General features: G+C 43.9%; 7 protein-coding genes and 1 non-coding gene across 15 annotated transcripts; 5 read left to right on the top strand and 3 right to left on the bottom strand.

Annotated features, from left to right (window-relative positions):
* Positions 1-3,055: 3,055 nt before the first annotated feature.
* Positions 3,056-6,813, top strand: TMEM216 (transmembrane protein 216). Its single transcript, XM_060262274.1, has 5 exons — positions 3,056-3,538; positions 4,397-4,498; positions 4,805-4,897; positions 5,377-5,578; positions 6,226-6,813. Exons 1-5 carry the CDS (start codon positions 3,526-3,528, stop codon positions 6,239-6,241), a joined length of 426 nt encoding a protein of 141 aa, XP_060118257.1. The 5' UTR covers positions 3,056-3,525; the 3' UTR covers positions 6,242-6,813.
* Positions 6,814-7,169: 356 nt separating this feature from the next.
* On the bottom strand, positions 7,170-24,841 carry LOC132589341 (fascin-like). Of its 2 annotated transcripts, XM_060262055.1 has the most exons (8): positions 24,463-24,841; positions 23,009-23,258; positions 20,617-20,673; positions 18,564-18,845; positions 15,325-15,443; positions 11,995-12,142; positions 10,363-10,542; positions 7,170-7,420 (listed from the first exon to the last, which is right to left on the bottom strand). In XM_060262055.1, exons 1-8 carry the CDS (start codon positions 24,763-24,765, stop codon positions 7,224-7,226), a joined length of 1,536 nt encoding a protein of 511 aa, XP_060118038.1. In that variant the 5' UTR covers positions 24,766-24,841; the 3' UTR covers positions 7,170-7,223. The 2 variants fall into 2 exon arrangements, with proteins under 2 accessions (XP_060118038.1, XP_060118039.1); XM_060262056.1 differs by lacking the exon at positions 20,617-20,673.
* Positions 24,842-39,083: 14,242 nt separating this feature from the next.
* CPSF7 (cleavage and polyadenylation specific factor 7) lies at positions 39,084-66,530 on the bottom strand. The gene is made up of 10 exons (XM_060262272.1): positions 66,487-66,530; positions 65,970-66,067; positions 51,205-51,423; positions 50,347-50,450; positions 48,683-48,828; positions 43,901-44,309; positions 43,340-43,458; positions 43,072-43,249; positions 42,694-42,883; positions 39,084-41,232 (listed from the first exon to the last, which is right to left on the bottom strand). Exons 2-9 carry the CDS (start codon positions 66,021-66,023, stop codon positions 42,715-42,717), a joined length of 1,398 nt encoding a protein of 465 aa, XP_060118255.1. The 5' UTR covers positions 66,024-66,067; positions 66,487-66,530; the 3' UTR covers positions 39,084-41,232; positions 42,694-42,714.
* SDHAF2 (succinate dehydrogenase complex assembly factor 2) lies at positions 66,499-69,670 on the top strand. The gene is made up of 4 exons (XM_060262273.1): positions 66,499-66,771; positions 66,973-67,178; positions 67,337-67,446; positions 69,364-69,670. Exons 1-4 carry the CDS (start codon positions 66,751-66,753, stop codon positions 69,471-69,473), a joined length of 447 nt encoding a protein of 148 aa, XP_060118256.1. The 5' UTR covers positions 66,499-66,750; the 3' UTR covers positions 69,474-69,670.
* Positions 69,671-85,107: 15,437 nt separating this feature from the next.
* Positions 85,108-138,428, top strand: SAXO4 (stabilizer of axonemal microtubules 4). The gene is made up of 13 exons (XM_060262014.1): positions 85,108-85,330; positions 92,689-92,806; positions 93,547-93,700; positions 101,208-101,336; positions 102,231-102,294; positions 110,259-110,353; positions 111,101-111,160; positions 111,318-111,404; positions 111,759-111,887; positions 111,995-112,089; positions 112,469-112,633; positions 112,781-112,868; positions 138,246-138,428. Exons 1-12 carry the CDS (start codon positions 85,141-85,143, stop codon positions 112,866-112,868), a joined length of 1,374 nt encoding a protein of 457 aa, XP_060117997.1. The 5' UTR covers positions 85,108-85,140; the 3' UTR covers positions 138,246-138,428.
* Positions 120,712-121,690, top strand: LRRC10B (leucine rich repeat containing 10B). The gene has a single exon (XM_060262235.1). The coding sequence runs from the start codon at positions 120,764-120,766 to the stop codon at positions 121,649-121,651; it is 888 nt and encodes a 295-aa protein (XP_060118218.1). The 5' UTR covers positions 120,712-120,763; the 3' UTR covers positions 121,652-121,690.
* Positions 138,429-145,114: 6,686 nt separating the features above from the next.
* On the bottom strand, positions 145,115-481,021 carry SYT7 (synaptotagmin 7). 7 transcript variants are annotated; one of them, XM_060262265.1, is made up of 13 exons: positions 480,586-481,021; positions 309,356-309,459; positions 232,063-232,142; positions 222,357-222,488; positions 221,063-221,278; positions 212,678-213,040; positions 198,440-198,562; positions 189,171-189,306; positions 167,803-168,073; positions 164,771-164,940; positions 163,250-163,364; positions 160,050-160,249; positions 145,115-145,834 (listed from the first exon to the last, which is right to left on the bottom strand). In XM_060262265.1, the coding sequence occupies exons 1-13, from the start codon at positions 480,611-480,613 to the stop codon at positions 145,730-145,732; spliced, it is 2,043 nt and encodes a 680-aa protein (XP_060118248.1). In that variant the 5' UTR covers positions 480,614-481,021; the 3' UTR covers positions 145,115-145,729. The 7 variants fall into 7 exon arrangements, with proteins under 7 accessions (XP_060118248.1, XP_060118251.1, XP_060118249.1 ...); XM_060262268.1 differs by lacking the exon at positions 212,678-213,040 and having other exon boundaries at positions 480,586-481,020; XM_060262266.1 differs by lacking the exon at positions 221,063-221,278 and having other exon boundaries at positions 480,586-481,020.
* Positions 211,028-211,094, top strand: TRNAL-GAG (transfer RNA leucine (anticodon GAG)). The gene has a single exon. It is a non-coding gene; the product is annotated as a tRNA-Leu (tRNA).
* Positions 481,022-488,788: the final 7,767 nt, after the last annotated feature.

The following is a 488,788-nucleotide window of genomic DNA, read 5'->3' as shown; positions in this document are numbered from 1 at the left end:
CATCCCCAGTGTCTCCTATTGTACCCTCTAAAAACATCATTCAGAATAATTGTTTGCACAATCCACTAACATTCAAAGCAGTAACAATTAATTGCAATTTTATTCAAAGTTAATTAAAACTTTAATTTATTCAACAAAATTGATGAACTAGATTCAGTGACACCAGATTTACAGAGTCTGATCATTGTTTAGCAAGAATCTTAGATGACACATCTTCAATGTTCAGTACTTAATGCGATGGGTGGGCTTGATGAAGTGATACCAGTTTCCCAATGTCTGGTTTAAAGTCACTCAGCAGGAGTCTTAAATCACCATGTTCAGTAATCTGGAGTTGATTTTTTTTTTTTTGTTGCTGGGAGAGAAGCTAGATGACCACATTAAAACCATGTTCCACCAAATATGTTGGAAAGGCAATAAGAAGCATCTTAACCATAGTGCTGGAAAGTGGTCAGAAATTTATTTCCGTAACCAAAACTCTTAGCACAACTGCTTTGCCTTTAACACAGTGCCATTTTGTAGCTCAACTACTTTTTCCTCCACTACCTCAGCTTCCTTAATATCTGAAAATGGATTTATTACTCTGTCTGGAATTTCCATTGAAAGAAGAGCCTCAAATTGCTCAGACATATCTTCATGCAGCATATGCATGAAGAAAAAAATCTCCAGATCATCATCTTGTATGCCACCTTTATCTTCTGGATCAGACAGGCTCAGAAACTGGTATTTCTCATGATGGCCTATATTGCATTTGAACAGAATTAACTTTGAAATAAACATAAAGATAACAGATTTGGCTTTAATAATATTGACCTTATTACTTTGCAACTTGCAAATTCATTTCATTGAACTTTGCAGACAGTTCTGATACATAAGCAATATTATGATCTCTTTGTATCTTCAAAAAACTCCACAATAGTGTTGAAAAGGTCATAAAAGCATCTCCCATAGTTGCCTTTTGGTAGCCAACGAACTTCAGTATGAAGCAGCAAAATGTTCAAAAACTGCACCATTCTCAACACAGAGCTCCCAAAATTGCTCATTCTTGAGAGGAAAGAAAAGGTCCCCTGTGCAAGCACCAGTCGTTTCCGACTCTGGGGTGACGTTGCTTTCACGGCAGACTTTTTACAGGGTGGTTTGCCATTGCCTTACCCAGTCATCTACACTTCCCCCCCCCCCCCCAGCAAGCTGGGTACTCATTTACCGACTTCGGAAAGATGGAAGGCTGAGTCAACCTCAAGCCGGCTACCTGAAAACCCAGCTTCTGCCGGGGATCGAACTCAGCTCGTGAGCAGAGCTTAGGACTGCAATACTGCAGCTTTAACACTCTATGCCACGGGGCTCTTTTCATCCTTGAGAACATGGGCTTTAATTTTATTCACTGTGTAATGTCCTGTGCAGGCAATTACTTGAGGGTTTTTTGCAACCAGATTTTGGCAATGAAATACACAGTGAATGTTAAAGACATCTGGCACTGCATTTTTCAAGTAAGCAACGCACCCATGCTACTGACCAGTCATTGATGGTGCTCTGGGATTTGGTGATTAATCAAATCTAATAATAAATAACTGGAATTTCCTTGTCTTTGACTCTCAGTATCTGTTCTTAGTTGCCTTGCAAATAACTGTTGAGCCAAACTTTCATCTTTTATAAAGTGCACGCATGCAATAAGCAAAGATTAATTTAATTGCCTGGCAAAGCTGATTCATCCAGCTGTACTGCAAATTCTGTTGTCTTAGTATGCCATGCAATGTATCTTCCACATTTTCAAGGCATTGTGTGGTTCTTAGTGGCGCTGTTCTTCAGGATTTTTGTGTTCCCCCAGCTCTCTGGAGGCTCCTTCTCAGGTCACTCTGTTCTCTACCCTGGGATCCAGACAGCTCCTGCCTCTTTTTTTCCTCCTCAGAACCCTGTTTTCCTTCAGACTCTCCTACAGCTCCCTTTTGGGGCAAAATAAAAATGTAAAGGTAGCCCCCTGTGCAAGCACCAGTTGTTTCTGACTCTGGGGTGACGTCGCATCACAACATTTTCACAGCAGACTTTTTATAGGGTGGTTTGCCATTGCCTTCCCCAGTCATCTACACTTTCTCCCCAGCAAGCTGGGTACTCATTTTACAAAATACCTCCCCCCCACTCCAACAGAGGGCCAACCCCACAGAGTTTCACTTCTATAAACCTAGAAATATTAATATTAAGTGAGCTACAGCAAAAACACTTAGGCAGCTAAAAAGCACACTTCTTAACCAACAGGTTCAGCAACTGAAATCACAGGAGAATAAATACAACACTCAATTAAGAACTTACCAGCAAAAACTAGAGCAATGACAAAGAGACAAAAACACACGGGGTGATGACAGTTTCTCAACACAGCATACTAGTCTGACTGAAGCTCTGGTGGTGTATTTACTAAACATTCCAAGTTTCCCCCAGATTTCAGCACTATGCAAAGGGCGGGGGGGGGGGGGGGGGGAGGTGAAGGTAGTCCCCTGTGCAAGCACCAGTCGTTTCCGACTCTGGGGTGAAGCTGCTTTCACGTTTTCACAGCACTTTTTTACGGGGTGGTTTGCCATTGCCTTCCCCGGTCGTCTATACTTTCCCCCCAGCAAGCTGGGTACTCATTTTACCGACCTGGGAAGGATGGAAGGCTGAGACAACCTCGAGCCGGCTAGCCTGGTCAATAGTAGATGGGTGAAAACATAGTTGAAGGAACCTACCTTCAGCGCTCCCTTCCGACTGCTTTGGGAACCACTGGCATCAATGTTTAAACGTTTATTCCTATGCAACAACCCCAGGAATCAAAAAAATTATTGGTAGAAAGTATTTATATATGGAAACGTCAAAAGTATCTTTCCATTGGCAACGGTAGTTATTAAAACATTTTGGAGAGTTGTCAGCCTTTGCAAGGTAAAGCTCTTTAAAGGAAGAAAAACATGTTTGTAATAAGGGAAGGAGGCAGTGTCTGCTAATAAAGCGAAGGACCGTCAGAATTCTCTTTGTACTAGTTGAATGCAATGACACCGTTCGGCTGTGAAGCAGGTGACTGCAGCGATCAGACTTTGCTCGGTAAATTTAAGCCAAAGCAGTGGCGTCGCTTGAAAAGCTTGCGGCAAGGAGGGCGGTGCCAGTGAGTTACCATAGAGACTACGATTCTGCGGCGTGGCGGGTGGATTTCAACAAACACTTCCGATATCGAATGGAAGCTTTTTTTTTTTTTTTCCCCACTGCCACCCTGGGTCGCGGCTTTCACGGCAAAGGTGCCAGCGACGGAGCAAAAATAAAACGGCTTCCTTGAGACGTTGAAGACTAACAAGCACGCGCGTCCTTGGCCTGGAACCTATCTCTTCAGGAGAACGAGCGACGCCACTCTAGAATCCATGTCACTTCAGCGCTGGAAGATCAGGCTGTGTATGACTGCAGGACAGATAGCAAAGACTATCTCTATGGTCGCTGGGGCCTATGCCTCCTTTCCTAGTCATGACCTTTGCCGGAAGAGAGTGTTCTGCGTAGAGGTTTCCATGGAAACGGAAGATGGCGCCTCGGAGTAAGTGGGGGGGGGGGGTTGGAGCGCTAGAAGCCCCCAGGGAGGCGTCGGGCAGCCTGTTGGTGCTACAAGGTCATGTAACCAGGGGGGCGGGTCGGGTCAGGGCCTCTTGGCTCTCAGGGACCTCTCCGCTCCCCTCCTGCAGGGCAACCCGAGTCCTTGGGCTGAATGAATGGGGGAGCCATTGGCAACGGAGGGAGCCTAACCGAAATGAGCCCCCGTCCCGCGGTGCATTTAATCACAGTGCCCAGCTCCCTCTAAGGGAGGCGGTGGGGCTACAGTTTTGATCCCTGACGGCGATTCCCTTCCTTTCATCTCCTTTAGCCACCATTCTGGAGCCACAGACTCGTGTGCCCTTTCAGTAGAGTTCTAGTGGTGGAATTGGGTGTTTTAAAGTTGTGCTAATGGTTGTGTGATCTCTTGGATGTGCAAAGTTAGTTTGGGATACAGGTATTTTAGGGGATTTTAGGGGTGTGCCTGTGACTCAGGATGAGAAGGGTTTGATGGACCTGCTCCGTGGGTGTCCCAGAGTGAAGTTAGCAACCCCGTTGTCCAGACCAGTGAGCTTATCATGCAACTGTGTGGTACTACCTGTTATAAGGAAGGCTTGTGTTTTGTGTTGCTGCTTCTCTTAGCAACTGCTGTTACCGCCTTAGTGAGGTTCAGTTTTCGTTTTGACAAACATAAACCAATTTTAGCATCTTTCCATTGATTTAGCTCAGAATTGGACTTTTCTGGCAGGTTGGTTTTCAGTGTAATATAAAAGGAGATCTGTGTGTTTGTCTCTGAGAGAAAGCAAGGGTGGCACAAAGGGAGCACATCCCATAGATGCTGATGTTTTAGTTGCCTCTCTCCTAGATCGCCAACTCTCTTCTACGCCTCTGGAGATTCTGCTGTTCCTCAATGGCTGGTATTATGCCACATATTTCTTGCTGGAGATCTTCATATTTGTCTACAAGGGTAAGTTTTTCTTGGCTGCAATTCCAGACTAATGGGAAGGGTGTTTATGGGAAAAGAGACATCTTTCTCCCTGCTTTGCAGATGTGTCTTTGGTTTACATTTTGACATTCTCCTAAAGAAAGTAAAAAGTAAATGATGCATTTTCTATCTTCCTCCACCCCTAGCTGCTGTTTGAAAATTAAAGACCTTTATAGAACCATCATTACGTTTATTTCATAGATTCTCCTTTTTAAAGGAATGCAGTAGGTAGATGTGGGCAGCTGAGTCTTTTACTCTTGACGCATGTTACTGTTTGTGTGCCCCTAGGACTGCTGTTGCCATATCCCTCTGCAAATCTGGCCTTGGACCTGGTTATGCTGTTCCTTTACCTTGGAATTGAAGTCGCCCGGATATTCTTTGGTGAATATCAAAGAATCAGATGTCCCTGGAGCGGTATATTACACTGCTGAAGTGTGAACATCTGTGGTGGCATTTTAGCTGACACATTTCTTACATAATGTTCACCAAGCAATCATCCTATACATTCTGCCACCCACCATTAGTATATTTATTGGTGTTAAGCACAGTATGTGATTGCTGCTGCTTCATTCCAGGCTCTGCAATTCCTAAGATTTTTAAATGAATTGGAAGAGATGAGTAGCCCCATATTAAAAAGGCTTTTTATTGTAGTTCCTGAACTGTCCTGACATGTCTAGTTACCTCTCCTGATCTGGGAAATGGTCAGAATTGCAATATGAGAAGTTGCAAAATTCCCTGCTCTTAATACAAACAGCTTCCTGAGAAGCGGACTTCATATTTGGTCTCCAAACACTGAGGCTTGTTTGCTTTGTGTACTAAGGAAGGCCCAACTGCCTGACTGATTATGCTGTTTGTGACAGGGTCAAAAGGGAACCTGTGTCAACGGAAAGTGCCACTCTCTATCAGCTTGGCTCTAACCTGTCCAGCAGCTGTGATGGCAGCCTACTATCTTCTGCTGCAGACCTATGCTTTGCGTCTGGAGGCCATCCTCAATGCTATCCTGCTTCTCTTCTATGCAGTTGAGCTGTTTCTTGGCATTCTTACCCTGGCTTCCTTCTCCAGGTACTTTTCTTTTTTTCCTTTTGGTATTTTAGGAAGTGAATTTTTTTGTAACTTTTTAAAAAGACATTACTCTTGGCTTACTTGCTTTCTAATCTGAAAAGCATGAAGACTATTAGTATTTTTTACACTTGAGATCTGGGAGAGCCAGTGTATTGATCTGGAAGGGCTAAGGTTCATGTGTTGGGAAAGGTTAAATAAGTAGAGAAAATGGTAGAGGGGTGAGATTTAGTATGTGGAAAGAAGAGCACAAAAATTTGAGAGATTAAAGCAATTTAAAGGGGAGGGGTGAGAGGAGGGATAAAGTACTGATATCAGTCAAAAATGGTCTGTCTCATATACAGGGTAGAGGGTAGTAGACAACTTCTGCAAAATTGCTGTGTACCTGTCTGCCGCTATGTGATTGATATTTGTGATTGTCAGTGTTAAGCATAGGAGCAGTACTGGGATCTTACCTACTTACTGTAAAGCAGTGTTTTGTTAAAGCCAAGGCTTTTTTTTGAGCAGGAACGCACAGAAATGTAGTTCCAGCTGACTTGGTGTCAGGGGGTGTGGCCTAATATGCAAATGCGTTAATGCTTGGCTTTTTCTTACCAAAAAAGTCCTGGTCATTGCTAATGTTCTTGTGTTATGCTCATTATTTTATGCAGTTTGGATTCCTACTGAAAATCGTCACGGATGGTATTGCATGGAATCATGTGCTCTTCATATAGGAAAGAGGCTGCATGAATCTTCTGTTGTCACGGGTATGGCTCAATATCATTTCCTTGAAAAAGCTGGAAGACAACACGGCCACTCTTCTCTTTCAACTAGGGAACCATGAGGACAGTTTTCAAGAAATCACTGGAACCACTGCTAGCCACAGACCCAGCATCACCTTTGCATTCCAGCTGGAGGATGACAAGTTCTATTCAGACTTTACAACTTGGAAATTTAACTCCTGAAAGTTCAGATTATAGCTGCAATTGCTGTGTCCACTGACTTCTTTGGTATGGTATAATCTGATGATGGGCTCCAGTGTTCTAGCATGTGTGCAGTGACTGTCACTGGGGCATCTTTACCCAGTCTTTCCTATGTGTGATCTCCTGTATCCAATCCGTGAAAGGGAAGGGGAGAATGACAATAAGGGCAGTGGGGTTTTGTGTCCCCTCTCCAATTCAGTATTGTTAGTGTGTGTTAAGTGATTTGTGACACTTTGTTTTTCTACTGTATCCTTGGAATAAATATTTATTTTTCAACTATGTATCTACTTAAGAGTTTTTAAGTAGCACATGCTTGCAGAAGCCTGAATTGCTGGGCTTATATAGCAGAGCAAGGTGAGTGGGTTGGCATCTGTCATACTGACTGATCTTGTGCCACTTATCTAACCTTTATGAAACTTAAATTCACAGAAGGGAGCTCTGGTTAAGATTAGGGCCAGCAGTTTGGGTTCTTTCAACACAGATTAAGTTATCTGGGTTGATTGTATTACTGAAAGTTCAGGCATCCAGCCATTTAGTCAAAGAGCAGTGCGAAAAGGCAGGCAGTATGATTCTTTCCAAAAGAGTATAATTGAAGGAGTCAGAAACTAGGCAAAGGGTAACGTTAGGGTACATTGATGTGAGCCCACACAGAGGTTTATTGATGGAAACATCAATATGGTAAGTGCTCAGTAATGGAACACTGTTGCGCCAGCTGCATCTGAAGCCCCAGCCCATAATCGGCCTCCGAGGTCAGCCACAAAAAACTTATTAGATGTTTTGATGAGAACACCAGTGGAAGATGCAAACTGGATGGTAAAATCGCTTGGGTGGTCACCGGTTACCATAACTTGTCCATCTTTATCCAGAGCCCAATAGTTGCTGCCTGCAGGTGAAATATCAAGTGTTAGAAATAAATGTGAGAGGTACTATATAGAAGTATAAGTTTTCCGAACAATCACATACTTAACCATTAAGATATGCTAAAAATGACATTTATTAGAGTCCCATTTAGGAGGGGAAACTCACTAAAGGGACAACATGTAAAAGCTAGACTCAGGTGGTATAGCAACAGTGGCAAGAAAATAAACCACTGGATTAATTATTAGGGTTTCTTCTGATCAATGATTAGAAAGTTATACTTACCCCATAGAAAAGGCCATGGAATTTTTTTTTGTAGTCTGCTGATTCTAGCTGAAGACAGTTCCCCAATTCAGGGCTTGCAATAGTATGGAACAGGAAACTTAAAATATTAAGGATCTACATAAGTCCAACTTGTGCCATTGTTTCTCATGAGGGAGGGAGGGTTAGTCACAGGCAAAATGACAAAAGGATAAGTTGTCAATTTCTGTAGGAGGAATTTGCCTTCAGGATTAGTAAAGGGTCAAGGCTTACAGGAACCCTCACATAGTTCCTTTCTGGCAAAAAAAGAAAAAGAAAAAATGTTCAGTTCCAAAAGTTGCAAACTCTCTTACTTTCAGAAGTAAGATTTTTAAGAGAGATGCGTTTGGATCATTCAAGGGTCTTTTGTTTTACATAAAGGATATTTGCAAAGGTCTCCTGTGGAGAAGCAGTGAATACCAGATTGAAGAGGGAAGGTCTCTTAAATAAACCCTTGATATGAGCACAGAAAGACAATACTGGGTTACTGTCACTATCCCCAGCCACACAACTGCTTGTCTTGAATACATCTCTTCTGAAGAATAGAAGAATTTCCAGTGACCTTAGCTGCTGAATACTGTCTATATAGCCTTGTATTAGCTGACATCCTTCCAGAGTCCAGCAAAATGTTTACAGCCACTTAGCAGTAACAAAAAGTCTGTAATTTTTTTTTCAATCCTCAGATAGAGGGGTGAGGCCAGTCAGGACTGGAATGTAGATGAGACCTCAAGTAGTATATTATGGGCTATAGGAACTACCCAGGGTGGAGGAAGTGTCTTAGCAACTAAATCTAAAAACAAAGGTCTTGCCCAATGAGTGGCTATGCAGAAGAACATCCATGTTCTTACTTTTTTGCTCTCTCTATAATAAACATAAGAGAAGTCATGTTGGATCAGGCGAATGGCCCATCCAGTCCAACACTCTTGTGTTACACAGTGGCCAAAAAACCAAGTGCCATCAGGAGGTCCACCAGTGGGGCTAGAAGCCCTCCCACTGTGCCTCCCCAAGCATCAAGAATATAGAGCATTACTGCTCCAGACAGATGTGCCCCAGGGACAACTTCTCTGTAGAACAGGCTTGAGGTTCTGGACCATGGCCTAGAACATTAGATGCATGAGGGATGTATGGCTTCTTGTAGATAAAAATAAAAGAAATTCTGGCCTTGGTCATTGCTGTTGGTCCCCACATGAATTACCATCTGTGACAGAGACAGCTCTTTTACTGTTTTTCCCCCACAGAGAGATGTCTAGGTGTCCTTGTTGCTGGGATAGAGATGGAGGAAGTCCAGTTAGGATATACAGGGATACTCAAAAGGCAAACATAAACCACTCAAGTGACCATGATCTTGATAAAGATTCATGGGGTTCAGAAAAGATCAGCAAAAATAATGTTATTGGAAGTGCTAGGAACCAAAAGATAAGCTGAGGTTCCTCCTGCAGAAGGGGTTGCATGAGAACAGTGGCAAGTTTCCATCACATCAACTTAGAGGAGTCCCCCTTGAAGGAGAACCTCTATGATAGGCCCCAGGGCTTTCCATTTCCTCACAAGCATGTTAAAGTGTTTGAGTTCTTAGCAATGTTTCCTCTAATTCCCCTCCCCCGCCTACTGAGCAGAGCAGTCCACATGCTGAGCAGAATATAACTGGTGGCTGTAATCTTAAAATGGGCAAAAGGCAGTGCAAGACCCTGCGTGGCTTCAGATTGCTGCTGAGTGGGGCATCCTGTGTTAATGACTGGCCACTCACATGCACAGCTTAGAGAGAACACTGATTCCTAGATCACCCTCAATAAAGTAGGCATCTGAGAAGCTTTTGCATTTTGAGGCTCCAGCTCTATTGCTCAAATGTCCAGAAGGTGGTTGATGGTTTGGAGAATCCTGATGTGTTTCTCTGCATTTCTGGACTTCATTTAGTTGGGTGGTTTTCAAAACAGAATTGGCAGCAATAGCTCTGAAGGACAATGTTGAGGCATCATGTGCTCTGTACAGAAGCAGAAGGTGAAAAGTGGCAGCTGCTGATGAAGAGATCTGAAAGATGTGAGAGTTCTGAAGAGGTCCTGGCCATGAACCTGGCAGAATACAGACTGGGGAACCACCTCCAGGTAGAATCAGAAGACTAAAAAAAATTGCATAGCCTTGCTTGCAGAGCAAGTGGGAAGTGTTGGCTTTCACAAAGATACCCTCCTCCACTGATGAAGAACAGTTTACCGGTTGATGCCCTTCTCCCTAGGGGAGGGACAGTGGCTCAGTGGTAGAGCATCTGCTTGGTAAGCAGAAGGTCCCAGGTTCAATCCCCAGCATCTCCAACTAAAAGGGTCCAGGCAAATAGGTGTGAAAAACCTTAGCTTGAGACCCTGGAGAGCTGCTGCCAGTCTGAGTAGACAATACTGACTTTGATGGACCGAGGGTCTGATTCAGTATAAGGCAGCTTCATATGTTCATATATGTTCTCCCATTTCAGGTACATTGGGCTAGAGGATCATCAAGCCTCTTCTGATTGATCTCTCAATCTGAAAATTAGCTAAATGTGAAAGGAAAAATGCTGGTGAGTTGGTTCCTATCTACAGCAATAATCTGACTATTCTAACTATCCTATGCCAGTAGCTGTCACACAATTTGTGACTTGGGTCAGTCTAAAATCTCTTTTCCCCACCCCCTCAGCATACCAACCAATTTTGAAGTTGTAGTAGCCTTCCTCCGTGAGTGATAGGCTGCTGGCAACATAACTGACGCAATTTGCTTCAAGGCGCTTCATGCCAGAACACAGGCCCACATATCCAGCATCAGTGTGTAGCACCAGTAGTGGCCGGTTTACTAGCACCATCAGGAATTCTTCACTCTTACCTGCAGGTGCAAAAGAAACCCCCAACAACATTCACGTACTGCAAAAAGGTAGAGAAGATCTGGAGGGCTTGAAAATGGCTCAATCACCTTCCTTTTGCTTGCAAGACAGAAACATTTCTCTAAGGGAAAAAAACCAATTTTAATTATTGATATTGGTTTGGGAAAGGGCTGTAATTACCCTGCAATGAGCATCTGAATGTGGTAAGCCACGGGGTCCATATTACTCCAGCATTTATCAGCCTCCTGTAGATTCCTATGCAATTCAAAGCTAGTTTTGATCAACTGCATTTGATATCCTAAGCAACAGGTAGTAAAAGAAACTAGAAACTGCCTGATAGCAACCCATGAACTGTGAAACTCCCCTGACTCCTCCTCCAATCATATAGGAGCAATTTTAACCCCATGTTGCCAGCTGGGTGCCAGTAGCCAGGGTTATGTCTAGGAAAGGAGAGAGCACTAGTAAGCTTTTTTTGTTCTAGCAGAGCTCAATGAAACATCAGTGTGTTATTGTTAGTTCCTATAAAAGGTTTAAGGAGGTGCACATTCAAGAAATTTAAATACTTTATCACATTCTACAATGACAGGATTCTGTAGCTGTCTAGTTACTGGTTGCAAACAAAAAGCCCCAACTCTTGGATCTCTGACATAGCACACAGCCTAAAGGCTCACAAGCATTTAAATTTCATTAAGAAGCAATAACAATTTTTGCCCTATTTCCCTTCTCATAGCCTTCAAAACTATTGTATCAGGGAACCACCAGACATTCAGAAAGAATACTGTGACAAAGTGGGAAGGGAGAATTAGATAGAAAACACCACCCTTTCAAGAAAATTTAAATGTCCTTGTCTTTGGAATGTGCTATTGGCCATTACATCCACACATTACTGGGGAGTTTTTTAATACACAGGCATAACCCTTCACCTTTAACTTATTGTATTTACTTATTGCAAAGTAGGATGTGCACTTCACTTTCTTCCTTTAAGGCCAACACACAGGAGAGAAAAGGCCTTGTAAGCCAATTCCATCTCCAAACTATCTAAAACTACCTTCATGTGGGGCAGTGTGCCATTTCTCCTCATGCCCTCTACTCAAAAGAAGAGAGGGACTAAAAGTACAAAATTCTAGACCCTGGTCACCATGGAACCTCTGAAGGGTGGGTAGGTTATGTGATTTGTTCTCCTATAGCAGGGGTGGCCAACAGTAGCTCTCCAGATGTTTTTGCCTACAACTCCCATCAGCCCTAGCCAGCATGGCCAATGGCTGGGGCTGATGGGAGTTGTAGGCAAAAAAACATCTGGAGAGCTACCATTGGCCACCCCTGTCCTATAGCATTTTGATTGGAACTAGGAGGTGTAAGAAGTTTGGATGTCCATGACAGCTGCCCATGACATGCTCAGTTGTCCATGCATGCATGCCCTGTGCCTATAAGAGAATTTCTCTCCCACTTTGTACCTGCAGCTTTGGGAATTGCCAGAAGCTGTCCATTGGGTCGCATGGACACATATTTGTCACCTATACGCAGCAACACCTTCTGATCCTGATACTGGAGTTCAAACCAGACATTCCTGTCTTTTTGTTTGCTGCTGATAATGCAGTCATTGGGACCCTGCAAAGAGGAAAATAGTGGGTGTAAAGGCCTCACTTTGTTCTTGTATCTCATTGAACAGTATATTACCATCAGGTCCCATTTATTTGGATTAGCTATCATTAATAGTTGAACAGCTTTTCCAGTGTTACAAAAACTTGCAAAACTATTTTAAAGACAAGTTACCTATGAAACCATAGAATAAAAAACGGTTCTCTTTAGCAGTTCACTATTCTGGATAGTCCATGTAGGAAGAACTGCTTTACTTGTTTGCTGCTGCTCAATTCACCCATTTTATATATAGGAACATGTTTGTTTCACAGGAACAGGAAGGCATGGATGCTAACAAGGCTGTTAATGGAGGATGGGCAGCCATGCATGCCCACCTCCTCTACCTCCCCAATGCTGCCCATGCAGTTGCCAGCTCTTACTCCTTACATTCTCCTGTCAGTTTACAGATGTTTATGCTGAACAACTTGCCATTACTTTAGTTTTGATTACTTAAAATGGGCACTATGAAACCTCATAACTTTGAAAAAACACAAGAGATTTTCACCCAATATATAAACACTTGGGGGGGGTGGAGTCACAAACATGTAAATAAATATTATATTGCTACACCATCCGACATATTTTTCTGTAATTTGGCTAGACTGTGCCTGTCAAGAAACAGAGACTTTTTTTTTTTTGCAGTCCCTAAACAATAGTTCAGATGGAAGCCAAGAAAAGTTTTCTGCTCTCTGAGAAACCAAGGCTGAGCTGGCTGTGGCTTATGGGGGCAGGGATGGAAAGTTTTCACAGCTGTCGGAAGATCATTGGGCCTAGCAAATTCAAGGCCACCAAAGAGGGCCTAACTAATCCCATTTTGCTGAAGCAAGGACTCTGCTTTATTGGACCTGATACAGCAGCAGTGTCAGGGTTAATTGACAGCTTTATCTGCTCGGTTGTTATCTGGTTAGCAACATCAGTTGTTGGTCCAGTTACATCATTATTTGATTGATCAACTAGAACCATGCCAACACAGGTCAAGAGGCATGAAGGAAAGGCCTTTTATTCTAGTTTTGCTCAAAGTCTGGATTATAACTAGCTTTGGGACACCTCTCGATTCTGGGTGGGACCAATTGCCAGACACCTGTTGGACTTAGGAACTATCTTGGATTCAGTCTTGTCAAGGTAACATCTAGACTGGAACCAATGCAGGAAGTGGTGATGGCTACAAGCATAGACAGCTTCAAGAGGGAATTGGATGAATGGTTTGGAACACTTTCCCTATGAAGAAAGGTTAAAATGCTTGGGGCTCTTTAGCTTGGAGAAACGTCGACTGCGGGGTGACGTGATAGAGGTTTACAAGATAATGCATGGGATGGAGAAAGTAGGGAAATAAGTATTTTTCTCCCTTTCTCACAATACAAGAACTTGTGGGCATTCAATGAAATTGCTGAGCAGTAGGGTTAGAATGGATAAAAGGAGGTACTTCTTCACCCAAAGGGTGATTAACATGTGGAATTCACTGCCACAGGATGTGGTAGTGGCTACAAGCATAGCCAGCTCCAAGAGGGGTTTGAGTAAAAATATGGAGCAGAGGTCCATCAGTGGCTATTAGCCACAGCATATTATTGGAACGGTCTGGGACAGTGATGCTCTGTATTCTTGGTGCTTGGGGGGGGGGGGCAAAGTGGAAGGGCTTCTAGCCTCACTTGTGAACCTCCTTTTTTTTGGGCCACTGTGTAACACAGAGCGTTGGACCGGATGGGCCATTGGCCAGATCCAACATGGCTTCTCTTATGTTCTTATGAACATATGGAGCAGAGATTCATGAATGGCTATTAGCTACAATGTATCGATGGAACACTATGTCTGGGGCGCTGATGCTCTGTATTCATGGTATTTGCAAGGAACAGAGGGAGGGCTTCTGGAGTTCTGGCCCCACTGGTAGACGTTCTGATGGTACCTGGGTTTTGGCCACTAAAGTGTTGGACTGAATGGGCCACTAGCCTGATCCAATATGGCTTCTCTTATGTTCTTAAAAATACTTAGGCTCGTTATTTAACTTTATTACTTTTCTCTAGCCATTCACTACTTTTTAATTGTATATTCTTCCACTTTAATTATACTTTGTGGGCTTATAGTCTGGGGCTTCAATCTGAATCCAGTACATTAGCCCATATTGGCTACCAAAATAACTTTTCTGGAATTCACCTTGTAAGTGTTCTGCCTTATAGATTTGACTTTCTTGTTCTTAGATCTGAGAGGAATAAAGTCTTGGTCTCTTGGTCTCTGGCTGTCTAGATTGTTAACACAACTGGTGGCAGTGATATTCTGAGGTGTGAGGACTTATACTGTAGCCCTTTTGTCCATTTGTCTTGCTCAGCCCATCACCTTTAAACTGGGCTTGGCCTTGAGGTCCTTCGACAAGTGCCATTTATCAGATAAGATTGTTCATGCCAACTTCCATACTCTTGGGGCAAATGTCCTTGACTTTATCGATAGAACTTTTAGGCTAGATAATGGTAGAAGACTGAAAAATATATTTAAAAAATAATTCCACCAGGGTAGCTATATTAATCTGTTGGGAACTATATTAATCTGTTGGAGCAAAATAAGTCTAGTGGTATCTTATGTCTCTGTAAAATAGGTTCTGTTTTTTTTTTTTATTTCAGGACCCTCTTGCCGTGAATGTGCTGCAATTTCAAATCCAAACTTAAAAATTAAAAACACTAACAAAATTTAATCCAACGTATTCTATTTATGTTCTACACTGTGCCACATCCTTGATTACATTTTGTATTTGTCTTCCATTACCTATTTTCTAGTCAGATAGGAGTGGTCCTCACCCACTCGGAATGATTTGATTGGGTAGTATTTCAAACTGGTCTCTCTTTGTAACATCTCCCCATTTTTGTTAGTCTTTAAAGTTATCACTAGGCTGTTGTATTAATTTTTGAAAAAAGGGCCCTATGACCCTCCTCCACAACTCCAGTTTCTTGTAGGAATAATTTGGGAAGCCTACTCAGTGAGGATCATTTGCCTGCCAAAGATCATCCATCAACAGGAACATTCACATGAAACCATTATTCTCTTGACTTACAGGCCATGGGCAGGGCAATTAGTTCCATGCCTGGGCAGGAGGAAAAGAGGACATCTTGAGAGACAAACTTGCCTGATCTAATAAGTCATCCCTCTTAACATGCAGACTGACTCACCAAGGCCATATATGTGCCACAGTAACCACGGAAGCAGACTCTCTTTGTGTCATCATCAAAAAGCAGTTGGAAGATCTCTGTGTTCCCTACAGCCATGGCGTTAGCATACAGGTCAGCACCTGGAAGGTCAGCAAAACAGAAGGCTCAAAAAAGGGAAAAAAACAACTCCAGCTCAAAGTAGTTCCACATGTCAATACTGTTGACCATATCTAACCAAAGTTACTACTGTTAAAATGATGCAGGGAATGAGATAGAAGTTTATATTCTACATGTTAAATAAATAATTTTTTTTTTTTATTTCTATTTGGGGTTGCACTTACCTGTAACTGTTGTTCATTGAGTCACCTTTTGCACAGGTACACATGGGGACTGCATGATTGTAGGCCTGCTGCAGAGAAGAGTTTCTAAGCTTTCAAAGAAGTTTCCAGGTCCCTGGAGTGCTCCCCCTCCCCTCTGTGAAGATCCCCCTTTCCCACCCAAAGGGTCATATGACAGAGGTGGGGCAAGCACTCTTCCCTCAGTTTCCTTTGTCACCATGAGGAGACTTTTGCTTGGTTGCAGCCCACAGTGGGGAAAGGAGGGAAGTATGTGTGCCTGCACAGAAGGCCACTTGATAAACAACGGTCACAGTTAAGTGCGATCCCATTTTCATCATCATGGTTTCTGTGCAGTCCCACATGGGAAAATAGCTAGCTCACTTACAGACAAGGAGGGTGTGGGGCTGATCAGTGGAACACCACCTGTAACACTGCTTCTCCACTGCAGCGTCATTTCTGGAGTCCAACATATAGTGCTTGACAAACATAGGAATGGACTGCATTGCTGCTTTGCAAATGTCCTCTAGAGCAAATCTGGCTTGGAATGCTGCCAAAGAAGCCTGTATCCTCTTCCCTTCTCTTAGCAGGGAAGACTTCTGAAACCAGGGAGTTTGCTTGGGAGTGGCAAAACGTGTCATCATAGCCTTCTTCTCTGATCCTGTATAGGTTCTCCAGCTTCTTCAATGAGGCTGGGGTCAATGCTGGCTTGACGTCCATGGATATATCTTGCATCCCCTGTAGAATGGGGCAAGCTATGGGTCCTCCTGAGCCAGGATTGCAGAACACCTTCATTTAGGGTCAGATGGCTGATGTTCTGAAGAGTGGAACTCTAACCCCAGAATCCATCTTGAGGTCCTCCGTGCCAATGATAGAGCCAATGGTTTGCCAACTGGGTCATTGGGAGATGGCATTGGGAGGTGGCATCATGAATGGGAATGGATCCACAGATTCTGCTGCCACTGGTTGGACGGGTGCTGACCAAACTGCTTCTTTACTAGGACACTAATGGCAACACTTCAAAGGTTTAATCTTCTGATGACTCTAGAGGTTGAAGAGTCCATCTTGACAGCAAAGTTGTTTTTGGATGCAAAGATGGGTCAATCTCAACTCTTGATGGCAAGCTGTGGTGTCGAGGGGACCTCAGCTTAAATAATCATTGGTGTCAACATTCAACTCCAAGGGGAGTCAGCTTTGTCGGTGGTGAGACAAGGAGATTTGTGGATTCCAAGAGGATGGTGAGGCTTGGCCCTGTGGAGACTGAGACTGTCAGTCTCAAAATGAGACTGAATGGCAATGACATGATGGTGATTGAACTAGACTGCAGTGGGAGCATTTGACCTTTTTCTTAGCTTTCTTCAGAGGCAGTTCTGAAGCCAAACTGATAACAGAGGGCTGGGCTTGCACCTCTGATGTTGAGGGTGTTGGTGCTATAGTCATCAAATGGGCTCCATTATCAAATTGGGGCTGCTTTCCCTGCACCCAGGGCTTTCTCCTATAAAGCAACTTTCAGTCTTGCTGCTCTGCCCTCTCAAGCATTAAAGGTAAGTCAATGGCATGCTGGACAAGTAGCTATGTTGTGGCCCTGTCCCAAACTTAGAATACATGATCTATGATTGTTATTCTGGGCCATTTTCGCTCCAGGATGCTCACACTTTTTGAAAAGAGACATCTTACTGATTTTGTAGGTAAGAATTTTTGAAGTTCTTTGTGGAAAACCTCACTGGAACTCATCTTTGAGGCCCCGTGATGCAGCTCTATTGGAAGCACATCCTCTCCTCATGGCAGCAAGAAGATAACAGAGGGAGGAGTGTTTGTCCTGCCTGTGTCATGTGGCCTTTTGGCTGGGAAAAAGATCTCTGCAGACAGAGGGGAGGGTGAGCATTCCTAGAGACTAGAAACTTCTTTAAAATCTTGCAAGCTCTTTTCCGTGGCAGGTCTGCAATCATTTAGTCCCCAGGTAGGACGGCATAGAAGCCACAATGATGAATTTTTTTTAGGAGGAAGACACATATTTATGACATTATCCACATAGAGATTTAAGTAAATACAACAGATCTGAGTCTGGGTTTCAAATGCTTCTTCAGAGCTGCACAATGAATGCTATTACCACCAGCAATGACTGTGGATACAACTATATATTGTGAATGGCAAGTTGATTTTCTCTTAGCCTTAGTTTTCCACCGGTTTATGAGGAAAGACAGTTTAGTTAGGAGAATCCTAAAGCACTTAGCACACTACTATAAAAATCAGCTTTCTATCCCATTATACTGGTGTGGACTGGCCAGTTAATTTACAGAGAAAGTTCCTGATGGGATCCTGCCCTGGGAGGTCACTGGCAGACAGCAGCAAACAGAACCATGCCCCAGTAGCTCTGCCATTATCACAGGGGCCAAAGTGTTTAGACCCTTCATGTTAGGTTAGTGTTAGCTCACCAGCTGTCTCTTCCTTTGCCCAAACTGCCTGAGGCCAATACAGGAAGTAACACTGGTGCTGCTGGCCAGGCCTGAGCTGAGTGGGCCCCGCAGTACTGGCATGGAACCCTGCAGGAGGAGCCACTCTGCTTGCTTTCTACACTTTATTACCATACCAACTATGATACAAAAATGAAGACAACCCTCTTAAAATGTCACACACACAAAAACATTAATAGCTGATATAACTGTAACTTGTATGTGAATGTAAGATACCCTCCTCCCCATTTGACAGTATGCCCAAGAAAAACTTAGCCTAGCATTTTAGAAAACAGTGCATTCTGTTACAGATCATGCAGATATAAATTCAATCAGAAGTTCCTGGATGACTCAGCTTGGCTTGCTCCAGACTATTTTAACTTCCTAGCCCGCCCCTGCATACCAGCTCAGCGGCTACATACTCCACGTCTTCACAAACATAACACAGAAAGTGCTGGTTTTTAAATCTCACCTGGTCTGCAGCAGATAAACTTGTTAGTAGAAGAGGAGCGCATTGAAACCTGAGCAGGGCTGGCTTCTATGCTGAAGAGTTCATCTCGTCCAGGCTTATCCATCTTTGCTGTTTTCATAGTACCCTCACGTGCAGTCAAGTATTTTCCTTCTTCATCCCGCAGGGCCACCAAGCCATTGTTCAGTTCCAGGGAATACATAGTTTGGGGGGTGACTTCCGGCACCAATGAGCCATCAGGAGCCAACAGTTTGCCAGCCCCAGTCCTCAATCCATACTTCTTCACTGAAGACAAAGGCAGGAGAAGCAATGAGAGAGAACAACAGGCACTTACTCCCATGAAACAGTGTCCAAACAGATGGCAGCAAATTAGCATGATGTCCACTCATCATTTCCGTGCAATTTTACAGAAGAGATGCCCTTGAACTGCCATATATTCAAACACTTGCCAGCACCCACATTTGTCCTTTCCCATAGTATTCCACTCATCCACAATCTCTTGAATCCTTTCCAAGACAATGTAGTAAGTCTCAGTCTCTTGTTTTAATGTGTTACTTGAGGTTCACTGGATATTATTTTTACAAATAATTCCAGAGGGTCAGGCAAGGTCGTCTGTTTTGTTTTATGGGAAGGATCCTACTAGCTTTTCTGCTCACTGTTGGACAATTCCATTTCTCACGGCTGTCCCTTATCCCAGATAACCTTTGTCTATGTGACTCCCACAACCCCAAGCACACACTTTTTGGTGGTCAAAAATGTCCCTCCCTTTCAGCCAGTGGAAGAGCTGGTAAGATCCAGCTCTTTTCTGACCTGAAAATCACAGTTCTTCAACAAAAGGAAGACTTCAATGTGAAACAGTTGAATTGGGCTTTATTTCAAGGTTTTATACTACACTCCTCCCCTAAGGAGACTTTGGAATCTTATCTCACTATATTTATGGCTTGTCAATGAAACTTGTGACCCTTGCAGGTGTTAACTAGCTTAACATAACCAGTAGATTACCACTGTATTTTGTTCTGATTAGATCATAACTTTACATAACTACATATTGCTCTGTACTTATTCATAAACTTTATTAGCCACCTTTCTACCTTGTGGCACTCAAGGTGGCTTACAAATAAAACAGTTAAAACATATAAAAGACGTCACTTTACAATCTCAATTAGAACTGCCATTAAATGCACACTAAATTAATCAAATGTAATCCAATATAAAACTGTCCTCAGCAGCCTCTTGAAAAACAAAAGTAATGGGACCATGCATTTCACGATTCTGTGTCCTGGGTGTTTGTTTGCTTTCAACCCTACGTAAAATGTATGCAGACTGACAATTCAGTCAGAGCCTGAAGAAGTGGGTTAATAAAAACTTATGATGGAATGAAATTTTGTTAGAGTTCATAGTTCCAAAAGACTCCTAATGGTATTTGCTGTTTTTGAAATGAAGTTCATATTTGTTTTGTTGTGCTTGGGTTCTAAAGGTTGTGTAAGTCTTCTTGTAGAACTTATTTTCTGCTATTAATTTGGGACAAATTCATGACATAAGAGCTAGACATTCTATCCCCAGTTCAGATACATCTGGGAACACCACCACAAATGCAGCAGAGATGTGGATTCCCATTATCACTGAATGTAGGCATACCTTGATTTGCACTACAGAGGGAGGCTGAAGTGGATGCTTTGCACTTGGATGTGTTCCAGAATACAGAAGTATGAGGACGTTCTATATCCCACCCTTGGTTCAAATCCAGGAAGTATATTTATGGGTTAAATCCTGTACAAAAGATCCTGCGGGGTGGATTTGTGCCAATTCTCTCCCCCATGACAGCCCTCCAACCATACTGCTTTTGGGGGTACTCCACCCCACCCCTCAGCAGCATTTGGGAGGTTATTTTAGTCTGCTGCAGGATTGGGGAAGTCGCTGTTCTATGCATTTCAACAGGATCATGATTTGCAGTAAGAACAATGACTATCAGTTACCCAGGCTACTTAGTGCTTTTAAATAAATTGAAATCTGCGCTATTCACAGAGATTCCTGGGTAAACAGAATTGGAATTCACCTGGTATGGGGCAGAAAAATTTCCTTCTTTCATCATTGTTTGTCTCCGACTGAAGACCTATTGAGGAGATGCAAATGACTCAAGCTTAACTTATTTACATATCAAAAACATGGACTGATGGCTTGAAACTTTCCCAGGCAGATTCACAAATAGGGCAGTCTTGCTAGAACTTTTTAATAATTCTGTTTCATATACACACTATCAAGTTACCCACCCTCTGTCCACCTTACTACTACCATGAATTTATGCATTTAGATCTTCATGCACAGTTATGCGTACAGTTCACTGCTGTATGCAACGAGCTCTAGATGGGATATTATTCCCACAGGCAAGCATCATTAAAGCCAAAGGCCATCCTTAGAGAAAAGTAACAGGTGCAGTGAGAAAGGCTCTACCTGACACAAGACTCTCTGCATCTCTGGCATATCACCCTGCCACTTCTGGTTTCCTTTCATACCCTGACAGTCATCCCCATAGTTTGACGAAAATGGAATTAAGGGCTCAAACAATAATTTCTGTGGACAACAGAAGCAATGGTAAGCATGGCAGTTGTAGCTGATCTCATAAAAGTAGTAAAATGAGATGAGTTTGTACTGGTGTGTGTTTCAAAAACTAAATTTTAACTTTGTTTCATTATTTCAGAAAGGGCAGGATTATCATTTTCCTTAAATATCAGGAGTATTGGTACCATTTTGAAAATCTATTTTAGGAAATTATTTCAGGCTTGGGAATACTGGGCAGCTCCACTTTTACAATTTTAATGGGTTGTAGACCTAACCTCCAGACCTGGAAGCCAGGTCTATCACCCACTGGAAACAGGCTTGGCCTCTGAAGTCCAGATGCCAAGTGCATTGCCCACTGAAAACAGCAGAAATAACCTCCCAAATCCAAAAATTTCAGGTGTGCCTTTCTTCATTTTGAGCATTTCCAACCCAAAAGCAAAGAGGGAATTTCAAGAACCGTTTTGGATCAGAAGTATCTAAAATGCACACCCTGCAAAGGAAAGGCCTGTTGGCTTTTTTTCTTTTAATTAAGGGGGGAGGGGTAGAGAGAAAAAGGAAGATGTCCTATGGGTCCAAAAAGAACTTTTTAATGCTTATTTTTTTAGAGTAACAAAAAGAGTTTTTTAAATGGAAGGACAAAATAAACTGAATTCAAATTATTGCAAGCAGAGCAGGAGGAGCAGAGCAAGATTTTTCTGCCTCCTGCTGAACTCCCTTAAATTCTGTTCCTGGAAGTCAGGGCACCCTTACAAACTATGCAGGAGAACAAGAGAAGGCCTGCAGGATTGGGAGCAATTAGCAAAAATTGCCCGCTCCCACCAACAAAAGTGTCATTCTATTAGCACAAATATCACCTGTAGATCCAATTATGTACATGGAGGGGGGAGTTTCAGTTACTTGTTGCTGGATAATCACTCCATCCCTCCATGCACACATCTATCGTAGTCCTAACTACTCTTCTATGAAGTCTAGATTTTAGCCAATACTGCTTGAAGAACCAAGACAGCTCCTAAAAATGGTTTGCCAGTAACTTAGGTGTGTGGCGAGAGCAACAGGAGGAGGACCGATTTGGCACCATCTCTGAAACCAGATTATCTGCTTAACTACTATAGAAGGCTTTCTGTACAGTCAAAGCATGTCCCATGTATATTTAAGCAATTATGTAAAATTCAAGTTTTTTTCACTTGCAATAACATAATTTTTCATTGCACTCATCCAGACTTTTTTAAGTGCTAGAGACCAGCAAGTTGTTCTCACTATATCATCCCTTCTCCTGAAGCAAAACTTCATTAAGAAGTTTCTCCTCTTACGCAGTCACACACACAAAACCCAAGAACTGTCTGTTGCTTATCTTTTCACTCAGAAAACATGGTCTTGCATTTGCTATCTACTTACCTTTTCCTGTAGAGATAAATATTGCAGGTTGAGGCCTAGGGAAATGTGATTTCTTTGCAACCGAAGCACAGTCTTGATGACGGTTGTGTATACTTTGTGTAGCAAATAGTGGAAAATGCATATTTAATATGCAGCAAGCCATTTGGGAAGAGCAGCAATGAATGGAAACCGTGAGCATCCCAGTTTGGCAGACCAGAGCCAAGCAGTAAAGCAGCTACTACTAAAAGTTGGCCCAAATCCGTTTAAAATCACCACGCACCTTGTTATCAACAGGATGTAGCATTGGCCGTTATATTTGGGGTTGTTTTTTTTCTGAGATTCATTGATTATTTCATTTTAAAATAAAGTCAGTTAAGTCCTCTCTACCTGTTGCATTTTCCTGAGTTTTCAGCCATGTGTTTCTCAGCACAGGATTTGATGGCATAAACATGATCTTTAACTTACCCTTGACATCCTATGCAAAGGGAGAAAAGTGGGAAAGTTCCTCCACCCACCTTTGAAATCATAGTAGACAGTGATGACTGATTCAGCACCCCAGGGCATGTCACGGTCACAGCGCAGTGCTCCAGCTTTCTCATCACAGCGCACGTAGCGCTTCCTGTTGGGGCTGTACATGGCGACATTAGGGTGCACTGCCAAGTGAAGGGTCCATTTTTCAGTTTCAGTGGCAGCCTGGGCAAAGCAGGTAACGTTTTCCTCTGCCCCACCCAGGTAGCGCTTAGACTGTTCATTCTGCAGAGACACCTGACAGGAAGGAGGGGTGTGGAGTCAGCCTCGTCACCCAAGATAGGAAGAACAGGAACACTCTCATTAAAAATGAAGGTGAAACTATTTTGTTAGCCTCTGGTTTTATAATCACCGCATCACCCAACTACCTTCTTATGCCTAGATAGTTGCTAGGACTGCATCTTTCCTATCATGCCACGCTTATAAAGAAAAGAGTGACCAGGACACTAGACTACGGTAGTGGTTTTCAACCTTTCATACCATCAATCGCTATCAAAAAAATATGCGTTCCATCATAATCAGGAAAAAGGCCTATTTTCCCCAAGAAAGGTACGTGTTAAAGGTATTCTGTCACTATCACTACCATGCCAAAAGATCATAGAAGGATAATCTGTGGCAAGCAGGGCTGGCAGGAGACAGCACATTACAATGGCAGGCAGACACAAGGACTGAGGGAGAGTGAAGTCTCAGCTAGACTACTTCTGCATCCCACCAGTGGTATGCATACTCCTGGATGAAAAGCCTACGGTACATCCTGGTAAGCACTGCTGTATGTCCTCAGGTGAACTGTTCGAGCTCATCCATGTCTCACTAACCCACAGGAGTTGACATCCAGTCTGCTTGGCCAACAGGGGCTAAGTCAGGCTTCGCAGACCATTGCCGTGACTTCTCAAGTAGAACACAAGAAAGTTGTAAGACCGAAGGAACATACTTAATCCTGGGATACTTTGCACACTCATAAGTTGCACACTGCATCAAGCTGGGGGAATGGGAAATCGCCCTCTGGCTGCAACTCCTAGAGTCCAGTCACTAGCACAAGGGGCTCACAAAAGACATTCTTGCCCCCTCATCAACTGTTCTTAAACTCAGCACTCAGTTGACTCTTGAACAAAAAACAATAAAATAAGTTATACTTATAATGCATATATCACTAGACAAGAAACTAGCAAGGGAACATAAGAGGTGCATAAGCGGTCCATCTAGTCCAGCATCCTGTTTCATGTAGATGCCAACCAGTTGCGCCCTGGATGTCACAACAGAGCACAGGGGGCCTCCCTGATGTTGCCTCCTAGCACTAGTATTCAGAGGTTTAGTGTCTGTAAGTGGAAAGGCTATCAAGTTCTACCTACATAATGTTTTACCAACCACCCGAATCTGCTCTCCTTCTGAATTGCATCTATTGCTATATAGCTGGGGATATGACAGTTGTGCATGACCATACCTTCCCATCAGGATACTGTTCCAGGAGGAAGATGGTCTGAGGCCCTGGGCGATCCTGATCACATGTGACTTTGCCATTCGAATCAGCTGCCAAGTAGCGCTTCAGGGCACTGAACAAGTGAAGTTTCTGGCCAGCCCCTTCTCCTGGGCCAGCTGCCCCAGCTCCCTGTGGGGTCACAAACTGAAGAATCCACACCTGGCGGGGCTTCAGCTGCAAGCCTGTGGCTGTCACCTGGAAACGAAAAGGTTCCGCAGTCAGGTATCTGTTGGCAGCATTGACAAGGCCAAATTCCAGTGAAGCCATGATAGAAACAAGGAGCCTGAATAGCAGCAGCTCTTCAGATCTGCCAGCTGGTCCCACTTAAGAACTGCCCCAACCCTCAAGATCATAATGGGTGCCTAGCAACCAAGTAGATCCACCCTCAGCATTAAGCTCCGCCCACAGTGGCCAGTTTTGCCTAGGCTACATTCTCAAACTACAAATTTCACTCAACACTAGGAAATCCAGCTATCCCTTCACAAGAGGACTCTTAGGAGGAAACATCATTCATAGAAGGCATGATAGGCCAGATCCACCCATCCTGCCATCCCATAACAGACCCCACCTGACAATCCTCAGAGTCCCCTATCCTCCAGGAGCTGTATTTCATGGACATCAGTGGGCTGCAACAAGAGGTGGAGGCAGGGAAGTTCTGTTCTACTGACAGAAAATTCCATCTGGATCCAACCTGTGATATCCAGAGATTTTCCCCAAGAAGTGGTCTTAATAAGTGGGGACTGGATGTGTTTTAATAGACATCTTCCCGCATACTGGGACAGAATAATTCTACTACCCACTAACCATCAAAGTCTTTACTCTTGTCTAGGCATCTAGAACTATTAATAACTAAAGATAGATCCTAGATACCAACAGCGCTCACAAAACAATCCTCCCTTCTGCCCACTGCTGCACTCCTCAGAATGCATGCCGAGAATCACTAGAGCTTCAGCAATGGTGTGGGGGGGGGCATACTCTGGCAGAAATATCACAAGGGCAACAGAAAGATCTAACCTAAAAAAATCTCTGTAAAAAGAGCCCCATCCCATCCCATCCCATCACAATCATTATCTTATCTAATAGTAAATTTGGTGGTCCTTATGATAGCTGCAAAACCAAGCCATTCATAACAAATCAGGAGTTCTGCCATACTGTTGAGATTCTTAAGGCACATAGAAAAGTAGGATTTTGAAGATAAAGAAAAAGCTCCCCCCCCCCCATTAAAAATACCCAGCCCATATCAAGTGCTGAGGCACAAAGGAGGAAAAGGAAGATTTTGTGGGGAACACTTCCTAAATTTATGTTCTGCTTTTCTGATTAAAACAATTTTTATTTGGTAACATATGGTAATTATATCCAATACTAATAGAATATTAATAAACACTTAATATCTTCCCCATACATTACTCTTTTTCCTCCTCCCCTCCCCCCAAATCTTGACCCCCGCCAGTGCCGATTACTTAAAATACTAATATAGACAGGTTGCTTACCTGTAACTGTAGATCTTCGAGTGGTCATCTGTGCATTCACACTCATAGGACAGAGCGCCTGCGCCGATCCCCGAATTGGTACCTAAAAAGCCCGGGATTTTTTCGCGCTCGGCACCAACAGGCATGTGCAGGCATCCCAGTGCGCCTGCTCACTGGCGCCAGCACGAGGATCCCGCAAGTTCCTTCCTGACCGCTGGAAGCCCCTACTGGAGGGAGACCGTCAGCAGTGGGAAAGGAGGGCGGGTAGTGTGAATGCACAGATGACCACTCGAAGATCTAGTTACAGGTAAGCAACCTGTCTATCTTCTTCATGGTCTCTATGCTTCACACTCATGGGAGATTAGCAAGCAAGACATACCTGGAGGCGGGAAGACGGTCAACCAGAAGAAACAGCTTGCAGCACCGCAGCTCCCAGACGAGTCCTCTGTTGAGCATGCATGTCCAGCGCGTAGTGCTTCATAAAGGCATGCGGAGAGGACCAGGTGGCAGCCTTGCAAACATCCATCAGGGAAACGCCTTTCAGGAACGCCACCAATGTCGCCATCGCTCTTGTAGAGTGTCCGCAAATAGGCCCAGGTAATGACTTCTTAGCCAACAAATAACACAGTTTAATAGTCTCAGTGAACCATTTTGAAAGCCGCTGAGACAAGATTCTGGAACCTATCTTAGGAGCAGCATAAGAAACAAAAAGATGCTGGTCCTTACGAAAACTCTTGGAGCGACTCAAATAAAACAATAAGGCACGCTTAACATCTAAAGCATTCAACCTACGTTCCTCAGCTGAGGAAGGTGTAGGATAAAACATGGGCAACCAAACTTCTAAGTTAAGGTGGAACTGAGAAACCACCTTGGGGAGAAAGGAAATATCAGGAGCTAAGGACACTCCAGACTCCTGAAAAGCTAAATTTGGGTAGTCACAACGCATAGCCGTGAGCTCCCCTGCACAGCGTGCTGATGTGATTGCTACCAAAAAAGCAGTCTTCCAAGATAGGTGCCGTAACGAGCATGTGGCCATCGGCTCAAAAGGACGCCGAGTCAGCCTGTCCAACACTAGAGTCAAATCCCACAACTGTGGGGGTGATCTCGAAGGAGGATGAAGCCTAAGCAAACCCTTCAAAAATCTCTTAGAATGAGGGTGTGCAAAAACTGAATGCCCCTCCACTGGTTTATGGAATGCAGATATTGCTGCCAAATAAACTTTAATGGAGGAAAAAACAAGGCCAGCATCCACCAAAGATAACAAAAACTCAAAAATAACCGGCAGTCCCACCCTCTGCGGATCAACTGTAAGATCAACTAAAAACTGAAGAAACTTCCGCCACTTCCTATCATAAGAAGCCCGGGTAGCCAGCTTCCTGCTATTCAGAAAAACGTGTTGGACTCTGCTGAAGAACTTACAGGGTCAATGAACCATGCTGTCAGCTTCAGGTGAGGCACGTTGTGATGGAATACATGACCGCCCTGAGCTGACAGAAAATCTGGTTCCGCCGGAAACTGGTAAAGACCCCCCTCGCCAGTTGAGCAAGATCGGGAACCAGTTCTGCCAAGGCCACCACGGAGTCACCAGGATGCAGCATGGTCTCTCTCTTGCGATCTTGTTGACCACCCTTGTCAATAGTGGCAGAGGTGGGAACAGATATAGGAACCGACCTTTCCATGGGAACCTCAGACCATCTGCCAACGACTCTGGATCCAAGCCCCCTCTGGAGCAGAACAGAGGACACTTCCGGTTCTCGGCTGTGGCAAAGACGTCCACTTGAGGATACCCCCACTGTATCTCCCACTTGTGCGGGGAAGCCGCACCCCTGCTGAGGGAGTCTGCTTGCAGGTTGAGCACCCCTGGGAGATGCGCAGCCTTCACGAAAATGTCATGGTCCAGGCACTCCAACCACAGTTCCAGTGCCAGCGCACAGAGCTGTCGAGAAACCATCCCTCCCTGTCTGTTGATGTAACACAGGGCAGTGGTATTGTCCGTAAGCAGAGCAACAACCTTCCCTGCAACCATGGGGCGGAAGGATCGAAGAGCAAAATGAACTGCCAGCAGTTCCAGGTAATTTATATGGCAGTGAGTCCATTTCAAAGGCCAAGGGCCCCCCACAAACAGAGCATCCATGTGCTAGCAGAGGTGGGGAAGGGGGTGTGATTACCACAGATTGGTTCGGAATCTGAGCAAAATCTATTTTGTAGCCTTCCGCGATGATGGAAAGTGCCCACCTGTCAATAGAGATGGACTCCCAGGCCAACAGGAATGAGCGGAGGCAGATAGACGAAGAAGTGGAGACGGTGACGCGTGTTACCAGAAAGTCAAAGGCCCTGCTTTTGAGGGCAAGCGCCCTTGGACTTGCTGTTCTGGGGAGAACTTTTGATATGGCTTGTTTGACCAAGGTTTGTTCCACTGTTTTGATTTCATAGCTCTGGAAGACGCCGGGACACCCAGGTTCCTGGAAGTTTTTATGCTTTTATCCATTTCCTGGAGTGCATTGTCGGTGGTCGAGCTGAAGAGGCCCTTGCCTTTGAAGGGCAGATCTTCAACGAAGGCCCTGGTGTCTTGCTGGAAGGCCGTTGACCTGAGCCAGGAGTGGCGGCGGAGGCAGACAGCAGAAGTGATGGTTCTTGCTGAGATGTCCACCATATGCTTTGCTGCAGCCAGTTGTTGTTTGGCTACAGCAAAGCCTTCCTTCTGCAACTTCTTTGCAGCAGACCTCTTCTCCTCACTCAGGGAAAACAAGACGGGGGGTAAGTTGTTCCCACACTGAGTATTGGTATCTAGCCATGCACACAGCATAGTTAGATACCTTTACTCCCAGCGCCCCAGCAGAGTAAAACTTCCTCCCAACGTTGTCCAGCTTCTTTCCCTCCTTGTCTGGTGGAGAGGAGTGCGTCTTGCGGGTCTTTGACAAGGAGGATACGACCACCGAATTGGGCTTTGGATGCGTGAAGAGAAATTCAGCACCGGCCTCTTGGACGAGGTACATGTGATCCAACCTTCTTGATGACACAAGTGTAGAAGCAGGCTTCGCCCAGGGCTCCTTCACCGCCTGTAAGATGACCTTCGTAGCAGGCAGGGCAACCGCTGTAGACGTATCCCGCTGCATGTCGAATACGGTGTCGTCTACAACGGGTTGCGGTTGTGTCACCAGGGGAGAGAGGGAGAGTGCCATCCTCTTCACCAGGTCCCCATACGACTTTAAATCCTCCAATGGTGAAATGGGAAGATCCTCAGCGGTACGAGACACTGGCGAAGGTTCCAAAGCCCTGTCCGGATCATCGGTACCGACCTCGGAGTCCGACGATGAAGACTCTCCTCAAAGAATGTTACGAGAGCATTGGCGTTGACTCTCTGAAGGGTGACCAGATCGACACCGACGACCTAGACTGGACTTCCTCCACCACCACGCCACGTCTTTCGGGCAGGACGGACATCGATGCCGAGGAACGCCGCCTAGAATGCTGGGAAAGCCTCGACATATGGGATGCCTCGGATTGCTGGTCCCAGTCTGCAAACTCCTGAGGGGGGTACCACTGGTACGGCGGGTATGGATAGGCGTAGGGAGGCCACTGGTGCTGCTCCCACGGTGGAAGCGGTGGTTGATTCAAGCTCTCTCCAACCTCTTGCCTGATGAAGCGGTGCCAACAGCTCCATCGGTGCAGACACCTCCACCTCTGAGACAGAGTCGCTCTCACTGCGACGCCTCGACCCTGAAGAATGGAAGCGTTGAGTGAGGTCGATCTCTTGCTCCGATGCTGATAGACGCAATTGCTGCAAAGCACTGCCTCTCGACACCAAAGGGCTACGATGTGGAGACACCAAGATCTTCCTTGGTGGAGCGGTCGACATCGATGTCGAAGCTTCATGAGAAGGGGAAGGAGTGCAGGACGATCTCTTCTTCCGCTTCTCCTTAGATTTCACCTTCTTCGGTGCAGATGATCAGGTCCCGATGCTTCTTAGTTGGGGTGTCCACTGACCCTTCAGAAGGTCGCTTTGTGGAACGCCTGCGCTCGACTGGCATCTCGGTCCTGATCGGCGATGTATTGGCCAATGTAACCATCGGGGCCGCGGCCTCTCCCATCGGTACCGACAGGCCCGATGCCATCTTTTGAGGACGAAGTGCTGACTCAACCAACGCAGCCGAAAGCCTCGCCGCTCGATTCTTGCGAGTTTGTTTGGAAAAACTCAGGCAGAGCGAGCAAGAATCCACATGATGTCCCTCGCCCAAACAAAGGAGACAGAGGGAATGGTCATCAGAGCGGGGGGGGCAATTTTCTTCCCACAGGAGCGGCACCTCTTAAAAAACCCCCAACATCTTTCCATAGACGCCAAGGGAAAAACCCACCCAGGAAAGTCTCTGAGGGGAAAAACGGGAAAACTGGGCCCCGAAGGGCAAGTCCAACAATTTTTTTTTTTTACAATACTATCTAAACTAACTACACTAAGAAAATAACAAATGGGCTATATACAACAAGAAAGGCAATCCTAAAATTACTTTAGTGACCGGGGACACAAAAGGAGATCCTCTCAGCGCAGCGGTCAGAAAGGAACTGGCGGGATCCTCGCGCTGGCGCCGGCAAGCATGCGCACTGGGACGCCTGCGCATGCCCGTTGGTGCCGAGCACGAAAAAATCCCGGGCTTTTTAGGTACTGATTCGGGGATCGGCGCAGGCACTCTATCCCATGAGTGTGAAGCACAGAGACCACGAAGAAGATCAAAAGGTATCCTTAACTTTAAAAGAATCTTAATAATAGAGAGAAATATATATATATATAGAGAGAGAGAGAGAAATATATATATATATATATCATTTTGCAAAGAAATAAAAAACACATTTCTTATATTCTTATAAAACCCCACTCAGTTATTTTATTTCATCTTTTGTTCTTATAAAAACTTAATTGGTATTCTCAAAAATCACCCAATGACCTTTTACTTTCCATTCTTTTTCTATATATCTTCTGAATTTATCCCAATCCATTTTAAATCCTTCTAAGTCATAGTCTTTTAAGATTCTTGTAAGTCTATCCATTTAACTCTGACATAACTTTTACAATCCAGTCCCATTTTTCTGGTATTTTATCTTGCTTCCATAACTGCGCATACAATGTCCTAGCAGCTGAAAGCAAGTACTTAAATTTATGTTCTGCTTTTACTTCACCACAGGCCCCCATTACATTTTTTCTAACAGCAGATTTGTGAATAGACTGTCCATCACAAAAACAGCAAAATGGGGTCACCACCACAAAGGATTGGGGTTTTACATAGTCAGCAAAATATAGGTTTGTACAGTGGAGAATAATGAATACTTCTCCCAACCCACAGACAGATAAAAACAGGTTGCTTACCTGTAACTGATGATCTTCGAGTGGTCATCTGTGCAGTCACACACATGGGTTTTCCACCTGGAACAAACCCAACCTCGGAGAATTCAAAGCTAGCCTAGGCGTTTATTTTGGTGCGCATTCCCTCTCTGTCTGGGGAGCAGGCATCCACTGCGCATGCCTGGATCGAGGGGAAGGCGCTCCACCCACCCAGTTTCTTTTAGCCGTAGTATAGAGAAGAATATTAGTAGAGTATAGAGCAGCAGCAGGGAAGGTTGGGCGGGTGTGTGTGACTGCACAGATGATCACTCGAAGATCATCAGTTACAGGTAAGCAACCTGTTTATCTTCATTGTGGTCTCTGTGCAGTGATGCACGTGGTCTCTGTGCAGTGGGTGACTGGTAAGCTGAAGCGCACGGAGGTGGGTGCTGGTTCTGAAATAAAAGAACATGTGTTAAGCACTCATATAAGGACAAGAAATATTGTACTTACAAAGGAAGGGACTGGAGACTTCAGTCAAAAATGGAACGAAGTACAGCCTGCCCGAAGGATACATCTCACTGAACATGAACGTCTAAGGCGTAGTAGATGGAGAAGACCAGACCGCAGCGGCACAGATGTCTTCCATTGGTATGCCTTTAGAGAAGGCTCATGATGTGGAAAGAGCTCGAGTGGAATGAGCTTGTAAATGTTCAGGTACTGGCTGTTTAGCCAGTTGGTAGCATAAAGCTATGGTAGCCACAATCCACTTTGAAAATCTCTGGGTAGAGATTTTGTGTCCCCGCTTAAGAGTTCCATAGGATACAAAGAGTCTAGGGTCCTTGCGGAAGGGACGTGTCCTTTCAATATAGTAAGCAAGGGCCCGAAGTACATCAAGATTGTGTAGGGTCCGTTGTCCCGCATCAGCAGGTTTTTGAAAGAAAGAAGGAAAAGTGGTCGACTTTCCCAAGTGATACAGTGAGACAACTTTTGGTAAATACACAGGGTCAGGGCATAGTCACTCTGTCATGATGGAGGATAGTGTATGGAGAATCTGAATGAAAGCACAAACGTCACTGACTCTTCTGCCAGACGTGAGTGCCACTAGTAGCGCTGTCTTACATGACAAGAGATGCAGTGGAATAGATGCCAATTGGGTTTCATTAGTTGGCTGAGAACTAGGGATAAGCTCCATGTGGGTTGCAGTTGACGAATTGGGAGGTTGAAGATGTAAAATGCCCTTTAAGAAAACTCTTGCTGCTGAATGGGAAAAAACAGTGCGTCCTTCAATATGAGGATGAAAGGCTGAGATAGCGGCCAAGTGAACTATTAGGGAGCAATAGGTCAGACCTGAGTTGGACAAGGATAAGGTGTAGGTCAAAATTTGAGCTATGCCAGATGATTCAGGAAGAAAATCGTGTAAAGCAGCGTACATTGAGAAGCGCTTCCGCTTTTGCAAATAGGACTTTCTAGTGGAAAGTTTTCTGGCATTGAGTAAAACATGTCTGTCTTCTGAAGGAAAATTTAGAAACTGATTCTCCAGGCAGTCAGTCGCAGAAGTCCCGGGTCATGGTACAGGACTTTGCCTTCCTGTTGAGAGAGGACATCTTGAGCCTGGGGAAAGTGATGAAATACACTGTTCGAGAGAAGGAGGGTAGTGAACCAAGGCTGGCGGGGCCACCAAGGAGTGATAAAGATACAGATGATCCGGTCCAGCCAGATTTTTTGTAGCATTCTCGTTATTAGAGGGATAGGAGGGAACAGGTAGTGTAATGGTCCCGACCACGTTTGGAAGAAGGCATCTCCCGCGGATTGCATGGATGGAGGGCCTCGAGTATATAAGTGTGGGCATTGAGTGTTGGCCGGAGAGGCAAAGATGTCTATAGTGGAACTCTGAACATCTTGAAGACTGCCTGTAGATAATGACGGTTGAGGGTCCATTCGTGGTTGTTCACAAGGTGACGACTTAGTGTGTCTGCTTGCACATTCTGGATTCCTGGCAAATGTACTGCTGTTAGGAATATGTTGTGAGCAATGCTCCAATGCCAGAGGGATAAGGCCCATCTGCAGAGACAAATAGAAGCAGTGCCCCCGACGGTTGATGTAAAATATGGTTGCCACATTGTCCAATGTGACCTGGATGTGCTGACCTAGGATGGATGATAGGAATGACTTGAGCGCTCTGTGGACCGCCAAGAGTTCCAGACAGTTGATATGCAGGGATTTCTCGTAGGCTGTCCACTGTCCTTGCACTGTTAGTGTCCCGTGGTGGGCTCCCCAACCCCACCTCGAGGCATCGGCCATGACAATGGCTGACGGGGGCGACCGTATGAACGGCATTCTGGACAGGAGATGATGTGTCACCGTCCACCATTGCAAAGTTAGAACAGTGAGCAGAGTCATTTAGTGTTTTCAATGCAGGTGGAACGTCCAGACGAACCACAGTTGTAGAGGACGCATGCAGAGTCTTGAAAAGCACAGGACAGAAGTAGTGGCCGCCCTAAGTCCCAGCATGCGTTGAAAGATGAAAGCTGTCTGGGTAGGGTGTCGCATGATGGTAGTAGCGAGAGATTATATGTGATGAACCCTGTCTGCAGGGAGGTAGGCCCTGTGTGATACAGTTGATAGGCGTGCACCTATGAACTGAATGTCTTGCGTAGGGGTCAAGTTGGACTTTTTCAGGTTGACCTGAAGACCTAACAAAGACAGAAGAGACAGAATGGTTGAAATGTCCTTTAGAAGTTGTTCCTTGGACTGAGATATGACGAGCCAGTCGTCTATGTAAGGGTATATGGAAATTTTTTGTTGCCGGAGAGTCGCCCCCACCACCGCCATGCACTTGGTGAAGACACTTGGTGCAGTTGAAAGGCCGAAAGGTAGGGAACGGAATTGGTAGTGCTGGTCCCCGACGGCAAACCGCATGAATCTTCTATGGTGATGGTTGATGGTGAGGTGGAAATAGGCGTCCTGAAGGTCTATTGACGCCATCCAAGCACCCTTTGGAATCAGTGGTAGGATAGACTGCAGGGTTATCATGCAGAATTTTTTGTAAAGGATATGGCAATTGAGTTTTCGGAGATCCAGAATCGGGCGTTGTCCCCTGTCTCTCTTGGGAACCAGGAAGTATCAAGAATAGAACCCTGTGTGATGGAACTGCAGTGGGACTGGTTCTATGGCTGCCTTGTCCAGCAAGGCAGAGATCTCTTCCTGAATACGGAGGGATGGGGGAGTGCGTATAAATCGAAGGAACCTCGGGGACGAATCAAACTCTATGGTGTAGCTCTTGTGGATGATCACCAGGACCTAGGAATCTGATGTTAGGGATTCCCACATGGGGTAGAATGGATGCAGTCTCGTAATGTCGGTTAGGTGTTGTGGTTGGAGAGGAGATGGTATTGCGAAGTCAAAGAGGCTGTTTTGAAGCCGGAGTCGCCTTCTTTGTAGTCTGTGCTCATTGTCTTTGATGGAAGGGCTGTTTGGCTGGTGGGGCTTTGCGCTTCCAGAAATCTGCCTGCCTGGGAGAGCGAGGACATTTGTAATAGGAAGGTTTCCAAACTCTGTCTGTTAGGTTGAGATTGCTATTGACTGACTCCTAACCTCCTAGCCCGTTTTCTACTGTCATCAACAGTGGTCAAGATGTCATCCGTAGTTGAATTGAAGAGGCCTTGGCCATCGAAGAGTAAATCTTCAGTCTTAAACTTGATATCTGGTTGCAATGAAGAGGAACGGAGCCAGGCACAACGGCACAAGGCGATGAAAGAAGCCATGGTTCTGGATGAACAAGCAACAGCATGATGAACCAAACTGATTTGTTGTCTGCTGACCCTAGCAAGCTCTTGAAGGATTTGTGATGGCTTGTTTCTGAGAGGAGTCAGGCAGAGATGGAACCATAGTGGTAAATTGGGATGTCAAATTAAAGGCATAGGCCGAAAAGTATGCTAAGTAATTATGGATCTTAGCAGTTGCAGTAGAGAGGGAATAGATTTCTCTTCCCAAGGTGTCTAATTTTTTCCCTTCTTTTTCAGGTGGGACTGGATGATGTGTTTGCTTGAATTTGGACGAGGAGTGCATGATCATGGAATTTGGAGCAAGATGGTTAAACAAAATTTTGGAATCTGGAGCATGAATTTTGTATAAAGATTCGATCCTCTTAGATGTAGGTGGGACCGATGCGGGCTTATCCCAAGCCTCCTTTAAGTCTTCTGGGTGAACAGTCTTTTGGCCTTAGATCCTTCAGATGGTGAGAGATCGGCCAGTTTTGTGATGTCGGAGACTGGTGATGCTGGTGCGGACGCTGTGGATCGAGAAGAATCCGAGTATTCAGCTTCGGAGTCCTCTGGAACATCAACGGGAGTCAAAGGTTGGTCACATGTAAGCTTGGTTGGTATCAAGATAGGCTTACTCGGAGGCATAGGCTGGGTGGGTTGGATTATCTGCTGTTTAGATGGAGCCGAGAAACCCGATGTTGAAGGGGCTGGTGATAAAGCTTTTGACTCTTGACTGTAGTGTCAAGGTCAATGAGGAGGTGGACTTTCATGGTGTCGAACGTAGGAAAGCTCCTCATAGTACCAGGGTCAATATGTTTCGTCATGGTACCGAGGCTCTCGGTATCTAGATAGGTAAGCTTCATCACGGTAATGAGGGTGGTAAAGCTCTTCACGGTACCTGGACCGGTGAGACTCGCGAGATGGTGATCGGTAGTATTGTCGGTGTCTAAGCAGAGATGGTCACCTGGAGTGTAATGGTCTGAGGTAATAACAACGATCCCGGCATCGGCTCAGAGACCGTTCAGTATAAACCTGAGTGGCCAGTTCCCTGTGTGTAGATGGCTCTCAATGTAGAGGAGAGACAGCAGAATCCTTGAGGGTTCGAGGCATCAACACCTCCCAGAAGGAGTGTGCTCCTAGATTAGCTCGCTGACCTCGAAGTCAAAGGGACGGATCCAAGGATTCAGAGGCAAGGATGTCTTCAAACAGGGATTCGTGAACTGACGGAGATCTGGACTGGATATGGATGACCTCGTCAGTTATGACTTCGATGGGCGTCGGGAGCTCCACTGGAACAGTTGGTGCCGAAGGCATCGAAACCAAAGCAGATGCAGCCGAGTGAGTCGAGGCCATGGTATGATCGGAGGGCCTCGAGTCCGAGGGCTGACGATCTCGTTTGGGAGTGGATTTCGGTGTTGAATCCGAGTGGCGTTTGGTTGATTTCAGTCAGTGCTTTTTCTTGGACTCGTCGGATTTCTTGGAGTTTTCCGGACTTATGCTTACTGGGAGCCGATGCCACGGAAGCTGCTGGTCGAACCACGTCCCTTTGCAGAATTAGGGACGGCGGCGAAGTCTGAGACCCAAAGCGTGGGACATTACAGGCCACAACGAGGACTCTAGAAGATGACTTTTAAGTCTGGCCACAGGATTTTTTCTGGCCTGTTTCCCGAACTAGCTGCAATGAACGAAGGTATCGGTTCTGCGGGTCTCCCCCAGACAAAATAGTCAGAGTGTCCGTCGGTCAAGGGAATTTTGGTCCCACACTGGGTACGCTTCTTAAAAGTTGTTTTGGAGTCCTTCCCGGGGGGTGGGGAAGGGGGTGAAAGGAAAAATAGCAATGCGGGGATGTCCTTTTTTTTTTTTACGATACCAGTCAGAAGAAGAAAGGAAGTCTTGAAGAAAAACGAGGTGAAGAGATGAGGCTAGTTGAAGTTGTAGGAGATGCAGCGAGGTAGGTGTATCCCAAACGGCAGTTAGAAAGAAACTGGGTGGGTGGAGCGCCTTCCCCTCAATCCAGGCATGTGCAGTGGATGCCTGCTCCCCAGACCGAGAGGGAATGCGCGCCAAAATAAACAGCTAGGCTAGCTTTGAATTCTCTGAGGTCGGGTTTGTTCCAGGTGGAAAACCCATGTGTGGGACTGCACAGAGACCACGATGAAGATATATTGCTTACCATCCTCTGAATGCTGATTTCATGGGTTTAAAAAAAAAAAAAAATCCTCCCCAATCATGGTCTACTACATAAATGTGGAGTAATCACTATAGCTGGATTGATACTCACTTAATCTGATGAAGTCTGTTCTAGTCCATGAGAACTGATGCCAGGCCACAATTCATCTTTTGGTCTTTAACATGTCATCAGTTTTCTCCATCTTCGTCATGGCTGAGATCTCCCATCACACATATTCATTAGAAGGGTGGAGATGAGAATAGTGCATGATACAGCAAAAGGTAAGTGACCACATTTGAAAGATCATGAATATACACTACAGATATACGAAAAACAAACAAGAAAGGCAGAGGCAAATAAATGTAACAAAATAGATGGCATTTACTGCCAAGATTACTTCTATCCTCCTGGACCATCAGTTTAAAGACATTAAACACTTCAAGTGAAAGAAAGTATAAGCAAAAGCATGACTACTGAGGCAGATTAATCTCAAAAGGTGAAGCAAGTTAAGACACTGAATACCCAATTCATAACTTAATTTGGGGAATATTATCCACAACTACAGTGGAATAGTAAGCAGTTACCCCATTGAAATCAACTCTACCCAGGATTGAACTACCAGTCTAGCAGATCGCTTTCACATGTTGCAATCTTTTATCAAGAGTTGGTATTTACCACAAGAACAAAGGGATGTATCAGTATTGGCTCTTTCAAAACTGCTTTCACAAATAAGGGTGAAAACAAAACAGATGTAGTAAAAATCAGGCAGCAACTATACAAAATAAATACCTGGCCTCAGTAGACCTCTGACTGCACCCAACACTGGGTCATCTCTACTTTAGTTTCTATTAGTGTTCTTGCCTTGACCCTCTAGGCTGCACTCAAGGCACAAATAATTTCCTTTCAATGTTTTAAGCAGTAGTATCTCATTTTAGGACACCTGCAATTTTCGCTCCATGCAGGTTTCTGTGTTGAGCACATTAACAGCTCCGAGACCCTAGTTCAATATGGTGTATATTGATGGAAACCTTTTAGTCTGGCACCTTTCTAGACCCTGAGATCACTGGTTAAAGCCAAGTACGTAGCAAAACATGCCTAACCACTGAGTTACAGCCCCGCCCACATTGTAGAACCTGATTTTTCCAAAATCAATCCTAGTATAAGGACTAAAATATGCATCTTCAAAAAGGATGATTTTTTTTCTGGTGGGGATGTAGTGGCATCTCATCCACATTGCACCATACCCTGGGTAACTTTGCAATTAAGCATTACATTTTTAGAGACTACTAGGTAATAATAACATTCATGCTCTTTAAGAAGAATTCAGCCATTCAATATGCTTCAGAAACCATGAAATTCAGCAGTTTCTTCCAAAGTATAACAGTCTAGGCTGATGAAGTCACAGCAAAGACAAACCACATGCCCAGATTCTCCTCCAAGCACAAATCAACAACTTTTTGCTGTAACAGAATTAACTCTGCTTTTAAAAATAACCAAAGCCACTGATGGTGGTCAAGCTACTTCTGTGTCAGATTTCAGACACATATAGTCTGAAATGCAACTTGTAAAATACAATGATGAGATAGATGTTTAAGCTTTTTAAAAGGTATTTTAATTTGTGTACACAAAGAGGTTGTGAACTAGCATTACATAAAAGCCATGGTTGTACAAGGGCTATCAGCCAGCTGAAACTTAGCATCTGTGTTGCAGAAACATCTTCCTTATCTATCCATTCTTTGCCTTTCTGGTCTACATAACCCCCTCCCCAATTTTATTTAGTGGAGATTCCATAAAACAGCAACATCCCTCCCCCCATTTGTTTAAAATATTACAAAAGGGGAAAAAAGAAACCATACAATGCAGTATAAAAGATTGACAATATCATCAAGTTTATTACACAATTTCCAACCTATCAGAAAAAGACAAACAAAGCAAATCACAAAGAACAGGGTAGGTGAGTCGAGGGGAACCAATGCTATTTTTCTGTCGTTGGTTTCTTCCTTTTCTCCTTTTCACTTCCATTATTTCAAAACAAACTAAAATGTCCTATTATGTAAAAAACAACTCTTCCAATCAAATGTTTTATATCTGATACTTTACAGTTTAAGTCATTACCCCATTTTAGTTTACATAACTTTGTTTTTAAAAAACAGCAACATATAGAGCTGAGCACCTCTCTGACCAACGGTACAAAAGGAGGTGCAGCATCACATGGTGACATTCTTTGCCAGATATCATTCATCCTATTTAGGCCTCACAACTCTTTTGGTGGGACCAGATAGGACCCTCCTATAAGAGGGGAGCTTCACCATGCAGCTGGTCAGTCACATTAAGTGTTCATGAATGCAACGGACACTTGGCCTTATTACAGAGATCCAGGTGCTGGAGACTACATATTCCAAGATGAAGGGTGTTATCTTGATTTTAAGAAGCTGGAGCACTCAAAACTGGGTCAGAGCACCAAAACCTGTACTCCAAAGGGTTACATCTCAAAGATAACAGATTAATCCAGAGTTCTACAGCCACTCCTGTCCCATACTGTTCTTAAGCAGATTTTGATGCTACTGGCCTGAAGGGGTTGCCAGTTTAAAGACTGAGAACCGCCAGAAGCCTTACTTTTGCTTACACAACACAATTATACATGGTGTGAACAAGCAGAAGCTTTCCATTGCCTCCAAGCATTTCCCCTAGAACAGGGGCGGCCAACAGTAGCTCTCCAGATGTTTTTTTTGCCTACAACTCCCATCAGCCCCAACCAGCATGGCCAATGGCTGCGGCTGATGGGAGTTGTAGGCAAAAAACATCTGGAGAGCTACCGTTGGCCACCCTTGCCCTAGAACAATATGTCTCAGATCACTGAAGTTGGTGCCATCTGAAGCAAGCTCATGAGCGAATCACTCTCAAGTGAGCTCTGTTCCAATTAGGCTTAGGGCAAGGGAACTTCTGGACCTTAAATCAACAAATACATCACACAGAACTTAAAAATGACCAGGGTATACTGCATTCTGTAACTTCAAGCTAGCCTCAGTCTGACTTGCCCCCATTCCATGCCATTGCATCAGTCAGTTTTCTGCCTACAACACTTCCTCTACAACAAGGAAAGTAGCACTCTAGGAGGGCTGCCCGGGAAGCAATGGTTTATGCAAGAAGCTACAACTGAAGCAGGTATTTGCATGAAACAAAGCAAGGAAATTGTAAGCAGTATGTGTCACCTGTGGAAAGAGTATCTAGAGTAGCCAGAGCCAGAACAGTTTCTTAAGGAAAACTCCCTATTGGAGCAGGATGTCCAACATAGGCCTCTCTAGAAAGACAGGCAGAAAAAAGATGGTCGTTTTCAGGAATTTAAGCTGATCTGGGAATAATGTAGAGAGACGAGAAATAAAAGGGTAACTGGAAATAATAGTCAGCCTGCCCCCCTCCCCCATTAAAAAAAATGCTGTTTCCTAAACTGTGTACAATGGTGCTAGAGAAGCAAGACTGAAGCTGCTTTGGAAAAAGGATGAGACTTTATGAGACTGGATGCTTGAGAAGACAATTCATTGTGGACTGTGGACACAAGCTCCAGTGAGACTACAGTCAGACATCTTGTGCTGTGCTGAAGCAACAGTTCTTCCTACAGGAGACAAGCTGGATGGGTTCCTCCCCAGGTGCTCCTAGAAAGCCATGGAAAGGAAAGAGGTGGGTAAAACCTCTGTGGAAAGCACCATTCTCTTTGGGTCCAAGAATCCATGGACTGAAGTGGCCCCTAGTCACAGTGGCTCAGACAACCCCTCCCAAACTCCAAGTCATTCAGTGTTTCTCCATGAAGCAGCAGCACACGACTCACACTGGCAGAGCTCAGGTCCCTATGCCACAGTGTGCCAGATGGGAGTTCTGCAGGCAAAAGTCTCTTTCCAAGGGGTCCAGAAGGGTCAATGGGAAGTGGGAAGAAGAGGGTGGAGAAGCATCCATCCTTTAGTTTTGATTAAGGACAGGAAATACGAGTCCATTAAACACTGAATTCCTCCCATGCTCCTGAAAAAGATAGACCAAAGTGAGTGGCATTATTCATAGTTTTTAAGGAATTTAAATGCAAAAGATTTAGCACATTAATTCTTGACAACCATTCAGTGAGGCAGTTACTATTTCCCTGCAGAAAATGGAACTAATTCTAGATGCCTACACTATGTTAAGATCATGGTTGAGCCACACTGGGACTTGAGCCCAAATTCAACACTCCGTCCATCAAATCACAGCAGTACTCAAGTCAAATTCTCTCAACTACAGGTCTTAAGCAGGACAAAGGGTAAAGAAGCAGCACAACTACATTTTCTTCATTTTTGACGTTTCTAGTCTACTTAAGATCCAAGTCAACATCAATGAAAAAAAACCCCAGTGCTTTTTCAGCCATAAAAAAATCTTCGATCAAATGACTGGGTGCTGTCTTGAAAGGACATGTGAGCTTTATTAACTTTCCAAGCTTATTCCAGGATGCTACTTATAGGTCTAGTCAGGGAAATCAAAAGGGTTACAAACCAACTACATCTGTGATTTATATACTGAACTAGAAAAAAGCATTATTTATTTATTATATTTATATCCCACCCTCTCCTAGCGGGCTCAAGGCAGCTAACAGCATAATTGGAACTTAAGACAATGGAAAGGCCTCCCAAAAGAGAATTTGGATTTGGAAAGTCACAGCTAGGCACTGTAGCTAAACTTCACTGCATCACACATATACTTTGCAGAGGATTTCACCTGAATTTTATGTTGACAAAAGCTGCTGACTTAGAAACATGCGTTTCACCAAGAAAGGATTAAACCAGTTTCTGCACCAAGTTTTTTTTTTTTTAAAAAAAGAAAGATGTGCTGCCAAGAGTTTGACCTTGTCAGCAAAGAAACAGATCCAGGTGTCCAAAAGCAGTGACGGGGCATGGTTAAACGAACAGAAATAATTTTGTCTGGTTCTAAAAACATGGGATATTCCAGCTCCAGATAGGGACATGGGATAATTTCCAGGCAATCTGGAGGAAAACCACAGGTGATGACAGCTTGGCAGTGAACTGAGCACACCATAAGCAGCTATTAAAAACCTGAGGTATGTTAAACATACTAAGCTCACCTAAAAGCGGAAGCAAAGGGAAATCACGCACAAAAAAGTCACGATCCATAAATACATACTGATACCATTATTTTGCTGCTACAGATTAATATGACCTAGTGTACTTTAGAGACCTAGAGACTAACAAAATTTATTTGCACAGAAGCTTTCAAGTCAGTTCACAAAAGCTTATGCCACAATAAAAAGTCTCTAAAGTGCCACCAGACTAATTTTTTATTTCGTAAGATGACCCAGTTAAGAGTTATTAAATTCTGTGACCGCAACTAAGTTGTGCAAACCTGCATGTTGTTATTTTGTTTTACTGTTTAAGCAAAATAGTCAAGTTTTGACAGGAGCAGAGAGGAAGATTGGCCTCCCGGTGACCCAACACACACCCTGGAAAGATTTCTCATATCTCAGTGATGCCGGTCTCTTTCTCTGTCCCTGTCTCTGTGTCTCTCATGCTCCCGGCTTCTTTCCTGAAAATAGTCCTCATGTCGATCCTCGTTATGGATTGCATCTCGATGCCTCCTGCTGCTTTCACGGGATCGACTGGGTGACCTATCCCGAGACCGGTGTCTTTTTCTGGAAGATAAATCAGACATCTAGGTTTCTGAAAAAATATGATTAAAGCAAACACACGAGTCTTCTTTTGAACAAAGCCCATATTTCTACCTGGCTGCACATAACCTAGGAAGGGAACCAGAATATTCCTTGATGCTGGAAAATAATGAGATAGATTACTTCAACAATCCAACCTAATAAAACTTTACCTGGAGGAACTGCTGCTGCTGCTGCTGCTGCCCATACTGTAGGACTTGGCTTCGATGCCATGAAGACAATCCTTAAGTGAAGAGACAAGGACTCTGCAGCGCTCATCATTCGCTACACGGGACTGTTTGATCACAACAATAGCTGTAAGCAGAGTCTCAATGGCATCACTAAAATCCCCTGTGACGTAAGAGAGCAAAAGCAGAACGATCAGATTAAAGCTAAGGGGTTAAGAACAGAAGAAGGTGGCAGCAACCAGCTGTGGTTTACCTGCACTGGCACCAGACACAGCTTTGGAAATGGCACTGCTGGAAATTGCTCGGTTCCGGTTCATGATTTCTTCAAATTCAGCTTCACTGACAGGGGGTGGCAATGGGCCTAATTCTCGGCTGCAGGACATATATATACATATATATATATATACACGTACATTACTCAGAAGCAGATAACAAATAACTTCAGACAGCATTATAACAACGTTTCCTGTTCTCATGCATAGCAATTAAAGGATTTAGGGGGGGGGGGGAAATAGCCACTACAAAGCTAACCAAAATTTCCCCATGCCCAACGTAGGTGTCAAACAATTTACTGAAGGGCCATTTCTCATGCTGCTTCTCTACTATAACTAGCAAGGCCTTTATAGCACAATTAACAAGTGGTCATTCTTTCAATGCCCAGCCAGTGAAACACAAGTCTTGGTACACAAAGTAGACAAAAGCCTCTTTTGTGAATTAGGACTGAAGCCTTACTAACCAAGAAATATGGATAGGAATCACATTGCCCCCTTTCAAGTAGTAGTTCTCAAATCTCCAAGTATAGACTTATGCTCACCTGCTGTGGTTATATGGGGCTGAGGCCTTACTGTAGGCATCTGGTGGAGGGCCCATTGCTGCATTTGGTGGGGGGAAGAAGGCTGGGTTGAGGTGCAGAGCGGGTGGCACTGCCCCTGGAGGTGGCACAGTTAGGTGGGGAGGAAGTCGAGGAGGAGGGGGCATGAGGTGTTGATAGTGGATGCCTGGAGGGGGAGGTGGGACCCCAAAACTTGAGGAAAGTGGTGGAGGTGGTGGTATTGGTGGAGGTGGTAGCCCCATGAGAGGGAGAGCAGAAGGAGGGCGGTTGAAGAAAGGCAAAACAGAAGGAGGCTTCTCAATGCGTGGTGGTGGCACTGCATTCTCTGTTGGAGTGGCTCGGCCATCCACTGAGTCTGAGGAATCCCTTGAGTGAGCCCTCGGAGGCACGCCTGTCAGACATCACAGAAGAGGAAAAGCATGGAACACTGAAAAGGTTGGGGGAGGCATGGGAAAGCCAGCCAGTTTCCTGACAGAACATCCCCCACTTTCCAAACTCACATAAAAACTTTTGCCCAAATAAGGGAACTAGCATCTCTCACAGTGTGTGAAAAAGATGCATTTTGCTGGTACATGGTCTTGGACTTGACTGCTGCATGCTATCTGGTAGAGGCAGTTACAATGTGAACTGATTGATCAGTATCATCCAAGATCACAGTGTGTTATATGAAATAATTTTCAGCATCAACATAAAAATGGTATGATTGGCATCTCATTTATGTACCCAGTATTCTTGAGGTTTTAAATGTTAAGATTAGTTTACAGAGTATAACTGGCAGTTATTTTAACCTGAACTATCCAAGTAACACACACATGTAAACATTGTCAGTAATCCTGACAATAACCCTCAAAGGTAGGTCAACATAATTTCCATTTTGTAGATAGGCAAGGTTTGTTTATAGTATAATATAAACAACTATGTGACGAAACACTAAACATAAATCAGAATGTAATAATCCTTTTTATGCAAAAAAGCTTAACAAGAAATAATTTATACTGTTAAACTGGTACTCACAATACCAATTGCAGAACATTAACTTTTAAAGACAAAATACTTTTTAAAAATGCATTTCATATGCTATTGTAGACTATGCCCCCATTCTTGGGATTCAATGAGAGCCACAGGGTAAATCAAGGATACACCCCCAAAAGATCAAATCCTACCATAGACAAGTATGTTGAGTTCAGTTTAAAGAACAGTAAAGAAATTGCAAAAGGAATCCAAAAGAAAACCAGAAACATGGTCTGATTGACAGGCAGTTGAAAGAAGAATCAAATAATTATAAATATTAGGGGAATACTGAACAACTCATTCCTAGATACATCAGCAACTATAATGGAAGATTTTCAATGTGAAGCCAACATATACCCTTAAAAGGGATTTAAAGCCTTTTGGATACACTGTGGTAGAACAAGAAAAAATGCCTCTAGTTCTATCATAATACTAAATGGCATGCCTGCAAAAACATATTCTCTTGTACAGTTATATACAATAACTGTCAGCACTGCCTTTTAGAGAGTAACTGAATGGAAGAGGTTTGGGGTGAAAGCCCAAAAAACATACCTGAATCAAAATCTCACATGAGCTTTGAGTTCAATCCAGCAAAAGCTAGTGATACTGAAACCTACAGAACCAGCTCGACTAATCTGTTCCACAACAAATATGAACTGAACTGGGCCTTTGTCTCGACAGATTTAAAATAAAGTTCATCTATGAAGTAGTATTATAGGTCATGCCTAAAAGATGGAAAGCTTGTAAACCATTTTCTATCTGATCTAATTATTTTAAATAATAATGAAAAATGTCTCGAGTTCATAAGCTATTGATTAGAAACAATATTCTGCTGTAAAAGCACTCTTTTATTTATACCCTGCCACCATTCTCACCAGTGGATTCCCAAAGTAGTTTACATTGTTCTCCGCTTTGCCACTTTATCCTCATGATAATCTTTAGGAAGGCCAGGCCAACAGTATGTAACTTTCCCAAGGTCTGCCATGGAAGCCTCCATAGCAGTGGAGATTTGAATCCATGTCTCCTACATCCTAGTCCAACACTCTAAACAGCTATACCACACTGGCTCTCAATTATGCAGAATGGCTTTCTGTTATGACATTAATGGAGTATCATTGATTACTATTTCTTTTCTATTACAAGGTTTTTAGCACATGGAAATCTAAACAATGTGATTCTAAATTAAGTTACAAATGACATTTTTCTGGAGGGATGCTTAATTATTCATTCCAAAAATTATCTAAAGAAATGTACTGCTTAAATAAAGGATGCAGCCAAGGTTTTTGTACTTCCAAGAGCACAATTAGCAAATAGAAAGTGAAGTATAAAAACTGAAAATAGTATTTATAACCTTGCATTACATGAAGATATGCTTCAATATTTGAAAACAAATAAGTTTGCATGAGCGACAGAGAGAGAGAAACCTTACAGTAGTCACAGAATTACTTTCTATTAGTAACTAATTATTTTTACAGCCTGCTAGAGGTAATCTGCTAAAAAGCAGTCTCCTGAAAACAAAAATACCCCACATACACTTGCTCTCATCTCGGGGGATCATAAGAGAAAAACCCAAATGGTTGCATTGGTAATTTTAAATTTTAGTTGCTTATCCAAGTAGCAAACAAATTTGTTGGCCTTCCTACATAGCATAAGATCAACTGAACGAATAATATTGAACCTATCCAAACAACTGTCCCGAAATACTAGCACTTAGAGTTTTAAACAATATTACTATACTGTGGCATCATACTGTTCAAATAATGCCATTAGAGTCAAATAGCAGCAGACAATGCACAGATAGTTAGGGATCCAATATGTACACTCTCTTTACAAATGCTACACTGAAAAGGGGGGGGGGGAGTAAGTATAACTTTCACAAGTACTCGGCAACAGAGAATAAAAGGCATTACAAGGGTATTTTATACTATCTACTGTTGCTTCATGGGCCAGCTGCTAGGTACTGATGAAATCATTGTGGCTTGAAAACATTTCACTTCTTTTCTTCCCAATGAGGCATTATGGTCCCCACAGAAATAATAAAACCATGCTGACCAAAGTACTGTACTTAGAGTCAACTTTATTCAACACAAACCACGATGGCAATCATATGGAAGGGCATTACAGGAAGTATTTACAAGTATTTACAATATCTGAGTAAAAGCCATTTTTTAAATCCAGGTTATTTAAAAAGTTGTGTGTCAGCTTAAGTTTACTAGGTGGGAATTTAATATACAATAAGCTCAAAGTCTAAAATGAGAAATTTGATACAAAGCTTTATTAAGAGCCTTATTCTAAAGAGAGTATGTCAAACAAAACTGAAACGTCACAGATTCCTGAAGAGAATGCAAAGACAACAGAACTTGGGAGCATGTTTTGCAATCTTGCACCTTACCTGGCATAATTCTGGACAAAAACTAAACTGCAAATATAGCTGGGACATGTATTTTTAAAAAAACATACATGATCACACAACTCAATGACACACAACAACATGGCAGCAGAAATCTGTTATACTGCTATCACTTAAGGACTGGTGACAGTAAATCAGGATAGTCTTAAAATGTAAATAGTTTACATTCATGTTGCAAAATAAATATGCTTCTAAATTATAGCAATACTTCAATTTGTGGTTACTGATGCGTAACCACTTTAGCTTGTCCCTGTAATGAACAGGAGATAATGGAACTTCATATTGTTACATGTGCGTTCTTTATCATACTGGTTTTTATTTTATTGCAAGCCATGTTGAGGGCAGGGAGAAGCAGAATAAAAAGATGATTACTAAAAACAACAAATTTGTATCTCTTAGGCCCTTTGGGCGAGGAATCACAAAGTGGTAGAAGTCATTTACGAAGGCCTTGTAAAAAATGGTGACGTGCCATGGTTACTGTCAGACGTTGCCATTCACCAGCGCGACCTCCTAGTGAAGACAAGATAAGCCCTTTAAGCAGTTTTTCACAGGGAAAAGCTTTATTCAGGGCAAACAGCAGCTCTGCTTCATCTCAGGATTCAGCAACTCTGGCTGATGATATCCCTACCACAGATAACATGAATGTTATGTTAGTCCAGTTAAAAAGAACATTACTTACAGCACCAATTTGCAGGTGTTACTTTAGAAGAACCTGGAGGCAGTAAAAGCATACTGAGGCCATAAAGCCAGAGATTTTAAAGTTAGCAGCAATTGTCACAAGGACACAGTGGTGGTGTGTGTTAGCAACACAGCCAAACTTGGTCAAAACAATAGATGCAATACTTCTATTACCTAATGACCACAGGATCTACAGTGGTGTCAGGTAATCAGTTTTCTTGTACACATGAGAAAGATGGTGCCACAACAGCATAATACTCCATCGGTAATCGACACAAAGAATTAAACAAAAGCAATAGTGCCATTAAACAAGGGCCAAATAAATTTTTGAGAAGACCTATAGAGAAGCTATTAATAGATATGGAGGGTCTTAGCTATAACAGTCTGAAGAGCTTAAGCCCATTCATTTTGGAGAAGGAGAAGCAAGAAACTATGAGGAATCTTCATATTATATGAGAACCTAAAAAAGGGATCATAAAGACTAGTCAGGCTCTACTCAGACACAGCAGCAATATAATAGGAAAAATAAACAGACACTCCTCAGTGTTCACAGGTACAGAACTTCAGCTTAAAGTATTTGTCTGGTAATACTAGGATCTGCAGAAATTCCCCTCTCCCTACCCCACCCCCATTCTCCCATCTCCTCAAACCCTTAGCTAACTTACGTTTTCGAGCCTGTGCTTCAAACTGTGCAAGGTTCTGCCGGGTGGCCAACTTCACCTCCACTTTATCTCCATTGAGTATTTTTCCTGGTAGCAGCTCAAGAAGTTTGTGGACTGAGTTTTCAGAGGCAACCACAACTTCTGCATACCTGTATAGACAACCAAATGATAATCAACTGAAGAACGTAAAGGAATATCTGGTAATGAATAGCACCTAAACAATATTTCAGGGGGAAAATGGTGATGCAGTCCTTGTACTTTGTATTTTCTCCGAACTCACTAAGCCAGGGGCATTGAACTCATTTCTTATGAGGGTTGGATGACATAAATGACACCATGTTGGGCTGGACCATGTGTGTCACTCATAAAATGTAATGCCAGGTATGCGGCACTCAGAGGCATGCGATGGGGGAAAGATCTTTGTCCTCCTCCTGCAGCCAGCAGGAGGAAAGAAGCCCAGCCAGTCTGTGCCTTTTGGACTTCTCGGGCACTCCAAGAGGCATGCAGGAGGAGAGATTTTCATCATCCTTCTGCAGCCTGTCCAGGATTCAGCAACTCTGGCTGCAAAAGGAAGACGGAAGCCCAGCCACCCTGCATCTCCTGGGTGCTCCAACAGGTGCAGGGCGGGGGGAAGGCAGCAGAAGGAGGACAGAAGCCCAAGCCATCCTGCCCTCTTGGGTACTCCCCAGAGGCATGCACAGGGGGGTGGGGAGATCATCCTCCCTCTGCAGCCAGCCCACGCTAGAGTCATCTAGTCCATCCCATGCTAGGGTCATCTAGTCCAACCCCCTGCACAATGCAGGAAACTCACAAATACCTCCCCCCCCGCACATATATCCCCAGTGACTCCTGCTCCATGCCCAAAAAAGGGCACCAAAACAAAAAACCCAACCCCCCCAGGATCTCTGGCAAACAGGCCTGGAGAAAAATTGCTCACTGACCCCAAAGTATCAATCAGAATTTCCCTGAGTGTGTTAGAAAGGGCTGCCCTCCTTTTCTCATGATCTGCCTGTTGGATAGCTATCTAGCCTCTGCTTAAAAACCTCCAAGGAAGAAGAGCCCACCACTTCCCAAGAAAGTCTGTTCCACTGAGAAACTGCTCTATCAGAAGTTCTTCCTAATGTTTAGCCAGAAACTCTTCTGATTTAATTTCAACCCGTTGGTTCTGGTCCGACCTTCTGGAGCAAGAGAAAGCAATTCTGCACCACCCCCTATATAATAGCCCTTCAAGTACTTGAAGATGGTAATCATGCCACCTCTCAGTCATCTCCTCTCCAAGCGAAACACACCCAGCTCCTTCAGTCTTTCCTCAAAGGACTTGTTCTCCAGACCTTTACCCACCTTCATTGCCCTCCTCTGGACACGTTCCAGCTTATCCATATCGTTCTTAAATTATGGTACGCAAAACTGAACACAATTCTCTAGATGAGGTCTAACTAGAGCAGAGTAAAGTGATACCATCACATCACGTGATCTGGACACTATACTTCTGTTGATACACCCCAAAATTGCATTTGCCTCTAAATGAATGCCAGTCACACTGCCAACTGCCTCCTGGCAATTTTAAAAGCATAGCCATGTGACACCCTATCAGCAAGCGCACTCTCTATTTCCACAATAATCGCTCAAAACTGGCCCCTTTCAAGAAGCGGCCTCACAGTACTCACCCTTTGGACTGACCATTGGCTCTATTCTCAGCAAACTTGAGTTCCACCACATCATAAACACCCACTGAACGGATTATTCGGGTCAACTGCTGGTCAGTTGTCCACTGCATATGAACAAGTGTAACAGTACAGTGTTATAACCTGAAGCCATTTGTACTGTTTCCCACCCCTACACATTAGTTATACAAGTAAAAGATCACCAAAGCTTTCCTCAAATTTCCTCATGTTCACCATTACAATCTAGTGAAAATGCATGATCTAACCTCCCATGGGGAGGAAGTAAAAAACCTAGCAAATATTTAATCTAGATCAGGGGTGGCCAAAGGTAGCTCTCCAGATGTTTTTTTGCCTACAACTCCCATCAGCCCCAGCCAGCATGGCCAATGGCTGTGGCTGATGGAAGTTGTAGGCAAAACACATCTGGAGAGCTACCGTTGGCCACCCCTGATCTAGATCATGCCACTGATCTACATTAAACAGAGATCTTTCTAAATGAATGCCAGATAAAGGAATAGAGAAAAGCAATTATTTCCCTCCACTCCACACAATCAAGAGTTCTTCAGGTTATACAAGGCAGCTACTGTGCATTATTATACTACCTCAGTCTAGAAGATCCAAGCCTATAATAGTATTAATGAAAGAATTTACCAATCCTGCATATCTTTATATCCGGCAGAACCTGTTGCAAATTGATGGGTCAATACTGAGCCATTATACAGGCATGGATCACTGCTCTACTAGTAACTGTGATTCTACATAAAGATCAAGTGGCGGTTAGAGCATCTTTATGCAGCAAGAACTTTCTGGACACAGTAAATTTGTTGTGTCCTTCCAGTCTTGAACAAAGAACACACTCACCCAGGAAAAGCTCCCCACATAAACAGCAGCTCTCTTATTACGCAGTCCACTGTAGGTGTACAGGATAGCAGGCGATTTGCTGTTCGGCTTGGGAGACTGCTCTTGGCGGCTTTCAGCTGGTGGCTCAGAACTGCTAGTACAACTTTCAGAAGGCTGAGAACTGGCAGCTAACACATCATCATACAGATCCATCTGGTCAGCATTACTAAACTCAGAGTCCTAAAAGACAGAAAACACCACTGAGAATATGAAGGGTCAATGCTTTAGCAGCTGGATTTTATGGTTTCCCCATGGATCCAACTGGAATGCATGCAATCAAACACTCCTTTTTACAATGTCTAAAAACAAACAGGCCCTTCAGCTAAAAAAGGTTATGGTTTGGAGTCAACACTTGGTTTTTGCCAGCAGAAGGGCATATCCACTGCCAGGGTGGGGTGGTTTCCAATTCCCCCTTTCCACTGCAGATTCCACATTATGTCAAGTACTACTTTGGGTGAGAGGTCCTCCAACTCTCAAGACAGAATTTGTGGGGCAAGGATGATAAACTGTGGTGGGACAAGCTGTGGTGGGGAAAACACGAAAATTCCACTCAGCAAGCACATCCCACTCTGGATTCAACGAAAGACCTTATTCGTACTTGAGACGAAGAGTGAACCCAGTATTGAACATGAGCCAATCAATACAGCCCCAAGCAGCACAGATCTCTCCCTTGGCATAAAGGTAGAATGACTGTTTCACTGTTGTTGCTGTGCAAGGATGTTTGCTTCTGGTCTTCTGGTGGGGAAGGGTTGTGCCCCCCTTCTGCTGCCATAATACTGTATGCCTTCCTGACACTTGTCTCCCTTCATATTTTTCTCAGACACAGAATTGGGGATAATTCAGTCAGGTCGGGTCCATGAACTGAACTATACCTCAAGATACATTCAGCAGAAAGATTAACAAAATACAGTATATCAGGAGTGGCCAAAGGTAGTTCTCCAGATGTTTTTTGCCTACAACTCCCATCAGCCCCAGCCAGCTACCATTGGCCACCCCTGCAGTATATAAACTAACTCCCGGTGACAACACAGACCAAAGAATCCTAATGTCCTTGATTTTCTCTCACAAATGTCTGAAAATGACACTTAATACTGAGCAGTTTCAAGTGCTGCTTGCCTGTTGATCTTTGGGTAGAACAGTAAATTGAGCTGCTAACTATAAGCACTGGGACATCTTAGTTGCATCACACTTTAAGAAAAAGTTTGTATCAAGCCTCAGCACCAAACACCAAGGAGGCTGGCCTCTGCTATGTTTTTCTTCAAGCACTTATCAAAAACAGCCAGAAAGTATGAATTTATTCTCATGCTGCATTAAAAAAAAACTAAGAAATGATGTACTATATAAGGTTCATAAATAAAGCAAGAGTGAAACAACAAATTGATAGCAGGAAGTCCAAAACGGCACAGTTCTCCTGTCCTGGCTTAGTTTACATTTACAGATACCTGCACATAAAGCTTATTATGCTTAGGGCTCCACAAATGTCAGGCCTTGATAGTGCTGACAAATATCCTCAGTGAAAGTACAACGTGCATTTGTCATCTGACCCCAGAATTTTTTTTGTTATGACATAAAATAAATGTGGATCAAGTTTTTATTATTACTTGTTCATTCTTTAACTTTACACCATTCAGAGTGTTGATGAACATTTATTACACAGTTGATTTCTATGCTGGCCACAAAATTCAATTAAATGGAGCTTTTAAATAATGAATGCATCTGGCATCTACATTTTTAGGCTGGCTCCTAGAGTCAAGGAAAAATTGTCAACACTTGGCCTCATTACCCAAAGCGGTTTACTACAGAGAATTAAAACAAGGCATAACGTGTATCAAGAATAAAACCAGTAAAACACAGAATTGAACACTAATCACAATATTGGCATTACCCCCCCCCCCTTCTAATGGCCTCTATGACACCTTGATTTTGCATAGGTTTCTAAAAGCCTAGGAAAGCATACATATAAGCGACTTCAGAAAAGCTGTTTCACCATACGTGGACAGCCTCAGTAAAAGTGCAGGACTGGGCAGTGGCTGTTCTCAACTGTCTACACAAGAGAAACAAAAGTGGTAAGCAAAAGAGAATGATTATTGCCTGGTTAGTGTTAGGGAATGATGTCTTTATCACCTTTAATTTTATAGACACTCCTTGAGGTTTACCCAATCACAAGACTTACCAATGCTTCTCACAACAAATGTTGTTCCCAGCAGCTAAATTCATGAGACTAAAATCCCGCTCACGGTGTTTCTTAAACATATGATAGCTTTTATTTCTACATGTACCCAAATAGTGAAGGAATAAACAATTTCCAGTTCTCAGGTTATACAGTTTATAAGCTGTATCTCCTATTATCTTCCAGAATCTAAGTCCTCTAAGCATAGCAGATTCTAAGTTCCCAAAAGCATTAGAAATTCTAAGTTCTCTTAAAAGATATCTAAAAGAGATCTCTAAAAAAGAAATGGCTAGCACCCCAGAGAGCCTTCAGCTCTCTGACATGGCAGCGAAGAATGCGTGAAAATCAACCTTTATATACTATTAGAACTTGTGAATCCATTACTATCAAAGACTTTCTAACTATAAACACTTTGCATATAAGGTCGTTATTCTGACATATCACTCAACAACTATGGCCTTTGGCTGTACTATTGTGGGAGCTACAATCCTCTATTTTATGTATTATGTTTATGAGATATTTTATGTTTGTTGTGTTTAATTGGATGTTTTATTTATTGTTATTGCAATGTTTTAATGTTGTAAGCCGCCCTGAGCCCGCTTTGTGGGATAGGGTGGGGTATAAATCACAAATTAAATTAAACTTGAGAACAGAAGCACTTAAGTGTTGGATAATTTCCAGTACCCTTTAATGCCATCTGAATTAACTGATAATGCCCAGAGAGAAAATCTTGATAAACTTAATTTTCCAGCTCTAGTTCATCTAAACAATATTCATGCCAATGGTGCTCTTTTCTGACCCTCCCATCTAAATGGCCTTATCCTACCTTTAATGCCCTAACTTACACTCCCCAGGCAGCTGTGTCCTGCAAAGCATCCTGGGGCTTGTAGTCAATGGAAAGGAAAGGTCCCCTGTGCAAGCACCAGTCGTTTCCAACTCTGGGGTGACGTTGATTTCACAATGTTTTCATGGCAGACTTTTAGCATAGACTTTTTTCCTCATTCTTCCCTCATCCTCCACTTCCAGCACATTTAATATAACCTTTCAAAATTTCGCCAGGAGCAACTGTGATCAGTTGTCTCCTGCCCCTGGAAGAGCCTGCAGGACACCACGGCAGCTACCTTAATTTAGGAAGCTGATGTAGCATACAAGCTAGGGGAGTAAGGGGGGTCTTGGCAATCCTCAGTTGAAATCTTGGCTCTACTATGAACTCACAAGTTGGTTTCAAGGAAGTTCAACCTTACGGAAGTCTTAAGGATTACAGAAAGGTAATATGTGTCTGAAATACTTACTCTATACAAGGAAAGGAAGGAAAGGTCCCATGTGTAAGCACCAGTCGTTTCCAACTCTGGGGTGACGTTGCTTTCACGGCAGACTTTTTACGGGGTGGTTTGCCATTGCCTTCCCCAGTCATCTACACTTCCCCCCCAGCAAGCTGGGTACTCATTTTACTGACCTCAGAAGGATGGAAGGCTGAGTTAACCTCGAGTTGGCTACCTGAAAACCCAGCTTCCACTGGGGATCGAACTCAGGTCATGAGCAGAGCTTAGGACTGCAGTACTATAGCTTTAACACTCTACGCCATGGGGCTCTTTGTAGTCAATGAGTGCTTCATAAAGTGAGTGGGTGTTTCATAAATTTCATAATTTTTTTTCCCGCCACAGTCAGATGCACAGAAGCAAATGCTGATTGGTGTGTGTATACGACTTAACACATGAAATGTTCCTGAATATTCAAATCTGTTAAAATTGCTTGCTACAGAAATTCATGCAAGGTAAAATCGAACATACTAACTCTGGCATCAATAAAATTGTGAATTCCACTTTTTACCTTACAGTATCATCATTATGTTAGAATACTGGTGTACAGTAAATAATGCCGCCAAATCTAAATCAATTAACCAAGTCACAATTAGTATGTGTTGCTTTCAGTTCAACTTCAGCATGACTAAATTAAGTGAGATCAAGAGCAATGCACTGGGATGTTTCTCACAGCCATCAGAAGACCTTAAAAGATCCAGTGAGAAAAATGTTACTAATGTGCCTGATTATCTAACAAGAGCAAGAGGCTGCAATGAAGGATTTTACTACCTTCCTCTTGACAAAATGCCATGAAAGGCTACAGTAAGGAACGGAAACCAGTTTCCGTTTGCGCCACAAAAGCGCCGGGACTTTCCGGCTCTTCTGGGTGCTCCGCGGCAATTAGTGCGAAATCCGTGCAGATCCTGCGCGGTGAAGAGGGTCGTCGCTGCTGATTAAGGTGAGTGCGAAAACGACCGATGCAACTTACAAACTGCAATACTAATAATACTGTATATCAGATAATGATTGATAGGTAGAGATGCAAAATTCCAAGAAATCTGGGAAGCTTTGTGAAAATAGTTGCCTTTTTTCGGAAACAAACAGAAATTTTGGAAAAATCTGAAATATATCAAATATACTGTCCTATGAAACCACAACTTTTTGGCTGAATAACAAGAAATGCATAATTTGTGACAGCAAATAAAATTGCACTATTTGATATTTATGTAATTTATATGCCTTCATTTTCTATTAAAAATGGAAGTATGTCGAGTTCTTAAAAAAGAGATCCTAAACTGCTGCCTGGCTACTGCAGTTAACTGACCAAGACTAAACAAATTGAAACTAAATCTTGAAAAGACAGGAGTAATGCTGGTTGGGAAGGTGGAGTTCTTGAAGGACATTGCACTCCCCACTTTTGGAGTTCCATTAACCCTTGCTGATTTAGTTAAAAGCCTTAGGGTTATACTGGATCCAACATTATTTCTGGAGAAGCAAGTTACTACAGCTTCTAAAAATGCTTTCTTCCAACTGAGTCTAGCCCATAAGATGGCTCTTTACTATGATACAGCTGGTTTGGGCACCTGGACCTATACCACAGTAAGAGACACTAGCCTACTGTAATGCACTGTACACTGGTCTCCCTTAAAATCAACTCTGAAACTCCAGTTGGTGCAGATTATTATTAGGTTGACTACTATTGGGAGCTCGACAAAGCAGATATATTACTCCCATTCAGCAACAATGCCCAACTGGTGCCCATTAGTTACCAGGCTCAATTCAAAGTGATTGATACATACTGATGTAATGCTGGCCCTGATGAGAGGATTTTACTCTTAGGACCTAAACTAGAAGGTGCATGTTTGCAATATTGCTATTTGTTATATACCGTATTTGCCGGCGTATAAGACGACTGGGCGTATAAGACGACACCCCCCCCCCCCCACTTAGAGGCATGTTTTTCAGGGCAAAAAAGTCATCTTATACGTCGGCAAATACAGTATGTAATTACTGCTTACCTAAGGCCAGATACATTTGTGGCCTTCTAAAAATTGTGCCATTCATTTCCATATTGGAACAATATATGTGGCTAATAAAAACGTGTACTTTTCTCTATTGTTTTTAACCTTTGGACCCTTAGTATTTTAAACTTCCTTTGGAGGTTTTCACTTGGTTGGTTTAGTTTCTCTTCCCCTCTGCGTAGTTTTATTTATTAAAACATTTACATTCTTTCTCCTTGGTTCAAAGCTATCACATACACAGCTCTTCACGCTGTCAATCCCTCAATATCTGTGGGACTGTTTCTCCCCTATGGTCTGCCGTGATAGCTTCACTCACCTGACCAGGGCCTTCACAGGTATGAACCTGCAAATGGACAAAATCAACAACTGTGCAAGTAAGTGCTTTATCTGTTGCTGCCCTCTGCCCCCCGCAAATGAAATGATCTGCTTTAGGTCAGGAAGGCTCCCACTCTCCCGGCTTCCTGCAAAATTGAACTATTCAAGAGGATTTTTCTACAAATATTATGGGGTAGCACTGAATGAAAAAGATGATAAAGTTAGTTGGATAACTGATATGGGACGGAGGTCTACACTAGGCATGGGATGTGAAAATGGTGGTTCAACTGATTGCCAGAACTGGAGGGCTGTCTCATTTCATGATACGTATGGCTGCACGACACAGTTCATGGTCTGTTGTTTCATTGGCTTGGAAAGTGTAAAACTCACCAGGAGTCTTCAGCAGGCTCTCCTTCACACACCTTCCAAGTTTGGCAAAAATTGGATTTGGAATGTTTGAGCTATAGCCCCCCCAAAGCAGGTACCCCCAGGAAAGCTCAGCTCTCACAATGAAAACTAACTCTTCTTTGTGCTGCAGTGCCAAATGAAAGCAGCGGAATCAAGGTATCTTCTTCCATAGTGCAGAATGGTAGCTCTGTGATTAGCTCCCAGAGCTGCCAATCAAGCTATGGCTGTTTTTAGGGCTTCCAGAAGCCCACCCCCAGCATTGCCTAGGAATTGACTGAATCAACACCAGGCTGTCTGCAAAAATGAACCGCAAATATAAACCTAATGAAGCACCAAAAAAAAAAAAAGCGGGGTTCATTTTCCAGTTCAACCATGGTGCAAGCAAATGAGCCAGTTTAAAACAAACCACAAATCAGCCTGATTAATGCACGAATTGTGATTCATGGTTTGGTTCATGCCCATGTCTAATCTACACTACTATGTATAGCTGGGTAACACGGATACTACTAAGCAATGTCTGCATCACTTGATATGTCATATTAATACTTGTGCTTTGCCTGAATTCTATTTTTTTTTTAGATTTCTGGTTGGTTGTAGACTTCTACAGTCCAAATCCTATCACAATGTGTGCTGAATTGGTTGCACTGGCTCACTCTGTGTAATGTGCCTTGAGTCCCAGTGAGAAAGGCGAACCATAAATAATGTAAATAAAACAAAGCAGTAGACAAGTTCCACCTTTAAGACCTACTACGTCTTATTCAGAATGTAAGCTTTCGTATGCTCAAAATTGGAAAGCTTCCAATTTTGTCATCAGACAAAATTGGAATGGCAAGCAGCAGTTCTTAATATAAGTGAGCACTGAGTTGGTATGTAGAATCATGGGAATATTTTTAGAAGAATTGCAGATTTATACCCCGCTCTCCTCCCTGAATCAGAGACTCAGAGCGGCTTACAATCTCCTGTCTTCTCCCCCCACAACAGACACCCTTTGAGGTGGGTGGAGCTGAGAGGGCTCTCATAGCAGCTGTCCCTTTCAAGGACAGCTCCTGCAATAGCTATGGCTAACCCAAGGCCATTCCAGCAGGTGCAAGTGGAGGAGTGGAGAATCAAACAGATTAAAAGAATTACAAATTGGGGTCTTTGTTTGTTAGTTAATGTTGTTAACTGGGCTGAAAAAACACTGGAGGGTGATAAAAAAGCAGACTGATGTCGTAGGTGTGAAGTGCCATAAATCTGGGTAACATTCTGGCTTTGTTAGTTTTGGGTTTAAATAGAGGGCATAGTTACCCAAGAGGTTATAACATCATTATAGCTTGCCATTTTTTCAGCCCAGTTAACAACATTAACTAACAAACACAGACCCCAATCTGTGATTCTTTTAATCTGCTAAAAACATTCCCATGATTCTACATACCAACTCAGTGCCCACTTATATTAAGAACTGCTGCTTGCCATTCCAATTTTGTCTGATGAAGTCTGCTTAGAGCATACGAAAGCTTACATTCTGAATAAGACTTAGTTGGTCTTAAAGGTGCACCTCGTCTACTGCTTTGTTCTATTGCTTTAGACCAACACGGCTGCCCACTTGGATCTATCTAATGTAAATAAACAAACTGCTGCACCCTAGGCTACCACAGCATTACAGTAATTTTATTTTTGCCATCTTAGAAGTAGGGGGGGAAATGTTGGTGATAGAAAGCAAATTCTGTAGTAAACAAATTTGGGCCAAAACACCCTCACCCATCACACTAGTCAGAACTTCAAGTGTATTTGAATATCAAATTAAGCTTCATAAAACTAAAAACAATGAACTGCTTAACAATGTATTGTTATTAAAAACATAGCATATTAATGTTGTCAAAATTATTTAAATTCAAAGACACTGAAAATGTTGTGCATTTCTACAATATACAGAGGAATTATCTAATACTGTAACATATTACACATTTTGAGTAAAACATTTCCTTGCATTTCACTCATTTTTTTAAAAAAAAAACAGGAGTTCTTTCTTCCCAATTTTCTCCCAAATATCCTACTTTTAAAATCAGAATGAAAAAGTCACATTTTTATACTACAAATTTGGAGCCCGTGAAATGCTTTCTAGAAAAAAACCTTTCCTCATGAGAAAACTTTTTCCCAGTGCTCCCCTAAATTTGTTTTTCCACTAAAAAAATGGAGGAAACAAATTTTCCCCAAATATTTGTTTTTTCTCCTAGCTTCCTTTTACATTTTGATTTGCAACACTTAAACACACTTTAGCAAGATATATAATTTGTAGGCAACAATATGCATTACAAGGCAATAAACAAAACAAACCATAACAATATGGGACTATCATATTAGCCCCCAGCAGCAAAAAGTACAACCACACATACACTAATGGAAGAGAAAACACTGCTCTCCAAATGTGGCATATTCCATTACAACATCCACACTTAACTATAAAATAACCACCACTTTTGTATAGAGTAAGAGCCCCGTGGCATAGAGTGGTAAAGCTGCAGTACTGCAGTCCTAAGCTCTGCTCACGATCTGAGTTCGATCCCCGGTGGTAGCTGGGTTTTCAGATAGCCGGCTCAAGGTTGACTCAGCCTTCCATCCTTCCGAGTTTGGTAAAATGAGTACCCAGCTTGCTGGGGGTGGGGGGGAGTGTAGATAACTGGGGAAGGCAATGGCAAACCACCCCGTAAAAAGTCTGCCGTGAAAGCAACGTCACCCCAGAGTTGGAAACGACTGGTGCTTACACATGGGACCTTTCCTTCCTTTCCTTGTATAGAGTAAGTATTTCAGACACATATTACCTTTCTGTAATCCTTAAGACTTCCGTAAGGTTGGACTTCCTTGAAACCAACTAGTGAGTTCATAGCAGAGCCAAGATTTCAACTGAGGATTGCCAAGACCCCCCTTACTCCCCTAGCTTGTATGCTACATAAGCTTCCTAAATTAAGGTAGCTGCCGTGGTGTCCTGCAGGCTCTTGCAGGGGCAGGAGACAACTGATCACAGTTGCTCCTGGCGAAATTTTGAAAGATTATATTAAACGTGCTGGAAGTGGAGGATGAGGGAAGAATGAGGAAAAAAGTCTATGCTATTTGACTAACTTATTAAAACTCTTGATTTTATTTCCATCTGTAAATTTTAAACCATACAAAAGGTCTGGCATCTGCACCTCCTGTCAAGTATTTTCTCATACATTCAGCTATAGCATCAGCAAGTATACAGGCATACAGATTTCAAACACCAATTTAGTATTGGTTATTATCTTAGAGCAGGGTTGTCAAACGTATGGCCCACAGGCCAGAAGTGGTCGGCCAAGGCCCTTGATCCTGCCGATAGGTAGAGCAGCTCTCCGCACTCCCCCTTCCACAATTCCAGCCAGCTGTGCTATCAGCGGGAACTTTGCAGAGCTAAGATAAATTGCTTCTCCCATTCTGTCCTTCTTCCTGAACTGGAGGTTGCCTCCTGTGATCAATGGCTCTGATCTTTTCTCATTGGCTATTATTAGCTGCTTTCTCTCATAACCCTTCTGGCTGGGATGTGTGTTTCTCCAGAGGAACTGATATCTGTGTTCCCGAGTTCCACCTGGAGGCTGGCATCCCTGAGTAAGTACTTGGACAAGGACAGTAAAGAGAGAACCGAGGTGGCAAAAAGTTGGGGCGGCAGGGAGAGAATTGAGTGCATGGCCTATTGCTGCACGGTGTCATGGGTGCTGGGGACCCTGCAGAGGAAGACGAGTCTGCCAAGGAAACTGTACCCCTGCCACCTGCACCAGTGCCCCTGCCTCCTGCTGAAGAAGATCCCAGCCCCCCTGCCTCGCCCTCTCGGGTGGCTCGTGTGCGTGACCGCCTCCGTCAGGACCTCAGGGATCGGAGGAGGGCGGCACGCTCACAAGCAAGACGCTCCCTGAGTCCTGAGTTTTGAGAGGATTCTGGCCCTCCTAAGAGCAAGGATGCTTGAGTTGTAACAGGATCCTGGCTGCCTCCCAGAGCCAGCAATTAGCCCAAATGGGCAACAGCCAGCAGAGGGCTATATAGCTGTGGGCTTTGGAAGGAGGCTTTATGGAAGCAACTAGTCATCTCCCTGACGTTCTAGCATCCACTCCGGCATGACTTTGGTTCCTGACTCCCTGACTTTGGCTTTTGACTTCTGGACTCCCTGACTTCGGCTTCTGGACCTCGGACCTGCGATACTTGCACAGCGATTTGGATTTGGCACCTCGGACACTCCTGCTTGCTGGCTACAGACCTCGGACTGCCTCTGGACTTTGCCTGACCCGGCCCCAGCCGTGACACACGGGCTGCCACAGTGCTTGCTGGACTCCCTCCAGTCAGGGCAGGACACAGCCTTCTGTGTAAAGGAGCACTTGGGAGCTGGGCAGCATGAGAAAGTGCAGGTTTGGCCTCAAAGAACTGGGCAAACTGGTCAGAGCTACTGCAGGGGAAGATGTTTGTTATCTGAGTCCAGTGACACCTTTAAGATACCTGATGAAGTGTGCTTGCACACAAATGGTTACTATCCAGTATGAGGATTTTCAAGGAGCACAGAAGGGAAGAGGAAAGCAGCAAGAGCCTTCAGCAGCACCCATCACATCACGAGAACACCACTCCATAGCCACAATGCCATCCAAGCTAGTAGCCACCTCATAAGCACCTAGCATGAGTCAGTACGGCTTACTGCAGACTCTAATCTGGAGAACCAGGTTTGATTCCTCACTTCTCCACATGAAGCCTGCCGGGTGACCATGGGCCAACCACAGTTCTCTTCTCTCAGCCCCACCTACTTCACGAGGTGCCTACCGTGGGGAGAGGAAGGAAAGACTATTGCAAGCTCCTCTGAGACTCCTCAAGGTAGAGAAAAGCAGAGCATAAAAACCAAGTCTTCTACTTTGCCTGGCAACAAAGTGCGTGACACATCCAAACACAAGACAGGGCTCTGTACACAAAAACTGTGCATATATGGCATCCACTGTGCAGACTTCTTAGCACAAGAAAACCTTGCTACCAGACTACATGGACACAAGGATTAGCTGTATAGCTGCCATCACCTGTGGTAGTATATTTCACTAAGTGAGTGACGGGACAGCCAAGGAACATGGAAGATGGGCAGATCACAAATATGGCAAATAAGCAAGAAAATAACAAAATACACACATCAGAATGTGCAGTATAAGTCCATGAAAGAAAGTAAAACAATAAAAAGAATCAAGAAATCACTGGGCAAAAGGGAAGTTGGGGAATAACAGTCCAAGGACACAAAGCATCAAAACTGTGCACTTAACATTCCCACCAGTGCGCATGTATTTTCGGGCACTCTATAGACAGTCTGTCCAAATTCAACTCTGAAGCTACATTTGGGCCAGAAGAATAAGTATCCTCCCATGTACGTTCATTAATCAAGGACTTATCATGAAGAATAAAACAATGATACCAACCCACTATTTGACTAGGCATGAACAGCTTTCCTCATGCCTGGAGGAAGTATTAATATTCACTGTGGGGTGTAGGTCTATATCAGGGGTGGCAAACTTATTTAATGTAAGAGCAACACAGAATAAATGTCAGATGTTTGAGAGCCTCAAGAAATGAATAAATATTACACACACATTGTTATTAAAACTCTTGATACTTTGCACAGAAAAATAAAATATATACATATGCACTTTACAAAATGACCATGTTAGGAGACTAAAAAACCACACAAAAAAAGCTGGGAATAACAATCCCAGTAAGACCAGCATAGCAAAAGGTTAGGGAATTCTTTTTTGGTACCAGTGGGAGAAGGAAACACACATATACCATATTAACCACTGACCACGATTTGCATAATTATGCTTCTCTCTTTGCCTTGTCACCAAGGTTAGCAGATCGGCTCCTACAAGAGCTCTGAAATTAAGGGGGGAACTCTGTGCGACCCTCTTTAATGTCATCCCTCCTTCCAGTGGTTCCCTCAGCTCTTTTGCCCTCTTTTCCCTCTCTAGGTCTCCAGGCATGCTCCGGGAAGAAGAGAATAGTTTGCAAGCCTCACACATGACAGAAATAGTTGCCTACCTATGGGTCAGCACTCAGAGGCTGACTGAGGTCTCGATGCTAAGCATGCTTACTTGAGAGTAAGCCTGCATTAAGTTCCTCCTCAACATCCAGGAACTGCGCAATATATGTGAAAGAGCCACATGTGGCTCCCAAACCACAGTTTGGCCACCCCTGGTCTATATCCTGGATGCGGAATGTGTTACATGGTGGTAGTGCATTAACTATACAAGTACCTGTGTTCTCCCATAGGACAAACAGCAGCTTGGGGTATGGCTTCCATCAGGAACAATGTGTACATGTGTTAATAAAACAAAAGTCCAGTGGCACCTTAAAGACTAACATTTATTTCAATATGAACTTTCATAAGTCACAGCTCATTACTTTGGTTTTATTTTGTTATGACAATCATGTTGCAATCATGGTTAGGAATCCCCACCAAATAGTTGCTATTAAAAATTAACAAAAGTGAGAGGCCCATTCACTGATCTCATACTTCTATGTAAGTCATAAGATAGGGTTCAACAAATCCCTGAGGCAGAAATTAACTGATAGGGCACTGGTTTGGTTACTCTGGATAAAATGGTCAGGATAAACCTGGCTAGCAAAGGTAGGCCAGCCTACTGATATAAGGAGCAGTTTTGCAACCCAAACAATAGATCTACAAATTATAGCCAAATACTGATTACTCTGACAGACAAAAGGTCTCAAATGTCAGACAGAAGTCTTTCTACACCCTATTACTCTGGAAAATGTAATCATTAATACCAAGAACCATGCATGATACTCTACCACTAAATACAATGTTAGCTACTATGGGTCTGCGATTACTGAACAATTCTATAGAATACATATTTAGTTCCGACCTCATTCCCTACTGAGTTCTTTTCTACTATAGCCTACACAATATCTAAAACAGTATCTGTACATGCTTAGAAGAATTGAGCTGTGGATAGGTTTGGTGCTAAGAGAACTGACAACATGTACCTCCAAAAGGGTGTTGCCAATACAACATTTTCTAAAGCATTACAATAGATGTTGCTTGTTTGTTCAATAGCGCTTCCCTTATTTCAGTAATCTAAACATGTATATGAGAAATATCCGGTATGGAAAGGAATTAGATTTAAGACAGGAGGACAATAATTTCCTGCAAGATTTGGATTCTCATCTTCACACTGCAGCACTTCTGTCTACTGCCCTAGGATACCATAGATGAATGCTAAAGAACAGATAAGGCTACTGTACATTATACCTATGCCACTCAACCAGTCACACTCTTAGAAAAAATATATCAATTGATATGAGCAATACAATCCCACTATTGAAGCAGTTTAACCAGTTCTTTTTTATAGTTATTGAGACCATGCCATGCTTCATTATCCATTTTTTAAAATCCCAAGCTAGCAAGTGTCATAACTGTTTTAAAAATTATTTTATTTAATAATTTTTAGTCGCTGCTCACCTGAAGGATCTCACAGCAACTTACATTAAAACCAATAAGGAAAAAAACCACATTAAATAACAAACATTAAATATTAACATTAAAATATTAAAATACATGATTATCACCATACCATAATTATAACATCCCAAACATGTGGTTACCCTCTAAAGGCACCTAAATAATTCAGCTTTCCATGCCCTGAAGAAACTAAGCAAGTCCAGCAGGACACAGGTATCAACTGAGAGAGTATCCTACGGTGTATCTGTACAACATATATGAAGAGTTACATGTGGCTCCTAAACCACAATTTGGCCACTCCTGGTCTATATCCTGGGTGAGGAATGTGTTACATAGTGGTAGTGCATTAACTATACAAGTACCTGTGTTCTAGGAGAACGGAGAGTATCCTACAGTGTAGGGGCCACAACTGAGAAGGTCCTTCCCCTGGTGACAGCAAGCCAAGCTATCCTAGGGATATGCACCTGCAAGAGGTAGTCTTGTAGGTATGAGGATTCCAGATTGTTGAGGGCTTTGAGCTTTCTTACTCTAATTTGCCCAGATTTTAAATCAATGCCAATTATATCCTTTAGTCCTTTTCTGCAGATTTATGTTATGTGTACCAATCAACAAATATAAAAAGCTTATTGCAGATGTCAACCACAACATGTATTGAGCACTATTCACTTCTACTTGATATAACACTTATTTTTGTAAAAATAAACCCACTATATGTGAGGTAATGTCACTTCACACTGGAGAGAAATAACTCAGCCCCAGACTTCAATACCCAACATGAATGGCTTGCCTCAGCCCCCTTGTGAATTCATGGCACAGGCGATGTTTGACATAGGATCCCAGGCTGCTCTCATAGATGCTACAGTAGTGGTACTCAACAGTCTTATTCTTAAGAATAAGCCCCCAGAGATTTCAGGATGGGGCCAAGCATTTTTATTCGGAAAGGGTTTTTATTCCTATCTGCATAAAAGTAACTTACGACCCCCACGCCCCCTTTTAGTGGCGGGTGCAATGTCCCTTCCTCTCACCTGATTGAACTCTTCGTCCGCGTAGATGTCTATGAGGTCCACTCCTTCAGACATATTTTCAGGAGCAATACTGAGAAAACCGGGGAGAAAGAGCCGTACTGTAAGACCAGAGTGAAAACAGAGAAGCTGGTTAGTGAGGCTATTTAAAAACCGCTGAGCGCTCAGGCCCATTCCCGCGCCGCTTGCCTGAAAACCCGTTACGGTGGGCCTCGACCGCAAGGCCGCCCCGCCCCCCTCATTCGGCGTGAATTTGAACACGGAGCCCCCGAAAGAAGCCAAAAGGAGGAGGGACTGCCAATTTGCTTTCTCTCCCCCCCACCCCGCGCCGCCGCCATACTTGCGTTTTCTCCCGCCCGCCTGGTCACCTCCTTCCCGCGCTGGAAACGAAGAGCACCACCCCTCCTCCCCTCATTCGTTCCCTCCAGCCATAAAATGTCAGCGCTTCCCCGGTACTACTCCAGCCTCGCTATACCGCGCAAGGCCCAGAATCCCAAACAGGCCCAAAACGCGCGCGAACCTCTCTCTCTCCGCCACAGCTAGCGCCTCCTTCCTTCGCCCCGCCCCTTCCTTCCTTGCGAGACACGCCCCTTCCGGGCTACAGTTGTTGGCCCGCTTTAAAAAAAAAACAACCAAAAACAACCTGTCAGAGGAAGTGGTACGCGTGCGCAAAAGAAGGACGGGCGTGAGGGAACTCCGGAACGTTTGTTGTTGCAGAGCTATCCCAAACCATAGAGATTAGCGTTGGAGGAGAGCCGCTTAGAATGGCCGCAGTTGAAGGAGAATGGCCGCGCTAATCGTTAGAGTGAGTGGAATGGCACGTGAAGGAGCATTTTACTGGGTGGGGGCATGGGGTGAGGGTCAGCTGCTGGGCATGCGGAAGAGTTGCTGGGGGAGGATGTCCCTGGGGCAGCTGGTGGAGGTCAGAGAGTCGGCGGTACTGGGCTGTGGATGACTCGGGCCTTGGCGTTTTGACGTGACCTCCTTGCCCTCCCCCCCCCCCCAGCGCGTCTTGTCTCGCCCTCTCTGCATTCTCCCCGTGGCAAGGCGCGGCTATCGTGGGGATTCACCGTCGGACTCTGGCCGCGACCTGCTGGAGATTCCGCTGCCGCCGTGGCAGTATAGGCCGCAAGAGCCCTTGGAGACTAAGCGCGCCAGATTGTTGTATGAGAGTCGCAAGAGGGGCATGCTGGAGAACTGTCTTCTGCTCAGGTGAGTTCGCCTCTTCCCCGTAGACAGGAATAGAGGCTTAGCGATATTTTTTAGGTTGATGTTGGCCTGTCTCGCGCTATTTCTGCTTCCCTTGTCCCTTTTTTGTTCTTGTTTCATGGGAAAAGCCAGTTCTGTGGTTTTATCGTTGTTTCTCTCAGTTTCTTTGCCAAAGAAAACCTGAACAGAATGAATGAACAACAGCTGGACTTTTATGATCGCCTGATTAACGAGCCTAGTAATGACTGGGATATCTACTATTGGGCAACAGGTAACACAAAGCGTCATCTTTTCAGGCCACCATTTCTAGACTTTCTTTTCTTTTCTTTTTTCTTTTCTTTTATTATTTGTAGGAATGGTTTATCTGGTGTGCAGCAATCCTATATGCATACTCCTGTGGACTCTTGTTTCGTATCTGTAAAAGTTATTGAAGTGTTTTTATGAGCAAGGGTGGGAGGAAACAATAAATATTTAAAGAGAGCAATCATGTCTCCCCACAACCTCGTCTTCTCCAAATTGAACATTCTAAAGTCCCTCAGCCTTTCCTCATAGGGTTTGGTATCCAGGCCCCGATCATCCTTGTTGCTCTCCTCTGTACCTGTTCCATTATGTCCCCATCCTTTTTGAAGTAAGGCCTTCAGAACTGCACACAGTAATCCAGGCACATCCTGACCAATGCAGTGTACAATAGGACTGTGATATCTTGTGATTTGGATGTTATGCCTCTGTTGATACATCCCAAGATCACATTAACTGTTTTTTTGTTGCTGCAGCATCCTGGGACATTACCACTTGCCTACCTTCCATAGGAAGGCAAGGTGGATTGCTGTTGTAAAACATTCTCTGAGTATTGAAATGTGTGCAACATGAGCCCTGGATTGATTGGGAGACATCGGGGTGCACCTCCCCATATGGGGCAAATTCTATGACTGGATTGGGAGAGGCTTCTTGCCAACAAAAGAAAAGAAGGATTAAAAGGCTGAAACATCTGTTAGGCTTTGTCCAAATATTAGGAGCTGGATTCCCCTGCTGGAAGCGCATGGCAGTCTAGATGTGCATTTGTTGCACAGATATCCAGGCAGGGATATCTGAGTTAATTGTGTTGTATTGTTAAATTCAGCTTAGTGTCACATTTCTGTTTTCATTAGATCAGTAGCCAGTAGGCACTGATAGCTATTTTCCATGTCTGTGCTCTAGCTTAATCTGTAGTAATAAAGTTTTTTTTCTCCTGTTTAAGAAAGCAGGCTGCTATCTAGCTGCTCCTCGTGCATGCCTTAGATCACTCATTCATGTGCTGAAGTAATTGAAAAACTCTGCCCTTTGTACTTGCTTGGAGTCAGCCTTCACCAGTATTTCTAAAATCACTTGGTAATGTGGAAGGCTGAATTTTTACTTGGGGTTGGTGGCACAATGAAAAGAAACATGCTTTACATGCACACAAGCATGCAACACACATGTAAGAACGTATAGACCCAGGTTGAGTTTATGACCTCAAGAACTTCATGGAAGAATTGCTACATGGAGGAGGGGGCTGGATTTCGGAAGGTCAAGGGGTGAATTTGCTCCTCCATCTTCCGCAAATGCAGCCTTGCTCCCGCTTATGCAACCATATATCCATGTGACTCTGATTACCCCAGGAATGATCCTTCCAGAGTCGGAAGGGGCTGCAGGAGTGGGGAGGTATATGGAGAAACATAGATGGTTAGATGCACAGCATTAGCCTTCACAGTGTCTCAGTGTGAATAAATCGTAAAATATGATGTGGTTACTTCGCAAATTGGTATGTTTTTCTAGGCCAAATAAGTGTATAACTAACGTAATGGTGCATTAAGGCTCCATTTGTATGCATACTTACTTGGAAGTCTGCTTCTTTGAAGTTAGCAGGACTTTCTCCTTCATCAGCATTCATAGAACTGGGCTGTGCAACTGCTGTATAAGTTACAATGATACGTGGTATGGTATGAGGTTATTAAGGAACTCAACAGTCCATAATTTTATATCATAAAAATTATTTTAATTAGCTAGATTTGGTAAAACAAGGCATTCTTTTTTGTTGCTGTTTGCTATCTAGGTATTAAAAAAATTATGCAAGTACACTGAGCTTTGGAAAATTTATTGGATTTGTACATGATCTTCAGACAATGGCAGCAGAGTTATTAATGCTATGCTTTTCTCTTTCTTCCCAAAGAAGCAAAGCCAGTTCCAGAAGTCTTTCAGAATGAAGTCATGGAGATGCTTAGGGAGTTCACCAAAAACAGGAACAGAGAGCAAAGGCTGCAACAGCCAGACTTGGAGTAACTGAAGCTCCACACTGATGTGGAACTTGTGTGGCATTCTTCTGATTATGGATGTGATTTGCAGAACCATAAATGTTGGCGTTTGTATCTCTCTGTAAATGTTTCATGCTGAATCCTAATCTTGTAAATTCTCCCATTGAAGAGTAGTCAATATAGACAATTTCCATCCCATAATAAAGAGGAGAATAATTGAGAAAATCTGTAGGCACTTTGCTTTCTGATCTAGGAAGTGCCGTCTGTCTAACCGCAGGGTTATTCATTTAGGAATTCTGCTGTTAATTTATTGGTTGTTCAAGTGTTATATAGTTTGATTCTAGGACAGGATTTAATATTATACAATAGAAAGAGGTTTCTCTCCACCCCCACCCCCAGTATAACCTAATGAGAACCTTGGTTTTATAAAAGTCTTATATAGTAGTCTTTCTAGTAGAGAATTGTATCAGTAGACAAGTCTTCCTTGGGGAGAAAGTTCCAAAGGTTGGGTGCCCTAGCTGAAAAGGCTGTCTTCTAGGTTGCTATCTGCCTAATTTGGAGGCATCCAAAGCTGGGCTTTGGAAGATGACCTCAGTGGTCAGGTGGTTTCATAGCGGATTTAGGCAGTCCTTCAGGTAAGTTAAGAGCCCCATGGCGCAGAGTGTTAAAGCTGCAGTACTGCAGTCCTAAGCTCTACTCACGACCTGAGTTCGATCCCTGGTGGAAGCTGGGTTTTCGGGTAGCTGGCTCCAGGTTGACTCAGCCTTCCATCCTTCTGAGGTCGGTAAAACAAGTACCCAGCTTGCTGGGGGGAAAGCGTAGATGACGGGAAGGCAATGGCAAACCACCTCGTAAAAAGTCTGTTGTGAAAGTAACATCACCCCAGAGTTGGAAACGACTGGTGCTTGCACAGGGACCTTTCCTTTCAGGTAACCTGGTTCCAAGCCATATAGAGTTTTAAAGGTCAACTGCAGTACTTTGATTATGCCTTGAAACTGACTGGAAACCAGTGAGGATGATCCATAACTGGAGAGATATGGTGCTTATGACCAGTTCCAGTCAACATCCTGGCTGTTGCATTGTGCACCAGTTGAAATTTTCTGAACGCTTTTCAAGAGCAGCCCCCATGTGCAGTATGTTTGTAATCTAGTTTAGATGTAAACAGGACACACATCACAGTGATTGGATCTTTTTCTGGCCAGAAAAGGCTGCAACTGGTTAACCAGTCCAGCTGGTAAAAGGCAGTCCTGGCCACAGCTGCCACCTGTTCATCTAGCAGGAGACCTGGATCCAAAAGTACCCTGAACTGTTCTTTTAGAGGGGAGAGGGGTAAACCCATCCAGAATGAGTGACAATGTAAATCCCAGATCAGATCTGCTCACCAGTCATACTTCTGCCTGGTTGGGTTAACTTTCAGTTTATTAGTCCATATCCGCTTCAAAGGTGTTTCCAGGCACTGGTTCAGGATTTCTACAGCCTCCCTGTGATCAGCTGGCAGTGCGAGGTAGAAATGAATATCATCCACACATTGGTGACAATCCAACCTAGATTTCCATGGGACTTCACCCAGCTATTTCATGTAGATGCTGAAGAGCATAGGGTTCAAGATGGAGCACCACTTTTTGAAATTATCCTTCAGTTGAAACTGGGACCACCACAACATTATGCTTCCCAGTCCAGAAGGATGCTATGATCAATTGTGTCAAAGCTACAGAGAAGTCCATGAGAATCAACAGACTTGCTCTCGTTCTGTCCATGTCTTGGTGCAGGTCATCCATCAGTGTGACAAAGGCTGTTTAGTCCTGTACACAGACCTGAAACTGTTTGGGTTCTTTCCAATCCAATCTGCTTCATACAGGAATACATAAACTTGGCCAGCTACTCCCCGTTGAGTCACCTTGCTCAAGAATGGAATGTCTGAGATTTGTCTATTATTGAAATCTCCTGGGTCCAGGACAGGGTTTTGTAGTAGTAAATACACCATATCCTGAATTCACACACCTTTTATATACCAGAAAATGCCTCTGATTTTAAATGTCAATACCATATTTTCAGATTATTCCAAATGGACACCCTTGTTACAACAGGAATATTTAAAGTTGACCAGCTACTCCCTGTTCAGTCACTTTTCTGAAGAAATGGAACAGCTGAGATTTGTCTATGGTTTTTAAAATCTGCTGGGTCCAGAGCAGGCTATTTTAGTATTGAATACATTATAGCCTGTGGAAGAAATCACATACGTGTATACCAAAAAGTGCCACTGATGTTTTAACAAAGTGGCGTATTTTCAGAGTATTCCAGATAGGCACCCTTGTTATAACAGGAGTCCAGTGGTATCTTTTAAGATTGTCAAAAGTGTTCCAGAATAATGTTTCTTAGTCCAGGCTCAACTAAACATCCTGATGGGGGGGGGGGGGGGGGCGGTGAGTGTGTAGAAACCTCTCCGAACTGATTTGAATGTTAACATCTGAAAAAGCTGAGTGCAAGTTCAAAGGATATTAAAGGATTTTATCTTGATGGGCTAGTGTTTTTGTTTATAACTTTACTGTAATCAAGGCTGAAAGTTCCAGCATTTGCCTTGTAAGTGACTCACATATTTCATTTGCTCTTCTGTGTATTGTTAGTATTACTGATTACATCTGATCCAATGATATGGGTGCAAGGACCCTCCCATTATGGAAACAGTTCATGTAGGTCACATGACTCCAATAACTCCTCATACTGGTCAGGTGACCCATGAAGAGGAGGAATGGGGCGGGGGAGAGAATCACCCTGTCTTCTCAGCACAGCTATGCTGTTGGCAAAGGGAGGAGAAGGCAATTTTGCCCCATCATGACATCTCTCTGACCCATGAGTCCTGGGGTCAAAAAGAACTGGTTGAGTGCAGGGAAACAAGATATCTGCATCTGTAAGAACCTTCCACTGATGGTTCCAGCCCATTAGAAGAAGATATTGGATTTCTATCCCGCCCTCCACTCCGAAGAGTCTCAGAGCGGCTCACAATCTCCTTTACCTTCTTCCCCCACAACAGACAACCTGTGAGGTGGGTGGGGCTGGAGAGGGCTCTCACAGCAGCTGCCCTTTCAAGGACAACCTCTGCCAGAGCTATGGCTGACCCAAGGCCATGCTAGCAGGTGCAAGTGGAGGAGTGGGGAATCAAACCCGGTTCTCCCAGATAAGAGTCCGCACACTTAACCACTACACCAAACTGGCTCTCCATCATTGTTTCTTAGAAGTTCAGTTGAGCAAAGAGTTTTCTGCAAACAGGTATGACTTTTGCCCATTTTCATTCCTTTCTTATAAACATGCCCACTCAGTTGCTGGGAATCAGGTATTTTCAAAATACTTGGCTGGAAATGGTCTTGGATGCTTATTGCTTCAGTAACCATACATATAGCATGTAGTGGTTATCATGCCAGATTAGGATCTGGGAAGTCCAGGTCTGAATCATTCTGCTATGGAAGCTGGCAGGGTCATCTTGGGACAGTTGCGTACTCTCAGCCTAACCTACCTCAAAGGGATGCTGTGAGGATCAAATAAAGGAGAGGACAATGATGTAGGTCACTTTGGGTCTCCCACTGGGGGAAAAGGCTGGATATAAATAAAAAATCAGTGATTCCCACAAGGTTTACATTGCACAGGTATATTTTTTTGAAACAGCCCAATGACAATTTTGAAATAATAGTAAAGTGTTCTGCTATTTTTCAAGTGTAGCTGGGTAGCACTTTGAAATATAGGTTGTCTTCCACTGTCCTTGTGCATGTTTTAAAGCTACATTTTTTCTGGCTAATTCAAGCTTGTGTTTGGCATTACCTTTAAACAACCACATGGTGTCATAAACTTATGAAATGCTGATTGTTTAGTATGGAAGGGTTTAATGAAGATTAATCTGAGTTGATGTATAGTTCGCAGAGACTTATTGTGGCTTAAAATGTTTGTGGCAATTTCAGGGTTCTGTATGCTCCATGCCAAGAGGTCATTGCACAGAATGTGTGCCAAATTCTATGTGAGTGAAGTTATATAACACATTTTGTTGTGTATTTTAATCTCGCTGTAGAAAAATGTGTTATTTATCTCCGCTCTTCTCCTCTGTTAGGACCAAAGCATCTTACAACATTGTTATCCCCTTTCTCTTTTTTATCCTCATAACAGCAGCCCTGTTGTTTGAGAGAGCCCAGAAATCACAGAGCCCCTTGAACCTCATGGTTCTGACTTGCTGCAAATTCTGCTCCATTCCACTTGGACCGTTGGGATTTCACAAGCACATATTCTGCATAGTGTTGCCAGCTCTGGGTTGGGAAATATTTGCAGATTTGGGGGGGGGGGGGGTTGAACCCTAAGGAGGATTGGGTGTTGGGAGGGGAAGGACTTCAGGTATTACATCATACAGTCCACCTTCCAAAGTGGCCATTTTCTTCCAGGGGAACTGATCCCTACATCCCATGAAGTCTTCAGACACTACCTGGTTGGCAATCCTAATTCTGCAAACTCTGGGATTACTCTGGTATGGTCTGACTCAGACATAGGCATGCACTTAAGAACCCTAGGTTTCTAATTAGTGTTTCAATATCAGATCATTTTAATTCCTGGCAAGAGGTGCACTTCAACAACACTTCTGGTTCATTATGGGTTGCTGGCCAGAACATCATGGTCAACTCATATTACTCTGAATTCTGTGGCAGCTGCACTGGCTACCAATTAATCCCCCAATCCAATTCCAGGTATTGGTGTTAACCTTTAAAGCTGCTAACAGTTTGGGACCATCATACCTATGGGACCACCTCTCCTGTTACAACTCTATAGTCATCCTCTGTGGGCCTCTTGCAGATGCCTGGTCCCAGGATAGCTTAGTTAGCTGTCACCAGGGGGAAATGCCTTCTCAGTAGTGGCCCCTACCCTGTGGTATGCACTCTTGGATGACACCTGTGCCCTGCTGACTTCTCTAGTTTCCACAAGGTATGCAAGGCTGAATTGTTTAGGTAGGCCTTTGGAGGGTAATCGACATGTTTGAGATGTTTGATTTGTGGTATGGTGTTAGCCGTATATTTTAATAGTTGAACATTTTAATGTTAATATTTCATAATTGTTTTACATTGTTTAACCTCACTTATATGGTTTTAATGTAAGTCACTGCAAGACCCTTTGGGTGAGCGGCAACTAAAAAAAAAGTCAAATATAATACTATTAGGGAACAGTTGGTTCCATTTTATAATATATTACAACATAGTTATTTTGTATATTTCATGTTGATTACTCAAAAAAGAAAATTATAACATCTACATAGATGATTAAAGCAATTACATGACCATAAAAGTATCTTACCCAAAGATAAGCAGGTCACAAGCAAGGAGCCTGTTCTAAGAAGAAATTCCCAAACAATTCAGCTTCCCTTATTTATAGGGTTTTTTAAAAAATCATGTCCAAACAATAGCTAGCACTCCCACTTGAAAAGGATGGACATTTTTGGCTAACCAATTACCTTATAACTTCAAACACTATGCAAAGTTATCTATACTTGAATATTTTTTCAAAATATATAAAATCTGTTAGCTCATTCTTGCTGCTTTTTATCTTAAAGTCCATTCAAAGACAGTAATTACTGCAAGCTTCTCATACGTGCAAGCATTTGGTTCCCCCTCAGCCAATACAGCCCCTCTTTGAACTTTATCTTTGCTTTGATTAAGGTGGACGTTCTTGCCGTTCTCAGACGTTTCTGTACCTGGCCCTCAGAGGCTCATAGTACTGACTCATATCAGTTAGATGGTTTCTAATCTTTGTTTCTTACACTTCTCCAAGGCTATTCTATTTTGGATCTCCCATTTTGGCATGTTTAGCCAAGCGATTAAGCCAGTTCTGTTTCTGGTGTGCAGAAACAACCCTCTATGGTCTTGACCAAAAAGCAACTGCTCTATATCAATGACAAAACATTAAGGTAGAATTGAGGAGGAGGAGGGTAAATTGTTGGGTTCTTTCTCAGAGAACAATTTCCAAACTTCAAAACCATTGTGCAGCTGTGGAAAGCATATAACCTGCAAGTGTTCCTTTCTTCCCACTCAATGTGGCTTCTCAATGCTGCTTTCTGAATGTAGCAAATGCTGAAAACTTCCATTTGTTCTATTTTTCCTTGTTCAGGCAGTATGTGGAGGTGAAATTAGGAATTAGTTGAAGCATATACCTTTAAAGGAAAAGCACACAATGCCAATGTGGGTTCTATTTAGATCTGATAAGATGATTGCACACAACTTTCTCTCTGCCCCACCCCAAAGCCTGAGAGCTACTGTTGGAAATCCCAATACACAGCACCTATTATAGTCTAGATTTGGTATGTATGTTGAGTGCCACTTCAACCCTTCCAAGGCCTCTGCACCATCTATGAATGTGAACCTCCTGTTCCAATTGTTGGAAGTCAGCACGTTGTCTGATCAGGTTGCTATGTGCTGGTTGCTAGGATACAGACAGTTAGTCTTTAGGTCTGTACATTCCTGCAGCAAGTTTCTAACTTATCTAAGGGACTGGCTTGGTCATTTGGAGTATTGTCAGGCTTCTGTTTGTAGCAGTCTACCCACAAAAAGTAAGTAAATGCTGTCTTCACAAGGCAGAACGGGGTTGGTGACAGTAGGGTACTGGGGAAGTGTAAGAGCGCATGTGTAGACTGTTTGCAAAATGTGGATTGTGTAAAGTGGATGTAGACTAGAGGAGGGAGGAGGCTGCTGCATGTCAGACTTCTCTGTGGTGCTTCCTGGCCCTAAGAAGCTGATATATACTGAGTCAAACTTCTGGTCCATCTAGCCTTCTTCAGTCTTCTTTAGTGGCAAGAAGATAATCCTGCTGAGCAGTAAACATCTTTGTCAGTTACATATCTGCTGAGTCCCTCCCCCTCCTAACTTTCTTTTTTTTCATATTTTTGCATTTTGTGTTTGTGTGCATCTGGAAGTCATGGTGGCCTCTGGTGACTGGTCCCTACTGGGGGCCTGAAGGATATTCAGGGAGGTGGCTGAATAAGCCTGCCCCCACCTCCCAACTGAGTATTTCAAGGATAGTTTCCCATCCAAGTACTAACCACAGTTGACCCTGCTTAACTTCTGAGATCTCATGAAATCAGGCTTCCCTGGGCGCCATCTTAATTTTCTTGCAGTCATTCAGCCACATGTCAAAATACCAGCCAGATCCTAACATTTCAAATATTACTATTATTAGAATCATAGAGTTGGAAGGGATCTCTAGGGTCATCTAGTCCAACCCCCTGCACACTGCAGGAAATTTACAAATATCTTTCCCCACACCACCACCACCCCAGTGACACCTGCTCTGCACGCAGAAGATGGCAAAAAAGAGGGAAAAAACCTCTCTAGGATCCCTGGCAAAACTGGCCTGGAGAAAAATTGCTCACTGACCCTGAAGTGACAATTAGCATTTCCCTGGGCATGTAAGAAAGAGCCACGAGGACTGATGCAACCCTTTCTGCCCTCCTTCTCATGATCTGCCTAAGTTCACAGAATCAGCATTGCTGTCAGATGGCCATCTAGCCTCTGTTTTTAAAACCTCCAAAGAAGGAGAGCTTATTACATCCCAAGGAAGCCTGTTCTACTGAGGAACCACTCTGTCAGGAAGTTCTTCCTATTGTTTAGCCAGAAACACTTTGATTTAATTTCAACCCATGGTTCTAGTCTGACCTTCTGGGATCACAGAAAACACTCCACACCATCCTCTATATCAGGGGTGGCCATTGGTAGCTCTCCAGATGTTTTTTGCCTACATGGCCAATGGCTGGGGCTGATGAGAGTTGTAGGCAAAATACCTCTGGAGACCTACCATTGGCCACCCCTACTCTATATGACAGTCCTTCAAATACTTGAATAATGTATTAAAACAGGGTATTTTCCATTCAGGTTTTGATTGGTTTATATTTGCATACACACCCCTAGTGTAAACCCCTGTGAACTTAAGAACAATGCCGTGGTGCATGCTCTATGGAAGTGCTGCAGTCCAATCAAAATATAATAGTAAGGTGCACTTCCAGATTTTTTTTTTAGTTTATCTGGATAAAACTTCTGCCCCAAACATTTCACTCTGGTTTCAACGCTAGGCCATGGGACAGAGATGGCACTGGTAGTCCTAGTAGATGACCTTTGTCTAAATGCAGACAAAGACAATGCTTCTTTGCTATCCTTACTAGACATCAACAGCCTTCAGTACAGTGGACAATCCCTTCCTTTTGAATCATTTGTATATACAAGTAGGGATTAAAGGAGACACTTTGGATTGGTTCATATCTTTCCCTAGGGGCAGGACTCAGGAGGTTAGGAAGAGTGTAGGTCATGTCTTGGGGACTTCAACAAGGCTCAGTCCTGTCCCCCGTGCTTTGCAATTTCTATGTAAAGCTCTTAGGATAAATCGTTATGGTTTTAGAAAAGGGTGCATCGATATACTGATTACATTTGGCTCTATATTTCTCTATCCAAATCACCTGGTGACATGGTAGCAACTCTGAACCAATGTCTGAAAGCTGTAGTTGAATGGTTAAAGGTAAATAAGCTGAAACTAAGTCCTAACAAGTCAGAAGTAATGTTGGTTGGGAAGACCAAAGTCCTAAAGGACATGATGCTCTCCAGTTTTGTTGGAATCCAGCTTACTCTTGATGACTTGGTTAAGAGCCTATGGACTATACTTGATCCGACTTTATTGCCAGAGAAGCAATCTGATGCACCTGTAAAAAAAAAGAAGCATTCTACCAACTCAGCTCTGAAGATGGATCCCTACCTTGACTCAGTTGGCTTGGCCACATGGATCCATGCTACGGTTATCTTAAGGTTTGTCTACTGTAATGCACTCTACATGGGCCTGCCCTCAAAGACAACTAGGAAAAAATAGTTGGTATCAAATGTCACTGTTGGGCACCAAGCAGAATCTACATATCAGTCCTTTTCCGCAGATGCTCCGTTGTTTATGGGTGCTACTATAAGCTACAAAGCATTTAAAGGCATTGACCCACATATCTGCATGACCACCTCTCTTGGTATATTCCACTGCAACATCTCCATTCATCTGAAAAAGCCTTCTGAATATACCACCCTGCAAAAAAGTAAAAATGGCAATTACTCGTTCACACAAATTCTCTGTGGTCACTACTACATTGTGGAATGGTCTACCTGAGGCTATACGAAAGCCCATGTGCTTCTATCATATTGCAAAATATGAAAAACACAATTTGCCAGCAGGATATTGTTGTAGAAGGAGCAAAGCTGCAGTGTAATGGTTCAGCTCAGGAGGTGGCTTTAAGCAGGGATAAATCTTTCCTAAACAGTCACATTGTCTTAAACAGATAATGTTTGCATCCATTGTTCAGGGGCGGCCAGATGTTAGAAACTTGGGCTTGGCTTTTAATAATTAAATTTTCACTTCGCCTTTTGTTTAATTCTGATTCAAATTCTTTTACTTGCCTAATGTTGACAGATTATCATGAATCTAATTGGCTGAAATTAGTCCACAAAAAAATTAGATCTATTGGCATTCCTTCGGACTCGCTGTACCTATATCTGCCTCAACAGTCTTCCAGATAATCAAACACAGGTGTTTAGATATTCAATTCCAGTGCCTGATTGAGGCAACTAGGAAAACTTGCTCTCCAACTCACCTGGGATTATTTCTGACCTCTGACCAGTTAACTACTTATTTTTGCTCTCTAACCAACCCTCAGCAAAGAAGGGCATTCATGTTGGCCAGATATAATATACTGCCATTAGCCATCTTCTCCAGAAGATGTCAAAAAATTCCCCAAGAACTTAGACAATGCCCCTGTAGTTTGGGAGCTACTGAATCCATTTCTCACATTTTATTAATTTGTCCACTTTACATTAAGTTCCAAGCAAATTTTTTGATTCCCCTTCTTTGTACATGGTGTGCAAGGGCTGGCGTTCAGGGGGTTGCCTTACAGTGGTTCTCTTCCTTTCTCCGTGGTCGGGAACAAAGGTTGGCAATTGGTGAGCAGATCTCCTCACAACACCCACTTGTATGTGGTGTCCTGCAGGGGGCAATTCTCTTACCAATGATGTTCAACATCTATATGCTCTTGCCCCTTGCCCAGTTAGCCTGAGGTTTTAGGGTGGGTTGTCACCAATATGTGAATGATACCAAGCTCTGTTTGTTAGTGGACGGCCATCCTGACTCCACCCCAGATCATCTGGCTGAGGCTTTGGAAGCCATGGCTGGGTGGTTGCAACAGAGCCAGTTGAAGCTTAATCCAACTAAGACAGAGGTCCTGTACCTTAGCCAAGGTGGAGTAGAGTTGGTTATCCGGCTCCCAGCCCTGGATGGTGCGCTACTTACGCCGGCCCAGAAAGTGAAGAGCTTGGGAGTGACCTTGGATGCCTCCCTTTCTATGGAGGCCCAGGTCACTGCAGTTGCCAGATCCACCTTTTACCTTCTTTGGCAGATCAGATAGCTAGCACCCTATCTCTCCCCTCAGGACTTGGCTACAGTGACCCATACAATGGTCACTTCCAGGTTGAATTACTATAACTCACTCTATGTGGGCTTGACCTTGGGGCTAATCTAGAAACTCCAGTTGGTGCAAAATGCACCAGCTGGCTTGCTAACTGCATTGCCTTTACGTGTAAGCATATGGCCAGTGCTGCACCAATTGCACTGGCTACCTCTTGAGTACCAGATTCACTTGAAGGTTTTGGTACTGACTTTTAAAGCCCTGCACGGCCTGGAACTGACATATCTGAGGAACCACCTCTCCCCATATTTGCCCCAAAGGACTTTATGTTCAGTTAATCACTATCTGCTGGTTGTCCCCAGCCCAAAGGACGTTGGTCTTGCCTCGACTAGAGCCAGGGCTTGCTCTGCCCTGGCTCCAGTCTGGTGGAAAATTCTTCCTTTGGAGATTAGGGCCCTACTTGATTTACTACCCTTTCATAGGACCTGAAAAACAGAGCTGTTCTGCCAGACCTTTGAGTGAGGCAGCGGACACCCATAGTACAGTACATTGAGTCTGGCCTCCCTTGTTGACATATTCCACCATCTATCAGGCCTTTTGAAATATCATCAGCTCCAGCTCTGTTTGCACTATGGCCCAATTAGTCGTCTTCCACCTGAAATGGAGTAATTTCATTGTTTTAACTGTTTAAATTTATTTCTAATTTTTATTGCACCTTGTTAGGCTTCCCAAATCCTCCGCCTAGCCGGGAGACCCCCAATTTGGAGCCTTCTCCCCCCGCTCGCCAAAATCTGGAAAGTGGGGGGAATGGCGGCCCTTCCCACCCAGCCCTGATCGCAGCAGCCTTTCTTCAGTTTTCCCAGGCTGCTTCCCACCCCCAATCAGCTGGCTGGTGGAGGGGGGAGAGGGAGCCCCGCCGGCAAAAGACCATGCACCTCTGGAGGCTTGACTTGAAAGGCTTCAATTTAGGATGGTGTGTCTGTGTTTCTGTGAAGAAGCTGGCAGCAAATGGTGAGTAGAGAGGCCGATCCGCTGCTTCAGACTCGCCAGAAAGGGAGGGGGGGAGAGAGGGAAACGTCTTCATTATTCCCTATGTGATCGATTCTCATAGGGTATAATGGGGAATAGTTCTGGAGGTTTCGGGTGCTCTGGGGGAGCTGTTTTTTGAAGTAGAGGCACTAAATTTTCAATATAGTATCTAGTGCCTCTCCCCAAAGTACCCTCCAAGTTTCAAAACGATTGGACCCGGGGGTCCAATTCTATGAGCCCCAAAAGAAGGTGCCCCTATCCTTCATTTCCTATGGAAGGAAGACATTTAAAAAGGTGTGCTGTCCCTTTAAATGTGATGGCCAGAACTCTCTTGGAGTTCAATTATGCTTGTCACACCCTTGTTCCTGGCTCCGCCCCAGTGTCTCCTGGCTCCGCCCCAGTGTCTCCTGGCTCCACCCCCAAAGTCTCCTGGCTCCACATCCAAAGTCTCCTGGCTCCACCCCCAAAGTCCCCAGATATTTCTTGAATTGGACTTGGCAACCCTACACCTTGTTATTGCTTAAATTTGTTGTAATCTGCCCTGAACCCACTCGAGGCAGACTAGAAATTAACACAAACAAACAAATAAAATAGATGGGGGGAGAGGTAGAAAGAAAGCACTTTTAACTTTGAATGTCTTTTCCAAGCCTCATACTGTAAGTCAAAATGCCCTCAAAGAGGCTGGGGAATTGACAGGTGGGCACCTTTGCCTTAAAAAGGATCTAGAATCTATGTATACAGGATTCCACTTCCAGAAATTATTGCTAAATTTACCAAGGACACTAATTAAATAAAACAATTAAAAATTTATTACAGAAATTATAGAACATACATACAAGGTAATGGATACATACAACACACATACAGTCCTAATAAAAATAGAGAGAAATGCATAGAGGTAACATAAGGATGGACAAACAGGGTGATAATTACTGATCGTAGTCTTCAAGGAAGGCTCCAATGGCGACAAACGAGGACTGGGGGGAATGGGACCTTCAACTGGCCAAGAATCGGAGATGTATCTAAGCAGCAGGAATGGGGTACTGCTAGATGCACACCTGTGGGGAGTTGGGACTGTGGTTATAAGGACTACCTTGAGCCCTTAGGGGGTAGGAGGTACAGGGGCAGATGACAGGTGGTCAGCTGGTACATGACTTCAGAAAAACGGGAGGCTCTGCAATGACCATAAGGGCTGGACTTATGCGGTAGCCAATAGCCAGTTTATTGGGGGCACCTGATTGGATGCCCATACCTGGCCAATGAGGAGACTTGGCCCTGGTTACCTGATTGGACTTCCAGGTAACAATGGGCCAAAGGGGAAGGCTCCAGGCTGACCATTAAGGGAAAGAATGGGTGAAATTATTGGGGTGGAAGTGATTAAAAGGCTATCAAAACTTATCTAAAAGGTGACAATAGATGGCCAAATTGCTACCTAAGGTAACATCTGATCTATACAAAGAAACTTGGCTCTGGGTGAAGATGTTCTTCCTCTTCTTCATTCCTCTACTGGCACCATCCTTTGTCTTGGGTTCCGTTGGACAAAGGCTTAGGCAGTCTGACAGGATCCACGCCTAAGATAAGCTTCACTGCCTTATGCATAGGTGACATCTGTTGAGTACGTGAGCCTCCTGCTTTGCTGTCATGGAGTGTGGCACTGCAGGAAGATAGTTGCTGGTGATGTTAGCTTTCCCATATGGATTCTATGGTCAAGGCTGGAATCCGCTTGCCTGGACAGTTCCTGGCGGCGCAACTTCTTCCGCTGCAACGGCCGAGATGGTGATCGCACGGAGCGACCGGAAACCCATCTGTTCTCCTGGTTAACACTCTTCCAGAGATACGGAGTGCTGCTACAACGTTGTGGCTGGTAGTAATCACATAAGTCCCTTACAGTCTAGTAGAAAAAACCCACGTTTTCCTGGCAGATGTGTGTGTGAGTTGAGTCTCCAAGCACCCTGGCAACCAAATGGGTGACTATGATGTTCTGAAATTAGGGGTATTTTTCTCACAATACCTCCAGGCCAGCTGGCTTGGCTAGGTTGTTGTTTTTGTTCAGTCGCACAGTTGAGTCTGACTCTTTGTGACTCCATGGATCAAGTCACACCAGGCCCTCTGAAGTCTGCTCAAATTCATGTTAGTTACATCAGTAACACTGTCCAGCCATCTCATCTTTTGCTGTCCCCTTCTACTTTTGCCTTCTGTCTTTCCCAGCACCAGGATCTTCTCCAGTGAGTGCTCCCTTTTCATTTGATAGCCAAAGTATTTGAGCTTCAGCTTCAGCATCTAACCTTCCAGGGAACAGTCAGGGTTGATTTCCCTTAGATTCTTCTCCAGCACCATAGCTCGAAAGCATCTATTCTTCTGCGCTCGGCCTTCCTTATGGTCCAACTCTCACAGCCATACAGTACTACTGGGAATACCATCGCTTTGACTATATGGACTTTTATTGGCAGGGTGATGTCTCTACTTTTTATTATACTACCCAGGTTTGCCATAGCTGTCCTCCCAAGGAGCAAAAGTCTTTTAATTTCATGGTTACAGTCACCATCTGCAGTGATCTTGGATCCCAGGAATGTGAAATCTGTCACTACTTCCACGTCTTCCCCTTCTATTTGCCAAGGAGTGATGGGGCCAGATGCCATGATCTTAATTTTTTTTAGATGTTGAGTTTCATGCCTACTTTTGTGCTTTTTTACCCTCTACAAGAGGTTCTTTAGGTCCTCTTCACTTTCTGCCATTAGTGTGGTGTCATATCTGAGGTTGTTGATGTTTTTCCCGGCAATCTTAATTCCGGTTTGTGCTTCATCCAGTCTGGCATTCTGCATGATGTACTCTGCATATAAATTAAATAAGCAGGGTGACTATATATATCCTTGTTGAACTCCTTTTCCTATTCTAAACCTAATCTAAACTTGAAGAAGGGATTTAAACAACAAATGCCTTCTCTAAGCCAAGCCAGCCGGCCAGTGCTGCAATGGGGCGGGACTTGGAGAACACTTTTAAATTTAGAGAGGGATGAAAGGGAGAAAGAGAGAGAGAGAAGTAAAAAGAAAGAAAGAAAATAGATGGTGGAGGGAGGAGGGAGGGAGAGGTGGAAGGAAAGCAACTTTAAATGTGTTCTTTAAGCCACAGGTTGGTGTTTCTCTCTTTAAATCCCTTCTCTGAGCTAGCCGATGGGATGGTGGGGGCTTTGAGAGCTGCACAATATGTGCGAAAGACTGAGCCACAATTTGGCCACCCCTGGACTATAAGGCTTTCTTTATCACACTTGCAGTCTCCTTTGGGTCCCAGTGAGAAAAGCTGACAGTAAATGAAAATATCATTATCATTAGCACCCGTGTCTCATATTTGAGGAAAATGTGGCTGTTGCCATGTTTCATGTATCAAGAATGACTGTTTAAAGCAGGGGGGTCAAACTCATTTGTTATGAGGACCGGATCTGACAGTAATGATACCCTGTTGGGCCGGGCCATTTTGGGTTGGGCCATGCCGGGCTGGGCCATGTGTGTACCTATTTAAGATTAGGTAGCAGAGATATAAATTTTATAAAGGACACAAACGCAAATATAATTTTTAAAAAACTTAAAACATGCTTAAAACATTAGCACTTATTGGTTTTAAAGATGTTTTCTTTGTATTTCTCCCATGGGATCCAGGGAACTGGGCAAAGGAAGCTCTGGCTCTTTCCTTCCTTCCCCAGGGGACTAGGGGGGGGAGCCTCAGCCAACAGAAGGAAGAGAGGCTTGGCTCAGTAGCTGTGCTGTGCAATTGAGAGAGCATGGCAAAGCAAGCTATTCCTCCCTAAGGGAGGAGCCTTAGCCAATGGAGAAAATAGAAGTTTTGCTCTGTAGCTCCTGTGTAAATGAGCAAGCCTTGCAAAGCAAGCTGTTTTGCAGAAGGAAGCAAGAGATAGGGAGAAGAAAGCAGATGACAGCCAGTTGCTCGGGGGCCTGATAGGAGCCCTCCAGGGGCCTGATTCGGCCCCCGAACTGCATGTTCGATACCCCTGGTTTAAAGGCTCAACACTGCTATACTATCCCCATAGGACTATGGGTTTGAATCAGGATATGATTAGCCTTTTCTTTATTCTGTGCTTCCTATGACATCACAGTACAGTGTGTGTCCTCATTCTGTTTCTAGGGAGATGGGCACACTCTAGACAAACAGTTCCCATAGGCCACAGTATCACTTTCCTTTCTAGAGTAGCACAGAACCCCTGCTATCCAAAATGATTAGTGGTCAGTCTTCTTCAATCTCTGTTTCTCCAGGGAAATCCTACATAAGGAAATCTGCCTCTGTATCCTCGGAGAAGATGGGGCGTCTTCCCCTGGGGATCGTTTCTCCCTATGTGAAAACAAGTTCTGGTGGAAGTATGGACCCCCTGAAATTCTATGCTACCAGCTATGGTACAGCTTTTGGTAAGGACCATATCAGTAACCTGTGTGTCTGTGTATGTGTTCATTCTTTCTTGCACTGGCCATTCCTCCTGATTGCTGTGTAACATTATAAGCACTGGTACAAGGGTTGGCAGCTGTGGGTTGGGAAATACCTGGAGATTTTGGAGCTGTGGCCTGAAGCAGGAGGGGTTTGGGGATGGAAGCAGGACCGGATCTACATGTTTTTTGAGGGGGGGCAAAATTAAAAAATGGCGCCCATTATGGGCCATTCTGTGGTCCCATAGAATGCAATGGGTTTGTATCAATTTTGGCGCCCCCCCCCTTCCACCGGCGCCCGGCATAAGCACCCCCCTCTGCCCTCTCTACATCCAGCCCTGGATGGAAGGGGCTTCAGTGGAGTGTAATGCCATACAGCCCACCTCTCAAAGTAGCGGTTTTCTCCAGATGAACTGATCTCTGTTGCCTGGAGATCAGTTGTAACTGCAGAAGATCTCCAGTCACCATCTGAAGGTTGGCAACTTTAGCTGGTACCCATGTTTGCTTATTTTCACCTTCCCTCTTTGTCATTTTTTTATTTTGGTATTATTTTGCTTCCTACAGTGTCAGTGGCTGTGCCTGACTTTGACAGTGGTGTAGACTGGTTGTGCATGCAACACAAGGTGGATGCCACAAGCTTGATGCATGTACAACATGTACAAAACCTTTAGCACGACCAGGGTATGAGCATGCTTGTAAACAACTTAGCTAATGCTTAGGGACCATTATAGAATAAAGCACATTCACCAAAAGTTGTGTGGCCTTGGAGAAACCACTTCTCCCCTTCCAGACGGATGAATATCTTTTTTCATAAGGTTTCAATCCATGAGATTTTGGAATTTACAGTCTAGGGGAAGGGAAAAACTGTATGAAGTCAGACTTCTAGGTTGGAGTTCAGAAAAGCAATTTTTGACAACCTTCAGGTGATGCTGGGGAAAATCCCATGGTCAGAAATACTTAAGGAAAAGGGAGTTCAAGAGGCGTGGGAGTTTCTCAAAAACAAAATATTGAAGGCACAATCACAAATGATTGCTATGAGAAGGAAAAATGGGAGGAGCCTAAAGAAGCTAAGGTGGCTCCATATACAATTCTCTAAATACTCGAGGAATTTAAAAGACTCCTTTAGGAAATGGAAGGAAGGTCTTATATAAACAAATAACCAGGGCTCGTAGAGAAAGAGTTAGGAAACCTAAAGAGCTTAGCAAGAGATGCTAGAAACAACAAAAAATGGTTCTTTTCATGTTCGGAGTAAGTAACATGTTCGGAATAAGCAAGGACATGGTAGGCCCATTGCAAGGACAGGAATGTAACAGGCGATGAAGGGCAGAACTGCTCAATTCCTACTTTTCCTCAGTCTTCTCTTCTGAGGGAAACAGTGCTCAACATGGCAAAAACGGAACATACAATGAGGCTATGAAGTTCCAACCTAGGATCAGCATGGGGTAGTACATAAACATCTGGTTTCTTTAAATGAAATTAAGTCCTCAGGGCCAGATGAACTGCATCCAAGGGTACTAAAAGAACTTGTGGACATAATTTCTGAGCCTCTGGCTATTATTTTTGAGAATTCTTGGAGAACAGGTGAGGTGCCAGAAGACTAGAGGTGGGCAAATGTTGTCCCCATCTTCAAGAAGGCGGAAAAGGAGGATCCAGGTAACTAATGACCCATCAGCTTGACATATATACCTGAAAAGTTTTATAACAAATCATCACAGTCAGTCATTGAACACTTAGAAAGGATGGCTAAGAGCCAGCATGGGTTTCTCAAGAACAAGTCATGTCAGACTAACCTGATCTTTTCTGAGAAAGTGATTTCCTTGCTGGATCAGGGGAATGCTGTAGACATCATTTATCTTGATTTCAGTAAGGCGTTTGATAAGTTCCACATACTATTTTTGTTGACAATTTGGTAAAATGTAGTTTGGATCCTGTTACTGTTAGGGGTGAATCTGTAACTGGTTGACAGATTGCTCCCAAAGAGTGTTTGTGAATGGTTTCTCATCCTCTTAGAGAGGAGTGACAAGTGGAGTGCCTCGAAGTTCTGACCTGGGACCTGTTTTGTTCAGCATCTTGATAAATTATTTGGATGAAGGAATAGAGGGAATGCTTATTAAATTTGCAGATGATACTAAATTTGGAGGGGTTGCAAATACAGTAGAAGACAGGAACAGGATACAGGATGATCTAAAACAAATAACATGAATTTTAACAGGGATAAATGTAAAGTTCTGCATTTAGGTGGGAAAAATCCAATGCATGATTATAGAATGAGGGAGATTTGTCTTGGTATTAGTATGTGTAAAAAGGATCTAGAGGTCTTAGTGGACCATACACAAAACATGAGTCAGCAGAGTAATGTGATAGCTAAAAAAGCAGTTCAGTTTTGGGCTATATCAACAGAAGTAAAGTGTCCAGATCACATGCTTTACTCTACTCTGGTTAGACCTCACCTGAATATTGTGTTCAGTTTTGGGCACCACAATTTAAGAAAGATATAAGCTGGAATGTGTTCAGAGGCGGGCAATGAAGATGGTGAGGGGTCTGGAGACCAAGTCCTATGAGGAAAGGTTGAAAGAGCTGGGTACATTTAGCCTGGAGAGGAGACAACTTTCAGGTGATATGATCACCATTTTCAGGTACTTGAAGGGCTGTCATATAGAGGATGGTGCATAATTATTTTCTGTTGCCCCAGAAGGTTGGACCAGAACAAATGGGTTGAAATTAAATCAAAAGAATTTCTGGCTAAACATTAGGAAGAACTTCCCAACAGAGCAGTTGCTCAGTGGAACAAGCTTCTTTGGGAGGTGGTTGGCTCTCCTTCTTTAAAGATTTTTAAACAGATGCCCATCTGATAGCAGTGCTGATATCCAAAAAGACACCCCTGTACTGATTCCCAAGCCATGCACCCCTGGAATGTGATAACCCTAGAATATTAATATGACACAGCAATGCCCATTTGAATTGGAATGGTCTTTCTTGTACATAAGGGAGACAAATCCAGTTCCTTCTAGGCCCCAAGCAGGCTGAGCAAACGTGGTAGCCGTGCTGAAAGTCTGAAGAGCATCCATCTTCCTGCTCTTGGAAATGAAGAATTCCAGGCCCAGAAAGGGACACGTAGTGGGCAGAGCTGTAAAAGTTCCTTCACTTCTTTTGGCAACCTTTTAAGTCTTGTTATCAAAACATAAAAACAATATAAGGGTTACCAGAACCCCTGCAACGCAAACAAATGGTTTGTATATATATGTTCTGTTATTCTTCAGGACAAGACAGCAGAAACACAAAGGCTAAAGGTTAAGTTGCCATCTTGTTGTGAATGTGTGGTATACCTGTAAACTGGTCTCACATTTTTGCCAGGGAATCTGTCTGTTAACAAAATTTCTATTTTTCTTTAATTACTGCTAAGGCTATCAAAGTCAACCAATCTCCTGAACACTTGATGGATGCCTATCCATGTTTGACATTAAGGGAGAAATCTATTGCTTTTGGGGAGCTTCAAAGGAATCAGTTTGGAAAAACAGGGCCATAAAAAGTCATTTGGCCAGTGTAATTAACATTCCTCTATTGGGGTATGGGTCTATGACACAATGATATCCGATTGGATAGTCAACATATGACACTCCAATTTTCCATTGGTGTGACACTCTGCTTCCTCATTGAATCGCTTGATGTGACATAATTTACCCTAGAAAACAGGCAATCCTACCTGTCAGGATTAGATTTCTCCATCCTCTCCTCCCTGCATACCTTCCTGTTTTCACCCTGCCCTCCCTTCTTCTCAAGAGAACTCCCTCCAGAGGCCTTGTGTTTCCTCTGACTGAGCCTACTCTGCACGATCTAGGTACTGTATCACCTTTCCCCCATCCACACTTATTCAGCTAACCACTGTATTCCTCTTGTATGCTTGAAACTGTTTGATTGGGATGTAACTATTAGAAAACCAATACCTATAATAAAATCCATTATTAACCAAAGCATTTTCAGTGGTCTATCTCCGTAAACATTGACAGAGATCCTTGCTCACCCCACCTCTCGTAGACTCGCCATTTTGAGCTAAGAAATATTAATATTCCCCAATAAAAGGTTAGTTGAGGTGTAACAGTGCTGATTCTGTGAATTAGACAGACAATGAGAAGGAGGGCAGGAAATGTTGCATCAATGCTTAGTTCTGTGGTCCTTTCTTACACACCCAGTGAAATGCTGATTGTTACTTTGGGGTCAGTGAGCAATTTTTCTCCAGGCCAGTTTGGCAAAGGATCATGGAGATCTTCTGGGCATGGAGCAGGGGTCACTGGGGAAGTGTGGAGAAGATATTTGTTAATTTCTTGTGAGGCCATCTTGATCATCTTGGCTGATTGCTATTTGGCTCTTTCTCTCTCTGACTGGTCTTCTGCATTAGCTATTCTACTTGGCCATTATGTAATATTGTAAGCACTGGTACCTACATTTGCCTATTTTCATCTTCCTTTCATATCTTGGTTTTCTGTTCCTATCATGTTAAACAGATTCTAAACCATTGTTTTATGTTGTAGACCAGGCGTGGCCAACGGTAGCTCTCCAGATGTTTTTTACCTACAACTCCCATCAGCCCCAGCCAGCATGGCTGATGGCTGGGGCTGATGGGAGTTGTAGGCAAAAAACATCTGGAGAGCTACCGTTGGCCATCCCTGCTGTAGACTACCTTAAGTGCACTGGCAGAAAAGAAGTAAATAGACATTTGTTGTTGTTCAGTCGCACAGTCAAGTCCAACTCTTTGCAGCCCCATGGACAAAGTCACATCAGGCCCTCCTGTCTTCCACCATCCTTCGAAATCTGCTCAAATTCGTGTTTGTTACATCAGTAATGCTGTCCAGCCATCTCATCTTTTGCCAGCCCTTCTTCTTTTGCCTTCTTTCTTTCCCAGCATCAGGGTCTTCTCCAATGAGTGAACCCTTCTCATTTGATGGCCAAAGTATTTGAGCTTCAGCTTCAGCATCTGACCTTCCAGGGAACAGTCTGGGTTGATTTCCCTTAGGACTGACTGATTTGATCTTGCAATCCAAGAGACTCTCAAGATTCTCCTCCAGCACCACAGCTCAAAAGCATCTATTCTTCTGCATTCGGCCTTCCTTATGGTCCAGCTCTCACAGCCATACAGTACTACTGGGAATACCATCGCTTTGACTATATGGACTTTTGTTGGCAGGGTGATGTCTCTACTTTTTATTATACTGCCCAAGTTCGCCATAGCTGTCCTCCCAAGGAGCAGACATCTTTTAGTTTCGTGGCTACAGTCGCCATCTGCAGTGATCTTGGATCCCAGAAATGTGAAGTCTGTCACTATTTCCATGTATTCCCCTTCTATTTGCCAAGGTGTGATGGGGCCAGATGCCATGATCTTGGTTTTTTTGATGTTGAGTTTCAAGCCTACTTTTGTGCTCTCCTCTTTCACTCTCAACAAGAGGTTCTTTAGGTCCTCCTCACTTTCTGCCATTAGAGTGGTATCATCTACATATATGAGGCTGTTGATGTTTTTCCCAGCTATCTTAATTCCAGTTTGTGCTTCATCCAGGCCAGCACTCTGCATGACGTACTCTGCATATAAATTAAATAAGCAGGGTGACAATATACATCCTTGTCGAACTCCTTTTCCTATTCTAAACCAATCAGTTGTTCCATATCCCGTTCTGACAGTTTCTTCTTGACCCTTATACAGGTTTCTTAGGAGACATGTGAGGTGGTCTGGTACTCCCATCTCTTTAAGGACTTGCCACAGTTTGTTGTGATCCACACAATCAAAGGCTTTAGTGTAGTCAATGAAACAGAAATAGATGTTTTTCTGATACTCCCATGCTTTCTCCATAATCCATCGAATGTTGGCAATTTGATCTCTAGTTCCGCTACTTCTCCGAAACCCAGCTTGAACTTCTGGTAGTTTCTGGTCTACATACTGCTGAAGCCTAGCTTGTAGGATCTTTAACATGACCTTGCTGGCATGTGAAATGAGTGCAATGGTGTGATAGTTTGAACATTCTTTGTCATTACCCTTCTTTGGGATTGGAATATAAACTGATCTTTTCCAATCCTGTGGCCACTGTTGCGTTTTCCAAATTTGTTGACATAATGTGTGCATCACTTTAACAGCATCATCTTTTAGGACTTTGAATAGCTCAACTGGGATACTGTCATCTCTGCTTGCTTTGTTGTTAGTAATGCTTTCTAAAGCCCATTTGACTTCACACTCCAGGATGTCTGGCTCAAGGTCAGCGATTTCACTGTCATGGTTGTCAAGGACATTAAGATTCTTCTTGTATAATTCTTCTGTGTATTCTTGCCACCTCTTCCTGATCTCTTCTGCTTCTGTTAGGTCCCTACCATTTTTGTCCTTTATCATGGCCATCTTTGCATGAAACGTTCCCTTGATTTCTCCAATTTTCTTGAAGAGATCTCTTGTCCTTCCCATTCTATTATTTTTCTCTATTGCTTTGCATTGCTCCTTCAGGAAGGCCTCCTTATCTCTCCTTGCTGTTCTCTGGAAAACTGCATTCAGTTGGGTGAATTTTTCCTTTTCACCTTTGCCTTTTGCTTTCCTTCTTTCTTCAGCTATTTGTAAAGCCTCATCAGACAGCCACTTTGCTTTCTTGCATTTCTTTTTCTTTGGGATGGTGCTGATTGCTGCCTTCTGTACAATGGCACGAACCTCCGTCCATAGTTCTTCAGGCACTCTGTTTATCAACTCTAGTTCCTTAAACCTATTCTTCACCTCCACTGTATATTCATAAGGGATGTGATCAAGGTCAAACCTGAATGGCCTAATGGCTTCCCCAGTTTTCTTCAGTTTAAACCTGAATTTTGCCATGAGTAGCTAATGATCTGAGCTGCAGTCAGCTCCAGGTCTTGTTTTTGCTTACTGTAAGGAGCTTCTTCATCTTTGACTGCAGAGTGTATAATCAATCTGATTTCTGTGTTGCCCATCAGGTGATGTCCATGTGTAGAGTTGCCTTTTAGGTTGTTGGAAGAGGGTGTTCGCTATGACCAGTTTGTTCCCTTGACAAAACTCTATTAGCCTTTGCCTGGCTTCATTTTTTCTCCAAGGCCAAACTTGTCAGTTGTTCTGATTACCTTTTTACTTCCTACTTTGGCATTCCAGTCCCCTATGATGAGGAGGACATCTTTTTTTGGTGTTAATTCTAGAAGGTGTTGTAGACCTTCATAGAGCTGGTCTTCAGCCTCTTCTGCATTAGTAGTTGGGGCATAGACTTGGATTACTGTGATAATGAATGATTTACATAGTGAGTATATACTGTAAATGAATTCACTGGCAATAAAACTTGGCTACTGTTGTTTGCTTCCTGTTCATTTGCTAGGTCAGGCAGGCTTCTGTCCTCGGAATGGTTTCCACACTGGAGCGGGATACAAAGCCAATTACCGACCTGTTGTCCAGTATAAACAGAGCCTGGACAAAGTAGATAATCCAGCTGTTGGGTAGGTATCTCACATAGGAAACAGATGGAATAACCTTCTGTGCTACAGGCCACCCCCATGCTAACAAAATCACATCCTCATAACTCAGGTTGTTGATGGAGCAGCAACAGGCTTCCATTTGTGGTAGTCTCATTCATTTTCCCATAATGCACAATGACAATGTCCAGGTCATGGAGCTACTAAATGGCATCTCACTATGCTGCTGGAGCTTGGGTAGCAGATGATGAAAGGCATCCACATGAGGCCCCAGAGAGTTGCTGCTAGTCAGAATATGCAGTACTGACCTTGATAGACCAGTGGTCTGGTTCAGTATAAGGCTGCATCATGTTTCCATGAGTATGTGGAACTTGCATAAAGGGAGGAGTTAAGACAGAACATTTTTGGTTGCTCTGAAGTTTCTTAATCCAAGCATTTTTACTTGTTTTGCCACTGCTGAGCATACTGAAATGGGAGAGGAAAAATTCTTGTTGTTCTTTGAATTGTTGACACTTATCTGTAAGCTACCTTGAAGGCAAAATTGACAGAAAGTGGAATAGGAATTTTGGAAATAAATGCCGTTTAAGTGATGCAAATATAATCAATTTAAAGCTCTGTTGCAAGACAGAATTTTGCCAAAGTCGTCTTTAGCAGCCACTGCCTTCTTAGTCTCTCCATCTGTGTGCTTCTCTAGCTACAGAAAGCCTGAATACTCTATTTGATCAGGGCACTGATTCTTGTTCCTATTCTCTCTCCCGAACCAGGCAGCTCCTTCAAGACAATTATGAGTCAACAACTACTAAGCACTTCCAACCACTTCAGCTCCCAGATGGGAAATTCCCTCTTCCTTGGAGTGTGTACCAGCCAGGAAGTGGATATGTTCGGGAGAAACCCCTTTCTTTCCCTACCACTAAAACTGTAAGTATACAAAGTGTAGGCTTCAGTTCTGTATATGCTGTATTATCTTATAGTGCATTTTTAAAAGTCCTCAGCTGACATTGGTTAATTTAAAACATCTATAAACAAACCTTTCCCCTAGATAAGTGAGATGCAATGTGGGTAACAGAAATAAAACAAGCATACTACAAATAAAAACTAAGACAATTGAAAACCTTGGATATAATGTCTATAAAACACTAAAATCCAAAAATTACCCAGAGATACCAAATACTCTTCTAAAATGTTCAGTCTTGAACTGCAATAGAGACAACTTCCTAATCACTTTAGGGAGAACATCCCAACATGTTGGGGCAGTCAGAAAAAGGCAGAAAAGAAGCAGCGACTGAATGCACCCTTGCAAGAGTTGGAATAACCAACAGATGTTGCTGAGTGAAGCAGCCTCATGGGAGGTATATGGACGATGTGTTGTGAAAGGCTTTACAGGTAAACCCCAGTACTTTGAACTGGATTTGGAGACACACAGGTAGCTAATGCAGTGATTCCTGCAGCTCAGGGTTGTCAGCTCTGGGTTGGGAATTTGGGGGAAGAGCATGAAGAGGGTGGTGTTTCGGGAGGGACCTCAGTGAGGTATAATGCCATAAAGTCTGCCCTCCAAAGCTGCCATTATCTCCAGGGGAACTGATTTCTGTAATTCTGGAAGAGCTCCAGGCCCCACCAGGAGGTTAGCAACTCTGTCCCCAGTACTAAAATGGCTTGTTGCATTCTGTACCAATTGTAGTTTCCAAATTGCCTTTGAGGGCAGGCCCACATAAAGTACATTACAATATCTTCAGGAGGGTATGGTTGTGTAGATCATCATGCCCTGATCGGCAGAGTCCTGAAAGGGGGAAGATTTGGAGGCCAAATATGGTTAGCGAAAGATTTTTGGTAGGGTTGCCAAATGCCATCCTCTCGTTGGTGGCTGCAGATCTTCCACTATTACAACTGATCTCCAGGCAACAGAAATGGTTTACCTGGAGAAAATGGCCATTTTGGGAGGTGGACTCTATGGCATGTCCAACTGAAGTCCAGGCCTGTAGCTATGGGGGGCCAGGGGAGTCGGGGGTCAGGCTGCTTTATTAAAAAAAACCCTCCTCTATGTAGGTCCCCTCCGTTGGAGGGCCTCCAGGATCAGTGAGAGAGAGACAGCGTGTGGGACAGCAGCAGAGAGAGAGAGATAGAGAGAAGGGCAGCAAGAGAAAGAATGGGATAGCGGCAGAGAGAGGGGGGTAGCAAGGGGGAGAGTGGGAGAGCAGCGACTAGAGAGAGGGGAACAGTGAAAGAGTGACAGATAGAGGGGGCAGCGAGAGAGAGAGGGGGACAGTGAAAGAGCGACAGGGGGCAGCGTGAGAGAGAGGGGGACAGTGAAAGAGCGGCAGATAGAGAGAGAGAACGCTAGCCCCTGAGAGAGGGGGACAGTAAAAGAGTAGTAGAGAGAGAGAGAGAATGCCAGCACGTGAGAGAGGGGGACAGTGAAAGAACGGCAGATAGAGGGGGGCAGAGTGAGAGAGGGGGGACAGTGAAAGAGCAGCAGATAGAGAGAGAGAACTACAGTGCGAGAGAGAGGGGGATAGTGAAAGAGCGGCAGATGGAGAGAGGGGAGCAGTGTGAGAAAGAGGGACAGTGAAAGAGCGGCAGTGAGTGCACGCAAGAGAGAATGCCAGCACGCAAGAGAGGGGGACAGTGAGAGATCTGGGGCCAGGTGAGTTGGCTGCTGGAGGGAAGAAGCAGCCAAGCCCCATGCCCCCCTCCCCTTTTTAGCTCCCGGGTCCCTCCACCCAAAATTTACTGGCTACGGGCCTGCTGAAGTGCCTCCCCTCCTCTCCACAAACCAACCCTTCTCAGGCTCCGCCCCCAACATCTCCAGGTATTTCCCAGCTTGGAGTTGGCAACCTTAATTTTTGGCCACTGCTGCAGGCTCCTGTTTCCCTAATAACAAGGCTGATACCAGCAAAAGTCTCAGGATAAGATAAGCTGATCCACTCTGAAAATCTATTTTGATTGAAGAGATGGACAGAGAACTATTTAAGTTAAGGGGGGTGGGATTCAACCTAAATGGAAAAGTATCAATCTTCCTGATAAAGCCAGCAATTTCATACTGAAATCTGAAGTTCTTTTAGTCTTAAAAGAGATAAAAGACTATTTTGGTTTTGCTGTAATACAGATAGGCTGTAGAAATGGTTTTTTTTTAATTGTAGTCAGTTAACAAGCACACAGTTTTTTGTTCAGTTAACAAACACACCCTCTGGCAATTAGGGCAGGGCAGGCTGTTGCTGAATCAATGAAAGCAACCTACTGCAGACAAGGAGGAAAAGTCTGCAGTAGAGGGAGGGAGGGGCACAAACCAGCTCACAAACTAAAGTTTGTCACAATTCTTTGCCGGTTTGTCATTCATAAGGTAATGCTCATGGAAGGGCACCTGGCACAAACATTCCAGGAACCTTAGCACTGTTTATGGCGGTTCATGAATGGATACATTTCCAGCCAAACTAACTCCGCTGAATTAAAATGTTTACAAAGCCCCTAGGTAAGCGGAGGGGGGGGGGGAGAGAATTATCCAGCTTTAGAAACACCAGTAGGAGCCCCCCAAAGCTCAACAGGCACTGCTAGCTGCCAATGAGTACCCATTCTGCTTTAGGGAATCAGAAAGCCATATATATGCCCAGCTCAATTCCACATCTTTTTGTTTGTCAGCTATTTACAGAGAGGAAGGGAACTTGTTAAAAGCTGACTGGCAGAGCATATTCATTTCTTCCCTCATGATTGTGAATTCCTTTTTCCCTGCTGGGGTTTGAGTGTCAGGTGGACTCAGGACCTGTCTCTCTGTTCACGCTGAATAGAGGGGCTTAGCTAATGGGTGCCTTGGTTGTGTGAGGATCCACATTTTATACTCTCCTGATTGTAAGCTGGTCTCCCTGCTAGGGTTTGACTGTTAGGTGGACTCAGGGCTCTTTGCCACCTTGTCTCTCTGCTCGTGCTGAGTGGTGGGGCTTAGCTGCTGAGTGCCTTGCCTGATTGAGGACCCATGTTTTATACCCTCCTGGTTGTAAAGTGGTCTCTCTGTTGGGGTCTGGGTGTTAGGTGACAGCCTTGCATGATCAGTCCTCTGAAGGATTGGTTTTGGTGGTCTCAGGGGCTTGGTAAAGTACTCCCTCACCATCACCTCTGCCAAATCCTCCACCATTGCACATCTGGCATCCACTGCTGAATTCCCAATTCACTGCTGACACCAGTAGTGGGGCTTCTTCCTGGCTGGGTTCTTTGAGGCAGAGGTGCCAGGCTGTTCCCTCCAGCCTCTTCCACCGGCTGTTCCCTCTGGCCATGCCTGTTGGCCTTTAGCCTCCACAATCTTTGCAGGGCTTATGCTTCCATTGCGAGAATTTTGCACTCTGAAGAGCAAAGCTGTATTTTTTTCCAGGAGTCACAGTCTATACAGACCAGCTTGTACTCCCCGTATTGCAGGGAGGATGCAACCTTGTGGTGATGTCCACCAACAGCCTCTCTGCCAAGGCCTTGACCCATGGGAGAACAGCTGGCTCCAGTGCAAAGGCCAGCACCCGATCCAGTCCTCAAATCAGGAGGATGCCTTGCCTCAAGCTGGCCATATGGACACACAGCACACCAGTGGTGTTCTGCAAGGACTTGAGGTTATGCAGTATTTGGGAGAGGGTCAGCCAGTTGCTGGAGCTGATGCTGATCTCTTCTTCCTCATAAAGGATTGTCATGGAGGAGATGACATCCTGCATGGCATTCTTCTGCTCCACCAAGTGCACAATCATGGTATGGGTGGAGTTTCTCATCTCCCATCCCCTGCCTCTTGCACAGCAGCCAGATTGACTTGATGCTTCATGAGTAGGCAGCCAGGCACCTGCAGGTCGAGCAAGGACCACATCTCAAGGGGGGGGGGGAGCAGCATCCCAGGTGGCCTTGCAGCCCCAGAGAATCCTTCACTGCCAGCTGAAGCATGTGCATCAGGCAATGATGCCCTTGAGGCACAAACACCTCACCTCTGCCAGTATGTTGGTGTTAGCGTCTGTGACTATGTAGCCATGGACGATGTAGCTATCGGCCACCTTCTTTCTCAAGCAACTTAGTATCACCCAGCAGTGATGTTTTGTGCCATGTGGTCTGCATCCATTTTCTGAACATGGAGCTGAACCACTTTGTAGCCCAGTGGCAGGACTGTCCCCTCATAGGACCCAGACCAAAAGTCCTGCTGGTTGCTCCAGTGGTCTGCCTTGAAGTGCACAGTTTTGCCTTGCTCTCTGGAGACCTGAGCAACTGCAGCCAGCAAAAGGCTGTTTTCCACAAGGGAAACGGATTGGCCATCCACAGCAATCAACTCACATTTTACCGGCAAGGCAAGGGACTGCTTCCTGGGCCCTCCAAATAGCCCTTTTGATCTCTTGGAGGGTATCCTTCCTTGATGTCTTATCCATTGCAGCCCGAGAACAGGGAGACTTTTTTGGAGGGGCCTCTGTTTCCCCATCCACTTTTCTGCGCTGAGATTGAATGGGTCTCTTCTTCCTCTCACTGGCAGAGTTGCCAGGTCCAACTCAGGAAGTAGCTGGGGACTTTGGGGGGTGGAGCCTGGAGATTTCCCCATTCCCTAAAAACAAATCAAAATACAGCACTGCAGTTCCCTGAATATGTCTTCATTTCCTCATCCTGTTTTTTTACTTTCAAAGAGTTCTCCAGCATCTGCACTTCCACTAAATGAAAATGAAATTTGTCATATCCCCAGAAGTCCCTTCCCAGGCTTTGGTAGTATTTCCAAGCATGACTTCATTAAGGGACACACACACACTCACAAGCAGCCAAAATAAACACAGTTTGCAAGCCAACACTTTTGTGATCTCACCGGGGCAATTTACTCATGGAAGTTGCTGAATGTAACAATCTGCTGTATTTCAACCAGCTTTTTCAGACTAACAGAAGAAAACAAAAGTACAGGAGAGAGGTCTAGGGGGTGGAGTTTTCCTCCATCCCATAATCAGGTTCTAGTTTACTCTTTACCTGGGCTTTTTTTTTTGTTAAAAAAGCCCAGCATGAACTCATTTGCATGTTAGGACACCCCCTGGTGTCACCATTGTTTCACACAGGGCTTTTTTGCTGAAAAAGGTGGGAGGCACAGCTGTTTTCTGGCACTGGGCTGGGAGGGGCTGCAGAAGAGTGTATCTGAGGCAGGAGCAGCAACAGGGAGGTGGGATGTTAAAAGGGAGGATACTTCCCCTCAACTCTCTGAATCACTCCTGTCAGAGTTCTCCTCTCCAAAGAGTGTTAGCAACTGCGGGTGTCTCTGGTGCTGCTAACAACTCTTTTGCCTTTGTGGAGAGCCCCAGGTCCAGGAACAGATCAGGGGCAGGAGCTCTGAGCCCTGTGGTGATGCCCTGCTAGGGCCAGGCTCCAGTGGCCAGGCAGGATGGGCTTGGTGCCCAGGGGTGGGGTCCTGTGGTACTTCTTCCCCTCACAACAAGCACCCTTTACACCCACTTTCATCCTCATGCACACAAGATGCATTCACACTCAGGAGGAATGGGAGGATATAAATGTGGGAGACCTTTTTTGGGGAGGGTCCATAACTGGCACTCCAGAAATGCAATCTACCCTTAACTTGGAGATATTGTAGAGGAGCAAGTGGCAGGGTGTGTTTCCCTATGTGTTTTGTGTGTGTAGCTTGCAGGGGGTCCATTCTATACACTTTTGAACCTGTGACTGACAATTTTCTCAAAAAGCATTTTCCTGGCTTGACCATAGTCTGTTGGGTTTGCAGTGCCACAGTGATAATGGTTCTGCTACGCACATTGCACTGATTCTTCTGGCTTGCAGAAATGATGAAGGGAGTGATATGTGTCTGTGCTAATTTGACCTGTGATGCGGTGGCTAAAAAGGCAAATGCAATTTTGGGCTGTATCGACAGAAGTATAGTGTCCAGATCACGTGATGTGATGGTATCACTTTACTCTGCTCTGGTAAGACCTCACCTGGAGTATTGTGTTCAGTTTTGGGCACCACATTTTAAGAAAGATATAGACAAGCTGGAACGGGTCTAGAGGAGGGCGACAAAGATGGTGAGGGGTCTGGAGGCCAAGTCCTATGAGGAAAAGTTGAAGGAGCTGGGGATGTTTAGCCTAGAGAGGAGGTGGCTGAGAGGTGATATGATCACCATCTTCAAGTACTTGAAGGGCTGTTATATAGAGGATGGTGTGGAATTGTTTTCTGTGGCCCCGGAAGGTAGGACCAGAACCAATGGGTTGAAATTAAATCAAAAGAGTTTCCGGCTCAACATTAGGAAGAACTTCCTGACCGTTAGAGCGATTCCTCAGTGGAAACGGCTTCATCGGGAGATGGTGGGTTCTCCTTCCTTGGAAGTTTTTAAACAGAGGCTAGATGGCCATCTGACAGCAATGAAGATCCTGTGAATTTAGGGGGAAATGTTTATGAGTTTCCTGCATTGTGCAGGTGGTTGGACTAGATGACCCTAGAAATCTATGATTCTATGACCTGCTTAATATGTCAAGGATCTGTAGAAGGCCTAAAAGGGAACCAATATCAGGTCAAGAAAGCAACCAGCAATGTGAGGCTTGCAACTGCTTGCATTCCATACAGACTGGGGATGGGCGGTGTAATTGAGCCGTATTGCCAAACTGAAGACCTCTGTAATTATGAAATTGCTTTACAATTATGAGTCTTAAAAGCAGTGTGGGGTTCTTTTCTTTTGCCTTCTGTATTGTGGGCTTTCTGAAAACACTGTAATCATTTTTTTCCCAAAGCCTTTGCTGCAACAGGAGAGATTAAAACCTTTAATGCACTTAAAGCACATCAGCTTCAATTCTTATGATTGTGAGAAAAAAGGAAAGGAGAGACAACCAGTCAAGACCCTTGCCCATTAAGCCCTTTTGCATGCCTGATGTCTCATTATTCTCACTGCTTTCTTATGACTCAATTAGCTTTTAAGAATCAAGGGCTCAGGTGCAGATCAGCCTTGAAAAAATATAAGGCAGCAACAAAGAATGCCTCTAAGCATGCACAGAATCCTTTCCTTTCCAGCTTGTGCTGAACTGATTCCACAGCCAGCTCCCTGATATCTAGTATTCCTTTCATGGGGGCTTTGAACAGCTTAGTTTCGTTTTTATAAAAAAGTACTTAGACTCTGTACCAACTCTGGTAGATTACAAGACTCAGCACAACTCATAGTGCTGCTGTTTCAGTTAAACAAAGGCAAAATCTCAATTACTCTCTGTCCTCTCTTGAAGGTGATTTTTTGCAATCTTTGATCAGACTCTGGGAAATAATGCTTCTCACTATCTTTAAAGAACCAAATAGATATGAAATGTTCTTATATGGATTTCTGCTGTGCTTTGACAGTTTGCTTCTCTTTCCTCCACCCTCCAACCTTACCTGAACAGTTTCCAGCCCAGCTAATTTATATTTTGACTGTGCATGGTTAGCCTTCTAATTTACAAACTGAGTTTGATTTTTCCAGGTCAAGAAAGTCCATTTTGACACAACAGACCAAGGAGCACAAGCTGTGACAGGTCTGGAACCCAAACATACCCCTCTTCTCTACAAGTCACTTGGAAAAGGCTCTGTTGATGTGGAAAATAGCAGATATGTGAGTCAACTGTGGGAGATGCTTAGTGGGCCTTTCCTTGTTTGGGCTTTACAGGGACTGCATCCTCTGGATGCAATAAAATGAAAGAGCAGGTAGTCCGACCAAGCAGGATAATGGGCAATGGCAATGAAAGAAGTGAACAGGAATTGATTTCCATACTGCCAGGGATGTATGGGGAGTTGTGGCATGGGTAGGGCTAATCATAGCAAAGTGATGTGTAACTTTTTGAATGTGGGGCTCATCTTTTATGCCAGACTGCTTTGTAGGACCTTTTTTTATCTTGCTCCCCCTTGCCTTTTATTTGCTTTTCCCATTCACAAGCAACCAAGCCAGGTTCCATCAAAGCAGCAGATGTGCATATACTCAGCAACAGGCATTTAGATTCCCAATAACTCAATTGTGTATGGCTTCTCTGCCTTTTCATTCTTGTTTATTTCCTGGTAATCAATAGAAAAAGACAAAAATAAGCAAAGGGGCCAACACCACCGGTGCAACCAAGTTTAATTTGTCACAATCTACCATTTGCAGGTTAATCTTGAAACTCCCTCCAGTATGGGAGGGGTTGTTTGATCTTCAGCCTTCTGCTTTCTGAGAAGATCTTGTAAGGGCCTTCAGGAAGTATTTGAATAGAGGAAAATCATGCTTTCCCAAACTCACTGCAAGAAAAAAATATCCCTCAAAATAGAACCCTATACTTATTCCTCACAGCTCCACCCCTGATGTACAAGCTGATCTCATTCTAAAAGAGAGCAGAACTGTAAGAGATCCAAGCCCAGAATACTTCTCAGTTTTCTTAAGAATAACTGGTTTGCCCGTGCAGAGAATTGGATGAGGTGTGGGCTCTTGGTAAGCTACTTATAGAACAATTGATCTAACTCTCTGTCATTTTAACAGGGACCTCACTACATGTCCACAGAGTATGGCTCTAAGTTCCGCTTCAGCATTCCCAGGCAGCCAGGTATAGCTTTTTTCCCTTGGATAACACAGTTCTCAATTTCTCATCGTCAGGCATGATACTGACTTGCTGGTCATAAAAAGGAGCTTTGTGTGTCTGTTTCTCTGAGGTGTTTAGAACGATACTGTTACAAAGGGCAATATATCATGCATGATAGAATTGTACAGTGGCTTATAATATCATATTCTTCTGTACACAGTGGATTCTATTATTTTTATTGTAAGCTACTCTGAACAAACATGCATACGCCCAGAGGAGGACCACCTCCTGCAATGGACAAAGTGTGCCCTATATTTTTTTTAAAAAAAAAAAGAACCACAAGATTCCTGTTTGGTTTTGCTACAATTGACTGTTATACCTTTGGGAAAAGAGAGGTCTCTGTATGCTTATCCATACTTTCTCAACGAGCTAGTATCTTGCATTCTTCACATTCCACAGTCAGTGGCTAGACAGGCGATCTCCCAAGAAAATCCAGCTCTTGACACGAATATACCTTTATTTGCTTCATGTATCTATATCCTATATACAAGCAGGGCTTTTTTTGGAGCAGGAAAGCACAGGGACTCAGTTCCGGCTGCCTTGGCACCAGGGTGTGTGGCCTAATATGCAAATAGGTTCCTGCTGGGCTTTTTCTTAAAAAAAAAAAATAAGTCCCGTATACAGGGAGATATTTGGACAGTCAATTGTTCCCTGTATGTAATGGATAAGCAACATTAGGTTGCTCCTCATGTTATATTTTTTCAGGTATGTGCTGACTTCGATGAGCCCTATCTGCCTCTGAACACAAATGTAGTTTGAATGACCAAATATTTGATTGGTTTCCTGTTGGGCTGGCAAACAGTGAAGCTTCTCAGTTTGGAAGCTATGTGTGTTTATAATTCATTCAAGTTTGATATTTAATTTAATTTGTTATTGATGTAAATATTTACATCTTGTCTTTGTTAAAACCCCTAAGGTGACTGACAGCCTTCAGACAGAATAAAACAATACAGTATCAGGAGAATGGCAAATCCTAGCTGATCATCCTGCTGTTGTGTTTGGAACAGACTGGCATTTCCAAATAGTCTTCAAAGGCATCTCTGGGTAGAGCATGCTGCAGTCATCTAACCTGGATGTTATGAGGGCATTGACAACTATAGCAGGACTGTCTCAGGAAGGGGTACAACTGGTGCCTCAAACTAAAATAGTGAGAAGTGTTTCATGTCATAGATGTCTAAGGGTCAGATCTAATAGCGCCTCCCAACTAAACATAAATTTTAAGGGGAAATGCATATTTAAAAGGTAGAAGACCACAGGTGGGGTTGCCAACAGGCCTAAAGAAAAAAGTCCTGTAACCTTTAATACAGGCTTAATAGGATGTTCATTAACAATGACCTGCAACCTCACAGAGAGCTTGCCAAACTGTGAGAAAGACAGAGGGTGCTATGACACTGGGAAATTGAGGCAATATTATCTTGGCTTCAAAAAAGGCACTTGAGTTTGGTCCATTTCTAGGCTATCAGACAGCAACCCTTGAAGCGGCAGGATCCTGGCGGCAGTCCGTGGTTGCCCATTCAGACAGCTAGCACGCATCAACCATGGACCCACTGCGGAAAGGGTTGTTGTTGTTTTAAGTCCCCTGGTGTGTGCACTCAAGCACAGAAGCATACAAGTGCTCCTTGGAGCAGGGTTAAGGGGGGGGGGGGAATCCAAACACGCTGGAAATGGCTTGGCGTGATCACACTGCTCTTCTGCTTATGAGTTGTGCATAGGCATTCAGATGGTCAGCAAATATGAAACCTAAATACAATTCAGGGGGAAACTACCGGGAAGAACCAGGTGGCTTTTTAATCCGGATAGGAGGTGTCTGGGGGCAGGGTGAGAATGGGTGTGGCTCGAAGGGCAGATGCACATTTAATCCAAATGGGAGGTGGGGCTGGGTCGGGCCCCACCTCCCTTGAAAACACCTTGAGCAGTGATGGCGAACCTTTTAGAGACCGAGTGCCCGAACTGCAACCCAAAACCCACATTTATCGCAAAGTGCCAACACGGCAATTTAACCTGAATACTGAGGTTTTAGTTTAGAAAAAAAACAACTCATAGGTAAATTAACAAACTGAAAGAACATTTGGTCTAGATAGCAATTGCTTAGGAAACCAACAAAATAGTAACATGTCAGAATGGGAGAATGATGGTGAGAGTGTCATAAGGCAATAAATGGAGGCTGTTCATTGCTCTGTCGCTTGCAGGTCTGGGTTAAACTGAGAACATGAGGTGTTCCTCTCCACCGAATTTACTTTTGAACATGTAACATACATTATAAACATCATTCTATTTTGCCATTAGGAAAAAAGAATACATTAAAATATAGTGTTTAGTAGGAGCTGGTGGTTAGGGTGTCCAAATCAGATCTGGGAGGTCCTGATTCATATGCCCACTCTGCCCTGGCAGCTTGCTGGGAAACCTTGGACCAGTAATATACTCTGAGTTAACCCGCCACATAGGTCGTTGTGAGGATAAAAGAGAAGGGGAGAGTGTGTTGAACCACTTCAGTGTCCTTTTGGGGAAGGAAGGCAAGGGGATACTTGATGTTAGTTAATAAATAAAATTGATGAAAGGAGCCCACTGATTTATATGGCTAAATCTGAGTCCTGCAGCACCTCAGAGAACAAGATTTTTGAGAGTCAAAGCTCCTTTTATCTAATCGAGGGAGCTCTAATGCTGGAAAACATGTGCCCCCGCCCCCAAATCATGTTGGTCTCTAAGGTGCTCCTGGGCTCAAATTTAGTTGTTCTACTATGGACCAGCACGGCTACCCTTGGAAACTTCAGGGATAGTCTGAATTGTATTAACTAGAAAGTCTGATATGAGACAGGAGGGCCAGTTTGGTGCAGAGGTTAAGTGCGTGGACTCTTATCTGGAGAACCAGGTTTGATTCCCCACTCCTCTACTTTCAGCTGCTGCAATGGCCTTGGGTCAGCCATAGCTATCACAGAGTTGTCCTTGAAAGGGCAGTTTCTGGGAGAGCTTCTCTCAGCCCCACATACCTCACAGTGTGTCTGTTGTGGGGGAGGGAGATAAAGGAGATTGTGAGCTGCTCTGAGACCCTAAGATTCAGAGTGAAGGGCGGGATATAAATCCAATATCTTCTTCTTTCTTTAAACTAAAACTGCAATCCTGTGCATGTTTAGAAAGTAGGTGCCACAGTGCTCACTGTAGATTACTTCCGAGTAACCATGGAGAGCAAGCCCAATGAGGAAAGGCTAAGGGACTTGGGGATATTCAGTCTGGAGAAGAGGAGGTTGAGAGGGGAGACATGATTGCTCTTTTGAAGTATTAGAAGTGCTGTCACTTAGAGGAGGGCAGGGAGCTGTTCCTGCTGGCAGCAGAGGAGAGGACTGGCATAGAAAAAACTTTTTAATAGTAAGAGTTGTTCAAAAGTGCAATCGACCCCCTCACTGGCAGTCTTTAAGCAGCAGCTGGACAAACACTTGACAGGAATGCTCTGGAAAACCAGAACAGCAGTGCAACAGTTCAAAAACAGCTTATCAACAATTTGCCTTATGGTCCCTGTAGCTTGAAAGAGCTCTGCTCAGATACTGCTATCAGAAGCATCGTATCTGAAAGCAAGGAAGCCTGCAGTTCCTCCCTGTCCACTCCTAAACCAGAGGTGATCCCAGCTGCTGTTTCTGCCAGTTTAGTGGGATTCAATATTTCCTGTAATAAACCCACATCCCTTAAAAAATGTGCTTGATTCAAGGTCCTGATCTCTCCTCCCCCCCCATCCCCACACCCATGCTCTCTTCTTCCCTTCAGCTTGGACCATGCCACAACAGTTTTGAAATATGAAACACAACCATGTCTTGGCCACATGAAAATGTGAAGCTGCCTTATACCAATCTCTCTAGTGCAGGGGTGGCCAAACTGTGGCTCGGGAAACACATATGGCTCTTTCACACACATCGTGTGGCTCTTGAAGTCCCCACCAGAGAAGGCATTTGTCTGTTTAAACCACTTCTTCAAGCCAAGCCAGCCAGTGGCTTGGAGAATGCATTTAAAGTTCGTAGCTTTCTTTCCACCTCTCTCTCTCCCTCCCCACCTATTTTCCTTCCTTCCTTCTCTCAGACATCTGACAGTTGTGTCTGGTGGCTCTCACACATCTGACATTTATTCTATTTGGCTCTTATGTTAAGCCAGTTTGGGCACCCCTGCCCTAATGGACCCCATCTAACTCCCTCCCTAAAACTGCAGAAACACCTGCAAGGAATTTTCCTCTGTGTGTTGTGCTTGCGGGCTGCATTGTGGTTCCACCTCTCCCCCCACATCAGAATTTCAAAGGTGCCCACGAGCTCAAAAAGGCTGGAGTGTCTCTCTGAAGGAGGCCCAGTTAGGGTTGCCAGGTTTGGGTTGGTAAATACCTGGAGATTTGGGGGAAGGAGCCTGAGTTTGAGGAGAGAAGGAGCTTCAATGAGATATGACTCCAGAGCCTCATGCGTGGGGTGAGGGAGCACACGTGCCCACAGAGAGGGCTCCAAGTGCCGCCTCTGGCACCCATGCCATAGGTTTGCCACCACTGACCTAGAGTATGAGAGACTTTCAGGAAGAAAGAAAGTAAACAACTCATATCTCCTCAGTTTTCCCAATTTTAAAATGTGTTGCTAAGTTCTGTTTTTTAAATGTTGAGAAAGCTAAAGAAGAAGAAGAAGAAGATATTGGATTTATATCCCGCCCTCCACTCCAAAGAGTCTCAGAGCGGCTCACAATCTCCTTTACCTTCCTCCCCCACAACAGACACCCTGTGAGGTGGGTGGGGCTGGAGAGGGCTCTCACAGCAGCTGCCCTTTCAAGGACAACCTCTGCCAGAGCTGTGGCTGACCCAAGGCCATGCTAGCAGGTGCAAGTGGGGGAGTGGGGAATCAAACCCGGTTCTCCCAGATAAGAGTCCGCACACTTAACCACTACACCAAACTGGCTCTCCAGTCTGGGCCAAATCCAGATCATAAGTAACTTTTAGATGAATTCATTAAAATCCATTCATATCAGTATTTTCACCTACAAGCATTCAAAAATAATGAAATAGTTTTAGAAATTTTCAGATGAAAATGTAGGTTGGAGTTTTTGTTTTGTTCTTCTATCAGGTTCTTTTAGCTGGTCTTTTTATTTCAGGGGCCCTAATATTTAAGCCTCCATCAACAGTTTGGAAAGTTAGAAGTATTTTATAATAGAGACTGATTTTCTCATCTAACAAGCTGGAGTCTAAAAAATCTAAACCACTGCAGAATTTTTTTATAACATCATAACAGTTGCAAACTACTGTAAAAGTTTTCTATTTGCTTGGATTTCTTGCGACAGCCTGTCACATTAATTCTTACAGCTCTGGATGTACGAGTCACTCTTCTACCTGAAAATACATGAACATTTAAAGTGTCAGTGAAAATCCACACTGGTCTTTCAATGATGACATCTGTAAACTCTGGAATCCTGCAGTTCCCCAGCCTACTTTTCAAGCCCGATAGATGCGTTTATCATTTTTCACATTATAGTTGTATGCATTTTATAGAAGACACAGTGGGTACTGAAGATGTATCCCTGTCTTTCTGTCATCCTTCTGTCCTCACATTTGCGATGTAATTTTCAGAATGTGTTGGAGTTTTATTGAGAGAGACATGCAATGGCTCCGAGGCTAAAAGCCTGCTAGGGTTGTGGGGATCTAACTCATTGGAGGAGCACACTTTTATTAGGCTGATTCTGCACTAAGGTTGCTTCAGGGCAAGCTTCCATTTCTCCCCGGAGCAAGCTGGCGATTTCGCACCAGCTGCTCCGCGCTGCCATTTTGCCCCTGGACAACCTGCGATTTGCCACGGAGCAGTATAAACCTGTTTTTTCAGGTTTACGCTGCTCCATGGCAAATCGTGGGTTGCCTTGGGGCAAAATGGTAGTGTGGAGCAGCTGGTGCGAAATTGCCAGCCTGCTCTGAGAAGAAATGGAAGCCTGCCCTGGAGCAACCTTAGTGCGGAATCAGCCTTAGTATATAAGAATCCCTGGCCATGGTCCCCCAAGATAACAAGAAAGTGTCCCTCACCTACCCATGATAAAAACAGAGATTTTATGATGGAACAAGCACACAGGGCTGGTTCTAGAGGGGGCAGTGGGGGTAGCTTGCCCCCAGTGCCGCCTGGGGCGGACGCCAAGTTGGGCATTCACAGGAGGGCAGGTGGGGGAGAGCAAGCCAGCAGATTGAGAGGTAGATCAGGGGTGCAGGGCTGGTTTCCCATCTCTCTGCCTTCCAGAGAGGAGGTAAAAGGAGCCGATCTTCCTCCTTCAGGCTGGCAGGGTCTTAGATCGGCTCCTTTTACTTCCTCTCTGCAAGGCAGAGAGACGAGGAAAAGAGCCTCCTGCTTCCAATCTTCCACCCCTCCCAATGGGGAGGCAGCCCCCGGGCTTCCATGCCCTCAGTTTAAATGAGGAGGGGGAGGGAGATCGCTTGCCTTTGCCCTGACCCTGCGAGGCCTTTGCCCTGAAGCCTGGGAAGAGGGCAACGGCAAGCGATCTGCCTCCCCCTCCCCATTTAAACAGCCCATGGGATGTTTACATGGGGAGGGAAGCCAGGAGGCTTGTCTTTGCCACCTCCCCGCTGTAAAGTTCTACATGGGAACAGTTAGCTCCCTACTTGACACTGCTGCTGTTGCAGGTCTCATAATCTTCATCATGTTGGGTAGAGAGTGTTTTGTCTCTGTGAGTGCTATATGACTGAATTGTTGCCTGCAGAGAGACAAGAGAACCATTCTAGCACGGGAACGCAGCACTGTATATAGTTGGCCCAGTTTAAGAGTCTTCTAGTTCAGTTGTTACCATACTGTAATCAAATAAAAAGAGCTATGATCACTGCAATCGCATGTCTTCTATGCATTGAACCCACTATATTATACAGAGTTAAACCACTCTACCACACTGCCATGCAGAGCTACCCTTCAATCTGTCTGCTCTTTTACTGAGGCAGACCCAGAGTCTCCTCTCCCTGAACTCCTGTGTTCCCCTCCAACACTCCATCCCCCTCCCCCAGCCCAGACTGGATACTAGAGCAGCACTGAGTGCCTGTTTTCCCCTTCAGCAGCAGGACAATTAAGGTTCCTGTTGTGTCTAGAGTCCTGAAGAGAGTTCTCAGTAAAGGACCTGAGACCACAAAGTGTCCTCCTTATATCTGTTGTTTTCCTGGGCTTCTTGCTGTTGTGTAAAATGTTCTGTTTTCGCAGTGTGCCCACTGGTCCACCACCCAACTTCCTGACTGTGGACCCTAGTTTTCTACATACAGGAGACAGTGATGAAACCCTGAACTGAGCCCCTGCTCCTGGTGCTTTGCTGTGATTGCTTGCTGAGGCAGAACCCTATTCCCTTCCCCTGTGGGCCTTTGTCAGTGTATGTGTTTGTGTGTGTGTGTGGGGGGGGGGGTGCTCTTCATTGACTGCAATGAGAATGATACTATTTACACCAAATGCTAGCTCTGGAGGCATGAGAGACTTCTAAGTGTGCATTGGATTTAGTTTAAGTTCTAGTCTTATGCCGCCTCCTATCTCTGCCCAATTCTCCCCCACTCCCATGCTGGTGACATCCTGTACTCTGGCGGTAGCTCACTGCAAAGTCAGTGGCATCCTTTTGCCCTGCTAGCACAGTCAGGTGAGCAGCCCTCTTGTCACCACCTCCGCAGATCAGCACTTGCATTTTTACAATTCTGTGTAACTTTTCATGCTTAGAGCATGAATACTGAAATAAAAGACCCGGAATACTTTGCTTTTCCTTACCAGTGCCTGCTGTATTCCTTAGCAACAGCTAATAGGATAATGACAACTGTACAGCAAGCTAGCAAACTGATGGCTGTCCATGCTGGCTCATTCTTGTACTGTGTTATTTAGCTGCTTGTTTTTACGGAGATCTGCTTTCTCTTCTGTGTGTGCCCTTTCTGTTTTCATGTTCTGTCTCTCTCCCTACAGATCTCCTGCAGAAGAAAACCATTGGAGCCAAGGAAGAGACTGGATTCACTGAAGGCTGTCTCAGTAATCCCATTATAGACAAACCACTGTCTCAGGTGGATGTTCTGCAGTTCTTGCCAAGACCCGACCTTAGTATTACACTAGCGTGTTATAAAAGAATGGAGCCCTGGCAAAACTGACGTCTTTGCAGTGGTATAGTTGCTGGATAGGTTGGACAGTCTATCATTCCTGACTCACATATCATAAGACAGGAACAGAGAGAGCAGTTCACAAACGTACCTTTCAAGAATCTCTCACTGTGCAGAACATTCTTACATTAGTTAGGAAAGGTTTTTAAATAGCTTATTTTAACTGGATGAGCTTGAAAAGATCCTATCTCGTAACTTCTATCTCAGATTGACCTCTCAACAATCAAGTCTTTGCCAAAAGCTGTTTTCTGTCCTAATACAGGATTTATGAGAAAAATGTTTCCAAGTGGCAAGCCCTGGAGTATAGCTCCCCAGAGGTTTCCATACATTGTCATATAACCTGGCCCTGTTCTTCATTTTTAACTTTTAAGTGGGGTCAACATGAAGAGCCACATTTTGGTATTCTTTTTTGTGGATTTAGACATGAATGGATTTCAAAGTATCGCACATGAGTCCATGCAGTTTTCTTGTAGCAGCGATGGGCCTCCATGGGATTCAGCACCAGATACCATACCAGGCGTGTCACCTGACTCCCTGCCTCTTGCTTCTCCCCCCCACCCCTTCATACCTTTCAGTAGAAGCTCTAATGGAAAAGCTATGCCATGCTGCCTATGTGTATCCCTCTAAATCTCAGTATTGTTTCCCATTTTGCAGAGCAGCAATCCAGGGGTCAGCATTATGAAAACAGATTATCAGCCATCTTCCTTCCCACAGGTAAGAAGGGCTCACATCAGGAGATAGTCTGTGATGAACAGATGAAGGGGTGTGCTTTGCCTGCCATGAGCCATTCTTCCTCTCCAACATTCCCCTCCTGATACTGTTTGTGCACACTGCATCCCACCTGTATTATGCCATGATATTCTCCTGACAGGGTGACGAATTCTTGCCAGTCCTTTCTAAAGGCTCTGAGAGGGGGTCTGGATTCAGCAGACAGAAGGGCCTTTTCCTTGGTACTCCAGTAAGTGGCACGCCCCTATTCACCCTGCTCCCCCCAGTGTATTCCTACTGCTTTTTTTATACTAGTTTCACTTCCTATAGCAGCTCTTTCCCTGCCTGTGTCTCATTTTCCTTCATCCATATCCAAATCTATCTTCTGTGACCTGCTTTTTCCATCCTTCCTACATCTGTGTCCAAGAGATGCTTTCCCCTACTGGCTTGCTCCTCTTCCTACTATCCATAGTTACTTAAATCTCTCTTTTCCCCCTCACTCTCATCCCTTTCCTCCCTGTCACACTGCAGCTCTGCCTTCTCTCCTTCACTGTCTCCCAGCATTGCTTGCTTGCTTGCTTATCAGCCCCTTCATTCTTTACAGCCTTCATCTGAGCCCCAAGAACGTCCACCTGGTACAGAGGCGCCCATGAGCCATACTCAGTTCCAAGGGCTTCAGCAGCAACCTCAGACACAGAACAACCTTTTAGGACGGGAACATGTGGGTAGCAAGGTATACCTGAATTACAGCCTGATGACTTTATTCATAATCCATAGGGCTGTACATGCTGCTCTTGTGGCCCTAGGTTCATAGCTCTTTCCTTGATCCTCTTCATACAGGAACTATCAGGATTCAGCATCAATAACCTTAGTCATGTGACACCTCCCTATGATCCAGAATTGCCCAGCAGGTTCCTGACCAGCTATAACTCCAAGTGAGTTTGGTACTAGTAACTGCTACATTAGGTCAGTAAGTTTCTGCTAGGTCTTGTCTTGTGAAGGCATCTGCTTCCTATCCACCAGGGAAAGTATGCTTTGTGTATGTGGGCCTAGACCGTTCCATGCAGATTCTTCAAGGGGTAAAGGTGGTGGGAGCATTGAGACAGCAATACTTGGTGGTGGGTTTATGAAGTATGGGAGGTATATATAGCAAAAGATATTCAGATTTTACAGCAAACAACAGAATTGCAGTTTCTTCAGGGCCTTGGCCATATAGTAGATGGTAGGAGCTGTGTATACCTGATTCGTTGGAGAGAGGGAGGTTGTAGGTAGGTTCACTCAGGCACACAGTAATCCTTCCCTTCCCTTTTTTAGGTTTTATGAGAACATTCCAAAGGGAGTAGACAGGGAAGGCTGGACACGAGGAGGGATCCAGCCTCAGCAAGCAGGTGGCTTTGCTACCAACAACCATGTCACTGACTTAGGCACTGATCCCAATGCTACAGAAACCTTGAGGCGTGTTCATCCTCATGTTGGCAGGTAATGCTTCTTGGTAGGGTGTGCCATAGATGTTCTTCCCTGTGCTTCACTTGCTGTGGCCCTTTGGCCCTCTGGTGCTCTTCCTTCTCACCTCTCTCCAGCTGTCCTCTGCTTTCTTTTGTAATGCTTTCTTCTCTTCCACTGCAGGACAATCACAACAGTTGATCCGTTCTATCGTGACTCTCCCCACGATCGTCAATTCGCTGCTCTCCATCAGACAACTGTCCCCAATTAAGTAAGCAGAATGGCTCATTCCAACTTAACCTTTCAGGATGGCAGTTCTCAGGATGTCCATGGAACTGTCCAAGAGACAAGTACAGGGGAGTATTTTTGTGTTGTGCTTTCTTTGGCCTTGGCTGTTCAAGAGGTGATGTCTAGAGCTTCTCAGAACCAACTATGAGTTCCTGTTCCAGGAATTCAGGCGGACAGTGCTTTTTTCTATATGTGAAACAAAATGATGCGAACCCTTTATATATCTATGGTGCAGCATCATTTGGAAAACTAGGTACCCCAAAAAGGATATTAGAGAAGGAAAAAATGCAAAATGGGGCAAGCCAAATGATCAAGGGCTTGGAGCACCTTTTCTAGGAGGAAAGGTAAGGATTTTTCAGTTTAGAAAAAAAAAAGATGATTAACAAGAGGACACGATAAGAGGTTTATAAAGTTAACCCTGGGATACAGAAAATGAAGAGAGGGAACATATTCTCTCTCTTCCATTATACTGGAACTCAGAAGTACCTGATGAAGTCGATGGACAATAGAGTAATAAGTAATTAAATGGGAAGATCACTGCCAGTAGATATAGTGATGGGCACCAACACAAACGGCTTTTAAAAGGGATTAGATAGATCCATGGAGAATGATGATTAAAGCGAACTTCCATATCCAGAAGCACTACAATTCTGATTCGAGTACTAAGAGGCAACATCTGGGAATGTCTTAGCTTCTATGTCCAGTTTGTTGGCTCTTTGGAACAACTGGTTGGCCACTGTATGAAACAGAATGATGGGACTAGTTGATCCCTGGTCTGATGCAGAGCCGGATTTACATATTTTTTGAGGAGGGCAAAACCAAAAAATGGCACCCCCACTCAAAAAATGGGAGGCAGGTGATCTGCCTCCCCCTCCCTATGTAAACATCCCGTGGGGTGTTTACACGGGGAGGGAAGCCAGGAGGCTTGCTTTGCCGCCTCCCTGCCTTGCGGGGAGAGGGCAAAGGCAAGCAATCGGCCTCCCCCTCCCCATTCGAACACCCCATGGGGTGTTTACATGGGCAGGTTAGTGACTCCAAGGGCTGCCTTTGCCTTCTCCCCACCATGCAGGGAGAGGGCAAAGGCAAGCGATCTGCCTCCCCCTCCCCATTTAAAAACCCCGTGGGGTGTTTACATGGGCAGGGAAGCCCAGGGGCCTGCCTTTGCCCTCTCCCCACTCTCCAAAGGCATCCCCCGGGCTTCCCTGCCCATGTAAACACTCCATGGGGTATTTAAATGGAGAGGGGAAGGCAGATTGCTTGCCTTTGCCCTCTCCCCGTGAGGCGGGGAGAGGGCAAAGGCAGCTCCCAGGTTTCGGGGTAAAGGCCTCACGGGGACAGGGCAAAGGCAAGCGATCTTGCCTTTTTCCCCTTTCTCAGAATTCAAGAACTCGTGGGCATTCAATGAAATTGCTGAGCAGAAGGGTTAGAACGGATAAAAGGAAGTACTTCTTCACCCAAAGGGTGATTAACATGTGGAATTCACGGCCACAGGACGTGGTGGTGGCTACAAGCATAGCCAACTTCAAGAGGGGTTTGGATAAAAATATGAAGCAGAGGTCCATCAGTGGCTATTAGCCACAGCACATTATTGGAACAGTCTGGGGCAGTGATGCTCTGTATTCTTGGTGCTGGGGGGGGGGGCAAAGTGGAAGGGCTTCTAGCCCCACTTGTGAACCTCCTTTTTTTTTTGGTCACTGTATGACACAGTGTTGGACTGGATGGGCCACTGGCCTGATCCAACATGGCTTCTCTTATGTTCTTATGATCTGCCTCCCCCTCCCCATTTAAACACCCCGTGGAGTGTTTACATGGGCAGGGAAGCCCCGGGTCTGCCTTTGCCCTCTCCCTGCTTTGCGGAGAGAGGGCAAAGGCAGGCGATCTGCCTCCCCCTCCCCATTAGGAGGGGAGGAAGATCAGAAGCAGAAGGCTCTTTTCCCCGCCTCTCTACCTTGCAGAAAGGAGGTAAAAGGAGCAGATCTAAGACCCCACCAGCCTGAGGGAAGCAGATCAGCTCCTTTTATCTCCTCTCTGGAAGGCAGAGAGGCGAGAAACCAGCCCAGCACCCCTGATCTACCTCCCAATCTGCTGGCTTGCTCCCCCCACCTACCCTCTCGGGAGCGCCCAATTTGGCACCCCTCCCCCCGCAGTGCCAGGGGCAAGCTACCCCCACTGCCCCCCTAGATCTGGTCCTGGTCTGATGCAGAAGAATTCTTAACAATAAGAATTCCTGTTCTTAATATTCTCCCAGGCCCTTCTTTATCCAAGGAAGAGGTGGATATATGCCTTTTGCCATTTTAGGGTAAGGGAAATCAGAGGCCGTTGAGAAGCATAAAGACCACTTTCACACATTCTTACTGATTTTTCTAAAGCTGCTCAATTATTGACTCTGTCTGCCTCTTTGCAGCCTCTGCTCTGAATGGGATACTGCTGTGATGTCTTCAGGCCTCAGGTCAACATCCCCCTGTTGAGGAAGAAGCACCAATGCTGGTGCTGCCACCAAATACCTCACCTGAAAAACTGCAGCGTCTTAAAGAAATTAAAGAATAGTTCTTTCTGCCATGTAAATAATACATTCCAATAAATGCGGAAAAAAATGTTGAGGCAGGAAGGTGATGGCTTTTATGAAAAATATGTGGAAACTTCAAAAGGTACCCAGAATCAGAAGCAGAGGAGGTAGTGACCCCGGGGGGCCTGACCTGTACTGTATGCACAGTTTAGCAAGGTTGCATTTGCTTCCCACTCTTGTCCACTCTTGCCTAGTATCATCAGTATCTTTCTCCATACGGTGGATATGCCTCTTATCTGGCCATATGATAACCAGGTTGCAAAACTCTAAGATCTGTTCCACATCCTATCAGGATACCACCACTTTCCTGTTCTACTATCTCTATCTGTGATGGATACACTCAGCTCCCAATAACTGTAAAAGTTGCTTGATTCTACAATCAGTTTGTGATGCAGAGTGAAAGCCCACTCATTAAAGGTCATATCTGGGATAATGTCCTGTTCCTAGTATTATTCCTTAGTATTTTCTTTTTAAGTAATAGTATTTGCCTTGTGGCAGCAGCATCAAGGTTCCCCCCCCCCCCCCTTGACCTCAGCATGAATGAAAATGCTCAACACAGAGACAGTGGGATCCTTTGTACCTCTACTGAGTGTGATAAAGTACCGTGTAATAAGAGTTCCATGTGGTCTTTTGTGCTGTGATACACAAATTCACCCACCTACATTCTCAGTAGGACGCTGCTGCTTTCATGCATTGTGCACTAAACATTCACACAGTTGGAAGTACAGTGTATGGTGTGAAGTGGTAGGAAGTGTGTGCAGAACTGGTGTTCCCAGTATCCTTTAATGATGCAACCCATTCAAAAAGCAGATTTCCTGTAGCCTCAAATAGAGCAGGCCCATTCACACACACATTACCCTCCTCACCATCACATGAGATGATCCATGGATGTTTTTCAGCGCTTTGGTATCTCATCTCCTGCAGGTGTAATGCACACCATCACAACTCTTGTTCTCAGCTTTATGTCCACTAATAATAGGTGCCACAGTTATCCAGCCTTCCTTTTTTCCATTTCTCACATTTCTCTCTGTGGATGAGCTTTCATTCCTAGTGAATGTTTTATGAACTGATGGCACAGGCTGCTCTGACACTAACAAACACACACACACACACACCCTTCTCCATACCACAGACAGCAGCTTCATTTCTAGCAGTTTTATGCAGTGTGGCATGCAATCAGCTTTTCACTGAGCCAGGAGTGTGCTAACGCACTTGAAGTCTTACACAAACTGAAAGGAGGAGAGTGGCTTGAGAGGTGTCTACCCTTTTACTGAACAAATCCTCTGCTATTGTCTTAGAACTTCTCTTGCTCTTAGCTGATATATAAAATGCATGTTTGGGCTGACATTGAAAGAATCTGCATCTGCAAACTGGGATGTTTCAAAGATGCGGCAAAAGAAGCAATTGGTGGGCATGTGTCCCCCCCCTCCCCATGGATATATATGGAGTAAAAGAGCTAGCTTGGCTGAGAATTGCAACAGTTTTATTTTTTAAACAACCAAAGGGATAAGGAAGCATTTTGAGGTGCCATCTAATAAAATCCTTTCTCCATTCAAGGTGTTGTTGTGCTGTCTCTTTGCCTCAAGATAGAATTCTAGCATCACGAGCAACCACTTTCTTTGTCTAGTGGGTTTGGGCGCAATGGAAATGCTCCCTTATTACAAATCCTTTGCTTCAAATCTTTCTTTTGTCCTCCCCCCGATTTCCCCCCCCCCCCAATTTCTGAGATTTTTAAATAATTATTTCTCTGATGACATCTCTTTCCTTTCCCAGTGAAGCGAGTGCCATCTTCTTCAAAGTCTCACCTTGTAAGCTATTTCCTACCATTGGACTGTCTATCAGCTCTCGGGATCTTTTAATGTGCACCTGATATGAAAACCTATTTGAAGTGGGCTCTCAGCAGAGGGGCTCATCTCTTCTATCTCCCATAATCCTGGCTTTTCCATCTTTGCATACACCCTGCAGAATCACAGTCTCTGCCATGCTGTTCTCTTACATATCTAATTTGCTGCCTGAATCTTTCTCTCTGCTTTCTCCCTCCCACTGAATATCTGTGTTTGTATTTCCCCAGATGGATTAGCTGAGTTTTCCGATGAGAAGCAGTCCATGCTGTTACTTAAGTGAGGAAGGGGTTGTCCCAAAATGTGTTTCTTTCTACACGTGGGTGGATGTGGAGGTGTGCTTTTTTGGAAGTTTGTTTATACTGGGTGACAGTGGTGGTTCCTGAGCAATGGACCCTTGTTTTATGGTTATCTATCCCAGAGGCAATGTTAGTTTGAAAAGAGCCCTTGGATGTGCATCAGATCTGAAACATCAGTTGGTAACTGACTCCATGCAAGACAGAAAAAAACAACATATTGTTCTGGAAAAAGAATCCCCATCACCTTTACAACCATCTGGAGTGAGACTAATTCAGAGTGAGTGTCACTCATGACGCTTGATATATATAAGACTGAGGGGGAGTTGGTACCAAAATAACTAGCCTCCCAGCGGGGATACATTGAGGGAGTTACTCAGGATCAGGAAAGTGCAGAGCTGATTATTTGCTCATTCTATGTGTTTGTGGAGGATTTGCTTGCTGGGGAAGCCAGTACAGAGACTCTCTAGGAGGATAGACCCATCACTGAAGGAGCCTTTTCTGGATTTGGAGACTTCACATATCATAACAATATTAATTTATATATATTCATGTATATTAGGTAGGTGTAGGAGGTCTTTTATTTATTTTTCTTGTGACTTAAGGGATACTTTTTATGCCATAAAGGTTGTCTGGCTAAGAAGCTTTTATGGCATGTCATATGATTTTTGCAACAAGAAGCTGGGAGATATAAATATGTTAGCCTGTTCTTCATCTTCTATGGGCACCCCCAAAGTGATGTCCACAAACCAGGGGCCCATGCGCTTCTTCACCAGAGCAAAGAACCAGTCCTGACTTTCCACTGTAGAGATCAGCCATTTGGAGGCAGTGGCCTCCATCAGAAGAGGATGCTTGGCTTGGGGTCCTCTAATGCTTTGTTGAACTTCCAGTATTTTGTGATTGGACCTAGCCCATGGCAGCCATTTTGTGACAACGCTCAATACAAAAGCTGTCCACAGATTCAACAAGGGAACTCCTGATCTACTGTGCCATAGTGGTCCCATGCCTTTCATTAGCAATACTGATAAGTTAAGGCACTCATGAATATGGCAGCTCTTGTTGTGAAGGAAGCTTTAAATGCTGTGTACTCCACTCATTCACATCCTGGTCAGTCTAGTGTCAGATAATTAATTGTGCCCAGATCATTAATTTTTAAGTACAAACATTGGACCTCTATCACCTTTAAGACCAAATGTATGGTGTATGCTAATTTGTTGCTCACCCTCTACCTATATGTATGGACTAGTAACTTCCATTTCATTGTATCTGAGGAAGTGTGTGTGCACATAAAAGCTTATACCTTGAATTAAATGTTGTTGGTCTTAAAGGTGCCACTGGACTCAAACTTTGTTTTGCTGCTTCAGACCAACATGGCTACCTACTTGATTGGACCTATATGCATGCTCCCACGTCTGGGATGGGTCCAGCTGCAAAGCACTGATTTCAAATTACAGAGGCTTCATGTTGAACTGGGTCAGGTGGACGCCAATGCCATACTTAGAAAGTATTCACAAAATGTACTCAGGTCTGGAAGAGCAATTTTCTCTAGGCTTCTCACTATCGTATTTGTGCTAACAATATTAGTTTGGTATTCGCATAACTAACCTATGAATGCCTCAGGATGGGAATTTTACCGCTCTGTGTTTATTGTGTTTATTCAGAAGTAAATCCCACTAATATGGAATTATACCCATGTGATTTGGTACAAAATTGGGTGTCTTGAGAATAAGGGCTGCTTTTTTGCCCACTGAAACAAGTAGTTGAGCAGCAGAACAGATTGCTCTTATCCTGCCCCAAAGGAAATGGGTTTTCACTGCAACTGTAGTCCCTCCATCTACTGCATTGAGACTTGAAAATGCAAGCACAAGTACTGGCAGAATCAAAGTAAAGCTTGTCCTGGACAGTATATAAGCTGCAGAGGTGGGAACTAGGTGATTAAAAGCTTCCTCCACAACAGTGCACATAGAGAACTAGCACGTCCAAGGCTTTCTGCCCAACCTTTCTTTGACATGCTGTTTTTCTATGTGCAGGGAGTCTGTCTGTGTCAGTTCAGTGCAGTGGGAGCATTTAGGATACCTTGCGCGCCTCTCCACCTTCTTCTTGCTTGAGCTACAGACGTTTGTTTTCCATCCCTCACATCTTACTACTTTTGGACGCTAACACAAGCAATTTTCCTTACCGCTGTTTCTCCACGCTGGGGGAGGTGGGCTGCACCTTTTGGACTGCTTCCTGTTAACGCAGCTCTTAAAGGCACAGTAACCACGTGCGCGGCTGGAAGAGGCTGTTCTGCTATTTGCACGGGAAAAAAAGCAGCCCGGAATTATGAGAAGACGATGGGCAGAGCATCAGCTGTTCCTTTGCCTTTTGAATGGGCTATTGGCCGAAGAGCGGGACCAGGACTTGTGGGCATAGCTAAGGGAGACAGACGGCGACCACCGTGCCGCTCCTTCGCGGGAAGAACCGCGGGCTGGACTTTCTCCTTTCTCGTGCGGGTGGGCGTGTCCTGGGGGCGTGGGAAGCACGCGCGGGGGGAGGGAGAGGTCAGAACGAAGGAACGCGTAGCCCCGCCCCTTCCAAATCCAATCGGCTTCGCCATAGGCGGGTGGTCTCGCGTGGGGGTTGCCATGGAGATGAGTCGCTAGGCGGCGGGTGCGTGTGTGGGAGCCGGGCTCAGAGCTAGCAGGGAGCCCCGAAGCGAGAAGCCGGGAGGCTGAGCGCCGCGCCTGGACGCCCCTGAGACCGCGCTGGGGCCACCGGAGGCGGGGCCCTGCTGGGGAAGGGGACAGCAGCAGCCCGCAGGTCCCAGTCCTGGAGGAGAAGGTGGGCTGGGACTGGCAGGCGGGCAGCGCCGGTTCTGGGGATCGGGAGCTTCGTCTTTCCCCCGCTGTCGAGGAGCTCCACGCCGCCCGGGACACAGGAGACCTGCCCCTGTCCAGCTGGCGGGGAGTTACGCCCTAGCGAGGACTGCTCTGAGGGCAAGGGGCCCCCAGCCAGGGAGGCTATTTGAGGTAAGAAGAGGCGGCATCAGCTCCAGCCCTGGCAGGGGGAACCCTTTCCCTGGTCCTAACCCCAGGAGGCCAGTCTGGTGGGCAGGGGCCTAGGGGGTTGCCATGTCTCCTCAGAGCCCGCCAGGCAGAGGTGGTGGCCTTCGTCCTGCCAGTCGCCTCCCTTGGCTATGAGAATGGGCAGTGGTGGGTCCTCAGGCAGGGAGGAGCGGCTGCCCTCGGTCTGCGAAGAGCAGCTGAGCGGTGGGGACCAGATGCTGGAGCTGACTGGGCGTCACTTGAAGCACCTGCCAGGACCGGTGTGTGCCCTGAGCAGCCTCCAGAAGCTCTACATCAGTGGCACAGGGATAAAGGAGCTGCCTGAAGAGATAGAAGGGCTCCAGGAACTGCGCATCCTGGCCCTGGACTTCAACAAGCTGGAAGAGGTGCCTGAGGCGCTGTGCCGCCTGCCCCACTTAACCCGCCTCTACCTGGGCAGCAACCGCCTCTTTGGCCTCCCGGCAGAGTTCTCCCAGCTCCAGACTCTTCGCTGCTTGTGGATTGAAAGCAACTACCTGTACCATTTCCCCCGGGCTCTGCTCCAGATGCCTTGGTTGCAGTCTCTGCAGATGGGTGACAACCGGCTCAAAATGCTGCCAAACAGCCTACCGCGCATGAAGGGACTGCGGGGGCTCTGGCTCTATGGGAACCGCTTTGAAGAGTTCCCCAAGTCTTTGCTTCGCATGACCCAGCTTCACATCCTTGACCTTGACCGCAACAAACTTACTGAATTCCCAGACTTGACTCACCTGCGGAGGCTTCGAGTCTTCTCCTATGACCACAACCCAGTGGAAGCACCACCCAGTGTGGCTGACACGGTCATGGTGGTGGGGGAAGGGGCCCAGGAATTCCTGGAGGCTAGGGAAGAACGTCTCCAGAAACTTCGGGAGCAGGAAGAGGAAGAGCAGGAAGAGAATGAGTCGGAAGCTCTGCAGGCCAACATGAAAAATGACTCTTCTGTGTTGGATGATGGTGAGGGCAGCTACTCTGCTCTGGAATGTTCTCCAGAAGAGACATGACTTGGATATGATAATGATATGGTTGCTGCTCAAAAAATCAGGGGGGGTATTGATTGGCTAACGAATCTATTTTTGCCCTACCGGCAGTTGGGAGCTGGGCATGTACTATTGTTGGTCTAAGGAACCATAGGCAGCTCTCCGCGATGGCAGTTTCCAACCTTTTGTAAAGAACAAGGGACACCTACTCATCAGAAAGTTTGCTGTCTCTTTTTTCAGAATCGTGGGTAGTCTCAGCAAAGAGGATTGCTATATAGTAAAAATCATGGGTGATCATTATGTCTTGCACGCCTTCTACCTAATCCCAGGGGATGAGGGTGGGGTGGGGGTAAATTGTTTTCATAATGAATACTTCCAGTGTGCCCATGCATTGAAATGATTGTCCTTTGTCCCTAACTCAAGGCATGGATAATGGTTGCATCATGGTAAAAAGCTGAGTATCAGACCTTAATATGATGCGATGACGGTCTGGTATCTGTGGGTGATGGCCATCCTGGTTGTTTGGCATGCCACAACCAGGTCAAGAACAGGACAGGATAAAGCCATCTTGTTTGTTTGTTTGTTTGTTTATTTATTTATTTATTTTCTCCCTTGAACTCTGAGTCCCAGAGGGCTGCAGTGTTGTGAGTGTGAATCTAAAAACCTTTTTTAAAAAAAAAATAATAATCCCAGGAATTTTTATCCTTCCACTGGAATTAGACTTGGAGAGAAGCCTCCCTTGGGCTGTTCCACCCAGCTGTCGGGTTTGAAAAGAAGCTCCTGTGAAAACCTTGTTTGTATAGAGCTATCCATCCTGGAAAGAGCTTTCCCTCCGCTCTTTGTATGGTGGGAAAGGAGCTTTGTGCGTTACCCTGCTGCTTTCCTGGACTTTCTGTTCCCTTAAAAGGACACAGAAGCAAAAGCTGGTATGACCTGGGCCACTGCAGGCGTGTGCGGATCTTGGGTAGAGGGGTGGCAGCCACAGGAGTTTCTCCTGTTTCCAGGGGTGATAGGTTCATTCTTGTGGGGGCTCTTGGGCTAGATTTGTACTAAATCTAAGCAATAAAAGCACATCAAGTGAAAGCTGGGAGTGCGGAGGGTGGGCACACATTCTCAGGGAGACTGCTCCGAAAGCAGGAGACCAAAGCTGTTGGACGAACTGGGGGCTATTTTTAAAGTGTGCTGCAAACTAAATTTTGACACCTGGGGAAAGGAAGCAAGTTTCTCAGGCACTGGTGTTATTTATTTATTTTTGATCCTCCTTTTCCTTTGCTTCTCTCTGATCAGAGCTCTGTTGTCTTCCATGACTTTTTCTTAGGTCTCTTCACTCCCCTTCCTTCCTTTTCTCCTGCTTTTCTTCCTCTCTTCCAGTGCACACCTCTTTGTCAGCTGTGTTCACTGGACTGACTCCTCTGCATTCAGCTTCAGAATCAACAGTGATATTGGCATGGCATGCTGTCTCAGCACTGCCAAAGTTAACACACTAGATCGTGTCTTTGTCTTGGATGCTTTTCAGAGCATAATGGACTTTGATGTCATGTATTCCCATTTTATTACAGTTTATTTCTGATTTACTGGCTGGCTGCCATTAAAAGTGAAACCATTTCTTTTATTTCTTTGTGTACTGTTCTCTCCCCCCCCCATCAGTTATGCAGTTTCTGAGAGTGTGAGGAAGCATTTCTTCATTTGAAAGTTATACAACAGAATGTGAAGTATCAGCTTCACTCATCTCTTTTGGACTGGTTCCAAAAGGCTGATTCATACAAAATGTTTTCACACTCTTATTTAGTCCAGCCACATGATCCCCATGGTTTTGAGAAGTCTGTTATAGATCTGTGCTCACATCTCTCTCTATGCCTTGTGCAGCTTCTGCCTGGCAGTGACATGGTGCGGTACACAACAGAACTCCACTGAACTACTGACACCTTTTTCAGCGCCATTGATTTTACTGCAGAAGGTGATGCTAATTTTGTGTGCAAGTCCATCGATTTTCCTCCGTAGGCTGCTGCTGGAACTCCTGGTTTGCATTTTGTCATACCTGACAGCCAGGCTGAGATTTATAGATTCCATCCCAACTTGATCAGTGTTTTCTCAATTTTGTTCCATTCAAAGCTCACCAGTGGGATTTCTTTATGTTGGGTAGCCATCACTGGCTCCAGCTTCTAACCTGGAAATGAATTCTCATAGCCCCCTGTTCTGCATTGGCCCCAGAATCTGCAGTGAAAAATTTGAACACTCATAAGCATCACCCATGAGTCACTGTTGGGTCCAATTTCAACTGGGAGGAAAGGTTAGGTGGCTTTGACACTGAAAAGTTTTGTTGATAACTTGATTTTAATCTTGTACAAAGGCTATATTTTCTTAATAGGATATATAGATTTTCAATGACTAAATATGGGAGGCATATCTCATGTATACCTCCAATATTTGATAATGGCTCCCATTTGCTCTTTGTTAAGAGGAATGAGGAGGTCAGTATTGAATAATTCAATGGAGGAACGCTTTAAACAAGGAAAACCAATGCAGGATAGCCACTGCAGTGGAGAATGACTGAATACACAAGGGCGGTAAAATGTAACGGTAAGGGAGAATGGGATATTCAATAAACATGTGATGGATGTTTGGAATCAGCCAGAAAGAACTGAAGCATAACATAAGTATTAACATGATACATTAAGCAACAATTATATAATAGGATCTCACTTACAGTACGTTTTTCATAGAAGTATAGACTACAGTCCACAATCATTTATCCATTACAAAACCTTCTAATTTTGCTGGTTCTGGACACCAAAAACAACAGGACTTGCTTTGCTCTGGGATCTGCTGGCAGGCTTGAAAGAGTGTTTCTGTGAAAAATCTTGGGAGTCATGATAAAAATTAGTAGTGTTGTTCTGTTTGGTGCTTATACATTTTAACTAGCACCTTCTGTTAAGCCTGGAAGGCCATAGGGATCGAGAACCAACGCTGGGGCACTGGTGTTCTATGCTCTTTCTGTTCTGTCTCCATCAGAAGGTGGGTTGTGATTTTTTTGATGCTGTCATGGTTTCCAGTCTGCCATAATGGATGATACCATGCTGCATATTCTATAACATTCTCACTTGGAAATGACAAAGGCATGAATCACAAATTGAACCAAGAGAAAATGCTATAGTGGAGCTGGTGGAAAGCGCTGGTGGCCACTTCTGGCAACCTGAGTGCCAAGAGACAAATTGGGGGACACCTTATGGCTGTGAGCCTGCATATCCAGCAGGGTTAGAGCACCGTCTGCGATAGGTGCTCTAGACTCCTTTCCCTCAAGTCACAAGGCTTCTGATCTTCATTATTTCCATCTTGTCTAGATTTAATTTCAGTCACCCTCATCAAGCCCTCACATGACTGTATGTTTGTACATGCAATGTAACTACATATCTCTAAAGCTTGTGTTCCATTTTCCAAAGAAATACTAAAGTCCATATTCTATGTATAACTGTGGTCAGAGTTGCAGCTCTTTTAGTTTCTTTAGTAGCCATTTCTTGTGTTGCGAATGAAGGGATTAAGTATTCTAGAGTTCCCCATACTTGAGAACAAGTGTAGCACAGCATGTCCAAGAGCCTAAACTACAGCTCAGGAATACCCTCCTTCAAGTGTTCCATGGCCAAAGGCAAGCCATGTTAGCCCATATCCCTATATTATAGTGATAACAGTGGTGGCCTACTTTTCAAAGTTATTGCAAATGCTGGATAATGTATGTTGAGTGTTTTTCATTATTTGACAACGCTATATGAATGCCAGGTATTATTATTCAGTTTGGAGGCCTTCAAGGACTTGCTGGCTGGGGGGTAGGGCGATAAACAATGGGGAGATTTCACCTTGATCCTTCTCCCCTTCCAAGGTACTATAAGGGCTTGAACAGGCCAGCCTCCCTTTATCCACTCCTCCACCCTGCTTCAGCTGACACCTGCCCTTTGCACCCCATGCTTCCAAGAGGAATTGGAGGGGGTGGGTTGTCTTCTTTTTAAAGTGTTCATAGTAATCATTCCCCCTAGTCTTGTCTGTGGGTAGCCCCATTTTGCTGCTGTACCTACTGAGGGAATTATTCCCTCACTGATCTCCCTGCCCCCCCCCCCCCGAAAGCCCTGCAGATATTATCTATTGCCATAAGTGCCTATTGGGAATTCTTCCTCAGCAATTCCAAATTCATGAGCAGGATATGCAGGCTGGAATTCTTTTGGTTACAAGCAAAACTGAAAAGTTTTGTGCTCTACTTCTAATTTGAATGTGGGATATTTTTTGCCAGGGACTGAAGTTCAGAGGAATAATTTCTGAGATGCTGTCGCCAGCTGATATCTTGGAAAGCAACTGTGAGAAGTTCCCTCTGCTATTCAAGGTGCATCTGTTGCTGGAGGGCAGGGCAGGGCAGGGCCAGTTCAAAGTATTCCCCCCCCTCGCCCCGCACAGAAATCCTGCCTGTTGCAGGAGCAAGCTGCCTGCCCCCCACCATGGTGCTAGCAGCACCTCAAGGGTTTGACTCTGACCTGGGCTGTGTGGATCCTGCCTTTGCCTTCCTTCTCCCAGTGGTGCTGCCAGCTCTGCCTTGACCCATGCAACATCAGCTTGGTGCTGGAAGGCAACAATGGATTGACATCTTCCCTTTCTGGTTGTGGCACCTCAAGCAGCTGCTTGTGTCTTGTGGGTATGAAACTAGCCCTCCTGACAGGATGGGCTATCAGGGGAGCTTATCTGTAAAATGCTTTTCTGGGCATATTGTGACTTGCAGAGATACCTTATTGGTATCCAGAAATATGCATGGAGTTTTGGGATCCTTGTGAATTCCTCAACCTTTTTGCTGAATGTTGTTGCTCTTTCTTGCCACCCGATGCTCTGTGGTCATGGCAGCTGTCTCATTCTGTAGAAATCTGTGGAACTGCAAGATTTGCAGAGCCTTGCCTGCTATTACTGTAACCCTGCGTAGGTGTTCCAGTCATGCGGACAATCACTGTGTGGAGAGGGACAGCAGGCATGAGCATGCTGGACCACCCCCTGCTTCCACAGGATTGCCAAGTTGCCTGCATGGGGCATGTGTATGAAGGAAGTGCATGCAAGTACACTGCCTCCCTGTGATCAGCAATGCTGGTTCTGGAACATTGCTGAACATGATGAGAAAGTGTGCACAAGGGCATTTCCTCTGCACGTTCTTCCCATGCAAACCACTTTGCAATTAGTTAGAGGCAGGGAGTGGGGCCACTAGGCTTTTCCAGCTCAGTGAGTGCCTGCTTGATCAGGATGTCTGTACAGGGCTTCTTTGTCTTGCTATGACTAAGGAGTGGACCATTCCATTTTTAAGTTGATTTTCAAATTTGAAAGAAGCGGGGAATAATAAAATAATAGGTCATGTCATGAGCCTCCAGCTTTACATTTTCAAGAGATTTATGTTTTTGAAGATGATTTCATGGGTATTTATTGGGAGTTCTGTCTTTTATAATCTGGTCCGTTTGGGATGAAAAACAAACTTGGGGAACAAAGTTTGAGTCCAGTAGCACCTTTAAAACCAATGAAGCTTTATTGTGGGTGTAAGCTTCCATGTGCATGCACACTTCAGATATTTGAAGAAACATGCATGCACATAAAACCTTGCACCTACAATAAAACTTGGTTGATCTTAAAGGTTCCAGTGGACTCAAACGTTGTTCCGCTGCTTTAGACCAACACGGCTACTCATCTAAATCTGGGGAAGTTTATAATTGTATTTGAAGTTAGTGGCAAATACACTATTTTTTGTTTTTTTGTGTAGGGATCTTTCAGTCTGGGAAGACTGGAGGGGCCCCGATTATGCTTGTCTGTGTTGTCTTCGTGGCATTTTGATTGGCAGCAGAGCTAGTCTTGTTTCTTAACATACATACACTTCTGGAGTCAGGTTCACTCACACATAGGAATCGGTGCAGAGCCTGGAGATGGAAAAATGGTCTGTACCACTTCAGAGTTCCAGGAATGGGTTCCAGGGCTGCATTCACAAATTGTTGGATTACTGTGCCATTGGTGTACTATTCTCAGATGGAGTCAGTTGTCAATACAGGGAAATCAAAAGGCAGGTGATTGGTATAGTGCACCAGCAGTGCAACATCCAACTATGTGTGGATGCATCCCTTTGAATGTTTCTTTACATAAACAAGCTCAGGGGAGGCTGACAATCAGAAGAGCAGGGAGAATGGTTGTACTTCCTCTCTTTGCTTGTTGTGATGGTTTTCTGTTTTTGGAGAGAGTCCCTCACAGGAGAGCATTCTAAAATGTGATTTGTCATCATTTTCCACCCGGTGCTCTGCTGTTGGTTCATTGCCTCAAGTCTCTGCCCCATCATTCCCCTTCACATGTGAACCAGGTCTTATCAGTAGCTGATGCAGCAGGCCAATAAGAAACCGTGCTAGAGTCTCAGAGTGGCATCTCTTTCCAGCATGATTCATCTTTGTTCTCAGCATGTCTATACTCTTCTCTCTGTCTCTCTTCCTGAGCATTTATTGTCTTTTTTTTTGGGTATGTCCTGTTTTGAGTCTCTTTCAGGGGAAGCCACCTGTGTATTGGGCCCCTGCCTCCTGCCAAGGACTGCCTTAATCAGAGTCTGAGTGACTGGCCCTGCACTCACTCCTCTCCACATGAAATCTTCATACTGGTGCCTTTCCAGTCAGAGATGGGTGTTAGGAGGGCAAGAGAAAGAGACATGGTAAACTTGTACTGCTTCATCAGCAGCTGCATCAGGATGTCTACAGTATGTTCTTTGTCTTAGCACTGAGCCACCCAGCCATGATTAAAATGCTAACATTTTATCTCTCACTTCCCCATTCACGTCTGTGTCTCTGTTCTGTGTCATGTCTCACTAAGCTCTGTGTCGTATAACAGTTGACTAGAACTGGGGAGCCCTGGGCTCAAATCCCACTCTGCTGTGACATTCACTGCTTGATCTTTGGCCAGCCATGTTCTCCCAGCCTCACTTACCTCACCTGGTTGTTACGAGAATCAAATGGGAGGGCACCAGAACCTATTGTGCCCCCTTGAGCTCTTTGAAGGAAAGGAGGTTAATGTGATAGAAGCCCACCTTCTCTGGTCTGCTGTACTCAGACTCCCTAAGAAAGCTGGTATCTGCTAGCAGTGAGTTCTTCATAATTACTCAACACATGGACTCTGGCATAGTTGGGACATTACATACAAAACACAAAAGAAATCCAGCGTTAAATGTTTTAATACAACTTATAACATTTGAAAGTAATGATTTTTGTCATCCTTTCATTCAAAATTGGATCCCAGGAGCTGTATGAAATTGCTTTAGGAATCAAATCTGACTTGCAGGCTGACAGCTATTCTTGGTGTCCATGTCCACTTATTCAGAGACAAAAGAACTCCCCTTCTTACGTGGGGATTGTTAATGCTCATCCAACTTATTTATTTTATTAGATTTATATCCCACCCTCCCTGCCAAGGCAGGCTCAGGGGAGCTCACAGGCCAGACGGCAGTGTAAAACATTTGTCATTGTGATCTTTTGCACACATGCACACATACGCATGCTATAAGGAATTTATTCCAGGATGACTGATGCTTGTAACAGATCCTGAAAAATTGTACTTGAAGGTTTTGAATTTTACCTGCTTTCTCAGCTTGCTTGTGTGTTGGGACAACAGGGACAGGTCAACTTAATGCATTTCTTCTACAGTTGAACAGAAAAGTAAAACATTCTTTGGCTGTCATGATACGCTTTGTATCTTGTTTTAGTCGTAACCACTTGCGTTCCCATCTGCTATTTCTGACTGTACTCCCAAGGCTGTCCAGCAGAAAGGAAGGCTCTCCATGAGAAAAGCATCATTTGGCTGGGCTTGGTATAAACAAAGTTACCAAGATGACTGAGAGAGAGGGTCACAGTTTGTTACATCTCCTTTTAGGAAAATCCTTCAAAGCTGTACAATTTCTGTCAGAAGAATGGGGGGAAGTCACCGGCAACATAAGGAGGGTTGAGTCATGCTGGCTACATTAAACGTGGTATATTGATATGAAATGACCATGGAAATTCTTTGTAGGGAAGGAATACAAACAGGAGCATTTTTCAGATGGTATCAACTGGCACAGCTCTGTTGAAGTCAATGAACCATCTGTACCCAACTCTCCGAGAAACGGAACATAAGCCTCTTACAGTTCGGTGTTTCAGAGGCTAGATTTGGTAGTATAACATGGAGGTTAAAAGCAGAGGAGGCTCTCCCAAGTAGATGACCTTGGACTAGGATGTGTTGCTCTAGTGATCTATGGATCTTTGGGAGTAGCCTAATGGATGCAGGCTGACAATAATTTATGAAAGCTGCACATGAGTGTTAGAACTCCCATTGAATATAATGTACTTGTGAGGCCATAGTCAGGATTTCAAGTTTGGTGGGGCACATAATCAGGATTTTTTGTTTAGGGAGGCCAGCGAGCCACCTTTGGTGGCCCCGGCTGGGCTTTCAGTGCTGGAAGGCAGGGTGGCGGCCCCAGCTGGCCATGATTGGAGGTTAGGGAGGTAGATCTTGTTGTTAGGAACAGGGCCAGCAGCCAGGAAGTCTGGGAAGAGAGCTTGGATGGTGGGTGTGGGAAGGAACACTGGGCTGTGCATGTCCTTGGACCCCGGCTGGGCTTTCAGTGCTGGAAGGCAGGGTGGCGGCCCCAGCTGGCCATGATTGGAGGTTAGGGAGGTAGATCTTGTTGTTAGGAACAGGGCCAGCAGCCAGGAAGTCTGGGAAGAGAGCTTGGATGGCGGGTGTGGGAAGGAACACTGGGCTGTGCATGTCCTTGGACCCCGGCTGGGCTTTCAGTGCTGGAAGGCAGGGTGGCGGCCCCAGCTGGCCATGATTGGAGGTTAGGGAGGTAGATCTTGTTGTTAGGAACAGGGCCAGCAGCCAGGAAGTCTGGGAAGAGAGCTTGGATGGTGGGTGTGGGAAGGAACACTGGGCTGTGCATGTCCTTGGACCCCGGCTGGGCTTTCAGTGCTGGAAGGCAGGGTGGCGGCCCCAGCTGGCCATGATTGGAGGTTAGGGAGGTAGATCTTGTTGTTAGGAACAGGGCCAGCAGCCAGGAAGTCTGGGAAGAGAGCTTGGATGGCGGGTGTGGGAAGGAACACTGGGCTGCGCATGTCCTTGGACCCAAGGGAAGCATGGGAGGGGGGAGGAGATCAACACACCTTTCCCTCCTTGGTTTGAGCACTCACCACAGCTGCTGGAAGGAGGCAGAAATGTCCAGTGCTCCCATCTTTCTTCCTTTCTCTCAGCTGCAGCTGAAGTTGGGGGTGGTAAGAGGTGGGGCCGGGACTCTGGCATTGGCATTGAAGTGGTGGAGCTGGGACCCTGCTACAGTACTTGGTCCCCCCCTCCCCCATCTCCTTGTTTTATTTGGCTATCAGGGTCTTTGAAAGATGACCTCAAAAGTCTAGTTCCTCTGTAGAAAAGTTGTCTTTGCTTCTCCCTCAGAGAAAGCAAGTAAATCTCTGTCTCACTGCCCTCCCAAGACCCTCAAAAGATATGTCAGCTATCCACCCTTGGAGTCCATCAGCATGTTGCTGAAGCATAAAGTCCCCCATTAGTCCATCTGTTCTTTGCAATTTATTCAGGAAATCGAAGATTAGGTTTTCCTTGGCCTTCCTGCTGGCACAGATTATGTATGGAAATGGAGCAAATCATTATGAAATGTGAGATTTCTAAACAGGAAGCTTCTATTTTAGGTAGTTGATCATAGGTGTATCGGCTGTTGCTACCTGGAGACATTTGAGGGAGCTTGTACAGGAAGGAGGAGGAAGTATTATCACTTCGGAGGCACAATTACAAGGCCTACATTTCAAAGGGGGAGGCCTAAAAATACTTATAGATCCTAGGTTCACCCCAATTATATGATTGCATTTGTGGTTCTGCTAAGGCTTCATATGCCTCAGTCATATTCCAGCAAATCATCTAAGGTACCAAAGAGTGGGTAAAGGAATCTCTTCCATAGATTGGAATTGCAGTTATTCTCTTGGTGGCTGAAGTATTAATCTAGATCCATTCTAGATGGTGGGACAGAACTGCTTTGAAGCATATTTTAATTTGCCTTTTCATGATTCTATCTTATGCTGTAAGTGGCCAAGGTTTTTCTAGTTATTAGGCAGAGACCATTCTCAGCTATGCCACTCAAGAACATTTTAACTGGAAATGCCAAAGATCAGACCTGCCTGAAAGGCAAACTTGAGCTGTCCTATTGAATTACATTAGTCTCCAAGACACCATGTTTGTATCAATTGTAGGCAATTTTCACATGGCTGGGGTTCTCCACATTGCTTTCTTTGCCACTGCAAATGCACGGGCAGATATGTTGGCAGCAGAGATCCCCACTCAGGAGTTTTCTGCTCACTTTCATGTTTCCCCCCAACTTGTCCTTAAAAGTGCATATACAGTATGTCACAGAAGTGAGTACACCCCTCACATTTTGTAAATATTTCAGTATATCTTTTCATGTGAACACTGAAGAAATGACACTAGGCTACAATGTAAAGTAGTGAGTATAACAATGTAAATGTGCTGTCCCCTCAAAATTACGCAACACACAGCCATTAATGTCTAAACTGCTGGCAACAAAAGTGAGTACACCCCTAAGTGATAATGTCCAAATGGGGCCCAAAGTGTCAATATTTTGTGTGGCCACCATTATTTTCCAGCACTGCCTTAACCCTCTTGGGCATAGAGTTCACCAGAGCTTCACAGGTTGCCACTGGAATCCTCTTCCACTCCTCCATGACGACGTCACGTAGCTGGTGGATGTTAGAGACCTTGCGCACCTCCGCCTTCCGTTTCAGGATGCCCCACAGATGCTCAATAGGGTTTAGGTCTGGAGACATGCTTGGCCAGTACCTTTACCCTCAGCTTCTTTAGTAAGGCAGTGGTCATTGTGGAGGTGTGTTTGGGGTCGTTATCATGTTGGAATACTGCCCTGTGGCCCAGTCTCTGAAGGGAGGGGGATCATGCTCTGCTTCAGTATGTCACAGTACATGTTGGCATTCACGGTTCCCTCAATGAACTGTAGCTCCCCAGTGCCGGCAGCACTCATCCTGGAAAATAATGGTGGCCACACAAAATATTGACACTTTGGGCCCCATGTGGACATTATCACTTAGGGGTGTACTTACTTTTGTTGCCAGCAGTTTAGACATTAATGGCTGTGTGTTGCGTAATTTTGAGGGGACAGCAAATTTACACTGTTATACAAGCTGTAGACTCACTACTTTACATTGTAGCCAAGTGTCATTTCTTCAGTGTTGTCACATGAAAAGATATACTTAAATATTTACAAAATGTGAGGGGGTGTACTCACTTCTGTGACATACTGTATTTCAGTTCTTCTGCATTACAAACTAAAATGCTTGGACTGCATCCTTTCACAAAAAGACTGAAACAGGTTTGGGAAATCATTATCGAGGGTGGGGGAAACCTGGAAAACGATTATTTGGGCATAGTGTTGTGGAGATGTTAAAAAAAAAATCACTACAGTTTGGAAAATAAGATAGAGAAAAACAATGTGGAAGCAGCCATATCCTGCCTTTGTTGTTTGTAACCAACATGCATAGCTAAATGCTAACTATGTTTGAATGTTGGTTGCAAACAGCCAAGGCAGGATATGGTTACTTCCAGTGAACATGAATGCAAAGGGACCAATGGCAAAAGCGGTATCAGGCATTCCATCCTATGTGTCTTTTTTATGGGTAGCTCTACACAGCTTTTCTTCTATAAAGGAAAATTTACAATGGCATTGAGACCCAAAGTTTTGTTGAGAATACTCAGGGCTAAAACCTAGAGGAATTTGATTGTCGAGGCTGCTTAGGTGGTCAGATTCATACTGGTTATCGTACGTTTGTATCTACAAGGCTTCCTGAATTTAACATTTAAAGTCTGGACAAAATATCCAAGCATTTGAACTCTGAGTTTAATGAGACCTCTGCAGAGACTATCAACTGTAGGTTACTAATTCTTGAGCTTCCTTAATGTCAGTGATAAATCCAAATTTCTTGTTGTCACGTCTAACCAATTCTGCTCAACTCTATGAGAGCATTCTTGAAGCTGCCTGCTTTCCATGCATTTGCCACTCTCACTCTTGATTCTCGCACAACTTCTGTGCCCGTGAAGCTTCAAAGGCTTGCTGTTGCCAGAGCCTTTCTGTATCTCCCAAGTGAACCTCTCCCTGTCCATCTTTTCATTATGCAGACACTAGTCTGCTTCCCTTGGTTACTGCCAGCTCATGTACCCCTGGACTAGAATTCTGCTGCAAAATATTCTCAGATTCTGAAAAATCAAAATTCTGCATATAAAGATAAATTATGAAAAGCATATTTGCATAAAGTGACTTACAATTGCATAATCCTAGGTATGTTTATTGAACTAATCCCTCTGAATTCAATGGCTCTTATTTCTCAGTGAATGTAGATAAGATTGCAGTCTTACTTATCAAGTATACATATTTTGGGGCACATTTTTATTTGGATTTTTCCTTTGTCACCTATTGACACTTCCTGAGCACTTTATGGTATCAATAAAGGGTTCAGGAGACATAAAAAAGAAAGACGGTTCTATTAAATAAAGAATCACATTCTTTACTATGTAGCTGCCTTCTCCTTTGTATAGTTTCAGCCCCTCCCATAAGAGCTAACAACTTGTTATATGCATATGAATCTTATGGTCTTCAGATTCTGTAAAAGTATCCAGTTTGATGTTAGAATCTGTATTCTGAATCTGGAATTGTTATCATGGTCGTATCTATTTCTATTTCCTATGCTTCTGTCTCACAGCCTTCTAACACTTGGGCAACATGCAAGAGAATTCTCATGGTCTATTGGCGTCATTGATAATTCTAAGTGAACATGAACCAATCTATCCTTTTATCATTTTCATCTGCTAATGCTAGTCATTCCTCTGGGAGTTTGGCAGCTCCATGGGTGTATCCATGAGCAGAGCTCTAACTAAGCTCTTTGCTATTCTCTTCCCATAGCCTATTGAGGCACGGTAGATGACAATTTTCACTCACCTGCACTTTGCTCAGAAGCCTCTTCTGATGTTTTACCTTTTCTCATGGAATCTGCCAGAGCAGATTAATTTTGGCTCCATGAATACCTTGCAGATGTCACAATAAACCATAATTATCTTGTCATTCTCTTCATAGCTTTTCATCTATCAACAATAGCTGTACCTCTTTTCTTCTTAACATATTGTTCTATAGGCTCTTCTTTTTGTTTCACAAGAAAGAAACGGCCACACTTCTGTATGGTTCACCAGATTTCCTGTTTCTTGCTGACACTGAGTCCCATCTCTTTAAAGACCAATGGGAAAATTAGCTGTTCTTGACATTGCCTGTCATATCCTTGTGTCTTGTATTCATGACGTTGGAAGGGGGCATTACTGTTTAGGGCATCCTGTCATTTTAGTCTGCCCTGCTTCTCCTGTCAACATCCCCCTCCACTCCACTCCATTAATGGCTTCAACCATAAAAGGGTCAATGAAAATATGAAGAGAGTTATGACCAAAAATGTAAGAGACCAAGATCTCTGAGCTATGCTTGCTCTTAGGGCATGCATGGTGAGTAAGTATCATGGGGGTAAACAACTCTGGGTTTGAAAATTCTGGGAGATTTGGGAGTGGAGTCGGGGGGGGGGTGCGGTTTAGGTTTAAGGAGGGCTGAAATGCCATAGATCCCACCTGCCAAAGCAGCCATTTTCTCCAGAGGAACTCATCTTTGTGGTTCAGAGATCAGTTGTAACTCAGGAAGATTCCAGTTTCCACCTGAAAGTTGATAAACCTAATGGGCATTGCATTACAAGTTACCAAAAATGGACTCCCCACCCCAGAGAGAATAGGTAGTCTGGACTGTTCTGTTTCCCTGCTGCAAAAGCTCTTATCTTTTATGAGTAGAAATCCTTTGCTTTTGTATTAGTGTATTTCTTCTGGAAACCTTGTGCCACAGGAGCAGGTGACTCCAAATGCTGCATGCTGCCAAGCTGTTGTTCGAAGGCAGCCATTATGTACACCAACATGAATGAGGCATGTGCTTGTAAATCTTTTACTTGTAGCCATAGCAGTGATAAGTTTGGTTTTCTATAAACTTTGCACAAGCTAAGAGAGACGGAAATCTAAATCAACACTGGGTGTCTCAGAAGGTAATCCATCCCCACCTAGGCTCAGTACAGTGAGTTGCTGAATGCTGGTGTAAAATATTAGATTCCCCCCCCTCCCACATCTATCAAGTAATATAGCTGTCCAGCTGACCATATATTGTACTTCAAGTCCTGCACTGGGACATGTTAATGACATATCCAGAACATATTGGTGGGAAATCTTTGAGAAGGATCTCCTGTCTGTGGATTCCAGATGCAGAAATGGGACATTAACCCATTATTTCCCATTAGTATCAAGACACAAGAAGTCATCCCAGGCACACAAACTCAGCGCCCTGTCCCGCCTTTTGGCAGGCTGGTTCTACAGCAGCCGCCAAGGCTCTTACAAGGAAGCTATCACAGTTATACAGAAATGAGAACCTTTCCCTAGGACAGAACTCCCCCTCTGTCCTAAAACAACTTCTGAATAGTCTCAGTTCTGATCATTTACAGAACCTTCCAAGTTAAAGGCTGTTATTGCAAAGGGAATGTGTGAGCCATGGGAACAGCCAGTTCCTTGCTTGCTCTGTGTATACCAAAGTGTGTATTGCAGTCTATGTTGTACATATCTTTGGTTCACACCTGTGAGAACTAACACCAGTCTTTGTACAGGCCTTGCTGCTTTTTTCTCTCTTTCAAAACAAGATATTCCTGGATGAGTGTTCCATCAGCAACAGGGAGCAAAGCAGGAGAGCATCCAACCAGAGAAAAACGTAAAATGTAAAGGAAGTAAGCATGGACATGGAAATTGAAGAAAGTGTGCCATTTGTTCCTAATGACAATACTGAGAATCCCCTCCCAGGGGCTTGTGGAGCGGGGGGGGGGGGGGTAGTAGGATGATGCCCCAACATAGGCTGTTTCTACATTTGACAGAAGATCCTCTTTTGGTGCACATTTAAAAAGTGTTTACATTGTATACCACCATCACTTCTGTCTTGCTTTGCATTATCCTAAGTCGTCTACACTAATTTTCTTGAATTGGCACCGAAAGCGGTTTCACCCCGAAGTTGCTCCTCACTTTGCAAAAGTACTTTTGAACAGGAGTTTTCTGCAGGCGGATTCAATGCTCATAAAATCAGAATCAAGGTGTAGAAACAGCCTATAGTAAGCACAATTGCACAGAATCTACCTCTACTTTCCCAGTCTTTTAGAAAATGTTGGAATGGGCAGTCCTTCTCTGCCTCTTTGTTGCCCCTCCTTTTTCTGATGACACAAAGAGAGAGAGAGAGAGAGACAAGTTTTGAGTTATTTTACTATCCTTTATTATTTAGACCAGGGGCCTCCTCTACAAAACAAGGGGCCTGGTTCTCCAAAAATATGGTTCTGCAAAGAAAACACCCCTAACCCGGTAGACATCAGTGATGATCACATCACACTGGCTTAGTAGTAACAGCAGTAGTCGAAGTAATGTTGTTTCCATCCTTTTTTGTGTTTTATCAAGTTTTTATTATAAAATATGTCTGCTTCATGAGTTTCAACATATCCAAACACAATAGAAAGAAGGTGGCTGAGGAGTCTAGCTGGACTGCCACCTTCACTGCTAGTAAAGAAGTTGTCTACAGTGTAGTCATATTTTTCTGTGGGTTTTTTTGTCACCTTTCCCAGCTTGTACACACAAAGTTAGATGGTTAGCATCACATGAAGAAGAGATACCTGAACAAGATACAACTAAGAGCTCTAGAGTATAAAAAAATGAACATACAACTCTCAGAATTCCAGTCTTACAAAAGAAACAATTTCTGGTTTTGGGGGTGGTGGTGGGTGAAAGGGAAGCTGGCTGAAGCAACTGCTCAGTTTGTCAACAGTGATAATAATACTTGGTGTGTCAGTCGTAGCACCTTTAGTCAAAAGCTGTCCTAGCATTTGGGGACCTGTTTGAAATACCTCTTCCATAGACTAAAGAACATTCTGCCCCATAAAGCCCCACTGAGATGTCAAGTATGTGGAGGGTATCTTGTGCAGGGAGGTTGTTTGACTCATGGCCCTGATTATGTAAGCCTCACAATATCCCCTGAGAGGTAGGGAAGCATTATTATCTCCATTGTATAGTTTTGCAAACTGAGGCAACAAGAAATTCAGGGATTTATCCCAAAAAGTTACTCAGCAGCAGAAACAGAAATAACCCTAGTACCCTGTCCAATCTTTAGTAATCCCCCTCCATATATGACACATGGTAGCTCCAATATGTTCAAATGATTTAAATACTCTTATCAGTGCCACTCACCTAGCGACATGGTTGTTAGCCAATCAGTGCTGTCATGGTCATCTACTGACAATATGGAACAGATTTGATTCTATTTCATTGCCAGTGCTAGGTTTTGTTTGTTTGTTTTATTTAAATGATGAAAACAAGAACAGATATTTTAGGATGCTATTTGACTGGCTGTCACAAGGCTGTCCAGTCCGTTAAGAGATGTTCACCACTGTCAAACTCAACGACAGTGCTTGCCACCTCTTTACAGACCACCTGAAGCTGTCTGCTGAGGAGACATGATGGTTAAAGAGCAACAGACAAACAGCTTTGCTTCAGCCAAGACTACCACATATTCCTGCCACATCAGCCAGGACGATTAGCCTCTGGGCAGAACTACATGGAGTGTGTGAGATGGGCAAGCCATCCCAAAAGGTTTCACTGCGTTGAATTCATCTGTAAGATCTTAGGTTACTTAACCCTGCGTTGTGACACTATGATGTGTTTCTATGCTCTCACTAGCCAAGGAGGTGTAATGTGTGTGTGTGTGTGTGTACTGGAGCAGGGGGGCAGACTGCTTGATGACATCACAGCATGGTAAAGAGAGGGGTCAGCAGATGTATAACCTTTGTTACATGCAATAAGTGTGATTGCCTCATGGATGATATATCAAGAATGAATGGGTGCCAGCATGGTTTTGGGTACACATGTTGGAGATCTTTTGCTTGCGTACCCAAGGGCCTCTCATTGTTTCCTGATCATTAATGGGGAAAAATTTTAAAGGCCCTAGTGTGGGGATATTATTGTTCCTGTTTTAGACAGGAAGGATTCAGAGCACACTGAGTGATAAGATATCGGGTCAGGGGCCAAAGGTGTCGTGCGGCTCCTGCTTCCTACCCTAGCTCATGGCAGAAGTGAGTGATGGAGGAGAAAAGCTACTCTGCAGGATGTTGAGCTCAGGATTATTAACATTTCTTGAGGGTGGGGAAGGGAAATGGGAGTTTCTCTCCGTCTAACTCTAGCCACCTTTTGCGTGCTACAAATTGCAACAATCTAGGAGGAATTTGCTGCCATTGTTGTAAACTAGGTTCTTGCCATATGGTAAGGGACATAAGGAAATTTTTAGGCTAAATATGCCATTGGGCTGTGTGCAATTGCTCTGACTAGTTCTCTACATGATTTGTGATTTAGCAGCGAAACTGCAAGTCACAAAGGGTGGCCCTGGTCTGGGTGTGTGCCTGGAATTGCAAGAACGAGGGATTGCCAAGGGCCTGGGAGGTTATAATAATTGCCTTGTGAGTTGTGATTGACTTGGCAGGACATAAGGGATGGGTGAAGCTTTACGTATACAATGCTTCCAATCCATTACAGTTGGATTCAATCACCTTTTTTTAATCTTATGGAATCCTCTTTCCCATTTAGAGTCTGTCCCGCATAGCTTTTGTCCATGCAAGCCCCATGGTTCCCGACATGGCCTCCATGGTGGTCCAAATGGTCTAGTAGCAAAAAAGTTACTTTCATCCAGTCCATTATTTAAGCAGTAAATTTTGTGGGGTTGCTAGATATCCACCTGCATTACCTGATACCAGAGACACTGTTTGGCTTCTCCTGCCATTAAAACTGTTACTCCCATGATTGCTAGAGCTCTTTGACCATAATCACAGTGCTTCATCCATAACATAGGCTGAGGAACTGTAATGTCATGATGAATTAGATCATGATGCATGGGAGCTTATGGTGACATTAAAGTCCTCAGCTGGGAATTTTCTAGGCTTGTAATTTGTGACTACTTGGGCAGCAGCCAAGTCTGCAGAAAAAAGGTTTCAACTCCGAAATGCATTTTGAATTTTAGTATGCTTTGTTTTGTAAACACACACCAGAATGTAGAAAGGGTTTGTTCCCTAACAGAAGCAACTTTAGTGATCCAGTCAAGGAGAAGTAATCATGGCCCATGATTAGATGACCTTTGGCTTGTAGGGCTTTTTTTTGTAGCAGGAACTCCTTTGCATATTAGGTCCCACACCCCTGTTGTAGCCAATCCTCCAAGAGCTTACAGGGCCCTTAGTACAGGGCCTACTGTAAGCTCCAGGAGGATTGGCTACAACAGGGGTGTGTGGCCTAATATGCAAGGGAGTTCCTGCTACAAAAAAAGTCCTGCTTGTGCTAAATAACATTGCACAGACTGCAGCAGGTGCAGTTTTCCAAATTACGCAGCAAAGCTTTGCCAAAAAGAAAGATGCAAGGCAGCCTCAAAGTAGGCACAATTTACCTCCTTTAGAAGAAGTCAGTAATGAAAAATGAATAGTATTCTTAACAAATCATGTTGTTGGAATGTTATGAGTCTTTTAACTGTATCCTTAGGAAGCCACAAAGAAAAAAGAACCACAGATGGTATAAAATACTGAAATAGAAAGTTGTGGATTTCCCCATTTGCTTTGGCATGACAGTCCTCTTTATTGTTTTAAATATCCAGCCTCTCATGTTGCATCTGATTGGCTGACAGCTGTACAGGTGGGGCACAAAAAGGGAAAAAAAAAGGTCCCTCCCATTTCAATACAATTTAGTTTCGTTTCTCTAATAAGACATCATTAAAGAAGCATCTGTTGCTCAATCATGTTTTGCTGTCTCTGTTCTTCTCTAGCCTCCCCAACAATGGAGTAATAAAAAATGCATTAAAAACTCCCTTTTTAAAAACTCTTTTTAAAAAAAGTCTGCCTAGCTGAAGTGATACCACAAAATTCTATAGGAAGGGGGGAGGAAGAGCTAAAATCCAATTCCACCACTCCTACAAGACTCCTGACTTCTGCCCAAACTTGTCTATCTATTTGGGAACCTTTCTGCTAATTCCAACAGCTTCTCTTCTCTTTGCTATATATTGATATGTGTATAAAAATGTGCCTGCCAGAAATATGATTTAGGTACCTGTATATTGTATAAAAATACTGTAAAACGCTGACTAAATCAACAAAAGGAACATTCTTACTCTCATACCCCTAAAACTACTGTCAATTTTTTTGAAGACAGCTTAAGAGAACAGGCCCATGGAAGAAGCATCTAAATGCCCGGTTTTAAGTGCTGCAAGTTGAGCCCGAGTCCATGGGTTTAAAGGCCCAGAACTGAAGGAAAGTATTGAATGCATGGAAAACATGCCATAGTTCCCTGTATACAATATCCTCGTTAGTCTTCTGAAAGGGTAGAGATTCCTTCCAGAGGTAAGTAGGACTACAGCTATATTGTAAAGATCTGGAGGCAGAAAAAACTTGCATAATCCTGTTATGTATAGGTGGAAGCAGGGCTTTTTTTGTAAAAACAAAAAAGCCCAACAGGAACTCATTTGCATATTAGGCCACACACCCCGAATGTCAAGCCAGCCAGAACTGCATTCCTGTGCATAAAAAGCCCTGGGTGGAAGGCTCCCTCCTTTTCCACCCTAGCAGTACTCAGTGGCAATATGCTGTTTAAAAAGATGGCTGCAGGAAAGGTGGGAGCTTCAACCAAGAAAGGTATTCTAACTGTGAACTTAGTTACCTGGGTCTAGGAAAGAGAACAGCTATATACTTGTACGGTTAAAGATTTATTACTGGAGCTGAAAAGGGAGCCAGAAGACACGGGGATGAGACTCATCAATCAGTATTGAACTGTGTTTGAGGGGGACTGAAAAAAGAATGTCAAAATGTGAGTGGGGGATAAAGGGGAACTGAAGAGGGGACCGACGGGTAGTTGTGTGAAGAGACAGCAGGTAGAATAAGCTGTGTGCTCATAGTAGGACTGCTGAGGTGGATTTAGCTAGAAAGATGTCACTTCCATCATCCCATGTTTCAAGAAAACAATAGTGACCTGCAAGGGTCGTTTTGTAGAAAAATAGGTGGTGGAGCTCATCCAGAGATTGTTATGCAGCTGCACACACTATTCAATGGACAAGGTAGGAACCATCAGAAAGGTTCAGGAGCTTCACTCCTGTGAGCTCCTGCTGAATTCCAGGCCTGCCCTGGCTAGCAATATCATGGCACTCTGCATGCAATCACTATTCATCTGGCCACCACTCCTCCTTCCTGGGTCTGGCTCCACAACCACGACTAACTTGCAGACTTGAAGTTCCAAGAATCCTCCTGTCTGTTTTTCCAGCTGCATCAACACTCACTGAGCAGCTATACTCAATGACTTCTTCTTTACGTTCTTCTTGCTCTGCTACCATACAATAATTCCTCATTTCCACATAACCTGGAAGTTCCGGCAAAATCTTTGTGTCAAACAGTCTTGCAATCTGCCTATCATTCCTAAGTAATCCTCTTCTTTTTCTTTTGTGGTGGGGGGAGAAAAGTGTTGAATTGACTATCAAACCCATGAGTAGTCATCTCCCTGCAGAGAAAATGTCAACTAGAGTTTTAGATCCAGGTGGTTCCATATGGCTTCTCAGTAATGCTGTGCTAATGGAACAATGCTGTCACCTAGTGGGTATGTTGCATGTTTGCATCCTATTTTATTTATATCTCATCAGCAGTAGTGCACTGTATCTATTCTCAAAAGAGCCAAAGTCTTGACATTACAGATAATTTATTCCCTGTCTTGGCTGCTACTTTTATTCATTGTCCTGGCTGTTGTTACTGGTTCTCCATCCCATACAACATCTTAAAGCCTGGAGTGCATCAGATACACAATGTCATAGGTAAAGAAAATACAGTCCTTCAGCGGGAACCAGACTATTGGCTTTATAATACGCAACCTGGGCCTAAGGTGGTAGCCGGGGGGGGGGGGATACTGGGGGTTCATGGAGGATACAAGTCCAATATTACAATATGGTCTATTTATGTCACAGATGTGGGATCATATGTGTGCATGGGACTCATTCTGCAAATCTCTACTAGGCTCAGAGGAATTAAGGCTGGGCCCCAAGGAAGTGAAAGGTCTTGGGCATGGATATTATGAGCAGAAGATATAATGAGAGAGTAATAAAAAGGACCCTAAATTCTGGCTTTTGTGGCCTTCATAGTATAAAAGTAAGTCAACAGATAAAAACAGTTCTGGTGCCTATAACCCAGAAATGGTGTTTGGAATTTATTCTGATCACTGTGGCGTGCCAAGACAGCTTGAGACATTTTGATGCTAGAAGAAGAAATTCCATGGTGGAAAAAAAATTACAATTAATTTAATAATAGCCTGCCTCTCCCTGCCAAAATGTAGAGCTGGCCCTGTTTGTGTGTCAGGCTCACACAGCTTGTTCTCCAGCCAATGAGGAGCAGGGTACTGGGGTGGCCATCTTCAGGAAACTGAGGCAGCTGCCAGATGAATGACTGGATGGCAACATCTGGCAGTGATGGGAGGATGGAGGCTACCACAGCCTTCTTGAGCCAGCTAGACAGCTCCAGTCTACAGACAGTGCCTTGAAAATACCTGTGCAGCACCTGATTGCCATCTAGGAAAGCCACCTGATGGCTGATTCACAAAACCATGTTGGATTATCTTTGAGGTGTTGGTCCAGATTGAGGAATGTTCCACACATGTGGCTACACACTATTTTTCATTTCAGACTGTCCCACGAACATGGCCAATGGGTTTGTCAAAATCAAGCTATTGCCCGCCACACACTAGGAAAGTTTGCAGCATTGCACAAAACTGAGGTGCATGCTCATAACGAAAAAGTCAGATGATCCTCTTCTAAGGTGCATGACAAGCTGGGGTGTATGGGGGGGATGCTGAAAGTCACATGCAGACTGATCTTGTGGTATTGTCTCACAGAGGTACTATGTCCTGGCGTAACACACTTTGGATTTTTTTTGTTGTCAAGAGTTGGTGATTTGTGATCTGGACACTCATCAAAATATTCACAAGACTTAACACCAACATGCATCCCAAATAGCCGACAAAATCAAGTCATGCAGATTTTAAAACATCACAAGTGTTGTATGGATTGGTCTTTGTTTTCTGATTGCAGGAAAAATGTGGTAATGCTCTGGCAAAAATCCAGAGCAGAATGGAAATAGCATGCAATGATTTCTTGCCAGTCCCTGCTTTCACAGCCCTGACCACCTGGTTTTATACCTAAGGGAGTCAAATTTCTTCTGATGTTGAGCAATACCACCAGACAATGAGCAAGAAAAATGCAGAGGAAAGTTATGACATTCCATCAGGATTAAAGGAGTTACAGAACAGACATCCTGTACCCAAAGGCTACTTTGGGAGACTTGAGCCATCTTGGCAATGTAAAAGAAAATTCTCACTCTAGTTAAGCTTTGGTACTTCTGAAAGATCAGATCCTCCTTTCTAACCTACATTAATTTGGGGACAACTATACATTGGGGACATGTAAATGACTAATGAGAAATTAATTCCCAGGCAATCCATTTTAGCAGTGCTGCAGGAGAGTTCAGAAAGTAGGGAACTGATTGGCTAGAAGTTGGCTAGTTGGAGTTTTTTGTTGCAATGGAAGAAAAGCAGTCTGGGAAAAAGTATGTTTTGAAGTCAAGATGGGGGAGATCAGGTTTGTACCAAGACATACTGGACACTGGGGAGTAGGTAATGTATTTGAGTCTTTGGCTGGCGGGGTGGAAAGGTGAAATGTGGAATGGATTATTAAAGTTAGTGTCAAGTTGCTTGACGCCATAAGTGACAAGGTTATTGGTGTATTGAAAAGGGTCAGTTTGAGATTTTACCCCAGGAAATTCAGGAGTGCCCAGCATGTCAACTTTCCCTCTTCCAAGAAGCAAGAGAAAAAGGTTAGGCTCCTCCTGGCACTATGATCACATTCTTCCCTTTTTTGACATACATTTTATGGATTCCGATTCTACGTGCCACAGGGTGGCTAAGAGAAATGACTTCCTCACTGCAGCTTTCCCCTTCCAGTCCAAAGCTCCGATGCTCCTCCTTTTCTGCATGGCATAAGCTCTCCACCAATACCTGCAAAGCTGTCAATCAAAACCTCTCAGGCAGAGAAACAACTGCTCTAGGGCTGAGAGAAAGAGAACACAAGTGACACATGAAATGTCCTGCACGCATAGTTACAACACACACACACACACACACATACAACAAACACACAGGAGACTGTGAGGAGCATCATGGCTCCTCTCCCCCCGCCCCCCACCACCCCCAGCCCTTTGCTGAGAGGCCTGGCCAGGACAAAGGTCTAGCCAGAACTGTTATTTATATTATTCTTATTACTCTTACAAGTTTTATTGAATTATAAAGAAATAACCTCATTGAAACAAAGTGTTATGATCTCCTTGCCATTCCCCCTCTTCACACAGGGCAGCCACCAGTAGGGGCTAGCTTCTTCCTGGTGGAGCAGGGTGCCATCCTAAGGGGCCTTTGGCTGGAAGAACTCATAGGAAGTCTTGTATGGCGGTAGTAGACCCCTTTCCTTCCATCATGCCAGTGCCATTGCCACGCTGGGAACCCAAACAAATCAATGCAGAGGCCTCTTTCAACTTGAGGGCTGGTCTCTCTCTCTCTCTCTCTCTCTCTTTCTCACACACGTTCTTTCTACATAAAGAGTCTGAAGGAAAGGCTAAAGCAGGAGGCTGGGTAGTAACAATGCTCCTGATGGTGCTGTGTGCTGAACCGGCACATTGAGCACCAGTGCCACTTTCCCAGAGTTTGGTACAGGTATCAAGTTTACTCCCTTAGCCTCTGGTCATTCCCGAGCTTTTCCCCCCTGGGGGAGACCTGGGTGCAGCTGTTGTGCATAAAGTAGTGAGAATGTGGCCAATAAACGTTGACTGGGTGCACTGAAATACAGAGCGATTTGGCCTCTGCCTCTCAGGCCTTCAGCTGGTGCCACTGTGCCACAGCCTGTCGGGGGTGTGCAATCATATCCTTCCAGTGCTTCACTTCGCCTGGGCCACTCTTCCATGACAGGTAGATCTAGCAGAGATGGGAGAAACAAATCACACACAGATCAGAATGCAGGAGGGTCTGTCTCCTGAAAGGAGTGTCTTGGGTCTTTCATCTACAGACAGCCTTCCAGGAACAGCCTTGCCTACCGCTCTTCCAACAGCAAAGACTCACTTCACTCTGTCCTGTAATATATTCTCTACCCCATCTTCCCTTTAAAAGATTCCTCCCTGCAACCCACCATTTCTTTGCTTGCTATTCTTCTGCACACTCCACAACCGTTCCCTGCCTGCCAAGTGTTTCTTTGGCACATACTTTATTCCAAGCTGCTAATGTCAGAATAAATCCCCTTTAACGCTAAGAGACAAGCTAAATGTTAAGGACTGCCACATTTGTTTATTCAAGGGTTTGCCGTGTCTGTATTTAAAGCTTGGGATGTCTGATCCCCCCCCCCCCAATAGGGATGTATACGTGACAAGAACAGAACTGTCCCTTCCCTGATTTACCTGTTTGTGGCCTGTTGTTCCAGCTACTCTTTTGCTAAACCTGTCTCCAATTCTGGAAGAGGTAAAACACATACATGCACACACACCATGCATGGCCATATGCACTTTTTAAGACACTCTTGATGGGAGGGGAGGGACCAGACAGAAAGAATGGCTGGTAAAGAATGCAGAGGGCATATCAGCCAGACAGCAGAGACTTTTCTGCATATCAGACGTATGACTGCCCAAGATCTGGCAGGCTCAGGTAGCTCCCTGGCTGCTTTTCTTCATGTAAGCACTCCCAGCAGTCCCTGTGCTCATGGCTATACTTGGAAGTAATTTCCACAATCACAGCAGCAATTTTTGACCCTGCCAGGATCAAAGAAATTGCTTGCTTGAGTATATTGCCAGCCAGTCAGCATAATTCTGTTCTCTTGTGTGCAGGAGCACATCTGGGAGTGAAAGCATGGAGAAAACTGTTGGGAGAGGTACCTGTGTAAGCTTGCGCCTCTGATACGCTGGGATTGCAAGGTTTCACCAACAGATCCCCTACTGAAGTGCAGGTTGTTTCTTGAGATATGTGCTGGTAGTCCATGGAATATGTATCTTTCCTTTGGAGCAATTCTCTTTTCTCAGCCACTTCCATGGATAGTGAGTCATATGCTGCCTTATTCAGTGTACTCATGCCCTTGCTTTGGTTTTGTCACCAGATAAAACCATGCTTATATTTTTATTACCTTAAATTATGCAAGATTTTCCCTTGACTATTATATTAATAATAATAATAATAATAATAAATTTTATTTGTATCCCGCCCTCCCCGCCAGCAGTGTTTTGCTGCTGTCTTAAGTTTTATTTTTATGACGAGTTTTATAGTGCTTTTATTTTTTGCTGTATGTTGCTAAGAGAACTTAAATAGTAACAAATACACTTGAAGCTGAAACAGTAAATAAACAAATAAACATGCATTTCAGTCTGTTTCCATGAAGGAATGTTCAAGGGAAGCCATGTCCACTCATGTTTTACCTTACAGTCAAGGTGGTATAATTATTAGACTAGAATCGGGGAGACTTGGGTCCCCTCTACAAGATAGTTTTGGGCATTGTGGTCAATTCCCTGTTCAACTATGAAGTTCATTAGGTGATCTTGAGCCAATCATTCTTGGTTGTTCTAAGGATACAATAGGGAAGGGAGTACCAGGCACAGAGGTGAGTCAGGCAGGAATGGAAGAGTCCAATGTGAAACCAAAGGTCAGGTAGGCATTATAATCCACCTCGAATGCCATGTGGGAGAAAGGTGGACTAAGAGTGATCCAAATAAATAAATAGCTAAATAAAGTCAAGGGGTCAAAGAGAAGTTTTGAGTCTGTAGGTAAGGACAGAAGCATGGTCAGAAATTGTCAGGACAGAACAGGAGCACAAGGTCAATCAGACAGACATTAGGAACCAGAATCAGAACCAGGCCTAGTCTGAAGAAAGCAGCTTCTCACTTCTAGCCTAGATATAACTAAAGCCTTCGATCAGCTGTTCCCTGCAGCTCTAATGGCAGGTTGTGCTACTTCTGCTGGTCATTTTGAGAAGGGTGCTGTTGTACAGAGTAGATTGAGTCAGCAGCTGTCCATGAAAGCAGGAGGCTCTTGTGGTACACAAGACAAGGTTCTGGAGAAGCTAGCCTCTGGATCTGGATTCAAGCTCCCACGGTGCCTGATGGAACCATATATGCTGCCCTCAACTGCTTTAAAGAAAAGAATTATAGGAAGTGAATGTGTATTTCCCTGTCAATGCTCCACATGGAGGACAATGAAGGAACTTGGCTGGTCTATCAAGTAGTGTTAAGCTCAGCTCCTTTTAAAAAAACAGAAAAAAACAACCAAATGTTGGATATTTAAGGGTGATGCCCACGAAAGGCAGAGCTTAGGAAGGGGAGGGAGCTCAATGGAGGTATAGCATCATACTAGGATTTCCATTTCTTCTAGATTTGTGGTATAATATAGCTTTAGTATGTGAACTATAGTAATATCATAGGTCTACCCTCCAAAGCTGCCATTTCTTTCAGAGGAACTGACTGCTGTAGTCTGGAGATCAGTTGTAATTCTGGGTCAACTCCAGACTCCACCTTGAGGTTGATAGCTATATGTACCAACAATGATTGGTCATGATAGTTTAGGGCTAGGGTTGCTGGGAGACTTTGGGGACATCTTCCTGTAGAGATCAGCCAAATCCTAGAGCTGCATTTCCTGCCGACGCCCCCCCCCATGGCATTGCACCCCCCCATGCCTTCCGCCTGCGGCTTCACACTCCCCCACACCTTCTTCTCCCTCCCTTTCCAACCGCAGGTCAATTTCAGACTGTGTAAAGGCGCCCCCCCCATCACCCCCCTGCACTCCCCCCCATCACGAAAGGGCGCCGTGGCTGCTCCCCTCTGCACTTCCTTCCCATCCAGGAAATGCGGAGGAGAGAGCAGCTGCAGTGCCCTTTCACGACGCAGTTCATTCAAACTGCCGCTGGCCTGTCCATCTGCTGAGTGAGCGCTCAGTACAGTTTCCCCTGTCAATCAGGTGATCGGCGGGGGGGGGGGGCATCTTTACACAGCCTGAAATTGACCTGTGGTGGGGAAGGGAGGGAGGAGGAGGGGGGGAAACTAGGCCTGACTTCCCCCTGGCCTGGGGTCAGGGGACCCAGCTGTGCTTGCACGGTAAGAGTCAGTTGTACGACGAGAGTCAGCAGTTTAAAAGGTGAGTTGCTCCCATCCCGTTTCTTTCCATTTTTCTTTTTCTTTCTTCCTTTTGTCCTTCCTTTCTTTCATTCCTTCCCTCCCTTTTCCTTCCTTCCTATTTCCTTTCTCTTTTCTTTCCCATTCCCACACTCATTCATTCTTTCTTTCTATCAGTTTTTCTTTTTTCCTATTTGCTTTATTTCCCACTCCCCTTCCTCTCTTTCTCTTAGTCAGTCTTTTACCCCCCCCCCCCCCGTCTCCTTCCTTCCTTCCTTGCCGTTGCTAATCTGAGTAGAGCGAGGCGGGGGGAGAAGAAGCTTGAAATGCCCTATCATATTCCTTCCTTCCTTCCTTCCTTCCTTCCTTCCTTCCTTCCTTCCTTCCTTCCTTCCTTCCTTCCTTCCTTCCTTCCTTCCTTTCTCTCTTTCTGTCAGTCACTCTTTTCCCATGTCTTTCTTCCTTCTCTCTCTCTTTCTGTTTCCCCCCCCCCCATCTCCTTCCTTCCTTGCCATTGCTGATCTGAGTGTGTGTGTGGGGGGAGCTTGAAATGACCTGCCATTTCATGCTTTCCTTTATCTCTCTTTCTGTCAGTTCTTTTCCCATCTTCCTTCTCTCTCTTGTTGTCAGTAAGTCTTTCCCCCTGTCTTCTCTCTCTCTTTCTGTCAGTTTTTTTCCCTTGTCTCCCTCCCTCTTTCCTTCCTTATTGCTAATCAGAGTAGACTTGGGCGGGGGGGGGGAGATAAGCTTGAAATGCCCTGTCGTTTCATGTTTTCCCAGGCTGAGAGCATTTTTTATTTTTAGTTTTCTGCTGTGTGGTCCTTGTGCTTTTTCTTGATGTTTTATTTTTAAAATTGCATTGCAAAATCCCACTATTCTCCTACCTTTCCTAAACAAAATATTGCAAGAGTTTTAGGCTTGTTTGTATATCATTTCCTGTCTCCCAGCTCCACCCCCAAATTTTAGTGGGCCATGAAGGAGAAGTGTAAAAATAACCAGGCCATGGGGGAAAAGGTTTGGGAAACCCTGTCCTAGAGCATTGGTAAGAGCTCTGTACTGCAAGGGGAGCACCAGGCAAATGATTGTGGGGGACGAGAAGAGGCAGGTTAGGCCAGTCTAAGGGAAAATAAAAAAGGCAAAGGAAAGCTTTTGTGGGGAGGGGATCTCTGATACTGTCTGTCTGGTGACCTCACTGTGCTGTCCTTCTGGTCCTCTCAGAGTTTGTCCAATCAGAGGCAGGAGGCAGAACCACCTCCATCTGCATGTACTCTAGCAACAGGTCCTTCCACAAAAATAATGGTAACGCTACAGGAAGTCACAACCCAGTATAGGATTGCCAAATTCTACCTAGCTCGAGATGGGGGATGATCCTCATGTGCACTTTGCATGTGGGGTGTGATAACATCACCCAGAAGTGACATCATTGCACCAGACACGTAGTGCAGGGAATGCTCTAGCAATTTGGGTAAAAACTCTATGGCACCATAGAGTTTTTACCCAAATTGCTAGAGCATCTGCTGCACAACATGCCCGGCACGATGTTACTTCTGGGTGTGGGTTGCAGGCACATCACGCACAACAGAGCTCTTTGGGGGAGGGGATCCCCCTGGGGGCCAGCTTCGTGCTGGTGGGTTGGGGGCCTCCAAACCAGGGGAAACCCCACCCCCAGTGGGAGGCTGGGAACCCTAACCCAGAAGATGGTGTGCCATGACCCATGGGTTTAATAAAGCTGGTTTAGGGAAAGGAGACCTGTAGGCAGGGAACATACAGGAAATAGGGAACTTCATGAGCAAATATAGAAAGAGGTCTCCAAGGTCTGATGGTCTAAGTAATGAGACTTCCTGCAAGTACTAAGCAAAGATGACATATTCCAGAGAATAGCACAATTCATCTGACTGTGTAAAACAACTAACCATGCTATGAAGCAGAAAAATCATATACCAACTTGTATACCCAATTTCTTGTACAGAGCCCTCTCCAGCCACTGACTCTCACTAAACTGCCCTGGGCCTCACATTTGCAGTGCAAAATTAATGGTATAGTCCTGTTTGATGGAGCTTTTCACCCACACCAGCTGCCACTCTTCATTCCTCTTCTGCTGAACAAATGTGTTGGAGGTGTCAAAATTAACTTCATGGCAATGCAAACAAGTGCTAATTCCTCTGTGTAGCTCTGGTTATTTTTATCTCCTGGCTTTCTCTATTGCAGCATGGAGGATGCATGTGTCAGCTTCTCCCCCGCAATGACAGCCAAGACTTGTCTTCCAGATTCACTAAAAGAGCTTCATGTATGTCACTCAAAGACATACAACTTCATAACTCGATTACAGGTTGCACAATAGCGGCAATTTTTCAGTCACTCATTATCATTTTACTGTGGCAGAGGTTGAGGAAGGAGAGCTATTCTAAACTTTGGGGTGTAGTCTCTCGAAACTCTTCTTGGCAAGTTCTCTTCCATTTGGTTCTGAATTCATTCGGTACTTTTACCCCTTTAATGGCTACTGTTCCAAACGGTCTGTGAATTCCACTCCTCTTCTCTGTCTACTACCACATAAAATGTGAAGGGAGACTTGGATTCTACTGTGCATCTAATAGGATCTGAACTAAGAAACTATGGCCTTTTCCCACTTCTGAAGGGATATATTTGGAGCTTTTTTAATTTTAATAAGATTTTAATTAAAAAATTCAAGTATATATAAACATACCTACAAAACAATACCAAGAATACATATACAGTACAAACATGAAGCTAAAACTTTACATATTTGGAACTTTTAAAAAATGGGTGGGCAGGGAATATTAAGAGGGTGTTTTTGAAAGGAAATCTGTCGAATTTGCCATAGTACTTTGAGGGGTTTTTCCTTTGGAAAAATAACTCATGACAAACCAAACAAAATCAAAACTCAGTACATGAATAGCTTTGTAATTACTGTGGACAGAACTTCCAAAATATTAACAATCTATTAAAAAATGAAGTGTAGCATGTGCCTTCAGCAGAGAGACAGTCACTTCCATTCCTCAGGAGACTGAAGCACGGAGACCCTCTTCTGCAGTTACCTGCTAGAGAGCCAGGGGCAGAGCTGGTCAGTAGCTGGGAGTGTTCTGAATTCCCAGAGACTGGGCCAACCTTGCTTTTGCTTAGTGACTTTACTGTGCTTTAAGTTCACATCTTCTTGATGCTGGATTCATTTTAAAGGTAAAAGGTAGTCCCCTGTGCAAGCACCAGTCATTTTCAACTCTGGGGTGACGTTGCTATCACAACGTTTTCACGGCAGACTTTAATGGAGTGGTTTGCCATTGCCTTCCCCAGTCATCTACACTTTCCCCCCAGCAAGCTGGGTACTCATTTTACCAGCCTCGGAAGGATGGAAGGCTGAGTCAACCTGAGGATTCATTTTATGCTGATTTTAATTTAATATACCTGTTGCTTGTTTTAATACAATGCTAAATTAGGGAATAATTGACTCTCTGCAGCACATAGCAATAATAATGAGATTACCATGCCAATTTATCATCATTACATTAATGGGAGTAGAATTATATATATTTAATGTAAATCAGATTTGGAGCTGATTAATTTCTTATTAAGTGTTGCTTATAATCTTGCATTTTTAAGCAACAGGCCACGTCTCCTGCTGGTATGAATTTGCATTCCTTATTCCCTAAATTTAATTGAGCCATACCAATGTATGCCAAGGAAAAGCCAGATTACACAGAAGAATGGGCCACTGCCAAATGACAACTGATGAAGCAGAATGACAGGTGACTTGGTGGGTGTCTTCACCAGGCATCCTGCTTGCAACTTAGCCCATAGTACAAAAGCCACTAACACTCACTAGGAGCACAGCAAAGTAATTACATGGTCTCTCACCTAAGGGGAGAGACCATGTAATAGCTTTGTTGTGCACTTAAATCAAAGTTCATTGGTAGAACACTCACTTGATATGTATAAGGCCCCAGGTTTGAATCTAGCACTGTCATTTTTAAAAGGTTGCAGAACTTGAAAAACATCTGCCAAAGACTCCAAAGAGCCACTGCTTGTCACAATAGAAAGTACTGGACTAGAGAGATTCAGGGTCATATGATCAGTGCAAACACACCTATAACACAAAAGTATGCTCAGAATTCATGTCAACAGCCCCACAAAAGCACAAGGAGGAATTCACTTGAGAAAAAGATGGTTAAATCATTCTTTCTCTCAATTTTTCTTTTTCATTCGAAGGTAGTTTTACTACAGCCTGGAAATTACAGTGCACTGCAGTTATCCAGGACTTTCATTTTACACCACACTATAAATAGAGTTTCATTAGATTCAATTTTATCCCAAGCAAGTTCTGTCCTCCAGAGGGATGAAGGTTGCAGAAGTGTTCAGGAGCAAAGAAAGATTGTATACAATATTCCAGTTTACATGGGTAAATTCTAAGAATGTGAGATCTCAGCTACAACTTTACAGAACCAGGTTAAAACACATTCACTAGCTCAGTTAATCTAGAACTGGCTGTAGAAGTGTTTTTTGTACAACAGCAACCCCTTGTTTCTAAATGTTGGCAAGCATTATCTCTTTGGTACTTCAGTACTGGGAAATATTATTCCATCATAATATAATAGGGATGAATGTAGGAATACAACACCCCCCTCCCCAATCTTAAATGAGAAAAGGATGCCCAGTCAGTTTCATTGCCACCTAATTGTAATATCTGGTGATAATATAGTGGCAGATCTTTAGGTTTAAGCACAAATATGAAACCCGATTAATGGTTCTTTTAAAAGAAACAACATATATACAATTACATATAGTCATGGCACTCATCACCTGGATTATTTAATGACCAAAGAGGAAGAAATACTAACATGATTGGTTTGCTGGTAGCTACTGATTCTGGAATGATTCAGATCTTCTGGAACCCATATCTATATGAGTTGACTCAGTGGAGAATGACATATGTGTACAGAGTTGCAAATACACAGGTTAGAAAACATATATATGACAGATGCACCACATTTGACATATTCGAACTCTGGGATTTCACTGCTGTTGTGCTCTGAGGATCTAGGGATCTGCATGAAAGGATCAGGTTTCTTAATAAAGAATCAGGTGGCTGGTTTAGAAACTGTAGGAAATTTAACGGATTTTTAATAAAAGCAACAATGTAAAAGTTAAGAAGGAAAAACCCAAAGTTATGTATGCCAACGAAGAAGCAGAAACTAGAGAAGGGTCCTGGTGGTGCTCCCACTGAGGGAAAGGCCACATTGTCTCATTGCACAGCTTTGCATCCCCAGCTTGTGATTCTCAGTCATTATTTCATCCCAATTTATATGCCTTCACCATCCCTTCCACATCATATTTTCATGGAGGGGGAACCCATTCCCCCAAATTCTACAAAATTTGCCACCAGATTCAGTGACACAAGGTCAGTACATATATTATGATTCCAACAGCTGCATTGATAAGCCCCGTGGTTCAGAGTGGTAAAGCTGCAGTACTGCAGTCCTAAGCTCTGCTCATAACCTAAATTCGATCCCAGCAGAAGCTGGGTTCAGGTAGCTGGCTCGAGGTTGACTCAGCCTTCCATCCTTCCGAGGTTGGTAAAATGAGTACTCATCTTGCTGGGGGAAAAGTGTAGATGATTGGGTAAGGCAATGGCAAACCACCCTGTAAAAAGTCTGCCATAAAAACATTGGGCGTTTTCGCACTGACCTTCAAGTGGCGCGACCACCCTCTTCACACCGGAGGATCTGCCCGGATTTCGCACAAGAAGCGCCGGCGCACCCAAAAGAGCCGGCTACTTCCGTCGCGAAACCCGCTCAAACGTTTTCCTGCTTCTTGGCGGTTTCCGTTTGAGCAGGTTTCGCGACGGAAGTAGCCGGCTCTTTTGGGTGAGCCGGCGCTTCTTGTGCGAAATCCGGGCAGATCCTCCGGTGTGAAGAGGGTGGTCGCGCTACTTGAAGGTCAGTGCGAAAACGTCCATTGTGAAAGCAACGTCACCCCAGAGTCAGAAGCGACTGGTGCTTGCACAAGGGACTACCTTTACCTTTAAAAAAAAATAGCTGCATTATTTATCATAATCCTGGCATCTTGTCCTGATTGAAATCCACTGCAGGCAGAGGTCTTCAAATGCACATGGGAAGCTCCCCTGCCTAGGCCAGCAAAAACCCACAGCACAACTCCCCAAAACGTCAAAAACAAAAACTGATTCAAAATTTATGCTGGTGCTAAAACATGCCCTTTGTTCTGAAGCTTACAGACATTGATCAAAATTAAAGGCAAACGGATTTCAGATCAGAGTTTGTGTGTTCTTCCAGTGTAACTATATGCCTCACAGTTTCTTTCCTAGAGAATTATATTTTGGAAACAGACCCCTGCTCAGGATTCTTTCCCCATTCATTCCAACAGAAGAAACCAATCTGTACACTCATTTGTTTTGCAGTGCTGTGTCCAATAATTTAAAAAAAAAAAAGCTCAGTATAGCTTGCATGTGGAAGAAATGAACATCTGAGTACTTATCAGGATCAATATCTGGACCAAGGAACTTGCACTTTCTGTCTGATTTGATGTTTGAGTACAGATCTTTAGACCCAGCTGTGCTTTATACTTAAGTATTTCTATATACTCTATTTCCCGAAGAACATGCTGTTCTGAGGCTATATTCAGCTTAAATCTTTGACAAAAGGCAACTGGCTGAAAAATGAAACCCCAGAGCAGCCCATACACTGCTGCCTGTGTCAGGCTAGAACTGTTATTTTCAGCCTTTAACCCCAGCTCTGGACACAAAAGAGCTGCCACTGGGAATGTGGAATCATTTGTCCGGAGGATCCAGTGTGGCGTCCCACAGGGGTTCTCTCACCAGTTAATTCTCTTTAATGTTTATGTCAAGAAGCTGAATGACATTATCCACAGCTTTGGAGCTGGTTGTTATCAATGACACCCAACTTTCATTTATCACTCATGTTTTTTGCTTGGGACATCCCCAAGTTGGGTGAAGAGGTGTGTTCTGAAGTCCCATTATTCCCAGCCACATGGGGAAACCGATTTGGATCAAGACCACAGGATGCAGAGAGAGAGACCTTTCCCCTGTACCCAACAGCACTTGGAGAAGGGGAACGGGGGTACTATTGGCCTTACTGTATCATTTAGCTTATCAGTATACATGTAGCCTTCAATGGGGCAAATAATGTCCACCAGCTATTTTGGATCAGGAAAATGGTAGAGGGGAGGCCTAAGCTCCCTCTCTTTGTGCACTGGGGTCCTGATCCAAACCAGCCCTCCCTGCCTTCTTAGGAAACACAGAATATGCCTATCCACCTGGCCAGGGACGTCCCTGGGGAAATTTACCATGTAGTTGAGCCCTAAACCTCTAAATGCAAACCGTCTTAGTCCTAAACTGATGCTTGGATAATATGGTTAAGTAGACAAGGGACACAGAATGAAACTGTATTCGGATGAGATAGCGTTGGATGCTAGTTGGGAAATCTGATATTCTGGAAAGGACTGATTTACTAATTCTGCACTGAATTAGATTATCATTAGATGACCACAATAAGAGTTTAGTAATGCTCTTGGACTTGTCAATGGAGACAGAAGTTGGTGAAGTGTGCCTTTTCACCTCTTATCTTTCCTTGTCCACATGGATCTATTCTTCCATATCCCTTAGAACGGATTACTGTGCAGTTCACTTTCCATGGGGCTGCCCTCAAAGACAACTTTAAAATGTCTGATTGGGACCAACGGGTATATTGTTATCATGCCAATTTTGAAAATATCTTCACCGCTTGCCTAGTTGTCGTCGTCCAGATCCTTTTCCAGGTGCTGCTTCTTATCTTTAAAAGCCTGCATGACCCACATACAGAAGGCCTGCCTCACCCTAGATGACTTTGTGCTTCAGGGGCATTTGGTCTGTGCAGCAGCTCTTGCTTGCCATGTTTCTGTTCCAGAAGCCTGCACTTCCACTGCCTGTTCCTCTGCCTTTTTGTTCATTGCTACAATTTTTACAAAATGGGCTCCTGGAGGCAGAGCGCAAAGCACTTTCTCTCCCAGCCTTCCAAAAAGCCTGAAGGCTGTACTGTTTCAGCGAACCTCCTCTTGAATTTGTCAGTAGGGCTTTACTGTGTGTGGCTGAGCAGTAAGTTAGCATTTAGTTGGTAAGCTTATGCAATGTTACTGGAGGCACTGATTTTTTAAACATTGTATTGGGGTTTGGTTTGTATTTTATGGTATCTAGTTTCTAACAGGATTATGTAATTATTCTGGAAAGGCGGGATAATTTTTTTTAAGACACAAACAACTTGTAGCATGAGACCCCACACTTAAGTTTTTGACCCCAAAGGCTCAGTTTGGTGTAGAGCTAGTTTGGTGTAGTGGTTAAGGTTGTGGACTCTTATCTGGGAGAACCGGGTTTGATTCCCCACTCCTCCATTTGCAGCTGCTGGAATGGCCTTGGGTCAGCCATGACTATTGCAAGAGTTGTCTTTGAAAGGGCAACTGCTGGGAGAACCCTCTCAGCCCCACCCGCCTCACAGGGTGTGTGTTGTGGGGGGAGAAGATATAGGAGATTGTAAGCCGCTCTGAGGCTCTGATTCAGGGAGAAGGGTGGGGTATAAATCTGCAATTCTTCTTCATCTTTCTCCCCTCAATAGTGGCAAGGATGCAAAGGATGAGGTGGCTCCTCTGCTTTTAAGAGTGAGGCAGAAGAGGGAACAAGCAAAAACAGCCACAACACCTATGAACTATTCAAGGCACCGGAGCTTCACAGGAGTTTTTAATTGAAACCGCCGATATATCAGCTTTAAAGGATGCAAAAGAATACTGAACGCCATCTGTAACCAAATGGTAATTAGCACCAAACTTTTTTATACTATTTAATTGTCTTAATTGTTTCATTAATGCTCAATTTAACTGCTTTATTGTGATTTTCTTATATGCTGTGAGCCGCCCTGAGCCTGCTTAGGTGGGGAGGGCGGGATATAAATCAAATAAAGAAAAAGGCAGTCCCCTGTGCAAGCACCAGTTGTTTCCAACCCTGGGGTGATGTTGCTTTCACAATGTTGTCACGGCAGACTTTTTATGGGGTGGTTTGCCATTGCCACTGCCTTCCCCAGTCATCTACATTTTCCTCCCAGCAAGCTGGGTACTCATTTTACCGACCTCGGAAGGATGGAAGGCTGAGTCAACCTGGAGCCGGCTACCTGAACCAGCTTCCGCTGGGATCGAACTCATGTCATGAGCAGAGAGTTCAGACTGCAGTACTGCAGCTTTACCACTCTGCACCACGGGGCTCAAATAAATCAATAAATCAAATAAAAATCCTATTTTGCATCTATTCTCCTCCTGCCTTTTTGGCTTTTCATGCTTAATGTTTTCCCTGATGGATACTTCTCTGCTCAGAACTACCCCTGCCAAAACTGCTTTCCCCCTTGAGGAGGTCCAGGTGTTATGGGGAGGGGGGGAGCAGCTTGAGCTAATTTGGGGGTTGAAAAATAGCCAGCAAGAGAGGGGTTAAGTATCCCTCCCCACCTGTCACTCGTCCTGTCAAAATTGCAGCAGCTTGTCTTTCTTCGAAAGGCAATTTGGGTTCTGTTACATGTACTTGCATGTAACGTATATTTTTCAGACAGAAAAGGATGCTTCACAAAGAGTTTCTGGTTCTCAGCATTGTAGGCTGGTATGAAATCTCCAGCATTTACAGGAAGATTGAAACTTCAAGGAAACAAGAGGCATCTTTTTCACTTTGCCTCCTCTCTACCATTGTTTTGTTCTTATTTCTGCCATGACCTTCTCTCTGCCAACTGTATTGCCCTCAGCCACTAGAAAGCTTCCCATCTGCTGCCCAGAAACTGCTGCCCAGAATTCCTGTGTCGTGTTAGTGCCTTCTTTCTTCAAATTCCTTCTCAAAACTCATCTTTTTTGCAAGGCCCCACAAGTGAAATAAACCTTTATCATGTGCTAACTGCATTTGCCTTGGGTTTTCTCTCTCTTTTTTTATGACTATTAAAATAATTTATATACATCCCCTGGACTCTCTTGCCCCTTCTCTCCTTTTGCTAATGTTACTCTGTACAGTGCCGCGTATTTAATGCTGCTACCCAATTAACAGTATTACTAACAGCATATTGTGGGTACAGTTAAACAACAACAGAGGAGAATGTTAAACCCAAGTCTTGATGCACAAGCACATTTATTTCCTCCATACTGTGTGCTGATCTCTCTGTTCCTAAGGATATTACAAAAATGGTTTGGGGAAATGTTAGATCCCCATGAAAAATTACAGCATTTCCTAACAGGCTCTTCACAATATCTGACAGAAGGAAGCAATATTAGCTTCCTGTGAGGACGGTACTGAAGAAACAGAAGAAGATCCCTGCCACTGGTTGCATTCCTTCCCCAGCTGTGTCAGGAGTCAGGAACAGCCTGCCTGGTCAAACAGCTGCACAATCCCCACTGATGCTTCAGATGCCCCCCATCACTAAGTCATCTTGGGATCAAATCCTAGGAGCAAACAATTCCATTTTCATGGGTAATGAAAATACATTCTAGCTGACTACAATATTTGCTTCTGTTTATGTACTTTTAGTCTTCTGTAGGCCGTATGCTTATTTTTGACAATTGCTTGAGGCAATTATGACCACCTTGTTGTCGTTGCTGCCTGTACGCCTGTTAGAAGGGATGAGCATAAACTGCTGATGAACTAAAGTTCATCATGAATTTTGGCCTGTTCATGGTTCATGAACCAAAGTTTGTGAACTGAAGAAGTGGGACAAATTACCACAAATTTTGGTGTTCTTCACAAGAAACAGCTGAACCATGGGAAGCTCAGAGCCATTTAAACTCTGCTTTTCAGCTTGACCATCCCTACCTGTTAGAGCGTCACAACTGAAATGGGGCAGCAAAGGTTTCTTTACAAATTTGGCTGTATAAATGCTTTGTCATGATTTCATCTCTGCTGACAGAATTTACTCACCTTCTCCTCACTGACTTGCTACCTTGACCACTTTAACCCCTGTTGACAAGGGCTTAGACAAGATCTTGTAAGCTCCTTGGTTGGGACAACTCACCTTTCCAATTACATCATTCCGGCTGAGCTTGTCCTTATCCATGACAGTGATGATAATGGTTGTCTCTCTCAGTTTCTCTGTTGGTATGTCAAAGATGAAGGATTCATTGAAGACAGGGTTCAGGCATCGCTTCATCACAACCGTCTTCTTCTTTTCCACCCTCTTGTCTTTGTACATCAGCCACACCTTCACATAAGGGTCTTGCAATGGAAAAGAGACAATGAATAACTGTGAGAGATCTAAGAGTCCCTGAAATTAATGCAGCTCCAGTAGGCAGCTCTTTCAGACTTGCTAACTATAGATAATTTTATTTCCTGAATATTCCTTAAAGATATTATCTCACTTTTTCAGCCTGACACACCCACAAAACTTTGATTAACAGTAAAAGTAAAAACACTTAAAACAAAAACAAGCAATAAACACTTCCCCCAACCACTGAAATTACCCTTTGAACTGAAGAGGATTTACATGAATTTGGAAAGTACAATGAGGTTGGGTTTTATCTACACAGAAAGATGAAGCTGTTAAATTGCTTTCCTTGTGGGAAAATGGAGAGGCTTATTCCAGATTAAGAAGAAGATATATTAGATTGATATCCCCCTCCACTCAGAGTCTCAGAACGGCTCACAATCTCCTTTATCTTCCTCCCCCACAACAGACACCCTGTGCGGTGGGTGGGGCTGAGACTCTCACAGCAGCTGCCCTTTCAAGGACAACCTCTGCCAGAGCTATGGCTGACCCAAGGCCATTCCAGCAGGTGCAAGTGGAGGAGTGGGGAATCAAACCCAGTTCTCCCAGATAAGAGTTCGCACACTTAACCACTATACCAAACTGGCTCTCCAATTAATCCAATTAATTTCATGCTCCAGTTTGTCCAACATTGGGAATTCTATCCCAGAGAAACGTTTTTTTTAACACTTTTTAAAAACCAAATATTTACATAGATAATTGACTAGCCAATTATATAAATAATTACCCAATTACTTTTATTAATAAATTATGCAATATGGAGACAGGACAAGCTGAATTGTGCTCAGTTTCAAATGCATGTTTCTTTCAAAACATCATGCAAGATTAGGGTTTTTTAAAAATATATATATATATTTTTGCTTTCACTTATGCCAGTCAGAGACATGCCAGGCTATCACAGCTAGCAGCTGCATGGGTGATAGCAGCACCTTGGAGTTTGCTTGCTTGTAACACCAGCAGTCTCCCAGGCTGAACACTTAAGACAATAACCCACAAGATGCTGGAAAATCCATGACTGCATCTTCCCTGTGTTTTGAAGCGGCTAATAGCTACTATATCCTCCCCCACTCAGTTTGGAGTAATTGCTCAAGGGGAAAAAGGATGTAACCCTTCTGATTTGCACAATTTTACAAATCAAATCTAACGCCCATCCCACAGTGTTATTAATCATTAAAAGGAAAGGTGGGGACAAAAGATTAAATGCATCCCCCCAAGCACCATGAGCCCGATATGAATTGAGGGGGGAATCAATAAAATAGTGATTAACCTTAAAATACAGATTTCCCAATGTCTCATCTATTTTACCCCTAAGAGCTATGTATTTCTCTCGCTTGCTCGCTCGCTCACTCTTTTGCACCAAGGAGGATGAAATCTGTGGATTATTTACTGAGGAGGTAAGTTGCCTTCCCTGGAAAGCTCTATAGAAGGAGAAATAGTAAATCTGTTGGTTGAGAAGATCTTATCTAAAAACTACTTCTCAAGCAGACCTGGCTTAGAATATGATAGTTCAGAAGTGTTGGAAATAATGGTTAAAGAGGATGGTGGAAGACAGGAGGGCCTGGCATGACTTGGTCCACGAGGTCGCAAAGAGTCGGACACGACTGTGTGACTGAACTACAACAAAAGTGATCTGTGAGGCTCAAACTAGTTGATGCACCTTACACGAGTCAGGAGACAGTTGGCCCATCCCAACTTGCTGTTAGACAGAAGAACAGGCTCTCTTACCTTGACAGCACTCTGTTTAGCTCTGGAACACTGTGAGGGGGAGGAGGGGTTTGCCAGTGGAAATGGCAACATAAAGGCCATGTTTGTCCCTTTCTCTGGCTCTGTGTGCTTTTTCTAGGACACATGGCGTCAGGGAAAGGGGCAAACAGCCACCTTCCACAGATACTTCTGCTGGAGAAAGTGGATGATCACCCATGTCCCAACATGTGTAAGGTGCAACATCTAGTTTTTGAGCCTCATTTACTGATTTTAGAAAGTTAGAAAAATCCTTGGCTGTGGGGGACAAGGGATGTGAAATTGTACCACTGGGGGTGGAACCTGCAAAAATTCAAATCTGTCTACATGGTGTCCAAAGGCACTTTGACTGCAATCTTTCCCAAAATATTTTATGAAATCAGCTTTGGGAATGATCACAGTAAAGTGGAGGAAAACCAAGAAGAAAGATGAATAGAGGATGGCAACATGTGAATGCTCCTGAAAACACTGCTGTTGTTAGGAAGCCAAGGTGAACTGGAGTAGGGCATAGGGATATTACTCCAGTCTTGGCCCATTTACACTGGCTCCCAATATGTTTCTGGGCACAATTCAAGGTTCTTTAAAGCCCTAAATGGCTTAGAACTAGCATACTCAAAGGATTGCCTACTCCCATACAAAAATCCAACCACTATGGTCATCTTTGAAGGTCCTGCTTTGAGTGCCCCTGCCCTCTGAGATTAGGCGGGTGCCATGACGCCAAAGCTATGAAACGTCCTCACCCAGGAGATGTCTGTCTCCTGTTGCTGCCTTCTATCAGCAGGTGATTATTTTTTTGTTTCATATGGTGTTCTCCCAGGGATCCTTCCTTTCTGCCCTATGTTTTAATTGTTGTTTTTTATGTTTTTGTGCATGCATTTTAACTTAGTTTTAATTGTTTTAGTGATGTGTTTTTGTTTGATTTTTAATGGTTTTTCAGATATGTTTTTATGGTTTGTGTTTTAAATCCATTAGTTGCCTTGGTGGCTTTGATGAGAGCAGAAATGTTGTGAATAAAAAAATAAAAATTGGAACAAAATCCATGTGGAAACAGTCCCGGGTCATCACAGCAATTGTGATTATGCACAGATCTTAGCCAAGTTTACTAGAAATTAATAAACGGCCAAATCTTTAAGAAAGAGTAATTTCTAGCTCGCTTAGATGAGAGGCACAAACTGCTATTTTATAAAGAAGGCTGCCCTGAAATCGAATACCTGATGTTCCCCCAATGTCCATGGCTTTAAGATTCCGAGCTTTTATAATATTCACTACAATAGAGTTAGCAGAAGGGTTGTAGCAAAGTGATAGAAGCAGCTCTCCTCGGCTTCCCTGTAGAGAAGAAAGGGAAAGAGATTTGAGGAATTCCTAAGACTTTTAACATTGCTCATTGTTAATACGCACTGCAAGCAAAGCAAACAATGTTTACAATAGGGACTGAAATAATCCTAAAACTATCCAGGGCCAACTCTGCTTCCCTCATTCTATATAGAACATTACTTCAAACATACTGTCACTGTGTAACCAACTACTCAGTATGGAAAATAATTACCCAATACTAATTGACAGGATTTAAATCAGGTTTGTCTTGACACTAGCAAACATAGGAAAACACTAAACAATAGTTGAATTGAAGCTGGACCAGAAATAAACCTGAGACATGGCCATGATGCATTTTGGAGTTCAACTGGGGGACAATCCACAAATTTAGATATCATGACAAACTGCAAATAAACTCTGGTCTGGAACTCCCCACAGAGCAAACTTCTAAAGTGGAATTAAACTGTGCTTTGAATTCCAACCTGCACAGGGGCCTGTCTTTAAACATCCTGTTGAGGGCTGGGCTGAGGTAAATTTTGCATCAAGCTCCATACAGGGAGGGAGGTGGGAGGAGTGGGGGCTGGCACAAACATAGCAACAAGAAGTGATGTATCTGATTGGAGTTTAAATGCAATTTGTTGTGAAATGTGTGCAAGGAAAGCTCTGGGGAAAGGCACAATTACTAGCAAGAACTGTATGCTCTTCAAGAATACATTTAATATTTTATGAGTGTTTACCATTACTTTTATACATCCTAATAACATTGTTATCCACCAAGGCATTTCACTGTTTTCCATCAGTAGTCACTGTGCACACAACCAGTTGTCCATTTACACAGGAATTTCTGGGTAATACACACACACACACACATACACACATTGGTCCATCTAGCCAATATTGTCTGCTTTTACTGGCAGAGGCTTTCTGGGGTCTATGGCAGGCCTTTCTCATTGCCTGCTACCTGATCCTTTAACTGGACATGCTTGGAATTGAAGCTCGGATAGTCTGTATGCAAAATGTATACTCAGCCATTGAACTATGTCCCTTCTCTAAAAGGCATGCTGATAATCATATGACTATGCAATGAATATATATATTAACCTGCTTCTCCTGATCCCCCCCAAGAGCACTCTTGGCTTTTTTTTTTGTATGGTGGTGGTATATTACAAGGCTTCTATGGACTGAAAACTCTCCTAAATCAAAACAGTTACTTTAAAGAAGAAGGAAGTCCATATTAGGACTGAAGTAGTCCTTTTTTTGTCCTGGAGAGAGCTGTGATAGAACTCTTCAGATTCTCTGGCTAGGCTAGATGTAAGTTACTATAGTCACAGGGCCATCACCTAACATATACACCATGCTAGGCTGGTCTTTAATGATCTGGGGAACAGTCCTTTGTTTAAAAGCAACATGTGTCTTACACTTCCATCACTGCAGGGCTTTAGTTCTTTCCAGAAGGTCTGCATCTGGGTCAAGTCCAACTTGTTGAGGGGAAGAGAGACTTCCCCAATGGGATCATTACGGCTGAATCTATCATAATCCAGGACCTGTAGATAGAGTACCCGCTGTACCACTTTCTCATAAGGGAAACCTGTAAAAGCAAAGGAACAAATGGAAAGTGCATGCCGATAACTGTAGTAAAGAAACCCCATCCAGTCTAGATGAATGTGTGCTGCAAGCCTTAAGTTTTAAAAAACAAAGTAGCAATTCCATTCCATATGCTGATTATTTTAATCACTGGATATAATATATTGCTTTATTTAGACTGAATGAAGAAGGTGCTGTATTTGGTCTAGGCCATATATACCTTTCTTCTGGGCAACCTTGCAGCCTTGAGTAATAATTGTAGGTATTTCTGATGAATGAATAGTAATCTATTTCCATCCATCAAACTTGATGCTTCAGAGAACTGGCTAGCTGCTGAAAGGGCCAGGAAAGAATCTCATACCCGATCCATCATTGTGCTCAGATCACTGGTGAAGGCTTTTGGCCTTTCTCTGGCAGCATAAGGCACTGGCCATCCATCCGAGTTTGGGCACTAAATGTGATGGACTAGTGGCATGATCTGATTTGGCAGGAGGCAAGACAGTAGATAAAAGTGAAGGAATGATGTGTTCTGTAGCACAAACAGAGCAAATGGTGAAGCTGAACAGTATGGAGAAGTTATTTAGGATATTTCTGCATCCTTTTGCCTTTGTGTGGTCTCAGGGAAACACGTGTTAGCACTATTTTTTTTTGGTTTTTTTAATGAGGGCTCTTCTTACTGGTTTCCATGCATGGAAGTGGGTACCCCATTCAAGATGCACCAAATATCTCATAATTAGCTTAAATGTCTTGCTGTGCTGTTCCCATCAAGCATTAATTCACTCCTTATCTTCCTTATCAGTCTTTTCCCTCTTTGTCAAAATAGTTTTCCACAGTTAACAAAATGAAAGTATAGAAATAACCCTATTCCAGCAACCAGTTAATCACAGTTATCTGCATTTCCTTGGAAATGAGATTGTTGATAACCTTCCACAATCTTAACCGCTTCCATGGAGAAATCTCAAACTCCACCTTCACCCCTTTTGCACCCTTAATCAAAGTTAGCAGTGTGTGGGTGGCTGCAGAGATGCACGGTATCTCGGGGAGGAAAGAAGTATGTATGCATGGAAAATGCATTAAGATTAATGTCATGGCTGTAACCAACAAACTAACATGAAACAGAAAGAAATGTGACTAAGAGTCTGTGTGAGAGCCAGTTTTGTGTAATGATGAGAGTAGGACCAGGAGACCTGGGTTCAAAGCCCCACACAGCTGCAAAGCTCACTGGGTGGCCTTGGGTTAATCTCTTTCAGCTTGGCATATCTCATAGGACTGTTGTAAAGATAACATGGGAAGGGAAGCATGTACATTAGCCTGAGGTCCTTGGTTGAAGGGTGGGGGGGAAAAAGTATGAGAAGTCATACTTAATCTGACATGAGCATGTATTGGAGAGCCAGTTTGGTGTAGTGGTTAAGTGTGCGGCCTCTTATCTGGGAGAACCGGGTTTGATTCCGCACTCCTCCACTTGCACCTGCTAGCATGGCCTTGGGTCAGCCATAGCTCTGGCAGAGGTTGTCCTTGAAAGGGCAGCTGCTGTGAGAGTCCTCTCCAGCCCCACCCACCTCACAGGGTGTTTGTTGTGGGGGAGGAAGGTAAAGGAGATTGTGAGCCGCTCTGAGACTCTTCGGAGTGGAGGGCGGGATATAAATCCAATATCTTCATCTACCTCACAGGGTGTTTGTTGTGGGGGAGGAAGGTAAAGGAGATTGTGAGCCGCTCTGAGACTCTTCGGAGTGGAGGGCGGGATATAAATCCAATATCTTCTTCTTCTTCTTCTTGGGACCAACATCCTAAGGTATATATATATATATATATATATATATATATATATATATATATATATATATATATATATATATATATATATATATATATATATATATATATATATATATATATATGCCACTGTGTGACACAGAGTGTTGGACTGGATGGGCCAGTGGCCTGATCCAACATGGCTTCTCTTATGTCCCACCCCAGAATCCCTGGGGTAGTAAAATGGACTTAGGATAGTTTTCTTTTACGTGACATTCTGCTCCCTCATTCCTTTCCAGACAATTAAGAATTATATCTAATCGTCCTTTGCCAAATATCCCAAAGAGCCCTAAATCCTTGGCCTTCTGGCACAAGCATACCTCAAGGGGTTGCTTTCCAAATATCACACTCTAGGATGGATTTATAGTTGTACCTTTTAAAGGAATACTTTCCTTTCCACATTGTTTCCACGTTCTCTTTCAGATGAACTTCTATGAATACAAACGATGACCCTAACCTGATAGTGCAGCAGATGGTAACTGAATGCCCATTCCCAGAATGTGTGTCCAGCTCTGTACATAAAATAGCAATGGCATTTCTCATGTTACAACCTCCCTCCCATGCAGGAAGATGATGTGTCAGAGTTAGAAAACCATTATCTACGCGAATTATTCTCATTATTTAGAGAGTCTTCACATCAGCACTGCATTCTTGGTGGCCACTGTGACACAAAACTGGCTGGTCCAAGTCATGAATGGATTTCAAAAGTTACTGCCAAAGTAGAATCAATTCCTGCAGCCTAATATGTTGAACATCCATGAAGTGATAATTGCCCCCAATTGTTAGTACAGGGGCACTAGATCAAATGGGTCAGTGGTCTGCTTTCATTTGGCATCTTTCCCTGTTTGGTTAGAAGTATTCTGGACAGTGGCATTTCCATGTTTTAATATCACTTGCCCTTGCTTTCTGCTAGTGAAAATAAGCATTAACACAGCTAGTAGGCAGAAAACTGAAGCACAAAGTAGGTATTATTAAGTGAAGCTACAATAAATCCATGGTCTATGTAATAAGTATTCTGGACAGTGGCATTTCCATGTTTTAATATCACTCTTACCTTCAAAGAGAAAGGTCTCATTCCAATGTGGGTTTAAGTTCTTCCTTTTCACTTTTGTCTCTAACTTATGTTTTTTATCTGGTAGGAGGTAAATTTTGACAAAAGGATCACTGGTGCCACTGAAATCCTTGGCTGGCAGCTCCTGAGCTTTTAATATTTTGACAGTCAGCGTAGATTCCTGGAAATTATAGCCAACACTAAACTGGATTCGGCCTAGGTTCTCCCGGCTGGAGCTGTCATGTCCCTCATCATCCTCAGACCCTGGAGAGAGCTGTGGGTTAAAAAAATGGAAAGAGGCACCCATGAGAGTCTAATGAGGAAGGTTAATCTTCAGTAGATTGGCATTTTTAAGCACAAGAAAACAAAAGACAGTTGCCTATCTTGGTTTAAAGTAGAATAATCAGTAAGAATTTATTTCTCATGGTTTATTACCTACAAATGTTTTGTGTTCAATTACCCTAAGAGAACATTTTCCTTTACAATCCACTTCATCCTATCTAGCCAGTGACTCTGACAGGGAAAAAAGCCTGTGATTCTTCCCTTCTAAGAACTGGGGCCTTCTGTCCTTAGGTAACAAACAGCACTTGGGGAAAATGCTTCCCCCCCCCCCCGCTCCTTGTAAGTAAGTATCTGAACAGGAATGAGCTCTGGGAAATTACAGCAGAGAGAGAGGACATGGTTAGGACAAAGTCTGAATCAGAGGCCTAACTGGGTGTGAGCCTGAGGGACAGGAAATATATGTTCTACTGAGAGCAGTATTTCCCTGCTCCTCATTACTGGAGTGTGAAGCCACTATCTCACAAATGCTTTACCTCACTGTCATCAGTCACTGCTCCAGCCTCCTAGTTAATCTCTCTCTCATCATGAAGCTTCTACATAGTTCAAAACAACCTCCAAAGTGTTGGGTTAGGAAACAGGCTCCTTTGACTATGTATGAAAAGCCTATATAGCAGGGGTGGCCAAACTTGCTAAATACAAGAGCCACATAGAATAAACATCAGATGTTTGAGAGCCTCAAGACAGGAAGGCAGGCAGGCAAATTGATGGGGGAAGGAGAGATGGAAAGAAAGCAACGTTAACTTTAAATTCATTCTCCAAGCTGCCAGCTGGCTTGGCTTGGGGAAGTGATGCAGAGACAAATGCCCTCTCCAAGCCAGCCAATGGGGTGGTGCGTGCCTCGAGAGCCACACAATACTGTGAAAGAGCCACATGTCTCCCCAGCCACAATTTGGCCATCCCTGCTATATAGCCGCCTGTGGCCTTCCACGGATAGTGCTGTCTTTGAGCTCCTACATCTCATGAACATGATCACTCTGCCTTGGAATTGTGGGTAGGAAAAAAAGAAGCCTTGTCTGTTTCATTTCCATAGATGGTTGCCAGAATTAAACTAGTGCAAATTAATAGAGATGTTGGAACAAAGGAGATGCTATCATCTCTTCACTGTCAAGGAGAAAACTTCATGAATCAAAGTTTATCCAAGATATAAATGCTGGTGCACTGTAATTTGCTCTGGAGTAAATTTCAGTCCCTGTGAAAAACACACTACAAGTGCTTACCCTAAAAAGAAAGCACAGATACTTACAGTCTTCATAACCAAAAAATATACATGCAATACAGATATTTTATTTGCACTGGGATACACAAAAGAAGAAGAAGAAGATGAAGATGATATTGGATTTATATCCCACCCTCCACTCCAAATCTCAGAGTGGCTCACAATCTCCTTTACCTTCGTCCCCCACAACAGACACCCTGTGAGGTGGGTGGGGCTGAGAGGGCTCTCACAGCAGCTGCCCATTAAAGGACAACCTCTGCCAGAGCTATGACTGACCCAAGGCCATTCCAGCAGCTGCAAGTGGAGGAGTGGGGAATCAAACCCGGTTCTCCCAGATAAGAGTCCGCACACTTAACCACTACACCAAACTGGCTCTGGTTCCAAAGCAATGATTGTGAGCTTGTACATAACTGAATCTTCTATGTCAATCCTCAATGTACTGATAAAGGCCTCAATTCTTTAAATAGCTCAACCCAGTACAAAACCAGTAATATCTGTAAACAGGAACAAGTTAGTTTGAGCAGATTATGTGGCAGGGTTACCAGCCCCACAGGGAACAGGGACACTCATGGAAGAAACTCCCATCACTATCTGCACCATTTGCTTAATCTGCAAAGGCATTCCTGATGTGGCATGAAGAGACATTATGTAAGTGGCTCCCATCACAATAGCAATGGGCACATCAGTGAGAAATCAGAAATCATGGAGACTCAGCAATTTTAAACAGGTCTACTCAGAATACTTCAACAGTTTCTTCAATGGAACTTACTCCCAGGATAGTGTTCTGAGGACTGGAATGTTAATTTCAAGTAAATGTGTTTAGGATTTCTGTTTTTGTAGCTTTTCCTTCCGGTGGTGGCTTTCAGAATTATATCTAATCTTCAGGCAACAGAGACCAATACTCTCAGAGAAAATGACAATCTCAGAGGGTGGATTCCTGTTCAAAAAAAGCCCTGGTGGACTCTATGGCATTATACCACGCTGAGGTCCTTTCCCTTCCCTTCCCTCCCCTCCCCAAACTGCACCCTCCCCAGGCTCCATCCCCAAAATTTCCCATCCCAGAGCTGGCAATACATTATGCAAGAGGTAAGCTGCAGTTTCTAACTTATTTCTAAATTCTAATTAACTATCTATAAGGGAGAATAGGGTCTGTGCTGAGTTTGTTTCTCCTCAGGTATTTAGCCTGGCTGTGGCTGGAGGCTGAAGCCTGTTGCTTGTGTTGAAGGACAAGATCCAAAGCCCTCCCCCCTCAACCCCCCCCCCCGGGTTCTTAGACTGTGGCTTGCAGCCTGAGGCCTTGAATTGAGCTTGGGCAGTAGATCCAGGACCTACCAAGATTTATCTTGTTAAGTTGCTTGGTTTCATTTCTTTATTTATTCTATATGCTGTTATAGGTCTTCATTGGGGATAAAAGCAATATTAACATACTAAATCAAAATTATTTAACATAATAAGGTATATCTGGTTGACAAAGGGTATTGCAATCGATTGTATCCCTCTGCAAAGTAGTCCTATGAAACTGGCAACTATTTTGCACAAGAGGAAATGACTTGCCCTGAACACCAAACAGTAAGCCCTCCTAGCAGAGCCTGGAGAGCTGCTGGAATTACACCTGATCTCCAGTCTACAGAGATCAGTTCCCCTGGAGAAAATGATTGCTTTGGAGGATGGAGTGTATGGAATTATACCCTGCTGAGGTCCCTCTGCTCACCAAACCTTGCTCTCCCCAGGTTTCACCCCAAATATACAGGAATTTCCCAACCTTGAGATGGTAACCCTACAGTAAGTCTGAAAAAAAATGGACCTTAAACATAAATGTCTCCTCAGCTCAAGTTCAGTCCTGCTTTCTAATCACAAGATTGTCCTAGACTCATGACATACCTTAAAGAACTACTTGTCCTTTCATGAGAATGGAGTTTCAGACATTATGTGTTAATATGGTTATGATAAATAAAGAAAATGCTAGAGGCATTAATTATTTCAGTTGATGTCTGCTATGACCCCACAAAACAGGCCTAGGATCCAACAGCTGATGGTAAGAGTTTTGAATGGGAAAGGCAAAGCAGTTGATTCTGTGCTGTTCGCTGAGTTTAACTAAGGGCACTTTGAAAGTTAAAGTGCCTAGTTGAGATTGGAATCCGCGGTACATAAGGAAACTAAATGTCTGTGTTGACTCCCACAATAAGGTCAACAATTTCCAATTTTAAATCTCATCCTCCTTGGCAGCTTGCCCTGAATCTTTTCTTGTCTCTGAAAGACCTCAAGAAACCATCAGCTGCTATTGTTTTTAAAGACTCTTCAGTAGCTGCCTGCTATCCACAGGCAAACAAAACACTCCAAGGAAAAGGAGATAGTAGACCCATAAGGCTATGGGGAAAATTCTTCAAATTAAGGGGAAACATCCTAAAATATTTGGGACTTCTAATGCAAACATGACAGCCAGCTGGAAACTACAATATACAAGCACTATCATGCTTAGTATCAGCACTAGGGATGGGCACAAACAAACAAAAAAATAACCAAGGTTTTTTCCAAGGAGGTTTGGTGGTTAATTTTTATGGTTCATTCTCCAGACAGCCTAGCACAATTCCTAGGCAATGCTGGGGGTTGACTTGTGGAGAGCCCTAGAAACACCCAAAGCAGTTGTCAATAGCTTGATTGGCAGTTCTGGGAGCCAATGACAGAGCTCTCGTTCTACTCTATGGAGGCAGCAGATTATATACCAGTATAATACCACACCCTGACTCAGCTGCTTTCACTTTGCAGCATGAAGAGAGAAGAATTGGTTGTTGTGAGAAGAATTGTTTCCTATGTAGCTGCTTTAGGGGAGGCTTTGAGAGCCTCATTTTTACCCCACACAGTGGGACAATTTTTTAACCACCTCTCCTGGCTGGGAAGGTGTTCCTTTTGTGGTTTCAGGGACTGAACTTAAAGCTAGAGCTGAGCTTTTCTGGGGACACCTTCTTTGGGGGCTATAACTTGGACATCCTAAATCCAATCTTCACCAAAACTGGGGGAGCAGGTGAAGGAGAGCCTGCTGAAGACTCCCTGAGACTTTGATGTCGCTAACTCATGAGGGGGCTGTTCTACCCCCTCCAAAACCAAACAAATATTGGACCAGTTTGGAACTGCAGTAAACCCCCCCCCCCCCCACAAACCAACATGAACCACCCGGTCCATGCCCATCCCTTCTCATTTCCAGTTTGTGACACTTGGGTTCTGTGTATTATATCAGATTCCAAAGAGATGTGCTAAGAGATCCAAGGTTGGATCCTCCCAGCTGTTTATAAATGTTAGTACTAGTCATATAGGGCCCAAATTCAGGTTGAGACCAGATATAGAGAGAAGAATGGGTCCCCCCCCCCCACCCGCATTGCTGTATTATTCTGAAAACAGATGGTGAAAAGATGGGTCATTTTCTCTTTCAGGGCAAATTACAGCATGAGGGGTGGAGGTACCAAGTTGGGACAGAGAGAATAATTAAATCCAATCTTCCTACCATGTGCCCCAATCTGAAGAGGGCCTCTTACATGGCAAATATTAGCAATCCTTCTAGATTGTGCAAGTAAGGAAAGGGACGTTTGTAGAAAGTAAGGCAGCAAAAGAGGAAGTCAATCCTTCACCCACCGCAACTGCCAAAAAGAGGAACTAGAAACTGGCTGGAATAAGCATTGAGCAATGTACCTTGGAAAATGTCTTGGGAGCAGGTCAAAGGTGCAAATGTGTTTTTTATGAAGGAGAGTGTTAGCAACATCAATGCCATGTATGGATAATCCCGAGATGTCTCACTTGTATTGTGATACATTTCCAGTTTGTGACTCATTTCCAGTTTATGATGCGCTTCCAGTTTGTCTGATTTTTGCTGATGTATAACTTTAGGACAGTATAAAAGCTTGTGTCTTGCCTGTAATTGTCATCAGACCCACAGCTTTTGGCATGAGCCACTTGAGGCCTGATCCATGCGCATGTTACTGCAATAAAGAGAAAGCTGTTTTCCTGATCTTCCCGCAGGCCTCATCTTTCACTGAACCAGCCATTAACTGCTCTTTGCAGGAGTTTCCTGCCACACAAGAATAGGCTCAGCAATGAAAGTTCATGATGAATTTTGGCCAGTTCATGGTTTGTGAAGTCAACTTCATGGCAGATGAACTGTCGTGCACTTTCAAGCAGACCATGGAGCATTGTGCTGGTTCATGAGCAGAGACATTGCCAAACAGACTGTCTCCACTCAATCAAAATGTTTACAGAATTCCAAGGCAACAACTTAGAGGTCATGCAGAGGAGCATCAAGTCTCCTGTGACTTAGATAACTCTAGCTTGCACAGGATCCATTCTATACACTCCTGAACCTTGGTCATTTTGACAGCTAAAGGTTCAGGGTGCATAGAACAGATCTTGTGCAAGCTAGAGTCACCAAACTTACAGTGGATCGCCCCCAAATGCTCGTCTACATGCCATCCAAGTTTGATGTCTCTAGTTTGCACAGGATCTATTCCATACACTCCTGAACCTGATTCTTTCAAAATGACCACAGTGGTCATTTTGACAGTGCAGGTTCAGGAATGTATAGAATTTATTTCTTTGACTTAATTAATCACTCCACCCTGGCTCATGCTGGGCTCTGGGAAATGTGCATTAGCAATACAAAATACCGTACATAAGTTTAAAATAGTAAAAACATTCAAGTTAAAAACAGCTGGAGAGGAGTGACAAGTGGAGTACCTCAAGGATCTGGGCTGAAATCAAATCAAAAGAGTTTCCGGCTCCACATTAGGAAGAACTTCCTGACCATTAGAGTGATTTCTCAGTGGAACAGGCTTCCTCAGGAGGTGGTGGGCTCTCCTTCCTTGGAGGTTTTTAAACAGAGGCCATCTGTCAGAGGCCATCTGACAGCGATGAAGATCCTGTGAATTTAGGGGGAGGTGTTTGTGAGTTTCCTGCATTGCGCAGGGGGTTGGACTAGATGACCCTAGAGGTCCCTTCCAACTCTATGATCTTACAGACTCCCTGATGGCACCTTATTAATTCCTTCTGTTCCATCACATTGAGGTGGTGGGAGCTCAGAGGGGCAGAAAATGACGTGCCAGTTTGGCTGCTGCCACTGTCCTTATTAAAAAACCTGGTGGAACATCGCCTTGCAGGTCCTTCAGAATTGCAACAGATTCTGCAGGGCTCTGGTGTCATCTGGCAGAGAGTTCCACCAGATCTGACAAGCTAGAAATACCAAACTCACAAGCTAGACACACCAAATCACCTGTTATTTCCCCAGAAAGCACTGTCCTGGGGGCACCTTCTTTGGGGGTGGGGGGCATAACTCAGATCCTGTAAATCGAATCCTCACCAAACTCAAGTCAGCCAGAGATCCCTTATGAGTTTGCTGCCTCTAGCATGTTGGAGGGCTGTTCTACTGTGTCACAAACTTCTAAAAATTTGTGATGCTAAAAATTGCGATGCTAGCTAAAAATCAGTGATGGTCCATGGTTTGTGAATAGGTTATGCCATGAACCAGGAACCAAACTGCATTTTTCCAGTCCATGCCCAACCCTACTCTGTTTTGCTATGGATTGACTAAGGCAAACCATAATCATTCCACACAGGAGAGTATAATCATATGGTCTACCATACAGTATTGTTTGGAGAACTCTTTGATAAATGTTTTCTATACTCAGAAAAAATATTTTGCAAAAGAAAGACTTTATAATCAAAGAAGAGAGGGTGTGCTCAAGGATTTTTGTGGGAAGCAAGATCCCATTCTCCCTGGCCCTGACTTCCCCCTCTGATGCCAACTCTACTCTTTCTTCCCTCCCCTTCCCACATACCATTGGTCTTCCTTCCCCCTTATTAAAAAGGTAAAGGTAGTCCCCTGTGCAAGCACCAGTCGTTTCCGACTCTGGGGTGATGTCGCATCACTACGTTTTCACAGCAGACTTTTTATGGGGTGGTTTGCCATCGCCTTCCCCAGTCATCTACACTTTCCCCCCAGCAAGCTGAGTATTCATTTTACCGATCTCGGAAGGATGGAAGGCTGAATCAACCTGGAGCCGGCTACCTGAACCTAGCTTCCGCTGGAATCGAACTCAGGTCATGAGCAGAGGGCTCCGACTGCAGTACTGCAGCTTTACCATTCTGTGCCCCCTTATTACCTGATCCCATTTGCCTCTTCACTCCTGACAGAGCAGCAAAGTGTATTGGGATGGGAAGGTGGTTGGGGATGCGAGCTGGAGCTGGCTCCATCTTCTCCTCTTCACCAGCTGCAGACAGCTGTCTCTCTCAATTTTGGGGTTTTTCTTGGAAACTCCATGGGATTTTTTTGGTGACTGTTAACATTTTAGGTGTTTGTACCCTCCACATGAAAAAAAACCCAACCTAAATTGTATTTTTTAATTTCTGAGCAACACAAAAAGCATCTCAAGCAGTGTTGCCTTCAGTTTTAGAAATCTCAGATTTTGCTACCCTAGAAGTCTAGCACTCCAATATTTCAGACATTTCAGTACTGTGATGTCTGCAGGTCCAGGACAGCTGTTTGTGGCTTTTATGTGGGGATTTGAATCCTGGCTTTTGTATTTTTATGTTGTTTGCAAATATATGTTTTATTTCAGTTGTTTAAATAGGGTACAGAAAAAAGGGTATGAAGGGGGAAAAAGGAATGAAGATAAGGCACTTTTAAACAAATATTAAAGACAAGATTTTAAAAATGGATTAATAAATCTAAGTAAATCATTGTAATATTATAACATTACCAGTTATACTATTTCTCTATATTTTTACAATTCCCAATCTAAAAATAGAGATTAAAAGGAAGGATAGATTAACAAATTCTCTCAATATTTTGTATCAATTTGAAATAATCATATAGTAATTTAAAATAGTTTATAATAATGGGAAAAGGAACCCCGTTGTGCAGAGTGCAGTTCAATCTTGGTGGAAACTGCATTCAGGTAGCCAACTCAAGGTTGACTCAACTTTCCATCCTTCTGAGGTCAGTAAAATGAGTACACAACAGGGGAAGGCAATGGCAAACCACCCTGTAGCAAAAAGTCTGCCAAGAAAATGTTGTGATGTCACCCCATGTGTCAGTAATGACTTGGTGCTTGCACTGGGGACTAACTTTACCTTTTATAATAATGGGGAAATAACAAAGTTCCATGTCACAGTTGAGAATAATCAAACATTCATAGTTTCTCTATATAACTTGACAACCATCAGTTACATGAATAATAAAAAAATAATATTGTATTGTAGTACAATACTATAGTTATTTTATTTTTTTGTTCTTATATTATAAGCCAATTTGAGCTCCATAAGATAGAAAGATAACTAATAAATGCTTTAAGTAAGTAATTAAGTAAATAAATATTCAAAATGTCAAGTTATAGAATTATTTTGGTACATGATTGCTTCAAGGGGATTTTAGCATGGTAAAAACAGTGTTACAAATTCTGCAGTGTGCTCAGATTGTGTTTAGACTTTGAAAAATGGCCTTAGTAGTCAGGGCATGTTGTAAATGTGGAATGTGTCAGAGAGGATTGATAGGAACTGTTCAGCATGCCCCCTCTGAAAAACCACTGGTATGGTAGCTTTATAAAGCACATTTTTTAATCATTTGCCTCATATGAGAAGTTAAGATACAAGGGTTACTCTTCCTCCATTTTAACCTCACAACAACATTATGAGGTAGGTTATGCTGAAAGAAAGCCATAGGGTTGCCAAGTCCAATTCAAGAAATATCTGGGGGCTTTGGGGGTGGAGCCAGGAGACATTAAGGGTGGAGCCAAGATCAAGGCTGTGACGAGCATAATTGAACTCCAAAGGGAGTTCTGGCCATCACATTTAAAGTGACGGCACACTTTTTCAATTCCTTCCTTCCATAGGAAATAATGAAGGATAGGGGCATCTTCTTTTAGGGCTCATAGAATTGGACCCCCTGTTCCAATCTTTTTGAAACTTGGGGGCTATATTGGGGAGAGGCACTAGATGCTATACTGAAAATTTGGTGCCTCTACCCCAAAAAACAGCCCCCCCCAGAGCCCCAGATACCCCCAGTTCAATTCTCCATGATTTTCTATGGGATTAAATCTCCATAGGGGATAATAGAGTTCCCAGCAGACATTTCCCTCCCCTCCCCCCGCTTTCTGAGCCTCCAAACCGGGGGATCCCCTGCCCCCACCTGGGGATTGGCAACCCTACACAGAGTGAATTACATGGTTGAGAGCAGATTTGAACCCAAGACTTCCTATTTTGGCATTCTGACCACTCTACCATGCTGGATCTCTATGACATAAAAAATGGCCTACATGCAGTGGAACAGGGAAATGGTTGAAATGTTACTGGTATGATGTCACTGCATGAGAGAATGGGTAGTTCAGATCTTCCTAGCTGGTTACCACAACCCTATTCTAACTAGGCTGGGTGTTCTGGACCTAGCTCAAGCCTTTTGTACTCAGCAGAAGATGGTATTTTTATTTTCTGGAGTAAAGATGACAACCTTCATCCATTTGACTTCAGTAGTACATGGTTCTGAAAGCTGTAGTACAGATATCGGTGGCTGGTGTTACTCAGAAGGAATAGACTGGGCACTTTGTCTATTAGGTGGCCTTCGGGTTACTCAGAAACTGAAGCATGAAGAGATACAATAAAAGAAAACATGAACACCAATGCATCGCAAACAGACTGAAAGGTGCTGGGAACACCAGCAGAAGTGGTTGGAGAAGTCTCGCTGGGAAATTTCTTAGGGTGAGTGTGACTGATTAGATTTGTTCATGGTTTTGTGGCACATGTCAAGGAGCAATAACTTTCCTGCTGGAATGAAGCAAAAAAGCAAAAGGACAGGAGGAATAACTCTCCTCCTGTAGTTGTCAGGGCACTGGAAGCTTAACTAGGTGGAATCTTTCCTTATGAGAACTTCCCAGGCATGTTCCCAGCAGCAATTTCCCCCCTGAATATATGGTTTCAACATTAGAATACCATAATTAACATGCTCAGTCCACAAACACACAAAATACAAATTGTTCTGATTCCAGCATGGGTTTTTATAAGCAATGTAGAGGCATAAATTCAAGTTACAGTAAGTTATTAATACGTCCCAGTTATAAATGTGGGCCTCATGTTAGCTCATATATAAGCTTAGTTCTGGCGTCATGGGTTGTCTAATTCACATTTTCCTTATGTGTTATGTCTTCTTTATATGCCTGCCCCTACGCAAATGAATGGACCATTCTGAAATAACTGTATTGGGGCACTTTCATGTGAATGGTGCCCCTTCTGAGCTGCTGAGACTTGTGACACTTTATGGGCATAGAAACTAGACCATTAAAGTCAGTTCCTTGAGAAAAATTACAAGCTATGGTTGTTTAAAACATCTGAAGCCTGTAAATATGAGTAACATCATTATCTGTTCATGAAACCATTTGGATATGCAGCATATGGTGGTGGAATTGGCCTGCAGAGAAACCCAAAGGCTCCAGCCTGAGTGACATTTGAGAGATGGCAATGTGTTGTGTGTGTGTGGGCATTTTCGCACTCACCTTAATCAGCAGCGATGCCCCTCTTCACCGCGCAGGATCTGCGCGGATTTCACACTAATTGCCGCGGAGCACCCGGAAGAGCCGGAAAGTCCCGGCGCTTTTGCGGCATAAACAGAAACTGGTTTTTGGCGGTTTCCGTTTGCGCCGCAAAAGCGCCGGGACTTTCCGGCTCTTCCGGGTGCTCCGCGGCAATTAGTGCGAAATCCGCGCAGATCCTGCGCGGTGAAGAGGGGGTCGCTGCTGATTAAGGTGAGTGCGAAAACGCCCTGTGTGTGTGTGTGTGGGGGGGGTCATGTTTCATATCAGCAATTTTCTGCCACCCATTCTACTTCATTAACTCATGGGGAAAAACACTAATGCGATGATGTTACACGCTATTGTAACATGTTCTTTGGATCACAAGGAAGGAGAGTGGCTAAGGAGCAAGGATAGTTATTCCACTTTATTACGAGTTTGCAGGGAACTACATTCTATCCAAAGTAGGCTAAAATGTATCTGTAGCTTGCAGTAACTGGGCCCATACATTTCACTAAAAGCAAGAGCTCTTTTATCCCTGGAATCATCTCAGCCAGAGGATAACTTGTGCAATCACTTGCCACTCTTTCAGAGGTCCAGAGTTGTTCTCCTTTCAGTCTCTGTTGGTGTTCTTTTCTTCCATGCACTTTACCTTGTCTGGACTATCCCAGTGATGCCTTCTCTCTAGAGAAGACCACTTAGTGGGATAACATGAACAACTTTCTGAGTTTACACTAACTTTTGAATTTCTTGCCTGTGGGGCTTTGGTGAAATTCAGGGAACTGTCAGAAAGAATCAGTCTGCCTTTCCTTCTCTGGTGTTTCCTCAGGTAGCTTTTGGCTCTGATCCATGTACTTGCTTCAACAGAGTTGGAAGAACCAATTAAATAAATACCTGCTGACAGGCAACCTGCCATATTACCAAAGCCATCTCCCCATGAGCCAGTCTGACAGCACAGACTTCTCATCCAATAGATCTTGAGGGACTAAAATGTTTGCATCAGCCATAGTAGGTGGGATTTCGCAGAGGAATGGAGCTAAAGCACTCACAACTTTCTAACGAAGGGGCACAGTCTCAGAATACAACAGGGAAGGAATTTCCGGCAGCCAGCTGCATCGCAGCTCGGCTGCTGGGGAATCTATTTGCCTCCCTGGAGGGAAGGGAAGACTTATCGGGCCTGTTGAGGCGTGCTTTGGGGGGGGGCGGGGCTTGGGCATTGTAATGGCCAGGCCTCCGCCCCCATCGTTCAGTTCCTCGTGGAAGCTCGGCTCAGTAGGAGCGTTTTAGTGGTGCTCCAAGCCAGCTCGCAGGGATTAGGCCTTGTTCAGGGATCGTAATAGGGCCATTGGAATGCTCTTGCTCCCGTTCGGGCCCTGTTGGACGGGTTGATTTGCGGGCTGTTCCGAGAGCTGGGAGAAGGACAGCGTCGATCAGACGGAGGTCACTTCGTGGGACTCGCACCAGTTTTTTAAAAAAATCTTTCCCATTCCCTCTTTGTTCAAAGCAGCTCGTGCAGCTCCCCTCCATTCCCCCCCTTTTTCCCCTGTTGATACAGTCGAGGCTGAGTTTTCTGCTGGAGGGTTTTCTTTTTGAGGTTTGGGGGAGTATTAGGGTGGCAATTGGTGGCTGCCTTATTGTATGTTTCCCCCCTCATCGGGCTTGGTGGCCATCTTACTTAATTCCTCATAGGGTGACGGCCATTTTAGGGGCTTATTTTTGGTGGCCATTTTAGGGGCTGATTTTTTGGGGGTTTGGAGTATGGTTTGTTGGCAGGTTTTACTGGGTTTATGGTGCTATGTGGCTAGGGGAGGACCAGAAAGCCTCCCCCTTTTGGGGAGTTAGGGGTCTTGCAGGATCAACCTTTGGGTGTTCGTGACCTGGGGTGGGTGAATGCAGACCGTCCTGGAGGCTTGACCAGAGGGTGCCTTCAATTGAGACATGCTTCTGGTGGTTGGGCCCTCTGGAGCATGCCTTCCTGCTGGGCCGACCGGCTGGAGGGCTGGGTCTCTCGCCCGCTAATGGCAGGGGAGTGGTCTGTTGAGACCCCTGGCCCTGACCAGGCCGCAGTTTTAGTTGCCCTTGCCGTGTTGTTTATTCAAATAATAAAGTGGCCCTTAGCTTTACCAATACCTTGTGTCCGACTCTTCATTCCAACAAGGGGGGCAAAGGATGACAGGCATTTAAATGGATATGGAAAGGCTGCAGATGAGGTAAGAGGTAGGAAATGACAAACCAAAGGCATAATCATGGAGGAAGTGATGCCTCTAGCTACTATGCTTTACCAACCAATTTGTTTATGAACCGCACAGAGCTTGTTATCACCTATCCTTCGACTCATGGATGCATAGAATCCACCCATGATCTTGGTTTTAAACTGAAGAGTACTGACTCCAACCACAGGGTATATGGGGCATCTCACTGGCTCATTTGTCTGGCAGCTTGTGAAATCAGATTGTATTCTTCTAAAGAGCCTTTAGGACCTGCTATGCAGAGTAAGGAATAAAGTTTGATCTATTCATTGTGCCCCAGTGACATTTAGTCTTCCCCATCTTCTTACTGTATCAAAATACTCTGGACTTTCCTGGATCATCCCTACTCACAACTGATTTTCAAGTTTCAAAATTCATGTACAGAAGCAAAATAAATTGTACAGCCTCACCAAATTGGTAGAGCATGGGGAAGGTGAGGAGGAAAAATAGATGTGTTAGGGCATCCAGGATGGAGGGACCGCATTCCTTTTTACAGAAGCCAATGTTAGATAGTTTTATGATCTGGAGAAGAAAAATATAGCACATACACTGGGAAGCATAGTAATGCTGAATGGGATAAAGAAGGACCTGCCACCTTGCCTTTACTCTGGGATAATGAGGACCGATTTCGCACTCAGCTTACCCCGCTGTCACGTTCCTCTTTTCCATGCAGCGTCTTTCAGATTTCCCACTATCCGCTCCAGAGCTGCAGCAAACATCACGGTTTTTGTGCGGCAAACGGAAACTGCTAAAAACCAGTTTCCATTTGCTGTGTGAAAACTGCAATGTTTGCTGCAGCTCCAGAGCAGATAGTAGGAAATCCGAAGGACGCTATGCAGAGAAGAGGAATGTGACAGCGGGGTAAGCTGAGTTCGAAATCGGTCAAGGAGTTTCTGTAGACCAAGCTGTTACTTTCCCAGAGAAACTGAAGGTGGATCAGAGCAGATGGTGTGTGTATATCCATATTTACCAAAGAAGTCTCTCTTTTCTGACACCACACTTTCTTAAATTGCTAAATCTATTTTGTTGTTTAGGAAAAAATTAAAAACTGTTCTTGGTAGGCCCTGGTGTGCACTGTCTTCACTCCCACAGCTACATACCTATCCAAACATTGCTGTCTGAACAGCAGTTCTGCTAAAAACCACTAAGTCCACTGCGATATCAAACATGTTTTTAAAAAACCTGTGAAACTCTAGATGACTGAAAAGCAGATAATAAATTTCAAAGCAAAACCAACTTAGGGGAGGGACAGTGGCTCAGTGGCAGAGCATCTCCTTGGGAAGCAGAAGGTCCCAGGTTCAATCCCTGGCATCTCCACTAAAAAAGGGTCCAGGCAAATAGACGTGAAAAACCTCAGCTTGAGACCCTGGAGAGCTGCTGCCAGTCTGAGTAGACAATATTGACTTTGATGGACCAAGGGTCTGATTCAATATAAGGCAGCTTCATATGTTTGTGTTCATATATGTTCAACTTGCTAATCAACCAAATTAGATACAAAGGAAAATGTGATAGTCAGCTTCTTAGTACACCTGCTCCAGAAAGCCATTTCAGGATAACTTATTTCAGTCTAAATGAATACAGGGAAGCAGCCTTGCTGAGACTGTGGGTAATTTTGGAATTTTGAGAAAGGGTAGCAGGCACCACTACAAAATGGTTTTTATGGGGGAGCAAATTTCAACATGTTCAAGCCAAACGTCCTCTTATTATGGGGGCAGATATTTCTGAACGGGCACTCCCTTGAGACCAGTCACTTCCTTCATTTTTTACCATATATAGGGAAGGAATTACAATCCAATCTAGAAAGTATCCAGTCTAGCCCACAAAGTGGAGTAGGTGAGCTATGTTCAAACTATGATATTTGCGTAAAGAATGTTCTGAATCCACAGAAGTGTGACTCTTTTCATCTGTGAAAATTGGAGAGTATGAGAAAGAGAAGCAGGGCAAGTAGAAAGGGGGCGGTACTTCCCCTTCCCCAAGAACTGACCATGAATTCTTGGTGTATGCAAATGTACATAATATATTCCAATTGCCTGAAAATGAGCTTTCTGTTGATAGAATCTCAGAGCCAAACTAGACATGGCATTCCTGGGTTGAACCCGGAGTTGTGGTCGTCATTTTAAAGCCTAACTTGGGTGCTTTAAAAATGTCACATGGGCTAGATCCTGATTGAACCCATGGCAAGAGGAGGTGTACACCTGGTCTTACTGCACTGTGAGCCCACACAGGATTGACATTTTGAAATCATCCACATTAGCTTTTAAAATGGCTGCACTGACATCCTTGAGTCTAACCTAGGGGCACCATTACATCTAGTTTGGCCCCAAGACACCGTAAGGCAGAATTCTAGATTCTTCTGGGCAAATTATTGCTTCTGTCCTGGAGGCAATGCTGGGAAGGGTGTTAGTGGAAGATCATGAGCATGGCCTCTCATGAACTTGCAGCAAAATGGAAAGAAAGAAGCACAGCATTTTATTTTTGTTCTTCTAATACGTTTAGGGAGCCTCGCTGTGTGTACGACACACTACAAATTAAACTGAATTGTATTGCATTGCTTAGTGCTGGCATAGCCACACTCTAGCCTGTATAATTGCATTTTGTGAGCCCACCCCCCAACTTCTCTTGTATGTCCCTGATGGTACAGCCAGAGACATTACCACTGGCAAGGTCTTGAAAACTGTGACATTTAAGGAAAGGGAAAAAGAAGCGGAGGGCACAGAGATGAGAATTATTAACCAGAACAGTGTTCTCCAGATTGTAGAGTGCTGTCCCCAGGGATAAGATTGAAGACCTCACACTCAAGGTCATTTAAAATAAGACGGGCCAAAGCTCCCAGAATCAGGCCGACTCCAGGAGAACTGCACTATGGAACCAGCTGCCAGAAAACGAGAAGCAGCACATCTTGGTTTTCCTCCTTGTTGTCAGTCTATTTTGGTTTTAAATTATTTGTAATTTGTTTTGTATTTACTGTCTTGTTTTATCTTGAGCTTACCATTGGTCAAAGAAGCTAACAAATTAAAGGGAAAGGAAGCAGCACATCTTTGGTTACAATGAAAGTAAACCTGTATCTACAAGCTCTGTCACAGAAACACCCTGTTTATGTGATGACTAGGAGTAAGCCCTGGTGTGAAGAAAAATACAATGAGCTCTAGAAGGGGGCTCTGGGTGAGTGCCTGCCACCCTTGCTGTCTTTCTACCCACCCAAGTGAAGGCACTGACTTCACCACCTCAGGGGGAGGTATCTCTGCCACCTAGAGAGCAATTGTAAATCTGAGTGATCTCCAGTGGTTCCCCAGGAGGAAATGGCACTTCGGTGAGAAGGGCGGGATATAAGTTCAAATATAAAATAAATAAATAAATAAATACCTGTCTGAGGTTCTTCCCCTCCTCAAACCTCACCCTCTCCAGGCCCCACCCCTTAAACCTCCAGAATTTTCCTAAACTGGAGTTGGCAACCTATCTCCTTCCCTTTATCTGTTCCTCTGACTTCAGGTTTCCATTGCCTTCCCCCTCCCTGCAGCCTCTCCATAGGAAAATGACAGTCTTTCTTCACAGTGAGGGAGGACAGGACCAAAACAGTTTACATCATTCTCCTCTCCCCTCGTGAGATCTGAACAACGACTCTGTGAGGCAGGTTAGGCTGGAATTCTGTGACTGGTCCAAAATCACCCAGTCAGCTGCCCCAGCAAGAACCAGGGTTTGGCATTATTGACTGTTGACAGCTAGAAGGACCATATTATGACTATATTAATCGAATTTTACTGGCTGTTAATTTTTACTATGCTAAATACGAATTGCTGATGGAGATCTTTAAAATGCTACACAGTTATGATCCAGGTTATCAGAGTATCTAGTACAAATTAGTGCATGAAGCTGCCTTATACCGGATAAGTGCCAAGGTCAGTATTGTCTACTCAAACCAGCAGCAACTCTCCAGGGTCTCGGGCTGAGGTCTTTTTCATCACCTAGTGCCTGGTCCTTTTAGCTGGAGATGGTGGGGATTTGAACCTGGGCCTTCTGCGTGCCAGGCATATGCTCTACCACTGAGTCATAACCCTTACCCAGTATGAACCTTCCAATGAACTAAGAGCTTCAGTTAACTTTATTGCATGGATGGGATCCCACAACAGAAGAGGCTCCCCTCTCCTATTGGAAATGATGTTGCCATCTCACTAAGAACAGGGCTTTTTTTTTTTTTGCAGAGGGGGTGGCATTCAATCTATGGAATGCTGTTTCATTATAAGACTCATGGAGCTAGTTTCCTTCTGGTCTTCATAGTACAAGCCCAGATCTTATTATTTCATGAGAACTTTAAGGAAATATTTATTTATTTAGGAAATTTATATGCTGCCTCTGTAGAGACATGCCGAAGTCAGCTACAATAAATTTCCCTCTTTTTTAAACAGCTGAAATATTAGCATTTAGATTTCCTATTATACTGTTAAAATGATTTCTATCAAGTTGTTTTAGAAATGTTGATGTTTCATGAGCATGTCACTTAGTGGAATGTGTGAGAGAAATAAATATAAATTAAATTTCATAGTGACTGTATATTACATCTGTCTGTCTGACTTTCTGAGTGCATTTTTTCATCCTTACTTCCAGCCAGCTGTTTTCTCCTAACAATTCCCCTGCCTCTCCTCTTAATAGCTTCACTCTTGCATGGACTTTTGCACAGCAGTTTTCTTAAGACTAGGGGGGGTCTAGTTTAGTCTCAAAAGCTGTGATCTTCTCCACAGCAATATTACATTTGCCTTACTGGTGAGAAACACTGCAGAAGACAGCAATTAATCCTACATCGTGCCATGAGGACATTTGCGATGCTTCAGGTTTTATGTCTCGGAACAGCTTTTCTACATACAAGATTATTTAAAAAATTAAAAATTCCTACAGTGTAAGAAATTGCATAAATCCTGTTTGTACAACATCACATGTGATGATTTTGTATGATGTGCATCTTAAAGATGTGCATCTGGAGAAGTAATGAAACAATCATAATATTCAGTTAGACATGACCAGGTCACTCTTTCTGGTCCTCCATTTCACATCTAGCACGCTTCGCTTCTAAAGCTGCTTGTCTCTGTTCTACCACAAGAGGGAAGCACATGACACCATATTGCCTCTAGTGCCAAGGATGCCTCCCCCCCCCCCCAGCCTGATTATAAAATGTCAGGATCCAGGAGGTGATAATGCTCAGGAGCTTGACACTATCACAAAGGCAAGCCACACGTGAGGTAAAAGTAGCCAGCATGCAGGGAAAATGACAGCCTGTGAGTGTGTATTAGAGACCAAGCGCTATTTAGAACTCTTGTGGATTTGGTTATTTTTCCCGAGGCCTGTTCCCATGTGCAAGCATGTCTTGATTATTCAGCAGATGATCTGCAGCTGAATGCATGCTCAGACTTTATTGAAAATTTTGCGTAGGAGGAAATATGAGACAACATAAAAAGTTATGTCCACACTGGTCAATCTGCGATGGATCAATCACCACCTGATGCTGGAATCAAGGGACGATCGTGCGTTTCTGAACCAGTCATGTCAGACACGGGTAATGGCAGAGAATAAGCTACATTACCACATACAGTATACATGGACGTTGAACTTCGTGCTGTGGCTATTCATAGTATAGAACAACATGCTTCTCCCAGTATAGAACAATGCACACAATTGTGGTTCCTTTTATGGGGATGACTGGAATGGCACACCAATCCCTGCCGCAATACTTCAGTTCTTATATTTGCACGGGATTTCCTTCATGGGGTTGAAGGAGGAATCTTGTCAAAATGAGCAAAATACAGTTAAAGAGAGTTTAAAGCTGGAATGCAAATGAGAAAAGCTCATTTGAACAAAATTTCATACACGATACAGAAACACAGCACAGCCCAATTAGAGCTTTTGGGCAATTCCTGAGCATTGCAAGATGTCTAGCTGTGAAAACTGTCAAGGGATTAAAACTCAGTGTTGGCTAATATATTAAGATTATCTTAATGAGACAAAGGATGCCTGGCAGAGAAACTAAGTTTGATTTAGTACAGAAGAACTTCACAAGTTATTTTTTTATGTGTATCATGGGACCTTCTCTTAGAATACACTGCCTCAGGGTTTACCTATTTCCCAGATCTGTCCATATTATAAGGATAAACTGTGTCTGTAATTTAAGGAATCCAGTAACCACTTCTGTACCTGCTATGTTCTCTGTGAGTGGCAGTATGATCCTAAACCGAAGTACACAGTTCTAAACCCACTGACTCCAGTAGATTGAGAAGGGTATAATGCTGTTTAGTATTGCACTGCTTATCTCTGCCAACCCCCCAAAAAGAGTAAACCACTGAAAACAGGATGAGGTGAGGACAAGAAAGGCTGGAATGTCAGAAACAGGAAGGCCCATAGTGGAGATGTGGAAAGGATAGTTTATTTATTTGATTTATACCACATGTTTCTCCCCAGTGGGGACCTAAACTAGCATACAACATTATCACTATATTAAAGAATGAGTATGATTTTCACTGGGTTTTGATTGTGTCTGACTTCATGTCTCTATCAGGGATTTCAACCATATGTCTTTCTCTTTTACTTATGAAATCTTATACCAGGAGCGTTCCATGTCAATTCAGTAGCCTTCCTCTCTGTGTGCTTGCTTCACAACAGGCTACGTCACAAAGCTGCTGTGGTATCCTAACAGTAAATGAGTTCCATCCCAAGACTTGCCCCACAGGTCTAATTCATATAATTTCACTCCTTTCAAAACAGAGCTTAAAGTGAGGCCAGAATCACTGAAATCCTTTGGCAGTGAAGCAGGGTGGACTCAGGAGTCAAAGGAGTCAAAGGTTAAGCGTACAGGGAAGTTCAAATGTAATTGTAACTATCACTTTATAACACACCTGTATGAAATTGAACGCATGGACTGGTTTATCATATAATAGATGGTTGCCTTTTATGTTAAGCAACCACCTATAAATAAAAAACAAGCTGTTTTTGACTGTTTAAAATCAATATGTGGACTGCACGTCTATCCTTTATATTTTTAAAGCACATGCTTAATATCAATGCTCAACAGTCTTTAGTACTGTAAAATATACTTAAGAATTCTCATATGCAGGTGTTATTTTGTAGAAAAATAGGTGGTGGAGCTCATCCAGGAATTGTTATGCAACTGCGAAACTCATGCTACTCAGATCAAAGGTTTGCTCAATTTGTTAATTTTACTATTCTGTCATTGTATCATTTTACATTCTAAACCACTGCCTACCAGATAATTTTACTTCACTGTCATTGGTTCTTAAATTTGTACCATGTTGCATTCTGGGCCACTGCCTACCAGCTATGTATGGCTCTGCTCAGCTATGTATGGCTTTGCTCACTGTGCTGGATTCCTCATCTGATGAAGTGTGCTCAAGAGCACACGAAAGCTTACGTTCTAAATAAAAACTGGAGGAGAGAATGGTCTTAAAGGTGCCACTTGACTCCTGCTTTGTTCAACTGCTTCAGACCAACACAGCTGCCCGCTTGAAACTTAAATAGTTATGGATGTAGAGTAACACCTTGGCCTCATTAACTGTCCTAAGAGGGGAGACTGAATTCCATGTTTAAAAATATGCACCTTCATTTCCTTTGGATTCAGTTAATACCCAGACCTGCTTTTTCTAGGAGAAGGAAACACGGGAAATTTAGGGCGTTTTCCCACTGACCTTACTCCGGAGCGACGTCCCTCTTCACCGTGCAGCGTCTGCGCGGATTTCGCACCAACTGCTCCACAGAACCCGGAAGAGCCGCAAAGTCCCGCGGCTTTTGCGTCGCAAATGTAAACTGGTTTTTGGCGGTTTACATTTGCGATGCAAAAGCCGCGGGACTTTGCGGCTCTTCCGGGTTCTGCGGAGCAGTTGGTGCGAAATCCGTGCAGACGCTGCACGGTGAAGAGGGACGTTGCTCCGGAGTAAGGTCAGTGGGAAAACGCCTTTAGAGTGGAGTCTTCTCCAGACCGTACAGGAATATATAACACGAAAACTGGGCAAACCTGTCGGAACTCACCATCAGCATCTCACTTGTCAGGGAGTTTACAAGATCTGAGACGGATGAGCGAGGCTCTGTTTTGTGGTCAGACTCATCAGGCTGCATCTGCCCTGGTACAGGTGCTGTGTTCACCGCCTTGCCAGCTGAAGGTAACCTGGAGGTGAATACAAAAATACATGTATTTGCACAGGGTATAAAAGAGACATAGTGTTCAAGATAGGAAGAGAATACACACAAGGAGGACACACGGTTTTTAAAACAGCAACTTCTTTTGATAGTGCATCTGTGTGTTCATCTGCAACCAATTCCTTTGAATATGGGTCCTCCCCTAGCACATCTCATTCTTACCTCTTCAGTGTTTATTTTCTTTGGGACTCAGAAATACTCCCTCCTTTAGTGTTTACAATTTAGACTGTAAATGTCTTTTCCTGTGGTAAAAGCACCACGCATATTGATTTCTATATATACCGTATTTTTCGCTCCATAAGACGCACCTGAGCATAAGACGCACCTAGTTTTTAGAGCCGTTTGTGTGAATTTAGAGGCATTTGTGTGAATTTTTTGCAGTATTCGCTCCTTAAGACGCACACACTTTTCCCTCCACTTTTTTGGGGGGGAAAAGTGAGTCTTATGGTGCAGAAAATACTGTAAATAATAATAAATATCAATCCATGTCACTTCATTCTTGCCCAGCATCTCCCATTGTTCTGGTTTGAGATAATCTTTATCTGTCCTTCTGTGAGTATTTGGATCCACTTATATGATGTGCACTTATCTGCTCGTTTTGACCCAAAATATAGATGGGATTCAGCCAGACAGGGAGTGCCAAGGAATCATGGGCTGGGTCAGTGCTGGTACTTCCTGCAAACTCCCTTCCTGCCTCTCCAGTCCATTAACCTTCTCCAAAAACAAATATTTCCTCTCACAAAGAGGTAACTGCCTTTGTTTGCTTTCCTTGACAGGCAATTGCTGAGATGACGTATGGCCAGATGGTTTCTTTGCCAGCCTCTATGTATGCAGAACACCTGGGAACCTGAGTGCTGAGCATAAAGGGATGTCTCATTGTGTCCCAGCAAAAGGACCAGCATGAAATATACAGGGCATGATTATTTCCATTAGGCCAAGTCTACAGTCCAAACTTGACACCTATCAATTTAAGAGACTAAAGCAGGGGTGTCAGACTCATAAAACATTAGCACTTATTGGTCTCAAAGGTGCTTTCTTTGTATTTCTCCCATGGGATCCAGGGAACTGGGCAAAGGAGGCTCTGGGGGGGAGAGGGAGCCTCAGGAAGAAAGGTTTGGCTCAGTAGCTCTGCTGTGCGATTGAGAGAGCCTGGAAAAACAAGCTCTGACTCCCCCCTCTTCTTCCCCAAGGGAGGAGCCTCAGCCAATTGCTCTGTAGCTCCTGTGCAATTGAGCAAGCCTCGCAAAGCAAATTGTTATGCAGAAGGAAGGAAGCTAAAGGGAGAAGAAAGCAGAAGACAGCCAGTTGCTTGGGGGCCTGAGAGGAGCCCTGATTCGGCCCCTGGAACGCATGTTTGATACCCCGGTACTAGGAAATGCTTTATTTTTCACCAAATAGGTCTGGCAATGCTGTATTGGCTTATCGTCAATTGACTGTGCTCACAGAGTCACATAATATCACTAATAATGTAATGTAGACTTGATTTTCTGGCTACCTTGATTTATCCTATAGAGCAAAAACAGCCATGTGCCAGTACCTCCGAAAACCCTCTTTTTTCACTGGGCGTTTTCGCACTCACCTTCAGCTGGCGCGACCCCCCTCTTCACCGCGCAGGATCTGCGCGGATTTCGCACTAAATGCCGCGGAGCAGCCGGAAGAGCCGGAAACTCCCATCGCAAAAGCCGCGCAAACGGAAACTGCTTTTTGGCGGTTTACGTTTGAGCGGCTTTTGCGCCAGGAGTTTCCGGCTCTTCCGGCTGCTTCGCGGCATTTAGTGCGAAATCCGCGCAGATCCTGCGCGGTGAAGAGGGGGGTCGCGCCGGCTGAAGGTGAGTGCGAAAACGCCCACTGTCTTTCTTTGTGCCCCCACAACAGCATGGCTGTGAACTAATCCAATAAAGGAAGCAGAACTCTGTCTCATAAACACAAACATGCCTTCATCAAAGGGCCTATCAACAGAACACATTCCCTTTCCTTTGGCTACTCCTCTTCCATATGTCAAACATGCCTGATTTCAACAGGCCTCAAGTCAGCTCAGATCTGAGTAGTCTATACCTCTGCCAGCTACCAGATGATCCCAGCATGATGTGTGTTTCTTTCAGAGCTCTACCTAATGTCAGAGACCTTGCTTTTGATAATGTTGGGAGAATTCATAACAATAAGGAACTTCACTGGTTTTAACAGGTGCATTGCTTCATCTTGACATAAAATGGGAACTTGTAGGAAGTCAGGAGAAAGAAGTGAGCCAGGAGAAAGAGCTGGCAGGAAGCGTAATACCAGAAAGGCACATACAGAAGTGACATAAACCTGTTCATTGCCCTCAGAAATACAATGGCAATGGATTTACAAGGAGACCAGTGGTCACAGTTAGAAACAGACTGACATACAGTACAGTCACAAATGACATACAGCACAGATATATGCTTGTAGAGGGCATCTCATTCTCCCTCGGTTCCTTTTTCCCTTCCCTGAAAGCCCCCATAGTCACTCTTTTTCCCTACTCCCTGCTCTCCTTTTCAGATACCAACAAACCTACCTATATCTGCCTCCCTCTAAAGCTTTTCTTCCTTCCCCCCTCTGGCAGCCCCTACCTAGGAAAACTATAGCCCAACTGTGAGTAGGGAACTCAAAAGGAGCTGCAGGGGGCACCTCATTTCCCCCATATCCCCTTCCCTATACCATTTCCTCTTTTCCTCTACCTGGCAATCCCCATATCCTCACTTTCCCCTACTTCCTTTTCTCCTTCCCACCCACTCATCTACCAACCTACTTTTTATTTGTGCCCCATCTTCAGCTATATATTTATTTACTTCGTTTATACCCCACCTTTCTCTACAATGGGGACTTGAAACAGCTTATATCATTCTCTCCTCCATTTTATCCTCACAATAACCCTATGAGGTAAGTTAGGTTGAAAATGTGTAACTGGCTCAGTGTCACCCAGTGGATTTCCACAGCAGAGGGGAGATTCAAACTTGAGATGGGGTAGACAGCTTGTTTGTGAATAGCTGGAATGCGCAATTTAGGTTCAAACACCTGCTCTGTTAAAGCAGCTTAATGTGGAAGAGGTGTAACTACCATATCCTGAGGCAACCTATTGTCTTCTTACTAAAGAGAATAAGCTGAACCAGGCTTGGGGATGGAGAAAACGGCATCAAGGGAGGAGGAAGAAATATCATTTCTGCAGTTCCCTACAGGACGGATGTTTAGGGGAGAACTCTGTTGCACGTTGTTGGAGACATGGCAAGCCTTGTTTATACCATGAATATGAGCACTGGGTATGAATCTGAGACAATCAGGTTTAAATTCTTCACAACGCCAACCTCCCTCCCCCCATTGGGTGTCCCTGGATCAATCACTGCCTTATCTACCTAATAGCTTATTGTAAGGATAAATAAGAATCACAGTGCATTTTGCATATTACCAAATGCTGTATAGATAATAGATAACAGTATTGCCCACACAGAGATGGATTCACAGATAAATGTGGGGACACACAAATGTTTTCACACATCCCAGTAGAAAACTAATCATTCAATGCTGAGGCCCACCATTGGACAAGGCTATCCTTTTTAAATAGCCAGTGGAAGTCAGTGTCAAACTTAAGATTGCAGTCAGCTGGGTCTTACTCACTGAATTTTTCTATAGGATGTGTAAAAAGAAGCCTGAAAAGCACATAGACAAATTGTTTAGAGGCACAAAAATAATGTAAGCGAGATGCTGATCAAGGGAAAAAAAGACACCCCAAGACATTGATCTGATACAGATACCTGCTGATATTTCACAAAGTGTTATGATAACCCGAAAGAGATGGACCAGCACACACCAGTGAACACATCACATCCACTGTGCAGGCACAACACAGTGTTATACATACACACCATACCTATGTTGAGGCGTACTAATACATATCCAGAAAAATACACATAGAAAAAGAGCAGCAGACACAGAGACCAAGCATATCCAAACACAAGAAGTGGGAAACAGTGGACTCCAAGTCTTTAATATGAGCAGAGAAACACATGCAGAGTTCCAGACATGCTGGTGTGCACTGGCATACAGACTGGCACATGCATGCACAGAGAGGGGACTGAAATAGCTAAAGATGAAAAACCAAGTTATAAATAGAGAGAGAGAGAGAGAGAGAGAGAGAGAGAGAGAGAGAGGGAAAGAAAGATTGACTGTCAGGAGGTATGACAAATTCAGAGTTATTTTTGCAATCCCAGAGTACTGGATCAGCAGCAAAGCCATCTGGGGGTTGGTTAATGCTACAGAAACCACAAGACAAGCACAGGGGGGGTGGGGAGAGAGAGAGAGAAGAGGAGGAGAAGAAGATCTTCTGTCATATGGACTGCAGGCTGCCTCCTGATAGAAGGGACATGGGGTGGAAGAAAAAAGAAATAAACACATACATACACATATTAGTAAGGCAGAAGCTGCCACCACGCGCACAAAACAAGGCACTGAATTGGAGTTGCCAGAACTGACAAAGGGAAAAGGCCGGGTGCGACAGTAGCAGCAGGGCTAGAAGGAGGAAGAAGAGAAAGTGCAAGGTGGCGGGAGGAGATATTACATTGGGATACAGGATAGGAGAACACCAGGTGATTACTGCAAACAAGAGTGCTGGGAGCTGATATACTGAAGTAAATGGATTTGAATACACTCGCCCACAAGCTCCAGCTAAGGATACTACCAGCCCCCCTGACAACCACTTCACAACCATCAACCATCAACATTCTATTGGCCAAGGCAGGCAGGCAGGGAAGTGTGTGGAAAGGGAGGGAGTATGTGGAGGGGACACAAAAAAGACAGAACAGAAGCAGTATAGTGGGTGAGTAGAGGAAGCAGAGAAGAAGTCACACACAAGTGGAGTGCTAACGGGTGGAGAAATGCTCCTGTTAGAAAAAGAGAAGGGAAATAACTTGAGAGATATAGGGCCTGAAACTGAGGTCCAACTCAGATGTTACAGAGTTGGTAGTATTTGCCACTCCCCTGATCCTCCTCCCACACCTGTGGTTCTATCCCAGGCTGTTCACTAACATACTAAGCTCTGATTTCATCAGTTTATGCTGATTGCATTATTTCTTCCTATATTATGATGGTGACTGTGGCAACACTAATGGGGAAAAGAATGATGCTATTACTACAGACTCATGTGACCAGAGTGTAATAATGACTGAGGTAGGGGATCAAGCTATGGGGCTTTGATGCACCTACCATGTTACCTTGGGGATGTACAGTCTAGGCCTCACAGGGAAGCAAGAAAGGAGAAAAGGAAGTGGCAGCTAGTCTTTTCTGATTCATTTAGCTTCTTGTATCAAATGTAGGAGAAACACTAAGCTCATGGAGCAGAGCAAGAAGCTGAACATCTGTGGCACTGACAGATGAACAGATCACATTCCCATGAATTATGCTGCAACAACACTACGTGGTGTTTGGACAGCATTTTAGGTTAGGATAAACTTGTTCTCTCTGCCCAGGCATACAGTACCAGCATTTCTCCTTTGAGTCATTCTCTGGTTAACAGTGTTTTTATGTTTTTAGCAGGACATGAAGACATAACCCCATTTAAACTGATGTCTCTGCAATTTCTCCTATTGAAGTAGGTGATACTAAGAGAACACTTTCTACATGGCCCCGAGCTTATGGAACCAACTTCCAGAGGAAATGCGGGCCCTGCGGGATCTTGAACAATTCCGCAGGGCCTGCAAGACTTTCCTCTTCCGACTGGCTTTCGATGATGTAGAAAATTAAGTACTAATGATACCGCCATCATAATAAAGAACAAATAGCAATAGCATTAGCACTTTTATAACTGTAATTAATTTTAAATCTATTAGAATTTTAATGTTGAATGTAACCTTGTTTTTATACAATGGAATGTTACTGTTACTGTTAGCCGCCCTGAGCCTGCCCCGGCGGGGAGGGCGGGATATAAATAAAATTATCTAATCTAATCTAATCTAATCTACATGGTTAGTTGCTGGTGTTGTAAGCAGAAGTCCATTCACATGACAAACAAGCATGCAGAAAATTTACAGAGTTCGGTACATTTACCATGTGTCCAACCCACAGTCTTTGAACCACTATACAATTTGGAGTTCTGCAGCTTTGTGATGGTGTGTTCAACATGACTGAGTAGAAAGCCTACTGCATTATAAAGAACCGGAAGTCCATTTCACCATGTGTTCAAATCTAGCTAGATCCAAGTCAACCCAAACATATATGTAGCCATTATAAAATGGTCCTGTGAGTTTATGTCCTTATAGACATGGTCTAATATGTCTGGCCCAGAAAGATGCAATTGAGAAAGTCATTAAATATGTTCTGGGACATGGTACCGCAGATTTAAAGCAGCAATACTTTCATCTTAACATCAGTTAAAAATTCTCATTGCGGTTAATACGCTACTCTGCTGCATGCAGCAAAGCAAAGAGCCATCTGACTTGAGGTGGATTCCATTTAAAAGCTTACTATGCAGTAATTCTAAGGAGACTGTTCAGTCATTTCTTTATTTTTCCAGATTTCTTGGTGACTTCAACGAGTCGGTCATAATGCAGGGCTTAATAGTGTGGAAACTACTGATAGGCGCCTCTTGTTACATAGAGTCTGAACCCTGCTACCTAACAGTTTATGAAAGAGAAGACACTTTTCCACTCCCTCCAGCAGAAGTTTTCAAATGACGATTACAATGCTCCTAGTTGTCTGACTGCAGCCCAGTGAGAGAGAAAATAAGCATCAGTGTGTTGTGCCCAGTGTTAGCAAACAAACTGATTCAATTTTTATTTTTCTGGTGCTGGGATTAGGAAAGTTACTCTAAAAGAGAGTTTGAGTAATGAGAAATCAGACATATGTAGCCTAGTCATTCTGAATGAATGTTATGTTTTATGCAGTGATCTTTTCCACGTGTATCTGAACATGTGAACAAAGGGCTCCGCAACTCATGCATTAATGTGGCTATTATTCCAAAGATTCTTGACAAAATTATGAATATTTTTGTAGAAAAAATTACAGCAAGAATAAGCCCCAAATTTCTGCTCTGTAATGCTAGATGCCTTCCCAAAGGCAACTGCACATGTTGCAAGATGCTTTACAAACTTTGTCACATTTTCATGCTGCATGTCCAAAATACAGGTACACAGTGAAGGCCAGAGTCTGTAATAACTAGAGAACTTTAATGTCCCATATTTATCCTCACTGATGTTTTCACAGATATCTTTCAATGGGTTTACTTCCATGCCCTTGATGTAGTGAAACAAGAAGTGACCTCCATATTCAGTCCTCTCAAAATGTCTGTAAAGTCTGCATTTTCTACTTGCTCACCTTTTTCTGTCTTTGAGTCGCTGGAATCATTATGCAGTGGATGCACTAAACACATACAGGTGTTCTTATTACTGAAGCTGAGTCCATAACCCAAGAGGGCATGCTCATGGAGCTGGGATTAGGAAGACTTGATGATGCAGGGGGACCTTCCAGATTTACAGTGTATATTATGGACATGTGCCAGCAAGTGATACTTCCACTGGTTTCAGCGGCCTGACTGGCCTCTTCATCTACCTGCTACTACTTTATTGCAGTTTGGAAAAGCATGGGTGGAGCAGTTGGACAATCAAATGGGGAGTGCTAAGATATGTAGAGGAATATAGCCACAGCAAATTAAAAATAGCCAGCAAGTGAGAACAATGCTATTTAATTAATGAGCCCATCATGTGAAATCTGCTCCTTCACACCTTCTGTCCTCCAGAGATGGAATCTAACACACACGTGGAACTGTTTGAAGCCTCTGTCTCTACCCAGGAAGTTCCCCTCCCATTGCCTATATTCTGAATCACACAACATGACCCTGTTAGATCCTATTAGCCAAGTAAGGGGAGTATACAGGATGGAGAAAGCTAGGAATGAGACACTGTTATTGCTCTACAGAAAGCATCCTGCATTAAATGGCAATTTGAAGCTCAGAATAGGCAGAGCTGGTATTGATAGCTGCATCTTCAGTAGAAAAATGTGCCATATATATGTGGCTTTTGTCAGCCATGACCTCCTTGTGATTATGAATAGTCTTACAGTGTAGGACCTTGGTTATCACAGTTTACTTCATCACAGAGGATACTAATGGAAATGGTGTCAGGGCCAGTGCTTGTTGGACCTGCCAGTGCTGACACATTCTGAGTATGCTTTCTCACTGCTCCATAGTTTATTTTGCCTGCCTCCAGAGTAATCTGGAAGTCCTCAGTCTTTGCCACATTTATGGAAGAGGCATGGTGGAGTGAGGCACAGGAATTATAGAACTGCTACAAAACATTGTCCTCAGCATTCTGATTGAAAGTTCCCTGTTGCCATGAAATTTAATCTCATTTGCAAGATCAGGGAATTCCCGTCTGATATTGTATGTGTGACCACAAGAAACCACATTTGCCAAACAGCATTTGGGCAGAAAATTACTTCTTAATTGAATTCATGCCCTTTATCAGGACCATGGAGAATACAAGGAGATTAAAAACTGGTGATGACTGTAGGGTACTTTTTTAAAAAAACAAAAAACCATGATGTACTTTAATTCAGGCTTCCTAAAACTTTGTGAAACCTTCCACAGGGGAAACAAAAGTATTTTATTTGGAGGCCACACTCCTTATAGATAGCATTGCCATAGCGGACCTAGTCAGAGAGGCCATTTTCAACCCAGAACACTGACCACTCCTAGTCTCCACAAGATATGCTTCTAATATGGCATACCCACACCACATATACCATTTATTGAGACTGGGAAGAGACAAGGAATTGGATGGAGCTGAAGAGAGATATAAAGGGAAAGGTTTATAGAAGCATATGTTCCAAGCAGAGTATACACAGGAACAAAAGGTGCAGGAAAGAAATTCCAACACCTCTCTTCAAGAGGGACCTGACTATCAGAGGTAGAATGAGGTACACTAAGCAGGAAGGGAAAGTGCTGCTAGACCTCCTTAGCTGTATCACCAAGACCAACAGTGGGGCTTCTCTTGCACAAGCCTTCCACCCTCAAGGGCTGTGATGTAAGCCTCCTCATGAGACTTTCTTTCCTCTTGCTGTTTGCTGCCACTGAAACCCCTGTCTCCTCCTCATACCTCTTGTCCCCCTGAGAGTTCTGGTTCTGCTGGTTGCCGGTAGCTTGTAGATCAGGTATATTGGCAAAGTCGTCCTGTTCTGAGAGCCCCAGTACAAGGGATAACACCACCATACGGCCTTCCCTGTCCATAGGTGATCCAACCAGGGGAGCGATGAGGCCCCAAATTCAGTGAGCAGGTTGCAGATCAAGAAGACAGACAGACAGGAAAGAGAAAGAAAACAAAGCTTAAGAAATGAAACTGGCAAGAAAACAGTACTACAGAACTCAATGCAAAGAGATTTGAATATATATCAACTGTACAAAACACAGACTTTCCCAACGTCTCTTAAAGAGGCAGTGGTCCACCCTCTCTTGAAAAAGTCCACTCTAGACCCGGCCGAATTGGCCCATTACTGGCCAGTCTCGAATTTACCCTTTTGGGGGTAAAATTATTGAGACGGCAGTAGCGCTACAGTTACAGAGCTTTCTGGAGGATGCTTCTGTCCTAGATTCCCACCAGTCCGGCTTCCGTCCAGGCCATGGGACAGAGACAGTTTTGGTTGTCCTGGTGAATGACCTCCAGCAGCATCTGGACTGAGGTGATTCGGTGGTACTGATGTTGTTAGACCTATCGGCTATGGTCGACCATCAATTGCTGACCCACCGCCTTGCCGACGCAGGGATCCAGGGGTTGGCCTTACAGTGTCTCTACTCTTTTCTTTGCAGTCGGGGACAAAAGTTATCAATTGGAGGAGAATTGTCTCGGAGACATGCACTTAGCTGTGGTGTGCCTCAGGGGGCAGTTCTATCCCCGATGCTGTTCAACATCTATATGCGACCCCCTGCCAAGATTGCCTGGAGATATGGGCTGGGTTGCCACCAGTATGTTGGCCACATCCAGCTTTATCTACTGACGGATGGCCGATTTGATGATGTCCCAGAAAACTTGGACCAGGCATTGCAAGCTGTGGCTGGATGGCTTATACCAGATTCACTAAAAGGTGCTGGTCATTACCTTCAAAGCCCTTTATGGCCAAGGACCTGCTTATCTGAGGGACCGTGTGTCCCCACACGTTCTCAAGTGGGCACTAAGATTGGGAATTCAGTATCTTTTAGTGATCCCCGGGCCGAGAGAGGCAAGACTGACGGCTACCAGGGATCATGCCTTCTCAGTAGCAGCCCCCTACTGGTGAAACCAGCTACCGGAAGAGGTTAGAGCCTCGCGGGGCCTCGCTCAGTTCCACAAGGCCTGTAATACCATACTCTTCCGGCTTGCTTTCCGCTGATTTTGAGACTTATAACATCAGGAGGAATTCAAGAAATACTGATGTCAAAACTGAATAACACCAAAATGTTATTAACACCAACTGTTTTAAATTTTAATTGATTTTATTATGATGATGCACTAACAGGTTAGTCTCTTATTGTTATTATGACTATTGTTGTAAGCTGCTCTGAGCCTGCCTCGGTGGGAAGTGCGGGTTATAAATTTAATACTCAGACTCAAAAACACTGAATGCCTGGGCAAGATTCAGAGGCCAGGGAGAACAAAGAATAGATGATTCACGTAGAAACAGTATTGGGAGTGCTGAATAAGACTGTGTTCACAGACCAGCTTAGATGTCTAAACATCCTGAGGAAGATTGTCATTGTGAATGCCTTTTGCAAAAATAAAACTTGATCTTTCCCCAGAGGCAGTTGCTCCTCATGGTTCACATACAGCTGAACTTCAAAACACAGTTATTGTTGGTTAATTTAATTGAGCCACTGTGGATGTCTTACATGGATACCTCTTCTTCTCACTAATCAGTGATATCATGGACTACAGCCAGCCAGTAATCCCGATGTGGAATGAACAAGGGGGAGCAAAGTTAATGCTAAGTGTAGAAAAGGTGTGGGTTATTGGCAAATGATTAAGAGTGATTGACAATGACAAATGTGGCCTTAGAAAGCAATTCAAAACAATACAAACCACTAGGGTAGGGATTCCCATCATGGTGTCCATCAATACTTTCCCAGTGCCTGATAAGTGTTTTTTAAATGTGGGTGGGGCCAAATGCCCAGCAGTGCTTCTGACTGGCCCCTGGAGATTGGCTGCGCAGATTTTTAAGAAGTTGCTTTGGCAGCAGCTGCTGCAACTACAGCACTAGGATCTTCACTGAGTCTCTGAAGATAAACTGTGTACTTGCAATTTTTTTTAAAAAAAATATTCATTTTAAAGGGCATCCTGTTAAACAAAAGTTCTGCCCCAAATGCTGAAGTATTACTAATAGAGTTATGCACAACCTTGCGTTCTGACATTTTGTGGTTGGTTCCACCTCTGGTGGCAACCATTTTATGTCTATACCCACCACCCCATATCAAAATTCCAAAGGTGCTTCGCATGCTTAAAAGTTTTGGGACCCCTATACTAGAGGAAAGTTTTTTTTTTAAATTTGGCATTTAGATATACATTGAATGGTGCTTAAATTCTTTATTGTAAACAGCAAGCTAAGTGGGCTGAGCTGATTTGATTTGAAAGTGAGTTAGAACGGAATAGGGGAGAGCTCATTAACATGAAGAAATAAGTTATGTAGGAAATTTGCACTATCTGTTTAGTTATGAGTCAGATCAGGGTTCATTTGACTGATTTCCATATTTTCCCATTAATTCTGATACGTAGTGTCGAAACAAAGTGAAGTCTCTGGGTGAATTTAATCAGCCATTAAATGAAATCCCACCCGCTGGGCACAGGTGGTCATTTTGAGGAACAGATTTTATAAACTCATATCAGCTCCTCTTTTAAAGCTCACCTCTGTGGAAAACTTGAGAGGTTTTTAGTGCTGAGCAAGAAAGCTTTTTAGCCTTTGTTGGCAGACAGCTGCGCTACTTGCCCCAGGCTGCTGAGTGTGGTGCAAAGGAGAAACAGTGCCACGACCCTGGTTCAAGTCTGGTGCCTCTCCCAATGAGATGTGATGCGCTGATTTTCTGACATGCATGCGCTGCTACTCACTGCACCTTGCAAAACCTTTCACATTGCTGGATTCAGAATGGATCAGTGCACTCAGCTGACTGAAAAAGGTGCTTGAGAAGCTCTGTAATTAGATTTGAAGCTGTTGGCCTGCATGTATGGGAGATCAGATAAGCACATGACTGAAAGAGAGCCAGACCTGGCAGGAACCGAGGCAGGTCCAAACAGCAAACTGCTAACCAAACGGATCTGGCAAGGAGCATTGCCACCTGCTCCTTCTTTCCTTTGTGAGACTGATGTATATTCAATAAATAGATCATTGATCTCTATTGGATAGGGAGCTATATTATTAAAATGCAAGGCCCTCTGAAACTTCCTGTGTTCTGGCTGCAGTGTTACTGCTACCTTTTAGTTTGACCTTGGGCAAAGAGTCAACTTATCTGTGCCTCATTTGGTGTGCCTAATCTGTAAGCAGAAGGATTCCATGTGAGTTTCAATATTCAGAGAATCAATCCATGATTGCTAACCCCGCCCCCTCCCCCAAAAAGTTGGAAAACAGAAACCATGCTTAAGAGCTGTTCAGCTGCTTCAGTTTGGATTGCTGAGATTGAACGAGTGTAAGGAAACTTAAGCGTTATTGTATGCATAAGCCATACTTGCATAGCGCTTCTTACTGATTCATTCAATGTCATCTTTTTTCTTTATTCAATTGCAATATTACATCCAGGTACAATTCAGTGCTGTTTTTCACCTTTAAGGCTCTACAGGGCTTGTGGCCAGGGGACTTAAAAGACCGCCTCCTCTCACATTGCCCAGCTTGCCAGTTAAGATCTTTTCAAGCCCTGGTCTCTGTACCCCGCCTGGAGAGATAAGATGGGTAGCAACTAGAGGCAGGGCTTTTTCAGTGCAGCTAACTCGCCCTTGTAATGCCAGCTTCTAGTTTAAGGTCTGTTTAAACAATATCATTTTAGGCTGTTCAGTGTTTGTTTTCTGCTGTTTTGATGCAGTGGCATTTTTTAATGGCTTTAACTTTTTAAAATGGCTTTACTGTTTTTGATTTGAGCAGATCTCTGGAGAGGTGGTATAGAAAATTTCCAAATACATAAATAAATGACCGTTTTCGCACACAGCTTACCTCGTAGTCACAATCCTGTTCCCTCCACAGCGTCTGTCGGATTTCCCACCATCTGCGCCGGAGTTACAGGAAGTGCCGCGGCTTTTGCGTAGCAAACGTAAACTGGGTTTTAGCGGTTTACATTTGCTACTCAGAAGCCGCGGCACTTCCTGTAACTTCGGCGCAGATGGTGGGAAATCCGACCGGACTCTGTGGAGGGAACAGGATTGTGACTGCGAGGTAAGCTGTGTGCGAAAACGGTAAATGTCAATGGCATTTTCAAGACTGCAGCCGCTTTTCATGGGTGTTGCGGCAATTCCGATGATTGCACTATTGGTGCAATTAGTGCATACTTACAATTTTCCCCCTGTCAAGGTTCTGGCTGTTCACATTCACATCAAGGATTGATTTTCTGCTTTTCTCAGGGGGGAGGGAGATGCACATGAGCTGAAGCATTGCAGCGCTTTAGCAGCTTTAAGGGGGCTGCGCAATCCCCTAAAGCGTATCCTCTGCCTATCAAACAATAACTAAGGGTCATTCCTGGCATACGTGTCTCACCCCTTATTGGTTGTATCTTTTCCCACATTTGAGCAGTCTCTCTTATTGGCTCCCTCCAAAATTTTTGAATTCCTTTACCTGACTTGCACCAAGTACACAGCTCCAGTAGCGTACTTAGTGTATTTGATACCCAGAGTGGATCATTTTTAACACCTCCCCTCCTTTATTCAATAAAGTTGTCCAGGTAAGGGCTCAAGTGGGCTTACTTCCGATGAACTCAGTGGGGCTTACTGGATCATTTAAAATTTCCAAATACATAAATAAATGTCAATGGCATTTTCCGGACTGCAGCCGCTTTTCATGGGTGTTGTGGCAATTCCGATGATCGCACTATTGGTGCAATTGTGGATCATTTTTAACACCTCCCCTCCTTTATTCAATAAAGTTGTCCAGGTCAGGGTTCAAGTGGGCTTACTTCTGATGAACTCAATGGGGCTTACACTCAAGTAACCATGTGTGTAGAGGGGCACTTCCAGTATGGCTGTACTGAAGAACTGGGCCAAAATCCATGCTCAGTCATGGAATTTATTGCATATTGGGAGTCACTCACTAACTCCCAGAGCTATTGTAGATAAAAAGAACATTCTGCCATGAGGTTTCATGACAGAGTGTGACAGAAATATAATATCGCTACACTCAATAATTTGTTATTCTGTTGTTCGTTAAACAAACTTGGACTATGAACAGGATGAAACAGTCAAGAGTGTACAACTGTTTTTTCAAACCATCACCAACACAATAGGATCAGTCCTTTTGCTATCTAAAGTATTCTGTGACATTTCTGGATAAATCAAGTACAATTATGCTACAGCAGGCTGAAAGCAAAGTGAATACATGCAAATAAAACTGAGTTCCTGGATTAGTTTTGTTTAGGTAATAATTTGCCCTAATTTTTCAGATGGGCTGAGCATGCAGTTCCACACTGGAAACTGTGAAGTCTGCTGTTTTCTTTGAAAAGAAGAATATGTAGCTTTTTAAAACTTAAAATTCATCATGCAGCAGTGCTACCATGATACAACCTGGTCTGTAATCTTTGTGTTTCATATACTGCAATCTGAATAATGCAGTTTTGAGGTTCAAGGGATTCTGTTGCAGTATAGGGTCTGGACTAGATTGCCTGATTCCAGTCACAAATCAAGAGATAGCTATCATGGACTGAGCCAACACACTTTTTGTATTCCAAGCTAGTTCTGTGGTGCATGTGAACAAACTCAGGCTAATCAAGTTCTATGTTAATTATCATCATTTCCCTACATATTTCAATCCAGGTAGATACTTATGTAAAATGGAAGCACCTCCAAACAGTATTTGATGTTCAAATATATTTTATGAATATTCCATTGTTGGAGAATTAGTGAAAGCAGTTTTGAAAAAGAAAAGTGGTGAGACTTCCCCATTGATGCTAGGACCACTATAAATGTTTTTCCAAGGTGTTATAACATGCACACCCTTAATTTGTGAAACCTGAAAGAGGTACAATGGAATGCACAGGCAGCAAAGCAATGAGAACTTCAGTAGATGCCCATCACATATCTTTAGGTTAAATGGTTTGCAGGTGTGCATGGTAACTTTCTACTTCCCTACCTTAGAGCTAATATCTTAGAGCTAATATCCCAGCCAAAGGCATTCTTCTTGATTGAGTTCATGTTTAGAAATACCACATGGAATTGCATCACTTCAGCTTGCATATATGGGGCATCTCATATTGCAGTTCCTCCTCTCATCAAAAATTACTGGAATACTGAAAACTAGCATGTAGAGAGAGAGAAGGCAAAGCTCAAACACTTCTTTTTACATGCAATATTTACTTTGAGGGAGTGGAGGGGGGCATTCAAAAGTCTGATCCTTCATCTGAATTTTGAACTAATATTATAAGGACTGTATCATACAAATATGAAGAAGAATGCAAAGGTGCCTTGTGCTGCTAAGAAGCATTGCAACCTCCCTCACCAGGTCTATATTCCTTGGTTTCAAAATAAAGCCCTACAGTTGTCCACAGATCACTTCACTGACCTCAGCAAAAGCTGCAGAGACCAAGAAAACGTTTGCTATAAATAGCTTAAACACTGTACTGTAAGCACTGTTTGCTGCCAGCCACCACGCAGTAATTTCTGCCTTCTGTTCTACAAGGACAAGAGTAAAATGCACACGGTAGCAACAACCAACAGCTGTGTGCGTAGGGGATGGGTGTGATGCATTTAGGACAGTGAGCTTTGTGGGGTGAAATGCTGAATGACCACTTCCACAGAATAGTACAAATATCTGCACTCAGCTTCAAAGTATCTTCAGTGTAAGAGATATGACAATCAGAGTCAAAGCAAATATGATGTGAGGGATTCATGCTAAAGTCCTCATGCAGCTAACAGCAGCCTTAGGGTAGTGTTGGGGAGATTTAAGTTGGGGAAAGGTCACAGGAGTAAACACCTCTTTCCCCAGCAAAACCCTCCCACCATAGGGCCGCTGATTTCTTTACAAATACAGGATATTCTAATCACAGATCTCCTGCATCATGTCTAGTTTGACCCCTGAACCACTTGTTGCTTAAAGGCTGTGATTCTGTCTCAGAACACTTGATTTTAAATTATTGGGCCTGATGGTATTTAAAAACCTTCTAAACTGCACCACATCTCTGCCAAGATACTGGAAAAAGTGCGGCCAAAAGAGTACATACTTTCATATTTGATATGGTTTTGTTACAAGATCAGTCCTTTCCAGTCACTAGGGTTATTTTAGATCTGGAATGTTATGGGGGTTAAGGTGCCAAAAGATCAGGTTGCTTCTGTTGGACGAACAAGAGTCCACAGTTGTGAGGACAGCATTTTTCTTTCTACACCAAGCCTGTCACCTGCCCCTCTATTTGGCCCAGCCTGAACTTGTCACAGTGATCTATTCCATAGTCATCTCCAGACTAGACTACTGCAATGCACTCTACTGCCCTTGAGGATACTTTGGAAACTTCAGGTGATCAAAATGGAGCTGCCAGGCTGTTGACCAGCTCATCTTGGTCTACCCATACATTGCCAAACTTGAGGCAATTTATTTCCAGGCTACCAATTTATTTCCAGATTGGGTTCAAGGTGCTGGTTATAACCTTTAAAGCCCTAAATAGTCTGGAACTTGCATACCTGAAGGACAGGATTTCCCAATAAAACAACCCATGCTACATGCACTCATCATTGTGCAATTTCTTGACAGTGCCTGGTCCTCAGGAACTCCATCCTGCTTCTACTAGGGCAAAGGTTTTTTCCATCATAGCTTCATCTTGGTGGAATGCCTTATCAGAGGAGAGACATGCCCTGCAAGACCTGTCAAGCTTCTGCAGGGCATGTAAGATGGGATTGTTCCAGCAGGCCTTTGGCTAATCCTTTTATTTTCAGTGGCTATTGATCTGCCAGATGCTTTCTCTCTGGAATATTTCTAGGAGCCAGAAGAAGGTTAAGATTTTAACTGCCTTAAGGATGAACCTTATGGTTCAGTTGTATTTTTTTAAAATGTTGTGAGCCACTCTGAGCCCTGCATTGCAGGAGAGGGGTAGGTTATAAATATTTTTTTACAAAATTCTATGTGTTTGTGTGTGTGTTATATATCAAATTATTATAAAGATTATATTATTTTGGTTTCTTCAAGTAATCCTGGGTAATTTTCTTGCTCCTTAAAAAGAAGGCAGTCATTGCAACTGATTGGCAAACTTAACATACTGATGTGGAATCCATTTGGTATAATAAAGGTGATAAAAGAGTCTCAAGAAACTGGAACCCTTTTAAGCTACTTGACTCATTTGTGACATTTATGGATTCCAAGAGTATTCATGTGGATAAACTTAGTGTAGGTTCCTATTGCTTACATAGAAGAAGAAATTGATTGTTACACATGTCATTGATTTTGTAACTGGCACATCAGTTCTAGAGTTGGAGTTGTACAATAGTTGCCAACTCTGGCTTGGGAAATTCCTGGAGGTTTGGGGGCAGAGCCTGGGAAGTTTGAGGGTTGGGGAAGGGAGTGACCTCAGTAAGGTATAATGCCACAGAGTTCACTTTCCAAAGCAGCAAGACCTCCAGGCCTCACCTGAAGCTGGCAACTCCAAACAGATCCTATAAATTTGTTGCTTGCCTTTGTTCTACATATTCCCCTTTTCTTTACTATACCCTTGTAATATTTAAAGTTTTTAAGTAATGGAGGGAGAGGTATGATCCTCACTTTTCTGTGTTGGCATTTTTACCAGGTCCCCTGTATAACGCTGAGAGGATGACAGAGCCGTGCTATTGCTGTCTCCCACAAGCCCTGGGAGGCTAATAAATGCATTTGCATTGAAATGGAAGGAGCAGAGCCTGATGTAAACAAGATTTTTTAAAATTCAGTTAATGGGATTTTTTTTTTAGGTTGGGGGAGTGATAGTGCTAAAAGGCAATAACTTCTAAAAAAGGAAGACAATTGAGCTGATCAGTTTGTTCTCTTTTGTGGGTACTTTTTCAGCCAATTAAGGCAAGAACAAGCAAATGATGCTGTGCAAATGGAGAGGTCCACAATACTCTAGGGATCAAATGAAATCCATCTATAAATCAGGAAATGTGCAAATGAAGAGAGAGGTCTATGAAGCTGAACATGAACATCTTTCTGTTTTAGACCAGGGAATATACTGTGGTGCTGATGTGACAGCACAGGAAAGAAGGAAGGTGTATGCCCAGAATAATAGAAAAGTAATAGAATAGAATTTCTTAAATTCTGGACCAAACTGGGAGAAACTATGAAGTCACCTATTCTAATATCCTACCCAAAAGGCAGGACTATCAACACACTAGGCTCCTCTCAGATCAACTAACATAATCCAGGCCACAAAAGGGCATATTCCATAATGGTGGAAACCAGGGCTTTTTATAGCAAGAACGCAGTTCCGACTGTCTTGGTGTCAGGGGGTGTGGCCTAATATGTAAATGAATTCCTGCTAGGCTTTTCCTACAAAAAGCCCTATGTGAAACAATGGTGACATCAGGGGTGTGTGGCTTAATATGCAAATAAGTTCCTGCTGGGCTTTTTCTACCAGAAAAGCCCTGGTGGAAACAAAGCAAAGAAGTCCAGATGACCTTAAGCAAGTGATCTTGCCAGACAGCATATGTTTCCAAAACAGGCGAAGATAACAGGCACCTTAATTAACTAGATGGTTTGACCTGGTGGAACATTTATTTCCTGTCTCCAAATAATAGTAATAATAGTGATCAGTTCAAATGGGGAGGGACGGTGGCTCAGTGGTAGAGCATCTGCTTGGGAAGCAGAAGGTCCCAGGTTCAATCCCTGGCATCTCCAAAAAAAAGGGTCCAGGCAAATAGGTGTGAAAAGCCTCAGCTTGAGACCCTGGAGAGCCGCTGCCAGTCTGAGAAGCCAATACTGACTTTGATGGACCAAAGGTCTGATTCAGTATAAGGCAGCTTCATATGTTCATATATGTTCAATCTGGACATTAGCAAAACGTCCCCAGAGGGGAATTTTATTGTGAAGCCTGCAGAAAAATTGCATGATCATCACATTATTGATAAATAATTGCCATTTGTATCTTTTAACTGATGATCTCAAAACACTTTACAAAACCACAAATTAATTAAATGTCACAACCCTCTTTTGGAGCTCATTGATCAAGTTGCAATAAAAAAAATGCTTTCTATTTCCAGGCAATAAAAAATATGCTTTCTATTTCCAGGAGCAGACTAGACTCTCAATATTCTCTCTTCTTTTTTCTGATACAGAGAAAAATGTAGCCTAGGGAGAAAAGGGAGGGAGAAAGACCATCTAGGACCAGCCTTTTCTCAAAAGATGTCCTCTAGAGGCCAGAGACAGAGAACACCCTAAGGGCCAGTACCCAAAAAGAGGAAGGAAAAACAAATGTAGTATCTGTGACATAAAGAGTGCACTGATGCACTTAGAGGTAGTTACGGAAGATGAGTTGGAAGGTATACCTCTAGGTCCTGCTGTTCCCTAAAACCTTCATGATTCAGAATTCTACAGCTGACTAAAATAGCTTGTGTTCTGTTGTTCAACTAGTGTTGTAAATATTTTCCCTGGTGTTTAAATAAGTCTTTCCTACAACTAAGACACAGTTGCTCCCTCTCCCTACTTGTGTTGTCGCTAGGCTAAATATACCCAGTGTCCTAGTTTTTCCTAGCATGATGGGCTATCCAAAGTGTGTACTATCCTAATAACCCCAGCTTTATTTTGAATTGTTTCTCAATCTTTACATCACACAAACAAACAACTATGATGACCATGATGCTTAGGAGAGACCAGTACTCCTCTGCTACTACACATGCTTTTTCTGCTAGTTTTGTACCATTTTCAGCACCACCTGCTATAAGGGAGTTGTCACAGAAAGATTTTCCTCAGTTTTTAAATTAATATTCTGATTTCCTGTGCACCTATGATTTCATGCAACTCAAAACATATCTTTGCTTCACTGTCCTAAGTTGTATCAGAGAGGGCTGTTTTAGCTACATCAATCAGCCCCTTTGATACATGGAGTTCTCTGATTCCAGCCATTCATTACATCCAGAACTTTGAGAGAGGGTCTCCCCATAATACCCACTTGAATGTGGGGTGCTGCAGAGGGCAATTCTCTCACCAATGTTTTTCAGCATCTACATGCACCCCCTACCCAACTGGTCAGGGGGTTTGGGCTGGGCTGTCACCAATATGCAGATGACACCCAGCTTGATCTGTTGATGGTTGGCTGCCAAAACCCCAGAAAATCTGACCAGGGCATTGGAAGCTATGGCTGGGTGGCTACAGCAGAGCTGGGTGAAACATAATCCAATGAAGAAGGAAGTCCTATACCTGAGCTGGGGGGGAGTTGAGGGAATAGGACTGCCTACCCTGGATGGTGCATCACTTGTGCCAGCCCAGAAGCTTAGGAGCCTGGGATTGATCCTGGATGCCTCACTTTCTATGGTCACTTCTAGGCTTGATTATTGTAACTCGCTGTACACAGGCTTGCCCTTGTGGCTGATCCAGAAACTCCAGCTGGTGCAAAATGCAGTTGCACATCTGCTGACTGCATCACCTGTGTGGGCACACATTCAGCTGGCACTACGCCAACTGCACAGGCTACCAATTGAGTACCAGATCTGTTTCAAGGTGTTGGTACTGACCTTTAAAGCTCTGAGCAGCCTGGGACTGACATACTTGAGGGACTACCTCTCCTCATATATGCCCTGGAGAGGTTGTCCCTGGCCCAAGGAACGTCCGCTTAGCCTTGACCAAGGCCAGAGCTTTTTCTGGCTTGAACCTGGCCTTGTGAAACGTGCTCCTGGCTGAGATCAGGGCCCTGCAGGATTTATTATCATTCCTCAGGGCCTGTAAAATGGAGCTGTTCCACCAGGCTGAGGCAGCAGGCGTCCAATAAAACACCCAGCCTCCCCTGCTGAAGCTACCACCTTATGAGGCCCAGACTAGAAGACCCTAGAGCCCTATAGTGGCACCAACTAAAAACCATGTATATGGATAAATTATATGATCTGTTTTTAAGTCATGGTGTTTTTAGTTGTTTTTATTGTCTGTAACTTATTTTATATGCTTTAGAGTCTGTTGTGACCCACCCTGAGCCTGCTTGCAGGGAGGGCGGAATATAAATTGAAACAAACAAATAAAAAAAGAAAGCCTGCAATACTCTTTTTCCTGAGCCAGGCAATCATCTACTGATTCTTAAACAGTAACCTATTCATTTGATTTCCAGTTACAAAAACCTCTTTCTTTGCTATTTCTGGGCACAGCCTGTTTCCTTTTCTCTAGTGAGCTCACAACTGCAAAGATGCTTAGAAGTTTTGCTTCAAATGATAATCTGGCATTATCATCCAGCCTGATTAAGAGTTCTTGGAAATGCCAAGACACTATATTGTGTTACTATGGTTTGTCTTAATAAAACATATTACACAGTTTTGTTTTTGAATTTGGCTATGGACAAATATAACTCCCAACTTAGTCTCCTATGTCTGAGGAGGGACGGTGGCTCAGTGGTAGAGCATCTGCTTGAGAAGCAGAAGGTCCCAGGTTCAATCCCTGGCATCTCCAAAAAAGGGTCCAGGCAAATAGGTGTGAAAAACCCCAGCTTGAGACCCTGGAGAGCCGCTGCCAGTCTGAGAAGACAATACTGACTTTGATGGACCGAGGGTCTGATTCAGTATAAGGCAGGTTCATATGTTCATATGTCAGGGGTGGCCAACGGTAGCTCTCCAGATGTTCTTTTTGCCTACAACTCCCATCAGCCCTAGCCAGTATGGCCAATGGCTGGGGCTGATGGGAGTTGTAGGCAAAAAAAAACATCTGGAGAGCTACCATTGGTCACCCCTGTCCTATGTAATAAATGGATTACCACTGAGCTAAGAATTTCCCTCTCTAACCATATACTATGACCCCCTCCCACTGCAGAAAATAAGTAACAGTCACACTCCTACATATGATGACAGCAAAGGCTTCAGATTAGCCCTCGATGCTTGGAATTTAGAAGCTGTCACCAACAGGGAAAGTATTTTAAACAGATTAAAAAATCACACATTTCAAACCGCTCTGACAAAGCCACCTTTCCAGATCACAGCAAGGTGAATCTGAAGAGCTGATAGGCACAGATTTCATGGATAAGAAGACCAAATGCCTATTTGTAAAGGGGCACAGAAGAATCACCTCTTTCTAGGAGGATTTGTCAGTTTTGCAGTGATGTAAAGGAAACCTTAATGTTAACCAAAAAAGAAGGGAAGGGAAATCCCTAAATTTGCTAGGCTTCTTTCTCCCCCAAAGAAGAAAAAAATAAGGCTAGACTGCTAGGTTTGAACATGGGTTTGAATCTGGTGCAAATCCCTGCTTAGCTCCCAGGCTTCCAGAATAGCCATGAGTCTCTTATTTGCAATTTCTGCATGAACATATAGTGAGTTTTTTATGTGACCCCACCACATACCACTATTATTTCTCTAATATAGAAACCTATACTCCTTAGCTACAAGAATCCACCGGCAGCATGGCCAGCAAGAATAAATCAGAAGGTCCTGTTGTCCAGCCTTTAAACAAAGACTGGATCTGTCATAACCTAAGGCTTCAAATGATACTATTTAAATAACAGTGTGCCCAAAATTAAGAGGGCAGGATGCCAAGGTGTAACAGAACTGAAAATCGGGAAAGAACACACATTCCATAAATATTTGTTTTCATGGGATTAAAGTTCAGGGGTGTTAAATATACGAGAAAGCAAATTCTGCATTTGGAGACTCTCCTAAATGTTATAAAGCTGAGGAATAAAATAAAGGAATAATTTCAAGCAGGGAAGAACTGAGAGCAAAAGGTCCTCAGGTTCAAGTGGAGATAGTGAGAGACTCCCCTATCCTCCTTGGCACTGTGTGTTAGAAGGATAGAGTATGGGTCTGAAACCGGCCAGTTTGTAGCATCTAAGGTGAAAAAGATCTCTCTGGGCCAAGAAACAGAACAGGTAGGGGTTTTTTTGGTTTGCTAGGAGTTAGCTTTTCTGCAACAGGAGCTTACAATATTGCTAACTTTGATGCCAACTACTGAAAACTCACTGGAACCGAGCAAACAGGGCGTAAGCAGAATCATATGCAAGTCTGAGACACACACAGAGAAAAAGAGAAAAGAGCACAAAAACTTACAGGAAAGACTTCATATCCAAGCCTCGATTCCGTATCTGCCCCACCACATGGTCCCAGCTCCCGGGGTTAGAGCGGCTGCGTCCACCAGCTGTTCTGTGCTTGGCACCAGCAGAGATCCCTTGCCGTGACTGCCCACTCCGACAGCCCCGAGGGTTGCCACTGGTAGAGCTGGAGTGGGTTTGCAGCTGACCCAGGCTCTGGCTGGTGGTGGGCTGGCTGTGGTTAGGTTTCTGGTGCTGGCTGAGAGGCTGCTGGAGGCTCTGCTGGCGCATCAGGGTGCGTGGGCGCTGGCATTTCGGGTCTCCTGCTGAGGTGGGGATATACTCAAGGGTAGTGGCTGTGGACATGGTGGAATCCTCAAAACTTAGGGAGGTGATGGACGAGGGAAAGGAGAAAAAGGAGAAGAAGGTGAAGGGGCAAAATTGGAGGAAGGAAAAGCAGAGAGTTAGAGAGAAGATGCCCCAGCACAGCATTCTCTCTGCCAGACACCTTTGGAAGCGGCACATTGTCCTTTGGTGTTTTGGCCCCTCACCTATTTCTCTAGCAGAATGGAGCCCCTGCTCAGTGGCCATCTTGCTGGGCTTTCTTGTCTCAGAGATGATCTCCAAACCTTGGGGCTCAGTGTGAGATTGCCTGTGAAATGACTTCTCCTCTTCCTTCCCCTTAATTTGGAAGGATGCAGCACAGCAGCCCTAATTTCAGAACTAATTAGGCTGCCTTGCACAGGGAAATCCCCTGGCGGCTGTGCTGCCACCAGTGACAAGCAGCATGCCCAACAACCACTCTCCCATTGGCTGGTTCGACACACCTCCCAGAAGTGGTTGTGGGATTAGGTTCTCTCATGTATCCTGGAAATGCTTTCACAGACACTGATGGCTAAGTGGTAGTATGCTCCAGGGCTCAGTTATTTCTTCAGTACTTCCCTACTTTCTTTGGGAATTCAGGTAGCATTGTCCTTCAGAGGCACACAATTATTTCAAATATTTTCCCCATATATTCTGTCCCTTGAATAGCCAAAGCCACAACAAAAATGCTGCTGCATGGCAGTTGTTGCATCTCTACCCTCTGCGTAGCTGTTAAAAGCAGAAGAAGCTGCCCATGAAAGGTGACACCCCCACTACAGAGACCATTGAATAGATTATGGCAGCAGTTTCAGGTCTGCAGACTGCAAGGCCAGAATGAGATGATTTCTCAGTAAAGTTCCTAGAATCTGCCCAGATCGCTGTCCATGCAAGGAAATTCTCAGTGAAAGTTCAGCAGTCTGCTTGAATGAAAAATAAGGTCTGAAGATAGAAAATGTATTCATTCAAATGGGAGTCACTACCAAAAATCTGTAACACATGGCTAATCTATCACAAAGAAAAGTGGACAGAGTAGATGAGTGCTGGTTCTTTCCTCCACTTACTGCTTTTCCTCTTGCAACTTGTCTCCACAGACCATTTTTCTTCTACCTGGGTTTAATTCCAGTCTTGGATCACATCCAATATCCACACATCACTGGATATTGTGCTCTTCATTCCCTTAGCAATCATTTGCATCTGGACTGTCTTGTCCACACAGGAAAACCCAGTTGCCAATGACTACTATAATGCAAGAAGAGTGCAATATCCAAAGATGTGTTGATGCAGCCTAGGAATTGGAGGCTGGGGAAAAGGTTATCTGTGAGCATTAAAGTGTGCATGTAAAATGGCAGGCAGAGGAAAAATTCCCCCATCACTCCAAGTCTTCACATCTCCACTTCAAATTATCTCTCTGCTTTACAACTGCTGTCACATCTAGTTGTCTTCCAGTTCTGTGTGCTGCCATCACATCTAGTTCTGCTTTTAGAAACAGCACAGCTACCCATAAGAATGAGAAAAGGCTGGATTCAAGCTGTCCTCCATTCTCCCAAGAGTAATGGAATATACAGGAGCTCCTGAGTCAAGATTTGATATTTTAGGGTGTGACTATGTTTTTAGTAGGTGACATCCTCACCATCAGCTACCAATATCTTGAAGAGTTCAAAGAGATGGAGCTCTTTGTCACTAAAGAACTTAGAGAATTTGATTCTTAGGGTCATTTCCAACAATACACAGAGACATGTCTGAACTCCCCTTGGAGAGTATATTCCACATGGAACTTCAGACACATGTAGCTGGTGACAATGCACATGCATGATGCATGTTTGTAAACATCTTAGGTGTTCAACTAAAAATGTAAGGGGGTAACTAATGCATGTATTAGAGCCTCAATGCCATTTGCTTAGTTTAGAAAATCCACTTTGCAAGGGCTCAAAAGTGACCAGGACACATGAAGCTTCACCAGGTATGGGGGAAAGGCTCCTGGAAAAGCGATCTGGAGTGGGGAAATGGCAAACACCTAAACAGCTATGTGCCCCCTTCTCCTGTCACTGTTCTGTAGTCAATCACTCCTTCCAAAGCGGCTTTTCTAAAAGAGAAAAGCCCCAAACCACCACTCCGTGTAGGGCTTCTAGTATGTATTTGCACATAATGAGTGGGTAGCTTCTTGGAAGAAAGGACAAGAGATGCATTTGGGAAGGGGAAAATAAGGTGACCACACAGTACTACACGTGAAAGACTTCCTTGTTAGGTAAGACCTGTCACCTATGAAGTACAGGACAGGACATAAAGCTAAAAAAGACAATACAGAGATAGAGATAGGTGTCAAAAGACATGATAAAACTCCACAGCTAACCATACGGAGCAGGTGGCTGAATATCCATCCAGTAAAATGATGCCAAACATGAATAGCCATTCAGCCAAACAGATGAGAGGATCAGACATAGCCATGAACAAACATGAAAGGAAGCATGCAGGTAGTTACAAAACAGCCTCCCCCCGCCCCACCCTGGCCAGGGCTGTTCACCTTCTCCAAGTGTGCACTTGTGAAACCCAAGATGTAATCTGGCATGTGGCACGGGATTTGGATTCCTGGAGATATCAGCCTTTGTTCAGTTAGAAATGGGCTGTTAGCTCATGTGTTTGTACAGTGATATTTTAAACCTCACAGGCATTGCTATCTTCTGTCCAAGGCATAGCCATCTGCCCTCCCTTATGATCTCCAACTACCTTCCAATACTCATCAAATCCTCTTACTTACAATATTCTTCTGTTCTTGTCCCATATTCTAACTTTTGTGGAAATGAAAGGTGTCAAGATTAAACTCTGAGTGCAAAATTTGCAGACGTTGTATTGATTTGCATAACTTGTTGGGTGCACAGAATTCGTTTCTTCTATGGTTTGGAAGTTGGTTCCTCTCACCCTCCTTCCTTTATGAACAGCCCAGCCTGCAGTTCAAACTTAAGCTGTATTTAGAGAAGAGAACTGTGCAAGAAAGGGGTCATAGTGACAAATCCGTTACAAAGTATATGGATGAAAGAGAGATATGGAAGGCACTGGAATTATATAATGATTTATGTTATTTGGGTGTACCCTGAAGGACATGATCAGGTATCACACAGAGATGGGAAATCACTGATCAGACAAATGAACACATGACAGGACAAAGGTGCACAGTCAGGTCATCACCCACAAGTCTTATCGTTCACCATCTCTGCTTCTGTCCAAACTCTGCTGCCATTTCAGGCTTGAGCTTTTGATAGCAGCAATCACTCCAGAGCAGCCAGATGGGGCTGGTAGTCACAAAATGCTCACAGGCCAGTTTTATCGTCATTTAAAAAAAAAACAAACCAAATCCGGTTACCAAACGGACTTAAGGAAGCATGGAAACCAGGAACTCTTGGCAGAAGATTCTAGCATCTCTCATTTGCTGTAGCTGTGGACTGAGCCAGAGTGAGTGTCTACCTTCGCCAAAAGCAGCAAAAAATGCTGATGCCAGTGATGCAATAGCAAAGTTGCATCTTTGTGTATTATGATGAGAAAATTTGTGAGAGGAGAAAGAGAGAGAGAGAGAGAGAGAGAGGGGTCAGAGGAAGAAAAGATGAAAGAGGGATTATGAAAACCTGTGTAAGCAAAGAGATCCATTCCCCTTTTTCTGCCTTGAAAAATTATTTTGATATGTCTGTGTACATCTAATACCAATGAGTCTGTTTGGATATTTCTAAGTTTCTAAGCCCAACCTACTGGGTGTCAGGCCGTAAGCAGAAATGGGCCTTTCCCAGCCATTGCCTCTTCTGCATGCAATGACCTCATTTCAGTTTTCTATCAAATCCTAAATTAGTCCAATTTTCAACCGCTCAGTCACAGGAAACTAAAATTGGCTCCTCTAGGCCTGAAGCCAGCAGAACGTATAAATTTCTATCAAGGGTAATTGCTGTGTGGGAAGCAGTCCCAGTGCTGAAGGGACTGTACCAGCCACACCTGGCTCTCTGGTATCTGCTGGTCTCTTATCCCACTTGTAGTTTCTATCACAATGTCATTGTGCAAGCAAACAAAAAGAGCTCTCTCAGCCAGACAGACAAAGCAAAGTAGCGTTCCATGACAGAAACACACATGCCAAATACAGGAACAACCCAGTCGCAAGAGTTTCCACTATAAGGGATGCATTACAGATCAGTTTACTCAACAAAAAGCTTCATTAAAACAGCAATGCTTCAAAGTTAGTCAAGGGGTGATTTCACAGCCAGAAATAATGTGAATATTCTTTACAGATATTGTCACTCCCAAATGTCTTACACCTTCTCTGGGACAATAATTTGTATGTGCAGGATGCGTAAGGCAGTGGAGTGACAGCTGACAGTAGGTTTCAGAAAGAATTTTAGGACATTTTAGGGTTTGGGAGAAATCTCTGGCCAGCATCTGTTAGGTGACTAAATGTAATGCTATAGCATGTGAGTAACTCTAAAAGAGTACTTTTTAAAGACGTTGTGTTGGATCTCACAGAGGATTTCCACTAACTGAATCAGGAGATATTTTTGCAAATTCCTCCTTCCCGTGGCAAGTCTTTGCCCTCATGTAATTCTTGGGATCCCCACCCCCCACCCCAGAAACAGCAGTTTAGGGGACATTTTGGGCTGCAGTGGTGGGGGGGAGAGGAAGTTGTACTCCACTGATGGAAATCGTTCTAACTGAAAAGTTCATTTCACATAACTATTTGTAAGACAGCCTTTATGGTTATTACCATCAATGTTGCAAATAGATCTCAAGGCTATACTTCCTGGAAATGGGACACTGATACAAATTTAGGGATAATTGATTTGACATAGGACCTTAGTCAAACAAGAGGTACTGAGGCAGCCTCATGTATTTATTCACCTCTTCCCCATTTCCTGTAAAAAGCAAGGGGAGGGGGGAGGTAATTGTGTGTGTGTGTGAAAAGAATCACGTGGATGAGGCAGTTAAAACATCTCTCATTGTCTGCCTTACTGTACTGTATTATACTATTTGGAGCACGTTCCTCTCAGCCCACTCTGCTATCAGAAGATGGGGCTAGGGCAGAATCAAGTTTAGTCCATGAAATGTGGTATCTGGTGGGTCATAGGGGGAACCAATGTGGAATCTGGCAGTTAATTCTTGAAGCCTGGTGAGTTTCCTCAATAGCAAAACAAAAAACAAAAAATCCTTTGCCAACTCTAAAATTGACTGGTTATCTTGTAGTACACGGGTTTCACTCATTGGACCAGTCAAATAAAGAACGTCTGGCAAATTATAATGCCATAGAAATATAAGTCACATAAGTATGAATATTGTCTTAGCCATGATCCAAGATGTGATACACATATCAAATGTGAAGGGCACATGTAGCTGGAATATTGCTTGCTGTTTTCACCCAAGCCATCCTCGCTGCCTAAAAGACAAATTGTTTTTACATCCAGGCACAGTCTAAGCCAGGGGTCCTCAACCTACGGCCCGCGGGCCAGATGCGGCCCGCTGAGGACGTTTATGCGGCCCGCCGGGTTATGGCAAAATCAGACCGGAAGTGACGTTCGATCTAAACTTGCGTTAGCAACGCACACTTCCGGCACTGGGCTGAGGCGGCGGAGACAGAGTGTGAGGTGATACCGAGGTGAGGTGAGTTCCCAGGCCAGGGTGTGTGGTGTGGGGAAGGGAGCGAGATGCAGAAGATGGAGAACTGACGGCCCGCGGCCTTGTACAGTAACGGCAGTCCGGCCCTCCAACAGTCTGAGGGACAGTGAACTGGCCCCCTATTTAAAAAGGTTGAGGACCCCTGGTCTAAGCCAATGGGCAACAGGGGCAGGCAGGTCCCATGCTTGGGTGGGGGGTAGGCTACCCATACCCCTGCTCTCTCAAAGGAAAAGGAGAGCAGACTTTTTCCAGCTTGCACCTGCCCCATCTGGGGCTTGGGCAGTGACTTCCAATGATAGCGGTGGTTTCTATCCACCTCACACAGGGCGAGGGCGACTCCTTGTTTGATTCAGGGGAAGGGGCAGCACGAAGGGTGGCAGCAGTGATTCTGGGGTCCTATCCTTGACTTTTTCCAGGGCCCTAGAATGACCAAGAACCACCTCTGTTTACAACTGTGATTTGCTTCTAGCACTGGGAGCTGCTGTGGCAGAGACAACAAGCATCGTGCTTGCTTCACGTGTGGTTTTCTTCCAGTTTGCCTGTTGCTTTCTCGAATCAGAGTGTTACATTTGAACTTATAACAATCCTATTTATAGTGGCAAAATTCTAATATAATTTTTAAGCAAAAACAGTTAATATAATATCAATAATGTCTCTAGTATCATAGCCACAATTTCTGCCGCTTCACTTATGTTTAAAGAAGCTACTACTGCATGTTGCAAAACAGAACTATAATTATTATTCATGAATAGCAAGATAATATAGCAGTTTGAACTGAATAATGCACATGTGTACTTCTTTTAAAAATGCTTATGGAAAACTTCAGTAGAGGTACTTCGAAATGTTGGGTAATATTTCTACTATAAGGCTACTGATCCATGGAATGCAGCCTGTTTACTTGAGTTGCAAGTGCGCCCTGTATGAGTGACCTAAAGGGGACATGTAATAAATCCTCAAACATTCCACCAAGGTTTGTATATGTCCAGATCACAAGGAACTGTGTTTTTATTTTAGCTGGAAAAGGTAGGATTGTCATCAAAGAGGGCCTTAACTGAGAGTCACACTGCAGGTTATCATACTTTTGGCACATGGCCAAAAAAATGCAACATAAAAAGAGACATCTGTGGGATGGCTCCTAGGCTTCAAGAATGGGGCAAACAGTAGAAGGAAGACTACTATTTTCTTAATCCAAAACAGTTTAAAGAAGCTACATTATTATATCTGTAGAGTCAGAAGTAAGAGCTGGACTCAAAGTGGAATTAGAAAACCTAACAGGAGATGTCAGTCAACAGCCACTCTAGAAAACAGTTATTGAATCATACTGCTCAGGACATCACAAGCTACCGTGACTGAAAACAAGTGGGAGTGCGGGCTGGGGGCTGGAATGAATCGCATTCCAGGCTCACACTTCTGAAGGATTCCAGAATTTCCCTGGAGCATGTGTACTCTTGAAGGATGGTTACTCAGTATGTCTGCTTTGTAGCATCTAGCTTTGTTTTCACTGCTGAAGATGGAATACTCAGTGGGACAGCCCAACTAGACCCAATACAGAGGGCAGCTCTGATGTGCCTATGAGCAATGTACTTAAAAGTTACCAGAAGATCTGAGTCAGAACCTTTCTTCTCTGGTCTCTCTATCTCTCCCCTTCTCTTTCCTTATGTGCCCTTTCCCATTTTTTTTTGTAGATTAACATGCAGGCAAGGCTTATTTTCTTTCATTATTGTACATACCTTTTAACTAATAAATATTATTTTGCAGAAACAGTAGTATTATATAATGCCTTTTATTAGGACCAATTAACTACTATTTTGTCATTATCATCACTTACTTGAATCCCGCCCAGTTTCTTTGTGCAAGTCCACAGCAGAAATAGAGGAACTCCATCTAGCCCTCCCCACAAAGTTGCTTTGAAATCATCTGGAATAAATACATTTGGGACTAATCTTTAAGCCGGTCTAAATGATATCAAATGGGGGGAAATGTTTTACTGAGAAATATTTACTGCACTACTGCTGGCTAAGGAAAGGAACAGAAAGGCTATCTGAGCAGGAGCCCCAGGTACACGGTCACTTGGAGACCAAATTGTGATGCCGAAATGAGGCTCTAACCTTTTGAAAACTATTTTATTTATTTATTTGCACACTCTGTTACCGGATAAAACTGCGTATGTGATGGCAGGGGGAGTAGGAAATACAGCTGTTTCCGCTCTTGCACAACTGAACTTTTCTCATTGATCACTGCTCTCCTCTATATGAGGGTGTCACATCCATTGCCTTTGCATTCCTGTCCTCTATCTGACTCAGCACAAAGACTGTCGCATGGTTGCTGTTTTTGTTTCTTCCCCCTAGCTGCAATTCTGGGCCATGAGGTAGGGCCAGGCCCACGATGTACTCTCACTCACTTGGATAGGCTGAGTTTCCCTGCTGCTAGGTGGCTCTGCACCGTTTGCCATCGGCCTCTCCCCGCCTTCCCAATGCTGGGTTCACTCTGGGCAGACACGCTGCTCTTCATGCCGTCCTCTCGGAGCTGCTGCCTCTCCCCATGCCGTCCTTCTCGCTCCCCTGCCAACCCTGATGTGGCTGAGGCAGCCAGCTTTGCACCTGATAGCAATGAGCCACTAGTGCACACCAGAAAAGGAAGGTGGAGGCAGATTGCAGTGAGAAGGAGGTCACACAAAGGGGAGGAAAAGAGAAGGGAGAGAAAGAGAGAGACAGACAGACAAGGGACAGACAGACAAAGAGAAAGAGAGACATCAGCACTGCAAAAGAAAGAGCCAAAGAGAACCTTTGTCCCAGGCAAAGACAGCAGGCAGCCCTGGTTTGGTTGTGAGATTATGGTGGCAGCCAAAGTTATTTTATTCCATAGACAACGAAGGGTTGAACAATGGATAAGACCGTTAGGAGAGGCACTGTGCAGGTGAAGGGAGAAAAAAAGCATGTTAGTGAGAGAGCTTACCATCACCATCACCACACAGTGCAGATGCAGAGAACACGCTGAGATGATGACCAAAACGGGCAACCCCGTCCTGTGCTGCAGAGAAGGGAGTGAGGAGTAGGAGAACCAAAGGGACCAAGGGAAGGGACGGTAAGGGTGCTGGCCTCTCTTGGTAAGCTGCTTAAGGCAGTAGTTCTCAACTCACTGACAACACCACACAAGCTAGCAGGCTGAAAGCCTGAGTCAGGTCATCTCTGAGGTAAGAGTACTGCAGTGACTTTTGATGTGTCACCCCATGCCTGCCAGTACTCCCATTTTAGTTGGCTGAACACACAAAGTTCTTACTGGGATCAACCCAAATATGGAAGCCAGCCATTTAGTTTTTTAGGTCCAGCCCAAAGGTTGAGCCACTGGCTTCACTCTGGAGCCAGTGGATCCACCAACAGAACCTGTTTCCTTGGGACCAGGACTGGAGCCAAAAGGAGAAGAGAGGGGAATAACAGCCAGAGAAGTCTTACATACCAGAACATATGCTGGTAGCTGGGAACCACTAAATTAAAAAAATGGGGAGGGGGAAGTAGGGAAGGCAGGAGGGGTTGCTCGTCTCCATGGCCATCTGTCCATGGGGGAGGTGGAGTGTGTGAGAAGGAGGTGGAATAGGGAGGAAGAGGAATGTGAAGGGAAGAGCAGGAAGAGGAGGTGGGAGGCAGGGTGCGCATATACTTACTATATATGATCAAATCAGGTAAAGAGAGACTCACTTGAGGGAAAGTCGTGGATCACCATATGGGGCGTAAGGTGATATGTTTAGTATAAACTCCTTGGGAGGGTAGGAGCTCCATTTCTGCTGTACTGTGTTGTCATTGTTATTCCAAAAGTCTCTGTCTAGATCACTAGATCAGCCGGTGATGAGGGGAGAAAAGAAAAAAAAGGGAAATACAAGAAAGAGAATCTAAATTCCTGCAAGGGGAGAAAGGAGAAAAAAAAAACTAACCCAAATGAGAGGCAGCGAAGTTAGAGTGGCGATTTCTGCTCCTGTGGAAGGTAAGCTCTGTGCCTCACATCCACATGCACACACACACACACACACACACGTGCACATACATGGAGGAACAGGTGACAACAGGAGGTAGAGTTGGAGAAAGACAGGAGCAGGTACCTCCAGAAGCTGGTGGAGAGAGGGAGAGAGAAAGAGAGAGATGGCGTGCAAGTTAAAGATGTTTCTGTTAGAAGGTGCTACACTTTGCTTTCTTGTGCCCCCATTTGTCCTCTTGGAAAAGACAATTGCCATTTTGCAAGCACTACTCACTATTCAACCTTTGGCTTCTCCCTTCATCCCTGCCTTCTCCCCATGGAGAAGGGGTGCACAGCACCCAGTGCAACGTTCAATCAGTTTCTAAAACAATTGGAATCTTTGCCTGGGGTCTCCAATGCTGGCTGCATCCATACTGAGGGAAGTGTTTTCTTCCAATATTCTGTGCAGAACTGTGCATTGGACTACAGAGAAGTGCAAACACAGCAGTAGCAATATCCCAAACAAAAAAAGAACCCACCCTAAGACAGTTTTTAATAAGACATTGGACTAAAGGTGTTACTCAGATTCTTCCCACCAAGCATGCATGGTACAGCAGATGGTGCTGAAGAACATGTAAGAACCATAGAATAAGCATTTGTGAAGAAACATTAGCTCATGTTTTCTTGTACTGAATCTAAATTTTTAGAAAATCGCTTTGAGACATATTGAATTTGAACAGTTTCGCCAAGGCTCAGGATCTGAAGCTTCATCCAATACCAGGGTGTGTGCACCTTAATAATAAAGAAAGCTCTGGCTGCTTATTCACAGGAAGCCCAAGGGATGTGGGTTGTCCTTGCATAGATCTTCTGCTCCCTTGTGCGGAAGGAGCTCGGAAGAGTGATCTCCTTCGGGCAGGAGGCCGTCCGTTGATGAGATGCTCTAAGGAGCTCACGATGCCACTCTGTGATCATCTACAGCCTGACCAAACCTTCTCCTCCTCTTAGAGTGCTTCCAATGCCTCCTCAGCACTTGATTCATAGCTCATGAGATCTGACAACAATGATGGCCTTTGAAGTCAAGTGGTTCAGTAGAACATTTATTAGAGACATCAAAGGTTTTTTTTTTCCAGGCTACATCTTGCACTCAGGCCCTTTTCTTCTAATTAACTGTCCTTGCCCTTCTTTGGCTTGGGGATGAAATGCCTTCCCACCTGCCTCTTGAGACTTATATAGAGGGGAGATGAAAAGCTTGGGATAAAGGGTTGCTGCATTTCACCAAGAAGCAAAAGCCTCATTCATAGAGACTAGAGGATGGAAATGAGAAGGAAAATGTTGCAAGGAGGAGGAAAGCAGAGAAATAAAAAGCAAGAGTTGTATTTCTCTGCCTGCCTCTTTCCTGATCTATTACCTGCCTTAATGAGCTTTGGATCAGAAGCATTGCAGAGATCTCTCTCAATGTAGTTAGGGAGGTTAAGCAAGGGGACATTTTCCAGCTGCAGGGGGAGAAGAGGGTTTCAAGCTTTCCATATGCCTGTTGATGACTGTTTCAGTGTCTATCAACACTCCTCCATAAGAAGAAAGGCTTCAGAGCAGCTGCTTTGCGGTGGTCTTGGCCCAATCTCAGACATTCTTATTCATGGTCTTTGCTAATAGCAGAGTACAGACAGCCTGCTAGGTCTGAAGGATAGGAGGGAGACAGCAGTCAGTGTTATATACTTTTGATCAAAGAACATGACCTTCAAACTCTGCAGTCAACACTTTTTGCTCACTGAGAGTTCAGCTATGGGAAGGCAGGATCGCCAAGAGACTCAAACTAGTGTTAGGCTTAGAGACCCACTGATGTATTTATACACAAGCACACATTTTTTTCATACCTATACACATGCACATATATAAGCAGAAGTGCACATATGCACAGTACACAAATATGCACACACCTACACCCATTTGTACATTACACACACATATATGCACAATCACACACAGATGCATGCATGAGCAAACACATACATGTGCACAGACATAAACAAATGTCACCAATCCATTTACGAGTATCACCAATCCATGTGGGCTTCTTTGTACCCAGAAGGAGGAAATATAAGGCAGGGAAGGAATGGCAGATGTCTACACTTTTGTGTGAACTTCCCTTGTACCAGTCTACCATAGCTCTTCAGGCAAACCCACTGTCCCTTATTTCAGAATACTCCAGCCTCATGAATTAATTCCATGGAACAAATACCCAGTGTCTCTTTTAAAAATTAGATTTGGCAATATATAATCGGATGGGGAACCAAGGATGAACTTGTATGATCACATTGGGTCAGATCCAGCACAAGGACCTTGCAAGGAGGCCCTAATAAGGAGGGCTTTAAACTAAATTGTATGGGGGAGTGAGGCAATAATTCAAAGCCTCGTATGATGCCAGAAACTGGGGATAAGAGCATTAAAGATTTGCAGAGAGTGGCACATACGCTAGGTAATGTTAATTTGCAGGCTTGTACAGAAACCAAATCCTCGAGATGCATAAAATGTGGATTCCGATGTCTCTACACTAATGCACAGAGTATGGGAAACAAACAGGAGGAACTGGAAGTCCTAATAAAGAAAGGAGACTATGACATAATAGGCCTTACTGAAATGTGGTGGGATGACACTCACAACTGGAATATTAGGATTCAGGGGTACAACTTATTTAAAAGGGACAGGCAAATGAGAAAGGGTGGAGGTGCAGCAGTATGTGTGAAGGAGGTATATACTTGTGAGGAAATATGTGAATCAGAGCATGGCAGCTCAGTTGAGAGTCTCTGAGTAAAAATAAAAGGAGTAAGAAACAACAGTGATATTATTGTGGGGGTCTGCTATAGACCACCAAGTCATCGCAGCAGGTGCAAGTGGAGGTGCAAGTGGAGGACTTGGATGAGATACTTCTACAGCAGATCGCAAAGTTCTCCAAGAGAAGGGATACAGTGATCATGGGAAATTTCAATTACCCTGACATCTGTTGGAAGTCCAACTCTGCTAAAAATGAAAAGTCAAATAGATTCCTGACTTGTCTTGCTGACAACTTCCTTTTCCAGAAAGTGAAGAAGGAAACAAGGGGATCTGCTATCTTGGATTTGATTCTCACCAACAAGGAAGAATTGATTGAAGAAGTGGAAATAGTGGGCACCCTGGGCAGTAGTGACCATGTGATTTTGGAATTTACAGTCTTAGGGAAGGGAAAAGCTATACATAGTCAGACTTATAGGTTGGACTTCAGAAAGGCAAACTTTGATAAACTTAGAACTATGATGGGTAAAATCCCATGGTCAGAAATACTTAGGAGGAAGGGGGTTCAGGAGGGGTGGGAGTTTCTTAAAAGCGAAATACTGAAAGTGCAATCACAGACGATTCCTATGAGAAGAAAAAATGGAAAAAGATTAAAGAAGCTGAAGTGGCTCCATAAACAGCTCTCTAAAGACTTGAGAAATAAAAAAGACTCCTTTAGGAAATGTAAGGAGTGCCTTATAACCAAGGATGAATATAAACAAATCACCAGTGTTTGTAGAGAAAAAGTTAGGAAAGCTAAAGCTCAGTATGAGCTTAGGCTGGCCAAAGATGATAAAAACAACAAAAAAGGGTTCTTTTCTTATGTTCAGAGTAAGAAAAAGAGCAAGGACATGGTAGGCCCATTGTGAGGGCAAGAAAGGGAAATTGTAACAGGTAATGGGCAGAACTGCTCAATTCCTACTTTTTCTCAGTCTTCTCTTCTGAGGTGAATGGTGCTCAACATGGCAAAAACAGAACATATAAGTTCCAACCTAGGATCAGCGTAGGGCTAGTACATAAACAACTAGTTTTAAACTAAGTCCTCAGGGCCAGATGAATTGCATCCAAGGGTTCTAAAAGAGCTTGCAGATGTAATTTCTGAGCCTCTGGCTTTTTTGAAAATTCTTGGAGAACAGGAGAGGTGCCGGAAGATTGGAGGTGGCCGAATGTTGTCCCCATCTTCAAGAAGGGGAAAAAAGAGGATCTGGGCAACTACCAACCCGTCAGCTTGACGTCTATACCTGGAAAAGTTTTAGAACAAATAATCAAACAATCAGTCCTGGAACATTTATAAAGAATTGATGTGATTACTAAGAGCCAGCATAATTTTCTCAAGAACAATTCATGTCAGACTAACCTGATCTCTTTTTTTGAGAAAGTGACTACCTTGCTGGATCAGGGGAATGCTGTAGATGTCGTTTATCTTGATTCCAGTAAGGCTTTTGATAAGGTTCCACATACTATCCTTGTTGACAAGTTGGTAAAATGTGGTTTGGATCCTGTTACCATTAGGTGGATCTGTAACTGGTTGACAGATTGCACTCAAAGAGTGCTTGTGAATGGTTCCTCATCCTCTTGGAGAGGAGTGACAAGTGGAGTGCCTCAGGGATCTGTCCTGGGACCTGTTTTGTTCAACATCTTTATCAATGATTTCGATGAGGGAATAGAGGGAATGCTTATTAAATTTGCAGATGATACTAAATTGGGAGGGGTTGCAAACACAGAAAAAGACAGAAACAGGATACAGGATGACCTTGACAGGCTGGAAAACGGCTAAAACCAATAAAATGAATTTTAACAGGGATAAATGTAAAGTTCTGCATTTAGGTAGGAAAACTCCAGTGCATGGTTATAGAATGGGGGAGACTAGTCTTAGCAGTAGTATGTGCGAAAAGGATCTAGGGGTCTTAGTGGATCATACGCTGAACATGAGTCAAAAGTGTGATGCGGTGGCTAAAAAGGCAAATGCAATTTTGGGCTGTAACAACAGAAGTATAGTGTCCAGATCACGTGATGTGATGGTATTGCTTTGCTCTGATAAGACCTCACCTGGAGTATTATGTTCAGTTTTGGGCACCACATTTTACAAAGGATATAGACACGCTGGAATGGGTCCAGAGGAGGGTGACAAAAATGGTGAGGGGTCTGGAGACCATGTCCTATGAGGAAAGGTTGAAGGAGCTGGGGATATTTAGCCTGGAGAGGAGGTGGCTAAGAGGTGATATGATCACCATCTTCAAATACTTGAAGGGTTGTCATATAGAGGATGGTGTGGAATTGTTTTCTGTGGCCCCAGAAGGTAGGACCAGAACCAATGGGTTGAAATTAAATCAAAAGAGTTTCTGGCTCAACATTAGGAAGAACTTCCTGACCATTAGAGCAATTCCTCAGTGGGGAGGTGGTGGGCTCTCCTTCCTTGGAGGTTTTTAAACAGAGGCTAGATGGCCATCTGACAGCAATGAAGATCCTGTGAATTTAGGGGGAGGTGTTTGTGAGTTTTCTGCATTGTGCAGGGGGTTGGACTAGATGACCCTAGAGGTCCCTTCCAACTCTATGATTCTAAGGACTGTGCAAGACTGGCTGATTGTCCCTGCTTCCCCCTCCCCCCAGCAGCCATTTCTGACCCTGGGCAAACTTATTCCTGGCTTTGCAGGACCCATGGGAAATAACAGTCACATGGGTTGGAAAGCTGCAGTGGGGAGGGAGAAGGGTTGAAACTGCACCCTCCTTTGTCAGGGACAAAAAAAATGATTTCACCACCTTCTCCCTCATGACTACAGCCTGCTGACCAATGTGATTATTACTCCATGTAGATCCTACGACTCTGGGAATCCATCTTCCTATAGTTAGGAATGGCTGCTAAGTGGGGAAAGGAGAATGACAAGAAGCTCAGCAACCTTCAGTATGTTCTACTGACAGATCTCAGGCTCTACTTCACTGGCAGGCAAAACACCAGCTGTGAAACTGGTATTGAATTCTGCTTTCTGGAAGTAAGAAATCATACTTGAAGGTGAGATTACATAGCATTAATAACAAGCAAGTTCATTAATAAAAAATTGTAATCATGGAGGTGTAACAGGAAAAATGTCATCTCATGGTGACGTATTCATATAGAAAGGGATCGTATAAACTCACCCTACGAAATTTCTGAAATGGGAAAGAAAGGATAAGACTGAATGAAGAATCATTTTCAAGTCATGTCCTGGTCTAGCCAGATCCATGGTCAAGGAGGTAATGTAGCTATCTCAAAGGCTTGTGCTACCTCATTGTTTGGCACAGTTACTTCATGTGTGCAAGGTCAAAGCATCAGTCCTCTCCCTCCCTGTTTCTGTAGATAAGGCCTGAGAGAAGTCTTTGAGTCTGTCACTGGGCAACTAAGAAATGTCTATTACATGTAATACCATAATCTATGCATTATAGGCCTGGACCCATACCCCTCAGGGAGAAAACTAAACAGTTTCTTAGTATAAACCCACAAAGGAACCTGAAATCATTCCACAGACCATATATGATTTTTTTAAAAAAATAAAAATTGCTCAAAAGTGGATAATGTACATTATGCCTGGAGCAGACAAAACTGATTTCTCTTGAAGATGTGAGCAAATGCATGATCCCAGTTGTTGCAAATCTGAGTACCAGAGAACAGCTGTGAAGTAGTTAGTTATGGTTTGTAATCTTATATGGTTTGTAATCTTCTATAAATTGCCAGGAGGCTTTTACTAACTTTGGCACAAAGACTGCCTAAATTCTAGAGGAAAAAAATATCAATTGCTGCTCTTCTATACAGGGGATTTGCCATTTGCTCAGAGACAAGTGAAAACTTTAGGTTTTGTTCTGACTAGTATTATCAAGTGTGGAACATGAATGGAAAAGTTTTTGAGGTGTTGCATCTGTGGGTTTGAGACTTCATAGTAAATAATGATAATTTTGCAGTGTCAGTTATGGCAGTGGTCCTCAACCTTTTTTGGCACCAGGGACCAGTTTTGTGGAAGACAATTTTTCCAGGGACCAGGATGGGAGGGTGATGTTTTTGGGATGATACAGTTGTGCACTTTATTTCTATTAGTTTGGCATGGTGGTTAAGTGTGCAGACTCTTATCTGGGAGAACTGGGTTTGATTTCCCACTCCTCCACTTGCAGCTGCTGGAATGGCCTTAGGTTAGCCATAGCTCTCGCAGAGTTGTCCTTGAAAGGGCAGCTTCTGGGGAGAGCTCTCTCAGTCCCATCCACATCACAAGGTGTCTGTTGTGGGAGAGGAGGGTAAAGGAGATTGTGAGCTGCTCTGAGACTCTGAAATTTGGAGTGGAGGGCAGGATATAAATCCAATGTCTTATTATTATTATTATTACTACTACATTGTAATATATAATGAAATAATTATGCAACTCATGGTCCAGTTGCTAACAGGCCACGGCCCGGTACCAGTCCATGGCCCGGGGGTTGGGACCCCTGAGGTATGGGATACCTTTTGGGGGACAAAGTGAGGGCAACAGAAACAAGACAGTATGATTCAGAAAGAACAAAATGTTTGAATACTTGGGATAATAAAGAAAGGTGAACGTTGGAATAAGAAGTACATCAAGGTACCAGGAAGTGAGAACAATTCAGAGAACATCTAGGTGGAAAACACCATGGTATGTTTAAGGCAGGGGTGTCAAACCTATGACCCATGATCCAGAACCATCCCACCTAGGCTTTAATCAGGCCTGCAGCTCTCTTCCCCCTGCCCACTTTCCTGTCTTTCTTCATCCTTTCCAGCTCGCTTGGTCTCATCTCTACCAGCTTCTCCTGCAGCCGGAAGCTCTTCTGAGATTCATCAAAATATATTGCAGCGCAAAAAAAGTTGAGAAGAAAATGCAGAATGGAATCTCCATTAAGGTCCCTGGGCCCAGATACACTATTCAGAGGCTGTTTCTAACAATAGAAACAGTGCTCTGGGACTGGAATGACAGCCCTTAGAGTGGAATGACAGTCCCCAGGAACAGAATCTATGTTCTGGGACTGGAATGACAGGGTGAAGAGTGGAAAGACAGCCCCTAGGAGTAGCAGAAGCATTCTGGAAATGGAATTCTACTCTAGGAATGGAATTCCACTCTTGCGACTCTTGTTCCATTCCCAGAATGCTTCTGATACTCCCAGGGGCTGTCATCCCAGTCCCAGAGCAGTCTATCTGGGCCCAAAGACTTGAATGGAAAATCCACTCTGCATTTTCTTTGCAACTTTTTTTTGTGCTGCAACATATTTCAATGGAGTCCATGCAAGTCAATTGGCATTCTTGGCTCCCATTATTTCCAATGGGTCTTCAACCTCTCCCATTGTTTCCAATGGGCAATCCTGTCTTTCCCTTTAGTACATCCCCCCCACAATTATTATCTCAAACCACCCTGTAAAAAAACCCCTAAGACCCTGGAGAGCCACTGCCATTCTGAGTAGACCCTGGGGGGGGGGGGGGGAGAAGCTTGCAATGCCCAGCCATTTGTGTTCCTAGGCTCAGAGCATTTTATATTTTTAGTTTATATTTTTATTTTCTGCTGTGATCCTTGTGCTTTTTCTGATGTTTTATTTTAAAAGTTGCATTGCCAAATCCTACTATTTCCCTCTCCTCTTTCCATTTTAGACAGGCATCTTTTAAAGTGGGGGGGAGTATGGGAGGTGTATCAGATATCAAAGACTGTTAAACAAAAGACCACAAGAGTGTTACTATTTTAAGCATGTTTGTATTTTAATTAAAATTAATTAAATTAAAATAAAAAAATCTTTAATTCTGTTTGTCTGTGTCCTTTATAAAGTTTATATCTCTGCTACCTCTGCCCATCAAAGTCCCATTTATGTCACATCTATCCCTAACCAATAGGTTTGACACCCCTGGTCTAAGGTATATGTGAAGGTATAAGAATGACTGCAAATGTTTGCACTATTAGATATTGTTATAAACAAGGTAGTGTAGGTATGCGTGAGTCTTTAGCAGGGGTATGCGCTTGATATGTACCAAGTTGAATAAATACCCCCACAATACTGTATTTGTATTTTTTGGGGGTATTTATTCAGCCGAATACAGATGATATAATCGGATTCAGCTACCAAAATAGTTATGCATGAAATTCAGCTTTTATTCAGGCACAACTAGAAGGTATTCAAAGTTTAAATGCCTTCTGAACTTGCTGAATTGTGCTGCTGTGGTGGCACAACTCAACAAGTGAACTCAGAAAACATTTAAAGCCTTCTAAACCCCATCATACCCATACCTATGGGACAGTCCTCATAGGGTGTAACGGAGCCAAATAAAGTTGGGTTTCTCACATACTTACCCACATCCCAATACAATACTGATATTGGGATTTGGGACTCTTCAGGAATAGCGATATTTTTCTGTTTCAATAGACCCAAATCAGAAAAATACTGAACTTTTTTTTGGGCACACTTCTAGTCTTTAGGTATGACAGCTATAATATGTGGCAGAAAGTGAGTGGAAGGGATGGGCATATGTGTTTGGGGCTACTGAGATAAATGTGCATGGGGTTGTATAGGTTTTGTAGGCAGAGTTGCTTGAAGGCACAATGATCAGTGCATTTCAGAGGTGTATCTTCCGTGGTGGTTGTGATCTGAGGCAGTACCTCCAAACCAGTTGTTCCTCCTAGGACTTACTTGATGACTTTCTTTTCACTGCGGCCTCGGCTGGAATCTGGAGTCCCTACTGTCTCCAAGGAGTTTTTGTAGCGTTTGCCCTAAAATTAAAGGAAAAGAAAAGAGATAAGGATTACCTCTGAGGTGGCAAGATGTTCCTTGTAAAAAAGGGAGTGGCAAGAGATTCAGGTAAAATCTAATGATTACAGTTTGTAATAATCCAGCCCAGCTTTCTCCTGTAGACCATATTTCAAGTAGAACATTTGCATAAACAGATGATCTGGATAATTTGGGGGTGATCTCTGTAGATGTGCTTAGTGAGAAAAAAGCACACCCCTTTTACATATGCTAATTACAGCTGAGTAATAAGAGACATTTTTTCTTAGTGCTGTAATTCCACAGGCATTCCTTCTGCAGATAAATCCTGCTAAGTAGCTAAGAAAGCATTTGCCAAATCAAAGCAGGAACAGCAAAATGATAACTCCAGAGCTGGATTGTGTAATTACCCTCAGTTTGTTGTGCTGTTTTTCTTTCTTTTAGCATTTATTGGTATGGTCTTGTGTTGGTTCATTTAAGAACAGTGAAATTTGAATGTTTTTTTTTTAAATGATCAGAAACATCCATAAATATCTACCAAGACAGATTTAATTCTGTCAGCTAAGGAGACCAATGTGTGTGACATGCCATATCTGACAACTGTATGGCATTGCACTAAAATTTTCCATAAGCAAAAGTTTGGTCCTTTAATTGTGCATTGAAGCATCAAGGTCACAATGGCAACAGCTGTGCCTCTGAGGTTAGTTAATGTAAACCAAATCATACTGAGGTACCAAAGTTAGAAGTAGGCTGGATTTTGATGAAGATGACTAATCATGGTTCACAATACAGTCAGAAGAACTGTTGAGTGCCTTTGACTTCTGAAAATTAGGTCACTGCGATTTAGTTATCTGCCACCTAGAAGGAACATGTTCTCAGTATTTTTTTTATTATTGCAACTTCCTCCAAACTCTGTAGGGTTTTTCTAGCTATATACTTTTCTTCCGTGTAGGGTTTCTATAAAGTAATATTTATTAGCAAAGAAATATAACCATTTTTAAAGAATACAGAGTTCTTTTGAAAAAGAGCTTTGCAAAACAAAACAAAATTTACACACAGGAGTGCTTTTTAGTTATTTGGAATCAACAAAGTATTATCTGTAAAGATCTGGATTGTCACTAAGCAGTTTTGAAAGCATTTTTTGAATACCAAAAAGTTACTGACTTATAGTTGCTAAATTATGTGAATGGGGGAAAAAACCCTCCAAATTTAATCATGTACTCAATTTCCAAAGGGAGTCCCTGGCTAGGATTGCCAGCTCTGGGCTGGGAAATACCTGGAGATTTTGGGGGGTGGAGCCTGAGCGGGGTGGGATTTGGGAAGAAGAGGGACTTCAGTGGGGTATAATGCTACTGAGTCCACCTTTCACAGCAGTCATTTTCTCCAGGTGAATTGATCTCTGTTGCCTGGAGCTTAGCTGCAATAGCAGGAGCTCTCCAGTCACCAGTTAGACATTGGCAATGATATCCATGACCAAATTTGGCGGTTTCAAGTCCTATTTTTGTCTAGTTCTACTTGCCAAGCAATTTCTTATTTGCTAATTCCCTATTTAAGTTAATTGGTCATACATACATAACTATGAATATTCTGTGTGACTAATTCTTCAGCAGCCAATAGGCTACACATTGAAATATTGTATGATGCCACTTGTTCCAGGACACTCCCTTTAGGAGAAAAGGCTAATTAAATGGTGAGGGCAGCAAGAGCACCTTTTGTTTTGTATGAGCCAACAGTCTTAAATTCTGAGTTACTAATTCTAAAATTTGCCTTTTCTGCTCATAATTTAGTTATTTGGGTAGGATGACTTATTTTTTTCCCATTTTCAAGGAAATCAGGAGCTCTCTTAAAGGTTTGCTGGGTTTCAAGCCAGAGATTTTTCTTGCATATTCAAATTATTGGTTGAATTAGGAGAGCATTTGGTGGAAGCTTCTTCCACCCATGCTCCTTTACTCCTTTTATCTACCCTGCCTCTAATACAGCAGACAACAGCGATGGACTGACCATTTAACCTACAGGGGAAATTTCCTGAGGGATTGCTGCCCTAATGGACCACTAGTGGTCAACAGCTAGCTAAGCCAGGCCCCTCAGCTTGCCAGCACTACAGGGCTACTTGGCTCCAACACTTTGGCAGCAGTGATGATCAGGGTCAGTTGCCTCCTCCTACTGTGCTGGCACTATCTGAGAGAAGCAACGGGTGAGCTGAGCCAATGGCCATTCTTGGTTCTGCTGAAATGAGTGATCCTGCAGTACTGGCACAGCAAAGGCTACTCAGCTTGGCTTGGTCAAAGGCCATTTTAACCTCTTGGTTTGCTCCTGGAGGTAAGAAACGAAAGGAAAAAGTCACTCATTACCTAATTTGATGTATTGTAGCTTATAAACTGGAAAGTCTAACTGTTTATAACATTTTCATTTTTTCACATTTCCTGAAAGACAGACTGGTCAGCATTTCCTATGTTATGCCATCACAACACAGTAGTATTGAAATACTGGGCCATCTTTGCAGCCTGATGGTCCATGCCTTTCGAAACATCGGGATATGAATGCAGAAGGCCTATGTTGCATCCCCATCACAGCAGAAGAGGAATGGGCCATTTTAGGATTCATTGAACTCGAATTAATTAAGTTCACACTAACAAAAAAAAGTCATGTCACAAGATAATGAAGTGTGCATTATTTTATTCCTAATTGGGTCTCGATAATAAGGCCACTTGGTCGTGATTTTTTGATGGCAGAAATAACACGCTTCATGATCCCAGAGCAGACAAGAGACAATTAATGCTAATTAGTGAACAATTAACAGGTGAGGCACAGGTGTAAAGGGAAGACAGTTTTCAACTTTTAGTGGAAGTGCACTGGAACACAGTGAGCACCTCAGTTTAACCTAAAGCACCTCAGGTATGTGAACAGGCCAGGAACTCCAGCAAAGCCTTCTTTCTTATTTGGGCTGAGAATTAGATGTGAAATTACAATACATTCAACCAGAAAGGACCAAAGAATGGCTACAGCAAAAAAAGAAGAAGGTATCTGCAGCAAAATGATAGGAAGCAAAGGGTAAGCATAAATGGACAGTTTTCACAACAGAGGGAAGCAAGCAGTGGGGTTTCACAAGGATCAGTACTGGGACCAGTACCATCCAATTTGTTCATAAATGATCTGGAACTAGGGATGAGCAGTGTAGTGGCCACGTTTGCAGAAGACACAGAAGTATTAAGGATGGTGAAAACCAAGGATAACTGTGATGAGCTCCAGGAGGATCTCCACACATTGAGTGCATGGTCAACAATGTGACAAATGAAGTTCAATGCTAGTAAGTGTAACACTGGAACACTCCCACTCCCCTTCAAATATAGGCTAATGGGGTCTGAACTTGCTGAGACTGAGAGGGGGAAAGATCTTGGTGCTGTAGTGGATAGTTCAATGGAAGTGTCAACCCAGTGTGCTCTAGCAGTGAAAAAGGCAAATTCCATGTTGGGGATTTATTAGGAAAGGGACTGAGAATAAAACAGCTGATATTATGACATCCCTATATAGAATTATGGTACAGCCTCATCTGGAATATTGTGTGCAGTTCTGATCACTGTATCTAAGAAAAGGATGTCACAGAGCTGGAAAAAATACAGAAGAGGGCAACTAAGATATTTAGGGGGGGGTCAAAAGGTTGAAATGACTGGAACTTTAGAAAAGAAATCACTAAGTGGGGGGAGAGTAGTTTATAAAATTATGGACAAAATAGAATTCTCCCTCTCCCAAAAAAACTTCTCTCCTCTCAAGGGCATCCAATGAAGCTTATAGGCAGTAGATTCAAGACGGACAAAAGGAAATATGTCTTTACAAAATGTGTAATTACAATGAAGAATTTGCTGCTAGAGGATGTAGCAATGGCCACAGACATGGGCAGTTTTAAAAGGGGTTTAGACAAATTTATGGAAAATAGGTATATCAGTGACTTCTAGCTCTGGTGACAAAAGAGAACTTCCATGTTCAAAGGCAGTAGCCCTCTGAACAACAGTGCTAGGAGACAAGATCAGAGGAAGCCCTTGGCCTCTATTCCCTGTTGTTAGACCTTTAGAGAAACTGGTTGGCCTAGGTTTACCAGCCCCCAGGTCTGGGCAAGGGATCTCCCAGGTCTGGGCAAGGGATCTCCCAGCTTCAAGGGTTTCTCTCTGTCACAGAGCAGTTGGCAGGTGGGGGAAGCCCCTCCCCTAACCTAAGATGTAGCTGTGCAATGTCAGTAGTAGATAGGGGTACTCTATCATCATCAAGCCGCATACCAAAGTGACAGCTGCTCTCCAACACAAACAAAATGAATACTGGCTGTTTCCTATGGGGGACTGAGGCAACAGTCCCTGATGGGAGGCTAGTAATCTCCTGATCCACCCATCCAACGAATGCCAGATGTTTTCTATGTAGGAAAAAAGAGGGGTCAGCCTATGCTTTTGGTGTAGCCTGCTTCATATTGTTTGGGGAAAGCATGTTTTGTAACACAGACGTTATTTAGAGAATTGTGGAGAAGCAACTATTCTAAGCTGACATAGTTTGTAGAGGATACATACCCAATGGATAAAATGATGGATTTAAACTGAACACAGCTAACCTTACATCAGTAACATGTCTCTTTAACATCAGGTTGCGTATTGATACAACTCTCTGGGGACTCAGTAATGCCAGAGTTTTGCATGAATCCTAGATCCTTGGTTTGCCAGCCCCCACAGTTATTAGTTGAGAGGATGCTGTTGTGTGTGCAAAAATGTTTGTTATTTTGCACTGGTTTGTGTTTGCAACGGGTGAGCTTTTCTAAAACAGGTGCGTTGTAATTCTAGGAGATCCCCAACCCGGAGGTTGTCAACCCTAATGCCTGGCATCTGTGCAAAAGCCATGCTTTGGGGAAAAAACTATGTTGGGGGTGTTAAAGGTTTTTCAGTGTCTCTCTGTGTGTTTTATAGGGGTGGGGGAAAGTGTTGCAAGACAAGCATGACTAGTTCTGCCTTCCATTCTAATAACACTGCCCCATTAATTATTAATTGCAAACACCTATAGTTTCTTATATTCACACTTTTCCAACATTAAATCCTATTTTTCTAGCATCTTCAGCGGCCTGTTCTCAGATGATTATGAAGACAGCCTCTTGTTCTCTGCAAGCACTCAGGGGGGTTGCCAGTCTCCAGACTGGAGAATCTAACTTTGGTTGCCAAAACAAAAAAGCACATCCTTGCAAAAGAGTTCCCATGTCTGGGAAAGTGATTTCTTCCAAGGGGCTTTGGAACACAGCTTTTAAAAAAACAAACAAGGTAGGGCTTTTCAGCTTCATGATGTTTTGATAACTGCCTTCTAATTTGATCAATCTTATATTTTGCTATTACAGGGTGGGAGTGCAGGCGTCAGAAATGTTGTTGTACAATATATTTCAAATGTTGCCGGTCATTCCTGGTGTTAAGACTCCCATCAACATGAATCTTAACAGTTCCTGGACATTCTTATACACATTCTTATAAAATTACACGCTCTGCTTAGACCTGATAAGGTCGGACAAAGATAAATAAACAGAAAGAACTTAGGAGAGTTTTTAAAAAACAGATGTGTTGTAATTCTAGGAGATTTCCACCTGGAGGTTGGCATCCCTAATGCACAGCATTTGTGCATGTGCAAAAAGCTGTGCAGACTGTGTCTGTTTGTTACATGTTTTTAAGTAATTCGTTTCTCTCACATTTCAATGCAATGAACATTTTTTTTTAAATTTTTAGTTCTTTGGGCTGCCAAAGCCTCTGATTTTAAATGCATAATTTGTCAAAAGAAAAATTTAATAGCAGTGATCTGATAGGCACAGAACTATGGGTGCCAGCCACAATATGAATCGCCCAACAAAGAAATTTTATTTTTACACAATGTATAGTCCATATTAAGCAGTTAGACATTCACAACATTACCTTAGTAATATTTGCTTATAACATTGCAAATTATTCTGACTATCTGCATATTATAAATGGTATTATTGCTTCAGTTTTTAATTTTGTATTAATGTTGACTTCTCCCCTTGAAATGAAAAATGATCAGTGTGTCTGGTCACAACTATATAGCTTAAAACCCATCCATGATTTCTATTATATGTGTATAAGGGTTGGCGCATGTTTCTTATTATAAATTTAATTCATTGTATACACACATCAATGTTGATATTAACTTGTTTGCTTCAAAAAAGTAATAAAAATATAAATAGGAAAAAAAAATTAGATGTGCAGAAAGCAAGAGCAAAGGTCCTGTTCTGCAGGCAGTCTGTTTGAAACAGAGAGGCCAGATTGAAGGCAACTAGGGAGCAGGCCTTCTCCACAATGGCCCCCAAATGGTGGAACCAACTACCAGAGGAGGTGCGAGCCCTGTGAGACCTAAATCAATTTCGCAGGGCTTGCAAAACCACCCTCTGTCAACTCGCATTTAAGACGGCACCCGGAGATGACACCTAGCCATCCTATACACATTCTGAACTGTGGCACTTTAATTTAATTTATATTTGATTAATTTTAATTGTTAATTAACTTAACCTGAATTGTATCTAACTATTTTAATTGTTTTAATGTATTGGTGGATTTTAGTGTAATCATGGTGTAAACCATGTCATGTGAGCCTCCCTGAGCCCGCTTCGGCGGGGGAGGGCGGGATATAAGAATAAATTTATTATTATTATTATTATTATGAAACACGGTCTGCTCTTTTAATTGAGAAATCAGCTACAAGTTTTAAAACTAGAGCACAAGATAAGGTGGGAGATGACAACGGCGTCTACAGGCTATGTAGATCTAAGGAAAATTGTAACAACAACTTAACCATATGGTAGTTACCATTACAACATGCCACGGCCGTACATGGAGCAAATACAAAGTGGTTCCCCCCCCTCTCCATATAGGGGAATCCATTTCCTAGCATTTGGCCAAGGAATAAATTTAAATGACATATATTGACATTATTGGGACTTTCAAAAAATGAACACGGGGCTGTTTATGTCTATCAGTCTGATTTAATATCTAGAATGGGTATTCTTCTAGACACACGTGTACTCTAAACCCGCCCGAGGCACTTTGTATAGTTTTGAACTGTATCGTTATATATCAAAATTATTGCTTAAAATGACAATAATGTGTATTTTTAAAAAGAATAAGAATACAGAAAGAAAAGCACAGAATAGAGATATATATATATATAATTATATAAAAAGTTTACATTTTAACAAGCAGATTCTCAGCATTATTATAAGGTACAATTGTCATAAACTGTAGAGCTGAAATAAAAGTTAAGATTAAAAGTGAGAATTTCCCAAAGATGATTATTGACTAGATGACTGCTTCCCCAGCCTGGAACTCTTCCTCTGTAGCTTCAAATAGTTAAGCAAACTCAGTTTGGTTGAAAGATTAGATTTTAGAAACTACCACAAACGCCCCATTTGCGTGCCTTTGTATTAAAATTGGACACACTTATCAAAACATGGGGAGAAGTAGAACAACGTATAAACTGTTTACAAGGCTTTAATTCCAGGGGGGATGGCTAGCCACCACCACCCCGCACACCGTTGTGTTGTGACAAAAGTACAATTGCGCCTTATGCAGGAACAGGTTTTGCTGATCTTAGGGTGCAGCTGGGTTTTCCTAAGCCGACTTAGTATCCCCGGCTAGAAGAGAATTCATGTGGGAACACTTTACCCCAGCCTTTCTGAAAAAAGAGATAGTTCAGACCGGATCTTTACTAATAAATTTCCATATGAACAATGCTGTACTCAACATAGATGCATGGTATAGGCTCATCGCTTTTCACAGGACATACATCCACAGCTGTTTTTGTGCGTGTGTGTAAGTTGCGCAGATGCTAAGTTCTGTGAGGCTGTCCGCAAGATCAGAATTCATCTTGAGTAAAAATTAGTCGCTAATGTACAACAGATCAATGCTGAAGCCTATGGAATAGATGCCTCTTTCCTTCTGAACGTGTGTGCACGAATCCTGCCTTCTCTGTCTTGTCCAGGCCTCTCCAACACAGATTTGTGAACATTTTTTTTTAACTCATCACAGAGCACAAACATCTGAAACAAAAGAACGATCCTAACAATCTGTGAGAAACAGGAGAGATTATGAGCGGCATATATTACACCAGGAACTAACTTTGCAGCCTCAACAATATAACAGATCCTGACCAAATAGTGTTGAAATAAATAGCTTTTTAAGGCGGCTGCGAGATTTTATTTTCTTTGTTTATGGTGGTACCTGTATTCTAGAACATAATAGTGTTTTTATACGTTATAACACATACCGTGAATACACGGAAGATGATCTAGAAGATATGTTTCAGTTTTAATACAAAGGTACGCAAATGCGGCCTTTGCTGTAGTTTCTAAAGCATCCAGGCAATTTAGTGTTTTGATTACACGTGTCTTAGCGGGTCACGGTATATAACTGAATAAAATATGATACGTAGTCACAATGTATAAAATTAGACAACCTTGTTACTCTGACTTTGATGTGCCAAGCTGTAATATGTTCGTTGGTAGCGATACCGCAACCCCCTGAGATAGGCCCCTCTGTGAATTCAGCTCTGTAACCCACCACCAATAGGAGAGTTGCAGTTGTTCAAACGCACAAATGGGTGCGGGTGGGGGGTGGTGGTCAGCACAGGATTCTCTTTAAACATGGGAAAGCCAGGCTCCATAGCACCATGGAGAAATTTTCTAACATGGAGGGACCCTTAGGCATTAAGCCCCACAAACATTCAAGAACGGGCAACGGTGATGAGATGGAAGCGGAGAACACTGATGCCAAGAAGACCCCTCTAGAATCTACACCCGAAAACATGGAAGAGGAGAGCTTGAAGAACCAGGAAGCAGAAACAGATGCACAGGCAAGTTGTGAGAAAAGAGGAAAGTGGGGAGGAATGCAAAGGCAGGTCATGTAGTGTTAAACCCTTTTTTGTAAAAAAAACAAAAACAAAAAAAACAGGCAGTGGAGCGGTCAGAGACTGAAGCCGCTGATTTAGAGGATTTGGTCATGTGTGGAATGCTAACCCTGGTGTTGCTCAAATCTTTAAGAAAATGTGGTTCTACTCTCAAGAACTCAACAGAGGTAGAGAATAACGAATCCTCTTTGGGGGAAAGTTCCATAAAGAAGGCTTGGGAAAAGACAGAGACTGCAGAGGATCAGCAAGCTGTACTTTTGACAGAGCTCTCTGAGAATAGCGTCTTTATCAAGGAGTCAGAACATGGAGGGCAGGCACAAGAAAATATGGAGATTGAGGAGGAAACACTCTATTTGAAAGCACTCTATCCGGATGTAAGGCCTAAAAATGAGGTGTGTGGGATTTGGGGGGGCATAGTCATAAGGCAGGATACTAATTTTTTTTTTTTTTTGCTTCTTCAACCTTCTAGGTAGAGAATGCGGCAGCAGTCAATTCAGGGAGGCCGGAATCCTGTCACTGCCCATAATGTGGGGGTCTAGCTCTCTTTCAAGATTCAGGCGATGAAAGGGATGATGAGGAAGATTCCCTAGCAGATGCTGAGCACAGTACCACCAGTGATTCTGGAGTGGACATGGAGGATACATCTGGAGATTCTGGAGCAGACATGGAGGATACATCTGGAGATTCTGGAGCAGACATGGAGCCTGAAGCTGTGGAAAAAGTGAGGGAACCCCCAGCTTATGAAGTGCAAACATCTGAGCCGCCACTGGAGGATGATTCCATCAAGGGAAAAGAAGAGGTGTTGAAAGAACCAGTGTGTGATGAATATCACCTAGAGATTGTAAGTAGCAAGGGGGAAGGGGGGAGGAATGGGACGTGAGAAAGATCATGGTGATGTGGGGGAGCAGAAAACACAAAGCTGTTTAATCTCTTGCAGCTAGATTGTGATTTGGATTGGAGGGTGTTTTCAAAAGCAGTGCAGTTGGCGCATCAGAGGGTTATTTCCAGCTGCTGTTCATATTGGGAAATAATAGCTTGGTATCAAGAACACAGTTGGATGACAACGGCCATGAAATGTCAGCATCCCCCCTGGGACTTCTGAGGGTTGGAGAATGGTGAGCTGAACTGCTTCTCTGTAGGGGAGCAGACTGGAACTTCTGTTCGGGGTAGAAAAAGGCAATCCAATGCCTACTGCCTACTTTTCTCAGTCAGAGATTAGTCCAAGACATGCTCGGAAAATTCTGAGGAGATTTACTTTGGCTTAAAGGGAGTCCCGGGGGGGGGGGGCTCCTTGGAGGCTTTGAAGGGTCTCAAGAGACGAGCTGCATTCCAGCGTCTACAGAAGTTTACAGAGTCATTCAATTGACTTAAGCTCATCAAGATCCAAACCGTCTTTGATTCTACTGAACATCTAAATTTATGCAAGACCGGAGCCATTTTGGATAACCACAGCAAAAGGTATAGATCATTATCTTTCATTCCAGGACTAATAAGAACTGTAAAAATTAAAATTTAAAAGTTGAAAGATTGAATATAGAAGCTATTGATAAAGAAGGGAAGAAGGGGCAAAATTGGGACTAAAATACTAAAAGACAGTGTCAAAAAGAGAAAAGAAAATAATTGTTTTGAATACTTGTGGTTGCAGTTGGAAAGCCCCATTGTGATAGAGCTGCAGTTTTAACAGACAACACAGGAAGTATGTCACAAGCATCGCGAGATCTCTCTACCAGCAAGAACGGGATTTGGTGGCAAGAAAAGCAGGAAGTACATTACAAGCCTCGTGAGATCTTTCTACCAGCGAGAACGGGATTTGGTGGCAAGTAAAGCAGAAAGTACTCCGTGAAGAAGGGAATATTGGGAGTCAGCCAGCCTACTCTAGGACTGAGAAACCATAGAAAAACTTTGGCGGCCATTACAAGAAGGTCAACATTAAAAAGTTATTTAAAAGGATTGAGACATCGAAAATTAGTGGAACTGGTGAATTTGAACATTGTAAGGTAAATACTATTGGATATTATTGTTAAAACTACTTTGGAAGCCTCCAGAAAAAAGTGGAAAAAAGTTTAAAAAGGGACAAAAAGTCACGACCGCCATTTTGGAAAAAATATAAACTTTAAAAATTTATATCTGAACTTAGGAGGCTCCAGGGACAGCAATTTTGGGCATATTAAAAAAAGCAAAATTTATTCTTTAAAACCCAATAGTTGGGTTTTAATTTGGTGAGGTCAACTTTTTCAGCATTTTTACATATCAGACCATAAGCCAATACATACTAGGGCTTCTTCACTGGAGAAGATGCAGGAGCAATTGGATGCAATGGAAGCAAGGATGATGAAAGGGATGAAAGAGCTAATAACTGCCTCCAAAAAGGAAATTAGAAAGGACATTGAAGATTTGAAAAAAAGATATAGAGGATCTCAGAAATGAAACTGTGGTAACATCTAAAAAAGTGCAAGAAGTGGAGGGGAGAGTGAAAGCACATGATTCCACTTTGAAAAAAATACAAGAAAAAGTGGTAATACATGACTGCAAACTGATGGAACTCAGCTACGTCTGAGAGGAGTACCTGAAGACTAACAAACTGACCTAAAGGAATATATAATAAAAATTATTGCGGAATTCCTGGAGGAAGATCTAGGAACATGGAAGTACTAGTACTAGGAAGTACTAGGAACATGTATGACTATGTGTACAGAGTTAACTCATTCTATGCCAAAAAGAATAATCTACCAAGAGATGTGGTTATAAAGTTTATGACAAAAGAAATGGTGGGAAAGATCATAAATAAAAATTTTGGGAAAACACTGACAGTTGAAGGCAGCAGAGTAAGAATCATGAAGGAGCTGCCAAGATAAGTGTTAACTGACAGAAGGACATACAAGAAACTGACAGAAAAATTATGAGACATTGAAATAAGGTATAGGTGGATACTACCAGTAGGTGTGAGTTTTGAACTTCAAGGGAAAAGGATCACAATACAAATACACAAGAACTGCGTAGGTTTTATGAAGAACATAAAGAATTTGAACCATGATGGATTACAAATTATTATCTTGGAATGTAAATGGACTAAATTCACCACAAAAAAGAAATGCGACGTTTCATTGGATTAAAAAGCAAAATTGTAATATAATTTGTCTGCAAGAAGTACACATTAAACTAAAGGATTATACATTTTTATGGAATAAACCATTGGGGCTTGAATTTTTTTCACTGGCTGAGCAGAAGAAAAGAGGAGTGATTTTTTTATATCAAACAAGAATTGGACCAAAAATTGATGTTTAAGGACAATGATGGGAGATATGTAACGGTGGAAATAATAATAAATGGGAAAAAACCGTTGCTATTGGGACTGTATGCACCAAATGGAGCAAAAGATATATTTTTAAAGACATTACACAACAATTGGATAATGTGACATATGAACAAATTATGATAATGGGGGACTTTAATGGAACAATTAAGAATGCATTGGATAGATCTGGGAAAAAAATAATAAAGAAGGGAAATTGCCAAAGTCCTTTTTTGAATTAGTTAAACAAGAAAATCTGGAAGATATATGGAGGAAGTTCAACCCTGAAGTGCAGAACTATACCTTTTTTTCAGCAAGACATAATACCTTTTCAAGAACTGACATGTTGTGGGGTACAAAAGACTTAGGTCTTATTACAAGAAAAATAGAGATCTTACCTAAAGTAGGAGCAGATCATAACCCATTATTGTGGTCAACTAAGTTGACCAAAAAGGTGAGAAGATGGAGGTTAAATGAAGATTTACTACAAAATAAAGAAATAGTGGCATCTCTAAAGAAAGAAACTAAAGCTTTCTTCCAAATACATGATAAGGAGGAAATTGAATTTCAAATGGTTTGGGATACATATAAAGCAGTAATGAGAGGGATATTGATTACACTGAATAATAAAGATAAAAGAGCAAAGGAAAAACAATTGTTGGACATTCAGAATGAAATAAAGAAAAAAAGAGGGGGAGCTGAGGAAGAGACCAGGGAAAAAGAAAATTATGAAGGAAATTACAATACTTCAAACACAAATGAGACATTTGTTAAATAAAGAATTGGAATGGAATCTGAAAAGATTGCAGCAGAAATATTTTGAAGGAGCAAATAAACCTGGAAAATATTTGGCTTGGCAAATGAAAAAAAAGAGAGAAAAAATTATTAACAAAATAGTAGTTGGTGGTAAAGAGATTGTGGATCAAGAAGGAATCAAAAGAGATTTTTTTAAATATTATGCCAAATTGTTTAAAGGCTTTAAGATAAACAAAGAGAAGATGGAAATATATTTGCAAAAAATTAAAATAATAATAATAATAATAATAATATTTTATTTTTATATCCCGCCCTCCCCGCTAGGCGGGCTCAGGGCGGCTAACAGACACGGGAGTCTCATGATTCACATTAAACAATAATAGACATGGGAGTCCCGTGATTCATAAAACATAACAACTTAAACATTAATTACAATAAATTATTTAAAATACATAAAAACATATAAACATATAAAATATAAAAATAGGTGCTAAAATGATGTATTTAAGATGGCTAAATGTCTATTCATTCATTAATCAGGTTCTGTCTTAGTTGCCACATGGTGACTCAAATGCTAACTGAAAAAGAAATGTTTTGCAAGCCCTGCGGAATTGGTTCAGGTCCCGCAGGGCTCGCACCATCTCTGGGAGGTCGTTCCACCAGCGAGGGGCTATCACCGAGAAGGCCTGCTCCCTAGTGGCCTTCAACCTAACTTCTCTTGGCCCAGGGATTGTTAATAAGTTCTGAGAACCAGACCTCAGTGCTCTCCGGGGTACATATGGGGAGAGGCGGTCCTTTAGGTAGGCAGGTCCTCGGCCATATAGGGCTTTAAAGGTAATAACCAGCACCTTATAGCGAACACGCTAGACAACCGGCAGCCAGTGCAGATTGCGCAGCCCAGGCCGTGCAGGCTCCCACCGTGGTAGTCCCTCCAGCAGCCTGGCCGCCGCGTTCTGGACTACCTGGAGTCTCCGTGTTCGGTACAAGGGCAGCCCCATGTAGAGGGCATTGCAGTAGTCTAACCTCGAAGTGACCGTTGCGTGGATCACAGTTGCCAGGTCGGTGCGTTCCAGGAAGGGGGCCAATTGCCTCGCCCTCTTGAGATAGAAGAAGGCGGATCTAGCAGTGGCAGCTACTTGGGCCTCCATTGATAGGGAGGACTCCAGTAGCACCCCCAGGCTCTTGACTTTGCGCACCGGTACCAGTGGCACACCGTCAAAGGCCGGTAAAGTAGTCTCCCCTCCCGGTCCGCCACGGCCCACGCAAAGGACCTCAGTCTTCGCCGGATTCAACTTCAGCCCGCTCAGCCTGAGCCAGTCAGCCACGGCTTGTAGTGCCCGGTCCAAATTTGCTGGGACATCACCAGCCCGGCCGTCCATCAATAGATAGAGCTGGGTGTCATCTGCATATTGATGGCAACCCAGCCCATACCTCCGTGCAATCTGGGCAAGGGGGCGCATAAAGATGTTAAACAGCATCGGGGAGAGGACTGCCCCCTGAGGCACTCCGCAATGGAGTGGATACCTCTGAGACAGTTCCCCCCCGATCGCCACCCTTTGTCCCCGACCCTCAAGAAAGGAGGAGAGCCACTGTAAGGCTAGCCCCCGAATTCCTGCGTCGGCGAGGCGGCGGGTCAGCAGCCGATGGTCAACCATATCGAACGCCGCCGATAGGTCTAACAACAGCAATACTGCCGAGCCGCCTCGATCCAGTTGCCGTCGGAGGTCATCCATGAGGGCGACCAGGACTGTTTCTGTCCCATGGCCCGGGCGAAAGCCGGACTGGCATGGGTCTAGGACGGAAGCGTCCTCCAAGAATTCCTGTAACTGCACCGCCACGGCCCTCTCGATTATTTTGCCTAAAAAGGGCAAGTTTGAGACCGGCCGGTAATGTGCCAATTCGGCCGGATCTGATGACGGTTTTTTCAGGAGAGGGCGGACCAGTGCCTCTTTCAGAGGTGTTGGAAAAACACCTTCTGAAAGGGATCGATTTATAATATCCCGTATAGGATATCTTAGTTCCTCCTGGCAGGCCTTAATTAGCCAGGAGGGGCAGGGGTCCAGATCGCAAGTCGTGGAACGTGCAGTGGCAAGAATTCTGTCGACTTCCTCCAAGCTGAGCGGGTCGAAGCAATCCAGAGTTGAATCAGAAGACACGCATTGGGCTTCGAGTCCACTTACTGCCTCCAAATTGGCGGGGCAGTCCTGGCGGAGCGATTGGACCTTATCCGCAAAGAATTTCGCGAAGGCCTCGCAGCCAATTTCCAATTCCTTAGCTTTAGAATTGCCCTGAGGCAATGTAGTCAGATTCCGAATTATTCTAAATAATTGGGCTGGGCGCGAATTTGCGGATGCAATCCTAGCCGCAAAGTATGTTTTCTTTGCGGCCTTGATTGCCATCTCATAGGACTTCATAAACTTCCTATAAGATGTTCTAGTCGCCTCGTCACGAGTGCGTCGCCATTGCCTCTCTAGCCGTCTAAGGCCTTGTTTCAGCTGGCGTAATTCCGGGGTATACCACGGGGCCAGCTTAATCCGAGGTCGCAGAGAGCGCCGAGGTGCGATCTCCTCGGTGGCCCTAGAGAGCCGGCTATTCCAGGTCTCAATCAGGCCATCAAGGGAGCCGCCAGAGGGCCAGGAGTCCCGCAGAGCCATCTGGAACCGTTCCGGGTCCATTTGACTCCGTGGGCGAGCCATAATCGGCTCCTCGCCTAAACAGGTTCGGGGGGGCATATTCACACGGGCCTTGAGGGCGAAGTGATCCGACCATGGCACAACCTCTGTGGTTATATCGCTCACTACAATCCCGGCCGCAAAGATCAGGTCTAACATGTGTCCGGCCTGGTGGGTGGGGGTCACAACGAATTGAGAGAGTCCCAGTGTCGCCATGGAAGACACTAGGTCCGTCGCCTGACTGGAGGACGGGTCATCGGCATGGACGTTGAAGTCACCCAGGATTATCAGCCTTGGGTGCTCCAGCGCCCAGCCTGTCGCCGCCTCAAGCAGGGACGGTAAGGCGTTGGCCGGTGCGTTAGGCGTACGGTACACCAGCCAAATCGCCAACCCCTCTTCATCCCCCCACGCCAGCCCGGCACATTCAATGCCCTCAATCTTTGGGGCCGGGAGCGCCCTAAAGGAGTAAGCCTCCCGTGCAAATAATGCCACTCCTCCCCCCCGCCCGCTAGTCCGCGATTGGTGGAAGACCGAGTAACCTGGGGGAGCTGTTTGCGAGAGGGCCACTGTATCACCCTCCCGAATCCAGGTCTCGGTCACGCAAGCCAGGTCCATATTCTGCTCAAGCATGAACTCTCGAAGAGTTGAGGTCTTATTATTGATGGACCTGGCGTTGCATAACACCAATGACGGAGGCGGGTTGCTCCTGGTCCTGCTACCTGTCACCCTTGGGATGGGCCGCAGACTGGAGGGGGGCCGAGCACCGACTTGTCTCTGTCCGCCTCCCTTATAATATCTGCTCCCACCGCCATACCTCCCCCTCCCCAGGAGCACCGGAATCCCTGAGCCAGCCATTCCTCGCTGGCAGCAGCTGCAATGAAACTACTATCAGGCTGGCGTCTAATTACACACCCTCCTCACTCCGTCTAACTAAACCCTAATTCCAATTAACCCAAAAAACCCCTCCAATTCCTTATATGTATTTGATAAAAATTATTCCAAATAGCAATTAATTTACCCCTCCCTATTTCCCATCAGTTTGCTAATAATATTTATATAGTCTAATTCAAATATATAATAATAATCAAACACTGAGTTAATTAGTAATAAATTAATTTTAACTACTAAGTTCCGGAGTGGGTTGGCAGTTCTTAAAGTGCGGCGTGCGTGCAGTTTGGGCGTTCCTTATGGATTAGCAGCCACCAATGGGTATGCAGATTACAGTCAATAGTCGGCCAGTCAGTACAGAGCAAAGTAAAATAAAGTAAAGTGCGGAGTGCAGGGTCCAGGGCCAAATGTCGGTGGTTGTGCCCAGTCATGTAAATGCGCCAGATAGTTCTAAGAAGTTGCAGGCTCCGGGTGCAAAAAAGGTCTCGCGGTTGGGGCTTATTCGTTGTATCTCGCGCAGGCTGGTGAGCCCGTGGTGGGTGGAAGCCCCCCTCGTACTCCCCGCCGCGCCGTAAAGCCCCTCCTGTGTTGCCTGTAGGGACAACCAATTCATATGGAGCCCTATAATGCCTGTACGGCCAGTTGTTGATTTCAGGCAGAAGCACCCGGGTCACCTGCATCAGGCGCTTTCTTGGGCGTCGGCCCCTTCGTCGCTCTGAGACTCCTCCCGTCGCTCCTGTTCTGCAAGCGTCAGGGGTCTCTCACAGCCTTCCCGGCTCGCCGCTACTCCTCCGTCACTCCACTTCGCAAGCGCAGGGGGGGGGGTCTCTTGTACTCGCCCCGCTCTCCACTCCACTCCGTCTGTCTCGCTCTCCCTGCACTCGTCCCCGCTCAGACGCTCAGACGCCGGATCACCAGGCCGCCGGACCACGATGTCGATTTTGGTCCTGGCCCGGGCGTCCACGTCGTTGCCGCGATCGGCTGCAGTCCACTCCGCCGCCTCGATTGTACTCGCGGTCAGGTAGGCCGCGCGGTTCGCGCCCGGTTTGTTGTTTGTTGTTGTTACCGGGAGCGTCGGCGGCGGTAGCCCTCGGTAGCCTCCAATTTCTGCTGTCTCCGATGTCTCGTTCCTCGCCAACATCAAATGCCAGCCTGTCAGGGGTTTTTCGAAGGTGGCAGATGGATAATAGAACCTGATACTCGGGAGCTCTAGCACCTGAGCTCCTTCCTAGGTCGCCATCTTTGGCCATATAATAGCTCCCTTAACATAAAATATGGAAAAAGTTTTGAATGAACCAATTGAAAAAATAGAAATTGAAGCAGCAATTAATTCAATGAAAACAAGAAAAGCACCTGGTCCAGATGGATATACAGCAAAAATTTTTAAAACCCTTAAAGTGGAGTTAACACCAAAGCTTCAAAAACTGATGAATATTATAAGACTGCAGGGGAAAATACCAAATATATGGAAGGAAGCAGTAATTTCGCTGATTCCAAGAGAGGATAGAGATGTCACGAATGTAAAAAACTACAGACCAATTTCATTGTTAAATAATTACTATAAAATATATACAAGAATCTTAGCAGAACGATTTAAACAATATTTTATGAACTTTATTAAGAAGGAACAAGCAGGATTTCTTCCCAATAGACAAATTAGGGACAATTTAAGGACTGTTGTAAATATTGTAGAACATTATGAAAGACATCCAGAAAAAGAAGTTGCTTTATTTTTTGTGGACGCAGAGAAAACTTTTGATAATTTAAACTGGGACTTTATGTTTGCAGTGATGGAAAAAATGGAATTGGGGGAAAGCTTTATAAGAATGGTGAAAGCAATATATACTGAACAGTATGCAAAACTTTGCATAAATGCGGATCTTACAGAGGATATGAAAATTATTAAGGGAACAAGACAAGGTTGCCCTCTTTCTCCATTGTTGTTTATAATGACTCTTGAAGTTTTGTTGACACAAATTCAAGAAGATAAAGAAATAGAAGGTTTGAAACTAAAAGGCTTTACTTATAAATACAGAGCATTTGCAGATGATGTAATGTTTATAAATGAAAATCCTGTACAAGTAACGCCAATATTACTCGGTAAGATACAAGAATATGGAGAAATTGCAGGATTTTACATTAATAAAGAGAAGTCAAAATTTTTATGCAAAAATATGCAAGGGAGTAAACAAAAAGAATTGCAGGAGCTGACGGGATGTGAAGTTACTGCTAAAGTAAAATATCTGAGTGTGGAGATTACAATGAAAAATATTGATTTATATAAAACAACTATGAAAAGCTATGGCATAAAATGAATGAAGATATGGTAAAATTGAATAAACTTGTTATTGCTTGGAAGAATAGCTGCAATAAAAATGAATATCTTACCAAGAATCATGTATTTGTTCCAAATATTCCGATAGTGAAAGACAGTAAACAATTCAATAAATGGCAAAGAAAGATTTCAGCATTTGTATGGGTGGGGAAGAAACCAAGAATTAAAAAGAAAATTTTAACAGATGCAAAAGAAAGAGGAGGATTTCAACTACCAGATTTAAAGTTATACCATGAAGCAGTATGTCTAGTCTAGTATGGATAAAAGAGTGGGTGACATTGTTGAATAGAAAACTTTTAGTATTGGAAGGTCATGGAAATAAATTTGGTTGGCATGCTTATATGTACTATGGGAAGAAAAAGATGGATGGTTTTTTCTCTCATCACTATATAAGAAGTAATTTGTTGAATATGTGGATGAAATACAGAAAATATGGAAATGAAAGGAAACCGTTGTGGATAGTGCTAGCAGAAGTAATTAAAATATCGGCGGAGACGGGTGAAGCAAGATGGTTGTCATATAATCAATTATTAAAAATACAAGGTGGCAAGATAGAGTTGAAAACAGCTGAAGAACTGAATAATAAGTATGACTGGTTCCAAATGCAACAAATAAAGAGCTTGGTGGAAAATGATATTAAAAATGAAGGAATAAGGTTTCAGCTGTCAGATCGCTCAGCATAGGGACTCTTTGATGACTGCCGATGAATACGTCAGCCCACTCTAACTGTGCCCCGTACCGCCAGTTCTATACAGATATGTTTTTACAGCCTACTTTCCCCCAATCAGTAGGTTTCTTACAAAACAAGAAGCTGACAAATTAAGCATCTGTAATAGATATGGTCATAGTACTTTCAAGTACTGTCTGAAAGGACATAGGGGTAAAAGAATGATGGGATTACCTACGTGTATAGACTCCGAACATACCCCCCCTTTCCCTAGCATGATCCAGCAGCAGGCTATAACGCTGTTGCTTGTGCATTACTTTGTAATATGTTTATTGTACCCCAAACTAATTCCGGCCTCCCCCATTCCCACCTTTTCCTATAATACTCACCCTCGGCACCTTTGATTTGTAGCCAACTTTATATAATATCACACCCACTTTCCTATGTAAAATCAAATAGACTCCTGCTGTTTCTTGCCCCAGCTGCCCTGATTAATTTTAGTCCACTCAAGCAAACATTGAAGAAACCGATCCTCTCACAATTGCGATCCCCAACCTTTACACCATCACTCCTGTCCTGTTCAATAGGTCATACTTACAGGGAAGTGTTTCACTGTAAAGTGAAAATAAAGAAAAAAGTTTATATGTAATAACCGGTGGTGTCCATTTATTCAGTGTATTTTTATACCATGTTTCCTTGTTGCTGAAAGTGTTTTACAAAAAAACCCATTAGCCAAAAATTGACATGATTAAACATTATTAAAACCAAACCAGGAGGACTTTCTGTGTTGGTGATATTGGATGAGAGAAGAGACGCCCCCCGCCTTCAGTGGGGCATAAGAACAGGACCACTACAGAAAAAAGACTTGCTCCGGCTTTTAAAGATTATGTGGGGAAGAGCATGCATGGCGTTGCTTTTTAAAGTAGGGAACCCATGAAAACATGATGTCAGTATTAGGACTTGTGTTTAAATAGCTCTCGTCCTATCTTAAGTTTTCTTGGTGCAGAGATGTTATTTTCAGAGTTAATGGTAAAACCATATGTCTATCAGTGTATCAGTGTCAGTCTCCCTCTTACAATCTTCCTCTTACTGATCAAAAGCGACCTCCCTAAATGCAATGTGATCTTTTTAATATCAAATGTTTTTTAGTATCAAAAATTCATTTTTTTCCCAGCAACAATGATGAGACCGATTCTTTTTGCACAAACTCAACGGCTTCTAAATACTTTTTTATTTTTATACATGTGAATGTATAAAATGTACATTTATTACAGAAAGTTTTAAAAATTTATTTACAAAAGGGGGGAAAGAAAGATATTCACAGATGTGCCATTCTGAAATGTATTATGCAGAAATTTTTCAACAAGTGTCACATAGGGTTGGTGGCATTTCTGAAACAATGTTCTCAATTGTTCACAGGGAGTTGGGGATGTTCGTACACCTTCCACCAGGTTGGCCAATGCTATGATATGATTCTTGTTAATACCGCAGCAATCCAGAAGAACACACAATAACTGTGATCACATACAACACAGGATCCGTATTCAGATTGCAACAAACATATCTTAAGTTCTCATCATAAAAACCAGCGGGCCACATCAAACATACATGAGAATTCTGTCCAGGTCTATCTAAAATACATAGAATAAGAGAGATCATTGGAGCAATAATTGAGAACTGAAAAAGCAGTGGCAGTTATCAGTTTGTACATCGCAGAATGTGACTTTTGCTTGTCCACAGGTGGAACGCCTTCATCGGACACTCCCACATATTTTTGCAGGACGGTATGACTCAATGTCTGAACACCGGACAAGTCCACGAGGCAAAATTTCTAAAAAAAATCACAAACACACAAAATGAGAAAAGGAGCCTAAACAGAAACCACACAACCTTTACACATCTTTCCCATGTTGTTCTACCCACCTTAAATGTATCCTGTTGTGGCGAATTCATGGAGTCACAACTCTCACCACCCTGGAAACACCTACTCCTCTTTGGTGTACAGATTTCTGCCCATCTTTCATTTTCTCAGGTGAATCAAAAAGGCGCTTTTCAAGACCTGGCTCTACATTCTCCTTGTCAGAATCGGTGCTAGGTTTTTGAATTATCACTGCAGCTTTCCTCCTTACTGGTGCTCCGGGGGCCACTGGATTAAAAACAGACATAGGTGTATTCGCAATGGTGCTATGGAGCCATCAGAACAGTGCCTGGCTTTCCCATTTTTAAAGAGTATCCTGTGCTGACCCCCCCCCCCCCCACCCGCACCCGTTGGTGCATTTGAACAATGGCAACTCTTTTATCGGTGGTCGGTTGCAGAGCTGAATTCACAGAGGGACCTATCTCAGGGGTTGCGGTATCGCTACCGACGAGCGTATTACAGCTTGGCACATCGAAAGTCAGAGTAACAAGGTTGTCTAATTTTATACATTGTGACTAAGTATTATATTTTATTCAGTTATATACCGTGACCCGCTAAGACACGTGTAATCAAAACACTGAATTGCCTGGATGCTTTAGAAACTACCGCAAAGGCCCCATTTGCGTGCCTTTGCATTAAAACTGAAACGTATCTTCTAGATCATCTTCCGTGTATTCACGGTATGTGTTATAACATATAAAAACACTATTATGTTCTAGAATACAGGTACCACTATAAACAAAGAAAATAAAATCTTGCAGCCGCCTTAAAAACTATTTTATTTATTTATTTATTTATGTATTATTTATATCCCGCCCTTCCCACCAAGGTGGCTTTATTTCAGAAAGGCCGGGGTAAAGTGTTCCCACACGAATTCTCTTCTAGCCGGGGATACTAAGTCGGCTTAGGAAGACCCAGCTGCACTCTAAGAACAGTAAAACCTGTTCCTGCATAAGGCACAGTTGTACTTTTGCCACAAAAGTTGTACTTTTGCCACAAAAGTTGTACTTTTGCCGCAGTTGTACTTTTGCAGGGTAGGAGTGGCTAGCCCCCCCTGGAATTAAAGCCTTGTAAACAGTTTATACGTTCTTCTACTTCTCCCCGTGTTCTGATAAGTGTGTCCTACCGGGTTTGCACTTATTGAACTTACTGCTAGAACGGTTAAAAGCCTCTTTGAAAACATTAAAAAATGTTGAAGGAAAAGTTGCGAACACGGCTTCTGACATAAATCAATTAACAAATGTAATTGGGGAAAAAAAATGTCAATCCTCAATCAGTGCATTTGCCCCCATAACTGTGATGCCCCAGGAAAAGATACATCTGAATGCCAAACCTACAGTCTCCTCAGAAACCAATTATGCATCTGATGCCTTTGATAATTATTGCAAAAAGTAGCAAAATCTAATCTTTCGACCAAACCGAGTTTGCTTAACTATTTGAAGCTACAGAGGAAGAGTTCCAGGCTGGGGGAACAGTCATTTAGTCAATAATCATCTTTGTGAAATTTTCATTTTAATCTTAACTTTTATCTCATCTCTACAGTTTATGACAATTGTACCTTATAGTAATGCTGAGAATCTGCTTGTTAAAATGTAAACTTTTTATATAATTATCTCTCTCTCTCTCAATTCTGTGTTTTTCTTACTGTATTCTTATTATTCTTTTTAAAAATGCACATTATTGTCATTTTAAGCAATAATTTTGATATATAATGATACAGACCAAAACTGTATAGCTATATAGTTGTGACCAGACACACTGGTCATTTTTCATTTCAAGGGGAAGAAGTCAACATTAATACAAAATTAAAAATTGAAGCAATAATACCATTTATAATATGCAGATAGTCACAATAATTTGCAATACTATAAGTAAATATTACTAAGGTAATGTTATGAATGTCTAACTGCTTAATACGGACTATACGTTGTGTAAAAATAAAATTTCTTTGTTGGGTGATTCATATTGTGGCTGGCACCCATAGTTCTGTGCCTATCAGACCACTGCTATTAATTTTTTCTTTTGACAAATTATGCATTTAAAATCAGAGGCTTTGGCAGCCCCAAAGAACTAAAAATGTTAAAAAATGTTCATTGCGTTAAAATGTGGGGGAAACTAATTACTTAAAAACATGTAACAAACAGACACAGCTCTGCACAGCTTTTGCATATGCACAAATGCTGTGCATTAGGGATGCCAACCTCCGGGTGGAAATCTCCTAGAATTACAACACATCTGTTTTTGAAAAACTCTCCCAAGTTCTTTGTTTATTTATCTTGTCCGACCTTATCAGGTCTAAGCAGAGTGTGTAATTTTAAAACCATGTCCAGGAACTGTTAAGATTCATGTTGATGGGAGTCTAACACCGGGAGTGACCGGCAACATTTGAAATATATTGTACAACAACATTTCTGGCACCTGCACTCCCACCCTGTAATAGCGAAATATAAGATCAATCAAATTAGAAGGCAGTTATCAAAACATCATGAAGCTGAAAAGGTCTAGTTTGTTTGTTTGTTTAAAAGCTGTTTTCCAAAGCCCCTTGGAAGAAATCACTTTCCCAGACACGGGCCCGTGAGAACTTTTTGCATGGTTGTGCTTTTTTGTTTTGGCGGCCAAAGTTAGATTCTCCAGTCTGGAGACTGGCAAGCTCCCTGAGTGCTTGCAGAAAACAAGAGGCAGTCTTCATAATCGTCTGAGAACAGGCCGCTGAAGATGCTAGAAAGACAGGATTTAATGTTAATAAGAAACTATAGGTATTTGAAATTAATAATTAATGGGGCAGTGTTATTAGAATGGATGGCAGAATTAGTCATGCTTGTCTTGCAACACTTTCCACCTGTAAAACACATAGAGAGACACTGAAAAACCTTTAACACCCTCAACATAGCTTTTTCCCCAAAGCACGGCTTTTGCACAGATGCCAGGCATTAGGGTTGCCAACCTCTGGGTTGGGGATCTCCTAGAATTACAAAGTGTCTGTTTTTGAAAAGCTCACCTGTTGCAAACACAAACGGGTGCAAAAATAGCTACCATTTTACACACACAACAGCATCCTCTCAACAAATAACTGTGGGGGATTGCAAACCAAGGATTTAGTATTCATGCAAAACTCTATGGCGTTACTGAGTCCCCAGAGAGTTTTATCGACACGCAACCTGATGCAACCTGATGTTAAAGGGACATGTTACACGTATAAGGTTATCTGTGTTCAGTTTTAAAGCCATCATTTTATCCATTGGGTATGTCTCCTCTCCAAACTATGTCAGCTTAGAACTGTTGCTTCTCCACAATTCTCTAAATAACGTCTGTGTTGCAAAACATGCTTTCCCCAAACAATATGAAGCATGCTACACCAGAAGCATAGGCTGATCCCTCTTTTTCCCCCTTAGGAAACATCTGGCATTCGTTGGGTGGTGGATCCCTAGCTTCCCATCAGGGACAGTTGCCTCACTCCCCCATAGGAAAACATACGGTATTCATTGTGTGTATGTGGGTGTGTGTGGGAGGGCAGCTGTCATTTTGGTATGTGGCTTGATGATGTTAGGGTACTCCTCTCTACTACTAATATCCCCAATGTGATGACATAACCTGGAAGTGATGTCATCACACCAAGGATGCTCTGCTATTTATGCAAATTCTATGGTTTTGAGGATGAAAAACCAGAGAGTTTCGTTCAAATACCAGAGCATCCTGATGCAATGATGTCACTTTCAGGTGATGTCATTGCATCAAGGATGTCACACAATGTCCCTGCCTACCCCCAGAATGCCCCCCAAAGTTGCCCACTGGAATGGAGGTAAGACCTGGCAACCCTAGGTTGGCCACTGTGTGACTCAGAAAGCTGGACTAGACAGACCACTAGTCTGATCCTATAGTGCTCTTCTTATGTTCTTAAAGTCATATTAGGATATGTCCAAAGGGAAAACAAGGTGAAAGATCTGCTGGAGAATAAGTGGAATAATGCTAATGAGTATTTTTAACTCATCCTTCTTCCAAAAAGCTCAGGGTGATATACATTGGTCTCTTCTCTTCTGTTTTACCCTCACAACAAACTGGAGAAAGAGTGACTGGCCCATGGTCACCCAGCAAGCTCCCACAGTGCTTCCATTTAAAGAGTGAAGACCTGGGTATCCCAGTTCATAGTGCAACAGTGACCACAACAGAAAGCGAGCTCTTTAAGGATGAGCGACTATAAAGGACTCAATATGTCAGATAGAATCCAGCAGGAGTGGACAGTCCAGCGTATTAATACCTTTAAAAATCTCAATAACCATCACTTTGAGGAACCATTATATGACAAACTGAAGATGCACAGCTAGAGTTTAAACTAGTGAACTGCTGTGGACTTTGAAAGCAAGGTACAAAGTGGAATAAGGATATTGAACATCCTTGGATTCAAACCTGTGTTTTGACCATGATGGTTTCTGGAAGACCATGGGCGTTTTCGCACTCACCTTCAGCCAGCGCGACCCCCCTCTTCACCGCGCAGGATCTGCGCGGATTTCGCACTAAATGCCGTGGAGCAGCCAGAAGAGCCGGAAGCTCCCGGCGCAAAAGCCGCTCAAACGTAAACCGCCAAAAAGCAGTTTCCGTTTGCGCGGCTTTTGCGACGGGAGTTTCCGGCTCTTCTGGCTGCTCCGCGGCATTTAGTGCGAAATCCGCGCAGATCCTGTGCGGTGAAGAGGGGGGTCGCGCCGGCTGAAGGTGAGTGCGAAAACGCCCCATGAGTCAGTGTTTTCCTCTCAGCTTAGTCCCCCTCACACAGTTGTGAGGAGGGAAAAACAGGGCCTTTCAATCCATGTCTCCAACCCTGAGCTTCTTAGAGGAAGCATGAGGATAGATGAATCTGTCATTGTAAAGGCAGAGTGGAAGAAGAAGAAGAAGAAGAAGAAGAAGAAGAAGAAGAAGAAGAAGAAGAAGAAGAAGAAGAAGAAATTGGAGTTATATCCAGCCCTATACTCTAAATCTCAGAGTCTCAGAGCAGTCACAATCTCATTTACTACCCCCCCACACACACACACACAACAGAGACCCTGTGAGGTGGATGGGACTGAGAGAGCTTTCACAGAAGCTGCCCTTTCAAGGATAAGCTCTGCGAGAGCTATGGCTGACCTAAGGCCATTCCAGCAGTTGTTGATTGGCTGGGACTGGGTTAAATATCAGAAGCTCAGCATTCTGCTTCAGTATTGCCTAATCAGCAAAGCAAGACCTTCTGTTTGCAACAGTTCAGGTTCCAATTCAGACTACTGACCTCAGAAACCATGAGATGAAGAATCCACCCTCCATGTTTAGCTTCAAATACAGTTGCTCAAAGGGCTGTCCTGGCCCTGACAACCACTATGATGATTTTGTTTTTGTTCAGGATGGACTGCTCCTCCCCTGTTATAGGACTTGCCATTTGAAGTTCCCTGCCTGCCCATCCCTACATTTTTACAAGGTGGTAATACTTGGTAGATCTGGAGCAAAGAAAGGATGTGTGTGCATGGTCCCATTCCAACTGGATGAGAAAGGGGTCTTTTTCACCTGCTTAATTTTGCCTTGCCCTGCTTAAAACTGATTAAGATATGCACGGTAGGATTGCCAACATGGTATTACCAACCTCCAGGTGGAGCCTAATGATCTCCGATAATTACAACTAGCCTCCAAACTACAGAAGTTAGTACCTGTCACACAGCCGGGCCTAGCAGGGCCTTCTACTGGCTGCCACCACTCTGGTAAGGGTCTGTATGGAGGGCCCAGAGCACCCAACCACCCTTGGCTTCCTTATTAATACCTCTTAACTGTGACCAAGGAGATGTGAGGACCCACGGTGTATAACAACAACAGTTTATTTACAGTGATCAAATAATAAGTGGGTAAAACAGTAAAATATATATACAGTAAAGGTTGGTGCAAATGAACAAAAGCCCTGACGCAATCAACTATATAGTCCTTACTCTAATAAGCAACACTCGCCCCCTTGGGTAAGGTAACTTTTCCCTGCTGCAAGCTCTCTAGGCTACAGACTACCTCAAGCTCAGCCTTCCGGAAAAGAACACACCCTGCCTGGGCTTGTCCCTTTTATGTTCTCCTCCCAGGCCCCACCTCTCTCTGGGCCAGTTTCCCTCCAAAACCTTGCCACCCAATCAGAGGGACAGAAGGGATCCTGGGAAATGTAGGCTCTTTTGTAACTCCTAGGCAGGCTTCTCTGGAGCCTGCAGGCCTCACTAGGCTCAGGATCAAGACAGTTCCCCTGAAGAAAATAGCTGCTTTGGATAATGACCTCTATGGCAATATAACACAGTGAGGTCACTACACTCCCAAACCCTGCCCTTCAAGACTCCCTCCACAAACCTTCTGGAATTTCCCAAACCAGAAATCACAAGCTTATTTCCAGGTTGGAAAATTACTGGACATTTTAGGATGGAACTTAGAGAGGGTGGAGTTTGAGGAGGGGAGAGAGCTCAGCAGTGATCTCAAAGAATCCACCTTCTGCCATTTTCTCTAGAATAACTGATATCTGTAATCTGGTGTCATGGGTCAGTCAGGGCCCAGAGAGGACTCCTTAGGAGAACAGGACTCTTCAGGAGAACAGGAGTCACATGTAGCCAGCTCTGAGTCAGCAGAAGCTAGCAAGCAGAAAGACAAATTGCAAGCTTGTCAAGATCCACAGCCAACAGCTGGTGCAGAACTACCAACAGTCTCCAGCCCTGAGTCAACTGGTGAAATGAAGTTCCCAGCCCTCCAGTACCACCCACATCTTTTGAGCACTGTAGACTGATGCTACTGACCCCAGAGACTACAAGCAGAACAACAGGAGAGATGACAAAGTACTTGCCTCCTGACCCAACACCAGCTGCTTGAGTAGTTACAGAATTACTCCTGAGCAACTGGCTGCAAGTTTGACCCTTGGTCACATGCCTACAAAAACCAGCTAAGGAAGGCTGTTAGGTGTGGAAGGAACAAGTAGGGTTGTCAGCCTCCAGGTACTGCCTGGAGATCTCCCAGTTTTGCAAATGATCTCCAGCTGGGAGAGATCAGCTCCCCTGGAGAAAATGACTGCTTTAAAGGGTGGACTTTATGGCATTGTGCCATGCTGAGGCCCCTTCCCTCTCCAAACCCCACCCTCTCCCAGATCCACCCCAAAAGTCTCCAGGTATTTTCCAACGCAGACCAGGCAACCCTAGGAACAAGTCATTCAACTGTTGGCCATTGTATTGGGCCCTGACTTGCTTGTGTGACTCTGAATTGGCACCTGACCTTGTCTCTTAGCTTTGTGATTCCTGCTTGTGAAGAACCTTGCCTGACTATGTCTTTTGGACAACCCCTTGGTAACATCTTTCTTGGCTCTGAAACTGGACTTTTTCTTCTTTTTTCTGGTATTTTTGTACTTTTGTGTGTGTGTGTTTGCATCTGGAAGTCATGGTAACCTCTGGTGACTGACCCCTACTGGGGGACTGGAAGATATTCAGAGAGGTGGCTAAATAAAGCCTGCCCCTGCCTCCTGGTATTTCAAGGAAGTCTCCCATCCAAGTACAGAGTGGATCCTGATTATCTTCTGAGATCTGATGAGATTGGACTTGTATGGGCTTTCCAGGTCAGGGCTCTGAAACTGGATTCTTGACTTGGTTTCTTGTACTTGGACTCTTGCTACCCACAAGAACATGCATGGCTCTGCCTGCCCTGTGACTTGATTGGAGGCATGATGGGATTGTTGAGAGGCATGCCTCTGAGAGCATTGTAGATAAGGTGCCCTCACTGAGGGCTGAATATTAATAAGGCTCAGATTGGCTTTAATAATTAAATCCCAGTTCAAGCCATTTATTCTGTGTGGGGTAGAGAGACATTTACGTTACTAATATTATAAGAAATGTTGACTGTGTGTTTGAGTTGGGGTGAGGGGATAATTATGTATTTCTGTCCTTTCCTTTCCCTTTTGAAAGTAAGTTCTGAAAATTCAAATCTGTCCCATCCCCTTCACCACTACCACCCTGATTTCTTGTCTCTTTTTCACTGTGATTTCTAGGAAGAACTCAGATCCCTAAAGGCTGGAACTCTTTTTTTACACTCTAAAGAATCTACAAGCCTATTGTTTTTTTTTTAATTTATTGTTCATAAAAGTCCTGGCCAAGAATTCTCACATATCTTCAGCAACTGGCCCATCTGGTTATGTCTTGAGGGGCACATAATTTTGAACCAGGACACTGCGAAGTATATGAATTCCAGGGACTTAATGACACCAGGAATCCCACTACAATTCATGTGTATGGGGTATGATTCAGTAGCTCCCACAGACCTGCTGGTCTACCTTCAAGGCCCCCCTTTTCTGCATGTCTTTTATGCTGTGCTTGTTCAAGACTTTTTGTAGCAGTAGGCTTCTCACTGCTTCAAGCCAGAACCATTCTGGATGGGCTCTATCATGCCAGGATGTCACCATCCAGGGCAACAAGCTACATGTTTGCCTGTGGTGGTCCAAGACTGACCAGCAAGGGTGAGCTGTGCAGATCCTCCTTCATTCTGCACCCCCACGCCAACTCTGCCCAGTCTGCTTCATTAGTGATTATATCTGCTTCAGGACCTTGTCTCCAGACACCCTTTGCACATGCTGATGAGTCCTGCCTCTCAGGGTTCCAGTTTGTCAAGCATCATGCATGCTTATTTTATGGCCTTGGAGCGTTTCCCCTGGAGTTCGGCATGTGCTCTTTTTTGCTTTGGTGGCTGCCATGGTGGCCTTGGAGTTAGGTCTCTCAGCAAATTGCATTTGAGCAATCTGGAGATGGTGATTGTCAGCATATTATTTATAAGAAATGTTGCCTGTGTGTTTGAGTTGGGGTGAGGGGACAACAAGGCATATGTCTTACGTATGCCCTCAGCTCAGATAGGTTTCTTATGTTTGTATCTTTCAGCTCCTTTGGGTTTTATCAAATCAGATTGGATCATGGGCCACAGCATTGTCTACTGGGCTGGGACATATGCCTTGTTGTCCAGATACGGGGAAGCCCTGGGACTCAGCAAACATCTTCAGATCACCTGGTTGGGGCATTGGAGGTTGCACTGGTCTTCTCTCCTTCCCATGTTTTTTTGTCATGTCTCACACCTTGACTCTCCAGATGCCTTGGTCATCCAACTTGGGGGAAATTACTTTCCTGTACAAAAAGGGGTAGTGCTATCATGCTCTTTAGTGGAAACTATCCACTCTTGGCTTCCTTCTTGCCTGATGTGGCCCAGCCTCCTCGAATGTGGGCATGCCATTGCTTTGTTTCCACCCCAAGACCCCAAGTGGTGTGGACATGGCTAGGAGAAAAAAAGTAAGGCTTAAGAACAAGTAGCAGAATCTTTGGGCGGACACATCATTGGTCACCTGGACATCAGTTATAGGCATTTGACCCACTACAGGGCAGACAGTGATCCAAATGGGGTATGGATATTTGGATGCACAGCATTTGGTAGGGGTTGCTTTGTTGGTTATGGGTGTAGGAGCGTTGGCAGAAGCAGGAGCAATCACCTCCCCAGCCCTTGTGGTGGTTTGGGCATCAGGACAGATGCTTTTGGCTAAGGAGCCAGCACCTGCATGCCCATATCCCATGTTCTGGGGACTCCATTTGGTGGAACCAAAACAATGGCATGCCCAGCTATCAGCAGGGCTCTCATCACCAGGTGGCAAGGAAGCCAAGCAGCAGCAGGTGTCCATGTGGCTCCTGGAGTTTGCCATTCCTCAGTTTTACCCCCAGCAGGTGGGCCAGAGTGTGGGCGTTATTGAGCAGCATATGGGTTGCCAGATTCAGGATCCATCACCAAGCTGCACCAATACTCCTGTGGTGTATTCAATAAAGCTGTGTCCTTTGTTTCTCTAAAATATCTGGCGGCTGGTCTGTCGCCTGTGTTCCCCTCTATTTCCTGGGTCTACAATAAGCCTACAACCTTTCTTGCGCCAGCTTTGTCGATAAGATCTTGAGTGTATAACCTTTCATGAGCTAGCCATACTCAATAAGGTTTTACAGAATGTTATTCTGTGAAGCACTGTGTGTATGCAAGCCCGCAAACATACTGCAGTCATTACATTCAGTTGCACTTCAGGTCACCTTGATCTGAGTAGCAGTGATTTTTTTTTTTTGATAAAGATATATGAAATATAAGTTTCCAGTGGGAAAAGAAAAGTTGGGTATAATTTAAATGAACGAATTAAATGTCCTTAGGGTTGAAAAGACAATACACTGTAATGGAAGTGCTGATGGAAATCAAAATCCCTCAATCATCTACTGTAGTCAAAATGGCTGGACACTTCAATGACATAGCAAATAAAGTGGTAAGGGTTTTTTTTTTTTTTGCCCTGTTGTTCAAAGTGGTTACATTCACAGAAGCAGTACATTCACAGAAGACAGCTTATGGAGCATTTACACTCTGTTATTTGGACCTAGAGCCAGGTGAGCAGCTGTGTTGGTCTGAAGCAGTAGAACAAAGCAGGAGTCAAGTATCACCTTGAAGACCAACAAAGTTTTATTCAGAGTGTAAGCTTTCGTGTGCTCTAAGCGCACTTCATCAGACAATAGTATGGAATGGCAAGCAGTCCTAAATGTAGAGAAAGTGGGCAGTGAGTTAGTATGTTGAGTCATGGAAATGTTTTTTTTTTTTAGCAAAGTAAAAGAATCATAAGTTCGGGTCTGGTGTTTGTTAGTGTTAATTGGGCTGAAATAACAATGAAAGGTGATATAAAGCAGATTGATGTCCATGTACTAAACCCATTCGTTATCCTGAAATGAAGTGCAATAAATGAGTCTGTTGTAATGTTCTTGTTGTTCAGTCTCTGGGTTAAATTGAGGGCACAGGTTTCTCAGAGGTTTGATTTAAACATGTGACACACATATAAACGTAATTCTAGTTTGCCATAAGAAAAAAGAATACATTAAAATATAGTGGAAGATGGGTTAGTATATGTAATGAGATAAATAGCCAGTATCCCTGTTTGAGTATATCAATATAAAGAACATTGAACCTGTTAGCTCAGATATCACAAACTTAAGCTAAATTGACTACACTAGTGGCTAAAGGAAAAGAAAGTATTAAAAGCAGACATGTCAGAAGAGCTATTGCTCTGCAACTTCAAACCAGAGTGCCTCAGGGATTTTTGTAACATAGATGTTAAACAGGTGATGTTTGTGAAGAAACATAGGTGACTTTAACAACTGACTCCATTAACATTTTTATTGTTACTCATGCTGTGTTTTGAGCATGACCAGTGGGCATTGTTGCCTTCCTGTAAGGGAAGTCCAGTAAGTCCAGCGTGGGAGTGGTAGGAGACATGGACAGGTTAGACAGTAAGGCTGATTTCGCACTGACCTTTTACTGGCGCGACCACCCTCCTCACGCCGGCGGATCTGCAGGGATTTCGCACCAGAAGCGCCGGCGCAGCCAAAAGAGCCGGCAACTTCCGTCCCGAAACCAGCTCAAACGGAAACCGCCAAGAAGCAGGAAAACATTTGAGCGGGTTTCGCGACGGAAGTAGCCGGCTCTTTTGGCTGCGCCGGCGCTTCTGGTGCGAAATCCCTGCAGATCCGCCGGCGTGAGGAGGGTGGTCGCGCCAGTAAAAGGTCAGTGCGAAAACGCCCTAAGTGAAAGTTCTGAAGCTTCAAGAAAAAAAAATCAGTTTAGGCTTCATATTAAAAGTGACCATGACCATGAATCAGAGCCCTTAGAAAAAGGGGATGGAGCAAGGAGAGTAGGAAGGGGAATACACAAGGATAGCAACCATGAGAAACTAATTAGGAAGTAGGAATATGAGGATCAAAAGAATTACAGAGATTTTTTTTTAAAAAAATTTGGTTGTGTGTGTGCGTATGCATGGCAACTTCCAGAAACCCCTTCTGGGGCATGGAGGACATACAGAGAAGTGATTTGATACAGCCTGCCTCTGGCTCCTGATCCTGGTATTCCAAGGAGGTCTCCCAACCAAGCACTAGTCAGAATTGACCTTGCTTAGCTTCCAAGATCTGACAACATCGGGCTTGCCTGGGCTATCCAGGTCAGGGCAAAACGAAATAAATTTGAGATACATGACAGAAACTAGGAGAGAATAAGTCACAGACCACATTGTAGAGGGTTGAAAACAGTCAAGAAGAATGAAGAAGATATTGGATTTATATCCCGCCCTCCACTCCGAAGAGTCTCAGAGCGGCTCACAATCTCCTTTACCTTCCTCCCCCACAACAGACACCCTGTGAGGTGGGTGGGGCTGGAGAGGGCTCTCACAGCAGCTGCCCTTTCAAGGACAACCTCTGCCAGAGCTATGGCTGACCCAAGGCCATGCTAGCAGGTGTAAGTGGAGGAGTGGGGAATCAAACCCGGTTCTCCCAGATAAGAGTCCACACACTTAACCACTACACCAAACTGGCTCTTCAGTTAAAAAAAATACTTTTGCCACTGGGAGATAATGAAAGTTAAAAAAATACTTTTGCCACTGGGAGATATTGAATGGGAGTGCAATAGGAGAATAGGATTCGACAAGGTAAAAAGACTTAAGTGATGAAGGGTAAAAATGAACCTATGGAACAGCCAAAGTTGGAAACAGAAGGCCAATATGATGAGCTAGGGGATCAAGAGTTTTGACAAGGAATAGACTAGAACAGCAGTGTCAAACTCATTTCTTATGAGGGATGGATCTGACATAAATGTGACTTTGTTGGGCTGGGCCATGTATGCCATAAAACATAATGCCAGGTACTAGAGATACAAATGTTATAAAGGACAGCAGCTGGTAAACTCTGAGTTGGTGCATCCTTACCATGTGGTCTCAAGGGCTAAATAGGGTGATGCAGAGGAAAATCCATATAGGCTCCCCCCCTACCCGAGCAGCCTCCTGTTCCCTCCATCGCACCAGTTGCTCATGAGCCTGATAAGAGCCCTGTATGGGTCAGTTCTGACCCCTGGACCTTATGCTTAACACCCCTGGACAAGGAGAGAACACAAGAGGACATCTATAATAGCTTGCATCCACGCATTACTGGATGTTGTGCTACTGCTTAATATGCAAGTATTCACAAGTGGATTATCTTGTCCACATGGGAAAATCTAGTTGTGAACAACTGCTGTAGTTTGATGGTAGGCACAATACTCACTGATACAAGAATGCAGCCATGGTGTCAAATCACACTAATCTTCAGACTTGGGTGCTCAACAGTGTTCCCTCTAAGCTGAGTTGGTGTGAGCTAGCTCACAGTTTTTAGGCTTCGGCTCACACATTTTTGTCTTAGTTCAGGAAAAAATGGCCCCAGATCAAACTAATTTATGCAATCACGCACAACTTTAATGCCAGTAGATCATGAAGTAGAATTTTTGCTCAGAAGACTCCACAGTTTAGAGCAAGGGGTATCAAACATGCGGTCCAGGGGTCAAATCAGGCCCTCGGAGGGCTCCAATCAGGCCCCCAAGCAACTGACTGTCGTCTGCTTCCTTCTCCCTCTCTCTTGCTTCCTTCTGCATAACAGCTTGTTTTGCAAGTCTTGCTCAATTGCACAAGAGCTACAGAGCAAAACCTCTATGTTCTCCATTGGCTGAGCCTCCTCCCTTGGGGAGGAAAGGGGGAGGGAGAGCTTGCTTTGCCTCAATGTGGGCATCATTGGAGCCCCATCAAAGGATGGGAGCCTGATCGCTGATCCCAGCCCCCTGTAACCTAGGCACAGGACCTCCACCTTCGATGGATTCAATTTCAGCCGGCTCCGTTGCAACCAACCAGCCACGGCTTGCAATGCCCTACCCAGTTCCTCTGGTGTTGAATTCGGGCAGCCATCCATCAGCAGATAGAGCTGGGTGTCAACTGCATACCTCCGGATAATCTGGGCAAGGGGGCATATGTAGATGTTTAATAACACTGGGGAAAGAATTGCTCCCTGCAGCACACCACATTGTAATGGGTGCCACTGGGATAGTTCACCCCCAAGCGCCACCCTCTATCACTGACCTTGGAGAAAGGAGACCAGTGATTGTAGGGCTAGCCCCTGTATTCCTGCGTCAGTGAAGCAGTGGGCCAACACTTTGTGGTCAACCATATCAAACGCTGCTGACAGATCAAGAAGGATCAGCAGTGCCAGAATGCCTCAATCCAGATGTCACTGGAGATCATCTACAAAGATGACCAACACCATCTCTGTCCCAAGGGCAGGGCAGAAGCTTGACGGGAAGAGATCTAGGACATCAGTGTCCCCCAAGAAAGCCTGAAGCTGTGTTGCCACCGCCCTCGCCACTATCTTGCCCAGGAATGGCAAGTTCGAAACTGGGCAGTAGTTTGCTATGATCGTAAGGTTCAAAGACGGTTTCTTCAGGAGAGGATGGACCACTGCCTCCTTTAAGGCCCCCTGGAATGCCGCTACTGAAAGGGACAAATTGATGATCTCCCTCAGGGGATTCGTATGCCATCACCACAGGGTTTAACCAGTCATGACAGACAAGGATCAAGGGGGCAAGTGGTGAGTTTCACGGCAGCCAGGGTCTTATCAACTTCATCCTGGGAGAGTAGGTTGAAATGGTCCAAGACTTGACCTGAAGACAGGCAAGGAGCTTCCAGTTCCATTATTGTATCAATTGTGGCTGGAAAGTCACTGCAGAGCAATAAGACTTTATCTGCAAAATAATCCGCAAAAGCCATGCAGCCTATATCCAATTTCCTATAGTTTGGCATGCCCTGAGGCAAAGATGTTGACTGAATTAATCTAAATAATTGAGTTGGGCACAATTTTGCAGAAGCAATGGAGGCAGCATAGAACTCCTTCTTTTCTGCCTTCATCGCCATCTCATAGGTCTTCATAAACGACCTATAAGATGTTCTTGTAGCTTTGTCTTGGGCCTTCTGCCACTCTTTCTCTAGTCATCTCTGCTCCCATTTCATTTGCCTCAGCTCTGAGGAATACCAAGGAGCCAAGTTGGTACCGGGGGCGGAGAGGGTGCCAGGGAGCGACTGCATCGATGGCTTCAGAAAGGTGGCTATGCCAGTCTTCCACCAACTCATCCAAGGGACCAACGGGGAGAACTGGATCCCACAGAGCCTCCTGGAACCTATTCTATGTTTTTCTTTTTCATTTTACTGAGAGACTTCAATCGGACAAAGTCTCCTTCTCTCACTCATGGCCTTCATCAAATCACACGATTTGCCATTTCTTAAACCAGAAACCTTTATCTGTATAAAAATAATCAAAGTGGTATTATTAGTAAAAGTAACATAATAAAATATAGTACCTAAAACCATTCTATGTTTATGCATGTATGCACATGCACACAATAATTAAAATACATAGAAAGAATTAAAACAAAAGTAAAAAGATAATTGAAGTAACATCATCAATTTTATTTAAAAGCATTCTAACTGGGCTTCTTTTGACCACTTTCTCATGGCAAATCATTATGGAACTCTTGCATCACAAGTAGTTTGATAAACTTTTCTTGAAGTACAGATTTCAGAGCCAAAGAGGTTTAGTGGCTAAAATATGTGAGCAGCACTCAATAGAGCAGGGATGTAGAACTTATTTGTTATGAGGGTCGGATCTGACATAAATGAGACTTGTTGGGCCATGTTGAGTTGGGCTGGGCCATGTGTGTACCTATTTAAGATTAGGTAGCAGAGATAGAAGCTTTTACAATAGAAACACAAGCATTACAGCACAGTGACAGAGACAGAAACACAATTACATGATTAATTCATGTATTCTTGCATAGTGCCAATACAAGCAGGAAAAAACAGCATTATAGCTTTATCTTGTTAGAACTGCCATGGTTTATTCCGGAATGTCAATTTGGAAAGAAACAAAGAGATTTGAAAGAAATAAAGAGGTTGCAGAGAGCATTTATCAGTCAAATGCAGAAGGCTTTTACATCTGTTTAAAGAAGAAGTTAATGACTGACTTGCTCCTAATACATACACTGAAATACAACAAGAGGCTGTAGAACAAAGCAGTAGACAAGTCGCACTTTTAAGACCAACTAAGAGGCTGATAACCTTGACATGGATAGTTACATCCTTGAGAAAGAACTCAATGAAATAAGTCTAAACCGAGTACTCATTGGATGGACTCTTTAGCAGGACTGGCCCGTGGGTTCATGGCACCCTAGGCAGGCGCCCCCCTGCTGCCGCCCCCCGCCAGTGCCCCAGCGGCACCCCCTTCCTGTCTCTTCCCCCCCTACACGATCACTGCCTGATGTAGGTGAAACTTATCTTTAGAACAACCGGGATGAAATGAAGGCTTGGCTCCCCCCTCCATTCTGGAACCAGTTGAGCCTTCAGCCAAGCCCCTAGAAGAAGGAGAAGACAAGGTGGCAGTGGTGACCACTAGGTCTAAGGGAAAGAAGTTACCTCCAAATATTTTAGATCTGGAGACTTTGCAGAAAGATGATGCAGAAGTCCAACAATTGCTTGAACAGGGAAAGAGTTCTTGTGGGAGATATTTAAGTCAAAAAATTGAAGGGGTAGTATGGGCTGTGAATGAGGATTTCAAGTTATGGGTTGTTCCAGGGATAGTTAGAAATGACCTGATTCAATATGTGCATGAACAAGGATGTTTTGGTGGGGAAAGGATTCTAGAACAAGTGAAAGGCAAGGGATAGTGGCCTCAAATGAAACAAGATATAAAACAATGGTGTGATAACTGTATGCGATGTGCAATGGTAAATGCAGATTCTAAAATTAAGAAGGGGCCAATGAAGCATCAGAGATCAAGTGGAGTGTGGTCTGATGTTCAAATGGATTATATAGGTCCCTTACCCAGAACTAAGACTGGAAATCAGTATTGTTTGGTGATAGTTGATGGTTTTTCAAAATGGGTTGAAGCCCTTCCTACTAAGGATAATACAGCAAAAACCACGGCTAAACAGTTGTTTAACCATGTATTTACCAGATTTGGTATCCCTAAAGGGTTAAATTTTGATTTAGGATGTCACTTTATTGGTCAGGTAATGCAGGAATTGTGCCAGTTATTGAGAATAAAACAAAGGTTTCATGTGGCCCATCACCCAGAGTCGTCCGGGCTAGCGGAAAGGACAAATAGGGTAATAAAAGAGGCATTGAAGAAGATGGTGAAGGCAGATGGAAAGGACTGGAATCAAAAATTACCTGTAATCCTTATGGCTCTCAGAGCATCCACTGCCTCCCATGGATATACACCCTTTGAAGCTATGACGGGGAGATTAATGAATACCCCGCAGCAATGGTGGTTAGATACAGAAGATACCAGATGAATGGCAACCTAGAGTCCTTACGGATCAATGGATACAACAATTAAGTGAAAGACTGACTGAAATTCATAAAGCTATAGCTGGTCAATTGGCTCTGAATATAAAGAGGATGGATAAATATTTAGGATGGGTAAGGAATCCTATAGAAAGGTTGATAGGGATTAAGGTGATGGTTAGGGACTTTTCTAAGAGAAAACATACTTTGACCCCAAATTGGAAAGGACCATACTATATAGTGGATAAAGCCTCACCTACAGTATATTTGGTAGAGATAGTGCAGGGAACCAGCCCAGATACAAAGAAAAAATGGTTCCATTCCTCCCAATTGAAGGTTTGGAAAGGGAGGTAGGGGTGAATCCTGTGTTGCTGTGTATATATATATATGGGGACCCCATATGCTTCATCCTTAGCACAGGATATATGCTGTGTATATATATATATATGGGGACCCCAATTGCTTCATCCTTAGCACAGCTGGGGCTGGGCAAAAGATGGTGGTTGGTATCCTGCCTTTTTGGCAGGAAACCGAACAAAAGGATGAAAAGGGTTTAGTAGAGGGGATAGCAGCATTATAGGCTAGTAGTGCTTTGGCTTTGGCCTGCACACAAGCCCAGGTTATTGGTCAGCAGATCGTGATGCAGATTATTCGGGAAGGATTGTTAGGAAATTTACCTGTGGAGATTAAACAGTTAGTTTGGAATAATGTGACTCTAGAGGAACGGGTATTGGTTCAATGGTGGAAGATGGTTAATTTTTCTTTTGATGCCACCCAATCTTGTGTAACAGCTTTTGTGTTAACGATGTTTCAGCCTGAATGTTATGATATATATCCAATTGTGCCTTTGGGAATGCAGATATCTAAAGGATTGGTACGCCCAGGAGTGATGATCAATAGCATACATCACCAATCCTTTGGACATCTGCATTCCCATTGGTGTGGATGGGTGTGTTCAGTATGGGGCATTAGGCTTTATCTGTGAAGACTATAATTTTCAGAGGAGGGATGAGTGCCTGTATAAAAAAGATAACAGTACGCAAAGGTGTTCTTTTGAAGTCATGACAGAACAGCAGAGTTCGGTCGTTTATGTCGGATGAAGTTGTGCGTGTATAAGATCACAGTGTCCACTGATTCGTGTGAATGAGTTTAAATTATTCTACACACCAACAGAAATAAATAGATGTTATTGCCAAGCTGTGATTTTGAATATAATGTTCCCCAATGGACAGTGCAGTTGATGAAGCGTAGACCACAGTTATTTGATCGTGTTAAACCTGTAACATTGGGAATGGGTGTGGATATGCTGAGAAAGCTAGTAAGCCACCCAGAATTGCAGAGACAGTTAAAGAGAATAAAGGAAACGGGGGAGAGAATAGCTATTAATGTGCAACATAATAGTCAAAAGATTATACACATTGCAGAAGATACAGAAGTGTTGTTAAGAGAATTGTGGTGGTCTTCCTTTTTCTTTTGGAATCTCAGTCCAACAGCAGCGGGTTCTGTTAATTTAATAACGCATCCTATTACAGTTATTCTTATTATTCAGGCTATCCTTATATCTACTATTGTGATCATCATTTGGGTCCATACGAAAATAAATCAACTTCAAGAACTCTGAGAGAGTTAGAGACTATGATTTTGGCGTCAATTCCAGAAGCTTTGGAAAATGCGGAACTGTTGATCTCAAGAAGATGAAGATGTGTTCCCTTATCATACCTGACGGGAGGAGTTCCGCTAGGTATGAAGGGGGGGAATCTGTTGGATTTATATATATGGTGTTTCTATATGACTGTTTATGTGAAAGGGCCTGGATTTCCTCAGTAAAGAATATCTGGGTCTGAGAATACATTTTGACCGAAGGTTGATCGAAGGTAACCTATTGACAAAGCACATTTGGAGGTCATTCCATATTGTATAACCGCGAGATATTGGCGAAAACAACTTGTTCTCAAAAACATCTGGAAGTGATAAAATAGAGAACTTTGACAATGTGTCCTCCATACATCTGGAAGTGATCTGTTGTGTAATAGGGAAGATCTGGTAAACAAGTCTATTAATCTGATTGAGGAAGAGAACTTTGACAATGCCCTTGTATGGAAAATGGGTCCAGCATGGAGAAACAGCCTGAATCTTATGGAATAATGTATGGATGTTTGTGTATACCCTGTTGGAGGAAAGATGAGAAAGACAAAGAGCCGGAAGAAATGATTTCTTCTAAGTTAAGGAGTTTTTATAGGGAATTGATTCAATGCCATAATAAAATAGAGGAAAGGAGGGGGAATGAAAGAGAGAGATTGCCAAGTGGGGAAAGCCTGTCAGAATCTAAGCATAGATACAGAGAAGGGATTTTTATTAAATGGATTTGTATAGGGCTTGTTAGATTTTCTTTATAGATATAACAGCATGATGCTTTAGGAAATTATAGATGGGGTTAGGGAACTATAGTGGATCTGATGGTTAGTAAATCATAAGACTGAAATGAAGAACAAGCATAGTTACTTACATGGAATCTTTGTGGGATTATATAGGACTTCCTGTATACACACATAACCTTTTCCTTTTTATATTTACACATATTTACATATGGGGGGAGGGAAGCTATATCTCTGAACTTCTATATGCACAAATATTGACTGTATGTTTTGTTATAATATATATGTATGGATGAATATGATCAGAATGGGTTAGATTGGGTTCTCAAGCACCCATGGAGAATCTGTGGTCCCAGATTAGGAGAAGTGGATGGAGATTTTCTTTCAGAGTTCATTGACCTCTCTGGTACCAATTATCAGAGCTGATATTTGGCAACAATAGGTGGTTTCCTTATGTAACAGAGGGTTTTGGTGCTTTCCAGCCAAAAGATGACCAAACCTAGCTTTCTTGTCTCTGATTGGTCAAAGGGCAGGGGCAGACATCTTAGGGAAGAGTATAAATTGGGAGGAGGATCTATTTTGGCAGCGGCAGCAATATCAAGCCTCCTGAGAAGCCTGACCCCTCCGTTTCTTCATAGACTACCACCTGAAGCCATAGGAGAGGTGAGGATGAAATGCTCTTTGGTATCTATACAATGGCTTTGCTTTTACCTCATGTAATAGGCTACAGAACCAGAGTATAGGAAAGGCTATAGCCATGCAATCATGCAACCATGTAACTTTGGGATCATATATTGTCCCTAATCTTTTAAATGCACATATTGACTAAGACTTAAAAAAATTCTTCATATATTTCAGAGCTTGAAGTCTGGTGTCCTTTTTCCTGAAGGGTGTTCTTCCCAGAGTATTTGAATAAAGATCCCCTGTATATTTTATCTATTAACAGCCCGCTGTGATTGCAGAGGCGGGGCAGAGAAGGAAAGGGGGAGGGAAGGGGGTACCACTGCTGCCTTACCATGCACTGTGATTGCGGTGGCGGGGCAGGGTAGGAAAGGGGGAGGGACGGGAAGGGGGTGCTACCGCTGCCTCACCGCCCGCTGTGATCACGGCGGCGGGACAGAGAAGGAAAGGGAAAGGGGGAGGGAAGGGAAGAGGGTTTATAACAAAAGATCAGTGCTTTATAAGAGATATTTTGGTCAAATCCACAAGAGAATGTTAATTTATGTATTGTGTGCAGCTGTGAGGAGAAGAAGCATTCAGTCATGCCTGCTAGGCATCTCATTCACAGGGCACGTATTCAAGATTATTCATAAGGGTTAGTTCCTCCACAGCATGCTTCAACTACCTTTTGTACACACAATCAGAATAGACAAAACATTAGTTCAAGTTTGCCCTGTAAATGCACAGCATGGTGATTCTAACCCACTAACATGATTCTGATTCAAAACCAGATAGGTGTAATTTCCAGATTCATTGCTTGCAGAAAAGAAAAAGTGATTATATATATCAGTAAATATATGCATGGATTTGCACCAGCTGGGTACCTATCAATATGGATGCACGCTGGGCAGGGATTTAAACAGAAAGTGAACTTGTTCATTTCCAAAATTACTCACTAATGTTGGCTGTACTGGAAAACACACAGATATATCCTTTTGGTGTTTTTTTTTTGGGGGGGGGGTAATTCGTTCTGGGGGGGAAATCTCCTTGTTCAAAATGCAGTGCCCTCATTGTGAAATGACTGCTAACTTACAACCATGTCAGCACAATATCAAATGTGGAGAAAAAAGCTTTCCCCAGAAACTGAAGCACTGAAGCAGCTCCAGGAAAGGGAATTAATGGTATCAAACATGATTTAAAAAAGATAAATACATACACATTTCAAACACTCTGAGGACAATATCCATCAATCTCCCAAAAGCTTAGCTAATTTCTGCTTGAAAAAAATGGGATAATTTTGGGTACAGACTTATTTATTTCAGTAGAATCAACATCCCAGATCCCCTCTGTTATATCTAAAAATTACTTATTTGGAACCAAAAGATGCCTTAGGCCCTCTGAGAATATGGCCTGCACAAAAATCCTGTATATCTAGAAAAACAGTGAGAGAAGGGGGGAGGGGAATGACTCCTTGGACAAATATGAAGGTGGTTTTTCTCCTCAGAGATACTTCACACTTTATTTTACAGTTAGGATACACTTGGGTTACACCAACATTTTGCTGTAGAAAATACGTATAGTGTGATAGAAATATATGTGTCTCAAAACACGTAATGAACACATGGGAGAAAGCTTCAGTAAATCACAGCACCACAGGATCACTCCTGAGTGTTTGAGGATGCCTGACTTTGCTTCACACTTCATATACTCCAGTTGGTATATCCTGTCTGTCCTGTAAATTGTGAGAGTGCTCTGCTCACATGAGTCACTTTTCAGTGGTGGACTAAGAAAGGAGAAACTGGAAAGGCTGAACAATAAACATTCTCCTGTCAGTGCATTCTCTGACATTTAAAATACACAAGACAGGAGACCCTCAAGAAACTTGCAGGAGGTGAAACATTCCTCCATCTTTCCTTCCCTCCCACCTGCCTTTTACTTAGGTAAACCTGGATTCAGGTGCGTAGCTGTTTTGGTCTAAAACAGCAGAACAACGTTTGAGTCCAGTGGCACCTTTAAGACCAACAAAGTTTTATTCAAGGTATAAGCTTTCATGAGCAAGAACATTTCCTCAGATACAGTCTGTATATGAGAAAGTGTGTTTGTGCATGGAAACTTATACCATGAATAAAACTTTGTTGCTCTTAAACATTTCTCTAGGTAAACCTAGAAATATACAGGGTCTATTATACAGGATCTGAACAGTCTAGGAACAATCAGGGGAAATCTGTGGACATAGTTTATCTTGATTTCAGTAAGGCCTTTTTATAAGGTTCCACAAGATATTCTTCTTGACAAGTTGGTAAAATGTGGTTTGGATCCTATTACTGTTAGGTGGATTTGTTACTGGTTGACAGATCATGTCCAAAGAATGCTTGTTAATGGTTTCTCACCCTCTCAGAGAGAAGTGACAAGTGGGGTGCCTCAAGGATCTGTCCCTGGCCCTGTATTGTTTAACATCTTTATTAATGACCTTGATGAAGGAATAGAGAGGATGCTCATTAAGTCTGCAGATGACACTAGATCGGGAGGGGTAGCAAATACAGTAGAAGACGGAATCAAGATACAGGATGATCTTGACAGGCTAGAAAACTAGGCTAAAACAAAATGAATTTCCACAGAGATAAATGTAAAGTTCTGTACTGAGGTCAGAACAATTAAATGAATAATTATAGGATGAGAAAAGATGTCTGGGCAGTAGTAAAAAGCATCTAAATAGAGGTCTTAGTAGACCATATACTGAACATGCGTAAGCAGTATGGTGTGGTAGGTAAAGAGGCAAATCAACAAAAGTATAGTGTCCAGATCATGTGAAGTGATGATATCACTTTGCTCTGATTAGGCCTCACTTGAAGTATTGTGTTCTGTTTTGGGCACTGCAATTTAAGAAGGATGGTGACAAGCTAAAACAAGTCCAGAGGAGGACATTGAGGATGGTGAGGGATCTGGAGACCAAGTCCTATCAGGAAAGGATGAAGGAGCTGGGTATGTTTAACCTGAGAGGAGATGACTGAGAGGAGATGCCTTGTATGGTATGGTATGGTATGCTTTATGCCAGGGGTCAGATTGAGAAAGAGTGCACTGGACTGCGGCTCCTGAACCTCCAGCACCACCCCCCCCCCCCAGGGTGTGTGCAGTGGGGAGAAACCTTCCGGCTGTGCACAGATCCCAGGGTCAGCTTCTGTTGCCAGGTGGTTTCAGCTGCCTGGCAACAGAAGCCTCCAGCCGGGGGCTGTGTGCAGCAGGAAAAGATCTCCCCTCTGCACACAGATCCCAGGGCTGGCTTCTGTTCCCAGGTGGTTTCAGCCACCCAGCAACAGAAGCCTCCAGCCAGGGTCTGTGTGCAGTGGGGAAAGACCTCCCTGCTGCATGGAGATCCTGGCCCCAACTTCTCTTGCAAGGTGGTTCCTTCCTTCCTCCCTCTTTTCCTTCTCTCTTTCTCCATCTTCTTTCTCTCTCTCTCTCTCTCTCTCTCTTTCTCCTCCCTCCCTTCCTATTTTTCTTTGTTTCTTTCTGTTTCCCCTCCACCCTCACCTTCCTCTCTATTCCTTCCTTCTCCCCCTCCCTCCCCATTTTCTTTCTTTCTTTCTTTCTTTCTTTCTTTCTTTCTTTCTTTCTTTCTTTCTTTCTTTCTTTCTTTCTTTCTTTCTTTCTTTTTGATTCTCTCATCTGCATAACTCATTTGCATATGCCACACCTCCTGATATCAGGGGGTATGGTACATGCAAATGAATTATGCTACTGAGCTCCTGCATGTTTTTTCTACAAAATGACCCCAATACCATAACCAGGCCAGCCAAATTTTTTTTAATTATACCACAAGCTCATACTGATGCTAAACACAAGGCTGAATATGACAGGAAAAGGTCGCAACAATGCACTGCAAACAAAAGGGATGCTGAGCTTCAGCATCTGCATGACTGTTGTCATGCTGTCACACCACTCATATTATCACACCACTATATTTGCTGTTGGACAACCAGTTGGCTACAGTCCCACCAACTCCGGCTGAGGGTTTGGAGGCCGTGGTGGGCTGGCTAAGGAAGAGCAGGTTGAAGCTGAACCCATCAAAGACAGAGGTTCTGTGGTTGGGGGCAGCGGAGCTGGAACTGGAGCATAGACTGTTGACTCTTGATGGGGCGCTACTAACACCAGCGCCTACCGTCAAGAGCTTAGGAGTGACACTGGATACCTCGCTTTCAATGGAGGCCCAGGTCACACATATTGCCAAGGTGACATTTTTTCATCTCTGTCAAGCCTGGCAGCGGGCTCCCCTCCTATCTTGCTCAGACCTAGCCACAGGAATCCATGCAACGGTCATCTCCAGACTAGACTACTGTAACTCGCTCTATGCTGGCCTACCCTTGAGTCTGATCCGGAAGCTCCAACGGGTTCAGAAAGCGGCAGCGCTAGTCCTGACAAGAACGCCACAGACGGCACATATTCTACCTGTGCTGCGCCAGCTACACTGGTTGCCGGTTGAGTACTGGGTCAGATTCAAGGTTTTGGTTATGACCTTTAAGGCCTTGAGTGATCTGGGACAGATGTATCTATGGGACCGCCTCCTCCACTATGTCCCTGGAAGGGCGTTGCACTTCAGTAGTCAAAATCTGCTGGTGATCCCTGACCCGAAAGAGGTCCAGCTGTCCTCAACAAGGGCCAGGGCTTTTTCAGTCCTGGCCCCAACTTGGTGGAACGCTCTGCCAGAAGACATCAGGGCCCTGCGGGATCTTTTATTGTTTCGCAGGGCTTGTAAGGCAGAGATGTTCCGCCAAGCCTTTGCATGAGGACAGCAACAGTTGCCTGGGGTGACCTCTCCTCCACTCCCTTGGTACTCCATTGTGCCTGTCTAGCAATAGTTGGGAGTGATCTTCACCCATTCAAAGTGAATTAATTACTCTTTTGACAGGATATTTTGTTTTTAAGTGAACCCTGTTTATAATAACTCTACCACTAGATCCCCATCATTCTGTTTTTTGCAACTTTTAGTAGATCTGTCTAATACATGAACAATTCATATATTTGATAAAGTGAGTTCTGGTATATGAAAGGTTATGCTAGAATAAATTCTGTTAGTCTTTAAGGAGTCACTAGACTACTGTTTTAATAAAAACACCTACAATGAGTTTCTTCTTGCTATGAGTTCCAGGCGCACACACAAATATGCACATAAAAACACACAAAAAAAATCATTAAAACCATTATAAATCTAGTTATGGTACAATTATTTTTAAAGAACTCAAAATAAACACAAAAGATTAATGAAATGGTTGTGGATGCTATAGTAAAAAGTTAAAGGTAGTCCCCTGTGCAAGCACCAGTTGTTTTCGACTCTGGGGTGACGTTGCTTTCACAACGTTCTCACGGCAGACTTTTTACGGGGTGGTTTGCCATTGCCTTCTCCAGTTATCTACACTTTCCCCCCAGCAAGCTGGGTACTCATTTTACTGACCTCGGAAGGATGGAAGGCTGAGTCAACCTTGAGCCAGCTACCTGAACCAGCTTCCGCTGGGATCGAACTCAGGTCATGAGTTCCGACTGCAGTACTGCAGCTTTACCACTCTGCACCACAGGGCTCACATGGATGCTATAGGAGGAGGAGACAATCTTACTGTGAAAACTGGATGAGCTCTTCTAAACTACAGTAGTACAGCGCAGAAACAGTGCATTCAGATTTTACATCATCATGACCTCCACCCCAATAAAGTTGCAGTCAGGGCTTATTTGTGTATGTCGGGTGATAGTTAATTTCCCATCATTCATACAATATCAAATATGTGTCCATAATGCAATGAATCTGCAGGCAGAATTTTGTTTCCCCGAGTAACGTATTGTACTCCAATTGTTGGCCAAACGCAATATGCTCACACCAGAAGTGCAGCTTCAGAGGAAAATACCTGGCCTGCATGCAACAAATAAGGGAAAATGTGCAAAAAAAAAAAAAAATAGGCTGCATGTATGTATTTGTTAGATAAGAAAAGAAATGAGGGACCAGTCATATGAGATAGGATAAGAAAGGTGAACTAAGGACAAGTGAAAGAAGTTCTAGTTAAAAGTTTCAGGAGCAAGTCACATGTTACGAACCTGATAACAACTCCATGCCTTGTGCAATCTAGTCAGCTATGCAAGAAGCCCTGGTGATTCCAGGAGGTATCTTACATTCTTTTTGATTGGATTAGTAACCCAGCTAGGAGCAATTTCTGGTGCTGTCAAGACACCATGAGTCAAGAAGCAAGCAGCAGCAGCAGCTATCATGGGCTGTTTAATTCCCTGAGTAGAAAAACCTGTGTTAGTCAGGGATATATAAAACATAATCAACTTGGAATTCTTCCAGCCTACAACTATTTGAAATAAATGGGAAGCGTGAAAGTCTTCAGAAGTGTGCATATGGTATGGGAATCCCCCAATTCTTGAAGGCCCATGTTCTCTGGGAAGGGCAGTGACCTTCCAGCTGTTCCAGTAGATATAGCTTTATCTTATTCCCAGGGCTACCCAAGCTATTGTCCTTTTTTGGATCGACTCTGACAACTTTAGCCTTCTTAACCATCATGCAACACTCAGAAAGGACTTTCATTTAACAAGATCTGCAGAGGGATATTGGCAGCTCATAAAAATAGCACCTGCCAGGCTTCTTTAAAAGAATTTGGTGATGGGTTTTGGCAAACACTTCCCGAAGATCCAAGTGTCTGCCAGATCATTGTGATCAACATGTTTATTAATGCATACAATATGGAGGTATGGCTAAATTTTTGGCTTTTATGAGTGGAGAAACTGCAGCAGGATAATGCAGCTAGAATGGGCACAGACCAAGTAAATACAATTCAGTCCAGTTTGTGGCTTGTCTGGTTCATGAACCACAAACTGACACAAGCTTTTCGGCACTAAACGAACTGGTTCGGTGTATGAGGTTCGTGATGCTGTAGAACGTCATCCCCCCGCCAATATGCTAGAGACACCAAACTTGCAAGGAATCTCTGGATGACTCTCCTCTACCTGCCCTCCAAGTTTGGTGATGATTGGATTTACGGGGTTTAAGTTATGCTCCTCCATTGTTTCCAATGAAGGACAAACAGCAAAAAAAAAAAGCAAGGGCAATAAAAGCTCCGCAGAACAGAATCAAAACCCCCCAAAATCTCTGCGGTAGAAACTGAAGAGGGGGCATTTTTGCAAGCCCAGAAGAACCAGTGCCACTGTGGCATTGCAAACCCAACAGGACTAAAATCAAGTTAAGAAAGGGCTCAGACACAGGTTCAAAAGTGTGTAGAATGGACCCCCCTGCAAGCTACACACCCCCAAACACCCAAGGAACCTCACCCTGCCACCTGCTCATCTACATTCTTTCCAAGTTGGGGGCAGATTACATTTCTGTGGGTGCAGTTATTGGATGCCTCCAAAAGGTCTCCCAAGTGCTCTTTCTGGAAAAGACAGCTGCAATTACAGTCTGTCATGGGTGCTGGGGACCCTTCAGAGGAAGTTGAGTCTGATGAGGAAACTGTGCCCCTGCCACCTGCACCAGTGCCCCTGCCTCCTGCTGGAGAAGATCCCAGCCCCCCTGCCTCGCCCTCTCGGGTGGCTCGTGTGCGTGACCGCCTCCGGCAGGACCTCAGGGATCGGAGGAGGGCGGCACGCTCACAAGCAAGACGCTCCCTGAGCCCTGAGTTCTGAGAGGATTCTGGCCCTTCTAAGAGCAAGGATGCTTGAGTGGTAACAGGATCCTGGCTGCCTCCCTGAGCCAGCAATTAGCCCAAACGGGCAACAGCCAGCAGAGGGCTATATAGCTGTGGGCTTTGGGAGGAAGCTTTGTGGAAGCAACTAGTCATCTCCCTGACATTCTAGCATCCACTCCGGCTTGACTTTGGTTCCTGACTCCCTGACTTTGGCTTTGGACTTCTGGACTCCCTGACCTCGGCTTCTGGACCTCAGACCTGCGATACTTCTACAGTGATTCGGATTTGGTGCCTCGGACCCTCCTGCTTACTGGCTACAGACCTCGGACTGCCTCTGGACTTTGCCTGACCCGGCCCCAGCCGAGACAGATTGCTTCCACCGACAAACACCCACTCCACAGGATGGATGCTGAAGCAAGTGAAACCACAGAACTACTGGCTGCGCTCCAAGCCCAGGTACAGCAGCTAACACAGGCAGTAGTGCACTTGCAGCAACAACCTGCGGCCAGTGCTCCAGCCAAGTGCCCAGTTCCCCCACCTGACAGATTTGGGGGTGCCGTGGAAGAATTTCCTGCCTTCCTAGCACAGTGTCGGCTGTACTTTGAACTGAGAGCACGGGACTTCCTCAATGACAAAACCAAGGTGTGTTTCGTCATCAGTCTGTTAAAGGGGCAGGCGGCCAAATGGGCCACACCCTTACTGGTCGCGTCCTCTCCCCTACTGACTGATTACCAGGGGTTTGAGGCCCACCTGTCTGCTGCTTTCTCAAACCCAGTCCAAGCAGCCACAGCCAACCGGAAGATCAGGGCACTGAAACAAGGCAACTCCTCGGTGGCTCAATATGCCACTGAATTCAAGCTCCTGACCCAGGACTTGGCGTGGAATGAGGCTGCCCAGATGGACCAGTTTACTGAGGGGTTGGCAGAGGAGGTCCTGGATGAACTGGCCAGGGTGGAGCAGCCACCCACGCTCCAAGAACTTATCACCCTCTGCCTCCGCATCGATGGCCGCCTGGAAAGTCGCCGCCAAGCCAAGACCAGAGGGCGCCAGCTCCCTGCGCCGTGCTACCTGGCTCCTCGCCCGTCCCCAGCTAGTACCAGCACCAAGGATGAGCCTATGCAGCTTGGAGCTGCTCGACCCCGCCTGACCCCAGAGGAAAAGACCAGACGCCGCACGCAGAATCTGTGCCTCTACTGCGGCACGGCAGGCCACTATGCCTCTGGCTGCCCTGCTAAGCATCGGATACCTGGACCTTCGCTGCCACCGCCGCCAAAAGGGCAGCCCCAGGCGTAAGTGGACCCCCCAGCCTGGGGCGACTAGCTGGGTCCTCCGAACAGCGGGCTGATACCCCAGGGCCATTCCTGCTACCAGTCAAACTCCGTCTGCCTGACGAACGCTGGCTGTTCGTGTATGCCATGCTGGACTCGGGAGCGCCCCACTGTTTTATAGATGCCGCCTTTGTGAAGCAGCACCAGATCCCTGTGCAGACAAAAGGGATTCCGTCGCTGGTGGAGGCTATTGACGGGCGCCTCCTCCGTTCTGGCCCCGTCACCCAGGAGACCTGTCCCATCACCTTCCACGTCCAGCAGCACCAAGAACAGCTGCGGTTTGATGTCGCCCGCATGCCTCGCTTCCCGCTGATTCTAGGCCTTTCCTGGCTGAAGCTGCACAACCCCATCGTGGACTGGGCCCAGCAGGAACTACGCTTCCGAGACCCATGCCCCCATCTGACTCCTCCCACCACTCTAGCAGCTGGCATCCTGAGTGGTGGTCCTCAGCTCCCTCAGAAGTATGTGGACTTTGCTGATGTCTTCGAAGAGACAGGAGCTGATCAGCTTCCCCCTCACCGGCCCTACGACTGTGCCATTGATTTGGTACCTGGGGCACCACTCCCGGTGGGGCGTCTGTACCCAATGTCGGAGCCGGAGTTGGCAGCTCTGCGAGACTTCCTGGACAAGAACCTGAAACGCGGATTCATCCGACCCTCAACCTCTCCCCTATCTGCTCCAGTGCTCTTCGTGAAGAAGAAAAGTGGGGAGCTCCGGCTGTGCAATGACTACCGGGCCCTGAACAAGATCACCATCCGCGACCGGTACCCTCTACCACTGATCCCTGAACTCTTGGATCGCCTAAAGGGGGCCCAAATCTACACCAAGCTGGACCTCCGTGGAGCGTACAATTTGGTGCGCATACGGCCCGGAGACGAATGGAAGACCGCGTTTGGGACCCGATACGGGCAGTACGAGCACCTGGTAATGCCCTTCGGACTGACCAATGCCCCCGCTGTCTTCCAGAGGTTCATGAATGACATATTCCGGGACCTGCTCGACCGCTTCGCGATCATATACCTGGATGACATCCTAATTTACTCCCGCAATCCTGCCCAGCACGCCGAGCACGTCCGCCAGGTCCTGCAGCGCCTACGAGCCCATGGTCTCTACGCCAAGCTGGAGAAGTGCGACTTCGACCTGCGCTCCGTCGAGTTCCTTGGGCACATCGTGTCACCGTAGGGGATCCTCATGGACCCGAAAAAAGTAGAAGCGGTCCTGACCTGGCAGGCTCCTCAGAATCGCAAAGACCTGCAGCGGTTCCTCGGTTTTGCCAACTACTATCGGCAATTCATCCCGGCCTACGCATCCCTGACCACACCCCTGACTCAACTACTCCGCCCCAAAGAACCCTTCCACTGGTCCCCAGAGGCCGATAACGCCTTCTCCACCCTGAAGACTCGCTTTGCCACCGGGCCACTCCTGAGATACCCCGACCCCCAGCTTCCCTTTACGGTGGAAGCTGATGCCTCCAACGTGGCCCTGGGAGCAGTGCTGTCCCAGCGCGAGGAGCCGTCCCAGCCACTACAGCCCTGCGCCTATTACTCGCGGCAGCTCACTGCTGCAGAGAGGAACTATACCATCTGGGAGAGGGAGTTGCTCGCGATCAAGGCGGCGTTTGAGGTTTGGCGACATTACCTCGAAGGGGCTCGCCACCCTGTTCAAGTGCTCACCGATCACCGGAACTTGGAACACCTCCAGACCACCCGCCGTCTCAACCAGCGCCAGATCCGGTGGTCCCTATTCTTCTCTCGCTTCGACTTCCGGATCTCCTACATCCCCCATACCCAGAACCGGAAAGCAGACGCGCTCTCCCGGAAACCGGAATACGCCCCTGCCTCAACTGAGACCGCGCCCGCTGCTCCAATCCTGCCGCCCTCAGTATTTGCAGCCACCTCCGCTTCACCAGCACTCGTGGAGGACATTCGGGCTAGCCAGGCCAATGATCCCTGGGTCCAGCAACACCTCCAGGCTCTCCAAGATGACCCAACAGGGGAGTTCACGACTCGAGGCGGCCTCTTGCTACACCGCGAACGCCTCTATGTGCCGCCCGGGCCCTTGCGGGCAGAAGTGCTACGCCTGACCCACGACTCGTTACCCGCCGGGCACTTTGGACAGCATAAGACCACCCACTTGCTGACAAGGGAATTCTGGTGGCCACGAGTTCGCGCTGATGTTGCCCGCTATGTCAGCTCCTGTGACGTCTGCCGACGGGCCAAAGACATCCCAGCCAAACCCTCAGGGTTGCTGCAGCCCTTGCCCACATCTTCAGGACCCTGGGATACCATCTCGATGGACTTCATCACGGAACTTCCACGCTCCAAGGGTCAGACTTGTATCTGGGTGGTCGTCGACCTATTTACCAAGATGGCCCACTTTGTTCCGTGCCCGAAACTCCCCACAGCTCAGGAGACGGCCCAGCTTTACCTGCAACACATCTTTCGTCTGCATGGACTCCCAGCCCATCTGATCTCCGATCGGGGCCCTCAGTTCTCCTCTCGGTTCTGGCAAGCCCTCCATTCCAGCCTGGGTACTCGAGTGCACCTGTCCTCGGCCTACCACCCACAGACAGATGGCCAGACAGAGCGCACCAATGCCACGCTAGAGCAATATCTCCGCTGTTACACCTGTTACCAGCAGGACGACTGGACCACTCTATTGCCCCTAGCGGAGTTTGCATACAACAACGCGGTCCATTCATCCACCCAAATGACCCCGTTTGCTGCAACCTACGGGTACCACCCTCGGTTCTTCCCAGCGATCCTACCACCCACGAATGTCCCCGCCGTCGATGCCTACCTGCAAGAACTCCGTGCCAGCCAAGACTTGCTCCGAGAGCAGCTACAGCAAGCCAAGGAGGCATATAAACGGGCTGCGGACCGAAAGAGGCAAGAAGGCCCTCCAGTGCAGCCGGGGGATCAGGTGTGGCTCTCAACTCGCTACCTGCGCCGGCCTGGTCGGTCTCACAAGCTGGATGCACGGTTCATTGGACCCTACCCCGTCGTTGAACAAATAAACCCCATCGCCTTCAGGCTCCAGTTGCCACCCCACCTCCGCATTCACCCCGTGTTTCATCGCTCCCTCCTTGTTCCGGCTGCACCCCCTGACCCAGCTCGGACTCCTTCCCCACCGCCGCCACCACCAGTGTTGGTGGATGACGAGGAAGAATATGAGGTGCGCCAGATCCTGGACTCCCGGTACCATCGTGGAGGCCTCCAGTACCTGGTGGACTGGGAGGGATACGGCCCAGAAGACCGGTCTTGGGAGCCCGAGGACAATCTTCATGCCCCGGACTTGGTGCACCAGTTCCACAACGACCACCCCGACCTTCCAGGTCCCCCGACGGAGGGGGGCCCTGGGGGGGGGGATAGTGTCATGGGTGCTGGGGACCCTTCAGAGGAAGTTGAGTCTGATGAGGAAACTGTGCCCCTGCCACCTGCACCAGTGCCCCTGCCTCCTGCTGGAGAAGATCCCAGCCCCCCTGCCTCGCCCTCTCGGGTGGCTCGTGTGCGTGACCGCCTCCGGCAGGACCTCAGGGATCGGAGGAGGGCGGCACGCTCACAAGCAAGACGCTCCCTGAGCCCTGAGTTCTGAGAGGATTCTGGCCCTTCTAAGAGCAAGGATGCTTGAGTGGTAACAGGATCCTGGCTGCCTCCCTGAGCCAGCAATTAGCCCAAACGGGCAACAGCCAGCAGAGGGCTATATAGCTGTGGGCTTTGGGAGGAAGCTTTGTGGAAGCAACTAGTCATCTCCCTGACATTCTAGCATCCACTCCGGCTTGACTTTGGTTCCTGACTCCCTGACTTTGGCTTTGGACTTCTGGACTCCCTGACCTCGGCTTCTGGACCTCAGACCTGCGATACTTCTACAGTGATTCGGATTTGGTGCCTCGGACCCTCCTGCTTACTGGCTACAGACCTCGGACTGCCTCTGGACTTTGCCTGACCCGGCCCCAGCCGTGACACAGTCTATGGAATGGCTCAGGAACAAACCAGTGACAGTAAACTCACAGAGAAACTTCGCCTGGGCAGAACCCCCCCCCCCCAGCCAGATTCTGGAAGCAAGGCAAACATCCCCCCATGCTCCCAGCGCCCCCCCTCCCAAGTCTCCAAGGCAGGTTCTTAAGGACAGAAAGACAGACATCTCCAGGGTTCTGATAAAGGCTCCCAAAGTAACCCCATGACAGCTTGGCAGGCACCCTAGCCATACCACATGAGCAAGGGAAGAAGAGGAGTGGCTTTGGAAGCAAGCTCTCAGGATTGCTCCCATTACTACAAAATATGTTTTATGTGGTACCAAGTGTTAAAAGCCCTCCTCTACTTTCTTTAAATTCCTGAACACCTCTGTGTGCTGTGAAGGTGAAATTGGGTTCAAAGGGTGCTTGCCGTGGGAGGGGGGAGAGAAGTTCTCCACCGCTTGCAAACCACAGGCCCCCATCCCTGGACACCAAATCCATCCTGCCAGGCCACTGGAGCCCTGTCATAACAAGGCATCACCTGGGGGTCGTGGAGCCTCCTTCCCCTGATCTGTTCCTGGGGCTCTCCACAGAGGCAAAAGAGTTGCTAGTACTGCCAGACGCGCCAGCAGTTGCTAACAGTCTTTGGAAAGGAGGACACTGATTCAGAGGGTAGGAGGGGGGAGCCCACAATTTCGAAGCATTTCTACACCTTCCCCAGTGATCCCTGTGTGGCAGAGCGCCAGGTGTGCCACGTCCATGTCTGTAGAGGCACAAATCCACCCCAACACTTGTCCTCCTCCATCCTCCGCAGGGACCTACAAAAGGTGCACCCAACGATGTAGCCACTGGAGGAAAGGGGGGGGGAGAGGAAGGAAGAATAGGCCCACTCCATCTCAGCAGGGAATAGTGCAGGGGGAGCAAGAGGGCCTTCCAAGGGCTGCTGTGGGTGGGACATCAAGGTGGGCTACCATACAAGAGGTCAAAAGGGCTATGGAGAGGGCCCAGGAAACAGTCACTTGTGTCATCATTGGGTGTTGGCCTCTGCACTGAAGCTATCTGTTCTTCCACAGGTCAGGACCTTGACAGAGAGGATGTAAGTGGGCATCACCACCAGCTTGTATCCTCTCTGCAATAAAGGGGAGTACAAGTTGGCCTGTATCTGTGACCCCCCCCGGGAAAAGGAAGCATTGTTCACCTGAGTGCAAAGTTCTTGCAGTGGAAGTGTGACCTCTGCTAAGAAGTGCAGAGGCTACTGACCAAAATATGTGGCCAGAGGGAACAGCATTGAAAGACGCTGGAGAGGAGGAGGAGGTACAGTCCAGCACCTCTGCCTCAAAGAGCCTAGCCAGGGAGAAGCTCCTCTACTGGTTGTCAGTAGTGAACTGGGTCAGCAACAGGAGGAATGCCAGACATACAATGGTGGAGGATTTGGCAGAGGTGATAGTGAGGGAGTATCTCTCCAAGTCACCTGAGACCACCAAAGCCAATCCCCAGGAGTACTGGCCACACAAGGCTGCTATCTAGCCTGACCTCTCTTGCACACCCATGAGTCCTGAGTCCACCTAACATGCAAACCCCAGTAGGGGAAAAAGTTCACAGTCAGGAGAGTATACAACATGGGTCCTCAGCAAAGGCACTCAGCATGAACACCTGACACTCAAACCCCAGCAGAGGAGAGAAGCTCATAATCAGGAGAGTATAATGTGAGCCCTCAGCCAAGGCACCCAGTAGGTAAGCCCCTCTGCTCAGTGTGAGCAAAAAGACAGGGTGACTCAGAGCCCTCAGCCTACCTAACACCTGAACTCCAGTAGGGAAGAGGAGTTCACAGGCAGGAGGGAATAGATGAATGTGTTCTGGTAGTCTGTTTTTAGTAAGTTCCAAGCTAGGGTTAGGGTTGCCAGCCCCCAGGTCCTAGCAGGGGTTCTCCCACATTTGGGGGCTCCAATCTGCCACCAGCCAGCTGGCCAGTGGGGGGAAGCCCCACCCCCAAGTCCGGCCACCGGCAGCCACTCCTCTCTCCCTCACCTCCTGCAAGATTTAAAGGGCCATTCAGTTGATCTGTGGGAGCACGCTGCCCCCCAATAAGATGGGGGGGACATTTAGACTTTGCAGAAAGTTCTAGCGTAAATAGAAGTACAAGTGATACAGGCCATGCCCTGTATTGAAACCAGAGTGGCAGGTGGAAAGACACTGGCGAAAGCACAAGGAAAGCAGGCCAGATCAGGGAGGCAGATTCACCTCCCTATCTGGTGCTTTCCCCCTTCCCTGCACACTCCATCATGGTGGGGCATGCAGGAAAGAGAAGCCGGATCAGAGGGCAGGCTTCCCTCCTCTATCTGGTGCTTTCTTCCTTCCCTGCATGCTCCACCATGGTGGAACACGCAAGAAAGAGAAGACAGATTGGAGGGCAGGTTTGCCTCCCCAGTCTGGTGCTTCCCCCCTGCCCTGAAATTCAGGTCTCCAATGTGGTGATGTCAATTCTGTGTGATGTCATCATGTTGAGGTATCCCTGATCCCTCTGGGAATGCCCCCCAAAGTCCCCCACCAGCAAGGAACAGGGACTTGGCAACCCTACTCCCTGTCTAACTGGCAACAGCCAACAGAGGAGAAGAAAGGGTGTAAAGCTGAGTAGAATTGGAACTCTATTTTGGCAGCAAGTAGTGCCTGTTAAGGTTTGGAGAGCTCCTATTGGTGTTTCCTCCCCCCACCATTGCTTTGGAGTTTTGTAAACAGCTTAATGGAGAAGAGATTGACTGTCTGGAAATGTATCCATTCACAAACCATCACAAACTGCCACAAACAGCATGGAAGTCTGTGGGATGCTGTGCCAATTTCCTTCCAGAAACATCACTTCACGAACCATGAACTTGCCAAAATTCAAGATGAACTTTAGCTCTTGAGCCAGTTCATGTCCCTCTTTAGATGTGACTTCAATCTATTTTGTACTCTGTTTTCCTTAAAGCAACATACTTGTGGGGGGAGGGGAAGCACTTGTCATATGATATTAGTTGCTGTTTCTTATTTTTCAGGTCTAAGTAGCAGCGTGAGAAGAAACAACCGTGCTACTTCGATGCACAAAAAAAGCACTTCTTAAATGTCTCTGCTCCATATGGCAAAGGTTCTAGCATAAATAGAAGTACAAGTGATACAGGCCATGCCCTGTATTGAAACCAGAGTGGCAGGTGAAAAGACACTGGCGAAAGCACAGGGCTCCTCTGATCCCAGCCTGCCTAGGAACCCTGTGATGCTGAAGATAGAGCATGAGCAAGATGGAAGCTGGCTGAGGCCAGGTTGCTCGTGTTTCATCTACATTTTGGCAGAAGGTGAGAGGGTTTCACCTTCTCAGTTTTGCTTCTAAATATAGCTTGATGGAAGAACAAAATAATTCATTAAAATTCTGTGCTGCCTGTGCTGTATACTGTATGCATACCAACAGGCTGCCGCATCTGCAACCTATCTTCTGCTTCAGCTGCTTTTCTTGACCCTACCAAGAGGCTCCAAACAGGTGGCATGTGTGCCAGCTGCTGGTTTTAACTCTCTCACTCCCTACCGAGGCTTTCCACATCAGTTAATGGGGGCCATTCTGGCAGGAGTATCCTTTCAAAGGGGGTGGCTCTTGTATTAGTTCTGTCTGATGTGGGGCTGGGTAGGGGTTTGTAGACTTTAGTGAAATACTCCAGCCAAATGTTCCCATTTATCTGGGCTTCCAGAGTTGATGGAGGTTTCTCTAGATTAGGCAAAACTAATTCCCAGAAAAGGATTTCATTCTTTTCGGAGGTCGCATGAGCTAGTTCATTCCATTGCTGCCTAGCATTCTCATACTTCTTTCTTTTAATTAGATTCTTATATCGTGTTCTTAAGCTATTTATTTGCTGGAGGTGGCATGCCAACTTGCTTCGCCTAGTTTTCCTCATTTGTTTGTTTATGATTTTTTTAAAAAATGTCTACATTCCGAATTATACAATTTATTTGAGGGGCACAGGTAGATTTCGGAGAGTTCGTTCTTAATAAGGAGTGGCTTGATGGTTTGAACGATCTCATCATATTGTTGGACAGTATTGGCATCTGTTTGAAGAAGAGCTTGTCTTTTATCCCTTAGTTCAATGCCTTCTAGGGCTTCAGCTACTTTTGTTTGTACTGCTCTGACCATTTATATCTTCTCTGGCCAGGAGACATGTTTGAAAGGACTTCAGAAGAAGGTGCCGGAAAGATGGAATCTTTGGAATTTAGTACTAATTCCAATGGGCTATGATCACTAAGTACACTTTCTCCAACTTTAAAGAAATCTACTTGTTCTAACAATGCAGGAGAAATGATTATGTAGTCTTCTGTGCTGGCAGACTTAATTGATAGGTATGTAAAAGGGCCTTTGGATATATCCAATTTTGAACCATATAAATAAAATGTGGATAATAACTCTAAAAACTTTAAACGCAGTTCGTTAATTACTGGATCTATTGAGCTATGTTCAAGTAGGGATGCTTGTTCGACAATTTCAGTGTTAATATCCTTAGGGGCCTCATAATTTCCTGACCCAATCCTGGCATTAAAATCCCCCCTCAGGATCATGTTGGCATGAGGATACTGAAACACCAGTGCTTCTAGTGTTTTGAATAATTGTTCCCATAACTTACATTCATTACGGGCTTTGGATCGCTTAGGTGGGAGATACACATTGATGCACAGAACAGAATCTGTATATAGGCCCTTAATTAGTAAGACTTGGATGTGAATTTGGGCATGGTGAATATGAAGTTTGAATTTCCACCCTTAAATCAACATTAACTAGTAGAGCCAACCCCCCTCCCCTCCCTTTGGAGCATGGTTTAAGAGCTGGAGCAGCATACGCCTACAGCCTTGAAGGACTAGGGAGGTGGGATCCTTAATCCAGGTTTCCTGTAAAATAACAATGTCAAAATGTGTTAAAGCTATTATGATTTTAAATATACCAATGATGTACTTTTGAAATTTTAGAAGTGTACATTTCTAATCTGAACATTTGCTTTTTAAGTATTATTTTTGAATGCAGTTTTTTTATACTGTAATTTTATATTGTAATGGTCAATGGCCACGTACAATAAAACTATTATCTATCTATCTACTGGACATCCTGGGACTCTGTCAGTGTTTTTAAAGAGATTTAACCTTGAATACGGGAAGGCAGAGAATGGGAATGGATAGACTGGATGTAGGGGCTCATTCATACAATACCTAGCCCTATTATCTAGTCAAAGTTACACATCATACTTTTCGTTGGCTGAACTGTGCATCTGCTGAAAACTCTTTCATGGAACTCAGTAGGATTTAAAAGTGCTTTAGTTTGACCAGACTGCTGCTTATGAATTGTCAAGGCCACTCCTGCTCCTGAAATGGATAAAATGGGCAAGTGGGCCCTGAACAGCATTTTGGTATAGAGCCCAGGAGACAAAAATGGTCAAGAGCACATGGGCAGGGAGGCAATAAAGGCTAGTGAAAAAAGGTTTAGGATTTTCAGCATGCTGACAGCATTCACATGCATTTGTCTCTGTGGACAAAAGGAACCCACTTCATGGATCATTGGATGTGGGGTGGGGGTGGGGGGGGGCTGCTAGGAAATCCCACAATTTCCTGTTCTGTACATCTCTGATAACAAACAGATAGTTGTGTCAGCCGTGTAAATGGATCTGGACAAATTAATATACTACTTTGGGGGCTTTCCAACCTTTATCGGGGGTTAGTAATGCTTTCTCTTAACGTTTGGGGCCCATCTCTACAATGGACCTCTGTACAATTGAAATAGATTGGTGTCAGCCTTGTGGAGGAAGCAACTTTTAAAAAATGCAGGAGGCATATACATCCTCAGAGAAGGTGCATGTGAAATATTCCAAAGAAAGAAAGAAGGGGAAATGAAACAAAGAAAAATCATTTTAAAATTATCAGGTAATTTTAAAAGCTATTCTCAAGGAAAGGAGACTTTTAACGAAATCTACAATGATACATTATCCAATTGATGATCCTAACACTACCAGAACAGTCACTTGCAAACAGTAACACATGTTAGGGTTTGTAGAATCTTTCGGGATCAAGTGCCGTGTTCTACTGGAGAAAGTTTTCCTTCCAGATGTTTCGTTCTCAGCTACGGAGAACATCCTCAGTGGCGTTGCAGCCGAAGCAGGCGCTCAGACCTTCTTGGCTGCTATGCATTGAGTGGGGCCAGGGCTGCTGGAGAGCTGCTATTTGTAGGCTGGAGGGGGTGTGATGAAAGGGCAATTGTTTTGTGGATGTGCCCATTGTTTGGTGGGGCTTCCTGGAAGGGTAATAATAAGGAAACTGGCTGTTGAATGTGACTATTGTTCTGTGTTAATTGCTGGGAAGGTTGGATGCTCAATGCACTCAATGCACAGAAGGTCTGAGCGCCTGCTCCGGCTGCAACGCCACTGAGGATGTTCTCCGCAGCTGAGAATGAAACGTCTGGAAGGAAAACTTTCTCCAGTAGAACACGGCACTTAATCCCGAAAGATTCTACAAACCCTAATGATGTTACCAGCCATGAAAACCTGAATTCTTTAGTAACACATGTGATAGTAAATGCTTGGGCAGGAATGGCACTTTACAAATCATTTGTGTGTTAATCATTAAGTGTGGTAATCAGATGGAAATGCTAGCTATAATGTTGAAAAGGCCCTAAAGATCACTGTTTTATGCTGTGGTTTGGCAAATACAGAGCTTTCAAATGTATGAACTGGAAAGAATATTGGAAAATACCAGAAACTGCAGGAATAGAATCACAGAGTGGGAAGGGGCCACACAGGCCCCCTGTGCAACCCCCTGCTCAGTGCAGGATCAGCCTAGAGCATCCTGGACAAGTGCTTAAAAGACTGCCAGTGAGGGGAAACTCACCACCTCCCTAGGTAGCTGATTCCACCGCTGAACAACTTGCACTGTAAAACAAGTTTTTTCCTAATAGTTAGCCGGTACCTTCCTCCCCTTAATTTAAACCCATTGGTAGGAACTTGGAGGAACCAGGTATAGGTAAGAGAATTTTAAAGGCATATTGCATACCTCCTACTGTGACCAAAGCTTAAGGACAGAGAGACATCTCTGAGGTTGTGTGCCCCTGGCAGCATTTGAAGAGCCAGTAGCAGAATGGTTGTTGCCCAAGAGCTCTCTTTGCCTAAAAGCCTCACCTCCTCTTTTGGGGCAGCTGCTCAGCAAAAGGAGCTTGGAATGGGAGCCCGGTTACCACACTGCAATCTCCTTCCTCATTGTGCAATTCCCTTGTGCTGTCTCTTGTTCTTCCTCTTCCTCCTCCTCCTCCTTTGAATAGCATATAAGATGGAGAAAAAACACAAGGGATTTCTAGACAAGCCTTCCAGTGGGGGCAGGGATTCAGCTAAGTCAAATTCTTGCACATAAACATGTGAGCACATAACCCTTAAACTCTCATCCAAATATTTTCACACAACTGGCAATACAGATCTTCACAAGGCAATTCCTTCTTTTAATATCATTGGTCTTGCCCAACTACACCTAACGTCTCCTGTAAGTTAGAATTGGGGAGTCACATAATATTCCTACAAATCAGCTACCTACAACCTAAGTATACAGAAATGGAAAATTATATCAGAGAAGTAATGGTTAGGCAGAAACTCTCTTTTAACAAGTAATGAAGACATCAGGCTGCATTCTGGGGAAGATGGCTGCCTTATATCTCCCCTACCTGTCAAATAAGTCATTCAGCCAGACAGCATCTATTTTTTTCACACAACCACTTATCACTATCTACTTCATCTGGTGGCAAGCAAGGGAATGGGTTGTCTCTCTTGTCAGTGTGAGGATGGTTTATTTATTTATTTATGTGGTGCCATTCAATGGGATGAAACTGAACTAGACAAAGCTCTAGCCCACTTATCTCTGATCAGTGAGATTTCCAATTCATCTCGCTCACTCAGAGGCCGCTACATTCATTAATTTAGTCCCAGATGAGAAAGTCTTTATTTATTAATGTGGCAACATTGCTGCTTAACTTATGAATGTATTCCATGCACAAACTCCTGTCTTGTCTAAGTCACTGGCAAACTGAATCCAGGAAGCTGAGCCTTGCGTCTTCTGAAGGAGGGAAACAGTTACCCAATATAAGCAGACTGGCAGTTCTGATGTAAACTGCAGTCAGGGAAGCAAGGCTCCGTGTGTGTGTGTGTGTGTGTGTGCAGGGCAGCTCTAATGCTATTAGCATTTGCTTCAAGATGGAGATAGTGTTGCAAATTAATAACAGATTTTGGGAAGGGGATATTTAATTATTACTGATGCTGGTTCGACGTGTCTGGTTCCCACACTCAGGGGAGATGAAGCCTTTTGAAAAGAGACACGGTTTTATTTTTTATTGATGTGTTTTTAGTGTTGATAAATGGGGGGAAATGTAGCTTGCCTTTGGAGCACTTGACCCAGTTATGAATCCCTAGATGAGCCAAGGGAGGTTTCTTTTCAAGAGAAAACAAGACCCAGCATGATGCTGAATGCCCAGGCATGTGCAGTGCAGGGCAGAGTGGGGGTGGCTGGAGCAGCTGAAGCCCTTTTTATTTTTAGTGTTACCGTAGTTGTGTCAAATTCCTGGTCTGCTGCCAGTAGCTTGATAACCAGTCTTATGTCATGAATGAGGTAGAACCTTTTTGCAGGAGTGGGGCCGAGAATAGCTTTGCTGTGTGGATTTCACATAGAAAGGCAGCTGTGTGTTGGAGAGGAGGCGCTCATCGCCTTGACAGAATTCAATAAAAGAACTAAATAATTGATGAAGTGGCATGGCGCTGAACAGCAGAAGGAAGGAACTGTGAAAAGAAGCAGTACAGTTCATTTAAGATTGCATGGTACCTGTGTTACCGTAATTGTTCCAGACATGGAAAAAGAAAACAAATAAATAAAATTTCATCTCACTCAATACATGTTTGAAATAACTTGAGACCGTTGAGGTACGTTAGGATTGCACACAGGCAGATAAGCTGATTTTCCTCGTGACCCCCATTGACTTACCCAGTTCATTTAAATATATGTAATTTTGGGTTGCTTATTGACTAGCTTTGTTGCTAGGCAAATAAAGTGATCCAGAGAGCAAAAAAATTATCTAAAAAGGCACAGAGAAGCAAAAGTCTTTAAATATCTGTGGGAAAATAGCAGTCAAGCCAGTTTATAACTGCCTGGAGTAAGCCTTGGTGAGGAAAAACAGCAGTATAGGATAGCACAGGAAATTTGGTGGATACTGTGGGACTTTGTAGGGAGAAGGAGCATGGGACAGTGTGTTGTTTCTTGTTATATTTGATCGCTGTGAGCTGTCTATTGGAACAAATGAAGCGGACAGTGTTTAGGGCAAACTAAGAAAACAGTATGCAGAATGCAAATGCTACCAAGCAAGTTTTGAGCAAATATTGAAGCAAATGCAAAACAACAACAAAAAAAAAACCAGGATAGTGGTAATTTGACAAGCATATGTATTTCAAAACTGCAGGTAACTGCTTGCTGGGAGTTGACAGCCAAAGGGGTTGGGAGGTAGATGGGATGAAGTCTGAGAGGGAGAATGTGAGCTAACTGCTTGCAACTGCAGTTTTTAAATATATGCAAAAATATTGGGAAAAGTGAGCAATGTATATAAAAGTTAAAAAACAATGGTTAAAATTTCAAAAGAGTTGTACTATTGATGGTAAAAGAAAAAAGTGGTGGAATGTAACGAAAAAAGAAAATGGTACAAGCAAAAATATATGAACTATGAATTTCCCCCCCAAACAGGTCTCTTCTTGAATATATAGTTTTCATATATATATATTATCTGAAAACTTCTCTTCAAGCTGCACCAAAGCATTCAATTATCACATCTTCTAACAAGCTAAATAATAAAAACTGCGACAACTGTGTCGAAGACATGCTCAGCAATATTTTCTCACAGGCTTCACATTCAGTGACAGGATTCCCCATCAATAAACTCTCACTCCACCACAAAACAAGAATCATTTGCTACACTGCAAACCCTGGACCACTTTTCTCTCTTCATACAACCCAACTCTTTAGGCTTTCACGTATAACACCAAAACAATTGTGCAGTGCTACCCCCCTGCCCCCCCCCCCCGGCGTTTATACCTCAAATACCCTTTGCAGGCCTTTCATAAGTCCACTTTATTACTTCTGTTCCTGTGCATGGAAAAATAATTATTTTGAAAATGCTGCAGTATGCAGTTAATAACAACAATATAGGGAAGGAGGTGATAAGGATGTGTGTGGGGGGGATTGTTCAAGCCACTCTAGGCGTTGTTCTGTCGGTACTACTTCCAACTGTAAACCAATGGCTGAAGTAGAGGTTCAGCAGCAATCCAAGGCCCTTAGGTTGCTTCTGAACTTGTGAAAAGAAGTGGTGGGCGGTGGTGGTAAGATTTTGAGAGGAGAAAGAGCAAAAGTGAATGTAAGCCCCAGTAAGCTTTTTTCATAGCCCAGTCCCATGCAACTTAACTTGTAAGGAAGTCTCACTGAACCAATGGTTCTTCCAGATATATACAAAACAGCATCCCTAGGTTATGTCTTAATGACATCCTCAATTTTGGCATCAATTGTAGCAGCATTATATAAGGATAAGCTACACTTGCTGAAATTGGTTTCAGAGGGCAGCCGTGTTGGTCTGCAGTAGAATAGCTAGATTTGAGTCAAGAAGCACCTTTGAGACTTCAAAAGCTCATGCACCAAAAATCTTGTTGGTCTCTAAGGTGCTACTGGCCACTGATCTAGTTCTCTTGCTGAAAATGATCCCTTACAATTACAAAAGAAGAATTCCCCATACTGAATTTGGTAGAATCTGGACCACTTTTTCCTTTTCCTCTCACATAGGGACAACTTAGGGCTTGCAAGCATATTATACACTCACTCCAACTGGTTTCTTTAATAAGTAGAAGATGCCTCAGGTTTCACAGCAATGTTAAAGTAGCTATTCTGGTAAAGATGACCAAAAAGCTGCAATTCCAGGCTAAGCATCATTTGTCTGTAAAACACTTTCCCCACAATTTTACATGAACAAAAAATCTGAGGAACTAAATTATACCAGGGCCCAGTATTAAGAGAAAAGTGATTCTGCAAAGGGTATTAATGCCACTATTGCTGTTTAACATTTAAATAATGTCAGCCGTGCCAACAGAACAAGTTTATGATGAGTTTTTAATTCTGTATGCCTGGCTAGTGCCCTTTTTATATAGCAGTTATAGATACATTCATAACACTGAGCTTCCCCTTTTTCACCTTCCAAAAATAAGAGCTGCAGTCAAAGAAGTGATATTTAGATACATGTTTCTTAAGTAAAAGAAATCAGACAGGAATGCAAAGAAGACTTGATGGTGACAAATACGAGTGACTAAAACTAGATCTGCCCATTCATAGAAAGTGGGTCTGATTTAAAGAGCAAAGGGGATGTGTGAGAGAAGGAGGTGGTGGTGGAGGAGGAGGAAGAGATTGGATTTATATCCTGCCCTTCACTCGGAGTCTCACAGTGCCTTACAATCTCCTTTCTCTTCCCCTCTCCACAACAGACCCTGTGAGGTAGGTGGGGCTCAGAAAGCTCTTTTGAGAACTGCTCTTGAGAGAACAGCTCTGAGAGAACTGTGGCTGACCCAAGCCCACCCAGCAGCTGCATGTGGAGGAGTGAGAAATCAAACCTGGTTCTCTCAGATTAAAGCAGAAGTGTCAAACATGTGGCCCAGAGGCCAAATCAAGCCCCCTAAGGCCTCTTATCAGGCCCCCAAGCAACTGGCTGTCGTCTGCTTCCTTCTCCTTCTTTCTTGCTTCTTCTGCATCACAGCTTGCTTTCCCAGGCTTGTTCAACTGCACAGCAGAGCTGTAGCTGAGGATATTCTCCCTCCTAGTCCCTGGGGGGAAGGAAGGAAGGAAGCAAAGAGCCTTAGCTTTCTTTGCCCAGTTCCCTGGATTGCACTGGAGAGATATAAAGAAAGCACAATTGACCAACAAGTGCTAATGTTTTAAGTTTTTTAAAAAATCTTTAATCGTGTTTGTGTTTATAAGTTTATATCTCTGCTACCTGGCATTACATTTTATAACACACATGGTCTGGCCCTACAAGGTCTCATTTATGTCAGATCCGTCCCTCATAAATAAATTAGTTGACACCTCTGGTTTAGAGTCTGCGCCCTTAACCACTACAGCAATCTGGCTCTCAGAGGACAACTGAACTCTCCTTCTAGCCACTGGTTATTTGCAAGTGTTATAAATAACATCAGGATATAGTAAGCCAAGATGGAGGAAGAGTTTTGAATTTGTCACCCATATTGGGATATTTGGTTAATATAGCAGAGTTTGCCTAGTCACAGAAGTGTGATACTGAGTGCAGTGAATAAATCTCCCAAGTAGATTACAAAAAAGGCAGACTTACATTCATTCAAGTAGATCCAGTTCATATTCAGGTTGCAGTTGAAAGGAAAGAAGTCTAATCTAAAGAGTACTTTCCCTATCACAAATGGCCAATTTGTCTGGTATCATGTGTGTAAGATTATGAGAGGGTTACCAAGAAGTCACAGTTTTCAGAACCCCACCCCCCGCCCCATATTTGACTATGGGCTCTAATGAACTGTACACTAACTGGCACCTATGCCAAGCCAGCTATGGACACTTGGCCCTCATGGACTGCCATAGCGCTGAGCCAAGTCAGGCTCAGGGCACCCCTTTTGCTTGGGCTATTATACTGTGGGTAGCTTCTGCCACAGAGCCACAAAGACTTCAACCATGCTTCATCCCTCAGCTGCCCAGCCATCCTGTTGCAAACAAAATGCAGCCATGTCTTCACAAAAGACAAGACGAACAGCAGTCTTAGGAGAAGCCATATTCCTGAAGCATTTTAAAATGACACACTATTTTCCTGTGGAAGCCATGAAGAAACCCTGTCTTCATCACATACTCCTTTGCATCAAGCTTTGGTTATGCAGACGTGGCTGCCTGGCTACAGACAAAAGGAACTGATGTGAAGACACTGGTGAACAAAGGAATCTTCCTGTCACCAATTTGGAACACCACTTCTGTCAATAAAACATTACTGGACTAATCTCATCAGCATCAGCTATATCCTGCCACCCATCTTCTCCCCTCCCAAGACCTTTTGTTTCCTATTTTCCTCCAAGAGGTGTCACAATAACAAACATTAGACCCTAAATTGCCCAACATTGTTTGTTTGGTTTTTTTGTCTTAGCATATGATCCACTCAGAGAAGTAATTACTACTTTCTGGGTGCTTTTGTCAAACTTCTTGGGAACTACTGATCAACCAGGTAATCTTATCACGAGACCCTGCCTAAGGTTACAAAATTGAGTATTTAAGGCACAGCTCTCTGCCATTCAGGTGTTGCTTTTTCCTGACTGCTACCTTGCTGAAAGAAGTCACTCTCATTCCCGATCAATTTGGGTCCATTCCCATCATGGTGCTGGTCATCTCATGCCCCCCCCCTCCAAAAAAAATCTCTCTCATTGCTGAATCTCTGCCTCTCATCTGGACACGAAATGTATACCCATCAACGTAATTCCTGCTAGTGCAACTGTCTCTGTCTTTTCCTCACCATATTTCCTAGTTCTGAACTGTCTGTCATTCTTGTGTGCTTAAATTTTTCTTCAAATAAAAATTCTTGATACCTATTCTCACAACTGACACTGGGACTCCTGAAAAATACTGACTCTGGTAGACACAGGTTACTGTTCCCGTGCTATTTTTTGCCATCTTGCCCACCTAACTAAAACCGTTCAAATTTATTCAAGAAGTCAATGTGGCTAACAAGGGCATCATCTCTACAGGAGAGACCTGCAGTGACATGTGTCTCCATGGATGCCTCATTTTCAGTGGAGGCCTAGGTCACTGTTGCCAAGTCTGCCCTTTATCATCCATGGCAGGTCAGGTAACTTGTCCCCCATCTCTCCTCCCAGGACTTAGCTACAGCGATCCATGCAATGATAACTTTCAGCCTGGATTACTGTAACTTGCTCCATGTGGGGCTGCCCTTGACCCTGACTTGGAAGCTCCAGTTAGGGCAGAATGTGGTGGCACACTTGCTGATGGCAACATCTGTGCAGGTGCACATTAAACCAGTGCTATGCTAATTGCACTGGCTGCCAGTTGAGTACCAGATCCACTTCAAGGTTATGAAGCTCTAGAAAGCCTGGGAACAGCATACCTTTGGGACCATCTCTCTTCATATATGCCCCAGAGAGCCTTGCGCTCTGCAGACCAATGTCTACGGATAGTCCCTGGCCCAAAATATGTTTGCTTAGCCTCAACCAGAGCCTGGGTCTTTTCTGCCCCAGCCTGGTGGAATACACTCCTGGTTGAGATCAGAGCCCTGCAGGACTTGCTACAGTTTTGCAGGGCCAGCACCACCTTGGCTTCCCCTGCCTATAGTAAGCCTACAGTCCTGTGAACATCTAACAGGTGGTGTATTGGACAGCTCTGGAGTAATGTATGTTAGTTGTTATCCTGTTTTATTTAACTGGTTTTTAATTGTATATTATTCGTGCTGTGAGCCACCCTGAGCCCACTGTAGGACATAAGTGCAACAAACAAACAAAAAGCTTCCAGTTGCTCAGACAGCAAATGGCATGTATTACTTCTCTGGATTATCAGACCCAATGTTTGTTTTTTTTAATTCTATGGCAATGTTTTGAAAACCCAAAAATATCTGGATTCCAGAACTGTGCAGAACTCTGGCTTTGCACTGCTGCAATCTTACTTATACTACTTATGTTCGCTGCGGTGAATCTGAAACTTACATATATTTGGGTCTTGCAGAGTAATATATGCAAGTGGGGGGGGCGGTCAAGGCTTCTGTCTTAATGTCTACTACTTTCTTTCTTTTACTGGGAGTGAAATGGCTTTTCTGTCAGCACTGAAGAGATGTCAAGCTGCTAGAGACGCATTGCATTAAGTTGTTATTGAGGTGATCAGTGAATGCCTGCTACAGTCAGGCAGCCACTGTAGGGTAATGGTTGAACTACTGAAGAGGCCAGGGTTCATATCTCCATTCAACTGTGAAGCCTCACTAGGAGGCCTAACCTACGTCACGTTTTCTCCCCTAAGCACACGGGAGAAAATACTTGACACAGATATGATGAATGAACTACATTTGTCTACAAGTCCCCAGTAAAAGGAAATTAAAAAGCAGCATGTTACGTCTTGCATTTCAGTCGTGATGTTACAACACAGCGAACGCTACAGAGGCGACCAGTGGAAGTCCACTGGTCCCCGGATGTAGCTCTCTAATACGCTCCGCCAATCAAGATTTGTGGCGGGAAGTTTAACTGGCCAGGATTGGACCTGGCCAGACGGAAGGTTGTTCCAGGGTATGTATATAATCGGGACCCGGCCCGCGTGTCTTGCCCTTGTGATGTACTCGCCAATAAAGTATGTTGCCTTCAACACAACTTGTCACTCAGTACATTACACAGCATATATACTAAGTGTACAGGAAAGGCTGCCAAGTCTGGCTTGGGAAATTTTTGGAAACCTGGGAGCAGTGCCTGGGGAGGGCATGGGGTTGCCAGCCTCCAGGTGGGACCTGAAGATCTCCTGCTTTTACAACTGATCTCTAGCTGGCAGAGATACGAACATACGAAGCTGCCTTATACTGAATCAGACTCTCGGTCCATCAAAGACAATATTGTCTACTCAGACTGGCAACGATCTCCAGGATCTCAAGTGGAGGTTTCATGCCTACTTGCCTGGACCCTTTTTAGTTGGAGATGTCGGGGATTGAACATGGGACCTTCTGCTTCCCAAGCAGATGCTCTACCACTGAGCCACTGTCCCTCCCCTAAAGATCAGCTCCCTTAGAGAAAATGGCTGCTTTGAAGACTGGGTGGACTCTATGGCATTGAACCATGCTAAGGCCCCTCCTCTTCCCAAACCCCACCTTCTCTTGGATCCACCCCCAACATTTCCAGGTATTTTTCAACACAGTATTTGCAGCCCTAGGAGGGCATAACAAGGATGTGATATCACTCTAGGACATATGTTTCTCTATAGTTGAGTCCACCTCCCAACTATCAGTTCCTCCAAGGTTTCTGTAATCTGGAGATCAACTGGTATAATGCCAGGCCCCCACCTGAAGGCTGGCAATCTTTGACAGGAGAAGAAGCACCTTCTTGAGTGAGATATTGCTGCTTCCCGCTCTTAATTAAAAATTAGGTTAGATGTAAGGTATGTTCCAAACATAGCTCAGCCGCTATTGAAAATGTTGCATATATACAAATTTATAAAAATTTAATACAGGTGAACTACATGAAATTAAACCAAACAAACCAGGGGTGGGTGGCAGAGACTGACCAAGAGAGAGATCTTGGGGTCGTGGTAGATAACTCACTGAGAATGTCAAGACGGTGTGCGATTGCAATAAAAAAGGCCAATGCCATGCTGGGAATTATTAGGAAGGGAATTGAAAACAAATCAGCCAGTATCATAATGCCCCTGTATAAATCGATGGTGCGGTCTCATTTGGAATACTGTGTGCAATTCTGGTCACCGCACCTCAAAAAGGATATTATAGCATTGGAAAAAGTGCAGAAAAGAGCAACTAGAATGATTACAGGTTTGGAACACTTTCCCTATGAAGAAAGGTTAAAACGCTTGGGGCTCTTTAGCTTGGAGAAACGTTGACTGCGGGGTGACATGATAGAGGTATACAAGATTATGCATGGGATGGAGAAGGTAGAGAAAGAAGTACTTTTCTCCCTTTCTCACAATACAAGAACTCGTGGGCATTCAATGAAATTGCTGAGCAGTCGGGTTAGAACGAATAAAAGGAAGTACTCCTTCACCCAAAGGCTGATTAACATGTGGAATTCACTGCCACAGGAGGTGGTGGCGGCTACAAGCATAGCCAGCTTCAAGAGGGGGTTAGATAAAAATATGGAGCAGAGGTCCATCAGTGGCTATTAGCCACAGTGTGTGTGTGTGTGTGTATATATATATATATATATATATATATATATATATATATATATATAAATTTTTGGCCACTGTGTGACACAGAGGCCGTTTTCGCACTAGCGTTTACTCCGGCGTAGCACCCCATTTACCTCCGGATCTTTTCCTGGTTTTCCCACCTGTTGCTCCGGCGCTGCGGTTTGCTCCGGCGCTGCAGGGGTTTCACGCCGGAGTATCTAGATCCACCTCCTTCCGGAGTTTTTGAAAACCTCCGGATCCACACCGGATCCACTCCTCGGAGTTTGCTGTGGGAAATCCATCCACGCCGGATCGACTGCTTTGTGGGCGTCACCCTCTCCCTTTCCGTCCTCCCACCCCATCCACCCCCTTGGCCAATCATCAGCCTTTCGCGGCGCTTCCCCAAAGTGCCGGCACGGCCATTTTTTTTTAAACTTCACAGTTTTGCGTAATAGCGATATTTCGAAATTAACAAATAGAAAAAAAAACCCCTCCTGGAATAGCCTCAATTGCCACTTCAATTGGTTTCGTTAGATTTTTTTTTTATTATTATTGACTTTAGTTGCGTCATTTCGCTGTTGCGTTATCTCGATAATGCGAAAACAAGGCCATTCCAGCAGCTGCAAGTGGAAGAGTGGGGAATCCAACCCGGTTCTCCCAGATAACAGTCTGCACACTTAACCACTGCACCAAACTGGCTCGCCTGGGCTGGAAGAATTTCTTGCGGGCCATGGCTTCTCCAGCAGTGAGTGGCAGGCCCCGGAGTCCAGGTGGAGCTGTCTTTCTCTAGTGGGTCAGTTCCCTGCCGCCTGTTTTGCGAGATTTCTCTTGCTTCGCCTCTTCCTTGCGGCCGGGAGAGGCGGGTGCCAGCTGCCCTTTCCCTTTTGCGCATAAAGCACCAGCTCTCTGGCACACACAAACGCGCGCGCACGCGGTCCGCGTGCAAAGAGGGGAAATAAATACTAAAGCATCATCTCCAAAGGCTGCCAGGAAAAAAAGAGAAAAAAGCCCTCTTTTTCCCCCTGACTGGCTGCAGCCCGCGCTTGTCAGGGGAAAGCAATGCTTCGGAAACCTCAGGCATATGGTAATAGGAATGGCTTTTTTGGTGTGTGTGGGGGGGTCTGGCGGGGGCGGCGAGGGGAGGGGAGGAGGAAGCGGAGCGTCAGCAGCGCGGTCAAGGCGAGGGCAGAAGTTCAGGCAATTGGTGGTTTCTGAAAGTGTGTTGTGTTTGTTCTGGATGCGGGTGCGGATTCCTCCAGCAAGACAGGGCGGCCGTAGCCAGTTTCGCTGCCGAAGAGGGTGAGGGGGGCTGGGGTGTGTGAGCAAGGGCAGAACAGCTCGGCCTCTGATGCCCGCAGGAGGCTGCGGGGGGGTGAGGGGTGCAATCTGCAGAGACCGGGGGCGCTGCAAGAGAGGGGAGGGGAAGGCGCAGGAATCCCCTCTGCGAGACCTCCCCCCCCCGGGCTTTCAGTTGCACCGCTCGCCCCACAAACGCCTGGAATCTTGGGTTGCCAACCCCCAGGTGAGGCCTTGGAATTATACAACTGATCCCCACGGCTACAGAGATCAGTTCCCCTGAAGGAAATGGGATCTTCCGAGGGTAGGTGCTAGGACAGCATATAGATTCGTAGACGAGTTGGAAGGGACCTTCAGGGTCATATAATCCAACCCCCTAAAGGGCTGTGGAGGATTCTACAGCTGCAGCCAATCCATAAGCAGCAGCAGCACACGTGATGCGGTTTGTCCACGAAAAGAAGGGGAGGGAACGGCTGTGCCTGCTCGATGTTACGTTAGTACGTCCTTACGCAACCAGACTTGCGCTTAAAAAAAAATGATTGACAGGGCATCGAACTCAAGTCGATGCCAGTGGGAAAACGATTTGAGCCGGGGCTTCAGGGAAGGCGACTCCGCAAAGAGTCACTAGTGCGAAAACGAGAAAAATGATCCGGACATAATTGCGCCGCGGAATAAGGGGAGCAAACGCTAAGTGCGAAAACGACCAGAGTGTTGGACTGGATGGGCCATTGGCCTGATCCAACATGGCTTCTCTTATGCTCTTATGTTTAAAAGGTTTGTGAATTGCTGGGGCTAGCTAGGCAAGTACTCCCACACTGGTGTGGAGAAATCCAGGCCATAAAACTGCAGAAGCCTGGGGTGGGAGGAAATTTGTCACTCATTCCCATTTATGTCATAGAAAGAAGCTTTCAATTTTTTTTTTTTAAGTCTGAGTGCTCGCACACTACAGAGGCACAGAAGAGGAGTGCTCATTCATTAAAACATATTGATGGCTCATATTTAGATATGACTCCTCTATGGTATTTTATGCAGTATTTCTCTTGACTATTTTATGCAATGTAGCTGAATGATATAATTTAATGCTCTTTTTAATGTATTCGTAAGTTTCAATTCTTTGTTTTTAATAAAGATTCATTTATTTTTTTATTTTTTTTAAATCACATAAAACAAGCAAAAAGTCACAATATGTCACCTGTTACCAATCATGTCACAAGCAATATCCCCTAAGACACTTGCACATTTCAAATAACATTTGCAACTGCAATAAATGTGCTAGCTGAGAAGAAAATCACATTTCCTCAAATATAAATATGGTGCTTTGAGTACATGGAAAGTGAAAAATGCACAGAAATGTAGCCTTGAGGGAATTATGCCTTGATTCCTTCCACGTCTGAATGGCACCTAGCAAAAAGCTAATAAATGAAATAGCAGGCAAAGGCACTGACACAGCAGGGTCCTTCTTTGGCATTAACACAAGCAGAATATATTTTGTTTCTGACAGCTGTAAGCTTGAGATGAGAATAGCACATTTGCCTTCACCTAGCCAAGAATCTGAAACAATCTGGGAAGGAAACAGCAGGATAAGACAACCCACCTCTCCCACCAAGACATACCAGGCAATTATGCACCGGAGAAGAATCTCCCCCAGGTGAACCATCACTAATTCTGGATTGCAGCCAAGCTAGGTACATCGACTCTGCATGTTAGCTTTGTGTGTACATGGTATAAACAGTACACAATTAATCAGATTCTTGGAAAAGATCCCACAGGCTGAAGCTCAGTTACTGGCTGTATCAATTTCCCTTTGCAGGTAAGAGAATTAGCTATCTGAATCAGAGACAAGATCTCTGAAGACAATTCACAGTTCTGATAATGTTTATTTTTAAGGGATTTATAAGTCACCTCTCAAGAGAGCTACTCAGTTTCAAATGATAATTGCATTAAATACTTGGCTTTATTGATATTAGAGTAACAGGACTAATTAATGTGATTAGGTAGTTAGATTGCTTTGTGTTAGCAAACTTATCAATCAACATTCCTCTGCTTGCTGGTGATTAGAAATCAGACTGGTGTGAATAAGAATTTGGTTGCGAAATACTGGATTAGGGATTGAATCTCGTAGCTTAAAAGTACATTGATTTTGCCTTTAGTGCAACAGAAAGACATCTGAGTTGACTGCACAACAATGGGTAGCTGGAAGTAGTTGTGGTGGCATTAAGTTGCAGCTGACCACAGAGTCCTCAAAGCAAGATATGAATGGAGGTGGTTTGCCATTGCCTTCCTTTGTGCAGCAACCCTGGAATTCCTTGGTAGTCTCCCATTTAAGGACTAAACAGCACTGACCTTGCTTACCTCCCAAGATCTGATGAGACTGGGCAAGCCTGGACATGGGTAGTTATTTGATTGCCTGGAAAGCCCTTCACATTGCAAAGATGGGAGACCTGTCAGGGCATGGAAGACCTTTAGCCAGAAATAAATATGCTAAAATGGTCTTGATACAAATGCAACCTTTCTACAATCATTCCAGAATATTTCTAAATAAACAAGTTGCCTCTGCTGCTTCCCCATACTTGACTGTTTGAAGTTTATCGCAATTCAGAACACAGTCTATTACCATGAAAGCAGATAAAACAGTCACTTGCTCAGCTGCAGAGAAATTATAAATACAGGTAGCATGGTTGACCAGCAAGTTTGTCAGAATGCATGAACAGAATGCAAACAGATTGATTCAGTTGCAGGAAAACCAAGAGAAGAGAAAGGTGTTTTTCCTTCAATAGATCAATCTAGGAGAGGAACAGAGGAAGAGAAATATATGGTGCCTCAAAATGCAGTTGAGCATAAAAAAGGCTTTTAACACATCATTTTTCAGCTGGTGCAAAAGTGTCTTTGCATATGGGTGTTTGGTAGTGCTCTAACATCCCTGGGTGTGTGTCTTTGCCAGCACAGTCTAGGTAATCAAATCATCATGCCTCAAAGCACAAGCTGATGGTTACATGGGCTATGAAAGAACCTCCTTGCTCCAATAAAGTCAGCCATCTATTTTAGGGAAAACTCCTTCCCTCTAAGGGCTTGGGTATAACAAGCATCAGGATTTCACTCTTCTTTCTCCAAAGATTTGAACCTGGACAGGGAAAGGGAAAGGGAATAGACAAACAATGGCAACAAAATGGTTTTCCATATTATACAGATATTGCTCCTCTCTCTTCAGTTACTTCACCAGTGACAAGACTTTCTTTTTCTCCATTTGCTTGTACAGAGACAAGTAAGTGGGCAGAAAGCAAGACAACTTTCTTTTCAAAGAGCTGAAGGGAGAAAGAAAATGCCCTCAAGGAAGAACTCTATAATTAAAAATCTGTCAGCCTTTTAACAATAAAAGCAAATATAGAGCCACTGAGCATAATTATTTTAGTTTTAACATAGGATTGGTATAACCCTTTTATCTACGGATTATTCTCCAAGTCAGAATAAAAATGGTTTAGGGACAGAATTTTATCTGTAGTTAACAGTAGAAGAAAAAGTTAAAAACCCCTTCACCCCCTTAGCTCCACCTCCATTTCTCCCCTCTGAAATTTATAAACCTAAACTCTGATCAGGCTCAAGCTACATGAAATTCTGTGTTTCTCTGCATCTTTTTTTTAAAACTGAATATCAGTCTGCGTACACTGAGAGTCTGAGTGAATGGGAGGGACACAGAGAGAGGCTGCTAAGTTTAATGACTTCCTGGGCCCTACAGTCCTTTTATCAGCATAAAACTATCTCTCCCAGGCTTTGTCTACATCCTTTGGTTTAAGATAAACCTTGTGTATTATAAGAAAGTTTCTGCTACCTTTTCCTTTAGGTAGATTTGAGTGGTGGGTGGGCAGTTTCAGGCTTCCATGTTTGTCTTTCCTCTACCTCTACTGCCATCTTTGTTCTGTTTCGTTCTATTCCATCTTTTAGGATCAGTAATTATCCACTCTTCTCTGCTCGCCACCTGCTTTTTCCCTTTCAGCCCTTGCTCTTTTCCAATCCCTTCATCTACTTGGTTTGGTTTCTTGCTTTGTAGCTCCTGATCCTTTAATTACTGTTGTTCGAATACAGCTTTAGTTCCACTTTAATTGCTGGTGTTATGCCCCAAGCATTTAGCAGGGACTAGGGGGCACCGTATAAACACCGTTATTATTATCAATCAGCATTGTAATTAAACTCCTGCCTGCCTCTCCCCAGAAGCATGCAACCTATTCCATTCCATTTGAGCACAGAGAACTTTAAAATTCACAGGCTTTTAAACAGCTGTTTTACCCAGGAAAAGCATTTTTTCACTGGTTCTGAATTTTCCGTCTCAGCATTGCTGACTGCACACCATTATAACTTACCAATTTACGTTGGCACCATTGGCAGATCCCGCACAGAACAATGGTGACACTAAGGCTGATGGTGATGATGGCTGAGACCAAAAGGACATCACGAGACGGTAACCCTGAGAAGAGAAACCCACAGATTAGCTATGCCAGTGTCAGGAATAGCTCCTCAGCCCCACTGTGGAATACAGGTTAACCTGAGGCTACTTGAATTCCCCTGTTTTCTACACCTCACCTGTCTCTTAGTAGCCTCTGTAAAGTAGGCAGAGGCTGCCAACAGGCTGGTTAACAGCTGGGATAAAGACAGGAGTTTACTATTAACACCCAATAATTAAAACCTTAAATGCTCTGAATCCAAGCCAAATAATTTCTGACATTTAGGAGTGTCTGGACCATCTGACTAATTTATTTATTTGATTTATATCCTGCCCTCCCCGCCGAGGCAGGCTCAGGGTGGCTAACAGTATAAAATCACAGTAACAATTAAAACAATACATATTATAAAATCGCAGATTCTACAATTCAAAGCAATCAAAATTGGTTTGATGCTAATCTTATTAGATGTTGTATATTTTCATTGATGACGACATTTCTCCAGTTTCCTACGATGTAGGCTCCGCGTCAGTTAAAAGCCCACCCGAAGAGAGCAGTCTTACAGGCCTTGTGGAACTGAGCAAGGTTCCGCAAGGCCCTCACTTCCTCTGGCAGTTGGTTCCACTAGTGGGGGTCTGCAATCGAGAAGGCCCTCTCTCTGGTGGTCTTTAATTTGGCCTCCTTCGGCCCGGGAATTACCAATAAATTTTGAGATCCAGATCGAAGTACCCTCTGAGGAACATGTGGGGAGAGACAGTCCCTAAGGTAGGCAGGTCCTAGGCCATATAGGGCTTTAAAGATAATAACCAGCACCTTGTACCGGACTCGGTATATTATTGGCAGCCAGTGCAGACCCCGGAGCCCCAGCCGAATGTGCTCCCACCTGGGAAGCCCCAATAACAGCCTGGCTGCTGCATTCTGCACTAGCTGTAGTTTCGAGGTTTGGCATAGGGGCAGCCCCAAGCAGATGGCATTACAGTACTCCAACCTCGAGGTGACCGTAGCATGGATCACTGTTGCCAGGTCATCATGCTCCAGGAAGGTGACCAACTGCCTCACCCGCCTAAGATGGAAAAAAGCAGATTTGGCACTGGCTGCTATCTGGGCCTCCATTGTCAGGGCAGGCTCCAGCAGCACCCCCAAGCTCTTGACCTTGTGTGCCATTGTCAGTGGTGCAGCATCAAATGGTGGTACGGGGATTTCCCTGCCCAGACTGCCATGACTCAGGCAAAAGACCTCTGTCTTCGCTGGATTCAACTTCAATCAACTCAGTCTGAGCCAACCTGCCACAGCTTGCAACGCCAGATCCAGATTTTCTGGGACACAGTCAGGACAGCCGTCCATCAGTAGATAGAGCAGGGTGTCATCAGCATACTGGTGGCAACCCAACCCATACCTCCGGGCAATCTGGCCAAGGGGGGCGCATATAGATGTTAAACAGCATTGGGGAGAGCACCACCCCCTGAGGCACCCCGGGTAATTCTGATACTTTGCTGCCTGTATAGGTTTTCCAGGCAGCCAGAGGGCCAGCAAAGGAGATGTTTTCCTGATCAGGAAGTTGTCCAACGGAATAGTTATCTGATCTTCCCACCAAAAAATGTCCTTTTTCAATTGATGATTTTGTATACAGTGTTTTCATTTTCTGCCAATCAGTGCAAAGTCTTACTGGCTTTGGAAGAGTTTTGTGATTCTATGTAAGTGTGGATACTGATGGCATGAGTTGTTTTGTTCTCTGGGGCTAACAGACTAGGGGAAAGGTTTTGATTTCACCTGCTATAAAGAGGAAAAGAGGTGGAGGTTCAGCCTCAAGGCAACCCCCACCCCCGTTAATAGTGACTGAAATTGCTGGTGGACCAACTTCTCTGCTCTGCCCCCAGGCCTCTATTTTCCCCAGTTGCTCTGTGGGTGCATTCTGATCTGCAGCTCCCTTCAGTTCCCCTCACAGCTTTGTGATACTTTCTTTTAAGGGTTAACAAGGGTTAGATAACTCATGTGCTCTGGGCCTTTTCAGGCTGAGCTATCAGATAGAGGCAGTGGACCATGCCATCTTGTTGTGGTGTTTAGAGGTATAAGTAGGTATCAGGGATGTGGTTTAGATTGGTTTAAATTGTTCCTTATGGACTGGACTCAAACAATTGCAATTGCAGACCAGCTGTCATAAGTGTGGGCAGGGCTTTTATGTACAAAAAGCCCATCAGGAACTTATTTGCATATTAGGCCACACATCCCTGATGCCAAAGCCAGCCAGAACTGCGTTTCCATGTGTTCCTGCTCAGAAAAAGTCCTGCGTGTGGGATTTGCCTTGTGGGGTTCCTCAGGGTGCAGTTATCCCTCCTCCACTCTATTCAATCTCTATATAAAACCCTTAGGAGAAATCATTTGTAGTTTTGGAAGTGGGTGTCATCAATATCCTGATGACAGCCAGCTTTATTTCTGTCTATCCAAATATCCTGGTGATGTTGTAGAGGCCTTGAGCCACTGTCTGAATGCTGTACTTAAATAGCAAAGAACAAATAAATTGAAACTAAACCCAGAAAAGGCAAGTGCTGCTTAGGAAGGCAGAGATTCTGAAGGACACTGTGCATCCTGTTCTTGATGGGATTCAGCTGACACTTGCTGACTTAGTTAAGCGCCTAGGGTTCCAGCATTACCGCTGGGAAAGCAAGTAAATGCAACAGCAAAATACGCTTTCTTCCGAATTAGTTTAGCCTGGGAGATGTCCCCCTACATTGTCTTGGCTGATCTGGTTGCCAGTATGCATGCCACAGTAGCAAGCCTAGACTACCATGCCCTGACCTGGATAGCCCAGGCAAGCCTGCTCTCATCAGATCTCAGAAGCTTAAGCAGCATTGACTCTGGCAAGTGCTTGGATGAGAGACCCCCAAAGGCTTTATTCAGCCACCTCCCTGAATATCCTCCAGGCTCCCAGTAGGGGTCAGTCACCAGAGGTCACCATGATTTCCAGGTGCATTCATGCACACACACTCACACCTGCACATATTATTTTTTTAGAAGACTAGACTATCATAATGCACCCTAACTAGATCTGCTTTTGAAGTCAACTCATAGACTGGTTGGTACAGAATGCCGCAGTTTGGCTATTATTGCGAACTAACAGGATCATGCATATCACACCCATTCTGATGTCACTCCATTGGCTGCACATCAATTACTGGCATAAATTCAAGGTACTGCTATTACATGGCCTTGCACCCTCATATATACAGAACCAACACTCTTGCTATGATCTGCCACAACAGATTTACTCATCTGAGCAGGGGCTTCTGCAGGTGCCGCTCTGCAAAAGGGCAAGATCAGAAATGGCCCATACACATGCCTTCTCTGTTGTGGCCCCTGCCTTCTGGCATGCCTGAGAAGGCCAGAAAGGCGCCCATGCTTCTGTCATTACACAAAGCAGAACTGTTCAAAAGGCAATAGGGCTATATTTAAAAAAAAAAAAAGTTCAGGAGGGCTCATTCATAAAAGGAATAGGCCTATAACTATATCACCACGTATAATATGTACTATCTGTTTGCTGTATGCTTTATCTTATTCTCACTGCTTTCCTTTTATATTTATCCCATTTTCTCAATTGTTTATTAATGGATCATGTCTCATAATTTATCCTTTGTTTGAAACTGCTGTAATTCCAGTTCTATTATACTGGTTCTTAGATTTTTCATTCTGTTGATTGCATTGACTTACAGACCCGTTTCAAACTGCCTTTCTATTCTGTTTTAGTAAGTGGTTGCTAATGAATTTTTTCTGTCATTTTAGTAACTGGCTACTAGCAGAATTTATTTACCTGTTAATGCAAACCCACTTGCGTTGGGGGTTAGCAAAGCATGGTCGTGTCACTTTTGAAGGAAACTACTTTTTTCTGTTTCCATTGCACTTCTGAATTGTTGTGGTACGCTGTTTAAAATGTCCATAGTGCTTCCTACAATGGCACTTTTCCCCTGTAATTTTTGCCACACAATCTTCCTCAGACTTAAAAAAAATACTAATGTGAGCTCTATAGTGCTAACTGCTATAGCACAGTGGCACCATTGCAATGCATTGACTCCACTGTTTATAGTACTCACATTAGAGCATTTTTAAAAGTATGAGGAAGATCATACAGTGAAATCATGGGATTTCATGAAGTCACCAATGGAGAATATGTAGAGAGAGAACAGCAGAAAGCTAAGGAACCAACACAGAGAAGAAAGGAAAAGCCTTCTCCTAAGGAAATGCTGATTGAGTGGTTTGACAGCTAAGAAAGGAACTAGATAATGGCAGTCACCAAACACATAGGTCTGTCTATTCTGAGCCAGGCCATAGGCTTATTAAGATTAGTATTGTCTGCTCTGGCTGGCAGTTGTTCTCAGGGAGAGGTCTTTCACATCATCCACTACTTAGGTAAAAAGGGAATCAAACAGGAAAGAATATGACCAATTCCACACTAGACTTTAATCTTGGTTCAGCCCTGTCCCCATTCTACACTAGAATCATAGAAACCAACTCTATGATCTTTTTCACACAGCCTAAGTATTCCGGTATGGCAGCTGGTCAGTTACTGAACAGTAACAGGTTTCTGTTGGCATTTCAGACAGACCCGATTCAGTAACTGGCTGCTACCGGAATACTCTCACCTTTTCACACAGTCCCGCGGCTGTCCCGGTAGTGAGGCATGCCTGAGTCGTTACTAACAAAGAGCAGCTTCTTCCACTTTTCAACCCCTCCTTCCGGGTTGAAATCGCTATGGGGCGCTGTGTGAAATGTCCAGTATCTAACCTGGGAGCAGTTTTCGCGCCCTTTTTAGCCCGCTGGTGCACGATCTCCGGCTTTTTTTTTTGGAACGTCGGCTAAGATCGCTATAGCGCTATAGTGACATATCACAACAGCATCACCATAGATTGCCGCCGCTGAAACTTGGTAACTTATCTCAATGGAGCCTAGCCATCTCTATGGTGGTGCTGTTGTGATACGACGCTATAGCGCCTCAGTTGTCATTGAAGAGATTGGATAATGGAGCCCTGTGGAGGAGTTGGACAAGGTCAGCAGAACTGTCATCTCATCAAGTGGGAGCGCTATAGCGATCTTTGACCGACGTTCCCCCCAAAAAATAAGCCAGAGATCGCGCGCCGGCAGGCAAAAACGGCTGGCTGGCGCCGGCAGGCAAAAACGGTGGAAGTGAGAGAAAAGCGGAACAGTGAAATGGCTTGCTTCAATCACGGAACCCTACCAGGAAAAAAAACATGTGTCTGAAAACTCCCATCCCTGTCTCGGATTACTGCAAGGCGGCACAATACCGACTCCCTTCCGGCTTCCACTGGTAAGTGTGAAAAGGGCCTATGAGTCTATGATTCTAGTGCAGAAAATCAGTTTGGGGATAGCTGTTTGAATAGAATAGTAAAAGAACCAGAGAACAAGGAAAGGGTGACTATGGGGTTATAGAAATTCCACCCTGACCTGGATAGCCCAGCCTAGCTGGATCTCATCAGATCTTGGAAACTAAGCGTGGTTGGCCCTAGCCAGTATTCAGATGGGAGAGACCTCTAAGAAATACCAGGGTCATGATGCAAAGGCAGGCAATGGCAAACCACCTCTGAACATCTCTTACCCTAAAAATTCCTGTGGGGCCACCATATGTCAACTGTGACTTGATGCAAAAAAAAAAAAAGGAAACTCCAGAGGGTTGGATAAGTACTTTTGTGAGTCACACCTCATCTCAGTTGTCACGAAGAGATTGGATAATGGAGCCCTGTGGAGGAGTTGGACAAGGTCAGCAGAACTGTCATCTCATCAAGTGGGATGGTGACATGAAAGAAGGACGGAATTGCAAGGAGGCACAGGAAGAGGGATAACTGGAAGAGCAGTGAAATGGCAGGAAAATCACAGAAATCAGAGCACATAGTTTCAGGGGTTTTTTATGTGTTGTGGGAACAGTTAGGTCTTTTGTGCACCACACTCAAGGAAAAATACCTGGCCGTAAAAGCGCCATGATAGCTGTATATAGTTTATTTCCTTCTTCCGCGATCATTAGCCATGCGCAAAGACACAGTCAAGATATGCCCGCATAAGGATATGGTGAACAATCGGCATCGGTAATAGGTAGAATGTGAGCCTTCCGTGTTGGCCAGGATAGGCCGGAGGGACAGAGAGGGGCGTAGCATCGTGAGCCTTAAATTGAGCTGTGCTGCGATACAGACTTCAGAGACCGCACCCTGGGTGCCTTCTCTCCATGCCTGCAGATATGTATTCTGAATAAAACTTGCTTGCTGCTGACCTCCATGTCTTGGCGTTTTCTTGGTGAGACAAAAATGATCCATAACATATGGAAGGAAAATTGAGGATCAAGTAATCAAGTTTTGAAACTTGGGGGGAGGGAGGGGGAGTTGAGAAGAAGTACTAGATGCTATGCTGAAAATTTGGTGCCTCTACCTCAAAATACAGTCCCCTGAGCCCCAGATAATCACAAATCGATTCTCCATTATGCTCTATGGGAACTGGTCTCCATAGGGTATAATGGAGTGCTCAGCAGACCTCCCCCGATTTTCTGATAACCCTGAAGCAGGGGGAGGGACTCCAAACCAGGGGATCCCCTGCCCCCAGCTGGGGATTGCCAACCCTAAAAGTTGGTGTAGATCAGAAAGGTAGTAGCATTTCTTAGCTAGGTCTAGGGCAGATGCAAGTGGGGAAGATGAGTGTACAGTTTCTCCAAGGGCAGTCAGCTACATGACAGAATAAACAGACATGAAAATAATCCCATTATACAAACTTTTAATGGTACAGGAGGTCATTCTTTGCACCTAGTTATCACAGCTTGTGGTTGCCAATTGGCATGAAGAAATGTCTGTTCCTTTAAGATCTTTATTAGAATGTTATTTAATAATTGATGCTATTTATCCGCAGGGCTTTTTTTGTAGCAGGAACTCTTTTGCATATTAGGCTATACTCCCCTGATGTAGCCAATCCTCCAAGAGCTTACAGGGCTCTTCTTACATGGCCTACTGTAAGCTCTTGGAGGATTGGCTATATCAGGGGGGCGTAGCCTAATATGCAAAGGAGTTCCTGCTACAAAAAAGTCCTGATTCAGCATGCCATGAAAAGACTCAACTGCCAAATAATTATTTATTATTAAATGGACAGGATGTTTTTTCCAGGCTTGTTAGCAATCCTGTCACTAACATTTTGTCCCTGGAGGAGGGGGGGGGGAGGAATTGAAAATAAATTATTAGAATGAACTAAATAAAACCTATTTATATTAACAGAAAACTGTTTTTTATGGCCACTTTATAAGAATTCAGGGAGTCACCCATAAAAGGCCTACCACTGAAAGTAGGTCAGGAGTCATGAAACCAGACTACTGAAACCACTGATAATAATAGAAAGGTTCTCAATCTCTAACCTGCTGTAAAGGTTCAGACTTTAGTGTGGAATGAAGTTATATTTGTGATGCTTTGTTACAACCAGAAGGCAAAAAGATTGAAATGGCAAAACTGGCAGGTGACACAGCATTTATTTAGTTAACAGACTACTAGTATAGACTGCTATGGAAGATTTAAAACACTGACAGCATAATCCAGAAAGGGGGGACGGAAAGTCTTTTGGGAGCAGACGAGCCGCAACGTGGGTGCAGGAAGGGTTTGCGCCGAGGTACGACCGGCGCCGCCACAGCAGGAGGGAGTAACGTGGGTGGGGGGCCGCCCAAGTGCCGCTCCACCCGAGGGCAGTGGCGCCTGAGGGCTGCACCCGAGCATGGGGGGAAGTGAGGCGGAGCACAGCGTTCAGGCAAAGGAGGGGGCGTGGCCTGGCTTAGGCAGCTTCCTGAGCAGTTTGACCCATGGCACGCCCCCCCGAGAGGCGCAACTTTACGCTTGCAAAAACAGCAGGGTGTCCCATAGGCACTCGTTGAAACCAAAAACAAAGGTCGCCTCCGCTGCTGCAGAAGCTCGCAAACCCCTTAGGGAGCAGCGTGATTGCCTCGCCAATCCCCTCGCGCCTCAGGCTGACGAGCCCCCTTCCCAGCACCCAATCATGGTCTCCCCCCTCCTAGAAATACTTCCGCTCTGGCCTCGCACAATGCAGTTGTTAGGGAAAGGAGTGTGTGGCGGGAAGTTCTGCTGGGGAGCTCCCGACCATACAGACTTAGGGTTTTGGTGATGGGTTTTGCACCTTGCGGTTGCTTTGACAGTATCTTTAACTTGCGATGGGGAGAGAGAGGTCTCTCCCCTGGGGCTAACTGCTCATGTTTCCAGATCTCCATAGGTTCCGGGTTCCCGCGAGAGGCATAAAATTGCAACGAGGAAAATGCTGGCATATCCCATAGACACTTGTTGAAACAGACAACAAAGTCTGCTGCTGCCGCACAAGCTTGCAAACCCCTTAGAGAGCCATGTAATTCCCTCACCAATCCCCTCACGGGCTGGGCGAGCCCTCTCCCCAACACCCAATCACCACTCCTCATCTCCTAGAAAAGCTTCCATCCCAGCCTCGCAAAACTCTTCAGGAAGGTTAGGGTGCATGGCACGTGACTCTGCCATGAAGCTCCCTGCTATGTGGACTTAGTGTGAGGGCCGGAGCACTTTGGTGGTGGGAGCTGCACAGGGAAGGCACATAGACAGTACAGTGTGTGGTAATTGACTTGCGAGAAGGAGAGCAAAGTCTCTGTTCTGCAACTAACCTCTCCTGCTTCCAAGCCCCAACAGATATCTGGCCCCCAGAGGTTCAGTGCACAAGGGTGTTCGCACATGTTCGGATAGGTGCGACTGTGCACCATCACGTTGCTCCCCCTCCCCTTGCTTGAGGCTGGGCAGATTGACAGCATCTCCAGCACTGGAACCTGGCAGCGAGCTTAGGCATGGGGCGGTCGCCCCAGCCTCTGCATGCCACTGGAGGGGCCCCCTTGTCTGTCCTTTGCTTTGTTCCCACCCTGGCAGGCACCAGGGGAGGTGGTCTGGCAGCTGTTCCGTTGCCTGTGGGGAGGCAGGTCAGTGACTGTCCCTTTAAGAGTCCCTGGCTAAGACACAGCCCCATGCTGCAGCTGCCATGGCTGAAGAATTACAAGCGAGTCAAGAACGCTTTAACCCAGGACAGGTGGGTGTGCGTTGGCTGGTTCCATCATGTATTATGGGGTTGGGGGTTTGTCCACCCCCCTACCCACCTCTGCTGCCCCTGTCAGGATGGGACCTCCCTGGCTGCAAGTGGCATGGCACTCATCCCCAAGTGCAATGGGTCTCTTTCTCTGCTTTGCAGATGAGAATTCAACAGAGAGACTTCCATGTGTGGCAATTCAAACCCCGCCCCCTCCTCTACTCAGCCAGCTGTTTCTGCCCCCCCTCCAAGTGGAGCCTGTCCTGCAAGACTTTCCAACTTCCACCTGGGATGCTGTTCTACTTGGTTGCAGCACAATAAAACGTTAGATGTGCAACTATTTTGTCTCTCCCGCTTGGCTTCTACTTCACTCCTCTCCCCTCCCCCACCACTCTGTCAGTGGGCTCCCTGAGGGAATGTCTCGGTGGCTGGGCTTGCTTGTTTCTTGGAGAGGGGGCGGGAGGAACTATGAGCCATCGGGAGCGGGAGGAACTATGAGGCTGGACAGAGGAGGGGGGTCTTTGCCCCATGCATCCAATGGAAGAGGGGTGGTCTTGGGCCAGGTATCGCACCTCAGCCTGGCTGTCCCAGCTAATGGAGTGGATGCATGATTGATGTCTCACACTCTGAGTTCTGTGGCTCCTGAGGGAGGAGTTCCATGCAAACAGCAGGGGGTGTCAGGGCAACACGGAGGGTCTCTGAGTCTGGGTTGGGGGGAGGTTGCCTGTGGGACATGGTGGCATGCTGGGACTCTGTCTGCTCATTCCCATACACACATTCCAGCTGGTGTCTTTGGAAGTGGACTCCTGCATTTTGTGCTTCCTGTTTATTTGCCTCGGCCCGTCTGCCTGCCATTGGCACAAGTCTCTGACAGTGGGCGGGCATGAGGCAGTTGACAGCCTCTCAGGAGCAGGCTTTCCACTTTCCCTCCTGGTCACGTGGAATGGACTGGCCAATCCAGTGGTCCTGCACTGTCCCATCCCTCTCCCCACCCCCGCCTCAGCAGCGAGCCAATAGTGCACGCACGGAATCACCGTGGCAATGGCTTCTCTCTCGTGCCTGCTCATCCGGCTATGCTCCCTTCCCCTCCCCACTTGTTGGAACTTCTCCCCTTTGGAAGCCAACTAATGTTGCCTATGTTAGTTCTACACCCAGGCAGGACTCTGCGGCAGAACTCAGGACTGGTCTGCCCAAAACCTAACAACAGACTATCACACAAGAACGCATCAGTTGTCACTTCTGACATGTTTATTGCCTTTGCTGTCCCCCTCCCCATTGAACCTAGGCAGATAATAACCAGAAACCAAGTTTAATCTGTTAAAAACATTTGTGCTGTTTTGCATGCTAATTCATTGCCCACCCTCTATACATAGGACTATTAATTCCGTTTCAATGTCTGATGAAGTGTGCTTGGCACACAAAAGCTTATACAAAAATTTGTTGGTGAAGGTGCCATTGGAATCTAACTTGGAACTCTGTGAAAGTTCTCTCAATTAACATTTTAAGGTTGTAATGAACTGCAAGCAAGGGCTTAACTCCTTGTCCTCACCCAGGAACCTCCTCTCCCAACAGTTTGTGGAAGAGTTCACTTTGTGAAAATTAGTTGGTAATAACTGAGGTATTCTTTTACTGGTGCCTTGAAAATTAAAAGTGTTCCAACTCAAAAAAATATGGGACCTTTGCCTTATTAATACATTATTATTTTTACATGGTAACCTTTCAAACTCTCTCCTTATGCTTCCACTCTATGTTATCTCAGTAACATACATAGGGTTGCCAGCTTTGGGTTGGGAAGGACCTGGAGATTTGGGGGGTGGAGCTTGGGAAGGGTAGGGTTTGGTGAGGAAGGGACCTTGGCATGGTACCGTGCCATACAGTTCAGCCTCCAAAGCAGCCATTTTCTCCAGGGAACTGATCTTGAACATCTGGAGATCAACTGTACTAGCAGGAAATCTCTAGGTGCCACCTGAAGGTTAGCATAGCAATCTTATAAAATTTGAGGTTGCAGGGGTACCTTGAACCATGTTGCTACCTACGACACACATCACAGCTACACAGCAGTTGCTGATGCTGATGACATAGGGAATAATAACAATGATCTTGTGTGACCTGCACAGACTTCCATACACATCTGAGGTAATACGGAGTTGTCAAGAGATAGCCACAGTGCTTACTGCACTGATGTGGTAATGATGAATTATGTTTTCTGTAAAGCAAGAGCAGGGCCATTGGTTGCCCCTGTGCAAGTATCTGGATGTAAATTCCACAGAGAAACAACACCAAAAAAGGGTGGGGGGGGGGGTAGAGAGAGAGAGAGAAGGATACCAGAAGCAACTACATTTCTACCAATCCCTTTGTATGAACAAGAACTGAAGGATTATGAACTGTTTAGTTTGGTGGGGGGAGATGAGTAAGAAGCACATAATAGAGGTCTGAAAAATAACGAATAGCAGAGCCATAGAAAACTGAGCGTTTTACCATATTTTGCTGATACAAGTAAGAAGATGCCCAATTAAATGTAAAGGCGACAAATGTGCAACTAATGACAAAAAATATTTCTCTCCACACAATGTCATTAACCTTTACAGGAACTTTTTGCAAACAGAAAACACTGAAGATGGAACATCCAGGAACATTCAAAGTCTGCAAATCAGTTATGAAACAAAGAAAGAGTCAGTAGAACAAAGTAGGAGTCCAGTAGCACCTTTAAGACGAACAAAGTTTTATTTAGAATGTAAGCTTTCATATACATGCACACTTCTTCAGGCAAGGAATGAGGTACAGTGAGTAGAGCTACATATAGCTGGTGGGCAGTGGTTTAGAATAGAAAATAGCACAAAGTTAAAATCCAATGGCAAAATTGTGCAATTAACAAATTGAAAGAACATTTGGTCTGGATAGCATTTGCGTGGGAAACCAATAAAAGGTAATAAAAGCTGTCTGTTAATTGGCCTATTGCTAGCAAGTAGGGTTAAGATGTTCTTGTCCATCTATTTACTTTTTAAAATGTAACATGCATTATAAACATCGTTCTAGTTTGTCATAAGAAAAAAAAGAATGCATTAAAATATAGTAAAAATGTGTTTAGTATATGTAACGAGATAAACAACCGATATCCCTTATTTGAGTATGTCAATACAAAAAAACATTATTCTGATACACTATTCTAAAAGAGAAATACATTGGAATATTATGGTTATACAGCTATACTTAGTGAGAACAGGTTTAGCATATGTGAGATAAAAAAACCCAATATCCCTGTTTAGTCCTGAGGAGGTATTTGTTCCAAGTTTCATAATAATTTGAAATTCAGCAATTTCCCTCTCCATTCTGTTTTTGAAGTTCCTTTGCAGTAAAACAACTACCTTGAGGCCACTCATTGAATGTTCTGGAAGGTTAAAGTGTTCTCCCACAGGTTTCTCAGTTTTGTAATTCCTGATGTCAGATTTGTGTCCATTTATCCTTTGGTGTAGGGTTTGTCCTGTTTGCCCTATGTAGAGAACTGAAGAGCATTGTTGGCATTTAATGGCATATATAATGCTGGAAGATGAACAAGTGAATGAGCCTGAGATGGTGTAGTTAATGCTGTTAGGTCCAGTGGCTGTGTTGTCTGGGTGTATGTGGCAGCAAAACTGGCACTTGGATTTATTGCAAGCTCTAGTACCAGTGTCCATGTTGTATTGTTGTAGGTGAGGAGTTTGAGATTAGATTACATTTTCTGGACACCACTGTAAAAATACATAATGGATGCATAGACACTACCTTACACCAGAAACCTACTGACTGACAAACATACCCACATGCCTCCCGAACATACCAAATGATCCATTGTATACAGCCAGGTTCTACGCTACAGCCGCATTTGCTCCAGTCCTACTGTGAGATTCTCCCCTGAGGGATCTACAACAAACCTTTTCGGAGCTAAAGTACCCACCTGATAAAGTCAGGAAACAGATTAACAAAGCCAGAATGATACCTAGAGAAAATCTGTTAGAAGACAGACCCAAAAAAGACAATAACAGAAACCCTAGTGGTCACACACAACTTTCAACTGAAAACAGTTCAACATATCATCAACAGCTTACAACCTCTACTGGACAGTCTTTCAAAAGTACTAGGGGGTAAACCTTTTCTTGCACACAGACAGCCCCCTAATCTCAAACAACTCCTCTGTATGTGTATTTGCTATATGTGGCAGCAAAACTGGCACTTGGGTTGTTGCAGGCTCTGGTACTGGTGTCCATGTTCTGATCAGGTGTTGTATTGTTGTGGGTGAGAAATTGTTTGAGAGTCTTCACTGTTGTCTTGTTATAAACACAATTGGGTCAGTAATGTCATTTGTTACCTCTTCAGACCCCCACCCCATCCTATGAATGATAATCCCAACACGGAGAAATAATATGATATGCAACAGCACCCTTTTGGGTATCTCTGCAAAGGATTTCAGGAAAGATAACTCTCCCATGGAGGGAGAAGTGTTTTCTGAAAATTCTTCAGGGAAAATGGATGCTGTAGAGATGGAGAGAAGATGCAAGTGGGATTTAAAAAAAAAACTTTAAAAAATGAGGAAGCAGGTCATATAGTAACAGGCCACAGTGATACCCAAGAAGACACCCCTGTACTTATTCCCAAGCCATGCACCCCTGGAATGTGATATTGCAATGTAACCCTAGAATATTAATTGGATACAGCAATGCCCATTTGAATTGGAATGGTCTTTCTTGCACATAAGGGAGACAAATCCAGTTCCTTCTTGACCCCAAAGCAAGTCTGTAATGTGATTCTGGTTCACAGGCCAGAACAACATGATGCCAGCTGAAAGGTTGAGAAGCGTCCATCTTTCTGCTCCTGGGAGTGAAAAAGTTTCGGGCTCAGAGAGGTGGTGTGGGCACTGCCATAAAAATTCCTTCACTTTTGGCAACCTTTAAAAGTCCTGTTATCAAAGCATAAGGAAATAAGAATGACCCAGGAAACCTCCAACAAAAATAAATGGCTTGTATCTGGTAATCCTCAGGACAAGATGGCAGAAACACGAGGTTAGAGGCCAAGCACTCCTTTTGTTGTGAATGTGTGTTATAACCTGTAAACTGATCTCACAATTCTGACTTTTAACAAAGTTTCTATTTTTCTTTAATTAATTGCTAAGGCCATCAAAGTCATTCAGTCCCCTGACCACTTGATGGATGCCCATCCATGTTTGACACTAAGAGAGAAATCTATCACTTTTGGGGAGCTTCAAAGGAACCAGTTTTGGGAAAAACAAGGCCATAAAGTCATTTGGCCAGTGTAATTAAAATGCCTATGTTGGGGTATGGATCTATGATACGAATGGTCTCTGATTGGATATTACACATATGACACCCCGACTTTCCATTGGTGTGACACTCTGCCCCCTCATTGGGTAGTGGAATTGTGACGTAATTTTCCCTAGAAAACAGACAACCCAACCCGTCAGGTTTAGGGTTCGTGGATGCTGGTTGCAGAAGAAGAAAAAGAAAGGGAAAAAGGGAATCCCTTCATCCTCTCCTTCCTCCACCCCCTTCCTACCCTCACCCCCCCTTCCTCTCAAGAGAAATCTCCCTCCAGAAGCCTTGCATTTCCTCTGACTGAGTCTACCCTGCAAGATATAGGTATTGTATCACCCTTCCCCATCCTGCTTATTCAGCTAACCTCTTTGTATTCCTCTTGTATGCTTGAAATTGTTGGATTGGGATGTAACTATTTGAAACCTATGCTATAATAAAATCCATCATTAACCAAAGGATTTTCAGTGGTCTATCTCCGTAGACAAAGACATAGATCCCATACACCTCACCTCTCGTAGGCCTACCATTTTGAGCTAAGAAATATTAATATTCCCCAATAAAAAGTTGTTTGAGGTGTAACAACAGTTGCCAAGAGGGAGCAGATATGCTAATGTTCAGTCTTTTCTTCTTCTTTAAAATGAACCAGGGGAAACTTGATTCTGGACCACAGTCTGGTTCTCTCTCACCTTGTCAATAAGTATATAGGGCACAGAAGATACATGGCGTTTCTGGACCTCAAAGGGCTTTTGATTCTTTCCCCAGAAGTCATCTTTGGGAGAAGATGGCTGAAACATCCCTAGACAAGAGGCTCGTTTTTCTAATTAGTGGACTCCATATGACCACTTCGTGTCAAATTAGATACTCTGTCTCAGGGAGACTAACCCAAAAAATCCCGACCAAAGGAGTCAAACAGGGCTGTGTTCTTGCACCCCTTCTTTTTAATTTTTTCCTATCTGATCTTGCCCTCTTTTTGACCCAAGTGGATGGCCACAGCCCTAAATTGGGTACCACCAATGTCCCAATTTTGCTTTATGCAAACCATGGTCCTATTGTCCTGCTCCCGAGTAGGTTTACTTTGGCTATTAAATTGCTGCCAAGAGTACTGTAAAATCAATCAATTAGAATTAAATTATGAGAAATCAAAAGTGGTAGTCTTCTCCAAATCTAGAAAGCAATATACTTGGAGGGTAGACGACCACAAGCTTGAAAAAGTAAAACACTTTAAGTACTTAGGTTTGTATTTCCAGGCTACTACATCATGGACCCAACAACGGAAAGTAACAATTAATAATGTGAAAGCAAATGTTAATGCACTTCTGTGCTTCTATTTCTCTGAAAGAGGGAGCCAATATGTTCCAGCTGTGCTAAAAGTTTTTAATTTGAAAAATGACCCTCAGTTACTCTATGGAGCCCCTATCTGGATTTATTCAATAAGTAAAGTAGTAAAACAAGTACACTCAGGCTTTCTATGGAAGATTTTGGGTGTTCCATCTTGTGTTCTGTATGCAGCCTTATGCCTGGAATGTGGGGAAAATTTTATGACCACAAGGGCATGGTCTATGACCTTTAAATTTTGGCTTCGATTGCATTATAGATCTGAGCCTTCTAGCTACTGTGCTCAATTCTTGACAGAATCTAATATTTCTCCATGACTGGTCAATATTGAAAACAAACTACGAACACTGAATATTTCCTTTGAATCTCTTCTCTCCCTTTCAGAATTAGAGGCAATGCAAACAATAAGGGACAGATCATTTGAGGTAGAGCTATCTGAACTGTACAATGCAGCTAATAAGACATGCTCCCCTATTAATCATGGGATCTTGCCCACTGTGGGCCTTCCTGCTAGCTACTTTTACCAACTTCAGACTCCAGCATTATGCAGAATCTTTTCTCTTGCTAGGTTCAATGCCCTCCCTTCAGTGATTTTAACTGGGAGATTTAACAGTACACCTTTTGCTAACAGACTATGTCCTTGTGCAAGTGGGTCCATTGAAACTGTGTCTCGTGTTATTAGAATGCTGTTATTATGTTAATATTCAGCACAGCATTTTATCGTTAATCCTTGATAGTATCCTAGAGCTTCCAGATTCATATAAACTGCTGTATCTATTAAACGACAAAGATGGGAACACAACTGACGCTGTGGCAAAGTTTTTGCAGGCTGCTCTTCTTATACGCAGTAATGTACTGTAATTTAAATTTGTAATGTAAATTTGTATTAGACAATTGTAATGTAAATGTAAATTTGTATTAGATTGACTTTTGAATTATTTTTGTATAGATTTTAGACCCTTTTAGAATGCTCTTTTGTCTTGACTCACATTGAAATGTTTTATCTATTTGTATGCATATGTGTGTACATCTATTTTTTCCCTCTCTTTTATCTCTCCTTTAATGCCAATAAAGGTAACTGAACTGAACTTTTTAAAAAGGACAGCTAAACATTGGCATGCTTGAATACAGCAGCAGTGAAGCTCTTAGTATGTAAAGAACTGCAAGGCCCGTCAAGATACTTTAAAAGTTCCTCAGTTGGTACAGGCATGGGAGTTTCAGCCTCATCAATGACATAATTGAACACAACTTTGTGGCACTTACTAATGATACTGATGAAACAGTCTAGGGCCAAGGGGAAACTCCACATTTCCTCAGCAAGAAAATATTATGGCTTCAACACTGGGAAAATGTGTCTTCCACGCCCCAAGTGTAACAGATGTAATGCATTTGGGAAAGACATCTCTATCAATGAAACTACTGTACATCTATTGTACAACAAAACAATAATCTGGAGAAGCATTTGGATGCCCCTCTTTGAAGGCATTTTGGAATGAGTCATCTTTGCTTACTCAGGAGTCTGGGTTTCCCAAAGGCTTTTATTATCTGGCAGATTGCACATCCTTAAAATTATCTGACATATTCAGCAAGCAAAAGAAATGCAAAATGAAAGTGTTTACAGTCCTTCAATTGTTCTTCAGATTAAAGCAATCACAATGTTAACACAAAGCTATTTTTAACAAAGGATGGTTGGGTTACCCAGCATAAAAGAAACTGAACCAGTGGAAATATGTTTGAAATTAAAGATAGTTTATAAAGCAATTAGGAGTAATGGTCTGAGTTGCCTCATTAATTATATTTTTTGACACAAGCACACTATTACCTGTGAAGTGTAATAAGTGTTAATTTTGTTGCCAGGTACTGCTTGAGAAGCCAGTGCAGGGACAATCTCAAATTACAGGGAGAAAGGACTGATGGAGCTAGCTTTTAAGTGGGGAAAAATTAGTGTCAGGACAGATATCCTTCCTACTGTCAATGGTATTATCTCTCACAATATTTCTTATGGTGTTGGAATGTCAACTTCTATTTTAAACTTCTAAAGAAGAAACATGCACACATTAGAGACAAAGAGAGCATACTCTTAACCGAGGACATTCTGGAGTTCGGTAATACTCACGTGAAGCATTAGATAAATAGCATTCAATATGCATTAATAATTAATCTTTGAAATAATCATGTATTATTAAAATCCCTATATTTCACTCTGAGCTGGTATGTTCTCAGCATTGTTTTATTGCATAATATTCCACTCACCTAGAACCATTTTTGCAAGACTAAATGGTCGATTCTACGTAAAGCTATCAATGGGAATAAAAATGGTCTAAAGGAGCCAGGCTTTCAGCATTAAAGCAAGACTGAAGCTTGAGCTAAATATTACTGGAATAGGTGGCTGGTGCCATATTTGCCCTTCCTTTCCATATTAAAGGCAGTGCCATATTTGCCCTTCCTTTCTCCCTGGTTACTCTCTGAGTTTTCCAACCTCTGATGAGTGGTAGCCATGAAGTATAGCAAGGCTTGAGCAACTATGAGTGGGATGGCACTTACTAATGTTACCTGGAGAGTTACAATGTTACCTGGAGAGAAAGAGATATAGGCTATAGCTTTTGATGACATCCATTTGCTTCTTGTAACATCACTTTGTGGCCTAAGTTCCACAGTGATGCACATCACTGCTATCACTGTGCCCAGCACAACTGGTGGAGCATGTTTTCCCATACACACTTCTCTTGCTACTCATACACACAGGCTTTTCTAGAAAAGAAATACAACCATTATGTAAATAACAATAATATTTATATTATTTATATCATGCATAGAGAGTTAGAAACGTTTGCTCAACAGTCAGTAAGGGAACAGGCATGCATTGAACACATGAAGCTGCCTTATACTGAATCAGACCCTCGGTCCATCAAAGTCAGTATTGTCTTCTCAGACTGTGGCAGCGGCTCTCCAGGGTCTCAAGCTGAGGATTTTCACGCCTACTTGCCTGGACCCTTTTTGGAGATGCCAGGGACTGAACCTGGGACCTTCTGCTTCCCAAGCAGATGCTCTACCACTGAGCCACCGTCCCTCCCATTCTATACATCCCTTTGTTATTTCACATGGCTCTCTTTCTAAAGAGTGCAATATCCAAGTAGTAACAACAATGTTTACTTGCGGGCAAGAGTTTTAAAACAATCTGAGCAAAAGGAGTATACAAAGAAAATGAGGTCAGAAAGTTTACTAAGTACATTTGCATGCTGCTTCCCCTCCAAGGGCACCCTCGGCTGCCCCTTTTTATGCTTACAACAATCCTATGAGGCATGTCTCACTCAAAAATGTAGACTGGCAAAGAGTCATCCACTTGGTTAACTTCATGTCTGAGCATGGATTGGAACTGGAGACCTCTTCCACGTAGGTTTTCAGATATGGACAGTGACATGTTCATCAACATGCAAATCTGGTGCCTCTGGTGCCTCTACCTCAAAGAACATCTCTCCCAGAGCCTCAGATACCCATGGATCAATTCCCCATTATTCCCTATGGGAATCATTCTCCATAGGGAATAATAGAGTGCCCAGTAGACATTTCCCTCCCCCTACTGCTTTCTAAAGCGTTCTAATGCTGGGGGGAGGGCCTCCAAATCGGGGAATCCCCTGTCCCCCCCCCCTCTCTCACACACACACTTACTGGGTCTGGTTCCTCCACAACTTTACTTGCTCTGAAAATGAAACCAAAACAAACGGAGGGTCTGTGCTCTGACAAAACTGCTGATGACCCTTCCCCATAAAGCGTTTCCTGTTTCCTGCTTAACTTTAAAGACACACATTTTAAAAACGGACCTGTTTGCAGGTTTCTAAACCTGCCTGAGCTCTAAAAGTACATGGTGGCTGTGGGGGCGGGGCTTCCCTCCACCAGCCAGTTGGCTGGGGGTGGGGGGGGGAGCCTGTAAAACCAGGGGATCCCTCGCTGGGACCTGGGGATTGGGAAGCCTATTTGGGGGACTGTAGATGAAGGAGGACCCCTGAATAATTAATGAATACCCCTATAATAATGAATGAAAGCATGCTTTTGCCTTCAAAAAGAGGATGTCTGATGCAATGTTTGTTAGAAGCAGACAGCCTTCAGTGGGTGTGGGTTCACAGATGTGTATTGGATAGCACAAAGAGGCCACACTGAGAAGCTTCTTGCAAGAGCTGATAACACATGGAGACAGGAAGTATGGAAAAATACTAGAAGGAGAGCAAGGGGGTGGGGAATGTTGAGTCAGATAAGCTTGAGAGGCCTGCCTGCTTGTTTTGGGTGTGAATAAAAACGGACTGTGTGTAAAATAACTTTAACTTAGTCATTTTGGAGGCCCATGGCCGGCTAAGTTCTGCTTTGGTATCAAAGTAAATCTCGTTTCATACCAGCAATGTGTGCGGACCTTGTTATTTCTCTGCTTCATAGACAATATGGCCAAATTGTCGTATAGGGTGATGCAGAATCAAGTGTGCTTCCTTATGACTCACATGAGGTGTAGCAATGCATTATGCGGAATGCTGAGCCTGGGGAAAGGATATTTTCACTAGGTATGAATGCCTTTCAGGGGCTATGTTCCTTATTGCACTGTTTCATGATTTGTGCTCCTGCCCCTATAGTTGCCCTGCATGTTGTTCCCACCTATGTTGATAGGAAGTGCAAAGAGAGTTTGCCTCCAAGTTGCAAATTACAGGTTTTAGCTCAGAGAGGGCTTAGGCTTAGTTGCAATGCAGGAGATGGCTGTGTAATTTAACTGCCAGGAAGACAGCAGAAATGGAAAACCCTTGCTTATTACACCCTACAGAGATGGGTGGAGGGGGGCAAATGGGAGTTACTTCCATCTCCCCAGGCTGAGCCTGAGGCAGCACAAAACAACAAGAGACAAACACTAGAACACAACACTGCTGCTCTGTGTTATTAAAAGTAATTTAGTTTATCTTAAACAAGTACCACTCCTCAACGTCTTTTGAATCAGCAAGGTTTTTAAAACAAAAAAGAAGATGAAGAGGAAGATGGTACAGGAAGATGACTAACTCAGCCATATCTAGGAGGCTGATGCAAAGGATGACAAGATTCCAATCATGATAACAGTTGTATCAAAGAGGAAATGTTGGCATTAAGGCCTGTCATGCAGGGCTGAGACAAAGCTGCACCTGCTGCTGTTCCCTCTTTTATTCAGTCATTAAAAAGGTACTAGACCTTTGTTCCACTTGGCACCTTGTTCGGCTAACAGTCACTTCCCCCCAGCTGTTCATGAGGACACAGGCTACAAGTAGCTTTACATTATGCCAGAGCAAGAAGGAGCAAATGTCTCCAAGAAGCAAATCATCTATAAGCAATGAAAGCAGTAGCTAGCAGTGGGAGTATGGCCATGGCAGTGTAGTGCCTAGAGTCTAGGATCTAGGAGCACCAGGTTCAAATCCTTTCTCTGTCATTAAGCTCTCTGGGTGACCCTGTGCTAGTCATACACTCTCAGCCTAACCAGTCTACATGGTTGTTCTGAGGATAAAACGCAGGAGGGAAGATTGATGTATGCTGCCCCGAGCCTCAAAAAATCTACTAAATAAATAAAATAAATGAAGTGCCATAAAAATCTGCAATGCCACAAGATGCCTTATGAAGCATCTTTAAAAATAATTATGACATATATTTTCAGAGGCCCCTTGGAGAAGGCAACTGATACTCAGCTGCAGTGTGAGAGCAAAGGGGTTAGTTTCACATGTTATAGAGCAGGGGTGGCCAACGATAGCTCTCCAGATGTTTTTTGCCTACAACTCCCATCAGCCCCAGCCATTGGCCATCTTGGCTGGGGCTGATGGGAGTTGTAGGCAAAAAAACATCCGGAGAGCTATCGTTGGCCACCCCTGTTATAGAGCAATTATGCTAATTTAGTCCTAGAAATAAGTGGAGGAAAGTCCACAAAAACTGTTGTTATCTTGTTTTCTCGTGCCTAGTTTTATTACGAATTTGTGGCACTTGGATGGCATTTAAGAAAAAAACAAAACCCAACCTCTTCCATTTTAGAAATACTTTTCTTTCCAGTCACCTGAAGGCCATTTTTACTCATCACAGGTGAATAGGCAAGTGGCTGTATACATGCCTACAGCAGCGGGTAGCTCTCTTTGAGCTGCCTCCACACCATTTCCAGTTTGGTGCCAACATGCTAAATCAGCAGGGGAAGGGACGGCCATTTGGATACAATTCTAACATCCTTTCATTATCATCATTGCCATCACTGTTATCATCACCATCTCCATGCAATAATTTCAAGTAACCCAACACAAACAGGCTTCAAGATTCCAATTTCATAGCCTAATAACCCTGTCCTATCTTTGCTTAGGAGTATTTGCGTGACTCTTCCACATGTTCCCTAGCTCTGGATGTGCTGTTTATGTCCATATTTCCTCCAAGGACATGTGACAAGTCTTCATTCACATCTGTACAGCACTGTAACATTTCCAGTGAATGGTGTTATGATAGCTGCTATTTTCATTCTATACTATTATAACAAAAACTAAGAGTTGGAATTAGTAGAAGACAGCAGGGGGCACATGTGCTATGTGCTTTGCAAATTATTAGAAACTGAATTATAAAATAACCATCTTTTCAGATCTATTTATGTCAAGTGACAAGTCCCACTGCTAATTTCTATGTTGGGTTATCTGCACTTTTACAGAACCTTACATTTCCATCAGCGATCTCCAAGCACATCATTAATCAGTAAGACTGGCACTAGAATTCTCCTGACAATACTTTGCCTTAGGATTCTGTTAACCCAGGACACTTTAGATTTACTTCTCTGCAAGCTGTATAAAGGGTTGCTTACTAAGCCAGCCTCTTCTCATTTTAGTCACTTTGTTTTAGTCTACCCTCAGTATAACGCAGTAGGCCATTTCATAATGTATGCAAACAAGTAATTGACAAGATGGTTCATCCAAGAGAAAAGGAAGTAATAAAACATAGTGGCACATTTTATTCTGCTGTAACTGATGTAATATACCCACCTGAATCTCCATACCAACTTCTGACACCCCCCCCCCCCCAGTAATGTCTTGTTTGCCTCTTTCCCAGGCTACTTTTTTAGATTGTGTGACCTGATTTCACTCTAAGAAGCCAAATTCCTGCTGCTCTTAATGCCTTCAGCTTGAGCATTCATAAAAGCCAGCCATAACTAGCTTGCCTCCTACAAAATATGATGTTATAAATAAAAGTCAGATCTGAATTATCTGAACCCAGCAAAAAGAACTGGAGGAAAATGCATCTCCTTTCCCCCTCCAGTCACATGTTTTAAAAGAGCCAAAAGGAACTGTATCAGCCTTTGCATGTGTTCACACACCCTTACACTCAAACACACACATATTTTTAAAGTAGTTGCAGCACTCGAGGGGAAAAAAACCTGAAGAAACTTTTGCCCAAATAGTCACATTCTTCTTAGTGACCATGAAGGAAACTGCCTTCTCAGCCATAAGCTTGGTGTCGTTCATAAATCACCAGGGCCACATGGTATTTATCACAGAGTTCGGAAGGCATTCAGGATCAAAATAATGGGGCTGCCAACAAAAAGATGTAATTCATCATTAAAAGCAGCTACTTTAGCAGTGCAATGGAGGATGGCCAGAGCCATGTTCCTTTCTAAAAAAGGTGTTGCTGGTGATGCTGGCAATTATAGACAAGAGATTTTAAAATCAGTACTAGGAAGAAAACAGAGAAAAATATTATGGTGGGGGCTGAAATGCAAATCTTAGTTGCACAGTAGATTATTGCTAGAAAGAAAATCCAGAGCCTCAAATTCCTCTTTTTAGATATCAGGGTTTCTTATTGAGAAACACAAGTATTGGAAGTGTTCCTTCTACATCCAGAGTTGAGAATACACACACACAGTTATAGCTTCAAAAAGAAAGAATGTGCAAAATTTTGGTAATCCTCTCTTCTAGAGATAACATATCTTTGCACTTACTTCTTTAGCAACCATCAGCTGGACAGAGTACAAACAATAATGATCATTTTGCACAACTTCGTCTAATAGACCTAATAAAACAGCCAAAGAATCAAGGGGTACATTATACGTTGTTTAATTTCCTTTAGCATTCTGTTCAAACATATCTGTATTTATTTTATTTCTTCCTGAAATGTTCACCAGTGACAATATTGATAGTTTAGAGGGGTTTTCCCTGTATCCTGTCAGATGGAGGCGAGCACTGAACATATTCCATGATCCTTCTACATACAGAGTTGAGAACAGAATATAGAAAAGAAGGGGAGTATACTGGTTATTGAGTGTACAATCAATTCCTAGATTTAGACCCTAAAGGAAGCATAATTCTCGTCAGTGCCAGGGCAGAGAAATGTGCAGCAATAGGCACACCTAGGCCCATTACACACACACATCTCACTGCAGATTTTCAGCATAGTGAGCCTTTAATCTTGGTTTTGGATTCTGTGCCCACCTTACACACCATCCTTTTTCCTCTGATGTGCTTATTCTGCAGCAACAATTTTAAAAATGCACTTTTCTAAATCAGGGTGGAACATTACTTGTGGTGTGTGGCATCCAAAGTTGTTTTTTAAAAATTACACAATTGCCTACAGTAACATCCAGCAACTGCTTTCCATTTAAATCCTCCTGGTTCAGGTTGTGCATATGCATTTCAGTGTTAGTTCACTGAATGAAAAAGAACAGAAAGGAATGCAGGCAAAGGCGGAAAACTATGTTGAAACTTTTGCTGAGCACTAGGGAATTATCTGCTGTGCTACCAGCCACTGTGAAAAATGGGAAAGAGTCACATGATCCCATAATATGGGGAAACATGTTGAGTGTACAGAATGCATCACAGAACCCACTGACACTGGCTTTGCAAGCTGTGATTGTTGACAACATGTACATATGTGTGTGTGCATGCAACTCAACCATGCTTTGCATAGGGCCGCAATTTGTATGGGGGAGAAGTCCTCTGGCAGAAGCTCTGGAGAGCTTTTTTAGTCTTGTGTCACTAAACTGGAAATGGAGGGGGGGTATCTTCACTGATGCCCTAGTTTGGGCGGTGAGTAGGTTTATGCTCGCCCACGGAGCCAACTGGACCCAGAGCAGCTTTGGGAGGCTCTGCAGGATCCGATGCCCCCAGGAGGATCGCTAGATGAGCTAGTGGAGGACTGGTACTCCCGGCTCTCCACAGCCATCGAAGATATCGCGCCCTGGTGCCCTCTTTGTTGCCGCACCAAAGCAGCGCCTTGGTATACCTTGGAGCAGCAGAGGATGAAGCGGCAGCTTAGACAGCTAGAGCGAGTATGGTGGAGATTTTATGACGAGGAGTCGAGAACTTCTTATAGAATGTTCATGAAGGTCTATGAGAAGGCAGTGAAGTCTGCTAAGAGAGATTTCTATGCGGCCTCCATTGCATCTGCGAAATTGCGCCCAGTCCAATTGTTTAGAATGATACGATCATTGACTATGGTGCCAGTTGGCAATCAAAAACTTAGGGAATCGGATATCGGCTGTGAGGCCTTTGCGACTTATTTTGCAGACAAAGTCTCGACTCTCCGCCATAATCTCTCAGCAACAGTTGATACAGTACAAGAACTAGAAGCCTGTTGTCCATCTTCGGGTCCCATATTGGACCACCTCAGCTGCCTCTCTCAGGAGGATGTGGACAGGATTCTGGCTGCGGTGAAGCCCACCACTTGGTGCCTGGACCTGTGTCCATCCTAGCTTGTTAAAGCAGGTGGGGAGGACATTCAGGAGCCCTTAGCTGAGATTGTTAACTTATCTCTGTCAACAGGGGTATTTCTGACTAAGCTTAAAGAGGCAGTGGTTCGCCCGCTTCTGAAGAAGCCATCTCTGGACCATTGGTCCTAGTCAATTATCGCCCAGTTCCAAATTTACCGTTTCTGGGCAAGATAATTGAGAAAGCGATGGCAGAGCAGTTTCAAGCTTTCCTGGAAGATACATCTGTCCTTGACCCATTCCAGTCTGGCTTCTGTCCTGGTCATGGGGCAGAGACTGCCCTGGTCGCCCTCACAGATGACCTTAGAAGGCATCTGGATCAAGGTGGGTCAGTGCTGCTACTACTTTTAGATCTTTCTGCAGCGTTTGACGCGGTCGACTATGATCTAATGACCCACCGCCTTGCAGACATTGGAGTTCAGGGGGCTGCCTTACAGTGGTTTTCCTCCTTCCTCTGTGGTCGGGGACAAAGAGTGGTGATTGGCGAGGAGACCTCCCTTTGGCACTCACTAGTGTGTGGTGTGCTGCAGGGAGCTATTCTCTCGCCGATGATGTTTAACATCTATATACGCCCCCTTGCCTGGATTGCCAGAGGTTTTGGGTTGGGTTGTCACCAGTATGCAGATGACACCCAACTCTTATCTGCTGATGGATGGCCACCCAGACTCTGCCCCAGACCATCTAACCAGGGTGCTGGAAGCAGTGGCCGACTGGCTGCAACTGAGCCGGCTGAAGCTTAATCCAACTAAGACGGAGGTCCTGTACTTGGGTCGGGGAGGGGGGGACTAAGATCAGGGATCCAGCTCCCCACTTTGGATGGCACATCTCTTGTGCCAACCCAGAAGGTGAGGAGCTTGGGTGTGATACTGGATGCCACCCTCTCTATGGAAGCCCAGGTCACAGCTGTTGCATGATCTGCCTTTTACCATCTTTGACAGGCCAAACAACTAGCACCCTATCTGGCCCCTCAGAACTTAGCTACAGTGATCCATGCAACAGTCACTTCCAGGCTAGACTACTGTAACTCACTCTACGCAGGCTTGCCCTTGAGACTGACCCAAAAGCTCCAGCTGGTGCAAAATGCAGCAGTACGATTGCTGTCTGAATCACCTGTACGGGCGAGCAGTCAGCCGATGCTGCACAGTTTGCACTGGCTACCATTTGAGTACCGGATCTGCTTTAAGGTCTTAGTATTGACATTCAAAGCCTTGCGCAGCCTGGGACTAGCATACCTGCGAGACCGTCTCTCCCCATACAAGCCCCGGAGGTCACTACGATCGGCCAGCCAATATCTTCTGACCATCCCTAGCCCAAAGGACGTCCGGCTTGCCCTGGCCCCGACCTTGTGGAACCAGCTCCCAGTGGAGGTTCAGGCCCTACAGGATTTGTTACCATTCTGGAGGGCCTGTAAGATGGAGCTGTTCCACCAGGTCTATGGATGAGGAAGACGGGCGTCCTACTATTCAATAGGGCTCCTCTGCACCAATTGCACTGCACGGTGCTGATTCCTGAACATCCTGCAACATCTAGGTTGGGACAAGTATGCCTAATTGATCTGTTTATAACATCTATGCTGCCTATCCAATGCGAGTTGTGACTGACTTGTTTGAATTTTAATCTGTTTTAACTGTTTGAAATTGGTTTGATTGTTTTATCGTGTTGGAAGCCACCTTGAGCCCACTAGGGGAAGGGCGGCCTATAAATCTATGGAAATAAATAAAAATAAATAATAAATAAATAGTGCAGCTGCATAGTAATGCTGATTTCCTGCCCTTCCTTGCCAATTTTTCTTGGTTTTCTCTTTGTGATTCTCTAATTTGATCATGCACACTGGTTGTGATCTTGGCAGTTTTTTAGAGCATGTCCTGTGCACAATATATTCTGTCCTCCTAATGGATCAATCCCAAGCAAAAGGATTGGTAGTTTGCAGAAGGTCCATATGGCTCAGCCATCATTTTAATGTTAGGCTTCTGGAGACTGCCAAAACGGTTCCCCATCCAAACTTTGTTCACAAAAGTAATAAAGGGGAAAATGTTTTCAAAGCTTTAGGCTTCCCATCCCAGTATCTTTCTCCCTCTTTACATCTCATGTCAATTTCATTCCACATTGATGATTCCCACCCCCCTTTTATTTTGTTTGCATGCAGCACTGAAATCTTTTTTATCCCTCACTGGGGATGCTGCCATTTGTCTCCTCTCTGATCTCCCTTTCAAGTCAATACCAGTAGGGAACTAAACTTTGTGCAGCTCATTTTAAACTTTCCCATTGTTTTAATTCTTTTAATTCAGCAATCTGAAACTAGCAAAAGTCTCATATTGCTAGTCTCATGCTGCTTGTCAAAAATAAACATTTTAAAAGGAGGGGAAAATGGAGTTTGTACACGAATGAAGGGGGAAGGATGGAACAACCTCAATGTGGGTTGGGGAGTGACCTTCAAGGCGCAGTGAAAGATCAAGGGGGAGCATCAGTCTGTTTCAAATTCCAGAGTTTCAGACAGTAGTTCAGAAAAAAAAAATGCAAGGTTATTTTCTTATTACAGAACCAGGTCATAATCCAACAAAGAAAGCATGGTCTAGTCGAAGAAAGTAGGGATACCAATAAATAAAAGGTGAGAATAAACAAGAGTCCAACACTGTGTCTTATTGTGTTGTGGACACAGAAAAACACTAGTAATTTCTTTGCTTAAGCTTTTAAACTATAAGCTACTTGTAAAAAGCTAGACAAAATTTAGAAAACATGTATTTACATATACTGTGTTTTGGAGGTGGGGAACAGGCCTAATTTTTCCAGAGTTCCTTTAGATCACTGTAACAAATTGGCTGTAACTGAAAACAATCTGTCTCTGTTGATTTGTTAACAATATACACATAATAACACCTTCATAAATTCAGTCAATGTATGTAGGGAACAAGCATGCTGGACTCACCCCTACCTCCACATAATTACTGGCTCATGAAACCATGTCTAAGTGCATAGGCTCCCTATCTGCTATCAGGCTAGGGTTGCCAAGTCCAATTCAAGAAATATCTGGGGACTTTGGGGGTGGAGCCAGAAACAAGGCTGTGACAAGCATAATTGAACTCCAAGGGAGTTCTGGACATCACATTTAAAGGGACCGCACACCTTTTTAAATGTCTTCCTTCCATAGGAAATAATGAAGGATGGGGCACCTTCTTTTGGGGCTCATAGAATTGGACCCCTATCGTCCAATCATTTTGAAACTTGGGGGATACTTTGGGGAGAGTCACTAGATACTATACTGAAAATTTGGTGCCTCTACCTCAAAAAACAGCGCTCCCAGAGCCCCCGAAACCTCCAGATCAATTCCCCATTATACCCTATGAGAATCGATCTCCACATAGAGAATAATGAAGTACTCAGCAGACTCCCCCCCCCCCCCATTTCTGGCAACACTGAAGGGGGATTGGCCTCTCTACCCATGAGTTGCTGCCAACTTCTTCAAAGTAACACAGACAACCCATCCCAAGAGGAAGCCCTTCAATCAGCGACTGAAGCCTCTGGAGGTAGAAACGCACATGGTCCTCTGGGGGCGGAGCTCCCCCCCCATCCACCGGCCAGACTCCCCAAGGAAACGCCTGTGGCAGCCGGAGAGGATGCAAGGACTACAAGTCCCAGCATGCACCTCGCGAAGGGAGGCCGGACTGGAGCGAATAGCAGGCCAGCGGTGGGCGGGTCTTCGTGACCCGGAGGAAGGGAGAAGCCTAAAGCCTGCAAGGGAGGAAGGCAGGCAGGGAAAGAGACACCGAGCCGTTTCCCCACCCCCACCCCCCTGCTACCACATTTTTGGAGAGCGGGGGATGAGGCTGCTAATTCAGGGGTCCCCCGGCAGGACGGGGGGGGGGGGGTTGGGAAGCCTATATCAGGCATACCTGAAAAGCAGCATTCCCAACTGTGGGGATGGTGTCTACATGCATGTAGATATTGTCCTCATGAACCAGCAATCACACATAGATGAGTGGTAGGGACACAACACTCATACATGCCTTGCATCTATACACACTGATTGAACACATGATCAGATTATGTACTATAATGTTGCATTCTCTGCAAAATTGCCATAAAGCAAACTGCTGATGTACAGTAAAACACACGTGCTTGTGTTTTGCTTGAGAAATCATTTGAAAGAACCAGGGTGAACAGGAATCCAATGCTTTATTAACTACTGTTGATCAAATAAGAAGAGCTGGCCTGCAATCCCACACAGCCTGTTATTGCTAAAGTCCAGTGACAGAAAGGATTGGTGTTGCTCCCAAAAGCACCAGGAGCACAGGTTCAAGATCCATTTGAGCTTCTAGGTTTGGCACTGGCTTCTATAAGAGAAGGCTGCCTGGATTAGTTCTATTGAAATATTCAAGAGCTTAACACAGAAGAGCTTCAATAATATGTTCCTGTGTGTGAAGTACACCTTAGAATGAGAAGGCAAACCTATGTTGATCATCTAAAGCAGGGGTGTCAAACTTAAGTTATGAGGGCCAGATCTGACATAAATGAGACCTTGCTAGGCTGAGCCAAGTGTGTCTTAAAATGCAATGCCAGGTAGTGGAGATATAAACTTTATAAAGAACACAGATGAACACAATTTTTTAAAAAACTTAAAATAAAATATGCTTAAAACAGTAAAGATGCTTTCTTTGTATCTCTCCCATGCAATCCAGGCTCTCTGAGTTGCACAGCAGTCTCCTTAAGACAGTGATGGTGGTATTTCTGTCAAGAGAGGACATGTTCCTAACACCCTCCCTCACACTTGAGCCAAGCCTCTCTTCTTTCTATTGGCTGAAGCTCCTCCCCCTCCTGGACACCTGCCGAAGGAAGGAAAGAGCCAGAGCTTCCTTTTGAAATAAGCTGTCCCTCCTCCCCAAGGGAGGAGCCTCAGCCAATGGAAAAAATAGAGGTTTTGCTCTGTAGCTCCTCTGCATTGAGCAAGCTTGGTAAAGGAGGCTACGATGCAGAAGGAAGCAAGAGAGAGGGAGAAGGAAGCAGATGACAGCCAGTTGCTTGGGGGCCTGATAGGAGTCCTCAGGGGGCCTGATTCAGCCCCCAGGCTGCATGTTCTACACCTTGAAGGAAGTTTGATTAAAACACACAGGACCTTTAATGTTCTGGTTGATAAAGCCTTGCCTGTTTATCCCAGTTTGGTATGTGAATAGTTGCCATTAGAAGAGCAAAATGGGAGAAATTCCTGTTAGGAACTGTTCTAAAGCAGCAAGGATGATAACTAACAGATCAGTCTCCCTAAGACAGTGATGGTGGTATTTCTGTCAAGAGAGGACATGTTCCTAACACCCTCCCTCACACTTCAGCCAGTTAAGCTTGATATGGTGATCATAAAACCTGAAGCATATGGCCTATCATCCAGGCTGAATTTCTTTGGTTCCCATTCCACTGCCCAAAGTGCATTGCAGTGCAATCCTAAACAGACTTACACCATTCTAAACTCATGGATGTATAAGGGTGTATCTCTGTTGAAGATTGTATAGTTGTATTTGCTCTGAATATTAGATTAGCAGGCTATTTTAAAATGAGAATGGAGTAGGTCAGATGCTGTTTCTGCAGCATACCAAAAACACTTGGGTTCATAAATTATTAACAAGAAGGACATGGGATTCAGACTTGCAAGAATGCACAGTTACCAATTCCAGAGGCATAGCAGTCTGTTGCAAAAGGAATCACCTGGCAGTTTAAAAGGCAAAAAGAGTTTAATTAAGTGAGCATAAACTTTCATGGACCAATGCCCACTTCATCAGATGAATGAGTTTAAAAGGCAGACATCTCTATAAGAGGTGAAGAAAAATAGCCATCAACAAAGGACAGACATCTCTATAAAAAAAGTAGCCATCAACGAAGGACAGACATCTCTATAAGAGGTGAAGAAAAATAGCCATCAATGAAGGGTTAAAGGGTCATAAAATGTAAGCAGGCCAGGGCATGATGTAATTATTAAAAAATCAAATGTAATCAAGATAAGTACAGTGAATATTCACAATAGCAGTAATTGGTGGTAACAACCTTCCTAGTTTGTATAAGGCTCAGCAGAGCTTGATTTTACTTGGGATCCTCCTAGGGTTGCCAAGTCAAACTCTGGAGATATCTGGGGACTTTGGGAGTGGAGTCTGGAGATTCTGGGGGTGGAGCCTGGAGACTTTCCCACTCCCAAAACAAACAAACAAATAAAATACAGCAGCACAGTTTCCCGGAATATAGTCTTCATTGTCTTGTCCCCCCCTCTTTTTTGACTTCAAAGAGTTCCCCAGCAGCTGCACTTCCACTAAATGAAAGTGAGTCATACCCCCCCCCCCCAAAAAAAAACAAGTCCCTTGCCAGGTTTTGGTGGCATTTCCAAGCATGGCTTTATTAAGGGACACACACACATGCTCACAAAGCAACCAAAATAAATAAACAGTTTTGTGATCTCACTGAGGCAATTTACTCATGGGAGTTGCTGAATGTAACAATCTGCTGTATTTCAACCAACTTCTTCAGACTAACACAGGAAAATCAAAGTAAGGAAAAACAGGTTGCTTATCTGTAACTGATAATCTTTGGTCGTTTTCGCACTCACCTTAATCAGCAGCGACGACCCTCTTCACCGTGCAGGATCTGCGCGGATTTCGCACTAATTGCCACGGAGCACCCGGAAGAGCCGGAAAGTCCCAGTGCTTTTGCGGCGCAAACCAAAACCGCCAAAAAGCAGTTTCCGTTTGCGCTGCAAAAGCGCCGGGACTTTCCGGCTCTTCCGGGTGCTCCGCGGCAATTAGTGCGAAATCCGCGCAGATCCTGCGCGGTGAAGAGGGTCGTCGCTGCTGATTAAGGTGAGTGCGAAAACGACCTTCCAGTGGTCATCTGTGCAGTCACACTGTTGGGATAACTGGCGCTTGCACTGGCTCTGATGGTGATTTCAAAGCTCCAATCGTGGATTTTCACGCCCAGCCACTGAGCATGTCCAGGAACTCCACCACACATGCTCTGGGCTGGTGTTAGAATCCTGCCAGTTCCTTCTGGCCACCGAGAACCCAGAGTAGAAACTGCAACTAGGTTGAAAGCAGAGAAGGAAGGGCGGGTAGTGTGACTGCACAGATGACCACTCGAAGATCATCAGTTGCAGGTAAGCAACCTGTTTATCTTCTTCATGGTCTCTGTGCATCACACTGTTGGGAGAATAGCAAGCTGAGTCCAACCTGGAGGTGGGAGCTGTCAGGAGCTAGGTGCAGCTGGCCTGGAGGATAGCATGACCCATGCTCGTTCGTTGATGTTGCTGGATGTCAAGTGCAAAGTGGCACACAAAGGTGTGTGCAGAAGCCCAGGTAGCTGCTTTGCAGATCTCGTGGAGCAGGGTACCCCGGAGAAACGCTGTGGAAGTAGCCGTGGATCTAGTGGACTGAGCTCATAGTGAATGTGGAAGGGGCTTCTTAGCCAACAATCCACTTGGATAGTCTTTGGGAGGACAATTTAGTGCCTTGAAGACCCAAGTTAGAGATAAATAGGTGAGGAGATTTTCTGAATCGTTTTGTACGTTGGAGATAGGACAATGTTCTGTGTATGTCTAAGGAATGTAGCCATCGCTCCTCTTCCAATGACGGGTGGGAGAAAAAAGTTGAAAGCACTATCTCTGATTTAAGATGGAATTCTGAAACTATTTTAGGTAGGAACTGGATATCTGCTGATAGTGACACACTTTCTGGAGTAAAACGTATATAAGGAGGATCAGCTCTTAGAGCCTGCAGTTCTCTGACTCGTTTAGCAGAAGTGATGGCCATTAAAAATGCCACTTTCCAGGAGAGGAGGTGAATAGGGCATGTGGCTATTGGCTCAAAGGGTTTTTTTGTAAGCATGTTCAGTATCAGTGGAGGATCGAATGCTGGGGTAAGGATATGGATGGGAGGGTACATGCAAAGCAATCCCTTAAGAAAATGCTTCTAGTCCAGGTGGGAAAACACAAAAAACCCATCAATAGGATCATGGTATGCTGGAATGGCTGCCATGTACACTTTGAGGGAGGAATAAGTCAAACCCTTATCCGCTAAAGACAGAAAAAATGTGAAGATATTTGCCAAAGCAGATTGGCAAGGAGATACTTTAGCATTTGCAATGAAAGCACAGAACTTGTTCCACTTGAGGCAGTATGAACTCCGAGAGGAGGGTTTCTGAGAGTTCTCCAAAACTCTTAGTGCCCTTGCAGTGAAAGTGCCTATTGAATCAACCATGCTGTCAGTTTGAGATGAGGCACATCGTGGTTCAGAATGTCTCCTTCATGAGATAGTAGAAGGTTCAGGACTGAGGGAAATTTGTGATGATGTCCGAAGCTGAGTTGCAGTATGGTCGAGAACCGAGGCTGCCAAGACCACCATGGGGTCACTGAGATGCAACTCGGATGCTCTCTCTGGATTTTGTGGAGAGTTCAGGTTATGAGTGGAATGGGGGGAAGGAGGTAGAGAAATTTGCCTATCCAGTTGAGAAGAAATCCACTCCCTAGAGAGTTCTTTCCTAGGCCTCTTCGAGAGCAAAAATGGGGACATTTCTGATTGAGTTTGGTAGCAAAAACGTCTATCTCTGGCAACCCCCATTTCTGAAACACTACATCTAGATACCTGTTGTTGAGTTCCCACTCATGGAGGGATGCTCCCCTGCGACTCAAAAAGTCTGCTAGATTGTTTAAGGTCCCGGGAAGGTGCACTGTTACCAGAGTGACATTCTGAGATATTCACCATAGGGTCATTGCCAGGTAACAACATTTCTTTGATACTGTACCTCCCTGTTGGTTTATGGAGCTTGCTGCCGTACTGTTGTCGGTGAGGACCGTAACCATTTGATCCTGAACTAGTGGAAGAAAGGAGTATAGGGTGAACTGGACGGTGAGGAGTTCCAAGAGGTTGATGTCCCAACCCTGTTGCCTCATGTCCCACCTTGGAGATGAGCACCCCAACGCCACAGGGATGCATCGGTAGTGAGTGTCATTGTAGGTATCGGGAAGTGGAATGGTGCCCATTCCATGAGATGGTGATCCGTTGTCCACCATGAAAGAGAGTGAAGAACATGGTTGGGAATAGATAAGATCATGTGTTGAGGGTGACACAGGGGTATGAATTTGCCAGATAAACCATATTTGCAGGAGGCGCATGCATAGTTTGGCAAAGTGAACAACAGCAGTCATAGCTGCCATGAAGTCCAGTAGCTGTTGGATATCGCGTGCTGAGGCTTCTCACCTTGTTTGAGTTGTCGAATCAAAGAATGAATGATGAGAGCTCTGGGGGATGGGAGAAATGCCCTCCCCACTGTAGAGTCCAGAAGGAACCCAATAAACTGCACCCTTTGGGAAGAGCTGAGGTGAGACTTTTTGGCATTCACTTGTAATCCCAAGCTGGCCAGGAGGGGCAGCGTTGTTTGAATATTCTTGAGAAGTTGTGCTTTCGAGTTGACCACCAAAAGCCAGTCGTCTATATATGGGAATGTTGTGATTGACTGAAGACGGAGGTATGCTGCTACTGCTACCATTGCCTTGGTGAATATACGAGGAGCTGTAGAGATTCCAAAGGGGAGGGCTGTGTACTGAAAATGGTGATCCCTGATGGCAAATCTCAGGTATTGTTTGTAGTTTGGATGGATGGTGAGATGGAAGTACGTGTCCTGTAGGTCTATCATTGCCATCCAGCACCCTTTGGACAGGAGGAGCAGGATCTGTGTTAGGGTGGTCTTTTAAAAAAAAATTGGCTGAATGTATTCATTGAGAGCTCTGAGGTCCATGATGGGTCTGAAACCTCTGTCTTTTTTGGGTACTGTGAAGTATTGGGAGTAGAAGCTCTGACCCTTCTCTTGATTTGGGACTGGTTCTATTGCTCCCTTGGCGAGTAAGGATTGAACTTCGTCTTGAAGGGTCTGTGATGGACGTGTGATGACAACCTGAGGCAGGGGAGGTAATGAGTGAAATTCGATCACATACCCCTTGGGAATGATAGATAGCACCCATCTGTTGGAAGTGATGTTCTGCCAAGATGTCAGGTAGGGGTACAGACGACTGGAGGTAGTGTGGTGTGCCAACTCGGTGCAAGTCAAATGCCCTACTTGGCTGCCTTGGAGGGCTTGTGTCTAGATTGTTGTTGTGGACTGGAGAATTTGGGTCTGGTCGAGTAAGAAGACCATTGGCTGCCCGTGTATGACTTACTACTCCAGGGTTGATCCGGTGAACTTCTAGAAGAGGACTATTGAGACCATGATCTAGGCCAGGGGTCCCCAAACTTTTTAAATAGGGGGCCAGTTCACTGTCCCTCAGACTGTTGGAGGGCCGGACTGCCGTTACTGTAAAGGCCGCGGGCCATCAGTTCTCCGTCTTCTGCATCTCTCTCCCTTCCCCACACCACACACCCTGGCCTGGGAACTCACCTCACCTCGGTATCACCTCACACTCTGTCTCCGCCGCCTCAGCCCAGTGCCGGAAGTGTGTGTTGCTAACGCGAGTTTAGGTCGAACGTCACTTCCGGTCTGATTTTGCCATAACCTGGCGGGCCGCATAAACATCCTCAGCGGGCCGCATCTGGCCCGCGGGCCGTAGTTTGAGGACCCCTGATCTAGGCCATGGTTTGGTTTTTTATTGTTTGCCAGCAGATGTCATGCTGAGGTTGTGTGAAGCTTTCATGCTCTTGCCGATGTTCTGAAGGACAATGTCAGTCATGGCATGAAAGAGTCCTGGACCTTCAAATGGGAGATCCTCAATAGTGGACTTAGTGTCTTGAGTAAGGGTGGTGGAGTGAAGCCAGGAGTGTCTCCGGAGTGCTACTGCTGATGAAAGTGATTTGGCAAAGGTGTCAAAGTTGTGCTTGACTGAGTTCACCTGCTGTTTGGATACTGCCACCCCTTCACGTTGTATCTTTTTTAGTTTGGATCTGACATCTTCTGGAATGTTGGGGAGAATCTCTGTTAATTGTTCCCACAAGACATATTGGTATCGAGCAAAGCAAGCAAGGTAATCGGCATTTTTAATACCCAGGGTGGCTGATGAATAAAACTTTTGGCCAAAAGGGTCCAGTTTCTTGCCTTCTTTGTCAGTTGGAGTAGATGAGGAATGACGACCCTTGGAAGAAGAAGTCACTGCCATGGAATTGGGTTTAGGGTGAGTGAATAAAAATTCTGCACCGGGTTCCTGAACCTTATTCATATGTTCCAATAGACATGAAGAAACTACTGTGGATGCAGGTTTCTCCCAGTACGATTTTGCAGCTTGGAGTAGAACCGTGGTGACTGATAGTGCAACTGCTGTGGAGGTGACCTTTTGCACAATATCGTACACCAGATCTGTGACCTCCGGTTGTGGCTGAATTATGGAAAGACCTAGTGTGTTGGCCATTGTCTTGATGAGCTCTCCATAGGATTACAGATCCTCCAAAGGGGAAATTGGAAGACCTTCCTCTATCAGTGTGGATTGGCTCCAAGCATTGGGTTGTGTCTGAGATGAAGTGGAAGCAGCTTCATCCCCCAATGAGTTGTCAGAATCTGAATGGTCGGATCCAGGAGGTGGAGTAGTTGGAGTTGATTGTTTCTTTTTCGGCTTTGCTGCGCGTGGTGGTTTCTTGGGTGGAACTTTCGGCTCCCTCCGAATGGAGCGAGTTGACAGTGTAGAGTATTGGTCACAGTCCAGAAGAGGGCATCTGGGAGGCCAGTATGAATGTTGGTAAGGCCCGTAAGGATAGTGATATTGGCATTGTTCCCATGGGTACAGTCTAGGTGGGGATGGCCATCACGATGGAAACCAATAGTTGGGAGCATTAGGGTATTGAGGTTGATATTGCGGAGTTGGAGGATGTTCCGGTCAAGTCAGGGGCTCTCAGGGCTCTGAAGGTACTGGATTTTCTTCAGCTCCATCATCTGGTCCTTCTGACTCCGAAGCGGAAGATTGCGGAGTCTGCTGTGTGAAGTCGATCTCGTCGGTTACAGTTGAGTCCTCCAGCTGCCTCTGCACTGGGGAGTTCACTCAACGCACCGGTGTTTGTAATATTTTGTCAGGCACCAATGTGGATAGTGTCAGGTCTGGTGAGCGCATAGGGGTGCAGTGAATTGAAGCAGACCCTTCAATGTGTTGCTATTGACATTTCTTTGCTGCAGGGTCTCTTTCCCCTTTGCAAGACTTGTGGTGTTTGTCTCTCTTCCTTTTCTTTGATTATGTGGAAGAGGAGAGTGATGTCGACATGCCTTGTGTCAATATGGACACTCCAACGTTGAGAGAGGGTGAGGTCAGGAGCATCAGTTTGCACAGCATTTGGAGGTGGGAAGAGGTTACCACTGACACTGAAGATCTGTCTGGGCCTGATGCTTCTGCCATTTTCTGGGGAGCGAGCGCCAATTCCAAGAGTGAGGCTTGGAGGTGAGCAGTGAGGTTTTTCCGAGTCTGCTTTCCAAATTTTAGACAGTGAGGGCAGGTGTCAGTATGATGGCCTTCACCATGGCAGAACAGGCAAAGGGAATGTCCGTTGGTGGGGGCAAGTTTGCTTCTGCAACGAGAACAGCGTTTTAAACACCCCCACATAAGCCCAAAGGCCTCGTATTGGGAAAGTTCAGGGAGGGTAAACTTGGAGAAAATGAACTGTACTAAAATCTGCTACTAACTTTTTTTAAAAAAGGAGCTAACAAGATAAGAATGAAGAAAAATACACCAACTGAAGCCATTGAGTGGAAAAGTCCAGAGTGGAAACGTCCAGCGTGGAAACGACAGAAGAGAACTGGCGGGATTCTAGCACCACCCCAGAGCATGTGTGGTGGAGTTCATGGGCATGCTCAGTGGCTGGGCATGAAAATTTGTGATTGGAGCTTTGAAATCACCGTCGGAGTCAGCACAGGCACCAGATATCCCAAAAGTGTGATGCACAGAGACCACGAAGAAGATCTGAGCAGTCTGGGGGGTGGAGTTTTCCTCAATCTCATAATCAGGTTCCAGTTAACTCTTTACTTTCCATTTTACTATACAAACAATTACTGAGATGAATGCAAAACAGAGGCACTCTGTTCTTTTCCTTTCTCACACACTCCACATGCTTGCTGGGAAGAGCCATATGGCTCTGCCTGCTCGCCCCCATGCAGCTTTCATCCTGCTGAGATTTAAAGGCACACACATCTTCCAAAACACAGTTGGCAAGTTTCTTTCAAACCTGCCAAGATTTAAAGGCACATCATGGCTGTTGGGGTGGGCCTTCCTCCACCCGCCAGCTGGCTGGCAGCAGAGAGGAACCTGCAAAACTGGGAGATCCCCTGCCTGGACCTGGGGACTGGCAAGCCTAGATCCTCTTGATAAGAAAAATGAACAATACATTACCCTTCTCTGAGGACCAAATTACATGGGACACTTGGACTTCTGTGTTTGGAGCTCCAACACTAATTCTTTGAAATAGTAAACATGTGGGGCCTAATCTGGATCAGGGCCATGGGGGGGTGAGAGAGCAGGGGTAGTGGTTCAAGTCTTTCCCATTGTTCAGTTTGCCTGTAGTCTCAGTCTAAATTTTTTAAAAGGAAGAACTCTTGTATAATGGGTTCCTTTGTTGTGACTGCACAGAAGCAAGTTTGGTTTTCAAAGTTTGTTCCTAGCAATTTTAGCTTCCTTTGAAGTGAATTAAGGATTCCTCAATGAGAAGATCAATAATGGTTGTAGATTCTTCCCTGAAATACAGTGCCAGGTACTGTGTGGGCTCAAAAGAAGAGAACTGTGGTTTCTGTATCAACTGATTTGCCTTTCTTCAGAGACTGTTGATAGCCCACTCTCCCCTGCACCACTGCACTCTCCTCAGGATGGGCAGCTGAGGAACCACACTTCCTCCAAAGTGATTGAGTGAGAGTGGCTGGAATTAGCTGACTGAAGGGCCAGCTGATCTCAGACCTAATCTTGAGGGTTGCTGCCTCAATCATAATTGGTTTTTATTGTTATGTTGATTTTACTGAGCCCCTAAGGGGAATGGGTGGAATATAAATAAACAGATAATAATAAAATAATAAAAAGGGTGGACTGTTCAGTCTGAGCAATTTACCTGTGGTAAACCTATGGTAACTCTGGTAATCCTTGCTTTTAACTGCTGCCTGTTTGAACTTGCCTTTGCATTGCATTGCAGATTCTGATTTCTTGTTGAATTTCAACCATACTTTCCCCTAATCTTAGACTGCCTATATTGACCCTGACTTCAATTCTGTTGTGCTTTACAAACTGATTGCCTATCTCTGACCCTCCAGCTATCTGACCTCTGGCTTGACTTGGGGCTATTCTCTTCTGCCCAGTGAGCTGCAGGCTTCAGTATCTGAGAGACAATTCGTTACCCTCTACTGAACTGTCTCTGCCATGTACCACCAAAGAAGAATGTTTGCTATGTTCTTTGTCCAAATCTCAGTTCAGGTGGGGCCCACCACAAATGGCCAGTGCACCATAATGGTGTACTTCCTAGAATGCCGCCCCTCAAGTTCTCTGTAATGCATGGGTGTGCAGTATATCCTCAGTTACTGCAAGTGTTCCATGAAGGTAAACAGTTTGAAAACCACTGCAATGAGAGAATATTTTGCAAAAAAAAAATAACCTTATTAGTAGATACATATGGCAAACAGCAATCCATTCCAGCTCAGTAAAAGCAATTATCTTTAGTACACACAGGTGGCTGGCACAGAATGCTTTCCCCGTAACAACAATCAGAATGTCCATCAGTTTGTAATGTGAGCCCTGAGTGTGTGTATGCATGGCTTGCATAAAGCAAGAAACAATATTAATGATGTTTATTAATAGTCAAGGAGAGGAAAGAGCAATGAAGTGGCAAATGTTTCGACTGACCCAACGGTTCAGGTTGGCAAATGCAAGAAAAAGATCAAGGGAGGACAGAAGAGACCTAAAATAGAACAGAAATTGGACAAGGTCAACCACAAGTGACACCTTGGGCTGGCCTATTAAAAAAAAAAACTCTGTTAAATACAATTCACATGTGAATGGGCTTTGAGATAGCTATAACCTCTCAAGGAACAACTGCAGGCATCATTGCAGACAGCCAAGGACTGTTGCTTCATGCACAAAGGAGTCAAGGAGGGAAACGACGCAAATGAGAATGTGTCGAGCAGACCGCTGATGTGGGTCTCAAGCATAATGGGTGAATATAAAAATAATCAATAGCAGTTACACAACACAGCAGTAACATCTTCAGTTTGGCAGAATATTTTTGCTCTTAGCTGTATTTTAGGCATCTCATTTAAAAGAAGGCAAGGCCAGAGTATGGTAAAGGCATTCTTAAGAGACACCTGAATAGTTCTGGATAAGAGAAAAGGAGAAAGGATTTGAGTCATAGGGTTTTTGTCCTGGTAAAAAGCAAGGCAGTATAAGCCTCTGATGAGGCATATGCTGCTTCAATTTTTTCCTTGTTTTTTTTTGTCTTAAATACAGCAAGGATGCCTGAAATGCTTAAGAACAAAAAAAGGTGACAAGAATCTGTGTTGGGGAGGAGCAGTACATTTCCCAGCCTTGCTACCAAACTCCCGTTTAATCTGTGAAGATCCAGCAGTACTCTTTCCAGTTGGAACCTTAGCTTAATATGCAAGCACAAGTTATGCAGGTGCAGCCAGCAAAAATTTTGCTTTTGATATGAAAACAGCATCATGTAAAACAGGGTTACGATATTTTGATAAGCAAAAGAGAAGGCATATTTCCCAACTGACTACTTCAAACAAGAGATCATTAGGGCTGGGTACAGACGGAAAGCTTGGGGCCACAGTCTCCCATCTCAGAAGAAAGCCAGCATAGTGGAAAGTAATCTGGGGGTGGTCTGACAGCACACCACCTGCTGCTGGACCAAGGATGGGCCGCACACACCCCAGAGGAGCAATCACACCACTCAAGTGCATGAGCAATGCTTCCCTGGTGCTCCCCGGCCATTCTCTTGGCCAGGAAAAGTGCCCTGGAAGTGCTTCAGCAATTTGCTACTACCGGTACTTCCTACCTGGTAGCTTTTTGAGGTGGCAGAGTGACAGCAGAGGATGGGGCAGGGGTGGGAGCAAGGCAGGTCCCAGATGTGTGCGTTTGAACATGCCATTTAAATCTGGACATGGGCCATTCCTGTGTCAGCAAACGGGCCATCTGAATTCAACCTATGACTACTCTCATTTTAAATACCCCTACTATTTAAGCCATGATCATTGCTACTAACTAGGAATATTCCTAACCTTCCAAGAAGACATTTTCATCATTTTTTTTAAAAAACAGAGCTCAAAAAGCAGATAAACACCTTCAACAGGGGGGCATGTCCTCTATAAAGGACATCAGGTAGCCCTGTGGAAAATATTTTACAAATGGGTTCATCAGTGTGCGTCGCATCTGAAGTCAGTCACAATGAGGTCTTGGGTATGGGCTCCTGGACTGTATTGAATGCTGCAATGAATCAATTGGTTTGCCCAATCTCACCCAGCATGGCCAAACTCCCTTGCAACCCCTGAGCACTACTGGAGTATAAATATTAAATAAATTAGAGTTAATATTTAATTCACTCATAGACTTTCTTATAGAGACAAAACAGTTTCATGAAATTCACAGAAGGGTCAGACATGTATGTGACTCCACACAGCATTAGCAATGACAGCTGCTACCTCTGAATGAAAATTATTAGTTAAAGGCCAGGAATTTCCCCAAAGGATAGTACAGTAGGTGCACAATCATTTACTTATAAGTCCATACACTTTTTATTGGAGCTTACTGGGATGAATTCACACAAAAAGGCTGCGAAGGGCATGAATACATATATGAACCTTGTATATGTGATAATTATGAAAATATGAATATTTATTTTTAAAGGATTTTGTGGTTCCTGCCTGCCTTCACTTTTTTAAATTTAAACCTTTGAACTCTGTTTTCCTATCGCTCCCCTCTGAAGTCAATTTGCATAACCAGCTTCCTTCTGTTAATGTCTAATCTACAGTTCCTGCCTCAGGAAATCTTGGATTCGGTAATTAACCAGAATGACAGGATGACAGGTGGCCATTAAACAGTTTGTGGAGTGCTGCCTGGCCCTCCTCCCTTTGCTTATTACATGCTCAGTACCTGGCTTAGGTGTTATCAACCAGTGTAGCAGGACAATGAAGCCAGCGTAACTGAAGGCCCAAGTTTTCTTTTTTTCTTTTGGACAGTCTTGACATTTTGGTAACTACCTAGGTCAGACACAGAAGCCTTAGACTCAGATAATCATACCCAATGCTGATTTTTATCACATGCTTATCTCACAGACTTAGCTCCTCTCCTGCAACACTGGGAATGCCAGTGTCAGACAGGAGCTGGGGAAATGGATAGCTGCTTGAATTCTGTCCACAAAGAACTAGACCAGCAGCACAATGAACAAGATCAGTTCTTTAGCAAAGCCAAGCACAGCAGAATGATCCAGGATGGTAGACACTTAAAGATGAAAGTCTGGCATAAAATGGCTCAGCCTTAGCCTGATTGATGCAGATGCAAAAGTCCTGAAATTTAGCTGTCCAAGACTGTTCCCTATAGACACAACTCCCTTAAGCCTCCAATTACTTGGGCTCAGAGCAGATAGCTCCCTGGAGAGTGCCTGAGTCTTGATTCAAGTCTGAGGGTTCCTGACCACTTTTCTCTTGCCTACATGTTTCTGAGAGCTCCTGCATTTGGCAGGTTAACGGCATCACTACCTTGTCTTGCTTGCACTATGCTGGTTGGGCTTTCTGCTCTCTTTGCTAGCCAGTTTAGGACATTTGTATTGTCTCATCCATTTACTGAACAGTCTCTCAGCTCAGTCTAACCTAAAGAATATGCTCTCTCCAGCTCTCCCTTGTCTTTTCTGCACTGAGGTAATGAGCAGGTCATACCTAGTTCTATCACAAATACCAGATTCTGAACCAGAAGCAAAAGCAGACAGAAATCCAGATGAAGCTAGCAGTTATATACTATGTTTCTGTTTAAGAGTGATTTGGGAATTGTTTCCTTAGTTCTGGCTGCACCTGTTGAATATTTGTCTGCCATACTGCTGATCTGAAACCTTTTTTTAGAAAAAAAAGCAGCAGATCTAACAGCAGAAGGAAGCGGGGGTTTGGAAAGACCCTGCTGCTGAGATGATTGCATGGAAAGAGAAACATGTCACTAGCCTGAAAGGAGGAGTGTTATCAGAAATGTGTACATCTCTTTTCCTCCCATCTTTGCTCCTACTGCACCAAGCTGTGGTGTCAGGGAGCTGCTCCATGCCCAGAGTGGCTCTGCTGTTGCTGAGCCAAGTACAACTCCAGACCTGGCCACAGAAGTGGCTGGGAGCTGCTCTGGGCCCGAAAAGGCTCCTGGATGCCAATGTGGCCAGGCCCAGAGAGGTTCTCAAGTGTCACCACAGCCAGGCCCAGAGAAGCTCCAGGGCACCACTGCTGATGCAGCCAGACGTGGAGAGGCTCCCAGGTGCTGCTGTGGCCGGGCCTGGAGAGGCTCCTGGGCATCACTGCCAGCGTGGCTAAGCCAAAAAAGGCTCCCAGGCATTACCATGACAGGGCGCAGAGAGGTTCCCAGGTGCTGACAACAACATGGCTGGGCCCAGAAAGGCTTCTGGGTGCTGATGACATGGTTGGGCCTGGAGAGGTCTCCAGGTGCCACTTCCTTCCCGGTTTGCAAAAACATCTATTTAGAGACAGTGTGGCCCTGATCCACAGATTTAGATATTCACATTTAGGGACCATACTTGAGATGATTATACGATAAATGACATGATAAATGCTACAATATGACCAAACAAATGAGGTCACTGTTTTTGCGTTCATTCTTCTTACGAGGGTCTATTTTAGAAGACGAGCTGAGTTCTGTGTAGTCCAGCAGCTGGCTCCCAGTACAGTGTTTTGAACATGAGTTGGTTCAGTAAAAGCAATGACCTCACTTGCTCGGTGTCACTTGCAGGGTTGACATATGCTGTTGAAAGCAAAAGGAATTTGTAGTGCTGGATTTGTCTTGTAGTCACAACTGCATCCTAATGAGTTCCTAGACCTTTAGAAATACAGCACTGCACAGACAAAGCATGTTTTGCTTATGGCCTCCAATCCACTACTGAATAAAAACGTTCAGCTTGAAGCCAGCTCATTTTGCTTCTTGGACAATTACATGGTTTTGATTCCTAGCTAAATGGGAAGTAAACTGAATTAAAAGGGTCCTCACTGCTGGGGCAATAGTGCATAAGAGCTGCTAACCCATTAGTCAAACAATCAGGGGCGTCCTTCCATCTTGAAATCTGTCATGGTCTGCTCTGTAAATATTTTGCTGCTCAGGGTAGAATGTCACCTTTGGGACACTGGCTCATTCCAAAGCCCTTCAGGGATACTTGGAGCACAGGAGCTGACTGGCCATGACATACGGAGTGCTGCCCACAGCCGCCTGCCTCTTCCCCGGAGCTTTCTGTAGATTCTATTAATCTTTAACATTAAATGATATGTCAACACGTCTCTGACCAGTGTCCTGAGGGATCAGGCCTCTCAAGAGCCCTTTGAATTACACTAATGAACCTGGCAGTCACATTCCCCCAGAGAAGAACTGTTCCAGGCCACAAAAGCAGCAGCCTGTGCCACGGAGTTTCTAAAGAAAAACAGATTTCCTCAGCTTCTGTATTATTTCTGGATAGTTCTTTCACCCTCTTGGAAAGAGTCAGGGGATGGAAGGATTTCTAAGAGGGGAGGGACGGTGGCTCAGTGGAAGCATCTGCTTGGTAAGCAGAAGGTCCCAGGTTCAATCCCCGGCATCTCCAAAAAAGGGTCCACGCCAATAGGTGTGAAAAACCTCAGCTTGAGACCCTGGAGAGCCGCTGCCAGTCTGAGTAGACAATACTGACTTTGATGGACTGAGAGTCTGATTCAGTAGAAGGCAGCTTCATATGTTCAAGAGTGCTGGAGAGAACCAGCTTGAGGCTATGATAACCATGTGGAAATCAAAAGCCCACTCTCATCCTATTTACATTTGTAATGATTTTGGAAGACTATGTTTGTTTGCTTGTTTGTTTATGTACTTCATTGATACTTTGCCTTTCTCCCCAATGGGGATCCAAAACAGCTCATAACATTCTCCCTTCCTCTGTTTTATCCTCACAACAACCCTGTGAGGAATGTTAGGCTGAGAAACAGTGACTGGTCCAAGGACACCCAGTGAACTTCCAAGGTAGAGTGTGGATTTAACTTGGTCCTTCCATGTCCTAGTCTGACACTGTAACCACTACAGCAGTCAGAAGGACCTGATGGGTTAGATTCTTCTTGAGGAAACAAGGCAGAAAATAATTGAAATCATAGTCAGGTCTGTTATAAATATCTGTGACCTGCCCAGTGACTAGTCTGACAATAACCTTTATGGTAGTGTTGTGCCATTGCTATTCAGCTGCACATATCCCACACTCTGTTAGCGCTCGTGTTCAATTGATCGTGCTGATTTCTACCATAGTGATCTTTATTGCTCAATATAACATTGGCAGAAAAAGAAGCAGGTGGCTGTCTGGAGATCTAGGTGGGTGGTGGCAGAGAGAGAGAGGGTGGTGGTGGTAAAGACAGGGCTTTTATCTTGCCGTATAGGAGACTGAATCTTTAAAGTTTTTTTTTAACGGACAGTATATCATTTAAATAAATAAACAGCCACCTAGCAGAGCCTGGATCTTCAAAATGAGGACAGTCTTACCCTGCAACAGCAAATGATCACTGTCAATGGGGAGCACACAGTCATCCTTATAGAACTTCACTAGCTGTTAGGGGACCAATTCCAGAATCCAGTAGCTGGGTGTGTGTGTATGACTCAGTGTACAGAAAGAGTACATGGACCAGGGATATATGTATTCCAAAAGTCTGATTGTACATGGTATAATACTACGGGTGTGTATGAGTGTGGGAGAGCTTGCCCCTTCCGGCTGTGCCTGAATGTGTACTTTAATATTAGCATGAGAGCTGCTGTAAAGCCTCTGAAGAGCTGACCTCTGAAGGGTCTTCCCTTTCTCATTGTCACATAGAATTCTACATTCTTCTCAAACATGGCTTAAGAATGGACCTTAAATGGGAAAATTACTCTAGAAAATTCCACATGGCAACTAAGCTGATCAATTCAACCAGAGTTTAGTCTTCAGATTTGGACCTAGAATTTGAGCTAGTATATGACATACTAAATCTAATCCATGCAAACAGTGCAACTCAACTGATTTTGTGCCTGCCTTGGCACAAAATTCCACTACCTGTTAATTTTGGCCTTTGAACAAAGCATGAAACTAGTCCCCCCCCCCTCAGTTACAGCTCTACTTGCTTGTGCTGCCCCTTTCTTCTGCCAAGCTGTTTTTTCTGGGGGAATGTGGCAGAATGGAGTCCTGGACCCTCTTTGTGGAAACAAAATTCTCCAAAACGGTTTAAAAGTTCATGAGGGGCACCCATCCATTTCTCCTTCATTTCCCTCTTGAGAGTTCCAGCACCTCTTTTTCCAGAAACAAAAGCCCCTGCTTCTGCTTATGGCTTCTTCCATGACCATGTGTTTCCATTTCCTCTCCCTCACATATTTATATGCCAATGAGCAGGCCTAGTCAAGAGGCACAAGAAGCAACAAGTACAAGAAGCACATTTGGGAAAGGGACTCTCAGAACATCATTTTAAGTCATATAAGGAGAAGAAAAGGGTAAAGAAGGATTTTTTTAAAAAAGGTATGGTCATATACGTGTCCTTTAATTCTCATTTCTGTGGAGAGCAACTGGGAATGTGGGAATTGTGACAAAAGACAAACAAGAATGTTGCTGTGCTTAGTATGGAAAACTGGCATGGACTGCCCATGCCAGATAGGTGGACTGGAATGGAGCACTGCAACAACTGTAAGATTTGGAAGTGCTGAAAGAAATGAACACTCCTAAGCAAAGCTGCCTGGACATGTACCAAGTGTTAATAGTTTTGACCAGGCCTCAGATTCAGCGGGAGCTCACAGGAGCATAGCTTCTGAACCTTTTTGAGAGTTCCACCTCCTTCTTCCCACCTTGCCCATTGAATAGTAGGTGCAGTTGCATAACAATCCCTGGATGAGCTCCACCACCTATTTTTCTACAAAACGAAGCCAAAGCACAATATAAATCCTCCTCAGGAATACCAGCTCAACAATGAGAGCTGATATAGCACAGAGGAAAAGAAGAGAAACAGTAAGCTGGGAAGTTCTAAACTCTTCTAAGCAACAATCTCACTAGGTGCTCTTAGGGCACTTGTGATAGTCTTGATCCCAATGCCTGTCCTGCAGGTTTGCTTTTAAGAATTATATGTAAATTCATATGAAGTGCTTTGAATACTTGAAAATGCAACAAAATTCCTTCCTATGTGTGACTTGTTCATATTATAATCATCACTAAGCAGAGATTCAATTTATAGCGGTCCGGTTTTACCCACTAGTGGGGTAATTAAAGCTTGTTAAAGGGTGTAATTCCCCCCCTATCTGCCACCAACAACTATAGTGAGCCTTCAAATCTATGCTGAATTTGCACATTGACCCCTGGGATAGTAATTACTCTGGATTAATTTAAACAAGGGTAATTGCCAAAGGAAGCAGACCTTCCTATATGGCTCACTCTGTGTATTTTAGACATACTCATCTAAATTCTCCTGTTCCAAGGGACGCTTGTGGAGATTAGTATTCCTTTCTGCTTAGGTTTCTTTGATATAAGGCTACAGAGCTATAAAAAGTAATTTCATAACCTACATTTTCCCCAGAAGAGAATTTTAACTATGGATGTCAAACTGGCTACTAATAAAATCTCCCAGGGACTCCTCTGCCTCGCAGGCTCGGTTTCTCAGTATTCAGCAGAAGAGTGACCCCTACTGGTAGCAGTGAAGCAATTATATCCTTTTGACAGTGTGAGGTTTTTTGTTTTGTTTTTGTCACAGTCCCAAATATCACACCCGTTATAAGATACTATAGATAATTTAAATAAGAGTTAGGACACCACTTTAAACTGTATAGTGACAATTAATGAAGAACAGTAATGCAGTGGTGGTTTCTCCCCCCTCCCCACACCTCTGGTCTTTTTACATGTTTCAGTCAAGAACAGAATCCTTGTTAGTGACTGTGAACTGGGACCAGTGCTACTAGTTATTTCAGATTAATTTGTAGCAAAAAAAAAAAGAAAAGAAAAGAAGAAGAAGTTTGATCTTGTGTGTGAAAACTGTGTCACCAAGGGAACACTGACAAGATTGATTTGTTACCCTTAACACACAGGAGTTAACTACTCTTATGTTTATATAGGCTGGGTGGTTAATGAGTTATAAAAATCACTGGAACAACCTTAGAGTTCAATCTCACTGACATCACTGGCATTAATATATGTTATCAGATGCAGGTTTTTGTCTATTAACTTGTTCCACTGCTTAGGCTTGCTCTCAGTGGTTCAGTTTTTATGATCCCATAATTAACTTTAACTTTACTTCTGTTAATATATTAAGTATTTTAAGTGGTGTTAGTGTGGCAGAGAGCCTGTTTAGATGTAATGAAGCAGCTTTTCTCATCCTTGATGCTCTGTGATAAGCAAGCAGAAATTCCTTGTTCTGTATAAGGTTATAGGAGCCTTATGTTCCATTGTATCTGCACTTTCTACTGTTGTTATCTGCCAAAATTCACACAGATTTGATTAACATCAGAATAACAACATAAGAACAAAATTATTGTAGTGTAGAAAAGTGGGGAGGCAGTTTCTATACAAATATCATCAAGTTTATTTCCATCCCTTGAAGTTATTTGAGGTGGCAGCTTCTTCCAAGGGTATCATCCCCTGATGCAAACATTGGAGATCTGTAGCAGAACTAGATGGCAGGCTATAAACAGTGTGCTCCTTACACCAGGGAATAAAGACAGATTAGGCATTCTTCTTGTCTACTGGCTGCCTAGTTCCCCAGTGAGCACCTTTTTTTAATTGGCAGAGATAGTCGGATGTGATATTGAACACTCCTAGACTGATTAATCTGGGAGACTTCAATATCCATGCCAAGGATATCTTGCCTGGAACAGCCCAGTATTTTATAGTTTCTTTAACTGCCTTGGTCCTCTGTCAGATTGTGACAAGTCCAACACATGAAAGAGATCACACACAGAATTAATTTTTTTGCACTGAGCAATTGAATAAAGGCCTGGTTTGGGGACTAGAGATTTGACCTGCAGCATTGTTTGATCTCTACCTGCTTAAAGCCAAGGTGAATATGGCTACAAGAGCCACATGAGAGTGGGTTAAAATGAGAGCCTGGTTAAAATAGCCTGCCCACAGATGCTCATGAATCCAGAACCTTCAGGATCGACTCTCTCAGTATGTCCCTCAAAGAGTGTTACACTCAATGGATCAACACCCGCTGATGGTCCCCAACTCAAAGGAAATCCACTTAGCCTCAAGCAGAGCCAGAGCCTTTTTGGATCTGGCATCAGCCTGGTGGAACACTCTCCCAAGAGAGATCTGGGTCCTACAGGACTTACTACAGTTTTGCAGGGCCTGTAAAACTGAGATGTTCTACCAGGTTGAGGTGGTGGAATTCTATCAGTATCAGCCTCTCCCAGTGTGCTTCCATCTTATATGGCTTCTGCTCATCCATCCACCTCCCATAACATTGGTTACCATCTGCTGTGGAGTGGACTCAGGAGTAGTTGTATTAATTGGCACCATAAATGATGTTAAAATTGGATTGTTTAACAATTGGACTATTTAACAATTATTTGGATTATTTAACCACTGTCAATATTATGTTTCATTATTTTATTGTAACTTATGTTGTTGTAACCCGCCCTGAGACATGCTATGCAAGGGAGGGAGGGCTGGAAATTTAATAAAACACACACAAACTGGGTGATTTTAGGATCCTAAACCCATGCTTATCAGAGTCTTCAGTGGGAGTGTGGAATATGAAGCTCCTTGAAGCTATCAACAAGGTTGCCTCTCTTTGACCACTCCTGTCCCTAGTTTACCACAGAGCTAAGTGACCTGAAGGAGGTTGGGAGTAGGGTTGCCAATCCCCAGGTTGGGGCAGGGGATCCCCCGGCTTGGAGACACCCCCCCCCGCTTCAGGGTCATCAGAAAGTGGGGGGAGGGGGTGGAAATGTCTGCTGAGAACTCTATTATTCCCTATGGTATTCTCATAGAAAATCATGGAGAATTGATCCGTGGGTATCTGGGGCTCTGGGGAGGCTGTTTTTTGAGGTAGAGGCACCAAATTTTCAGTATAGCATCTAGTGCCTCTCCCCAAAATACCTCCCAAGTTTCAAAAAGAATGGACCGGGGGATCCAATTCTATGAGCCCCCCAGAAAGGTGCCCCTATCCTTCATTATTTCCTATGGAAGGAAGGCATTGAAAAGGTGTGGTGTCCCTTTAAATGTGATGGCCAGAACTCCCTTGGAGTTCAATTATGCTTGTCACAGCCTTGATCTTCGCTCCACCCCTAATGTCTCCTGGCTCCACCCCCAAAGTCCCCAGATATTTCTTGAATTGGACTTGGCAACCCTAGTTGGGAGACATCTAGAACTATGCTGGTGGTGAATTTGTTCAAAATCTGATAGATACTGTTATAGAAGTGGAAGAACTATGAAGCAGCAGTGAAGCAGCAAAGAAATATTACTATTTTGGAAAGATAGCATCAGCTAGTTCATAGCCTGCCCTGCCTCAGATAGCCCAAGCTAACTGGATCTCATCAGATCTCAGAAACTAAGCAGGGTTGGTCCTGGTTAGTATTTGGATGGCAGACCTTCAAGAAATACTAGGGTTGTGATATGAAGGCAGGCAATGGCAAACCACCTCTGAGCATCTCTTGCCTTGAAAACCCCATAGGGCTGCCATTAGTCAGATGTTCCTTGATGGCAAAAAAAACCCAACCTTATCTATCTTGTTCAAAGTAGCTCAGCAACTGCTGATGCCAAAATCTGAGCTTCTGTTCTCTCAGAAAGAAACAATTAGCTGTGTTACTTTTGCAAAGTTTTTTGCTAATAAAATATTGAGAATACGCCTTGATCTGGATATCATTATAACCCAGGCACACCAGGTCAGAAGAAAGGCCTAATGCACCACCTGGTCTATTTATGGATAATTTTGTGATGGAGGTTGACAAGATCTACCACAGAATGCACTGTGAACTCGTTCAAATAACCCCAGAACTTCCTGTTCTGGCTTCAGCGTAGCAAAATCAGGGGGGAATAGCAGCTCCTGCGACTCCCCCGAATTGCATGGGTTAAGTGGGTTGGGACACCTGGAAACCCAAGGAGACCCCAGAAGTGGAATCTCTGAAGCTTGGGGAGCAACAAGATCCAGGGATCTCAGTGGCAAATAATCCCTCATCAGTTACCTGGTCCAATTTAAGCTACTGGCTATCACATACAAAGGCATTCATGGCACCGGACCCTCATATCTGTGAAACTATCTGTGCCCCTACACACAAGCATGACAACTTTGCTTATCTGAACAAGGTCTTCTGTAGATGCCAACTTGCAAATGGGCAAAATCGACAACTGCCAGCATACATGTGCCCCCACCTTTTGCCCCCCACCTTATGAAATGGCCTGCCTGAGGAAGTAAGGAAAGCTCCTACTCTTCTGGCTTTTCACAAACTATGCAGGTTCTTCAAGAGGGTTTTTCTATGCAGGCAGTAGAGTAAATGATTCACAAAGTTACTTAGATTAATTAATAAGGACTGTGGTGGTGTATATTCAGGACTTTTTTGGTAGGAAAACCCAGCAGGAATTCTTTTGCATATATAGGCCATACCCCCTGATGTCACCATTGATTCATTCACACAGGGCTTTTTTGTAGAAAAAAAGCCCAGCAGGAACTCATTTGCACATTAGACCACACCCTCTGATGCCAAGCCAGCCTGTGTTCCTGTGCATTCCTGCTCAAAAAAGCCCTGCGTATATTACTGTGTTTAGCTTGATGATACTAGGGTCCTACAATGTGTGCATCATTTAATGTGTCATGTTAAGACTTATGCTTTGCTTCAATTCTGGTTTTAGATTTCTGACTGGTTCTACAACCCCACTTCTACTGGACTGCATTGACTCATTCTATGTACAAGTGAGAAAGGCAGACTATAAATGATGTAAATGAATAAAAATCAAATCAAATCAGGAGCAGTAAAACCCAGCAACAGTAATCTGAAGAGATGCAACATAAACAATTCTTTTTGGATGCTGGTACTTCTGTTTTTAGTGTCCCAGTGCACAGAACAAACCCTTTCAGAAATGTTTAAAAGATGGCATGATGTTCCCAGTCTACATCCACATACAATAATATTTTTTAAAAAGAAGTATAAATGTAGGATTGTGGCAATGCCCATTTGAAGAATGCGGCAAAAGCCATTCTGTTGTTCTTTGATTGGCCTAAACATATGCAGTTTCTGAACTAACAAGAAGTCCTGCAAAGTAATGTGAGCAGTGCTAGTTCTGATAAAGCATGGCGGACCTGGTCACTATAAACATTATGGAGTAAGAGGAGCTGTAGAGCCGCTGAGTGGGGGATAGGCCTTGCTCTCTCTCTCTCTCCCAGTTTCTGCAATCCTAATTGCAGCCAGCCTCCAAACCTCATACAAGCTAATGAAATAGTGGGAATTGACTATATCAGCTAATGCACTGTTTCTGATGTTTAGTCATAAGGAGAATTTTAAACATTAAAAGAAATGTTCTTGAATGTATCCCGATGAGAGGGAGCACATGCTGTTAAAAGAAAAATGGATTTGAGCAAATAAGGCATTGTTCATGAAAATGGTAGACCATTGTGTGGGTGTGGAAAGCCCAGTATTACCACCACCACCACCACCACCACCCCCGGCTTATAAAGGTTATATATGATGCAGATAATCAGATATACACATATCTTTTCATGGTATTAAAACAAAATTTAAGGTAATCTTCAAAAAGCGATCCAGAAAGAGGTATGAAGGGAAAGTAGTAATGTCACAGTCACTATCCAATAGGTGCCCATAACAGCTATATAATTTCAGCTATATATTATTGAAATGGTGTTGATCATACTGCTGAAAGGTGGCTTTAATGCTTTCTTGCTCTTGAAATATGCAAAATCGCTTAGAACAGAGACTGCAGTGAAACAGGAAAACATGAACCTTGTACCTTGAGCAGTGACAACTTACGATACTACTTGGAAGTTTCTAGAAAAGTATGCAGCATGAGACATTGACAATGTGCCCTTGTGTATGAAATGGCAAATCTAATCTATGGTAATATAGATATATATATAAACAATAATGTGTGTGCTATGCTTTATGGATTAATTAATCTCAAATGATTTTGTAAAGATGCCACCAACAGGAAATACAAATTGTCCTCTGTAGCTTATTTAGGGGAATGTTTATGCTTCTACAATCCATTGCTTGAAGAACTGCCTTTCTTGTACATTGCAGTCCCAGACACACAGAAAGTACTTCATTTCTTCTTCACTTTAGGATAGCCACACCTTTCCATAAAGGTTATCTTATCATGTTTTGCAGAACCTCCAGTGGCCCCCTCATGTGCAATCAGGTTGCAAGTGCCCTCTATCGGTACCAAACATGTTGTAGCTAATCTTCTCACTACAGCTCTGATGCTGAGCCATGGAACAGCATTTCTACCTGCATGTTTGGCTGCTATTACTGAAGGCAATGGGCTTGGTAATTTTGGAAATGGAACCTTCAGCCTGAGTGACAGATGCCAAGACCAAAGCCTGGTCTTGCTATTGTTCCATACAGCAGGCAGTGGAGTGAACAATGGCTGAAAGAGCCAGTATTCTCTGCCTGGAGCAATTTTGGGGAGGGTTTGTGTGTGTGTGTGTGAGCATGTGAGGAGGTGTTGTTCATCAAAGGCAAAATGTTCCCAAAATGATTTTCAAAATGTCTTTTTGTGTGTATGTTTCTAAGGGGCAAGAGCAAAGGAAAGAAAAGTGAGAAAATGGCAAGCCTGTCTGACATTTTTGAAATATGGCTCAAATTATGGAAACCAAATGGAGACAATGACTCCCGTCTGTTCCCTTGATGCCGTTGGCTCTGTCTCAGAGGAAGCCTCACTGCCACTTCCTCACCTAGCCTTTAGCACAGGGACACTGCTGACAATTTAAGAGAGACAAAATTAAAAGGGGAGTGGGAAGAACAGAAAGATCTGAGTTTGGAGGGTTGTTAGGGGTTTATGGAGGAAGGGTGTGAAACCAGAGCTTTCCCCAGTTCGACATATTTGTTTGTAACAGGAAGGGATGTGCAGCCAGCAACAGCAAGCAGAGATCTGGATTTACCCTGATCCCCATTTGTGGGGCCACGGGGGAGGGGTAAGAGGCAAGGCAGCCTTTTGCTGGTGGAGAGGGGTGGGGCCAGGCCAAGCAGAGGAAGCAGGGGCTTGCCCTAATTTGATGTGGGCCCTACCGTATATCTTTGGGGTGGGTCAGAGGGCAGGGGGCGGCCACCAGCTACTTAGGACGCAGCACCGCCTCTTCCTGCCCTCTTTGACCATCGGATTGCTTGGATACACACGCGCATGCTGCTCCAGTTCCAGGCCAAGCATGTGGCTTTGTTGCTCAGGAGCACAGCCGGCACAGATGAGAGGTCAGGAGAAGGACACAATGAGGGAAGGGACAGAGCAGACGAGTAGACCAAGCTTGCTGAAAAAATCTTACTGAAACAGTCGCTACTTCACTTGTGCAAGGATACTCCAGGAGGGTAACAAACAATCCCTCCCCCCTCACAGCCTCCTGGGCCCCCTAGCAGCTTTGTTTATGCCGTGGCCAGATCTGTAACCCCAGTTGAGCAGGGAAAAGGGTGGGGGAGGAGATCATTACAGGAGTTAAATCTGCCTCAACGAGTCAAATTTTTTACAGCGCTGCTGCTGAGTGGCTTGGGGCTCATATGACTGATTCAAATGTGATTCAATACAATGAAAAGATGAGAATAATTGGGCAGGAGGTGCTAAGTTTAGCAGATGCCTCACCTGCTTGTGCACCAGTTCTTTATGTTATGAGGTAGAAATTTGCAGCCACGGTCACATTCTTGTGGCGCTGATCTCTATAACATCCTAGATTTTTAACAGCCAGGGTTGATAAATAAGGAAGAAGAAATTCAGAAAGCAAAAGGACAATAGGACTTGAGGCTGGTTGTGAGTCTAAAGCTAGGTTCCTGTGTAGTCTGACAGTCTTTCTTACGCCACTGTAATTAACTAATTCAACATGGGCAGCATAATTCAGAAAAAAAAAATCATGGTTTCAGATCTGGTATCCTACCAGAAAGAGTGAAGAAATCCTTACATGATTGTATCTGCCTAGTGTATGTGGGTTCTGTTGTTGGTTTTTTGGCCCTTTTTGATCTTAACAGGTCCATATGAAAATGCGGAACGGCCTGTAGATGTGGAACAGTAAATGGTTAGTTCTGCAGGATACAGAAAAATCCTAAAGATTTTAGTGGAAGTTCCATATGCCTGCTCAGATTTTGTTTCTCTCATTCCTTCATTATCGTAAAATGCTCAATTCAAATTAAAAATCACAAAGGCCCCTTTCAAACAACCTTTGTAATCCATTTTAGCAGCTGGTTGCTAACAGATTTTTGTGTCATTTCAGATGCAACCATTTTAACAACCCGCTGCTAACGGATTTTATTTACCTTTTCATACAAGCTGCTTGCATCCTGTTGGCAAAGCAGGGCTGAGCCATTTTGGATGTAAACTGCTTTCTTTCATTTCCACCTCTTCTTTGCACTTCTGAATCATTGTAGTATGCTGTTTAAAATTGTCAGCAGCATTTCCAGTTGTGTTGCTCCCCCCTCCCCACACTTTTTGGCCAGGCAGTCTTTCAAACTTTCATATTTGCACTTTCACAGTAGACTCCTGAAGGCTCTCTTGATTGGTTTGCATGAAATTTTTGGAAGATCACAGTGAAACAACAAATGCACCTTGGACAGGTCCTCCTCCACATTTCATTCAAGGACATTTGTAGACTGGAAAATACAAACAAATTTACAAGTGAACTAACAAAGTTATTTTCATCTTAGCTGAAGCAATACCTAAAGAAAATTTGTGTATGTCATTTAGATCCTCTGCATCATGGGTGTTAAACTGTAATGGTTATGTAAGTATCACTCTCTATGCATGGCTAAGAACAAAAAAAACAATGTTAAGATGGACAATTTGCAACCTAAAGATTTTCTCTTTCTCTGTAACTCCATCAATGAGATAGGAAGCAAACCTGCCACAATATGTATACCTCATTGTTGGCAGAGGAGAAACTGAGGACACTAGAGGAACCCTTAATCACCAGAATGCACATCCAGACCATTTCTGTAAGGCAATGACAAATGCTGTCTTGTTTTGATTTTTCTGAAGGCAGAAATATTTCATGAAAACTCTGTTATTTGTAAGAATATTCGTACTGGGACCTGTTTCCTCTTTCTACTGCAGGGTTAGTGCCAATTTCCATTCCCATAACTATTATTGCTTTTTCCTGGACTAGTCACATTAGTGATCCTATTTCAGCTGGGGATACATAGTGAATAGGATTACACCTTGATACTATATAGTCAATTTGACTTGGCTATACAAAATTATTAAGGGCAAACAAAAGTCAGTTTACAGTGAGGGTAATGCTCTCTGAACTGGCAAACTCTGGTAAAGCAGTCACCAAAATGCTCATGAAAAACAGTGCATACATTAGGCTCAGTTTTAAGCAGATGTTTCCAACATGCTTCCCTCCCCAAACATGAGGGATAGAAACATGTTCTTTAAAAACAATAAAAACCCCACAGTGCCATCAGAAACAGGTCAATTCAGAATCCAATTTAGGGCTATTCAATGGGGCTTTGTGAGGTTCCTCCCTCTCAAGATCCACCTGTTGGCCTTCAGCCACCCAATGGATAGGCTTCCCCTGGCCTCAAAATGGGAAGAGAAGTGGGCTGCATCACTTGGCTACACTTCCCTGAACCTGTCCTCCTCCAGACCTCAGATTCAGAGCTTTATATAGGTTGAGTTTGATCCCACCTCTTCCCCAATCCCTTGCCCTCTGGATTGCCTAGCTTGTCACAGCAGGATAAGTTTCTCAGGTGCCACTTATGAATAGTGGATGCTCTTTTCTATGCACTTGTATGTATAGAAAATATCGTGGAATTAATTATTCTTGATTTTCTGCAACATTTATAATAAGTTATTCAACTGATTTGGCAATTTGTGTGCATTGAGACTTCGATACACGGAGGCTTTTTGCTTTGTCGATTTAACCTCCAGGTGCGGCCTGGAGACCACTAGCTTTTACAATTGATCTCTAGAGAACAGTCCCCCTGGAGAAAATGGCTACTTTGGAGGGTGGAATCTATGGCATTGTACCCTGCTGAGGTCCCTCTCCTCCCCAACCCCCACCCTTCCCAGGCTGTACCCTTCGTGCTTCCCGGTCCAGAGCTGGCAACCCTACTGACTCAGGAGGCCTGCCCTACAGGAAATTACCACCAATCCTAGAGGAAATTGCCACCATGCTATTGGTTCTCCCTCCTATCCTCAGCTGCCTGCTTCTCCTGGTGAGGCAGTGCTGCATTGCCCACCACTGTCTCCTCTGCTGCCAGTCTTCTGGGGTCCACGTCATGCCCCTGCCAGCTGCAGTAAGTCTGAGGCAGCTGCTCTTGAGGTCAGTTGATTTGTCATTGGGTGCAGCTCAAGAGGCTTGAGGCGGGCCAGTGGTAAATCCAGGGCTAAACCTGTCCCCAGACATGTTTACTTCAAGGAAAGTACTCCTAGGATTGTACTGTAAGTTTGTCAGGATTCTATGTGGCAGATTGCACAAATTCTGTCTGTGTGCTGAAGCCTGATTACAGCCATTCAAACTATTTCAGATACTTCCATCCCTACATTTTAAACAGAACTCTGGAATAGTATTTCTCAGCCTGTGGGTCAGGAAACAAAAGTGGGCCACAAAGTTGAGGCAAATGGGTCACCTTCCTTAAGGGGGCTTCTGCCCTTTGCAGCCTTCTCTTTCATCCCTTCTTGCCAACTTTTCACATTCTCATCTCCCTCTCCCTCTTTGTCACACTAATGGGGGGGGGGGTTTTGAGCTGTCCACAGTAGTAGCTGAAAGAAGTGGGGCAGGAAGGCTGGAGAGTAGGTGGGAACTGTTCAGTATGCCATAGGAAAACCAGAATAGGATAGAAAGAGGAGAGTGCATGTACAGAATCAGTCTAGTGCTGCTCCTTTAGCAGCCAAACTCTTGCCAACTCCCTGCTACGCCTCACTGCTGAGTGAACTGTAGTGCACTGAGCCCTTGCTGCTAGCCTTTTCACCACCATTTGCCATCTTCACTCATCTTCTGAACCCAGTGCCCCACCCCCCAGCACACTTCAAACTCCAGCTCTGGCCCAGCTGGCAGAGGAAAAGGAGGAGGAGATGAGCTCTCACTTGCTCTGGGTTCTTACTTGGAGCAGTTGCATCCTTTGTGTGATGTTTGTTCATTTTTCAAAAACATCTGGCTGAGCACTATAGAAAATGGAATGCTGGAATTGATGGATGCCAAGGTCATAGTTTGCCTAGGGTACAAAAAACTTTGGGCCAGTCCTAGATGGGTCATTGTACAAAGTAAATTTGGACTTGTGGGTCACCATACCGAAAAGGTTGGGAACCACAGATCTAGAGCACTGCATTTCCTTTATTTTACCTGGGTGCCCACTTATACTTTTTCCCCCAGATGCCTTTCAAATAAAGACCTGTTTTCTGAGAGATCTCAAGGCAGAGGCTGACATCCAGGCAGATTTTATAATTCTGCCCCAAACACAAGCCTATTATCCTTTTTGCCAGTTTTGATTTGGCTGCCATAATTTTTGTATAAATAAAAATCAAAGCAACAAAACACATCTTTGCAGAGCACAGAATCAGTACTTCTAAAAACAAGGGGTACGAGGGCTCCATCCAGCATGCGATTCATGCGCCCTATCTTGGAAACTTTGTTCCTAATCTACAATGTCTGCGAACAGGTATTGGTTACTCTGTTGGAAAGGCATTGCTTTCCAGGGTGAGACTTGAACAGTAGGAAAGAAGCATTTGCCTTGCTAGAAAAGAGGCTATGTGTAGGCAGAGACAGAGGCACTTATATTCAGCTGCCCTAGAATAAAGTAGCCATGTTTTGTGTTCATTTCCAGGTTATGAGTCAGAAGCCATAGGGTGCTCTGCTTTCATGATCAAGCTTCTAATCTCTCACAACACATTCATATTTTGAGGGTTCCAGTTCCAAGGCTCTTCTTTTAATTAGCATGTCCGTTGAGCTATATTAGGCCATATTGATAATACCCTCATCCCTTTCTTCTTGCTGTCACTTTCCCCACTTGCACTTACTGATATCAAGCTCTAATCCCCACAGTTGCTTTTCTCCTGACTCTTTCAGCCAGTATATCTCCCATAATTCAGCTCTGCACCACTAGCTTCTCAATGGACAGGAAAATGACCACCTTTGTGAACCTAGCATAAATCAGAGGCAAAAAAACACACTGCATGTAATTGAAAAAGAAAAGTATTTTAAAGGTGCTAAATAGAGGCCATAAATGGATCTGTCAACTCCATCAATGCTGGAGGGGAGAGCTGGAGGGAAAAAAAAAAGTAATCACTAACAGAAAAGCAATGTTAAGATTCATCTCTGGAGGGAAGATGAGATGCTGTGCAACCCAGCACGAGCACCAGAAAGCAGTGATTGTAGCAAGGGCCTGTCTTCCTGGCTGGAGCTGAATTATTTTTTTAGAGTAATGACAGCTCTGCAAGTCAAGCACACACCTAATAGAAATCGACCTCAATAATCCCCAGGAGAAAAGCCAAAATGGGAGACTAATGCTAGGAAGAATCCACTATGATTCCCATGGCCCTGTTCAGGAGAATGTCATAGGCCTGCAGAATGATGGGGAAAATAGTAATTACAGTGCAGTGTCATGTGTCAGGGTGGCAGTGGTGGTGGTAGGGAATACATGATTTGTCAGAGGGGATAATGATTCAGGGGAGAAAGAAGGCAGACAAATGCCTTATTATCAAACAGCCCAATGTCATTGCGGATGGGCTGTAAAATGAGTCTCAACAGATGTTTCAGTGGTTTTTTTTTAAAGTGCTGGAAATAACAGCCTGACAAAAGCAACAAAGTGAACTACCCTATAGTAATAATTGTATCGTAGGCTGTGTTGTGATGACTGGTGCTCCAGACCTAAGTATCTGCCCTCCATCTTCTTCAAGAAACAATGAAGGGGAGGGGTAGAGTCACTTTTAAAAACCCATCACAAAACCCTTGATCAGATCAATGTAATGAGATTTTGTGTAAAATACACGTAGCAACTGTTGCCTAGAAGGGAATTGGGACCATCCTTAATTTTAAACATTCATAACCTGAGTGCAGACAAGCCACTGTTCTGAGGACTTTTCTCTAAAGCCCCAGTTTCCTGTGCAGAAGAACCAAGGAAAGCTCTGAAAAGAACGGCTGGTGTGGTAGGGAAACTGCCCTACCTTTCTGTCTCTATCCATGGTGCTGATCAAACAATGATTTCTAAGGGAAGTTGGGAAAATGGAATTGTAAGTGCCCTCTGCAGATAAGCAAAATGACAAGACAATGCCTGTAGTCCTGAAACAAAGCTCATTCTTCTTAAATGAGCAGCAAGCTGTATGGATAAAACTGGACTACTTCTTTCTGATCCAAATGCTAAACTGAGATTGCAGGCAGGATTGCTTATTTCAGTCAGTGACCTACTAAGCAAAGCAAAATGGGCTGTTGCAGCCCATCTTCTCTGCTTTTGCAGTGCAGTCAGCCACAAAGAGTAAGGTTTCGAAGAGTTCTATATCCTAATTTAACCTGCAGAAGCAGATCTAGGTAGCTTCACTGAAAACGAGCAAAGCCTACCAGTTAGGAGTAAGGGGGGGGGGGATCATACTGAGCTCTGAGACTTACACAGAATCCTGAACACTGAGAAAAATGAAGAATTCTGTGTTGTTATTTTATAGAGATCTTACTTCAGCTGGTATAATGGGGCACTAAACTTCCTTGATGACTACTCATATCAAGTCCCATATTTCATTTACTTCAATGATTAAATGCTGGTTTATACTATTTGACACATGTCCTGTTGAATTCATTGGGACTCAGTTTATCTCAGGATAGATAAACTGCCACAGGAGGTGGTGACGGCTGCCAGCACAGCCAGCTTCAAGAGGGAATTGGATAAACATATGGAACAGAGGTCCATCAGTGGCTATTAGCCACAGCATATTGATGGAACTCTCTGTCTGGGGCAGTGGTGCTTGGCGGGGACAACAGTGGGAGGGCTTCTGATGTCCTGGCCCCACTGGTGGGCCTCCTGATGGCACCTGGTTTTTTGGCCACTGTGTGACACAGAGTGTTGAACTGGATGGGCCATTGGTCTGATCCAACATGACTTCTCTTATGTTCTTATTTAGAGAAACTCTTCTGTCCCTTGTATCATGTAGCATACCTCTTGCTTGATTTGTTCCATTATTAAAAGTTTTCCTTATTCTTCTTCTACAACTTGCATTGGCAAGATATTCAACAATATGAATGATGTGGGCTAACTAGATTTTGTATACAGAGACAGAACATATACAACATATTTCCCTTTGAGGAAATTTGGTCCAGCTCTTTGGGGTAAAACATGTCTAGATCTCAACAGCAAAAACTCCTTCAGAATTAGAAATATATAAATGTCACACCCCACACCTCCCCAGTCGGAATGCCCCCTTTAGTGGCCATTGCCCCACCCCATGGGAGACCTGTTCAGGATGTGGCCAGGGGTCTCAGAAGGGATGGAAGGCTGAGTTCTATGCACTCTCTTGGATCTTCTTTCTGCTGGAATCTGATCAGTCTCTGTCTCTCTCTGTGCCCCTCTGTTTCTCTCCACTCGCCAGCTTTGACTCTTCTTTGACCCCTGCTTCTGCCACTCCTTTATGCCCCTCCTGGCTCCCTAACCCTAGCCTTCCCTCCATTCACTCTCTCCCTTGGCTCCACCCCCTTGATAAACTCCAAAGCCCAGCTGAAGCTCCAGACTGGGTCATGCCTGCTGGACCTGCTGTTGGGGCATCTTTCTTCTTCTTCATAGCCTGCTGTGGGCCTGCTGTGGCCCAGGAAGTGTTGCCTTACTTTGCACTGCAGTTGCCACGTCTGATTGGAGGAGTAGGGCTCTCCTGGTCTGAGATCATCTCCCTGGCTTCCCGGGGTGATCCGGTGATGGGGCGATGCTCAGTCCACACCCTCATGAATCTTTTTTCTGCTGGAATCTGATCAGTCTCCATCTCTTTCTGTGCCCCTCTGTTTCTCTCCATTCGCCAGCTGAGTCTGGCCCAGCAGTCTTTCAGAGCGGTTCCAACTCTTGCTCTGTAATGGGGCTGTGTTTGCTCCCCAACTGTCTGGCCATCATTGTGGAGCCCTGGCTTGCCTGCTAACCGGCCTCCTCTCTTGGACACCACCCTGCAGGTGGGTACTTTGGTGGCCTGCTCTAGTGGGTTTCCAGGGTCATTTGGCTCTGTTGGGGGGGGGGAGGTGTGTGGTGCCAGTCTCGGCTGGGAGCAGACAGGACAGTGAAGAACCCAGTCTCAATGTGTTGTTAAACTGTCCTACATTCTAAGTGCATGACTGAATCTTTAAAAAGATTGCTTCAAGTTTTGACATTTTAATTCCACAATTTCAAAGGGTGAGGGGTTTTTTTTTTTAAGTACTGGATATATTAGATAGATATGTCCTTCAAATATGGTTTGACATCAATCACGTTTATAAAATATGGTGCAAATTATGTGACTTATATATAGTTAAACATTCATAGTAACTATAACCCTCCATTGCATAACAAACATTAGAAAGAACCAGCCTTGGAGCCTTAGGTACAATGTACACTTCCTCTATTCAGGGGATGGGAAAGCTTCAGGTATATTCCAGAACTGTAGTTCTATTATTCCTATGATTTCCATTCTGATGCCTGATGATGACTCAGTAGATAAAGAAGGGACTTTCCACTTCCCTTCTCCATGTGATCATAACAATTCTGGAGACTGAGAGAGAATGACTACCTCAAGGTTACCCAGCGAGCTGCTTGGCTAAGGTTGCCAGCTCTAGGATGGGAAAAACCTGGACATTTGGGGGATGGAGCCTGAAGAGGGCAAGGTTTGGGGAGGGACTTCGATGAAATATATTGCCATAGAGCCCAGCTTCCCAAGGAGCCATTTTCTCCAGGTGAACTGATCTCTGTTGCCTGAAGATCAGTCGTAATCCCAGGAGATTTCCATCTACCACCAGGAAGCTGGCAACCCTATTGAGTGGAGACGTGAGCCCAGGTCTCCTCAACCACTAAGCCTCAACCTCTAACCACTGCACCACATTATCTGTCAATTGATGCTGCTGCATAAATGTCAGGGCTGCACTAAAAACTGGTTCCTATATTTTAAAAATGTGAGACATGCTTTTTAAACACTGAAATTAAAGCTAATTATATCACTCAAATAGTCATAGCCATTATTTCTATGAGAAACTCATTTCTGGATATAACTTTCATGTCTCTTAGGAGCGGCATTTTGGGCTGCTGCAAGAGGGGAGAAATCGCGGAAAAGCACCCCCCCCCCTTGTGCCCATGTTTCTCAATTGTATGAAGTGAGACCTTTCATCATAACTGATCTCTCTTGTTTCTCATAATTGAAATATCATCCCTGACAACACCACAGCAGATCTTGCCACTGACTTCTGCATGTTTGTTCTCACCCACAGCTACTTCAGGTTTGGTGAGCACTTATACTTTCAAATGAATGGCACAGCCATGGACACCCACCTGGCTCCACAGTATGCCAACATTTTCATGGCTGATCTAGAACGGTGTTTTCCGAACCTCTACCCGTTGGCACTTCCCCTTTACTTGTGATTCATTGTTGTCATTTTCATTGTCTTGGACCCATGGCAAAGAAGCCCTTGAGAGATTTCACAAGGCTTTCAACAACTTTCACCACACCATCAATCTAACTACAGAATTCATTGTATATGACCATCAATCTAACTAAGAATCTACTCTACACAAGAAGTAAACTTCTTGGACACCACATTATGGATACACGAGGGACACACAAGTACCACATTATACTGGAAACTGACAGATCAGCAGACATATGTACATGCCTCCAGCTACCACCCCAACCACCCCAAACAATCCATTGTAATCTACAGTCAAGTTCCACTGTGCTATAGTTACATCTGCTCCAGTCCCTCTGACAGAAATATTCACTTGATCTACAGCAGGAATTTTTGCAGCTTCAATATCCTCCTGATATGGTGAGAAAGATGATTGGAAAGGCCAGAATGACACCCAGGAACAGCTTGCTACAGGACAAGTCCAAAGAAAATGACAACAGAACACCACTGGTGGTCACCTACAGCTCACAACTCAAGTCATATTATTCAGCTTAACACTAATGACTTACAACCCATGCTGCATAGTGACACTTCCCTCACACAGGCACTGGGTAGCTGGCCTTTTCTTGCTTACAGACAGCCTGCTAACCTAAAACAACTTCTCACCCACAATGATAAACTATTTGACAGTAATATGGACTTTGATATCAATACCTTAAACAAAGCAAGAAGCCAACTTTGCTTTCATATACAGATCCTAGCAACAGAAACATCTTGTCTCAGAAACATCATCTCAAGTTCATAACCCTGCTCATCCTCTAATGTGATTTATGCCGTCTTGTGTCAGTGATGCCCTTCCACCCTCTACACTGGACAAATTAGGGCAGTCCCCTTGACAAAGTGGGGGATCATTTTAACCTTCAAGGACATTCTGATCTAAGAGTAGCAGTTCTCTTACAAAGGCATTTCAGAGGAAGATTAGAAAGAGAGACTGCTGAATTGCAACCAATAATGCTTCCTCCTGGACTGAATCAAGATCTAGGTTTTCTGTCTCATTACCACTGCTTCATTTCTCCATGCCTACTATCCCTCTGCATATCACCCCTACTCCAATCATGCCCGCTATTGTCATTCACCTGCTATTGTTATATGGCATCTGAAATCATTCTACTCTCCAGTTATAAGGACCAATGGACTCACATTCTAGATATATTTGAAGAAATGAGCAGTGACTCATGAAAGCTCATACTCTACCATATATTTTGTTAGTCTTTAAGGGAGTTCTAAACTCTTGCTCTTTTCTACTCCTAACTGTGCATGTAGGTAGCACAGCTACATGTGTGTATGTCAGCTACATAACATGGGGCGGGGGAGGGGAAAGACTATACCCTCTGCTTCCTTCACCTCTACCTAGTAGGCACAGTGCCAGAGGACAAACTACAGAATCCAGTGTTACATAGGATCAGAAAGCCTCCTAAAATCAATTAAATGGAGTAACAATTGGTGGAAAGTGAAAACACAAACATGTCAACTGGGAAGGTAGTATTAGGTAGGAAGTTCAGCTAAGTGTTCTGGTTGGATAATGCCCTTGTCTGGAATATATTTGCTGGGCTACTCTCTTCCTTCACTGCTCCTTTCAGTTCCTGCTGTACAAGATAATGGAACCAAGCACTGAGGCACCAAAAATCTGCCCGATTAGAAAGTTCCCATGTTTTCTAAATATAAATTATTTTCCAATTTTGAGCATTTAATATATTTAACATGAGCATGTTTTGAGTCATGTCTTGTTTGGTGAATTTCAGACTATACAATCCTAGTAAATGGCCCTGACTCTAGTAAAACCAACACTCCCTCTAAGCTGTGAAGTCTTGTGAGCAAAAATTATACTTTGTGAGGTACTGGCATTAAAGTTGTGAGCTCCTGCATAAATTAGTTTGCTCTGGGGCTATTTTTCCTGAGCTACAACAAAAATGTGTGAACTGGAGGCTAAAAAACTGTGAGCTAGCTCACACTAACTCAGCTTAGAGGGAACACTGAATAGGACTTCTAATCAGTAGACCTTTTACTCCTCCAGCATTCAGTACACTAATTTGTGGTAGATCAGTTTTTACACTGCAATTTCCATTTATCTTACTTGATCATGGACACTCCAAAACAGCATGCACTTTAATGATGATGCCAGAGCCATGCTATTTTTGAAACCAAAATCAGTCAATGCTTTGCTGATGCATAGCAGCTACTGGCATGTGTTTAAAGGGGAATCTATGTATTAGTAGAGCTTCAAGAATCAAGAGGGATTTTTTTCCAGTATATTTTTGGCAGCAGAGCAGGGGGAATCTCCTCTGGCTAGAGAGCATGCAGTGGAAATGTCATCCCAGAGAATTAATTGTTTTGGAAAGTTGTCAGTTGCTAAGAGTAGGAAGCTTGAAAAGGGCCATATCAGCCTATAGCTGTGAAAGTTTTTTTAAAAAACCCATTTATCAAATAAAGCTGAAACTGGCTTGTGAGCATCAATCTCTTAAGTACATTGTGGCATATATGAATATATGAGTGAGAAAGACAGAAATAAATCCTAGCAAGATCTGTTGATGATAAAAGGATAGCCCAAGAAGCAAACCTATCCTTTCTTACAAGGAAAGTGTTTCAGAATAATACTAAGCCAAATGCCTTTACCTCCCAAATCACTATGGCTACAGGGCCCTTAACCATGATCATGGCGTATGATTGTCAATGAATAACTCCAACATGCCTGGAATAATGATGTTTAAATGATCCAACCACTGGGGGATTCACAGGGGAAATTGCAAGGAGGGAGGGTGTTAATTCCTTGTAAAAGACCCAATCAATCTTGATGCATATGATTGGTTCATTTAAATGGTATCCTAGCTGTGCAGAAGCTGCTCACAGAAAAACAGCTCATGTGGGGCTAGGGCCCCATGGGCTCCTACTATTCCAGTAAAGGACTTCTCTTAACAATATAAAGGAGAACTGACTTCCCTTTTTAGCAATGGATGTCTCTGGGGTTCATAAGCACATTTCTACAAAATGACAAGCCACTAAAATAACTTCCCTAGGAAGAATCCATCTCTTCTTGACTTTTGGACATCCTAGTCCCCAATAGTTCTCAAATAAAAATGACAAAGATGAAGATCAAGACAAGACTTTTGAGTAACAGCTCTGATTCTTCTATCAAAGCATTCTACAAGTTTCACCAAGGATTTAGCACTCCTGTTGACATGAATGCTCTGCTTATTGGACTAGTGCCATTCTGCTGAGTAATAGCAGCATTGCACTGCAAAGAAATCTTGGTTTTAAAGCCTACAATGTAACCACAACTTTTTTTTGCATTAGTAAGGAATGCAAAGAAAATTACATGACATGTTTATGCCTGCGATAACATCACTATAAAAGGAAGACACTGGAAAGATTCTAAGTCAGGGGTGTCGAACTCATTTGTTATGAGGGCCAGATCTAACATAAATGAGACCTTGTCGGGCCGGGCTATGTGTGTACCTATTTAAGATTAGGTAGCAGAAATACAAACTTTATAAAGGAAACCAACAAACACAATTAAAGATTTTTTAAAAAAGAAAAACCTTAAAACATACTTAAAACACTAACACTCATTGGTCTTATAGGTGCTTTCTTTGTATTTCTCCCATGGGATCCAGGCAACTGGGCAAAGGAGGCTCTGGTTCTTTCCCTCCTTCTCCAGAGGACCAAGAGCCTCAGCCAATAGAAGGAAGAGAGGCTTGGCTCAGTAGCTGTGTGATTGAGAGAGCCTGGCAAAGAAAGCTCTGCCTCCTCCCCTTCCTCCCCAAGGGAGGAGCCTTAGGCAATGGAGAAAATAGAGGTTTTGCTCTGTAGCTCCTGTGCGATTGAGCAAGCCTGGCAAAGCAAGCTGTGATGCAGAAGGAAGCAAGAGAGAGGGAGAAGGAAGCAGATGACAGCCAGTTGCTTGGGGACCTGATAGAAGCCCTCTGAAGGCCTGATTCAGCCCCCAGGCCGCATGTTTGACACCCCTGCTCTAAGATCTAGTAGTTTTAGAAGGCTCTGAAACTCTGATCTATACATAACCAGCCAACTATGTGAGTCAGCACAGAAGCAATGATAAAGAAGAATTATGCAGTTGTGCAACAGCAACAGTATATAGTCTATAGCTTCTGTTTCTGAACAGTGTTTTAGGGGGGGGGGGGGTTGTTCACTTGCTTAGTAGGGTATGGTGAAGGAGAGAGGGTTGCAAAGAAAGCAGTAAATCAGTTCCAAGTGAGATTGTAAGTGCTAACTAAAGAACACTTACCTTCCAAAGTATACATGGTGCTTTTGAAATCCTTATCTAATTCAATGTTGTAACATCTCAGTGAGTGAATGTATTAATATGCCTGGTTTACAGCTAAAGAACGAATGGTGAGATAGAGACTTGCTCAAGGCTATCTACTGAGTTCATCTTTAGCTTCCCCCATCCCAGGTCTAACAGTACAATCTTATGTGCTGCCATATGGAGGAAGAGATCATAGACTCTAACATATTGGTCCTTGTACTAGAACAAAAAAGACAGTTTGTTGATAGGGAACCAAAGTCCAAAAAATTTGCATTCTCATTGTGGGCTTGGTTTCTAAGTATAAAAAACCCTGCTACATTCAATTGCTAGCTAACCTTCTCTCCCAATCATCTGTCAAGTACAGCAGCCTTACCTAAGATGTGGAATTAGTGGAATTTTACAGCAAGCTTATTTATGCTGCATGCAACACCTGTCCTGAACATTTCACTGAACAAGGCCAAAGCTGCCAGGCAGCAAGAGGAGAATGAAATTAACCCTGCTGTATCCCTCATTCTCAACACATGTGTTGAAAGAAGCAGAGTTCGCATTTTCCCTGGGGAACTGAGCCAAAAAGAAAACAAATGGGCTATAAGCCTTGGAGGAAGTGGATCGCTGGACTTCTGAGCTGTTCTTGGGATCTTTTTGCAAATAACTTCTTTCTCCTAGGCTGATTAAGGAGGAAAGCTATAGCAAACAAAGAGATTAGTTCCTCTGCTTTGGTGCTGTACAAATACTTACAACCTTTGCCCATTTGCCATCTATATGCACAAGAGAATCAAAATTCCAGACATAAAAATTAAGAATTGTGCTAGATCTAATCATAAACTCATCAGATTCTGCACTGTCTTGACAGCAATTAGCCATAAGCCTGTATCATGACCCAGGACATAACAGATAGCCATCCCATATTGATTCTTGTGGGATCTTATGCAATTCCATAGGGCCTGAAAGGCAGAGATGTTCTGCCAGGTGTTTGGTTGAGGGCAGTGATAGTTTTATTCTGGTTGGCACCCTCTTCTTGCTTTTACTCCAGTAGACTACCTGTCTCTCCTCCCCCACACCAACAAGGTGATCACAGTTCAGAACTGGATAGATTTACCACTTGATTTCTTTTATATTGTTGTTTTAGTATTACCTATGTCTATTTTGTAATTTCAATGTTTTTATCATATTGTACATCACCAGGGCAATAGCAGGGATTGGGTGATTCATAAATTGAGTATAATGAATAAATAAATTGTACTCTGTTAGATAGGTTTACTCCCTCTGAATACAGAGGATCAATTTTTGTTCTCATGGCTAATAGCCATGAGTAAATGTTAATTATTTATTTAAAGTATTTATTTCTACCCAATTAAGGATTCCCAGGATGGTGAATGTTAAAACATTAAAACATCTGAAACATTAACAAGCATTACACATACAATATCAGAAATAATTAAACATAATATAAACATATGAAAATATAAACAAATAAAATATACATAAACAGGGAGGAGGGCTAGTGAGAGTTAGTGAGGGAACACCAAACCAAATTAAAAAGTCTTCAGGTGCTGGTGAAGACAACAACTGAGTGAGAGAGATAAATCTCCTTGGGGAAGAAGTTCCAAAGTTTCAGCATTGTGACAAAGAAGGCCATTCTTTGGGTTGCCTCTGGCAGCAGGGGCACCTGAATCAGGTTTTTCAAAGATGATCACTAAATATGAACAGTCTAATCCTGTCCAAAGCATGATTAGGTGAGGTCCTTTATGCAAATGTATTCCTTGATGATGTAACGTCAAGGAATTATTTGCATGTATACAAGTGTCACCACAATCAAACACCACAAATAGAACTTTTATATCAACCCCCATCCACTCAAGCAATGTCTTAACCTGTTCCATATCAAGATATCAAGGAGCCTCTACCCTATTATCTTACTAGCTCCTGTTTTCTCTCCCTTATTGATCACTCCCATCACAGCCCATCATAGCTAAATTATTCAACATTTTGTAAATACTGAAACACAGCAACCAGGAAATGCAAGTTTGAGATTCCTTGGCAAAAAAATTATTTATTTATCTGCAGATGTACCCATATCCTGTTTATTCCTTGGACAGTGGAGACTGAGGATCACTTCCACTGTAATAGTATATTCTGAGGATTTCTGTACCTACAGCTCATGGGATACTGCCTATAAACTCACATTCCAATAATGGACAAACCAAGTTATTACTTGTCATATACTGAGTACCATTTCCAACTACTTCCAAATGGTGGAAGTATTAATGCTAAAGCCTCCAGTAGGGGAAGAAGGATTTAATTGACTGGAGGGACTATGGAAATATGCCCAAACAGAATTTGCTATGGAGGATGGTGGTGTCAAAGGTGCCATTTTCTGTGGGCTAAAAAATTACTGTATTAAACATCAAAAGCAGCCCATTGTTTGAGTAGCAAATGTTCCAACCCAGCTTTAAGTGATATGCTCAAGGTGTCACAACTCAAGTGCAGCATTATTATCCTGGGGAGAGCTAGATAATAGGCTTGTTCTCTACACCAGTGCTTCTTCATGACAATTTTTTTTAATGCTGGGCTGGAATAATGATAACTAGAGCAAAGGCATCTGCGTTGCTTATGTCTGCTGCACTTCAGCTCATGCTTAACACAGCAAGAAGGATAATAAATGTGCATTCTTGTGACACACTAGCAAACTATTCATGGCTTGATTTAAAAGGCAAATATCTTCATATAAGCTAAAGCACATCTTGGATGACAGAAATGTCATGCTTGATGCTTGAAATCTAAACTGTTTTGGTTATAGAAATGGACAGGGGGAAAGCTCATTCTTTGCCCCCCCCCTCCCCCAAATGCTCAAGAACAGCTTGTTTTAATATCCAGGCTTGTCCAAAAGTCTTTTCTTGAAACAAGCTACACTTACTCCTCTACAGGCAAAACTGTGACATGAAGCTTTTCAGCTTCAAAGCTAACCATTTTGGGAAGAGCAATGGTCCAAATTTTGCTACCCTTTCTCTCATGGACGATCCTTAGTCAGATGAGCAGCTCATCAGTTAATTGAGAGGACTTGCATAAACGTTTGCCAGAATTCATAAGATCTAAGTGTTAGGGCACTCAGAAGTGGCCTGCATATTTATATAGCACCTAATCTTGACTTGAAAAACACTCTGTGATCTGCACCAATATGAATACTAAACAGTTGCAGAACAATATTTCCTTGGTTTGGGAAGAACATCACAAACTTGGTCTTTATGGGCATCCATTCTATGAGACATTGTTAGTAACTCAATGCTTCTGTCAAAAGCAGCATCCCATATCTCACTCTCCTTCTGTGCCATGTAATGAGTAATAGCACTTACCTAGTGTCATAATCTTATTGTCCTGTACATTTCTCTACACCTGCCCACAGCTGATACAGAATGGAGATAAGAAAGAATGCGGTACTACATGTTATTCAGGAGAGTGGGAGAACTTGACAATGAGGATGCCATTTTCAGAAGCAGCCCTGTGTTATAAAATGTAAGGAGGTCTGACTCATGAAAGCTTATGGTGGAATAAATTTCATTATTCTTTAAAGTGCTACTCAACTTCTGTTTCACTTTAGCCCCCCTCAAATATATTTCATCAAATACATGTACTGACCACCTCAAGTAAAAAGGGGCAAGCATCTACTGTTGCTGACCACTAGAGGGAGAAATGGGGAGATTTTTTATACACACATGCCTCACTACAAGTTGCTCTGCCCCCAAGCTTCTGCTTTCCCTGGCTCAAGTGATCCATTTCCCTCTAGTTGCTGTGTGGGTGCATATTGACCCACTGCTCCATCCAATTTCCCCTGCGACTTCCTGGTCTTGTTTTTTAGAGATCTGGAAGCTGCAAGGGAAAATGAAAGGAGCAGCAGATCAAAATGCACCCACACAGCAATTGCTAGTGAGGAATTGGTCATGCTCTCTCACACACTTTCTGATGAATATTCACAGGACTATAGCACTTCAAATGGTTTACAATGGCACACTGTCAGACAAAGGAGTTAAGGTAAACCAGTGTATGGAAAAAAATAAGTCAGGTGCTCTAAAGATCCCTTGTACTAAGTCAGAACTCTGGTCTCTCAATGTCATTATTGTCTACTGTGGCTGGCAGAGGCTCTCCAGGGTCTCAGTTAGAAGTTATGAATTTCACCACCTACCATGCATTTAACTAGGTATTGAACCCGGAACCTTCTACATGCAAAGCAAATTCTCTACCACTTAAGCTATTGGCCCTCCCCAAGGACTATAGCACTTCATGGTAACACATACACATAATAAGTTAAGTAATAAATGACAATAAAAATATACATTACTTATACTAAAGCAGAACAATACTTGAGACCATCAAGTTACAAAAATGAAAATGTGGCAACAAGGTTCTTAAAAGTACAAGAATGCATACAATATCTCACAATGTTACAATTAAATAACAGAAAACTGGTCTACTGATCGATAAGCACACAAAGTCAGATAAGCAATATCTATTTGATCCAATCATAATATATGGACATAGACAATATATTCTGACAAATTAAAAGGAATAGCATACTTCCTGCTCCATATAGTTAGAAATGCACTATTTTTACACCCTAATTAATAAGTACCCTGTTGTTTCACAGTAGCCCACAAATCTTCATACATCGACCAATAGCTAGCTCCTGATGCAATTCCTCCACAGTTACTGAGAAAAATCTATTTAGAATCCATGTGATTATACCACAGGTTCTTTTAAAAAACAGTAATCACATGGATTTGGAATGTAGTTTAAATAACACATGCAACAACCAAATAAAGTTGCGTTACTCTGATTTTTCTTTTCAGATGCAATATCAACTTCAGCAGCCTTAAGCATATTCATTAAGCTCCTGAACTCAGTGAAACTTACTTCTGATTAAGAGGCAGACAGTATTCATACACAGTCTGACATACCCCCCACCCCCCTACTACCTTACCTGAAAAAGTCCTTTGGATTTCTTTCTCTTTCCACAGCAATCTTTCTTTGCCTAATGGGTGCTCTCCATGGTACTGACAATTACAGGCACTAGGGTTTTTAAAAGGGAGTTTAGAGATTTGCAAGTGTTGGGACTCGAGCTTACTAAGAAGAGCTATGCACATTGAGCCAGCACATGCAAACTTGACCAATGTATTACAGGTGATATCTAATAATGCAAATTATGTTACATTTCAGTCTTGCCCTGTATTATGGTTGAAAAATAAAGCCCTAGGGACAGCAGTTCCAGTGTAAATTGGACAGCAGGGAGATGACTCAAGCACTTCATGGGTAGTGAGAACAAAGACACTACCTACATCTTTAGTGATAAAGTGATAAAGAAGGGAGCATAACATATGTGAATTAAAGGCTGGGTGACAGACAAGTGAGAGATGGATCTGTAATACTGGTTTGTAACCACCGCTCACAATACTGATTGAAGTTCAGGGTACCCTGGCTTAAAACCTGAGTATAGTGTTAAGAAGCAAACTGGCAATGTGGCTTTTTCATGCTTGTCTCTCCTATCTTTGGAATGGAGCTCTCGCAACATCACTTTCAAATGAATTATTCTACTTTTACTGAAAATCTGGAGATTATTATACCTTTTAGCAGAACCAGAATCAACCCGTCATAAGGACCCATGTGTGTGTGGGGGGGGGGGAGGGAGGGGGTTGGTTGATTTAAAGTCACTGCTGAAAGCAGATAATCTCTCTTAGGTGATGTCTAACAATAAAGATCAGGAGGGAAGAATGAGTAGCAGAGGTTAGTGCTTGCTAACATAAGGATTTTAATGGATAGTGACTGTGACATCTGAGGTGATACTATATTTTTAGCCTTTTTCTAATTTACTTTCAGGAGCACATGGATGCCTGTTTTTGTCCACGCACACACATTCCCTCAAGCTCACATATACTGCACCCACTCACAATCACTTATACTGTAAGAAATACAAACATACACTCCCACACCACACATTTACAAGCAGTAGATGACATTCCTTGTGTCTGGCTCCACGTTTCTTCAGGCATCTGAATGGAAAACATGTGCCTTGTGCTATACTGTGTATGTGTGTGTGTGGGGGATGCACTAGGCTTGGACTCTAGGCTTTATTTTTATGAGAAATGCAATTCATGAGGCCCAACTCTGAAAGTTGGAAGAAGGGTTGAATTCTTAGGCAACACCCCTTGATGGTGAACAAGAAAGCTCAATAATGCTGCCCTCTGTTGTCACATAGGTATTCACCTCTGGCCACACACACCCCTTGCATCCTTTTCTTAGCTGGCTTTGCAATTTCTGTCTTTCAATCCAGCTGCGATTTCAGCTCAGCAGTGACATGTCTTTTCCTTATTATCTATCTCAGTATGATTTCTTTCTAATTGAGAAATTAAAAGGTATTCATCCTTGAAGGTCTAAAAAAACACTGAGAGAAGAGTCACAATTGCAATGTATTTGATGCCTTGCCCCTCTGCCCCAAAATTGTGCCTTAGTAATTTCCTAGACACCTCCCTGGAGTTTCATGGGATACAGATTAGGAGGACAGTGTTTATAGGCCTCAACGCATATGCATGCACATAGAAGCTACATCTAAACTAATAGACTGGCTGCCAGATACTTACTGACCACCTGCAGAATGCCATTGCCTCTGACAGCCCACCTTAATGGAGCTGCATGGCTCACTGTGCTAAATGGTGCCGGCTTGCTTCATGCTCTGCTCCTAGGAGCAATGCAGTTCCTCACCCAAACTGTGCCATAAGCTCCAGATAGGTTTTAATGGGGCCAGGATGGGGATGTTCATCAGCAGAAAAATCAGTTACAAGGTTCTAATGCAACCCCTGGCTGGAAGAAGAGGTCAGTAGAGACTGGAAAGGATACTGCCTAACCCCAGATATTGCCTAAGTCTGGTGGGGACTTGCAGATTTTTTAGGAATCTGCTAAGTGTGAAATCAGTCTCCCTTTTCACAAAGGACTGTCTATTACATGATGATGGAGTCAAGTTTGACATTTAGTATAATTTTGACAAGGAATCAAGGTCAACTAGAGCTCAGTTACAAACATGGCTACATAATATATGCATTTGAAAGTCGTGCTCTTCATACTTACATTTTACATTGCTAGGCATTATATTTTAAAGGAATATCTGACACTCTCATAGAAAAAAAAATTCCTAAGGCAATTTCTGATCACAAATAAAACAGCTATAAAAACTTATAATAAACCAACAATAAAATAAAATAAATTGACTAAACAAAGCCACATTATATCTGGCAGTAACAGCAAATAAATAAAGTTAATTATATAAACGTTAGCAGCAGCAATATAGGGCCACACTACATGCTGCATTTTTAAAGAGTTGGGTCTGGCTTCCTGGCTCCAGTCTGTCTCTGTTCATGAACCATGCTAAATTCATTAAATTAAATGCTAAACCATGAAAATTTGTGATGGTACAGCATCCATGGACATTGCTTCATGGACAACGAACCAGCCAAAGTTAATCACGAACTTTAGTTTGTAAACCAATTCATGCCCATGTCTATACATAATGCTATACATAATGCTATACATATGTTTGAGACTCATAATTAGAATGCAAGATATATAATTTGGCCTTAAATTTGTCCATGCATGCACATTCCCTCAAGCTCACATATACTGCAAAGGGTTACTACTTTGGGGGCAGAGTGCTGGGAAAGGGGAGAGGTTACGTCTTTCCTCTGCACTGTTTCCACAGTTAAACCTCCCTTGGCTGCTTTAAGCACACATAGGGGAAAAGGCAGGTACACATATTGTGCCTGTCTCCCCCCCACAAGTGAAGTTTAAAAGTAGCCTAGGGATCCCATTTCCAGCAGGGGAAATGGTATTTAAGTAGAGGGTGAAAGAGTGAGTTCTTTCCCACAATGAAGTCCTGATCTAGCGGCTGATTTTAGGCCAAATTAAAAATCTGAAATTCCAATTGCAGAAATCCAGTAATATGTGTGGTTTGGTCTTCAGTATGTGAAATTTTTCAGAATCAAAGAATGATAATAACTTGGAAAAACAGAAATCCATGAGATGGAAAATAACTGTCCACACAGTTTGGCTGCTAGAGTCATAAATATTCATGTCCTGTACACATTGCATAATTCTCGTAGTCAGAAAGCATAAAATGAGTACAAAATCACTCATATGAGCTTAGTTGATGATTCTGATGAGATATAGGATGAATCATATATCTCTGATGACTTCTTAGATCCAGGGTCCAGTATGAAACTCAGAATAATACATATAATATATAACTTATGCTATTTATAATATTCAACTTCAAGAATTTAAGCCTGATTTAAAAGTAAAAATCCATTTTTTTTAAAAAAAAATTGTTATTCAGGCTGTTGCTCATCCTTTTTAACCCAGGAGTGAGAAAAACCAAAGGAAAAGGAGACCTCATGTAGTCCAATGAATAAGTTCAGCAATAGGGTGAGAGTCCTTGTGAGAAAAAAACTGCATGAAGCTGCAATAACACTGAACCAAGCCATTGGTCTATCAAGGTCAGTATTGTCTATAGACAGGCAATCACCCTCCAGGATAAAGGTCTGATCCTTCTAGCCAGAGATGCTGGGGACTGAACCTGAGACCCTCTCTCCTTAGGCGTTCTAACAACAACTTCCCCCAACCTGCACAACTAATCTAGGGGGATGTGACTGTTATGGTTCCCTTTCCCCTTGAAATGCTGGGAGCTACAGTGCTTGGAAGCCTCTACACCACAGCATTCTAGAGCATGGCAATTTTAATCTTTATTTTATAGTATAGATGTGCTTTAGTTTTAGCTACAGTAATTCATTCTGGGCTGGAATAGCTGCCAGAGATTCCAAGAAAGAAGGTTTGGCATAAAGAGCTGTTGCTGCATTAACATCACAGATGTAATTCAGAGATGTGAATACTTTTACGACCAAAGGCTCATTAAATGAAAAATTTCACATTAGTTTTTCTTTGTATCTCCCAAGAATAGAAAATCAGCTACAGCGCTAGTGGGTATGTATGTGTAAACATGATGGTGGAATGTGCCATCAAGTTGCAGTTGACTTATGGTAACCCCATAGGTTTTTCAAGGCAATTGATAAAAGATTTATTTATTTATTTTATTCGATTTATATCCCGCCCTACCCCACCAAAGCGGGCTCAGGGCGGCTCACAACATAAAATTCTAACAATAAATCAAAAATTAAAATACATTAATAATTTACACATTAAAATAAAACCCAATTGTCAGCGTGCTATGCTACAGTCTTCTTAAAATTCAGCTATTCAGGTATTCAGATATTCCGATATTCAAATATTTTGATGTCGGTCAGTTGTATGCCAACCGGAAGAGGACTGTCTTACAGGCCCTGCGGAACTGCCCAAGGTCCCGCAGGGCCCTCACCTCCTCCGGCAATTGGTTCCACCAGCAAGGTAGTTTGCCACCTAGAGTGGAAATCAGAGACCTTCTGGTGTTAATGTGATATAAGCCATATTATGTAGGCTTGCCAGGTCCCCTCGTTGTTCTGGCAGGGGGATCTGGGGGGTGTTCTGGACATGGGTTGGGACATTGCACAGGGGAATGCTCTGGCTTTTGCACAAACTCTATGGTAAATTGGCTTAAAACCATAGGGTTTGCCCCAAAATCAGAGTGTCCCCCACATGACATCACTTCCTGGTGACATCATCACGTTGAAGGTTTCCCCACCTGCCAGCTGGTCTGCTGGCAACCCTAATGTTACGGTTACTGAAGTTTATTATTATTATTATTAGGTTACCCTAATATAATGGTTACTGAAATTTTCATCTGGAAACTGTTATTTCAAGCTGTAAGTGTCAATTTGAATAGTCTATGTTTGGTGTAGTAGTTAAGTGCGTGAACTCTTATCTGTGAGAACCGGGTTTGATTCCCCACTCCTCCACTTGCAGCCGCTGGAATGGCCTTGGGTCAGCCATAGTTCTTGTAGGAGTTGTCCTTGAAAGGGCAGCTGCTGTGAGAGCTCTCTCAGTCCCACCGACCTCACAGGGTGTCTGTTGTGGGGGAGGAAGGTAAAGGAGATTGTGAGCCACTCTGAGACTCTGAAATTCAGAGTGGAGGGCGGGATATAAATCCAATATCATCCTCATCTTCTTTTTATTCTGGATGGGGATTTTAACACTGGATTTTAATTAATATCTTTTGATATTTTAATTTGGTAAGTCATCTTCAGCAGTTTCCTAGCTGTTGGCTGTGGCACAGAGGCAGCAGCAGAGGCCAGAAGAAGCTCCACTTACTTGGCAAAAAAGCAGCAGATGCTCCAAGATAGGGCAGGGCACCTCACAAGAAGAGAATATCAGCCTTATACAACCCCAGTTGGAGCAGGCAAGGAAGGTCTTAAGAGGGAAAGAAAGTTTGGCATAAAGAGCTGTTGCTGCATTAACATCACAGATGTAATTCAGAGATGTGAATACTTTTACGACCAAAGTATTGGTGGGTGGGGCTGGGCTTGACCAGCATTGGGGGGGCAGAATAAAAAGTGCAATGTCAGAAGAGACAAGGAAGGTCAGGGGTTCAAGATGGTTCAGCAAAGCTGAAGGGGTGAAAAGAAGGAGGAATGAGTAACCTAAAAAAGGAGCTGGAGCCTGGGGCAAGATTAGGCTACTGAACTGGGAAATGGTGGAAAAGCCCCAAGGCCTGGTGGAAATGTCCCAAGGCAGAGGTTTGAAGGGCAGAAATGGGTGGGTGAAGGGAACTCATGAGGAAGCCTGTGTCAGCTTTCTTACATCCACTAAAGAAGCAGTTAAGGAACAACATTACATCTAGTGAGTCTCTGCTGACCATGGAAGTAAATTATAATGTCCCACTGCCCCCTTGGAGGCAGCACAGCAGCATGCATTTTTTCTAAATCAATAACCATCCACCAGCTCTGGGATAAAAAGAAAGGTTGGGGATAGAGCAGCAAGATGTCACAGATGAACACATAGCAGGTATGTGGAGTAAGTAACAGAATGGAAAGCAAAGAAGACTATACAGCATACCAGGAAGGAGGAGGCTATGTGGTTCTCAAAAGTGTGGGCATGATCAGCAGCAGAAGCTAATTGGTGGGATCTTGCAGCTTCTCTCTGTTTCTTTACAGGACCCCTGAAATTCCAGCCCCAGTTCCCTTAGCTGGCAAATTATGTCGTTCAGAGCACCATGCCATGATTCATTTACCAAGCTGATCTTCTCATCAGTTTGGGCTTTTCACCCTAGATGGTAATTGCTTCTGGCGGGGGCACTGGGCACATTGAGACAAGCACACATGATAAATAAGGCACTTGTTTATTCTCTCTTCCCTTCCTTCTCTGGCTCTCTCAATAAATTTCTTTTATCTGCTGGAGCAGACAGAATCAGAGTGCGAGTGTGAGAGACAGCAGGCTGTGGGAGCCCTCAGAGGCCATCGTGTGCCTGGACACCAGATTTAGTGGCAGCCTGGTGATGTGATTTAGGTTAGTTGGCTGTGACAGAGCCCTGCATGCATTCAGACAAGGAGAAATTAATCGTAATAGCAGACCCTTAGTGGTTCTACAGCTATCTGACAGATGAAAAGGCCGGAGTGGCTTGGGGGGAGCTGCAGCCCTTCTCTCTCTCAGGTGGCACCATTATCTGGTGATTCTGTGGAATGTGGCCCCCAAGCCCTCTTTTTCAAGCTTTCCTTCTTTCTGAGGTCACCAAAATTTGAGCACAAATTACCAGCCCCATGGCAGTGATCGCAGCCTACTATATGAAGGCCTCAGTCTATGGAATCAGAAAAGTGCACAACTGCCCCCCAAATTTAGAAACCAAAGAGAATGAATCAGGTCCTTGTCATGTCTTGCTAGATCATTTCCCAAGATCATTTCCCAAGAATGAATCAGGTCCTTGTCATGTTTTGTTGGATCATTTCCCAAGATTTCCCAAGATGTGTCAGATAATAATTTAAAAATGATAAAAGTAGGTTGTTACATCCATGCCTAGATTCCTCACACAAAGCTTTTGGCCACTTTGCTATGCACAATGTACCCCTGGTGCTGACTCATAGGCAGCATCCTTAAGTAACCCAAACGGGTGCTGCTATCATCCAGAGATGCAGGGAGAGCGGAATAAAGATAAAGAGCAAAGGAGTGAAAAGACTGGAGTGGGAAGTGGGAGGGGAGCAGCAGTGAAACTGAATAGCATGAAGACACAGCTATTCTTTTACAGCAGCATTTTCATCAGTATTCACTGCTATTTGATCTTTTGAAAGAATATAATTCAATTTTATTGCTTGTTATTGATAACCGGATTACCTGCTTCATTAGTTCTGCAACAGCTTAGTACGGAATTTGGTAGTCATTGCCACAGTGCACAACTCACATTCAACGAACTGCCATTTCAAGGCAGCTTTCATTCTCTAATGCTCCTTTAAACAGCATCCTGCTTACCTGGATTCAGATTCACAAATCTTGTAAGCAGGTGGCAGGGAAGGGAGTGAGGAAGAAGTGAGAAATGATGGAACTATTAACTTAAATCTATAGTTTTGTTTTCACCCAGACATATTTATTCTTGTCTTCCTGTGCATGTGATTACCATGTGATAGGTATGACATGCATACAGATTTACTTTACAGGTACCAATTCCTCATCTATAATATACTTCAGAATTCTGCATTAAATTTTGTGCAAAGACAAACTGAATGCTATGTCCTGCATAAATAAGGCCAGTTAAGAAAATCTGCATTTTTGCTTGTTTTGCCTTATGTATTGTGCATCTGCTAGCCATGGGATATGAAAAGCCATCAGGCCTGTAGCTACAGTGGGGTCCCTGGGGCCCAGCCCTCAACTTCCTGCCAAGGCCCCCCAACTTCTCATCAGGAAGGGAGGTCAGGGGGTAGGCACTCCCCTGCCTTGACAACCCAGTAGGGATGTGCATTCGGCTCGGCCGAGCTGAAAATACAGCCGAATCAACGCTGATTCAGCTGTATTCGTAACTGGCCGCAGCCGAATGCCATTGCCGCCCATTATGCGGCTCCTGAACGCGGCCGCCGTATTCTCCCGAACTGCTATTCGGGAGAATACGGTACGGCTGTCAAAAGGCGGCTGTCAATGTAAAATCCCATAGAAAAGGCGGGAAGTGGCTTTTGCAGCCTCAATGGAGCTGCTTGCTTAGCTTCCCGCCTTTCCTTAGTCTCCTATAGCCTGCCTCCCTGGGATCAGGGAGGGGGAAGAGGAGCCCCAGCAGCCAATCCAAAGCATGCATTTGCAAAATGCATCGCAAATGCATGCTTTGCAGGGCTGTTGATGTGTACTGTGTAGCTGATGGCCCAGCCATCAGCTACATTGTTATTTTGATCTTTTGCTTACTTGGGTATCCAAGTAAGCAATGTTCTCTGGCCAATCAGAGAGAGCAGTGCTATTTTTTGAAATTGCTCTCTGTAGGGCCAGAGAACCTTTTTAAGGAGTCTTCCTGCTGGACTCCTCCATTGCTGTGTTGGTGTGTATGTGGTGTGGGTTGGTGTGAGAGAGATTGTGCTGCTGCTGGTGGCTGGCCCTTGGCTTCAGCTCCTGCCTGCTGCTCTCTCACTGCCTTACCAGAGACCTCCCTGGACTCAGAGAAGACAAGGTAAGACAGTTTTGGGGTTCTTGTTTTAGTTTTTGTTGGTAAAAGGACTAGAGTCCCTTTACTTGTTCAGATTTGGGTGGGTGAGTGCTGGGTGGGTAGGGTAGCCTATTTGGGGTTGAGGTTAGGTTCTGCTGGGGGTGGGGGGGCCTGGGGTGGGGTGGTTTTGCTAATTTGCCCATATCTTAATTTAGTGAGAGGACTTTTTAAAGTGCAGTGTCCTTTTACTTCTCCTGATTTGGGTGGCTTGGATTTCTTGGGGTTAGGGTGAAGGGGTTTTTTTTTGGGGGGGGGGGAGTTCCTGTATTATTAAAAGTTGAGTTTTTTACTGTTTCATTGTTTGATTTGTTGCTGCTGTGTTGTGTTGCTGTGTTACTTTTATCTTCAGGTTATTGGGGGGGGGGGTGCTGTTTGGCCTAATTTTCATTGTTTTGTTCCCCTTTTCTGGTTCTGGTTTTAGGGGTGGGGGTGTTGTTGTTGACTGATTTGGCCTGAGTTTTCTTATTGGTGAAAGGCCACTTTTTAAAATCTTGAGTTGGTTTGCTTGGCCTCTTGTGATTCTCTGGTTTTGTTTTGGTTTTTTAAAATCTTGAGTTGGTTTGCTTGGCCTCTTGTGATTCTCTGGTTTTTAGATTGTGTTGTTTGGGGCAGGGAAGCTGGCACCTGGGTGAGAGACCCAGAGGCAGCAGGCTTTTTGTGGTTTGCCAGCTCTCCCCGTGTTGTTTGGGGCAGGGCTGGAGAGCTGGCACCTGTAGATTGTGTTGTTTGGGGCAGGGAAGCTGGCACCTGGGTGAGAGACCCAGAGGCAGCAGGCTTTTTGTGGTTTGCCAGCTCTCCCCGTGTTGTTTGGGGCAGGGCTGGAGAGCTGGCACCTGTAGATTGTGTTGTTTGGGGCAGGGAAGCTGGCACCTGGGTGAGAGACCCAGAGGCAGCAGGCTTTTTGTGGTTTGCCAGCTCTCCCCGTGTTGTTTGGGGCAGGGCTGGAGAGCTGGCATCTGGGTTTGCTGCAGCCAGGTCTGCAGAGCAGACCTTGAGCAGATTGTGTTTTGTACTGCCATAATGTTGGCAACTGGGTTTTTATTGGTGCCAGGCCTGCAGGGTTCATAGATTAGATAGAGCAGGGGTCCTCAACCTACGGCCCGCTGAGGACGTTTATGCGGCCCACCGGGTTATGGCAAAATCAGACCGGAAGTGACGTTCGACCTAAACTTGCGTTAGCAACGCACACTTCCAGCACTGGGCTGAGGCGGCGGAGACAGAGTGTGAGGTGATACCGAGGTGAGGTGAGTTCCCAGGCCAGGGTGTGTGGTGTGGGGAAGGGAGAGAGATGCAGAAGACGGAGAACTGACGGCCCGCGGCCTTGTACAGTAACGGCAGTCCGGCCCTCCAACAGTCTGAGGGACAGTGAACTGGCCCCCTATTTAAAAAGGTTGAGGACCCCTGAGATAGAGGGATGTAGTGCATTTGGGGCCTATAGAGATTCTCTGGTGTGAAGTTAGGTTTGGCTTTGGGTGCCCCAGGAATTGGACCCCCTGGCCCAATCTTTTTGGGACTTGGGGGGGTTGTAGGGGAGAGTCCCCTGCAGGTCCCCTGCAAATTTGGGGGCTCTCCCTCAAACCCCCTCCCCTCCAGGCGGCTTCAATTATACCCTATTTGCCATTGATTTCAATGGCCCATAGGGTATAATGATGGAATAGGGGCACCCTCTTTGGGTGCCCCTGGAATGGGACCCCCTGGCCCAATCTTTTTGGGACTTGGGGGGGTTGTAGGGGAGAGTCCCCTGCAGGTCCCCTGCAAATTTGGGGGCTCTCCCTCAAACCCCCTCCCCTCCAGGCGGCTTCAATTATACCCTATTTGCCATTGATTTCAATGGCCCATAGGGTATAATAGGGCCGTATATTCGGAAATAGCCGCGCATTACCGTATATGCGGCTATTCCGAATACGGCATTCAAAAGTACAGGGGGAATCCGAATTTTTTTTCCCCGTGTACTTCCGAATCCGTGTATTTCCGAATTTTTTTTTTTTTGCACATCCCTACAACCCAGCACTCACCCTCGCCTATACTGTGCAGGGTGCAGAGCGTGTTCAGGAGGCAAGGGCAGCAGCAGCAACCCTCTACTGTGGGATTTACTAAAGTTCCATCAGGCTTTCAGTTGAAGCAATCAATGTCCAAATCTAAATCTTGACTTCCCCTGCTGTCAGCTCAGCCTAGTGAGCTCAACATCCCACAACACTACTCAGAAGACTTCTGTTATGTGTCACCTCAGTGGAAATGTGTGTTACCTTATGAATTTGAATTTTAATTGCCTGAATTAAAAGCCCTGTAAGCTGCCCTGAGCCCGCTTTGTGGGGAGAGCAGGGTATAAATAAAAGAAAAATAAATAAAATAAACCCTTCTGGGCCAGCAGCAGCATCCCAGCACCAAGGACAGCTGTCACGCTGGACTCTGCACACCTCCTCAGCTGAGCCAAGTACAGCCCTGTGGGTTGATGGCTGCCTTGCTTGCCTCTGACACCAACCCTGCCTCTGCACCGACACTCCTGCCCCCATCAGTGGAGGCAATGCTAAAGCTTCTCTCCCCTAACCCCCTGCACTAGCCTGGCAAGGCTCCCCCCTCTCCTGCACCCAAGAAAGATCCTGTAAGGCCAGAGGGGAAAGAACCGATTTCAAGAGGGGAACAGAGGGGGGTCTAAAAGTGGGCAAAGCTGAACAGGGGCAGGATGCCAAGATGCTTCCAGTACCAAATATACACTTTTGTCGCATCTGAGCAGAACCACATTTTAGATCTCTGCACCTAGTACTGGTAGATCATAGCGAGAGACTTGAAGGTGAGAGAAAAATAACCCCAGCAAGGACTTCATTTTTTCAATGCAAAAATTTATGGCAAATTGCAAGGCCTGTAATAATATCAGGTAGGTTACCAGGTAAAATAATTTACTACTGAAGCTGATTCTTTTATTCATTTAGTTGGAAAAGTGACCTGATCATTAAAAAGGAAGATATATTGTAACATTATGTATTATGATGAATGCATAAATGAACAATTCATATTATATTCCCTAACACATCAGAACTGAACCATCATGGGCAGGTCCCATTATACATTTAATCCTGAGCATCCTGCCAGAATAAGAAATGCGGCAAAAAAGGGAAGGGAACATGGAAAGTAAAAGACTGGGAGAAAACCATGTTACAAGTGAAAAATTACCAACATTAAATCCCTGTTACTCACAAGAAGTACTGATTACACATAGCTTATTATCAAGAATGCCTAGAAAAATCATTTAACAGTCATACATTGAAGAAAGCATACACTGAAAATATGAACACATATATCGGTCTACAATAATTCCATGTATAGTCCTCCTGCACAGGAAAAGCACTTAATACATGAAAATCATAGGAACGTCTAGAATTTTCTCATCCAGAAGAACATGTGAATGTGACACGATTCCAGGAAAGTTCGTGTTTCGAATGCGATTCTTCATCTGACAAAATAAGGTAGTTTTCTGGAACCACAGCTCAATTCATAATATGCTTAGGTCAATTTCGTTGGGCAACAGTTCTCTATGAGCGGCCAACGCCACAAGCTGAGAGCAATTAATCTGGATCCAGTGCTCTATACTCTATAATGACAATGTTGCTGATAAGTTTACTCAAGGCAGGCACTATCGGTTCTCACTGTAAGGCCAGAGGGTAAAGAAGTGAAGCAATGGCTGCGTGGAGTCCTAATTAGGAGATTAAATTTATTTTAAATAGGCAGTACCAATGCAAATGCATCCATATTTTATTTTACACAACCTGGTAAAGTTGTATTTGTTACTTACCTGACTCCCACCCTGCTTTGAGAATGATATGCATTGGCTGTACAGCACACAGCATGGTGGGTGTACAGGACTGCAAAACAAGCACTTCCAGTTGAAGGTGCATCACTGCCATACAAGTGTGCCATACAAATACTGCATTCCTAAGCTCTGCCCATGACCTGAGTTTGATCCTGGCGGAAGCTGGGTTCAGGTTAACTCAGCCTTCCATCCTTCTAAGGTTGGTAAAATTATCCAGCTTGCTGGGGGGGGGGAGTGTAAATGACTGGAAAAGGCAATGGCAAACCACACCATAAAAAGTCTGCCGCGAAAACATTGCAAAAGCAACGTCACCCCAGGGTTGGAAACAACTGGTGATTGCACAGGGGCCTACCGTTACCTTTTTACCACTGGTGTATATGAGTATGCTATATTTCCCAAACTCTCTTTGGTACCACACGTGAGAGCTCTAGTAAAGAAAAATCAGGCTATCTTAAAAAAAAAACCCTGCCATGAATTAATATTAAAACTTGCATCAATTCCCTTTGGTAAACCTTATGAGAATACTTCCTCAGGGAAAGAAATGCAGCTTAACAACACAGGCAGGTCAGATCTGAGGAGTCACACAGATGAATATGCCTCTGCAAACTTACTCAAGAACAACACAACAACATAATTAAAGAAAAACAATTCCACTAGGGAAAATAATTAACATCCCCTCCCCGCCCCCCCCCCCCCGAGAACCCATATAATTACTGGGTCCTTCAGATACACATGTGGAAAACACAATGAGGTTAAGAAGAAAGAGGAAATGCATTAAATGCAGAGCTGGGCCCTTTTTTTTGCTGTTCTGCAGATTGCTCCACCTGGATGCTTTCCAGTGGCTTGGTGAAAGGAAGAATATCCAGGTTATTGGAACACCCAAGATTAACATCTTGTTCTATTCATAATGTTAGCCTTCTGCCCTCAGCCAGCTGTTAACTTTGCTTCTCTTTTTAAATAAATGATGAGGTGTTATTTCTGATATTTATTTTACTTCTCTAGTACTTTTTTTTGTACATGCTGATATTAGCAGAGATGCACAGTGGATGGCTGAGATCCAAAGAGTCTTTTCTGGACCATGCACTGGCATATTGTCTGAGACTCAGTTCAGACATGACGCTTTATTTGTAACATTTTTATGCCACCTTTTCACATGAATTACATCCCCCGAAGTGGCAAACAGTCAAAAACATTAAGAGCATTAACCTGAATGTGGTCAGCAACATGTATAAAGCAGGTAGCTAGAAACTGCATGTGCAATATTAGCAGGCCAAAAACCTACAGCCATGGAGTACAAGATGCAACTGTACCATGCCAGTGCTACACTTTCAAGTGCCAGTGACCTGATTTGTATGCAACATCACATACAAAGAACCCCAAACATACAGTTCTTAAAACACACCTGAAATTGTGTCTAAACAAGGTCTCTCCCCCCCACAAGTAGTTTCTTAGGGGAAAGAACAACTTCTTGAGGCCTCCTGCTAAACATCATATCTGCAAAGGGATTTGAGCCTGGATCTCATATGCCCAGTCACTAAGTATTGGCATTTCTGTAGTTGTGTGCAGTGTTCCCTCTAAGCTGAGTCCATGTATCCAATATGAAAGTTGTACTAAAGTGTTAGAAAATGAGTCATTTAACATTTTGTGCCTCACAAATGAAGTTCAGTTGCATTCTTGAACTGTATCCATGCATTTATTTGAACCTGAATTTGTGGAGAGGAGTGATCAGCATCACAACTGCTGCCTCCATCCCCCCACCTCCACATGTTTAAGGCTTACATTATACAACAACAATAACATAGGCTTCCTTGGGAAGTGGTGACAGGTGTTCAGTTAGAAAACATTTGGGCTTTGATTGCCTTTGTTTTAAGAATTTGCTAAGAGGTGTATTGCAGCTTGAAGAAGCTCTTTGCTAAGATGTCTATTACAGCTTGAATATGTTCTCTACCAAGAGGTTTATTGCAGCTTGAAGAAGTCTCTGCTAAGAGGTCTTTTATATCTTGAAAAAGATTTTGCGAAACAAGGGTATTTGTACAACCTTGTCCCTTTCCTCTTTGAAAATATGGCTGCATCTATTGAGAGACATTCATCATTTGGAATATCACACCAGGATTACATGGAAAAGCTGGACAATTTTACCATATAAAGGAAAAGAACTCTTGGTGTAAATGCTTCCTTTTGTTCAAAGGACTGAGTATTATGGTTGTTTTGATGAAAGCAATATATGTGGGTTAAATACAATTATTTATATTTGAATGGTTTTTCTTGTTATGTAATTGGATATAGAAGCTGGTTCACGTGGGGCTTTTTGCTTTTTGTTTCCTTGTTCTTTTCTGCCGTGATACTCTTTGTATGTTGTGATGCTTAATAAACCAGCATGTTCCTTTTATAAGTAGTACACATATCTGCTTTTCATACCTGCAGGAAACTTTTAGATATACTTACTGAAACCTACACAAAGATACAGGTGAATAAAATAACTATGAAGAATGGTTGAGGATTTCAGTTCTGAATTATGTAATCTACCATTACAAATACTGAATGTAAACATTAAAAGAAAGGGCTAAAACGTGGGCACAAAACAAACTATGAACCATGATTTATGCATGCACATCCATAGCAAATCGGTGGATAGACAGATTGACTCCCAATATTACTACTTGGCAACATAAACTTCGGGAAAGTTTTATAATGTACAAAATCTTATCCAATGTATCTACTTTAATTTCAGAATCCCAGGAACCAAGGCTAATAGCTTTTTGGTTTCCAATAGTTAACTATCTTACAACTAAAGAGGTTATTAAAAAAAACAGACTGTACCGACAAATACTGTATTTCTGAATAAATGTTTTGATTTATATGTGTTATTTGGTTCTGAACATCATTCTGCATTGGTGAACCGTATTTTTAGTTATTTTATAACTCTTCTCGGGGGGAATTTCATTTAGATAGATGTAATTTGGATTTATTTTGTTCACTGTTATTTCCTATTTTGTATTGCTTTAATCTGAAAATAAAGTTGTTATAAAGTTTAAAAAATTCATGCACAAAATCAGGCCAGTTTGTGGTTAGTTTTGAACCAGTTTAGGAGACAGTGCCTCCCACAAACCATCCCCAAACAACCCATGGCAATGGGGTGCTTGAGGAAGCCAAGAGGAGGCAGTTAAACCTGCCCCCCCTCCATACATTGGCATCCCTAGGCATCCTGCTGCCATGAGGGACTTGAGGAAGCCAAGAGGAGGCAGTTTAAACTGCCCCCTCCAAGCCTCTGCTTCCCCAGACATTCCACAGCTGTGGGGGAGCTTAGAGAAATCAAGGAAACTGCCTTCCCTCAGAACCCCAGCTGAGTCTGTGGGGAGACCTCTTCCTTGCATGATCATCTGCTTCACAGGCTCTTCTGGGCTGTCCAACTTCAACCAGGCAGCCCAACAAAGCTCCAGCTGGGGAGACCTCTCCCCAGTCTTTCTTTTTTTCCCTGGCAGGCTGGCTGGCTGGGGAAAGGAAGGGAGAAGGGGAGAGATCTCTCCATTGTACCCTATGGGTCCATCGGATACAATGGGGAGACTGTGGCATGACATCTGAGAAGGGTTTAAAGCCTTAAACCCCTTCTCTCTAGAGCTGCGCTGCAGCACAATCTCTCCATTGTATTCTATGGGTTCATAGGATTAGAATGGAGAGATCATGAGCTGGAGAAGGGAGGCGGTGACATTTAAATGCTTCCCCTTCCCTCTCCCAGCCATGCTGCTGCTGCTGCAGGCCGGCCAGAGAAGGAAGGGGATAGCATTTAAATGCCTCCCCTTCCCTCCCCAACCACGCCACTTCAGGCTGGCTGAAGAAGAGAGAGGTGGCATTTAAATGTCCAGTGCAATTGATCATGCCCAAGGGAAAATGAGCTCTGAAGGTATTTAAATGCCTTCAGAACTCACAGGGGACCAGATGAACTGGACAAACCAACATACCACAAAACGGTTCAGACAATCAAACAAATCATGAACGAAAACAAAACACTGGTTCAGTCAATCAAATAAATCTCGAACCATCATGAACCACGGTTTTCCTGGTTCATACCCATCCCTACTCAGAAGTACTGAACATAATTATACCTACCACAAATATACATATGTGAACAACCAACTCCTTAGATTACTAGTTATTCAGATAAATACTCATTCAGAGCCTTCCAGCTCAAAACTGCATAGCACAGGGGGTGCAATGAGGAGGGGAATGGGTGAGATCGAATGGAAAGTGGGCAGGATCGAATTAACTGTTAATGTGCCATACCCCAGGACAGTATGGCCTTGATCTCAGATGTGCAAATATAATATGAAATAATCTCTGTTGCTAAAAGGCACACATGTTACTGTTGTATCTGCCCAACCTACAGTAGATTCACTCCAGGAAAGAATAATAGAGTACCTGACCAATTATGGCATAACACATAAGAATTTAATTGAGTCCTTCTCTGAAAAATGAAGTTTGCTGCACATGCTTGCCATACAAATGCTTATTAGCAAAATGCACATACGAAGAAATCTGTCTGTGCTTGAGAAGAATATGATATCAAAATTGCCACAAGGTGGAATTAGTGGGAAAGGTTCGCCCTAGTTAAACATCACTGCAGCATTCCAGCATTTGAAAGATAAAAATAAAACATTCAGTGGTGATCTTTACATCCACATTGCCTTCATTTTGTCCTAGTCTGCTTGGTAGTATAAAGTTTCAGAAGACAAAGAATCAATACCACAACAGAATGACAGAGGTGGTAGCTAAAAAGGCAAATGTGATTCTGGGTCGCATCAACAGAAGTATAGCATCCAGATCATCTGAAGTGATGGTATTGCTTTACTCTGGTCTGGTTAGACCTCACTTGGAGTACTGTGTTCAGTTTTTGGCATCACAATTTAAGAAGGATATAAACAAGCTTGTACATGTCCAGAGGAGGGCAATGAACATGGTGAGGGGTCTGGAGACAAAGTCTTACGAGGAAAGGTTGAAAGAGCTGGGTATGTTTAGCCTGGAGACGACATGACTGAGAGGTGATATGGTAACCATCTTCAAGTATTTAAGGATTGTCATATAGAGGATGGTGCAGAGTTTTTTGCTGTTGCCCCAGAAAGTCAGACCCAAATCAACAGGTTGAAATTAAATCAGAAGAGTTTCTGGCTAAACATTAGTAAGAACTTCTTGACAAGAGAGGTTCCTCAGTAGAACAGGCTTCCCTGGGAGGTGGTGGACTCTCCTTCCTTGGAGGTTTTAAAGCAGAGGCTAGATAGATAGTATCTATCTAGCCTCTGTATCTATCTACAAAGAGTATCACGGCAAAGAACTCTTGGTGTAAATGCTTCCTTTTGTTCAAAGGACTGAGTATTATGGTTGTTTTGATGAAAGCAATATATGTGGGTTAAATACAATTATTTATATTTGAATGGTTTTTCTTGTTATGTAATTGGATATAGAAGCTGGTTCACGTGGGGCTTTTTGCTTTTTGTTTCCTTGTAACTGGGGGATATGACAATGGAAAGCTGTTGCTGTTTATTGTTGGTTTATTGCTGTATGTATTGTGAGCTGCCTTGAGCAGGTCTGGAGAGATCATGTACAATAAGTAAGTAAAAAAGTAAGTAAGTAAATAAATAAATAAAGGAAATTCACATTAGGGGCGCCAGTCTTACCATGCTTCCAGCAGGAGTTTCCCTGGTCCATCCTGGGATCTTCTTGTGTGCATGGTACAATTACATCACCTGGTAGTAATGTCATCATACCAGGCATATTGTTCATTGAAATTTTGGCCAAAAGCTCTATGGTAATCATATGACAATGGAAATCTTGGTCAAAATGTTAGAGCATCAGTGCACAATGTACCAGGTGATGTCACGATGCCAACAAAATTGAAGTGGGAGGGGCTGTTCAGGGGTGCGGCTTCCCCCACTGGCCAAGTGGCAGATTGAAGCCACTGAATTGGGGCAAACCCCACCTCACCCCAGGGTTTGGCAACCCTAATCCACAAGTTAGGGTTCTCCACTGAGTCAATTATTTGGAAACCTTGCGTAACATGTACAAATTGACCATGAAAAAAATAAATGTGTTACTGAATAGCATTGTTTTATATTAATCCAGATTTTACTTTAAATGTTATACAGGTAGTTACAACATACTCTAATATTTATAAAATATGATATTCACACACAAACAGTTGCTGCCATTAGGGGTGTGCATTTGGTTTGGCCAAATCAAATACAGTCCTCAAAAACAGCTGATTCAGCAGTATTTGGGACATATACGGCTGAATCAGATTCTCTGATCTGATTTGGCTGTTGAATACAGCAGCCACGAATAGCTACTGAAATGTGGCGGTTATTCGGCTCCATTACACCCTATGGGTCACTGAAGTCAATGGCAAACTAGGGTGTAATTAATGTCTGCTGGGGAAAGGGGGTTTGAGGTAGAGGCTCCAAATTTTCAGGCCAGCTGCAGGAGCCTCTCACCCATAGATCCCCCAAGGCACACAAGGACTACATCTGGTTCACTGCCTATAAACAGTTTGTGTGCCTTGGGGATCTGTGGCCTCCTTTGACATAAAGAGACAACTATACTTATGCATCCCAGCCAGTGTGTGAACTACTTGGCAGTACCAGTTAATCCCAAGAGGCAAAAACTGGCTTCCAGTTTTCTCCTATGAAAGTCAAAATCAGATGGGAGACTCCAGATAATCAGTTCTGCAAACAAGTATTAAGCATACATAGGAAAGATTTCAGCCAATATCAGCTGCAGAGCAGAACTAGGGCAATTCTCACTGCTCACGACTATGCTGCTGTCTTACCAGTTAAACCAACATGGACTCCCACCATCACAAAGCACTAGAAGACCAACCTCAGTGAACTGGGGAAAATATAACATATCCTAAGCAGAGTGAAAAGGTGGTATACGAATGTTCAAAATAAGCAAATTAATTAGAAGAAAGAAGAAGAGTTGGATTTATATCTTCACTCGACGTCTCAGAGCAGCTCACAATCTCCTTCCCTTCCTCTCCCCACAACAGACACCATGTGAGGTAGGTGGGGGCTGAGAGAGCTCTGAGAGAACTGTGACTGACCCAAGGTCACTCAGCTGGATGCAGGGGGAATCAAACCCAGTTTTTCAGATAAGAGCCTGCAGCTCTTAACCACATCCTTTCGAGGCTGGTAAAATGAGTACCCAGCTTGCTGGGGGTAAGGTGTAGATGACTGGGGAAGGCAATGGCAAACCACCCCATAAAAAGTCTGCCATAAAAATGCGATGCAATGTCACCCCAGAGTTGGAAATGACTGGTGCTTGCACAGGGGACTACCTTTACCTTTTTAGTGTGAAGAAGCAGGGGGATTTTAAAGTAGAGCACTACCAAAAAAAAAAGAGCATTTGCAGCACAAGAGAGTTACAAGGTTATTGTACCAAATTTGCCAGGAGCTTCTTTATTTAGTTTTATATCAAGCACTAATAATTAATTATCATATGGCAGGGAGTGTAGTATAGCCAAGAGAGTGTAGTGTAGCAAGGAGAGCTTAATATTGTCTAGTAGTCGGAAGCTCTAGCTTTTTTTAGCGCTATGTACCACTAGGTGGCAAGCTAACTTGTTTTTAAGGCAAGAGGCTTTTCAAAGGTAGTTTACCATTGCCTGCCTCTTCATCTTGTGCCTGATATTGCTTGGAGATCACCCATCTAAAAACTAGCCAGGGCTGACCCTGCTTAGCTTCCAAGATCTGACAGGATCAGGCTAGTCAGGGATTTCAAGCAATGCTGATCTGCTATGCAAAGGCATAGACAAAGGTGCAGACAATGGTCAGTTGCTTTTCCACATATCAGGAACGAGGAGTCAGTGTGTGAGGGTACAAAACTATTTCCTGTGGAATCCTTTTTCAGTTGTTACATTTTATTGCTTATATGAGATGACATACTACATGTGATCCTCTTGATACACATGATCGCTATTTTGTCTGAAAGAGACGATGCACGTATTTTCAGCCTGAGCTGAAAATATCTCTGAGGTTGAAAATATACAGGTTGTACCTTCCAGATAAAATCACTATTACACATACCTGAAGGATCACATGTAGCACACCCTCACTTATATACATGGTTGCCAGGCTTCGTGTACATGGGATCCTAACTACTAAAAGAGCTTGGGTCTAGAAGATTTGTGCAAAGAAAGCCAGAAAGAAGACACTCTTGGCGATTTGGATGCAGGGATGCTGTTTCCCAGTTAGGGGCAGGGAATCCCCCAACTCTGGGGCCTCTTTGATGCCAGCCAACAGGGCCGGGTCTACATATTTTTTGAGTGGGGACAAAACTAAAAAATGGTAAAAAGGCAAAGGTAGTCCCCTGTGCAAGCACCAGTCATTTTCGACTCTGGGGTGACATTGCTTTCACAAGGTTTTCACGGCAGACTTTTTACGGGGTGGTTTGCCATTGCCTTCCCCAGTCATCTACACTCCCCCCCCCCCAGCAAGCTGGGTACTCATTTTACTGACCTCGGAAGGATGAGTCAACCTGGAGCTGGCTACCTGAACTAGCTACCGCTGGAATCAAACTCAGGTTGTGAGCAGAGGGCTCTGACTGCAGTACTGCAGCTTTACCACTCTGCGCTACGGGGCTCTTAAAAAAGATAGTCCCCTGTGCAAGCACCAGTCGTTTCCGACTCTGGGGTGACGTTGCTTTCACAATGTTTTCACGGCAGACTTTTTATGGAGTAGTTTGCCATTGCCTTCCCCAGTCATCTACATTTTCCCTCCAGCAAGCTGGGTACTCATTTTACCAACCTCGGAAGGATGGAAGGCTGAGTCAACCTCGAGTAGGCTACCTGAACGCAGCTTCCTCCGGGATCGAACTCAGGTCATGAGTAGAGCTTAGGACTGCAGTACTGCAGCTTTACCACTCTGTGCCTCGGGGCTGTTTTGCCCAAAATACCAGAGCATCACCATGTGACATCACTGACATGATGAAGTCACTTCTGTGTGATGTCATTATGTTGCATGCACATCATGTGCTTCCCCCACAATCTTGGAAAATCCCTCCCCTCCCCACTGCCAGGTCAATGCAACCTGGCAACCCTATTTGGATACAGGATAAATGCTGCTATAAGTTTGCAAAGCTCTGTGAGCTTACTTCTGCACCCTGTACAACAGCACATAATAGACATTTGTAAATAATCAAAAAGATTACAAAGATCCTGTAAGTCTCCAGTGTTCTCTTCTCCTAATAAAACTGCCCCCTTAAAGGGTGCCCTGAATTTCATATAATTTGGAAAAGGCAAGAACTGTCTACATAGCTTAATCCAGCCTTAAATGGCAAGAATCCCATACTGAATCTAAGTACATACATCTAAGTGTTTGGTAGAAAGTGGTTTAAAAGGATTCTTGATGGAGAAGTGCTGAAGAGCATCCAGAAAAACTGCATTCCACACACAGTACATTACTTTTTTTTACAACAGGATGCCTTGAATAAAAGAAAGTCCTTAGTAGTGACAGACTTAAGGATGACAGACTGGGAAACCGAAATGGAGGAAGGGGAGAACACACAACTCAATGGAAACCAAGTGAAGAACGATTCTGTAATTGTTGTGACAGGGAAGAGATTAAACTCAGGGGCACTTTCTTCTCCACTTTTCAAAATGTCAAGAGATACAAGAATGATTATTGGGCAAAGTGAGCAACTTTCCCTTAGGCAGGCGGGAAGAAGGAAGGGGGAAAAAAACGACCTGAATTCTGGGAGAAGTGACAGAGACATCACCAATAACCTGACAATATGCAACAAGCTGCTGCAGGCTTAGAAACAGGTAATCTTAATGGATGCATCAACACTGAAGCTTTGCACATCCTTAACCCATGCAAATACTGAAACGCTTAGGATTGTGTTTTGTTTTATAGCACTTGCGGCTCTCACATAGCCAACAAATCTGGTGGAACCCACCAAATATCATTCTTTTACTTAACTTTACCATTTTTCAAGTTCCCCTTTTCTCTTCATCCTACTTCATCCTTCCCCTTTCTCTGGTCCTCTTTCTCGCTAGAGCTTCCCTGTTCTTCAGCCCTATAATCATGCCCATTCTTCCATCTAGGAATGTCAACCCAGCGTGTGTCAGCAATGAAAAAGGAAACTGCATACTTATAGAAAAGGGACTGAAAATAGAACAACCAGTATTGTAATACCTGCCTACAGAGTACACTCTCATTTGGAATACTGTGTACAGCATTGGTCACCATATCTCAAAAATTATATTGCAGAGATGAAAAAAGGTACAGGAAAAGGCAACAAATATGATTAAGAGGCTGATATGCCTTTCCTATGAGATGACTGAAGGCGGAGATATGCTAGAGGTTTATAAATTTATGCATGGGTTGGCGAAGGTGGATAGACAGATCTTTTTCTTCCTCCTCCACAACACTGGAACTCAAGGGCCCCAATGAAGTTAATAGGCAATAGATTCCTGACAGACTAAAGAATATTCTTCATTCCATAAGAAAAGCAACAGTAACATTCACTACCAGTGAGCACAATGACTGTCATAATCACAGAGGACTTTAAAAGGGAGTTAACAGATTCAGAGTGGTAAGCTGCAGTACTGCAGTCCAAGTTCTGCTCATGACCTGAGTTCGATCCCAGCAGAAGCTGGGTTCAGGTAGCTGGCTCAAGGTTGACTCAGCCTTCCATCCTTTTGAGGTCCATCAAATTAGTACCCAGCTGGGGATAAAGTGTAGATGACTGGGGAAGACAATGACAAACCACCCTATAAAAAGTTTGCTGTGAAAACATAGTGATGTGATGCCACTCCTTGGGTTAGTAATTACTTGGTGCTTGCACAGGGGACTAACTTTACCTTTAACAGATTCATGGAGGAAAAGTCCATCAATGGTTTTAGTAATGGTGAGTACAGAGAACCTCCATGTACACAGGCAGCAAACCTCTGAATGCCAATGTTAATAGGCAGCACCAACAGAGGGGTTTGGCCTCTAGGAGGGATGTCGAACTCATTTGTTAGGAGGGCCAGATCTGACACAATGGGACTTAGTAGGGCCAGGCCATGTGTGTCATAAAATGTAATGTGAGGTAGCAGAGATATAAACTTTATAAAGGACACAGACAAACACAATGAACGATATTATGTTTTAACTTAAAATACGAACATGCTTAAAACTCTTGCAATATTTTGTTTAAAATGGAAAGGTGGGGGAATAGTGGGATTTGGCAATGCAATTTTAAAAATAAATCATCAAGAAAAAGCACAAGGATCACAGCAGAAACTAAAAATATAAAATGCTCTGAGCCTGGGAAAACAATGAAGTGGCATTGCAAGCTTCCCCCCCACCCCCCGTGGTCTACTCAGATTGCCAATGGCTGTCCAGTGTAATATCCCTCTTTGCCTGTGGATTCCCAGGTTAGAGTACTCACTAGGCACCAGTTCTCAGACCCACTAAGCAGAGACAAGCTGTCTCAAAGTATCAACCCTTTATTTACGACTCCAGGAAGCATGAGCTTCAGCTGGCTATAGGAACCCTGAAAAAAGAAACGGATCTCCACTCCATTGAAACACACTGCAGCACAAAGTTGCAAGGAAAACGTGGCATTGATATTCCATTACGGTCTCTGAACTCTATCTGTCTGGGCACAGAAACCATAACTGAAAATCCATTCCATGTTTTCCTTGCAGTTTTGCTTCCTGCTGCAGCCAGCAAAGACAAGGCAGAAAAAGCAGGGAACTTCGTCAGCCTCAGAGCTTCAAAGGCTGAGGACAGGAGGGGGAGAAAAGAGCCCTGTGAGTTTGATTAAAACCTTGGGTGACACGGTTCTGGCCCTCAGGATGGACATTTGACACCCCTGCTTTAAGCCATGTGTGAAAGTCACTGTGTGAAACAGGATGCTGGACTAGATGGACTCTTCTAATCTCGAAAAGACTACGCTATTATAGAAATATTTTATTATGAGTAAAACAAAGACATAATTTCTTTAGTGAGATTATGAGAACCTGAGTCATGCAGATGAATTTGCACTCACAAAACGTCATTGTAACTTATCTCAGTCATTCAGACTAGACCAGCCATATTGCAGAGATCCAGTAAGGAGAACGGAACAGAGTTTAGGATGGCTGAGCAAGGGTTCCTGGAACCAAGAGGGCAGAGCCTGAGCGCACTGAAAGCATAGCTCCTTGTCTCTTGCCCATAAATAGCAGTTATGAAAACTGTGTACATTGGCATAAATTGTATAATTACACAGGTCTCAAAATTAATTTTTTCCAGATTTATTACACTTGGGACAGCTGTGACCAGAAGATATGTTATAACAGCAGGAGTAAACATGCCAGTACGAGCCAGTCATGAATACCAGAAGGACATGGCTGCACCGTACTACTTTTGTTTTCAGCCCCTTTCCTCCCCCGTCAAGACACTGGTCCCCCTTTCTACAGTCTCTTGTCAATTCAAATAATGGTTCAGGCTGAGGCTTAAGAAAAATCATGGGTGCTTCACTCTCTGAGAACTATGGTTAAGCTGCTTACAGCTTCAAAGAGTAAGATAAAGGAGATGGGAGGCAACATCGGTGCCAGTAAGACCATTAGATCTGGGAGGACACACTGATAAAGAACATAAGAAGAGCCCTGCTGCATCAGACAAGTGATCCATCCTGTCACACAATGACCAACCAGTTCCTCTAGAGATCCAGCAACAGAGCATGTTGGCTGAGGCTTTCCCGTGATGTTGACTCCTGGCACAGCTATTCAGAGGTTGACTGCCTCTGAACATGGTGGTTCTCTTTAGTCATCATGGCTAGTAGCCCAATCCTCCATGACTCTAATCCTCTTTTAGAGCCATCTATATCACTGGCCATCATAGCTTTGCCAGGTCCCATCGTCTCCCCAGCAAGGGATTTGGAGAGCATTTCAGGAAGGGCAGGAGATATCACCAACATGGTGATGTTCCTTTAAATCAGCGGTGGGAAACCTTTTTTCTGCCAAAGGCCATTTGGATATTTAGAACATCATTCGTGGGCCATACAAAATTATCAACTTTAAAAGCAGTGCTCCGCCAAGAGAGAATGATTCAGGCCAGCAAAATTAATGTAAATAATTGTTTTTCTATTTGAAGTCATGTGGGGAGAGCCTAATTTGGCATACACACTCTGATCTGCCACCCTAGGCAAATTCCTAGGTCCAGGGCATTTTAATAGAAAAAGCCCAGCAGGAACTCATTAGCATATTAGACTACATCCCCTAATATTAGCATATTAGGTCACACACTCATTAGCATATTAGGCCACACCATCGGGGATAATCAAGTGCAAATTGAATTGTTGGTAGCTGGCTTCCACCCCTGCCACCCCTCCTTCCCTTCATGTGGAAACTGCAGCTGCTCCAAGCAGACCTTTAAAGGCACCCACCTACCCCAGCAACAGTCCTTCACAATGCCCACCACTCAGGATTCACAGAGAGAAAGGTAGGGAGAGAGAGAGGAGGGAAGGGAGAAAAGGAAATAAAGAAATGGGGATGGGAGAAAGAAAGAATAAAGGGAAATAATTAAATGGAGGGAAGAAAGGGGAATAAAGGGAAATAAATGGGGGGAAGAAAGGAGGTATAAGGGGAAATAAAGAAATGGGGGGAGAAGGAAGAAAGGGAAATAAAGAAATGAGGGGAAGAAACGAAAAGAAAGGGAAATAAAGAAATGAGGGGGAAACATACCTGAACTGTCACAGTGACTTTTCCATGCCCCACAGCTATTCTGGCTGGCTGGCCTCAGGGAGGATGCTGCACAGCATGGCTGGATCCCACAATCCTCGCTGGCCAGCTGGGCCCTAAGGAGTGCAGGGGGTTGGCTCAGCCCAGCAATACCCAACGGCCAGACCAAGTGATTTTGAGGGCCATTTATGGCCCTCAGGCCTGACGTTCCCCACCCCTGCACTATGTCACATTCTCAGAGTGCAGGCAGGCAGGAGTCCAAAGCCAGTCCAAGGTCAAAATCCAGGAAGTCAAGCAGGAGCCAGGTCACCAATGCAGAATCACAAACCAGAATCAGAAGTCAATGTCCAAAAGCCAAAAAGTCAGGGTGCCAAGGAAATCAAGCAGGTCAGGATCAAGAAACAGGAAGGAGCATGGATGCAAGCCAGAGAATAGACTTGTTGCTTCCACAAGGTTGCCAGGTCCTGGGTGGGAGCTATATGGGAGTCTCAATCAGCCTGCTCCCTGGGTGGCAATGACTCTGCTACAACTCAAGGCTGAGAGATCTGAAGCATCGGCGTGCCTCATGTCTTCGCTCTGAAAGTTCTTTCTGGAGCCTGCTTTGAACTCTTGAGATGAGGAGAGCTTGAAGGAGATTGAGCATCAACAGCTGACACTGGTGCCTGGAGAGTGCTTGATGGGCCAACTGCTGTTTGTTCAGCTGAGGAACTGGCTAGCAACTCTTCCAGGTCTGTTAACCCTTCCAGCTCCTCCTTGTCAGGGCTCATGACACACTATAAAGAAGATTTTTTGCTTTAAAGTCTTTTGACACCGACCCCCAAGAAAGTCAATGCCAGAAATAATTTTAAGTTACTTTCACCCTTGCATTATACAACTGCATATATTTTTCATTGCCTCACGGCACTACTGCTACATGCTATCATCTTTCAGAGCTGGAGACAGTGGAACTGTGCAGTACATTACACTGTTTTCAGTGTGTCTTCAGTGATGGTAACTGAACAAAATGCTGTCTCAGTACAGAAAGCAAAAACGAAGTGTCAATTTTTCAGAACTGGCCTGGACTTCAAGCTTGCTTAAGAGCTGCATGCCTGGCCTCAAAGTCCCTCCGCCATATTTGCCTAGCATGTCCCAATAAATCAGTGTATTTTTAGACTTCAGCTGGCATGCTGTGAATGTACATCTTTCACACCTGTGCTAGCTCAAAAGTAACAAAGCACAGCGGCCAAATTCTCCACAATACAATGCAAACAAAGTGATTTCCTTAGGGGACTTATGACAGCACCAAAGAGCACTTAAACTGGGGTACAAGCAAAGGAGAAGCTATCTGGGGAAGAAATTGCTCAGCATTTGACTTACCTGTGTATCTGCACTTAGAGAACTTTTTGTTTGCAATCCTCCCCCACATGGACTTAAGGCAGATAGCAATGGTGAGTTAAAATATATACATGAAGTGTATTTAATAAACTGAACTGAGTATATGATAACTGAGTATATATAACTGAAATGCAAGTACACAGTATTTTACCATCCGTACATCCTTCAGCATCTTCAGCTATTACCCACAAAGGCCCTTCCAAACAGTTCAGGAGACCTTAAAAGTGCAGCAGAGTGGTGGCCTTCCCAAGATATTCAGAAAGACCATTCCATGAGGTAGGGGCTACAACAGAATGGGCCATGGCTGTTTTTACTGATTTGTAGGCCAGAGTGACTAATAGGTCCTGCTTTAAAGAGAATAATTGCCCCACACAGGGAGAGGCAGTCCTGCAGTGCAGGTCAAATATATCTTGGGTGTGTGCACTTGTGCTTATCTTATTTTACTGGCTTTTTATCAACACACGTAATTAATATAACGTCTAGCTTTTTGCAAGAGTACCTGTACCACTACCATCTCAAACATCTATTCTCAGAGTTTTGAGAAGGCACTACAAGTCTCTATATCCTGTATATGCACCGCCAAGGGTCATCAGCTCGTCTCATCGCATAACCACCTTTTGCCTATGGGTAAGTGCTGCAATTGACTTCATATATCAAGAGGTATGTGGCTTGAGGGTTTAGACTGGAAACTATTGAGGGACAATTGCCATTGTGTGATAAAGAAACATTCTGTTTATAAGCACTTGTGAAATATATGCTGGAAAATAACTTCTGACTTTTAGGGTGCTTTCACACAAGAGATTTGGGCTGACCTAGCCCCGCCTCTCATTTGGATTAAATGTGCATGATCACACAAGATGATGATGAAGAAGATGATATTGGATTTATATCCCGCCCTCCACTCCGAAGAGTCTCAGGGCGGCTCACAATCTCCTTTACCTTCCTCCCCCACAACAGACACCCTGTGAGGTGGGTGGGGCTGGAGAGGGCTCTCACAGCAGCTGCCCTTTCAAGGACAACCTCTGCCAGGGCTATGGCTGACCCAAGACCATGCTAGCAGGTGCAAGTGGAGGAGTGGGGAATCAAACCCGGTTCTCCCAGATAAGAGTCCACACACTTAACCACTACACCAAACTGGCTCTCCAAGCCAAGCACATCTGCCCTCTGAGCCACACCTGTTCTCACCCTGTCTCCAGACGCCTCCTATCCAGATTAAAAAGCCACCTGGTTCTTCCCAGTAGTTTCCCCCTGAATTGCATTTAGGTCACATATTCACTGTCTGTCTGAATGCCCAGGCACAACTCATAAACGGAAGAACAGTGTGATCATGCCAAGCCATTTTTGGTGTGTTTGGGGTTCCCCCCCACTCCAAGGAGTGCTTGTGCGCTTCTCTGCTAGAGTGCACATGCAAGGGGACTTTTTAAAAACAAACAAACAAACAAACAATCCTTTCCGCAGCGGGCCTGTGGCTGAGGCGTGCTAGCTGTCTGAATGGGTAACCACAGACTGCTGTGGGATCCTGCCATTTCAACGGTGGCTGTCTGCTAGCCCAGAAACAGACCGAACTCAAGCAGCTTTTTTGAAAACGAGATAATACCACATCAATTTCCCACTGTGATAGCACCCTGAGTGTATCCTATGGTCCTTATATTACAACGTGTTTGGCTTATATGTGGGAAATACAGATTTGAGTTCCAATTATGAACATCAAAGAATGGCTTTGGAAAATTCCTCTCACTGTAGATATTAGGATAAATATTTTTAAAATATGTTTTTATGCTCTTATGTTCTTATTAGGATCAATATTTTTAAAATTAATTTTCTTATAAGATGGAAAGTACACTATTTTCCAAAAGAACACTACTTCAATGCAAATGCCAATGATTTCTTAAATTTCTCATTCAGTTTGGTTTTCAGGCAACTTTTCTCCCAACCTGAATCTCACTTGGGCACCTTAAATGCAACAGGCACAATTATTAAAGTGTTGAGCTATGTAGATGAAAGTATCTCTTTTGCATGCAAAAGGTACAATGTTCAGTCTTTGACATCTCCAGGTATAAAAGGATCAGGAAGAGGGTGACTAAAAGTCCCTGGAGAGTCACTGTCAGTTAGAGTACACAATATTGAATTTGACAGACCAACAATCTGATTCAGTATAAGGCAGCTTCCTGTGTTCATATGCCTTTTTACCCTAAACTAAATATGGAGGCATTTTCAATCAGAAAAAATGTAGGAGACAGAAAGTAAAAACAAAACCCTTCCTCAATCCACCCTTTTCACACCATCTTTTTATCTAGAGTTCCAGCCACAGAACTACAGTGTCAAGTGTATAGTGGTTCTTAGCTAGAGTTGCCAATCCCCAGGTGGGGGCAGGGGATCCCCCGGTTTAGAGGCCCTCCTCCCGCTTCAGGGTCGTTAGAAAGCGGGGAGAGGGGAGGGAAATGTCTGCTGGGAACTCTATTATTCCCTATGGAGATTTATTCCCATAGAAAATCATGGAGAATTGATCTGCAGGTATCTGGGGCTCCGGGGGGGCTGTTTTTGGGGGTAGAGGCACCAAATTTTCAGTATAGCATCTAGTGTCTCTCCCCAAAATACCCCCCCAAGTTTCAAAAAGATTGGACCAGAAGGTCCAATTCTATGAGCCCAAAAAGAAGGTGCCCCTATTTTTCATTATTTCCTATGGAAGGAAGGAACTGAAAAGGTGTGCCGTCCCTTTAAATGTGATGGCCAGAACTCCCTTTGGAGTTCAATTATGCTTGTCACAGCCTTGATCTTGGCTCCACCCCTAATGTCTCCTGGCTCCACCCCCAAAGTCCCTAGATATTTCTTGAATTGGACTTGGCAACCCTATTCTTAGCGGGCTGCTGTTTTCTCAGCCTCAGTCCCTTCCCTCCATCTTTGATATGGGGATAATAATACTGATTTACTTTACAAAGCAGATGTCAGGGATTATTTGGATTTTGCAAACAAGGGCTGACCTTGCTCTGTGCCAGGCCATGCCACACTAACCTTGCTCCGTGCCAGGCCTCAGTTTCTCTCCGGAGCAAGCTAGCTATTTCACGCCAGCTGCTCCATGCTGCCATTTTGCGTGGGAAAAACCCATGATTTGCCAAGCCACAGTGTAAACCTGAAAAAACAGGTCCGTGCTGCAGCATGGCAAATCGTGGGTTTTCCTTGCACAAAATGGCAGCATGGAGCAGCTGGTGCGAAATTACTAGCTTGCTTCATAGAGAAACGGAAGTCTGGCATGGAGCAAGGTTAGTGTGGAATCAACCAAAAAGTCCAAAAATCAAGTCTGCTTTAAGGTTTATTCACAAAGCTCATTTTTTTCTTGCACTGAGCACCGCATACTATTGCATGGATGATTGTTTACTATTTAAAACCAGCAATATTTCAAGGAACTTTGTATCTTGTGCAGAGACAGCATTTAGCACGGCATCTGACTGGACAGCTATTGCTGGCATGTACTTACAATTTATTGGCTTGTTCAGTTTATGTATCCCCTAAGGTTACTATACTTAGGTATAACATTATTTAAAATGCTACATAAATGTATGGCTGAATTTGCACCTGTGCAGTTAGCAGCATTCATCATCTTGGCACTTGCTCAGAATTTAATGGAGTGAACTACAGTTCCCATTGGACAGTGCAAGAATGCACAAAGTATTTGTGATCTAATTCAGAACATTCTACAATGCTTGGCTTGGCAACTAGGCAGGCAAAATGGACAAGGCTCAAATATAACAGAGAAGAGTTACAGAATTCCTATCTGGGGCAGCAACCAGGAAGCTCGACCAAGATTGCCAGGAAAGAGCCCAGTAAAGTCCAGAGCTGTTCCCTTAGCTGTGCTGGCAGTGTTGGGACCAAGAAAGGGATGCCAACCTCCAGGTGGGATCTCGGGATCCCCTGGAATTGCAGTTCATCTCCAGGCAACAGAGATCAGTTCTCCTGAAGAAAATGGATGCTTTGGAAGGTGGACTGTATGGCATTGTACCCCATGGAAGTCCCTGTCCTCCCCATGCTCCATCCCTAGAACTCTAGGAGTTTCCCATTCTGGATCTGGCAACCCTATAAGAGGAGATAAAAAGACCACAGGATTTGCCCCTACTCAGTGATATAAATTTGAGAAGTGATCACAATAAATGATTGTATCACATGCTGAGTTCATGAGCAGACAGACACTGACAGTGCAATCATAAACAGAATTATACATTTCTATGTCCACTAAGTTCAGTTGACTTAGAAAGGTGCAGCTTCTTAGGATTGTACTGTGAGACACTTGAACTTCTGTCCCACCAGCATCTCCCAGGTCCCCTGTAGAAAGGCCCTTTCCAGTGAAAGTGTCTTATACAGTGTTTCATAACAATTATTATTCTTAAACACGTAATTTGTCTCTGCAGAAGGTTCTAACAGCTAATCATTCCATTTCTGGCATCTCTAGGCATATGATAAAGGAGGGAAGCAATGCAAAAAAGGAGAAGTCATATATGTTCCCTGCTCAGATCCTAGTACTGACACAAGAGATCCATAATAATATTTCCCAACATCTATCTTTATAATCAGCCATTGGAGATTCTGAATTAAACAGAATGCTGGAAAAGGGGAGAGGTTTAATTCTTTTCCCGGTATCATTTCCCTGATATACAAACAATGGAAGAATTACAGTGTAAAATACAAACAATGGAAGAATTACAGATTTTCCATGTCACATCTGGTTTGGTCCTTGGTCTGAAATGGAGTTGCCAACCTCCAGATGGTGTTTGGAGATCTCGTGGAATTATAGCTGATCTCCAAACTACAGAGAAATCTCAAGAAGATGGCAGCTTCAGAAGACCAACTCTATGGCAGTACATCTCTGTGAGGTCTGTCCCCTACCTAAACCCAGGTTCCATCCCCAAATCTCCAGGAATTCTCTGAAAAACAGAAATACAATTTATTTGATGTGCTGGATTTCCAAGTACCTCTGAGAACTGGAGGAGAGTGTAAGCAAAGGGGAGTATCACAGTATCAAAGCATATGCAGTAACTTCCAGCAAAAGTCCATGCAAGAGCAGCACCAGGCAGGGAGTCCACACAATCATACAACCCAAGGAATAGTTTCAAGGAAGGAAGTCAGCTCCAGTCACTTTGCTTGTTCACTCACTCGTCTCCTCAGCCTTGCTGCAATGGGATGAGGTTTGAAAACACAAAGTTTATTAAAAGGGTCTTTATATGACTGCAGACAAACAATAAAGCCCCTCAACCCCTTCCCTTCCCTCCCACATGAAAACAGGTCTGGAGGAGGCCACAGATGACAGCCGCTCTTTTCTCTCGGCTGATATATGTTTGCCAGAGGGATAATTAGAGCAAGCTCATTTGTGTTCTCTTTTCCATTGGGACACAGAGGGCAGGTGGCTTCTACAACACGGTTAACTCCTTAATTGGACACACTAGTATTTCACTCCTGTACTTGTTCATTCTGCACCTAATACTTCTGTCCATTTGTCCTTTGTCACAGAACTAAAGCGCTCTAATCTTCTCCCTGACCCACTCTTAACTATAGCATCTCCAAGAGAAAACCTCATCTGTATTTCTTACCTTCTCAATTGCAACTAGACCTTTTCTTTCCTTACATTCCCATAGCGCTATCCTGGACTGTTTCTTATAGAGTTTTTACTGCCTGTTCTTCAGCCACTTCAAAATCTAATGACTCCACATCCACTATGAAAAAAGAGCTCGTTCCATCCCAACAGGTGCAATGAAGTCTGCTAGATATATTGGTAATCTTTGGAATTATGGATCCTTTCTTCTACTTCCCCCTACATTTGTATTGGACACTAGATTCCAGTTTCCCAAACCTATTGTTAGGACTTGTTGTGCACTGGAGTTGCCAACCTCCAGGTGGTACCTGGAGATCTCCTGCTATTACAATTGAACTCCAGACAACCAAGATCAGTTTCCCTGGAGAAAATGGCTGCTTTGGAGGGTGGATTCCATTGCTTTATACCTTGTTGAGGTCGCTCTCTTCCCCAATGTGAGTTCTCAGAGAGTGGAGCTCCCATGAATTTTCTTAGGTCTCAGCCTGTACCATGAATTGACAAGAGACTGTAGAAGGGGACAAGTGCAGCCACATCCTTCTGGTACTCATGACTGGCTTGTACTGGCTTATGGTTACTCCTGTTGTTATAACATATCTTCTGGTCACAGCTGTACCAAGTGTAATAAATCTGGAAAAAATTAATTTTGAGACCTGTGTACATTATACAATTTATGCCAATGTACAAACCTCGCCTTCCCCAGGCTCCACTATTCCAAATCTCCAGGTATTTGCCTGCCCAGAGCTGGCAACCCTGTTGTGCAGATAAGTTGCTTAGCATCTGAATCCTTCCATACTTGGTAGAAATCAGACTATCATGGTCACAGTTACGGTGGTTCAATGGTTAGGCAACTGGATTACCCACCTCTGCCACAGACTCTTTTTGTGGCCTTTGGCCAGCTACTGTTGTTTGATCCCAGATACTGAGCTTGGATCCAGAGCTGCATTTCCACAGGCGCAGGAATTTCTTCCTGCAGAACAGAGTTTTCCAGGATTTGGAGCATGTTCCTTCCTCCATTCTCATACTAAGGATCATTCTGAGTCCTACACCCCACACATTCTGTCACATTACTGAAGAAGACTCCTCTCTACCTGGTACACTCCATATTTGATAACTTGCTAGTAGCCCACTTACATTAACTAAAAAACCAAGTGAGTGTATATTTATTGGTTAAATAAAATTGTAATTGTCCTACAATTAAGGCTGCCAACTTCCTGTTGGAGTTGGATATCTCCTGGAACTTCAACTGATCTCCAGCCTACAGAGATCAGTTCCCTTGGAGAATATGGCTGCTTTGGAGGGTGGACTCTATGGCATTATGCCTGCTAAAGTTTCTCTTCTCCCCAGAGTTGGCAACCTACCCTACCTACATTTGACACTCTACACTATACCCTGTAGCTGCAGTACGTAAAATGAGGCCTTAATGTTCATGGACATGCATTTATTTATGTATATGAATTAAGGTTGCCAGCCTCCAGGTGGCACCTGGAGATCTCGTGCTTTTACAACTAATCTCCAGCTGGCAGATATCAGCTCCCCTGGAGAAAATGGCTGCTTTGATGGGTGGACTCTATGGCACTGTATCATGATGAGACCCCTCCCCTCTCCCAGCTCCACCCCCAAAGTCTCCAGATATTTTCCAACACAAACATAGCAACCATATATGATGCATGAGGCACAAGGTCTTTCATTACAATATTTTAGAAGAAAAGTGAGCTAAAAATAATTACATTTAATTTTCAGATGCTTTCAAGAGAGATGGGACTCGAGAATAGCAGCTCAAACAACTGTTGATTCTTTTTGTTGCAATAATAGAGATAAAAGAGGGTCAGTTATTTAATAGGTTCAGGAACACAAGAAAAGGGACTGTCTCTTGTAAACAGGACAACTGCAGCTAACAGAGATGTTGCTTTGTCACTTGGTCAGCTCTATGTAGAGTCAAGCTTTCAGAATTCCACTGGGTAGTTTCTAATTAACTATTTCTGCATATGACACCCAAAATTTTTGGAAGGAAATAACTTCCTGTCCTTTAGCACCCTCCACAAATCTGCTTTTTTGCATGAGATAGCTCACTGCTACAGAAACACAATATTCACCTCTAATTCAGCAACAGTTAAAGAGACTAGATAGCAGATACAACGAAGGTATACACCTGGCACAAATGAATATCGTGCATATTTGTGCTGTTCTAAACTGCACTACAGGCAACATTTTAATTTCCTGTGGAGAACAATAAATGCAATAGAAATTGTCCCACATACCTCTGCACTGCCATCTAACTAGCTGCCAATGAAAGAAATCTTCATCCCAAACAAGCCCAGAACATTACAAACATGACTGAAAAGCATGATGCTGCCAACATCATGAAAAGCATAGAAGATACAGCTGTGCCAATAGCAATTTTCTAAGTAAGTGAAACCAAACAAATATGCAGTATCTGAGAACATCAGAAGAATGTTACATTAGCTGAGAAACCAGTATTGATGCATAGCTATGCTTGAGTCTGTAATGGGAACTACAGTGGCCACAAGCATTCTCTTTGTGCTGGGGTTCTCTTCTGGGAGATGTGATAACATCCTAAAGTATCTGTTCAGGCAAAGGATACCATGTTGATGCCAAGGGAAGAACACTATCACTTGAACCACTAGTATTATTTCTTGAAGCACACAAGGTTTCCCCAGAGATCATCCATCCAAGGAGCTGACTAGAATTAACCCTGCCTTGAATGCGAAAGATGACAATACTTAGGCCCCCAAGTGATAAAGCTGTAGGCATGAGATAGTGTCTGGCAAGTTGAAGTGGAGGTCATACTAAAAACTTTGGGTTTCTGATGGGCAGTTCTGCAAATTGGATGACTCCTGCTTTCCTCTGCCCAGTAGCTGCTGAGCCACACATCCCATGGGAAAACAATAGGGGGCTCACAATGCACAGCTAGGAGCAAGTTTTCAGCAGGAATATAGAATCCTAGTCCTGGCATCGGGGCTGTGGCACATATGCTTTTAAAAAGTCATAACAAAAACAACAAAATAAATATAGCAAAGTACCTTGCATTTAAGAGACAATTAATCTGTTAGAAAGGCCTCATTTTGTTGAGCAACAACACAAAGACTTTAAACCAGATATTCAACAGGAGACTCACACATGCTCCTTTCTCCTTACAAGCAGAACACATGGGCAGAAGCAGCTGTAGCCTTCCATGCAATGCAATCTCCTCCTTAAATTGGCCTATGGATAAGGTTACTAATCTCCAGGGGGATCTTGGAGTTGTCCCAGAAGTACAACTGATTTCCAGACTACGTAGAATTTAGGGTTGCCAGGTCTTGCCTTGGTGCCAGCAGGAGGATCCTGGACCCAGTCTTCTTTCCCCCAGTCTTCTTTCGGCTACAAAACCATAGAGTTTGCCCCAAACCCAGAGTGACATCGGTGATGTGATAATTTCACTTCTGAGTGACGCTGTCACATCAGGGATGTCACACAATGATGTCCCACAATGATTCGGGGGGCAGGGATTCCCCTGCCAGCCAGCTGGGGGGGGGGTGGATTGGAGCCCCCCCCCCCAAACTGGGGAGGGGTCCTCTGGCTGGACTGAGGATCTGGCAACCCTACTTAGATCAGTTCCTCTTGAAAAAAATGGGTGCCCTGAAGGGTGGACTTCATGGCATTATACACCACAGAGATGCCTCCTCTCCTCAAACCCCACCCTCCTGAGGCTTTACTTCAAAGTCTCCAGGAACTTCTCAACCCAGAACTGGCAACCCTATTGGTAAAGCTCCTATTAACTCAATTTGCAAAATCATGTCGCTTGTATGGAACCAATAATGGCTTGAGGAGGAGACCAGGCACAACAGCCTCACCCATCTACTCACTTTGTCTGGCCAGTGCCATGTCCTTCATGGATGCATGTGGCCTCCACAATCACCACAGAGGATAGAGCAGGGGTGTCAAACATATGACCCACGGGCCAGATCCGTCCCCCAGAGGACTCCAATCAGGCCCACCATCAACTGACCATCATCTGCTTCCTTCTCCCTTGCTTGCTTCCTGGTCACCATTTTGTGTTTCACCCCTGCATTAAGCAGCCAGCAAAGCAGCCTCTCCTTTCTTCCCCCTCCCTTTTCCCAAAGGGAGGAGGAACATCAGCCAGTGCAGGAGCTTGGCTCTATAGCTCTGCTGTGTGATTAAGTTTGTCAGGCTCAATCAATCACCACAGAGCTACTGAGCCAAGCCTCTCTTCCTCAAGCTCCTCCCTCTCCTTGTCCCCTGGGGAGGAAGGGAAAGAGCCATCAGGGCTTCTTTTGCCTGTCCCCACCATCACAAGAGATACAAAGAAAGCACTTTAAAGAGTAGTGATGTTTTATTGAATGTATGAGCTTTTTGCTTTGCTACAGAGAGAGAGAAAAAGAGAGAAAGAGTTTTATTGTGTTTGTTATGGGTGCAAATGGGTTCCTCTCTTTCACTGTATTCATGCCCTCCAGTTTTTCTCAGAAGGAAAGCAAGTGAACTATTTAGAAGAGCAATAACAACAATCCAGGATGTGTCCAGCCCAGGTTTACTCAGCAAATGTCCCTTGATTTTTCTTTCACATTTTCCTTTGATTTGTGATCTTGAAGTTAGACTTCCCAGATAGTAGGCTGGTACTGCCCACTGTACATGGCTGTCTCTCTGTTCTTGCACTGCCACATAAGAGTTGTAGTTATTTTTCTGGGGAAGACCATAGTTTTGTAGACAAGGACATAATCCTCAGTCTGTGCCATGGTGCCTTCACATGTTCTTGACCCGCACATGAAGCAACTTATGTACAAAACCTCACAGCTGCTTCATGTTTTCCTCTGGGTCTTAGGCTTAAAGCATTGACCATGAGATCTCTATAATGAATGTCATAAATCAAAAGTAGGTTTACAACTTACAGATGCGCACACCTGAACAGCATGTTTAAGATTGGTACAGCACATTGTCTGCAGTTTTTGATGCAATAATTCATAACAAGAGGTGACATTTATCAGAGACTGTAAAACAAAATATTGCAAACATGCTAATGTTTTAAGCATGTTATATTTTAAGAAAAAAATATTTCACTGTGTTTGTCTGTGCCCTTTTTAAAGTTTGTATGTCTGCTACCTGGCATTACATTTTATGACACACATGGCCTAGTCCAACAAAGTCCCATTTATGTCACATCTGGCCCTCATAACAAATGAGTTTGATGCCCATGGGCTACAGTCAGCCAGTGGGACTCCAAACAGTTCTGGCCATCACATTTAAAGGGACCGTGCTCCTTTTAAATGTCTTCCCTTTGTTGGAAATAATGGAGGAGGGGGGCATCTAATTTTGGGGGTAATTGAATTCGACCCCCTGATTCAATGTTTTTGAAATTTTTTGGGAGGGTGGGGTTGAGGAGAGGCACCAGATGCCATGCTGAAAATGCGGTACCTTTGCTTCAAAAAAAAAAGTTCCCCCAGAGCCCCATATACCCACAGATTGATTTTCCATTATACCCTATGGGGACCAGTCTTCATATGGTATAATAGAGTGCCCAAAGGACATTCAAACCCTCCCCCACTTTCTGATAACCCTGAAGCAGGCAGAGGGCCTCCAAACTAGGGGATTCTCTGCTCCCAACTGGCGATTGGCAACCCTATTGAAATCTGTATTGAAGTCTGCTCAAGAAAAAGTCCTGGAGAGCACAGCAGCATCAGATCCCAGTCTGGACACAAAAGAAACAGGAAGAGACGCTTTGTAACATGTAAATTGACTCTCATGTGTCAAGACTGCTCAGTAAAGGAATTTCTGTGACAGAGAAGAGCAAAAGTATTCAGTGAGTAACATTCTACTTGCATACTGATAACTTAAGTTTTGAAAAATGAACAATTAAAGGTTTGACTTAAAATTACTTCTACTGCCAATATGTTGAAATACATAAAATCAAGATGATATACACAGAGAAAAATATGATAGACACAATAAATGTTTAAACTACTCTGCAGTCATATTTAAAACATACCTTGCACCTCTACTTTCACCAACAACTTCAACAAAAACAGCTGATTGGAATTAATTAGAAAAAACAATATTTCAATATTTTAAATGAATAAACCTTCACTTTCATTAGGTAGAGTTCAGGAAATGTAGAGGAAATATATTTGTCCCTTTGGGACTGCAAATATCTTGGTCCCTTTGAGATTGCAAAGATCTCACCATCATATTTGGATTTCAAGTTATTTAATTGATTTGACTTTACACTGGAAAAGTCCTTGGAACAGATTGTATCATTGTGAGAGATTCTGGAAAATGTATTTTTGGATTGTTACAGTTTGCCTGATATCACAGCTGGCATGATGGTGAAATTGGGGTCAGGTGGATTATTTTTATCATCATTTCCTAATTTAGCAATATATATTTTTAAAAGTCTATTTCCTACTCATCAAGATTGCCAGTTTTTTAAAAAAGAAGGCATAGATGGCATTGAACTGATGAGGATGAAGGCCATTAACTTCTTGTTTCAAATGGAAGGCTTTGAGTCAGAAAATATTTGATAGACTAAAGAATACCAATAGGTAGAGAAGGAATGGTTTCCATACTGCTAGTATTATATTTTACAGCACTGGCCAGTTGTTTCTTTAAATAATTGTTAGAGAACCTTTCTTATAAAATTGGGGGGGGGGTTAAAGAAGAAAGAAAATAATAAAGGCTTCATTTCTGAAACTAAGATGGTTAAATAGATTCTTCAGGATACTACCACATACCATTTTACTTCTGGGTCTGTTTGGAGTTGATGTGCCAAGAGGAATAACATCGAGACTAGAGACTGACTAGTTTGCTTGAGCTCAACAGCAAAGTGTTCTGGGGTCACAATTTTGAGGAATAATATAATTCAGTGCATCTGAGTCTGGCTTTTATGAACTAAACAACAAATCTTTTATCTGCTTTGAAGACAAAATAACCAATGAGAGAAGTTAACTTTAAAGTTACAGGGCAGTCACTGAACTAGGCTTCCCAATCCCCAGGTCCCAGCGGGGATCCCCCATTTTTACAGGCTTCTCCCCGCCCCTAGCCAGCTTTAGAGCCAGTTTTAGAACTCCTGCAGGTCCGTTTTTAAAATATGTGCCTTTAAGGCTGAGCAGGAAGCAGGAAACAGGAAGGGCTTTGGAGAACGGCCCCTCCCTTTGTTTTGCTTTCATTTTCAGATCAAGTAAAGTTCTGCAGGAACAAAACCCAGTAAGTGTTTGTGTGTGAGAGAGAGAGGAAGGGGGCAGGGGATTCCCTGGTTTGGAGGCCCTCCCCCCGCTTTAGAAAGTGTGGTGGGGGGAAATGTCTACTGGGCACTCTATTATTCCTTATGGAGAATGATTCCTATAGGGAATAATGGGGAATTGATCCACGGGTATTGGGGGCTCGGGGGGGGCTATGTTTTGAGGTAGATTCACCAAATTTTTAGTATAGCATCTAGTGCCTCTCCCCAAAATACCCCCCAAGTTTCAAAATGATTGGACCAGGGGGTCAAATTATATGAGCCCCAAAAGATGGTGCCCCTATCCTTAATTATTTCCTATGGAAAAAAAGGCATTTAAAAAGGTGTGCTGTCCCTTTAAATGTGATGGCCAGAACTCCCTTGGAGTTCAATTATGCTTGTCACATCCTTGTTCCTGGCTCCACCCCCAATTACTCCTGGCTCCATCCCCAAAGTTTCCTGGCTCCACCCCCAAAGTCCCCAGATATTTCTTGAATTGCACTTGGCAACCCTACACTGAACTGGGACTCCTGTGGCTGGGAAGGAAGGAGATTATTAGGATCATGATACAGCTTTAGCTTGGTCCAAAAAGTGCCATATTCCTGCTAAAACTTCTTGAAACCTGACAAGTTTTTTATATTGACTAACTGTTGGAAAACTTTCTCTAATTGACTCATCAATGTATCCCAAATATATCAAAATACTGGAGAGAGGGGGTAAAAATGGTTTTCAGTATCACAGCCTTCAGCCAATGATTACATCAACCTCTTTATATTTATTTATTTATATTTAAATAAGGCGGCATTTTGTTTTCATTATATAGACCAGGTGGTTCTTTACCTGATAAGCAAATATCCTTACACAGCCAACCTGATTTAAGAAAGCAGAAGACAAGAAGATTCAAAATATTTATTTCTGTTTGGCTACTTGTGGCTTAACACATGAAAGGAACAATGGATGCTGGAAGGCACATCTTAAACTGATGTTTTGAGCACTGGCATCACTGGATTTTAAACTGGCTTGTATCGCATTACTGGAAGAGTGTTACCACATGATAATAACATTCTGTTCATCCACGACTCTAAGAATGTAGTCCTGTCAGTACATACCTGGAGAGCCAATTGAATGGTGCAGCTGCTGCACACTCACAGTGGAACTTTCTGCCCTTCTTAGCTGTAGAGACTGTCATATATTCACTCTCTTGCCCCCCCTTCTCTGGCATCAAGAGGGCTTTTCTATGCATGTGGGTGGGGTATTCCAAGCCCCTTAAGAAAATCTTTTTTCCCCAGACCCCTTCCTGTGACTAGAAAGTTTTTCTTTGGTAAATCTACCATCAGTCAGGATCCTAATCCTTCCCCCAGCTGCCTATGCAGTGCTCTGGGTCACTAGCTGGAGCAGTGTGCTTGTGAATGAGAAGGCATCTCCTATAATTTCACCTGAGCTATCCCTCTAGCTTGGTTGGGTTTTAGTATTCCTGAATGAATGAGTTGAGATATGTAAGTGAGAGTTAAGGACAATCAGCACACAACAAGAACCATTAGGGTAAATATCTTTAATAACTAAGCATAAACCCTACATAAACCAAAGGGCACAGATTAAGATGTAGATTACCAGAAAGAAACCAAACAAAGTATACTTTGCTAATCCTAAACCAACTCACGTTCGATCATGGCATTTGCCTCCTGTAAGCTAAAACCCAGAGGCTTGGCTGCAATATTCCAACCAAGACCCTACAGACCAATGTTCTCCCATTGTGATAAGCTATTGTTATGATTCCCAAACTGGAAATTAAAAAACATCTTCTTGGCACTTAGACAGCCCTGGCCAATTGGCAGTCTGGGGCTTCTTGGCTCACCCTGCTTCTCAACCCATCTGTCACCTTAAACCTATCTTCCTGGAGTAACTTGAGAGAATCCCTTAAACTGCCTCTCATGCCATTAAATAAAATAGTATGATATTGCCAGATATTATTATTGCTTTTATTCCTTCACATAGGTACTTTGAGTTCCATCTATTCGAGTTTTCTCTTCAGTGCAAATGCAGGTGACAACTAATGGAATCACTTTTTGTCTTATCTGACAAAGTGTGCTTGCACACAAAAGCTCACATCCTGAATAAAATGTTTGTTGGTCTTAAAGGTGCCACTGGACTCTGACAGTTCAATTGCTTCAGACCAACACAGCTACCCACCTTGAAGTGAAGTCTGTAAACTTCCTAGAGTTTTGCTAAGAGCCACTTATGACAGTATTACACACAGGAAGGAAGAAGAAATGGTGGTTAAAAGAGGGAAGATATGGGAACGCCAGTGTGCTCAAGTGTCCATATGTATCTCCTGTGTAATGTGTATCTTTATGCCTATTAGTGAAGCCTTGTACTTGCACAGCTGCTGTGAACAGATTTTTTCTCCCTCACTTTCACACACACACAGCGGCAATCTCACCTGAGAAATAGAAACCACTAGGCTCCATGTTGCTTGGTGTTGACTTTGCAGAGACACCCAAAAATAAACACACTAATTGGAGCATGGTGTTTACAGCTCCAACAGAACACTAGCAGATTTGCAGCCAGGTGGGGTTTACTTACTGCAACCTCAGACACACACACCTAGTACAACAATAGACAATGGGCTAGTGACATACCCAATAAGTAATACTGGCATATACTAAACTGTGAAAAATACACCTAATGCAAACTATTCATTCTTGTGCTGATGCTGGTTTTCAGTGTAGGTTGTCATAGTTTAATTTGTCTTCCTGCAGTGATCTGTGCATTATATTAAATATTTGCAGATTGATTCCTATATCCAGGCATTGCTATCTAAGAAAGGCCTCTCCCTAGAAATATACACTCATGCCTAGAACAAGCATCCACACCTCTTTATACAATACTTTTCACCAATGAATATACAGAAAGAGAAAGAGAGGGAAAATACACAACTGCATAAACCAGCGCAAGTCAAATTAACATTTTTAAAGCACACATAGGCTGTGGTCAGACGACAGAAGCTGGTGCGGTCTGGCCGCGCCTCTAATTTATTGGTTACTATTTGTTCTGGAGAGTTTTGTCTAAACACACCACCCTTATTTCACCTCACTGCACACTTACCCCATGGTGGACCATTCAGACTACTGCTGCAGTAACCATGGAGTGCATACTTGAGTGGCATCTTTTAAAAATTCCTTTTTGCACATGCACAGAAGCATTTATTTACCGTTGGGCAGTGATTCAGAACCCAGGCATATATGTGCACTTATGTGCACATCACTAACTGAGTGGAAAAAAAATTGGTGGCCATGGAGTGGAAGTTTCAGACTTTCCAAACAGTTTGAGAGCACAATGGAGCGATCAGACATCTGATACGCACATTAAACCTGGTAGGTTTAGTAAATACTAGACTTTCTTCAGTATCAGGAAAACTGGAGTGTGCCTGAGAGGGCCTGATGAGTGTGGAATGGGATACAGATGTTGCCATCTGATTGTGCAATTCAAATCAGTTCAGGAGGAGCAATGACAACAGACCAAACAGCTCCTCTGATCACAGCTATACTTGTTCTCTCTCATGCATTCACACATACAGAGCATATAGTATACTCATGTATACCAACATGAATTTCAAAAGTTGCTACTTGCAAAGTATTCCTGTTTTAAAGCTTGGATGTACAACCAGTGATGCACAGTGTAATAAAAGCAGCTCCCAGGCATTCCTCGAAGGAACGCTTTCTCTGAGGAATCTATGATCATGCTTTCACTACAGCTGGCTAATCACATATTGAAGGCTTCGACAGAAAACTTACACCATCAACTACTACATATACTAGAGTTCTAGCCTCCAGAGGTCTGAAGAAATAACTTGTCCCAAGCCACTACAAATAAGGAACCAGTCCTGTTCACTGGGCATTGGTACAGTCCCATCCCACTTTCCGTGCAGGGCAGCCATCATGCAGTGCTGTCTATTTGAATGTTCGTTTGCAAAGAAAAACATTCAAGCCTCAGGGGACTCTGCCTGTTGAGCAAGCAACAGGATGACAAGGATGATTTCACAGGGAGCTCTTACTTGTCCGCTTGGGTCAGTTTCAAACACCTGTCACTGAAGCTCAGGGAATTTCAAATGTATCTCTAAAGCTGAGGGGTCACGCAAAAGAAATAGCTTAGTTCTACTGCACTGAGAATCTCATGTGCTCACAGAAGGGCATTCTTGTGACCCGGTAGCACTCTCTTACTGAAGTTGCCGGCCTCTAACAGGAACCTTGCTTGTTTCCCTGGCCATAGCAAACTCAGACATTGGCCTCAGATTTAATGTCAGTTTGAGAAGGATAATAATGCATTTTTTGCCTCCGTCTTCACTGTGGAAGATGAGAAGTGTTTGCCCGCTCCAGAACCGCTAATTTTGGAAGGGGTGTTGAAAGACCTGAGTAAGATTGAGGTGACAAGAGAGGAGGTCTTACAACTGATTGACGAATTAAAAACTAATAAGTCACCAAGTCCAGATGGCATACATCCAAGAGTTCTGAAAGAACTCAAAGGTGAACTTCTGGATCTCCTGACAGAAATATGTAATCTTTCATTGAAATCTGCCTCCGTTCCTGAGGACTGGAAGGTAGCAAATGTCACCCCCATCTTTAAAAAGGGTTCCAGAGGACATCCAGGAAATTACAGGCCAGTCAGTCTGACTTCAATACTGGGAAAGTTGGTAGAAAGCATTATCAAGGACAGAATGAGTAGGCACACTGACGAACGCAAGTTATTGAGGAAGACTCAGCATGGGTTCTGTAAGGGAAGATCTTGCCTCACTAACCTGTTACAGTTCTTTGAGGGGGTGAACAAATATGTGGACAAAGGGGACCCAATAGATGTTGTTTACCTTGACTTCCAGAAAGCTTTTGATAAAGTTCCTCATCAAAGACTCCTTAGTAAGCTCGAGAGTCATGGAGTAAAAAGACAGGTCCTCTTGTGGATCAAAAACTGGCTAATTAATAGGAAGCAGAGAGTGAGTATAAATGGGCAATCTTCGCAGTGGAAGACGGTAAGCAGTGGGGTGCTGCAGGGCTCAGTACTGGGTCCCATGATTTGGAGTTGGGAGTAAGCAATAAAGTGGCGAAGTTTGCAGATGACACTAAATTGTTCAGGGTGGTGAGAACCAGAAAGGATTGTGAGGCACTCTAAAGGGATCTGTTGAGGCTGGTGAGTGGGCGTCAACGTGACAGATGAGGTTCAATGTGGCCAAGTACAAAGTAATGCACATTGGGGCCAAGAATCCCAGCTACAAATACAAGTTGATGGGGTGTGAACTGGCAGAGACTGACCAAGAGAGAGATCTTGGGGTCATGGTAGATAACTCACTGAAAATGTCAAGACAGTGTGCGATTGCAATAAAAAAGGCCAATGCCATGCTGGGAATTATTAGGAAGGGAATTGAAAACAAATCAGCCAGTATCATAATGCCCCTGTATAAATCGATGGTGCGGTCTCATTTGGAATACTGTGTGCAATTCTGCACCTCAAAAAGGATATTATAGCATTGGAAAAAGTGCAGAAAAGGGCAACTAGAATGATTAAAGGGTTGGAACACTTTCCCTATGAAGAAAGGTTAAAACGCTTGGGGCTCTTTAGCTTGGAGAAACGTCGACTGCGGGATGACATGATAGAGGTTTACAAGATTATGCATGGAATGGAGAAAGTAGAGAAAGAAGTCCTTTTCTCCCTTTCTCACAATACAAGAACTCGTGGGCAATGAAATTGCTGAGCAGTTGGGTTAGAATGGATAAAAGGAAGTACTTCTTCACCCAAAGTGTGATTAACATGTGGAATTCACTGCCACAGGAGGTGGTAGCGGCTACAAGCATAGACAGCTTCAAGAGGGGATTGGATAAAAATATGGAGCAGAGATCCATCAGTGGCTATTAGCCACAGTATATTATTGGAACTGTCTGGGGCAGTGATGCTCTGTATGCTTGGGGGGGGGGGCAAAGTAGAAGGGCTTCTAGACCCACTTGTGAACCTCCTGATGGCACTTGGGTTGGGTTGTGTTTTTTTTTGCCACTGTGTAACACACAGTGTTGGACTGGATGGGCCATTGGCCTGATCCAACATGGCTTCTCTTATGTTCTTATGTTCTCGTTTTATATCATTTTTATTGGTTTTAAGAACAAAAGAAAAAGCATAAGCACAGATACAAAAAGAAAAACAAAAAGGGGGAGGGGGAGGGCATATACAGAATGGGAAAGGTGGGGGGGGGGGGAAGGAAAAATGCAAGCATATCAATTTTAAGTATACCTCCAAGTAAAATATCCAATTTGTTCTACCTGCAAGTATAAAATTCTGCATATATTTTGCCATCTTTATCTTCCATTATAAAACATTTTCACCAAACTATTATTTGCAATACAAGTCTAAACTGTTTTTATTCAGCACATATAAATCTGAACAAGTCAGAGCAGTCTCAGCACAAAACTTACTACTTTGGCTTAACCTTGTTAAAAAAAATCCAAACTAATTTATCAGTTTATCACTATCCTCATTAACAGAGACACGAAAAATTCATATCTTTATCCTTAAAAAAAGAGAAAAAAAATACAACCTGGTATTATGTCTATTTCAATATAAACAGTTTCTCCTGAGAGACATCATTAACAAAAACAAATCTAGCAGTTTACATAACATCTATATTGCCTACCTTTTAAACAATTAATCCACTTCTTGTATCCCTATTGGGCTAGGAAAAACAACTTTTTGTGACCCCAAAAATGAAAATCTCAATCCTGTTCTTATTTAATGTTACCTACCCAACTATCCAAAATAAAAACATTTCAGGAAACCCTTCTTACTAGAAAGAAATCAATCTCCTGAGTTATAGATTAACTTGTCAAATTACCCATATCTATAACAAACACTAATATCATTATCTATTGAAAACAGCCTTTGTTCCTCTCAACCTAGCTTGAGGCAGTCTCCAATTCCGGTCCTCTTTTTTAAATACGCCACAAGATTCCATTTTAATATTCTTTTGTTGATTTCCCAGCAGCTCAGTCTCCCATTTCGATTCCACAGACATCACCAGGTTCTCTTTAGCTCTCTGCTCATATAGATTTGAGATTTCGCTAACTTTCAGCAAAAAAGCTGCCATTTGCTTCTCCACCAAATCAGCCAATAAACCAAGATCTTGCCTCAGAGATTTTAAATCATTCAAAATGTCTTTTTTATAAGAAATTTCACTTGGCAAAACCATTTTTCTCTGTCAGCAAACTCAGTCCATTAATCCTGATTAAACAGTAGTTCAGAGTCCCAGACAGCCCGTCCTTCTCAGTCTCTTCCAACTAAAGTTTTAGATGTTAACGTATGAATTTCAGATCAGACAACGAAAAATCACTCTAACAGGTATCTCGTTTTGTTCAGACCACATTGCAGCCAAATAATAGTCTCTTTAGGAAATATCCAATTATGATCTGAGTCAATTTAAATGTTCATATTCTGATTAATTCAAATTGTTTCCAGCGTTTAAGGATGTTCTTTGACTTTCCACGGCCTCATTCACAGGGAAATTAGAGACATCGATCTCTTTCCCTTCTTTTGAACTACTAAGTCATTTGAATATAAGAAAGACCCATTAGTGTTTGCCAATTGAAAGCAAACTTACTTGCATTGCAGATTTATCGTGCTTGAGATAGAGGGTTGATAGATCAAAGGCTTGTTAGAGAAAAGAAAGACAAGCAGTCGAGCATTCGTCTCTTGTTGCTGTATTAGCGGTCATGACGGGAAGAGCTTCAGAGCACACAGAAGGAGCAGGAGCAACAGCCGTTGCGCCCCTGCTCCACTGTGAAAAGCTCCATGCCTAGGAGACCCTTCCTGGGTCTCTTTGGGGGTGTCAGATCCGTGACACCCTTCCCCCTGCCCGATCAGGAAAAGTCACAAGCAGGAGAGCTCACGAATCCACCTGCTAGCAAGACAACATAGCCCGGAAGTGCTCATGTTCTTATGCAGGCACCTATGAAGGTGAAACTGAGGGAGGCAAATAATAAGAATGGCAACCAGCAGGTGCAAAAAGGAGCCTTGAATGCAGCAGAAAAACAGGACAGTTCTTTCAAGAGGCACAAGAGCAGAAGATGGAAAGGGAACCTGTAAATGCCTAAAGCAGCATTTTATTTAGTGCTGAGAGTTGCATTGCACTCTTAGAGCATGAGATGGAAGGCCATGGCAAATCTGCATATTTTAGGATTATATAAGTAAGATAATTTGCATATCCTTTTCATGAGTGTAGCAGATATCAAGTAAATTTGGTGGACATGCTACATTTATGCTGTAAGACTGATACAGTTTAAAATTTGCCAGGCTGTTGTTTTCTGGCATTTAGCTGATTTTTTAAAAGCTTAAATCCAATGTCAATCAATCAGAAAATGTTAAATTTATGTAAAACAGATAAATTAACATATGTGAATGAGAAAGGGAAATTCTATTATCTATCAGCCTCCACCCTATTCTAAATCCTAAATATAAAAAGCTGAACTATAGTGCCCTTATTCTGAAACTGTAACCCTCAAGCACAGAAAATGTGAGTCAGCCCTTAAAAATCTTGCTAACTGATTTAAAAATAATACGAATTGAAATAGCTCATGAACCTGAACTTTTAACAACAAAAAACTTTCTTCCAACCTTTTAGCAGTTTTCTATTGCAGTGTCCAAGTATCACTAGTCTGTAATTATAAAGTCCAAGGGGAAAACTAACTTTTTAGGATTACAAATGAAATGTGCTACATAAAAAAACACCACTGGAGACAGGAAATATATATAATGCTAAGATTAAAGAGTGACAATTGGAACAAGGTATGGAGAACTTGCCCACTTCCCTCACATGCAGGATTTTCTCCTCTGTTTTTCCTTCTCTTCTGGCTGAGCAGCCTCTTTATCTATTTTCTTCTTAATTGAAGATTTATAGCTGTCCTACCCTGTTACATTAGTATATTTTGATGCTGGCTCAGCCCAGTAATCTGAGGGAAGAAACAAGATCATATCCTTTAACTTATACTTCTGAAAATGGCACATGAAAGGCTTTTGAAAGTTCAAAAACAAAGTATTTTATTCAATGTAGAGTGGAAAAACTCAAGAGGAACCAGGAGTAAAATCTCTAAGAAGAATCCATAATAACTCTTGATGTAAGTTAGTAAATTCACAAACTCCATTTAACATGTTTCCAGCAAGTGAAAGTTTTAGCTTTTCACAAAGTCTTAGAATCTTTGAGGTGTGAAGCTTTATTTTCACTAGGGATGGGCACAGACCAGAAAATGCTGGTTCGGTTCACGAACAGAACCGGACCAGTTCCTGGATCTGTTCGCGAACCAAACCACAGCCTGGTTCATGAACTGGTCCGGTTTTTAAAAAGCCCCCCACAGGGCTTCGAGGCTCCAAAATGGCAGGTTGTCTCTTGATCACTTTCCTCAATGTACTCACCAAGTTTGCTCCACATTGGACTTTGGAAGGCTGAGTTACAGACCCCTAAAAAAGGTCATTCAGTGCAATGCTTTTCAACGGGACGTCACCTCTGCTGGTTCAGGAGTGACAAAAACTGACCTGGGTGAGCTAGAGGCCTTCAACACACACAATTCCTCCCTGGGGTGACCCTCCACATGGCCCACATGTTACATGCATGTCAGATTTGGGGGGATCCAAGTAGCAGACCACCAAGCAAGGTGCCGCCAGGAAACTGTTTTTGGGGAAGTTGTCCAGTGCCATTTTGAGACACTACAGTGTGGACCTGGTTAAGCTACAGGCACCAGACTCCCAGAGTACCTCCCCAGGGACCATCCATGGCTGCTGGTGGCTGTGTCTTCCTGGGACCAGCCACCCAACCCTGGCGATATGATGACTGATTGGGGTCAAGCCTTCCATCCTACCTGGGAAGGTGACAGGGACAACCAAGCCCGGCAACGGGGACTCACTGCACAGCTGTGGGAGGGGGCACTGGTGGACTAGCTAAGGGAATGTGTGGGAATATGTGGCAGATGAGAAAGAATGCTTTTCTGGAGCAGCAGAAAGGCTACCCCACTGCTGGGGAAGAGGACAGTTAGCCAAGCCCCCCAGAAATCTGTAGGTAGTTTGGGTGCCTGAGTGGGAGAGGAGAGAGGATACCCCCCCAGACAGAGACTCAAGCAACGCAGGAAGAAATGGGGTGCTTTTTGGAAGAGCAGAAAGGGAATCACACAGTCAGCATGCAGAGAAAGGGCAGTTTTCAGAACCCACAAAAGTGAACAGCCCACCCCTAAATCAAATCAAAAACATGCTTTAAAAGAAAAAAAAATCTATCCATGTTTTCCACTTCTCACAGCAAAGAAAAAAGGTGGCGGGGGGGGAGGGAGAAATGTAACTCTGAATGCAAGGAAAAGAGAAAAAAGAGAGAGGTGATGCTTTTACTCTGGCAGTTTGTATAGAGGCCAGGAGATTCAACAGGTTTCTCCACCCACCCCAGTAATTCCCTCTCCCCTCAGTCCACCAAAATATATTCTTTCACCTACAAGGAGAACAAGACTCACAAAAACCAGACACAAACAGAGGACAGGAATGCGCCTCCAGTGATTATATACATCCTCCCCCCATCCTGAGGAAGTTAGATTGATGCCTGTCATTGGAAATCAGACTTGCCTGTCTGCTTTAGACTGTCACTATTGGTCTCTTGATGGCTAGAAATATCCCACCCATATCCACTTTTTGGCGTGAAACTCCATGGGTGGAGTTTCTTTGCCAAGAGTGCACAAGAGGTTCCGAACCGGGCAGAAAGTTCAGAGACTTCCTGGTCTGAACATGCGACTTTTGAACTGAACTGTCCAAACCTCGAACAAGGTAAAGTCCAGGCCAGATTTTAGTTCGGTGTTCGGATCTGTGTTAAACACTCCAGTATAAGTTTTTCAGTTTTTCAGGTTTTCGAAGGGTACACTACCAAGTACCCAAAATTCTTCACTAAACACACGAGGGATCACTCCAATCTTTAAAGCTATCTCCCTTTTCAATTGAGTATCAGGACACAGCCAATAGCCACATCCGAGATGTCACATTGCACCGTGAACTTCTTGATCCCATTATATTTCTAAACTAAAAACTCTGTCCCCATTTCTGGCCCAAATGGGGGTCTTCAGTGTTCCTTCCACTCCTCCTTGACATCTTCTCAGTCCTCAGTCAGCGCTAAACTGAGTTCTCTTCAGCAGTCCTCAACTCTTTCCATTTGAGCAGCCTGTCACTCAAAGGCTCTCTGAGGCAGATTAACCCTTCACAGTCTGTCAAGTTTATACAGCACTTATGAGCTTTCAAAACACAGTGCGTCACACGCCCCATACTTTGACCTCACTGCTTCAGGGGAGGTTCTCTCAAGCCTTTCCTGTGCAATGGGTGAAGCATTTTACATTTTTTGTTTCTTTAATTCCAAAGTCAAACTTCTTATACCACTTAATATATACAATTCACAAAGCTTTATCAACCTGTATCCTTAGGTGTTTCTGGAGAGTGCATCAGCAATGACATTCTCCTTTCCTCTTATATGTAGTGTCAGATCCAGAGTGAAAATAAAACATGCAGCACCAATCATTTCCATTAATTCATCCACTCTTGGCATCAGGAACCATAAATGTATTCAGATTTTGATAGTCAACACAAAATCTTGCAGTTTGATCTGGTTTGGGGACTAAAAGAACCAGTGAGGCTCAAGGACTTTCAGAATGAACAGTAAGTCAAAGGTTCAACATTTCTTTAACCTCCTTTTTGATACTGGTGATGGTATTTGGGCCAGTTACTTTGTAAGGTAAGAGAACAATATGTCTGGTATGTCTAGTATTGGCCTTGTGCTGACCTAACTTAGTTCTCCCTGGCAAATTTGAAAAGATGGAATGATATTGTTAGAACAGCCTTAACGTCATTGTTGGTCTTTGGTTGGGTTAGTGCTAGATTAGCTTCACTAACCATGTTATCTTTGGTTATCTTCTTTCAACCTGTTAATGCAATTTCCTCTTTTTTCTTTTCTCTGGCCATAAGAACCAGATTACCTCTATCATGATAAGGCTTTAACATGTTTACATGAAGCAATTCGCATTGCGCCCCTTCAGGATTTACATTTACCAAATAGTTCACATTAGAAACCTGGTTTACATTTCTGAAAGGTCCTTCCCAAGCTACTTGTTTCAACATGAGGACTTGGTCTCCTAGCTTGAAGGCTCTCTCTCTGGCTTTGGCATCATACCTGATCTTCTGCTTTTGTTGGCCTCGATGCATGTTGTCTGTAGCAACAGCTCTCTGTCCTTGAAGCTTTTCTTGTAACTCCAGTAGATAGGTGACTACATCTCTGCTTTCACTGGTCTCTCGTCTTACTCATGCTTCTTTTAGGATGTCCATCAGTCCTCTCTCCTAGCATCTGGACAGTAGCATGAAGGGACTAAAGCTGGAACTTTCTTATGATACTTTTCAATATCCAAATAACAGATGCTGAAGTCTCTGATCTCAGTCATTAGGATGATTCACTGCATATGTCTTCAACATGTGATTCAAGGTGCCATTGAATCTTTCAGTCCATTTGCTTGTGGATGGTAAAATGTGATGGTGAGATGTTTAATTCCACAAGTCTGCAACAATTCCTTCATCACCTGGAACATCAATGTGGTTCCTAAATCCATGACCATTTATTGGGGAAAACCTAGCCTAGTGGACACCACCAGTAAAGCTTCTGCTATGGTTGTTGCTTCTATGTCCCTCAAAGATATGGCTTCTGGGAATTTAGTTGCATAGTCCACTATGGTCAAAATATATTTATTCCCAATCCAGGTTACTCTGGTGACTGGTCCTCCAATATCCATGCCAATCTTAAAATAATGCTTCTGATACAGGTGGAATAGGTTGAACAAGGTTTGAGTCCACCTTTAAGAGAGTCTTGTGCTTTGCCCTCTAGCAGACATGTTTGGCAAGACTTGCAAAACACCCTGATATCTTTTCTCATACTGGGTCAATAAAATCTTGCTTGCAACCTATCTCAGGTTTTATTGATCCTAAATATCCCAACACAGGAGTTTTACAGGCCAGATGTAGAAGTTGCATCTATATCTCCTTGGGATCACTAGTTGTTTGCACTTTCCCCAGATAGCAGCACATTTATGCCTCATAAATAATATACACAGAGCTGTCAAATTCATTTGTTATGAAGACCGAATCTGACATAAATGTCATTTTGTTGGGCCGAACCATGTGTGCCATAAAATGTAACATGAGATACTGGAGATATAAACTTTATAAAGGTGGTTTCAGATGCCGAACAGCAATAGCAGGTGAATGACCATAGCAGGCTTGATTGGATTAGATGTGATATGTAGAAGGGTAGTAGGTGTGGAGATACCAATGCTGGTAATGAGACAGGAAACCTAGGTCTCAATTCCATCCAGGAGGATTCAGTCCAGGAGGATGTAAAGAATTAATGGACATGTCTGACATTAGAAACCACAACATTCAGTTGCTGACCTAAGAGTAGCAGTGTTCTTGCCAAGAAATTTCAAAGGGAGATTAGAAAGAGAGGCTGCTGAATTGCAATTGATAATTAAGCTCAAGACAAAGCATCATCCTGGATGGAACTGAGACCCAGGTTTCCTGTCTCATTACCAATGTGTGCTATTATCATTTAGCACTGGAAATCATTCCACTCTCCAAGGACCAATCCATGTGTTCTTATTCCTAATCTTTTTGAAAGAAATTAGAAATCCAGATAGGAACAGAGAAATCCAATCTTTAAAAAACAAACTTTTCAGAATAAATCAAAATAATTTCCTCAATGTACATTCTGCTTGTCAGAAGAATCCATCCACCAAGAAGAAGAAGAAGAAATTGTCAGTCATAAAACACCTTTGTTGGGATAAAGCTGCCATGGGATTCCAACAACTTTGTTTTCTTGCTTTCTCTTTCTTCCTTCTCCCTTCCTCCCAAAAAGAGGAGGAGCAGCCCCAGAGAAGAAAGCAGCTGTGTGTGTGAGAGAGATAGACCTGTCTTTGTATTTCTCCCACATGAAGCAGGAGGCAGCCAGAGTGCTCTCTCTCTCCCTCTCTTTCTCTCTGGGAAAGGTGGGGAGGGAGACAAGATGTAGGAAGTAGGAAGCAAAGAGCTACTGAGGGAGTTGAGGAAAAAATAAGCTACAGTGCAGCTGCGGGAGCAGCCTTGGAAAAGGAAGCAGGAGAAGGAAGTTGCTTGGGGGCCAGATTCATCCCACAGGCCGCATGCTTGACACCCCTGCTATATATAATCTCTGATCTAGGATCTTAAACAAACAAGGACTCTCTATTGTCCCTTCTTGAGAGGATGTCTTTGCCTTTTGTCACAATTCTTGCAAAGCTTCATCTTTGTTCAGTGAGAAATTGTGCAGCATGGATATCCTGCAACAAAGCTTTGCTAATAACCAAGATGAAGTTTGTCGAATACTCTGTACATTAGAAGTAATGTAAAAGGCATAATTAGCAACATTAGTTCAGACGTGTACTCTCCAGCACCTTGGGCTTTCCTGGTATCAAACCCTTGCCACTTACCCTGTGAAAAACAATAATCTTTCTCCACCACCCCCAGAAGAGATGACCTGATTTTTCTCTCTTTGAGAACTGACGTGTCAAGTTTCTCTCTTCTAGTACTGTAAGATCTGCCAGCACATTATTCCCAGTCTGTATATATAAAAATACATACATAACTCATTTCCCAAGGCTAATAAGCAGTCCATTTCAGACCAGCATTCCAATGGATCTTGCATGTGAACTTTGCTTTTCAACTGGCTTCATGCCTAGTCCTATAGAGCTGCACTGCTGCACAGGGCAGAGAGGTGATAGAAGAACACAAGGCATTTGCACTCATTGTTGGCCAAGCTTCTTTATTGCTTGAGGGCACAAACAAAGGACATTCATTAGAGTGGAGAATACCTTGAATCTTGCATACATTCCTGTCAGCCTACACTGCAACTCCCTTCTTTACAAACAAACAGGCAGGCCAGCATTTTGCGGTGCCTTTTAGTTTTTACTTTAAAAAACCACAAAGAGGATTTTCAAAGTGCTGTTCAATGCTGGGGTCACTGTGAAGTCTCTCATCAGTGATCTTGTGTGCTGGCAGATGGCAGAAGGTGGGGGAGAGACTGGAGCCTGGGATGAATCATAGACATCAACCTGTTCTCCTTCATTTGGAGGATCCAGTTGAGGCTTTGAAGTCACTGATGTCAGTCATTTTGGGCTGGAACAGCAATTAATAGATCAGCACACAGCACTGTTATCACAATCCTTGCCAGTCTGTAATTGCACAATGCACTCTCCTTCTCTTGAGAAAGTGGCACCTGGAGGAATCTTCCATATTCCTAGCATACTACCTGCACCTTAATGCTGTTATTGCTCCTAGAGAACTATCTTAATGAAAATACTTGTCTTCAATTAAGATTCAGACTCCTTGGGGGCAAATCCAGAAACCAAGAAAAGAAAAAAACAAGTGTATTAGGATCCTCCCATAAATTCATAAGACCATATGATTTTATTGCATGGTGAATAAGAAATAGTCCATGCAAGGTTGCCAACCTCAAAGTGGGGCTTGGAGATATCCTGAAATTAAAGTTGACGACCAGGTTATACAGATCAGTTCCCCTGGTGAAAGTGGCAACTTTGGAGGGTGGGTTTTATGGCATTAGAGCCACTGAAATCCTTTCCAGGAATTTCCCAACCCAGAGTTGGCAACCTATGGATGGCTATGAACTCAGACTTTTTTATAGTATATTCGCCTTTCTCTAAATGAAACCATTTCCAAGTATGCATCACACGGCACTTAATAGACCCAACCCCCCAAAAACCAGGTTAGTGAATTGACTTTGTCTTCTACTAGTGAATCGTACAATAAACTCATGTAGACATACTCAATAAAGTAAGGGGCCATCCAGCAGCTAAAGAACAGATTTTGAGGGCTCAGATCCTGTTTGGAAATCTGATATGTGATAGATGTAAATCACAACTCAGTGGACAGAGTTGAGAACTGGTGCCAAAGGATCCCTGAACTGATATCCACACAATATGATTCCCTTTTCTACCTGAGGGCCAAACTGGATATGACAGCATTTCCATGTCCACTACAGGGCTGCTGCTGCCATTTTAAGGTTAGAATTGGTGACTGAAAAATGCCATGAGGACCTGGGGGTTCTTGAAAAGCTGAGGAGGGAGCAAGAGCACCTTGCCTCACCATGCTGCAGGACTAATCAGAATCTGGCCCTCACAGCATTTTTAAATCGTTCACTTTAGGCTTTAAAGTAGCAGCTGCATCCCTTGGCAGACATAAGGATGCCATCACATCTAGTTTGGTCTTGAGGGGTGTGGTTAGAAAGGGTTCATTTTGGGGACAGAAAGGTCTCTCCTATTTTTTATTTAACATATTAAATGAGAAGTGATGTTATTAACATTCCCAAACCCAGAGCTTTTTTTTTTTTAGCAGGAATGCAGTTCCAGCTGGCTTGGTGTCAGGGGGTGTGGCCTAATATTCAAATGAGTTCCTGCTGGGTTTTTTCCTACCAAAAAAGCCCTGCCAACCCCCATTTAAGCCAGAATTATTTGCTTTGCACTAGCAAAAACAAATTGGATTGGAAATATATATGATGTCAATTGTGTAATGCAATGTAAGTTGTTTATATTAACAGTTAACTTCCTAATCTTTTAAACTTGTATCAAAACAAGTATTGGAGTGAGTGAGAACGTTCTCACACACTAAATAACATGTTTTGCAATTGGATTTTTACTGTGTAAAAATAGCAAAATCCACTTGCAAACAGTCACTACTTTACACAGAGAGTGATTAAAATGTGGAATTTGCTGCCAGAGAGTGTAGTGATTGGATTCATTGAGATGGATTCATGGAGAATAAGTCTTATCAATGACAACTAGCCATGGGGACTAAGGGAAACCTCTGAATTCCAGAGCCAGGAGGCAAAATTGGGGGAAGTCCTAAGTCTCTATGCTGTCCAGAGGAACTGGCTGGCCACTGTGTGCGACATGACGCTGGCCTAGATAGATTACTGGTCTGATCCAGCTGGGCTCTTCTTATGTTCTTAAGATCCACTAGTTGGTTTGTATTTTTCTATGAGGCTGGTGCTAAAAGTTGGACAAGTTGTAAACAAGTAATTGTTGTCCACTCATCTACTGAAGCAGAATTTGTAAATGCTTCTGAAGCATGCAGAGAATTTGAGTGGCTTATGTTACTGGAAGATGTTGGTATTAAGGAACCTTTGCCAGTTCAAATATAAAAGGATAACCAGAGCTGTATAGCCCTCTCTCTTTCAGAAATGAACAGTGTGTGGGCCAAGTACACTGGAATTAGGAACCAGTATGTAAGGGTCCTGCAGGGGCAAGGAGTTGTCGCCCTGAGAAAATGACATCAGACAGATTTACAAAACCACTACAAGAAACAAATAGCAAGGCCTGCAGGACAACCTGAATACTGAGAACCTCGATGACATGCAAAGATGAGAGTGCTGGAGTGAGTGACTCAGTACGCCTCAACATTGGAGTGGGGGTGCTACATAATTCCACATGTGCATAGATGTTATCTCCCTGAATGGGATGCCTCTCTTTGACCTAACCTGGGAGCTGGCCTCTGACCCCTCCTCTCTCTTGCTTTGTCCTCTCACTCTCACTTCACATGGTGTTCCATTGAGACGCCCATTTTTGCAGGTCTCGCCTATAGATATAGCGCTCTCATACTCCAACACACATGATGCCAGACAAGCTGGCTATTTGTGATGGCAAAAATACTCTTTAGATTAGACTTCTTCTTTTTTTCTTTTGACTGTAACCTGAACGTGAAACAAAAGAATTATACATGAAACAGCCACAAGGGTTTACAGATGAAAAGAATAAACATCTGGTATGGAAACTCCAAAAGGGGCTTTATGGGCTTAAACAAGCTGAACAAGCATGGTCAGACAAGCTGACCAAACTGCTACTCAATCAGGACTTCAGACAAGGCAAAGCTGACCCCTGTCTTTACTGTAGACACAAAGATGGAAGATGGACAGTCAATCTGACCTTTGTTGATGATCTGATTATTTGCCATGAAAATAAAAATGACTATGCTGAGTTTATAACTAAACAAGGAAGTCAAACACCTAGGCAATGCTAACTTTTATTTAGGAATTCATATTGAAAGAAACCAGATGGGAGTTATCTTTTTAGTCAAAAACAGAAGATACTGGGACTATTGCAAAGTCTGGTCCTGGAAGGTGGTAATCCAGTGTAAAAGAAGGAATTTTAGCAGGCAAGTTTACCATGGAAGATTGAAGGAAAACTGGATTTGCTACAACTTTAATGCATTTCTACACCACTATTAATATATACAGGAGGCCTATCCACTCTTACTTCTGGATACCCTGTTTCCTAGGGTTGTCAACCTCCAGGTGGCAGGAGAAAACCCTAAGGTTCCGTGATAACCAGCCTCCAAAGAAGCATAAAAACACTTGTACAAATATACAAAACACACTTTGATGTTATTACAAACACTCTCAGACAAACCATCTTATAAACATACCCTGATATACAGAACACCTAAAGTGAAAACAAAGGAAGAATACAATCTAGAAAGTTTATAATAAGCAGTCCCATGTAGTCAACAATCAGTCCTTCCACATTCAAAGGAATCCTCGGTCCAGTTGCTCCTGAGGAGACCTTGTAATGTTTCTGAATAGTCCCAATTCCAAATATGTTATGTACACAGCATAACACAGTGACGAGGTACTACTTTATATTCCCTCGTTCACTAGAAGCTTTGACCAGCTTTCAATAACTCTATCACAGCATAGCAAGATTCCAATTCTTTGCACACAATTGTTACAGTTTTCAAAAAGTCCAAGCAATGGAGATCAGTTCACCTGGAGAAAATGACCACCTTGGAAGGTAGACCCTACGGCATTATACCCCACTGAAGTTCTTCTCCTGCCCAAACCCAGCCTTTTTCAGGCTCCACCCCCAAAATCTCCAGGTATTTCCCAACCTAGAGCTGGTAATCCTACCTATTTCCCCATGTATGAAATACTCATAGCAACATGATTGTTTAATACGCAGCCTAAGCTACACAACCTCTACTGAGGTCTACAAATTCTTCTCTTGTTCCTTTGCAGTTTCCACATAGGCATCCCTGCATAGTGGAAAAACAGTTTACTAAATAGCCTAGATTGTCTTCACTTTATCCTGTGTCCTTATAACCTAACCCACAACAGTACAGGACTACAGAAAGAGATAACACTTTAGCATCACATGGCTCAATGATCAGGGTGAAGCAGCCATGAGCTGTGTTATAGAATCATCAGATTCACCTCATAACAGAGTTCTGTTACAAGAGCTGTGGGCCAGATTTCAAAGGTCTTTTGACCCACTAATAGATAGCAAAGTTTCCCATGCTTCTGTGTAAATGTTAAAATATCTGACATGGTATTTAATACACACACACCAAAGTTCCCAACTCTCCCTACGGTGTCTTACAGAGTAGAGCCAAAGGAGGGTTTGTCTCCATCTCCATCCCAGTCCTCTTGCCAGCACCTCTAATAAGAAGGGCTGACTCCCTGTCCCATCAGATCTAAGACACAACTGAACTATGGGATTTCAATTCAAAAAGCATCAACCATGTCAGAAGGAGCACGCTGTCCAGGCTTCTGCATTTCTACTCCCATGCCAAAGCTTCTGATGCAAACCAGAACTCAGGGAGTTTTGTAAAATAGTCCAAATAGAGATAGCATCTCCCCAAATATTTTATATATGAATATATAAGTGATGGAATGATTTAAAACACAGTGTCTGTGAAATACACCTGGGAGGTATAACTGCCTAAACACATGCAAACATGATCCAGTAGGGTCTTTATTAAAATCTGTCAAGAGCTATGTCATTAGATAGATTACAGTGTCACGAAGGAGCATAATGATATGACCAGGTTCAGCATATTCACATACTCAATCAGCAGCGAATGTTGCAACAAAACTGAGCTTAGCTGACACACTAGATCTCTCTCCCCCTCTCTCCTTCCCTCTCTCTCATTGTGCTGTGTGCAATGTGACGAGAGGAATAAAATAACCCCCCCCCCATTCTTCCTCTCCTCCCCATCTCAGCAAAGAAGAAAAATCCATATATTTATAAAGGCGTGTATGATGCTACAACAGAGTGCTAAATCGCTCCTGGAGCAAGAAGACTGATGCATACACATGTACAAGCATGCGCATTAGACCAGGAAGGGAGAGAGAGACAGCCTTTCCTCATAAATTAATGAATAGGCTTTTGTTTGTCAGCCCTAGATCTCCAAAGAGACTGCCCACAAATTTATTCAGAGAAGAGCTGCAGAAATGATAAAGTATTTAGAAATACAAATCCTGATTCTATTTGGGAAGAAGAAAGGAAAAGAACCAATGAACAAACAAGCTACGTTTATTTGGCAACTGAGGTATACCTGAAAGCAATCTTCAAATAAGTCTATTATAAATATATAAAGAAGGGGGAGGGAGGGAATGACATTATAGTGCATACTATACACACCTGTATAGTCCACATTCTCTATACTTTTATTAGAACATATTTGTGAACAATTTTGTTATAGCCCTTTTACCTGTGTTAAAATGCCTCATGGATAATTAATAAATAATAGTTAATGTCTCAGGAACAGACAATTAAGCACTAGCTCAGGGTAACTTCTCTCAACCACTCAACAAGGTTATCCATTTACTATCTTAAAAACCATATCTAAAGAAAAAATGATGTGGCCAATTATCATCTAATCTCCATTTTCCCCTTTATGGACAAAGTGATAGAGAGAACAGTAGTGGACCAGCTCCAGATCTTCTTGGATTAGTTGTTTGCTCAGGCCTCTTTTCAGTCTGGTTTCAGACCAGGCTCTGGGACCGAGACGGCTCAGATGGCTTTAGTCAATGGCCTCAATCTGAAGGTAGACGAAGGCTATATATCTTTGTTGCTCCTACTGGATTTATATGTAGCCTTTGACATAGAGGATTGTGCCATCTTGTTGAGATATCTACAAGAAAGGTCGGTATCAGGGGATGTGTGTTGGGATTGGTTCAAATCATTCCTCACAGACAGGACTAAAAGGATTGTCATTGGATACCAGTTTTCATCAGTATGAGATGCATCCACATGACGCAGGACAAATCATTTGAAGTTTGGAGGCTGACTGTTATCAATATGCTGATGATACCTGGATCTATATCTCCTTATCCAAATCTCTTGATGATGTGGTAGTGGTCCTGAATCACTGCCCATCTGCTGTGGTATTGTGGCTAACAGTGGAAAACACTGAAACGAAATACTGACAAGACAAAGGTAATGCTCATTGGGAAGGCAGATATTTTGAAGGATATTGTGCTTTGATGGGGTTCAGCTTAAGAGGTTCAGACACTCCACTTGGTGCAGAATTCTCAGTTATTATCAGGAGCCAGGTAAAGCATGCATGTTACTTATATTCTTTAGTAAATCTCAATGGCTGCTTATCAGTCATGGGATTCAGTTCAAGGAACTTGCTATCACGTGCAAAGCTCTTCATGGCCTTGGTCCCATGTATCTGCAGGATCACCTGCCCCCCTATCCTGTGCCATGACAGCTTCACTCATCTTGCAGATGGGCACATAGTTTTTACCATAGAGTTTCTGGTGATTCCTATAGCTACCTAGTCACTTCTATTTCAACATCCTACAAGCACATGAGGCTGTATTATTTTTTAAATATACGTTTTTTCTCCTGCAACACTTTGTCCTGTGCACAACCCTCCCACCTGCCAAATTCTTGTTTTGGCCCCTACCGTATGACCTTATGATGTTGTTAGGAAGGATTCCACTCTCCTGGCATTCCACCAACTATGCAAATTATTCAGGAGGCATTAATTATTATTTATTAATTATCCAGGAGGCATTTTAACACAGGTAAAAGGGCTACAACAAAATTGTTCAGAAATATGTTCTAATAAAAGTATAGAGAATGTGGACTATACAGGTGTGTATAGTATGCACTATAATTCTACTATGTAATTTTTGCATAATTTAGCATATGTTAATACTTATGCTTTGTTTCAACTCTTTCAGACTTCTGCTTGGTTTCAAATTTCTGTAATCCTAATTCTATCGTTTTGCTTATTGGATGTCCCATCATGTTGATTGTATTGATTTACACTGTGCAATCCACTTTGTGTCTCAGTGGAAAAGGTGGACTATAAATAACATAAACAAAAAAACTTCCAGGTAAGCCTTGGAGTTTTCCTGGATTTACAACTGATCTATGGAGAACAGAGCCCAGTCCCCCTAGAGAAAATGGCTGCATTGGAGGGTGGACTCTACAGCATTATACTTCTCTGAAGTTGTCCCCCCTTCCCAAACTCTGCCCTCCCCAGGCACACATGAGGAAAACCCAGAAGTAATATCACACCTCTCTAGAAATCATTGGAAGTAAAAATATAGAGTTTCCAGTGGTTTCTAGAACAGGCTAATGCCACTTCCAGAATCCCTGGCTCCCTTAAGGAGGCAGTGGTGACACCCTTCCTGAAAAAGTCATCTTTAAGCGAGAGGGACCTAACCAATTACCACCCAGTATCTAATCTTCCATTTCTGGAAGCTCCAGGGATTCCTGGATGAGGCATCTGCCATAGCTCCCTTCCATTCTGGCTTATGGCTGGGGTTCAGGACCAAGACAGCTCTGGTTGCTCTGAATGATGATCTCTGGTGGCACTACTGATCCTGTTGGATCTGTCAGCTGCCTTTGACACAGTAGACCACTTGGTCCTTGTCAATTGCCTAGCCTCCCCAGGGATAGGGGTATGGCCTTGAGTTGGTCCTGCTCATTCCTCCAGGGTTGGTCCCAGAGGGTAATCGTAGATGAAGAGAGGTGGTTACCATGGCCCTAACTTGTTTGTGATTCCCCCTCCCCAGCTCCAGTTTCCTGGTGTTGTTTCTGTGGCCAGTGGAAGAAAAATAATGTGAAAATAATAGCCATCAGCAATGACATGAGGGTAGCCTTTCTCTGGAATCACAAACCCCAGTACAAAACCAAGAATAGTGAATAGTGTATGCGTACCTTCAGTCATGAACACTTATTAACATTAAACAGTAATATTTCTGCTATTAACTAATACTTTACTAAGTAATATAAAATATCCTTTAACAACACTAATGATATAGCATCACTTTACAGTTCCAAATGGTCACCTTCCTGTATGACTTTTTTGCTGGTACCCTGATGTCTGAGATGGAAATGAGTGATGTCTTTCTTTCCTTTACAATCTATCTACCCATACTTGCTCTGTTTATCTCAATCCACACCCTAAAAAGATACTTTAGAGTCCATCTAAGGCTCCACAGGACAGAAACAGAACTGAAGGCCTCATTGTGCCTCATTAGCTGTATGGCAGCAATGAGTCCTGACTGAGTTGCTGATTTCCCAAGAAAATTTTACATCTAGACAACCGCTTTTCTCTCCCTGAGTACTCTGCTGATGCCTGGCAATTTCTTGCAGACCCAAGGGCACTTGCGTCTTTCTCTGCCCACAGTATCCAGCCATTGAAGGAACCCATCACTGGGACCACACTGCTGCCAAAGAGTAAGAAAGGGACAAGACTGGGGTTATTGTTGCAATTCTGTCTTAAATACATATTTTGGCCTTAAAATCTACCCATGCTTTTAAAGAAGAAGAAGAAGATATTGGATTTCTATCCTGCCCTCCACTCCGAAGAGTCTCAGAGCAGCTCACAATCTCCTTTACCTTCCTCCCCCACAACAGACACCCTGTGAGGTGGGTGGGGCTGGAGAGGGCTCTCGCAGCAGCTGCCCTTTCAAAGACAACCTCTGCCAGAGCTATGGCTGACCCAAGGCCATCCCAGCAGGTGCGAGTGGAGGAGTGGGGAATCAAACCCGGTTCTCCCAGATAAGAGTCCGCACACTTAACCACTACACCAGACTGGCTCTCTAAAAATCGCAGCTTATCTTTAACTGATGTTCTGTTCTTTTTGCCTCTGCTGGCCTTCTCTCCTACCCTACCATACTTGCCACATTTTTATGCATTGCATGGTTTACCTATTTGTTATATTAGTTGTCTGCTATGCATGATACTTGTTAGCTTAAGGAGGGCAAATACTGCATTCCTGTGGCAGAGTATGGGTAAGATCACTATATAATGGGTTATAATGCTGACTGCCACCTCAATATTTGAGAAGTAAAGTGTTCTGCCTAATTTATTCTATGACACACACCATCCCTACTGTCCTGTAGGTCCAAAAGGTGTGCATTGTTCACCCCTGACCGGTCCTAGCTGAGTTTTCCAGTCCAGTTTTGGTCTGCACAACATAACATTGTATTACACCATTTAAAAAATCCTTGGGTCTGCTATACTGAGCTGGGGGAACCAGCGCTCAACCTCCAGCGATTGGTCCCAGCCTTTAGTAAGAATAGTTAAAAATAGTGGACAGTATCTACTGATATTAAAGTGGCCAAGTGAGTCCTAGGGTGACCAAGAGAGTCCTAAGGTGGCCAAGTGAGTTCTAGGGTTGCCAGGTCCAAATCAGGAAATATCTGGGAACTTTGGGAGTGGAGCTGGGAGACTTTCCTGTTCCAAATGAGAGACAGTTTGGTATAGTGGTTAAGTGCACGAACTCTTATCTGGGAGAACTAGGTCTGATTCCCTACTCCTCCACTTACAGCTGCTGGAATGGTCTTGGATTAGTCATAGCTCTCACAGAGATGTCCTTGAAAGGGCAGCTTCTGGGAGAGCTCTCTCAGCTCCACCTACCTCACAGGGTGTCTGTTGGTGGGGGGAGTAAAGGAGATTGTAAGCCACTCTGAGACTCAGAGTGAAGGGCAGGGTATAAATCTAGTATCATCATCATCATCTTCTTCTTCCTCCTCCTCCTTATCAAATATATAATAAAAATACAGCAGTGCAGTTCCCCTGAATACAGTCTTTATTTCCTCATCCTCTTTTTTTCTTCAAAGGCTACCCCAGCAGTTGCACTTCCATTAAATGAAAGTGAACACACACACACTCACAAAGCAGCCAAAATAAACAGTTTACAAACCCACACTTTTGTGATCTCACAGGACAATTTACTCACTGGAGTTGCTGGATATAACAATCTGCTGTATTTCAAACAGCTTCAGACTAATACAGGAAAATAAAAAGTACCGAGCAGAGCAGTCTAGGGGGTGGAGCTTCCTTCCTTCCTGTAATCAGTTTCTAGTTAACTCTTTACTATCCTTTTGACTATGCAAACAACTTTTGAAAGGATGCAAAACAAAGAGAAGGACTGAGTTCTCTCTTTCTTCCTCTCTCACACACTCACTGGGAAGAGTCATGTGCCCTGCCCCCTGCAGCTTTAGTCTCACCTTCCAAAACACAAGGAGTTTGCAAGTTTTTAAACCTACAGAAATGGAAAGGCACATCATGGCTATTGGGGCAGTGCTTCCCCCCCCACACACACACACCAGCCAGCTGGCTAGCAGCAGGGAGAAGGAACCTGAAAAACCAAGTGGATTCCCCACTGGGACCTGGGGTCTGACAAGCCTAGAATTACTATTTATCTGCAGGTTTAGAGTTGCCAGGCTCTGTCTGGAAACCAGTGAGAAATTGGAGGTGGGGGGTGGGAACGGCTCTTGGTGATGACATAATGGCACTTCCTGGGGGGGGGGGGTGGAGAAGAAGAAGATATTGGATTTATATCCCGCCCTCCACTCCGAAGAGTCTCAGAGCGGCTCACAATCTCCTTTACCTTCCTCCCCCACAACAGACACCCTGTGAGGTGGGTGGGGCTGGAGAGGGCTCTCACAGCAGCTGCCCTTTCAAGGACATCTCTGTGAGAGCTATGACTAATCCAAGACCGCTGCCAGAGCTATGGCTGACCCAAGGCCATGCCAGCAGGTGCAAGTGGAGGAGTGGGGAATCAAACCCGGTTCTCCCAGATAAGAGTCTGCACACTTAACCACTACACCAAACTGGGGAACATAACTAGCATCATATATCTGTCATAGTTACTGAAAACTCTATACAATTTTACCATAGAGTTCTCAGTACTTCCTGAAGATGCAGGATGTCACTTCTGTTTTTTCCTCAGAAGTAATGCCACACCATCAGCCCAATAGCCATTTTTTAAATTTTTTTCCCATTGCCCCTCCAAAAGGCAGCAGGAAACAAGAGGCAGGGGAAAGGAATCCCCCAGACTACAGAGATCAGTTCCCCTGGAAGAAATTGCAACTCTAGAGGTTGAACTCTATGGAATAAAATCCCCACTGAGCTCTCCTCACTCTTTAAAACAATGTCTTCTACAGTCTCCATTCCCAAATCTTCAGGAATTTCCCGAGCTGGAGCTGGCAACCCTAACCGATATGTTGGGTTCTACAATATAATCTCTGGCCAAAAATGCACCCACTAAGAGTCAGTATGGTGTAGCAGTTATACTGAAATACTGGGAATGTTATATATTTGCTGTGTTATGTATTGTATCTCACTGGATGAGATGCTTGAGACAGGCACTCCTTGCAAACCAGGATTCTGAAGCCTGGAAGAACTGGCCAATCAGGATGCTAGGCATGTAACAATTTATAACAAAGATATGCAAATGAAGGATTCTGGAGTGAGCCAATAGGATTAACTGCTGCCAGCTTTTGGGGGGGGGCGTGGTTAACCATGGCCAGAGCGTATATAATAAGTGAAGTGCCTGTGCTGTTTGTGACTGTTGCTTCTTGCAATAAAGTGTTCTTGGTTGATTCAGAGCTGGCTGGACTCACTTTATTTCAGGGGAGACCTAGTGACTCTGGGCCAGTCACTATCTTGAAGCCCAATCCACCTCACAAAGTTGTTGGGAGGCTAAAATGGAGGTGGAGGGAAGCACAGCTGCCCTCTATGCTCAGGCTGAAAATCTAATAAATAAGGCAATAAATGAATGCTTCAATTGACTAGTGTGTATTTGTTAATGTATCTATCAGTGAACATACAAAACAAATGCAACCACACACACATGCACAAAATATTTAAATGGGGGGAGGGGTATTGAGTACCAAGATCTCTGTGGAAGCTGTTCAGAAAACTCCCATCTCAATGCACAGCAGCCAAGAAGGTCAGAGCGCCTGCTCCGACTGCAACGCCACTGAGGATGTTCTCCGCAGCTGAGAACGAAATGTCTGGAAGAAAAACTTTCTCCTGTAGAACACGGCACTTGAGCCCGAAAGATTCTACAAACCCTAACTCCCATCTTTGTTCTGCTAAATTAACTTTCATTGGACAAGGCCTTTGTCCTTTTAGAACAATGTTTTACTAGCCAAACTTGACGGCTTCCTTAAGAAAGGCTCTTGCAAGACAGAAGCAAAATATCTGTTCATTTCATGGCAACTGCCTTTGCCAGTGTAATTTCATTTTTGATTCTGAAAAATAGTACCTGCTACAGTGAGATAAAACAGGATGCCAAGTTTTCTGTTATGGCAGCATCTAGAACCTGTTTACATTTGGGAACTTACTATGCCTATGCTACTCAAGTATTAAATGAAAACTTATCAGTGTTCCTGACAGAGTTAGCAGTCCAAATGACAAAACCAAGTCTGGCATTCTCATGATGAGTTCTATACACATCCATTTGTTTGCTTTATTCATTTATTGATATCCGACCATACTTTCCAATAGGGACACAAAGTGGCTTATATGGTTCTCATCTCCTCCATTCCACTTTCACAACAATGCTGTGAGGTAGGCTAAGCTGAGAATGTGTGACTGGCCCAAAGTCCCCTAAAAAGCTTTTACAGCACTGTGGGGATTTGAACCTGGGTCTCCCAAATCCTAGCCCACATACCGCCATTCAAATAGTATTTCTACAACTCAGTAGGTTGGCTGAAACACCAGTATGAATGGTTACACTAAGTACTTTTGTCATGGTGCTCAGGATGAAATTGTAGACAAGCAGCACCAATTGTCTCAGAGGCCTAGGGGGCAATCCTAAGCAAGTCTATTCAGAAATAAGTACCATTTTATTCAGTTGGACTTACCCCCAGGACTGTGTCCTTAGGACAGCTCTGCTAGTCTTCACACACACAGAAGAATAAGGTGATAGAATCCTGAAGAGAACCAGTTGTACCACTTCAGATGGTAGGCAGAAAGAGTCAATCTTCCTCCACAATGCCATGTAAAGTAGGGTGGGAAATAGCACATGCAGAAGCTCTAGTTTCTGTGCTTGCTTTCTACTTTATTATGATTATGAATATACAGAAACTTTGGAAAGTGCAGTCCCTCATGTGCCATTTGAAATAGTACATTCCATTCTATCACTTCAGCACTTGCTGCTTCATTACCACCTTGGGAAAGGAAAGGTCCCCTGTGCAAGCACCAGTCATTTCCAACTCTGGGGTGATGTTGCTTTCACAATGTTTTCACGGCAGACTTTTACGGGGTGGTTTGCCATTGCCTTCCCCAGTCAACTACACTTTCCCCCCAGCAAGCTGGGTACTCATTTTACCAACCTCAGAAGGTTGGAAGGCTGAGTCAACCTTGAGTCGGCTACCTGAAAACCCAGCTTTTGCTGGGGATCGAACTCAGGTCGTGAGCAGAGCTTAGGACTGCAGTACTGCAGCTTTACCACTCTGTACCATGGGGCTCTTTCATTACCACCTTATTCCTCTAGATTTCTAGACCAGGTCAGAATCTCAGCCACACAAAATGTAATGTCATCTGCAACCTCAGAAATGACCCTGACATAGTAAAAAATGACAAGTCACATTACAAACAGGAGGCTGGGAGGCAATCCCAGAACCACCTTCTATCCTATGTGACAAAATGTATGGTAAGCATCTTAATAACTGGGCCTTAAATATTAGAAAATCACACTGGCCAAGGATGCATCAGAGTTTGGGAAAGGTGGTCCCACTCATCTGAAGGGCATGGGCAGGTTTATATCTGTGTAGAGAGAATTCGTTTCTAGCAGTCAGCAGCACACTGCTAGGCTGCTGGAATGTCTTTGCCTCCCTGGGAGGAAAGGGAGGACTTTTGCAGCCCATTTGGGTGTGCTTTTGAAGGGGCAGGGCTTGCTGTGATAGCAGCAGCACCATCTGCCCCCTACCTCAGGCTGATATCGGGGCAGACGGAGCTCCTTTGGCAGCTCTGCTGTGTTTGTCAGTTTCAGGGTTGGGCAGCTGAGCAGCGCGTTCGCTTGCTCCTCTGCTGCCTGATCGGATCATAGATAAGGCGCGCTCCTGAAGAGTGGCCTGGATGGAAGCTGTAGGAGCTTGTCTCAAGTTCAGCTGCTGCAATCAGGCCTCTGATAAGGCCCCGCGGCTGGCTGTTTTTCAGTGTTGGACTGGTGGTGTTTTGGAAGAGGAGCTCCATTTCATGGCCTGTTATTTCTTCCCTTTCTCCCCCCCATCCCACCCCTCCCCCCAAACTAAGGATTTGAGGGTTCTTAGGGTGGTGGTGTTTTTCTGTGCACCTTTCCCTTTTAGTTTGGCCAAGGGGAGGGGGATTTTGTACGGGGCCAAAATTTTGTTTTCTGGGCTGCTTAAGGCTGGGTCGGCCATATTTGCTTCTTCTTCATAAGGACAGCAACCATTTTGGAGGCAGTGGAGCGGAGGCCTTTTGGGGGGTCTGTTTCAGTATAAGGCAGCGTCATATAGGCATCCAGTATCAGCTTCCGGTGGTTGTTCTTTGTGAAGGTGTAGGCAGCCATTTTAAGTGGTGCCCAGTAGCAGCCCTTTTAGGTCAGTTTCAGTGAATTCAAGGGCAACCATTTTTAGGGGCATTTTATTAGTTTTTATTTTTATCTTGATTTGCAAAATGCCTGGGAAGAAAGGGTCTGGGAAGCCTAAAGGCAAGCAGCCAGCACCCAAGGACCCTAAGGCCTCGCCAAAAAGGCCAGCCCCCCTTTCATCTTCTTCCGATGAGGAGGGCTATGAGGGGGTTAATACAGCTATTCTGCAAAGGCTTTCGGCATTGGAAAAGGTGGCGGGCATTCCTTCCTCGCAGAGGTCAGGCTTGGGCTTGGGAAAAACCTCTAAGGTGGCATTGCAGGCTGATATATTAACTAAGTTGTCCATCCTTGATGGCAGGTCTGCAGGACTCGGCGCTGGAGGAGTCGAGGGCACCGGTGGTGCAGATGGAGGTGCAGCTTTGTTTCCAGCGGATGCCAGAGCAGGATCAGCACTGGTGCCGACTGGATCTGGGGGTAAGGCTGGGGACACTACACAGTCATACATGGGTATGGCTTGGCCATGGGGTCCTTGGGCCCCTGCTTCTCAGGTGGTGCCAGGTGCTGCTGCTGGGGCTTCGGGTACCTCTCCCTCCATGGGCACTGGTCTGCAGCAAGCTTGATCATGGCCAACGGGCCAGTTTGGCCCCTACAGACCCTGGCCAGTGGCCGGTCAGCAAGGGATGCCATGCCCCTTTTCGGAGGAATGTGGCTGTTCTCCTCAGTTTGGTGCTGCATATGGGTCGGTCCCATTTACTACCATGCTTTTCGGGGACGTAGCATTACCTTTAAGCGATCATTTATTGCCTGCAACAAAGGATAAGATCCTAAAGGGTGAGTATGTTGACATTTTCTCCCTCCTCTTCCATGAGTTGGAGAAGAAAGATAAAGAGGAGTTGGATGACAAAGAAAAAGATAAATTGAAGAAGGGCAAAGTGGACCGGACTTGGGCCAATTGGCTGCCTGGGTTTTTTATATATGCTGGTGTGGTTGCATGCGCCCAGCCTTGGCGGGCGGCTGTGCTCATCCAGTATATGGATATCATTTATAAGGGGTACACGATGTTTAGTGGGCCCGCCTGGATTCAATATGATGAAGAATTCAGGATGAGGGCCGCTTTGTACCCTTCCCTTCAGTGGGATCGCATCCACCAGCAGTTGTGGCTTCAGGTCATGTCCCCGGCACGACCAAATTTGGGTGACCGCTCTGACATTGGTCATTTGGTTGCTAGGACGTCAGCTACTTCTTCTGCTTCGTCATCCTCTTCCCACAGTTCTGCGGGGCAGGCGGTTCAACCCTGCTTGCTTTGCTGGGAGTTTGGCTCCCAAGGAGTGTGCAGCAGGAAAGCTTGTCAGTTTAAGCATGAATGCCCCATGTGTGGTGGCCTGCACTCCTTTAGTAACTGCCCCAGAGCCCGGCCACGTAAGGGCCAAAAGAGACAAGGTGGGGGTGGAAGTACTTACCAAGCTGGAAAAGGGGCCCAGTCCGATAAAGGTGGGACCTCTTGAGCAGTGGCTTTATAGGTACCCGTGAAGGGCTGATAGGGTTTACTTGTTAAAAGGTTTCACGTTCGGTTTTAGAATTCCTTTTCAGGGTTCCTGGGTTGCATTTCGGTCTGGGAACCTTAGTTCTGTTAAAGGTTTAGAGCATGTAGTTAAGGATAAGATTGCCAAGGAGTTAGCAGATGGCAGGATTTTGGGCCCATTTCTTAATCCTCCAGTGCCTAACCTTAGGGTTTCCCCCTTGGGAGTGGTACCAAAGAAGGCGACTGGTGAATTTCGTTTGATTCACCACCCTTCCTACCCCAAGGGTGCTTCAGATAATGATGGAAATCCTGAGCATTTATGCTCAGTTAGGTATACCAACTTTGATCAGGCTGTGGGCATTGTACGACGCTGTGGAAAGGGGGCAGAGATGGCTAAATGCGATATTAAGTCTGCGTTTTGCCTTTGAGCTGGATACCCTGCTAATGGCAGGGGAGCAGTCTGTTGAGACCCCTGGCCCTGACCAGGCCGCAGTTCTTGTTGCCCTTGCCATTTATTATTATACTTAATAAAGTGGCCCTTAGTTATACCAATACCTTGTGTCCGACTCTTCATTTCGACTTTGGGGAAAATTAGTTTCTAGCAGCCAGCAGAACGCTACTAGGCTGCTGGAATGTCTTTGCCTCCCTGGGAGGAAAGGTAGGACTTTTGCAGCCCATTTGGGCATTTCGACTTGGGGGGCAAAGTAGTCTTAGATTCTGGTTAGGCAGGCAGAGTAGAACATGGAATGCTCCAAGTCAGCTGAAGCGTGTGGTGTGTCTCTGTGTGTGCAGGATTTCTCTTTCTGGTGATCTGATGAGGGGCAGTAGATCTGCCACCCTCTAAAAGAGCCTCTCTGCCTACCCATGCTGTACCAGAATATTTGTAAACAAAGCAAATACTACAAAAATGTCACAAGTGCCCTGACTTGAATAGCCCAGGTCTCACCAAATCTTGGAAGCTAAGCAGGGTCAACTCTGGCAAGTATTTGGATGGGAGACCTCCTTAAAATATCAGTAGTTGGGGGGCGAGGGCAGGTTATATTCAGCCACCTCTCTGAATATCCTCCAGACACCCAGTAGGGGTCAGTCACCAGAGGTCACCATGACTTCTAGGTGCAGACACATACACAAAAAAATACAAAAAACCCAAAAAATAAAGATAAAATGTCATATGTTTCTGGTACTTTCTCCTCCAAAAGTAACTTAAGTAAGCATCATCCCTGAAACGTCTCATTGTTCATTAAGTAAATGTATCACTTCATGCATATGATGACGGGCTCTGAGTCATGTGCTTATGCTGCAATAAATGTGCTAGTTTCTAAGAAGACACAAGACAATCATGGTTTTGGCTGTAATGGACTAAGATAACTACTCCTCTAAAAGAATCATGTGACTCAGCCTCTAGTCTACTGTTTCTTGTCCTCTCTCCTTCCTGTCTTCCATTATCTATCTTCTGCCTTTTTGCGTTTGGGTCCAATAAGTGTGGTTCAGCTATAGCAGCCTGAACAAACTTCCCATTGCAGACCAAAAGACAATGTGAAAATGATGCTTTCATCTGACCTTGCTGGAGCTTCAAGTGGCTACTAATGTTGTGTGTAGTACATGCTTTGTCAAGAGATTTTCCTTCCAGCAGCTAAATTCCAAGCATGAAAGACAGAAGCAGTCTCTTCTTATCTTGACTTGTTCTTTCCTTTCGCTCTGCATGTGACTTTGTTTGGTCTTTAAAAAGCTTCAACAAACAACAGCTATTTCCTCAAAGTGACTCTCTGTTCCCAATAAGGGATTTTTAACACCCTCTAAAGAACTGTTGATTAACTTTAAATGGCAATGGCAAGTGGTAAATTCAAACCTGAGAAAGAAAATACTTCTTAGCACAACATATAATTAGCTTGCAGAATTGATTGCTTCATCACTGAAACTTTAAGATTAACAGGATTAAATAAAGGGATTAGATATTCAATTGGGCAAGTCTGCCTAGCTAGAATAGTAAATACCAAAATAAATAAATAATTCAGCACCAAAAGGGGAATATGGACCAGAGCCGATTCACACATAACACAGAGCCAGGAATAATTTGGTCGGGAGATAGTATCCCAATTTATTTGACTTCGGAATGTTCGCAGGTGTAAGACTGAGCTGAACCTCCTACTTCAGATTTAGAATTAATTCCTCACTCAAAGCAGCACTGTTCACTATTATACTCCTAAAAATTTGCCCCCAAATAAACAAAGAAGTTGAGTGAATTCTATGAAACATACTGTGTGGGAGGGAGAATTACTTCAGGGAACTCTCTCTTGTGGAAGCCAAGTCTGCAGCAGAATACCTCTCCAAACTCCAAGGTCTCGCCCTGCGCTGTGAATACACAGGGGACCTGGAGGAAATCCTGCTCAACTGATTCGCAGTGGGCATCTGGGAGAAGAAACTGCGCCGCGAGCTGCTGGCACTCCGACAGGTGACAGCCTTCGAGCAGGCACATAGCAGCCACTCCACAATGAGTGCACACCAGGGCACCACTTCATCAGCTTCCGAAGGATCGGACAGGGAAGAAGCGCCCAGCTACACCCCCAACCCTGCTGCAGCTCAATGAAGCTAGAGAGCAGCCGTGCACAATGCCCATTCTGGAACGCGGACTGTCGGAACTGCAGGAAAATGGGCCACATCGCTCGAGCCTGCTGGGCCAAGTCCAACTGGAGGCGCTATTCCACATACCACGACTCAGCCGTAGCACACACCACAGCCTCAACCAGCATCCAGGTACTGAACTTGCCCCTGGACACCCCCGATAAAAAAAAAGTGTCTGTACTGATCAAAGGGGCTCCTCCATCTCCACAATCTTGGAGAAAACCCTTAAAAATCTATGTCCCCACATCAGGCCACCGTTGAACTGGCTGGATTAATTTTGCGGGACTTCCAAAAGAACCCTGTTCAGATTAAGGGTGGGCCAGAGTCAGAATACAGTTCAAACATTTTGAGAGGGTGCTGGACATTCTTGTGGTGAAGTGCCATGCAACTGACCAGCCAAAGCAGCCACTGACCACAAGCCATTGCTGGGCCTCCTCGCTCCAGACCTTCAGAGCCCGCAGATCCTGTCCCAGTGCATCCTGCGATGGAACGAGTTCCTCAGTGCTTACACCTACTCCCTTGTATACCACCTACCGCTGCCTTCGACAGACCCCGATTCAGCGGCCGCCCACCATGTGATGCTGATAGAGGCTCTGCCCTCTCTCCACACCACTGAGGTAGCCCGTTTCTCGGGCTGTGACTGTATCTCCTTGCATGTGTTTTGGACTTGGTGGGGAGGGGTTGGCCCACAGGAAAGATTGATGCAGCGTTTAGGGCCTTTACATCCCACTGGGATGAACTTTTGGCACACAAGGGTTGCCTCCTTTGGGGTAGCCACACTGTAGTCGCCCCCCCCCCACTCCAGAAGCAAGTGCTTGAAGCCTTGCACAAGACGCACCCAAGGATGAAGGCCTTGGCATGTAGCTATGTATGCTGGCCAGAGATGGACAAAGAAATAGAGGGGTAGGTAAAACGGTGCCAGCCCTGCCAAGTGTCCAGGCCAGATCTGCCCAGTGCCCCCACTCACTGATGGGAATCCAACCGCATGCCATGGTCCCGGCTACACTTAGACTTTGCAGGGGCATACCAGGGTCAGATATTTTTCATTCTGGTTGATGCTTACACGAAGTGGTTGGAGATGATCCCCATAGCCTCAACCTTCACCATGGCTGCAGTCAGAGCTCTTTGCAGGGCCTTTAGCACACATGGGATACCGGAGACCATGGTGATGGACAATGGGCATACCTGCTCTTTATTTATACTCTGCACCCCCATCTCGGTTCCCTCGAGGGTTCCCCCCACTGGCTCAGGTATTTGATGCATGTGGAGAAGTGGAGCATGTGGAGCAGCAGATGCATGTGGAGGAGTGGAGAATCAAACCCAGTCCTCCACTCTTAACCACTACATCAAACTGGCCCTCTACTATGCCAAAGGTCTGTCATCTCCACCTCCCAGGAATTCTGGGAGTTCCTGGACAGGTACCTCATCCATCACATATGGTCTGCCCCATTCCATCTGGCCATTAATGGCAAAACGGAGCACATGGTCCGTACTACTAAGGAGGCCCTTGGTTGCATTGTGTTTGAGGACTGGGACCACCACCTGGCTGCCTTCCTTTTCGGGAACCGGACTACCCTGAACCCTGTTACAGGCCAGAGCCCAGTGGAACTGTTAATGGGCAGGTGGTTGATTACCCGGCTAGACAGACTGCATCCAGACTGAGCTCCAGACCTCCGCAACTCCCCTGAGATCCGGGAGGCCACTAGGGGATTTTTCCTGAGGGACCCAAAGAACTTTTTGAATGGCTTGGAGTGGATACCGGGCTGAGTGCTGCAGGCCACCAGGTCCTGCTCATATGAGGTCTCGATTGAGTGGGGTCAACTCCTCCATTGGCACATCGACTAGTTGCGTCGCCACACCCTGCTGGATGAACTGGAGGAGCCTGAGGACACAGGGAACGGAGAGAGCGGAGGATTGCCATCGGCAGCCATGCTGCCAGACCCGGTCATGCCAGCTGTGGAGCCTTGCAGAGACTTTAGTGATCTTCCCCTGGCAATGGAGCGAAAGGAATTTCCACTGCAATCGCAGGGCAGGTCTCTTCCTTCCTCACCCCACAGCAAGGAAGCAGAGGCACCGCTTACAATTCCAGCAGCCCCCATTCCGCTGGCTGAACCTTGGTGGTCACATAGGAAACGATGGCCACCAGCATACCTAAAAGACTATGTGCCTTGACAAGGGGGGGAGGAGTGTTGTGGATTGCATTTCGGTCCCTGAATTTACAACACGGCATGGCTATGCGCGCTGAGGTGACCCTGACTGGGATTGGACCTGACAGGGAAGTGGGTTGTTCCGGTTAATACATATAAGCAGGGACCCAGCCCCACCATGTTATCTTTTGGATGAACTTGCTAATAAAGAATGTTGACTGCTGATCGTCTGGGAACTCAGTACATTACACTCAGCTATGGATGTGTCTGATGATGAAAGGAAAGTCTGATGCTGCAAAGAACAATACTGCATTGGAACATGGAATGTAAGATCTATGAATCATGGTAAGCTGGATGTGGTCTGATCAAACATGAGATGGCAAGACTGAACATCGACATCTTGGGAATCAGTGAATTACAGCATTACTGATATAACTAACATGAATTTGAGTGGACTTTGGAGGATGGTAGAAGACAGGAGGGCCAGGCATGACTTGGTCCATGAGGTTGCAAAGAGTTGGACTCGACTGTGCGACTGAACAACAATGAATACTTCTCCATAAACTGCTTAAATGTTATTAAGCCAACCTTTTGCATTTCCACTTACATATCCTTTAGGCATAAAACCAAAGTCACAGTGGAAAATCCCAGCGTCCTGATTGGGACTGTACTGCACCAACTATTGGCTGACACTCTGTCACCTCTTCCTGCTACCATCAGGTAGCCTCTCTGTCACCCGTCCACTGCAGCCTTCCCCACATTCTTGCAAGATTGGCTCTCAATCTGCCTCTGCCTTGCCATTGGCTGATTCTGCTCTAAGAATAACTGATAATGTGCCCACTGAACGCATCCAGATCCAGTCAAGGAGGTGGATGGGTAGCCTTTACTAGGATCCATGGGGCCTAAGTCTTTTATGTCATCTTGGTCCATTTAGATCCATTCAGAAATGGAAATTTTTGTTTAATAATTCATGAGATTGTATATATAGAATGGATTGTGACATGCCCATCCAATCCACCAATCCCAAGAGTCTGGCAGCCAGAAAGGAGAGTCAAGGGGAGAGCCAGGAGCTATGGTTTGAGCTCCCGAAAGAGGAAAGCCTGCTGGCAGGGGAGGAAAACCCAGCCCCCACCCCATCGCACGCCAAACCAGGTGAGAGAGACCAGGAACACCTGCCGTATTCCAGCTGTGACCCTTCTGTCCAAAACCATCAAACACCTGAGCCGGTGATGGGGGTGCAGAGTATAAATAAAGAGCAGGTATGCCTAGCCAAGGAGGATTGGCATGACACCCACAGAGACTGTGCAGAACCACAGCAGCTGTAACCCAAAGAGAAGCGAGAGAGCACCTGATTCAGTTGCTGTCTCTGGGCCTGTGATGAGAAAGAGGGAGTTTTGGAGCTGAAAACCACCCTCCTCCCAATGACTGAGGCAGAAAAGGCTACCCACATCAGATGGTAGCCGCATCCTGTAGTCATTGCCACCCTAAGGGATCACCCCCACCAAGGCACGGAGTGATACAGGACTTGGGTATTTAAAAACAAACCAACTAACACAATCTACAGCATACAAGCAAGGGAAATGGAAGACAAAAAGGTTGGCCAGGATCTGGCACAATGTCCAACAGTTCTGTGCCTTTTGACCTTCTAGGGAGGAGGAGAAGATTGGATTTATACCCTATCCTTCAATCAGAGTCTCAGAGCAGTTTAATGTCTCCTTCCCTTCCTCTCCCCACAACAGGCACCCTGTGAGGTAAGTGGGGTTGAGAGAGCTCTTTCGAGAACTGTCTTTAAAGACAGCTCCGAGAGAACTGTGACTGACCCAGGTCACCCAGCAGATGCATGTGGAGGAGTGGAGAATCAAACTCAGTCCTCCACTCTTAACCACTACATCAAACTGGCACTCTTCTATGCCAAACAGGGCCACTCTGAGGCTCCCCCCCCCTGCCCACACAGGGCCATTATCTTGCCAGTCTACCCCTAAATAATGGGAATAGGTTTGCCAATCCTCAGTTGGAGGCAGGGGATCCCCTGGTTTGGAGGCCCTCCCCCCCCTTCAGGGTTATTAGAAAACTGAGGGGAGAGAGACTGGTCTCCATAGGGTATAATGGAGAATTGATCTGTGGGTACCAGGTGCTCTGGGGGGCTGTTTTTTTGAGGAAGAGGCACCAACTTTTCAGCATAGCATTCTGTGCCTCTTCTCAACCCCCTCCCCCCCAAGTTTCAAAAAGATTGGACCGGGGGGGGTCCCATTCTATGAGCCCCAAAAGAAGGCACCTCTATCTATTATTTCCAATGGAGGGAAGACATTTAAAAGGAGTACAGTCCCTTTAAATGTGATGTCCAGAACTCCTTTCAGAGTTAAGTTGTGCTTGTCACAAGCTTGTTTCTGGTTCCACGCCTAAAGTCTTCCGGCATCACACCCAAAGTCCCTAGATATATCCTGAGTTGGACCTGGCAACCCTAAATGGAAGAATTAATGGAAGCTGTAACTCTATTTTCAGGATTAAGATTCAGGTTCCTTTGTAATGGAGCAACCTGGCTCTTTTACACGACCGCTGGGCAAATACTAAAAAGTACTAACACAAATTTACATTGTCAGTATATAAACATACAATGAGGGACAGCAAAATTTCAATCTGACTGCAAGTGAGGAAATATGATTAATAGTACCCCATTATCTATCCATACTAAATGATCAGTAACCCTCAGTTCCGCATACACTCAAGCAAGTTGTATGCAGAAATAAGTATAAGGTTAACCAATCAGATTGTTAGCACTACATGCTCTATTTATTTATGTTTCATAAAAGATTATGAAGCTTGATGTAGTGTGAAAGGAACATTTACATTTATGCAACCCTGACTAAATATAACTATTCACATGAACAGAAAAAGCATTTTAGGCCCAATAGAGCTTAGCTCCACAATGACATTGTGAAGAACTGCAAGATCACTTTTACACATCTAGCTACCAAACTGTTGTAAGAAATAATATGCTGCCATTTTGTTGGCATCACGCCCTACCACTATGAGTAGCAGCCAGTTCAGCTACTTTTTCCTGATCTGGAATGTTCTGTCATACTTTACAAACATCACTAGACACAAATGGAAGTAAACTGATAAAAGAAATCTGAGGTTAACACTAGTATCTGGATGATCAGATCTGACCACCCTGAACCAATGGTTGGTGTATCAAGCTGAGAGTCAGTTTGGTGTAGTGGTTAAGTGCGCTGATTCTTATCTAGGAGAACCAGGTTTGATTCCCCACTCCTCCACTTGCAGCTGCTGGAATGACCTTGGGTCAGCCATAGCTATCGCAGGAGTTGTTCTTGAAAGGGCAGCTGCTGTGACAGCCCTCTCAGCCCCACCTACCTCACAGGGTGTCTGTTGTGGGGGGAGAAGATATAGGAGATTGTAAGCCACTCGGTCTCTGATTCAGAGAGAAAGGCGGGGTATAAATCTGCAATTCTTCTTCTTCTTCTTCAATGAAGGAGCTGAAGTATACAGGACCTTTAGAAGAATCTGGGAAGCAGATCCCACTCAGCATGACCAAGGGACCACAATAATTACGTTGTATTTTTGATCCTGTCAAGTACTCAGAGCTACAAGACCTTAATTCCCTTCCTACCAAAGATTCATTCACAGCAGTTATTTTTCAAATGGTCAGTCAAGGCTTTTTCACATCTCCAATCCCTCCTTCTCTCATTGAAGCAATGGCAGGCCTCTAGTTCACTTTGCTTTCCCTCCTGTACCAATCAGAAGTGCTAATCTTAACTTCCCCAGGTTTTTCCCTCTTCCTTGCAAGCCTGCAGGAGTGAACTTTTGTTTTGCAATTGTGCTCAGTCTTTAAAACTGAGCTCTCTTCCTGTTGCCAGCTTGCACACTACTAACTTGCACAAGTCAAACACACTCCTAGCACGTATGTTTATGGCTGCATTCTTGTTTGCCTCCTTTCTGTGTGCCCTAGTTTCTTCCGACACACTGATCAGATCCACCTTCTCTACTCCTTTCTATGTATTGCCTGGAATTGCTGTTGAATCACCCACTTAGCTCCCTTCCTAAGCATCCTTCCTTGGATCTCCCTCTAAACCATAGTTGGTATTCCAGTCTGAGGACAAGAGAACTAAACTACCTCAAGTGCTTTCTCAGCACAATTGATTACCCACTCTGCCTCTCTTCCCTCCTCTGCTTGCTTCGTGCTGCCTTTTTCTTAATTCCCTGAAATTTGCACTGCTCTACTCAGTGGTGACAGAACTGGGTATTGGTTTTGATGGGCTCTGTGGATTTCATGTGCTCAAATGTATGGAAATATTGCTATGATTGCTTGCCTTTAACCCCAGTTCTCCTCAACAAACTATCTCTGATTATTTCAACCTTTCTAAACCTTCTATGGAACTCCGTCACTTTTCATTTTGATCTCATTCCCAGGTCTCTGGGCACACAATCTTCATCCCCTTCTATTTGAGTCTGACCCTTAGTTCTATTCACTTAGACACAGACGTTTACTTGTGTTGCTTTGAGCACAACTGATATCATGATTCACACAGAGCCATCCCAGCTGCCCCAAGTGGTTAGATGGCACAAACTACGGTGTTTTGCAAGAGGATGCTGATGTTCAGATTTTAGGAGTGGGACAAGGAGACCTCAGTAGAGAGGAGTAAGATTTCCTGTAAGTTTAATGTCCTGTTCTTGAGTATACTGAAGATTAAAGTGTAAAAAAAACTGTGTAATTTGTTGAGAGTCTGTGAAAAATACCTTCCAATACTATAGCAATGTTTTCAACACAGATTTGTTTTAAAGCAAAGGGATTTATACCTTTCACATGTAAAGCCAGCACACTGGTCAATGAGACAGTGGTCATTCAGTTGTGTATTATGAGAATTTGATAAGAAACACAATTCATCCTGAGGAATAATCACATGTCTTTTGAAACACAGAAAGACATTGAACAAAGTTTGAGTCCAGTGGCACCTTTAAGACCAACAAAATTTTATTCTGGGTATAAGCTTTCATGCGCACATATACTTCTTCAGACACATTGAAAAAGAAGTCACCAACCATTATCCTCTTTAAGTGGTGTCTCTGGCTGATGGGAAACATATTCAATCAAGAATTGCTCCCTGCTACCTCTGTGTTATAGCAAGGGATTCTGGAGAGATGGAGATGAAAAGTACCCTCCTCTCAGAGTATAAAATTATTCTGAAAATTCAGCCATTCTAAGTGACTGCTTGAGTTTCTTGTATAACTGAGTCAGCCTTGGTTCCATATCTGTTCCCATGTAACAGTATTTCGCTTGAATAACAAATCTGAATTACCCTTCTCTCTTACCTTTCCCTAGTTTATCTCAACCATACCTACTTCACTCTCTCCCACATTCTCAGGGCCAAACTACATGTTACATCTATCATGTGAATGCCATGAGGACTGGCAGCAGGAGGACATCAACTGCAAGTCCCCCCCCCCCCCAGGTCTTAATTTAGACTTGATTCAGACTCAGATTATGGCACATGGGAAGGAGGCAGTGCCGGCACTGGGGGTTCTGCCTTCCAGCGGGGAGGAGGTACGGCAGCAGGCTGCTCAGAGGTTGGCTCTGAGCGTGCTTCACTGCTACTGCCACCCCCCCTCCCAACCTTGCTTAGGCTTCCTGGGTCCCAGGAGGCTGAGCTCAGTCGTGGCTGCAGTGGGCACTCTTGGAGCCTGGCTTGCCGCGCTGTCCCCACCCAGCCTTCTGAAGACCTGGGAAGCCTGGGTGGGGGTCAGGGCAGCAGCGAGCATGTTTGGAGCCAGGTTCCAAGCATGCTCGCTTCTGAGGTGCCCCGCCAACCCTGGGCCCGGGAAGGCTGGGTGAGGGCAGGGGGCGGCTGCCTTTGCATTCCCCGGATCTTACAGACTTAGGGAATGTGAAAATGGCCAGGTGGCACCTGCACACTGCGGTCCTCAGAGCCTCTGTGCTCCTTGGAGCCTGTGCGTGGGGAGTGGGGGCACTTTGCAGAGCCCCTTAGGCACCTGCCTCTTTGGCCTACTCCCATGCACTGGCTGTGGAAGGAGGGATTCCTGTCTCCCCCTGTATTGTTTCCCCAATACAAAACAGCACTAGTGAAGCCTTATTTGACCCATCATAGGGCTGAAGATGCTATCACCAGACAATCTACAGCTCCTCCAATGGGGCAAATACCATCCACTGGGGCCATTTCAGATCAGAAGAACAGCACTGGGGAAGACAGAAGCCCTGCCTCCTTCCTGTGCCATGATCCCAATCTGAATCAGGCTTTGACAAGGCTTTTAAACTGAGACCGATTTCCCACTCACCCTACGCTGCTCCGACGTTCCTCTTTTCAGCTCAATGTCCTTCCAATTTCCCACTATCTGCCCCGGGGCTTCAGAAAAGATCGGTGTTTTTGCACAGCAAGGAGAGACTGGTTTTTAGCAGTTTCTCTTTGCTGCGCAAAAAGCACCAATCTTTGCTGAAGCCCCGGGGCAGATAGTGGGAAATTGGAAGGACGCCACACTGAAAAAAGGAATGTCAGAGTGGCGTAAGGTGAGTGGGAAATCAGTCACAGTTTCCATGGGGGACTCAGAGCTGTCATATGGCTGCCAAGTTCCTTTGGAGATCACATGGTAGATGTAATGTGTAGTTTGAATATCAGATTCACTCACAAAGCACAAAGTTTAAACTGTTACAGGACTAACCACACATACTCTTCTATTATTATGAGGTGCCACAGTCAGGTATCTGACTGATAGATTTTTTTTGCAATTCAATATCTAGACGATTCCTTGGGAACTGCAAGTGTATCTTTGCAGGATTCTTGCTGATCCTAGCAACACTGTCTTTTGGAGCTGAACTGGTGTTATCTGTTCAAGGCCCAGAATGTCCAGGTGTTTCTTGAGACTTCTAGGCACTGCTTCAAGGGCTCCAATGACAACTGGCACAATGGTAACCAATATTCCCTCTAAGCTGCAGAGTCTTGTGAGCAAAAATGCTACTAAAGCTACTGGCATTAAAGTTGTGAGCTACTATATAAATTAGTGTGCTCTGGGGTCATCCTTCCTGAGCTAAGACAAAAATGTGTGAGCTTCAGGCTAAAAATCTGTGAGCTAGCTCACGCTAACTCAGCTTAGAAGGGACACTGATGGTGGTCTTCTTCTCTCAGAGGTGCTCTAATTCTTTTTGTAAGTCTTGGTATTTTATGGTTTTCTGTTCTTTTCTATTCTGCTGTCTCCTGGGATTGCCATGTCAATGATTCAAACTTTATTTATCTTCTTTTTCTACAATTGTGATATCAGGGATGTTATGCTCCAGTTGTTCATCTGTTTGCAATTGGAAGTCCCAAAGAAATTTGTTTCATCATTCTCCATTATCTTGTCTGGTTTACACTCCCACGAATTTCTGACTGATGGTAAACCATACTTTTAGCAAAGATTCCAGTGCAACATAGTTGCAACTCTATTTTGATGTTCTTTGTAGTCAGTTTGAGCAATTTTACTGTAGACACCAGTTGACTGTTGACTGTTACATCCTTTGTCTTTCAAAATCAACATCTACTGTTACCATTGGTCTTCCGAATCTTGGCTTGCATACTTTTCATTTCAAGTGCCTGCTCTTGTGTAGCTAGAATGAATCCTTCCATTTCTTCAAGTGTCCTTTTTGGAACCACTTCTAGGTGTTTTCATTATTTATCCTCTACGTCTTTCAAATATTGCCCATGCAAGAGCTTTTCCTTCCAGTTATTAAAGTGAGCCTTTTTTTCAATCTTTTTCTAATTTTCTTAAATTTCTTAAGGTTACTTAAAGTTCTTAAGTTTCTTAAGACTTACTTAAGGTTAAAGTAAGTCTGCCTTGTTCACTTCAACTAGAAGCTTTTCTTTGCTTTTCTTGGTTTAGTCTATCAGTGCTCATTTTTCTTCTTCAACTTCTTTCTTAACTTTCAAGAGACTTATTCGGCCTAATTTTCTTGGTAAGTAGAGATGACCAGCATCACTTCTAGGATGTAACAAGTGATGCATCATCATTATCTTGTGAGTTTTGTGATCTATTACTTCTAATTCTGCTTGTTTCCACTCAATAATGCCAGCTGTGCTGTCAAGAAATGTTCACAATGCATTGTGGTGCTCTGGAAAGGCATGGAGCATTCTATCATCAAGCTGGAGTGCCCAGCAAAAGATGTTGGAGCAAATCTTCACTCCTGGAAATGAATGGCAGCTACAGCAGAAGCAGACTCCATACTGTTAAAACCCCATGGTAGTTTTGAGTGCAGTTGGGTCAGCTTGCTTGCTTTGTGAATATTAATATTCATGCTTCCTGCTGGCCTTATGTGTTCATTCCCATGAGGGAGGGACTCCTGATGCTGCCATAGAGCGAGTTATGTGTAAAATCAGTGACCCATGAGGCGAGAACAGTTTCTCTGATTGTGTTTCCTCCAGCTTTGCTCAGCCAGGCTCTCATTAAACATTTAATGCAGTTCCCTAACCCTCTGTATGTTTCGCAGTGGGAAGGGGAAGCAAGCTTACACCACCCCAACAGCTTCCTATACTAGCATCATCTTTTCAAGACTCTTCTGAAACCCTTCACCTTCTGCAACAACAATCCCCAAAATAGTTTTTTGTGTTTTGGGCTGTGAGATAAGAAGTGCCTGAGACTGCCAGATGCCTTGGACCAGCTCTCACACCTCAGTGGCATTCAAAATCACTTTCCCTCTCTGCTTCCAAGGGCTTCAATTATTTATGCACATTTAGGCAAACAGAGGAAAAGAAACAGAATCACAAGAAGTGAGGCACTTCCTAATTTAGAACCTGTTTTGAATGCAGGGATCCATCCCAATAACACATGGACCAATAGGTGTGAAAAAAATCTGACAAAGCATGTGCAACATCTATTTTATTTGCTCTACTACATTCTTGTCTGCTGTGCTGTATTTTTAGAAATGTTACTGTCACTGATCCAATTATTTTACTGCTTCTTCTTTTGACCAGTTTTACTATTTGTGTGTTTTTAAGCATGTCTTGACTTGTACAGCCACAGCTGTGATCTAAATACACAAAATAACTTAATGTATATTTAATAAATTTGACAGCTCTGAGCATACTCCAGCTGCATGTCTTTCATCCCTCAGCAGCCACAATCAGTTTTTATAGAATTTGGATTAGAAGAATTTAGAATTTTGAGCAAGAGATGCAATTTTAAAAAGGGCTTGGAGAACAATACCCCCCCCCTCTTTTAAAAACAAACAACAACAATCAAACACTGCAAGAGACTGGAATGAAGTTGGAAATGGGGTTGCAGGAAATTGAAATTAGAAAGTGTTCCCTGGTTCTGTTTCCAGCTTAGCACTTCTGTCTTCACTCTAGAATTATGTAGTGATGCTAAGGGAAAGTAATAGCTGTAATGGTATTGGACACGGAGCACAGATTCTCATAGATCATATGGCTACTTTCTCCTTCATGCCATCCCCCTTTGGTATTGACATGTCTACACTCAAAATGGACATCAGCTATTGCTATTATCATAGCACCCTAAATTCAGTAAATCACAGTCATGGAAATGGCTCCTGGTCATTGTGAACTGAAGTTATGCATTGCTTGCTTCATGTAAGTATTTTTTCTACATGCTTTCATACCAAGGGGAATGTCTACATAATGAAAAAGGAAATTTCTTCTTTAAAAATCACCTACTGCTTCTATTACCTTGCTTGTCCCAGAGAGTACCATAAGAGATTAAATAGGCAAGCACACCTGTCTCCTGGTCTCACTTCCTTTTTGTTTTGCATGTGTTCCTTTATAATCATTTCCTCCTGCTTTGCCACTTGGAGTGAGAAGCATTGTTAACTGCCGATATGGCTGGACTCTGCTCAAATAGCATCTGATGGTATGGCAAGAAAAATATCCAGAGACAATTGTCCAGCAAACAAATCTTCACTTTGTATGTGGCTTGTTTGTCTGGAACTCCACACCCACCATGCTTAAATACAGCAGTTTCATTGGTATACACAACAGAGCCTCCAGCTCCCAAACTGCTGATCTTTACATACTAGGATATCTGCATACCATTCCCATAGGATGCCACTGCAAAATCAAGGTTCTCTACTGTTCAGTCATGAAACATCAAGAAGTAATTCAAAGTAATCAAGAACATGACTATACATCTAATCAAAGCTACAAAACACTTTAAATTGCTAGGTGCTAGCACTGGATTACTATGACATGTTCTACAATGGAGCACTCTTTGAAGATTGTTCAGACGCTCCAATAGGTGCAAAACACCAAGCAAGATTGCTGTTGGGTGTCACCTACAGAAAATACATCTCACAGATCTTAAAAGAGCTGTACTATCTGTTCCAGGGTTAGGAAGGTCCTGGCACACATGCCAAAGAGTGGCATGCCCAGACATTTAGCTGAGCCCAGCACCTTTCTTGCTCCACTCCAAAAGCAGAGATGCAGTGGCATTGTAACAACTGCAGCATTGCTCTTGAACTTCTTCTTTTTTTGCCCCAGGAGTGGAACTCCTTCTGGGCCTACACCTCATGAGTTTCTGAAGCTCCTTGCCAACAGTTGGTATAGCCGTTCAGTGACTGAGGCTGTGAGGTGGGCACAAGAAGTTTCCAGATGAACACATGGTACCTCTGCCTTTGTGAGAAGCCAAAGCCACTCAGTGCTGATGTCCTCTCAAGGTGAAGTTACTTCTATGATCAATGGGCACTGGGGCCTCTGGAAGGCAGAACATCATGCTGTAAGACAGCAGGATCCTGATAAAAGTACCTTCCTGTACAACAGCAGTGGTTTAAAATTAGAATTTGGAATCCAGTAGTTCTCAGTTACAATCTCATTGTAATCTTGCTCACTAGTGCTCTTCATGCACCCTTTTAGAGCAGGTGTACCATTTTTTCCCCATCACCGTTGCATTCCTAGGTGTATGGAAAGCAAAACCACCATTGTTTCATACTGATATTTTTAAGTAGTCTTGTTTAATTTCTGAAAGTAAACAAAAGTTAGATCTTTGTACAACACATGCCTAGTGTCTGGCCAAGTACAACCTTTATCTCTCCCTCTACCCCATCCTATGTTAAAACACTGTTTTGGCTTTGGACTGCCACTAGTTTTAAAACACCACTAGTTTTAAAGAACGCTTCGTATTCTCTGAAAATCAGTGGCATACCACCCGGTTCATTTAGGGTTGCCAACCTACTGATATTACAGCTGTTCTCCAGACAACAGAGATCAGTTCCTCTGGAGAAAATGGATGTTTTGGAGAATGGACTCTATAGCATTATACTCTGCTGAGGTCTTGTTCCCCATCCCACCTTCCTTGGGCTCCGCCCCCAAATCTCCAGAAATTTCCAATTCCACAGATGGCAACCCTATACAATCTCTATATTTATTTAAGTGAAGTCCCATAAATAGAACTACATGTGGCCCTTGATGACTTGGAAAGAACTGTGGAACTTTACTCCTTGGCGGCTATCTAACCTTTAGGCTATGGTCCTCCACTCAGCTGCATCCCATTCCAGTAAATTCAGTAGCCAGTATACATGGATATGAGCAGGGTAGTAGCCTTATAGAAAGTTGTTTTCTGCTTCTACATGAGGACGTATTTCCTCTGGAGCTAAAGAAGTTTAAAAATACGTAACTAGCAGATCAACCCCCCATGATAATTAAATTCCATTAAGTATATAAATATTTATTGCCACTGGTAAGTGAGCACATTACATTTTTTAAATACTCTTTCCATGAAACAGAGTCATTATTATAATCACTGTTGTTAACTGCTGTTGTGCTCAGTCATGTAAATAATTCTAACATACAGTAATAAAATACTTAATTCTTCAACACAGATATCGCTACTGTCAAAACCCAACAATAACATATGAAGCCTTAAAGACCACGAACATCCTCATCTTTTTTCAGTATCTCCTTAGCCTCCTACAGCAGCCCTGCTTTATCTGCTCTCATGTGATTGGCCACTTGCCGCTCAGGCTTGATTAACTTAACACAAGGTCATCTCTTTCTCCTGCCTGACATCCTTCTTATTCTGCACCATCAGTGGAAATCTTACCTGGGCGCTCAACTGTCCCACTTCTTGCAAACCTAAAAAACTGATCACACAGAAGACTCTCTGGAAGGCAAAGAATGCAAGAAGGGAGAATCAAGAAAAAAGGATAAACATGTAATGGGAAGACAGGTGCTCAGAAACCACCAACAATGTGGCATCACCACCAAGGCTAAGTAGCAGGTACTTAACAATAGGAAAGTGAAACTAATAAGGGAAAGTGTCAACTAAGACATAAATGTATTGGATAGAGTAATATACAAACTGGAGAGGCCCAGCTAAATCTCCCCACTCAGATGTAAAGTTTACCATACAGCCTTGAGCTAGTTCCTATCTCCCACCTCATCCCACATCACAAGGTTGTTGTAAGGACTGAGGAGTCATAGGTGCTTTAGAGAAAGGGTGTTACATAAATATACTACATAAATATCAACATGGCTGAAATCCAGCTGCTTCAACACTTTATACAGAGGTGATCTGGTCTAAGTCTGTCCCAAATAGTGTTTTTCTTCTAAACCACAGTATTTCTTACTCTTGCAACTAGAAGAAGAAGAAGAAGAAGAAGAAGAAGAAGAAGAAGAAGAAGAAGAAGAAGAAGAAGAAGAAGAAGAAGAAGAAGAAGAAGAAGAAGAAGAAGAAGAAGAAGAAGAAGAAGAAGAAGAAGAAGAAGAAGAAGAAGAAGAAGAAGAAGAAGAAGAAGAAGAAGAAGAAGAAGAAGAAGAAGAAATTGGATTTATATCCCGCCCTCCACTCCGAAGAGTCTCAGAGCGGCTCACAATCTCCTTTACCTTCCTCCCCCACAACAGACACCCTGTGAGGTGGGTGGGGCTGGAGAGGGCTCTCACAGCAGCTGCCCTTTCAAGGACAACTTCTGCCAGAGCTATGGCTGACCCAAGGCCATTCCAGCAGGTGCAAGCGGAGGAGTGGGGAATCAAACCCGGTTCTCCCAGATAAGAGTCCGCACACTTAACCACTACACCAAACTGGCTCTCTAAGGGCTTTAAGGGCTTCTTAGATCTAAAAAATGCATTTTTAAAAGGAAAAGTGCCACTTTTTATACTAGCAAAGAGAACATGCCTGCAGCATGTGCCATGGCCATAAAGCATGGAAATAAAAGAAACTCATCTATCATTATTATTTCCAATGATGTGACTTGACTCTCATGATGTGAAGGGTTCTTCTGACTCATGGTGCTTTCAGTTGGCAGTTTAACGTGAGCCAGTGCTCCTACACCAGAGCTGTGACAAAGGCAAGAGAGGCCTAGGCAGATACTGCTTTTAGTTGCTTTATAACTTTGCAAGGCAATAAAAAATATTCAAGTGTAAACCTGTGATGATGGCTAATTGTTTGTATAGCATCTCAAGTACAGAAAGTACTTATTTCCCCTTATAATGGGCTGGGGGAAAATTCCACGTGTTTGTTTCTATGTAGAGAAAAACTGTGTGGGAAAATTGTTTTGTTCTGTATGGAGATGTGATTCCCCCACACATACACTGCAAGTAGACAAACAGGACTGCCACTGTGTGGATTATGAGTAATCTAAATTCACATGGCCAGGAGATAAGAGTATTTTTCATACAACAGGGATAGCCAACTGGCAGTCCATGGGCTGCATCTATCCCTAGACCTTGATGTTTACTATCTGGTTTCCCCTCCTCTCTAACCATTAAATGATACGCAGTTGCTGTCAACATTCCATATCTCCTGGAGCATTTTTTAACTCCATGAGCAGCTTTTTTAGGAGGGTTCCTTTGATTCATTTACCAAGTACACTTTTCTTAATACATGAGGTGTGTCCCAGTACCATCTATCACTGCTCAAAATGGCCCCCGTATGATTCTCAGAAGATTGAGTTAATTTCTCCTCCTCTCTCTTGTCCCTTTAAGTGATACTCAGCTGCACATTCTGCCCCTTTTGCCCTTATCAGACCACTTTATCCTTTGACTAATTTACAAAATCATATTTTGCACACACTTCAGAAGTCAGTCCCCTGAATATATACAGACTGCTTCCTTGTCTGTAGTTGACCCTTTGTGCAGTTTTCATTACTCATACAGCTATTGGCCACTTTACTATTAAATATAGTGGTGATGTACTGTAAGCTGTCTTGAATACGCCACTGAGATGGAATACTTTTTTTTAAAAAAAACCCTCATTTTTCTTTCTGTTAACTGACAGCAACCTCAAGAGGTTGAGTCTGAAAGGACGGCTGGAGAGTAGAGAGATGCAAGGTAACTATCCTCTCAACCTGTTTTGCCACTCAGTGACACACCCACAGAGCTGGTCCTTCACCAGTAAGCAAAGAAATAAAAGTTTTGTAATGCCATGTTAAGCAGAGTTATATCTTTCAAAGAGCACTGACTTCAACAAACTTGGAAGGACAACTCTGTTTAGAATAGAATCATAGAACCATAGAGTTAGAAGGGACCTCCAGGGTCATCTAGTCCAACCCCCTGCACAATGCAGGAAACTCACAAAAACCTCCCCCTAAATTCACATGATCTTCATTGCTGTCAGATGACCTTCTAGCCTTTGTTTAAAAACCTCCAAGGAAGGAGAGCCCACTACCTCCCGAGGAAGCCTGCTCCACTGAGGAATCACTCTGCCAGGAAGTTCTTCCTAATGTTGAGCTGGAAACTCTTTTGCTTTAATGTAAACCCATTGGTTCTGGTCCTGCCTTCTGGGGCCACAGGAAACACTCCTAATGCAATCCTAATTGCACTCCTAATGTTGGAATTTGTCTACAACTATATTACTTTCCTATATTTGATGGCCATCTGACAGCAAAGCTGATTCTGTGAATTTAAGCAGATCATGAGAGAGAGAGGGCATGAAGGGTTGCATCAGTGCTTAGTTCTCATGACCCTTTCTTACATGCCCAGGGAAATGCTGATTGTCACTTTGGGATCAGGAAGTAATTTTTTCCAGCCAGTTTGGCCAGGGATCCTGGAAGATTTATTTATTTATTTTGCCATCTTCTAGGTATGAAACAGGGGTCACGGGGGTGGGGGGAGGTATTTGTGAATTTCATGCATTGTGCAGGAGGTTGGACTAGATGACCCTGGGGTTCCCGTCCAACTCTATGATGCATACATTACCAGAATACATTTTTAAAAGGATATTAAGATTACACAAAACTGGAGATTACTTTCCTGTTCTCTGGTCTAGCCTACCTGCACTCCATCTTTTGTTATCTTTGTTTTTCGGAACATGGTCCCTTAGTTGCATTTTGTGATGGTGGGGTTCCTCTGCTGACCATGAAATAGCTATAAGTCTTGATGCGATTAACTGGAAATTCTGGGTTTTACAAGTACATATTCCATGGCATCTTGCTTAGGCTGCACCCCTGATACAGACCTATATTTCGAAGACCAAGATTTTATGGAAGGGAAACTATGATGGAAAAATAGCATTAAAAAAATCTCAGCTGTAAAACGAGCTACTGGTACAGAATCAAGGCTTCAGTGATCCCTCCTTGTAGGGCAAAATGTGAAAATTTGATTCCTTATTAAATAGAAATGGAAGCACAAGACAAGTGTACATGCTTCTTGCCCCCACTTGCATTATCTTCTAATGGACACAGGGCTACAGCTTCCTATAACAAATTTGCACAAATCACTTCCTTCTCCACCTCTAATGATGAATGCCTATGGGAGCATTTTAAATTCTGCTTTTTAATTTTTTACAAAAAGGATATGGAGATCACACAAAGCTGGACATTACTTTTCTGCTCTCCAGTCTACTCTTCCTTGAACACCCTCTTTTCTTAGCTCTTCGCTTTTTAAACACAGCCCCTTAGTTGCAACCCACACTCCTTATTGCTTTTAAAGAAGCCCTTCCCCTACTGAATTCATGGTAGATATTATAACTGAGCCCCTGGGGGGCTGAGAGGTGGCAGCAATGATATTATCTGCATCTGTCTTCATTTCCCGGTTGCTTCGTTTCCCTCTGTAACAGGATGAAGTCTACGGGGGAGCAGCCCACAGAAAGGAACTACAGCCTTCAGCTCCTTCCTAGCTTTTCTCCCGCGGATGGGGAGGGAGCCATCTTCTGAACTGTCATTCCCACCTCGTTCCATATTGCCAGTAGATCGAAACCTCCATCCGCCAACAGGGTCCTATCTTTCCTAGCCACAGCAGGTTTAAATTTAGCACCCTGTTCTCCCCTACCACTAGGCTAGGGAGGGGCGGATGGGCGGGGAAAAACGACAGGGGAGCTATTCCGGGAGTCAGTTAGCACCTGACAGAATCAGAGGAATTTTACAGCGAGTGGGCGGGATCTAGACAAGGGAGAAGGGAAAGGCGGCGGCTACTGTGATGCAACAGTGTTGCTCAGCCTTCACCCAGGAAAATCTGGATGCAGAAAACCGGCGTCTTGCTGAGCTACAGACAAAAAACGGTTCTAACACCAGGTGGTTTCTGAGCCAGCCAGCCCCAATGACAGAAAGTGAAACAAAGGGGAGAAGATTGCTGAGCACAGAACGACCACAGGAACGAGCTGGAATGATGAACGAATTTAGCAGGAGTAGGAAGGAAGGCACAATTAGTAAAAGATCGCCGCCGACCAGGATTAAGGGACACCGTCAGCAGCTCAGGATGGACAGCTCAGAAGATGCTCAGATTTAAATAGAAAATGCGTGGGAATTGACCAATCGCACTCGAAACCCTATAAAATTCAAGGAGATTCTGCCGCTCGTAGGCTAACTTTACGAAAACGAGAAGCATTTCCTTCCCAGGGGGCTGGTGGTAGCAGATGATAGCGGCAGAAGGCGTGCCGCTTGCGGAGGCAGGAAGGGGGGCTTGCCCCTAAAGCGCCTGCATCGCAGGCCACGCCCCGCCGCCTAATTTTGCCCACGCTCCGAGAAGCGCTTAATGCGCCGAGAGGAGCGAAAAGGAGACTGCAAGCAGAGCAAGCATGGAAGTGCCTCTGCTCTGGAGAACCGCGCAAAAATTACCAGAGGCCCCTTTGCGAGTTAGAGCAGTACCGTCTTTGTCTGCTTTGGCGGCGGATGCCTCTTTTCTTTCTCTGCTTTGAGTTCCGAGTCCTACTCTGCGTACCAGGGCCCTAGGCTACAACCTTCTTCATGTTCTTTCATATATTTTTTTAACCAGCCTCGTGTCAAGCCTCCGGCGTCACCTTCATTTGCATGCTCCCGCTCTGACATCCCCCGATACCTGCTCTTTAAACATTTGGGCCTTTTCGGCCTCTCCTTTACCTCCTCAACAAGTCCCCTCGGGGTGGGGGAGGGAGACACCTATTTAAGGTGCATGGTCCATTTTTAAAATTATTCCTTCAGATCACTGCTGTCATTGGGCGAGTTCTGACAGCTGCAGCAGTCAGGTAGCAAAGAACGACCAAAACCCAGAGGTTTTAAAGAAATTATCAGCGAAAGGGGTGGGGTCGCCACAGGGAACTCTTCCTTGAGTGGCTGACAAAAAAAGATGTTGGTCTGAACAACGTGATCTAATAATAAAAGGGAATTTCACTACATTGAATGCAAGGGAGGGGGGAATAGAGGGAAAGGAGCAAAGGGGGGGGGTAAACTAGAAGAGATACCACACTCCCTTGTTTGTCCCTTTGAACAGGAGAGAGCATAAGATGTCATCTTGCCTAATTTCTCTCATTTTTGGGAACCTGCACAGCAACAAACGTCTAACTTTTGGGAACTTTTAAACTGACCCCTCTAGTTGTCACTTTAATATTGGTTTGATATGCTGCAATAACCAGCCAATGTTATTTAACTTCATGTCATGAAAAGATTCAGCTGCCCATTTCCACTTGTAAAATCACTATTAAAAGGACAAAATGCCTTCCCCCTGTCCAGTTTACCTAGCGTTCAAATACGCATTTGCTATTTTTCTCAGCATGTTCTGCCTCAAATGACCATTTGGAATCAACCCTCATTGGCTCAATTACACTTCAAGTTTCACCTCAGAGGTTTCTTTACAGTTTAGTATCCACCTAGCTCTCTTGTTGCTGGATCTCTTTCACTGCACATTTTTTTATATCTTTAATAATAGTTAATACACCACACAGTAAAGCACTTTTTATCCAGAAGCCCCAATGAGTTTGTAAACCACACAGGTGCCAGAAGTGCACAGTTTAAAGTAGAAAGCATCATGAGCAGGTTTCAAAGGGATAGGGATTACTGGCGTCTTCTCTTTTTCTATTTCATACCACATATCCCACTCAGGCATGCTCTCTCTCATTAGTCCACAGACTTTTCTAAAATGAGGATCTGAACTTCAAGGTCAACTGCTTCAGGTTCCCCCTACACTCCATATTTAAGATTACCACCCTGCCCCAACTATCTTTTTATCCTTATTCCCCTTGTTCATCCTGGCAGAATAATTTGTTATCAGCCCTCTTTTCCCTGCCATGCCTTTTTCTATGGGTAGTTCTGGGCCAGCTGCCTCCTTTAAAAAAAACCTTCCCAATCCTTGAGCTTTCAACAAGGCCTTTTATGAACCCCCATCAATTTGTATGCATTGTCTCCCAACTACATTAACATCCTTCCTACCTCCATTATTACTAGTGCTCCATTCAGACACTGCCTGTTCTGTCACTCCTTCCATAAACCTTGAGAATGGACTTTGTACTCCACCTAGCATACTAGCAGCAATACTCATTGACTAGTTAGACACACATCCATTGAAATCAGTAGAACTTAAGCATTCTTATGTACGCAGAGTTTTGACTTCCTATTTCTAATACAGCAGGCAAAATGGATTAACAGATGAGTAGTGAAAACTGACGCCTACAAAAGCTGAGTTGAGGCTGGGAAGGAAAACACAACTGTTCAGAAAGCAGGATTATATTCATAATACACATTAATAGTGAACACTACAGAGGGTGGATGCTGAGAGTTCCTTTTATACCTGCACTTGAACAAAGAACAGGCAGAGAAAGTAAAAGACTGCAAATTTCAAAATGCTAAACAGGAAAAAAATTGCTATCTAAATGCAATGTAATTTAATTAGGTTGTGGCAAGTATTGCCAAAAGATATCATTAAGGCCAATTGTTGAATGCAATTTTAAAAATAAGACCGTAAGAAAAACCTGGCAACACAAGACCAAAGGGCCATTTAGCCTAACACACACACATCCAGTGGCTAACCAGATGCTTCTAAGAAGCTTTCAAGTAGGCTACAAAAGTAACACACTATGGCTCAGACGCAAAGCATCTGCTTTGCATGTAGAAGGTCCCAGATCCAATCCTCAGCATCCGCAGTTGAAAAGATCAGTTATAAGAGATATGAAAGACAGACCCTGGAGAACCAGTTAGACTAAGTATAAATGACCAATGGTCTAATGAAGTAAAACATCAGTTTCATGTGTGCAATAACATCTCTTGTTCTTTTCTCCAGGCTTCTAGTATTCAGAGATATACTGCCCCAGAACATAGCTCCTTTGACTAACAGTAATCAGGATCCTCTAAAATCGATGAAATTCACATGCTTCAGGAAGGCAGGAAGAAACTTCCTAGTTCAGTAGTGTCTTGATTTACACTGAAGTCACAGAGCATTCTCAGTAGTAACAGTCAAATGCTGCCCACTGTATTAGATTTACTGTGCTATCCTAAACAGTTACACCCTTTGAAGCCAATGGAGTTCAGCAGAGGTAGAACACTGTGACTCCACCCACCTAGGACTCAAAGCATAATTTCTAAAAAGCTGTTCTTGTAAGTTAAGGTTCATTGATCACACACACACCCCATTGATTCCAACTTTACTGATGATTGGTTACCAGCCACCTGGAAGTGCAACAGAGATATATAAAAGGGAGAGGAAACTCTCCAGCTCCAAGGTTTTGACCAGCATATGATATCAAATCCTCCTTATCAGAACAGGATTCTGAAAACTACAGGACAGGACTTCCTCAAGGACCTATTCAAGATGCCTAAAGCAGAATAGTAAATCCTCTTTGAGCATACTCGAACCACCCTTTTTATATGGGAGGGGGAGGGGCAGGGGGGCGGTGGGGGAGGGGGGAGCAGTCAGAATGTCTCTTTTCTTATCAAGGGCGCGACACTCCATCAAGTATTGTGAAGACAGACAGGACCAGCGTTAGATTTGTTTCCTTTTCCAGAATAAAAGTTTCATGTAGGATTCTCGCTTTTCAGCGCATCTGTTCCATCCACCGATGGCTGCGGTGCTCACACACACACAAAAAAAACTACCCTTTGCAGCGTCAGCTGGACAACACAACAGTGGACCAATTCTTTCCCGAAGCCCGAGCGCTGCGGTGCGGGCAGCAGCAAACGCGTGACTCGAGCAGAAGAGCAGTGGCCCGACCTCCGAGGCTGACTCCAGGGAAGGCGCGAGCGGAGGCCAGGCAAGGAAACTCCTCCCCAGCCCCGTCCCGCCCCACCCCACCCCACCCGAAGCCTGGCCGCAGGGCGCCACCGCCGCCCGCCGGGAAACTTGCCGGCCAGGCTTCGGGGTGGCTGCTGGCACGCCTTCCTTTCCAGGAACAGCAGGTGCCTTTCGTGCCGCCGCGGCTGAGGGGCAGCGCCGAGTGACTCAGTCGAAGGGGAAAGAGCGGCAGGCGGCGACCGGCAAACTCCGCGAACTCCCGAGCAAAGGCCCCCGAGAGGAGCGGAGGCCAGGAGCCAGTCGGGCCGGGGCGAGCAAGAGAGCGGGAGAGGAGGACCCCCTGGCCCCTCGCAGCAACGTGGTCTCGAAGTCGAGCGCCCCCTCCTCACGCGCCGCCAACTGGCCTCGTTCCTCCTCCTCCGCAGCAGCAGCAGCTGCCCCCCACGCGGGATCCCCACCAATTCCCGCCAAACCTCCTCACCGCGCCCGGGAGCTTCCCTGCCCCCCAGCCCCCTCGGCGGGCGGCTGCCTCCTTGCAGGGCGGGCGGCCGGCGTCGCCTCCAGCCACCGCCCTCGGTTCCTGCCAGCAGCCGCCACTCGCACGGCCCCGGCCCCTTTTCGCCGCCCAGCCAAGCGCCGACCCTTCCCGCCCCCCGCCCAATCAGCCGCGGGCATTTCCCCGCCGCCGCCGCCGCCTCTTCCTCCAGGTGCGCCTCGACCTCCGCCTCTCTCTCTCGCGCACGCACCCCCCCCCCCCCACCCGCAAGACAAAGGCGGCGGCGGCGGCCCTGCCCACTCGCGCCGGGACCCAGCGCTCGCCTTTGCGCGAGGGGCCGGTCCCTGCCCCGACAAGCGTGCAGCAGCCAAGCCTGTGGTGAAAGGGGGGGGGGGTGTCGCTCTTACCTTTGGCTGCTTCTGGGTCCAGGTACATTTTCCTCCCGACGCGTGGCGGCCCGCGGGCTCCTTCAGCCGAAGTAAATTCCACCGAGGGTGCTGTAGAGAATAGGGCGGGGGGGGGGTCGGGGCTCTTTCTCAGTCAGTATCCAGCTCCGACTCGTTTCCCAAGAAGCGAGCCTGTCAGACGCTGCAAGGCGGCGGCGGGAGCCAAAAAGAAGCCACAGGCTGCTGGCGGCCCGAGAGTGACCTCCACAAACAGGTTGGCGTCCCAGGCGACCGGCGGCGAGAGAGCGGGAGCCGGCATGGGGAGGAAGGCGAGTGAATGAATGAGACGCCTACTGGCGAGGGCTCGCCCTCCCGCTCCTGGGCTCGCTCACTGATTCACGTCCACACAGGAACATGCCAAGCCTCTGGAGCCCTCCCCGTCCCCTCCCCTCGATAGGAGTGTGTGTGTGTGTGTGTGCGCGCGCTGCGAGCCTGTGTGACTGACGGTGCGCGCGTCTCGCGCTCGCCTCACACGCGTCCGGTTGCTGCTCGCTGCTGGCGAGAGGGGGAATTGCAAGGCAGACAGACAGACAGAAAGACGCTGCCTAAAGCAGCAGCAACAGCAGCCGGGGAGATTGATGCTCCTTTTGATTGCCTGCAGGCAGTCCCTCGAGGGATACAGTTTTGCTCATTGCTAGATGGCTCACAGGAATGCAGGGATGGTCCGAAATAAGCACAACAGAGTGTTGTCCGGCTGAGCATCTGTGGTTCGCTGCTGAAACGAGGGTTCACACTGAAACAAACATCAGCACCTGCGGTTCACACTGAAACAAACTATGTGCTGCTTGTACATTCGAGCAAGACTTACTGGCTGCTCAAGTGTAGGTGACTTAGCAGGAGTTTGGGAAGAGGGCTCAGGGAGACACCAGCCCACTGAGCAGGGAGTCCACTTCTGATCTTTCCCCTATGAGGCATGGCTAAGGTCATTTCAGTAATCAGTACAAAACTGATTCCCACCCAGCCCAGAAGTGATTGCTGGTAGGTACAAAAATAAAGCTTCCTTCTCCGGCCCTTTTGCTTAGTGGATGGCCATTAAAGACATATGTGATTGATTTCTTCCCCCACCAACCGGTTGCTAGTACTTCTATTGGAGGGTTGATTCACAACAGGAGTCCAGATTCCACTCTTATAGATGCAGATATTTAATCCAGAGCCTTACACCGTAACACATGAGCTGCTGGATCCATTTGAAACTCCAGGTCTCTGTCATTCTTGGAAAAAGTGAACACACGCAGCTCCCTTTCAATTTAGTGCTGGTCTGTCATTTCTTAAGTGGAGGGGAGGGCAAACACCACCACTAACCAAAAGGAAGCCCAACCCACAGGCTATATCATCTGCAAGGATGTGCGAGATAATGATATACAAGAAGTCAGAGCAGAGAGGAACACCCTGACAGATGAAAACAGTTCCCACGGCATTTTAGTTTCTATCTCAGGGTGTCAAACTATTTTGTTACAAGGGCCAGATCTGACATAAATGGGACTTTGTGGGGCCAAGCCATGTGTGTCATAAAATGTAATTCCAGGTAGCAGAGATATAAACTTTATAAAGGATACAGCATACCCATATATAGAATTTTTTTCTAGAAGGCGTGCTGGGGGATGCTATTTTAATTAATGAAGCACAAACAACAGGAGAGGGGGGTCGGGGGATCAGGAGAAGGTGTGTTTGGCAGATTTGGGAGGGATCGCCCCTAATGGCCCCCACCTAATTATGGCCCTGGGATACAGACAAACACAATGTGGGTTCCCAGGTTAGAGTACTCACTAGGTACCAGTTCTCAGGTCCATTCAACAGAGACAAGCTTGCACAAAGCCCTGAGTGGGCTGGTTGCAGCTTGCGGGCCATAAATTTGACACCCCTGTTCTATCTGATACTAAATGTTATACTTAAAAATCAACCCTCATGTTTATTTCAATGCGACGTGGGCAGTTCCAGATTAGGATTGCATCTTTTTAGGTCTAACAGTGGGTTGCATTGAGTCCTTCGTTCATGTCTCAACCCAATCATAAACTCACTGGGCAGCTTTACCATTTCTCAGCTCCCCACTCCCAATCTGGGAAAAGAAATACTAGCCTACTTCACAAGGTTGTTCGAACATAGGAAAGGCAATGTACAAATGCTAACTAGTGACTATTAGTACAGTACACTAATAGTCACTAATTAGCACTAACTGCTGATGCAAAATAGGCTTAGTAGGAGTGTGCATGTCTCCCAAATCCTTAAAAAGAGTTTCACTGATTACCAGCTTCCTTCTGAGTACTATTCATAGTGCTCGTTTTAACCTACAAAGCCATAAACAGCCTGGAAGTGAGAAATCTGTAGGATTACCTCCTCCTATATCAACCTGATGGATCTTCCTCATGCCCTGTACCAGCCTGGACTCCACAACTGTGATTGTTCAGTCTCAGGAGCACAGTATAATCCTTTTTGGATTACCATATAGACCAGTTGCTAATACCCATTTGGGGGCAAGGTTCTCAAGTAGCTAGTAGCTGTCTAACTGAAAGTGATGTTTGGTAAAACTGATTATCTAGACCTATTTGAACTGAGTTTTAACATTATAATGGAAACTGCCTTGGTTGCCCTGATGGAGGATTTTTGCAGATAGTGGGTCAGTAAATGCACACCCCAGTTAATTCTGGGGTGTGCATTTACTGACCCACTATCTGATTACAGGCAGCATATTACACTCAGGGCTGGCCCTAGGGTGCCCTGTGCCCCAGGCAAAGTTGCTCTGTAGCATCTCCTCCATGGAGGGGGGAGTGAAGCCTCATCACATCCTGCACTCTCTTAAGAGAACACTTTTCGGAGATGTCCACATCGAAGCAGGTAAGGGGAGGTTGATGTCGCTCCTCTCAGTGCGCCGGGTGGGGGGTGGTGAATTAGACATTTGTCTGGGGTACTGGTAGGGGGGAGCCCAATTCAACACCTCCCTCCCAGTGCCCTAAGCAAATGCTGCCAATTTCTTTCCAGGTTCTATACAGCCTGGGATTACAGCATCTGAAGGACTGCCTCTTTGCATAGATTTTGGGACATTCTTCAGAGTCCTGCTTCATATTCCCTACCTTCAGAAGTGAAATGTGTAGCCACAAAGAACAGAGCCTTCTCATTGGTGATGCCTAATCTTAGGTATATGTTTTGGATCAGGCCAGTATTCCATCTAGCCACATATCCTGTGACCTTGGATGGCAAACAAACAGGTAAAAGCAGACAATATTTCCCCCTAAAGTTCTCTCCTAGAACTGTTGTTCTACAGGTTTACTATGTCTGGATGTGGAGCTTCTGTTTAGTCATTTTTTAAAAAAGCAAGAACACAGTTCCAGCTGGCTTGGCATCAGGGGGTGTGGCAGATGGTTTTTTTCTACAAAAAATTCCTGTGTAAAACAATGGTGGTGTCAGGGGGTATGGCCTAATATGCAAATGTGTTTCTGGGCTTTTTTCTCAAGACCTGTAAACATTGATGGACCTATCCTTCATGAATCTGCTAATACCCTTTGAAAGCTACCTATGCTTGTGGCTATCGCTAAATTCACTATCAGTGAATGTCATATTTCAATTGATCGTTGAATAAAAATGTACTTTCAGTTGTTTGTCCTGAATCTGTTGCCCAACAACTCTGAGTGGTTAAAACGTTGGACTATGAGAGAGGAAGAAAGTTTTCTCTGTCTATTTTCTCCACACTATCAGTAATTATATTAGCTTCTATAATGCCCCCCACCCCCCAGTAATCTATATCTTTTTTTAATACATAAATTGTAAAACTCCATACTCTTTAGCAGGGTTGGCCAATGGTAGCTCTCCAGATGTTTTTTGCCTACAACTCCCATCAGCCCCAGCCAGCATCGTCAATGACTGGGGCTAATGGGAGTTGTAGGCAAAAAAACAACTGGAGAGCTACCGTTGGCCACCCCTGCTCTTTAGCATCGCCTTGTAGGGAACATCTTCCAAGCTCTTGATATTTTTGGTTGCTCTTTTCTGCACATTTTTATGATATCCTGTTTGAGATGTGAACTGGAACTCCAAATGCAGTCACACCATAGATTTCTACATGGGCACTACCATATTGACTGGTTTATTTTCAGTTCCTTTCCTAATGATCCTCAATATGAAGTTTACTGTTTTTCATTGCTGCCACACACTGGGTTGACATTATCATCAAGTTTTCAGGTTAGCCTGTTCTGTTTTTTACTGTTGTTGCTATTTTTACGGGAGATAGTTTTATTTGGTTTCATTGTTAATTATTTTATGAATTTTTGTTTGCTTTAGAGAGCCACTTTGGTGTAGTGGTTCAGTGTGCGGACTTTTATCTGGGAGAACCAGGTTTGATTCCCCACTTCTCCACTTACAGCTGCTGGAATGGCCTTGGGTTAGCCATAGCTATCGCGGGAGTTGTCCTTGAAAGGGCAGCTGATGTGAGAGCCTTCTCAGCCCCACCCACCTCACAGGGTGTCTGTTGGAGGCTGGGAGAAGATATAGGAGATTGTAAGCCGCTCTGAGTCTCTATGTCGTGAACCTCCTCAGACATGATTGGAGAGAGGCAGTGTATAAAAAATAGTAAGTCCCCAATATAGAAGAAGAATTGCAGATTTATACCCCGCCCTTCTCTCTGAACCAGAGACTCAGAGTGGCTAACAGTCTCCTATATCTTCTTCCCCCACAACAGACACCCTGTGAGGTGGGTGGGTCTGAGAAGGCTCTCACAGCAGCTGCCCTTTCAAGGACAACTTCTGTGATTTTCTGTAGCGATACCTTTTTCTGTAGCGATACCCCTCTGGTAGAACTTCTTTGTTGTAGTTAGCTACCTGGATGCCTACATTAAAAGCTTTTGAGTATCAGGTAAAGACAGTTTTATTTGCTAGGCTATTCATAGCATATATTAGATTAATGTTAAGTTTTCCATAATCTATACATTCTTCCACCAATCTGCCTTCACTAATGAAGTAAAACAAAACAAAAAGCCTTTACAACTGATCAAATTCATTTGTGCCACTGTGTCTGTATCCAGCACAATTATGCTGCTTCATTTTAAAAATTGATTTGGCTGCTTCATGTTTCTGGAGTCTAGTTACTTCACCACCCCAACTCAAAATCCTTTCACTTTTTTCTAGCCACACTACATCAAATTTATTGCGTCATGTGTGAGTTCACAGGTACAATTGTACAAATTGCATAGTATTTTATGGGGGAAACACTGAGCCCTGTAATTCCATACCCAGGAAGCACTTCATATAGGAGAGCAAATAACAGAAATTAATTGTGACAAGAATGCTGTTCTGAAATAAATCAGTGGGATTGACTCCCAGCTATCTATGCATCTTTCTGCTGCCACAGTCTAAACACAGCTACTCTCCAGGAATTTCCATATGTGTTAGTACCTATGAAACATTCTATCAATCCCGCCCAGGAAAATTAGCCTTGTTTCCAAGCAATCCTTTCCCCTGTCCCTTCCTTGCCAGGTGGGAGGGAATTAAGCCTCTGACTATCTTGCTTTAGGTAAGGCACCTCTTTTGATCCTCAGTTTCCTCATCTGTTCAGTTAAAATAGTAATTTTAATATTGGTTGAATGCATGATTTACATATATGAGTTCCTTACATTGGCATGGACCATCTGATTCACTACAAGGCGTGTCCTTTCAGTTTCACATGTTTTTGCTTAATATGAATGCATCTATGTGCACAATTTTGTATATTGTGGGAGATGGTGCTTTTCTGTCAGATGATTGAAAGGCATCCCTCGTGGATTCTGACCTTTTAGAACTCTTTACCATATAAGGGAACAACTCTTACCTGAATGTTGAAAGGTGATGCCCAGAGGAAGAGATTTCTTAGGAGCCTGCATAAAAGACTACTGCCTTCCTTTTTTCAGGGAACAATGTCCAGCAACAGGTAGAGTTCTGAGCTTCATTATGGGAAGACCAACAATGAGGGCTTGTTATGAGGTTAAAATTAGATAAATAGTTGACATATAGAAGTGGCAAGTGGGGGACTTGCAAGAACTGATAGTGGTACCTCACTTTCCCCTGAATTGCTTCCTCCACTATTTCCCTGCTTCCTTTTATCCTTCCCACCCACTAATCAGCCTATCTTTGCCCCCCATATTAAGCTATATTTATTATTTACCTACATAGTTTATACTTCCTTTCTTCCCAATGCCCCCTCTCCTGTTCGCCATTTTATCCTCACAACAACCCTGTGAGGTAGGTTACTTTGGAAGTGTGTAACCAGGGCCAGACCTAGACTCTTTGGCACCCTAAGAAAGGCTAACTACTTGCTCCTCCCCTCTCTGGGGTCGCCATGACCCAATCTCTCCATTCTATACTATGGACCCATAGGATAGAATGGAGTCAATTCTATTCTATTGGGCCATTCTATTCTATTGGGTCCACACTTCTTGGAGACTCTGAGAGGAACAGGGGAGATCCTTTCCCTGCTTTTGCACCCCAGGGTCCACCAGAGGCCTAGGCAATCACCTAATTTGCCTAATGTGTGATCTGGCCCCGTGTGTAACAGGCCCAAGGTCACCCAGTGGGCCCCCACAGCAGTGTGGCAATTTGAACCTGAGTCTCTCTCTCTCAGATCCTAGTCTGAAACTGTAACCACTACACTACGCTTGCTTTTGTGTTGTGGATGCTGTTTTATAACCATGAGCAACCAGGCGTGCCAGTGGATGCAGTTATGCCTGGTGCCTCCGTCAAGGCCAAAATAGTCCTCCCTGCTCCTCCTTGTCAGGTTCCCTGATAATTGGGTCAGGATGTCATATGGTTCTGCTGTATGGGGGTATTCGTTCAATCAGTCAATTTCATTCCTTGTATTATCTTGGATTGCATACCAGTATATCTGTACTAAGTATTCATTTTCCATTTTGCTCAAGCATGTATCTAATTGTGCATGCTTTGGCATTTCGCTTGCTGTAACTTTCTCAAGATGCGCAGGAGGAAAATGATGGCAGTGGAACTGTTATCTGGTAGTCATGGCAGCATCTGACTTTGACCAGATGATCTTGAGCTCTCTATGCTGTGCACCTAACTCTGGGAATCCAATTGATAGCGGTGGGCTTTAATTTGCACGCCTTTTTCCTTGGTATATTATTGGTTCTGTTTGTGAGTTATTTTATTCTTGGCAATGGCCTCATGGAATGAAGGTCCATTGCTCTGTATTGATCCTGAATAAACTACTGACCATTTCTATATGCACTGAGTTGACTGGGATCGATAACTGGCAAAATCTCACACCCCTTCCATTTACTGATAGACACCAAATATTGAAGGGTGGCGATATTGCCTAGCAATCTCACAATGGCCACTGCAGAGGACAGTCATTTCTTAAAGGTACAAGTGTTATTGCCATTATTGTGTGTGTGGGGGGGGGTGTTAACCCATTTAAAAATATTTTTTTCTGTAAACCTGGGGCATTTTTGAGGTTTGTAGAAAGATGTGTCTTGTCTGTTCATGGTTCCAGTCTCTGGATTTAAGTACCCACAGATGGGGCACGCAGAGAATTGGATATATTAATGGCTAACAATAAAAAGATTGTCTTTAAGGATAGAAAAATGGAACAGCACAGATTGTTAGCGGCTCTTTAAAAAAAAAAAAGTAAAAATGTACAATTGAAGGTCGATTTCTTCATCCTGTGTGTTGCCGTGCTGGCTTGGAACAAGGATTTGGTGGCCTTTCTATGGAGAACTTATTTTTGTGCTGACATGAAACCAAATAAGACAGCTTCTTTCCCCAAAGAGGAAAGTTTACCATATGCTGATAAAGAGGTGGTTGGAAGGAAGGACTGTGGGACATCCTACTATACACAGCAGGTGCTCACAAACATACACATACAGCATTTAATATAACACAAGTTGTTAAACACTAGGCCCGAGTGTCAGCGAACTCAGCCTGTTTTTCAGCAACAACATATAAACATTTCCAGCAAGTGCACTTAATATAAGCTTGTTTGCCAATTGATCTTGCTTGCTTCCCTAGGGCTATGAGAATATAGTTTTGTCTAAATAGGGAAGGCAAACGAATAGCTTGCCCAGTCTTTATACTCCACGTGGTGAGCTCTAACACACCTGATACATGGGTTTTATGTGGGGAAACCACTAACAGTGCTCCACTTTAGTCTACCAGGTTTTATTAACTTGCTTTTTGTTCCCTCTCTCCCGCTAAAT

The sequence above is a fragment of the Heteronotia binoei genome, chromosome 21 (genome assembly GCF_032191835.1).
Source record: "Heteronotia binoei isolate CCM8104 ecotype False Entrance Well chromosome 21, APGP_CSIRO_Hbin_v1, whole genome shotgun sequence".
NCBI classification, from domain to species: domain Eukaryota; kingdom Metazoa; phylum Chordata; class Lepidosauria; order Squamata; family Gekkonidae; genus Heteronotia; species Heteronotia binoei.
Note: the sequence above shows the minus strand (reverse complement) of the source record. Positions and strands in the feature narration are given on the sequence as shown.

What these genes read in the sequence shown, in the direction of transcription:
- LOC132589341 (XM_060262055.1), bottom strand. Translation starts at nt 24,765, where the DNA reads ATGGCTTCACTGGAATTTGGCCTTGTCAATGCTGCCAACAGATACCTG. An exon ending in AACAGTATCCTGATGGGAAG is followed by an intron (nt 23,259 to 24,462) that starts GTATGGTCATGC and finishes CCTTCCTGTCAG; the next exon opens with GTGTCTCTGCAGAATGAACA. An exon ending in ATTTTTCTGCCCCATACCAG is followed by an intron (nt 18,846 to 20,616) that starts GTGAATTCCAAT and finishes CTTTGTCTTCAG; the next exon opens with TGAAGAAGTATGGATTGAGG.
- LRRC10B (XM_060262235.1), top strand. Translation starts at nt 120,764, where the DNA reads ATGAGAATGGGCAGTGGTGGGTCCTCAGGCAGGGAGGAGCGGCTGCCC.
- CPSF7 (XM_060262272.1), bottom strand. Translation starts at nt 66,023, where the DNA reads ATGTCTGAAGGAGTGGACCTCATAGACATCTACGCGGACGAAGAGTTC. An exon ending in CGGACGAAGAGTTCAATCAG is followed by an intron (nt 51,424 to 65,969) that starts GTGAGAGGAAGG and finishes TCTGTCTTTTAG; the next exon opens with GACTCTGAGTTTAGTAATGC. An exon ending in TGTGTCTGGTGCCAGTGCAG is followed by an intron (nt 43,250 to 43,339) that starts GTAAACCACAGC and finishes CTTACGTCACAG; the next exon opens with GGGATTTTAGTGATGCCATT.
- SDHAF2 (XM_060262273.1), top strand. Translation starts at nt 66,751, where the DNA reads ATGGCCGCGCTAATCGTTAGA. An exon ending in TGGCCGCGCTAATCGTTAGA is followed by an intron (nt 66,772 to 66,972) that starts GTGAGTGGAATG and finishes CCCCCCCCCCAG; the next exon opens with CGCGTCTTGTCTCGCCCTCT. An exon ending in TATCTACTATTGGGCAACAG is followed by an intron (nt 67,447 to 69,363) that starts GTAACACAAAGC and finishes TTCTTCCCAAAG; the next exon opens with AAGCAAAGCCAGTTCCAGAA.
- TMEM216 (XM_060262274.1), top strand. An exon ending in CTTCATATTTGTCTACAAGG is followed by an intron (nt 4,499 to 4,804) that starts GTAAGTTTTTCT and finishes GTGTGCCCCTAG; the next exon opens with GACTGCTGTTGCCATATCCC. An exon ending in AGTCGCCCGGATATTCTTTG is followed by an intron (nt 4,898 to 5,376) that starts GTGAATATCAAA and finishes TGTTTGTGACAG; the next exon opens with GGTCAAAAGGGAACCTGTGT.
- SYT7 (XM_060262265.1), bottom strand. Translation starts at nt 480,613, where the DNA reads ATGTACCTGGACCCAGAAGCAGCCAAAG. An exon ending in GGACATTGGGGGAACATCAG is followed by an intron (nt 160,250 to 163,249) that starts GTATTCGATTTC and finishes TTCCATTGCAAG; the next exon opens with ACCCTTATGTGAAGGTGTGG. An exon ending in GGAATGATGTAATTGGAAAG is followed by an intron (nt 145,835 to 160,049) that starts GTGAGTTGTCCC and finishes CATCTCTGCTAG; the next exon opens with ATCTACCTGTCATGGAAGAG.
- SAXO4 (XM_060262014.1), top strand. Translation starts at nt 85,141, where the DNA reads ATGATTAGTGGTCAGTCTTCTTCAATCTCTGTTTCTCCAGGGAAATCC. An exon ending in CAGCATTCCCAGGCAGCCAG is followed by an intron (nt 102,295 to 110,258) that starts GTATAGCTTTTT and finishes CTCTCCCTACAG; the next exon opens with ATCTCCTGCAGAAGAAAACC. An exon ending in GGGAACATGTGGGTAGCAAG is followed by an intron (nt 111,888 to 111,994) that starts GTATACCTGAAT and finishes CTCTTCATACAG; the next exon opens with GAACTATCAGGATTCAGCAT.